This window comes from Bufo gargarizans, chromosome 4 (genome assembly GCF_014858855.1).
Source record: "Bufo gargarizans isolate SCDJY-AF-19 chromosome 4, ASM1485885v1, whole genome shotgun sequence".
NCBI lineage: Eukaryota > Metazoa > Chordata > Amphibia > Anura > Bufonidae > Bufo > Bufo gargarizans.
Window position 1 is genome coordinate 103,407,619 of NC_058083.1, and position 576,716 is coordinate 103,984,334.

General features: G+C 44.5%; 1 protein-coding gene across 1 annotated transcript; it reads left to right on the plus strand.

Moving 5' to 3' along the window:
- Window positions 1–120,689: 120,689 nt before the first annotated feature.
- Window positions 120,690–439,706, plus strand: LOC122935251 (vertebrate ancient opsin-like). The gene is made up of 4 exons (XM_044291013.1): window positions 120,690–121,053; window positions 218,378–218,706; window positions 335,267–335,500; window positions 439,419–439,706. Exons 1-4 carry the CDS (start codon window positions 120,696–120,698, stop codon window positions 439,704–439,706), a joined length of 1,209 nt encoding a protein of 402 aa, XP_044146948.1. The 5' UTR covers window positions 120,690–120,695.
- Window positions 439,707–576,716: the final 137,010 nt, after the last annotated feature.

A 576,716-nucleotide genomic window follows, 5' to 3' on the forward strand; every position in this document is an offset into this window, starting at 1 on the left:
TGTGCTTTGACAGATACAAAATAACTTGACCAGCTACAGCAATAACCACAGATTTAGCTGAATATAAATTTGAGGCCTATTATTTAGGCGCTGGGTGACAGGTATACGTTTACAGACAGAATTAGACTTTGAAATGCACAGTAGCGTGTGTGTGTGAAGTTGTCGAGAATGACCCTATCAGCACCTTGAATCTAATATACCCTTTTATGGATAGATTTAAAGTAGGCCTGATACAGCAGAAACCACAAATTTAGGAAATTGCTAAGTTGGTAATTGTATTTCAACCCTGAACAAAAATATATCCTTTGCCAGACAGCAGACAGTATTACAATTGGCTGGCCACAGCTGAAACACCAGATTTAGGGTACTGCTATTTTGGCAATTGTATTTCACCCCTCAATAAAATAGCAAGCACAGCCAAGCCCCTGATGTAGGATATAGAAAAAAAATAACCACACTATTGATGGTTAAATGGACTTGGTGGCAGCTTGCCCCTGATGTATGACATAGCCAAAAAATACCCACACTATTGATGGTTAAATGCACTTGGTGACAGCTTGCCCCTGATGTAGGATATAGCAAAAAAAAAAATAACCACACTACTGATGGTTAAATGGACTTGGTGGCAGCTTGCCCCTGATGTAGGATATAGCCAAAAAATAACCACACCATTGATGGTTAAATGGACTTGGTGGCAGCTTGTGCTGGCGAACCACAAGACACAAAATGGCCGCCGATCACCCCAGAAAAAAGTGACTGAAAACGCTCTGGGCAGCCTAAAAACAGTGAGCAATTGAATAGCAGCAGTTCAATGATCCACAGCTGTAGATCTATCACTGACTTAAGTCTTTTGGAGGACTTAATCATTGCCTAATCTCGCCCTAACAGTCGCAGCTGCAACCTCTCCCTACACTGATCAGAGCAGAGTGACGTGCGGCGCTACGTGACTCCAGCTTAAATAGAGGCTGGGTCACATGCTGCACTGGCCAATCACAGCCATGCCAATAGTAGGCATGACTCTGACGGCCTCTTGGGGCAAGTAGTATGACGCTTGTTGATTGGCTGCTTTGCAGCCTTTTAAAAAGCGCCAAGAAAACGACGATTACCGAACCCGAACCCGGACTTTTACTAAAATGCTCGGGTTCGGGTCCGTGTCACGGACACCCCAAAATTCGGTACGAATCCAAACTATACAGTTCGGGTTCGCTCATCCCTAGTTACAAGGTTATAAACATATATAAGTAAATAAACACAATGATACACGCAAATGAATATATATAGCGTTAATATAAAGCATTACAAGCTTAACAATACATGTGAGTGGAAATAACTTGTCACATTATAACCAAGCTATTATTAGGTTAGGATATCAAAATATAAACATAAGTTATATACATTACCTCTGTTCAGAGAAAACCTCATGATATCAGGACGGGCATGTCTAATCCTAGACATCAATATGGAATGCTAAATACATTCCGCCCCTTCTAACCAACTATACATCACATAACTTCAAGATGGGAAAATCCATTCAAGGATATAACTTAGAAGAGATAACTGCATCCTTCCACCCCATCCTGGACTATTTTCACACATATAACTTTAGTAAGACAAATAACAGGGATCTAGGATCTTTCCTAGACCATATCTTAAATGGGAAGGACTTGAAATAAGTCTTTCCTGTGGGAATCCATCACTTAGCTTGGCGAAGAATGTTCTATCAATATATATATATTTGTGGTAGGAGCTAATCGAGGAACAGAGTAGGCATGCCTATGTACTGCCCTGAACCAACTGGCTGGAGTGTGCCCGGTGCCAGCAACGAGGTAAGTCCTAGATAAGTGGGCAAAGAGAACCGGCCTGGAGTAGGGTGCAATGTATTTATGGAGCATTATGGAACCCATAAAGCCCAAAGAACGAAAGGCTCTGACAATCTCAACTCGCGGATTGTGAATGTACCCTGCGCAGCAGGACGACCGCCAACGACCCACCCGAGAGGAGCGCCCGGATACTGTGCTAGGGTTGGACCCCAACCCTGCCGGCAAAGTGCGGACATTGGAGACAAACTGGGCCGAAGAAGGGGGGCCTACCGTTAATTGGGAGTAACGGGTCGTCTAACGCGGGAGACTGGAGTGAGGCCAGAAGCTCTTGGAGCGCCTTGGCGGGACACCAACAGTTGGCCGTAGGGAAGAACTCTACCTCGGTGGGAGGACCAGCCTGATTGGACTCGGTGGCTGGGATGGACCGAATGAAGTGGACCGAATGCCAGGCGAGATGTCGCCTGAGCAGGGTCGCTCGGTTGACCATGCCGCAGGTAAACTCCCTGGGTCTAAGAGCCCATAGAACCCTAGGTACATGGCTGCATTGGTGATGATGCTTGCTGGTTGCCCAAGGGGAGACCGTCTGGGGCTACCTGCCAATCTGCGGGAGCTCGCCTGACACTGGTTGTCTACGCACCTGGACTGCCGCGCTAACCCTGAGGGTGGCTTTGATGGCCTGATATGAAAATGGATTTGGCAGAGGGGTCGCCGAGCATCTAATGGTGTTGAATGCCGGCCAATACAGCTTGATGGTGTTGAATGACAGGTGGCGGTGCGTGTGGCAACGGGCCATGAAAGCCACTGGATACTGCTGGAAACCCTGAGTGTTCCAGGCAAATACCTTGGATCCTGAGCGATTCAGGCAACTGCGTATAACCTATGGGAGAAAAGACCTGAGTGATTCAGGCAAACTCGAACCACCTGTGGGGAAAAGACCTGAGCGATTCAGGGAATATGTAACCTGAGTGAATCAAGGAAACACACAACCTGGAAATACCGCCAACCTGAAGACAGGAAACAAAACCTGAGTGATTCCGGAAAATACGTAACCTGGGTGAATCAGGAAAACATACCGCCTGGAGATACCGGCAACCTGAAAGACAGGAAAATACAAAACCTGAGCGATTCAGGGAAATACCTAAACCTGATTGATTCAGGAAATACCTGACCTGAGCGATTCAGGGAAATGTAGAACCTGAGTGACTTGGGCACCCACATAACCCAAACGACCCAGGAACATGAACCCGGGCGATTCTGGAAACATAAACCCGAGGAACTCAGGTAAATACATGAACCCGAGCGACCCAGGGGAATGCATGGACCCGAGCGATCCAGGAAACACGTAAAACCCGCGCGACTCCGGGAATTAGACCTGGGAAAATGGGCAAAAATGGGCATTATGAGCTAAACCGGGAAATACATGGAACCTGAGAATCAGAAGGAAACAGAAATGAACATGGTATAGAAAGGATCGCAACCTAAACGAATCAACGGACAGAGCTGCCAACTCTCCGGCGATACTGAAGACCTAGGAATGGTGGCTCGAGATAAATGAAGGAAGGCTCCGAGCTGCGGAGAAGCGTTATGCCGCCACTCGGCTGGAACTTACCTGCAACCCGGCACCGCGGAGGGACCGGGCATGGAGGAGCCCTGCGATATAACTGAGGATGGATCGACATTCCGGTGGCCTGAGGCCCTGCTTACAAGAAAAATAAGCTTGCGTCGGTACAAGACCCGACGAGAGGTGCGATCTGGTGGCACTGGAAAGAGGCAATGGAGAACCGGGATGCAGCCTGGGCGTCATGTCCAACTGCTGGGTGATCCTGGACAGCCAGCATCAGAGCCCGAAGTCGCGCCACATGCAACAAACCTGCGGAGACAAAAATCCAGACACAGGACACTAATCGGGTAACCAGGAATCAGCCGGACGTTGCTGAACAAATCCCTGAGCGTTACAGGCTGATTCATGGAACCCGCGTAATTCGGGCAATGCCCTGACTCCTGAGCGGTTCAGGCGACATTGGAATCCTAAGCAACGCAGGCAATTATATGCACCTTCATGAAGATGACGGACATCTAGGAGGGTCGGGCAGTACCTTGAATCTGGTTGGACCTGGCCACTGCCTACTCCCTGGGAGAGCCGGGAAAAACAGAAGCCTGAGCGAATCAGGCCAACCTGACCTGCGTGAATCAGGGGAATACATAACCAGACTGTTCAGGAAAATATGCACCCTGGGAACAACCGACCTGGAAGAGGAAGGAAAACAAAACCCGAATCAGGGAGAACATGGCACCTGAGCGATTTCAGGGAAAAACATGATACCTGAGCGATTCAGGGGATACATGAAACCCGAGCGAATCAGGGAGCACACCACCCCCAAGTGATTCAGGGAACACACTAACCTGAGCGATTCAGGGAACACACCACACCTGAGCGATTCAGGGGACCTTACCCCTAAGTGACTAAGGGAGGCATAACACCAGAGCGATTCAGGGACCCGACCCTTGAGTCAGTCAGGGAAGAATGACACATGCGATTTTGGGAATACGGCACCTGAATTGGAGAAAACATAACCCTGAGTGATTCAGGGAAGACATGACACATACAGTTCTTGGGTAAAATGACACCTGCAATCTTGAGAAAACTCGACGCTTGAGCGAAACAGGGAAGACAAAACCTGAATGATTCAGGGAAGACATGACACCTGTGATTCCGGGAACATGACCCCTGCGACCTGAGGAAAACATGACCACTGAGTGATTCAGGGTTCCGGGAAGACATACTACCTGAGTGATTCAGGGAAACCTAACACTTGGGTGATTCAGGGGAGACATAACACTAGAGTGATTCAGGGAAGACATTACACCTGAGCGATTCAGGGAAGACATTACACCTGAGCGATTCAGGAAAGACATTACACCTGAGCGATTCAGGGAAGACATTACACCTGAGCGATTCAGGGAAGACATTACACCTGAGCGATTCAGGGAAGACATTACACCTGAGCGATTCAGGGAAGACATTACACCTGAGCGATTCAGGGAAGACATTACACCTGAGCAATTCAGGGAAGACATTACACCTGAGCGATTAAGGGAAGATATTACACCTGAGCGATTAAGGGAAGATATTACACCTGAGTGATTCAGGGAAGACATTACACCTGAGCGATTCAGGGAAGACATTACACCTGAGCGATTCAGGGAAGACATTACACTAGAGTGATTCAGGGAAGACATTACACCTGAGCGATTCAGGGAAGACATTACACCTGAGCGATTCAGGGAAGACATTACACTAGAGTGATTAAGGGAAGACATTACACTAGAGCGATTCAGGGAAGACATTACACTAGAGTGATTCAGGGAAGACATTACACCTGAGCGATTCAGGGAAGACATTACACCTGAGCGATTCAGGGAAGACATTACACTAGAGCGATTCAGGGAAGACATTACGCTAGAGCGATTCAGGGAAGACATTACACCCGAGCGATTCAGGGAGACCTTATACTGAGCAATTCAGGGAAGACATTACACCTGCGTGATTTTTGGGAAGACATTACACCTGAGCGATTCAGGGAACATATGACGCCAGGTGGTTACAGGGATGACCTAACATCTGAGCGGATCGGGGAACAAATGACACCTGGGCGGTATCAGGAATGACGTAACCTGAGCGATTCAGTGAAGACGGGACCCTGGGCGATTTGAGGGCAGCTGTGACGCCTGAGAGGTTCAGGAACCTGACCCCTGACCTCACGGAATACCACAGCCCCCCAGGGGATGAGTATATGACAACGTAACCGTGTGATTTGGCCTAGGAGCCCGGGCTGACCAGGGCCTGCACCTGGTATTAATGCACAAATATTTTATTTTATTTTTTTATTATTATTACAGCAGTGCGGGGGTTAAAAGAGGCAGCAGGCCAACAGCCAGGCAGCCAGCCGGTGACTTGCCCGCACGGAGAAGCGGAGCCCCCTGCAGACAGGGCGGCTGTGCTGCTGGTCCTGCCGCTCGGACCCCCGCACTGAGCAACACAGGCAGGAAGACGGCCTGAACGTCACGGTGCTGACTTTCCCTTGAAGCCACCACCCAGAACTGGCCAACCAATGCCTTTGAATTGTGTTGCACTCGAGGTACTTAGTTTGTTTGCCGGCGTCTGCAAGGTGCAGCCGGATAGCGCTTCGGACCACAGCCCCATCATTCATACCTGCGGCGCCGTCCCCGCCTGCCCCCCTCTCTCCCGAGCTGCGCCGCACCAACTTGCGGCGCGTGCGCCGGAGGGCCCGGAAGCTGGAAAGGGGAGGCGTCTGGGTGGTGCATGCTCCGGTAGCAGTCGTGAGGCCGGGAGCCAGCGTGGAGCTTCCGGCCGGGCTGTGAAACGGGGGAACACAAGGTGCCCATGGCAGGCGCGTCTGCCCGGCCGCAGAGTGGTGAAACTCGCGGGAGGCGATGTGGCGGGGGGTGATGCGGCGGGAGGCGAAGCGGCAGGAGGCGATGCGGACTGAAGACACGTCTGAAGATGCGACCGGAAGTGACGTCAGGCGCAGGTGATGCTAGGCAAAGAAAACGGGCGCCCTCCTGCTTGGACTAGGGGGTTTAAGTAGGGGAGGTCGCTCCACCCACAATTCCAGGCTGCACGCAGCCTTAACTATATATCTAAGCAATTATTTAATGCTTTGCTAGATTATGAGTCTTGATTTTTCTGCAGGTAGAATGAAGCCTCACAATATCCTAAGACTACATCTTAATATGGAGATGATCAATTACTTTAATTATTTATTTATTCGCCAATCTAGATGGTATAATAAAGGGCTTCTGTCACCCCACTAAAGTCATATTTTTTTTTGGGGCTAGTTACATTCCTTATAGTGCGATATATGAAAATATAATGGTGTTACTTACTTTCATTCAGCCGTTTCTTCTAAAAATGAAGTTTTATAATATGTAAATCAGGTCTCTACCAGCAAGTAGGGCGTCTACTTGCTGGTAGCCGCCGCAAAAAAACTCCCCCTCGTCGTGTTGATTGACAGGGCCAGCCGCGATCTCCTCCTCCGGCCGGCCCTGTCAGCATTTTAAAAATCGCACGCCTCTGCTCATTCGGCGCAGGCGCTCTGAGATGAGGAGGCTCGTCTCCTCAGAACTCCCTCAGTGCGCCTGCGCCGATGACATCACCGAAAGAGAAGACGTCATTGGCGCAGGCGCACTGAGGGAGTTCTGAGGAGACGAGCCTCCTCATCTCAGAGCGCCTGCGCCGAATGAACAGAGGCGCAGGATTTTTAAAATGCTGACAGGGCCGGCCGGATGAGGAGATCGCGGCTGGCCCTGTCAATCAACACGACGAGGGGGCGGTTTTTTGCGGCGGCTACCAGCAAGTAGACGCCCTACTTGCTGGTAGAGACCTGATTTACATATTATAAAGCTTAGTTTTTAGAAGAAACGGCTGAATGAAAGTATGTAACACCATTATATTTTCAGATATCACACTATAAGGAATGTAACTAGCCCAAAAATACTAGTTACATTCCATTTAAGACCTAATCTTTTTTCCACGAATAAGGACTATTGTGACAAATTTGAAACAATACTTAATAAATGCTCTATGGACATTATTGTCCTTAGCATAGATTATTTACAAAAATCTATTCTTGAGTCAAAAGACAAGATTGTAGCCATTGAGACTCAGCTCTCAGCTACCACCTCTCCTCAGGAACTCAGTGACCTAAAAAATCAAATTGAAAAAACCTTAGAAGACCATTGTAAATATATAGAACAGACCAAAAGATCCAAATACATCCGCGATACAGAAGACTACCAGTTGAACCGTGTGTACAGATGGCAATGGCAAAAACAGAATACTTATGGCCACTACTCATATGCGGATTATGCGTCTTCCTCCTCTGGGAGCGAGAGACCGAGTTACCGCAGACAGCGTTTTTTCAACCGGCGTGGGAATCGCTCCCGCCGAAAACAAAGAGGATACGGAGGGGACGACACTCCAGTTGAAACAGAGATACCACCAATGCAGACCAGGTCCCAGGTAGCGACCTAGTAATTAATATCTCTTCTAGAACCTTATCTCCCGCAGAGGTATCTGTTCTATCGAAAGGTATCTCCTTTTGTCCTATTTCCTCTTTACATCATTTTGATCTAACTCAAGACCTACATAGATTTTATCGTTCTTTGCGGTTAAAAGCGCATTTTGCATCAGCAATTTCTAGTGATAGAATTACCAGTCAAGATAGTCTGTCTGTGTCACACTTGGGCCTTAAATCCAGAAGTACTTTCATGCTTCCTAAAGCTGACCATAGTGTTGAAGCCTATATTAATCTTGTTGATAAAGAAATACGACAGGTACTAGAAGCCCAGAAAAGAGGTATATATCCAACGTCAGGGAATTTATCCAATATCGAACATACAGCTCTTAAAACTTTGACGAATGATTCTAATATTACAATTAAACCCGCCGATAAAGGCGGGGCAATAGTCGTTATGGACACCAAATATTAAATTCACGAAATTCTAACTCAACTTTCAGACACAGATACATATGAGTCAATCCCATCTAATCCTACTTACAAAATTCAAAAGGAAATTAATTCATGTTTAGACTCCGCTTTACAACAGGGCATAATTGATAAAGCCACATTTAACTTCCTACATAATGAACACCTGATGATGCCAGTATTGTATACGCTCCCAAAAATTCATAAAAATCTACAAAAACCACCTGGCCGGCCGATTGTAGCCTCTACCAATTCATTACTCTCACCTTTATCCATTTATTTGGAAAAAATCCTGACTCCATTGATTAAAAAAACTGACTCATTTCTCCTAGACACTAGTCATTTTTTAAGTATCATTTCTGATATTGGTTCTCTGCACCAAGATGCTTTTTTGGTGACACTTGATGTGTGCAGCCTGTACACCTCCATACCTCATGATGGGGGTGTACAGGCTGTTTCTAATATCCTTCAGACTTCATCATTATCTACCGAACAACAGAACTTTTGTATTGATTTACTACAATTAGTGCTACGATGTAATTACTTTATGTTTGGTGACGAATACTATGTACAACGGAAGGGTACAGCAATGGGGGCTAATGTAGCCCCCCCTTATGCAAACGCGTATATGGCAAATTTCGAGACAACAAATGTGTACTCTTATCCTACTTTTCAACATCATTGTAAAATATGGCGTCGTTACATTGACGATATCTTCCTGGTGTGGGAGGGCACTCGCGATTCGTTTGACCAATTTTTTCGTTTTCTTAATAACATTTCATCTGATCTACAATTTACGGTTACTATTAGTGAACATTCTGTTCACTTTTTAGATACGTTAATAGATGGTAAACTAACGGTGGATCTTTACAAAAAAAACACCGACAGAAATACTCTTCTTCTTTTTTCTAGTAACCATCCCCATAACACCAAAACATCTTTACCAAAATCTCAATTCATGCGCGTTGGATGAATCGTGACTGAGCCCCACACCAGGGAAATTCGTCTACATGAAATGTCCCAAAGATTTCGTGCACACGGCTCTCCTCAATCACTCCTAGACACTGAGCTTAAAAAAATAGCGTTGCATACCACATCATCTAATAAATCGACTCCTGCTCCACGCATACCATTCATTACTAGTGATGAGCGGGAGGTGCCATATTCGATTTCGCGATATTTCGCGAATATTCTATTGAATATTCGTGTTATATTCGTCGAAATCGAATATTCGCATATTATTCCAATTATCGCGAAAAATATGCGATTTTTTCAATCACGTATTGCGAATTTTTTCTTGGTTAGGCTAATATGTGTATTTTACGAAATTTCTGAAGATATCGAAATTGCGATGCGAATAATATAACACGAAATAATCGCATGAAGATTTCAATTTAGCACTGCTATATTCCATATTCTAGCCTAATATGGAATATAGCTGTGCTAAGTTAGCACTGCTACATTCCATACTAGGCTAGAATATATTATATAGCAATGCAAAGTTGAAATCTTCATGCGATTATTTCGTGTTATATTATTCGCATCGCAATTTCGACTTTTGCCAATGTTCTTAATATTGCTCTAACTTCGTCTTTTAGAATATTCGGAATATTCTAAAAGGCGAAATTGGAGCAATATTACGAAATTTCGTAAAATACACATAGATTGTATTTAAGCTAATATACTGCTATAGTAATATTTTTTAACAGTGTACATATTTTACAAAACTTAAGTTCAGAAGAAGCAAAAAAAAATTTGAGGAAAAAAAAGGGATTATAGCACTATATCAGCTAAATTACAATCTATATGTGTATTTTACGAAATTTCGTAATATTGCTCTAACTTCGTCTTTTAGAATATTCGTAATATTCTAAAAGACGAAGTTGGAGCAATATTAAGAACATTTGCAAAAGTCGAAATTGCGATGCGAATAATATAATACGAAATAATCGCATGAAGATTTCAACTTAGCACTGCTATATTCCATATTCTAGCCTAGTATGGAATATAGCAGTGCTAACTTAGCACAGCTATATTCCATATTAGGCTAGAATATGGAATATAGCAGTGCTAAATTGAAATCTTCATGCGATTATTTCGTGTTATATTATTCGCATCGCAATTTGCGAAATTTCGTAAAATACACATATAGATTAGATTCTAATTTAGCTGGAATATAGCAGTAAGTTGAAAACGCCACTGACTGGAGCAGCCAGGAAGCCAGGAATCCAAAGGACAGGTAAGAACAACTTTAGAGAAGTGGGAAAGAAAAAAATATAAAAAAAAACGAATATTCGAATTCGCGAATATATAGAACGATATTCTAAATATTCGCGAAATCTCGAAATTGCGATATTCGAGAAAAAAATTCGCAATTCGAATATTCGCGCTCAACACTATTCATTACTACTTACCACTCACTTGTACCCAAGATACACCAAATCATTAGTAAACACTGGCCATTACTTAAAAAATTTCATCCAGAGATTTCAGAATTCTCATACCCAATGAGAATGTGTTACAAGTGTCCACGTAATCTCAGAGATTCCCTGGTTCATGCTGATATTGGTCCATTGAAACCTAAATTCATACAGCCCACTCTGGCTCCCTCGAAAAATGGTACGTTCCCTTGCTTAAACTGTGCCCAATGTACGAACGTGAAAAAAGGTAACACTTTTTCTCACCCCCACTCTGGCAAAATCTATAACATTAAAGGCTACTATACTTGTGCAACATCTTATGTAGTCTATATGATCAAATGCCCGTGTTGCCAGGCATATATTGGCGAAACTTCTCAATCCGTCCGTGATAGGATCAGCAAACACAAATCTGACATTAGGTGCAAAAAGACTGAACTTCCCATTCCCCATCACTTTCTACAGTTACAACACACGGTCAGTCAACTACAATTCCAGATCATAGATCATGTACCAATGCCAAGACGTGGGGGCAACCGTAAACTTTTATTACGGAAAAGGGAGTCCTTCTGGATTTATGAACTTAAGACTGTTACACCATATGGATTAAATCGCGAGTTTGACCTATTAATTTGATTAATAAATTACAATCAATATAATATGCGCATTGATATGTTTTTGAATTAGGCCCTTGATTGCAATTGTCTCTAATAACTATATGTCTTTTTCTATCTTTTTCCTATCTAGACGCGCTGATACATAGGTCTAGGTAGGCCTATAAATATATGTTATTCTTAATATATACTAATTCTTGTTGTATCTTATTCCATAACCAATTGATGTTAATTGCCACCATATAATAATGATTCGATGAAATTTTATGTATGCCATCCAAATAGAATTATCATGACCGTTATTATGAAACTTTGATAAATTCCATAATTGATGAATGTAATTTTTCTTTAATGATCATATCAATTGGTTTACTAAAATCTTCTTTTATTTATTTAATGATCTTTGTATCCTCATAAATTTATTATCTTGCACTAACATATATTATTCTCATAAACTCATTATTTTGTACTAATATATACTAATTCGTATTGTATCTAATTCAGTAACTAATCCAGATATCCTATGAGATTTATGATGATCGAGACTGGAAACTTAGTCCGATGATGACATATATTATAAAAATTCAAGACACAAGACTTGCGATGATCTACACCATGAAATGAACAGTCTGCGATGAATAATATTATCAAATTTAGCTATATGCCGATCCCGATCGGCCTGACAATAAGCCATGAATATGTCTCTCTCATGATTCTCTATATTGGATGTGATTGTTTATTCCTTGTATGTATCGTTGTCATTAACATCATGATGTCGTCACTCATTTCAAAATTTACATCAATATACCTGATGCCTTGGAACTATGTGTGCTCCCGTGGGCGATATTATAGACGAACCAACGCATGCGCAGTTATGCCGCTTTGCGTTCCAACATATAACCAGACGCCTAGCTATGACGTCTTAACTATGCGCTTTGCGTTCCACACACAAACTAGACGCTGACCGATGACGTCAGACGCCGCTTTCCACGAGTCTGCCCACTATAAATTGACTGCATAGTGACAGTCCTCCCTATACCACCAACGATCACACATCATTCCCATGGCACATAGGTAAGAATATGATTATTTTCCTTAATTTTCCTTTGACTTGCATCTTGGGCCTTATTCTGAATGCCAATAGTGCTTGTAGTTTTGCATATATCTTTCTGCTGTATAACACTGTTCTCTTTATAATATAAGATATTCATAGACTGCTTGTTTTATAATATACTTATTGATTGTCTGACACTTCCATGGTAGATAATTTGAGCCACATGGCAGATAGCTAGTCATCCATGTCCTTTTTTGCCACGTTTAAAATTAATAAACGAAGGATTACTTACATATTAATACAAGAAATCCTTTTCTGTAGTTAATAACTTTTTATTAAAAATATAGATATATGACATGGATTTGACTAGCTCTCACCTTTTGGTTCATCCTCTCTGCTATTGGTTAGAGTAATACCTATTCAGCTGTTTCTCATTACTTGTGAGTCTTTTTCTAATATGCTCCTTTACTTTGTTTTATTTTTATAATCTGTATTTGACTATTGTGATCCAACAACCCACTGATGTCATATAAATATTTCTGTATTGTCTACAGGCCGTGATCAAGGTCCGGTTTGGACCGAAACGTTGGCCCTGCTTCTTTGTTATAACATAACCAAGTTGGTGTTGGACATAACAATAAAACATTCTTTTCAAACATATTATTATTTGAGTGTGCCGTGGATCTATGTATTATTTGATAGTGGCATAAACAGCCTCTACACTGAGCACCTCCTTTGGGGTATATACTCCTTTATTTTTGTGACGGTGTGCCTTCCAATTTTTTGTCATATAGCCCAAAAATATGACTTTAGTGGGGTGACAGAAGCCCTTTAACCCACACTATTATATTAGTCTTAATAAAATGAAATATAATTTTCTATGTCTCTTACCAAGTCCTAGTAGAAAACTCACTTCTGCTCCTAGGAAAGCTGGGTGGTCCATCATAGCGCATGTAACCATGGCTTTCATCCTGATAGACACCTCTAGAGAGCTCAACTTGTCTCCTTCTCCTCCCTTTCTTGTGTGGGTCCTTTCTCCCCTCTGTGTATGGTTTATGATCTCAAACTTATCAGTTAGACACACCTTCCTAGTTTTGAACTTTCCAAACATAGTCGGATGGGCGTGATCATTGATAAAAAAATGTGACATTGTAACCTTACCCAGAATGCAATTTTGTTACTATTGTAATGTCACCTACTGATACCTAGGTGTCACTGCTGTATAAGCTATTTGCATCATAGTATAAAGGGTTAACTTATGTAAGTCTGAATAAAACGTATGTTATACATTTGACCTTAAGAACTTTAATTCAAAGCTATAGGGATTAATTCTGACACTTGTAGCAATTAGAGACAGACCTCTAGGTGTCTCTCTGAAAGTTTCTCACACTGTTGATTTGTACATCATAAATAACTTCAATGGCTTTGTTTTCTCAGAGATATCAGTACCTCCTCTTGTCACACCAAAAGATGTGATTCATGGTTACAAAACACACATCTTCACAGACACTCTTTTAGAGACGAATATTCTCCTAATTAGAAATATATATAATATACTGGATACGTCTTCATAACATATAACAATATCATATATAGTAATATATATATGTCCTACTGATTGTCTTATGCTAAGGACTAAGGCTCATTAAATAAATACATGAATATTATATATTTTGCTTCATTAATAAATACCTAACTGTATAGGTAATTATCACCAGCTGCATAGAGCTTATCTTTATCTCCCGTCATAAATTTAAAAGTAGACAAGGAGGCCTCTTCTCAGACTGGTACATTCATGAGAAGAATAACACTGAAGAGCAGAAACCTTTGTGCGACCTTACACAAGACATACAAAATTGTAACTATAGTCGAGCATGGCTCTTAAAGGTAATACAAATTAATCTTGACTAGAATGAATTGGATATCAATGCATTTACCTATGAAAAGGCACAACAAGGGAGAGGATGTGGCCGATCTGTGCCAGCTAGACGCACAAGTGAAAACCCTTCCTCAGGTGCGAGTAGGCGACAGAACCTGCAACGGTATTTGGTCGGGCCTAATGCAGCTCTACGAATGGTGAGGCCTGGACAAGTACAGGTGATAGTAGATTGGGTTGCTGACAGTGTATCCAGTTCCTTCACATTGTCTCCCACCCAGTCTCCTGCTGAAAGACCACAGTTGGCACCTGCAGCCGATGTCCATCAGTCTTTCACCTCACCCCCTTGCAAATCAGCCAAGCAGTCTGAGCCCCAAGTCATGCAGCAGTCTCTTCTGATTTTTGAGGACTCTGTTAGCAGGGTTTCCCAGGGCCATCCACCTACCCCTGCCCCAGAATTGGAAGAGATTGAGTGCACCGATGCCCAACCACTTATCTTTCAAGATGAGTACATGGGAGGACAATCGCAGCACGTCTTGGATGATGACGAAACACAGATGCCAACTGCTGGGGCTTTTGAAAGTGTGAAGACCGACAAGGAAGGCAGGGGTGAAGACTGGGTGGAAGATGATGTGGAGGACGATAAGGTTCTCGACCCCACGTGGAATCAAGGTCATGTGAGTGACCTATGTAGTTCGAAGGAAGAGGCGGTGGTCGCACAAAGCCACCAGCACAGCAGAAGAGGGAGCAGGGTGAAAAAGCGGAGCGGCCCTCCTCTAGACAGTACACCAGCTACTGCACACCGCTGCCAGGGACCGAGCACACCAAAGCCAGCTCCAAAGATGTAAATGTTCTCAACCTGAGCTCAACCTGCATGACCAGGCATTTAAGTGGAAAGCACGAGCTGGAGTAGACATCTCAAAAACCAAAAAGGTCTCTGGCTCCTCCTGCTTCCTCTTCTGCTGCAGTCTTGGACTCTTAATCCACCTCTGGAGTGACAGTGCCACCTGCCACCCCGCAAACAGAGGATCATCCAGCAACACCAACACCTGGGTCGCCAAACATCTCCACAATGTCCCACGGAAGCGTTCAGCTCTCCATCTCACAAACGCTGGAGAGGAAGAGGAAGTACCCCCGCGATCCCTAGCCCTGAATACCAGCATTTCTAAATGACTGGCCTTTGAAATGCTGTCATTCCGTCTGGTGGAGACAGATAGTTTTAAAGGCCTTATCGCGGTGGCTGTCCCACAGTATGTCATGCCCAGCCGCCACTACTTTTACAGGAGAGCCATCCCTTCCCTGCACAACCAAGTGGGGGACAAAATCAAGTGTGCACTGCACAACGCCATCTGTGGCAAGGTGCACCTCACTACGGATACGTGGACCAGTAAGCATGGTCAGGGACGTTATATCTCCATAACAGCACACTGGGTAAATGCAGTGGCAGCTGGGCCTGAGGCGGATAGCAGTTTGTCGCATGTCCTTCCACCACCAAGGATTGCAGGGCGCTTCAGTTTGCCTCCTTCTCCTACTCTGCTTCCTCATCCTCTACCAGCTCCTTATCCGGCCAGCGTAACACCTTCGCCACCAATTTCAGCACAGCCAGGGGTAAACGACAGCAGGCAGTTTTAAAACATGTCTGTTTGGGGGACAAACCCCACACCGCGCAGGAGCTGTGGACGGGTCTTGAACAACAGACCAATGAGAGGTTTGTGCCAGTCAGTCTCAAGCCCGGCCTGGTGGTGTGCGATAATAGGCAAAATCTTGTAGCAGGTCTGGGACTAGCCGGTTTGACGCACATCCCTTGCCTGGCGCATGTCCTGAATTTGGTGGTACAGAGATTCCTTAAAAATTACCCCGATATGTCAGAGCTGCTGCATAAAGTGCGGGCAGTCTGTACTTGCTTTCGGCGTTCTCACCCTGCTGCTGCTCGCCTGTCAGCGCTGCAGCGTAACTTCGGCCTTCCCGCTCACCACCTCATATGGGAGGTGACCACAAGGTGGAACTCCACCTTGCACATGCTGGCCAGACTGTGCGAGCAGCAGCAGGCGATAGCGGAGTTTCAGCTGCAGCACGCATGGGTGAGTCGCTCGGCGGGACAGCACCACTTCACCACCAATGACTCGGCCTCCATGCGAGACCTGTGTTCCTAGATGCGTTGTTTTGAGTACTTCACCAACATAGCCAGTGCCGATAACGCCGTTCTCAGCGTTACTATCCCACTTCTATGCCTCCTTGAAAAAACGCTCCTGTCAATGATGGAAGAGGATGTGGAACAGGAGGAGGAAGAGGGATAATTTTGTAGGGTTTCCGGCCAGTCATTTCCAAGTGGCTCAGAGGGTGGGTTCCTGCACTCACAAACGCCAGGTACACAATTGTCCAGCCAGGGCACAGTTCTGGAGGATGACTAGGTGGAGGATGAGGAGGAAGAGATGAAGGAGGAGGAACCATGTTCACAGCAGGGTGGCACCCAGACCAACTCATGGCCATCACTGGTGCGTGGCTGGGGGGATACAGATGCACCTCCCACAAAGGACAGCTTTTCGTTGCTTCTGGGCAGCCTGGCACACATGAGCGATTACATACTGCAGTGTCTCCGCAACGACCGGCGAGTTGCCCACATTTTAACTTGTGCTGATTACTGGGTGGCCGCGCTGCTTGATCCCAGTTACATTGACAACGTACCGTCCTTAATTCCCTCACTGGAGCGTGATCGTAAGATGTGTGAGTACAAGCGCACGCTGGTAGACGCGCTGCTAGTGGCATTCCCATCTGACAGTGGGGGCACAGTGGAAGCACAAGGCGAAGGCAGAGGACGAGGAAGAGATCGCCAACGCAGCTGGGACACCGCCAGCACCTTAGAAGGCAGGGTTAGCATGGCCGAAATGTGGAAAAGCTTTGTCAGCACGCCACAACAACCAGCACCACCAGCTGATATGGAACGTCTTAGCAGGAGGCAGCATTTCACCAATATGGTGGAGCAGTATGTGTGCACACGCCTACACGTACTGAATGACGGATCTGCCCCCTTCAACTTCTGGGTCTCCAAATTAGGCACATGGCCTGAGCTTGCCCTTTACGCCTTAGAGGTGCTGGCCTGCCCTGCAGCCAGTGTATTATCTTAACGTGTGTTCAGCACGGCAAGGGGCGTCATCACATATGCTCTTTTATAGTGTACCCTAATTTTATAAAAATTAAATTAAAACAAAAAACCTGTGTTGGCTACATCGTCCTCTCCACCTCCGCTTCCACCTACACCGCTACGTCCACTGCCTCCTCAAACTCCTACTCCATATGGAACTCCACCTCATAAATCAAATTTTTTTTTTGTACATATTTTATTCTATATAATTTCACCGCTTTGTTAGTTAAATTTTCTGGTGAAATTCACCAATTTTTGGGTGTATAGTACCTCTGCTATACCTAGTAGACTGGTAAAAAAAATCTATAATTTGTCTGTTACATTTTTCGGGTGAAATTCACAAATCTTTGGGTGTGAAGTACCACTGCTATACCTAGTAGACAGGTTAACCCCTTAGAAACTCAGGGCATACCAGTATAGCAAGCGATCAAAAAGTAATATGCACCCCAAAATAGTTCCAATAAAACCGTCATCTCATCCCACAAAAATTGAGACCCAACCTAAGATAAATTGCCCAGAAACTGATAAATCTGTGGCTCTCAGATTATGGAGACACTAACACATGATTTTTTTTGCTTCAAAAATGAAATCATTGTGTAAAACTTACATAAATAAAAAAAAGTATACATATTAGGTATCCTCGCGTCCGTATCGACCGGCTCTATAAAAATGTCACATGACCTAACCCCTCAGATGAACACCGTACAAAATTTAAAATAACAACTGTTCTAATTAAACCATTTTTTGTCACCTTACATCACAAAAAGTGTAATGGCAAGCTATCAAAAAGTCACACGTACCCCAAAATAGTGCCAATAAAACCGTCATCTCATCCTGCAAAAATCATACCCTACCCAAGGTGATCGCCCAAAAAGTTGGCTCTCAGACTATGGAAACACTAAAACATGATTTTGCTTCAAAAATGAAATCATTGTGTAAAACTTACATAAATTGAAAAAAAGTATACATATTAGGTATCGCCGCATCCGTGACAACGTGGTCTATAAAAATATCACATGATCTAACCTGTCAGATGAATGATGTATATAACAAAAAATAAAACCGTGCCAAAACAGTTATTTCTTGTTATTTTGCCTCACAAACAAAAGTGTAATATAAAGCAACCAAAAATCATATGTACCCTAAACTAGTACCAACAATACTGCCACCCTATTCCTAAGTTTCTAAAATTGTCATGGTCTTACCTCCTTGCTGTTCCCTTCGTTTGACATGTGCTGGCGGCCATCTTGGTTTCTGGGTTTTCTTGTAGCCTCCCACCCTGCGGCTCCTCCTTCCCACTGGGAGGAGCTGGATGCCTAGCTCATATATATAGGAGGTCTGTGGCTTCAGTTCCTTGCTTGGTCCTCCTGTGTTCACATGCTTCCAAGACTGCTGCTGCTTCTGGTTCCTGATCCTGGCCTCGTCTGACTACCCCGTTGGTTCCTGATTCCGGCTTCGTCTGACTACCCCGTTGGTTCCTGATTCCGGCTTCGTCTGACTACCCCGTTGGTTCCTGTTCCTGGCTTCGTCTGACTACCCTTCTGGTTCCTGACCTCTGTCTCCGCAAGACCCTGCTTCGGTTTAGCCATCCGTTCGGACTTTGCTACGGCTTGCTCTTCAATAAAACCTTCTTATTTTCCACTTATCTCTTGTTGTACGTCTGGTTCATGGTTCCATGACATTAGGACCAAGCCATGAATTCTGACGGTACAGGGCCACCCTCGCTACCTACGCTGGTTGCCAGACTTGATCAGCAGGATCACCTGTTGGGTCGGTTCGCTGTGGCGTTGCAAACCCTGCTTGAACGCACGGCTCATTTAGCTTCCGTTGCCGAAGGGTCGGTTGTCGCTCCTGGGCCCGCTCCTACTGCCGCTCCGGTTGTTGCGCCAGAGTCTACCCTGACACCTGTTGCTGCGCCTGTGGTGTTTCAGGGTATGACCGGTTCTGCCCCCCTTCCACAGCGCTTTGGGGGAGAGCCAACTCAGTGCCGAGGTTTCCTTAACCAGGTGGGCATTTACTTCGAGTTGCTGCCACATGCCTTTCCTACTGAGAGATCAAGGGTGGGCTTCTTGATCTCGCTGCTCTCGGGCAAGGCCTTGGCCTGGGCCAGCCCTTTATGGGAGAACAACAATCCGGTGGTTGCCGAGTTTTCCGGTTTTGTTGCTTCTCTTCGGAAGGTATTCGATGTGCCGGCTCGTGCTGCCTCTGCTGCGAAGCTCCTTATGTCCATCAGACAGGGTTCACGATCCGTAGCTGAATACGCCATTGAGTTTCGTACCCTGGCAGCAGAGGTGGGCTGGAATAATGAGGCTCTGGTCGCTGCTTTCTCTCATGGTCTCTCGGATGCCTTGAAGGATGAGGTTGCAGCTAAGGACCTACCAGTGGAGCTCGAGTCTCTTATTTCTTTCCTGATTTTGATTGACACCAGACTCAGGGAGAGACCTTCCTTTAAGGAGAGCCTGCGGAGGTCTCCTAACAGATTGACGCCTACGTTTGCTGTCCCACCCGTGCCTCCCTCTCCTCCCACGCCTCCTGGGGATGACTTGTCTGGGGGTGAACCCATGCAGCGGGGGTTTGCTCGCCTGTCTGAGGGGGAGAGGGTACTCCGGAGACGCGAGGGCCGATGCATGTACTGTGGACTCGGTGGGCATTTTCGGTTGGCATGTCCGAACCGTCCGGGAGAACGCTCGCACCTGAGGTCCTGTCGGGGGCAGATCTTGGGTGGAGTCTCCTCGTCCCCGGTTTCCCGTGTTGACAAACCACTGATCACGGTTGTCCTCTCCTGGGTCGGGGGCTCGGTGACGACCCAGGCGTTGGTGGACTCTGGTGCTGGTGGTTTGTTCATTGATAGAGTGTTCGTTGCCGCCAATTCCATTCCTCTGCAGCCTCGAGGTTCCCCACTGGCTCTTGAGGCGATAGACGGCAGACCCCTTCTGCCGCCACACGTGACTCATGAGACCCTTCCAGTGGGGATGGCCATTGGTGCCGTTCACAGAGAGTCGGTCTGTCTCCAGGTTATTTCGTCTCCACACTACTCGGTGGTCTTGGGGTACCCCTGGCTCCAGAAGCATAATCCGACTTTAGATTGGAGATCGGTCGAGATCCTCTCATGGTCACCGCAGTGTGGGGCTAGTTGCATCCATGGGCCTGTCAAGTTGCTGTGTACTTCCTCGGACTCTCTGTTGCCTCCTGAATACGAAGAGTACCGGGATGTATTCGATAAGGTGCGCGCGGTTGCCCTACCTCCGCACCGCCCATACGATTGTGCCATAGAGTTACAATCCGGGGCCGTTCCTCCTCGTGGCAAAGTCTATCCACTGTCGGTAGCGGAGAATGAGGCCATGGAGGAGTACGTGAGGGAGGCGCTTTCACGCGGACACATTCGCAAATCCTCGTCCCCGGCAGGGGCTGGATTTTTCTTTGTGAAAAAGAAGGGCGGCGAGTTGAGGCCTTGCATCGATTACAGGGGTCTTAATCGCATCACGATCAAGAACGCTTACCCGATACCCTTGATTTCCGAGCTGTTCGATCGCCTCAAAGGGGCCACGGTCTTTACCAAACTCGACCTGAGGGCGGCATATAACCTGGTAAGGATCAAGGCGGGCGATGAGTGGAAGACCGCGTTTAACACCAGGACCGGTCATTATGAATCCTTGGTTATGCCCTTTGGGTTGTGCAATGCGCCCGCAGTCTTCCAGGAATTCATCAACGATGTTTTCCGTGACCTGTTGCAGCAGTGTGTGGTGGTCTATTTGGATGACATCTTGGTATATTCTGCATCCATGGAGGCCCACATTCTGGATGTCAGACGAGTGTTGCAACGCTTACGAGAGAACAAGCTGTTCGGTAAGCTTGAGAAATGCGAATTTCACCGATCCCAGGTAACCTTCTTAGGTTACATCATTTCCGCTGAGGGGTTCTCCATGGATCCTGAGAAGGTTTCGGCTGTCTTACAGTGGCCCCAGCCCAGTGGGATTCGTGCCCTGCAGCGCTTTTTGGGCTTCGCCAATTATTATCGGAAGTTCATCAGGGACTTTTCCATGCTAGCCAAGCCTCTCACGGATCTGACCAGGAAGGGCAGTAATCCTCAGGTCTGGCCGCTCGAGGCCATCCGAGCTTTGAGGCTCTAAAGTCCGCCTTTGTGTCGGCTCCGATTCTGTCGCATCCCAACCCTGGGTTGCCTTTTGTCCTCGAGGTGGACGCGTCTGAGACGGGAGTAGGCGCCCTCCTGTCTCAGCGTAGAACACCAGAGGGTCCTCTGCTTCCTTGTGGGTTTTACTCCCGGAAACTGTCTTCCGCGGAGTGCAACTATCAGATTGGTGACAGGGAGTTATTGGCCATCGTGCAGGCCCTTAAAGAATGGAGGCACTTGCTCGAGGGCTCGGTGGTTCCGGTTCTCATCCTGACGGACCACAAGAATCTGACCTACCTCTCTGAGGCCAAGAGATTGACACCACGTCAGGCCAGATGGGCTCTGTTCTTGTCACGTTTTAATTACGTGGTCTCCTACCTACCCGGCTCCAAGAACATCAGAGCGGATGCCTTATCACGGCAGTACTCCGAGCTGTCCGGGGAGGAGTCGATTCCGACTACGGTCATACCCCCGAATCAGATCCTGGCCGCTATTCGCACCAGCCTGACTTCTCCTCTGGGTGAGCAGATTTTGGCGGCTCAATCTGGTGCTCCCTCTGGGAGACCCAACGGCAGATGTTTTGTGCCTGAGGAGTTGCGCACTCGGTTGTTGCGAACCTACCATAACTCCAAGGCCGCGGGGCACCCTGGAAAGAATCAGCTGTCCTGGGCGGTTTCACGTCTGTTCTGGTGGCCTTCTCTACGTTCCGACATCGCCGCATATGTAGCGGCATGCTCCGTTTGTGCCCAGAGTAAACCCCTCCGGCACCTTCCGTTGGGCCTTTTGCAACCCATAGCCACCGGGGAGCGTCCATGGTCACACCTGGGGATGGATTTCATTGTGGACCTCCCTGCATCCCGAGGCCATACGGTCATTCTCATGATTGTGGATCGGTTTTCCAAAATGTGCCACTGTGTTCCTCTCAAGAAGTTACCCTCTGCACAAGAGTTGGCCTCGATTTTTGCCAGGGAGGTCTTCCGGTTGCACGGTTTGCCCAAGGAGATTGTGTCGGATCGGGGGAGTCAGTTTGTGTCCAGGTTCTGGCGCGCCTTTTGCTCCCAGTTGGGGATTCATCTCTCTTTCTCCTCGGCCTACCACCCTCAGTCCAATGGGGCCGCAGAACGATCCAATCAGGCCTTGGAGCAATTCCTTCGTTGCTATGTCTCCGATCACCAAGACAATTGGGTTGACCTCCTGCCTTGGGCTGAGTTTGCCAGGAACACGGCGGTGAACTCTTCCTCTGGGACGTCTCCCTTCATGGCCAATTATGGGTTCCAACCTGCCGTGTTACCGGAGGTATTCTCTCCCCAGGATATTCCGGCTGTGGAGGATCACCTTTCCGTCCTACGTGCTTCTTGGGTACAGATCCAGAGGTCCCTTGAGGTCTCTGCGCAGCGCCAGAAACTCCAGGCTGATCGCAGACGAGCGCCCGCTCCTTCCTACCAGGTCGGAGACCGCGTATGGTTGTCCACCCGCAACCTCAACCTTCGAGTGCCCACTCCCAAGCTGGCGCCTCGCTTTGTTGGTCCCTTCCGAGTGCTTCGCAGGGTAAACCCGGTAGCCTATGCCCTTGCGCTTCCTCCTGGCATGCGGATCTCCAACGTGTTTCATGTCTCCCTGTTGAAGCCACTGGTGTGTAATCGTTTCACTTCCTCGATTCCTCTGCCTCGTCCGGTCCAAGTGGGCAATCGTGAGGAGTATGAGGTGAGCAATATCCTGGACTCACGCCTGGTCCGCGGCCGGGTGCAGTTTTTGGTCCATTGGCGTGGTTATGGTCCAGAGGAGCGTTCCTGGGTTCCCTCCGCAGATGTCCATGCTCCTGTCTTGCTCCGAGCCTTCCACGCACGCTTCCCTCAGAAACCGTTCCTTACTCCGCGGAGGAGGGGCCCTTGAGGGGGAGGTACTGTCATGGTCTTACCTCCTTGCTGTTCCCTTCGTTTGACATGTGCTGGCGGCCATCTTGGTTTCTGGGTTTTCTTGTAGCCTCCCACCCTGCGGCTCCTCCTTCCCACTGGGAGGAGCTGGATGCCTAGCTCATATATATAGGAGGTCTGTGGCTTCAGTTCCTTGCTTGGTCCTCCTGTGTTCACATGCTTCCAAGACTGCTGCTGCTTCTGGTTCCTGATCCTGGCCTCGTCTGACTACCCCGTTGGTTCCTGATTCCGGCTTCGTCTGACTACCCCGTTGGTTCCTGATTCCGGCTTCGTCTGACTACCCCGTTGGTTCCTGTTCCTGGCTTCGTCTGACTACCCTTCTGGTTCCTGACCTCTGTCTCCGCAAGACCCTGCTTCGGTTTAGCCATCCGTTCGGACTTTGCTACGGCTTGCTCTTCAATAAAACCTTCTTATTTTCCACTTATCTCTTGTTGTACGTCTGGTTCATGGTTCCATGACAAAAATGGGGCCACTTTTTTGGAGTTTCTACACTAGGGGTGCATCAGGGGGGCTTCAAATGGGACATGGTGTCAAAAAAAACAGTCCAGCAAAATCTGCCTTCCAAAAACCGCATGGCATTCCTTTCATTCTGCGCCCTGCCATGTGCCCGTACAGCTGTTTACGACCACATATGGGGTGTTTCTGTAAACGACAGAATCATTTCCATATATATTGAGTTTTGTTTGGCTGTTAACCCTTGCTTTGTTACTGGGAAAAATTGATTAAAATTGAACATTTTCTCAAAAATTTTAATTCTGAAATTTCAACACCTAAAGGGTTAACAATGTTTGTAAAATCTGTTTTGAATACCTTGAGGGGTGTAGTTTCTTAGAGGGGTCACTTTGATGGAGTTTCCACTCTAGGGTTGCATAAAGGGGGGCTTCAAATGGGACATGGTGTAAAAAAAAAACAGTCCAGCAAAATCTGCCTTCCAAATGGCATTATTTTCCTTCTGCGTCCTGCCGTGTGCCCGTACAGCAGTTTACGACCACATATGGGGTGTTTCTGTAAACTACAGAATCAGGGCCATAAATAATGAGTTTTGTTTGGTTGTTAACCCTTGCTTTGCAAAAGTAAAAAAAAAATCTTAAAATGGAAAATCTGCCAAAAAAGTAAAATTTAGAAATTGTATCTCTAATTTCCATTAATTCTTGTGGAACACCTAAAGGGTTAATGATGTTTGTAAAATCAGTTTTGAATACCTTGAGGTGTGTAGTTTCTTAGATGGGGTAACTTTTATGGAGTTTCTACTCTAGGGGTGCATCAGGGGGGCTTCAAATGGGACATGGTGTAAAAAAAAACAGTCCAGCAAAATCTGCCTTCCAAATACCGTATGGCATTTCTTTCCTTCTGCGCCCTGCCGTGTGCCCGTACAGCGGTATACGACCACATATAGGGTGTTTCTGTAAACTACAGAATCAGGGCCATAAATATTAAGTTTGGTTTGGCTGTTAACCCTTGCTTTGTAACTGGAAAAAAATTATTAAAATGGAAAATCTGCCCAAAAAGTGAGATTTTGAAATTGTATCTCTATTTTCCATTAATTCTTGTGGAACACCTAAAGGGTTAACAAAGTTTGTAAACTCAGTTTTGAATACCTTAAGGGGTGTAGTTTCTAGAATGGGGTGGTTTATATTATGTAAGCCTTGCAAAATGACTTCAGACCTGAACTGGTCCCTAAAAATTGGGTTTTTGAAAATTTCTGAAAAATTTCAAGATTTGCTTCTAAACTTCTAAGCCTTGTAACATCCCAAAAAATAAAATATCATTCCCAAAATGATCCAAACATGAAGTAGACATATGGGTAATGTAAAGTAATAACTATTTTTGGAGGTATTACTATGTATTATAGAAGTAGAGAAATTGAAACTTGGAAATTAGCAATTTTTTAACAAATTTTTGGTAAATTTTATATTTTTTTATAAATAAAAATTATTTTTTTTAACTTTATTTTACCAGTCTCATGAAGTACAAGATGTGACGAAAAAGCAATCTCAGAATGGCCTGGATAAGTCAAAGCGTTTTAAAGTTATCACCACTTAAAGTGACAGTGGTCAGATTTGCAAAAAATGGCCAAGTCCTTAAGGTGAAATATGGCTTAAAGAGTCCTTAAGGGGTTAAACAATAAAAAAAATTGTCTGTTAACTTTTCAGTTGAAATTCAACAATTGTTGGGTGTGAAGTGCCACTGCTATACCTAGTAGACCGGTAAAAAAAATTGGCAGTTACATTTTTGGGTCAAATTCAAAATCTTTGGGGTGTAATATACCCCTCCTCTACCTAGTTGACAGCTTAATAAATTTCATAAATTTTTATTTTACATTTTTAGGTGACAATAAATTTTTTTTTTCTGTCATAGACCCCTGCTCTATCAAGTAGACGGGTTAATACATTTCTGTAATTTTTCTGTTACATTCTTGGGTTGATATTATACAATTTTAGATGTGAATAAACCCCTGCTCTGCATAGGTGACAGGGAATAAAATTTCTGAAATGCTTCTTTAATTGATGCGCGCCACCTCCTTTGATTTAATGCTTAAACTTAAGCAAGTTGTACCACATTTTCACTTCAATAATTTGTCCCACATTTCCGCTATACTCTTTTGGCCAATATTTGCGCCTCAATAGCTTTCCCCACATTTCCGCTTTACTCTTTTGGCTCACATTTGGGCTTCTGTAATTTGTACAACATTTGCGCCACAATAGCTTTTCCCACATTTCCGCTTGACTCTTTTGTTCCACATTTGGGCTTCTGTAATTTGTACAACATTTGCACCTTAATAGCTTTTCCCACATTTCCGCTTGACTCTTTTGGCCCACATTTGGTTTTCTGTAATTTGTACAACATTTGCGCCTTAATAGCTTTTCCCACATTTCCGCTTGACTCTTTTGGCCCACATTTGGGCTTCTGTAATTTGTACAACATTTGCGCCTTAATAGCTTTTCCCACATTTCCGCTTGACTCTTTTGTCCCACATTTGGGCTTCTGTAATTTGTCCCACATTTGCGCCTCAATAGCTTTTCCCACATTTCTGCTCGATCCAAAATTTTTAAAATAAATTTATCTCCTTAAAATTTGGTCTCTTTTTCTCCGGTGTGGAACCCTGATTTGCTGATAACCGTGATCAACATGGTAGGCTCAGAAAAGAACATTGAAAGTTGATAGAGAATATATCCAACTGGATGGTGGATGTCACTGGGGTACCTCTACATAGGTGACAGGAACATAAATTTAAAAAAAAATCACCAATTACATTGTCATATGACATTTTTCAAATTTTGCCGGATATAAACCCATGTTCTGCATAGTTGACAGGGAATAAAATTTAAGAAATTCTTCATTAATTGATGCGCGACACATCCTTTTATACAATGCTAAAATTTTAAAAAGTTGTCCCATTTCTTTCCGCTTTAATACTTTGTTCCATATTTTGCGGTGTAATATACCCCTCCTCTACCTAGTTGACAGCTTAATAATTTCATTAATTTTTATTTTACATTTTCAGGTGACAATAAACAATTTTTTTCTGTCATAGACCCCCGCTCTATCAAGTAGACAGGTTAATACATTTCTGTAATTTTTCTGTTAAATTCTTGGGTTGACATTAAACAATTTTAGACGTGAATAAACCCCTGCTCTGCATAGGTGACAGGGAATAAAATTTCTGAAATGCTTCTTTAATTGATGCGCGCCACCTCCTTTGATTTAATGCTTAAACTTAAGCAAGGTGTACCACATTTGCACTTCAATAATTTGTCCCACATTTCCGCTATACTCTTTTGGCCAATATTTGCGCCTCAATAGCTTTCCCCACATTTCCGCTTGACTCTTTTGGCCCACATTTGGGTTTCTGTAATTTGTACAACATTTGCGCCTTAATAGCTTTTCCCACATTGCCGCTTGAGTCTTTTGGCTCACATTTGGGCTTCTGTAATTTGTACAACATTTGCGCCACAATAGCTTTTCCCATATTTCCGCTTGACTCTTTTGGCCCACATTTGGGCTTCTGTAATTTGTACATTTGCACCTTAGTAGCTTTCCCCACATTTATGTTTGACGGTTTTGGCCCACATATGGGCTTCTGTAATTTGTACAACATTTGCGCCTTAATAGCTTTTCCCACATTTCCGCTTGACTCTTTTGGCCCACATTTGGGCTTCTGTAATTTGTACAACATTTGCGCCTTAATAGCTTTTCCCACATTTCCACTTGACTCTTTTGGCCCACATTTGGGCTTCTGTAATTTGTCCCACATTTGCGCCTTAATAGCTTTTCCCACATTTCTGCTCGATCCAAAATTTTAAAAATAAATTTATCTCCTTTAAATTTGGTCTCTTTTTCTCCGGTGTGGAACCCTGATTTGCCGATAACCGTGATCAACATGGTAGGCTCAGAAAAGAACATTGAAAGTTGATAGAGAAGATATCCAACTGGATGGTAGATGTCACTGGGGTACCTCTACATAGGTGACAGGAACATAAATTTAAAAAAATCGTCAATTACATTGTCATGTGACATTTTTCAAATTTTGCCGGATATAAACCCATGTTCTTCAGAGTTGACAGGGAATAAAATTTAAGAAATTCTTCATTAATTGATGCGCGACACATCCTTTTATACAATGCTTAAATTTTAAAAAGTTGTCCCATTTTTTTTTCGCTTTAATACTTTGTTCCATATTTCCACTCTATAAATTTAAATTTGAAAACATTCATCTTCCCTTGGATGTGGTCTCTCTTTCTCACGCTCCCTCTCCGGCCTGGAACCTTGATTCCCCGCCACCCGTGATCACCATGGTAGGCGCATAAAAGAACATCGAAAGTTGATAGAGCAGATATTAAATTGGATCGTGAACATCACGGCAACGTGCACACACCTACACGAACTGACTGACAGGGGTCAGCCTCTGCAACTTCTGGGTGTCCAAATTGGGCACATGGCATGAGCTTGCCCTTTAACCCTTGGAGATGCTGGCCAGCCCTGCAGCCAGTGTATTGTCTGAATGTGTGTTTAGCACGACTGGAGGGTTATATTTCCCAATGCTTTGGGGTGTACCCTAATTTAAAAAAATAAAAATACATTTTTAAATCAAAAAGCAGTGTAGGCTACCTCCTCCTCCTCCACCGCCACTTCCACCTACACCGCCACATTCACCTCCTCCTCAACCTCCTACTCGATATGGACCTCGTCCTCCTAGATCAAGATTATTATTTTTTATTTTTATAAATTTTATGTTATTTAAAGTCATTTTCCTATCCACATTTTGCAGAGCACTTGCCATGCTCTTAACCACATTTTGATGACATTTGCAGCCCTCTAGCCCTTTCCATAACATTTTTACTGCCATTTTAGTGCTCAAAAGTTCAGGTCCCCATTGACTTCAATGGGGTTCGGGTTTGGCGTCAAGTTCGGGTCCCGAACTCAAACTTTTTTCTGAAGTTCGGCCGAACCCGTCGAACCCAAACATCCAGGTGTACGCTCAACTCTATTTATAATTCTTACAACCTCTTCTGGTCCACCCCATTGTACAAACCCCTGCTTCTCTCTCTTTGCCCACTATTTTGGACCCCCCCTTTTATGTCGCTAACACTAGCTTTATCAATTAGTGGCTTATTTACACCAGTAGGGAATCGATATTTTTTACTTGATCCCCTTTCTGTCTTCTGCATTTTTAATCCTTTATGTTTACTTTCATTATGCCATAAATGCTGCGTTTCTGCATTTCCAATGCTGTAGGTTCTGTTGAACAGCTCTTGGTTGGGTACAGGGGCGCTTCCCCATCTTCTAGCAACCCACCCTCTGATGCACATGAGTTCCCGCAATAGCTATGGTGATGATGTCATCAGCGCAGGAACTTACCATCGGGAGGGTTGGCTTCTTAAGACATGTGGTGAACTCTTACAAGCGCTGCCACATCACACAGACGCGCCTGGTGAGGTCCTTAGCAGGCTTGGGATTATCCCACTGGCCCCCATCTCTGCTCACTCCTAAGGGGGCATACTACATCATCAGTTAGTGAGCCCTGTAGTAGTTTATATTTTTTAAAATAGCGTGATTTGCCTTATTTGACAATCCCCCTTTTATTTTAGGGGTAGTATCTGGACAGGTTCACCCTTGTTGGGGATGGGTGCCACTGCTCAGTGAATAGGTCCATATGGCCAGGGTAGTACCCCCTTTGGGCAAACTAGGAACAGACTTTAGTTCCCTTAATGTGTTTCCTTTTAACCAAAGTTTCCCATACCGGATACCGCCAAAGAAGAACCGAAATGGTCATCTGAATAACCTCCAGAACGACTATTCCAAGTGAATACACCAGGATGTGGTAGGATGATTCTTTAATTAGCATTTCTGGATTGGTGCCGCCGTGCACCTAGATACTACCATGTATCAATTGTCATTTTTTTGTGGGGGGATATCTATATTATTTAATTGTTATACACTTTCTACTCATTTATTTTAGCGGTTTGATTAAATGTCAATTTAATACGCAATCTAACATATGGTATTCACCTCTGAGTATTGATTCCATTTACATTCCGGTAAACTCCCCTTTTTTGTCTCATCACTGCAATCAGTGGAGCTAGAGTTTTTGATTTGTCATACACAGGGTCCTCTCCATGTGGGAAACAAGTTATGATGTGTAAAAGAACCATAGAGATGTCGCACGCTGATGTTCCGGAGGGTGAGATCTTATAAAAGATAAAAAGAGGGTGAGTTTATGCCAGTCGTTAGGGGGACACTTGTTAAGAGGCACCCCTACTACCTGAATTAGGCACCGCTTGCGATGCAGCAGTGATATGCTGCATAGAGAAGTCTGGGAGCAGTAAAATTCTGTAGCTGCAACACCAATGAAGCCTGCTCATATCAATGCTGTGAGCTGAGCAGGGAAGTGCTGGCCCTGCCCAGTGATATTTTGGATAAGATGACACATTAGCCAGCATCACATATAAGCGCCCTGTGGGCACCATCATGTCCAGTGCAGATAGGACAGACAAGACACATACTGCCGTTGTCCATCCTCTCTTCACTTCATCTGTCTCTTTATGAGCTCTGCTCATACAAAGAATCCATTAAAGATATTACCAGTTGTATTTATTAGTGGAATTACTGAAAGGCACAACTTCTTCACCTTCAAACGTGCCTTAAAAACACATCTTTTCAGGCAGGCTTATCAAGCTACCTAAAATGACTTTTCCCAAACTAAACCTTTCCCCCACCAGCTACTCTGGCCTAAATCCGATCCTCTAGTAGTCCCGAAGCAGATCGTCCGGCACCACTCCTGTCAGTTCAATAATAGCTTGATCACAATCAACTACCTTATGTGTCACCCCCAATTCCTCATAGATTGTAAGCTCTTGCGAGCAGGGCTCTGACTCCTAGTGTTTCAGTTGCATATTAGCCAGTTACTTTTGTTTTGTACATGAACCCTATGAATTTGTATAGCGCTGCGGAATATGGTGGCACTATATAAATCAATGTTATTATTATTATTATTATAGGCAGAGGAAGAAGGTCTGTAGCTCAATGTTCAGAAAAAATCTTGCTGTGTGAATAGGATGTGTTTAGTTAGCACTAATAGAATGGCAGACATTTTATTTCAGACTGATGATTCCCCTTTAGGCTACTTTCACACTTGCGGCAGGATGGATCCGACAGGCTGTTCACCATGTCGAATCCGTCCTTCCGCTATTTCGCTGTGCCGCCGGACCGCCGCTCCGTCCCCATTGACTATAATGGGGGTGGGGGCAGAGGTCCGGCGCCGCACAGCGGTGCGCGGAGAAAGCCGCCGGACTAAAAAGTCTGACATGCAGGACTTTTTAGTCCAGCGGCTTTCGCCGTGCTCTGCCGCCCTGCGCTGGAGCTCCGCCCCCGTCCCCATTATAGTCAACGGGGATGGAGCGGCGGTCCGGCGGCACGGCGAAATAGGGGCAGGACGGATCCGACATGGTGAACAGCCTGTCGGATCTGTCCTGCAGCAAGTGTGAAAGTAGCCTTAGACAAAAAAAAATATTTTAAATAATAAAAGGTATTTGGTAATGCATTTATAATAAAGCAATGTTTCAGTAATCTCAATAATTGTATTTGATTAATTCACAGAAAACCCCTTTCAGCATGTGCCTCTTGGATGTAAAGTTTTGTTCTGCAACTAACTTGAGTTTATATCAAGTTACAGCATCATACAACACCCTTTGGCGCAGTGTTTTAGCTACGCCATACTGGCACTGCATTGCAGTCTCACTGGGAATTGGCAGATATTACACTGTAGTGAATGCGAATATTTGACATCCCATTCACCCAGCACTATTGAAAGTCAGGTATTTTTAGGGCATTCTGCAGTTTTGAACGTTCATTCGGTTACACAGGAGACCGTGCCATAACTCTTATGCAAACCTGGAAAGCAGCAAAACAAAAGCTGTGTTACAGGATCACATTTCATGCTCGGTTTACTGTGTGTGCAAAGTATAGTACAGGGGATATTGTAATCTCTGAAATGGAAAAATGCATAGTAAAAGCACTTTCAGTGTGAATAACCCGTCAAGAGGCACCCATTTACATCTCCTTCTCGTGAAGGCTTGTTCCCTGCATTGCATTACATTGTTCTCAGTCTTTTTTTTTTTTTTTTGTAATGAACAGTCAGTCAAGAGGTAAACAGCTTCTAAAAAATGTACTTCATTAACTTGTAAAACTGGAGGTGATGCACTCATAATGAATCAATTCAGTCAGGTGGAAGGAGCTTGCTTCACACAAACTACTGGCCAACAAAAGAGGGATCAAGTTTTGTTTTTTTCCAGGAGTACAAGGAGATACTGTAGGTGCTTATGTGCTACAGAGCTCGGATGGCCAGCACATTTTAGCATGTTTCATTGACCACTGGAGAGAATAAAAATTTCCTAAAATGGTGGCTACACGTGTGAGGACTGAGGACATGGGGCAAGGAACTCTGGGAAGGTGGGATCACCCAGATCGACATGCATGCATGGAGCCAGTCAGCCCTGTCATGTCACAGCCCTAAAAAAAAAACGGCAGCCATTTTAGAGTCTGACATTTACCAGCGTCCTGAGTGAAGGGACAGACGTGAGAAGGCGATAGGGACAGCAAGTGGAAAAACCTGATTGTTAAAAAAAAACACAGAAAAAACGATTTATAAGTGCAGGGAAAGGATAGGGAGGAATCATTTCACAGCATCTTAGTGCAAGCGAGAGACGTGAGAAAGCGCTAAGGACAGTGCTAGGAAAGCGATTTAAAAGTGCAGGGAAAGATTATTTGGGGATCCAAATAGCCATTATACAGCTCTGTCATTACAATTTGTTCTTGGGGTGCAAGTGCTATGCTGAAAAGCCTTTAGTGGCTTATATCTTAGTATCTTTAGTATCTTATATCAATACTACAAGAAAAATACATATGCATTTAACCTTTGCAATTACTGTATTTCTGTTGAAAGCGTATAGGGGCGTATTTCAGAAAAAAATAAAATATATACATGCCCTGCACTGTTGCCGTTATTTCTGTTGAAAGCGTATAGGGGCCTATTTCTGTACAACAACAAAAAATATATTCTCAGTTCACTTCTGCAGTTATTTCTGTTGAAAGCGTACTACAAGAAAAATATATAAGCACTTCACTGTTTCATTTTTTTTCTGGTGAAAGCGTATAGTGGCCTATTTCTGTACAACAAGAAATATATATTCTCAGTTTACTTCTCCAGTTATTTCTGTTGAAAGTTTATAGAGGAGTATTTAAGTACTACAAGAAAAATATATATGCACTTCGCTGTTGCCGTTATTTCTTGAATGCGCATAGGGGCGCATTTCAGTAAAAAAAGGAAAAAATATACACACTGTACTGTTGCCGTTATTTCTGGTGTAAGCATATAGGGGCGTATTTCAGTACTGCAAGAAATATATATACGCACTTCACTGTTTCAGTTTTTTGTGGTGAAAGCGTATAGTGGCCTATTTCTGTACAACAAGAAAAATATATTCTCAGTTCACTTCTGCACTTATTTCTGTTGAAAGCGTATAGTGGCTTATTTCAGTAAAAAAATAAAAAAATATACTGTTGCCATTAATTCTGTTGAAAGCGTATAGGGGCATATTTCAGTACTGAGGAATTAGCTAGTATTGTCAGTTGCGTATCATTTTGGTGCATTTTTTCCAGTGATTTGTGTATGTAGATTTTTTCATCTGCACAATGTATCATATTGTGTATGATGTTCTTGTGGTGCATGCGGTCTGCCCCGGCATCCTCCATTGTACGTGTTTTTTGCTGGGGATTGCCGTTGTCTGCGGACCACATGCAGAGAATTGCTCCCCCGGTTATAGACACGCTACAGTGTCTGGGTTTGGAGCATTTAGGCCACTTTTTCCAGTGAGTTTTTAAAAGCGTATAGTGGCCTATTTCTGTACAACAAGAACAATATATTCTCGGTTCACTTCTGCAGTTATTTCTCTTGACATCATATAGGGGCTTATATCAGTAAAAAAAGAAAAAAATATACTGTTGACATTATTTCTGTTGAAAGCATATAGGGGCGTATTTCAGTACTACAAGAAAAATATATTCTCAGTTTACTTCTGCAGTTATTTCTGTTGAAAGCATATAGAGGAGTATTTCAGTAAAAAAAGAAAAAATATAAGCACTGCACTGTTGCCATTATTTCTGTTGAAAGCGTATAGGGGCGTATATTTTTTAAGTACTACAAGAATTATTTCTGGTAAAGGCGCATTTCATTACTACAAGAAAAATATTTACTAATTTCACTGTTGCCATTTTTTCTGGTGTAAGCATATAGGGGCGTATGTCAGTACTACAAAAAAATATATACACATTTCACTGTTTCAGTTTTTTCTGCTAAAAGCGTATAGGTGCATATTTCAGTAAAAAAAAAAGATAAAATTATATGCACTGCACTATTGCCGCTATTGCTGTTGAAAGCGTATAGGGGCGTATTTCAGTACTACAAGAAAAATATATACGCACTTCACTGTTTCAGTTTTTTCTGGTGAAAGCATATAGTGTTCCAATTTCTGTAGAACAAGAAAAATATATTCTCAGTTCACATCTGCATTTATTTCTGTTGAAAGCGTATAAGGGCTTATTTTAGTAAAAACAGGTAAAAATATACACACTGTACTGTTACCATTATTTCTGTTTAAAGTGTATAAGGACGTATTTAAATACTGCAAGAAAAATATATACGCACTTCACTGTTGCCGTTATTTCTTAAGAAAACACATAGGGGCATCTTTCAGTACTACAAGAAAAATATATACGCACTTCACTGTTTCAGGTTTTTTTTTGTGAAAGCGTATAGTGGCCTATTTTTGTAGAACAAGAAAAATATATTCTTAGTTCACTTCTGCAGTTATTTCTGTTGAAAGCGTAAAGAGGCGTAGTTTCAGTAAAAAATTTTAAAAAATACACGCACTACACTGTTGCCGTTATTTCTGTTAAAAGTGCATAGAGGCGTATTTCATTACTACAAGAAAAATATATACGCACTTCACTGTTGCCGTTATTTCTTGTGAAACCGTATAGGGTTGTTTTTTAGTACTACTTGAAAAATATACACGCACTTTACTGTTGCTGTTATTTCAGTACTACAAGAAAAATATATACCCATAAGATGCACCTAGGATTTTGAGGAGGAAAATAAGAAAAAAAAATTGAACCAAAAGGCGTGCTTTTGGTGGGTTTTCAACTAATGGTGGTCTGTGGATGACACTATTATGAGGGATCTGTGGATGACACTGTTATGGAGGAAGTCTGTGTATGACACTGTTATGGGGGCATCTGTGGATGACACTGTTAAGGGGATCTGTAGATGGCACTGTTATGGGGGATCTGTGGATGACACTGTTATGGAGGGTATCTGTGAATGACACTGTTATGGAGGGGGTCTGTGTATGGCACTGTTGTGGGGATCTGTGTATGGCACTGTTATGGGAGATTTGTGGATGGCACTGTTATGGGGGATCTGTGGATGGCACTGTTATGGGGAAGGGGATGGCACTGTTATGGGAAGGGGATCTGTGGATGACCATGCTATGGGGGGGATCTGTGGATGATACTATATAGCATCTTATGCTATGTGTCATCCACAGATCCCATCATAACAGTGTCCCCCAATACACCGGGCCCCACCGCTCACAGCAGTATTTATATCTAAACAGTAATACTTAAAGAGAACCTTTCACTAGTATACAAACTAAAAACTAACTATACCTGTGGGCAGAGCGGCACCCAGGGGTCCCCCTGCACTTACTAGTATGCCTGGGCGCCGCTCCGTTCGCCCGGTATAGGCTCCGGTGTCTCAGCTCCATCTGTTGTACTGGACTGATTTTTTTGTAGGAGGCGTGTCCCTTGCTGCAGTGCTGGCCAATCGCAGCGCACAGCTCATAGCCTGGCTATGCATCATTATTTGTTTTATGTACTTGTTTATTTGTTTTGTGGGGTTGTTTTAAAGAATATAATAAAGGCTACATTTTAGATTGGGTGGTACTCTGTGAAAAAGATTACTCAAATACATACCACTCATTGCTATCTTCCCTCTGATGGGTAATTGTCTTAGCTGTGATTCCCTACATGTTGAACAATGCTTGTTCCTCTCCTCCATGAACTTGCTTCTCCTTTTCTCACACTTCAAGTTCAACTAACTTAGACTCCAACTAACTTACTTCCTGTAAGCTATATGTATTAAGTGGTGCCAGCACCACCTAGGGGTGAATGGGTGCAAATGACATTGCCAGTCTGATAAAAGGAAAATACAATACAATAAAACACATATATATATATATATATATATATATATATATATATATACAGGGAGTGCAGAATTATTAGGCAAATGAGTATTTTGACCACATCATCCTCTTTATGCATGTTGTCTTACTCTAAGCTGTATAGGCTCGAAAGCCTACTACCAATTAAGCATATTAGGTGATGTGCATCTCTGTAATGAGAAGGGGTGTGGTCTAATGACATCAACACCCTATATCAGGAGTGCATAATTATTAGGCAACTTCCTTTCCTTTGGCAAAATGGGTCAAAAGAAGGACTTGACAGGCTCAGAAAAGTCAAAAATAGTGAGATATCTTGCAGAGGGATGCAGCACTCTTAAAATTGCAAAGCTTCTGAAGCGTGATTATCGAACAATCAAGCGTTTCATTCAAAATAGTCAACAGGGTCGCAAGAAGCGTGTGGAAAAACCAAGGCGCAAAATAACTGCCCATGAACTGAGAAAAGTCAAGCGTGCAGCTGCCAAGATGCCACTTGCCACCAGTTTGGCCATATTTCAGAGCTGCAACATCACTGGAGTGCCCAAAAGCACAAGGTGTGCAATACTCAGAGACATGGCCAAGGTAAGAAAGGCTGAAAGACAACCACCACTGAACAAGACACGCAAGCTGAAACGTCAAGACTGGGCCAAGAAATATCTCAAGACTGATTTTTCTAAGGTTTTATGGACTGATGAAATGAGAGTGAGTCTTGATGGGCCAGATGGATGGGCCCGTGGCTGGATTGGTAAAGGGCAGAGAGCTCCAGTCCGACTCAGACGCCAGCAAGGTGGAGGTGGAGTACTGGTTTGGGCTGGTATCATCAAAGATGAGCTTGTGGGGCCTTTTTGGGTTGAGGATGGAGTCAAGCTCAACTCCCAGTCCTACTGCCAGTTTCTGGAAGACACCTTCTTCAAGCAGTGGTACAGGAAGAAGTCTGCATCCTTCAAAAAAAACATGATTTTCATGCAGGACAATGCTCCATCACACGCGTCCAAGTACTCCACAGCGTGGCTGGCAAGAAAGGGTATAAAAGAAGAAAAACTAATGACATGGCCTCCTTGTTCACCTGATCTGAACCCCATTGAGAACCTGTGGTCCATCATCAAATGTGAGATTTACAAGGAGGGAAAACAGTACACCTCTCTGAACAGTGTCTGGGAGGCTGTGGTTGCTGCTGCACGCAATGTTGATGGTGAACAGATCAAAACACTGACAGAATCCATTGATGACAGGCTTTTGAGTGTCCTTGCAAAGAAAGGTATCTATATTGGTCACTGATTTGTTTTTGTTTTGTTTTTGAATGTCAGAAATGTATATTTGTGAATGTTGAGATGTTATATTGGTTTCACTGGTAAAAATAAATAATTGAAATGGGTATATATTTGTTTTGTGTTAAGTTGCCTAATAATTATGCACAGTAATAGTCACCTGCACACACAGATATCCCCCTAAAATAGCTAAAACTAAAAACAAACTAAAAACTACTTCCAAAAATATTCAGCTTTGATATTAATGAGTTTTCGGGGTTCATTGAGAACATGGTTGTTGTTCAATAATAAAATTAATCCTCAAAAATACAACTTGCCTAATAATTCTGCACTCCCTGTATATATTAAGATGTTTGAAGTGTCCCATTTACACACATATGTGGGACGCAGCGCAACTGGCGTCACGAAAAATTACATTTTCCACAGCTTAAAAGGACCCTAGTTGCACGTATGGGCGTTGCAAGTATTGTCTACGAACAGGATCACGTGTGTGCACCTATACTGCAAGGACTATAGAGGATCCACGTTAGTGCCTGTAGAACCCCCTATAAGAGACTTTATTGCATTTACTCACTGTTGGAGAGTGTGATTCTGCAGTGATTGCAGCATTGTGGCAAAACAGGTGTCAATCGGCCATCTTAGATTTGGACCTCGTGTGGTGAGAGGAAGGTATCCACCCAGCAGAGGGGAGGGAATTAAAGAGCCTGCCTCCACAGAGTAACCATTCTACAGCAGAAGGAACTAAAGTGCTTAGCACAAGTTCCCAGGAGGACAAAGAGGAAGTGAAGCGGTGGCCATTTTGAAAAAGGGAAAATGCAGGTCCTTTTGCCCTGGATCCTGAGAAGCAATGTCCAGAGGTCTGAGTGAGTACTGCTGGGGAAAATAACCTTGCAAAATACTGTTTGGGACTATTATCGGCCTGCCAGAGCCTTATATCCTCCAAAATTGTGCAGTTACAGAAATTCTGCTGCCCACACACCAATTCTGCCGCCGTTGCCCATAGCAACGCATGCTTAAATTAAAATCTAGCCTACATTGACCCCTCTAGTCTGGTACAGGATATCAAAAGCCATGTCTAACAGTGAAGATAGCACCCACTTAGACTGCAGTGATTCACCAGCAGCAGCCGCCTGTGTCATGCCCCTTATTATGCCATACTACTTTGGAGCACCTTGGCTCCCACGTTATGCCGGAGAACCTCGTGAAAATCCTGATTGGCCAGTTACAGGGCCCTCGTGGAACCCCTACGGCTACAAGATCATCCCCTTGTCCAAGTCGCTAGGAGCTGCTGCGTTTTTCTCAACCCTTGATCTAACCAACGGCTACTGGCAAGTCCCCATGGCACCAGAAGATAAAGAGAACTACAAGAAAATTTCGACTGGCACATTCTTATTCATAGTCATAAGTGCATATCCATAAAGCAAACATAGTTGATAAAAAAAATAATGGCTGCACACACATAAAAGCAGTAAAGCTGAGAAATTTGTACTTTGCACAAAATGTGCGCTAAGAGCTTCCAATGATCCATTTATCATTTCTCAGCTTTACTGCTTTTATGTGTGTGCAGCGATTATTTTTTTATTAACTATGTTTGCTTTATGGATATGCACCTATGACTATGAATAAAAATGTGCCAGTCTAAATTTTCTTGTAGTATTTATTGAGGGTAGCGCCTCTTTTAGACTAAGCAAACACCCATCTGCCTGGGGCTTCTGAGCAAAGTACAAATGTAGCTGGTTCCTACACTGCCCTGAAAATGTGGACTTGGATAAGTCAAAGAGAGGCGGTATATTAGTGATAGGAACCCGTCTGAAGAAGCCACCTTGAGGCTTGGTAGATGGGCCCGACACAAGTTTGATCAAAATGTGCGCTAAGAGCTTCCATTGATTCATTTATAGTAGGTATAATACCACTTGAATTTAGAATGATCACCATTTCTCAGCTTTACTGCTTTTATGTGTGTGTAGCCATTATTTTTTTATCAAGAAGATAAAGAAAAAACAGCTTTCACTACCCCAATGGTAGAGCCACCAGTTCTGGGATACCCTGACTATAGCCTGCCATTTGCCGCAAGTAAGAAAGGTTTAGGAGCCATACTATCTCAGACACAAGCGAGAACTGAAAGAGTCATCGCATATGCTAGCAGGTCTTTATGAGAACCGGAGCGAAATCGCCAGAATTATAGCTCTTTCAAATTCGGCCTGTGCAACGCCCCTGGGACATTCCAGAGACTAATGGAGAGATGTAATGGACACAAAAACTTTGAGACCGTATTGCTATACTTGGATTTATTTATTTTATATAGCACTACTATATTCCACAGCGCTTTGCAGAAATTAGCATCCAACTGTACCCAATGGGGCTCACAATCTAAGGTCCCTATCAGTATGTCTTTGGAGTGTGGGAGGAAACCCACACAAACATGGAGAGAACATACAAACTCCAAGCAGATGTTGCCATTGGTCAGATTCAAACTTAGGACCCCAGAGCTGCAAGGCACCAGTGCTAACCACTGAGCTACCACGCTGCCCGGAATGATGTGATTGTCTACTCAAAGACCTATGAAGAGCATTTACAGCACTTGACAGAAGTATTCCAGACTCTGACCCAATATGAATTTAAAGTCAATCCTTCAAAGTGCCAATTACTGAAGCCCCAAGTGAAATACCTCGGACATGTTGTGAGTGTGGAGGGCGTGAAACCGGACCCTGATAAGATAGCTGCAGTACAAACCTGGCCCGCTCCTAAGACATTCAAAGAAGTCAAGAGCTTTCTTGGATTTGCAAGTTACTACCGGAGATTTACCCCACACATCGCTCAAATTGCGGAGCCTATCCAGGAGCTTTTGAAGGGTCATCCCAAAGGTAGTCAGAATTCTAAGATACCAGTAGAGTGGAATGAAGAGCAAGAGACTTCTTTCCAGCTGTTAAAAGAAAAACTTACAGCGCCACCAGTTCTGGGATACCCTGACTATAGCCTGCCATTTGCCACAAGTAAGAAAGGTTTAGGAGCCGTACTATCTCAGACACAAGCCAGAACTGAAAGAGTCATCGTATATGCTAGCAGGTCTTTACAAGAACCGGAGCGAAATGACCAGAATTATAGCTCTTTCAAATTGAAATTCCTAGCCTTGGTATGGGCTGTAACTGAGAAGTTTAAGGATTATCTGGCAGCCACACCTTTCACTGTCTACATCGATAATAATCCACTGGCTCACTTGAACACAGTGCGCCTGGGAGCTCTAGAGCAAAGATGGGCCTCTAGACTGGCGAACTTCAACTTTATGATTAAGTACCGGATTGGAAAAGCTAATGACAATGCTGATGCCTTGTCCAGACTACCTGCTCAGAAGGAACTAATTTCTAAAGATGATCAGTGGGAAGATGTGGAGATGCCAATGTTCTACTCCAGATTTGGGAGCTCTACACACTAAGCATTGGATCTCCAAAGCCACTAGTTCTCCAAATACCTGTGCTCCCTCACCTTCAGTTGAGAAAGTGCTTTGGCTCAAACTACAAGCAGAGAGAAGAGTCATCGGAGAACTGCTGGATTATTTTTCCAGTGTGCATATCCGGAGAGAATTCGGCAGCAGAGAGCCGATTCAAAGTTAGTTTGCCTCTGGCGACAAGGAAAAATGCTCTTTCTACAGAGAGATCTACTCCTCAGGAGAGCGATTGATCCAGTCACATGTGAGCGTCTCCATCAGATAGTGGTGCCCCGAAGAGATGCTAAGATGGTAATGGATATGTACCATAACAGGTCTGGTCATTTTGGAACCTAAAAAACGTAAGCCACCATCAGGCGGCATTTCTACTGGACTGGCATAAGAAGTGATATTGAAGCCTGGTGCCGGGAGTGTCCCACCTGTGTTGTGGCCAGAGGAGAAAGACATGATCAGTGAGCCCCCCCCTTCATCACATAGTTAGTAGTAGTGATGAACGGCAGGGGCAATATTCGAATTTGTGATATTTCGCGAATATTTGGGCGAATATTCGCCATATATTCGCGAATTCGCGAATTCATGATCTCCATGCATTATTTTCTTGATTGCGAACATTCGCATAAAATTCGCATTCAATTTTTCATTCGCATGAACTGGAATTTTCGCAAAAAATGAATATTCGCAATTACGAATATATTTTGCGAATTTTGAAACATTCGCAAATTCTCGAAGTGCCGATATTCGCGATTAAACTTCGCAATTCGAATATTCGTGATCAACACTAGTGAGTAGGAGTCCTCTAGAAATCGTGGCTATCGACCATGTGAAACTGGATGTCCTGACAAGATACTCACTGATCAAGGATCCGCATTCAAGTCTCAGTTGTTCTATGAACTTTGTGCACTGTAAACCTGCAAAAAACTAAGGACCACCGCATATCACCCACAGGGAAATGGACTATGTGAAACGATGAATCAGACACTGATCAATATGCTCAAGGCTGTGCGACCTTACAAGAGGGCCGAGTGGCCTTCGCTTCTCCCTGAATTAGTGTACCTGTACAATAACACCACTCATTGCTCTACCAGGTACACACCTTACTACCTTGTGTTTGTAAGACAGGGCTGTTTACCTGCAGACCTCGCCCTCGACATCCCCTTGCCAGATTCTGAACCACTCCTTCCCCAATCTGAGTGGGTCGAAGAGCATCAGAGGCGCCTAGAGGATGCCAGATAAATAGTGGACTCTAAAACAGAAAAGGCCCAGCAAAAACAGGACTTTGATCTGCATGCACATGCTGAGCCCTTACAACCAGGAGACGAGGTCTGGCTCAGAAACAATCACCCAGTGAGCAAGCTGGATAGTCGCTGGGATCGGGAGCCATATATTGAAATGGCCGTCACCTCATCAGAAGTCTACGAGATCCACAGAGGAAATAAAGGTACTCAGCGAGTACACCACAACAAGCTAAAAAAATGCCTGCAGGAACCTGTTCAGGAGCAGTCATGAGAATTGGATAAGGCACCCGAACTGCCATTGTCTTCAGAAAGTGAAACTCTAACAGAATTGCCTTCCATGCTTGCCCCCCCTTCAGTGGTTACTCCAACCTCAAATTCGAGTCCTGATGCCAGTTGCTGAGATTCCTCCAAGTCAGACAGCTGATCCTTTTGCACAAGTAAAGGACTGTCCTTGCGGAGGTCCCAACGGACCAATAAAGGTAAGCCACCTGCCTGTTATCGGGAATTCTTTGAAACCAGTGTCCCAGAGTGGGACATAAAATAAAGTAAAAAAATAAGTAAAAAAAATAAAGTTTTACCCCAAAAATATAGTTCCAAGTAAAAAAAAGCGTCAGTAACCTAAAAGAAAGAAAGAAAAGTAGACATATTAGGTATCGCCGCATCTGTATCGACCAGCTCTATAAAAATATCACATGACCTAACCCCTCAGGTGAACACCGTAAAAAAAAAAAAAAAAACTGTGTTAAACATTTTTTTTTCACCTTACACCACTAAAAGTGCAACACCTAGCAATCAAAGACGCGTATGTACTCCAAAATTATACCAATCTAACCTTCACCTCATCCTGCAAAAAATGAGCCCCTACCTAAGACAATCGCAAAAAAATAAATATATACAGTATATATATATATATATATATATATATATATATATACACTCACCTAAAGAATTATTAGGAACACCTGTTCTATTTCTCATTAATGCGATTATCTAGTCAACCAATCACATGGCAGTTGCTTCAATGCATGTAGGGTTGTTGTCCTGGTCAAGACAATCTCCTGAACTCCAAACTGAATGTCAGAATGGGAAAGAGAGGTGATTTAAGCAATTTTGAGCGTGGCATGGTTGTTGGTGCCAGACGGTCTGAGTATTTCACAATCTGCTCAGTTACTGGGATTTTCACGCACAACCATTTCTAGGGTTTACAAAGAATGGTGTGAAAAGGGAAAAACATCTAGTATGCGGCAGTCCTGTTGGCGAAAATGCCTTGTTGATGCTAGAGGTCAGAGGAGAATGGGCCGACTGATTCAAGCTGATAGAAGAGCAACATTGACTGAAATAACCACTCATTACAACCGAGGTATGCAGCAAAGCATTTGTGAAGCCACAACACGCACAACCTTGAGGCGGAGAGGCTACAACAGCAGAAGACCCCACCGGGTACACCTCATCTCCACTACAAATAGGAAAAAGAGGCTACAATTTGCACAAGCTCACCAAATTTGGACTGTTGAAGACTGGAAAAATGTTGCCTGGTCTGATGAGTCTCGATTTCTGTTGAGACATTCAAATGGTAGAGTCCGAATTTGGTGTAAACAGAATGAGAACATGTATCCATCATGCCTTGTTAACACTGTGCAGGCTGGTGGTGGTGGTGTAATGGTGTGGGGGATGTTTTCTGGGCACACTTTAGGCCCCTTAGTGCCAATTGGCCATCATTTAAATGCCACGGGTTACCTGAGCATTGTTTCTGACCATGTCCATCCCTTTATGACCACCATGTACACATCCTCTGATGGCTACTTCCAGCAGGATAATGCACCATGCCACAAAGCTCGAATCATTTCAAATTGGTTTCTTGAACATGACAATGAGTTCACTGTACTAAAATGGCCCCCACAGTCGCCAGATCTCAACCCAATAGAGCATCTTTGGGATGTGGTGGAACGGGAGCTTCGTGCCCTGGATGTGCATCCCTCAAATCTCCATCAACTGCAAGATGCTATCCTATCAATATGGGCCAACATTTCTAAAGAATGCTATCAGCACCTTGTTGAATCAATGCCACATAGAATTAAGGCAGTTCTGAAGGCAAAAGGGGGTCCAACACCGTATTAGTATGGTGTTCCTAATAATTCTTTAGGTGAGTGTATATACATATATATATATATATATATATATGTATATAACAAAAGGAAATGATGGCGGCATGGATGCAGACAATATGGGTGCTAGGTCCAGGGATGTAGCTGCTTACCCCAAATGAACAAAAAAAACGAAGAAAGGACAGCACTCCGAGTAAAAAGTAGTGGTCTTTAATCACCCATGTGGATGGCAACGTTTCAGCTCAAACGAGAGCCTTTTTCAAGCAATGAACACAGTGTATGCTGGGGTATATATAGTCCAACCCCCATTACATCATAATACAATCAATCAACAATCAAGGATAAAAATAAAGTGCAAAAGTGCATAATTAGTATCAAAATGCAGGTACAGATGTGTAGAAATCCATAGGCGAACATATCGCTATAGTGATATGGCAAATATATAATACAAAATATATATATTTTATAACCTACAAAAAGGTAATTAGTGCTTAGAAACAGGTGTACACAAAATGGGAGGAACAAGAAATAATGACGCTACAAAAAGGAGGAGAAAGCGGTGACATACCCAGCGCCGCACATCGTGTCAAACATGTCGCATACCGTTGAAGCCGGCGTTCAGCTACAAGCAATGCGAAGACGCCAAAGAGCGTCCGATCACGGCATGACGTCCCCACCGGTCATTGCGGAGACATGCGTACTACTACTAGAAATCCTGGTCGGCCATATTACAAGAGGTCAATGCGTCCCATCACCGTGTGTGCACATGTCCATATGGAAATTAGATAGGACAGCGCAACACGGTGGAGAGAGCCGTGTTATCCGACATGAATTCAAGGGGGACAACCGCAAAACTGCAGCTCAATAGAGATACAGATCCAGCACTGTATGGGCAAAGTGTAATGGAGACCACAACGGGATATGTTGGGACCCTCACACACGTCGCCCAAACATCCCCCACAATTCTATCACAATTATGTACCACACAGTGTGGGATCACACAAAATATGAAACATTGAATAGCCAACCAAACTAGAAAAAATATGAATAAAGATAAAAGCTTTAATGTAGACAACTAAAGACATGTAGACACAGTGTATATGCACCGGGTACGTCCCACTTATCGATTCCGCAGCGTCATTCTTCTCTGTGAATAAAAAAGGAGAACAGAATTAGAAAAATTGGCTTAATTGTGTTCATAGTACACTATGTAACACAGAAGGAAAGTCGCAAATTGCATATAAAACAAATAGGGGCAAACCGCTTATCTAGACATAAATCCCCGGATTATAGTCCACATTGAGTCTGTTGGGTTTCAAACTGTTAAGAGTGTAGATCCAAAGGAGCTCTCTCTTTTTAAGGATCAACACCCTGTTCCCCCCGCGTCTAGGCATGGGTACATGATCAATGGCCCAACATTTAAGATCTTTTTCGGTATGTTTAAATTCCGTGAAATGTTTGGCAACTGGGAGATCCTTTCTTTTTTTACGTATAGATAATCGATGATTGTTAAGCCGCGTCTTAAGATCTGTCAACGTTTCACCCACATATAGTAACTTACATGGACAGATCAAAACATAAATCACGTAATTGGAATTACATGTGAGGTGAAAGCGAATCGAGTGTGAAACTCCAGTGGTGGGATGGATAAAGGTACTACCTTTGCCCATATATTTGCAGTCAGTACAACATAAGCAGGGAAAGCAACCCTTACCATATGTGGTCAAAGAGGATTGTATTGACCTAGATCTAGGGCCAATGTCAGAGTTGATCACGTAGGTTTCCGGACCTGCAGTATGAAAATAGGGGGGGAGATCTAAATTCCTGGATCCCACTGTGGCAACCTCCCAAAATACCCCAATGTCGCTTAATGATGTGATTAATCTCTTCACTCTGTTCCGTATATTTAGAAATAAAAGGAATCCGGGTCAGTGACCCCTCAGATGTCTTCCTTTTGAGGAGACTAGTCCTATCCAAACTGCGGACCTTATTAATATGGGAATCAAGTAATTGGGTAGGGTATCCCCTTTTTTGAAATTTACTGGCCATATTGTTTAGAGATGAATCTAACTTATCAGGCTCAGAAACAATGCGTTTGACCCTAAGGAATTGCGAAAAAGGGCAAATACTTAAGCGTGTTACGTGGATGGCCACTGTTGTAGCAAAGAAGGGTGTTTCTGTCGGTAGACTTAGTGTAGAGCTGTGTATGTAGTTTGCCCTCACTGAATGTGACCGTGGTGTCCAGGAACTGTAATTCAGTTTCAGAATGGACCAGGGTGAATTGAAGATCTTTATTGACACTGTTTAAATAAATGTGGAACTCCATCAATTGGACAGCACTGCCAGTCCATATGAGGAAGATGCCGTTGATGTATCTCCACCACCGCAGCAATTGGCTACGGTGGTGTGACACATAGACGACATCTTCCTCAAAGCACCTCATAAAGATGTTGGCGTAGGTCGTGCTACGTTCGAACCCTTCGCCACGCCTCTTTTTTGTTGGAAAAATGTATCCTGAAACAGGAAATAATTATGTCTCAAGACAATCTGTAATAAATCAATTATGAATAGCCTAGCTGCCAATGTATAAGATGAAGAATCAAGCATGCGGGAAATGGCGTCAATACCTAAATCATGATTGATAGAAGTATATAACGAAGTGACATCAAAAGATGCCAAATGGACCTCTTGGACACCGGCAAAATCAATCTCATTCAGCTTGCATAGGAAGTCAGTCGTATCTTGAACATACGACTCAGCCCCTATTGCAAAGTTGTGTAGAACCTTATCCAGGAAAATGGCAATACAGCTAAATATGGAGTCCGAACCGGAAACGATAGGACGTCCGGGGGGATCGATGAGAGACTTGTGCACCATAGGAAGTATATATAGAACCATATGGCTTTCAGACTATGGAGACACTAAAACATGCTTTTATTGTGTTAAATGTAAAAACTAAAATAAAAAAGTAGACATATTAGGTATTGTTGCTTCCGTCACAACCTGTTCTATAAAAATACCATATGCCCTAACTCTTCAGATGAACACTGTAAAAAAGATAAAAATAAAAAAGCCATTTTTTGTCACCTTCATCACAAAACATGTAATAGCAAGCAATCAAAAAGTCATATGCACCCCAAAATAATGCCAATCAAACTGTCACCTAATCCTGCAAAAATGATGCCCTACCTGAGACAATCTCCAAAAAAAAACTATGACTCTCAGACTATGGAGACACTACAACATTATAATTTTTTTTATGCATATTAGGTATTGTCACGTCCGTAACGACGTGCTCTTTAAAAATACCACATGACCTGAACCCCTCAGATGAACACCGTCAAAAAAAAAAAAAAAAACTGCTAAAAAAAACTGTTGTTTTGTTACCTTACATGACTAAAAGTGCAACACCAAGCGATCAAAAAGGCGTATTCCCCCCAAAATTATATCAATCTAACCGTCACCTCATCCCACAAAAAATAAGCCCCTACCTAAGACAATCGGCTAAAAAAAAAAAAATATGTTTCTCAGAATATGGCGACACAAAAAATGCTGTTGTTGTGTAAAACGTAAAAAAATAAAAAAGTATACATATTAGGTATCGCCGCATCTTTAAGAACCTGCTGTATAAAAATATCACATGAAATAACCTCTCAGCTGAACACCGTAAAAAAAAAATGGTGTGAAAAAAGCAATTTTTGGTCACCTTACATCACAAAAAGTGTACCAAGCGATCAAAAAATCATATGCACCCTAACATAGTTGCAATCAAACCGTCATCTCATACCACCAAAAATGAGACCCTAGCTAAGACAATCGCCCAAAAAAATTTAGAAAAGAATTTGCACACAATAAAACATTATTTTTTCAAAAATGCTTTATTATGTAACACTGAAACAAACAACCAAAAAAGTATACCTATTTGGTATTGTCACGTCTGTAACAACCTTCCCTATAAAAATACCACATGATCTGACCTGTCAGATGAACATTGTAAATGACAAAAAATAAAAACGGTGCCAAAACAGCTATTTTTTGTTACCTTGCCTCACAAAAAGTGTAATATAGTAATAACCAAAAATCATATCTACCCTAAAATAGTACAAAAAAACTGCCACCTTGTCCCTTAGTTTCCAAAATGGCGTCATTTTTTTGAGTTTCTACTCTAGGGGTCCATCAGGGGGTCTTCAAATGGGACATGGCAGCTTAAAATGATCCCAGCGAAATCTGCCTTTCAAAAACCATATTGCATTCCTTTCCTTCTGCATCCCGCCGTGTGCCCGTACAGCAGTTTACGACCACATATGGGGTGTTTCTTTAACTACAAAATCAGGGCAATATATATTGAGTTTTGTTTGGCTGTTAACCTTTGCTTTGTTACTGGAAAAATTGATTAAAATGGAAAATCTGCCAAAAAAGTGGAATTATGAAAGTTCATCTCCATTTTACATTAATTCTTGTAGCACACCTAAAGGGTTAACAAAGTTAGTAAAATCTGTTTTGAATACCTTTAGGGGTGTAGTTTCTAAAATGGGGTCACTTTCTTGCAGTTTCTACTGAGGGGGTCTTCAAATGTGACATGGCAGCTTAAAATTATCCCAGTGAAATCTGCCTTCCAAAAACCGTATAGTGTTCCTTTCGTTCTGCGCCCTGCCGTGTGCCCGTACAGCAGTTTACAACCACATATGGGGTGTTTCTGTAAACGACAGAATCAGGGCAATTAATATTGAGCTTTGTTTGGCTGTTAACCCTTGCTTTGTTAGCGGGGAAAAATTGATTAATATGGAAAATCTGCCAAAAAAGTGAAATTCTAAAATTTAATCTCCATTTTTTGCATTAATTCTTGTGGAACAGCTAAATGACTGACAAAGTTTGTAAAATCAGTTTTGAATACTTTGAGGGGTGTAGTTTCTAAAATGGGGTCATTTTTGGGTGTTTTTTCTTATGTAAGGCTCACAAAGTGACTTTGTGGGTTTTGGAAAAGTGGGATTTGATTCTAAACTTCTAAGCCTTCTAACATCCCCCAAAAAATAAAATGGCATTCACAAAATGATCCAAACATGAAGTAACAATAAGAAATTCCGCAGCACATCCAGGTTGTAAGAAAGTAAAAAAAGACTTTATTCACCAAGCATGCGACGTTTCAATCCTCTCAATGGGATTTTCCTCAGGCAGTCTTTTTTTACTTTCTTACAACCTGGATGTGCTGCGGAATTTCTTATTGTTATACGTTTGGAGGTGGATCGCCTACCCAGCCGCTGGCACTCCGCATATACCTCACAGATAGTGGTGCTGCCCACACTTTCTCTCTATCCAAACATGAAGTAGATATATGGGAAATGTAAAGTAATAACTATTTTTGGAGTTATTACTATCTATTATAAAAGTAGAGAAATTGAAATTTGCAAATTTGCTATTTTTTCCCAATTTTTGGTAATTTCTTTTTTTTTTCATAAATAAAAATGAAATTTTTTAAGTCAGTTTTACCACTGTCATGAAGTACAATATGTGACGAGAAAACAGTCTGAATGACCTGGATAAGTAAAAGCGTTTTAAAGTTATTACCACTTAAAGTGACACATGTCAGATTTGCTTAAAATGGCCTGGGCAGAAAGGTTAAAAATGGCTTAGTCCTGAAAGAGTTAGGCACTTTAGCCCATTGTGTGTAGTTCGTTTGCAGGTGCCACAATGTGACCTTTTATGCAATTTTTATATGGACTTTGGACTTTATACTGTTCATCAGATAGTTAGCATTGTATTGCTTATTTATTATGGACTGCCTCTGAGTACGTTAATATACGTCACAAGCAGGTCTAACAACACCAAGGGTAACCCGCTGCTAATATGTGTATACAGGAGTAGGCCACCCTTCCATTTGCAGGCGTTTCATTGCATTATGGTGGTATTACGGAGTGAAGACAACCCCATGCTTTCTTTGGTATTAGTGGCCACAATATTCAAAAGAAAGCCAGTCATGAGCGCTTTTTGCACACCTTTTGGTTCTTTGGTTTATATCGAGAGGGAAAACGGTGAATGTATACCTACACATATGGGCAGAGATCTTTTGGTAGTCGTTGCTTTATCAATTAGTAATAGTACATAGTTTAATGCAGGAGCTTAACTTTTACTTGGTACCCTTAGAGCATCTCCTAAGCACAAGCCGAGGACAGCTTGCCTCTTAAGTAAGGGGGAATGTAACGCCCCGAGTGGCATTACCACACCTACGCCCTGTTTCTATCAGGTTATGCAATCTCAATATCATTCTATACATTTATTCCAGGTCTCATATATTGTGCATTTCCTTTTATGCATCTGTTTATGTTCAAATGCAATGTGCCTTTTTCACCAGCAGGTCGCAGCGAATATGGCAGAGCAGTAGATAGAATAGAGTGGGACCTTCCATTCCATTCTAACCCTCCCTGTGAAGGAGTGGGCGATCTCCATGTCCTGCAGGAAGGGTGGGGACCAGTTAGTTGAGTGCTAGCTAACCCCTGCTAAGGAAGCAGGTCCTCAGTGCTGCGTCCCTCCTTGACGTGTACTGCTCACACCAGCCAGAACACCTCCAGTTCTGCTGAAGCAGTGAGACCACTTCTAGAAGTCTCGATAGCCAGGAAGAAGTTGCCCTGTGCCTTGCTATAGAGTCAGACAGAAAGAGAGAAGTTGCAGCAGAAAGCAAAAGGAAAAGTTCCTATTTAATCCTGACAGATGTAGCAGGGCCGAATGTGTTTGCCTGCCATTTTTTAATGCTAAAACTTGCGGGAAACCAAGTCTGTAAACTGCTTGAAGAAACGCTTCAGAAAAGTAAAGCTGCAGTTGAACTATATACAAAGTCTGGACTCAATCTCTTTCATCATCCTCTCGACCACCTATTCAACCCATTTGCTCTGCTTCATCCGGCGATGCCTGGAGTTCCGGATATCCAGGTAGGAGCAGCATGACAAGTGCCAAAGCGGCACCAAAAGGGACACTATATGCAACCCTTACACCACTCTGGCATTCCTACACCTGGGTCCCACCATCACCTCTACATAGGGAGACTGTGCCCCCTGTTGCTGAAATGTAACTGGCGTCACAAAAAATTACATTTACCTCATCTTAAATGGACCCTAGTCACATGTTCGGGCTTTGCAGAAGCGATACCTGTGGATGGTGCTCTTCTCATTGGTACCACCCACATGTCTTTTTTTGTCCACATAAAAAGAGCTTGTAGTCACCAAACTGGTATCCCCGAAACGCGTAGTTTTACTTTGATGCCATTACTCCAAATAAAGAAGATTTTAACACAGCAACAGTCTTCCTCTGTGTCCTTGCGCCTTTAAGTGATCCGACCACAAACTACGGCAAACCTTTCTGTGAGATTGGGCAACTCTATCCTAAAGGTTTGATCCTGCGGCAGAATACCCAGTGAGCAATCACATACAAAAGCATACAACAGGGTTGTGCCCAACCCCTTAAGGTGGGCCTCCAATTTTGCCTCACATTATTGACATTCTTATTCAGACATACTACCCTATTGTGCGCTCTCTCCATCTGTCTCTACATTCCTAGCGACAGCATTCCCTATTCCTGAGGGAAAGGAGCCTGGCGTGATCTCGGCGCTCCCCGGACATTATGGGGAACAGGGAGAGGTAGGAACAGCAACCGAGACTTCCAAGGTGGTTCCTAGTGGAGACTAATGCCTTACCAGATAACCTCCAGACATGACACCTGAAAGTGGCCCTTCAGCCTAAGGCCTCATGCACACGACCATTGTGTGTTTTGCGGTCCGCAAAACACGGATGGCATCCCACAATTTGCGGAACGGCATGGACAGCCTTTAATATAACTGACAAAGCGCGGACAAGAATAAGACAGGTTATATTTTTTTTGTGGACCACGAAACGCAGAAACGGATGTGCTCTGTGTGCTGTCCGCATTTTTTGCCGCCCCATTGAAGTGAAAGGGTCTGCATCCGAGCCGCCAAAACTGCGGCTCGGATGCGGACCAAAACAACGGCCGTGTGCATGAGGCCTAGGAGACACTCCACAGAAAAAAGTCCGTCCAGTAGGACAGGAAACAGGAACAGACAGAAGTTCCTGTTTCCTGTCCTGGATGGGAAGAAGTCTCTCAGGGTGCTGTCATGGGCATAAGGCCTCTTTCACACGGGCGTCATTTTTTTGGCCCGGCTAAGAGCCGGGTGCGTTGCGGGAAAATGCGCGATTTTTTCTGCGCAAGTGCAAAACATTGTCATGCGTTGCACTCGCGTGAGAAAAATCGCGCATGTTTGGTACCCAAACCCGAACTTCTTCATAGAAGTTCGGGCTTGGGATTGATGTTCTGAAGATTGTATTATTTTCCCTTATAACATGGTTATAAGGGAAAATAATAGCATTCTGAATACAGAATGCATAGTAAACCAGCGCTAGAGGGGTTAAAATAAAATAAAAAATAATTTAACTCACCTTAGTCCACTTGTTCGCGAAGCCGGCATCTCCTTGTGTCTCCGCTGCTGATGAACAGGACCTGGGATGAGCTGCTCCATTAAATACCGGTTAAGGACCTTCGATGACGTCACTCCGGTCATCACATGGTACGTCACATGATCTTTTACCATGGTGATTCACCATGGTAAAAGATCATGTGATGACCGGAGTGACGTCATCGAAGGTCCTTAAGCTCTATTTAATGGAGCAGCTCATCCCAGGTCCTGTTCATCAGCAGCGGAGACACAAGGAGATGCCGGCTTCGCGAACAAGTGGACTAAGGTGAGTTAAATTATTTTTTATTTTATTTTAACCCCTCTAGCGCTGGTTTACTATGCATTCTGTATTCAGAATGCTATTATTTTCCCTTATAACCATGTTATAAGGGAAAATAATAATGATCGGGTCTCCATCCCGATGGTCTCCTAGCAACCATGCGTGCAAATCGCATGGCATCCGTACTTGCTTGCGGATGCCATCCGATTTTCACACACCCCATTCACTTCTATGGGGCCTGCGTCACGTAAAAATCGGACATTATAGAGCATGCTGCGATTTGCACTGAACGTACAAGTGATGCGTTAAAAACAACGCTCATGTGCACAGCCCCATAGAAATGAATGGGTCAGGATTCAGTGCGGGTGCCATACGTTCGCCGCACGGATCGCACCCGCACGGAAAAGTCGCCCGTGTGAAAGGGGCCTAAGGGAAAAATAAATAAAATAATAAATAACCAATTAACAATCTCTCTTCTAAGTTGTACTTGCTAAATGGAAAGAACCATGGTATAAAACCTTTAATGTGTGTTCTTTATATTTCTCTCTGTCATCACTGTCAAGGTTTGACATGGAACATTTATTGCTGGTTTTACTGAAATAGATGCTATGTGCGTACATTACTGCTAGGAGGTGGAATACACCCATCTAAAATCTGCTGCAGAGAGCATATAAATAACCATATCTGTTTATTCAAGGGCATGAGCCTATACAAGGCTGTAATTAAAATATTCAGCACACATACCAATCGATTCATTTCCTTATCACGTATACAGTAAGTTCACAAAATAAGTTAATTTGACAACAGATGAGAACGAATCGCACTGCCCAACCTTCCCTTTCCACAACGAATTTGCTGCATGCTACGTTTTCCCTTTTACATTCAGAATTAGCGTTTTACCGGGCACAGAATGAATATTTGTAGTTTTCTAATTAACCCAAGTAAATGGCCAATATGGTGCAGCGCGATAAAGGTGACCAAGCGATAATTAAGTTTTTTACAACTTCTCCGAATAAAAGGAGGATGTGGACATTTTACTGTTACCAGGATTTAGGTTTTAAAACAGCAGATCTCGCAGTAACCTAGAAAGAGGGCAGTGTTGGCACAGACCCAGAAATGCATTTAGAAGGGAATTAACGGGTTACAATGAGATAGATGGAGGGCACAAATGTCAATAATATATGAACAGGATAGTATTCATGGGAGCTACAAGGGTGAAATAATAGATCAGAGAATGCCTATAAAGAGATGTGTTGTTCCATTAGTAGCAGCAGGCACAATGTTAGATACAGGGCAATGTGACCCCAAGTAGCAGCAGCTTGCAGGACAGATCAAGAGGAAAGCTGAAAACAATTTATACTAGAATGTGGAGTTTTCTAAGCTACTGATATAAAGCTAAGTTTACAAATAGAATAAAATCTTGTGATTTGGTTCTTTCCAATGAAAAGCTTTAGTCCCAGGTCAGATAGTTAGGAATTTTCAGCGCACTATACAACTCACCTAAAGAATTATTAGGAACACCATACTAATACGGTGTTGGACCCCCTTTTGCCTTCAGAACTGCCTTAATTCTACGTGGCATTGATTCAACAAGGTGCTGATAGCATTCTTTAGAAATGTTGGCCCATATTGATAGGATAGCATCTTGCAGTTGATGGAGATTTGAGGGATGCACATCCAGGGCACGAAGCTCCCGTTCCACCACATCCCAAAGATGCTCTATTGGGTTGAGATCTGGCGACTGTGGGGGCCATTTTAGTACAGTGAACTCATTGTCATGTTCAAGAAACCAATTTGAAATGATTCGAGCTTTGTGACATGGTGCATTATCCTGCTGGAAGTAGCCATCAGAGGATGGGTACATGGTGGTCATGAAGGGATGGACATGGTCAGAAACAATGCTTGGGTAGCCCGTAGCATTTAAACGATGGCCAATTGGCACTAAGGGGCCTAAAGTGTGCCCAGAAAACATCCCCCACACCATTACACCGCCACCACCAGCCTGCACAGTGGTAACAAGGAATGATGGATACATGTTCTCATTTTGTTTACGCCAAATTCAGACTCTACCATTTGAATGTCTCAACAGAAATCGAGACTCATCAGACCAGGCAACATTTTTCCAGTCTTCAACAGTCCAATTTTGGTGAGCTTGTGCAAATTGTAGACTCTTTTTCCTATTTGTAGTGGAGATGAGTGGTACCCGGTGCGGTCTTCTGCTGTTGTAGCCCATCCGCCTCAAGGTTGTGCGTGTTGTGGATTCACAAATGCTTTGCTGCATACCTCGGTTGCAACGAGTGGTTATTTCAGTCAACGTTGCTCTTCTATCAGCTTGAATCAGTCGGTCCATTCTCCTCTGACCTCTAGCATCAACAAGGCATTTTTGCCCACAGGACTGCCCTTTTCACACCATTCTTTGTAAACCCTAGAAATGGTTGTGCGTGAAAATCCCAGTAACTGAGCAGATTGTGAAATACTCAGATCGGCCCGTCTGGCACCAACAACCATGCCACGCTCAAAATTGCTTAAATCACCTCTCTTTCCCATTCTGACATTCAGTTTGGAGTTCAGGAGATTGTCTTGACCAGGACCACAACCCTACATGCATTGAAGCAACTGCCATGTGATTGGTTGACTAGATAATCGCATTAATGAGAAATAGAACAGGTTTTCCTAATAATTATTTAGGTGAGTGTATATGTAGCCTTGATAATCACATTTACAGTGGTCCCTCAAGATACAATATTAATTGGTTCCAGGACGACCATTGTATGTTGAAACCATTGTAACTTGAGTAATTATAATCGGTCCCAAACCCCCAAAATGTCATCCAAGATAAGAGAAAATGAAGATTTAAGAAGAATAAGCAGATAACTAAGACAGATAAAACAAGTCCTTACTAGGGTTGAGCGAACCCGAACTGTAAAGTTCGTGTGCGGCGCTTTCTTAGCGCTTTTTGAAAGGCTGCAGAGCAGCCAATCAACAAGCGGTTAACTGTCTGACCTTAGAAGCCATCACAGCCATGCCTACTAATGGTATGGCTGTGATTGGCCAGTGTAGCATGTGACCCAGCCTCTATATAAGCTGGAGTCGCGTAGCGCTGTATGTCACTCTGCTGTGCTTAGTGTAGGGAGAGGATGCTGCTGGTGATTTCAGGGAGAGAATAGGACTGAATCTTTGCTCAAAATCTGAATTTAATTGTGTTTTGTGGGTGTAGGGCACCATTTTTTTATCCTGCCCACAGCCCAGTGAAAAAAATTCAGTTAGGTGGGCAGCGGTGGCAGCCATTTTATGCAAGCTCTTACAATCTTACAAATTTACAACATCTGGTGCATTTGAAGGCTTAGTCAGTGTGCAATTTAAGCTAGAAATACAGCCATCATTTTCTGGGTTTTTAAAAACATACTTTTTGTGCCAAAACCCACAATTTTCCAGATATGCAAGTGTTAAATTCAAGTTTACTATATATACAGCTTTCATATTCTGTTGCCAAAAAAAAACACTTTTTTGGCAATATACAACATCTGGATTAGTCAGTGTGCAATTTAAGCCAGAAATACAGCCATCATTTTCTAGGTTTTTAAAAACACACTTTTTTGCCAAAAAACACTATTTTCCTGATCTGCAAGTGTTAAATTCAAGTTTAATATATACAGCTTTCATATTATGTTACCAAAAAAAAACTTTTTGGGCAATATACAACATCTGGATTAGTCAGTGTGCAATTTAAGCTAGAAATACAGCCATCATTCTCTTGATTTTTCAAAACATTTTTTTTTTTGCCAGATTCTACTATTTTTCAGGCCTTGCAGCATCAGCACGTGTGAAATTCCAGGGTTATATACTGCTGTCAAATTGAGTTATGAAACAAACACCCGTTTGGGCAAAAAAAAAATTAGTTGGCAGCCTTTGCTGCAGATGTCATTATGAGATACCGCCTTTACATACTGTTTTTCTATTCAGTTATTTGAAGTAAAGCAATTTTGGGCACAATTCTTTGATAGCGTCCTAGTGTGGATCAGGGCATGTGAGACACAGCCTTTAAATACAGGTGTTCTATTCAGGTATTTGAAATACAGCCATTTTGGGTCAACAAATGTAATTGCGGCCTAGTGTGGATCAGAGCGTGTGAGATACACCCTGTATATACAGGGGTTATATTCAGATATTTTAAATACCGCCATTTGGTGCACAAATCTTTAATAGAGGCCTACTGTTGTTCAGGCCGTATACAGGGCTTATATTCTTCTATTAATAAAACACCCTTTTTGGGCCAAAATACACAATATTTCAGGTCTTGCAGCATCTTGACGTTTGAAATTCCAGGGTTGTATACTGCTGCCATATTCAGTTATTAAACAAACACCCGTTTCTGCAAAAAAAAAAAAAAATTGGCAGCCTTTGCTGCATATGTTATTGTGAGATACACCCTATATACATTTGGGTTATATTCAGATATTTGAAATACTGCCATTTGGTGCACAAATCTTTAATTCAGGCCTACTCTGGTTCAGGCCGTGTGAGATACACCCTCTAAATACAGGGGTTTGATTCAGGTATTTGAAATGCAGCCATTTTGGGCAAACAAATCTTTAATTGAGGCCTAGTCTGGTTCAGGCCGTGTGAGATACACCCTTTACATACTTTCATTCTATTCTACTATTAATTAAACACCCATTTAGGGCAAGATCCTAAATTCGAGAAATATGAGGAGAGCGTCAAATAAGGGACGTGGCCCAGGTCTTGGTGCTGCTGGTGGAGCTCCTGTTGCAGGGAGAGGACGTGGTAGATCTGTACCAGATACACGCACAAGTAAAAACCCTTCCTCAGGTGCTAATAGGCGACAGAATCTGCAGCGGTATTTGGTCGGGCCTAATGCGGCTCTACGAATGGTGAGGCCTGAACAAGTACAGGCGATAGTAGATTGGGTTGCTGACAGTGGATCCAGTTCCTTCACATTGTCTCCCACCCAGTCTCTTGCTGAAAGACCACAGTTGAAATCTGCAGCCGATGTCCATCAGTCTTTCACATCACCCCCTTGTAAATCAGCCAAGCAGTCTGAGCCCCAAGTCATGCAGCAGTCTCTTCTGCTTTTTGTTGACTCTGTTAGCAGGGTTTCCCAGGGCTATCCCCATAGCCCTGCCCCAGAAGTGGAAGAGATTGAGTGCACTGTTGCCCAACCACTTATCTTTCAAGATGAGTATATGGGAGGACCATCGCAGCACATCCTGCTCACACTCCTCCTCCCTAAGTTAAGAACTAGACTAACTCTCACTGGAAACCTCTCCCCCCACCATTCCAGCAAAAAACAGGACTCGTCCACTTCTGCCCAAAGGGGGGAGAATGGAATGCTAAGTTCCATTCTCTCTAACTATAGCTCTGCCATTCGCGCTGCCACCTGCTGGTGAACCAGGCACATTACATGTAATAACACGTATGCATAAAGATATTATCATTGCACCATGTGGAGGACCTGGACATAAATGCACAGATGACATTCAGCCTATAAGATACAGTAGCTGGGTGCAGGAGTGGTAACACCACTCCGGGGTGTTATATACCCCCTTATTTAAAAACAAGCGCCCTCGGCTTGTGCTTAGGGCATGCTCTAAGGGTACTCAGGAAAAGTTAGCGTGCTGCATTTATTATTACTGTATACTTAGACTGATATAGCATCGGCTACCACTAGGTCTCTGCCCGTATGAGTAGGGTGTCTTTTCATTGTTTTCCCTCTCAGTAATAACCAGACAAAAAGTGTATCTGCTGTTCTCATATGTTAGTTAGTAAAAACATTGTATCCACATCGAATGGCAGTACACATGAACTGCGACAATATATTAATTGCAACACAGAATATGTTGTGTATGTCATTACTTGTCGAATTGGCACATTGCAATATGTGGGATGTACTATGAATCAGCTCAGGGTAAGAATCCGCAAACACTTGAGTGATATCCCGCATGTTTCAACGCGAAATGTATCAGCAGCCACCTCGCACTTTGTGATAGTCCATAAAGGCGATACCTCAGCGTTTTTTGTGCAAGGTATTGAAAGAGTTACCACACCAATTAGAGGGGGAGATCGTATACAGAAACATTTTAGTAGAGAGACATACTGGATGTTTAATCTTTGAACATATATACCTAAGGGGTTGAACAGAAAACATGACTTAACCCTACAAAATAAATGATATAATTTTCATCAGTATTGAGTCTCTGTTCCACTTGACTGAATTTCCCCTCTGTCAAAATTCAACTAGCCATCAGGTGTTGATTCCAGGTGGTGGGGCTTATTCAATCAAGTGGGCATGTCTCTTGCCTGTGTATAAAATGGAGGTTTTTAAGTCTATTTGTTTGTCTTGATGAAGGGCTGAGATGTTGTAGCCCGAAACGCGTCACATCAAAGTGTCCTATTTGATGTCGGATTTTATGGAAGTCGAATAAAGCATTTTTATTAAGAGGAGCTGGAATCCACAGTTTTTCACATGATTGAAAGTCTGTCACACGTACAGTAGTGTAGGATTTGGAAGTGTATGCGCAAACAAATTGAAAAAGGTATTTGGTATGTGGAAACGTCACACAGCAGATATCCCGCAGATAATGTCAATGCTGTCACCAGCGGCTAATGAATAATTACATGGAATGTCACAGGTGTTTGGGATGAGGAAACGTTATACAGGAGAGGTACCACTGGTAATGTCACTGTCCGCAACGTCTACACAAAAAAGTACACTGTACCGTATGTCACAGATACATTTTTGAAGTGCACACGTTACACTGTATATGTGGCCTTGGTAAGGCCACTGTCAGAAGAGGACACCATCTATGGAAAAAGTACACTGTATGTCACAGATACATTTTTGAAGTGCAGACATTACACTGTAGATGTGCCCCTGGTAATGTCACTGTCAGAAGCGGACACCGGACTGGAGGAAAAGCCTTTGGGGGAGGTCGGCATGACAGGGGGTGGTTAAGGGAAGCAAGCCGGATAGTGTGTCGTGGATTTAAATGAGAAGGTGGGGCAGGCTGAATTGGTGGATCGGAGAGGTATGTTATGGAGTGTGGTTTTGCCAGAGGTGCATAGATTTGTTAGGCTGAATGGCCCTCAGACATATTGGTGCTGCATGTTGGAGGTAATCACCTGGGATCGAGGCTGTGTCGTGAATTGATCAGGGACGTGAAGTTCGACTTGTTGTTTTGTGTTTACTGTTTCCAGGGATGGTGACGTATGGTCCGACATAGTGCCTCGGAAAGTGTGGAGGGACGCTAGGTTGGTGGAGTGCATAAATAAAGCCAGAATTAAAGTAAATCAAACGGTGGGCCGTTTTTTGGGCTAGGAATGGAGCTGTGGCAGTGCGGCATTGTGAGTTGGAACAAGGGGTCGGTGAGTTTTGGAGGCAGGCTGGGGTTCATCTGAATGCGGTAGGAATGGATTTATGGTGCTTGGGGTTGCAAGGTGGAATTGAGACAGCGTTGTCTATGTGGAGGGACACTCAGGCTTAAGGTGTCAAGCCTGTGTGTTGGTGGCGGTGGCAGTTCCTCGGAGTTGCCTGGTTGCGGATGAGGGGAGGGCTCCATGGTTGGGGACGGAGTCCCTTTGTTAGTGATTGGTGGCAGAATTGAGGGGTCCATCAGTTGGTGTCTCCGAGCTGGTGATCAATGGCTGCAGGCAAGGTGGAGTTCCCCGCATGGGAATTTAAGTTAATTAATTATGTAGACCCCGAGGACCTTCCTTCGTTGGTTGTGTTATTTATATTTTTGTATGTTTAAATAAAACAGCTGCTGTGGCCGATAAAATCCACTATAGTGTCTGAATTTTATTGAAGAGTGGGTAGTGGAAGGTAACATTGGTGTGGTAAGATGGCAGACCAGTAACCGCTACCAACGTCATGTCACTGTCAGAAGTGGACACCGTCTATCGACAAAGTACACTCTATGTCACAGATACATTTTTAAAGCGCACACGTTACAATGCAGATGTGGCCCTGGTAAGGTCACTGTCCGAAGCGGACCCCGTTTACGGAAAAAGTATACTGGATGTCACTGATATTTTAGGGATGTGCACACTTTACACAGGAGATGTGTCGCAAATAATTTAACTGTCCGCGGTGGACACTGTATGGAAAAAGTACACTGGATGTTACTGATATTTTAGGGATGCGGACACTTTACACAGGAGATGTGGCGCGGATAATTTTACTGTCCGCAGCGGACACCGTCTATGGAAAAGGTAGACTGGATGCCACTGATATTTTAGGGATGCGCACACTTTACACAGGATATGTGACGTGGATAATTTAGCAGTCCGCGGCGGACACCATCTTTGGAAAAAGTGCACTAGAAAAAGTGCACTAGATGTCACTGATATTTTAGAGATGTGCACACTTTACACAGGAGATGTGGCGCGGATAATTTAACTGTCCGTAGCGGACACCGTCTATGGAAAAAGTACACTAGATGTCACTGACATTTTAGGGATGCACACACATTACACAGGAGATGTGGCGCTGATAATTTAACTGAGTGCAGCGGCCTATTGGACGCTATTTAGCGCAGGATGCAAAAAAATTAATATATTGCTGCTGTCACAAACAATAGTCCTTAAAAGGACTTTTGGGTCTCTGAAAAGATTTTCAAATAAAAATCTTCCAATAACACTCCCTACACTGTCTGTCCCTTCCTATGCTCAGCCCTCCCTGACTAAGACTGAGCCGAACACGCGTCATTGGGTACTATATAGCATCCGATGATGCGTTCCGGCCAGCCTATCACTGTAATGCCAGTAACCAACATGGCTACAGCATTACAGTGTGGGCAGTACTTACCTGTACGTTTATTGGCTGCGTAGCATGCTCGATCAACAGTATTCAATACTATAAGTGCAATTCGTCTCTGACTCCAGGACAGTGGCACTACATATAGAAGGGATCCAGTAGTCCTTGAGCTTGGTTTTCTTTCTATCTTGCCGTTCTCCTGGGGAGTAACCAGGGGCAGACAGCATAAGTTACATACTCTCCTCTCCTAACCTCCTCCCAACACACAACTCAACTCTCAACTAACTTCCTAAGCTTGGCTTACACTACATAAACGATGTGACGCTACATCTAGTGGTGAAAGTGTGTAAAAACATTTACCAGCCTGTTGTGAGGAATTTGCAGCTATTACAAGAGAAAAATATATACTGGCATAAGATTACATACGCAAAAGTTTGAAGTGCCCCATTTTCACACGTAGTGGGACACTGTAGCATCTGTAAGGCCTCTATCACACAGTCAGGATTTGATCAGTATTTGTAAGCCAAAAACAGGAGTGGGTCTAAAACAGAGATAACATATAATGTAAATATTTGCATCTCTTCTGTGTTTTGGACTAACTCCTGCTTTCGGCTTACAAATAAAAATCAAATACTGACTGTGACCGGTCTGCGAAACTGAACAAACCAGATCCAGCATGAAAATCATTGTAAGTCAATGGTGCTGAATCCATTTTTGTTTTGTAACAAAAAAAGCAGATCGGGCACCCATTGATTTACAATGTCCAGGGACATGCAGCATCAGTCCCCACAGGTGTAGTGTCCCAAACTGATGGCCGCTGGGTTGCTGAAACGGGATGAGGTGGTGCAGTGAAGGGGAATGTCCTGTGGATAGGATAGCTGCAGATGGAATGGAAGTGCCAGATGAGAAAATCTGTGGCCTGGAGAGATGAAGTAGCAGGAAATGCTAGTGCCACAGGCCCGAAGAGGAGTTAACACCCTGGTCAGGGTGTCAGCCCCTGGAGACACTTCACCTTGATGCGGTGGGTGGAGTAAGGCGACTCCCCGCCAAGGTAAAGTGGGATGACTGCGAAGTTTAAGACTACATTCACATGACTGTACGTGTTTTGCAGTCCACAAATTGCGGATATGCAAAACACGGATACTAGCCGTGTGCGTTCCGCATTTTGCGGACCGCACATGGCCGGCACTATATAGAGAATTCCTATTCTTGTCCGTGGTTGCGGACAAGAATAGAACATGCTCTATATTTTTTGTGGGGCCGCAGAATGGAACAACGGATGCGGACAGCACACGGTGTGCTGTCCGCATCTTTTGCAGCCCCATTGAAATGAATGGGTCCGCACCCGATCCACAAAATTGCGGTATGGATACGGATCCATTTATACGGTTGTGTGAATGCACCCTTAGACTTGCAACCATGAATAGTCCTGTGCATTGAATAGACTGTAAATATGTGTTAAGATGCAATGTTACAAGTGCAACAGGCGGCCCCCCATGGGTCAGAGTGTTAGGATGCCAAATGGTGTGTTGTGGTCCTAATAGTTTGTGTCTTGGTAATCCAACCTGGATACTGTCACTCCACGGGGTTAGGCTCCGTAGCAACAAAGGAGTTGTAGTTGGTGGAATAAGTAGAGTCCAGACTTGGTGAAGGTTAAGGGTTTTACTTGAATAAACTTGTATTAAACTGGTGTCCTCCAAACAATATTTGAGCTTTCTCTTGGCACCAGCAGGCTAAGGGTAAATTGACAGGTGAACTACAGTGATGATCGAGCATGCTCGGCTGAACACCAGTTCGGCTCGAGCATTGCGATGCTTGCACATCGAAGTGTTCGGCCGAATACCGTGTGTGCTTGAGCGCCATGCTCGAATCTCCTCCCCGCACGTTTGTTCACTGCTACGCAGCCAATAAACATGCAGGTAAGTACTGCTACTCACTGTAATGCCGTAGCCAGGTTGGTTACTGGCATCACGGTGATTGGCTGGCCGGAACGCGTCCTTAGGTGCTATAAAGCACCCGATGACACGTGGTTCGGCCAGTCCTAGTCAGGGAGAGCTGTGCTGTAGAAGGGACAGATAGTGTAGGGAATTATATTTTTGGGTTAGGCAGGGTTGGTGTTAGAGACCCAAAAGTCAATTTAAGGACTATTGTTGTGTCTGGCAGCAATATATATTTGTAGCGCAACCTGCACTAAATAGCTTGTAATTGTTTGGCCGCTGCAGACAGCGACATTATCTGCGCTACATCTCCTGTGCGCATCCTAAAAATATCTGTGACTTTCAGTGTACTTTTTCCATAGACGCTGTGGACAAGGACATTACCTGCGCGACATCTCCTGTATAACGTGTGCACATCCTAAAAATATCTGTGACATCCAGTGTACTTTTTACGTAGACAGTGTCCGCTGCGGACAGTTACTTTACCTGCGCTACATCTCCTGTATAACGTGTGCACATCCTAAAAATATCTGTGACATCCAGTGTACTTTTTACGTAGACAGTGTCCGCTGCGGACAGTTACTTTACCTGCGCTACATCTCCTGTATAACGTTTGCACATCCTAAATATCAGTGACATTCAGTCTAATTGTTTTTACTGCTGGTGGCAGCGACATTACCTGCGCTACATCTCCTGTATAATGTTTGCGCATCATAAATATCAGTGATATTCCCTGTAATTTTTTATTAGCTGCTAGTGACAGCAACATTACCTGCGCTACATCTCCTGCATAACGTTTGCGCATCATAAATATAAGAGACATTCAGTTTAATTTTTTGGCCGCTGGTGACATCTACATTACATGCGCTACATCTCCTATATAACAGTTGCACATCCTAAATATCAGTGACATTCAGTCAAATTTTTTCACTGCTAGTGGCAGCGACATTACCTGCGCTTCATCTCCTGTACAACATTTGCACATCCTAAATATTAGTGGCATTCAGTCTAATTTTTTTGCTGCTAGTGGCAGCGACATTACCTGTGCTACATCTCTTGTATAACGTTTGCACATCCTAATGTGCACATCCTAACGTTGGCACATCCCCACAGTGACATTCAGTTACATTTATTTGTGCATACACTTACAATACCTGCGCTACTGTATGTGTGAGATACTTGCAAGCATATATACAATTTAATATGCAGAAGGCTAGCAGTAAGGGACGGGGAAGTGGCAGTGCTGCTGATGGTGCACACAGAGGCAGTGTCTCTGGGCCTGGTGAAACTGTGCCTGATGCCAAGCACAAGAAAAACAATCATCCACAATATCTAGCTTCATGTCCCAGCTTGCAGGGCGGCGCAGGACACTACTCTTAAAGTCACACCAGTGCGACCAGGTGGTCGTTTGGATTGTAGCAGATAATGCGTCCAGTCAGTTAAGCACCACCCTGTCTTCCACAAAGTCCAGTCTCAGTAGCCAAGAGTCTGGTCAACATAATCTTCACCCTGATCCTCCTTCCTCCCACCATCGAGAGTCTTGGCAAACAAGTGATCTCACACTCCGATATTCTGAGGAGCTCTTTTCATCACCATTCTTTGATTTGGGCCTCTCGCCAAGCCTGCTTGAAGAGGGACATGAGGAGATCGTGTGCACTGATGCCCAAACTCTTGAGCATCCACAATCATAAGAAGATGACAGTGGGGAATGGCAATTAGTGTTTCACTAGGTGGATGATGAGACACAGTTGCCAATAAGTCAACACCAATTAGTGTCTCAAGAGGTTGATGACCAGGAGGAGACACAGTTTTCAATAAGTGAGGTTCTTGTTAGATAAAGTCAGGAGGATGACCAGAGTGAGGAAGTGGAAGAGGAGTGTCACGACCCTTGGTCATTGGTTGTGACTCTTGTGGCCGCAGGCAGTTGCCTGCGGTCTAGGTGTTGTTGTCAATCACAGGTGAGGGCTATAGTATGTTGCCTCACCTGTGGTTGCCGCTGGCAACATTGGATATGTGGCAGCAGTGCTGCCTGAGTGGTGATAGGCAGCTTGCTGCGGTAGGCATGCGGTTGCACCTGGCAACCTCTCCTATAGGTGTGCCTTTTATTGGTGTGCACAGGGTGTTGTTTGTATTGTGTGCACTTCTCCTTTAAGTTGATGTTTTCCCTTTCCTGTTGTGCTGGAAGGGTTAACTTCCTTCCTAGTGTGTGTCCACTGGGTGTGTCTGAGTGGGTGTGACCTCAGGCCTCCTTATATGTTGGGGTGGTGGAGCCTGAGGTCAGTTGAGTTTGCTTGTCAGTCTGTGTTGGAGCTCTGCTCTCTGGCTGAATGTGTCACGCTGTGTGAGCCACCCTTAGTTGTCATTGTTTATTATTTGTGTCCGTTTCCTGTACCCTTCCTCTATTGTTTTGTGGTATGTCTAGTGTGGTGTGCTATGTTTGGTATTTGTGATGTTACCAGCATGGCTGCTTGACATGTCACTTTTGGTGTGTGTATGTTTCACTGGAGGGGTTTAAGCAATATGCAAGACTGTGTGCTCCCCAGCCTGGAACCTCCATGCTTCTCGTAGCTGCAGGGAGGTCCGGGTTGTCATTGGTGCCGTCCTTCATTCTTCGGCTGCGGCAGGTAAGAGTTGATAGCGTTTGTTGTGTTGTGCTATTTACCTGCCGTACTGTTTATAGTTTTGCATCCTGCCAGCTACTGGGCCTCTGGAGACACCTGTTATCCGTGTCCTGGATAACAGGTGTTCTCTGCCCTGTCATCAGCTGTAGGGCAATGCAGGGATACTTAGACTTCCAGGCACGTGGGTATGAGTCCCCTTACCTTTGAAGGGGGCTCATACGGCTAGGAGACTAGGGCCGGTTGAGGGAAGTTTTAGGGGGTGACCAGCTCCATTTCCCGTGCATTGCAGCCCGGTAGCAGGACATTGCGCGATGGGGGGATTCCCCCACTCCCCATTGTGACAAGGAGGTGGTGAACGATGAAATCACTGACCCAACCTGGGAAGGTGGCAAGCCAAGCGAAGACAACAGTACAGAGGGGGAGGGATCCGCAGCACTGCAACAGGCTGGAAGAGGCAGTGGGGTGGCAAAAGGGAGAAGGTGGGCCACACCAAACAGGCCAGCAACTATTCCCCGGAGCACCCCTTGTGGCAATCTCCCTTCCCAAGGGGTAGGTGTTCCACAGTCTGGTGCTTTTTTCAGGAAAGTGTGGACGATAAACAATTGTCATTTGCAACCTGTGCCGTACCAAAATAAGCAGGGGCGTGAACACTAGCAACTTCACTAGCATGATCCGCCACATGACATCAAAGCACCCTAAAAGGTGGGCCGAACGCCTGGGTCCACAATCAGTGTCTGCGGGTTACACCACTGCCTCCTTTTCCCCTGTGTTACGTGCTAGCCAATCTCCTGTCCAAGACACAGGCCCGGATGCCTCCCGCCGTGCACCTGGACCTTCGCAAGCACCATCAGCTAGCACATCCACTTCTGTGTCCCAGTGCAGCGTACAGATGTCCATACCCCAGGCATTTAAACGAAAGCGCAAATAACCAGCCACCCACCCACAGGCCATAGCACTAAATGTGCACCTTTCCAAATTGGACACTGATGCTTTCCGCAGCCTGACTGACACATGGACAAGTGCTTGTGGCCAGGGACGCTACATTTCCCTGACGGCACACTGGTTGAACGTTGTGGAGGCCGGGAGCGAGTCGTACCCTGGTATATAGCTCAATCTTCTTTTTCTTGTCCTACCTCCTCCATCATATTAACATGCTTATTAGGCTTCCCTCGCTCCTAATGTTTTAGAGGGTCAGCTCAACAGCAGGCCCTCAACCATAATTTTTTCGATGGTCAGCTCAGCAGCTGGCCTTCAACCATAATTTTTTCCATGCCTACGCCCCAGCATCACCCTCCGACGCATGCAGGCACTTCCTAGTGGACATTCCCCCATCCCAACACCCATGCAGGCCAAGGGGTAGGGACATTACTTATTCTAGTTGTCCTAAATATCGCCCCCCTATTTGTGCAAGGCTATTTCACCACTCCGATTCCCTGTAGTTTCGACAGGGACAGTGCAGTCATGTGACCAGGTCACATGACTACACATCCACGGTGACACGCACGGGACTACCGGAAGTGACATACCGGAAGTGACATACCGGAAGTGACATACCGGAAGTGACATACCGGAAGTGACGCATCGGCATACTCGCACTTTGGTATGCAATTTGCACTCCAGGCCCTGCTTCAACAACCAGGCCCGCCCATCCCTGGCATCACATGACTCCCACCCACCTACCACAACACACCAGGGTACTTTTAAAGATGGCGCCCCCCATGTGCAAACAAGCGCCGGCTGTATACTTAGTGTGGTCCTCAGAGTGGTGAGTCCTTCTACCGATACCTGTATACCTTGATATTATGTACTGGTTCTTGTATTCTAGAATAGCCTTGTATCCTATAAGCCTGCTTTACCTCTGGACATTCCATTGTACAAAGGTTTATTATGCACTCCTAGGAGTTTATTCCCCTTATATCTCTACTATGCACTGTTTCATGTTGCCTCAGCCCTATTTGAGTGGTGTGACACTTGGGACTAACCGGTGACAGCCCCTCTGCCGCAGGTGCGCCCCGACTGCCCCACCATGCAAATTTAACCATTTATATGTAGCTATATGGCTCGCTGCCATAAACAGAAAGTATGAATTTTTCTATGCAATTATAGATGTCTCCATGTATGTGCTGTTGTGCTCTGGGGCAATCGTCTTTTTCCGATTGGCCACGGTGCACACCACGTACATAACCAGGAACCTTGTTTTTAACACCCAGTGCTATTTTGTTAAATGGAACGCCCAGGAATATGTATTGCATATGTGATGTTAACTATGCCCATTGGGCCCGCCTCCTTCGCATGTGATTCTTAGCAGTACAATCATGTATTTATGCTATCATGTATTTTTGATTTATATGATTATCATATGAATTTTTTGGTACATCTATGTACACTATTATGTATTTTTTGATCACTGTATGAACCTTTTTTTTGATCACTGTATGAACTTCTCTTTCTGTACATTATGTCTTGTCAGCCTGATGAAGGGCGATAATTACGCCTGAAACGTTGCAACTGACAAAAAAACCCACCTATTCCGGCTGAAATAACATGAAATAAAATCATTTAATTATCACTAAAAAAAAGGAGTGCTGTCTAAATATTTGTGACACGTAATGTTTTAGAGGGTCACCAGCAGGCCCTTGCTCCTAATGTTTTTGAGGGTCACCAGCAGGCCATAAATCATAATTTTTCAAGGGTTTGTATGATGCCCTCCTTTATGTGTAATGAATGGTGTATTGGAGTGCCGATTCCTTGTCATTTTTGGCAGCCCTTTCAATTAGTGCATAGGCTTTATGAGTGTAGGAGTCCCAGTACCTGAACAACTGTACAACAATGTGAATGAGGCCCTCCTTTATTTGATATACAGGTTGTATCGGAGTGTCTCTTCCGTGTAGTTTTTGGCAGCACTTGCACTTTATGTACAAGTAAATATACAACATCATTCCCAGCAGCGACCTGGGAGTCCAAGGTGCATCCAGACTTCCTCCCCATGCTGTTCCCGAACCATTTCAGTGGTGTTTCCATCAATTTCTGACCTTTTCATGTGAACCAGACACCCTCCTCTCTTCAGAGCAGGGGGTGTCTGGTTTAATGCTCGGGTTCTCCCATTGAGTTCCATTGTGCTCGGGTGCTCTGTAGAGCCTGTCTCATTTATAATTTTCTATGTCTCTTTTAGGAGTAGAAAATGATCTAAATTTAAGCCAGCAAGGAAGCTGAAGTAAATTTACACCGGCGGTGGCGCCTCTTCATAACTTTGGCAGATCCACTGCCAGCACATGGGGGTTATTGACCAAGTATCCCAATATCTGGGACCAGGTACTCTTGGTCTTTCAAAGTGCTCTGAACCTTCATACCTTATCTTGGCTGATGTGCTACACTAATTTCCCTCATAGACTCAGAGGTTATGCTCTCTCCAGCCTGTCTCTCTCTAGGCCTTTCCATCTCTTTGCCATTCAGATGTTTCTTCAGTAGCTTTGGCACAGACTCACATGTCTCCTCACATTAACTTGTCGTCACCCATAACACCATGGCTAAACCTCAGAGCTACAATCACAGTTAAAGCTCCTCCTTTTTAGTGTGAGACTTCTTTAACAGCTCAACTTGTAGCTCCCTCTCATAGTAAGATGACCACAAGCAGTTCATGGTCGCTATGAGTCCCCACTCCCCTATGACTCCAACATCTGACCCAGCAAACAACTGACTTCTCCCTTACAAACAATATCATATAAACATTTTGCTTAAAGTTAACCCTCTTCCACCCAGACTTTCTACTGTAAAAATTAAGAAACATGTTGAAACTAATGCAGAAAACACAATGCATCCATCAGTATTGAATTGCAAGGCGGGTGCTGCCACCTCCTGACATATACAAATATAAATGTAATTTCCTTTGGATTGTCTTCTAACGTAACACACCAACACAACATAATTCTCAAGTGCCATCAATGGCACTAACTAATTATCTTTGGAGTGCCACCAGAATTGAAGCTTTATGATAGCATATGGCAACTGTCTTTATGTTACATCAGTGGATTTAGGTAATTTTGTGGAGAATTACTGTATTTCTTGTTACATACTGTATAAACTCAAACTAGCTAAACAATTTACAAAAATTCTTGGTTCTCATTTAATAAACTGGACAGTGCATTCTATTAGTGAGTAATTTACTGGTCTGTTAGGTAACAGCTTAGTGTTATTATATGTGAGAGAACATTGTGGCTCATCAAACCCATTCATCACAAGTGTCACCTCTTCTCTATAATGCAGGAATCCTAAACTTGTGATTTAAACGATAATTCGGCAGCAAAGCAATAGTACATCTGACCACTAGCTGTGATAGTATTCATTCCCCACACATATGGGTCATATATCAAACGTGTTTTAGAAAATATTTTATAGATTAAATCTCCTGTGTAGAAGGCCATACGTATGTTGATTGATTGTGACTTTTTAAAGGGGTCGTCTAACTGTATTATTTCTAAAAGGCATGGAAAGATAAAAAAAAAAATTATGTCACGGCTGCACTAATGAAAACATAGCCTGCTCAGTAGAACCAAAGAGGCAGCACTGAAACAGAGGGGTTTCAGAAATATCTTGCTATGTGGTTTACAATTTATTTTTTTATCTTGGAGGACCATTTTATAGGGGTTGTCCAACCCCAAAAATAAATAAATAAGCACAAGCTGTGGATGCCAGTGAATGGCTGTAGTGGTCACGTGACCACAGATATTCCCTGGAATTGGAACAGAGGATCTTTCAGCAAATTATTGTTTTTTTGTGTTTTTTTTTATCAGTGTCATAGTTGTTACAAATTATTTGTAACTCAGACAATCATTTTTAGTTTTTTTCAATCACCATAGTTTGAGAGCCATAATCTTTTAATTTTTCCATTGACATAGATATATGAGGGCTTGTTTTTGTAGGATAAGGGCTCTTTCACACCTGCGTTATAGTCTTCCGGCATAGAGTTCCGTCGTCGGGGCTCAATGCCGGAAGAATACTGATCAGGATTTTCCTAATGCATTCTGAATGGACAGTCCGTCCTTCAGGATGCATCAGGATGTCTTCAGTTCCGGAACGGAACGTTTTTTGGCCGCAGCAAATAGCGCAGCATGCTGCGCTTTTTGCTCCGGCCAAAAATCCGGAACACTTGCCGCAAGGCCGGATCCGGAATGAATGCCCATTGAAAGGCATTGATCCGGATCCGGCCTTAAGCTAAACGTCGTTTCGGCGCATTGCCGGATGCGACGTTTAGCTTTTTCTCAATGGTTACCATGGCTGCCGGGACGCTAAAGTCCTGGCAGCCATGGTAAAGTGCAGTGGGGAGCGGGGAGCAGCATACTTACCATCCGTGCGGCTCCCGGGGTGCTCCAGAGTGACGTCAGGGCGCCCCAAGCGCATGGATCACGTGATCACATGGACACGTCATCCATGCGCATGGGGCGCTCTGACGTCACTCTGGAGCGCCCCGGGAGCCGCACGGATGGTAAGTATGCTGCTCCCCCGCTCCCCACTACTACTATGGCAACCAGGACTTTAATAGCGTCCTGGGTGCCATAGTAACACTGAAAGCATTTTGAAGACGGATCCGTCTTCAAATGCTTTCAGTACACTTGCGTTTTTCCGGATCCGGCGTGTAATTCCGGCAAGTGGAGTACACGCCGGATCCGGACAACGCAAGTGTGAAAGAGGCCTAAATTGTATTCTTAAAGGCACTATTTTAGGTGACATATACTGTAATGGAAAACAGCTACTCTACCTATCGACCGAATGGATCAGGGTCCACACCTCTCGGTCCACCCAGACCGTCTGGACAAAATAAATTAGCAATAGATCATGAGGGGCACTCCACGTTTGGGAAAAAAAGGGCAGCAAGTACTCTGTGAATACGTCAATGATCATACATATTTAATATAAGGAGCCAATACATAAAACAATTAAAACCCCCGTAAGATCAAACAATGTATACAATAAATATGGACCTCAAATGATCGCAGGGAAATCACAAATGCTCATAAGAAAAACATAAAATATATAACAATCGCCACAGTGTCCGTTGCGCGATTCTGCTTGTAAATAATCGCAGGAGAGTTCTTATCTCCAGCCTAATGGAAGGTTCCAATGAGTCGCATGAAAAGCCTTAATGTACAAGGCAGTAGAACACCACACAGTGTCCGGATTCAGTCCCGCTAACTTATTCGGATCATCAGATATAATAATAATCGTGAGGGATATCTCTTACCATATATCTTCAACAGCTCGATATTTCACTCAAAATTTTTGCCGATCTTACCCTACGCGGCGTCCCACATGGTATGGAGTCTCAAACGTGACGTCTCACGTGACTCCTCGGCTGCAGCTGTATAGTATCGGACCATTCTTACGATCCTGCCTGTGATTCGAGACAATGGCAATAGTTCATAAGAGAAAATCAACACGACTGTATCCTTCCTCTATCGATAGATCCTGATTGATGGGGAACGGCTCACTGTCCCAGCAGACCAGACGCGTTTCAGAGTATACACCCCTTCCTCAGTGGTGGTGACAGTGAGCACTTCACAACTTTTTATACATCCCAAAAAGTGAGCTGTGGGTGGAACTGGTTTAATTGGAACATTAGAGAAATCCGGTCTGGAATCCTATTCCCATTTTTATCTCTATAAGAACCAGATTAATCCACCTCCAGTCCTTGGGTCAAATTGTTTTACAAGGAGAGATTCCATCGTATGTTGTATACATAATATAATAAAACATATTCTAAAACCTACACAAAATATGAATAAAATATATGGCTTTTATTCTATATAAAAACATATAAGAACGTATATAAATGCAAAAACTAAAAAAACCACACAAAAAACGCATATGTGGTTTTTCACCACGTTTCCGATGCGTTTTTCATAGTGGTGCTATAGACCACATCTGGGAGGTCCCGGCATCAAATAGAGGGACTCTGCCCCATCACAATTCTATACAGGACTATTTCAGAGTTTTTCAAAGTTTTAAAGTGTTAAAGGGAGGAGTGCCGGACAGGGAGGAAGGAACAGAGTGCTGATAAACAGCTGGACTCTGGACCTGCGTCACCACCCAGATCGCCCCCCCATACCTCAAAGAAATCCAAATAATTCCCATTCAGCATTGAGACCCCTAGGAATTAGGGACTCAAACTCGAAGATGCGACCGGACTCCTGTCTGGACATAGACGCTATATGATTACCACCTCTCCAAGGTTTCTTCACCCTCTCCAATGCAAAAAATGTCAGGGAGGAAGGATCACAGTTGTATACATCTTTAAAATGCCTAGAAAGAGAGTGTAGCACATAGCCCTTCCTAATATTAGCCACGTGCTCTGCCACCCTCTTCTTTAGCGTCCTCTTTGTCCTCCCTATATATTGTTTTTGACATCCACATTGCAATAGATAAATAACGTCAGTTGAATCACAGGTCAGACATTCGCTAATTTCTAGCCTGAACGCATTCTGAGTGGAGGTGATACTAGTTGTTTTCCTTGCAAAATTAGTAACTTTGCAATTACCACACTGTCTACATCTATGGAAGCCTCCAGTCGCTAGCCAATTTTGACCTTTAGATATACCCTTCCTATCCACTTTCAAAGTGGGTGCTACTTTTGCTGCCAGATTAACTGCTCTTGTGTAGGTAATCCTGGGGTCTTTGGTGAGGAAGGACCCTATAATCTTATCATCAAGAAGAAGATACCAATATTTCCTGATGATTTTCTCTACCTGTCAATATTGTGAGTGGTAGGGTAGGATTATCCTTATCACCTCCTCCTGTGGGAGTGTGCATTTCGGGGTAAAGAAATCCTCCCTATTCATGTAGCTGAAGCTACCTGAAGGAGGTAGCTAGGATCAGCTTTATACGTTTTTTTTAAGTTGCCATTTGGCGAGATGGTTATTAAACATACCGGTCAGCCAATTCAGGCGACTGCAACGTAATTGTACCGGCCAACGACAATTTGAAGAAGAAGCTGTGTCTTTGAGTCAACAGTTTGTGGATAGAGAATATCCAGTACAGACTGTTGAGAAAGCCCTAGAAAAAGTCAGAGACATAAATATAAAAAAAAAATACGAATATATTCAATATAGAATATTCATCATTTTTCCCATTTAAAGTCATGATTCCTCCCTGCTTCTTGCTTGTGGGCCAATGAGTCATTGGCCCACAAGCAGGAAGCAGGGAGGATACATGTTTTTACTCGGAAATTGAAAAATCTACGATAAAAATTCGCATTACGAAAATCCGCAATAAATTATTTTTTTCAAAATTATGACTATATATCACTATATTCTAAATATTCTCGAATTTTCGAATTACCTATATTCGCGATAAAAATTAGAAATTTGAATATTCGTGATCAACACTAGAGTGGCAGGGACAATATTCGAATTTGCGATATTTCGCAAATATTTGGTAGAATATTCGTCATATATTCATGAATTCAGAATTATTTTCTTGATCGCGAAAAATCGGCAATGTAATATTTTATAAATACAGGCATGGGTCACTATAGCTACATTTTTCAAGCTGTTAGAAGAAGTGTCCTGAGACTGGAGAAAATGGTTGGCACAGCAGAACATTACAATAGCTTTATATGCGGATAGAGTGATCCAATATATTTGTGATTGCAAAATCGGTACTGATGATGCGAATATTTTGGCGCAATATGTGCAACTTCACATTTTAACAGGTCTGACTACTTATTAGAGATTGGTGCACTAAGTATTGTTGTGAACTTGTAGCATACATGCATACATACAGCACTATGTATGTAGCATGTATGTATGGACAGCAGAACCTATCAGCTACACTATATTACTATCTAACTTACACTGACTATCTCCCACTAACTATCTGTATTATATATATATAAGCTAACTAACTAACTAATAACTAATCTAATCTAATCTAATGTAATGACACAGGAAAGCTGTCACGGCCACGGTTATGGCCGTGACTCCTTGGGAGCCACATACAGTTGCCCGCGGTTTGGGTTGTTGTTTCAAGTGCAGTTGCCGCGGACAACAGGTATGTGTGCGGTTCCCTTGGAGTTTGTGTGCGTGTATGTATGCACTGTTTGTCTGTGTGCACTCTGTGTATTGTTTGGTGTGCACTGACACCTTTCCTGCACTGTGGTTGCCCGTGGCAACGTTTGGTGATGTGTACATGTGGTGGCAGTGTCCCAGCCTTTGGGCTGACTCCCAGGACACGGTTGCCACCCATGTCGTTGCCAGCGGCAACAGCCACAGTGTGTTCTAGTGTTGGACACTTTCTCTTTATGTTGGTGTTTCCCTTCCCTGGTGCTGGAAGGGTTAACTCCCTTCCCAGTGTGTGTGAGTCACTGGGTGTGTCTGACCGTTGGGTGTGGCCTCTTAGGCCTATAAAGCCTCTCACTTTGGCATGGCTCAGTAGGTTGCTTCAGTCATGCTTTGCTGTAGCAGCCTCCTGTGATTTCCATCTTCTTGTAAGGGCCACCCTTCCGGTCATAAGTTCTATTATGGTGATGTGTTGTTGATGTCCTATGTCTTCGCTTTTTAGTGCGGCTATGGATGTCCTGGTTCCTGAGTGTTCGTATGCGTGTGCTGTTTCTCTTAGGTTGTGTGGACAGCGTTTTCTGAGCACGGGATCCAGTCAGCAAGGCTGAGACAGGTTTGTGTGGAACTGTTTGGTTCTCCTGTCTTATCCATAGTCCTGTTTATGTTCCCCATCTTCATGCTGCTTGGCCAGTGAGACTCTTGCTCCTCTGTGCCTAGGAGGAGTGGGTTGTCTTACTCTGTTCTCTAGTTCAGGGCTGACTTGAGGGCTTGTAGGGACTATAAGGTTCCAGCGTATGAGCCCTCCTACCACCAAGGTCGGCTCATACAGACATGAGACAGGGTCAGCGTTAGGGACGCAATAGGAGGTGACCTGCTCCCTAATTCTGTGGTCCTGGCCGAGTAGTGACTGGACTTCCTCCTTCATCGCACGGCTGAGGATTTCCCCCATCCTCAGCCGTGACAAAAGCAGAGAGCACAGCAATAACACTGCTGTCTCTCACAGATCTGCAAAATACTACATACAAGGGCTGCTGGGGAGGTTCTTATATAGTAAGGGGTAGGCAACTTTCCTATTGGTTGCTAGGGATGTTGCTAAGCTCAGAAAAATACATTGCAGCCTTCTCATTGGACCACAAGCAAGAAGGGAGGTTATTGATGGAAACAAAATCTAGAATATTAGAAAAGATGAATATATAGCACTATATTCTAAATATTCAGGAATTCTCGAGATTCCGATATTAGCAATTAATATTTGCTATTCAAATATTCGTGCCTAACACCAGTGATGATATGTCTGGAGGTACATTAGGCGGTCACTGAATAACATTTTTACTGTAGGCCACTGGAGTAAAGGCCCCAAAAATTAGGCATTCACCTGACAGAAAAGGCCTTTTATGCCGCTGTTTGTACATAAGACAAGGACCATTCTTTGTTCTGGGTGGTGGCGGATATGTGTGGGCTGGCATGAGGAAATTTAATTACATGTAGTCATAACAGGTGTTGAATTCCTCCGAGATCCATGCCTCATTCGTTTTTAGAAATGTGAGGTAGTCTACACTGTTGTGAGCTAGGCGAGTGTGTGATACCCCCTGGTCACGATACCCCCTGCTGTGCTGAACGTCCTTTCAGACAGGACACTTGACAAGAGGCAAGCCTAGAGTTTCATGGCAAATTGTGCCAGCTCTGGACACAGGTCAAGCCTGAACACCCAGTAGTCCTGGGGTTCCTCGCTTCTCAGAGCGTCCACATTGGCCGTTAACCCGAAGTAGTTGGACACCTGTCAGTCTAGGCGTTCCTTAAGGCTGGATCCGGAGGGAGGCTGTCGATGGGTTGCAAGAATGATCTCATATCCGAAGTGACCAACACATCTTTAAACCGCCCTCTTCTTGCAGGGGCGGTAGGATTGGTACCCAATTGGTACGCAACTGTTTGACTGTGGGTGGAAATTCCTCTGCCAGCGCCCGCAACAGCAAAATACAGCATCTCTCACAGCAAGGCCTGGAAATGCTGCATTCTGACAGCCCTCTGTGATGCTGGTAACATGTTCCACATTTTGTGTTTGTACCGGGTGTCTAAGTATGTTGCCACCCAGTACTGCTCCTTGCCCTTTATGCTTTTTATACAGGGGTCCCTCTTCAAACACTGGAGCATGAAGGCCCCCATTTGCACTAAATTGGAATCGCCTTGGCTCCTACTCATCATCCAGGAAAATGTCGTCCGTTACCGCAGTGTTCTGCTCCAGACTCGATGTGCCCGATATGGAAACTGAGAGCAGACCGGTGCAGGCGGCACGTGGAGCTAAATTTGTACTAATTTATTGTGGGCTTTACAAAGTTAAAATACCTTTGAAAAAGAAACAATTTCAATGGAAAATATAGCATTTTGTATACATGGGAGCAAATTCCTGCTCTAGATGAAGAACCTGCTGCTGTCAGAGGTGTCTAAGTTTATTTGTGTTGTTGCCCTGGTCTGGTGGGGGCCCATTCCTGGGAACACATTCCTGCTCCAAAGAACCTGCTGCTGTCTGTCCTGATCATGCTGAGTTATGTGTAGGCCTTATACTACACCATTACCTTTACCTGCTGCTGCTTTCTGTCCTGACCCTGCTGAGTTATGTGTAGGTCTTATACTCCACCGTTACCATTACCCACTGCTGCTGCTGTCTGTCCTGATCCTGGTGAGTTTGCCATGGACTAAAGGGGCCTTACTGCAACCTTATAATTTAAAATTACATGAAAACATAACAGTATTAAAAAGGAGGCACACATTTTAACTGCAAAAACTATTTACTTAAAATTTGGAGCCAAACATGGCTCTATGGCAACTTTTTAAGTAGCTCATGCAGGTCACACAACTCCTGCATCTGATTTATTTGCTGCGCATCAAACTGCTGCACCTTCAATGCAAGTTTTCCCTGCTGCTCCTGGATCTATTGCTTGTTTTTTTTTCTTCTCCTGCTGCATCTTGTTCAAGAGTGTTTTAAATTTACTGAGTACTGTTTTGTTAGGAAAAAAAAAGTATAAAAATTACTTGCAATTCATATTAAGAGGCAATTAATGCATTGTGTGTAGTATTTGTTTAAACACTGGCGATTTACATCTCAATTCGTTAGTTAATGATCTTTATGCTAATTATGTAGTTGGTTAGTTAGTGATAGTTAACCGCCTTAGGACCGCCACATGCAGGATTGCGTCCTGGCGGCGCCCCTGTTATTCCTCTTGGACACGCCGGCGCGTCATCTCGCGAGAGGCGAGATTTTCTGTGAACGCGCGCACACAGGAGCGCGTGTTCACAGGATCTGGAGGTAAACGAGTGCATCTACAGCCTGCCAGCGGCGATCATTCGCTGGCAGGCTGTAGATGCGATTTTTTTTTTTTAAAACCTTGAAAGGTATATCAGACTCTGTTTTGCTAACAGCGTATGATATACCTGCTACCTGGTCCTCTGGTGGTCCCTTTTGCTTGGATCGACCACCAGAGGACACAGGCAGCTCTGTAATAAGTAGCACCATACTAAACTACACCCCCCCTGTCACTTATTAACCCCTGATCCCCCCCTGTCATTGATCACCCCCCTGTAAGGCTCCATTTATACGTCTGTATGTGTTTTGCAGATCCATGGATCCGCAAAACACGGACACCGCGGATCTGCAAAACACTGACACCGGTAATGTGCTTTCCGCATTTTGCGGATCCGCACATTGCCAGAACTATACAGAAAATGCCTTTTTTTGGCCGCATATGCGGACAAGAATAGGACATGTTCTATAGGCTCTACAAAAAACGCAGTGTTCGCCCAATCAGGCCTGATCTTGTGCGCACACTTGCGTTCAGTCCGCCCCACCGCAGTGACAGAAATTTTTTTTCTGATCACTGCAAAAACACTGTAAAATCGCTGTGGCACTATAAAGATCACTTTTGAGGGGCATGGCGAGTTCATAGAAGATTTTTTTTTTGGGCACAAGTTAGCGGAAATTTTTATTTTTTCTTTTTTCTTACATAGTCTCATATTCCACTAACTTGTGACAAAAAATAAAATCTCACATGAACTCACCATACCCCTCACGGAATCCAAATGCGTAAAATATTTTAGACATTTATATTCCAGACTTCTTCTCATGCTTTAGGGCCCCTAAAATGCCAGGGCAGTATAAATACTCCATAAGTGACCCCATTTTGGAAAGAAGACACCCCAAGGTATTCTCTGAGGGGCATGGCGAGTTCCTAGAATATATTTTTTGGGGCACAAGTAAGCGGAAAATGTTTATTTATTTCTTTCTCTTACAAAATCATTTTCCACTAACTTGTGCAAAAAAATAAAAAAAATTCTAGGAACTAGCCATGCCCCTCACGGAATACCTTGGGGTGTCTTCTTTCCAAAATGGGGTCACTTCTGGGGTATTTATACTGTCCTGGCATTTTAGGGGCCCTAAAGCGTGAGAAGAAGTCTGGAATCCAAATGCTTAAAAATGCCCTCCTAAAAGGTACTCATTGGAATTTGGGCCCCATTGCGCACCTAGGCTGCAAAAAAGTGTCACACATGTGGTATTGCCGTACTCAGGAGAAGTAGCGCAACATGTTTTGGGGGTGTCTTTTTAAATATACCCATGCTGGGTGAGAGAAATATTTCTCTCACCCAGCATGGGTATATGTAAAATTACACACCAAAACACATTGCCCTACTTCTCCTGAGTACGGCGATACCACATGTGCGACACTTTTTTGCAGCCTATGTGCATAAAGGGGCGAAAGTCCAACTAGTACCTTTAGGCTTTACAGGGTTGCTCACAATTTAGTCCCGCCCAAAATTCCAGAACAGTAAACACACCCCACAAATGACACCATTTCGGAAAGTAAACACACCCCACAAATGACCCCATTTCGGAAAGTAGACACCCCAAGGTATTCGCTGAGGGGCATATTGAGTCCATGAAAGATTGAACTTTTTGTCACACGTTAGCGGAAAGGGAGACTTTGTGAGAAAAAACTAAATAAAATCAATTTCCGCTAACTTGTGCCAAAAACAAAAAACTTCTATGAACTCGCCATGCCCCTCACGGAATACCTTGGGGTGTCTTCTTTCCAAAATGGTCACATGTGGGGTATTTATACTGCTCTGGCATTTTAGGGACCCTGAAGAGTGAGAATCCAAATGTCTAAAAATGCCCTTCTAAAAGATACTCATTGGAATTTGGGCCCCTTTGCGCATCTTGGCTGCAAAAAAGTGTCACACATGTGGTATCACCTTACTCAGGAGAAGTAGGGCAATGTGTTTTGGGGTGTATTTTTACATATACCCATGCTGGGTGAGAGAAATATCTCTGTCAAATGACAACTTTGTATAAAAAAATGTGAAAAGTTGTCTTTTAGAGAGATATTTCTCTTACCCAGCATGGGTATATGTAAAATGACACCCCAAAACACATTGCCCTACTTCTCCTGAGTACGGCGATACCACATGTGTGACACTTTTTTGCAGCCTACGTGCGCAAAGGGGCCCAAATTCCAATGAGTACTTTCAGGATTTCACAGGGCATTTTTAGACATTTGGATTCCAGACTTCTTCTCACGCTTTTGGGCCCCTAAAATGTCAGGGCAGTATAAATACCCCACATGTGACCCCATTTTGGAAAGAAGACACCCCAAGGTATTCCGTGAGGGGTATGGTTAGTTCATGTAAAAAAAATTGTCACAAGTTAGTGGAATATGAGACTTTATTTTATTTATTTATTTTTTCTTACAATCATTTCCGCTAACTTGTGACAAAAAATAAAAACTTCCATGAACTCATTATGCCAATCAGCGAATACCTTAGGGTGTCTACTTTCCGAAATGGGGTCATTTGTGGGGTGTTTCTACTGATTGGGCATTGTAGAACCTCAGGAACATGACAGGTGCTCAGAAAGTCAGAGCTGCTTTAAAATGAGGAAATTCACATTTTTGTACCATAGTTTGTAAATGCTATAACTTTTGCGCAAACCAATAAATCTACACTTATTGCATTTTATTTTATCAAAGACATGTAGAACAATAAATGTAGAGAAAAATGTATATTGAAATGTAGTTTTATTTGAAAAACTGAAAGTGAAAAATTTCATTTTTTTGGCAGAAATTTCGGTCAATTTCGATTAATAACAAAAAAAGTTTAAATGTCAGCAGCAAGGAAGTACCACCAAATGAAAGCTCTATTAGTGAGAAGAAAAGGAGGTAAAATTCATTTGGGTGGTAAGTTGTATGACCGAGCCATAAACCGTGAAAGTAGTGTAGTGCAGAATTGTAAAAAGTGGTCTGGTCATTAAGGGGGTTTAAGCTAGGGGGGCTGAGGTGGTTAAGTAGAGTATAAAGTAATTTATTTGGTAAGTTAATGGTTTTTATGTAGATTGCAGAGTTAGTGTCCAGTGTTGTTGTTTTCTATTACTGTACAGGGGATATAAAAAGTCTACACACCCCTGTTAAAATGTCCTTTTCTGTGCTTAAAAAAATAATAATGAGACAAAGATAAATAATTTTTTAACCTTTAATGTGACCTATAAACTGTACAACTCAATTGAAAAACAAACTGAAATCTTTTAGGTAGAGGGAAGAAAAAATATAAAAATAAAATAATAAGATTGCATAAGTGTGCACACTCTTAACTCCTTAAGGACACAGCCTTATTTCACCTTAAGGACCAGGCCATTTTTTGCAAATCTGACCAGTGTCACTTTAAGTGGTGATAACTTTAACGCTTTGACTTATCCAGGCCATTCTGAGAGTGTTTTTCTGTCACATATTGTACTTCATGACACTAGTAAAATGAAGTAAAAATAAATACATTTTTATTTATAAAACAATACCAAATTTACCATAAATTTGTAAAAAATTCAAAAATTCCAAGTTTCAATTTCTCTACTTCTATAATACATAGTAATACCTCCAAAAATAGTTATTACTTTACATTCCCCATATGTATACTTCATGTTTGGATCATTTTGGGAATGATATTTTATTTTTTGGGGATGTTACAAGGCTTAGAAGTTTAGAAGCAAATCTCTTTTTTTTTTCCAGAAACTTTGAAAAACCCAATTTTTACAGACCAGTTCAGGTCTGAAGTCACTTTGTGATGCTTTTATAATAAGAAAACACCCAAAAATGTTTGGTCAAATTTTCCATTTTAATGCATTTTTTCTAGTAACAAAGCAAGGGGTAACAGCCAAACAAAATGCTATATTTATTGCCCAGATTCTGTAGTTTGCAGAAACACCCCATATGTGGCCGTAAATTACTATACGGGCACACAGTAGGGTGTAGAAGGAAAGGTGCGCCATATGGTTTTTGGAATGCAGATTTTGCTTGACTGATTTATTTACACCATGTCCCATTTGAAGCCCCCCTGATGCACCCCTAGAGTAGAAACTCCATAAAAGTGACCCCATCTATGAAACTACACCCCTCAAGGTATTCAAAACTGATTTTACAAACTTCGTTAACCCTTTAGGTGTTGCACAAGAGTTATTGGCAAATAGAGATAACATCTTAGAATTTGAATTTTTTGGCAAATTTTCAATTTTAATCCATTTTTTTCCAGTAACAAAGCAAGGGTTAACAGCCAAACAAAATGCTATATTTATTGCCTCGATTCTGTAGTTTACAGAAACACCCCATATGTGGCCGTAAACTACTGTACGGGCACACAGTAGGGCGTAGAGGGAAAGGTGCGCCATACGGTTTTTGGAAGGCAGATTTTGCTGGACTGGTTTATTTACACCATGTCCCATTTGAAGCCCCCCTGATGCACCCCTAGAGTAGAAACTCCATAAAAGTTGCACAAGAGTTTTTGGCAAATGGGGATGAAATTTGAGAATTTCAATTTTTGGGCAAATTTTCCATATTAATCCCTTTTTGTCCCAGTAAAAAAGCAAGGGTTAACAGCCAAACAAAATGCTATATTTATTGCCCCGATTCTGTAGTTTGCCAAAACACCCCATATGTGGACGTAAACTACTGTACGGGCATACAGTAGGGCGTAGAGGGAAAGGTGTGCCGTGTGGTTTTTGGAAGGCACATTTTGCTGAACTAGTTTATTTACACCATATTTACAGCCCCCCGATGCACCCCTAGAGTAGAAACTCCATAAAAGTGACCCCATTTTGGAAACTACGGGATAAGGTGGCAGTTTTGTTGGGACTATTTTTAGGGTACATATGATTTTTGATTTATCTATATAAAATTTTTATGAGGCAAGGTTACCAGAAATAGAAATTCTGAAATTTCATCTCCATTTGCCAATAACTCTTGTGGGACACCTAAAGGGTTAACAACGTTTGTAAAATCAGTTTTGGATACCTTGAGGGGTTTAGTTTCTTAGATGGGGTCGTTTTTATGGAGTTTTTACTCTAGTGGCGCCTCAGGGGGGCTTCAAATGGGACATGGTGCCAAAAAAAAAAAGGCCATCAAAATCTGCCTTCCAGAAACCATACGGCGTTCCTTTCCTTCTGCGCCCTGCCATTTGGTCATACAGCAGTTTACGACCACATATGGGGTGTTTCCGTACTGCAGTATGAGGGTAATAAATATTAAGTTTTGTTTTGTTTGGCTGTTAACCCTTACTTTGTTATTGGAAAAAAAACTGATTAAAATGGAAAATTTGCCCTAAAATTTCTTTTTTGGTTTTTTGGCAGCTTTTTTTTTTTTTTCTACCGTGTTCATCTGAGGGGTTGGGAGGTATTTTTATAGAGCAGATTCTTACGGACGCGGCGATAATACAATTTCATACTATATTATCTTTTGATAAAAATTAAAAATAAACATTTTTTGCTGGATGAGAGAACTGTTTATTGGCACTATTTTGGTGGGCATATGACTTTTTGATCGCTTGCTGTTACAATTTTTTTGATTTTGGAGGTTAGGTGGGAGTATTTTTATAGAGCAGATTATTACGGACGTGGCGATACCTAATATGTCTTTTTTTTAATTTATTTTAGTTTTACTAAAAAATATTTTAGATTTTTTTTTTTTCATTTTAGTGTCTCAAGTCTGAGAAGAAGTTTTTTATACTATTGTCAGTGGCTAAATTGGGATATAAATTTAGTACTCCATGAAAGTGTGGTACTCCCTGAAGCAACCAATAATGCAGAGGCCCGAATGATCGTTGCACGTGTCACATAGAGTAGTAGTGTCATTCCGTATCGCCCTCCTGTGACACACTCTGCACTTTTTTGGGGTCCGTCCCTTCTTTCCAGTATGCGGGACCACACCTGGAAAGTGTTGGCCAGGAACGATCCGGGCACCTTCAGTTCCCGAGGTACTCCGGCCTGCTCTTTCCCGGTCAGAAAAGATCAGGGCCTTGAGCACTCATAGAACTGAAGGAATGTCCCTGTGTTGCCAGCGCTCCGGGACAGTACAAAAGAGTTGTACAAAGCAACCTGTACCAAGTAGACCGAAACTTTTTTGTACCATGCCCGAGTTTTGCGCATGGCATTATATGGCTTGAGGACTTGATCAAAAAGATGAACTCCTCCCATATACTGATTGTAGTTGATGATACAATCGGGCTTGAGGACCATTGCCGCGGTACCTCACACAGGGACAGGGGTGATGCCGTTACCATGAATTGTGGACAGTACAAGGACATCCCTCTTGTCCTTATATCTGACCAGCAACAGGTTTCCAGTGGTAAGGGCACGGGTCTCACCCCTGGGGATAGGTAACTGGAGGGGGTAGGTAGGGAGGCCGCGTTGCTTTTTCCGTGCTGTCCCACAAGCGGACGTGGATCTGGCGGCGAAAGACTGGAACAATGGAATACTAGTATAAAAGTTATCCACGTACAGGTGGTAACCCTTATCTAGCAGTGGGTGCATAAGGTCCCACACAAGTTTCCCGCTAACACCCAGAGTGGGGGGACATTCTGGGGGTTGAATACGGGAATCTCGCCCCTCGTACACACAAAACTTATAAGTGTACCCTGAGGTACTCTCACAAAGTTTGTACAGCTTTACACCATATTTCGCCCGCTTAGAGGGAACATACTGGCGGAAAAGGAGTCTTTCCTTGAACGCAATGAGAGACTCATCAACCGCGACCTCCCTTCTAGGTACATAGGCCTGTACAAATTTGGTCCCAAAGTGATCGATGACCGGCCTGATTTTGTACAGGCGGTCATAGGCAGGATCACCTTGGGGGTGATATGCTGCATTATCTGAATAATGCAGGCATTTCCGGATGGCCTCAAACCGGGAGCGTTTCATGACCGTACTGTAAAGTGGGGCCTGGTAGAGGATGTCCCCACTCCAGTAATGCCTGACACTAGGTTTCTTGACTAGGCCCATATGCAGCACGAGGCCCCAAAATGTCCTCATCTTGGCTGCACTGACGGGAGTCCAGCCACCAGGCCTAGCCAAAAAGGAACCCGGGTGTTGAGCAACAAACTGTTGGGTGTACAGGTTTGCTCCACCATTAGATTTACAAAGTGGTCACTGAAAAAAAAGACTAAAAAAGTTGTATTCAGTGAAGCCCACTGTGGAAATCTGGATTCACGATTGGCCTTCAAAATCAGGAATCATGGGCTCATAACGCTCTGAGGTACACTAGACAAGTTCACCAGCGGGGGTCTCCGGTGGATTTAAATGGTGGGCCATAAAACAAGTAAGAGCCCCAGAGCTGCTCGTACTAGGGTGGGCCACAGGGTCCCTAGCATGGCGGTCCCCTTGCTCCACCTGGAGGCATCTCCGCCGCCTTGGGGGCTCATCATCATCGCTAGATGATGAGGAGGACGCGGATGACAAAAGGAAAGTGGGGTCATCCTTGTCCTCACTGGGACTCTCGGACTCAGAGGCAAGCTGGGCGTATGCCTCCTCGGCCGAGAACATCCGGCGGGCCATAGGGGAGTGTGTGTCTGCGCGTGTGTAAATGTTTATTTGGTGTGCGTGTGTGTGGGGGCACGGGTGTTTGCGAACTCACCCTAAACCTAACAGACAAAAAAAAAGACTAACTAATAAAAAGGAGAAAAAATTAGATATTTTTTTCAAAATCGCTGATCAACCGTCCGAAGTTGATCAGCGATGGGGTGTGCGATGCGCTAACAGTGGCCGGATGCTAAGAGTGCCGTCCACAGTCAGCATAGGCACAAAAAAATGTAATAAAAAACTGCCTGCACCCCAAAAAAGTTGTGGGGGGATTGCTCAGACCCCACACACATACAATCGCAATGCAATCCGATCTCATAACGGTAACATTAAATATAATATTTCACCTTCGAAGACAAAATACTTTTTGATGTTTTGCTGAGGACATTATTTACAATACTTGAATTTAAAAAAAAATTGGGTTTATCCTGCAGTGCATGTTGGAGCAGAGCTATGACCGGACCCGGGTCCATGCTGAGAAGCAGGCCATTGTGAGTGAGATCCTTTCCGAGCTCAAGAGGAAGTTTTAGGGCAATCACCCTCCGATTTGAAGCGTCGGAACTTGGATCAAATCAAAGAGATTCGTGTCAGAAAATGCCCAGGTACAATGCTTACATTACTTTTGTATCTCTCTCCAACACTCTGTAATGTATATATACAATTATGAAAATAAGTATTTCATCCCTTTACAAATAATTACTTATTAACTGGCGTGACATGTAGCAAATCAGACGGTTATATCGTACATAAATATCTACCTCGACATGAGTATATATATATATACAGTACAGACCAAAAGTTTGGACACACCTCATTCAAAGAGTTTTCTTTATTTTCATGACTATGAAAATTGTAGATTCACACTGAAGGCATCAAAACTATGAATGAACACATGTGGAATTATATACATAACAAAAAAGTGTGAAACAACTGAAAATATGTCATGTTCTAGGTTCTTCAAAGTAGCCACCTTTTGCTTTGATTACTGCTTTGCACACTCTTGGTATTCTCTTGATGAGCTTCAAGAGGTAGTCACCTGAAATGGTTTTCACTTCACAGGTGTGCCCTGTCAGGTTCCAACCACCGTGTCTTTGTGCGACGCAGAAAAGGTGAACGGATGGACTCTACATGCCTGGTTCCCACCGTGAAGCATGGAGCAGGAGGTGTGATGGTGTGGGGGTGCTTTGCTGGTGACACTGTTGGGGATTTATTCAAAATTGAAGGCATACTGAACCAGCATGGCTACCACAGCATCTTGCAGCGGCATGCTATTCCATCCAGTTTGCGTTTAGTTGGACCATCATTTATTTTTCAACAGGACAATGACCCCAAACACACCCCCAGGTTGTGTAAGGGCTATTTGACCATGAAGGAGAGTGATGGGGTGCTGCACCAGAAGACCTGGCCTCCACAGTCACCGGACATGAACCCAATCGAGATGGTTTGGGGTGAGCTGGACCGCAGAGTGAAGGCAAAAGGGCCAACAAGTGCTAAGCATCTCTGGGAACTCTCTTGACGCTCATCAAGAGAATGCCAAGAGTGTGCAAAGCAGTAATCAAAGCAAAAGGTGGCTACTTTGAAGAACCTAAAATATGACATATTTTCAGTTGCTTCACACTTTTTTGTTATGTATATAATTCCACATGTGTTAATTCATAGTTTTGATGCCTTCAGTGTGAATCTACAATTTTCATAGTCATGAAAATAAAGAAAACTCTTTGAATGAGGTGTGTCCAAACTTTTGGTCTGTACTGTGTATGTATATATATATATATATATATATATATATATTTATACACACAGTGAGGTACAAATGTATGATGTAACCAGGGCCGGCCTTTGGGGTGTGCGAGCTGTGCCATGGCAACAGGGGCGCCCGGCGGCCGACACAGCTCGCAGTCTGTCTCTTACAGCAGGCCGGCCTGAGATTGTGTGAGGCGAGCCTGGTGAGCTAAGCTACTGCAGCTGCCAGGTCAGGTTTCGAAGCATGGAGGAGGAGCTTAGGGGCACAGGCGCAGCGTCCAAGTGCTGCGCCTTTACAGAGAGCCGCAGAAGGATCCGCTCAATGGGACTGGATAAGGGTGACAGACACTGGGTATGATTACGGGGGCAGGGGACTAGATAAGGGTGACAGACACTGGGTATGATTAAGGGGGCAGGGGACTGGATAAGAGTGATACTGGGTGTGATTAAGGGGCAGGGGACTGGCTTTGGTAGACACTGGGTATGATTAAGGGGGGCAGGCGACTGGGTAAAGGTGACAGGGTATGATTAAGGGGGGCAGGGGACTGGCTCTGGTTGACACTGGGTATGATTAAGGGGGGCAGGGTCTAATTGAGGGGGCAGGGGACTGGGTAAGGGTGACACTGGGTATGATTAAGAAGGGCAGGGGACTTTGTTTTTGCACATTTACTTGCGTGTGCTAGTTGAGACCTGCTGTGATTGGGTTTTAGTTAGTTATGAAATGCTAACATGACAGTTTTTGGGTTCTGCACATTATTGATGATTGTATTTCATGACTATTCTTCTAAGAGTATTGCCTTCCTTTATACTGCAGTTCTCCTGTACCACTCTGCAGTTTAAGCAGTAATTTATGATTTTCTTTTGCTCCCAATAAATCTTGTGTTAAGCATAAAAAAATAAAAAAAAATAAAAAAATATATGTTGAGACCGTTGCAAGTACTCCTCTTATATAATTTCATCGAGCAGTTTTGATGGGGGGGGGGGGGGGGTTTTGACACTCGCTCTGAGAGAAATTTTACCTAGAAACTGCACTGACTTGTTTGCACTTGCACTTAAATTATCTGTAATAAAAAAAAAAAAAGTTTGTTACAAAGATTGTTTTCCTCTTTGTGTATGTTTAGGTGAACCGGGGGGGGCCACAAAATTAGCTCGCACAGGGTGCCTAAACACCAACGGCCAGCCCTCGATGTAACCAGCTGACTTTGTGCATTTTACACACACACATATATATATATATATATATATGTGTGTGTGTGTGTGTGCATATATACATAAACTGCAATCATCGTTCTGTATTGCAGTAAAAGGCCCCATACATCATTACATTAGATACATCACACACTTAACCCCTTAATGCCCGATGACATACCGCACATGTACGTCAGATCTGGATGTGACTTAAATCCCAGTGATGTAAATGTACTGCATGGTGGGCGGGTGCACTGCTGTATGCTGTATGCACCGGCATCTGTGAAATCACAGATGCCGGTGCATTAACTCCTGCACGGCCGGGGTCAGCGCTGACCGCAGTACGTGCGAGCTTCAAACATGTGCGGGGTGTCCATCGGGTCTCCGTGCTGCTGTGACGGGGACCCGATGGCAGGGAAGATAGCCCTATACACGTACAGCATTGCAGACCGAGATGTATTAGTGAGGAGGGAGGAGGGACTGTACTCGGGCCCCGCCGCTCAGTGTGTACTGTATTATATGTAGTGTTACCCTAATCATCATATCTAAACTGAATAATGATGCGCTCCCCCTGCTCCCTATATGTACCGTACTTACCTATACACATGTCACGCTCCTGTAGTAAGCACTAGCAGCTAGCAGGCAGGCCGGGCGGCCGTAACTCACTGAGGTCACGTGCCTGCTCCGCCTGCTTCATTCATAAAGTAGGCGGAGCAGGCACGTGACATTCGTGAGTTACAGCTGCCCGGTCTGCCTGCTAGCTGCTAGTGCTTACTACAGGAGCGTGACATGTGTATAGGTAGGTACGGTACACATAGGGAGCAGGGGGAGCGCATCATTATTCAGTTTAGATATGATGATTAACACTACGTATAATACAGTACATAATGAGCGGCGGGGCCAGAGTACAGTGCCTGCACGGCCCTGCCGCAATCCCCGCCTACTACAGACCCTCCTTAGAAATCTGTGGATGGGATAATGATGAGGGGGTCTGTGGATGGCATTATGATGGGGGGGATCTGTGTATGGGACTGTTATGGGGGGATCTGTGGATGACACATATACCATCATAATGCCATCTACAGATCCCCCCACCATCATAATGCCATCCACAGACCCCCCCATCATAATGCCATCCACAGCTCCCCCACATAACAGTGCCATCCACAAATCCCCCACCCCATAACAGTGCATCATCCACAGATCCCCCATAATAGTGTCATGCATAGACCGCTAGTAGCTCAAACCCACCAAAAGCACACCTTTTGGTTAAAAATATTATTTTTCTTATTTTCCTCCTCAAAAACCTAGGTGCGTCTTATGGGCCGGTGCGTCTTATAGGGCGAAAAATATGGTAAATAAAAATTGGAAACAATAGGGGAAAAAAGAAGATTAGACATATTATGCATCACTGCATCCCTTTCGAATGGCTCTATAAAAATATCACATGACCTAACCTCAGGTGAACACCGTTAAAAAAATAAAAAATAAAAACTGTGTTAAATAAACTATTTTTTTGGCACATTACATCACTAAAAGTGCAGCACCAAGCGATTTGCCCCTACCTAAGACAAAAAAATAAAACAAATATGGAGACACTAAAACAATATATTTTATTGGTTCCAAAATGCTACTACTGTCTAATATTAAAATCCCCCTAAAAAAAGTATACATATTAGGTATCGCCACGTCAATAATAACCAGCTGTATAAAAATATCTCATGATCTAACCACTCTGGTGAACACCGTAAAAAAAGCATACCTTACATCACATCACAAAAAGCATAATTCCAAGTGATCAAATTTTTGATAAATTTTTATGGAAGTGGACGAGTATGGAACAGGTACCGTAATGGAGGACCGGACCCACAGACGGAGGTAGAGGCCTTGTTTTAGGAAGGCCAAAGGAACTGAATCCCCCCAACGTTGCTGCCGTATAAACAAAGAATCATAAATGAACACCTTAATGCACCGTAAATTTTACCGACCTGGAGGTACCAGGCCGGACAACCTGCTACCATGGGCAAACGAAAAACATGGGCCTGACCGTTTCAGGCGGACAACGATGAGGACTGACGAACAGACCAACCAGGACGATCCTGGGAAGATGACATGCCCTCACAGGCGCTGCCGTGACATAATATGCCGCTTCGAGCGGACGTGCGACAAGATTGATGAGTATGACAACTTGGACGTACTAGACAGGACACCATGCCACCGGGGCGGCAGACGTAACATTGCCTGAACGCTTCAAGCAGACAAGCAACACGATAGACGAGTATGACAACTTGGACATTCCAGGCAGGACCACGTGCCAACGGGGCGGCAGACGTAACATTGCCTGAACGCTTCAAGCAGACGTGTGACAAGATAACGAGTATGACAACCTGGACGTTCCAGGCAGGACCACGCGCCACTGGAGCGGCAGACGTAACATTGCCTGAATGCTTCAAGCAGACGAGCAACGAGATAACGAGTATGATGTAAAGGGGGAATATTAATCACCAATATTATGCGAATATCGATAATTAATATTCATAAATAGGAGGAGCCGCCTAGTGATGACTCCGCCTATTTATGCCTTTATGTAATAATTACACAATACTTTCGCTATACTTCACAATAATCACTACGCTAGCTGCATGCGCCTTACTGAACTAACTACAGCCAATAACTACACGTTACACAGATAGTTACAAGTAACACAGTATTTATTACTTACAATACACTACGCACGCCATACACTAACAATACAGCACTAAATATACAAACCTAAACTACACGTTCCCAAATTCCACCCATAAACTAACTATACAGTTCACACATACAAGTATAACAACCCACCCACCTGACTACTTTCTGTCCCTATGGGGTTCCATAAGGGTTAACAGTGGCGCTGCAGGGGTGTATGCAGGCCACAGACACAAACATGGTAGTAGATCAGGGAAGGGTTAACAGTGGGTGCAGGGGAATGCAGGGGTTAACCAGGGGAATGCAGGGGTTAACCAGGGGAATGCAGGGGTTAACCAGGGGGGGTCAGGATAGTGGTAGGAATCGTTGGTAGGATAGGGGATATCAGGGGTTATATTGGGAATTCACAGCAAGGGTTCTGGCAGGGAAGGGGTTAAGGCATTAGGGTGGTGGGATAGGGCAAGGGTTCTGGCGGGGAAGGGGTTAAGGCATTAGGGTGGTGTGATAGGGATTATTTCAGGGGGTAACGTTGGTGGGGTAAGGGTTAAAAAGGGGGGTGATACTTAGTCCAGCCGGGGGGGGGGGGGGCGCTCCGTCTTGAGCGCCGATCGCACTCTCCTCTGGGGATGCGGCAGGGGTCCTCTTTCTGAGCGCAATGCACTCTCCTCTTAGGTGGGGGCGTGGGGCTCCGGTCAGGCTGAGCGGGGTTCGGTGGGCTCAGCGCCTGTTGCGCTCTTACTCCTGGAAAGGGGGGGGTCCCGGTTCTAACCCTCACTCACTTGAGTGCCGGGCCGCCGGATATTTAACCCTGGCGGCCCGCACTCCCGCGCCGTCCACCAGGGGGCGCGCGCTTATCATCCACGTGGGCCGGCGCAGTGATATGACGTCACTGCGCTGGCCCGCACATCGGGGACGCGCTGCAGGCGGGAGAAGCCTTTGATCTCCCGCCTGTGGCACTCTGCATTCCGGCCAGCGAGATGTTAATTTCGCTGCCGGAATGCGCATAACAGAAGGAGGGGAGGCTTCTCCCCTTCTTCTGTCATGCGTAATTATCTCCAGCGGCGCTGGAGATAATTACAACAAAGGGCTCAGATTCTGTTGAATCTGAGCTCTTTGTATCCATCAGGATGACCGGACCCTTGTCCAGTCATTCTGATGCAATTAGCCAGATTGCATCGGTGTGAATGCTTGGGGCACATTCACACCGATGCACCTGGTTTCAGGTGTAGGGGGGGGGGGAATATTGCATAATATACATGTGTATGGATGCTTGGGGCACATCCATACACATGTATACATTAATATTAGAGACATCTAAAGGGGACACAGATGATAAGGGGGCACAATTAAGGGGGCACAGATTATATAAGGGGGCACAGGCCCCTATATTATAAGGGGGCAATAGCCCCTATATATGTTAAGAGGGGTCACATGTATCCCACAGAGGCCTCCATGAGCCCCTGCAGGCCACTAAGGGCAGATGTGCGCAGATGCTGGGAACATCTGCGCACATCCTCCTATAACGTGATTAATGCATGCATATATATCATACATGCATGCACGTGTTTGCATGCATATATGTATATATATGCATGCATCTCAACTCTTCCTCAACATATGACAACCGGGACGTTCCCGGCAGGACAACATGCCACCGTGGGCGGCTGACGTGACAACGCGCCTGACCGCTTCAGGCCCACGAGTAACGAAAAACATAGTCGTACATAACCTGTGGGTACCAGGCAAGACAACATGCCGCCGCAGCGGCGGACGTGCTATAGCGAGTGACCGCTTACACGGACGTGCAACGAGGACTGATGAACATGGCCCCTAAAAGATAGTATCCCAACATGGTGCCACTGTGCAGGACGCCTAACCTCCACCGGTGCCATGCAAAGAACCGGCACCCCAAGCCGAGGTGAACCTGGTCAATTATTAGCCTTAAGATGACGTGCCGTGTGGACAAGCTGCCTGGAATCCCAATACCACAGCCCCTTGCAAGCCAGCGTGGGCAGCAAGGCCTAGAACACCACTGTGATAATAACACATAACATTAAAGCATGTAATATCAGGACGTACCACCTACTGTTTTGCAAAAGAAGGCCTTGGAACGGCGCGAAGCAGCCACTGAAATATGATGATGTATTAAAATACACTGCATATGTATAGGCGAGACAAATTACCAATATGACCAGAACAGTTTTTTTTTTTTGTCACCCTCATTGAGTTGCCTGCCTTACTCAGGACAGGCCAGGTCCTCCAGCCGGAGCCACTGGTCTGCAACTGAACACGGCCAACCGCGGATCCAGAACGGGGACCCCATCAACTCCAAAAAACCTCTAGCGCAATATTAACATATGAACCATAGCTTCAGCTAATACAGACTAGCATACAAGCGAACTGAGAAATACCATGGACTAAAATAAATGAACCAGAATGTGACAGCGTCCCATGTATCACCCCCAGCAACCTACTGTTATGTGTACCAGTTTTAAAGAATCCCCTGCAGCACCGATTGTAACACAGGGCATATTGTATTCCCTGAAAACTCAACAGCAATAGGTGAAAGTGCCAAATGAGACACAACGTCATGTGGCCTGCACCACATATATGGTGGCACATATACAAATGCTTGCCGCAGCAGCATGGCCAAGCAATGCCCAATGAATAAAGTCGCCCTGTCCAGGGACCTCATGTAGAAACACTAGTAAAGTCTGTACCAACCTGCCTTTATATGTATATATATGTGGAGGACATGACGCGTGATACCTAAGACATGACCATATGGAGGCTCCTGCAGGAGATGGATGTAACTCTATACAGGACGCCTCTGGCTGCAGGAGGGATCCCCCTTGTAGGAGCGAACGTGGCAGGGGGGCGGAGCCGCCGAGCGTGCCTAGCAACCGGCAACAGCAGCCGCTGCCGCCCCCTGAACATGTGACCGACGTGGGCGGGCCTGCGCCGTCCGGCCTGCCCCATGATTGCGAGCTGAGGACCCGACATCCACCCCCCTGCATTGGGGGAAGTACTTGCGATGCTCCGGGCGAGCAGCCGTCGCCGATGCCGTCACCGTGCCCGGCACGGACTCCACCGCTTACCTGTGGCTGCATGAAATGATGAAACCGCCGACCTGCCACGATACTTACCTAAGCCTGGACGCGATGGTGCGGGACGTGCAGGGAACCAGACATGTAGACGTAACCCGGAAGTACCTGGCTGCACGTCCCGTCCGTAGAACTTGCAGGTGTTATAAGGCCAAGGGGCGTGGCCTCAGCCCCTCCCACAAATACAGGCTGCCCGGCAGCCTTAACTACATATATATAAATATTGACAATCTATGATGAACAGAGCAGATGCGCCAAAAATTAAACATGCACAACAGTTTAAAAGAATTCTAATACTCGATAGTTGATAAAGTCCAAGGCCGAATAAGTGGTCCATGCTGGTAGTTCTCAGCAGGATCAGGACAAACAGCAGCAGCAGATAATTGTTAAGGGTATAGTATAAGGCCTACACCTAGCTAGACAAAGCTCAGCAGGATCAGGTCAGACTGCAGCAGGTAACTGGTAACGCTGTAGTGTAAAGCATATACAGAGATGTGCCTAAATCAGCAGGAACAAATAGCAGCAGGGAAATGGTAACGGTGTAGTATAGGGCATACACATAGCTGGGTCTAACTCAGCAATATCAAGACAGATAGCAGCAGCTGGAAAATGGTAGCACTGTAGTGTCAGGCGTACACATAGCTGGGCCTAACTCAGCAGAAACAGAACAGAGAGCAGCAGGGAAATGGTAACGCTGTAGTATAAGGCATACACATAGCTGGCCCTAAATCAGACGGAACAGAATAGACAGCAGCAGGGAAATGGTAATGCTGTAGGACAAGGCCGATACATAACTCATCAAGATCAGGATAGACAGCAGCAGCAGATAAAGGTAACGGTGGAGTATAAGGCCTACACATAAGTCAGCATGCTCAGGACAGACAGCAGCAGCAGGTACATGGTAATGGTTGAGTCTAAGGACTACACATAGCAAGGCCTAACTCAGCAGGAACAGACAGCAGTAGGTTCTTTATTAGCAGCAGGAATGTGTTCCCAGGAATGGGCCCCCACCAGACCTGGGCAACAACAAAAATAAACTTAGACACCTCTGACAGCAACAGGTTCTTTGTTTGCAGCAGAAATGTGTTCCCAGGAATAGGCCCCCAAAACTGCATTCGTTTTGTGGGGTAAATTCACGGGCAGTTCTATGTAAATTCACGGGGAGTCCCCCGTGTAGCCAAGCCTTGCAGCTAAAGGCTTATTCTGCAGCATGACCTGAGATCGGCGATCCGAGCTGCGCACTGGAAGAGCCGTCGAGGATCCCGCCAGCAGCCTGGGACCATGACAGAGTCATCACTCGGGAGGGGAACTGATCCCGGTGGCAGAGCTGGGGACACTTCCACATCCGGGCCCGAGGCAAGCTGGTTCCTCACTGGCTTCTGTGCTCAGACTGTGCTGATCATGTATGGGTTGTGCAAGCGTCGGTAACCATGACTCTTCACAGACAGAAGGAGGATGAGAGAGCCGCCGCTAAAACACACCAGTCCTGCTGCCCTCTGGCATGGAGGATTCAGCACACGGCAGGCTGCGTTACCGCATTGTTCTTCTCCAGACTCGATGTGTCCAATATGGAAGCTGAGAGCAGACCAATTGGTATCTAAGAGGTCTATTTTCCAATATGGTATAAGTATGGAGGGCAGCGTCTAGAGATCACACAGAGGAATAAGGATTACACTATACTAGGGCAGAAGCGAATAATGGAATCGAGTTATTTCAACAGATAGTTAAATTAATGAATAAATAAATAAAAGGTTTAATAAATGAATTGCAAAAAGAGATAAATAAACTGAAAGATTTAAAAATAAAAACTAATTGGTTGAAAAAAAAATATGTAAAGAAATTCAACAATAGAGAAATATATAAATAAAGTCATCAATAAATACATAAATAAATTCATTAAAAAGACAAAAATAAATTCATCAATACAGAAATATATAAATAAACAAAATTAGCAATGATTAAATAAATAAATATATAAAAAATCATCCATAAATAAATAATTAAATAAACTAAATCATTAATAAATACATAAATACATTCATCAACACATAAATATATAAAGTTATCAATAAATACATACAAACCGGATTCCCAAAAAGTTGGGACACTAAACAAATTGTGAATAAAAACTGAATGCAATGGTGTGGAGATGGCAAATGTCAATATTTTATTTGTAATAGAACGTAGATGACCGATCAAATGTTTAATCCGAGTAAATGTATAATTTTAAAGGAAAAATACGTTGATTCAAATTTTCACGGTGTCGACAAATCCCCAAAAAGTTGGGACAAGTAGCAATAAGAGGCTGGAAAAAGTAAATTTGAGCATAACGAAGAGCTGGAAGACCAATTAACACTAATTAGGTCAATTGGCAACATGATTGGGTATAAAAAGAGCTTCTCAGAGTGGCAGTGTCTCTCAGAAGCCAAGATGGGTAGAGGATCACCAATTCACAATGTTGCGCAGAAAGATAGTGGAGCAATATCAGAAAGGTGTTACCCAGCGAAAAATTGCAAAGACTTTGCATCTATCATCATCAACTGTGCATAACATCATCCGAAGATTCAGAGAATCTGGAACAATCTCTGTGCGTAAGGGTCAAGGCCGTAAAAACATACTGGATGCCCGTGATCTCCGGGCCCTTAAACAACACTGCACCACAAACAGGAATGCTACTGTAAAGGAAATCACAGAATAGGCTCAGGAATACTTCCAGAAACCATTATCGGTGAACACAATCCACCGTGCCATCCGCCGTTGCCAGCTGAAACTCTACAGTGCAAAGAAGAAGCTATTTCTAAGCAAGATCCACAAGCTCAGGCGTTTTCACTGGGCCAGGGATCATTTAAAATGGAGTGTGGCAAAATGGAAGACTTTTCTGTGGTCAGACGAGTCACGATTCAAAGTTCTTTTTGGAAATCTGGGACACCAAGTCATCCGGACCAAAGAGGACAAGGACAACCCAAGTTGTTATCAACGCTCAGTTCAGAAGCCTGCATCTCTGATGGTATGGGGTTGCATGAGTGCGTGTGGCATGGGCAGCTTGCATGTCTGGAAAGGCACCATCAATGCAGAAAAATATATTCAGGTTCTAGAACAACATATGCTCCCATCCAGATGTCATCTCTTTCAGGGAAGACCCTGCATTTTTTTAACAAGTGTAAGCATGCAGTGGGTGACATCATAGATGGTAGGTATGTGTCACTGAGGCTGCTACACTCAGTGATGTAAATCCCGGAGGTGAGTAGTGACCAGTGATGGTAGATCACTGAGTTGGTGGTAGCTGGAATTTGGGTCCGGGATTTAGGAGTGACTGAAGAGCTTGGGTGGGAAGGTCACTCCCATACTCCATCTCGGGTGTTACCGCCACACACACAGGTGTGATGGTGATTTTAAAAAGGACACTCTGCCAGAGAGCAGTGTGTGTGGATGGTGGTCTGAGAGGAAGACTACTGAACCCAAACCTCTTGGCAGTGAGGATTTGCTGGGAGAAAAACTGCAGCTGGTGAGAAGCCTGTATCACTGTGTGTTGTTATTTCATTTGGACTGTTCTGTTATTTGAAGAAAGCAAGCCTGTACTGTGCTGTGTGCCTAATAAACCCTGAAAAGAGACTGTTTGAGTGGTCCCGTCTCACATATGGTGGAGGATGCGGGCAATTGGTTGCTAGGAGCAACGACATGAAAACCTGTCAGTGGTGAATGTCGTGGGTTAAGGCAGCAGCAGGTTTGCAACAAGAATCTGTTGAAATGGAGGAGCTCCTCAAGCAGATGGTGCAGAGCAATCTGCAGCAGCGGCAGGCACTGGAGCAGCAGCAAAGAGCCCATGCAGAGGCTTTACAGGCTCAACGGCAGGCTAATGCACAGCAACACGAGACTAACCGTCTATTGACTGAGCAAATTGCGGCCCTCAGAGACGCTGTGACAGCACCACAAGTGGTGCATATGGCTGGGCAAGCTTCAGGTGGTGTGCGGAAAACTGTGCAGTCTGCTTTACAGAGAATGACAAATGAGGACGACGTGGAGGCTTATTTAACTGTCTTTGAACGTATTGCAGACAGAGAGAAACTGCCTGTAGATCAGTGGGCTGAGGTGCTGGCTCCATATTTGACAGGGGAGCCGCAGAAAGCATACTATGACCTGACCTTACAGGATTCGAGAGACTACCGCAAGTTAAAAGCGGAAATACTGGCTCGCATGGGAGTCAGTCCTGCACTCCAGGCCCAGCGGGTACAACAGTGGATCTTTTGCCAGGACAAACCACCGAGGTCACAGATGTTTGATCTGTTCCACTTGGTACGGAAGTGGTTGCAACCAGAGTCATCGTCCCCAGAGCAGATGGTGGAAAAAGTGGTAATGGATCGTTACCTGCACTCCCTTCCTGCGCCAGTACAACGCTGGGTTGCCCAGGGAGATCCCCAGAATGCTGACCAGCTGATAAACCTGGTTGAGAGGTACACTGCAGCGGAGAACCTCCTTGCAGGAGCTGAGAAAATAAAAATAATTCCCGGCAACCCCAAGGTTTATGCGGAACCCAGTAGGAGGGGGTTTAAACCCAGGGGAGAGCGGGGACAAGTGCCCGTGGAAATGAAAAAAGAATCACCAGAAACTGGTTCTAGACCTCCACCCCGCCGTCTTGTTTGTTGGAGGTGTCATAACCTGGGGCACATTGCAGCTCACTGTCCCATGACAAATGAACGTATGGATTGTGACATGGCACGACGGTGCTCCCTGTTTGCCCATCCCGCCTGCAGTGCCATCCAGTACCAGGCAACCGGGCCTCATATGTGCCAGGTGACTGTCAATGCTAGCCCTGTGACTGCACTACTAGACTCAGGAAGCCTGGTTACACTTGTTAGAGAAAATCTTGTTCCCATATTGCCGGCACCTGGACAGGGCATGGGGGTGATGTGTGTGCATGGGGATGTTAAGAACTATCTAGTTGCTCAGGTCACCATAGCCACTGAATGTGGGACTGTATTGCATACGGTGGGCATGGTGAAGAACTTATTGCATGCCATGATAATAGGGCGGGATCTTCCGTTGTTTTGGGAACTGTGGGGTAAAATGTCACCCAAACAAGTAAAATTTGCACCTGCTTATGATGTGTCTCATGTTGAGGAAATCACAAACCAGGCTATGCCTAGTGAACCAGCTGAGGTAGTTGAGGGATTTCCGCTATCTGTCTTAGTGGGAGACGAGAGTGAGACCGTAGAATCCGAGCAGTCCGTACCCGTTCTGGATATCCCGCAAGGGAATTTTGGGACGGCCCAGGCGCAAGACCCCACTCTAAAAGGGGCTTTAGCAAATGTGACTGTTCTAAATGGTGTTCCCCAAGAGCCGGGTGCTGACCACAGGTATCCGTATTTTGAAATGCACAATGACCTCTTATATCGGGTTACCAAAGCTCACGATGAGGTGATAGAACAGTTAGTGGTTCCCGGGCCCTATAGAAAAATGGTCCTAGAAATGGCTCATACTCATGTGTTAGGGGGTCACCTAGGTACAGATAAAACCCGCGAACGAATATTTCAGAGGTTCTATTGGCCGGGGTGTTATAAAGAAATAGACGAATACTGCAAATCCTGCCCTACATGCCAATTAAAGGCCCCGCGGTCTCATTTTAAAAGTCCGTTGGTGCCACTTCCTATTATTGAGATACCATTTGAAAGGATCGCCATGGACTTAGTGGGACCGTTAGACAAATCAGCTAGGGGACACCAGTATATTCTAGTAGTGCTAGATTATGCTACCCGGTATCCAGAGGCCGTGCCGTTACGAAACTCCTCCGCTAAAACTATTGCTCGGGAGTTGTTTCATATATGCACGAGAGTGGGACTCCCCAAAGAAATCTTGACTGACCAAGGGACCCCATTTATGTCCAGGGTCATGCTCGAGCTGTGTAAACTACTGAAAATTAAACAGTTAAAAACTTCAGTGTACCATCCCCAAACTGATGGCCTCGTAGAAAGGTTCAATAAAACCTTGAAAGCCATGTTGAAAAAGGCCATTGAGAAAGATGGTAAGGATTGGGATTGTTTGTGCCATATCTGTTGTTTTCAATCCGGGAAGTTCCTCAAGCTTCTACAGGGTTCTCACCTTTTGAGTTGCTTTATGGTAGACACCCTCGGGGTTTGCTTGATGTAGCTAAGGAGACATGGGAGACTGAAGTTACTCCATACAGGAGTGTCATTGATCATGTGGTACAAATGCAAGAGAGAATTGCCAAGGTGATGCCCATAGTGAAGGAACATCTCCAAAGGGCCCAAGAAGCTCAGAGAAGTGTGTACAATCGTTCTGCCAGAATTAGAGAGTTCAAGCCAGGGGATCGGGTATTAATTCTCGTACCTACGGTTGAGAGCAAGTTATTGGCTAGATGGCAGGGACCTTTTGAGGTGATAGAAAAAGTTGGGGAAGTAAATTATAGAGTCCATCAGCCAGGGAAAAGGAAACCAGTGCAGGTCTATCATGTAAACTTAATGAAACCCTGGAGAGAACGGGAGTCCTTGTCAGCTACGCTCTTATCTCCCACTGTTTCCGGTCCTGAGTTTGGAAAGGTGACAATTGCTAGTTCCTTATCACGTCCCCAAAGACAGGAAACTAAAGAGTTGTTGCAACGTAATACGGACATATTCTCTAGCTTACCAGGTTGCATTAATGTGGTGGAACATGATGTCATCACTGAACCCCACATAAGGGTTAAAGTAAAACCGTATCGCATCCCAGAAGCCCGTAGACAAGCAGTCTCAGAGGAGGTTCAGAGAATGTTACAATTAGGGGTAATTGAAAGGTCCAAAAGTGAATGGTCTAGCCCAATTGTGTTGGTCCCAAAACCAAATGGAAGCTGGCGCTTTTGTAATGACTTTCGGAAACTTAATGAAGTTTCCAAGATGGATGCTTACCCTATGCCTAGGGTGGATGAACTAGTTGAAAGGTTGGGTCCCGCCAGGTATATAACCACGTTAGACCTCACCAAAGGGTATTGGCAAATACCATTAGCAAAAGAGGCCCGAGAGAAAACAGCCTTTTCTACGTCAGAGGGATGTTTCCACTATGTGAGGATGCCATTTGGGTTGAAAGGGGCCCCTGCTACATTTCAAAGGGCAATGGATGACATTTTGCTTCCCCACAGGGAATATGCAGCAGCCTACTTAGATGACATTGTTATCTACAGCCTGGATTGGAAAAGCCATTTAAGTAAAGTCCAGGCCGTTCTAGACTCACTCAGAGAAGCAGGGTTTACAGCCAACCCAGAGAAGTGTGCAATAGGTATGGAGCAGGCCAAATACTTGGGTTATGTTGTGGGAAGAGGCATGATTAAACCCCAGGCCAACAAGGTAGAAGCCATACAGAGTTGGCCCCGGCCTCTTACAAAAAAACAAGTGCAGGCCTTCTTAGGGATAGTCGGGTATTACCGGCGATTTGTCCCCAACTTTGCCAGTATTGCTGCTCCTTTGTCTGACCTCACGAAAGGGAAAAAGTCAGTTATGGTTCAGTGGTCCCCGGAGGCAGAAAAGGCGTTTGTAGAACTAAAGTCCGTTCTTTGTAGGCAACCAGTGCTAATAGCGCCAGATTTCGCCAAGGAATTTATAGTACAGACAGATGCATCACAGGTGGGACTAGGGGCTGTTATGTCCCAGGAGGTTAACAGAGAAGAGCATCCTGTCATGTATCTAAGTAGGAAACTGAACCCCTGTGAGAGGAATTACTCGATTGTGGAACGGGAATGTCTGGCAATAAAATGGGCCCTAGAGTCCCTAAGGTATTACCTGCTAGGCAGAAAGTTCAGACTCGTCTCAGACCATGCCCCACTGAAGTGGATGAGTCAAAACAAGGGAAATAATGCTAGGGTAACAAGGTGGTTCCTGGCATTACAGGATTTTGACTATGTGGTGGAACACAGGCCAGGCAAATTGCACATCAATGCAGATGCCCTGTCAAGAGTCCATTGTTTGGTTATGGAAGGTGCCAAGCCCCCCGGCTTTAGGCAGAGGGGGGGGATATGTAAGCATGCAGTGGGTGACATCATAGATGGTAGGTATGTGTCACTGAGGCTGCTACACTCAGTGATGTAAATCCCGGAGGTGAGTAGTGACCAGTAATGGTAGATCACTGAGTTGGTGGTAGCTGGAATTTGGGTCCGGGATTTAGGAGTGACTGAAGAGCTTGGGTGGGAAGGTCACTCCCATACTCCATCTCGGGTGTTACCGCCACACACACAGGTGTGATGGTGATTTTAAAAAGGACACTCTGCCAGAGAGCAGTGTGTGTGGATGGTGGTCTGAGAGGAAGACTACTGAACCCAAACCTCTTGGCAGTGAGGATTTGCTGGGAGAAAAACTGCAGCTGGTGAGAAGCCTGTATCACTGTGTGTTGTTATTTCATTTGGACTGTTCTGTTATTTGAAGAAAGCAAGCCTGTACTGTGCTGTGTGCCTAATAAACCCTGAAAAGAGACTGTTTGAGTGGTCCCGTCTCACACAAGATAATGGCAGACCACATTCTGCATCAATCGCAACATCATGGCTGCGTAGGAGAAGGATCCGGGTACTGAAATGGCCAGTCTGCAGTCCAGATCTTTCACCTATAGAGAACATTTGGCGCATCATAAAGAGGAAGGTGCAACAAAGAAGGCCCAAGACGATTGAACAGTTAGAGGCCTGTATTAGACAAGAATGGGAGAGCATTCCTATTTCTAAACTTGAGAAACTGGTCTCCTCGGTCCCCAGACGTCTGTTGAGTGTTGTAAGAAGAAGGGGAGATACCACACAGTGGTGAAAATGGCCTTGTCCCAACTTTTTGGGGATTTGTTGACACCATGAAATTCTGATTCAACATATTTTTTCCTTAAAATGGTACATTTTCTCAGTTTAAACTTTTGTTCTGTGATTTATGATCTATTCTGAATAAAATATTTGGCACCTCCACATCATTGCATTCAGTTTTTATTCACGATTTGTATAGTGTCCCAACTTTTTTGGAATCCGGTTTTTATATTAATTCAATCCATAAATAAATAAATAATTAAAATCATCAAGAAATATATACAGAAGTTAAAAAACAACAAAGTTTGGGAGAGCCAAGAAGAGGGATTGACAAGGGACCCTTCAGCGCCTGGAACCGACTGCGGGGGCCAAGAAGTTGCTGCTGATCCAGGACTCGTTCATTTTGATAAATGTCAGTCTGTCCATGGAGTCAGTGGACAGACGGGTCCGCTTGTTGGTGACCACCCCACCTGCCGCGCTGAATGTCTGCTCAGACAGTGCGTTGGAGGGGTGGCAAGACAGTATTTCCAACGCATACTGAGTGAGCTTAAGGCAGGTGTCAATGGTACTCAATAGGGTCGTCGGTGCTCATGCTGTCGGAAGCACCGACAGACCCCATGTAGTCTGCCACCATGCAGGCCAGTTGCTGGTGGTGACTGCTGCTGCTACTGGATCGCGCAGGCTGGTAGAACAGCCTCATCTCACCCATAAGATCACCTGCTCTGCTGGAGGTGCTTGGGCCAACCACCTGCTGGGTGAGATGGGCGGGGAGAACTGGGGGGCTAAGGGTTTGCCTGCTCCAGCTGGAGGAGCAGACAGGCCCGCAGGTTTTGCGTATGGGCTTCCCTCTGGCTGGCTGGGATGAACTGCTCCAGTTTCCCCTTGCAGTGAGGGTATAAAAGGATGGCCAACCAAAACACATCCCTCTCCTTAATTTTCCTGCATGTGTACCGCCCGCTGTCTCTTCTCAGCTGCCCGGGACCATGACACCTCCTTGAAAGTCCGAAATGGAATCAGTCCATATGTCATGCCCTGCTCGAACGTTGTGCGGAGGTCTGTCAGATTGGCAGCACGTGTCTAACCTTTTGTTTGCTTTGGAATCATGCTGGATCCGCCTTCCTTCAGGTGGTCTGGGTGTAGGTCATTGGCTTAAATTGCCTTCAATCCCAGAGGGCTGTGCGGGTTATACAATCCATTCTGGTCTTGGATTCAGGAAGGAAGGATTGTCTGTTCCAGCTCAGATAAGTTTCGTTTCTGTTTGTGTTGTTTGCGGTCTAGGCTATTTGTGTGTCTTCTGCCCCTTCTCCCCTTTCACCATCTCAGGGATTCTAGGGTGTTTGCAGTCCAGGCACAAGGACACTTCATACCTACCATCAAGGTCTGAATGTGGGCTTAGCAGCATAGGGAGAGAAGTCAGGGATGTGCTGGGAGGTGACCTGTCCCCAGCATCTAGCCTAGACACTTGTGTATTTGGTTGTCTGTGTATCTGAGTTCCTGTCCGCCGTGACATAGTATCTCCGGCCATTAAGACTCTTTTTGATATGCCTATATTAGTACACATCAATAACATATTGTATATTGTCATAGAATCACAGGTGCCCTTATAAAAGATGATAAATAATAATGGGATAACACACAAATAACATATCAATATTAAAATATTAAATATTCGGCTACGATTCTTTTTGCGATTTTTCTCGCGATTCTTTCACAATTTTTTTCATTTCATTTGCAATTTTCTCTAGTGATTTATTCTTTTCTTATTGCGATTTTTTTGCGATTTTTTTCTGAAAAACTCCTCTTGAGGTCTCTCAAGAAATATATCAAAAACATATCAAAAAGTAAGTGTCTGCAACTTATTGTTTTGTCTCATCTAGGGTTATATATTTTCTCTTCACCATAACAAAGTGAATTGGTGAATAATTTTGCATCGCATATATTATTATTGTTATTCAGTGCATTCTCAAACCAACAAAATAATCGATCAATTAGATCAATGTCAAATCTGCTCATGATCGTATTCTTAATATAGCTTGATTGGTCTTTGAAATGCTGTTACTGGCTCTATTGCTAAAGCTTCTTTGTAAATAGATATAAATAAAAAAGGATATAAATAAAAAAAAGTGGATCATTGGAATGAAACACAATAGGGTATTGTTTAAAAAAAAAGGGGGGGAATCCTAAAAATTAGAATAAAAAGAGAATTACACATTATATAGGTGGGGTTAGTGTAAACATAAAATTACTTCCATATAGTAAAATCCATGAGAAACTAAGTAAAAATAAGAATATCAATGACTATATGTAAACAAAAGTTCCATCCCTATAGGACATAATGTATGTTACAGATATGAACGACATATGTTCACAGGTATCACTTGCCAATTGGGACATCTGATAGTGATAGGGGGTAATTGTCGGACAGGCAAGTGATACCTGTGAACATATGTCGTTCATATCTGTAACAAACAATATGTCCTATAGGGATGGAACTTACCCCCACTCCAGCATGCGCTGCAGGATAAAGATGCAAGCATATAATGCCAAATTTTTTAAATACAAGTATTGAAAACAATGTCATCAACAACATAGCCAAAACAATTTAAATGTTTGAAGGGAAAATAATAGATTTAATGTTACTATTATAAGATCGAATTGTATTGCAATTGTATGTGTGATCAATCAGATATTGGCCAGCTGAGCATAGATGTACCTGTCTAGTGAAGTGATGGTACGGTATGGGCTGTACAGCTCTTCAGACTCCCCGTGGTGCACGTTAAATGAACCAAAAAAAACTAGCGGTCAGACAATGAAAGCTTCTCCTGACCAACAGGACACAAACTCTAATCTATAGACTGTGTGTGGGTGGGTATATAGTGTGTGGTATATAGTGTGTGGCAGGAAAATGGATGTGCAATGTGCATTTGAGAGATATTTCTCTGCTGTCCATACACACATGCTACAGACATAGTGCTGTGATGTCACAACAATACTTAGTGCACCAATCAGTAATATGTACATGCAATTGCTTAACACATTTAGTTGCATTTAGTTTAGATAACATGTCTCATAAAGCATGTGTGTTAACCCTGCTACATCCGTAGTCAGACCTGAGAAAATGTGCAGTTGTATGTATTGCAAATACAAATTTGCATCAATAGCACAGCTTTTTGCAATCACGAATAATTTGGAACACTGTATCTGCATATAAAGCCATTGTTGTGCAATGCATGAGAAATGTAATCAAATACAGTGCTGTAATGTAACATTACTTACAGTGATCAGGAGTTCTTCCTCACCGTCGCGAAAATTGTTGCCCACCATCTTTTCCAATCTCTGCAAGCTTGCTGCAATTTGAAAAAGGTAGCAAAACTAGGCCAAGCCAGTATTGCGCATATGCAAATATGCGCATATTTCATGCATGATTTTCACGATCAAGAAAATCATCTCGAATTCTCGAATATGACTAATATTCTACTGAATATTCTCAAAATATTGAGAATTAGAATATTGCCCCTGCCATTCATCACTAGTCGTTAACGGCACATTGCTGCTGGAGCAGCCTATCAAGCATATACAAGGTGAAGTTCCAGCGCATCGGGCTGTTACAAATCAGACGTCTGATGGGCAGGTGGTGTCGCCGCTGAACGTCAGCAAGGTAAGCCATGGCCGTGTAAGATCTTCTAAAATGGCTAGAGATTTTCCTGGCCTGCCGCAAGACGTCCGTGGTAATGGGCAACGGATCGCTGCACGGCTAAGTTCAGGACGTGTGCCATCAAGGCACGTGTGTCATTTTGTCTTGTTTCAGTGTGGTCAGCAGATTGACATTGTTGTCGCACACCACTTTACTAATTGTCAAATTGAGCGGAGTTAACCACTGATCGGCCTGTGACCAGAGCTGAAAGCAGTGCAGGACCGGTGTGGCTCTTGGCTTCCAGGCACAACAGTTGCAGCACACGTCTCACCTTGGATGTCAAATAGGTTCTGGGGAGCTTGGGAGGTGAAGTGGCAGAGGCGGTAGCAGTGGAAAAGGCCTGCTGGGGCTCTGCGACGAGGAAGGGTGCCAACACCGCTGCCCAGTATTGCTGTGGCAGCCTTTCTTGGGTAACCACTCTTTCAAACCCAGTCAGGAAGGCCTCTACTTCGTCCTCTGACGTCATCTTTGTCATGGCTTTCCGACTTCTCTCCTGGCATCCCGCTCCAACATCACTGGACCAGCCCATTGCTGTGCAGACACCAGTGCTGTCATCTGCTGTGCCAGCAGTCAGTTAGTTTCTTGCTACTGCAAGTTAGACTGAACCAGCTGCTCCATTATCTCATCCATGGCTGTGGCTTGTTGCTTCAGCACTGTTTACAACCAGGACATGCAACCAGTGTATGTGTAAGAACGTGAACCGGGGAGGGACCCCCAGGATATAGCGACGTCACAGATGAGGAAAGAGACAACACACTGCGTTATGCAAAACAGAAACTTTACTAAAATAGTAATATAGACATAACAATGTGAAGGTGCACCAAAGATCTTGTACCCCGGGCCCACAGTCACTGTCCCTGTCTGGTTGGACAGACCTATCGCAATGGTGTGCACAGCAGAGCCTGCAAGTCGCTGCTGTGCTGCAAAAGAGAACAAATCTAGCCGATGGCGCACACAGCAGAGACTGCAAGTCAATACTGTGCAGCAGAACAATTCTGTAAAGCCTGCCAAGAATGCAAGTCCTAACTGATTAACTATTTGCAGGCCTAAACTTAGTATCTGATGCTTCAGGCGCCACTAGTATAAGGTGATGAGTAAATCGATTTACTGACCTGCATCTGTTCTGTGTCAAAGGAAGTCTTTTAACCGAGATAATAACCTGGCCCCTAGTCCTCATGCGGCCTTGCTTGATAATTAAACTTATTTTCAAACACTGTAAACAATTCTCCTGGAACAATCCCTCTTCCAGAAAGCAGGATATAGGTGAGGGACAATGACCAGTCCCCCTCCACTGCGTCCCCGAACACTCCAGGACACTCTGATAACAGGATGGAACTGGATTCTATCTCACACATCCAGTGCTTTCACCATATCAGCGCTCACTTCCTGGTTCTTCTTTAAGCAACCAGCAGCATGAGTCATCCTCTACTTTGCATATTTAAATCCAGAAGTAACTTAGCTGTAACAGAGAACCAGCAGCCTCCTGTGGCCGAAATGCAAAATGACAATCCTAAAGTTCAATTATGCAAAGCATTATACAGGAAGAGATGTTCCACAATCTCACATGCCACCCCACTAGTGGTTGTGGTTCTCAGCACCCACCCCTATACAAACTCCTCCTGTGCATAGCGCTGTGGAGGTACACCAGCATTGGGACTCGCTGACCGTCTCAGAGGGAGGGGCTCAGAAGTACTGGGGACATTAGGCATATCTGTCAGGGGAGGAGCTACTACTTGTTCAGCACCCTCTCTGGGTGGGAAACCTGCCACAGACAGGGCTTCTGTGGGTACTTGGGCAGGGAAAACCCACCATTCCTCCTCCTCTGAGTGTCTTTCCTCTGTACTCTGAGCGTGAGGAGGCATCTCCTCCACTCACACTGGTTTGTCAAAATTACAACATCTTAACATATTACAGTGCAAGTTTTGCGAGGGTCCCCTAGTCCTTACTGGCTCTACCTCAGACTGGAATGGCCTCCCACTGCCTCCCACCGCCCATCCAACTTTCCAGACAGCAGTTTGGCTTTGACCATCATCCAATCACCCGGGGCATACACCTCTATCTGCACTACCACCTGTCCCAGGCGCTCCCCCATAACCTTGTGGACTGCTCTCAGCTGGCAGCGGTGCTCTTGCACCCATGTGGTGGTACCTCTCGGTGGTGGCTCTATCGGGTTGGGCATGTGGAGATCTTCAATCTCCCGTCTGGCTCTTCCAAACATGAGCATATGTGGAGAGTATCCGGTGGTACTGTGTACCCTGTTCTTTAAGGCCCACTTTAGTTCAGGTAGGTATTTGGGCCACCAAGCCTTTTGGTTATCCTCCAGAGTCCGCAGCATCTGGAGCAAGGTGCAGTTAAAGCGTTTGCCCATTTCCTTGGGGGTGATATGGGGTGGTCCAAGAGCGTTCGATACCATACAGCTGGTACAGTTTTTTCATTAGAGTACCCTGGAAACACACCCTCTGGTCTGAATGTATTCTCCTTGGACAACCGAACAACTGAATAAAGAGTTTTCAGACTGCTTCACCGGTACAGCTACTGCATACTTGGTGAAGTGATCTGTCATGACTAGACAGTACGAGTGTACCGAGGTAGAGTATCCAATCTGCACATAATCAATCATCAGAAGCTCCAGGGGCGCTGAGGTCCGGATGGTCGGGACAGGGTCGACAGTTAAGACATGCCTCGGCCACCATATCGTCCAGATCTGGACAGTATACCAGCTGTTGGAGCCACTTGAACGTTTTGTCACTCCCGATATGGGCTTCCCTTTCATAGGCTTCCCTGGCATTCCAATAGTTCCAATTTAAAGGAGCTATAGTTGTCAGGGTTGCGTTCTGATTGCCTCAGAGATCGGCTGCCATAGGCAATGACTCTCGCGTCCATCCTGGACTTGGGATAACACGGCCCCCAGACCATGTAGACTTCCATCAGTGTACAACAGGAATTGGGTGTCGAACTGTGCATAAGCTAGAATTGGAGCACTGATCAGCACCTCCTTCACTGTTTCAAAGGCCTCTTGTTGTCTAGATCTCCACTCGATTGGGTGATTCTTTGGGCCCCCCGCAGTGTCCCTTAATAATTCGTTTAACGGGCCCACCAAATGAGCAAATTTGGGTATGAACCTCCGGTAGTAGCCGGCCAGTGTACGCAGTTGGGGCCACTTCTGGATGGCCTCCACCTTGCTGGGGGCTCGCTTTACCCCTTCCTGGGTGACCACATGTCTCAAATACTCGATCTGTTGCCGAAACAATTGGCACTTCTTGGGCTTGATCTTGAGTCCATGGTCTCGTAGCTGTTCTAGGACCTGTCGCAGATTCTGGAGGTGATCTTCAAAGGAGGCCCAAAACACTACTATGTCGTCCAGGTATATCAATACTGACTCGAAGTTGAGATCCCCCAGGCAGTGTTCCATCAGTCACTGGAATGTTCCTGTGGCATTGGACAGGCCGAATGGCATCCAGTTGAACTTGTTGTCCCTTAGGTAGAATGAAAGCTATCTTCACTTTGTCCTTCTTGGCCACGGGTACCTGCCAATATCCACTGGCCAGGTCAAGAGTCGAGAAGAACTTTGTGTGGCTCAGGGCTTACAATGACTTCTTAATCCATGAAAGTGAGTAAGCATCCTGGACGATCTGAACATTCAGTTTCCGGTAATCCACGCAGAACCGGAGACTCCCATCTTTCTTCCACACCAAGACTACTGGAGCAGCCCAAAGACTTTGACTCTCTTGGATCACCCGGTTTTCCATCATGCTGGCCACTATTTCCTTTACCTCCTGGTACATTGTAGGTGTTATTTGACGATAACGTTCCCTGATCAGAGTCGCATCGCCGGTAAGGATTTCATGTTCAATGGCGGAAGCACACCTGAAGTCCTCATCATGTCGTGAGAATGCCTCTTGAAATTCCCAGAGGGTGTCTTCCAGCAACTTCTGTTGTCCGGGAATCAGAGTCTTGCAGTCCACACCCATCCGGGCCATGATCACTTGACCATTCCACTCCGCTGTCGGGGTCTCCCTTTGACGAACCTCTATAGCATAGGTCCAGGCTGATCTCCTATCAGACTGTAGCGTGAAACGCTGTCGTCGAGAGACATCCCCTTTGGACACATAGACTTTGGCCAGCAAGGTGTTTTCTTGAATGGTCAGCTCACAGTATTCAACAGTGAGGCAACGTACAGGCACACACCCATCCTTCACAATGGTGAGGGCCCGGGCTCCCAGTGGCCGAGTCTGTGTTTCCTTTTGATAAGAGGGCTCGATCAGGACCTCCAGTCCATTCAGTTGTTGTCCAGCCCCCACCGGCAGCATCAATATTCATTCTTGTCGAGGTGGGATCTTCACTTGGGTCCATTGTGCAACACGCCAGACCTGCAGGGTATGACGAAGTGAGGTCACGGTTATGGGCAATCGAGGGTACTCACTATATTTGAAGAACCCTGGGCAGGCGCGTGGCAGTGAAGGAGAGGTAGACACGATTCCTCTGGGGCACACTCTGTATATAGGGACCAGGCCTGATGGTGGATGAGGTGCCCTGGATGTTACAGGTATTTTGAGTGCCTGGGGCAAGGTCCCTGTTGTATTCGTGACGCCAGTGCCTTTGGACGGTGGCACGCCGGTTGGTGGTTGGAATGATGGAGGTACACAAGTAGAATAGTGAACCAAACGTAACTTTACTGAACAATCCAACTTTGTACAGCAGGTAGTAGTACAGTCTTTCAATCACAGTTCCACAAGTAGGCTTATTCACAAAATGGCAGGCAATAGTTATGCAAGATACGCAGAAGGTAACTTCAGAAGCACTCAGCAGCAGGTTGTACTTTTCCTCAGAATCAATGTACACTGTCCTTTCTAGAACTCCTGCTCTGGCTTTATCTCCCAAGGCCCGGATGCCTAAAAGGGTGGCTTAAATCCTTGGTTACTTTCTTCCTCAGGTATTAGATTCTTGCTGCACTTGTTAGTGTAGTCTGCCCATCAGGGTTACTTAGCTTACCCTGGATCGCCTTCCCCTATAAGGTGGATAACTGTAGGTTTCTCCCAGGAGGTTGGATCCTGCGACTGGGGTGTCTCTACTGAGCTAATTCTAGCCTCAGGAGCTTCAGGTGGACGAAGTGACTCCTCTAGTCCCCTGGAATGAACTAACTCTCTCCTGTCTGGGCCTTCCTATATGTATCTAGGGCTCTCTAGCTCCCTCTAACGTCTGGGAGGCTAAACTACACCCTGACAGGCCTGACACCCAGATAATACAGGGAAAACAAATGCATGACATTTAATGCAATGGAACACATTAACCTGCGCAGTGCCCACCTTTACCTAGTGGGACACTACAATTGCGGCACCTTCACATCTCCAATGGGCCAACCGGACATGTTACTCTTTTGCAAACTACAGCTCCTTACCATCTGTTGTAAATCCTTCTGGGTCTGCTGGTGTGTGGTGGCCCATTGCCAATACTTCGGCCCTTCTTTGGCATAGAGTTGATGGTCTAGGTCCCTCAGTATATTCATACCTAGGGTCATGTCCATTCCTTTCCCGGACGGATGGTTCACCAGTACGACCCTCTTTTGCCGATGTCTTGCCAAAACAGTCGGACCCGCATCCAGACTATACCTCGGACATCCATCTCTCGGTTATCGTCAGCCTGATGACGCTCCCGTCTTCGGGCTCCATCATATGCCAGAAGTGCCTTTTGAAGAACTCCAGGGGCATAAGGGTGCACTCTAACGCTTTATCAACTAGGCAGCGTACCTTCTGGCCTTCCAACTTGGCTTCCATAACGAGGCTGCTGGCATACAGGTCATGTTCCTGATGCATAGGGCCTAGCTTTTGGTGCACCGCCACCGCACGCCCAGCTAGTGCATCAGTTGGAAGTTTAACGTAGGCTCGGACTTCATCTGTTCCAGGCACTCTCTGGCTATATGGCTGTACTGTAGACAAGCCCAACAGAGGGGTCCTATTTTGACGTGCCCCGCACCTGAGTTATCCTAAGTGGAGTGGCGTGGGGCGCTGGGGTCATTTCTGGAGGCCGGGGCGATCCTGCCTTCATCTGGGACACTTCCAGAGGGAGTTCTTTCAATTCTGTCCGCAGGGCCTGGACCACATCCTTTAAGGAATAAGAGTCTTTAGATGCAGACAGATGTCTTGTAGCATGGATGCTACTCACTACTCTCACAGTCACAGGCATGTGCTCTTCCTCTCTCTCCACAGTAGCTAGGTAGATGCTGTAGAATGTCATGTCGGCCACCGTCCGGGTCATCTTTTGCAGCTTGTCCTGTAAGAACTTGTTGGAGAGCTCCACTATGAACTGATCTCTACGCAGCCAGTCCGCCTCCCGGAAGGCTCCCATGACCTCTTGGTCACGCTGCTACATTTTTTTTAAACTCTCCAGTAGCGCATTGGAGTACTGCATCAGAGTCTCACCCTCTCGCTGTGGTTGGTTGAAGAAGTGGCTCCGCAGCTGCACTAGTTTAGCACGCTCCCCCAGTGCTTCGTCCAGCAGGCAAAATATTTTCTCTAGGGTGTCCCTCTCTGATTCGGGCCTTACCATCAGTGTCCATCTAACGTCACCCTCTAGAGCTCCCAATGCAACCTCTGCCTGCAGCTCTGGGGTCAGGTTACACATTCTAACTGCGCTCCGCACCCTTTCAGTCCAGTCCTGCAGCGTCATGTTTCAGCTGTCATACTTTGGCAGATGACGTAGCAGCGCCCCTATTGGGATGTATCCTACTGGGGCGGGCATTGCATTGGGGGCAATCTGGCCTTGCGCTGGTACACCCTCAGCTGGGTTCTGATCCAGCGCCACTGCCGTCAAGGGAAAAGTCTCCCGCCGCGTTCCCGTCCATAATGGTCGCTATATTCTGCCGACTACGGCAAGTTGTAAGGCCATGAACAGGAGAGGGACCCCCAGGATACAGCGAAGTCACAAACGAGGAAAGCAATAACACACAGGAACACTCCAGGACACTCTGACACCAGGATGGAACCGGTTTCTATCTCACACATCCAGTGCTTTTACCATATCAGCTCTCACTTCCTGGTTCTCCTTTCAGCAACCAGCAGCATGAGTCATCCTCTACTTTGCATATTTAAATCCAGCAGTAACTTAGCTGTAACAGAGAACCAGCAGCCTCCTGTGGCTGAAATGCAAAATGACAATCCTAAAGTTTAATTATGCACAGCATTATACAGGAAGAGCTGTTCCACAATCTCACATATGCTTCACTGCATCAGTGCCCGCATCCCCCACCATATGTTGGGGGTTGCTCTGGTAGACACTTGGTAGCTGTGCAGGAAAAAGGGACACAGACAGGATATAGTCCTATTAAAGTGTTTTAAGCATAGCCTTAACAAATAGGCTTAAACTAAAATAAACCTGCTCGGCTGAGCATGTACCTAACACAACAAGACAGTCCCTGATTATAAATGGGACCGGCTACCCCACCCACAGGTACAAATGGTAAGTATTGGGTGGCACATGCAATACCTTCTGTAGTTCAGCAGTCAGCTTCTCCAGGTATGGCCACACTGCTGAGCTCTACACTGAGCTTTAAATTAGGACCTAATGACCCATGTGACCCACAGCTGTGGGCTATGGAAGTCCAGGACCGAAGCTCAGGTGGAGTGAGCGTCCCACTGCCAACCTCACTCACTCCAGTACAAGCAGGTCCCAGTACGTATTTTACAATTTGTCTATGTTAGCCATGGCTAACATAGACAAAACAGGCTATCAACCCTACTTTTCCGGTGTCTGGGTTAACCTTTCGGTTCCCAGAGAAGCACTCAAAGCTTACCACCAGTGGCGACTTTAGGAACAATATGTAGGGGGGGGCACATAATAATATACCACCGTCAAAAATGGGGGTGCACTTATAATTTTCACCACTTAATCATACTACTGAAGAAAATGAAATAAGTATATATAAATTACATTACAAAATACGAAAGTATTGCGGTATGCAGAGATACCTTTTTATTGTACTAACCTAATACTTAAAAGACAAGCTTTCAAGAGTTTTCCTTTCTTCCTCGGTATTGCTTCAGACCTGATAAAGAGAGAGACACTCTTGAAATATTTTTTTTATAGTTTAAACCAGTTTCAGCAAACACCAGGGCTGTGTATATAATCCCATATGTTAACCATGTCACTAAAAAAGACCAATTAGCAGATGTTCATAGGCTTATTCACAAAAGGGTGAAGAGTTTGGAGAAGGGAACAATCTAGGACAACATAACTGAATAGGAAAGTGAGCTGAATTGGAGAATTTATTTCAAATCAGCTATGTTGTCCTATATTGTTCACTCCTCCTGACTTCTCCAAACTCTTCACCCTTTTGTGAAAAAACCCTGTGGGTGATGTTGGTGTGTGCAACTAATACTACTGATTCTGCTTGTAATGCAGCAGTCAGGGGTGTGTGTAACTCAGGGTGTGTTGGTCAGGGGTGCTTGTAACGCAAGGTGCGCTATTCAGGGGTGGATGTAACGCAGGGAGCGCTGGTCAGAGGTGCATGTAATGCAGAGGGCGCTGGTCAGAGGTGCATCACAGATAGAAAAGGTATTTACAGTTCTGAAGTGCTCTGTCCTTGTGTCTTCTTTCTCTAGGCGTGGTGGTAGGGGGAGGTGAGCGCAACGATGTTTCCTGATGTTAAATCCCCAAGCCGCATTCTTTTCTGAGTCTGCAGGCCCTGCTAGGCTGAAATACACAGGCAGCCAATGGCAATGCTGCCCTCTCCCTCCCAGCCAATAGCAGCTGAGGTGGGCAGGGGAAAATTTACCGTATTTTTCACTTTATAAGACGCACCTGATGATAAGACGCACAGATTTTTTAAGAGGAAAATAAGAAAAAAAAAATTTGAACCAAAAGGTGTGCTTTTGGTGGGTTTTGAACTAATGGTGGTCTGTGGATGACACACTGTTATGGGGGGACCTGTGGATGATGCACTGTTATGGGGGACATGTGCATGACGCACTGTTTTGGGAGGACCTGTGGATGACACTGTTATGGGGGATCTGTGGATGATGCACTGTTATGAGGGGGATGTGTGGATGACGCACTGTTATGGGGGGACCTGTGAATGACACTGTTATGGGGGGACCTGTGGATGACGCACTGTTATGGGGGGACCTGTGGATGATGCACTGTTATGGGGGACCTGTGGATGACACTGTTATGGGGTATCTGTGGATGATGCACTGTTATGAGGGGGATGTGTGGATGACTCACTGTTATGGGGGGACCTGTGAATGACACTGTTATGGGGGGACCTGTGGATGACGCACTGTTATGGGGGGATCTGTGGATGATGCACTGTTATGAGGGGGATGTGTGGATGACGCACTGTTATGGGGGGACCTGTGGATGACTGTTATGGGGGGACCTGTGGATGACGCACTGTTATGGGGAACCTATGGATGACGCACTGTTATGGGGGATCTGTGGATGACGCACTGTTATGGGGTATCTGTGGATGACGCACTGTTATGAGGGGGATGTGTGGATGATGCACTGTTATGAGGGGGATGTGTGGATGACACACATATAGCATCTTATGTAATGGGGGTCGCTATTCACACAGGGACAATATACTGTGACACATATGATACTGTGACCAGCATAAGATGATCTTATGCTGGTCACAGTATCATATGTGTCACAGTATATTGTCCCTGTGCGAATAGTGCCCCCCATTACACCACAGGGCACACAGTAGACTTTATATGTAAAATCTTTTAATGGCTCTGCTTTCTTCTATAACAGTACTCACTATAAAAGCAGCAGTCCTGCCAGCACGTGACCTCACTCACTCAGTCAATCACGCTCCTGCCAGCTTCATTAATTAAGTGGGAGGAGCATGACCGAGTGAGTGATGTCACGCGCCAGCTGGACCGCTGCTTTCGTAGTAAGTACTGTTATAGAAGAAAGCAGAGTGTAATGAAGCAGTTTTCATATGTAAAGTCTATAATCCTCAAGCAGTGTCTCTGCTTTAAACTAGGGCAATTCTCTGTAGTAGTACAACTCACTATAAAAGCAGCAGGCAGGGCGGCAGCGCAACCTCGCGATGCTCACTCATTCATGCTCCTGCTCCTCCTTCATGAATGAAGTGGGAGGAGCGTGAATGAGTGAGAATCGTGAGGTTACGCTGCCGCCCTGCCTGCTGCTTTTATAGTGAGTTGTACTACTACAGAGGATTGCCCTAGTTTAAAGCAGAGATACTGCTTGAAGATTATAGACTGTACATATGAAAATTGCTGTGAGCGGGGCCCGATGTATTACAGTACAGTGACTGCATTGGGCCCCGCTGGGAGTGTTGCCAGCCTCCGTCCCCTCCTCCCACCCCTCTGATACATCACAAGCCTTTAATGTATCAGCGTCACCAAAGTAAACATGGCAGTGTTCGCTTTATAAGACACACTGCCATTTCCCCCCCACTTTTGGGGGGGATAAAGTGCGTCTTATAAAGCGGAAAATATGGTACTTGGCTGCCAACTGCTGAGGAGCCCGTAGTGAAGCGGGTGGGCAGCATGGACAGTACTTTCAGTTTGGAAAAACGGACAGATTGCCGCTGTACTAGTGGCGGCAGCCAGCGTTTAAAAGGGGAATCAGCGAGTGGGCAAGGAATAACCTGAGAAGGGTGGCCAATTGCCCCCCTCTAGCGACACCTATGCTTAACACACACAGTTTAACTGTTTCAATGGCAGATATCGGTTCTCCTAAACAATACCCTTCTCACAATACAGTTACATTGTACTCAACGCAAGCTGTAAAATCTATATTCACTGAGCTCTCCCTAGTGGCCGCTTCAAGAAAATGCCATTGTTTTATGGCAAGAAGCAGTAGAGGAACCTCCTTGTAGCATTGGCATGGTCCGTCTCCGCGGTATATACGCCAATGGAATCTGACAATCGTTAGAGAAATACACTACAAGGAAATTAATAAAAGGACACCTGGAAAACATAATACTATACAGTTGAGACTTTATCTCACTGTGATTTCGTAGTAAAGAGATCACAGAGAGGCACAGAGCATTATCAATCATGTTAATGCTCCGTGTTTCTGCTGTCCGCATCGGGTCTTGTGAAACAGCCCTGAGTCTCCCAGATGTTCTTTTTTTTCATTTTGCATTAGTGTAGACAAAGAGCTAGACAGACAGATTAATGGATAAAATTAGATAGATAGATAGTTAGATAGATAGATAGATAGATAGATAGTTAGGATGGTGGATGTTTAGATGGATAGATAGATAGATAGATAGATAGATAGATAGATAGATAGATAGATAGATAGTTAATTAGATAGATAGATAGATAGATAGATAGATAGATAGATAGAGGAAAGCAGCACTTCAACAAAATCACGCTAGGCAGGTTATAAGCAAGCAAAAGTGGTTTACTCACCGCCGTACAGACAGTAACAGTTCTATCCTAACACAGGATACAAGTTATAGATAGATAGTTTAGTGGGTGGGTGGATGTTTAGATAGATAGATAGATAGATAAGATATAGATAGAGATTCATACAGATATAGACAAAGAAATCTAGAGATAGAGATTACAGAGTTATAGATAGATGTATAAAGTTATAGATAGAGATAAGGTAGATCTAGAGATAAATAGAGCCATAGATAGATATATAGATACTGTAGATAGATTGCGTTGCGTTGTTCAGTTTTTATCGCGTGGGACAATTACGTTTTGCACGTGTGTGATAAAAAACTGAATAAGGTACCCAGACCCGACCCTGGACTTCTTCATTGAAGTTTGGGTTTGGGATCGGTGTTCTGTAGATTTTATTATTTTCGCTTATAACATGGTTATAAGGGAAAATAATAGCAATCTTAATACAGAATGCTTACTAAAATGTCGATTGAGGGGGTTAAAAAATAAAATAAAAATTAACTCACCTTATCCTTCTATCTTCATTCAGCAGGACCTGCGCTGACGTCACCACGCTCACCACGTGGTAAGGGTGATTACGTCAAAGGTCCTTTTGCAGGTCCCGAAAGAAGAAGAAAGAAGACGATGCCGGCTGCGCGAACAAGTGGATAAGGGGAGTTAATGTTTTTTATTTTTTAACCCCTCAATCGACATTTTTGTAAGCATTCTGTATTAAGAATTCTAATATTTTCCCTTATAACCATATTATAAGGGAGAATAATACAGTGAATACAGTAATAATACAGTAATTACCTAGAAAAAATTGGGCTGGGCATACAATTTTCAATAGATGGTTCCGCAAAAACAGAACGGATACGGAAGACATAGGGAGTACATTCCGTATGTGTTCCATTTTTTTTTTTTGCGGACCCATTGACTTGAATGGAGCCACGGAACGTGATTTGTGGGCAATAATAGAACATGTTCTATCTTTGAAAGGAACGGAAAAACGGAAATACGGAAACGGAATGCATAGGGACTACATTCCTTTTTTTGTAGAATCATTGAAATGAATTGTATATTTTCATATTTTAGTTTTCTATAAACTTAATCTGTACTACACAAAAATGGAGAATTGTAAATATCGCAACTTGTCTTAGTGTAATTCCTCTGTAAAGGATTTTCCACTTTAAAATAATGTTTTGCATATGGGTCACCTACCTCCTGAGCTCAAAGGATCCATGACACACACTGTAAGAATATCTATATGCCTGTATATATAATCTGTAAATCACTGTCTTAGTGGTTTTGCACTGAGATAGATAGATAGATAGATAGATAGATAGATAGATAGATAGATAGATAGATAGATAGATAATGCTAAGCTGTATTAAGTGTTGTAATGTAATTTGGACAAATAAATCACTTTAACAGAATGGTCAGTATATAACTGGGTTAAGTCTTTCCACTCTGAATAGCAAAACGATATAGTCCGGAAAGCATTTTCCAGCCTTCCTGCAGCTGATTCTCATCAATGCTGGTCTGAGCCCAGCCCCCACCACTGAGTGGCAGCCCCCCTGAGAGGTGTTTGCCGCACCCCCAGTAAATCCAGCACACATAAAAAGGCAGAGCTGAACCAGTTGCCAAATGACCACATGGTGGAGCCTTGCAGGCACTGTGCACTCTCACACATGCCTTTAACCCCTGAGAGCCCAAAGCTCTTGAAAAATCCCACATAAAAAAAAAAAAAAAAAAAAGTGGAATATATAGGAGAGGCTGGTGTTTGCATTGCTCTGAATGCTGTCACAGTAGAAATGGCTTTCGCTAGTTTCAGTCCGATCTGCAGTAACAGCAGCAGGGTGACCTGCAGAAGCAACCATCACTATGAAACAGATCAGGCAAACTTGTCCCCAACCGGCCACTTGGTGGTCGCTGCGGCCCTTGGAATCATTGGAAGTTTGGGCTTCTTCAATAATTTGCTGGTCCTTGTCCTCTTCTGCCAGTACAAGGTCCTGCGTTCACCCATTAATATGCTCTTGATGAACATCTCCCTGAGTGACTTGATGGTCTGCATCCTGGGCACTCCATTCAGCTTTGCAGCAAGTATACAAGGACGCTGGCTCATTGGTGAGGCTGGCTGCATTTGGTATGGATTTGTCAATACACTTTTTGGTGAGTCTCATTTTCTATTCATCTGTGTAGTATGTCGTTCATTGCTGAGCTGATGATTTTCCTATGTAGTTCAAGGTAAAAGTGAAATGCTGTCAGCAGTTTGAAAAAAATAAAAATAAAATCCAACGCTACCCTGTCCCATGAAGTGGAGGAGTTTATTAGGATTGAGATCCATTACCTTGTTTTATTTTACTTCTAGTTCCTCCTGAGTTTCTAGAAGTTTTCAGTTGTCACACTACTTTATATGGCCACTACATACTTACTGATGTTCATGATAAAGTAGAAAAGTACATAAACTTCAAAATGCTCAGAAATAAAAATGCTAAAAATGCACAATATAAACTAGTAAATAGATGATTGAGGGTAAAGTTTGTCTACGCTTTTGTCAATTTTATGCACACACCAATTATATGCAGACCGAGCTGGTACGGTGTACTGCAGTCCTAATGTGAGTCAATATTCTGCCATATGTTACGGGACGATACCTGTATAATACTGCATGCTATGACTTTTCTTTGGTGGACTAATATAGACATACAGTATGGGTCCCTAATAGTGTTGAGCGAACTTGTGTTTTAAGTTGGGCGTCTAATGTTCGACTTCGGATTATCAAAGAATCGCGTTATGGATTCTAACAGGATTCTTCGCTAACCCGAACTTTAGACGCCGAACTTAAAACACAAGTTTGCTCAACACTAGTCCCTAACACAGGGGTGCAATATGCAAGTCCATAACAGGCATTCAATGCCTTATATCATATGCCGTACAACACAGATTCGTTATATAGCTACAGTCAGGAACCCTACTAAAAAATGCAGCCACAAAAAAGTTAAGCATGATTTTTCCTAAAAGTTAGGATTTTATAAGATTTTGAATGAAACAAAGAAACAGCACTAAGGAACACATACAAATATACCATCAGACTCTTCTGTTAAAAGTGTAAAAAGCCATTTGTAAGGCAGGAACTGTAGATGACAAGGCGATTTTAGCAGCATTTATACTGTAGCGCTAAGTGGACATGTGCGTTTGTTAGGAGCACAGTAGGAGAACTCAGTAGAGAGTAGATGAGCAGGCAGAGGTAGAGGTGTGAGGTTCAATTAGCTGCTTTGAGACTGATAGTTAATGGCAGGAGATCTATTTCAAAATTTCCTAACATATAGGGACCATTTAATGCTATGGACACCAATTTTCATCAGTTTTATTGAACTGCATCTATTATGGGATAAAAATATGTATATTTTTAATTGGTTTCAATTCTCGACAGTTTGTCTTCTGCTGCCTGCACGTGATCATAAACATTGCAGGCTGCTCAGTCCTGTTCACAGTTAACAGTTCTTTGAAGGCTCGCTTTTCAATCCTTATCTCTCCTGAATGATCTTACAAGCTGCCATCTTTGCAATCAAATACACTGAACTTAAATAAAAAAGATGTCAGCTTGATAGATCCTTCAGGACAGCAGAGATAAGGGCTATAGAGTGAGCCATCAGAGAGCTGCTAACTCCTGCAATGTATGTGATCACCTACAGGAGGCAGAAGTGAAGTTTAAATTATCACGTAATAGCTGTGATTCAATAAAAAGATTGATACTAAGATGTCCTTAGCCTAAATAAACATTGTGAGAAGGAAAGGGGGGGGGAAATCTGTGGACTAGGACCCTCGTCAATGCCTGCATCAAAGGGAGCAAGGGGACTAGAACCCTGTGTCCTATGCGTAAGTCATTCATTTCACGGTACTATTCTTGTCCATCTTAATCCTACAGAACGGATCTGGACTATAAAAGCTAATGATGGGATTAGTTTGTATTCACTTTAACTAAGGACTTTGATTCCTTTCTGCCTCATTGATAATAGGTACTGTAGTTCCCACAGCTTGTCGGCATTAGAAGTTATTGAAGGAAGTTCTCAATGAACCATGCACAGTGTGGGACCACTAGAGGTCAGGTCACATACTGTAAATTTCCACTTTGTTGGGTAACTTTCCTTCATTCTGTGGAACTTACAATTATGTTGCCCTTATGGCTGCTGACATCAGATGACAGGGGATATACTGGTATTCGTCCAGTACCATATTGTTCGCTGACAATTCCACATTACAGCAGAAATACTTGAATTTGCATTGGTTTTGGAGCAAGGGGAAGGTGATAAATGACTGTCTGCTCCCCTCTTCATGTTACATTCACCAGGGCAGCACAAAATGGCAGGATACGTGCGATACATGTCATCATGAGTCAACCGCTGCAATAGTCATGTGCAATTTAAACTGAACTATAAGAAAGTTTCTGTGAAAGAACCCAAAACTCCAGAAAAATAGAGACTAATGCATGCTCCCAATGAAGATATGGCGAAAGTGTCCTCCTGACATATGTTCAGGTGGTATGCATCGACGTACTTGGTAGCCATTTAGGGACGTATGTAACCCGATGCCTTACATTTCCACAAATCCGAACCATATCCATCATTTATGCCAGCAAACTCTGAATACAGCCTTAGGCCTCATGCACACGGCCGTTTCGTGCATTGGGGACCCGCAATTGCGGTCCCCAATGCACGGGCAACATCCGTGCAGCAGGCCGGACCCATTTAACTTGAATGTGTCCGTGGACTGTCCGCACCGCAAAAAAATATGACATGTCATATTTATTTGTGGTGCGGAATAACGGAAAGAAACACCACAGAAACACTCCGTAGTGCGTCCGGTGTTCCGTTCTGTGACTCCGTTCCGCATCTCAGGAATTGCGGACCCATTCAAGTGAATGGGTCAGCATCCGTGATGCCTGGTCCACATGGCCGGCGGCCATGGATTGCCGACCCGCTGTTTGCGGGACACAATACGGCCACGGCTGCCCAAAAGCCGTGTGCATGAGACCTTACTTTGATTACTCAAACCATTTCCTTAGAGGAGGCACTGGTATTCCTGAAGGACATCGGCTGTGTATGGAGAGTTATTGACAATGCTCTACGGGAAAATAATATGCAAAGAGTTAAAGGCTTCTGTCACCCCCCAAAAGTCTCTCTTTTTTTTTTTTAGGCTAATTAAAATCCTTATACTGCGATTTTTCAATATATAGTGCTCTTACCCTTTTCTGTTGTCTAGTTTCTTTAAAAACGGCACTTTTATAATATGTAAATTACCTCTCTACCAGCAAGTAGGGCGGTTACTTGCTGGTAGCCGCCGCATCCTCCTTTTAAAAAAACACCCCCTCCTCCTGTTGATTGACAGGGCCAGCGAGCGCTCTCCTCCTCCGGATGGCCCCGTCTGCAATTCAAATCCCGCGCCTGCACCTCATTTGGCGCAGGCGCTCTGAGAGAAGGACGCTCACTTCCTCAGCACTTCTTCAGTGTGCCTGCGCCGATGACGTCTTCTCTTTCGGGTGACGTCATCGGCGCAGACGCACTGAGGAAGTGCTGAGGAAGCGAGCGTCCTTCTCTCAGAGTGCCTGCGCCGAGGTGCAGGCGCGGGATTTGAATTGCAGACAGGGCCAGCCAGAGGAGGAGAGCACTCGCTGACCCTGTCAATCAATAGGAGGAGGGGGCTTTTTTTTAAAGGAGGATGCTGCGGCTACCAGCAAGTAGCCACCCTACTTGCTGGTAGAGAGGTAATTTACATATTATAAAAGTGCTGTTTTTAAAGAAACTAGCCAACAAAAAACGGTAAGAGCCCTATATATTGAAAAATCACAGTATAAGGATTTTAATTAGCCTAAACAAAAAAATGACTTTTGGGGGGTGACAGAAGCCCTTTAACTCTCAGAAAAGAAGAACCTTCCCGCTAGTGCCACCTGCTGGAAGTGGTCAATGTCTAACTTTTTAACAAGTTTTAGAACATGACAAGGGATAATAACCAAGCCAAATATACATTCACAAAATGTATTATTTTTCCCACTAATCACAGATATAATTAACTCTTAGTTGATTCTTTGAAAAAGCCTTGAGATAATCAATATGGCTTTCATTACTGATCCCAAACATCCAATTTGTGGAGGGTGTTAGGTAGTGTGATAGGAATTACTGTTTGGCCTCTTTCACACGGGCGTCATGTTTTTTGCCCGGATAAGAGGCGGGTGCGTTGCGGGGAAATGCGCAATTTTTCCGCGCGAGTGCAAAACATTGTTATGCGTTTTGCACTCGCGTGAGAAAAATCGCGCATGTTTGGTACCCAAATCCGAACTTCTTCACAGAAGTTCTGGCTTGGGATTGATGTTCTGAAGATTGTATTATTTTCCCTTATAACATGGTTATAAGGGAAAATAATAACATTCTGACTACAGAATACATAGTATAATAGTGCTGGAAGGGTTAAAAAAATAAAAAAGTTAACTCACCTTATCCTCTTGTTCGCGTAGTTCGTTCCCGGTCTGTAGTTTGCTATGTGGGCTTGGGCTAAAGGACCTTTGATGACGTCAGATCACATGCTCCAATCACATGCTCCATCACCATGGTGATGGAACATGTGATCTGACGTCATCAAAGGTCCTTTAGCCCAAGCCCACAGCTAGCAAACTACAGACCGGGAACGAACTACGAGAACAAGAGGATAAGGTGAGTTAACTTTTTTATTTTTTTAACCCTTCCAGCACTATTATACTATGTATTCTGTAGTCAGAATGCTATTATTTTCCCTTATAACCATGTTATAAGGGAAAATAATACAGTGAATAGACTGTCATCTAGAACCCATGCGTGAAAATCGCACCGCATCCACACTTGCTTGCGGATGCTTGCGATTTTCACGCACCCCCATTCACTTCTATGGGGCCTGCGTTGCGTGGATTATCGCACCGCAACGCACAAAGAGGAGCATGCTGCGATTTTCACGCAACGCATAAGTGATGCGTGAAAATCACCGCTCATGTGAACAGCCCCATAGAAATGAATGGGTCAGGATTCAGTGCGGGTGCAATGCGTTCAACTCATGCATCGCACCCGCGCGGAATACTCGCCCGTGTGAAAGGGGCCTTTCTCTGCTGTCTATACATACATGCTACAGACATAGTGCTGTGATATCACAACAAAACTTAGTGCACCAATCAGTAATATCTACTCAGACCTGATAAAATGTGAAGTTGCATGTATTGCACAAAAAATAGGCGCATCATTAGTGTAGATTTGCGCAATCACGGAAATAATGACTGTAGATCACGAATTCTAAAATTTGCCAATTTCATGCGAAAAATTAGTGAAATATCGCGAAACAAAAATATTGCCTATGCAGCTTATCACTTGTAGTTGGTACTCATGTTTCTGCAGCTCCATGAGCTGGCGTGTAGTGATGGGAAGGATAGCACCGGATTCCTTCAGGGCACACTCTGGTGTTGAGGTGCTCTTGGTGGTATTGGGTTTTATGTGCAGGGAAGGCAGGGTCCCTGAGGTTTGTGACACCAGTACCCTTGGGTGCAAATGAGGTGTGGAAATAAAGAGGAGTCCGTTTAAATGAATAACTGGAACAATAACTAGTGATTAGAGATGAGCGAACCTCTGTTTTAAGTTCGGCGTCTAAAGTTCGGGTTTGGATTAGCGGAGAATCCCGATCTGGAACCGGATATGGATTCCGACTTCCGTTGTGGTCCGTGGTAGCGGAATCAATAATCGGCCATTATTGATTCCGCTACCACGGACCACAACGGAAGTCGGAATCCATATCCGGTTCCAGATCGGGATTCTCCGCTAATCCAAACCCGAACTTTAGACGCCGAACTTAAAACAGAGGTTCGCTCATCTCTACTAGTGATCAATTGCCTTGAGGTAGATGTAGAGGTTCATTGACATGGAATAGATAGCTGTATTGTAATCCATACAACGCACATCACAGTTAGCTGTGGCTGCAATCCCAATAACAGGGTCTTGGTGAGGTACAGATTCTGATCACACTCAGGCTGTTGTAACTTCTGGCTGACTATTTTCCAGGTGTGGAGTATACATCAATGAACTGCTTCACATGACCATTATACATATATCTTGCCTTTCTGGCTTACTCACAATTTCATAAGTATTGTCCACACTGTCGATAGAGGAATGCGGCTTTGCATACAGCTTGTACCTCAGTGTAGACTGTGAACAGGCACCGTAGGCTAGCTGCTGTCTCACATTGGTTGCTAATGGAGTCTATAAGCTGAGGTAACACTCGCATGTCCACTAGTCTATCCTTATACTCTCTCAGCACAGGGATTCTTGTTATTCTTCTGATAAGGCTTTACCCTTGGTCTGCGCACAACTCAGAGGGGTAGCTAACTGTCAGCTCACCTCAGGTACAGCAGGTCCAGCTCTAGCTTTGGTTGTCTACTTCCTTAATCTGTCCCTTTTAGTCTGGTGGGTGAGGCACCTAAGGCATCTGACTTCTTGGGTCTGATGCTGGAGGTACTGTAGATTTCCTTGGCTAAGAACCAAACTTGTGCTGCACCGCTCTCACTGCTGCACTTCACTTCATGACTTCATCTGGTTTCAACTGGCTTTCATCATCTCACACTTACTATATCCTGTTCTATATTTCCTTGGTAACAGAACCACCTAGTGGTGACTGGTGTGAAGTGGTGGTTTACCAGCCTGTTAAAAGGAATTACAGCAATTGCAAATACATAGCAAAGAATGTCATTGTGCAAATACCCTTAAACCAGTGGCGTGCCCTGGGTGCCGGTTCTCACAGGGGTACCATTGCCAGGCCCAGAAGCAATGAGCGCTTCCATCAATACAAATAGAAGCCCTCATTGCTGAAGCGCTGACACCCACATACAGCAGCGGGGCATGGGAGCGGAGCGCATAGTTCCCTGCCCCGCCGATCACCGCCTTAGGCCTCAAGCCTAGTAGGTCTGAGGCCTATGCGCTAGTGAAATCCCAGTGCAGGCGTGCACGATGAGGTCATCGCATGCACCTGTGCCGGGACTCAGCAGTAGAGTGCCGGGACTATGCGAGCAAGCGCAGGTGAGTATTTAGCTTTTAGGATTATTTTTATTTTATGTGCCAACTTTGAGGGACATGAGGTGGTGCACACAGGAGGACATGTTGGAGAAAAATATGGTGGGATACTGTGTGGGGGCAAATTATTATGGGAGGGATTACTATGTAGGGCAATAATTATGGGAGGGATTACTATGTGGGGGCATATTACTATATGGGCAAAATGTGGGGCAGTGAGGGGGCAATTACTGTGCGGGGGAAGTGTGGGGGACACTACTGTATGGGAGCAGTATGGGGAAAATTACTGTGTGGTGGGCACAACTGTGTGGGGAAAGTGTGGGGGTCACTACTCTGTGGGGAAAGTGTGGGGGTCACTACTGTGTGGGGGCAGTGTGAGGGACACTACTGTGTGGGGGCAGTGTGGGGGAAATTTATGTGTGGGGGCAGTGTGGGGAACACTACTGTGTAGGGGCAGTGTGGGGGAAACTACAGTGTGGGGGGCAGTGTGGTGGAAACTACTGTGTGGGGGAAAGGGAAACTACTGTGTGCGGGAAACTTCTTTGTGGGGGGCAGTGTGGGAGAAACTACTTTGTGGGGAAAAGGGAAACTACTGTGGGGGGGACACTTCTGTATGGGGCAGTGTGGGGTAAATTACTGTGTGGTGGACACTACTGTGGGTGGGCAGTGTGGGGGCACTACTTTGTGTGGGAAATTACTGTGGGGGCAGTGTGGGGGACACTACTGTGTGGGGGCAGTGTGGGGAACACTACTGTGTAGGGGCAGTGTGGGGGAAACTACTGTGTGGGGGCAGTGTGGGGGAAACTACTGTGTGGGGGCAGTGTGGGGGAAACTACTGTGTGGGGGAAAGGGAAACTACTGTGTGCGGGAAACTTCTTTGTGGGGGGCAGTGTGGGAGAAACTACTTTGTGGGGGAAAGGGAAACTACTGTGGGGGGGGGCACTTCTGTATGGGGCAGTGTGGGGTAAATTACTGTGTGGGGGACACTACTGTGTGGGGGCAGTGTGGGGGAAATTTATGTGTGGGGGCAGTGTGGGGGAAATTTATGTGTGGGGGCAGTGTGGGGGCACTACTTTGTGTGGGAAATTACTGTGGGGGCAGTGTGGGGGAAATTACTGTCTGGGGGACACTACTGTGTGGGAGAAACTACTGTATTGGGGAAACTACTGCGTGTGGGAAATTACTGTGGTGTGCAGTTTAAGGGAAACTACTGTATGGGTGCAGTGGGGGGAAATTACTGTGTGGGGTAAGTTTGGGGGAGTTTACTGTATGGGGGCAGTGTGGGGCAAATTACTGTATGGGGCATTGTGGAACAAATTACTGTGTGGGGGCAGTGTGGGGGAAATTACTCTGTGGGGGAAATAACTGGTGGGGGTAGTGTGGAAGAAATTGCTATATGGGGGCAGCATGGGGGCGTTGCTATTGGGGAGGCACTGTAGGAACAATTTTATTATTTCTGGGGACACTATTATTACCTGGAGCACAATATAGGGTATTATTACTGGGGGCACTCTAGGGGACATTATAACTGCTGTAGACACTATAGGGACATTTGAGGTAATTTATCAAACTGGTGTAAACTAGAACTGGCTTAGTTGCCCATAGCAACCAATCAGATCTCACCTTTCATATTTGACAGCTCTTTTGAAAATCCAGTTCTACATTACACCAGTTTGATAAATGACCCCAAGTGTCTACTGGGTCACTATTTTTTCAGCAGTATAGTACCTGGGGCATTGGGGGGCACAACGGGCATGGTATTGGGGGTGGCAGCAGGATGACACTGTAGGGACACCAGGATGGGGAGGTTGAAAATTGAGAAATCTAACGTGTCTATATTACAAACTCTGTAGAGACGAGATGCGGCTGAAATAAATTGTCATGACGGTCTTGGTCAAATGGAGAAGATGAGGAAAGAGGGTGTCTACATCACAGGAAATGTCACTAGATGTAAGAGGTATGTGGTGCTGTATTCTCCTGTATGTTTGGTAGTGCTGGCAGGCTGTATGCTGTTAGCAGATCTGTCTCATTGCTGTTTAAAGCCTCATGCACACGTCTGTGAAACACGGACCGTGTGATACCGGCCTGGATTCCTGCTGAGTGCAGGAGTGCATGGCGTCATTGGTTGCTATGACGCCGTGCGCTCCCTGCTGCCGCCACAGTACAGTAATACACTGGTATGATCTATACCAGTGTATTACTGTACTGCGACGGCAGCAGGAAGCGCACGGCGTCATAGCAACCAATGACGCCGTGCACTCCTGCACTCAGAAGAAATCCAGGCCGGTATCACACGGTCCGTGTTTCACGGACGTGTGCATGAGGCTTAATACGTCTCACCTCCTCAGCCCCCTCCTGCAAATCTTAATTAAGAGACAACTGTAGGAGAACGAGAGAACATGGCAGTGGCAGACATCCCAACCTGCAAAAACTCATTTCAGGGAGGTGCACTTCTCATTTCAGGGAGGTTTTTTTTTTTGTTTTTTTTCACAAACTTTTTATTACATTTTCCAAACATATGAAGTATCTGCACACTTTGCTCTATGGTGTGGAGGACCGGGCTCATTACCCTGCCCCAAATTATCATATTTATATATATGATTAAAGCATCCAGGGGGTGTGAATTTAACACTGGGGTAAATAATAGAATTAAAATGGAGGGTTAAATGTGTAAATGTATTTAAAAAAAAAAATGCATCTCTTTCAATAGTTATATAGCTACTGAATGAGACAGAAGGGATGCCTTTAACATATATATCTCCTTGAGAAGCCAATTTGACCCTAAAGGGTTAATTCAACCTGTAATCTAAACTCTGTCCTGTCACTTCTCTTATCTCTCTGCTCTGCTATCTGACTGAGATAAACCTTTCCGGGAGATATTGTTTCACATGCGGGTGTCAGGGAGCCGCTATCTAATAGCGGGAGACTCCCTGAACCTCCGGGAGAGTTGAGATCCCTGCAGCAGTGGCGTAGCGTGGGTTGCCAGCACCCGGGGCAACCCAAAAATTGCGCCCCCCCCCCCTCAGCCTGTGGGCACGCCCCTTTTAACAGATAATGTAGTAGATCACTAGCAGTGCTATGTAAAACCACAGATAACACAGTGATAACTCTCTCAGTACAGATAATGTAGTAGATATCACCTGCAGTCCTATGTAACACCTCAGATAACACAGTGATAACTCTCTCAGTACAGATAATGTAGTAGATATCACCTGCAGTCCTATGTAACACCACAGATAACACAGTCATAACTCTCTGTGTACAGATAATGTAGTAGATGGGTGTGAGGCCCCAAAATTCAAAACACGCACAGTGTGACCTGAAGTCTGGGGCCGGATGCGGCAGGGTGGGCCCAATTCTCAATCTCCTCCCCCAGCCCTACTGTGAAACAGATATATGGATGGCCATTATTATATACAGTATAATACCGCCCCATACCTGTTACATCCAGTGACGTCTCCTGTGATGTAGACTTTCCTCAACGTCTTCATTCAGAGATAAGACCGCCATGATACCTTCTTTCAACCGCTTCTCGTCTCTGCAGAGTTTCACAGAAAAAAAAATTAGGTTCCTCACTTTACTATCATCCTCCCCTTCCTGGTGTCTCAACACTGTCATCCTGCTGCCCCCCAATACTGTGCTAGAGCCAGACAGATAGTCCCCCATTCCCCATAATATTATTCCCCCTGTATATTATAATGGCCCCCTTTGTATTAGTATTATTATTAATGACCCCCTCTGTATTATTATTATTATTATTATTATTATTAATGACCCCCTCTGTATTATTATTATAAAGTACCCCTCTTTTTTTATTAATATAATGGCCCCCACTTTTTTATTAATATAATAGCCCCTCTTTATTATTCATATTATGCCCCCCTCTTTATTAGTAGTATATTGTCCTCCTCTTTATTATTAATATAATATAATATAATATAATAACCCCTCTTTATTATTAATATAATGTCCTCCTCTTTATTATTAATGTAATGGCCCCACCACCCCCAGATAAGATGGCAGGCAATGCCCATGCGCAGAGATGTCAGCACTGCTGGGAAAGAACTTGTGAAGCCACAGTGTCTGTGACTGGAGCTCATTTTTTATTATGTCTAATCTAAGACATCAACCAGATCCTTGCATCCTGTACTGGACCAGTCTCCATCCTCCGGAGGAACACAGTCTGTGTCTCTGGCCGTGTCTGGACAGTTGACCTGGCCCCAATCTGGTGGAAGAGATAAATCCCTTATACAAACAGGACAAGTCGGAGCTACAAGGGATTTACCTGGCAATCTTCTACTGGCTTCTGCTTGCTCTGGCTCCCGCGCTCCGCACTGTGTTTCCCGCCTGGAAAGTGGGCGGAGCCAGAGGGAGCCAGGCCAGCCTAATGATTGCCACTAGGAGCAGGAGGCGGCGCCGACCATGTATGTTAATAATGCACTGTTAACTAACCAACCAGTGCGCCCGCACAAATGAATCATCAGGGCCGGGGGGGGCGCACTAAACAGCTGCTCTCTGCCTCCTCAGACTCTGGCTGTTGCGCAGGATCCGGCACTCGTCTCCGGCAGAGAGAGCCGCGTCCTGCAAAAATGTACTATTATAAACTTTCAGCCGGCGCCGGAGCGCCCCCCTGCAGTTTGGAGCCCGGGGCAACGCCCCCCCTGGCCTCCCCCCACGCTACACCCCTGCCCTGCAGTGGTACTGGCCACCACAGAGGAGCAGCTTCTGGTGAGGTATTTTGTGCTGCTATGGCACAGTATATTGTGTTGCTCTGTGGTATTTGGTTTTGCTCAGGCAGTATATTGTGCTGCCCTGTGGTATTTGGTGCTGCTGGGAGAGTATGTTGTGTTGCACTTTGATATTTGGTCCTGCTGCAGAACCAGCTACCAAAGTGTACGGCACTATACTGCCCCTCTTTTGTATAATTGGTCTCACCTCTTTGTTAGCCTTCTTGAGTTGACCCTGGCTACTCGTGTTGGCCTCACCTTCTGTCAATTTGGGCCCTTATAGCACGTATTCAGACTTGGTGCTTAGGGCAGCACCAACTATAAATGCAGCCCTGCTCAGAGTGAACAGTTCCTCACTCTCTGTGCTAAGCTTTACCTTATGAAACCCTGAAATCTACCCAATTATATCTCCATATTCTCTCCCTATGGTGTCCCTAGTACAGTTTAATTTCTGGCTTGTGTCTGCTCTGCAATTGCTTTGTGTCAGACACAGCCACAACACATGCTCTCAGGTCTAATTTTTACGGTAAAATAGCACTGTGCGCCATTTTTGCATGAATCATCCAAAGCAAATTGCCAAAACTTAGAATTCGTTTGTCAGACAAATCTGACCTCATTATGAATCAGTGGAGTCACTTAGGTTTAATTTTGGACCCATTTGGAAATGGATGTTTCAGACCTACTGTACAGTATCTTGACTTCATTGTTAAGCTACTTTCACACTGGCGTTTCTGGGTCCGCTTGTGAGATACGTTTCAGGGGTCTCACAAGCGGCCCAAAACGGATCAGTTCAGCCCCAATGCATTCTTAATTGATAAGGATCCGTTCAGAATGCATCAGTTTGCCTCCGTTCAGGCTCCATTCCGCTCTGGAGGCGGACACCAAAACGCTGCTTGCAGCATTATGATGTACGCCTGACGATGGGGAGCTAAACCGATCCGTCCTGACTTACAATGTAAGGCCTCATGCACACGACAGTATTTTTTCACGGTCCGCAAAACGCGGTTCCGTTGGTCCGTGATCCAAGACCGTTATTTCGTCCATGGGTCTTCCTTGATTTTTGGAGGATCCACGGACGTGCGGAGCCAAACGGATCCGTACTGAATTACAATGCAAGTCAATGGGGACGGATCTGTTTGACGTTGACACAATATGGTGCAATTGCAAACGGATCCATCCCCATTGACTTTCAATGTAAAGTCAGGAGTCCCTTTTATACCATCGGATCTGAGTTTTCTCCAATCCGATGGTATATTTTAACTTGAAGCGTCCCCATCACCATGGGAGCGCCTCTATGTTAGAATATACCATCGGATTTGAGTTACATTGTGAAAACTCATATCCGTCAGTATATTCTAACATAGAGGCGTTCCCATGGTGATGGGGACGCTTCTAGTTAGAATATACTACAAACTGTGTACATGACTGCCCCCTGCTGCCTGGCAGCACCCGATCTCTTACAGGGGGCTGTGATCAGCACAATTAACCCCTCAGGTGCCACACCTGAAGGGGTTAATTGTGTGTATCATATCCCCCTGTAAGAGACCAGGGGCTGCCAGGCAGCAGGGGGCAGACCCCCCTCCCTCCCAGTTTGAATATCATTGGTGGCCAGTGTGCGCCCCCCCCTCGGCCCCCTCCCTCTATTGTATTTATAACATTGGTGGCCAGTGTGCGGCCCCCTCCGGCCCCTCCTCCCTTACTCTATTGTATTTATAACATTGGTGGCCAGTGTGCGCCCCCCCCTCCCTCCCTCCATTGTATTTATAACATTGGTGGCCAGTGTGCGGCCCCTCCCTCTATTGTATTTATATTATTGGTGGCACAGTGTGCGGCCTCCCCTCTCCCCCCCCCCCCGATCATTGGTGGCAGCGGAGTTCCGATCTGAGTCCCAGTTTAATTGCTGGGGCTCCGATCGGTAACCATGGCAACCAGGACGCTACTGCAGTCCTGGTTGCCATGGTTACTTAGCAATATTAGAAGCATCATACTTACCTGCTTGCTTCTGCGCTCTCTGTGACCGGCCGGGAGCTCCTCCTACTGGAAAGTGACAGATCATTAAGCAATGCGCCGCACAGACCTGTCACTTACCAGTAGGAGGAGCTCCCGGCCAGTCACAGACAGCGCAGCAGCCAGCAGGTAAGTATGATGCTTCTACTATCGCTAAGTAACCATGGCAACCAGGACTGCAGTAGCGTCCTGGTTGCCATGATTACCAATCGGAGCCCCAGCGATTAAACTGGGACTCCGATCGGAACTCCGCTGCCATCAATGATCGGGGAGGGGGGGGGGGGGGGGGAGGCCGCACACTGTGCCACCAATGTTAATACAATAGAGGGAGGGAGGGGGGGGCTGGGGGGGGCCGTACACTGACCACCAATGAAATTGAAACTGGGGAGGGAGGGGGGTCTGCCCCCTGCTGCCTGGCAGCCCCGAATCTCTTACAGGGGGCTATGATACGCACAATTAACCCCTTCAGGTGCGGCACCTGAGGGGTTAATTGTACGGATCACAGCCCCCTGTAAGTGATCGGGTGCTGCCAGGCAGCAGGGGGCAGTCATGTTCACAGTTCGTAGTATATTCTATAATCACTATGGGAACGCCTCTGTGTTAGAATATACTGTCGGATCTGAGTTTTCACGAAGTGAAAACTCAGCTCTGAAAAAGTTTTTTTGCAGACGGATCTTCGGATCCGTCTGTATGAAAGTAGCCTACGGCCACGGATCACGAACACGGATGCCGATCTTGTGTGCATCCGTGTTTTTTCACGGACCCATTGACTTGAATGGGTCCGTGAACCGTTGTCCGTCAAAAAAATAGGATAGGTCCTATTTTTTTGACGGACAGGATACACGGATCACGGAGGCGGATGACAAACGGTGCATTTTCCAAGTTTTCAACTGACCCATTGAAAGTCAATGGATCCGCAGAAAATCACGAAAAACTGAACAACGGCCACGGGTGCACACAACGGTCGTGTGCATGAGGCCTAAGTCAATGGGGACGGATCCGTTTTCACTGACACAATATGGTGCAATTGAAAACGGATCCGCCTCCTATTGACTCTCAGTGTAAGTCAGGACGGATCCGTTTGCATTATCATGAACAAAAAAAAAATATATATACAGGTCCTTCTCACAAAATTAGCATATTGTGATAAAGTTCATTATTTTCTGTAATGTACTGATAAACATTAGACTTTCATATATTTTAGATTCATTACACACCAACTGAAGTAGTTCAATAATTTTTTTGTTTTAATATTGATGATTTTGGCATACAGCTCATGAAAACCCCAAATTCCTATCTCAAAAAATTAGCATATCATGAAAAGGTTCTCTAAACAAGCTATTAACCTAATCATCTGAATCAACTAATTAACTCTAAACACCTGCAAAAGATTCCTGAGGCTTTTAAAAACTCCCAGCCTGGTTCATTACTCAAAACCGCAATCATGGGTAAGACTGCCGACCTGACTGCTGTCCAGAAGGCCATCATTGACACCCTCAAGCAAGAGGTTAAGACACAGAAAGAAATTTCTGAAGGAATAGGCTGTTCCCAGAGTGCTGTATCAAGGCACCTCAGTGGGAAGTCTGTGGGAAGGAAAAAGTGTGGCAGAAAACGCTGCACAACGAGAAGAGGTGACCGGACCCTGAGGAAGATTGTGGAGAAGGACCGATTCCAGACCTTGGGGGACCTGCGGAAGCAGTGGACTGAGTCTGGAGTAGAAACATCCAGAGCCACCGTGTACAGGCGTGTGCAGGAAATGGGCTACAGGTGCCGCATTCCCCAGGTCAAGCCACTTTTGAACCAGAAACAGCGGCAGAAGCGCCTGACCTGGGCTACAGAGAAGCAGCACTGGACTGTTGCTCAGTGGTCCAAAGTACTTTTTTCGGATGAAAGCAAATTTTGCATGTCATTCGGAAATCAAGGTGCCAGAGTCTGGAGGAAGACTGGGGAGAGGGAAATGCCAAAATGCCTGAAGTCCAGTGTCAAGTACCCACAGTCAGTGATGGTCTGGGGTGCCATGTCAGCTGCTGGTGTTGGTCCACTGTGTTTTATCAAGGGCAGGGTCAATGCAGCTAGCTATCAGGAGATTTTGGAGCACTTCATGCTTCCATCTGCTGAAAAGCTTTATGGAGATAAAGAGTTCATTTTTCAGCACGACCTGGCACCTGCTCACAGCGCCAACACCACTGGTAAATGGTTTACTGACCATGGTATTACTGGGCTCAATTGGCCTGCCAACTCTCCTGACCTGAACCCCATAGAGAATCTGTGGGATATTGGGAAGAGAAAGTTGAGAGACGCAAGACCCAACACTCTGGATGAGCTTAAGGCCGCTATCGAAGCATCCTGGGCCTCCATAACACCTCAGCAGTGCCACAGGCTGATTGCCTCCATGCCACGCCGCATTGAAGCAGTGATTTCTGAAAAAGGATTCCCGACCAAGTATTGAGTGCATAACTGAACATAATTATTTGAAGGTTGACTTTTTTTGTATTAAAAACACTTTTCTTTTATTGGTCGGATGAAATATGCTAATTTTTTGAGATAGGAAATTTGGGTTTTCATGAGCTGTATGCCAAAATCATCAATATTAAAACAATAAAAAGCTTGAACTACTTCAGTTGGTGTGTAATGAATCTAAAATATATGAAAGTCTAATGTTTATCAGTACATTACAGAAAATAATGAACTTTATCACAATATGCTAATTTTTTGAGAAGGACCTGTATATATACAGTCAGGTCTATAAATATTGGGACATCAACCAAATTCTAACATTTTTGGCTCTATACACCGCCACAATGGATTTGAAATGAAGCAAACAACGCGTGCTTTAACTGCAGACTGTCAGCTTTCATTTGATGGTATTTACATCTAAATCAGGTGAACAATGTAGGAATTGCAACAGTTTGCATATGTGCCTCGCACTTATTAAGGGACCAAAAGTAATGGGACAACTGGATTCTCAGCTGTTCCATGGCCAGGTGTGTGTTATTCCCTCATTATCCTAATTACAATGAGCAGATAAAAGGTCCAGAGTTCATTTCAAGTGTGCTATTTGCATTTGGAATCTGTTGTTGTCAACTCTCAAGATGAGATCCAAAGAGCTGTCACTATCAGTGAAGCAAGCCATCATTAGGCTGGAAAAACACAACAAACCCATCAGAGAGATAGCAAAAACATTAGGCGTGGCCAAAACAACTGTTTGGAACATTCGTAAAAAGAAGGAATGCACCGGTGAGCTCAGCAACACCAAAAGACCCGGAAGACCATGGAAAATAACTGTGGTGGATGACTGAAGAATTATTTCCCTGGTGAAGAAAACACCCTTCACAACAGTTAGCCAGATCAAGAACACTCTCCAGGAGGTAGGTGTATGTGTGTCAAAGTCAACAATCAAGAGAAGACTTCACCAGAGTGAAAACAAAGGGTTTACCACAAGATGTAAACTATTGGTGAGCCTCAAAAACAGGAAGGCCAGATTAGAGTTTGCCAGACAACATCTAAAAAAGCATTCACAGTTCTGGAACAACATCCTATGGACAGATGAGACCAAGGTCAACTTGTAACAGAGTGATGGGAAGAGAAGAGTATAGAGAAGGAATGGAACTGCTCATGATCCTAAGCATACCACCTCATCAGTGAAGCATGGTGGTGGTAGTGTCATGGGGTGGGCATGTATGGCTGCCAATGAACTGGTTCTCTTGTATTTATTGATGATGTGACTGCTGACAAAAGCAACAATATTATCTGCTCATATTCAGCCAAATGCTTCAGAACTCATTGGACGGCGCTTCACAGTGCAGATGGACAATGACCCAAAGCATACTGCAAAAGCAACCAAAGAGTTTTTTAAGGGAAAGAAGTGGAATGTTATGCAATGGCCAAGTCAATCACCTGACCTGAATCCGATTGAGCATGCATTTCACTTGCTGAAGACAAAACTGAAGGGAAAATGCCCCAAGAACAAGCAGGAACTGAAGACAGTTGCAGTAGAGGCCTGGCAGAGCATCACCAGGGATGAAACCCAGCGTCTGGTGATGTCTATGCGTTCCAGACTTCAGGCTGTAATTGACTGCAAATGATTTGCAACCAAGTATTAAAAAGTGAAAGTTTGATTTATGATTATTATTCCGTCCCATTACTTTTGGTCCCTTAACATGTGGGAGGCACATATGCAAACTGTTGTAATTCCTACACCGTTCACCTGATTTGGATGTAAATACCCTCAAATTAAAGCTGACAGTCTGTAGGTAAAGCACATCTTGTTTGTTTCATTTCAAATCCATTGTGGTGGTATATAGAGCCAAAAATGTTAAAGTTGTGTCGATGTCCCAATATTTATGGACCTGACTGTGTGTGTGTGTGTATGTGTATATATATATATATATATATATATATATATGTGTGTGTGTGTGTGTGTGTATATATATATATATATATATACATTTTCATGGTAATGCAAACGGATCCGTTCTGAACAGATACAAGCGTTTGCATTATTGGTGCGGATCCGTCTGTGCAGATACAAGACGGATCCACACCTAATGCAGGTGTGAAAGTAGCCTTAAAGGCTTTCTACCACCTCATTTGGACCTAATTAGCTCTCAGACACTAGCGATCTGCTAGTGTCTCATCTACCTAACAATGGTATTTTCAGACCTTTGTGTGGAACCGTTTCACTAAAAAACGAACTTTTATTGATATGCTAATGAGCCTCTAGGTGCTATGGGGGCGTCTTTTCAGCACCTAGAGGCTTGGTCTACTCACACTGTTTGCCGCCTCACTCGTCCGTCAAGCCCGCCCATGTCCTCTAGAATGCCATCCTCCATCTCAGCCAGCGAAAGAATTCTCGCGCCTGCGCCGTGCGCGTCTGTATTCGGCGCAGGCGCAGTGAATGTCTGACCGCTCCCTGCACAGACATCTCCACTGCGCCTGCGCCGATTACGCGATTACGTCAGAGTGCTCCGAGGAACAGATGGCGCAGGCGCAGTGGAGATGCCGGCTCAGGGAGCGTTCAGACAGTCACTGCGCCAGCGCCGAATACAGACGCACACGGCGCAGGCACGAGAATTCGGCCGATAAATGAGATGGAGGATGGCATTCTAGAGGACATGGGCGGGCTTGACGGACGAGCGGGGCGGCATACAGTGTGAGTAGACCGAGCCTCTAGGTGCTGAAAAGACTCCCCCATAGCACCTAGAGGCTCATTAGCATATCAATAAAAGTTCGTTTTTTAGTGAAACGGATCCACACAAAGGTCTGAAAATAGCATTGTTAGGTAGATCAGACAATAGCACATCGCTAGTGTCTGAGAGCTAATTAGGTCCAAATGAGGTGGTAGACAGGGCCGGACTGGGGATAAAAACCAGCCCTGGAAAAAGTTGCATACCAGCCCCACAACGTTGCGTCATTATTTACTTGTTTATAAAAGGGGAAAGCATTCATTTTAAAACACGTGTGTAAACACGAATATGAACTTTGCCCCACAATAGCTCTTTTGTAGAACCCCATTGTTCATATTACCGTTTTACTGGCTAGGGCAGAGATAAATCCCAGCCATCAGTGCCGTTGACGTCACCGGGGTTCCTGGCAGCCCCATGGAGAGCCCCGGCACGTCACCAGATCTTAAAAAAATGCCTTTGCCCTGCGCGATTTAGCGCAGGGCAAAGGAGAGCATCGGAGCATGAACTGCTCCGATGCTCAAGTCAGAAGGCCTGCCTGGGTGAAAATGGAGGGATGTCCGGGTTCAGCTCTGAACCCGAACAACCCCTTTAATTTATACTCAGATATAGTCCTCCTGTAAGTACCTGGCCTCCCCCCTCTGTCCTCCTCTTCCTCACCCCCTTCCCCTTCTGTCCCCCTTGAATGTATGTCAGCAGCAGCACCAGGAGAAGGACTGGAGCTGCAGGCTGCACAGGGACAAGTGAGTGACTGGCACCCCCTTCCTGCTGTCACAGAGTTGCTGGGTTCTCCTGGAAAAGTTGTTGAAGTGCAGCTGCCTGGAGGTGGTGGGCTTCAAGCTTCTCACAGCCACTCTGACCATCATGCATGGAGTTTCAGCTGCCTGGAAGTGACCTCCAGGCTTCTATGTATGAAGTCACAGTAGACTGCTGGGAGCTGCCTGTGTGGAGGCTGAGCAGCCTGCTGGATGCAGAGAGCTGTGTGATCACTGTCCCCTCCTGTACAGAGAGCAGCAAGGGACTCTCCAGGAGTGGCATCGGCTGGGCAGATCCGCTTCTAGGATGTGGGCTCCATGGGCACTCTGTAACCCTCACATGCTTCTTTATACATCACAGCAAGGAGATTGGGGCAGTTGACAGCAGGGCTCTGGCTGGAGGTAGCACTTTGTGAAAGGTTGTCACACAGGTTGTCAGGGGCTGAGAGTGGAGAACATCTTGGTGTGTAACCTAGTGTCACTGTGCTGTACAAAGGATCTGCTGGGCATGGTGCCTCCACAGAGGGCAGATAATCAGATTGACTGAGGAGGGCTTGTACTTTGGAGAAGAATATGTGGCTTCATGTGACAGAGCAGAGGAATCGCACAGAAGAGTGTGTGGATGAGGATACGTCGTGTCTCCAGGAGCTCTGCCGCTGACATCTCCAAGTGACACTGCTGGACCCCCCTGGCACCCTGCACACAGAGCCTTCCTGTATGTATGGCTGGTGCCAACTTGTGATCAGATCTGACAGTCTGAAGCCAGGAAGCGCTGCCACCCTGTCCCCAGGTCTGCTCTGTGCATGCACCCAGAGCCCTCTGTGCCCACGCCGGTGATGCCATGTCCTGCAACCATAGTGGAGGTGATGTGGGAGGCTCTGGGCTCTGGATAAAAAGCAGCTCTGGAGGTAAAGGCAGGGGCAGGGACCGTTACTACGGCACGAAAATGTGGAGTCGGGGCAACAGGGTGCTGTTGAACTCCAGTAGAGGGGATGGGCTGCTTCTCCTGGGCACCGGTGACACTGGCAGGGGCAGCGGTGTGGGACCAGGAGGGGGCTTGCAGGAGAGCCGCCGTGGGAAGCAGGGAGCTCGCATGAGCTTATTGGGGAAGCCGCTGTCGTACAACAGCAGCCAGAGCTGCCGGAGGAACGTGAAGTACCGGAGGCTGCATAACTACCTGTACAACGTGCTGGAGAGACCCCGGGGCTGGGCATTTGTCTACCACGTCTTTGTGAGTACCGGACACCGTGCTGCTGTGTATAATGCACTGCCACTCGCCACATTAGTGATGAGCGGGAGGTGCCATATTCGATTTCGCGATATTTCGCGAATATTCGAATGAATATTCGTGTTATATTCATCGAAATCGAATATTCGTAATTATTCCAATTATCGCGAATAATATACGAATATATTTTTTTCGCGTATTGCGATTATTTATCTTGATAGTATAAGGCAACGTTCCTATGCTAATTGACTATGGCTAGGCTAATATGTGTATTTTACGAAATTTCGTGATTTGCTCTAACTTCGTCTCTTAGAATATTACGAATATTCTAAAAGACGAAGTTAGAGCAATATTACGAAATTTCGTAAAATACACATAGATTGTAATTTAGCTAATATAGTGCTATAATCCCTTTTTTTGCCTCTAAATTTTTTTTGCCTCTTCTGAACTTAAGTTTTGTAAAATATGTACACTATTAAAAAATATTACTATAGCAGTATATTAGCTTAAATACAATCTATGTGTATTTTACGAAATTTCGTAATATTGCTCTAACTTCGTCTTTTAGAATATTCGTAATATTCTAAAAGACGAAGTTAGAGCAATATTAAGAACATTTGCAAAAGCCGAAATTGCGATGCGAGTAATATAATACGAAATAATCGCATGAAGATTTCAACTTAGCACTGCTATATTCCATATTCTAGCCTAGTATGGAATATAGCAGTGCTAACTTAGCACAGCTATATTCCATATTAGGCTAGAATATGGAATATAGCAGTGCTAAATTGAAATCTTCATGCGATTATTTCGTGTTATATTATTCGCATCGCAATTTGCGAAATTTCGTAAAATACACATATAGATTAGATTGTAATTTAGCTAATATGGAATATAGCAGTACGTTGAAAACGCCACTGACTGGAGCAGCCAGGAAGCCAGGAATCCAAAGGACAGGTAAGAACAACTTTAGAAAAGTGGGAAAGAAAAAAATATAATAATAAAAAAAAAAAAAAACGAATATTCGAATTCGCGAATATATAGAACGATATTCTAAATATTCGCGAAATCTCGAAATTGCGATATTCGAGAAAAAAATTCGCAATTCGAATATTCGCGCTCAACACTACGCCACATGTGGGCATGGCCCTGACATCAAATACATATCAGGGAAAGCTATACTGTGCATTTATAATGTTTGCAGGGTGCCAGGGGGTCCAGCAGTGTCTGTCACTTGGAGATGTCAGCGGCAGAGCTCCTGGAGACACGACGTATCCTCATCCACACACTCTTCTGTGCGATTCCTCTGCTCTGTCACATGAAGCCACATATTCTTCTCCAAAGTACATACCTTCCTCAGTCAATCTGATTCCCTGCCCTCTGTGGAGGCACCATGCCCAGCAGGTCCTTTGTACAGCACAGTGACACCAGGTTACACACCAAGATGTTCTCCACTCCCAGCCCCTGACAACCTGTGTGACAACCTTTCACAAAGTGCTACCTCCAGCCAGAGCCCTGCTGTCAACTGCCCCAATCTCCTTGCTGTGATGCATACAGAAGCATGTGAGGGTACAGAGTGCCCATGGAGCCCAGATCCTAGAAGCTGATTTGCCCAGCCGATGCCACTCCAGTCAGGCCGGACGAGGAGCGCAGCGGTGGGGGAGGCCGTTTTCATGAAGAGGCGGCGGCAGTGAAGGGACAGGTAAGGCAGGGGTTAAGTGGGGAGGTAGGGATAGCTTGGGCGCGAGTTGTCAGGGGAGCGGGGGGCGTGGCTAGCGTGAGCGAGGGGGAGGAGGCAGGAGAGAGTGAGCATTGCGGCCAGGGCAAGAGAACGGAGCGGACACGCAGTGAGATGGCGGCGCCGGCGATGTCCGTGAAAGCGATGCTGGATTGGCTGAGGAGAGAGGCGGAGGTGCGGGGGCCTGGCTGGCTGCAGGAGCAGGTGGGTGCATGTGGAGTTTTGCCTGCTCCTGCGACTACCCCTTTGGAACGGGCGGCCCGGCCGCGGCGGGGACTCCCGCCGGCGCGCCTCAGCCCTGAGAGCACCCCCAGGGTCCGGCGCCGAGTAGGGAGCCCCTCTGCGGACCCTCCGCGGCGGAGAGTGGCCGCTCGGTCTTCAGCGAGTCGCTCTCGCCGCGGGAGGAATCCCACCACACGGCGGGGCCCTGAGAGGAGCGGGACGCCCTCTTCCCCGCTTCCTGCGGCAGTCACGGTGGATGCGGGACCAGGAACGGTGGACCGGCCCGGGCCTTCCTACAGCGGGCGGTCCACTCGGCTTCAGGAGGAGAGTCGGGTGCCTCGGGCTGCATTGGATGGAGGGGAATACCCGTGCAGGCCCAGGGAAGAGCAAGGCGGTGAAGTTGGGAGTCCCCTCGTCGTCACGGACGCCGCGGTCCCGGCCCGAGGGCCTTCCAGCGTGGTCCAGAGGGTCGTGCAGGTGGTCCAGGAGGAGCGGCCGTCGACGTCCAGGAGCTACGCCGGTGAAGTGTCGGTGCGACGGGAGTCTGGATCAGCGGCAGCGGGAGTCACAGCGCCCGCGGTGCCTGGTGAGATTGCATGGGGTCCCATGTTAGCGCAGGGTTTCCCGGTGGGGGGGGGCTGGGGGTGGGGCGGCCATGGGCGAGTTAGGTAAGGGGTTGGGGCAGTTTTTAGGGGGGCTGGCGGGATGGTTGTCTGGTTTGGGGTCTGGAGGGGGGTCGCCATTGCCGGGGTGGGGTGTGCTACCGGGGTAGGTGGTTGGGACACCTGGGGGGGCAGCTGGGTCGGTGTCGGTGGAGACTCAGGTTGGGGGGGATGAGGAGGGGCAGCGGTTGGATGACAGGGCGCGTGGCGAGGTGTATGTGTGCTTTGAGGGCCCGTTGGGGGCTCATTTAAAGCAGGAGGTGCGGGAGAGAATTTGGAAGGGGGAGTATGTGGAGATTTTTTCGTTGCTCCCGTTGGAGAGGTTTAACTTAGATAGGGGGAAGAAGGATGAGAGTAAGAAGGTTGAGGAGGAGGATAAGCGTCGGCATCGGTTGATCCCGCGCACGTTTGCTAATTGGCTGCAGGCGTTTGCCATTTTAGCAAGTGTCATTGGGGAGAGGTCCCCGGAATGCTGTTCGGCCCTGTTTTGCTATCAGGATGCCATAGGGGAAGCGTATCGGGTTTACGGGGGGGTGGGCTGGCTCCGTTATGATAAGCAGTTCCGGCAGCGTAAAGGCAGTGAGGCCTGATATCCGGTGGGATCATAAGGATATTGGGCTGTGGTTGAGGGTGACAGCGGCACCTAGGGCTGGGCAGTCCTTTCGGGGGGAGCCTGGGGGGTCCTCTCCGGGGGCGTTGGCGGCTGCGTCGGCAAAAGGGCTGTGTTTCCTCTTTAATGAGGGAAACTGCAGATTTGGGGCCAAGTGCAAATTCAAGCATGAATGCACAGTGTGTGGGGGCTCCCATGGAGTCAGCCGTTGCTTTAAGGGAAGGCAGCGTGGGGGCGAGGGGGCTGGTAAAGGGGCGGACTCTGGTGCGGGTGGACGAGATGCAGGGGTTTCTAGATAGGTATCCGGATCGGGCGGCGGCCAGGTTGTTGGGTGACGGTTTCAGGTTTGGTTTTCGGATTCCCTCTGTGGTGGCGGCGGGGCCTATGGTTCACAAGAATCTTAGGTCTGCACTTGAGCATGGGGGAGTGGTGGGGGACAAATTGAGGAGAGAGGTTGAGTTGGGGCGGATGGCGGGCCCGTTCAGGGAGCCGCCGCTTCCGAATCTTAAGGTGTCTCCTTTGGCGGTGGTGCCGAAGAAGGAGCCGAATAAGTTTCGGCTCATTCATCATTTATCTTATCCGAAGGGTGCGTCGGTCAATGACGGTATCGATCCTGAGCTTTGTTTGGTGGTCTATACTTCCTTTGACGCGGCTGTTAGGTGGGTGAGGCGGTGGGGGCGGGGGACGCTATTGGCAAAGGTTGATGTTGAGGCGGCTTTTCGGTTGCTGCCGGTTCACGTGGAGAGCATGGGTTTGTTGGGTTGTTTTTGGGAGGGGGAGTATTTTGTTGATAGGTGTTTGCCTATGGGGTGCTCTCTCTCGTATGCGTATTTTGAGACTTTTAGCTCGTTTTTGGAGTGGGTGGTGATTGAGGTGTCGGGTTGTTCGTCAATTATCCATTACCTGGACGACTTTTTGTGTTTGGGGCCGGCAGATTCGCGGGTTTGTTCGTTGTTGTTGCACACGGTGCAGTCGGTTTTTGAGCGTTTTGGAGTGCCGTTAGCGCGGGAGAAGACGGTGGGTCCGGTGACGGAGTTATGTTTTTTGGGGATTGTTATAGATACTGAGCGGATGGAGTGTAGGCTGCCGGAGGATAAGTTACTGGATTTGCGCAGTGGGATTGAGTGGGCCATAGGGAAGGAGAAGATTAGGTTGCGGGATTTGCAGTCGTTGTTAGGGAAGCTGAATTTTGCATGTCAGATTATGCCGATGGGGAGGATTTTTTGCAGGCGGTTGGCTGCTGCAACGGCTGGGGTGTCGTCGCCTCATCACTTCATCAGGTTGGGGAGAGAGTTAAAAGGGGATCTGAGGGTGTGGGCGGAATTTTTGGGGCAGTATAATGGGCGGACGCTCGTGATGGGGGGGGGGGTGTGATAGCGCGGATTTCGAGTTGTATACAGACGCGTCGGGGGGGGGGGGGGTTTGGGGCTTATTGCCAGGGTCAATGGTGTGCGGGTAGGTGGCCAGAGGCTTGGGTGACTCGGGGGTGGGTGAGGAATCTGGCGTTGTTAGAGCTCTTTCCCATTGTCATGGCGGTTGTGTTGTGGGGGGAAAAATTTGGTAATCGGAAGGTGCGGTTTCATTGCGACAATCTGGGGGTGGTTCAGGCGATCAACAGTTTGTCAGCGTCTTCTCCGCCAGTGGTTTGGCTTTTGCAGTTTTTGGTGTTGCGTTGTTTGTCGATTAATGTGTGGGTGGTGGCGGAGTATGTGGCTGGTGTGTCTAATTCTGTGGCGGATTCTCTTTCTCGTTCACAGTTGGAGCGGTTCCGGCTTCTAGCGCCAGAAGCGGAGGTGGAGGGTCTGGAGTGTCCATCGTGGCTTTGGGGGATCTTGGAGGAGAAGTGATGGGTTTGTTGAGGGATTCGCTGAGTCCGCGTACTTGGAGGGAGTATGGTAAGGCGTGGTTGACCTGGGAGGGTTGGAATGAGACCAGGGGGACGTGTGTTGGGGGGGGGGGGGGGGGAGGTTGGGCTGTTGCAGTTGCTGGGATGTTTGAAGAGGGAAGGTTGGACCGTGTCCAAAGTGAATCGTTTTATTGCAGGGGTGGCTTTTGGGTTTCGGTTGAGGGGGCTGCCAGATTTGACTAAAGGTTTCCTGGTACGGCAGGCGTTGAAGGGGTGGCGCAGGGGGGTGGGTAAGGTGTTGGATCAGAGGAGGCCGGTGTCTTTTGAGCTGCTGTTGCGGTTGGGCGAGCAGTTGCGTGTCATTTGTAGGTCTGGGTGGGAGCTGGGGTTGTTCAGGGCGGCTTTTGCGCTAGCGTTCTTTGGAGCCTTCAGATTGGGGGAGTTGGTGAGTGGCAGTGTTCGCAGGGCGGGGGGGGCTGCGGTGCGAAGATGTTGAGCTGGAAGGGGATAGGGTTGTGGTCCGTATTCGGAAGTCAAAAACGGATCAGGAGGGTAGGGGGCAGCAGTTTGCGTTGTTTTTGGTTCCGGGTTGTGGCATGTGCCCGGTGCGGTGTGTGAGTACTTATGAGTCGGCGATTAAAAGGGATGCGATGCCGTTTCTTAGGCATGAGGATGGTTCCTTTTTGTCCAGATTTCAGTTTCTGGCAGTGTTCAAAAAATGTTTGAAGGGGTTGGGCGTGCCGGAACAGGGCTATGCGGGGCATTCCTTTCGTATCGGGGCCGCGACTGAGGCGGCGAGGTTGGGGGTCGGTGATGAGGGGATTAGGAGAATTGGGCGTTGGGAGTCAGTGCGGTTTAAATCGTATGTTAGGTTGGGGTTTTTGTAGTGGGGTGCGGGTGGGTGTGTTGGTGTTAATTAATTTTTCCTTTATTGTTTGCAGGTGTTGCGGCAGCCTTGGTGTGGATCTTGGGTCACTCCTATGTTTTTTGGGGGGCGATCAGAGCGGCTGTGCGGCCGTGTGGGCGCCAGTTGGGTTTTAGTCCGGAGTTAGCCACGGTTAGGTGGTTAGGGGTTAGGGGGATGTTGTGGGGGGGAGTATTGCGGGAAGTTCATCGCTTTGCGCGGTTGGATCGCCCGCCGGATGTGTTGGTGCTTCATGTGGGGGGTAACGATTTGGGAAGGCGGCCGTTTAGGGAGTTGATTAGGGACGTTAAGTTTGACCTGCTTAGGATTTGGGCGCTGTTTCCAGGTATCGTAACGGTTTGGTCGGACATCGTTCCGCGGACTGCTTGGAGGGGGGCAAGGTCGGTGGAAAGTATTAACAAGGCCCGGATTAAGGTGAATAGGGCGGTGGGGCGATTTATGGCAAAAAATGGGGCTGTGGTGGTGCGACATGTGGAGCTGGAAAAGGGTGAAGGTGCTTTTTGGAGAGCAGATGGGGTACATCTGAATGCGGTGGGGACGGATTTGTGGTCTCTGGGGCTCCAGAATGGTGTGGAGACAGCGTTAAGAATGTGGAGGGACGCTGTCACGGAATGTGTACAGGTAACAAGGCAAAACAACATGCATAAATGACTCGCTGGATCCAATAGCTAAGGAACAAAAGGGAGACCCCTGTAGAAGACCTGGCACTTTCCCTGGCTGCTTAGCCTATGCATAGATCCGAATGGTGGAGGTATGCATATCCACGTACCTTGACTATATAACCCCTGAGCACCCTACAATAGTGAGGGGACACGACCACCGGCTCCCTACACCAGACACGGAGGGAGTCAGGGTCACCTGGGATCCAGCAAACAGAAAATAACAGATAACAGTTCAACACTTAACTTTGTAGAGGAGAGGAGAACCAGATGGGCATGCACACATACTCCAGGAAGAAATATAAGCCGCCCAGAAAAGCCTTCTGGGGAAGAATTTAAAGGGAAGCAATTAGTCCAACACATGACAGCTGAGAGAGGCTAAGGAGAGGAGGAGCTGAATACCACAACACAGAAACTCAAAGAGGAGGTTCTGAAAGGCCTCTGTCAGAGCTTCTCAGCTGTCTGGTTGTGACAGTACCCCTCCCTCTACGAGTGGACTCCGGACACTCAGAACCCACCTTCTCAGGATGGGACCTATGGAAAGCCCTGATGAGACGAGAGGCTTTAATGTCCGTCACTGGGACCCACATCCTCTCCTCAGGACCATACCCCTCCCAGTGAACAAGGTACTGAAGAGAACCGCGGACAAGACGAGAATCCACAATCCCAGAGACCTGAAATTCAAGATTCCCATCAACCATAATCGGAGGAGGAGGAGGCAAAGGCGAGGGTACAATGGGTTGAACATAAGGTTTCAATAAGGACTTATGAAAAACATTATGGATCTTCCAAGTCTGAGGAAGATCAAGACGGTATGCAACAGGATTGATGACAGACAGGATTTTGTAAGGCCCAATAAACCTAGGACCCAACTTCCAGGAGGGAACCTTCAATTTGATATTCTTGGTAGACAACCACACCAGATCACCAACATTCAGGTCCGGACCAAGCACACGTCTCTTATCAGCCACACGCTTATATCTCTCACTCATGCTCTTTAGATTATCTTGAATCTTTTGCCAAATAGATGACAAAGACGAGGAGAATCTGTCCTCATCAGGTAAACCAGAAGACCCCTCTCCCGAGAAAGTCCCAAACTGTGGATGAAACCCATATGCACCAAAAAATGGTGACTTATCAGAGGACTCCTGACGACGGTTATTTAAAGCAAACTCAGCAAGGGACAAAAAAGAACACCAATCCTCTTGATTCTCCGCCACAAAACAACGCAGATATGTCTCCAGATTCTGATTGACGCGCTCTGTCTGACCATTCGACTGCGGGTGGAAAGCAGAAGAGAATGACAACCGAACCCCCAAGCGAGAACAGAAAGCCTTCCAGAATCTGGAAACAAACTGCGTGCCCCTATCAGAGACTATGTCTGAAGGAATACCGTGCAATTTGACAATGTGATCAACAAATGCCTGCGCCAGCGTCTTAGCATTGGGCAAACCAGGAAAAGGGATGAAATGCACCATTTTGCTAAAACGGTCCACCACCACCAGAATCACAGTCTTCCCCGAGGAACGAGGCAGGTCCGTTATGAAGTCCATGGACAGATGTGTCCAAGGACGGGAAGGAATGGGTAAGGGAAGGAGAGGACCTGATGGCCGTGAATGAGGGACTTTGGCACGAGCGCAAGTCTCGCAGGCTGCCACAAAACCCTCAACCGACTTACGAAGCGCAGGCCACCAGAATCTCCGAGCGATGAGATCCAGTGTGGCTCTTACCCCCGGGTGCCCAGCAAGGACCGTATCGTGGTGTTCTTTAAAAATCTTGTGTCTTAAAGCGAGAGGCACAAACAACCTCCCAGGAGGACAAAGATCAGGAGCCTCTGACTGGGCTGCCTGCACCTCTGCCTCCAATTCAGGAAAAAGAGCAGAGACCACCACACCTTCAGCCAAAATGGGACCCGGGTCTTCAAAATTCCCGCCTCCCGGAAAACAACGTGACAGGGCATCTGCCTTCACATTCTTAACTCCAGGGCGGAACGTGACAACAAAATTAAACCTAGAAAAGAACAACGACCATCTGGCCTGTCTCGGGTTCAGACGCTTGGCTGACTCCAAGTAGGCCAGATTTTTATGGTCAGTAAATACGGTAATAGGGTGTCTGGCTCCCTCTAGCCAATGGCGCCATTCCTCAAAAGCCAACTTGATGGCCAACAATTCCCTATCTCCCACATCGTAATTTCTCTCTGCGGAGGAGAGTTTTCTTGAGAAAAAGGCACACGGTCGCCAATTGGCAGGAGAGGAACCCTGAGACAAGACCGCCCCCACACCCACCTCAGAAGCATCAACCTCAACTATGAAGGGTAACGAAACATCAGGTTGCACCAAGATGGGAGCGGAAGCAAAACTCTCCTTGATATCAGAAAAAGCCTTACGCGCCTCTACTGACCAAGAAGAAAAATCTACCCCCTTTCTGGTCATATCAGTGAGTGGTTTAACAATAGAAGAATAATTCAAAATGAACTTCCTGTAATAATTGGCAAAGCCCAAAAAACGCATCAGCGCCTTTTGATTCTCAGGAAGCTCCCACTCAAGCACAGCGCGGACCTTCTCGGGGTCCATGCGAAAACCAGAAGCGGAGAGAAGAAACCCCAGAAATTGAATTTCTGGAACCGCAAACACACATTTTTCCAGTTTCGCATATAATTTATTCTCCCGCAGAATGAGCAAGACCTGACGTAAATGTTCCTTATGAGTTTTGAAATCGGGAGAAAAAATCAAAATGTCATCCAAATACACCAATACAAATTTTCCCATCAAATGATAAAAAATGCTGTTCACGAAATGCTGAAAAACGGCTGGGGCATTCATCAAACCAAAAGGCATAACCAAGTTTTCAAAATGGCCCTCAGGGGTATTGAAGGCCGTCTTCCATTCGTCCCCTTCTCTGACCCTGACCAGGTTGTATGCCCCTCTTAAATCTAATTTGGAAAATACTTTAGCCCCAACAACCTGGTTAAATAGGTCCGGGATCAGAGGAAGCGGATAAGGGTCACAAATTGTGATATTGTTCAGCTCCCTGAAATCCAGACAAGGTCTTAAAGAACCATCTTTTTTCTTAACAAAGAAAAAACCAGCGGCAACAGGTGACTTCGAGGGTCGTATGTGTCCCTTTCTCAGACTCTCAGAGATATAAGCACGCATAGCGATCCTCTCAGGTTGGGAAAGATTATATAAACGAGATTTAGGCAGCTTGGCATCTGGGATGAGATTAATAGGGCAATCGTACTCCCTGTGCGGGGGCAAATCCTGAACTCCACTCTCAGAGAAGACATCCGAAAATTCAGAGAGAAAAGATGGTATAGTCTTAGTAGCAACCTCAGAAACAGATGTCATGAGGCAATTCTCTCTGCAAAAGTCACTCCAACCATTTATTTGCTTCGCTTGCCAATCAATGGTGGGGCTATGCTTAGTGAGCCAGGGCAGCCCCAACACCAGAGGGGTGGGCAAACCGCTAAGGACGAAACATGACACATCCTCAACATGAGAATCACTCACAATCAAACGGATATTGTGAACTATGCCCTTTAATGATTTTTGAGAAAGTGGAGCGGAATCGATGGAGCAAAAACAGGGATATCCTTTCTCAAAGCGCACACCTCGAAACCATGAGTTATCGCAAATTGATTATCAATGAGATTGACCGCTGCTCCACTATCCACAAAAATCTCACAAAAAATGTTCTTGCTCTCTAGCGCCACCCTAGCCGGCAGGACAAAACGGGAACTACAAGCAAACGGAAAACCTTCAATTTCCGCCTCAACCCTGCCAATAGTAACAGACGGAACATTTTTCAAAGATTTTTTCCTCTTTGTTTCTTTATTATACCCAGAGAACTGCCTGAATCTCCTAGAGGGACAAATATTTGCCAAATGATTAATACCTCCACAACAAAAATAAACCGTCCCATGCGGGCTGAATCTTCTATTGTCAGAAGCAATCAACCCCAGCTGCATGGGCTCCTGCTCAGAAGGGGCTGACAGCGACTGAGACCCCTGCGCACAGAATGGGACCGCTGCACAGTCCTGGGACCGAGTATGACATGAAGGAGAGATCTCTCCTCTCTCTCTAAGACGCCTGTCAATACGAACGGCCCGAGACATAGCAGAGTCCAAAGAAATAGGCCTTTCATGAAAGGCAAATGCATCTTTCAATCCCTCTGAAAGACCATGGCAAAATTGACTTCGGAGTGCAGCATCATTCCAACCAGTATCAGCTGCCCATCTCCGAAATTCTGAGCAGTATATTTCTGCGGATTGTTTACCCTGGCATAAGAGACGTAGTCTAGACTCCGCCAGAGCAATACGATCCGGATCATCATATATCTGACCCAGGGCTAAAAAGAATTCATCCACTGAACGGAGAGGCTGTGCCCCCTCCGGCAGCGAAAAGGCCCAGGACTGAGCGTTACCTCTGAGCAGCGATATAATGATCCCCACCCTCCGTTCCTCATCTCCAGAGGAAAGGGGAATAAGGCGAAAATGGAGTTTGCAAGCCTCTCTAAAATGCACAAAATTCTCACTACCCCCGGAGAATGTATCCGGGAGCGAGATCTTAGGCTCAGAACAAGCTCCATGAACGCAAGCTGAACCGGTCACTTGAAGCTGAGAAAAAGTCTTACGGAGGTCAGCTACCTCCAATGAAAGACCCTGGAAGCGTTCAGCCAAAAGTGAAACCGGATCCATGCTTAAGACGGTTTTGGCGGCTTATAATGTCACGGAATGTGTACAGGTAACAAGGCAAAAGAACATGCATAAATGACTCGCTGGATCCAACAGCTAAGGAACAAAAGGGAGACCCCTGTAGAAGACCTGGCACTTTCCCTGGCTGCTTAGCCTATGCATAGATCCGAATGGTGGAGGTATGCATATCCACGTACCTTGACTATATAACCCCTGAGCACCCTACAATAGTGAGGGGACACGACCACCGGCTCCCTACACCAGACACGGAGGGAGTCAGGGTCACCTGGGATCCAGCAAACAGAAAATAACAGATAACAGTTCAACACTTAACTTTGTAGAGGAGAGGAGAACCAGATGGGCATGCACACATACTCCAGGAAGAAATATAAGCCGCCCAGAAAAGCCTTCTGGGGAAGAATTTAAAGGGAAGCAATTAGTCCAACACATGACAGCTGAGAGAGGCTAAGGAGAGGAGGAGCTGAATACCACAACACAGAAACTCAAAGAGGAGGTTCTGAAAGGCCTCTGTCAGAGCTTCTCAGCTGTCTGGTTGTGACAGACGCACAGGTTTGAGGAGGTCAAGCTGCGCGTTCTTGGAGGCGGGGGAGGTCCTTGAAGTGGAAGAATTTGGTGGTACCTGAGGATGGGAGGGCCCCGCGGGAGGGGCTGGACTCTCATTGAGGAGCTGGTAGTAATTAACTACGCGTCCATCAGTTGCTGCCTCCGAGCTGGGTTCAATGGCTGGGGGCAAGATGGTGACGCAGGTTTGGTTGGTGTTTATGAAGTTATTGGGGCTTCTAGGACCTCCCTCGTCATGGGTTAATTTATATGTTAATGATGTTATGTATTTATTTAATAAACGGCTGCTGTGGCCGATTAAATCCAAGCAGTGGTGTCGTGTATTTATTTCTATGGGGATTGGGGGGGTAGATTAGGTGGGGTTAGTGGTGTGGTGGACCGAACGTATTGCCATTGCCTTCTTCATGGAGATTACTGTAAACTGGAGACTGTATGTAAACTAATAGTATACACTACATAACCCTGACAGCCTGCACAGTCACATGTGGGCACAGCCCTGGCATCCAATGCATATCACAGAGAGCTATACTGTGCATTATAAGCTATACTGCACAGTATAGCTCTCTGTGATATATATTGGATGCCAGGGATGTGCCCACATGTGACTGTGCAGGCTGTTAGGGTTATGTAGTGTATATTAGTGTACATACAGTCTTATAATTTATAGGACTGTATGTAAATAATATACACTACATAACCCTGACAGCCTGCACAGTCACATGTAGGCACAGCCTGGCCCCTTCTTACCCCCACTATTTGCGGCTCCTCAAGTCCTCTCAGGGCTGTTTGCATCGGTCATGACGGCGGGCGGCAGACACAGGGGTCGGGCTCTGCTTCCGGTCTGCGGCCTGGGCCCGGCATATTGAATCTGGAGGCGAGGCCAATTGCAGGAAGAGAGGGGCAGCCACACACAGGACAGCCAGCCAGGAGGATCACGGGCTGCTGCTCACAGTGACACCAGGTGGTCGGAGGGAGCAGTGCCGCTCCCACAGAGGCCGGCTGCCGGCCTGCTCAGCTCCACCCACCGGCCACCACTACAGAGCTTTCAGATTCGGCCTGCCGGCCGCCGAAAAGGTGCAGACACATCTTAAAGTGGCCCCAGGGCCGGCTGCCTACCGGGAAATTTCCCGGTATCCCGGTGGGCCAGTCCGGCCCTGGTGGTAGAAACCGTTTAATGGCAGTAAGGGCACTAGTGTGATCAGAACCTTAAAGTTAAATAGGTCTATTTATATCAAATGGATTAGCTTTACCAGTACACTGGTCCCTCAATATACAATACCTTCAAGATACAATATTTTCTACATACAGCGGTCTTTCCTGGACTATCGTAAGTTGAAACTGGACTCAACATACAATGCTTCAAACTCAGATCCAACCAGTCAACATGGGCATTTCTCTGGTAAAACACCTGAATTAGTTGTCTGATGGCTTCAATTTACAGTACAGTGGGGTACTACATATCCTGTACTGCACTCTGTCTGCAACAGATTGAGCTGCTTCATTGGCTGTCAAGTGAGGGAGGCTCGATTTTAATTTTCTGGTACACTGTGTGCGATACAGAGCCCTGAGGAAAAGCCTGTCCTCATCATCAAAAGTGGTTTACAGCTTCCAGCATCTATTCCTGACTGTTATATGTAGTGGCGTAGCGTGGGTTGCCAGCACCTGTGGTAAGCCAAGTATTGCACCCCCAACCTGTAGACATGCCCCAGATAATGTAGTACATGTCACCTGCAGTCCTATGTAACACCACAGATAACAGCAATAACAGATAATGTAGTAGATGGGTGGGGGGCCCAAGAAATTAGAACAAGCCCATTGTGACCTGAAGTCTGGGGCCGGGCTGCAGCGGTGTGGGCCAGATTTTTAATCCAACGCTACCAATAAAGAGATATTTGGGTGAAAATTACATATCGTACATTGCTACGAAATAAACAGGGGAATACAGCACCACATGCCTCTTACATCCAGTGACATCTCCTCTGATATAAACTCTTACTGTAGAAGCAATCATGCAATACAATAGTGCCCTCATAATTATATGCTCCCAAACTGCCCTCAATAGTAGTAGTGTTCCCTACAGTACCCCCAATAGCAACCTAGCAACCCCATTAGCAATAATGACTTCCATTTTGTGATCAATAATAATGCCCTCAAAGTACCCCCAATATTAGTAATGCCGTCATAGGACAACTAGTAAAAATAAAGCCTCCTATAGTGCCCTCAGCAGTAACAAAGTACCTCTGTAAGGCATCCCTATAGAGCCCCCAGTAGTAATAAAGTCCCCTATAGTGTCTCCAGTAGTTATAATTAGAGTTGAGCGGACACCTGGATGTTCGGGTTCAAAAGGTTTGGCCGAACTTCGGAAAAAAGTTCGAGTTTGGGACCCGAATTTGACCCGAACTTGACCACGAACCCGAACCCCATTGAAGTCAATGGGGACCCGAACTTTGGAGCACTAAAATGGCTGTAAAAATGTAATGGAAAGGGCTAGAGGGCTGCAAATGGCATCAAAATATGGCATGGCAAGTGCTCTGAAAACAAATGTGGATAGGGAAATTACTTTAAATAACATAAAATACGTAAAAATAAAAAATAATAATCTTGATCTAGGAGGACGAGGTCCATATGGAGTAGGAGGTTGAGGAGGCGGTGGATGTGGCGGTGTAGGTGGAAGCGGCGGTGGAGGAGGTAGCCTGCTTTTTGGTTTTAAATTTATTTTTATTTTTTTAAATTAGGGTACACCCCAAAACATTGGGAAATATAACCTGTGATAACCCCTTGCAGTCGTGCTAAACACACGTTCAGACAATACACTGGCTGCAGGGCAGGCTTGCACCTCCAAGGGGTAAAGGGCAAGCTCAGTGTCACGGACGGTGTACAGGAAACAAGACAAAGCAACATGCATATATGATTCACTGGATACAAAGCTAAGGAACCAAAAGGGAGACCCCTGCACAAGACCTGAGACTTTCCCTGGCTGCTCAGCCTATGCAAAGATCCCAGAGGTGTATGGTTGCATATCCACGTACCTCGACTATATAACCCCTGAACACCCTACAATAGTGAGGGGACACGACCACCGGCTCCCTACACCAGACACGGAGGGAGTCAGGGTCACCTGGGATCCAGCAAACAGAAAATAACAGATAAATGTTCAGCACTTAACTTTGTAGCAGATCAGCATGCACACACACTCCAGGAAGTAGTATAAGCCGCCCAGTAATGCATTATGGGGCGGAATTTAAAGGGATGCAATCAGTCCAACTACATGACAGCTGAGAGAGGCTAACGAGATGAGGAACTGAACATCACAACAAAGAAACTAAAGGAGGAGGTTCTGAAAGGCTTCTGTCAGAGCTTCTCAGCTGTCTGGTTGTGACAGTACCCCTCCCGCTACGAGTGGACTCCGGACACTCAGAGCCCACCTTCTCAGGATGGGACCTATGGAAAGCCCTGATGAGACGAGAGGCCTTAATGTCCGTCACTGGGACCCACATCCTCTCCTCAGGACCATAACCCTCCCAATGAACAAGGTACTGGAGAGAACCGCGGACAAGCCGAGAATCCACAATCCTAGAGACCTGAAATTCAAGATTCCCATCAACCATAATCGGAGGAGGAGGCAAAGGCGAGGGTACAATGGGTTGAACATAAGGTTTCAATAAGGACTTATGAAAAACATTATGGATCTTCCAAGTCTGAGGAAGATCAAGACGGTAGGCAACAGGATTGATGACAGACAGGATTTTGTAAGGCCCAATAAACCTAGGACCCAACTTCCAGGAGGGAACCTTCAATTTGATATTCTTGGTAGACAACCACACCAGATCACCAACATTCAGGTCCGGACCAAGCACACGTCTTTTATCTGCCACATGCTTATATCTCTCACTCATGCTCTTTAGATTATCCTGAATCTTTTGCCAAATAGATGACAAAGACGAGGAGAATCTGTCCTCATCAGGTAAACCAGAAGACCCCTCTCCCGAGAAAGTCCCAAACTGAGGATGAAAGCCATATGCACCAAAAAATTGTGACTTATCAGAGGACTCCTGACGACGGTTATTTAGAGCAAACTCAGCAAGGGACAAAAAAAGAACACCAATCCTCTTGATTCTCCGCCACAAAACAGCGCAGATATGTCTCCAGATTCTGATTGACGCGCTCTGTCTGGCCATTCGACTGCGGGTGGAAAGCAGAAGAGAATGACAACCGAACCCCCAAGCGAGAACAGAAAGCCTTCCAGAATCTGGAAACAAACTGCGTGCCCCTATCAGAGACTATGTCTGAAGAAATACCGTGCAATTTGACAATGTGATCAATAAATGCCTGCGCCAGCGTCTTAGCATTGGGCAAACCAGGAAAAGGGATGAAAAGCACCATTTTGCTAAAACGGTCCACCACCACCAGAATCACAGTCTTCCCTGAGGAACGAGGCAGGTCCGTTATGAAGTCCATGGACAGATGTGTCCAAGGACGGGAAGGAATGGGTAAGGGAAGGAGAGGACCTGATGACCGTGAATGAGGCACTTTGGCACGAGCGCAAGTCTCGCAGGCTGCCACAAAACCCTCAACCGACTTACGAAGCGCAGGCCACCAGAATCTCCGAGTGATGAGATCCAGTGTGGCTCTTGCCCCTGGATGCCCAGCAAGGACCGTATCGTGGTGTTCCTTAAAAATCTTGTGTCTTAAAGCGATAGGCACAAACAACCTCCCAGGAGGACAAAGATCAGGAGCCTCTGACTGGGCTGCCTGCACCTCTGCCTCCAATTCAGGAAAAAGAGCAGAGACCACCACACCTTCAGCCAAAATGGGACCCGGGTCTTCAAAATTCCCGCCTCCCAGAAAACAACGTGACAGGGCATCTGCCTTCACATTCTTAACTCCAGGGCGGAACGTGACAACAAAATTAAACCTTGAAAAGAACAAAGACCATCTGGCCTGTCTCGGGTTCAGACGCTTGGCTGACTCCAAGTAGGCCAGATTTTTATGGTCAGTAAATACGGCAATAGGGTGTCTGGCTCCCTCTAGCCAATGGCGCCATTCCTCAAAAGCCAACTTGATGGCCAACAATTCCCTATCTCCCACATCGTAATTTCTCTCTGCGGAGGAGAGTTTTTTCGAGAAAAAGGCACACGGTCGCCATTTGGCAGGAGAGGAACCCTGAGACAAGACCGCCCCCACACCCACCTCAGAAGCATCAACCTCAACTATGAAGGGTAGAGAAATATCAGGTTGCACCAAGATGGGAGCGGAAGCAAAACTCTCCTTGATATTAGAAAAAGCCTTACGCGCCTCTACTGACCAAGAAGAAAAATCTACCCCTTTCTGGTCATATCAGTGAGTGGTTTAACAATAGAGGAATAATTCTAAATAAACTTCCTGTAATAATTGGCAAAGCCCAAAAAACGCATCAGCGCCTTCTGATTCTCAGGAAGCTCCCACTCAAGCACAGCGCGGACCTTCTCGGGGTCCATGCGAAAACCAGAAGCGGAGAGAAGAAACCCCAGAAATTGAATTTCTGGAACCGCAAACACACATTTCTCCAGTTTTGCATATAATTTATTCTCCCGCAGGATGAGCAAGACCTGACGTAAATGTTCCTTATGAGTTTTGAAATCAGGAGAAAAAATCAAAATGTCATCCAAATACACTAACACAAATTTTCTCATCAAATGATAAAAAATGCTGTTCACGAAATGCTGAAAAACGGCTGGGGCATTCATCAAACCAAAAGGCATAACCAAATTCTCAAAATGGCCCTCAGGGGTATTGAAGGCCGTCTTCCATTCGTCTCCTTCTCTGACCCTGACCAGGTTGTATGCCCCTCTTAGATCTAATTTGGAAAAGACTTTAGCCCCAACAACCCGGTTAAACAGGTCCGGGATCAGAGGAAGCGGATAAGGGTCACGAATAGTGATACTGTTCAGCTCCCTGAAATCCAGACAAGGTCTTAAAGAACCATCTTTTTTCTTAACAAAGAAAAAACCAGCGGCAACAGGTGATTTTGAGGGTCGTATGTGTCCTTTTCTCAGACTCTCAGAGATATAAGCACACATAGCGATCCTCTCAGGTTGGGAAAGATTGTATAAACAAGATTTAGGCAGTTTGGCGCCTGGGATGAGATTAATAGGGCAATCGTACTCCCTGTGCGGGGGCAAATCCTGAACTCCACTCTCAGAGAAGACATCCGAAAATTCAGAGAGAAAAGATGGTACAGTCTTAGTAGCAACCTCAGAAACAGATGTCGTGAGGCAATTCTCTCTGCAAAAGTCACTCCAACCATTTATTTGCCTCGCTTGCCAATCAATGGTGGGATTATGTTTAGTGAGCCAGGGTAGCCCCAACACTAGAGGAGTAGGCAAACCGCTAAGGACGAAACATGACACATCCTCAGCACACATAGCGATCCTCTCAGGTTGGGAAAGATTGTATAAACAAGATTTAGGCAGTTTGGCGCCTGGGATGAGATTAATAGGGCAATCGTACTCCCTGTGCGGGGGCAAATCCTGAACTCCACTCTCAGAGAAGACATCCGAAAATTCAGAGAGAAAAGATGGTACAGTCTTAGTAGCAACCTCAGAAACAGATGTCGTGAGGCAATTCTCTCTGCAAAAGTCACTCCAACCATTTATTTGCCTCGCTTGCCAATCAATGGTGGGATTATGTTTAGTGAGCCAGGGTAGCCCCAACACTAGAGGAGTAGGCAAACCGCTAAGGACGAAACATGACACATCCTCAACATGAGCATCACTCACAATTAAACGGATATTGTGAACTATGCCCTTTAATGATTTCTGAGAAAGTGGAGCGGAATCAATAGAAAAAACAGGAATATCCTTTCCCAAAGTGCGCACCTGGAAACCATGAGTTATTGCAAATTGATTATCAATGAAATTGACAGCTGCTCCACTATCCACAAAAATCTCACAAAAAATGTTCTTGCTCTCTAGCGCCACCCTAGCCGGCAGGACAAAACGGGAACTACAAGCAAACGGAAAACCTTCAATCTCCGCCTCAACCCTGCCAATAGTAACAGACGGAACATTTTTAAAAGATTTTTTTCCTGTTTGTTTCTTTATTACTCCCAGAAAACTGCCTGAATCTCCTAGAAGGACAAACATTTGCCAAATGATTTATACCTCCACAACAAAAACAAACCCTCCCATGCGAGCTGAATCTTCTATTGTCAGAAGCAATCAACCCCAGCTGCATGGGCTCCTGCTCAGCAGGGGCTGACAGCGACCGAGACCCCTGCGCACAGAATGAGACCGCTGCACTGTCCTGGGACTGAGTATGACAGGAAGGGGACATCTCTCCTCTCTCTCTAAGACGCCTGTCAATACGAACGGCCTGAGACATAGCAGAGTCCAAAGAAATAGGCCTCTCATGAAAGGCAAATGCATCTTTCAATCCATCTGAAAGACCATGGCAAAATTGACTTCGGAGTGCAGCATCATTCCAACCAGTATCAGCTGCCCATCTCCGAAATTCTGAGCAGTATATTTCTGCGGATTGTTTACCCTGGCATAATAGACGTAGTCTAGACTTAGCCAGAGCAATACAATCCGGATCATCATATATCTGACCCAGGGCTAAAAAGAATTCATCCACTGAACGGAGAGTCCGTGCCCCCTCTGGCAGCGAAAAGGCCCAAGACTGAGCGTTACCCCTGAGAAGCGATATAATGATCCCCACCCTCCGTTCCTCATCACCAGAGGAATGGGGAAGAAGGCGAAAATGGAGTTTGCAAGCCTCTCTAAAATGCACAAAATTCTCACTACCCCCGGAGAACGTATCCGGGAGCGAGATCTTAGGCTCAGAACAAACTCCATGAACGCAAGCTGAACCGGTCACTTGAAGCTGAGAAAAAGTCTTACGGAGATCAGCTACCTCCAATGAAAGACCCTGGAAGCGTTCAGCCAAAAGTGAAACCGGATTCATGCTTGAGACGGTTTGGCGGCTTATAATGTCACGGACGGTGTACAGGAAACAAGACAAAGCAACATGCATATATGACTCACTGGATCCAAAGCTAAGGAACCAAAAGGGAGACCCCTGCACAAGACCTGAGACTTTCCCTGGCTGCTCAGCCTATGCAAAGATCCCAGAGGTGGATGGTTGCATATCCACGTACCTTGACTATATAACCCCTGAACACCCTACAATAGTGAGGGGACACGACCACCGGCTCCCTACACCAGACACGGAGGGAGTCAGGGTCACCTGGGATCCAGCAAACAGAAAATAACAGATAAATGTTCAGCACTTAACTTTGTAGCAGACTGGAAAACAAGATCAGCATGCACACACACTCCAGGAAGTAGTATAAGCCGCCCAGTAATGCATTATGGGGCAGAATTTAAAGGGATGCAATCAGTCCAACTACATGACAGCTGAGAGAGGCTAACGAGATGAGGAACTGAACATCACAACAAAGAAACTCAAGGAGGAGGTTCTGAAAGGCTTCTGTCAGAGCTTCTCAGCTGTCTGGTTTTGACACTCAGGCCATTTGCCTAATTTGGAGACCCAGAAGTTGCAGGCGTGTGCACACTTACTGCCCCACAATGTTGCACGTCCCCGTGATGTTCACGATCCAATTTAATATCTGCTCTATCAACTTTCGATGTTCTTTTCTGCGCCTACCATGGGGATCACGGGTGGCGGGGAATCAGGGTTCCACGCCAGAGAGGGAGTGTGAGAAAGAGAGACCACATCCAAGGGAGGATTCATTTTTTCAAATTTAAAATTATAATGTGGAATTATGGGACAAATTATTAAAGCGTAAAAGTGGGACAACTTTTTAAAGTTTAAGCATTGAATGAAAGGATGTGGTGCATATTAAGTAATGAAGAATTTATTAAATTGTCAACTTTCAATGTTCTTTTCTGATCCTACCATGTTGATCACGGTTATCGGCGAATCAGGGTTCCACGCCGGAGAGGGAGCAGGAGAAAAAGAGACCAAATTTAAGGGAGATAAATTTATTTAAAAAAATTGTGATCGAGCGGAATTATGGGAAAAGCTGTTAAATCGCAAATGTGGGACAAATTACAGAAACACAAATGTGGGCCAGAAGAGTAAAGCGGAATTATGGGAAGATGGGATTTAAGGGGGCAATCCTGGCGGCTATCAGGGCACTTTATACCCAACCAAGTGCCAGAGTATGGGTCAATGGGGCGCTCTCGGACCCGTTTGATATTAGTAATGGTACCCGCCAGGGTTGCCCCCTATCCCCCTTGATATTTGTCTTGACTATAGAGCCCCTAGCCCAAGCTCTCCGTCAATGCTCTGATGTGAAGGGCATTGATATAGGGGGTATAGAGCATAAAGTTAGCTTATATGCAGACGATATTATTTTGACGTTGTCAAATCCCCAAACATCCTTAACAGCTGTGTTGCGGAGCTTGAAGATATACCCTCAATATCTTCACTTAAATCCCCTTGTAGCTGAAGAAACAGGTCAATATTCAAGAGACAATTTCCCCAGTGACTCGACGACACACAGTTTGGGAGTCAACTGACTTTACTAGGCATGTGCACCTGCTTTCAAACCTCCAACAGCCTCATTTGCATACAATACATAGATTACTATGGTACAAGGAGAGGTGGGGTCAGACAATAGCAAGGGCTGATGGGAGGTTGAGGGGGGGGGGAGAGGTACAGACAAGAAAGACATTCGATAAGTGGCGATGTTTGCCACAATGCTCCCCCAGAACCAAGCCGGCATACACAGTCTGATCCCAACGGATCGGCTTGGGGATGTCCGGAGGAGCGCTCACAGATCACTTTTCAAGTTCAGTTTGTCTGGATAACCCGTCGGCGTTGCCATTTTGCTTCCCAGGGCGGTAGTGGATGGTAAAGTCAAAAGGCTGCAGCGCCAAACTCCAGCGCAGCAGCCTGGCATTGTCTCCTGACACCCTGTTCAGCCACACCAGTGGGTTGTGATCTGTGAATAAGGAAAAGGGTTGTCCATACAAATAGGGCTGCAGCTTTTTAAGGGCCCACACCACGGCCAGGCATTCTTTTTCTATGGCGGCGTAGCTTACTTCCCGGGGTAAAAGTTTTCTGCTTAAGTAAGCCACTGGATGCTCGCCGCCATCTTCTCCGACTTGGCTCAGTACTGCCCCCAATCCAAACATAGAAGCGTCTGTGTGGACAAGAAAGCGTTTAGTTGGATCAGGGGCGGCAAGTACAGGTGCATTCACAAGAGCCGTTTTTAGTTGCTGGAATGCCTGCTCACACTCTGGGGTCCAGACTACTATCTTAGGAAGATTCTTGCGGGTCAAATCGGTGAGGGGTTTGGCCAGGGTACTGTAGTTGGGTACAAATTTACGGTAGTATCCTGCGGTACCTAGGAATGCCAGTACTTGAGTTTTGGTCCGAGGGGTTGGCCATTTGGCTACAGCCTCTACCTTAGCCGGTTCAGGTTTTTGTTGGCCACTCCCTACCCGGTGTCCTAGGTATTGGACTTCTGCCATCCCTATATGGCACTTACTGGGTTTCAGAGTTAATCCTGCCTCCCTAATACGGTCTAGTACGGCTCCTATGTGGGTCAGGTGTTCAGTCCAGGACTGGCTGAAGATCGCTATATCATCTAGATAGGCGCAAGCGTACTCCTGGAACCCATCCAATAGCCGATCCACCATCCTCTGAAAAGTAGCCGGAGCGTTTTTCATCCCGAATGGCATGACCTTAAACTGGTACAGGCCAAACGGGGTGACAAACGCCGACTTAGGGATGGCGTCTTCGGCTAGGGGAATCTGCCAATACCCCTTACAAAGATCTATTGTGGTGAGGTATTGGCCCCTGGCCATTTTGTCCAGGAGCTCGTCTATCCGGGGCATAGGGTAGGCATCGGATATGGTCTTATCATTAAGCCTCCGGTAGTCTACGCAGAAGCGGGTAGTCCCATCCCGCTTCGGCACCAGAACTACTGGGGAGGCCCAAGGGCTTTCAGAGTGCTCTATAACTCCTAGTTTTAGCATTTCTTCAATTTCCTTGCGCATATTATCCTTTACAGATTCAGGTATGCGGTAAGGAGGTTGGCGGAGAGGGGTCTGCCCTGGTGTTTCTACTCTGTGGGTGGCTAACGGGGTGTACCCGGGGATATTAGAAAAAGTGGTTCCTTTTTCCCTTATTAGACTATGAACCTGCGCCCTTTCCTGGGGACTCAGCCGTTCACCTAACTGAACCTCTTCCATGTCCTCTTTCTGGCCCTCTTTCTCTAGGAGGTCTGGGAGAGGTAAATTGTCAAAGTCCTCTGCGGCAGAGGCGCAAATAGCAGTCATCTCTTCTATGCGCTCGTAGTAGGGCTTCAGCATGTTCACATGGAGCATGCGTCTGCCCCCTGCTCCAGCGCACGGGCCGATGACATAGGTGGTATCACAGATTTGCTCCACCACCTTGTATGGGCCCTGTCAGGAGGCCTGCAGCTTGTCATTAGAGACTGGCCGTAGGATTAACACCTTCTGCCCGACCTGAAAGCTGCGGTCCCTGGCCCCCTTATCATACCATCTGCGCTGTCGTTGTTGGGCCGCTTGGAGGTTAGTACGTACCGCCTGGGTCAGAGCCTCCAAGCGTTCCCTAAACTCCAGCACGTATGGAACAATAGGGGTACCATTCGTAGTTACCCCTCCCTCCCAGTGTTCTCTGATAAGGTCTAAGGGACCCCTCACTCTCCTCCCGAACAATAATTCAAAAGGGGAGAATCCCGTGGATTCTTGGGGTACTTCCCTATAGGCAAAGAGCAAGTGGGGCAAAAACCGTTCCCAGTCTTTTTGAGTGTCTATGAACGTGCGGATCATCTGTTTAAGTGTTCCGTTAAACCGTTCACAGAGCCCGTTGGACTGGGGGTGGTAGGCGGAGTTTAAGATCGGTTTCACCCCACACACTTTCCAGAGTTGGTGGGTGACCTCTGCAGTGAACTGGGTGCCCCTATCCGATATAATCTCCCGGGGAAATCCCATACGGGAGAATATTTGCATAAGGGCATCGGCTATAGTCTCTGCATGTACATTGGTCAACGTCACTGCCTCTGGGTATCTAGTGGCGTAGTCCACCACGGTCAAGATGTATTTCTTACCGGAGGAACTGGGTTTCGCTAGGGGTCCTATTATGTCTATGGCTACTCGACTGAAGGGTTCTTCAATTATGGGCAGGGATCTGAGTTTGGCTTTATAGCGATCCCCTCTCTTCCCTACCCTCTGGCAGGTATCGCACGTTTGACAGTATTGTCTAATATCCTTTGAGATACCTGGCCAGAAGAAGTTCTGTGTCAGCCGATGTTTCGTTCGGCTGATTCCTAAATGTCCTGATAATGGTATATCGTGCGCGATGCGCAGCAACTCTTGTCTATACTTTCGGGGTACCACTAACTGCTTAGTGGGCACGGGTATGGACCCTGCTACTACCTTCTCTGCATAGCGGTATATGAGACCTTTATCCCAAGCATATCTCTCTCCCTCCAACCCTCCTTGGTCCTTGTTAATCCTGTCTTTATATACCTGCAGGGAGGGATCTAGGGCCACCTCACTTCCAAATTCCAGGGGGGCATCCCAGGGGAGAATAGGAGGGGTGTGTGGCATATTGTTTACCCGAGCCTCAGAGTGATCGGATGGAGCCGTGGTGCGTGCTTGCTGCCGGGTAACAACCGGGTAGGCCTCTTGGATAGTTGGTTGAGGGACAAAAGCAGAGGTGAGCTCCCCCCAGTCGTTGCCCAAAATAACATCAGCGGGCAAATCCTGCATAATTCCCACCTCCACGTTTCCATGCCCTGCCCCCCAATTCAAATGCACCTTGGCAGTGGGAACTTTGTAAATTGCTCCCCCTGCCACCCGTACAGCTACACAGTCTCCGGTGAGGGTGTGCTTAGGCACCAAATGATTTCGGACCAGGGTTAACGTGGCCCCAGAGTCACGTAATCCTTGTATACTCTTCCCCTCCATGTGTACCACCTGGCGGTGCCCCTGACGGTTGTCTGAGGCGGCTTGTATGGGGTTTACCTCGTGTAGGATCCCCAGAGGCTCTTCTATTGAGGTGATTGTGGATGTTGGGAGCACAGATTCTCTTTGGCAGCAGTGTACTGCAGCCCGATTGGGGGGAGAAGGACCCTGGTAGTTCCAGTTCTGGCGAGGTCGGTTACGTGGGCAGTCTCTCTGGATGTGCCCCTGTTGGTTGCATGTGTGGCAGCGGATCGGTGGTCGGGTATTGTACCTAGGAGGGTACTGGTCGTGGCTCGCGGCTGGTCGTGGGTGAGCCAAGGTAGTCACTGCTGGCAGAGGGGTGGTAGATCCATACGTGGTCCGGTGTGGTGTGCGTTGGTCTCGTCTGGTGTCTTGGAACTCGTCAGCTAGCTTGGCTGCCTCTGGTAGGGTACGGGGTTTGCGATCTCGTACCCAATTTTGCAGCTCTGTGGTTAGTCCATTAAGAAACTGCTCCATTACTATTAACTGGAACATCTCTTCCATAGTGGTGACCTGTGTCGCTTCCATCCACCCCTTGGCGGCTCGTTGTAGTTGGTGTGCCCATTCAGTGTGTGAGTCTTTTGTTTGTTTCTTGATGTCCCGGAATTTGAGTCGGTATGCCTCAGAGGTAATGGCATACCGTGCTAGGATGGCTTGTTTGACTTTGTGATAATTCCTGATGTCTTCGTCTGGGACGGTTCGGTATGCCTCTGCGGCGCGGCCTGACAATCTACCTGCCAGCAGGGGTACTTGGTCGGCTGGGCTGATGTCGTGTAGCTGGCACAACCTTTCGAAATCCTGCAGGTATTCGTCAATATCACTTTCTCCTTCTGTGTAATTTTTAAAAGCTTGGTAGGGAATCTTAGCTTTTCCCTGGGTAGTGCTGGTGGGCGCTGGGGCTCTTTCCCCAACTCGCTGAATAGCGTTTTATAGAGCCCCTAGCCCAAGCTCTCCGTCAATGCTCTGATGTGAAGGGCATTGATATAGGGGGTATAGAGCATAAAGTTAGCTTATATGCAGACGATATTATTTTGACGTTGTCAAATCCCCAAACATCCTTAACAGCTGTGTTGCGGAGCTTGAAGATATACCCTCAATATCTTCACTTAAATCCCCTTGTAGCTGAAGAAACAGGTCAATATTCAAGAGACAATTTCCCCAGTGACTGGACGACACACAGTTTGGGAGTCAACTGACTTTACTAGGCATGTGCACCTGCTTTCAAACCTCCAACAGCCTCATTTGCATACAATACATAGATTACTATGGTACAAGGAGAGGTGGGGTCAGACAATAGCAAGGGCTGATGGGAGGTTGAGGGGGGGGGGGAGAGGTACAGACAAGAAAGACATTCGATAAGTGGCGATGTTTGCCACAAGCTGCAATTGAAATTATAACCCGATTTGGAGATCTCTCATTCTACAAACTGAATGCTCTTAAATCTCAGGCTCTCCCAATAAATGTCCCCCTTGATCAGATGAAGAGGCTGAAGGATAGTTTCGACCTTGACTGGCAAAACAGCCAGATCGAGTACCTGGGGATAAAACTTACAGTATCATTTAAGAAGTTATTCATGATAAACTATGTCCCACTGTTAAAAACCTTAGAGAGGGATCTAGATAAACTGGCCAAATATGAGGTGTCTTGGGTAGGTCGTATTGCATCCTTTCAGATGTTTACCCTCCCAAAACTCCTCTACATATTCAGGACACTACCTATTAGTCCCCCAAGTAGTTTTTTCCAGAAGTGTTCTAATTTGATCAATGCGTTAATTTGGAAACGACATAAACCTAGAATAGCAACTGCGATAATGCAGAGACCTAAACTCCGAGGGGGATTGGGTCTCCCTAATATCTATGAGTATTTTTTAGCCTCACAGGTATCACAACTAAGAGAATGGTGGGTGGGCAATGAGGTGAAACAATGGGTACAAATAGAATCAATATTATCTCCTGGTAGGAACTTAAGAACCCTCCTACTCGCGGTTCTTTACCCGACATTTAATTGGCCACCCCTCCCGACGTTAGTACGTATAGCGTTGGAAAATTGGCTCCGATTTCAAAAGTTATGTACTTTGGAGTCTGGATCCTTTCCGCCCAGCGCCCCAGTAACTGTACTTAATTTTCTTATTCCGAATATTTCTGTGTCGTCTTGGGCGCTGGGCGGATTGGACCTTCTCTCCAAATTATTTATAGCGGACACCCTTTGTCCTTTTGAATATTTTCATAGGCGGTTCCTGATTCCACACACAGATTTTTATAAATATTTATGTATAAGACATTTTTTTAAAGTTAACTGTCCGTTTAATCTGGTGTGCAATCGGGAAGTGTTTAGTTTGTGGTCAGTAGCCTCTCCACAAGGTACACGATTGAGGCCTCTGTATATGATGATGGGAGATAAGGGATCATTTGTTAAAACGACACCATTGGTTTCCTGGGAAAGAGATTTGGGGGTGGAGTTCACGGTTGAGCAGTGGTCTATGGCCTTCACTTGTATAAATAAAAATATTAGATGTGCTCTACATTTTGAATCCTTGATGAAGACCACGCTAAGGTGGTACTATACACCAGATCGCCTGAGCCATATATTTCCCGACCTTTCATACCTATGCTGGCGGGGATGCGGCGAAAGGGGTACATTGTGCCACATCTTATGGTCCTGCCCGAGGTTGCAAGATATTTGGAAGGCTATATTTTGTCTGGCCTCGGATCTACTGGGCTTCCAGCTCCCGCCATCTCCCGCATTGGCCCTTTTATGGATTGATTTGGTTCGGATACCATGTGAGGGGAGGGTCGTACTGGGTCATCTTTTCCTTTCAACCAAACTGGCCATAGTTAAAAATTGGAAATCGAGGGATGTTCCGTGCCTATCAGAGATCATCCGTAGGCTAAATTCTACTTATATATATGAGCGTGCGCTGACGGAGCTGGAGAAGCGGCCGTGAGGTTTGAGAGGGAATGGGGTGTATGGAGAGTCTCTCCGCTTGCTGTATCACTCCCTGATTGATATATTTAGGTATATTTAATATGGGGTTGATCCCCTGTGATATATAAAGGTATACCTATATAAAATCATACCTGCGTTAAAACTGCCTAGTAATTGCACTGTATGTCTCTATGTTGTTTTTTCTTTTTCTTTTATGTTTCTTTTTGTCTGTTTAGTCTAGTTTTGGTCTGTTTGTATCTACTGCGTTATGTATATTGACTAAGCTACTGTTGTCAATGTGACCGTGTATACGGCTGATTCTGCAGCCGTTTGTCTTCTTTATATGTTTAACAATGTATGTATGTCTTTTTCAAAAAAACTAATAAAATATGAATAAGTGGAAAAAAATAAAAAAAGTAAAGCGGAATTATGGGAAAAGTTATTGAGGCAAAAATTTTAGACAAATACAGAAGCCCAAATGTGGGCCAAAAGAGTAAAGCGGAATTATGGGAAAAGTAATTGAGGCGCAAATGTGGTACAAATTACAGAAGCCTAAATGTGGGCAAAAAGAGTAAAGCGGAAATGTGGGAAAAGCACCCAAAATTTGTGGGAAAAGCACCCAAAAATGTGGGAAAAGCACCCAAAAACAGACAAATTTTTATTTTTATTTTTTTTACCCTTCTACTAGGTATATCAGTGGTACATCACACCCAAAAATTGGTGAATTTCACCCAAAAATGTAGCTGCCAATTTTTTTTTTTTTTTTTTTTTTACCGGTCTACTAGGTATAGCAATGGAAATTCACACCCAAAAATTGTTGAATTTCAACTGAAAATGCAACTGACAAATGTATTTTTTTCTTTACCCATCTACTAGGTATAGAAGTGGTACATCACACCAAAAATTGGTGAATTTCACAGGAAAATGTAACTGACAAATGTATTTTTTTTTTTACCTGTCTACTAGGTATATTAGTGGTACATCACACCCAAAAATTGGTGAATTTGACCAGAAAATGTAACTGACAATTTTATTTGTATTTTTTTTACCAGTCTACTAGGTATAGCAGTGGTACTTCACACCCAAAAATTGTTGAATTTCACCTGAAAATGAAACATACAATTTCTTTTTTTTTTTACCCGCCTACTAGGTATATCAGTGGTACATCACACCCATAAATTTGTGAATTTCACACGAAAATGTAACTGACAATTTTATTTCTATTTTTTTTACTGGTCTACTAGGTATAGCAGTGGTACTTCACACCCAAAAATTGTTGAATTTCAACTGAAAATGTAACTGACGAAGTAGTGAAATGACATAAAATAAAATACGCACAAATAATTTTTTTATTATTTATTTATGAGGTGGAGTTCCATATGGAGTAGGAGTTTGAGGGGGCGGTGGACAAAGCGGTGTAGGTGGAAGCGGTGGTGGAGGAGGAGGAGATAGCCAACACATGTTTTTGGTTCTAATTTAATTTTTTTGAATTAGGGTACACTCCAAAAGAGTGTGAAATATCCAAAATACAAGAATGAGCAATTGTGCTGCAGTATAACAATGGCTAGTTAGTGCCGGTATACATGTCTATTCTGCACAAGGTACGGAAAAGTCCTGTGGGATCCATGCCTGGTTCATTTTAATGAACGTTAGCTTGTCCACATTGGCTGTGGACAGGCGGCTGCGCTTGTCTATGATGACCCCCCCTGCAGTGCTAAACACACGTTCAGATAATACACTGGCTGCAGGGCAGGCCAGCACCTCCAAGGCATAAAGGGCAAGCTCAGGCTATGTGCCCAATTTGGAGACCCAGAAGTTGAAGGGGGCAGACCCATCATTCAGTACGTGTAGGCGTGTGCGCGCATAATGCTCCACCATGTTGGTGAAATGCTGCCTCCTGCGTGGCCACACAGTAATCAGCACAAGTTAGAATGTGGGCAACTTGGCGGTTGTTGCGGAGACACTGCAGCATGTAATCGCTCATGTGTGCCAGGCTGCCCAGAGGCAACGAAAAGCTGTCCTCTGTGGGAGGTGTATCATCTGTGTCCTCTGTATCCCCCCAGCCACGCACCAGTGATGGCCATGAGCAGGTCTGGGTGCCACCCTGTTGTGAACATGGTTCCTCGTCCTCCATCTCCTCATCCTCCATCTCGTCAACCTCCAGAACTGTGCCCTGGCTGGACAATTGTGTACCTTGGGTTTGTGGGTGCAGGAACCTACCCTCGGAGCCACTTGGGAATGACTGGCCGGAAACCCTACAAAATGATCACTCTTCCTCCTCCTCCTCCTGTGCCACATCCTCTTCCATCATCGCCAGCAGCGTTTTTTCAAGGAGGCATAGAAGTGGGATAGTTACGCTGAAAATGGCGTTATCGGCACTGGCCATGTTGGTGAAGTACTCAAAACAGTGCAACAAGGAACACAGGTCTCACATGGAGGCCCAGTCATTGGTGGTGAAGTGGTGCTGTTCTGCCGAGCGACTCACCTGTGCGAGCTGCAGCTGAAACTCCATTATCGCCTGCTGCTGCTCGCACAGTCTGGCCAGCATGTGCAAGGTGGAGTTCCACCTTGTGGGCACGTCACATATGAGGTGGTGAGCGGGAAGGCCGAATTTACGCTGCAGCTCCGACAGATGAGCAGCAGCACAGTGAGAACGCCGAAAGCACGCACACATGGCCCGCACTTTATGCAGCAGCTCTGACATATCGGGGTAATTTTTAAGGAACCTCTGCAACAACAAATTCAGCACATGCGCCAGACAAGGGATGTGCGTCAAACCGGCTAGTCCCAAAGCTGCTACGAGATTTCGCCCATTATCGCACACCACCAGGCCGGGCTTGAGGCTCACTGGCACCAACCACTCATCGGTCTGTTGTTCAACGTCCGTCCACAGCTCCTGCGCGGTGTGGGGTTTGGCCCCCAAACAGATAAGTTTTAAAACTGCCTGCTGTCGTTTACCCCTGGCTGTGCTGAAGTTGGTGGTAACATAGTAACATAGTACATAAGGCCGAAAAAAGACATTTGTCCATCCAGTTCGGCCTGTTATCCTGCAAGTTGATCCAGAGGAAGGCAAAAAAAAAAAACCCTGTGAGGTAGAAGCCAATTTTCCCCACTTTAGGGGAATAAAAAATTCTTTCCTGTCTCCAATCAGGCAATCAGAATAACTCCCTGGATCAACGACCCCTCTCTAGAAGCTATAGCCTGTAATATTATTACGCTCCAGAAATACATCCAGGCCCCTCTTGAATTCCTTTATTGTACTCACCATCACCACCTCCTCAGGCAGAGAGTTCCATAGTCTCACTGCTCTTACCGTAAAGAATCCTTTTCTATGTTTGTGTACAAACCTTCTTTCCTCCAGACGCAGAGGATGTCCCCTCGTCACAGTCACAGTCCTGGGGATAAATAAATGATGGGATAGATCTCTGTACTGACCCCTGATATATATTTATACATATTAATTAGATCTTCCCTCAGTCGTCTTTTTTCTAAAGTGAATAGCCCTAATTTTAATAATCTTTCAGGGTACTGTAGTTGCACCATTCCAGTTATTACTTTAGTTGCCCTCCTCTGGACCTTCTACAGCTCTGCTATGTCTGCCTTGTTTACAGGAGCCCAGAACTGTACACAGTACTCCATGTGTGGTCTGACTAGCGATTTTGTAAACTGGTAGGACTGAAGCGCCCTGAAATCCTTGGTGGTGGAAGGACATGCGCCAAACTGCTATCTGCCTCAGGCCCAGCCGCCACTGCATTTACCCAGTGTGCTGTTCTGGAGATATAACATCCCTGACCATGCTTACTGGTCCACGTATCCGTAGTGAAGTGTACCTTGCCACACATGGCGTTGCGCAGTGCACACCTGATTTTGAGTTCTAGATCCTTTTCCATGTCAGTGTTACCGAGTGTTTTACTATTTAGTATGTACGGGTGACTTGCATTTTTCCTTCCCATGTGCATAACTTTACATTTATCAGTGTTAAACCTCATCTGCCACTTAACTGCCTAAGCCTCCAATCTATCCAGATCCCTCTGTAGTAGTATACTGTCCTCATCAGTGTAAATTACTTTACACAGTTTAGTGTCATCTGCGAAAATTGATACTTTACTATGCAAGCCTTCTACAAGATCATTAATAAATATATTGAAGAGAATAAGGCCCAATACTGACCCCTGAGGTACCCCACTAGTGACAGTGACCCAATCTGAGTGTGTACTGTTAATAACCACCCTCTGTTTTCTATCACTGAGCCAGTTACTTACCCACATACAGACGTTTTCTCCCAGTCCGAGCATTCTCATTTTATATACTAACCTTTTATGTGGTACAGTGTCAAATGCTTTGGAGAAGTCCAGATATACGACATCCATTGATTCGCCGCTGTCAAGTCTAGAACTTACCTACTCATAGAAACTGATTAAATTAGTTTGACATGACTGATCCCTCACAAAGCCATGCTGATATGGCGTTATTTGCTTATTTCCGTTGAGATGCTCTAACATAGCATCTCTCAGAAAACCTTCAAACAGTTCACTCACAACAGATGTTAAACTTACCGGCCTATAGTTTCCAGGCTCTGTTTTTGGACCCTTTTTGAATATTGGCACCACATTTGCCATGTGCCAATCCTGTGGGACATTCCCTGTCAGTATAGACTCTGCAAATATCAGAAATAAGCATCTGGCTATGACATTACTTAATTCCTTTAAGATACGGGGGTGTATGCCATCCGGTCCTGGCGATTTGTCTATTTTAATCTTTTTAAGTCGCTGATGTACTTCTTCCTGGGTCAGACAGGACACTTTTAATGTGGAATTTATTTTTACATTCTGCATGTCATCTGACAGTTTATTTTCCTCAATGAATGCATTGGAGAAAAAAATACAGCTTTGCTTTCTCCTCATCGCTCTCTGCGACTTCCCCCTCATTACTCTTTAAAGGGCCGATACCTTCAGATTTATACTTTTTAACATTTATATAATTGAAGAACATTTTAGGGTTAGTTTTACTCTCTTTGGCAATTAATCTTTCGGTCTCTAGTTTGGCCGCTTTTATTTGTTTTTTACATGTTCTATTTTTTTCCTTATAGTTTTTCAGTGCTTCCGTGCTACCCTCCTGTTTCAGTGAACTATATGCTTTTTTTTTGTCATTTGTTGCTTTCTTTACAGTTCTATTTATCCACATTGGTTTCTTTTTGTTCCTTAACCTTTTATTCCCATACGGTATGTACCTCTCACAATGAGATTTTAGGATGTTTTTAAAGATATCCCATTTTGTGGTTGTATTTTTATTTTTGAGGACTTTGTCCCAGTTAGTTCGGCCTATGGCCTCTCTTCGTTGGCTAAATTTAGCTTTTTTGAAGTTTGGTATTTTTAAATGATAATTAGAAGGTTATTACTTTATGGTCACTATTTCCCAGGTGTCCCCCAACCTGCACGTCTGTTGTTCTGTCAGGCCTATTGGTTAATACTAAGTCCAGTATGGCCGTCCCTCTAGTCGGGTCCTGAACCAGTTGGGAGAGGTAATTGTCTTTGGTTATTGCCAAGAAGCTATTTCCCTTATGAGATATACAAGTTTCAGTTTCCCAGTCTATATCTGGGTAGTTGAAGTCCCCCATAATAACCACCTCATTATGATTTGCCGCCTCGTCTATCTCGTTTAGTAGTAGATTTTCTGTGGACTCTGGTATATTAGGTGGTTTATAATAAACTCCTATTAGTAATTTATTGTTGTTTTTAGCTCCATGTATCTCTACCCACAGTGACTCCACATGTTCATGTCCCTCACTTATATCTTCGCGGAGTGTGGGCTTTAGATAAGACTTTACATAAAGGCAGACCCCTCCCCCTCTCTGGTTTTGACGATCCTTTCTAAACAGACTGTAACCTTGTACATTAACTGCCCAGTCATAGCTATCATCCAGCCATGTCTCAGTTATTCCCACTATGTCATAGTTCTCCTCACACATCAGTAATTCCAGCTCCCCAGTTTTATTAGTGAGGCTTCTGGCATTAGTATACATACATTTGAGAGGATTATGTATATTTTTTACCCTACACCTTTCCTTCTGAACTGTTCTAGTCCCTCCATCCATTCCTCCCCCAGTCCCACTACCTTGCCTCCGGTCATTATCTGCACTATCTTCCCCTCCTATAATGTAATTTTCCTCCCCCCCAGTCCCTAGTTTAAACACTCCTCCAACCTTCTAGCCATCTTTCTCCCCAGCACAGCTGCCCCTTCCCCATTGAGGTGCAGCCCGTCCTTACGATAGAGCCTGTAGCCGATAGAAAAATCGGTCCAGTTCTCCAGGAATCCAAACCCCTCCTTCCTACACCAGTTCTTGAGCCACTTGTTAATCTCCCTAATCTCCCGTTGCCTTTCTTGTGTGGCTCGTGGTACAGGCAGTATTTCGGAAAATACTACCTTAGAGGTTCTTGCCCTCAGCTTTTGACCTAAATCCCTGAAATCATTTTTAAGGACTCTCCACCTACCTCTAACTTTGCCATTGGTTCGGATATGGACCATGACCGCTGGTTCGTCTCCAGCCCCTCCCAGTAATCTGTCAACCCGATCCGCGATGTGTCGAACTCTAGCGCCAGGAAGACAGCACACTGTTCGGCGATTACTGTCTTTGTGACAGATTTCCCTATCTGTTCCCCTAATAATGGTGAAGGTGTTACGCTGACTGGGTGAGGAGCTGGTAGAGAATGAGGAAGCAGAGTAGGAGGAGGAAGCAACAGGAGGCAAACTGAAGCGCCCTGCAATCCTTGGTGGTGGAAGGACATGCGCCAAACTGCTATCTGCCTCAGGCCCAGCCGCCACTGCATTTACCCAGTGTGCTGTTCTGGAGATATAACATCCCTGACCATGCTTACTGGTCCACATATCCGTAGTGAAGTGTACCTTGCCACACATGGTGTTGCGCAGTGCACACCTGATTTTGTCCTCTACTTGGTTGTGCAAGGACGGGATGGCTTGTCTCGAAAAGTAGTGGGCACCGCCATAAGGCCTTTAAAACTATCCGTCTCCACCCAAATTTTTACCGAAATGTTCGGGTCCGGGTCCAAAAATCCTAAAGTTCAGTACGAACCCGAACTTTACAGTTCGGGGTACCTCAACCCTAGTTATAATGCCTCCTATAGTGGCCTAAATATGAATAATGCCTACTGTTGTAGGGCCATAATTTATAAAGACCTACTGCAATGCCCCATGTAGTTATAATATGCCCCTGTAGTATACACTGTATTATAATGCCCTTGTGCCACTACATAAAAGACACCCCCTGCAGTTTTCATATGCATAATGCCCTCCGTACTGATAGTATATATAATGCCCCCTCTGTATTATTAGTATATAAAAAATTGCCCCATCTGTATTATGTGTATTTAGATTACTCACTTTGTATTATTAGGCCCCCTCTGTATTATGTGTATATAAAATACCTCCTGACTTATTGGTATATATTATGGCCCCCCTCTGTATTATGTGTATATAAAATACCTGCCTCTGTATTATTAGTATATATTATGGCCCCCTCTGTATTATTAGTATATATATATATATATATAATGCCCCCCCGTCGGTATTAGGATATACACTTGTAAGAAAAACTATGTGAACCCTTTGGAATGAAATGGATTTCTGCACTAATTGGTCATAAAATGTGATCTGATCTTCATCTAAGTCACAGCAATAGACAATCACAGTCTGCTTAAACTAATACACACAAATAATTAAATGTTACCATGTTTTTATTGAACACACCATGTAAACCTTCACAGTGCAGGTGGAAAAAGTATGTGAACGCTTGGATTTAATAACTGGTTGAACCTCCTTTGGCAGCAATTAACTTCAACCAAACGTTTCCTGTAGTTGCAGATCAGATGTGCACAACGGTCAGGAGGGAGTAATTCTTGACCATTCCTGTTTACAGAACTGTTTCTGTTCAGCAATGTTCTTGGGATGTCTGGTGTGAATCGCTTTCTTGAGGTCACGCCACAGCATCTCATTCGGGTTGAGGTCAGGACTCTGACTGGGCCACTCCAGAAGGCGTACTTTCTTCTGTTTAAGTCATTCTGTTGATTTACTCCTATGCTTTGGGTTGTTGTTTGTCCTGTTGCAACACCCATCTTCTGTTTAGCTTCAGCTGGTGGACAGATGGCCTTAAGTTCTCCTGCAAAATGTCTTGATAAACTTGGGAATTCATTTTTCCTTCGATGATATCAATCCATCCAGGCCCTGACGCAGCAAAGCAACCCCAAACCATGATGCCCCACCACCATACTTCACAGTTGGGATGAGGTTTTGGAGTTGGTGTGCTTTGCCTCTTTTTCTCCACACATAGTGGTGTGTGTTTCTTCCAAACTTGGTTTCATCAGTCCACAGAATATTTTGCCAATACTGATGTGGAACATCCAGGTGCTCTTGTGCAAACTGCAAACGTGCAGCAATATTTTTTTGGACAGCAATGGCTTCCTCTGTGGTCTCCTCCCATGAAATCCATTCTTATTTAGTGTTTTACGTATTGTAGATTCTCTAACAGGGATGTTAGCATATGCCAGATACTTTTGTAAGTCTTTAGCTGACACTCTAGGATTCTTCTTCACCTCATTGAGCAGTTTGCACTGTGCTGTTGCAGTCATTTTTACAGGACAGCCACTCCTAGGGAGAGTAGCAGCAGTGCTGAACTTTCACCATTTATAGACAATTTGTCTTGGACTGATGAACAGCAAGGCTTTGGAGATACTTTTCTAGCCCTTTTTAGCTTTATGCAAGTCAACAATTCTTAATTGTAGGTCTTCTGAGAGCTCTTTTGTGCGAGGCATCATTCACATCAGGCAATGCTTCTTGTGAAAAGCAAACCCAGAACTGGTGTGTGTTTTTTATAGGGCAGGGCAGCAGTAACCAACCCCTCCAATCTCATCTCATTGATTTGACTCCAGTTGGCTGACACCTCACTCTAATTAGCTCTTGGAGATGTCATTAGTGTAGGGGTTCACATACTTTTTCCACCTGCACTGTGAATGTTTACATGGTGTGTTCAATAAAAACATGGTAACATTTAATTATTTGTGTGATTTAAGCAGACTTGTAACTTAGATGAAGATCAGATCATATTTTATTACCAATTTGTGCAGAAATCCATTATTCCAAAGGGTTCACATACTTTTGCTTGCAACTGTATAATGGTCCCATCTGTATTATTAGTATGTACATATATAATGGCCACCTCTTTATGATTAGTAGATATAATAGCCTCTCTGCAGGAAAAAAGTGGATAGATCCGGCACTCAGGTAAAAACAAATTACTTTATTGACTCAGAACATAGTAGAAAAATATTAAAACAACTGTTGCTTACATGTTTCGGGCATACAAACCCTACCTCATAGCATAATAGCCCCTCTGTATTATTAGTAGATATATTTCCTTCTCTATAGTATAATGCTGCCCCCCACCCCCATAGTGCCCCTAGTACATAGGCCATAGGCTCCTGTGTCCCTCATTGAACTGGCCACCCAAGAAGTGATACTGCTGTCTGGGGACTGTAATGACCGGCAACACACACAGGGAGGAAAACAGGGAAAGCCCTGCACAAGGGAGAGGGAAAGGTGGTGACCCCTAACTCACCTTGCAGCTGGTACCTGCCTGCCCTGTCGTCCCTAGACGGGTTCCTCACCCGTGCGGCGATCACGTGCCTAAACCCTGGCTTTCCCTGAAATGAGCCCTAGATAATGAACGGGCCGGTGGGATCGCTAGTCCTCACCACTGCACTAAGAGGGAAACACCAGGGAGAGGACAGACAAACACAGACAAACACAAACACCCAGGTGGACGGCAACAATTGTCCACAAAGGTCCAACAGGGATCCGGAGGGTAGCGTTCTAAGGCAACACTCAGAGAACGCAGCAACACAGCTCCAGTGGGTCAGAATAGATGTCCAGGCAGGAAGCTCTATATCTGGCAACCAGAGAAGTGTGAGAGGGGAATATAAGGAGGATTGGGAGTGCTGGACAAGGAACAGCTGAGAGAAGGAGCTACGGATCCCTGAGTGAGCCAAAAGGGTTTGTAAAGCAAACCCAGAAAGCTACAATAAGGAAACTTCCCTATCTGACATAGAGCGTGCAGCCAACCGCTGCGACCTCCTGACCCCGGGTACAACGGAGTCAGGCGTGGCTCTTGACACCCTCGTGACAGTACCCCCCTCTCTACGAGGGGCCTCCGGACACTCAGGACCAGGTCTCTCAGGATGAGAGGCATGAAAAATCCGGACTAGCCTGTCGGCGTTTACCTCAGACGCAGGAACCCACATTCTTTCCTCGGGACCGTAACCTCTCCAGTGCACCAGATATTGGAGAGAGCGGCGGACCCGACGAGAATTAACAATTTTGGATATCTGAAATTCCAAACTACCATCCACGACAACAGGAGGGGGTGGCAGCGGTGACGGTTCTAGAGGTGGAACATATTTTTTGAGTAACGACTTATGAAAGACATTATGGATTTTAAAAGTCTGAGGTAACTCCAGGCGAAAAGCCACGGGGTTGATGATGGCTACAATCTTGTAAGGACCAATAAACCTAGGACCCAGTTTCCAAGAGGGAACCTTCAACTTGATATTCCTTGTAGACAGCCACACATAGTCATTCACTCCTAGGTCCGGACCTGGCGACCGTCTCTTATCAGCCATGCATTTGTATTTACCTCCCATATTTTTCAAGTTAGCTTGCACCTTCTGCCATACTGATGAAAGAGATGACGAAAACCGTTCCTCTTCGGGAACCCCAGAAGACCCCCCCTCTTTGAAAGTACAGAATTGGGGATGAAAACCATATGCACCAAGAAAAGGTGACTTGCCAGTGGATTCCTGACGGCGATTATTTATGGCAAACTCAGCTAACGGTAAATATGACGACCACAACTCTTGGTTTTCAGACACAAAACATCTTAGATATGTCTCCAGGTTTTGGTTGGTACGCTCAGTCTGTCCATTCGACTGAGGATGGAAAGCTGAGGAAAAGGACAAGTGAACCCCTAAACGGGAACAAAAAGCTTTCCAAAATTTAGAAATAAACTGGGTTCCCCGGTCCGAAACAACATCGGAGGGGACCCCGTGAAGCTTCACGATCTCACTGACGAATACCTGAGCAAGAGTTTTAGCATTAGGTAGTGCGGGTAACGCAATAAAGTGTGCCATTTTGCTAAACCTGTCCACTACTACCAAAATCACTGTTTTACCCGCAGACAAAGGTAAGTCAGTGATAAAATCCATAGACAGATGTGTCCATGGTCTATTGGGAATGACGAGTGGTAATAGAGACCCTGCAGGACGTGTATGTGAAACTTTTGCGCGCGCACAGGTAGAACAAGAAGACACAAAATCCAATACATCCTGACGCAACCTTGGCCACCAAAAACAACGAGACAATAGCTCTAAGGTTGCTTTACTACCCGGGTGCCCAGCAAGTGCCGAATTATGATGTTCCTTTAATAATTCGAGACGTAGGTTCAACGGTACAAACAACTTCTCTGAAGGGCAAGAGACCGGGGCGTCCCCCTGGGCCTCTAACACCTTCCCCTCCAAGGCAGAGTGTACCGCAGAGACAACTACTCCTCTTTGTAGAATGGGTACCGGATCACTCACATTACCCCCTCCAGGGAAACAACGAGATAGTGCATCAGCCTTGGTATTCTTTACCCCAGGACGATAGGTAATCACAAAGTTAAACCTGGTAAAAAATAGCGACCACCTAGCCTGTCTAGGGGTGAGACGCTTAGCTGATTCGAGGTACAGCAGATTTTTGTGGTCCGTAAACACAGTGACGGGGTGGACTGCCCCCTCTAAAAAGTGACGCCACTCCTCAAACGCAAGTTTAATAGCTAACAGTTCCCTATTGCCAATATCGTAGTTCTGTTCCGCTGCAGATAGTTTTTTAGAAAAGAAAGCACAAGGACGCCATTTGCCAGGAGACGGACCCTGAGACAGCACAGCCCCCACTCCCACCTCTGATGCATCGACTTCAACAATAAAAGGCTGAGAGACATCAGGTTGGACTAGTACAGGTGCTGAGGTAAACCTCTCTTTTAGAGAGGAAAAAGCAACTTTAGCGGCGTCAGACCATTTAGAAAAATCAGTCCCCTTCCTAGTCATGTCAGTAAGGGGTTTAACGATCACCGAATAATTTTTAATGAATTTCCTATAGAAATTCGCAAAGCCCAAGAACCGTTGTAGAGCTTTAAGGTTCTCAGGAAGATCCCAATCCAAAATTGCCTGGACCTTCCTAGGATCCATACGGAAACCTGACGCAGATAAATAATAACCTAGGAATTGTATCTCCTGAACGGCAAAAACACATTTTTCAATTTTAGCATATAATTCATTCGTCCGTAGGACCTGTAGTACTTGTCTGACATGCTCCTCATGTGTTTTCAGATCAGACGAATAAATTAAGATATCATCTAGGTATATTACCACAAACCTGCCGATTAGATGACTAAAAATGTCATTAACGAAATGTTGAAAGACGGCAGGAGCATTGGTCAGGCCGAAAGGCATAACTAGATTTTCATAATGCCCCTCAGGGGTGTTAAACGCTGTCTTCCACTCATCCCCCTCCTTGATACGAATCAGATTGTAGGCCCCCCTAAGATCGAGTTTGGAGAACCACCTAGCACCCGCAATCTGGTTAAACAGGTCAGGAATGAGAGGAAGAGGGTATGGGTCTCGGATGGTTATCCGATTTAATTCACGAAAATCTAGGCAAGGACGCAGGCCCCCATCTTTCTTTTTAACAAAGAAAAACCCTGCAGCCACGGGTGAAGAAGAGGGTCTGATGTGTCCCTTAGCCAAACTCTCGGAGATATAATCCTTCATGGCTTGTCTCTCTGGACCTGAAAGATTATATAACCTGGTCTTGGGTAATTTTGCGCCGGGAATGAGGTTAACCGGGCAATCATAAGGACGATGAGGTGGTAACTTCTGACAACCCTTTTCAGAAAAAACGTCCTCAAAGTCCGAAACAAATGTAGGTAGGGTAGTTATGGAGGCGACTAAGCAATTGCTATTTAAGCAATTTTCTCTGCACGGCTCACTCCACTCCAATATCTCCCTGGCCTGCCAATCCACCACAGGATTGTGCGCTACCAACCAGGGAAGGCCCAGCACCACCGGAGTGGGAAGCCCCTCCAGAACATAACATGAAAGCATCTCGTTATGGTGGTCCCCTACCCGAAGGTGTAAATTATGAACGATGTGGGTGAGGTTTCTCTGAGACAGAGGAGCAGAATCTATAGCAAATATGGGAATAGGTCTCTGTAACGTACAGAGAGACAAACCCATAGTGCGGGCAAAATGGGCATCTATCAAATTTACCCCTGCTCCACTGTCTAGAAAGAAAGAAACAGTCTCTGTCTTATCACCAAAAACAATAACCGCTGGCAACAAAAATTGCGATGTACGTATGGAGGAAACGTATACCCCCCGGCTGACATCCTCCACACAGCCTGGGGTTAGTAGTTTTCCGACGGTTTTTTTGTTTCTGAGGAAAGAAGGACAGACGTTAATGAAATGACCCCTCTCCCCACAAAAAAAACAACCCCCACGCCTACGGCGAACCTCAGGAGGACGGACCTGACGAGTAGTTCCTCCTAGCTGCATAGGCTCGTCTATGTCCGTACAGACTAACTGCTGCTTGGGAGGGGTTATCAATGGCTCCGGTTTTTTCAACCTGTCCCTAAGACGTCTATCTATACGGATAGAAAGGGACATAACTGCATCAAGGGAAAAGGGGGTCTCATACAATGCAAGCGCATCCTTAACCCTTTCGGATAACCCAGAGCAGAACTGACTCCTGAGAGCCGGGTCGTTCCATTGGGTATCCGTAGCCCACCTACGGAAGTCAGAGCAATACTCCTCTACCGGCCGCTCTCCTTGTAGGAGTCTCCGTAATTTTGATTCAGCCAGTGCGACTCGGTCAGGGTCGTCATATATGAGACCCAAGGCCCCGAAAAACTCATCCACTGACCGAAGAGCCTGGGAATCAGTAGGTAAAGAGAACGCCCAGGACTGCGGGTCCCCCTGCAGCAGGGAAATAACAACACCTACCCGCTGTTCTTCATTACCAGAGGAGTAAGGACGCAGTTTAAAGTATAGTTTACAGGCCTCACGGAACGTCAAAAACTTGTCCCTTCCCCCAGAAAATCTGTCAGGGAGAGGGACCTTGGGTTCCGCAACAACCTGGTTACCAGTAGCAACCGCTGGGCTTGCGGTCTGTTGTAATTGCTGCTGTTGCTGGAGGACCGACGCCTTCAATCCTGCCACCTCCAAAGACAGGCCATGAAATTGTTCGGACAGAGCAGCAATTGGATCCATACTGGATTCTCAGTAGGTAAAACATTTTTTTTTTTTTTTTTTACCTACACAAAAATAAGGGCCAGATATAATGTAATGACCGGCAACACACACAGGGAGGAAAACAGGGAAAGCCCTGCACAAGGGAGAGGGAAAGGTGGTGACCCCTAACTCACCTTGCAGCTGGTACCTGCCTGCCCTGTCGTCCCTAGACGGGTTCCTCACCCGTGCGGCGATCACGTGCCTAAACTCTGGCTTTCCCTGAAATGAGCCCTAGATAATGAACGGGCCGGTGGGATCGCTAGTCCTCACCACTGCACTAAGAGGGAAACACCAGGGAGAGGACAGACAAACACAGACAAACACAAACACCCAGGTGGACGGCAACAATTGTCCACAAAGGTCCAACAGGGATCCGGAGGGTAGCGTTCTAAGGCAACACTCAGAGAACGCAGCAACACAGCTCCAGTGGGTCAGAATAGATGTCCAGGCAGGAAGCTCTATATCTGGCAACCAGAGAAGTGTGAGAGGGGAATATAAGGAGGATTGGGAGTGCTGGACAAGGAACAGCTGAGAGAAGGAGCTACGGATCCCTGAGTGAGCCAAAAGGGTTTGTAAAGCAAACCCAGAAAGCTACAATAAGGAAACTTCCCTATCTGACATAGAGCGTGCAGCCAACCGCTGCGACCTCCTGACCCCGGGTACAACGGAGTCAGGCGTGGCTCTTGACACCCTCGTGACAGGGACCCCCTGCAGTATGGCACCCGGGGCAACCGTGCCCCTAACGCAAGCCCCCCCCCCTACACACACTATGCCCCTGGTTATACGTAAGGATTTTCTATATGTGTCTTAGTTATCCTCTTATTTTCTTTAAATTTTCATTGCTTTTTATTTCAAGGCAATATTTAGTGACTTTGGAACCAATTACTAGTGATCCATAGAGTTATGGTGTAAATTTACAATGGTTTCAATATACAATGGTCATCCTAGAATTAGCATTGTAATGTGAGGGACCACTGTAATATAATGTCTTGCTAACTCAGCCGAATGTAATGATACCTTTTGTTCCTTGTGCATTCTCAGCCAGCTCCTCCCTCTACTTCTTGATTGACAGAACCAGGGGAGATGACTATGCAGGAATATGGCCCATCAATTAAAGGGGTTGTGCCCCTTTAGCAAATAGCATTTATCATGTAGAGAAAGTTATTTTTATTAGAAATGTATTTTTTCAATTACAATAACAGACAGCAATACAATACACCTCAGCTAGGGGAACTCTATTCAGGTTACCCTACCAAAGAGAATGAAAAAAATAAAAATAAAAAAATGTCTCAGATGCTGAGGAGAGGCCAACAAAAACACCCCCCCCCCAAACAAAAAACCTCACAATCGTATCCAATCCTTCCAAGTTTTTTCCAATAAGCTTTTCTGCCGAAATCCTTGAATAACAAGTCTCTCATATTCTTTAACATTTTTGGTTAAATGAAATCATTATATTATTTCAGGGTGCCTGTCCCCCCCCCCCCCCCAGTTCCTAACTATTATAACTCTGGCTAACATTAGGGCCTTCATCCATAGTAGGTCCCCTCGAGTTTGGGAGTTTGTCAATGGAAGAAGGAGACCCATTATCCACCATAGGAAATTCCACTCCACCCTGTTGGCATAAGTTTTTTTTAAATTATAATAAAAAAACATGCCTGGACCTAGGGATCAATCCAGAGGACTTTACCGATTTTCAAAACCTGATGGAGCTCTGTGAGGAGGGCACAAGAATACCTGGTAAAGGCCCTTTCACAGAATTACGATCTCTGAGCACCAGGTTGCCACCTTTGGTCAATACTGAGCATATTGATATCTTTCTGCGTCTAGTGACCTCTGAGATTGAACAGCTAAAAACGACTGTTCCTTATCATTCTAATCTATCTGGGCCTGAATTTAAGGCATTACAAAATTTGGAAGAGAATAAAATCGTGATTATAAAACAATCTGACAAAGGTGGCAACCTGGTACTGTTGGATCATGAAAAGTATCAAAAAATGTGTCTCACATTATTGAATGACAAAAAAAGTTATAAAAAAATTCCCCTTTGATCCTACAGAAGCCTTCCTTGCAGACCTAACCAGAATCCTGGTCCAGGGCTTACAACAGGGCCTTGTTAATAAAACCGAATTAGATTTTTTGCTCCCAAAAGCCCCTCAAACGGCTACGTTCTATTGCTTGCCAAAGATACACAAGGGGTTACAGCCCCTTAGGGGATGACCTATTGTATCAGGCATCGATTCCCTAACGCACCATACCGGTATCTATCTTGATAAGGTACTTCGCGATTTCGCAATGACTTTACCATCCTACACTAGGGATTCGATGGATTTCCTTTGAAAAACCAAAACACTATCTATCAACCCCAATAGTATTTTTGCAAGCATAGACGTAGAGTCTTTGTATACATCCATTCCACATGACCGAGGTATAGGGGCTGTCTCTTCTTTTCTCAACACCAGAGGTACTCAGTTCAATCAGCATAATGATTTTGTCTTAAGGCTTCTTGAATATACCCTGATACATAATTTCTTTCTGTTCAATGGTTCTTTCTACCACCAACTCAGGGGGACGGTAATGGGGAATTCTTGTGCCCCGACCTATGCCAATCTCCTCCTGGGTTGGTGGGAGGATCATTATGTCTTCCTGGATCAGTGTCGTTGGTGGAGCGAGAACATTACCTTCTGGACTCGCTACATCGACGATGTGTTCCTGATCTGGGAGGGTAGTACGCCTGCCTTTCATAAATTCATAATACCCTCAATCAAAATGATATTGGCCTGAGTTTTACTTATGAGACACAGATGGAACAGATTACATTCCTTGACGTGGTAGTGACGAAAATTGAGGGGACCTCGAATACCTCGGTATTCCGTAAACCAACGGCAACTAACAGCATTCAGCACTGGGAGAGCCATCACCCTTTGGCTGTCAAGAGAGGTATCCCTAGGGGGCAGTACCTGCGGGTCCACAGGAACTGCTCCTCAGGAAGTGATTTCTATTTTGAATCAAAAAAACTAAAAAACAGACTTGCAGAGAGGATACCCCTTGCCCCTACTAAAAGAATCTTTCCATCATGCAGAATCAAGAAAAAGGGAGGATCTACTGCTACCCAGGCATAAAGACACCCTGGGTGAGTGTCAGATTCGTCTGATATCCACATTTGATTCCAGCAATAAGGAAGTAATATCCATCCTGAAAAAACACTGGTCAGTACTCACAATGGACCCAGATTTAATGCAGGCAATTAGGGTATACCCTCAAGTGACTTATCGTAAAGGGAGAAGCCTACGGGACTGTCTAGTCCATAGCCACTATGAGGGCCCCAAAAAAGAAGGCACTTGGCTGGACCGAAAGCCCTGGGCGTTTTCATGTGCGGATCATGTAAAGCTTGTAGCTTCATTAATACCTCGAAAATAGTTACCTGTTCCGTGACACGACGTCCCTTTGCCATTCGGGACTTTGTTAAGTGCAGAACAAAAGATGTTGTATACATTTGCCAGTGCAGCTGTCCTCTAGACTACATTGGCAAAACCAAGAGAGAATTCAGGAGAAGAATTTGCGAGCACATAAATGACATAAAAAAACAAAAAGATACACCGGTGGCCCATCATTTTAACAACTAGTCATAAGGGGGATGTGGCCTGTGCTCGCTTTTCTGTACTGGAGGTACTCCCCTTACCTGAAAGAAAAGGTGATTGGGACAAAAAGATTTTGAAAAAAGAGGCCTCTTGGATCAATCGGTTCCAGTCCCAATCTCCCCTGGGTCTTAATGAAAGACTAAATTTTACATGCTTTATCTAATATTTTTCCCTGTTCCCAATATGCATCTTTTGGTGGGTAGTTGAAATTATCGTTTTGGTATGTTAGCCCTTCCAACTGATCAAATCGATGCGTAAAGCATCTTATTCTATAGGTGACTCTAGTATCCGATCACCTCATCTTTAAAAAGCTCTGTGTGGTTTCCCCTCCAATTGCTTGGGGATAATACAGAGAATTATAAAATATCTGCTCATAAATTTATTTATCATTCTGAAAAACTTGTATGAGGTCCCTTTGCCCCTCCTTTTTAAGACCCCTGCTGGAGGGTGGAGAGACACACTTTAGTTTTAACAGCTAGTCACATACCCAATTAGATGGTCCCAATCTCTGAGGGGCGTGTTATAAGGGCTTCTGCAGCGATTGTTGGCATCAGGGGAGCACCTTACCCGATGATGCGTTCCATCGCTGCGTTCCACCGGGCTCCAGTGACTGACGTCGTGTCACTTCCGGTTTCGCCGTGCGCTCCACTTTGCGTTCCATGATCCCGGAAGTGACTCGTGGCCACTTGCGGTTCAGCATGCGTTCCAAGGGCCAGAACTAGCTCTTGGAGCGTCCGGAAACGAACGCTGTATAGCGCGAGCCTTCAAATAGCTGACTCCTCCGAAGCGGGGGTCAGCTTTGGACCCACAAAGCCTGATTTTGTCTGGATAAACCCCCATCTCTCCCGTCTGTAAGTTCAAATAGCTTTTTGAATCACTTTATATATGTAAATCTATGGGCCTTGACTAGAAATTATGTATATTTCGTAACTACTGTCAGTGGGAATGTCACAACTTTTATGTATTAACTAATTCAATGATGCAGCCTGTGTAATTATGTTTTATATTTTATACTGAGGGCTGTCCTGGAGTCATGTATAGGTGTCCTCTGGGCGGCGTTTTCCTGAACTGTTGACTGGCCACTGACAGGCCCCTTTTTTAGTTACACCTCTTTTTACTCGTTTCTAGGCATCTCTGAGCGGGACAAAAGAGGTCCATTCCTTCCTCGTGGGGACCGACACAAAAAAAACATATCGTGGTCTTGATATCTGGTCACAAAGCTAAGTACCACAAATCATGTTACCCCCTGATGAACCTAATAAATATTAGGCGAAACGCCTCGGGGATTACTAGTGAATATCAGATTTGGATCTATAGAGAATAACGGTGACATTCATCCATAAAGAGCACCATTTTTTTTTATTTTTTATTTATTATCCTGGAGCATTTTATTATGTAGGGATTTTTAGGGACCAGTTAGCACTAGGTTCGGGGACAGGGAACCTCCACCATCAGGGGGCTGCCCTGGGCACAGCAGACCTCTAGGGATTCTAGGGGTAGCTGGTTCTTGTTTCTAACCCTGCAATCTAGCGGGCTAGAATTATTTCCCCGTACCTATTTATTTAAGTGTATACCCTGTCACTACATGTGTTTTCCCTCTTGGGGGCTACTACTCCCCCACTGAGTAATCTCGGTAAATGTAGTTTTTTCACTGTTGGTATATACATACCTATACCCACTTAAATATTTAATAAAGGTATTTTTAAAAAGTCACTTCCTTTTCACACATGCCCTTACCTCAAAAACTATTGTGACAATATATCTCATTAAAAAATCTTCAATACGGTTAGTAAATCTGTTGAAGGCCTTAGCGGCATCCAACAACAGGAAGGAGCGGTCTTCTCCCTCTCCTAGGTGGATATTAAGTATCACTCTTCTTATATTTATCTGTGCTTGGCGTTTTGGAATGAAACCTGTTTGGCCTAAGTGGATAATTTTAACTATTACCCACTTAAGCCTATTCGCTAGCACTTTAGCGTAAATTTTATAATCTGTGTTTAGTAAGGAGATGGGGCAGTAAGACTACATCTCTAATTCACCCATTTCCTTTTTCAGTAGCAAGGTAATGATGGCCTCCCTTAAAGATGATGGTAGACTGCCTCTATCCCAGAATTCGTTTAAGACCTGTAATAAATAAGGTAATAGAATATCACTATATCTTCTATATATTTCAAAAGGCAATCCATCAGAACCGAGGACCATGTTCCCTTGTATAGAGCTCAGTGCAGCTTTTAATTTGTCCAATTGAACAGGGAGGTCTAACTGGGCCTTATCCTATTTAGACAACCTGGGGAGGACAACCCCCCTCAAGAAAACTCTGTGGGTCAAAATCTCGCCCTTTCATCTCAGATTTATACAGCAATAAAAAAAAATCCCTAAACTCTCGCGTCATTTCCTCCTGATTAGAAGTAATCATACCATTTCTCAATCTAATGCTTTTGATAATGCTAATCTGCTTTTGATTTTGAATTAGTGATGCTAATAATCTCCCAGGTTTCCCAGCCTCACAGAATTGTTTCTGTCCCATAAAGAATACTCTGTGTTGGGCTTTGTTCTGTAAGTATAGATTGAATTTTTTATTGGCTTTCATTAAAGGGAATCTGTCACCTGCTTTTACCATTTTAAGCTGTCACCATCGCTATGTTCACTAAAGTACCTTATTTCCAGCAGTCTTCTTTTTACTTTATTTCGTTTTGTCCTTTTGATATAAAAGCACTTTTTATGATATGCTAATGAGGCTCCAAGGTGCAGAGGGGCGTTTTTTTCCTTTCCGTGCCCAAGAACGCCTCCTGATCCTCAAATAACTTCCCACAGCCCCGGCAAACAGTTCCGCCCCCTCCCCACGTCATAGTCTACCTTCTAGAAATGCCCCGTCCTTCTTCCTGTTGGCAGGCAGAAAACTCGTGCAGGCGCAGGACCGCCTGGGGCCTGCACGATCATCAAGCTCCTGAGGGCAACAGCCTCAAAAGTCTCACTGGGCATGCACTGAACCCAGTGATGTAACCTGAGCGCTGTTGCCCTGAGGAGGTTGATGATCGCGCAGGCCGCAGGCGGTACTGCACCTGCGCAAGTTTTCTGGCCGCCGACAGAAAGAGGGACGGGGCATTTCTAGAAGGTAGACTATGACGTGGGGAGGGGGCGGAACTGTTTGCCGGGGCTGTGGGAGGTTATTTGAGGATCAGGAGGCGTTCTTGGGCACTGCAGGGGGGCGTCACTGGGCACCGGAGAAGGAAAAAAACGCCCCTCTGGGCTTTTATATCAAAAGGACAAAACGAAATAAAGTAAAAAGAAGACTGCTGGAAATAAGGTACTTTAGTGAACATAGCGATGGTGACAGCTTAAAATGGTAAAAGCAGGTGACAGATTCCCTTTAATTGTGTTCTAGTTTCTATATTTTTATTTTTAGTGATCTCATTCTGTAATATACTGACTCTCTGTACTAGATTTAATTATTTTAATTTTGGTAAATCAAATACCACAAAGAAATGCTTTTAATGAGTCCCATACAAAATGTATATGTGTAGAGTTATAATTAATTGACCAAAAATCTTTAATCTCATTATATATTTCTTCATGATCCTGTATAAGATTGAGCCAATGCTGGTTTAATATAAAGCATCTAGTAACTGACCTCTTGTCAAGGTCTTTAATCAATAACAACATTGGGGAATGGTCTGATACTGTATGGGCTTCATACTTAATTCGATAAATTTTATCAATGAAATCAGGGGTCGTCAGCGCCAGGTCTATTCTAGACATAGCCGTATAAGATCGGCTATAACAAGAAAATACTTTCTTTTCGCCATACAAATGTTTATTAATAAGAGTTCTTGACACATTCTATATAGACTCGTTTGGTCACATGTTCTAGCTCTTAGATCTGGCGCTGAAGACACCATATCATTCCCTAAACTAATTACATTATTGAAGTCGCCCATAACTAAAATTGGACATTTGGCCTTTTGATTAATACATTCGGTGAGGCACGCGATGACAAAGAGAAAAGGGAGGGAGAATATAAATGAATGCGAGCACACAAGTAACCCCATTTCACCGACAATATAGAAAAGTATATCTCCCTTCCTTGTCAATGCTTTGCCCAGTCGGTTCATATGCTACCTTTTTATGTATATATACGCTGACGAATGAACTCAAATTGTGCCAATTTTTTCCTCATATACCCGATTTTTTTCCGGAGAAAGATCGGTTTTTAAGAGTCCAACTATAGCGGTAAGGTGTTTATTAATTTGATCAAAGACAGTTACCCTCTTAGTTATTTCTGCCAGACCTCGGACATTCCAGGTAAGGATTCTATAACTCATTACCTATATAGAGAAAAGAAAAAAGAAAAAAAAAAGGAAAAATAAATTGGTTGGACAAATCCCCACCTTCCCCCCATCCGCTGTGGTTCACAGGGAAATGCGTTCCTACAGACCTCTTGATATCTGCCTAGCCACTTTTGAATAAATCCTGTGGGATCCTCATTCTCGCTACCCTCTGGAAAGCATACCATCCGGAGATTAGCTCTCCTCTCTCTGTCTTCCAACTCTGTAAGTTTTTCTCTTAGTGATTTCTTCTCAGTATCCAATACATCAACCCTTTTAGTTGTTTTGTCCATCTCTTTTTTTTTTTTATTTCCTGGGAGAATTCCTGCAGATTTTTAACTTTATCGCGGATTTTATTCATGTCATCTCGTATTAATGAGATGTCCGATTGAACGGTTGCGATTTTAGTAGACAGGTCTCCCAGGGATTGATTAGAAAGGCAGACGGCTTCTAAAATATCCTCCCATTACTTGTCAATCAGTTTGTTTCTATTGTCCATACTAGAACTGTCCCCAGACTCTTCCCTACCACCTTCCCTGTCTACCGTTCCCATAATCACACCTCCTTGGGCCTTCTGAGCAAGCCTCGTCTTGAAAGATGGGGATCTAAGAAAATGTAGCCATCTTATTTATAGGGCTACTCGTTCCAGACCCCTTTAGAGAGGCTGGATCAGTCAAATTTCTATTCTGTGATTTTGGTGGCATATTGTATTTCCCTACCTTTTCCCCTGTTTTTTTTTTCAAAGGGGTTGTGCAAGTTAATACAAGACACTTACTATTGTATTGTTGTTATCCATATTGCAACCTTCTCTGGCTGGATTCATTTTTCCATTACATTATGCACTGCTCATTTCCATGGCTATGACCACCCTGCAATCCAGGAAGGGTGGTCGTGCTTACACACTATAGGAAAAAGCACCAGCTTATGTGAGCTCCCATGGTCTTGGCCACAAGGGACTCCAGCACTTTTTCCTACAGTGTGCAAGCATGGCTGCTATATTACAGGGTGGTGGTAACCATGGAAACGAGCAGTATATAATGTGATGGAAAAATTAATCCAGCTAGCGAAGGAAGCAATATCGAAAATAACAATACATTAGTAAGTGCCTTGTATTAACTTTCTCTACATAATAATTGCCACTTGCTGAAGTGAGACAACCCCTTTAAGAAGTAGAGGGTGGGGTTCGCTGAGAAAGTAGGAAGTAAGTGGTTTGGGCCCACCCTCAGTGCACTTAACTGCTCATTTGCATATGGATTAAAAGCACTTTTTCTCCAGAATTAAGCAATAGATTACTATGTTAAAAGGTATCAATACATGTGTAAGAGTGAATCTCCTGGTGACAGACTCCATTTAAATCTGTAATACGTGGCTTGAGTTAATCCTTTACAATTCGGCATTACTGATAATATGTGTTAAAATAACCTAATCTAAATAACTATCTGACTCCATGTACTGTATTGTTCGATCCCATCAAATAACCCCTGCGACACTGATTCATATTATTGTCTCATATATTTTTTATTGCTCGATATAACCTTTTCATGTAAGAAATTACTTTCCTGACACTGCTTCAACAAGATGTACTATTGATTGTTGTAATATAGAGGTCCCTGTTATATCTTCTGCTACTTTTTATTTCATTTTTCATTATATATAGATGTTGATATTTGACAATATGACATCCAGTCTGCAGGCTCAAACTGGCTCACAGGGGAACAGGTGATTCCCCTAGGTGGGCCTTGAGCATTTATAGGCTCAAAGTCTCTCACCCCCTGCACAAGTGCCACACAACACAGTACACTGACTGCGATACAGACTGCAGCATCTCATCCAGCCTATGTTTATTTTAAAAAACTGTGCAGATTATTTAACAAACTACCCAGTTTAATATTTTAGATTGGGTGGCTGAGATGATGTCTATGTACAGAGGCACCCTGTAAGTATCCTCTTTCCCCAGGCACCTGCCTTCTTGGAGTTGCTGTGGGGACCTCCATAATCGGTCATCCTAAGTGTCTTGCTGCTGCCTGCCGCTGTGTGAGCAGGTAATATTTGTATGTAGCTGTACAGTGGGCCCCCAGAATGAATCTTTCTGGTGGGCCCTAGGCACACAAGAGCGACCCTAACAGACTCCAGTATGTATAATGTATACATTGTTTCATTGATCTTTTCTTATATTTACTTTGGACCATATGCGGTGGTGGGACAAAACATTCAGGGCCCTAGCCCAGATGTATTGCCCAGGGCACCAAACATTATGACTGCCACAAATTCAGTTGTATTGCTGTTCCCATTAATCACTCACTGTATCAGAAGATGCAGACAACTCAGGCCGCCTGTGGCCTGCATTACAGGGAGGCAGCAACATGGATTTGATTTTTTTGTTTTATTTATCACTTTGGGAGCAGGGGCATTATAACTACTGTGGCACTTCAGGGGACAGGGGCATTATAACTACTGGGGTACCATAGAGGGCAGGACATTATAACTGTTGAGGCACTACAAAAGGGCATTATAACTACTGGGGCATGATTGGGGGCATTATACAGTCATACGGAGGACACTACTACTAACAGGGGAAGTATCATATTAAATTGGGAACCAGTATAGTTATTGGGAGTACTGTATGGGTACTATTACTAGTGAGAGCACTCAGGAGATGATCATTACTTTTGAAATTTGTTTCGGGTCTGATTCTAATAAATCAGTCAAAAAACTTGATTAGGGTCAAACCATCAGACAAGGGTGGGTATACGGTTATTATGGACAATGATCAATATCAAACTACGTGTGAATTCTTTGTGGTTTTGAGGCACAGGGTAAACACATTGATTACTTGCCGAACCAAGTTTCTGGTGCATGTAATATCCTGTATTTGCGGGAGATTCTATATCACAAAAACCATCCGCAGTTTGAGAGGTTCCGTGAACATTTAAATACCTTAAATACTGACAGAGGGGTCAGTACTGTGAATGAGGGCCACGGTGGAGATCGTAGAGTCATGAGGTTTGCAGGAGTGGAGGTAGTGCCACTTGTACAACAAGGGGGCGACAGAGAGCGGGAAGTACTGAGGAGAGAAGGAAGGTGTATACTCCATTCTGGAGCTACGGGACCCCTTGGTCTTAATGATAAACTGGACATTAGAGTGTTTTTGTAGAATGTTTTTCTTTGTCGTTTTTGAATATCAGTTTGGCGTTGTTTTGTGTAAAGGGTCTGTTGGTATATGTGGTGCAATCCGGTCTTTATTGTTAGTAACCTTCCAGTATAGGGAGCGACGATATCACCTGTAGGCGGGTTGAGCATCAGGTGTGGTATTAAGACCTGCTTTGGATTATTTTACATATGAACCCTACACATCTAGAGGCTTAAATATGTATGTTTACATTTAGTCATTGACTACTAGTTGCCTAATCTTGCCATGTGTTTTTCTTATTGATAAAACTTTTATTAGCTTTTATTAAGTGAAATTGAATTAATATTCCTATCTAACCATGAGGGGTTAAAACTAACAGATCCCCTATTCTAGTGCTGTATTACATGTATCTTCTCTTGGGCTGGTAGCTGCACGCTAGCTCCAGATCTCCCCTAGCAATTATATCATTTATTTTCATGTGTTGCATTTAGTTAGGTACACCTTGTGATTAAAATTGCCTCATGCACTGCCCCCCGACATGTTTCGCCAGCTACCCGGCGTCTTCAGGGGATCGGACCTGTGCTTCTCTCTATCTTCTGCTTTATGGGGACTGATTAGCTGAGGAGGAATATGGCTTCTCCTCGGTCTTTGGACTTTACTCACAGGCTCACAGGGAATGCTTTCGTCCTGGAATTCTGGAGATTGTCTGCTTGCTTGTCATCCAGCCAAGGCTGCAAGGCTCAGGCTGGGGATTTGATCAATTTCTCAGCCAAGACAAGATCCTGGCTTTCTTCGCTAGACAGGGGAACTCCTACACACACACACACACCCTACCCCTAGCAGGGGCAAGGCTACACTACCTTCTAATATCCTTCTCCACCCAAGCTGAAGGATCTGGGAACAGCCCACACCTCCACAGGGGGAAGAGAGCTAAGCTGGAATGATCCATTTCAGCTTAGAAATACTAAACTGTTGCTAACTCCTTACCAATCCATTGCTGCCACCTGCTGGTGAACATAGAAAATTACAATGTATAATCATATTTAACATGGTTTATGCACATTTGTGAATGACATAATGTAAAATCATACCCGATGACAAGGTAAAGGCTCTTAGGAGATAGTAGCAGGGTAGAGGCATGTAGTAACACAACTCTGGGGTGTTACACATCAAATCTCCTTTCCCTTAGACTAGTGGGCAATCAGGATGCAAAGCTGATTCGCTTTATCACTACATATGATAGGGCAGCATTGCAGATTTGGGAGGTTGTTAATCAATATTGGGGAATTCACACCATGGATCCTGACCTCAAGACGGTTGTAGGGGACTATCCACATATTACCTACCGTCATGGGCATAACCTGCAGGATAGATTAGTTCATAGCAACTTTATGCCACTGACAGTGTCAAATTAGTCGTGGTTGCATATGCGTTCCAATGGCTGTTTTAGATGTAGCCGCTGTGTAGCATGCAAATATATCCAGGTCACTAAGAACTTTACAGGTAACATCATAGGGAAAAATTATGCTATTCAGCATTTTATCAATTGTAGGACCAGAGGTGTAATTTACCGCTTCTATTGTGAATGCGGTAAAGAATATATCGGCAAAACCACTTGAGAATTCCGCACATATAAACGATATTGCTAACACAAGGGACACACCAATTGCCCAACATATCCATTGCCACATAGTGTCAAGGCTCGTGTGTCCTTCGTGGGCATTGATAAACCTGAACCATCTACAGGTCCTTCTAAAAAAATTAGCATATTGTGATAAAGTTCATTATTTTCTGTAATGTACTGATAAACATTAGACTTTCATATATTTTAGATTCATTACACACCAACTGAAGTAGTTCAAGCCTTTTATTGTTTTAATATTGATGATTTTGGCATACAGCTCATGAAAACCCAAATTTCCTATCTACAAAAATTAGCATATTTCATCCGACCAATAAAAGAAAAGTGTTTTTAATACAAAAAAAGTCAACCTTCAAATAATTATGCTCAGTTATGCACTCAATACTTGGTCGGGAATCCTTTTGCAGAAATGACTGCTTCAATGCGGCGTGTCATGGAGACAATCAGCCTGTGGCACTGCTGAGGTGTTATGGAGGCCCAGGATGCTTCGATAGCGGCCTTAAGCTCATCCAGAGTGTTAGGTCTTGCGTCTCTCAACTTTCTCTTCCCAATATCCCACAGATTCTCTATGGGGTTCAGGTCAGGAGAGTTGGCAGGCCAATTGAGCACAGTAATACCATGGTCAGTAAACCATTTACCAGTGGTTTTGGCACTGTGAGCAGGTGCCAGGTCGTGCTGAAAAATGAAATCTTCATCTCCATAAAGCTTTTCAGCAGATGGAAGCATGAAGTGCTCCAAAATCTCCTGATAGCTAGCTGCATTGACCCTGCCCTTGATAAAACACAGTGGACCAACACCAGCAGCTGACATGGCACCCCAGACCATCACTGACTGTGGGTACTTGACACTGGACTTCAGGCATTTTGGCATTTCCCTCTCCCCAGTCTTCCTCCAGACTCTGGCACCTTGATTTCCGAATGACATGCAACAGTCCAGTGCTGCTTCTCTGTAGCCCAGGTCAGGCGCTTCTGCCGATGTTTCTGGTTCAAAAGTGTCTTGACCTGGGGAATGCGGCACCTGTAGCCCATTTCCTGCACACGCCTGTACACGGTGGCTCTGGATGTTTCTACTCCAGACTCAGTCCACTGCTTCCGCAGGTCCCCCAAGGTCTGGAATCGGTCCTTCTCCACAATCTTCCTCAGGGTCCAGTCACCTCTTCTCGTTGTGCAGCGTTTTCTGCCACACTTTTTCCTTCCCACAGACTTCCCACTGAGGTGCCTTGATACAGCACTCTGGGAATAGCCTATTTGTTCAGAAATTTCTTTCTGTGTCTTACCCTCTTGCTTGAGGGTGTCAATGATGGCCTTCTGGACAGCAGTCAGGTCGGCAGTCTTACCCATGATTGTGGTTTTGAGTAATGAACCAGGCTGGGAGTTTTTAAAAGCCTCAGGAATCTTTTGCAGGTGTTTAGAGTTAATTAGTTGATTCAGATGATTAGGTTAATAGCTTGTTTAGAGAACCTTTTCATGATATGCTAATTTTTTTAGATAGGAATTTTGGGTTTTCATGAACTGTATGCCAAAATCATCAATATTAAAACAATAAAAGGCTTGAACTACTTCAGTTGGTGTGTAATGAATCTAAAATATATGAAAGTCTAATGTTTATCAGTACATTACAGAAAATAGTGAACTTTATCACAATATGCTAAGGGGTGGCAATTGGGATCGAATGATTCTCCAGCGAGAGGCTCGTTGGATTTACTACCTCCAAACCATAACCCCAATGGGTCTGACTAAACAATTGAACTTCAGTTGCTTTGTTTGACGGGAATTTGACTGTATTATCTGATTAGTCTCTCCTAATATTTCTAATAACGCTTTTCTCTCCCTGCCTCCCCCTTCTTTATTTATTTATTCATTTGTTTTATTTTTGTGCTGTTTGAACATTATTTTGCCTACCCTGCAGTATTATTTACATTATATTTATTTATCCTATATAATATTTCTGAAATGTATTGGGATCCTTTTGTCTCTTCCAGCCCTACAGGTTTACTGTGTGTGGAGAGGATCCTGCCCTAAATGCTCCTTTTTATTAGGTATTATATAGTATTATCAGGCACTGATCACTTCTGCCTATTCTCGCAGCAACCGGAGCGCTCTGGATTGTATTACCAGGCTTCTCTGGTTGCAAGGCATCCGCTGCACCTCCCCAGTGTATGGCCTCTTTCACATGGGCGTCATGGATTTTGGCCGGATAGGATGCAGGTGTGTTGCGGGAAAATGCAGGATTTTTTTTCGCGAGAGTGCAAAACATTTTAATGCGTTTTGCACGCGCGTGAGAAAAATCGGCATGTTTGGTACCCAAACCAGAACTTCTTTAATTATTTTCCCTTAAAACCATGTTATGATGGAAAATAATTATGATCGGGTCCCCATTCCGATCATCTCCTAGCATCCATGCGTGAAAATCGTACCGCATCTGCACTTGCTTGTGAATGCTTGCGATTTTCACTCAGCCCATTTCACTTCTATGGGGCCTGCGCTGCGTGAAAAATATGGTTGAGCGAACCCAAACAAACGGGTTCGTACAGAACTTTTAGATTTTTGGACCCTGGACCCGAACCCGAACATTTCAGTAAAAGTTCGGGTTCGGTGTTCGGCGCTTTCTTGGTGCTTTTTGAAAGGCTGCAGAGCAGCTAATCAACAAGCGGTTAACTGTCTGACCTTAGAAGCCATCACAGCCAACTAATGGCATGGCTGTGATTGGCCAGAGCAGTATGTGACCCAGGCTCTATATATGCTTGAGTCACATAGCGCTGCACGTCACTCTGCTGTTACAAGTGTAGGGAGAGGATGCTGCTAGATTTGTGATTTCAGGGAGAGAATAGGAGAGAATCTAACTCTGCGATCTACATAGAAATAGTTGTGTGGGTGCAGGGCACAATCGTTTTACCCTGCCCTAAGCCCATTGACAAAATAAAACTAACTTTTATAATTCTGTTAGTTAGGTGGGCGGCAGCAGCGGCCATTTTATGCAAGCTCAGTGGACCAGCACTGCATCTGAGCTTTTGAGACATTGCAAATCACAATTTTTTGGGCAATCTACAACATCTGGATTAGTCAGTGTGCAATTTAAGCTAGAAATACACCCATCATTTTCTGGGGTTTTAAAAGCACACTTTTTTGACAAAAAACACTGTTTTCAGGCCTTGCAGCATCAGCACGTGTGAATTCCAGGCTTATATACTGCTGTAAAATTCAGTTGCTAAACAAACACTCGTTTGAGCAAAAAAAATATAGTTTGCAGCATTTGATGCAGATGTCATTGTGAGATACACCCTTAATACATTTGGGTTAGATTCAGAGATTTAAATACAGCCATTTGGTGCACCAATATTGAATTCAGACCTACACTGGTTTAGGCCGTTTGATATACACCCTCTACATACAGGGGTTTGATTCAGGCATTTGAAATACAGCCATTTTGGTCAAAGAAATATTTAATTCAGGCCTACACTGGTTCAGACCATGTGAGATACACCCTCTACATACAGGGGTTTGATTCAGGTATTTGAAATACAGCCATTTTGGCCAAATAAATATTTAATTCAGACCTAAACTGGTTCAGGCCCTGTGAGATACACCCTCTACATACAGGGGTTTGATTCAGGCATTTGAAATGCAGCCATTTGAAATACAGCCATTTTGGCCAAAGAAATATTGAATTCAGGCCTACACTGGTTCAGGCCGTGTGAGATACATACAGTCATGTGAAAAAATTAGGACACCCTTTGAAAGCATGTGGTTTTTTGTAACATTTTTAATAAAAGGTTATTTCATCTCCGTTTCAACAATACAGAGAGATTAATGTAATCCAACTAAACAAAGAAAACTGAAGAAAAGTCTTTTCAAGATCTTCTGTAAATGTCATTCTACAAAAATGCCTATTCTAACTGAGGAAAAAGATAGGACACCCTTGCCCCTAATAGCGAGTGTTACCTCCTTTGGCTGAAATAACTGCAGTGAGACGGTTCTTGTAGCCATCTACCAGTCTTCGACATCGGTCTGAGGAAATTTTACCCCACTCCTCAATGCAGAACTTTTTCAGCTGTGAGATGTTTGAGGGGTTTCTTGCACGTACAGCCCTTTTCAAGTCACCCCACAGCATCTCAATGGGATTCAAATCTGGACTTTGACTTGGCCATTCCAGGACTCTCCATTTCTTCTTTTTCAGCCAATCTTTGGTTGATTTACTAGTATGTTTTGGGTCATTGTCATGTTGCATGGTCCAGTTCCGCTTCAGCTTTAATTTTCTAACTGATGGTCTCACATGTTCTTCAAGCACCTTCTGATACACAGTAGAATTCATCGTGGATTCTATGATGGTGAGCTGACCAGGTCCTGCTGCAGCAAAGCAGCCCCAAACCATGACACTTCCACCTCCATGCTTCACAGTTGGTATGAGGTTCTTTTCTTGGAATGCTGTGTTTGGTTTACGCCAAACATGTCCTCTGCTGTTGTGTCCAAATAATTCAATTTTGGACTCATCTGTCCAAAGAACATTATTCCAGAAGTCCTGGTCTTTGTCAACTTTATCTCTGGCAAATGTCAGTCTGGCCTCGATGTTTCTCTTGGAAAGCAAAAATTTCCTCCTTGCACACCTCCCATGCAAGTTAAACTTGTACAGTCTCTTTCTGATTGTAGAGGCATGTACTTCTACATCAACAGTAGCCAGAGCCTGCTGTAGTTCTCGAGATGACACTTTAGGGTTTTTGGAGACCTCTTTTAGCATCTTGCGGTCTGCTCTTGGGGTGAACTTGCTGGGGCGACCAGTCCTGGGCATGTTGGCAGTTGTTTTGAAAGCCCTCCACTTGTAGACTATCTTCCGGACAGTGGAATGGCTGATTTCAAAATCTTTTGAGATCTTTTTAAATCCCTTCCCAGACTCATAGGCTGCTACAATCTTTTTTCTGAAGTCCTCTGACAGCTCTTTTGCTCTCACCATGGTGCTCACTCTCACTTCAACAGTCAGGAGCACACCAAACTAAATGTCTGAGGTTTAAATAGGGCAAGCCTCATTCAACATGCAGAGTAACGATCTACTAATTATGTGCACCTGGTGTGATATACCTGTGTGAGATCTGAGCCAATTTAAGAGGGAATACATGTGAGGGTGTCCTATCTTTTTCCTCAGTTAGAATAGGCATTTTTGTAGAATGACATTTACAGAAGATCTTGAAAAGACTTTTCTTCAGTTTTCTTTGTTTAGTTGGATTACTTTAATCTCTCTGTATTGTTGAAACGGAGATGAAATAACCTTTTATTAAAAATGTTACAAAAAACCACATGCTTTCAAAGGGTGTCCTAATTTTTTCACATGACTGTACTTTACAAACAGGGGTTTGATTCAGGCATTTGAAATACAGCCATTTTGGGCAAAAAAAAATATTTAATTGAGGCCTAGTCTGGTTCAGGCCGTGTGAGATACACCCTTTACATACTGTCGTTCTAATCCACTATTAATTAAACACCCATTTAGGGCAAGATCCTAAATTTTAAGAATATGAGGAGCGCGTCAAATAAGGGATGTAGCCCAGGTCGTGGTGCTGCTGGTGGAGCTCCTGTTGCAGGGAGAGGACATGGTCGATCTGTGCCAGCTACACGCACAAGTGAAACCCCTTCCTCAGGTGTGAGTAGGCGACAAAACCTGCAGCCGTATTTGGTCGGGCCTAATGCTGCTCTACGAATGGTGAGGCCTGAACAAGTACAGGTGATAGTAGATTGGGTTGCTGACAGTGGATCCAGTTTCTTCACATTGTCTCCCACCCAGTCTCCTGCTGAAAGACCACAGTTGGCACCTGCAGCTGATAGCCATCAGTCTTTCACCTCACCCCCTTGCAAATCAGCCAAGCAGTCTGAGCCCCAAGTCATGCAGCAGTCTCTTCTGCTTTTTGATGACTGTTAGCAGGGTTTCCCAGGGCCATCCACCTAGCCCTGCCCCAGAAGTGGAAGAAATGGAGTGCACCGATGCCCAACCACTTATCTTTCAAGATGAGTACATGGGAGGACCATCGCAGCACGTCTCAGGATGATGATGAAACGCAAGTGCCAACTGCTGGGGCTTTCGAAAGTGTGCAGACCGACAAGGAAGGCAGGGGCGAAGACTGGGTCGAAGATGATGTGGAGGACGATGAGGTCCTCGACCTCACATGGAATCAAGCTCATGCAAGTGACCTATGTAGTTCGGAGGAAGAGGCGGTGGTCGCACAGAGCCACCAGCACAGCAGAAGAGGGAGCAGGGTGCAAAAGCGGAGCGGCCGTCCTCTAGACAGTACGCCTGCTACTGCTCACCGCAGCAAGGGACCGAGCACACCAAAGCCAGCTCCAAGGAGTTCCCTGGCGTGGCAGTTCTTCAGACAATGTGCTGACGACAAGACACGAGTGCTTTGCACGCTATGCAATCAGAGCCTGAAGCGAGGCATAAATGCTCTCAACCTGAGCACAACCTGCATGACCAGGCATTTAAGTGCAAAGCATGAGCTGCAGTGGTGTAGCCACCTCAGAAACCAAGAAAGGTCTCTGGCTCCTCCTGCTTCCTCTTCTCCTGCAGTCTCGGCCTCTTCATCCACCTCTGGAGAGACAGTGCCACCTGCCACCCCTGCAAACAGAGGATCTGCCAGCAACACCTACACATGGGTCACCAAGCATCTCCACAATGTCCCAAAGAAGTGTTCAGCTGTCCATCTCCCAAGCGCTTGAGAGGAAGAGGAAGTACCCCCCTACCCACCCGCGATCCCTAGCCCTGAATGCCAGCATTTCTAAATTACTGGCCTTTGAAATGATGTCATTCCGTCTGGTGGAGATGGATAGTTTTAAAGGCCTTATCGCGGTGGCTGTCCAGTATGTCGTGCCCAGCCACCACTACTTTTCAAGGCGAGCCATCCCTTCCCTGAACAACCAAGTAGGGGACAAAATCAGGAGTGCACTGCGCAACGTCATCTGTGGCAAGGTAAACCTGACTACGGTTACGTGGACCAGTAAGCACGGTCAGGGCCATTATATATCCATAACAGCACATTGGTTAAATGCAGTGGTGGCTGGGCCTGAGGCGGATAGCAGTTTGGCGCATGTCGTTCCAACACCGAGGATTGCAGGGTGCTTCAGTTTGCCTCCTGTTGCTTCCTCCTCCTACTCTGCTTCCTCATCCTCTACCAGCTCCTCATCAGGTCAGCGTAACACCATCAGCACCAACTTCAGCACAGCCAGAAGTAAATGACAGCAGGCAGTTTTAAAACTTATCTGTTTGGGGGACAAACCCCACAGCGCGCAGGAGTTGTGGATGGGCCTTGACCAACAGACCGATGAGGGGTTTGTGTCAGTCAGCCTCAAGACGGCCTGTTGGTGTGTGATAATGGGTGAAATCTCGTAGCAGCTCTGGGACTAGGCGATTTGACGCACATCCCTTGCCTGGCGCATGTGCTGAATTTGGTGGTGCAGAGATTCCTTAAAACCTACCCCGATATGTCAGAGCTGCCGCATAAAGTGCGGGCCGTCTGAGCGCGCTTTCGGCGTTCTCACCCTGCTGCTGCAGCGTAACTTTGGCCTTCCCGCTCACCGCCTCATATGCGACGTGCCCACAAGGTGGAACTTCACCTTGCACATGCTGGCCAGACTGTGTGAGCAGCAGCAGGCGATAGTGGAGTTTCAGCTGCAGCACACACGGGTGAGTCGCTTGGCGGAACAGCACCAACTCACCACCAATGACTGGGCCTCCATGCAAGACCTGTGTTCCTTGTTGCGCTGTTTCAAGTACTGCACCAACATGGCCATTGCTGATAACGCCATTCTCAGCGTTACTATCCCACTTCTATGCCTCCTTGAAAAAACACTCCTGGCGATGATGGAAGAGGATGTAGCACAGGAGGAGGAGGAGGAAGAGGGATCATTTTGTAGGGTTTCCGGCCAGTCATTCCCAAGTGGCTCCGAGGGTGGGTTCCTGCACCCACAAACCCAAAGTACACAATTGTCCAGCCAGGGTACAGTTCTGGAGGATGACGAGGTGGAGACTGAGGAGGAGGAGTTGGAGGATGAGGAACCATGTTTACAGCAGTGTGGCACCCAGACCAGCTCATGGCCATTACTGGTGCGTGGATGGGGGATACAGAGGACACAGACGATATACCTCCCACAGAGGACAGCTTTTTGTTGCCTCTGGGCAGCCTGGCACACATGAGCGATTACATGCTGCAGTGTCTCTGCAACGACCGCCGAGTTGCCCACATTATAACTTGTGCTGATTACTTGGTGGCTACGCTGCTGGATCTTCGTTACAAGGACAACGTACCATCCTTAATTTCCTCACCGGAGCGTGATCGTAGGATGCACGAATACAAGCTCATGCTGGTAGACGCGCTGCTGGTGGCATTCCCACCTGACAGCGGGGGCACAGTGGAAGCACAAGGCGAAGGTAGAGGACGAGGAAGAGGTCGCCAATGCAGCTTGGGCACCGCCAGCACCTCTGAAGGAAGGGTTAGCATGGCCGACATGTGGAAAAGCTTTGTCAGCACGCCACAACAACCAGCACCAACAGCTAATATGGAACGTCTTAGCAGGAGTCAGTATTTCACCAACAAGGTGGAGCAGGATGTGTGCACACTCCTACACGTACTGAATGATGGGTCTGCCCCCTTCAATTTCTGGGTCTCCAAATTGGGCACATGGCCTGAGCTTGCCCTTTACGCCTTGGAGGTGCTGGCCTGCCCTTCAGCCAATGTGGACAAGCTCACGTTCATTAAAATGAACCAGGCATGGATCTTTCAGGACTTGTCCTTACCTTGTGCAGAATAGACATGTATACCGGCACTAACCAGCCATTGTTATACTGCAGCGCAATTGCTCATTTGGATATTTCACACTCTTTTATAGTGTACCCTAATTTTAAAAAATAAAAATAAAACTAAAACCAAAAACCTGTGTTGGCTATCTCGTCCTCCTCCACCGCTGCTTCCACTATTTGATTTATGAGGTGGAGTTCCATATGGAGTAGGAGTTTGAGGAGGTGGTGGACGTAGCGTCCACCGCCTCCTCAAACTCCTACTCCATATGGAACTCCACCTCATAAATCAATTTTTTTTTCTATTTGTATCTATTCTATTTTATATTCTTTCACTACTTTGTCATTTACATTTTTGGGTGAAATTCACCAATTTATGGGTGTTTAGTACAACTGCTATACCTAGTAGGCCGTTAAAAAAAATATTGTTATTTAACATTTTCTGGTGAAATTTAGCAATTTTGGGGTGTATAGTAGCACTGCTATACCTAGTAGACAGGTTAAAAAAAATATTATTGTCATTTACATTTTAGGGTGAAATTCACAAATTTTTAGGTGTATAGTAACACTGCTATACCTAGTAGGCCAGTAAAAAAAAAATGTAATTTACATTTTAGGGTGAAATGAACAAATTTTGGGTGTATAGTACCACTGCTATACCTAGTAGAAAGGTAAAAAATAAAAATAAATTGTCAGTTATATATTCTGGTGAAATTCACCAATTTTTGGTTGTGATGTACCACTCCTATACCTAGTAGACCGAAACAAATAAAATAAATTGTCAGTTCCATTTTTCTGGTTAAATTCACACATTTTTGGGTGTAATATACCCCTCCTCCACCTAGTTGACAGCTTAATAAATTTCAATAATTTTTCTGTTACATTCTTGGGTTGACATTATACAATTTTAGACGTGAATAAACACCTGCTATTCATAGGTGACAGGGAATAAAATTTAATATATTATTCCATAATTAATGCGCGCCACATCCTTTCATTCAATGCTTAAACTTTGAAAAGTTGTCACACTTTTACGCTTTAATAATTTCTCCCATATTTCAACTCTATAATTTAAAATTTGAAAAAAATGAATCCTACCTTGAATGTGGTCTCGCTTCCTCACGCTCCCTCTCTGGCCTGGAACCCTGATTCCCTGCCACCCGTGATCACCATGGTAGGCGCATAAAAGAACATCGAAAGTTGATAGAGCAGATATCAAATTGGATCGTAAACATCACAGGGACGTGCGACATGGTGACTGTCAGGGGTCAGCCCCTGCAACTTCTGGGTCTCCTAATTGGGCACATGGCCTGAGCTTGCCCTTTACCCCTTGGAGGTGCTGGCCTGCCCTGCAGCCAGTGTATTGTCTGAACATGTGTTTAGCATGACTGGAGGGTGTTATCACAGGTTATATTTCCAAATGTTTTGGGGTGTACCCTAATTTTAAAAATAAAATTTTAAACCAAGAAGCATTGTAGGCTACCTCCTCCTTCTCCACTGCCACTTCCACCTACACCACCACCTCCTCAACCTCCTACTCCATATGGACCTCGTCCTCCTAGATCAAGATTTAATTTTTATTTTTTTACCTATTTTATGTTATTTAAAGTCATTTCCATATCCACATTTGTTTGCAGAGCACTTGCCATGCTCTTAACCACATTTTGCAGCCTTCTAGCCCATGAAATTTTTACAGCTATTTTAGTGCTCAAAAGTTTGGGTCCCTATTGACTTCAATGGGTTCGGGTTCAAGTTCGGGTCCCGAACTCAAAAATGTTTCTCAAGTTCGGCCGAACCTGAACATCCAGGTGTCCGCTCAACTCTGGTGAAAAACGCACAAAATAGAGCATGTGATTTTCACGCAACGCACAAGTGATGTGTGAAAATCACCGCTCATGTTCACAGCCCCATAGAAATGAATGGGTCCGGATTCAGTGCGGGTGCAACGCATTCACATCACGCATTGCACCCGTGCGGAAATCTCGCCCGTGTGAAAGAGGCCTATGGCTTCCGCCCCACATGACCGCCGCTGCATTCCACGGGATGCTGTATCTCTTTGTTGGCTTCTCCTTGCACATGACGGGCGTGTCATGTGTTTCTATCACGTGATGAAATGGGCGGTCCCTGGGATTAGGCGCACGGATTGCAGCCTTCAAATTCGCTATACTGTACGCCACACATAGCGCTCAGACAGGTAGTCCTTACCCACTGGCAGGACTTGTATGTATATGCCTTTCTTTTGCATCTAGGGTATTCAATGTAGAGGGACATCTTTTTTCCTTTTTTTTCCCAGTTGGTTCCATTGTCCTAGGTATTTCCATGGGAATTTTGCGGGATCATTACTCCTTCTTCCCTTTATGTCTTTATTTGGAAACCCTCTTTTTTCTGGACTCTCCCCCCCCCCCCCCCCCGTTTTTCATCAAGAAACATTTGCTTCAATTTAATATGTACTCAGCATACCCTACTTGATTTACTATGTACTCAGCATACCGTGCTTCTTTATATTTCCCCCCATGAGTTGTTTACATGAAACGTGACACGTTGGGAACTTTTTCTGCTTAGGGTATGTTAGGGTCATTGCCCGGGTTTAGGATCAGGTATCCAGACGGGGTCACTCCTTTCAGGGCGAGTGCTCTGTGTAGATAGGCAGAGTATTCCTAGTCCCCTCCTTCAACCTTAGGGGGATTTAGGACTGGTGGTTCCTGCTGCCATCTCTATCCAGAGTACAAGACGCACCCACCGGTTTACCTGCTCTACAGTCAATAATATCAGAATTGCCTGGCCGTAAGTTAGCATCCATTCAGTGAGCACATCAGGTCTACACATCATTCCTGGGGTTCGTGAACCAAGTACATCCAATTGAGGATTCGCTGCACTTCTTGGGTGAGATTGTTCCAATTGTTTTTTTTTATTACTGGTGGGCCTTGTGAGAATTGTGCTATACCTAGAGTCTAGGTATATCATGATATGAGGATTATGTTTTGTATGTCCCTTTGTGTAGTGTGGTGATTTTATCCTATCATTAAGTAATAGTTAAGTTTTATCTCCTTATTGCCTATAGGCCTTCAGATGTTTTCAGATTTTTGGAGTTTTCTATGAGTGGCACAATTGGCCTATTCATTTTTGTCTATTATTCAAATCAATTCCACCTGCATCATAAGTGCTCCAGTTGGTCTGAAAATCGGTACATGACACTCAGGTCTGCTAGGACTCATACACTGATGAGCAAAAGGGTAACATGTTTTTAATGTTTGACTTTAAGGCTCCATATTTCACCATCGACTACAGCTTCGAATGTGAGACTACCATCACTTCATAGACATTCATCTTGGCTATCTCATACATAAATTGGACTTGCAACTATTTAGCATATGATTAGTTATGCAGATTATTGTCATGTAACTGCATTGTTACGGTTTTGCTCCTAAAATTCTAAATTAAAATTTGTATTATTTTGTTCGAATTTTGTAAATCCACCTTTGGCTTTCAATACTGCCTAAATTCTTCTGGGCATGCTCTCAATCAGATTCAAGCATGTTTCAACCTAAATCTGTTCCCTAGGTCTAGTCTACATGTTCTATATGTTGGTGCATACTGGTTGACTCACCTGGGTACGAATACAACTTTTTCTTTAGCTCTACCCACAAGTGTTCGATTGGGTTGAGGTCTGGGGACTGTGGGGGTCAATCCAGCACCTCTACTTCATTGTCATTAAACCATTTCTTCACCAATCTGGACATATGCTTTGTGTCGTTGTCCTGCTGGAACACTATGTTGTCCTTTTCATACCCATAGTACTCAAGTGTACGAAGTAACTTGTTTTGTAGGATACTCACATATAGCTCAGTATTGAGACCACCATTGATCCTGGTCAAGTATCCAACGCTTTTGGCTGTGAAAGAATCCCATATCATCAGGCTTCCTCCACCGAACTTGACAGTTCCTTCATTTTCTCCATCCGTTATCCCCCTTTTCCCTTATTTCTTCCAGACCCATTTGCACCCATCAGAGCCCAGTTTATTGACTTTTTTCTCATCGCTCCAAATCACCCGTTTCCAATCTTCTACTGTCCACTGTTCATGCTTTTTTGCAAATTCAAGCCAATGCTTCTTATGATGTTATGGAATTCAAGGCTCCTTCACCTTTTTTCATGCCATTATTCCAGACTTGTATAATATGCATCCCACTGTGTTTGCATGGACGCCTGTGATCTCACTATTAAGAAGCATACGAGCAACCTTCACTGCCGTGTTTATCACACCATAACTGATAGATCTTCTGATGAGCGGACTTGTTGACTCTGATATTTTGCCTGGACATCCACCTCTTGGCTTTCGAATGAATGGTCAGACTTCATTTTACATTCTTTCAACTGTCATGGCACTCACGTGATGCAGTTTAGCAATTTTCTTGGCCGAGATACTGTTATCAATGAGCTGGATTATGCTGTTACTCTTTTCTTGGGAAATGTCTTTCATGGCTGCTCCTGGATTCGAAGCAGCTTAGCAATAAACCCACTGAGCTATAGGGGAATGTGAGAACAAGTTGTAATTTGTAGCATACAAGAAGAAAACATTGTTCCACCACTAGGAGCAAAACAGTAGCAATTCAGTTACATGAAAAGAATCTGTATAACTAATCATATATTCTACATAGTTACAAGTCCTATTTTATGTATGAGCTACATAGCCAATATTTTCTATAAAATGAGGGTAGCTGCAAGCTGTAGTGGATGGTGAGATATGGAGCCTGAAAGTCAAAACATTGTTAGCCTTTTGTTCTTCAGTGTGTTTTCCCTCTCATGTCTTTGTCTTTTTTTTTTTTCAATGTATTTCTTTCTCTTTCTCTCTCATCCCCACCGCCACAACCATTCAGGCTCTTGACACTAACATATATATAGCTATGAATGAATGCATGATTGATGGTAACAAATAACCTGTTTAAATACACACTGTGTGAGTGGATTTATGCTTTCTAAAATTAAAAAAGTTAAAAAAATGTCCCTTATTGGGGACAGATGCCTATTGGTATTTAAACACACATGATGGTATTAGAAAAAACTGTGGCTTGTTCTGAACATGCAACCCACAAACTATACATTAAACAGGTGCAGATGGCTACCTGTGTTCATACACTCACATGTAGTATCAGAAGAAACAGTTGCTTGCAGGTGCAATAGGACATTCCCTGGTTGGGACCACACTATACAGTACAATTGACACACTATAATGCTCTTAATTGCCCACTTTTAAATGGTAGAAAAATTGTGACAGGTCTTTTGGTAAAAAATAAAGGCTCAATTTAACTTCTCCTGGGTGTGACCACACTATATACTGCAATTGACACACTACAATGTACTTAAAGAGGACCTGTCACCATAACATGTAATGTAACCTGCAGGCAGCCTGTCATAGACCAGGAGGAGCTAAGCAGATTGATGTATAGTTTGTGGGAAAAGATTCAGTAAATCTTGTAATTTTTTCATTTAAACCACTGCTCTTTCTATACTTAAGACTGCATCCATGTACAGCTACTAATAACTGACAGCTATCTCTGTATACACACTTACACAGAGAATGCTATCAATAATTGAAAATACCGCCCCCGTAAACTGAGCTGTTAAAAAAGTTTAAAAAAGCAGAGCTATAAATCAATGAATTCCAAGTTTTACTGAATCTTTTCCCAGAATCGGCTCCTCCTGCTTTATAACATGCTAATTGTACACTTATAAACAGTAGAACAATTGCAACGGGTATTTGGTAAGAAAAAGGCACAATTGTGCAGTGTATGGTGCAAAATATATGCTGCAGGTGATGCAGTGGGTTTTGGACAAAGAAAAGCTGCTTCATGCAGAGGTAAATAGTATTGTCTGTTAATACGCTCATGTTTCTCGTCTTGTGCAGTGCAACACATGACATTATGAATAGCTTCAACTACCCTGACTGTACGTACACTAACTGCCACAATAGTGTCCCTAATAATCAATACTGACTTTCTACCAAGTAATTCAAATATGTATTCTTCACAATCCCTACAAGACCCTAAAATGGCTGTACTCTTGTGTGTCTACAGCATATTAGTGTATGAGCTTACAATGATGTTTGTACTTCATAGCTAGCATAGAGCCTGATAGACCAGCCAATATTCTCTCTCCTAATTGTTTATCAGGCTGACACATTGCAATGCATTGCATGCAAGCCCCCTGGCTGGGTCTCCGCCTGGGTCATGTGAGCCTCCATCTTTCCTGTTTCCCTCACTAGTGTACGGAATTTTAAAAGTAAAATGGCAGACACTGTTTTGCGCAATTCATTTGAATCAATCACTAAAACTTTGAAATGGTTTGGGCAAAGAATGTTAGTGAAATTCTCCAATTAGTTTAGAATCAATTTGCTCCTCTCTAGGTCGATTGAATTACTAGTTAGAAAGTCAAGTTTTATCATTAGGGATAACATAAGGACAATTAGTGCAGTTTGTGTCTGTAATCAGGGCTGGGGCTGTTCATAACCTTCATGCACTGCGCAAGACATGAGCTTTTAAAGAGACAGTACTCTTTTTATTTTATTTGCAGAAGCTACCCTTTTTTGTTCTAAAACCTGTTGCAAAGCTACTACAGTTCATAAGTACAATAGGCATATTTCTTAGCATCACTAGCAGCATATATTTCACCGCATACACTGCAAACTTGTGCTTTATTTCTTCCAAAAACTTGTTTCAAGGCTTCTTAATTTGTATGTGTGTAGTAGGCATATATTACTGTACCAACAGCAGTACAATAGTGTATATTTTTCTTGCAACCAGGAGATGTTCAATTGGGCCTTTTGCCATTTCCCCAAAAAGCATTGTAATTTTTCTACAATTTATAAGTGCCCAGTTAAGCATATTTTCGTACGTAAATAACAGTGTATAGTTTGGTGACACTAAGGGGATGTCCAAGTGCAACACGCCAGACCTGCAGGGTATAGCGAAGTGAGGTCACGGTTATGGGCAATCAAGGGTTACTCACTGTATTGGAGAACCCTGGGCAGGCGCGTGGCAGTGAAGGAGAGGTAGACACGGTTCCTCTGGGGCACACTCTGTATGTAGGGACCAGGCCTGATGGTGGATGAGGTGCCCTGGATGTTACGGGTGTTTTGAGTGCCTGGGGCAAGGTCCCTGTTGGATTCGTGACGCCAGTGCCTTTGACGTTGGCACACCGGTTGGTAGTTGGAATGATGGAGGTACACAGGTAGAATAGTGAACCAAACGTTACTTTACTGAACAGTCCAACTTTGTACAGCAGGTGGTAACACAGTCTTTAAACCACAGTTATGGCAGGTAATAATTATGCAAGATACGCAGAGGGTAAATTCACAAGCACTCAGAAGCAGGTTGTACCTTTCCTCAGAAATAGTGTACACTGTTCCTTCTAGAACTCCTGTCTGGCTTTCTATCCCAAGGCCCGGATGCCTAAAGGGTGGCTTAAATCCTTGGTAATTGTATCTTCCTCAGGTATTAATTAAATCCTTGCTTCACTTTCTAATGCATCTGCCCATCAGGGTTACTTATCTTTCCCTGGAATTTCCTTACTTGTTAGGTGGATGACTGTGGGTTTCTCCCAGGAGGTTCTGTCCTGCTACTGGGGTGACTTCAGAGCTAACTAAGGCTCTCTTGGCTTCAGGCAGGCTGGATCTCCTCACTAGCCTCCTGGTCATAGCTAGCAGCCAGGGCTATCAAGCTGCATGTCAGGAGGAGGCCCTCTTACCTCTGTCTTCTCAGACTCCTGACTCTGCACACACTAACTCTCCCTGTCTGGGCCTGGACATTTATACTAGGGGCTCCCTATCTCCCTCTAGTGTCTGGGATGTCTAACTACACCCAACTAGGCCTGCTATTGCATATACAGGGGAACATTGCATATAAAAACACATTAGAACAAACATTTCTGTTCCTTGTGAGTGGGAGCAACGCGCACACCAATTGACCCTTGTGTAGTGCCCACCCCTACCTAGTGGGACACTACACAAGTGAGCCTGTATTTTTTCCCCCCTAAAAATCTGTTGCATAGACTGGCGCCTTTTCCTATAGTGTGCAAGCAATGGGAAAATGAATCAAGCCAGCAAAGGAGGCATTATGTTTTTTTCTGATACCACTGTGTGTATTTATAAACACAGGCAGGCATATGCCCCCAATAAAGGAATAATTGTAATTGTAACTTTAAAAAGCATAACAAATCCAACGGTGCAGTGTTTTTAAACAGGTTGTTTCTTAATCCTGTCTACCATGTATTTACCTATAGCTATATATGTCAGTGTCACTCTGACATTTTTAATCCTTTCCTGCATCTGGATATAACTATACATCCAGATTGCATGTAATTTACTACAATCGGGCGTACAGTTAGGTCTGAACTGTTAATCGGTGCTTTGGTATGAGAAAGTGTCACAGTGTCAAAGGCTTCACTGTCATGGACAATGGAGACACTGCAGCAGTCAGAAAGACTAACTGTACAGACAAACCAATCAGAGCGTTTTTCAGTGTAAAATGCTGGTACAGGCTCTGATCGCCACAGTTCCTGTAATGAAGATCAAAGCCTGTAATCAGGTACCCCGCTGTGACCTCTTTTTGTCCCCTGCTTCATTCTCAGTGTCCCTTCTGCACCTGTGTCCGCCATGCCTTCTGCCTCCATGACAGTGATGTAATGGCAGCAGCTTAGGAACTGAGCTGCCACAATCAGCAGCAGGCGTCAGCTGTAGCAGCCGAGATTGGCAGACACAGACCCTGGCCGTTTAACCCTTTAGAGGCCATGGCAATTATGCACTGAAGCATCCATGGGGTTAACAGAGGAACGGGGTTCCCTCTCTCCCTCATCGGGCCCCTGAGACACTATTGTAGGGTCCCGATAGTTGCCATGACAACCAGAGGCCTTACAAAAGCCTCCAGGCTTGACATGTATCTAAGACTGCCAGGCTCTTCCAGAGGCAGTGTTGTCTGATCGGGCTTGGTGTCAATGTAAACAGTGTGAAACTGACATTAAATTTCACTGCAATAGATGATTATTGTGATAAATTGTACAGTGTAAAAAAAAAAAAAGAGAAAAAAGTAAAAAAAAAATCCGCTAATTTATAATTGGTTTATAAATAATACACATAATTAGTGTCACCGTGGCCATAACGACCTGATCTATAAAAGAACTACCTTACCTATCCCCTATGGTGAATGCCTTATTAAGAAAAAAGAAAAAAAAACTCATGGAATTGCTGTTTTTGTTATCTCACCTCCTAAAAAATTGTATAAAAAGCCATATGTAGCCCAAAATGCTACCCCAAAAAAATACAGCACATACCACAAAAAACAAGCCCTAACACAATTACACTTGTGAAAAAATTTAAATGTTACGGATGTTAGTAAATGGAGAAATGAAGGTATTTGGTATCGTCATAATTGTATTGACCCACAGAGTGAGCGCGGTGATGTCATCGCAGGTCCTTCAATCTTTATTTAGCAGGACCTGCGATGATGTCACCACACTCACCACGTGGTGAGCGCATTTACATCATCGCAGGTCCTGCAGAAAGAAGAGGATACTGGCTGTGCGAGTATTTAAATTATTTTTTTCTTTTAGCCCCTTAATGGCCATTTTATTTAGCATTCTGTCTTAAGAATGCTATTATTTTCATTATAACAAAATAATAAAGTGAAGTATGGGTCCCCATTGACTTTAACCCTTTCATGACCAAGGGTCATTGACGCCCTAGTGTCCAGGTCAAAATTTACAAATCTAACATGCGTCACTTTATGTGGTAATAGCTTTGGAACACTTTTACTTATCCAAGCCATTCTGAGATTGTTTTCTTGTGACACATTGTACTTCATGATAGTCATATATTTGAGTCAATATATTTCACCTTTATTTATGAAAAAATCCAAAATGTACCCAAAATTTTGAAAAATTCACAATTTTCCAGATTTCAATTTCTCTGCTTCTAAAACAGAAAGTGATACCTAATAAAACATTTATTACTTAGCATTCCCCATATGTCTACTTTATGTTGGCATCATTTTATTTTTTTAGGACATTAGAAGGCTTAGAAGTTTAGAAGCAATTCTTAAAATTTTTAAGAAAATTTCCAAAACCCACTTTTAAGGACCAGTTCAGGTCTGAAGTCACTTTGTGGGGCCTACATAGTGGATACCCCCATAAACGACTCCATTGTAGAAACTACACCACTCAAGTTACTCAAAACTGATTTTACAAACTTTGTTAACCCATTAGGTGTTCCACAAGAATTAAAGGAAAAAGAAGATGACATTTCTAAATTTCACTTTTTTGGCAGATTTTCCATTTTATTACATTTTGTTATTTAACACATTGAGGGTTAACAGCCAAACAAAACTCAATATTTATTACCCTGATTCTGCGGTTTACAGAAACACTCCACATTTGGTCGTAAACTGGTGTACGGGCACACGGCAGGGCGCAGAAGGAAAGGAACGCCATACGGTTTTTGGAAGGCAGATTTTGCTGGATTGGTTTTCTGAATGCCATATGTTTTTTTATTTTTCTGCTGATCGTCTTGTGCAGGGGCTCATTTTTTGCAGAAAGTGTTGAGGTTTTTATTGGTACCATTTCTGGGTACATAGGATTTTTTGATCATTCATTATTACACTTTATGGGGCAAGGTGACCCAAAAATTGGAACAGTCTTCATTTATTTATTTTTACAGCGTTCATCTGAGGAGTTAGGTCATGTGATAGTTTTATAGAGCAGATCGTTACGGACATGGCAATACCTAATATGTATACTTTTTCTTACTTATTTAAGTTTTACACAATAATAGCATTTCTGAAACCCAAAAAATGATGTTTTAGTGTCTCCATAGTCTGAGAGCCATAGCTTTTTTATTTTTTGGGCAATTGTCTTAGAAAGGGTATCATTTTTTGCGGGATGAGGTGACGGTTTATTGGTACTATTTGGGGGGTCATAAGTAGAGATGAGCGAACTTCTGTTTTAAGTTCGGCGTCTAAAGTTCGGGTTTGGATTAGCGGAGAATCCCGATCTGGAACCGGATATGGATTCCGACTTCCGTTGTGGTCCGTGGTAGCGGAATCAATAATCGGCCATTATTGATTCCGCTACCACGGACCACAACGGAAGTCGGAATCCATATCCGGTTCCAGATCGGGATTCTCCGCTAATCCAAACCCGAACTTTAGACGCCAAACTTAAAACAGAGGTTCGCTCATCTCTAGTCATAAGCCATTTTGATCGCTTGCTGTTGCACTTTTTGTGATAAAAGGTGACAAAAATAGCTTTTTTGGCACAGTTTTTTTTAATGGTGTTTATCGGACAGGGTCTATCATATGATATATTTATAGAGACGGTCGTTACGGATGCGGTGACACCTAATATGTGTATTATATATTTTTTTATTTTTTTTATAGGAAAAGGCAATTTTTTTTAAATTTACATTTTTATTAATTTTTTTATTTTTCATTTTTAATATATATTTTTTTTATCAAGTCCCTCTTGGATCATGAAGATCCAATGGGGCTTATGGCTGTACTATACTTTGCAATGCTCTTGCATTGCAAAGTATAATACTATTAGATGCCCTGTAGGTGGCAACAGCGGACGCTTTTGCAAAGGTCTGATTGCCATGGCAACCATCGGGTGCTGCCATCGCAGCGCGGCAGCCTCGATGGTTGAGAGAGGGAGCTCCATCCCTCTATTAACCCCATGGATGCCGCAACCGCGGCATCTATGGGGTTACAGCAGAGTGTCAGCATAGAGCTGACAATCGCTGCTGATGGCGGCGGCTCAGGAATGATGCCGCCGTCATCACACACAGCAGGGGGACCGGGGGCAGCGCTGGAAAGGGGGTGTACGGCCGCCAACATTGAGGGAGGCTGGAGCAGGAGGAGCGGGGAGAATGAGTGGGGTGGAGAGGGGACGGAACGCATCAGGGGCAGACTACATGAATATGGATGGGGCAGGGGAACTTCATAAGGGGCAGGCGAGGACAGGGGGGTGTTGGAGGCGCACAGATCGGGGGGCACAGAGACACTACCTGATTTCAGGCTCTGATCTGCAGAGTGCAGATCAGAGCCTGAAACCGGGATTTTTTTCACTGCCGCGATCCAATTGGTTAGTCTGCACAGACTAACCAATCGGATCAATTGCTGGCAAGGGGCCACTCTGATTGGTCCCTTGCCGGCATTACTGCACTGTATGCTGTCCGTGACAGCAGCAGTGCAGGGGCAGAAGCTTTAATCCAAGCGCTTTGCAGCGCTTGGATTAAAGAGCTGGTTTGACGTTTATAGATGTGACAGCTGCACGGGGCATGTGAAATATCACGTATATAAACGTATTGCAATCGTGAAGGGGTTAATGAGGTCCGGGTTCGGCTCAAGTTCGGGTCCCTAACCCGAACTTTGACCTGAAGTGCGGCCAGAACCGGCGATCCCGAACTTCCAGAGGTTCTCTCATTTCTAGTCTTTAGTTAAGTTCTTCATGGACTAGATTGCCATGGCCTAGCATTTGCACAAGAGCCTGAGGTAACCATATGCAGTGCCAACATTTGGCTTAAAAACTCACGATAAAGTGATATTTCTTAGCATGTGATTGAGAACTAATTCAGAGATGGTACAGCCAGTATGTCCTTATTTCCCTTTGTCATCTCACCTTTGTAACTGCTTTAACGCAATAATTTGCTAATATACACAGTTCTTTTGTCCCATATAAAGTATTCTAATTGTTTTATCTATAACACCTGTATCAATCTTCCTTTTTTCCTCTGCTTCTATTTCTAGGGATAGTATCTTTGATATCTCTGGCTGTGTTGTCATATGAGCGTTACTACACCATGCTTGGAAGCACAGAAGCAGATGTAACAAACTACAGGAAGGCTTGGATGGGAATTCTGGTTTCTTGGTCCTACTCACTGTTCTGGACTTTGCCTCCGCTTTTTGGGTGGAGCAGCTATGTTCCAGAAGGGCCAGGAACAACTTGTTCAGTGAACTGGCACTCACGTGATGCCATGAACACATCTTACATTGTGTGCCTTTTTATTTTCTGCCTCGTCCTGCCTTTCTTCTTGATTGTGTACTGCTATGGAAGACTCTTGGTGGCCATCAAACAGGTATGGAAATTATGGTATGTGGTGTGGTCAGATTATTGGACTACTTACTATTACAGTATATAAGAAATGCGTGTAATAAAATAGTTTCTCTAATAAAAAGGATAAACTTCAGGGGAAGATTGGCGATAAACCCTACAGGGAAATCTCCTGGTGGGCCGATCCCCCAAAGGGCTAGCAAAATCCTCTTCACTGCCGCTGACCAGGTAAATAATACGCTTTCAAAAATAATTAACACTGTGAGAAACAGGTGCTCATGTACCCAGCCAGTGACCACACATGCCCTCCTGAATTCAACTGCTGTGGCACGCACCACACCTCCTAAGCCCCCTGCTTCATAGACAACTGGAGGAGGAGGGCAGAAGATAGTAGCTATTGATGGCCACCACAGAGGGACAGCTTTTGGGGCAGTATACTGTGCTGTACTGTGTTATTTGGTTCTGCTGGGATGGTATTTTGCACTATGGTACTGTTGAGCTTGCCTGCTTGTGTTGCCCTACCTTCTGTTAATTTGGACCTGCCTACAAAATGGGGCCACCTTTAGTTTTTTATTCAAGGGACAATTTAAGTTTCCAGTCCACCCCTGATAACCTTATTGTATATGTCTTTTCTAATAAACACGGCAAAAAAAGAACCGGTCTTGATAAATGTCCCCTAAGGTATTTAAAATAGATGAGATGCATTTTTGCATATATAGATTTCCATAGAAAATCTATTAACAACATAGGGTCAAATTTATCATAGCTATATGCCAGTTTTTCTGATGTGTAAAAGTAGAAAACTGCATGTTTGTGTCTTTTTCAATACCAATTACGAAAGAAAATGTTTTTGCAAGTGGTGTTCCTCTGCTGCCTGAGCCATTTTCTCGACAAGGGGGCATGGCGAGGGTGGGTAGGGGGTGGGGCCAGTGGCCCACCATATTAATCAACAGTTTTATGTTGTAAAAGAATACTCAAATGTATGCCAGTCAGGGGCAGGCATAGATATCAATGTAGGTGCATGGACTGCCAGATACTGTGCCTAATCTTTACTTTTAAAACCGGTGATAAGTGCCAAAAACTGTAAGTTATGCTTCAAATGGGTGGGTGTGGAATAAAATGCAATTTTTAAATATGACAAAAGCAGTATAAAGGTCTTCATAAATAAGCCCCAATGAGTGTTGCATTCTTTCAACATGAAAGTATGTAGAAAAAGAGGTTCACAAGTAAAACCCTAAGGTTAAAAAGTATGTTGCTGTCACATTTCGGTGTGGGAGGGAAACACCACACCGAACATAGGAGGGAAAGAGTTGAGGAAATAAGGCTTGGAAACTAGAGAAGGCAGATGGACACCTCCTAGTAAAACCCTAATCAAAGTCCTGATATCTAGCAGTATGAACAGACCTGAGAGGTGGGTGAGTTCACACACAGGAATACCTAGTGTCCTAGCTCACCCTATAGGACCCTGGTACTAAAGTCAGGATTGAGACAACCTGTTCCTCCAAAAGGAAGGATGAAAAGGAGTCTCCCTCAGGTCTTAATAAAAATGACAGAGAAATGCAACACGCAAAATAACTAGGAATGATTCAAAGTCGATTTTCATAAAACGTCATTCTAATACTGTATGGAGCAAGAGATCTGTACAGTATCAGAATGTATTGGCTCCAAGGAGCCAAAGTTATTGCTTCAAGGTACCACTTAGAACCAAACCCAAGTTCGGGAAATGTTTTTTTTACAGTACAAATAAATTTATAATGTTATTGCGCAAAGTCTCGGGTTCAGTTACAAGGTATCACTTTGGAACCGAACCCGAGTTCAAGAAATGTTTTTTTACAGTACAAATTAATTTATGTAGTTATTGCCAATACATTCTAATACCGTACAGAGCTCCTGCTTCATCCGAAGTCAATTCACTCATCCCTAAAAATAACCCAAACAAAATACAAAACGGAAAGAAAACACTTAACTTCAAGTGGCTATGGCAGCAGCTGAAACTCAGCCGAGATCCACACACCAGCTATCCACAACTCCAACACAAGCTATAAACCGCATAGCATAGTGGGAGAAACAACAATAAATAGAGAAGGTTAAAAGGCCAAAATAGCCACACCTGGGGAAAGAAGGTGTGGCAAGCACCAGAAACAACACAGACATCATTTGATTCAAACAGAAAACATAACACTTAACATGCTAGCTTACTCTTGTAATTTCCATAAGAAATTGCGTTTCTTTATTGTTGAGGATACTAGAGTGTGAGAGACTAGAAAAAATACATCAAACCATGCAGCCTGCACAATAAGTGATGTGGACCAGCATGGTGGTGGCCAGTTCCCTCAATTCATAAGAGTCTGGGGCTGGACTAAATATATGGCTCCGCACAGCCAGGCGGACACGAAAACGCTGCAAGCTGCATTTGGGTGTCCGCCTGCTGAGCGGAGCGGAGGCCAAACGGTGCCAGACTGATGCATTCTGAGCGGATCCGCATCCACTCAGAATGCATTGGGGCAGTACGGATGCGTTCGTGGCCGCTTGTGAGAGCCTTCAAACGGAACTCACAAGCGGAGCCCCGAACACTAATGTGAAATCCCACACTGCGGAACCATGTGCTGGCTTCCTGGGAGCGTCAGATGTGACCGTGCATGGTGGATGGCTTGCTCCAGATACATTAGCAGGCTGCTTTTTGCCTCTTGTGCTCTGTGAGTTCTGCCTGCTTTTCCTCCTCCTACCCCTATCTGCTGCTCTGTCTCTCCCTCTGAACTCCCCTACTCTTTTCTTGTGGGCACCCACGTGACATCCATCAAGACATCATTATCGTCACCTTCACCACCATTGACATTAGAGATCTCGGAGTAGGCAGCAACAGCGGGGACCTCCGTCCTTGGGCTGAGGGTACTGTCGTCAGACCGCTGGGTGGCGGCCGTTGCTTCCTCCTCTTCCTGATCCAATGCCAAAAATGGCTGCGCATTGGTCTGGGAATGGATGGGAAAATAATTCCTCTGACTCGAGTGGAGGGGCTATGGTGGTGGTCTCTTGGGGGGTGCACACAGCAGAGAGTGAGGAGGGAGCAGAAAGAGAGGATGAGGAGGGTGCAGAAGCGGAATGCTGAGTGAGCCACTCAACCAACTGGTGCATCCTTTAACGTACTGTAATAGCACACACCTTCTCCAACTTCCCACTTAGGCTCCAGCCTGGTGCACCTGCCCGACCCCTTCCATCCCTGTAGAATGGCCTGCCTCTTCCTCTGCCTGTCATTTTCAAAATGACCCTGTGACAAAGTCCCTATAGAAGAGCAGTATTTGTCGAGGTATATTGCAGGCCTCAATCAATATTTAGTGGAAGCTGGTATATCAATCCCCTCTATCATTATTTTGTGGAAACTGTTTTTTTCTGTGAAGTACCCCTGTGCTGAATATCTGAAAGGGAAAATCTATTCATTAAATTCACCTCACCCCCTTGCAAATCAGCCAAGCAGTCTGAGCCCCAAGTCATGCAGCAGTCTTTTCTGCTTTTTGATAACTCTGCTAGCAGGGTTTCCCAGGGCCATCCACATAGCCCTGCCCCAGAAGTGGAAGAGATTGAGTGCATCAATGCCCAACCACTTATATTTCAGGATGAGTACATGGGAGAACCACCGCAGCACGTCTCGGATGATGACGAAACACAGGTGCCAACTGCTGTGGCTTTCTGCAGTGTGCAGACCAACAAGGAGGACAGGGGTGAAGACTCGGTGGAAGATGATGTGGAGGACGATGAGGTCCTCGACCACACATGGAATCAAGGTCATGCGAGTGACCTGTGTAGTTCGGAGGAAGATGCACTATAATATACTTTCTTTGTTAGAAGGTATATTATAGGTATATCACACCCCTCAATCAGTTTTATTGGGGGGGTAACAGATATATCACACCAGTTGCAATTAGTTATTCCAATAGCGTTTGTCCCTCTATCTGCAGTATCGCAGCAGAACCGCACACAACTGCTGCACAATCCAAATGTACTATAATATAATATACTTTCTAACATAGAAAGTATAAGTATATCACACCTATCGATAGCACACCTATGCCAGTCCTTAAAAGGACTTTTCTGGCCCTATTAGCTGGTGTTTAGTGTACCTAACCCTACACTGTCAAAAAACAGAATGTAAAATGGCTGCCAGATCGGGTTTATTTATAGGGTAGGGGGTGTGTCCATGTGCTGAAACGTCTCAATTGCCTGTCCTGTCCCACCTGATGGATGTGTCATGGGTCAAAGTTCGGCACTAAGCAAAAAAATATGGCACGTGCGAATATCCCCATATGTTTGCATGTTCGACAAATCTCTAACAAGCAAAGTTCGCAGCGAAACGGTCCGCCAGGCAAAACGCAAGGCCATCTCTATCCCTGGACCAATGACCCCTCTCTAGTAGCTATAGCCTGTAATATTACTACACTCCAGAAATACATCCAGGCCCCTCTTGAACTCTTTTAGTGAACTCACTGGTGGGGTGGATTATCCTCCATCTGACAGAAAAGCTGTGAAGTATTCTGTGCTGAGGACTACAAACAGGTGTGCAGGCCTCCCGGAAGCCTGCCAGTGAACTTGTCTGTGGCTGTGCATATAGCCAGGTGTGAACTGACACCAAGGATTCCAGGTGATCATTGTTATGTTTTGCTGTGTGTAAACAAGCACCAAGACTGATGTTTTTGCAGAGTGTGAATAAAACACTGAAGTTGATTTACAACCTGGTTCCTTGCCTCTATACTGAGTCCGCAAACCTGTCTTCCAGAGCAAATCCCCACATTTGGTAGAAGATGCTTGCAAACGCAGTGAGGCTGGCCTGAAGGTCAAAAAGTTAGTTTTTTCCCCGGGCACAGGTGTATGTCCTATATCAAGCCGGAAAGGTTACGACTCGTGTCCCCTGACAAAATGATGGCGGTCATGAAAGCCCTCATGGAGGCTAACTTGCAGCAGTGGGAGGCTAACAAGCAGCAGCAGGAAACCAACCAGCTGCTATTACAGCATGTGATGGCGTTACAAGTGGCAGGAGCATCTCAGAACATCCACGATGCACGGAAAGCTGTCCGTGCCACGATCCCTAGGATGACCCCCTCGGTTGATGTCGAGATCTATCTATTCGAAAAGGTGGCAGTGATGGAGAAGTTACCCTGAGACCAATGGGCGGAGGTCGTCGCTCCGTTCCTGGTGTCTGGAACCCAGCATGTGTTTGCCAACAGACGGTCCAGCATAGCAGTGGGACTCAGTACGTCAGGCTGTAGCCATTTTTGCAACCGGTGTATCAGATCATAATACTGAGGTCTGGCGGGTTCAGCCGGGTTAAATTCCCACTGACGCACCCGCTGGGCCCAGACCAATACATTCACCCCCAGTCTTGCCAGAATCTCACCTTTTACGGTCTGCTGCTTGAGCATCTGACCTGCCAGATGTCACCAGCTCGGCCGCCACACCATCACCTGCTGCGGCCCGCCCATCACGGGCGTCAGCGTCACCGAGGACCGGCAGCAAGTAAATATATTTCTATATATCTATATATAACTAATATAAAGTTTTATGTTTTAACAATTTTTTTTAATGTTTTTTAGGAACCTTCTACTAGATCCGCCAGGCAGGATCCCCCAGTCGCCTCCAGAGTCCATGGGAGAGGCCGTGGCGGTCGAGGACATGTAAGTATTGAATACTTAGTTTTAGTTTTAATTAGAATTTTTCTTATGTACGTTCTACAATTTTTCTGTTCCTTTTTCTTCCAGGGTTCCAGAGTCTCCACCAGGGAAGATATGGAGTTTGTTGTCCCTCGTATAGACAACGAACTCCTTATCCAGCTGAAGGAGGCGCCTCCCGCTTTATGGGACCACACCGACTGCCACCATGCAGACCATCACCTTACCAAGCAGCTCTGGAGGCAGATTTATGACTCCTTGTTCAGTGGCTGGGAGGATCTAAATGTGGCAGATCAGAAAGAATGTGGTAAGTACAGCAATATGTATATTTAGCTGATGTGTAATGTAAACTTAAAGAGGACCTTTCACCAGGATACATGTATTGAAATAGTTATATTACCTTGATGATGCCTTTCCGCTTATTATTTTTTTTTTTTCAAAGGACCCCCCTTTTCGTCCGCTGTGGTCCCTCATATGCTAATTAGGCACGGTTATCTTCTGCCTGGCTGCAAGCGCATCCAATCAAAGCACCCCACTCTTAGCCAGGGAGAAGGAGCTCAAGTTTGCAAGATTCGTGAGAACTTGAGCTTTTACACATCCCGAGCCGTGCGCCATCTTGGAGTCCCCGGCGGAGAGCATCGCAACGGCGGCGGCAAAGGCGGCAGCAGCAGCAGCAGCATCCTGTGGGTAAGTATGAAAAACAACCCTAAAAAAATGAGCAACTTGTTCAACATTTACTAATACTCCGCCTAGGCAAATGAGCATGATTTTAGTTTTACAAATTTACCTACCACCACCCCCTAAGGGAATCCAAGATGGTGCACGGCTCGGGATGTGTAAAAGCTCAAGTTCTTGCGAATCTCGTGAGAACTTGAGCTCCTTCTTCCCTGGCCAAGAGCGGGCTGCGCTCTGATTGGATGCGCTCGCAGCCAGGGAGAAGATAACCACGCCCAGGACAAATTCAAGTCCCCACCTAGTTGAACTGAATCGCCTCATTAGCATATGATGCACCAAAACAAACGGGGACCACAGCGGACATAAGGGGGGGGGTCCTTTGAAAAAAAAATAATGGAAAGACATCACTGGGGGCCGCACTGTAAGGTAATATAACTATTTCAATACATGTATCCTGGTGAAAGGTCCTCTTTAAGTCCCTGATAATATTGTAATATATATTATTATTTTTTCACAGTTGAAAAGGTTGTGACCTTGTGGCAGTCAATCTGGGACCGCTTTAAGAGAGATTATAATAAGGAAGTTCAGGCCCCTAGTGGATCTGGAACAACCTCAAGGCCGACATATATGTACAGCGTAGCCTTGGGGTTCTTAAGAAGGACGCTGGCACTTTTTTTTACTTTTATTTTCTAAATATAAATATTAAATGATTTTGCTTTCATCTCCCTCTGCATGCAATGGACTGTCTGAGACAGAGGATCGTTTGACAGCTCTGTTTCATGCAGCCCCTATGGTTGGAGGGACAATTGTTCTCAACTTATGTCTGCAAGGGGCTGTCTGAGACAGAGGATCGTTTGACACCTCTGTTTCTGTCAGCCAACTACACTAAGAAGTAGACAATAGCATGTACTGGAAGCAGTAATATAAGGCCTTATTTTTTTCTCTCAACAGAACTGCAAGCAGCCCCTGAACCTGCACTTGAAGCGGACCTAGAACCGGCCGCCACCCCCAGCCCTCCTGTCCCTCATACACCGGTTCAGGTCAATCCAGGTCCCCTACTGCATCCCTCTTTTCAGCATACACTCTCACATTGGAGACAAAATGTGAGAGCTATGTCGAATAGCAGGAGATCTAGTCGGAGCCATCGGGAGGACTATGGGGACCTTGTAGAGATTGTTTCCGATGCTTTAGAAGGTTTTGCAGATGAAATGCGTTGAGCGTTAGATGCCTTGGCACGCCGAGTGGAGGGGCAGAGTCGTTGTGTCAACCTCACGAACAATACCTGCAAACTTTAGCCCCCTGAATGGACCAAATGACTCCCGAGCAGGTGCATGAGTTTAAAATATTGATAGAGAACGGGTCGTGGGAAATTTTGCACCGCCCCCCATCCCACACCTACCTCCCATCCACCACCAACCTCTTATCCCACTCTTTTCACCCAGCCCCCTTCCGCCAACCTTCCCATTTCCGCCCCCCCAGAGCATGTGTACAATCTGCCTTCTATTTCATCTACACCTTCTCCTTAATATACTGCTCCAACTTATTTTCCAACTCCTTCTTCTACGCATGCTCGGGAACATTCCAGTTCTGACCCTTCAACTCTCCACACCCCTCAAATCCCTTATGCATCTTTTCCAGCGGCAACAGAAGACAGGTGGGCTACTGCTGCCGGTTCTAGAACGTCCACCCCTTAACGCTCCACCTCCCCTCGTCATTTTCAATATTTATAGTTTTTTTATTGTTTATTTTAAAAAAAAGGAAAATAAATACATTGACTTTACTTGACTGTGTGTAATTTTTTTATTTAAAGATCCTCAACTGTGGCCACTCCAGCTGGGGGGAAGTAAAACTCTCAGAAAAAAATAAAAATAAAATAGTTTTCTAGGAGTTTTATTTTCTTCACGCCTGTAGTCCGAAAAGTAGGAAAACATTTGATGTAGCACGATCAATAATGGGCTTTCTGAAAGCTCCTTATTGATCATATTCTGGCTGATTGGCACACGAACAAGCAAAAGCTTGTTCATCAGCCAATCTGGTGCAAATCCACATGAACCCTTGTGGGAGTCACGTGTCACGGTACATGTGAATCGGCCTCATCAACAATTGCATTTACTAGAGAGCAAAACATTTTATATATTGCTCTTTAGCAAAGATGAAGCTGTCACAGAAAGTAGCGTCATTACCACAAGGGACAGGAAAGGAACATAAGGGTCCATTTACATGTCTGCATGTGTTTTGCAGATCCGCGAATTGCGTATCTGCAAAACACTAACACCAGCAATGTGCATTTCGGCACTCTAATAGAAAATGCCTTTTCTTGTCTGTAATTGCGTACAAGAATATGACATGTTCTATTTTTTGGCGGAACTTAAGTGTGGATCCGCAAATGCGAATGTGGACAGCACATTCTGGCCCCATTGAAAATGAATGGGTCCGCATCTGTTCCACAAAATTGCAGAACTGATGCAGACCCATTTTGCGGACCTGTGAATGGACTCTAAGGGCTCATGCGCACGACCGCATTCCCTCCGAGACATGCGGTCCGTGAGCGGTCCATATGTCCCAGAGCATCATACATCGTGCGCACGGGAGCATACAGCATCTATGATACTGTGCGCATCGGGCTGCCCACGGAACTATTGTCCTGCACTCATATGATCATATGAGTGCAGGACAGTAGTCCTGCAGGCGGCCCGATGCGCACAGTATCATAGCTATGATGCTGTGCGCTCCAGTGCTCACAATGTATGCCACCCCGGGACATATGGCCCGCTCACCGACCGTATGTCTCGGAGGGCATACGGTCGTGTGCATGAGCCCTAATGCAGTTTAAGTTTTGTCCTGGTTCAGAGCCGAATACGGACATCCACCAGGCAAAATAACTCATAAGTTCAAGCTAGAATCCTCTCCCTTGCCATGCGTAGGATCACGCAGAGAAAGGGCTGACAATAACACACTGCTAGGCGGAGGATTCCGCCAAACAGTGTGTTTGTTTATTTCACAGTCTGTAAAGGCCTGACTTCAGCAATGTCATAGGAGTTTGACAGGCTATGTCAGGGCTACAGTTGGCCCAATAGTGCAGGTGATGCCACGGCACTCACAGATGGACGAAGGCCTGCGCCTGGCAGCACTATGGAGAACACAGTACATGTTTCTCCATAAAATGCCAATACACTGCAATATTCAGTGTTGAAATTAGGTTCAAAATATAGATCTGTCCGTGTTCAGCAAAGCAGATTATGAGTTGTCGTAAAATAATAAATATCACAAGTTTAGCATAACTATTCTGGTTGGTTGATTACAAAAAGTTGAAGACAGGTGTAATAAAAAACTATTTTTTATTTAGTATAAGAAAAAACATTAAAAACAATTACAAAACACTATTCTGCCAACTCACTCTACCCGCATCAGACGCAAGTGTGCAGGCAACATGGTTCCAAAATACATTGAGCCTGAATGGCGGCACCTGCTAAATACTCTGTCAAAGTGGGAGGACTCTTTGAGACACACCTTCTTATTTAAAAAACTGATCCGCTAAACGAAAGCCAAAACGGGAGCAAATGTAAAGAACGGACCCGCTTTACAGGCGGATCCGTTTGAACGGATCCGTTAAAAAGTCCCCTGTCTGCACCCGTTTTGCAATTTCTGAGACTGATCCGTTTTAAACGGATCTGTGAAACGCCAGTGTGAAAGTAGCATTTTAACCACCCTCTGTTTCCTATCACTGAGCCAGTTAATTACCCACATACAGACATTTTCTCCCAATCCAAGCATTCTCATTTTATAGACTAACCTTTTATGTTGTACAGTGTCAAATACTTTGGAGAAGTCCAGATACACGACATCCATTGATTCGCCGCTGTCATAGAAACTGATTAAATTAGTTTAACATGACCGATCCCTCATAACGCCATGCTGATATGGCGTTATTTGCTTATTTTCCTTGAGGTACTCCAAGATAGCATCTCTTAGAAAACGTTCAAACAGTTTACCCACGACAGATGTTAAACTTACCGGCCTATAGTTTCCAGGCTCTGTTTTGGACCCTTTTTGAATATTGGCACCACATTTGCTATGCACCAATCATGTGGAACACTCCCTGTCAGTATAGAGTCCTTAAATATCAGAAAAAAAGGCTCTGGGTGTATGCCATTCAGTCCTGGCGATTTGTCTATTTTAATCTTTTTAAGACGCCACTGTACTTTTTCCTGGGTCAGACAGGGCACTTTTAATGGGGAATTAACTTTTATATTCTGCATCTCATTCATTTTTCTTAGTGAATACAGTGGAGACAAAATTATTTAATAGCTTTGCTTTCTCCTCATCCCTCTCTGCAACTCCCCCCTCATTACTCTGTAGAGGGCCGACACCTTCAGATTTATACTTTTTACCATTTATATAATTGAAGAACATTTTAGGGTGAGCATTGCTCTCTTTGGCAAATAATCTCTCGGTCTCTAGTTTGGCTGCTTTTATTAGTTTTTTTACATGTTCTATTTTTTCCTTATAATTTTTCAGTGCTTCCTCGCTACCCTCCTGTTTTAGTGTTTTATATGCTTTCTTTTTGCCATTTATTGCTTTCTTTACAGTTCTATTTATCCACTTTTTTTTTTGTTCCTTAATCTTTTATTTCCATAAGGTAGGTATCTCTCACAATTAGATTTTAGGATGCTTTTAAAAAATATCCCATTTTGTGGCTGTATTTTTATTTTTGAGGACTTTGTCCCAGTTAGTTATGCCTATGGCCTCTCTTAGTTGGCTAAATTTAGCTTTTCTGAAGTTTGGTATTTTTGTTCCCCCCTCTTCAAACACTCTTTTGAAGGATAATTGGAAGGTTATTACTTTATGGTCACTATTTCCCAGGTGTCCCCCGACCTGCACATCTGTTGTTCTGTTATGTTTATTAGTTAATACTAAGTCCAGTGTCGCCGTTCCTCTAGTCGGGTCCTGAAACAGTTGGGAAAGGTAATTGTCTTTTATGAGATATACAAGTTTTAGTTTCCCAGTCTATATCTGGGTAGTTGAAGTCCCCCATAATAACAACCTCATTATGATCTGCCGACTCATCTATCTCGTTTAGTAGTAGATTTTCTGTGGACTCTGGTATATTAGGTGATTTATAATAAATTCTTATTAGTAATTTATTATTGTTTTAGCCTCCATCTATTTCTACCAACAGTGACTCCACATGTTTATGTCCCTCACTTATATCTTCCCGCAGTGTGGGCTTTAGACAGGACTTTACATAAAGACAGACCCTTCCCACTCGCCAGTTTTGGCGATCCTTTCTAAACAGACTGTAACCCTGTACATCAACCGCCCAGTCATAGCTATCATCCAGCCATGTCTCAGTTATTCCCACTATGTCATAGTCCTCCTCACACATCACTTATTCCAGTTCACCAGTTTTATTAGTCAGGCTTCTGCCATTAGTATACATACATTTAAGAGGTTTATGTATATTTGTACCCTACACTTTTCCTTCTGAGCTTTTCTAGTCCCTCCTTCCATTTCTCCCCCAGTCCCATTACCTTGCCCCCAGTCTCTATCTGCACTATCTTGCCATCCTATAATGTAATTACTCTCCCCCCAGTCCCTAGTTTAAACACTCCTTCAAGCCATCTTCTCCCCCAACACAGCTGCCCCTTCCCCATTGAGGTACAGCCCATCCCTACAATAGAGCCTGTAGCCAACAGAGAAGTCGGCCCAGTTCTCCAGGAACCCAAACCCCTCCTACCTACACCAGTTCTTGAGCCACTTGTTAACCTCCCTAATCTCCCGCTGCCTTTCTTGTGTTGCTCGTGGTATCGGTAGTATTTTGGAAAATACAGGAGTGGGTCCAAAACAGAGATAAGGTGATAGAAAAATTTGCATGTCTTCTGTGTTTTGGGCCCACTCCTGCTTTTGGCTTCCAATTCATAATCAAATCCTAATGCAAAATACTGATAATATAATAGAGAACTTCTGGATACCCAAACAACAGGATCCATTTTTTTGGTTATTTTTCTGTTCTTCTGATGGATCAGAAGAATGGAAATATAAAGGGTGATTTCAACACAGCCAAACAGGGACACTAGTGGCCTTTTAGCAGACTGGTGAGGGTGGCAACAGCATGAAGAGTCACAATAGTGGGCCTAGAACAGATTGGGGAGTAGGGAAGGGCAACAGCAGTGGCAGTGACAGCACAAGATAGTGGCGAATCAGCGGGTGGGCCATTTGTCACAATGTTCTGGTGTGGCAGTACACTATAGTCAGATTATTACTGCTAGAATGATGTACTCTATTGTATCATGCACCATTGTCTAGAAATCCTGGTTGATCCATCTTTATAAAGGTTAGTCTCTCAACATTTTTGGTTCAATGTAGTGTTAGTCGAGCACCAACGTGCTTGTGTGCTCTGGTGCTTGAGTAGAACACTTCCCGATGCTCGGGTGCTCTACAGAGCACCCGGGCACAATGGAAGACAATCGGAGAACCCAAGCATTAAACCAGGCACCCCCTGCTCTGAAGAGGGGAGGGTGTCAGGACTCTAGTTTGGCTTAGGAGTCCCTGATCTGACTCCATATATAGCTATGTCCATATATGGAGTCAGTGCTTGGGGACACCCAGTGTATTTAAATCTAATTTAGCCTCTATTTCTGAAGAGTTTATGATGGGATTTGAACTCACAACCTTCTACATTACAGCCAAGAATATTAACCGCTACACTATACAGCTGCATGGACAGTTTTTTTTTAGTAATTGGCCATGGAGCTGTATAGTGTAGTGGTTAACATTCTGGGCTGTAATGTAGAAGGTTGTGAGTTCGAAGCAAGTCAGAAACTTTTCAGAAATAGAGGCTAAATTTAATTTAAACATATATATGTTTTTAGCCATAATATATTTACATATATTATATATATTTAGAATATATAATATATTATGGCTAAAACATCAGTAGCAGTTTCACACATATTATACATTCATATATAGCAGAAGTATGATTTTATCTAACTAAATATATATATATATATATATATATATATATATATAGATAAAATCATACTTCTGCTATATATGAATGCATAATATGTGGGGAACTGCTGCCGATGTTTTAACCATAATGTATTTACATATATTATAATATATTATATATTTAAAATATATATAATATATGTAAATAGATCATGGCTAAAAACATACACTCACCTAAAGAATTATTAGGAACACCATACTAATACGGTGTTGGACCCCCTTTTGCCTTCAGAACTGCCTTAATTCTACGTGGCATTGATTCAACAAGGTGCTGATAGCATTCTTTAGAAATGTTGGCCCATATTGATAGGATAGCATCTTGCAGTTGATGGAGATTTGAGGGATGCACATCCAGGGCACGAAGCTCCCGTTCCACCACATCCCAAAGATGCTCTATTGGGTTGAGATCTGGTGACTGTGGGGGCCATTTTAGTACAGTGAACTCATTGTCATGTTCAAGAAACCAATTTGAAATGATTAGAGCTTTGTGACATGGTGTATTATCCTGCTGGAAGTAGCCATCAGAGGATGGGTACATGGTGGTCATGAAGGGATGGACATGGTCAGAAACAATGCTCAGGTAGCCCGTGGCATTTAAACGATGGCCAATTGGCCCTAAGGGGCCTAAAGTGTGCCCAGAAAACATCCCGCACACCATTACACCACAACCACCAGACTGCACAGTGGTAACAAGGCATGATGGATACATGTTCTCATTCTGTTTATGCCAAATTCAGACTCTACCATTTGAATGTCTCAACAGAAATCGAGACTCATCAGACCAGGCAACATTTTTCCAGTCTTCAACAGTCCAATTTTGGTGAGCTTGTGCAAATTGTAGCCTCTTTTTCCTATTTGTAGTGGAGATGAGTGGTACCCGGTGGGGTCTTCTGCTGTTGTAGCCCACCTTTCTTTCCCATTCTGACATTCAGTTTGGAGTTCAAGAGATTGTCTTGACCAGGACCACAACCCTACATGCATTGAAGCAACTGCCATGTGATTGGTTGACTAGATAATCGCATTAATGAGAAATAGAACAGGTGTTCCTAATAATTCTTTAGGTGAGCGTGTGTATAGTTACAAAAAATAAATAAATAAATAAAGATATATATATATATATATATATATATATATAGCAGACAAATAAAGTAGCAGCACACCACTAAATGCACTAAGACTGAGTATACAGGTGAATATGTGAACAGGGTCAAATACATGACGCCAATATTATTATTATTATTATTATTATTTACTGCAAATGCAGTAAAGAAGCTATTAGCGCATATTATTGATCAAAAATATGTCGGGCCCACCTACCAGGCGACAAGGTTGCTTCTTATCAGGTGGGACCTACTCTAACATGGAGGGTCCAGCTCCATTTTCACTCTGATTTAAAAACACCAAGGGCTGGGGGATGGGCGAGGAGTGCTAAGTTCCAAAGAGGATGCCTAGTCCTCTATAATATACATATAAGCAAAAAACGGAACAGCACCTCCTGAGACTAATCGCAGGTGCAAGCTACCCGGCAATAATACAGCAAACAAATAAAGTAGCAGCACACCACTAAATGCACTAAGACTGAGTATACAGGTGAATATGTGAACAGGGTCAAATACATGACGCCAATATTATTATTATTATTTACTGCAAATGCAGTAAAGAAGCTATTAGCGCATATTATTGATCAAAAATATGTCGGGCCCACCTACCAGGCGACAAGGTTGCTTCTTATCAGGTGGGACCTACTCTAACATGGAGGGTCCAGCTCCATTTTCACTCTGATTTAAAAACCCCAAGGGCTGGGGGATGGGCGAGGAGTGCTAAGTTCCAAAGAGGATGCCTAGTCCTCTATAATATACATATAAGCAAAAAACGGAACAGCACCTCCTGAGACTAATCGCAGGTGCAAGCTACCCGGCAATAATACAGCAAACAAATAAAGTAGCAGCACACCACTAAATGCACTAAGACTGAGTATACAGGTGAATATGTGAACAGGGTCAAATACATGACGCCAATATTATTATTATTATTATTATTTACTGCAAATGCAGTAAAGAAGCTATTAGCGCATATTATTGATCAAAAATATGTCGGGCCCACCTACCAGGCGACAAGGTTGCTTCTTATCAGGTGGGACCTACTCTAACATGGAGGGTCCAGCTCCATTTTCACTCTGATTTAAAAACACCAAGGGCTGGGGGATGGGCGAGGAGTGCTAAGTTCCAAAGAGGATGCCTAGTCCTCTATAATATACATATAAGCAAAAAACGGAACAGCACCTCCTGAGACTATATACAGGTCCTTCTAAAAAAATTAGCATATTGTGATAAAGTTCATTATTTTCTGTAATGTACTGATAAACATTAGACTTTCATATATTTTAGATTCATTACACAAGAGGGTAAGACACAGAAAGAAATTTCTGAACGAATAGGCTTGATACAGCACTTCGAAGAGTGCTGTATCAAGGCACCTCAGTGGGAAGTCTGTGGGAAGGAAAAAGTGTGGCAGAAAACGCTGCACAACGAGAAGAGGTGACCGGACCCTGAGGAAGATTGTGGAGAAGGACCGATTCCAGACCTTGGGGGAGCTGCGGAAGCAGTGGACTGAGTCTGGAGTAGAAACATCCAGAGCCACCGTGTACAGGCGTGTGCAGGAAATGGGCTACAGGTGCCGCATTCCCCAGGTCAAGACACTTTTGAACCAGAAACAGCGGCAGAAGCGCCTGACCTGGGCTACAGAGAAGCAGCACTGGACTGTTGCATGTCATTCGGAAATCAAGGTGCCAGAGTCTGGAGGAAGACTGGGGAGAGGGAAATGCCAAAATGCCTGAAGTCCAGTGTCAAGTACCCACAGTCAGTGATGGTCTGGGGTGCCAGGTCAGCTGCTGGTGTTGGTTCACTGTGTTTTATCAAGGGCAGGGTCAATGCAGCTAGTTATCAGGAGATTTTGGAGCACTTCATGCTTCCATCTGCTGAAAAGCTTTATGGAGATGAAGATTTCATTTTTCAGCACGACCTGGCACCTGCTCACAGTGCCAAAACCACTGGTAAATGGTTTACTGACCATGGTATTACTGTGCTCAATTGGCCTGCCAACTCTCCTGACCTGAACCCCATAGAGAATCTGTGGGATATTGGGAAGAGAAAGTTGAGAGACGCAAGACCCAACACTCTGGATGAGCTTAAGGCCGCTATCAAAGCATCCTGGGCCTCCATAACACCTCAGCAGTGCCACAGGCTGATTGCCTCCATGCCACGCCGCATTGAAGCAGTAATTTTTTGCAAAAGGATTCCCGACCAAGTATTGAGTGCATAACTGAACATAATTATTTGAAGGTTGACTTTTTTTGTATTAAAAACACTTTTCTTTTATTGGTCGGATGAAATATGCTAATTTTTGTAGATAGGAAATTTGGGTTTTCATGAGCTGTATGCCAAAATCATCAATATTAAAACAATAAAAGGCTTGAACTACTTCAGTTGGTGTGTAATGAATCTAAAATATATGAAAGTCTAATGTTTATCAGTACATTACAGAAAATAATGAACTTTATCACAATATGCTAATTTTTTTAGAAGGACCTGTATATATACAGGTCCTTCTCAAAAAATTAGCATATTGTGATAAAGTTCATTATTTTCTGTAATGTACTGATAAACATTAGACTTTCATATATTTTAGATTCATTACACACGAACTGAAGTAGTTCAAGCCTTTTATTGTTTTAATATTGATGATTTTGGCATACAGCTCATGAAAACCCAAATTTCCTATCTCAAAAAATTAGCATATTTCATCTGACCAATAAAAGAAAAGTGTTTTTAATACAAAAAAAGTCAACCTTCAAATAATTATGTTCAGTTATGCACTCAATACTTGGTCGGGAATCCTTTTGCAGAAATGACTGCTTCAATGCGGCGTGGCATGGAGGCAATCAGCCTGTGGCACTGCTGAGGTGTTATGGAGGCCCAGGATGCTTCGATAGCGGCCTTAAGCTCATCCAGAGTGTTGGGTCTTGCGTCTTTCAACTTTCTCTTCCCAATATCCCACAGATTCTCTATGGGGTTCAGGTCAGGAGAGTTGGCAGGCCAATTGAGCACAGTAATACCATGGTCAGTAAACCATTTACCAGTGGTTTTGGCACTGTGAGCAGGTGCCAGGTCGTGCTGAAAAATGAAATCTTCATCTCCATAAAGCTTTTCAGCAGATGGAAGCATGAAGTGCTCCAAAATCTCCTGATAGCTAGCTGCATTGACCCTGCCCTTGATAAAACACAGTGGACCAACACCAGCAGCTGACATGGCACCCCAGACCATCACTGACTGTGGGTACTTGACACTGGACTTCAGGCATTTTGGCATTTCCCTCTCCCCAGTCTTCCTCCAGACTCTGGCACCTTGATTTCCGAATGACATGCAAAATTTGCTTTAAACCGAAAAAAGTACTTTGGACCACTGAGCAACAGTCCAGTGCTGCTTCTCTGTAGCCCAGGTCAGGCGCTTCTGCCGCTGTTTCTGGTTCAAAAGTGGCTGTAGCCCATTTCCTGCACACGCCTGTACACGGTGGCTCTGGATATTTCTACTCCAGACTCAGTCCACTGCTTCCGCAGGTCCCCCAAGGTCTGGAATCAGTCCTTCTCCACAATCTTCCTCAGGGTCCAGTCACCTCTTCTCGTTGTGCAGCGTTTTCTGCCACACTTTTTCCTTCCCACAGACTTCCCACTGAGGTGCCTTGATACAGCACTCTGGGAACAGCCTATTCCTTCAGAAATTTCTTTCTGTGTCTTACCCTCTTGCTTGAGGGTGTCAATGATGGTCTTCTGGACAGCAGTCAGGTCGGCAGTCTTACCCATGATTGCGGTTTTGAGTACTGAACCAGGCTGGGAGTTTTTAAAAGCCTCAGGAATCTTTTGCAGGTGTTTAGAGTTAATTAGTTGATTCAGATGATTAGGTTAATAGCTCGTTTAGAGAACCTTTTCATGATATGCTAATTTTTTTAGATAGGAATTTTGGGTTTTCATGAGCTGTATACCAAAATCATCAATATTAAAACAATAAAAGGCTTGAACTACTTCAGTTGGTGTGTAATGAATCTAAAATATATGAAAGTCTAATGTTTATCAGTACATTACAGAAAATAATGAACTTTATCACAATATGCTAATTTTTTGAGAAGGACCTGTATATGTATGAGACTTCTGCTGTATAGGAATACTCATACAGCAAGTATTCCAATGCTGCAGAAGTCTAATTTTTTTGTTTTGTTAAAAGCAACTGGCCATGCAGCTGTACACTACGTGCAGAATTATTAGGCAAATGAGTATTTTGACCACATCATCCTCTTTATGCATGTTGTCTTACTCCAAGCTGTATAGGCTCGAAAGCCTACTACCAATTAAGCATATTAGGTGATGTGCATCTCTGTAATGAGAAGGGGTGTGGTCTAATGACATCAACACCCTATATCAGGTGTGCATAATTATTAGGCAACTTCCTTTCCTTTGGCAAAATGGGTCAAAAGAAAGACTTGACAGGCTCAGAAAAGTCAAAAATAGTGAGATATCTTGCAGCACTCTTAAAATTGCAAAGCTTCTGAAGCGTGATCATCGAACAATCAAGCGTTTCATTCAAAATAGTCAACAGGGTCGCAAGAAGCGTGTGGAAAAACCAAGGCGCAAAAAAACTGCCCATGAACTGAGAAAAGTCAAGCGTGCAGCTGCCAAGATGCCACTTGCCACCAGTTTGGCCATATTTCAGAGCTGCAACATCACTGGAGTGCCCAAAAGCACAAGGTGTGCAATACTCAGAGACATGGCCAAGGTAAGAAAGGCTGAAAGACGACCACCACTGAACAAGACACACAAGCTGAAACGTCAAGACTGGGCCAAGAAATATCTCAAGACTGATTTTTCTAAGGTTTTATGGACTGATGAAATGAGAGTGAGTCTTGATGGGCCAGATGGCTGGATTGGTAAAGGGCAGAGTGCTCCAGTCCGACTCAGACGCCGGCAAGGTGGAGGTGGAGTACTGGTTTGGGCTGGTATCATCAAAGATGAGCTTGTGGGGCCTTTTTGGGTTGAGGATGGAGTCAAGCTCAACTCCCAGTCCTACTGCCAGTTTCTGGAAGGCACCTTCTTCAAGCAGTGGTACAGGAAGAAGTCTGCAAGGTAAGAAAAACATGATTTTCATGCAGGACAATGCTCCATCACACGCGTCCAAGTACTCCACAACGTGGCTGGCAATAAAGGGTATAAAAGAAGAAAATCTAATGACATGGCCTCCTTGTTCACCTGATCTGAACCCCATTGAGAACCTGTGGTCCATCATCAAATGTGAGATTTACAAGGAGGGAAAACAGTACACCTCTCTGAACAGTGTCTGGGAGGCTGTGGTTGCTGCTGCACGCAATGTTGATGGTGAACAGATCAAAACACTGACAGAATCCATGGATGGCAGGCTTTTGAGTGTCCTTGCAAAGAAAGGTGGCTATATTGGTCACTGATTTGTTTTTGTTTTGTTTCTGAATGTCAGAAATGTATATTTGTGAATGTTGAGATGTTATATTGGTTTCACTGGTAAAAATAAATAATTGAAATGGGTATATATTTGTTTTTTGTTAAGTTGCCTAATAATTATGTACAGTAATAGTCACCTGCACACACAGATATCCCCCTAAAATAGCTAAAACTAAAAACAAACTAAAAACTACTTCCAAAAATATTCAGCTTTGATATTAATGAGTTTTTTGGGTTCATTGAGAACATGGTTGTTGTTCAATAATAAAATTAATCCTCAAAAATACAACTTGCCTAATAATTCAGCACTCCCTGTATAGTGTAGTGGTTAACAATCTGGGCTGTAGTGTAGAAGGTTCGAATCCTGCCAGAAACTTTTCAGAGATGGAGGCTAAATTAGATTTAAATGCACTCGAGCCTCACGCTTGAGCCAAACTGGTGTTCGGCCGAGCATGCTCGCCCAACACTAGTTGAAAGCTATAATTAAATAAGATGTCGCACTAGGAAAAAATGGACCCCAAATCGGTGCACCTGTGTATTGAGACCACTCACTCAATGCAATAGGTAAATACCATGTGGTTGATACAGTTTGATATCTTTATTGCTATTATGAATAATGTTATTCAAACAAATCAATTGTAAAAATCGATAGATGGATCGATAAAATGAATAAAAATGATCGTTTTACACAAAGACTCAGGGTAATATAGTGCAAATATCGACAGTCATAAAATACAATCTCTAATTCAATTGTTCAGTCCAATTTTAGTGTGTACACCTGGGTATTGATGAAGTCCAATCAAATATTGTTATGTCCCACTTCCAATTACAGCAGCGTCCCACTGAAAACGAAGTAGATAGCTGCGTCCCGCTATAAAATTACTTGCAAGTAAATTTTACCTTATATCGACCGAAGGTTCTCCAGACTCTAGACTTTGGATCCTCTCCTCTCCTCAGAAGTGTCTGTGACACGGTGTATCAAGAGGTTTTTCTTAGACGACTCTGTGTTTCTGTTGGATTTAACTGCCAAGCCCACCAGATCTCAATCTATTGGTGGAAAGTCTGCAGTGGCGTTTATAACAGAGATATCCCGTCAAATGAGGCTTCCAAATGTAGTCTGTAAATCGGTCGGTTTGGGGTACTTTGCTCCTTCAATATAAACGGAGGGGGGGGGGGTGTAGCACCAGACGCGTTTTGGGGTCCAAGTTATTGCCCCTTCCTCAGTGGTATGCAGCACCCCTACCAATACCCCTCTTATATACTGTGTCTTCTGTAGACTCATTGGACACACCCTTGAACATCAGATCCTGTTTTTCAATTCACCCAGGTCACCAAGATTGCTGTTTGGACTTGTTCTCAAAATGACAGTTTTTGAAGTAGTGTTTTCTAATCCTTAGCAATATGCTATACTTATATATTTACACCTACTGATATAGCTTAAGCTTATCTTTCTCCTAAACTAAAAAACGCATGGTCACCCCATGCGTTTTTGCTGCGGTTTCCATGCGTTTTTCCTTTTTTTTATTTTTAATTTCCATTCAGCAAGCATTTGGTATAGTTTATACATAAATGTGAATCATAAATAGTGATAATAAGTGAGGGGCACAAATGTACACATAAAACATTGTATGGACTCCAATAATAAATGTTCTTATACATTTTAAAATGGTAAAAGAGATGAGATGAGATAAAAGACAAAATAAAATCTGAAATAGGTTGATGTATTTCAATGGAGACCCATGTGTAGAGAAGAAACCGAATATAATATATAAATATGCGGTTAGTTATCGACTCGTGGGTCCCCATAATACTCATAAAAATACTAAAAGTTTGAATTCTGCATTAAGACCCTTGGGTATCAAGGAGTCGAATTCGAATATTCTCTTTGTTTCGAGTCTCGACATTCTCTCTATATGATTGCCTCCTCTCCTTTCTTTTGCAACTTTGTCTATTGCAAAGTACTTCATACTTGAAGGGTCCTGGTTATGACTAATTTTGAAGTGGTATGATAATGAGTGATTTTGAAATCCTTTCCGTATATTATTTATGTGTTCCGAAATCCGCTTTTTTAGTGTTCGCTTTGTCCTACCAATATATAGTCGTTTACATGGACATTCGATAGCATAAATTACATTTTCGGAACTACATGTCAAACAATCTATAATTAAATGGCGGTGATTATTAATAGAGGATATTACCTCGTTGTTTCTTTTCTGAAAAGATGTTGCTTTACAGTTGCCACAGGTGCCACATCTGAAAAAGCCTTGTAGGCCAATCCACTTTGAAATAGTGGAATCCTTATTCTGTTGTTGTTTCTTGACTGTAGGGGCCACTTTTAGACCCAAATTTGGGGCCTTTGTGAATGTTATTTTTGGATTTTGTGGCATTAGTGTGCCTATGATCTTGTCTTCCTGTAACAAATGGCAATGTTTCGTCATAATTTGGCATATTTTCTTGTAGTCGTCACTAAAAGGCAAGATCATCCGCACACAATCCTGAGCCTCATCTAATTTTGGTATTATTTTTTCCTCAAAAAAAGCCTTCCTATCCATGTTTTTCACCTCTTTCACCTGGGGTACCGCAGATAGAACAAGACCCAATAATAAATGACTGCATTACCAATTTGAGCTCTACAACTTTGACAGAAGCTCAAAAACAATTATTAAAGAAAGGTCTTAAATTTGCCCCCACAATTACCCTTAATAAATTTGATACACAAGTGACCCCATTTTGGAAAGAAGACACCCCAAGGTATTCCGTGAGGGGCATGGCGAGTTCCTAGAATTTTTTATTTTTTGTCACAAGTTAGCGGAAAATGATGATTTTTTTTTTTCTCTTTTTTTCCTTACAAAGTCTCATATTCCACTAACTTGCGACAAAAAATAAAAAATTCTAGGAACTCGCCATGCCCCTCACGGAATACCTTGGGGTGTCTTCTTTCCAAAATGGGGTCACTTGTGGCGTAGTTATACTGCCCTGGCAATTTAGGGGCCCAAATGTGTGAGAAGTACTTTGCAATCAAAATCTGTAAAAAATGGCCTGCAAAATCTGAAAGGTGCACTTTGGAATATGTGCCCCTTTGCCCACCTTGGCAGCAAAAAAGTGTAACACATCTGGTATCACCGTACTCAGGAGAAGTTGGAGAATGTGTTTTAGGGTGTCATTTTACATATACCCATGCTGGATGAGAGAAATATCTTGGCAAAAGACAACTTTTCCCATTTTTTTATACAAAGTTGGCATTTGACCAAGATATTTTTCTCACCCAGCATGGGTATATGTAAAATGACACCCCAAAACACATTCCCCAACTTCTCCTGAGTACGGCGATACCAGATGTGTGACACTTTTTTGCTGCCAAGGTGGGCAAAGGGGCACATATTCCAAAGTGCACCTTTCGGATTTCACCGGTCATTTTTTACACATTTTGATTGCAAAGTTCTTCTCACACATTTGGGCCCCTAAATTGCCAGGGCAGTATAACTACTCCACAAGTGACCCCATTTTGGAAAGAAGACACCCCAAGGTATTCTGTGAGGGGCATGGCGAGTTCCTAGAATTTTTTTTTTTTTGTCGCAAGTTAGTGGAATATGAGACTTTGTAAGGAAAAAAGAAAAATCATCATTTTCCGCTAACTTGTGACAAAAAATAAAAAATTCTAGGAACTCGCCGTGCCCCTCACGGAATACCTTGGGGTGTCTTCTTTCCAAAATGGGGTCACTTGTGGCGTAGTTATACTGCCCTGGCAATTTAGGGGCCCAAATGTGTAAGAAGTACCTTGCAATCAAAATCTGTAAAAAATGGCCGGTGAAATCCGAAAGGTGCACTTTGGAATGTGTGCCCCTTTGCCCACCTTGGCTGCAAAAAAGTGTCACACATCTGGTATCGCCGTACTCAGGAGAAGTTGTGGAATGTGTTTTGGGGTGCCATTTTACATATAACCATGCTGGGTGAGAGAAATATCTTGGCAAAAGACAACTTTTCCTATTTTTTTATACAAAGTTGGCATTTGACCAAGATATTTCTCTCACCCAGCATGGGTATATGTAAAATGACACCCCAAAACACATTCCCCAACTTCTCCTGAGTACGGCGATACCAGATGTGTGACACTTTTTTGCAGCCTAGATGCGCAAAGGGGCCCAAATTCCTTTTAGGAGGGCATTTTTAGACATTTGGATCCCAGACTTCTTCTCACACTTTCGGGCCCCTAAAAAGCCAGGGCAGTATAAATACCCCACATGTGACCCCACTTTGGAAAGAAGACACCCCAAGGTATTCAATGAGGGGCCTGGCGAGTTCCTAGAAATTTTTTGCATAAGTTAGCGGAAATTGATTTTTTTGTTTTTTTTCTCACAAAGTCTCACTTTCCGCTAACTTAGGACAAACATTTCAATCTTTCATGGACTCAATATGCCCCTCAGCGAATACCTTGGGGTGTCTTCTTTCCGAAATGGGGTCACATGTGGGGTATTTATACTGCCCTGGCTTTTTAGGGGCCCTAAAGCGTGAGAAGAAGTCTGGAATATAAATGTCTAAAAATGTTTACGCATTTGGATTCCGTGAGGGGTATGGTGAGTTCATGGGAGATTTTATTTTTTGACACAAGTTAGTAGAATATGAGACTTAGTAAGAAAAAACAAAAACAAAAAAAAAATTTCCGCTAACTTGTGCCAAAAAAAATGTCTGAATGGAGCCTTACCGGGGAGGGTGATCAATGACAGGGGGGGTGATCAATGACAGGGGGGTGATCAATGACAGGGGGGTGATCAATGACAGGGGGGTAATCACCCATATAGACTCCCGGATCACCCCCCTGTCATTGATCACCCCCCTGGTAAGGCTCCATTCAGACGTCTGTATAATTTTTACGGATCCATGGATCGGATCCGCAAAACACATGCGGACGTCTGAATGGAGCCTTACAGGGGGGTTATCAATGACAGGGGGTGATCAGGGTGATCACCCCCCTGTCACTGATCACCCCCCCTGTAAGGCTCCATTCAGACATCCGCATGATTTTTTACGGATCCATGGATACATGGATCGGATCCACAAAACACATGCGGACGTCTGAATGGAGCCTTACAGGGGGGTTATCAATGACAGGGGGTGATCAGGGTGATCACCCCCCTGTCACTGATCACCCCCCCTGTAAGGCTCCATTCAGACATCCGCATGATTTTTTACGGATCCATGGATACATGGATCGGATCCACAAAACACATGCGGACGTCTGAATGGAGCCTTACAGGGGGGTTATCAATGACAGGGGGTGATCAGGGTGATCACCCCCCTGTCACTGATCACCCCCCCTGTAAGGCTCCATTCAGACATCCGCATGATTTTTTACGGATCCACGGATACATGGATCGGATCCGCAAAACACATACGGACGTCTGAATGGAGCCTTACAGGGGGGTGATCAATGACAGGGGGTGATCACTCATATAGATTCCCTGATCACCCCCCTGTCATTGATCACCCCCCTGTAAGGCTCCATTCAGATGTCCGTATGATTTTTACGGATCCACGGATACATGGATCGGATCCACAAAACACATGCGGACGTCTGAATGGAGCCTTACAGGGGGGTTATCAATGACAGGGGGTGATCAGGGTGATCAGGGTGATCACCCCCCTGTCACTGATCACCCCCCCTGTAAGGCTCCATTCAGACATCCGCATGATTTTTTACGGATCCATGGATACATGGATCGGATCCACAAAACACATGCGGACGTCTGAATGGAGCCTTACAGGGGGGTTATCAATGACAGGGGGTGATCAGGGTGATCACCCCCCTGTCACTGATCACCCCCCCTGTAAGGCTCCATTCAGACATCCGCATGATTTTTTACGGATCCATGGATACATGGATCGGATCCACAAAAAACATGCGGACGTCTGAATGGAGCCTTACAGGGGGGTGATCAATGACAGGGGGGTGATCACCCATATAGATTCCCTGATCACCCCCCTGTCACTGATCACCCCCCCTGTAAGGCTCCATTCAGACATCCGCATGATTTTTTACGGATCCATGGATACATGGATCGGATCCACAAAAAACATGCGGACGTCTGAATGGAGCCTTACAGGGGGGTGATCAATGACAGGGGGGTGATCAGGGAGTGTATATGGGTGATCACCCGCCTGTCATTGATCACCCCCTGTAAGGCTCCATTCAGACGTCCGCATGTGTTTTGCGGATCCGATCCATGTATCCATGGATCCGTAAAAATCATGCGGACGTCTGAATGGAGCCTTACAGGGGGGTGATCAATGACAGGGGGGTGATCAATGACAGGGGGTGATCAGGGAGTGTATATGGGTGATCACCCGCCTGTCATTGATCACCCCCCTGTAAGGCTCCATTTAGACGTCCGTATGCGTTTTGCGGATCCGATCCATGTATCCGTGGATCCGTAAAAATCATACGGACGTCTGAACGGAGCCTGACAGGGGGGTGATCAATGACAGGGCGGTGATCAATGACAGGGGGGTGATCAGGGAGTTTATATGGGGTGATCATGGGTGATCAGGGGTTTATAAGGGGTTAATAAGTGACGGGGGGGTGTAGTGTAGTGTAGTGTGGTGTTTGGTGCGACTGTACTGACCTACCTGAGTCCTCTGGTGGTCGATCCTAACAAAAGGGACCACCAGAGGACCAAGTAGGAGGTATATTAGACGCTGTTATGAAAACAGCGTCTAATATACCTGTTAGGGGTTAAAAAATTCGGATCTCCAGCCTGCCAGCGAACGATCGCCGCTGGCATGCTGGAGATCCACTCGCTTACCTTCCGTTCCTGTGAGCGCGCGCGCCTGTGTGCGCGCGTTCACAGGAAATCTCGCGTCTCGCGAGATGACGCATATATGCGTGACTGTGCGCCAGCCTGCCACCTCCGGAACGCGAATCTGCGTTAGGCGGTCCGGAGGTGGTTAAGAAGTGTGTTGAAAATGATATATGGAAAGTAAAAAATAGTATCAAATATAAACGGAATAATTTAACTAAAAGCTTTAAAATCATTACAAAAAGAAAGCAATATAGTAATACGTCTGGCAGATAAAGGAGGATCCATTGTGATCCAGGATCTAGCCAAGTACAATATGGAATGTTTGAGACAGCTAACCGACAAGAACACCTACCAAAAACTACCTAATGACCCCACCAATCAGTATTATGCAGAACTTTTAGATTTTTGTAGAAAGGGCCATGAGAAAGGCATTTTAACTGGTGAGGAGCACAAATTTTTAATAAATAAAACTCCAAGAATCCCATGTTCTATTGTGTACCGAAAATACACAAAGATCAACAGAATCCACCAGGTCGACCTATAGTATCAGGGATTGGATCCCTTACGTCCAATTTGTCCCAATATATAGATCAAATGTTACAGCCAAGGGTCCAAAAAACAGAGTCCTATACCAAGGACACAACACAAATTATACAAATAGTAGAACAACTGAAATTTAAAGACTCTTGGATAATGGGATCATTGGACATCCAATCCCTATATACGATAATAGAACATGAGAAGGGGAAAGCGGCTGTAAGATCCCAACTGACACTAGAAGGTCGACTAAATGTTGAGCAGATAGATTTTATAATAGAAGGGATAGATTTTATTTTAAAACATAACTATTTTAACTTTGAGGGAGACTTTTATTTACAGATACAGGGGACGGCCATGGGCACCAGATTCGCCCCCATCTACGCTAATTTATTCATGGCGGAATGGGAGAGATTGGTTATTCAGCCAAGGATGGGGACGGATCTGGTGCTCTGGCAACGTTATATCGATGACATTCTCTTTTTCTGGCAAAGTGGAGAAGAAAGCTTACAAACATTCTTGGGAGACATCAACTCCAATGATAGCAAACTGAAATTCACAGGTGTAACGAGTCAGGTAAGCATAGAATTCCTGGACTTAAATATCAGTATTCAAAACAAGGATATAGTTTGTAGCACCTTTATTAAACCCACTGCCAGGAATAGTTACATTTTATTTGATAGTTGCCACCTCCCGAGTTGGCTAAGTAACATCCCACAGGGACAATTCCGAAGGGTAAAAAGAAATTGCACACTAGAAAACCAATTTGACTTAGAAGTGGATGAAATGAAGGATACATTTTTGGAGAAGAAATATCCTACCGAGATTTTAGAAAAAGCATTGCAAGAGGTGAAAAACATGGATAGGAAGGCTTTTTTTTAGGAAAAGATAATACCAAAATTAGATGAGGCTCAGGATTGTGTGCGGATGATCTTGCCTTTTAGTGACAACTACAAGAAAATACGCCAAATTATGATGAAACATTGGCATTTGTTACAGGAAGACAAGATCATAGGCACACTAATGCCACAAAATCCAAAAATAACATTCACAAAGGCCCCAAATTTGGGTCTAAAAGTGGCCCCTACAGTCAAGAAACAACAACAGAATAAGGATTCCACTATTTCAAAGTGGATTGGCCTACAAGGCTTTTTCAGATGTGGCACCTGTGGCAACTGTAAAGCAACATCTTTTCAGAAAAGAACCAATGAGGTAATATTCTCTATTAATAATCACCGCCATTATTAATTAAAGATTGTTTGACATGTAGTTCCGAAAATGTAATTTATGCTATCGAATATCCATGTAAATGACTATATATTGGTAGGACAAAGCGAACGCTAAAAAAGCGGATTTCGGAACACATAAATAATATACGGAAAGGATTTGAAAATCACTCATTATCATACCACTTCAAAATTAGTCATAACCAGGACCCTTCAAGTATAAAGTACTTTGCGATAGACAAAGTTGAAAAAGAATGGAGAGGAGGCAATCATATAGAGAGAATGTCGAGACTCGAAACAAAGAGAATATTCGAATTCGACTCCTTGATACCCAAGGGTCTTAATGCAGAATTCAAACTTTTTGTATTTTTATGAGTATTATGGGGACCCACGAGTCGATAACTAACCGCATATTTATATATTATATTCGGTTTCTTCTCTACACATGGGTCTCCATTGAAATACATCAACCTATTTCAGATTTTATTTTGTCTTTTATCTCATCTCATTTACCATTTTAAAATTTATAAGAACATTTATTATTGGAGTCCATACAATGTTTTATGTGTACATTTGTGCCCCTCACTTATTATCACTATTTATGATTCATATTTATGTATAAACTATACCAAATGCTTGCTGAATGGAAAAAAACAAAACGGAAAAACGCATGGAAACCGCAGCAAAAACGCATGGGGTGACCATGCGTTTTTTAGTCTAAGAGAAAGATAAGCTTAAGCTATATCAGTAGGTGTAATTATATAAGTATAGCATATTGCTAAGTATTAGAAAACACTACTTCAAAAACTGTCATTTTGAGAACAGCAATCTTGGTCACCTGGGTGAATTGAAAAACAGGATCTGATGTTCAAGGGTGTGTCCAATGAGTCCACAGAAGACACAGTATATAAGAGGGGTATTGGTAGGGGTGCTGCATACCACTGAGGAAGGGGCAATAACTTGGACCCCGAAACGCGTCTGGTGCTACACCCCCCATCTTTATATTGAAGGAGCAAAGTACCCCAAACCGACCGATTTACAGACTACATTTGGAAGCCTCATTTGACGGGATATCTCTGTTATAAACGCCACTGCAGACTTTCCACCAATAGATTGAGATCTGGTGGGCTTGGCAGTTAAATCCAACAGAAACACAGAGTCGTCTAAGAAAAACCTCTTGATACACCGTGTCACAGACACTTCTGAGGAGAGGATCCAAAGTCTAGAAACTGGAGAACCTTCGGTCGATATAAGGTAAAATTTACTTGCAAGTAATTTTATAGCGGGACGCCGCTATCTACTTCGTTTTCAGCGGGACGCTGCTGTAATTGGAAGTGGGACATAACAATATTCGATTGGACTTTATCAATACCCAGGTGTACACACTAAAATTGGACTGAACAATTGAATTAGAGATTGTATTTTATGACTGTTGATATTTGCACTATATTACCCTGAGTCTTTGTCCCTGAGATTTTTACAATTGATTTGTTTGAATAACATTATTCATAATAGCAATAAAGATATCAAACTGTATCAACCACATGGTCATGATTTCTTGAGTGCCCTGTTACACTGTTTAATATTTACTAGTTGAAAGCTGAGTTCTTTTTGGGGTAACTATGCCACCTGCTGCACTAAATACCCGCTCTGATGCCACACAACTGGCTGGGCAGGAATGCTTGCCCAGGGCAAATTCGGACAGTTGCTGCCACAATTCAAGTTTGGCTGCGCAGTAGTCCAATGGTTTTTGAATCTGGGTTGACAGGTTGCAGTCCAAGTATGCCATCACCTGCCGGTTCAGGTTCTGCTACATGTCCTGCTGCCGTGTGGTTTCTTTAGTAGGCGGGTAAAGAAAGGTGCTCATTAGTTGCTGCAGATGTAGCTTGTGCTTCTCCTGCCTCCCTACCCCCTCTAACAGTTGTGTCAGTGGAGTTTAAGCTCAGTGAGTGTCCCCGGTTAGACCTTCATGAGGATGGGCGATGGGGCGTGTAAGCAGCGACCAACCGACTACAAAGGATGTGTCGATAGTAGTTGAGTTTTTCAGCTCTCTTTGAAGTCGTAAATAAAGGCCCCCATTTTGGACCGGTAGCGAGGGTCTAACATTGTGGAGAGCCAGTAGTCACCCCTCTGCCGAATGGTGATAATGCGGCTGTCACGATGTAAGCAACTCAGCATGCATCTGGCCATTTGCGCAAGGAACTCGGAGGGACTTCCTGTCTCAATCTCTATTGCATGCTGCCACAGTCTGTCAAAGTTATCTGCATTGTCTCCCTCATCTCCCTCTAGCTCATCATGCTCCTCCTGCTCCTTTTCTGTCACTTGGCTAGATAAACCACCTAGTAATGTATAGAAATCCTGGGCATTTATGTCCTGATCCTCATCCACCTCCGTCCCCTGTGACAGTTCAGCCTATTCAGGGCTTAGGTGGCTGTGTGATGTAGGTGCCAAGTCTTCTGGCCCCTCGCCAGTCAGATCAGCATCCCCTCCAGGACGTGAAGGATTGGAATGACATCATTCATCGAGTAGTCCTTGTGACTGACAATTAAAGTGGCCTACTCAAAGGGCATGAGCAAATGGGAGGTTTCATGCATGAGTAAATGGGAGGTTTCATGCATATTGCAGTACAGCTGGATTTTTGGTAAAAAAAATTACTGTTGGATGACAGTGGCAGCGAAACCCCACAATTGGTGGAGGATGCGGCATAAGCAGTGAGACTGGCATGAATGTCGATTTTTTTTTTTTTTGGGGGGGGGGGTTTCTGCATTTTTCAGGCACGGTTGGATGTCGTACATTAAACCCGCTGTATTACAACCAGTGCCCCACGACAAAATGGACGCTGTTGTGAAGGCCCTCATGGAGGCAAATCTGCAACAGCGAGAGACAAACCAGTTTCTGCTACAACACGTGATGCCTTTGCAGACAGCAGGAGCAACCCTGAGCACCCACGATGCCTGGAAAGCAGTCAGTGCCACGATTCCTAAGATGATCCCTGCAGATGACATCGAAACCTACCTGCCGATGTACGAGAAAGTGGCCATCAGGGAAAAGATACCTCGTGACCAGTGGCCTGAGGTTGTCGCTCTGATCCTGGCATCCGATTCCCAGCGGGTGTATTTCGACTTGCCAGACGATCAAGCAGCTGACTACCAGAAAGTCAACGGTGAGATTCTGGCAAGACTAGGTAGGGGTGAATGTGTTGGTCTGGGCCCAGCGGGTGCATCAGTGGGCTTTCAACCCAGCAGAGGCTGCAAGACCCCAGTATTATAACTTCACCTCTTGCAAAAATGGCTACAGCCTGACGCGCTGAGTCCCTCTGCTATGCTGGATCGTCTGTTAGCTGATATGTTCTGGAGGACTTTGCCATACCCTCTCAACACTGGATCGGTCAGGTGTCTCCTGGCAATGCCCTTGAGATGGTGGAGCTGGTGGAACGCTATGAAGCTACCAGGAATCTAAAGCAGGGTTCTGTCGGGAGCCGATAAAACCCGCCCGAGATATACCCACGGCAGACCTGGCTCCAATAGTCTGCTGGCAGTGTCAGGAGCCTGTACATGTAAGGGCTGACTGTCCCCATCGGGTTGAGCCCATGGACACTAACTATGGCTACCGTCAGAGTCTCTAGATCATTTGTGCCAGGTGGAAGTGGGAGACACTCTCGCGGAGGTTCTGCTGGACTCAGGGAGTCTGGTGACCCTAGTAAGGACTACCCTGGTGCGGTCCGCTGAGTATACTGGATGGAAAGTCGGGGTGATGTGCATCCATGGAGACTTAACAGACTACCCCACCGCGCTGGTGTCTCTAAGTACGGTGGCTGGTAGATGGACCCACGAGGTGGCTGTCAACACAAATCTACATTATGAACTCATAATAGGGAGAGGCTTCCCGGGCATCCCAGCACTGTGGCCAGCTATGAGAGTGACTCATACACATGAGACAGGGGTAACCCTAGCAGAGTGGCCCAGCTTAGGGGGGAGACCAGAACCCTGGGAACCTAAGACCGAAGGGCCAGCGGTAGTGGTGACCGCCACTTCGGAGGAAAAGGGGGAGACAACCCAGCTAAGTGTGATGGTAGGAGACATGGAGGAATTGCCGGGTCCTGAATTGGCAGACCTCAATATCCCCGGGAATTATTTTGGTACCGCCCAATATCGGGACCCAACTCTATCCGGCGCCTGGGAAAATTTGTTAATATTAGATAATGAACCGCAACAACCTGGGGCAGAGTCAGTGTTTCCCCGTTTTGTGGTTCATCAGGATATGTTGTATCAAGTAAATTAACTACGGGGTGAGTCTTTTGAACAGTTGGTGGTCCCCAAGCCCTATTGCAAGCTTGTGTTAGATATAGCCCACCAACACGTTCTTGGGACCCACCTGGGGCTGCAGAAAAATCAGGATCGTATTCTACAATGGTTTTACTGGCCCAGCATATTCAAAGTGGAAGAGTTTTGTAAGTCTTGCCCGACCTCACAGATAACTAGCCCCCTGCCATATTTCCATAGTCCCTTAGTACCTGTACCAATTGTCGATGTACCGTTTGACCAAATAGCTATAGACCTCATAGGCCCAGTACCGAAGTCCACAGAGGGCATCAACACATCTTAGTCATTTTAGACTACGCCACTCGGTACCCGGAGGCGGTGCCACCATGACATACCTCGGCAAAACTCATAGCTAAGGAATTCATGGAGATGTTTTCCCAAGTAGGACTACCTAAAGAGGTTCTGACCGACCAAGGGACCCCTTTTATGTCCAACGTGATGAGGGAACTCTGTAAGTTGCTCCGGATTTTAAGTGACGGTAAAACAGCTACGGACGTCCATTTACCATCCGCAAACGGACGGTTTGGTAGAAAGGTTTGACCAAACAATAAAAAATATGTTGAAAAGGGTGGTGGTTAAAGATGGGAAGGACTGGGACCTCCTTCTGCCCTATCTCATGTTCGCATTGCGAGATGTACCCCAGGCCTCTACTGGGTTCTCGCCCTTTGAACTGCTATATGGCAGACATCCTTTCGGTCTCTTGGGAACAACAACCCACTCCACATAAAAGTGTCATTGAGTACGTTACCCAGATGCAAGATCGGATAGAGACAGTGTTGCCTTTTGTTGGGGAGCATATGAAGGCAGCTGAGCGAGCCCAGAGTCGGGTCTATAATCGTCAGGCTCGGGTCCGAATCTTTAACCCTGGTGATCAGGTTTTTGTTCTGGTACCGACCATGGACAGTAAGTACCTGGGTAGGGGGTAGGGGCCCTACGAGGTACTCGAGAAAATTGGAGATGTAAACTACAAGGTACACCAGCCAGGGCGGTGAAAGTCGGAGCAGGTTTACCATGTGAATTTACTTAAACCGTGGAAAGATAGGGGAACCAGTACAGAAGACAGCCCACGGCCGGGTTTTCTAGGAGAAGACATACCGGCCCCTCTGTCTGATGCAAGAGAGGCGCTGCCACAGTAAAAATTGCTGACAGCCTCTCCTCTAAACAGACTCAGGAGGCCAGGGAGTTTTCTAGGCGGAACACAGATGTGTTCTCGGACCTCCCTGGACGTACTTCCATAATCCAGCATGACATTGTCACTGAGCTTCAGGCAAAAGTCTGATTAAAACCATACAGGATACCCGAGGCTTGGCGACAAGCCATATCAAAGGAGGTGCAGCTAATGTTGCAGCTAGATGTCATTGAGGAGTCAAAAAGTAAGTGGGCCAGTCCTATAGTATTCATACCCAAGCCGGACGGGACGTTGCAGTCTTGTAACGACTTTCGAAAACTTAACGAGGTTTCCAAATTCGACGCGTATCCCATGCCCCAGATGGATGAGCTCATCGAGAGGTTAGGACAAGCCCGGTGTTTTTCTGTTTTGGACCTCATGAAAGGGTACTGGCAGGTGCCCTTAACAGAGGCTTCCAAAGAGAAAACTGCCTTCATCACGCCTAAGGGGCTGTCTCAATATAAGGTCTTACCCTTTGGTCTGCATGGCCCCCAACCACTTTTCAGCGACTAATGGACATCGTGCTTCATCCACATCATCAGTACTCTTTGGCTTACCTGGACGATATTGTCATCCACAGTACCGACTGGGAAAGTCACCTACCCAAAGTGCAGGCTGTAGTGGATTCCCTTCGGCAAGCTGGCCTAACCGCTAACCCCCAAAAATGTGTGATAGGGTTAGAAGAGACTAAGTACCTGGGGTATGTCATTGGGCGCAGAGTCATCAAATCCCAAGTGAAAAAAAATAGGGGCGAAAATTGGCCACGACCTGTCACCACTAGACTAATAATAAAGTAATTTCTGAGAATGGTGGGCTATTACATGAGGTTTGTTCCCCACTTTGCTACTCTAGCTGCGCCCTTGACAGGACTCTTGAAGGGACACAAGTCAATGATGGTTCGCTGGGTTGATCGGGCGGAAGAGGCGTTCTCCGCTTTAAAGTCGGCCCCGCGCAGGTCCCTGGCTTTGGTGACACCCGACGTCAAATGGGAGTTTATAGTACAGACCGATGCCTCTGAAGTAGGACTCGGTGCTGTACTGTGTCAGGAAGTCAACGGGGAGGAGCATCCCGTTGTCTTTCTCAGCCGTAAGCTCACCCCAGCCGAGACCCGGTATAGTATAGTGGAAAGAGAGTGCCTGGCTATCAAGTGGGCACTAGAATCTCTCTGCTACTATTTATTGGGGAGAAAATTCCGCCTGGTGACTGACCACTCCTCTCTCAAGTGAATGAGCCAGGCCAAGGACAGAAATGCCCGGGTCACCCGATTGTTTCTCTTCCTACAAAACTTTAAGTTTTCAGTGGAACACAGGGCAGGCCGGTTACAGAGAAACGCGGATGCCCTGTCCTGGGTATACTGTCTGGCGTGTGTTCACCCCCTCAGGGATAAACAAAGGTGGGAGTATGTGACACAATGAGAGGTTTTGCCTGGGAAAACAGGAATTTTCCTCCCAGCATGTGCTGCTGGGCTGATTTACAGCCAGGTGAGGTCAAACACCGGACCGGATTTTAAGTGCCGGTCCAGGTTTTGGCAGCACCTGGCTGTCCGTAAATAGGCATCTGGGCTCAGAAGCCAGGTCTCTGTGTTCGGATCTGGGAGCATTGTTGCATTCTGGATGAAGGCTTGCTACCTGTTTGGCGTGAAAACAGGTTGGTGCTTCTATGGTCAACGACTCTTTGAGGCAGAATTGCCGCATGGTGTGAATTACCACCACCACCATAAGGTGACTTTTTGTTTGATTATGACTGCTTGTTTTGTCACTTGCCTAAAGTATGAATAAAACACTGAACTGTTTGATCCAAAGAACTGCGTCCGCTAATCCTGTCTACCAGAGCGATACCCCACAATATATAGTGAGTCAAAAGTCTCAGGACACCCTTTTATTTTAGAAACAAAAGGGAAAATGAAATATCTGAATTCCCCGGCAAGTAATGGATGAGGGGGCCTATTTTTTAGTCTATATCCAGAACATGGCCACCATCTTGAAAGCCGCAATATTGTATCAATGGCTATTTTTTCCAGTGGGAAGGGGTTCATGTAGCAGATCAAAGAAGAACAGAATTTTTTCAGAAGTTGATTGCCACATTTTGATTTACAATATCTCTTGTGGTTCCAAAGTTATCAAGACCGAAAGTTGCAACAACAGCAGGGAACGTTCCCTCTGATGCACAGCTATTGATGTGCTCAATGTGTTGTCCCTATGGCTGAACACAGAACTTTGAACATTGAATTTTTTTAATTTCTATGTTGATAACTTTTGAAGAACAAGAGATATTGCAAATCTGACGGACACGGGAAAAAAAATAATGTTTGTGTGCATGAGCCCTTAAGCCAGTACTCTCTGCTCTGCATTGATGAGGGGCAATTATAAGGAAGCAGCTGTTTGCAGATGATGTGCTGACCAAGCTATTATCCAAGTCGGGTCTCAAGGCCTAGCACTGACTTATAGGATAGCTATCTTACATCTGGTGGCATTAGCGGCTCAGTTTTCATATTCTTTTGGAAAGCGCTAATTTGCATATTGTCTTCCCAGATGAACATTGTCTGGCCTATGAGACTACTCACGTTATCTAGGCATTCTCCATAAAGAAAAATAGTATCCCCCTAAACATTCAGAATCAGATAGATTTTTTAAAATAAGATGCCATACGGGTATACATGCCATATGAGTTATAATACTACCTGTCCAGATAGCATCCGGAATATGACTTATATCTGGTATTAGCAGTTTCTCCATTGCAGGCAGCATCTCTATTTCTCAGTTTTACCTGAGTGGGTGAGTACAGACAAGCTGCCCTCCATAGACTACCTATGGATACAGCAGATTCGGCTTCCTAACTCATTCACCCAGAACTACCTAGAAGCACTGTATAGGATATCACAGAGAAGTACTAAATAACATAGATGTGAATATAGTATTAGGAGATAGATATAACACTTACTATTGGCTGTTGAATCTGTTTAACCATTTCTATGTTGTGTCGGTCTCTCTGTTTCTTTCTGCATTCCTTCTGCATTCCCTCCCTCGAACTCTCTTCCCCCTCTCCATAGACTTTATTGTCTGTGAAGGTTCTCATTTATCCAGGTCATGGTATATATCTGTAAAGAATAAATCAAGGCAACTGGACGTACTGTGGATTTCTTGAAAACGTTTCACTCGTTCTTCCAACGAGCTTTCTCAATTCTGAGTGACTGTACAAAAATTCTGGGAATAAATATGTAACTGAATCCACATCTGGTAATTATACCCAGCATTGGGTCAAAGGTGTTGATTCCATTATCCTAATTGGAGTCAGTAGGTGATAAAGACTTCCCAGAAAAAGGTGTCAAGACAGCATTGTATGTATTGTATTCAAGCTTGGCTTCTCCATTTTTACATAGATGGCCTCCTTCACGCCTCGTTTGTACCAATCGGCCTCCTTATCCAAAACACGTACTTGACTGTCTTCAAAAGTGTGACCTGTTCCTTTTAGATGTAAGTACACGGCTGAATCTTGACCTGATGTTTTGGCTCTTCTATGCTGAGCCATACGCTGATGTAGTTGTTGTTTTGTTTCGCCGATATACAGTTCTGAACATTCCTCATTGCACTGGACTGCGTACACAATGTTGTCCATCTTGTGTTTAGGCGTTGGGTCTTTGGGGTGAACCAGTTGTTGCCTCAGTGTGTTGCTGGGTTTAAAGCAAACAGGAATGTGATGTTTATTAAAAATCCTTTTGAGTTTCTCAGACACCCCAGCTACATATGGGATAACCATATTCTTGCGTCTGTCATGCTTCTCGCCCTCACTGGTAGTCTTGGTGGTCTTTCTTCTCCTTCCTTCTGTTTTGACAAAGGCCCAAACTGGATACCCACAAGTATTAAGTGCCCCTCTGAGGTGTTTGAGTTCCTTCGCCTTGGCCTCTGTGCTGGTGGGGATTTTCTCTGCCCGGTGGTGTAGAGTCTGGATGACTCCCAGTTTGTGGTCTAGAGGATGGTGGGAATCAAATAGCAGGTACTGGTCTGTGTGTGTTGGTTTTCGATAGACCTCTATTCCCCTGTTATAAGACAGTCCAGAAACGCCAGTTTGTTGTTCTGCATATCTTCCCACGTGAAATTGATGTTATGATCCACTGAGTTGATGTGGTCGGTGAAAGCCTGTAACTCTTGTTTATGAATTTTAACCCAAGTGTCATCCACATATCTGAACCAATGACTCGGTGTAATTCCCTTGAAAGTGGTCAAGGCTTTCCTTTCTACTTCCTCCGTATACAGGTTCGCTACAATAGGCGAGATTGGCGATCCCATAGCACAGCCATGTTTTTGCTTGTAGAACTTGTCCTTATACTTGAAGTAGGTGGTACTCAGACAAAGGTCCAGTAAGGCACACACTTGGTCTGGGCTAAGTTCTGTTCTGCAGCCTAAGGTGTTGTCTAGTAGCAACTGTTTCCTGACTGTTTCAATTGCCTCTGTAGTGGGTATGCAGGTGAAGAGGGATGTAACATCATAGGAGACCATTGTTTCTTCTGTGCCCAATACCAAGTTCTGGATTTTGGTGGTGAAATCTTGAGAGTTCTGTATGTGATGTTGTGTGTTTCCAACCAAGGGCGCTAGGATTCTGGCTAAGTATTTGGCCACATTGTAGATCACAGAGATGATGCTGCTGACAATTGGCCTGAGAGGGGTCCTGTCCTTATGTATCTTAGGAAGTCCATAAATACATGGAGGGGCTTCCCCAGGGTAGAGGCGATGATACATGGCCCGATAAATGATTTTGTCCTTTTCTAGTTGTGATGTGATCCAGCAGGAACAAGCACTGACCAGGAAGCACACAAACACCTTCCATTTAAACCCATAATATCCCCCAAAATAAATTAAATAAAAATAAGGATCAAAACTAATGGCTGTCTAGTAACCAAGTGAACATGTAGGATATATGGAAAATAATATATTAAAAATAATTTATTAAAACATCAAAAATAAATCATACATTATTATATACAATATAGTATATAAAATAACGCTAATTAATTTTGAATTTATTTTACTCACTCATATAGCACAGTGGTTTACAGACACTGGGAATATTTATTATGCCAAGTATGTCACTATTGTGGCAAAAAAAAAGTTGCAGATTTGTCACATGCCAATACTTGCTGCAAAATTAGCAACTTTTCCCCCTTTTTCGCCACTTTTCTGAAGCGGAGAGAAAAAGGGGGTGCGGTGGGGGCGGGAGGGACAGCAGGATGGGCAAATTTATCTTCATTCTTGCTAGTTTTCTGGTGTGAATAAAGATAGAACTTCAAAGATTTTAGTCTGTCTCACAGCAAACGGGATTATGTGCCAAATCTACACTGAGGGGTGCACCTCAGCATAACTTTAGTACATCCTCTGGCTGCACAGGGAGAATCTAGACTGGCGATTAAAATGTAGGTATTCATAAATATTCCCCCATTATCATCGCTTGTTTTCTCCAATGGAGTTCATAATTTAAATTCCCTATCCGTCTTTGGAGTGTGGGAGGAAACCCACGCAAACATGGGGAGAATATGCAAACTCTGTGCAGATGTTGTCCTTGGTCGGATTTGAAGCTAGATCCTCAGCACTGCAAGGGGCCAGTGCTAAACACTGAGCCACTGTGTTGCAATCCATGTCATAAAAACACACCAAACATATGGTATATGTAGATGTGACTAGTGTCTGTGTAATGTGGCTGCATTATACTGATGTGGTACCGCCTTAGAATAAATAGCTGTTATAATATGTACTGAAGAAGATGCTGTTGTGCTTATATAGCCTACATTAGTGCACTGAAGAGGGAGTCTAGATTGTTCCAAAATGTGTCTGACAGGCAGACCATATAGTCTAAGGACTCATGCATACGACCATAGTAGGTCTGTGCCCGTATTGTGTCCCGCAAACAGCAGGTCCGCAATATATCGCCACCAGCCGTGTGCGCACTGTATCACGGATGCGGACCCATTCACTTGAATAGGTTCTCAATCTGGAAGTTACGGTGCAGAACAAAGGCACAGATTGGAAGCCCACTACAGCACTGCTTCCGTGGGTTTTCTGTCTGTGCCTCTGCACCTGACTACCTTTTTGCAGTGCGGAACGTCAGATGTGGATCTTAGACCCCACTCAAGTGAGTGGGTCTGCATCCGCAGGCACCTGATTAGTGTGCATTAGGCCTAAGTATTATACTGCAATCTAAATTTAATGCGATTTACTGTTAATCCTAATGAAGCTGGTTACAAGTATCACACTCATCATTGTGTTCACAACAATGCCTATCTTGTTTTGAATTATTTCTGCTGGATCCTGCTGGCGCAGACGTCCATACACGCTGGAGAACAGCACGCAGTAAGAAGGAATATGCTCACTTAATCCACTAACCACAATAACAGCTATGTTCTGGAGACTCCTCACTCCTGGTGAGAAGCGCTCACATGCCAATTTCTATTCACCCTTTATAAACTCTAGGAACAGTTCTAGCCACATTTTGGGCACATTTCTATGGGGCTGTGCACACGAGCGGTGATTTTCACGCATCACTTGTGCGTTGCGTGAAAATCGCAGCATGCTCCTCTTTGTGCGTTTTTCATGTAACGCCAGGCCCCATAGAAATGAATGGGGTTGCGTGAAAATCATAAGCATCCGCAAGCAAGTGTGGATGCGGTGCGATTTTAACGCACGGTTGCTAGGAGACGATCGGGATGGAGACCCGATCATTATTATTTTCCCTTATAACATGGTTATAAGGGAAAATAATAGCATTCTGAATACAGAATGCTAAGTAAAATAGCGCTGGGTTAATTATATTTTTTTTTTTAAATGTAACTCACCTTAATCCTCTTAATCGCGCAGCCGGCATCTCTTCTGGCTTCTTTCTTTGCTGTGTGCAGGAAAAGGACCTGTGGTGACGTCACTCCGGTCATCACATGATCCATCACCATGGTAAAAGATCATGTGACGGAGAGGGATGAGTGAACCCGAACTGTATAGTTTGGGTTCGACCGAATTTTGGGGTGTTCGTGACACGGACCCGAACATTTACGTAAAAGTCCGGGTTCGGTGTTCGGCGCTTTCTTGGCGCTTTTTGAAAGGCTGCAAAGCAGCCAATCAACAAGCGTCATACTACTTGCCCCAAGAGGCCATCACAGTCATGCCTACTATTGGCACGGCTGTGATTGGCCAGTGCAGCATGTGACCCAGCCTCTATTTAACCACTTCAACCCCGCTAGCTGAAACTCCCTTAATGACCAGGCCACTTTTTACACTTCTGCACTACACTACTTTCACCGTTTATTGCTCGGTCATGCAACTTACCACCCAAATTAATTTTACCTCCTTTTCTTCTCACTAATAGAGCTTTCATTTGGTGGTATTTCATTGCTGCTGACATTTTTACTTTTTTTTGTTATTAATCGAAATGTAACGATTTTTTTGCAAAAAAAATGAAATTTTTCACTTTCAGCTGTAAAATTTTGCAAAAAAAACGACATCCATATATAAATTTTTCGCTAAATTTATTGTTCTACATGTCTTTGATAAAAAAAAAATGTTTGGGCAAAAAAAAAAGGTTTGGGTAAAAGTTATAGCGTTTACAAACTATGGTACAAAAATGTGAATTTCCGCTTTTTGAAGCAGCTCTGACTTTCTGAGCACCTGTCATGATTCCTGAGGTTCTACAATGCCCAGACAGTAGAAAACCCCCACAAATGACCCCATTTCGGAAAGTAGACATCCTAAGGTATTCACTGATGGGCATAGTGATTTCATAGAACTTTTTATTTTTTGTCACAAGTTAGCGGAAAAGGATGATTTTTTTTTTCTTCTTACAAAGTCTCATATTCCACTAACTTGTGACAAAAAATAAAAACTTCAATGAACTCACTATGCCCATCGCAAAATACCTTGGGATGTCTTCTTTCCAAAATCGGGTCACTTGTGGCGTAGTTATACTGCCCTGGCATTTTAGGGGCCCAGATGCGCGAGAAGAAGTTTGAAATCAAAATCTGTAAAAAATGACCAGTGAAATCCGAAAGGTGCTCTTTGGAATGTGTGCCCCTTTGCCCACCTAGGCTGCAAAAAAGTGTCACACATCTGGTATCGCCGTACTCAGGAGAAGTTGGGGAATGTGTTTTGGGGTGTCATTTTACATTTACCCATGCTGGGTGAGATAAATATCTTGGCAAAAGACCACTTTTACCATTTTTTTATACAAAGTTGGCATTTGACCAAGATATTTATCTCACCCAGCATGGGTATATGTAAAATGACACCCCAAAACACATTGCCCAACTTCTCCTGAGTACGGCAATACCACATGTGTGACACTTTTTTGCAGCCTAGGTGGGCAAAGGGGCCCACATTCCAAAGAGCACCTTTAGGATTTCACAGGCCATTTTTTACAGATTTTGATTTCAAACTACTTCTCACACATTAGGGCCCCTAAATTGCCAGGGCAGTATAACTACCCCACAATTGACCACATTTTGGAAAGAAGACACCCCAAGGTATTCCGTGAGGGGCATGGCGAGTTCCTAGAATTTTTTTTTTTTTGTCACAAGTTAGTGGAATATGAGACTTTGTAAGAAAAAAAAAAATCATCATTTTCCGCTAACTTGTGACAGAAAATAAAAATTTTTAGGAACTCGCCATGCCCCTCACGGAATACCTTGGGGTGTCTTCTTTCCAAAATGGGGTCACTTGTGGGGTAGTTATACTGCCCTGGCATTCTAGGGGCCCTAATGTGTGGTAAGTAGTTTGAAATCAAAATGTGTAAAAAATGACCTGTGAAATCCTAAAGGTGCTCTTTGGAATGTGTGCCCCTTTGCCCACCTAGGCGGCAAAAAAGTGTCACACATCTGGTATCGCCGTACTCAGGAGAAGTTGGGGAATGTGTTTTGGGGTGTCATTTTACATATACCCATGCTGGGTGAGAGAAATATCTTGGCAAACGACAACTTTTCCAATTTTTTTTATACAAAGTTGGCATTTGACCAAGATATTTATCTCACCCAGCATGGGTATATGTAAAATGACACCCCAAAACACATTCCCCAACTTCTCCTGAGTACGGCGATACCAGATGTGTGACACTTTTTTGCAGCCTAGATGCGCAAAGCGGCCCAAATTCCTTTTAGGAGGGCATTTTTAGACATTTGGATCCCAGACTTCTTCTCACGCTTTCGGGCCCCTAAAAAGCCAGGGCAGTATAAATACCCCACATGTGACCCCATTTTGGAAAGAAGACACCCCAATGTATTCAATGATTTTTTTTGGGCACAAGTTAGCGGAAATTGATTTTTATTTTTATTTTCTCACAAAGTCTCCCTTTTCGCTAACTTGGGACAAAAATTTCAATCTTTCATGGACTCAATATGCCCCTCACGGAATACCTTGGGGTGTCTTCTTTCTGAAATGGGGTCACATGTGGGGTATTTATACTGCCCTGACATTTTAGGGGCCCTAAAACGTGAGAAGATATGAGGGGGGCAGTAATTAGATTTTAGACCCTAGGACATCCAGAGGCTCATGCAATAGCGCCTAACTCACATAGTAACAGCCTGGAAAGGTACCCTGTCGGTACCAGTATCATAAGCAAACAGAGCAAGCCGCAATAAGCGGGATAATCGATAGTAGAGACAGCAAACAGGCCGACACTAATAGTCAGTTAATAAGGCAGCTTGAATATAGTAACTGAATCAATCATAGGCAGCAGAGTTGACAGTAGCAGCACTATAGCATTAGCTAAAGACAAATCATAGGCAGTGCATGTTACAACATACAGCCACAGGCATCCGTCAGCAAAAGTAAGATAATAGATATCATAGTCAGTGAACAAATTGGTACGTCTAGTCAGCCATTTAGGCAGCTAGAATATAGTAATAGTACCATCAGCAGATAGAATTATGAATAACAGCAGCACTATAGAACAAACCATAGGCAAATTATAGGCAGTGTATGTTGCAACATATGGTTACAGAAATTAGCCTCTGAGAACAGCAACTAGCAGTTGGGTTCAAAAGTATCCAACTGCCTGAACAATGTAACATCAGCTACAACTGCCTTTACCTCACTAGATTGAGGGCACCATTAAAGTATCTAACAACAGTAACTGCAAATCTATCACCACTGCTGCATTCACAGTGTTAAAATAAAATAAAATGAAGCACCCCTGATGTCCAGAGATAGTTTTATTTAGTAGGTTAGATATTAAGTTCACTATTTATTAATAATAAACAAATAAAAGCTAAATTTTAAATCCATAAAAATAACAACACAAATGCACATGTCAAGAGTAGGCAACCAGTAGTCTATGACTAAATGTACATATAATTAAAGTGCCTCTACATGTGCAGGGTATATATGAATGTAATATATATATGAGGTGATCACCCGCCTGTCATTGATCACCCCCCTGTAAGGCTCCGTATGTGTTTTGCGGATCCGATCCATGTATCCGTGGATCCGTAAAAATCATACGAACATCTGAATGGAGCCTTACAGGGGGGTGATCAATGACAGGGGGTGATCAATGACAGGGGGGTGATCAGGGAGTGTATATGAGGTGATCACCCGCCTGTCATTGATCACCCCCCTGTAAGGCTCCATTCAGACGTCTGTATGTGTTTTGCGGATCCGATCCATGTATCCGTAAAAATCATACGGACATCTGAATGGAGCCTTACAGGGGGGTGATCAATGACAGGGGGGTGATCAATGGCAGGGGGTGATCAGGGAATCTATATGGGTGATCACCCGCCTGTCATTGATCACCCCCCTGTAAGGCTCCATTCAGACGTCCGTATGTGTTTTGCGGATCCGATCCATGTATCCGTGGATCCGTAAAAATCATACGGACATCTGAATGGAGCCTTACAGGGGGGTGGTCAATGACAGGGGGGTGATCAGGGAATCTATATGGGTGATCACCCGCCTGTCATTGATCACCCCCCTATAAGGCTCCATTCAGACGTCCGTATGTGTTTTGCGGATCCGATCCATGTATCCGTGGATCCGTAAAAATCATACGAACATCTGAATGGAGCCTTACAGGGGGGTGATCAATGACAGGGGGGTGATCAATGACAGGGGGGTGATCAGGGAATCTATATGGGTGATCACCCGCCTGTCATTGATCACCCCCCTGTAAGGCTCCATTCAGACGTCCGTATGCGTTTTGCGAATCCGATCCATGTATCCGTGGATCCGTAAAAATCATACGGACGTCTGAACGGAGCCTGACAGGGGGGTGATCAATGACAGGGGGGTGATCAGGGGTTCATAAGAGGTTAATAAGTGACGGGGGGGGGTGTAGTGTAGTGTAGTAATTTGTGGTACTTTACACAGCTACCTGTGTCCTCTGGTGGTCGATCCAAACAAAAGGGACCACCAGAGGACCAGGTAGCAAGTATATTAGATGCTGTTATCAAAACAGCGTCTAATATACCTGTTAGGGGTTAAAAAAATCACATCTCCAGCCTGCCAGCGAACGATCGCCGCTGGCAGGCTGGAGATCCTGTCTCTTACCTTCAGTTCTTGTGAACGCGCGCGCCTGTGTGCGCGCGTTCACAGGAAGTCTCGGCTATCGCGAGATGACGCGTATATGCGTCACTCTGCGCAGAGATGACGCCTCCGGACCGCAGATCTGCGTTAGGCCGCACGTCACTCTGCTCTGATCAGTGTAGGGATAGGATGCAGCTGCTGCTGTTAGGGCGAGATTGGGAAGGGATTTACTCTTCCAAAACACTTAATGAAGTGATCGATCTATAGCTGTGAATCATTCAACTTCTGCTAGTTAATTGCTCATTGTTTTTAGGCTGCCCAGACCGTTTTTCTGTTACTTTTTTCTGGGGTGATCAGCGGCCATTTCGTGTCTTGTGGTGCGCCAGCACAAGCTGCCACCAAGTCCATTTAACCATCAATAGTGTGTTTTTTTTTTTTTTTTTTGCTATATCCTACATCAGGGGCTTGGCTGTGCTTGCTATTTCATTGAGGGGTGAAATACAATAATACAATTGCCAAAATAGCAGTACCCTAAATCTGGTGTTTCTGCTGTGGCTAGCCAATTGTAATACTGTCTGCTGTCTGGCAAAGGATATTTTTTTTTCTGGGTTGAAATACAATTCCCAAATAAGCAATTCCCTAAATCAGTGGTTTCTGCTGTAGCAGGCCAAGTTTAAGTCTATCCATAAAAGGGTATATTACATTTAAGGTGCGGATAGGGTCATCCTCAATAACTTCACACGCTACCGTGCATTTCCAAGTCTAATTCTGTCCGTAAAAGGGATACCTGTCATCCAGGGCCTAAATACTAGGCCTACAATTTATATTCAGCTAAATCTGTGGTTACTGCTGTGCCAGTATTAGTGTAATACGGTACCTAAATATAGATAGCCAGATATCTGACAATGGCCTGTTCCAGGGGTGGGTGACATGAAGCCTGATTCTCTGCTATGGGACCTCTCTCCTCTGTCTGGGTGTCGGGGCCTAAATATCTCACAGTGGCCTGTTCCAGTGGTGGGTGACATGAAGCCTGATTCTCTGCTATGACATGAAGCCTGAATCTCTGCTATGGGGCCTCTCTCCTCTGCTTGGGTGCCGGGCCTAAATATCTCACAGAGGCTTGTTCCAGTGGTGGGTGATATGAAGCCTGATTCTCAACTATGAGACCTCTCTCCAATTGATAGTGGTAAAAAATAAAAATAAAATTAATTTCCCTATCCACATTTGTTTGCAGGGGATTTACCTACATTTTGCTGCCTTTTGCAGCCCTCTAGCCCTTTCCTGGGCTATTTTACAGCCTTTTTAGTGCCCAAAAGTTCGGGTTTCCATTGACTTCAATGGGGTTCGGGGCGAAGTTTAGGTCAAGTTCGGATCCCGAACCCGAACATTTTCGGGAAGTTCGGCCGAAATTCTCGAACCCGAACATTCAGGTGTTCGCTCAACTCTAGTGACGGACTATGTGATGACCGGAGTAACGTCACCACAGGTCCTTTTCCTGCACACAGCAAAGAAAGAAGCCAGAAGAGATTCCGGCTGCATGATCAAGTGGATTAAGGTGAGTTAAATTTTATTTATTTTTTTAACCCCTCCAGCACTATTTTATTTAGCATTCTGTATTCAGAATTATATTATTTTCCCTTATACCCATGTTATAAGGGAAAATAATACAATCTACAGAACACCCATCCCAAGCCCGAACTTCTGTGAAGAAGTTCGGGTTTGGGTACCAAACATGCTGATTTTTCTCACGCGAGAGCAAAACGCATTACAATGTTTTGCACTTGCAAAGAAAAATCTAGCATGTTCCCGCAACGCACCCGCACCTTTTCCCGCAACGCCCGTGTGAAAGAGGCCTTAGGCCCCTTGCAGACGAGGGTGTCAGGATTAGGTACGGATACGTTGTGTCTGCGATCAAGTAAGTTTTCACTGCAATTGCGTTGCTCAATTTTTCCGCGCGAGTGCAATGCGCTTTGCACGCGCACGAGAAAAAACTGATTGTGGTACCCAGAGTCGGACCCGGACTTCATCACTGAAGTTCGGGTTTGGGTTAGGTGTTCTGTAGATTTTATTATATTCCCTTATAATATGGTTATAATGGAAAATAATAGCATTCTTAATACAGAATGCTTACTAAAATGTGGCATGAGGAGTTAAAAAATAATAACCTCATCGGGCAGCCAGCATCGTCTTCTTTCTTCTTCTTTCAGGATCTGCCAAAGGACCTTTGATGATGTAATCGCGCTCACCAGGACCTGCGCTAAAGTCACTGCGCTCACCATGTGGTGAGCGCAATTATGTCATCAAAGATCCTTTTGCAGGTCCTGAAAGAAGGAGAAAGAAGAAGATGCCGGCTGCGCGAACAAGCGAATGAGGTGAGTTAATTTTATTTTATTTTTTTAACCCCTCAGGCCACATTTTAGTAAGCATTCTGTATTAAGAATGGTATTATTTTCCCTTATAACCATGTTATAAGGGAAAATAATACAGTAAATTGACTTCAATGGTGTTGCCCATCCCTATCATCTCCTAACAACCATGAGTGAAAATCGCACCGCATCTGCACTTTCTTGCGGATGCTTGCAATTTTCACGCATCCCCATTCATTTCTATGGGGCCTGCGTTGCATGAAAAACTAAACAGAATATAGAACATGCTGCGATTTTCACGCAACGCACAAGTGATGCGTGAAAATCAACGCTCATCTGAACAGCCCTATTGAAGTGAATCGGTCCAGATTCAGTGCGGGTGCAATGCGTTCACCACACGCATTGCACCTGCACTGAATTCTCGCTCGTGTGATAGGGACCTTAGGCCCCTTTCACACAAGCGAGTATTCCGCGCGGGTGCAATACGTGATGCAAACACATTGCGCCCGCATGGAATCTGGACCCATTCATTTCAATAGGGCTGTTTTGGTGGCCACCCGATGGCTTAGGGAGGGTGGGCAGGGACTGGTGCCCCCCCCCCCTTTTCTTTAATTGACCCAGTCAATCTTCCAACATCTTGGAAGTGGCTATAGCAGGCATGGCCAACCTGCGGCTCTCCAGCTGTTGTAAAACTAAAACTCCCACCATGCCCTGCTGTAGGCTGATAGCTGTAGACTGTCCAGGCATGATGGGAGTTGTAGTTTTGCAACAGCTGGAGAGCCGCAGGTTGGCCAGCCCTGGGCTATAGCTCTGAACTAAATATGCACTGGACTCAGTGAAACATCTAAGGCACTTTTTAAAAGTTAATGATTAATTGATATAATTAGTTATATTATAATCAAATATCCACATGACAGGATCACTTTAAATTTCACATGAACCAGATGCATATACCTTCTGTCCTGCATATGTTTAAATAAATGTAAGAAAATAATGGCTTATATCAGATTAGCATTCCCATCTTTAACAGTGCTGCATAATATGGAGGCAATTAATAAATAAAGTTCATGATAAATGCATCTATTCTCCACTGCTGTTTTATTGCAGATGTATTGCGCCCAAGGACAGAGTATGCTGCTGCCATTCATTATTTGCTGCATTTGTTATCAGGATGATTAAATATTTCTGACCTTTCAAGAACAAAGATGACATTGTGCCTCATCTATTGTTGACAAGCTCTGCCATGTACTGCTTCATCATTCACTTCCAAATATATTTCCATTAAATGCCCGAAGATCAGAACCTTAGCCATATCCTGAATACAAATTTATAACAAACTGCCTGTTGTCCAGTTTCCCACTAGCATTACCAGTCTCCAGCAGACTTCACGCCACAATTTTTTTCTGGCCAAATCCAGGCATATTTGCTAGGTAGCAGACGTGTAGCGACCCATTGGGGAGCCGGTGTAGAGCATAGGAGTGGTAGTGGTGTAAAATCCCAGAGTTATGTTACAAAACTCTTTTACCGCTCTACAACCTGTTAAGTGTATTTATATGGTCATCTTGTGTAATTTTACATCACATCCTCACAAATGTGCTCCCGGTTCTAGGGATCCAAAGCCAGGATCTTGTCTCGGTTGAGACAATTTATCATCATTCCCAGCCTGAGCCTTGTAGTATCAGCTGATGGAAAGCAAGCAGCCACCTCCAGTATTCCAGGAAGAAGCATACCCTATGAGCACAACTGTGAGTAGACCAGGAGAAGCCAAATTCCTCCTCAGCTAGTCAGTCCTCAATACAGCAGAAGATAGTAAGCACAGAAGATTTAAATTCCTGCCACATTACAGGGCCACAAGCAGACAACTTATCCTGCAAAGAGCTCCAGGCACATGATAGGAGCAGAAGATTGATTCCTGCCACACATTGCCAATACCTGCTGGGACCAAAGACTATTGCTGTATCTCACTTGGATAAAGTAAAGACCAGTTTCAACTATATTCCAAGTCTGGATCTCAATTATTGCTGCAAATCCCTCAATTACTCCTACTAGCAACACACTCATTTTATTCCAAGTGAGCCAGGATCCAGGAGTCCAGCCATACCAAGGTAGGAGACACTGTTGATACCATTACCACTACCACACAGAGACATTATACCACTCTGGCATTCCTAACCTGGTATGTGAGTTGCAACACATTAAAGGGTCCTTCGTTAGTACCCTGCGCACGCTTGGTATCACAAACACAAACTATAGACTTCTATACCCATATCCGGACCCACTGCATAAATTGGCGTCCGCGTAACTACACCCACGGTCCGGCTCATTGCATTTTTGGCGTCACGAACAGGATTGAGCTGTGTGCCATAACAGGATCGAGCTTTGTGCCAACAGAACTGAATTGTGTGCCAACAGAACCGGATCCAATTGTGTGCTTAACTAGATCAAATTGCATGTTTCACAGTATTGCAAGACCTACGGATTGTGCAAAAACCCTGAAAATTGACTTTATTGCTTTATTGCTGTGCCAGAAAGCACTAAAACGTGTGCTCCAGCACTCAAAAGGTTAATTCACCAGCTGGCACCTGAACCCCGCGATGATCACCAGGAGGCACCGGAACCGGCCGCCCGGCCGCGACATCAGGTAGGAGCAGACGCGTTCCCTGAGGCCCAGGCCCGGTCCGTAGCTGCCCCTGGACCGCTCCCTGTGGGTCCTGATACCCCGAATAGGCCTAAGCCAGCTCCGCTAAGGACACCTACTGGTGCGGCGGAGGCAGCCGGAACTTCCACTCCGCCGCCCAGCGCAACTGCTGCCAGAGTGGGACGCTTGAACCCGGCGGTCCCCATAGTGACCCTTGTACTCCCTGCGGCCTTGACTCTACAGGTGGGGAAAATAAATAACTTAGTAATGACTTTCAGTCTCAGAGTCATGGGGCACATCTTACCCAGAGAGGTCCATGAGGTGTCCCTCATCACGCCGATTGCCGCTCCAGTGCCCAGAGAGAGCGTCCTTCCCTGCCATCAACACCACTGGCGATACCTTTGGCATAACCACCGTAGCCAGTAAGTCTAGGCCAGTGATGGCTAACCTTGACACTCCAGCTGTGGTGAAACTACAACACCCAGCATGCTTCATTTATTTCTACAGAGTTCTGAGAGCAGCCAAGCAAGGGGGGCATCTTGGGAGTTGTAGTTTTACCACAGCTGGAGTGCCAAGGTTAGCCATCACTGGTCTAGGCCCTTCTGCCGCGGCAGGAGATCCCGATGTACAGCAGCTCACCGCAGCTTTGACCAGCCTCACTACCCAGACAGTACCAGAAATTGCCACAAGAGGTCAGTGGATCTCCATCACAGCAGCCAGCCTGAGCTACAAAATGCAGGAGCACCCTCTTGTGTCACCTGGCAGGATAACCTTGCCCAATGGAAAGCCCACAGGTGGAGTAAATTACAGGACTTTCTAAAAAGAGCGGAAGAATGGAAAAATATACAGAGGATGTTTAGTGATGAAGCCTCCAAGTCGTCTTCTCAGCCGCCTGCTAAAGACAGCACACCTGATATGACTCTATCAGAACTAGCACCAAATCCAGAAATCTTTGCTATGAAAGACCAAGGGTCCGTCCTGTCACCTACAAGGAAAAAGCCAAGGCTTACAGAGGATCCTCCAGAAAAGAGTAATCCTGCAGTTCCAAGTTCTGCCACAGAATGCCACCAGGAGATTGCAGATTAAGTTTCTGCTAGAGTTACAGCTGCTGAGAGCATACAGTTTAAAGAACTTTTGCGTCCTTAAATATGGAACCCAGAAGGAAGATTTCCAGACTTTCTTGTGAGGAAAACTACCCACTGCAGCAATCACACACAACCTTGTGTGGATTACAATTAACTTTTATTATTCCTGTGGATTACAATTGACTTTTTACAGTTTCCAGAGGATTCTACATTAAGCACGTCAAGAATAAGGACTCAAGTCATATTTGAGCATATTATAATAATCTTGATTGCACTGATATTTGCATAATGTTTTTGCACTAATCCTACTTCTATGTTTACAGGTTGTGTAACGTTTAAGAATAATATAACCATTGTGTGCATTCTGTTTTAGGTGCCGCAATGTGACCTTCCTGCACTATTTGTGATGATTGCACTTAACATTGCACTTAACAAAAAATGTAGCAACTTACTCAAGTATGCCTTATTTGATAGCTCTTGTTCTCTCACCCTCTTTATATGGACTGCCTTTATACGTACGCTTTATGCTAATGGCCTACATCTGGAGTCATATATCCCGGGTACCCAGGTAGGACCAAGTGGTAAGTCCTGGCAGATCCAGTAACTATACGGGTAACCCCGCTGCTTCGGGAATGGTTAGTAGTCATAGACCCCTCCTTCCCATTTGTTATATGTTCAGGATTGCTCCTATCCTGAGATGTTTTACTTCCAGGAGTTCCATGGGATTATACTACCCTCCTCCTGTGACATTGCCAGAAGTGCATGGAAACGCTAAATACCTCCCGTTCTGAGCCTTTACCTAAGGTATGGGCCCTCAAACCTTAGAGCCACAATTTAGCTACAATTTAGCTACCCCCTTACCCCCATATTTTTTTGACTTTGGTATATTTTTCAGACTTTGGTGCTGGGAAGGGAATACCGGATAAAGCCACCCTTCCATTTGCGGGCATTCCATTACATAATGGTGGGATTACAGAGTAAAGACACCGCCATGCTTTCTTTGGTGTCTAGAGGCCAGGACACTACAAAGTCAGTCACTAATGTTTGCTTAGAGCAGTATTTGGTTCACTGGTTATAGCGAGAGAGAGAAACTGTTAAATAGGACACCCTACTCATGCGGGCAGGAACCTTGGGAGAGCCGTTATATGTTTGTCTTTGTATGTCTTTATATGTAATTCATGCAGCACTTTGTACTTAATTGGGTACCCCAGAGCTGGTTTCTCTCTCTCCTAAGCATAAGCCGAGTGCGACTTAACTCGAAGTAAGGGGGAATGTAACATCACAGAGTTATGTTACAAAACTCTTTTACCCCGCTACAGCCTGTTAAGTCTATTTATATGGTCATCTTGTGTAATTTTACATCACATCCTCACAAATGTGCATTATAAGCCCTGTTACATGAATATTGCCGTAATTTCCATGTTCACCAGCAGGTGGCAGCAATGTGTTTAGCAGGGTCTTAGCTACAGTTTAGTGTACATTCCAGTTTAGCTCCCCCCTCTGTAAGGAGGTGTGGAATGTTCCCACATCCTGCCTCATGGGTGGGGAAGGAAGTTCAGTTAGTGTGCCAGCCACCCCGGCTAGGGGAAGGCTGTGCAAATAGGAGCTCTCGGTTCTAGGGATCCAAAGCCAGGATCTTGTCTCGGTTGAGACAATTGATCATCATTCCCAGACGGAGCCTTGTAGCCTGAGCTGGTGGAAAGCAAGCAACCACCTCCAGTATTCCAGGAAGAAGCATACCCTGTGAGCACAACTGTGAGTACCATCCAGAGACCAGGAGAAGCCAAATTCCTCCTCAGCTAGCCAGTCCCCACACAGCAGAAGATAGTAAGCACAGAAGATATAAATTCCTGCCACATTACAGAGCCATAAGCAGACAACTTATCCTGCAGAGAGCTCCAGGCACATGCTAGTAGCAGAAGATAGATTCCTGCCACACATTGCCAATACCTGCTTGGACCAAAGACTATTGCTGTATCTCACTTGGATGAAAGCTGCATCAAGTGAAGACCAGTTTCAACTATATTCCAAGTCGGGGTCTCAATTATTTCTGCAAATCCCTCAATTACTCCTACTAGCAAGACACTAATTTTATTGCAAGTGAGCAAGGATCCAGGAGTCCAGCCGTACCAAGGTAGGAGACACCGTTGACACCATTACCACTACCACACAGAGACATTACACCACTCTGGCATTCCTAACCTGGTACATGAGTTACAACACCTTAAAGGGGCCTGCGTTAGTACCCTGCGCATGCTGCAATTGGCGTCACAAACACAAACTATAGACTTCTATACCCATATCCGGACCCACTGCATACATTGGCGTCAATGTAACTGCACCCAGGGTCCGGCTCATTGCAGTGGCCCTGATGAACTGTGGTGTCATGGTGAACTACCTCAGGCTGTGTCTCCCTGGGGATCAGTGCAGTGGAATTGTAGTACAGTAATATGATGCCAGAGTTAAATTTAACAAAAGTCTTTTTTACAACATAGAACTTGAGATACATACAGTAGCAGAAATATTTAGTGTAATTCTTCTCTGGGGTCAGCAAGGATAAGGTGGCAGGTTCTTTGGTGGCACTTCAGCACTTAATGAAAAACTGGCCTAGTGGTTGTTTAGTGATCGGTGGCTAATATTCCCTCACCGTACAGCAGTGTCTGTAGATGCAGAAGTAGCAGGGTACTCTGCTTTCTGGAACCTCAAGGCTTTACTTGAGAACAATTTAGAATGGTTCCATCTGGAGATTAGGTAACAGCAGCAGGAGCACAGCAAATTGTTTTATCTCCACTCTGTAGCTAGACAAGAATTCCTCCTTCTATCAGGAAGCAGGACCAGCCTACTCCCAGCTGGAAGGGAAGAACTGTTCCTGCCAACCTTTGCCGTTCCTTCCTTGGTAGTTGTAACAGCCAGGAAACAAACAGTAAAATACATAATACAATACAGTAAACAATTTTGTCTGGGGTACTACTAACCTCCTTGGTGAAAGCCAGGTAAACCTCAGGGTCTGTCCTGAGTATAATGGAAGTCAATGGGGGAACCCGAGCATTAAACCAGGTACCCCCTGCTCTGAAGAGGGGAGAGTGCCTGGTTCATAAGAAAATGGCAGAAATTGTTGGTAACACTGCCAAAATGGTTCTGTAACAGCATAGGGAGGATGTATGGATGCATCTTGGACTCGCTGGTCGCTGCTGGGAACTATGTTGTCCGAATAGTACGGCACTTTTACATAATGACAATAATACGCACAAAACCAAGGAGAAAAAAATAGATTTTAAAGAAAAAATTTATATAAAACACTCTTTCCTGATTATTTACTTGTATATAAAGTGGAAGTACTGCCAAAAATTGCAAGAAAGAGGCACTCCGATACACCCTTAGTTACACATAAAGGAGGGCATCATACACACCCTTTGAAAATTATGATTGAATGCCTGCTGGTGACCCTCAAAAACATTAGGACCAAGGGCATGCTGATCTGACCATCTAAAAATTTAGGGGCGGTGGCCTGCTGCTGCTTTGGTGACGGTAGTTAACCTGGGACCGATGGCACGTCCCCGTGATGGCAACGATCCATTCGGATGTCTGGCCTATCAACTTTTGATGTAATTGTCAGCTCAAAACCATTGTAAACTATGGGTACCGGGGAATTAGTGTTTGATTCTGGAGCGGGAGACAGAGAAATGGCTACCACATCCAAGGAAGTCAAGCTGGTGGCGCACAAATCAGCAAATCACACACTCCCGACTCGTGGAGGTAGTGACGATAAATAACAATACAGGACTCCTAAGATGCCCTGTTATTGGAATGAGTAATAAAAAATTACAGGGAAATGCAGTATTTTGGATGAGGAAACATTATACAGGAGAGGCCCTACTGCCACTTTGTTGACACTAGATAATTTCTGCCTGATCGCACGTTATTGTGACGTCCACGATCCATTTGGATATCTTCCCTATCAACTTTCGATGTTATTTTATGCACCTAACATGGTGACCACCGGTAAAGGGAAATAATTGTTCGATTTTGGAGAGATTGCATGGGGAGGCCACATAGTGGCACAATGACTGAGTCTGGATACAAGACTGAGGCCACAGATTGTTTAGAAAGATGCAGATGGAAACAAATCTGCAGAGCTGCATGACAGTCACCTGCAGATTAATTCAGGCCAGGGGCATAGCTATAGGGGAATCAGGGGAAGCTGCGGCTTTGGGGCCCTGACCCAGAAGGGGCCCATCCAGGAGGAGAAGGACTAAAGGATTTGGTCAGGGCCCCCTCAACAGTATTACTCAATGAAATTATATACAGTGACAGTATAGACAGTGTATAAAACGGATGGAACAGCTGTTGGCCCTGGTCTGAGAGAGCGATCTTTACTAGCCACAGGAATGGGGGCAGCATGAAAGGAAGGGGGATCTAAAATAACACTGGGTGCTGGAACCCCATTAAAAAATTTACTGTGGGGCCCATTCATTTTTAGCTGCGCCATTGATGCAGCCAACAACAGCATGTTGGGTTTATTGATTTGAAAACCTTAATTAACTTGTGGGTCTGGTGATTAGTTTAAGGCCTTTTAAGCAGCATCAGCAGCAGCATGGTGATAAAAATGAGTGGCAAGGTGAGATGGTGTGGAGATAGCAGCATGAGGAGGCCATATAGTGGCACAATGACTGAGTCTGGCTAAAAGACTGAGGCCACAGATTGTTGAGAAAGATTCAGATAGAAACAAATCTGTAGAGCGGTATGACGGTCACCTGCAGATTAATGCAGCCATCAAAATCAAGTTGGGTTTGTCGGTTCACCTTAAAAGGCCTTAAACTGATCACCAGGCCCACAATCTAATTAAGGTTTTGTGCACAAAACCAAAGTAAAAAATTTTCTAGGAAACATTTATTGAAAAAATTCTTTCCTGTATATTGTATAAAAAGTGCAAGTGTTGCCTAAAATTACAAGAAAGAGGCACTCAGATACAACCTGTATATCAAATAAAGGAGGGCCTCATTCACATTGAGTTGTGTGCCTGCAGGTGAGCTGACCCTATAAAAGATTTCAATTGCGGCCTGCAGGTGAGCTGACCCTGTAAAAGATTTGATTTGTAGGCCTGCAGGTGAGCTGACCCTGTAAAAGATTTGATTTGTAGGCCTGCAGGTGAGCTGACCCTATAAAAGATTTAAATTGCGGCCTGCAGGTGAGCTGACCCTGTAAAAGATTTGATTTGTAGGCCTGCAGGTGAGCTGACCCTATAAAAGATTTCAATTGCGGCCTGCAGGTGAGCTGACCCTGTAAAAGATTTGATTTGTAGGCCTGCAGATGAGCTGACCCTGTAAAAGATTTGATTTGTAGGCCTGCAGGTGAGCTGACCCTATAAAATATTTGAGTTGCGGGCCTGCAGATGAGCTGACCCTGCAAAAGATTTTAGGTTTGGGCCTGCAGGTGAGCGGACCCTGTAAAAAATTAGATGTGTGGGTCTGCTGGTGAGCGGTCCCTGCAAAAGATATTAGGCTTGGGCCTGCAGGTGAGCGGACCCTGTAAAAAATTATATGTGAGGGTCTGTTGGTGAGCGGACCCTCTGAAAAATTATATGTGAGGGCCTGCTGGTGAGCGGACCCTGGAAACAATTATGTGAGGGCCTGCTGGTGAGCAGACCCTAAAAAAAATGTGAGGGCCTGTTGGTAAGCGAACCCTCTAAAAAATTAGATGTGAGCGCCTGCTGGTGAGCGGACCCTCTAAAAAATTATATTCGAAGGCAATATATGCGAGGGCATTATATGTAACAAATAAGCAATGCATGTTGATATGACCGAAAAGGAGGAGGAGGAGAAAAGGAAGATTCAACCATTTACCCTTGTTTGTGGTGGAAGGGGTGCATGGGAATTCAGTCTATTAACTACATTAAAAACACCACATGTAAAGTGCCTTTATGTTCATCAGCATTCCTCTGGTGGAGTCAAGAAGTCATGGTCAATCCAGGCCGTGTTCATTTTTATATGAGTCAACCTGTCAGCATTTTCAGTTGACAGGCGGATACGCTTATCTGTTAGAATGCCACCAGCAGCAATAAATACACGCTCAGACAAAACACTGGCAGCAGGGAAGCCAGCACTTCCAAAGCATAGAGCGCCAGTTCGTGCCACATCTCCAGCTTGGACACCCAGTTGTTGTAAGGCACTGAGGGATCATTGAGGACGGTGACACGGTCTGCTATGTATTCTTTCACCATCTTCCAAAATGTCTCTCTCCTTGTGGAAATAGGCAGCACATCAGGATGAGGGTGCTGGCAGGGTGTCATGAAACTGTCCCACGCATTGGAGAGTGTTGCCCTGCCTCTTTTGGAACTGCTGTGTGTTCCCCTAGTCTCCCCTCCTCGGTTGGCCAAGAAAGTACGGACTCTGCCACCAGCGTTATCAGATGGAAAATTTTGGAGCAATTTTTCAACAAGGATCTACTGATATTGGACCATTTTGCTCGCCCTCTCCACCAGAGAAATTAGAAGTTCTCTTTGTAGCAGGGATCAAGAAGGGTGAACAACCAGTATTCCGTGTTGTTTAAAATGTGTATAACACACGGGGCGCGGGAAAGGCAGCCTAACATGAAGTCAGCCATGTGTGCCAGGAGAGACTTCGCTGTCTTCATCAGGAGGATCACTCCCAATATCCTCATCCTCTTCCTCCTCTTCTATCCACCCACGCTGAACAGATGGAATTAAACTTCCATGGGTACTAACTTCTGTAGTGGAGGCAACAGTCTCCTGCTCCTCCTCCTTCTCCTCTTCAACCTCCAATTTGCGCTGAGAAGAAGACCGGCTGAAGCTGTCAGTGACTTGCGGAAATGTGTATACACGTGGCATACCTTCACAAGTAGCTCAGGCAAATTGGGGTATGTTTTTAAAAACCACTAAACCACAAGTTTGAATACTTGGGCAAGGCATGGGATGGGTCTAAGGCTGCCCAGCTCCAAAGCCGCCACCAAGTTACGGCCATTATCAGACACAACCATGCCTGATTCTAGGTTGAGTGGCCAGAGCCACAGCTCAGTCTGGTCTTTTATCCCTTGCCACACCTCTGCGGCGGTGTGCTGTTTGTCACCTAGGCGGATCAGCTTCAGCTTGGCCTGTTGCCGCTTCCCCACTGCAGTGCTACACTGCTTCCAGCTACTGACTGATGACTAACTGGTGCTGCACGTGGATTCGGAGGTGGAAGTGGAGGCGGAGGAGGATAAGTGGGGGTTGGAGCCACTAACATAGGTGGTGCCGAAAACCCTGATGGAATTAGGGCCCGCAATCCTTGGCGTCAGTAGCACCTGTGCCACTCCCGGCCTGCACAACATTCACCCAGTGTGCCGTCATGGAAATGTAGCGTCCCAGGCCGAAAGCACTTGTCCATGTGTCCGTGGTTAAGTGTACAGTACCTTCCCAGTAACTGCGTTGATCAGGGCACGTGTGATGTTAAGGGACACATGTTGGTGTAAGGCTGGCACACCTTGAAAAATAGTGGCAGCTGGGGATTGCACAACAAAGGATGCCACCGACATCAGGCTGCGGAAGGCTTCAGTGTCCACAAGCCTAAATGGCAACATTTCCAGGGTCAGTAATTTGGAAAGCTGTGCATTTAGTGCTATGGCCTGTGGGTGGGTGGCTGGGTATTTGCACTTGCGTTCAAATGCCTGGGGTAATGACATTTGGATGCTGCGCTGGAACAGGGAAGTGGATGTGATCACTGATGGTGCTTGCAAAGGTCCAGGTGCAGGGCGGGAGGCATCGAGGCCTGCATCTTGGACAGGGGATTGGCCAGCACGTAACACAGTAGAAAAGGAGGCAGTGGTATGACCCACAGACACAGATTGTGGACCCAGGCGTTCGGCCCACCTTTTAGGGTGCTTTGATGACATGTGGTGTATCATGCTGGTGGTGGTGAGGTTGCTTGTGTTCCTGCCCTGGCTCATTCTGGTATGGCACAGGTTGCAAACTACTATTCTTTTGTCGTCCGCACTTTCCTCAAAAAAGTGCCATACTGCCAAACACCTACCCCTTGGCAAGGGAGATTTATGCAAGGGGGTGCTCCATGGAATAGTTGCGGGCCTGTTTGGTGGCTCCCGCCTTCTACCTTTTGCCACCCCACTGCTTCTTCCAGCCTGTTTCAGTGCTGCAGATCCCTCACCCTCTGTACTGCTCTCCTCGCTCGGCTTGTTGCCACCTTCCCAGGTTGGGTCAGTGACCTCGTCGTCCAGCACCTCCTCTTCCACTTCCTCACTCTGATCATCCTACTGATTTGTTGACCTAACCACAACCTTAGTGATTGACAACTGTGTGTTATCCTCTTCCTCAACCTCTTGAAACAGTAATTGCAGTTGAGTCATTGGCAACTGAGTCTCATCATCATCCACCTCATTAAACACTAATTGCCGTTCCCAAGCGTCATGTTCTTGTGACTCTGGATGCTCAAGAGGTTGGGAATCGGGACGCAAGATCTTAGGTCCCTCTTCAAGCGTGCTTGGCGTGAGGGCCAAATCAAATAATTGCGATGCAAAGAGGTCCTCCGAATATCCGAGTGTGGGCTCACTAGTTTGGCCAGACTGTAAATGGTGTGAGGAAGGAGGATAAGGTTGAGGATTATGTGGACCAGACTCCTGGCTACTGAGACTGGACTTGGTGGAAGACAGGGTGGTGCTTAACCGACTGGAAGCACTATATGCCGCAATCCAACCGATCACCTGCTCGCACTGAGCAGACTTCAATAGCGGTCTCCTGCGCCGCCCTGCAAACTGGGACATGAAGCTAGGTGGATGATTGTTTTTCTTGTGCTCTGGCAACAGGCATAGTTTTAACGCACTCAGGGCCACGGCCTCTGTGTGCACCCTTGTCCCTTAATGCTCTCCTTCTTCATATTTAACGTTATATGTTATAATGGACCGTTTATAGGAAAAATGTGGATAAATTATGGAAAAAATGTTTTCGCTAATAATTTTCCCAATATCTGGGCCTGACACACACACATGCTATTGCAGCGCAGATGAGACAATTCACTGCAGAGACCGTTTATAGGAAAATTATGGATAAATTATGGAAAAAATATATTTGTTGTCAGTAATATTTTTCCCAATATCTGGCCCTGACACACAGATGGTATTGCAGCACAAATGTGACAATTCACTGCAGGGACCGTTTATAGGAAAAATTTTGATAAATTATGGAAAAAATGCAATTGTTTTCGCTAATATTTTTCCCAATATCTGGGCCGTACACACACATGCTATTGCAGCGCAGATGTAACAATTCATTGCAGGTATCATTTATAGGAAAATTATGGATAAATTATGGAAAATATATATTTGTTGTCACTATTATTTTTCCCAATATTTGGGCCTGACACACACATGCTATTGCAGCACAGATGTGACAATTCACTGCAGGGACCGTTTATAGGAAAATTAGGGATGAATTATGGAAAAAATATATTTGTTGTCAGTAATATTTTCCCCAATATCTGGCCCTGACGCACAGACGTTATGGCAGCGCAGATGTGACAATTCACTGCAGACACTGTTTATAAGCGAAGTGTGGATAAATTATGGAAAAAATATAATTTTTTCAATTATATTTTTCCTATTTCTGGCCCTGACACACAGAAGGTATTGCAGCACAGATGAGTCACTGAAAACACCCACTATCCAAAAGTATTGCAAATTATGGAAAGGAAATTTGCTGGCTATATTATATTGCTGCCAGCCTGCCACCACCCACAATAGTCCTTCAAAGGACTTTTGAGTTTTTGAAATGTTTTTCTGTTGAATATATTGCGATCAAACTCCCTACACTATCTGTCCCTTCCTAAGTGCAGATCTCCCTGACTTACAATAAGCCAAACCCATGTCACCGGGTGTTATATAGCACCTGATGATGTGTTCTGACCAGCCAATAACTGTAATGTCAGTAGCCAATGCATTACAGCATTACAGTAATGGCAGTACTTACCTGCACATTTATTGGCTGCTTAGCAGCCGCGAAACGAGCGGAGAGGAGACTCGAGCATGGCGCTCGAGCACATGTGGTACTCGGCCGAGTACCGCCATGTGCCGAACATAGCGATGCTCGAGCCGGACAGGTATTCGGCCCAGAATGTTCGCTCCACACTATAAAAAATTCGAACGTCCAGGGGGACATTATGCTAAAGCCCAAGGACGTCCAGTCCATGATGTTGCCAAGCAGAGCTGCTAGCTAGCTTAAATAAAATGTAGAAAACAATCCCCAGCTTTGGGGTAATAGTGTGTCAGAGTCCTGGGAATCCCCATAGGGGGTAAAAATACTCGGGTCTGAGCTCTATTTCAGAGTCTAGGAAACACAGATCCCAAGCACACCTCTGCTCAGATACAGTTGAGTCCTGGAAGTGGGCGATGATCTTAAAAATGTTGCAGGAAACAAATCCACCACTTGCATGTCTGAAAGGAGAGTCCAGGAAACTCAAATGAGGGTCACAAGGTGCTCAGGTACATGGGAGTCTTTTTTCCTTGGGTGCTTCTCTTTTTAAAATGTTACACCCGTTCCTCTCAACAAGTTGGATCCAGAAACCCAAGAAAGATAGGAGAAAGGTCATAACAGGTGCAATTTTTTTGAATGGGAGTCCCATATGGCCTATAACACAGAATGATGGAAAAAAAATGGGGCCTAATGACCAAACAAACAGGGGCCAGTCCCATGTATCTAACCCTCCTTAAGATGGTTGGGCTCTGAGGTCTTCCAGCTTGGTAGGGAACCTCAGATCAGGGACTGGAACTCTTCCTCCTCCCAGGTCAATGAGGGGATCTTCACAGGGTAAACAGTTCGTCCAGCACTGAAGAGTTAAAAGGTATTTCTAGCTTTATCGTATACTAGCAGAAGGACCTGGCTTCGCACAGATATATTTCATTTATTTAATTTAATGATTGTGTATGTCATTAAAAGATATCAACAGTATTAACTATGACAGTGACATGTACAGTACCCCGCCCCTTTAAAGCTGACCTACAGCAGTGAAGAAAAATGGCTGGGTTGTTATAGAAACCTGGTGTAAAACTGTGTGTATTTGGAGACTAAGGGCCTGCGAGCTTCTACTGTACTGGGTTATGCATTTTTTGGGACTATCTCACGCAGGGATGTCCTTTTCAACAGCTCACTCTCAGACAGAAGCACTGTGATGTCTGAGTGTGAGCTGCAGGGAGAAATTTACCCTCCCTTCCACCCCTGAAGCTGACAGAAGTTGATTTTTACCTTCGTTTTTTTAATGCCTGTCAGCTACAGAGTGGAAGGTGCATGGCCGAACCAGATTTGGTGCGTGGCTTAGTGGGTCCTGGGGGTGGACTTTTTAAAATCCTGAATGGCCACCCTACCTGCCCCCAGATATGTCACCCCCACAGCACTCTGCTCCCTTAACAGTGTCATCCACAGTGCCCTGCCCCTTTGAAGCTGACCTGCAGCAGTGGAGAAAAATGTCTGGGTTGTTATGGAAACCTGGTGTAAAACTGTGTGTATGTGGAGACTGCAAGTTTCTATTGGCTGATAAGGGACATGTGACCGCGTGTATGGTAGTTGGGATATGAAGAGAAAGACCTGCAGGTTTCTATTGGCTAATATAGGTCATATTTGCATTTTTGGGGGAATATCTCAGGAAAATGTCTTTCCAGGTAGCAAGGGATGTGTATACCAAGTTTCGTTGAAATCGATGGTTGCGTTTTTGAGTGATCGCGGAACATACATACATACATACATATAGACGTCCTTCTTTATATATATATAGATTAAAAACATTCCAGGACATACCACTTTGCCATCATCTGTCAATGTGTTTTAAGTGTTACACAGTCTTACTCATGACTGATACTCACAGGGTTCCTGATGCTTGCACTTGCAGCTGGCAGTAGCCTTGAAAAGCTGGATCTTCAGTGGCCATAGATGGTAGTATAGGCTTGATGACTGGAAGGCAGCAGAAAAGATGGCTGGGGCCTGCACTTGTAATGTCTTGGCTCCAATGTGGGGAGCAAACAGGCTTCAGGATGCACTTTCAGATATTTTTAGGCCCCGGCACCCAGACAGAGGAGAGAGGTCCCATAGCAGAGAATCAGGCTTCATGTCATAGCAGAGAATCAGGCTTCATGTCACCCAACAGTGGAACAGGCCACTGTCAGAGATTTGTAGGCCCCGGCACCCAGTCATATGTCATATTCTAGGTTCTTCAAAGTAGCCACCTTTTGCTTTGATTACTGCTTTGCACACTCTTGACATTCTCTTGATGAGCTTCAAGAGGTAGTCACCTGAAATGGTTTTCACTTCACAGGTGTGCCCTGTCAGGTTTAATAAGTGGGATTTCTTGCCTTATAAATGGGGTTGGGACCATCAGTTGTGTTGTGGAGAAGTCAGGTGGATACACAGCTGATGGTCCTACTAAATAGACTGTTAGAATTAGTATTATGGAAATAAAAAAGCAGCTAAGTAAAGAAAAACGAGTGGCCATCATTGCTTTAAGAAATGAAGGTCAGTCAGTCCGAAAAATTGGTAAAACTTTGAAAGTGTCACCAAGTGCAGTCACAAAAACCATCAAGCGCTACAAAAAACTGGCTCACATGCGGACCGCCCCAGGAAAGGAAGACCAAGAGTCACCTCTGCTGCGGAGGATAAGTTCATCCGAGTCACCAGCCTCAGAAATCGCAGGTTAACAGCAGCTCAGATTAGAGACCAGGTTAATGCCACACAGAGTTCTAGCAGCAGACACATCTCTAGAACAAGAGGCATGCTATTCCATCCGGTTTGCGTTTAGTTGGACCATAATTTATTTTTCAACAGGACAATGACCATGAAGGAGAGTGATGGGGTGCTGCGCCAGATGACCTGGCCTCCACAGTCACCGGACCTGAACCCAATCGAGATGGTTTGGGGTGAGCTGGACCGCAGAGTGAAGGCAAAAGGGCCAACAAGTGCTAGGCATCTCTGGGAACTCCTTCAACACTGTTGGAAGACCATTTCAGGTGACTACCTCTTGAAGCTCATCAAGAGAATGCCAAGAGTGTGCAAAGCAGTAATCAAAGCAAAACAAACCTAGAATATGACATATTTTCAGTTGTTTCACACTTTTTTGTTATGTATATAATTCTACATGTGTTAATTCATAGTTTTGATGCCTTTAGTATGAATCTACAATTTTCATAGTCATGAAAATAAAGAAAACTCTTTGAATGAGAAGGTGTGTCCAAACTTTTGGTCTGTACTGTATTTATAATACGGTAATATTTACGTATTTTCATTTTCTTAATTTCCGGAGAATCCCTTTAAGATTTTGATAAAACATCCCAGATTGGAAAATAATACTAGTATATTGTAATTAGAGATGAGCGAATCAAAGTTGAATTAGTGGAACTCAATACGAATTTCAGAAACATTTGATTTTCACCGAAGTAGAATTTCCTCACGCTTCGTGGTAATGAATCACATTTTTTTCTTAAAATGGCTGCTGAACATGTTAGAACATAGAGCTAAGAACTCTGGAAATGATGGTCACCTACAATGCCATGCATGCAAAGACTTTATTGTGCTTAATTTTTTTTTTAGAATTTCTGGGAAAGATTCATAGTGTAGGAAAAGGATAGGGAGGGATTATCCACACTATACAAAGGAGAACAGGGTCCAATAGGGGAGTGTACAGCATGGGTAATAAGAGCAATACTACTATACCTTGCTGCACTAATTTGGGATCCAAATTGGTGTTATACTGCTGCTTTTAGGTTTGCACTATATGATAACTCAATAATATCAGCAAACCTTGCTTGTTATTAGGGTGCAAGTGCTGGGTGATACGGCCATTTACGGGGTATATTAAAATGAAATATACGTACGTCTTATTAGCCGTTTCTGCTGTGAAGTTACATTGCTATACAGCCATTTACGGGGTGTAGTAATAAGAAATATATGTATGTCCTATTAGCCTTTCTGCAGTGAATATTCATTGTTCTACAGTTTTTTTGGGGGTATATTAATAGGAAAATTTACATTGAATACAGTGAATTTACTTTGCTATACAGCCATTTACGGGTTGTATTAATAGGAAATATACTGTACGTACGTCCTATTAACCGTTCTGCAGTGAATTTACATTGCTATTTAGCCATTTACAGGGTGTATTAATAGGAAATATACGTATGTCCTATTAACCGTTCTGCAGTGAATTTACATTGTTCTACAGTTTTATTGGGGGTATATTAATAGGAAAATTTACATTGAATACAGTGAATTTACATTGCTATACAGCCATTTATGGGTTGTATTAATAGGAAATATACGTATGACTTAATAGCCGTTTTGCTGTGAAGTTACATTGCTATACAGCGATTTACAGGGTGTATTAATAGGAAATATATGTACGTCCTATTAGCTGTTCTGCTGTGTATTTACATTGTTCTATGTATTTTTTTGAGGTGAATTAATAGGGAAAAAAAGTCTTATTTTCCATTCTGCGGTGAAGTTACATTGCTATACAGCCATTTATGGGGTGTATTAATAGTAAATATACGTATGTCCTATTAGCCATTCTGCTGTGAAGATACATTGCTATATAGCCATATATAGGGTGTATTAATAGGAAATATTGTTACGTCCTATTAGCTGTTCTGTGGTGAATTTTCATTGTCCTACATTTTTGGGGGGGTTATTAATAGGAAAAAAATTGCGCTTATTAGCCATTCTGCAGTGAAGTTACATTGTGCTACAGCCTTTTTTGGGGTGTATTAATAGGGAATATACGTACGTCTTATTAACCGTTCTGCAGTGAATTTTCTTTGCTATGCAGCCATTTACGGGTGTATTAATAGGAAATATACGTATCTCCTATTAGCCTTTCTGCAGTGAATTTACAGTTTAAAAAAAAAAAATTGGGGGTGTATTAATAGGAAAAAAATACATCTTATTAGCCATTCTGCAGTGAATTTACATTGCTATTCAGCAATTTACGGGGTGTATTTATAGGAAATATTTGTACGTCCTGTTAGCTGTTCTGCTTTGAGTTCACATTGTTCTACAGTTTTTTCCGGGTGTATCAATAGAAAAAAAATACGTCTTATTCGCCATTCTGAAGTGAATTTACATTGCTGTACAGCCATTTACGGGGTGTATTAATAGGAAATATGGGTACGTCCTATTAGCCGTTCTGTGGCGAATTTACATTGTTCTACAGTTTTTTTGGGGGTGTATTAATAGGGGGAAAAAATTGTCTTATCCGTTCTGCAGTGAAGTTACATAAACCTTTTTTGGGTGTATTAATCTTCTGCTATGATTTTACATTACTATGCAATCAATTACAGGGTTTATTAATAGGAAATTCATGTACGTCTTATAAGCTGTTCTGCAGTGAATTTACATTGCTATACAGCCATTTATGGGGTGTATTAATAGGAAATATACATACTTTCTATTAGCGAATTTGCGGTTAATTTACATCATTCTACAGTTTTTTTGGGGGGGTGTATTAATAGGAAAAAAAATGTCTTATTAGCAGTTCTGCTTTGAATTTACATTACTATATAGCCATTTATGGGGTGTATTAATAGGAAATATACGTACCTCCTATTAGCCGTTCTGCAGTAAAGTTAGATTACTATACAGCCATTTATTGGGTGTATTAATAGGAAATATGGCTATGTCCTTTTAGCCGTTCTGTGGTGAATTTACATTGTTCTACAGTTTTTAGGGGGGTTTATTAATAGGAAAAAACATATGTCTTATTAGTCATTCTGCGGTGAAGTTACATTGTACTACAGCCTTTTTTGGGATGTATTAATAGGAAAATTTACATGCGTCCTATTAACCATTCTGCGGTTAATTTTTATTTAGGGGGTGTATTAATAGGAGGAAAATACGTCTTATTAGCCATTCTGCAGTGAATTTATATTGCTGTACATCCATTTACAGGGTGTATTAATAGGAAATATACATACCTCCTATTAGCCATTCTGTGGTGAATTTACATTGTTCTACAGTTTTTTTGGGGTGTATTAATAGGACAAAAAAATAAGACTTATTAGCCATTTTGTGGTGAATTTATATTGCTGTACATCCATTTACGGGGTGTATTAATAGGAAATGTACATACGTCCTATGACACATATGTGCGCTAAGAGCTTCCATTACTCATTTATAGTCAGTATTGTACCACTTTTATCTAGAATGACCCCCATCTCTTAGCTCTATTGTTTGTATATATAACGGTGTGCAACCATTTTGTTTTTTGTAATTATGTTTGCTTCATGGATATGCACCTGTGATTCTGAAGGTTTTAGTCAAACTTTTCTTGCCGTACGTCCTATTAGCCATTCTGCTGTGAATTTACATTGTTCTACAGATTTTTGAGGGGTGTATTAATAGGAAGTATAGGTATGCCCTATTAACCGTTCTTCAGTGAATTTGCATTGCTATGCGACCATTTACAGTGTGTATTAACAGGAAAAATATATATCCCCTATTAGCTGTTATGCATTGAATTTACAAACCGGATTTCCAAAAAGTTGGGACACTATACAAATCGTGAATAAAAACTGAATGCAATGATGTGGAGGTGCCAACTTCTAATATTTTATTCAGAATAGAACATAAATCACGGAACAAAAGTTTAAACTGAGAAAATGTACCATTTTAAGGGAAAAATATGTTGAATCAGAATTTCATGGTGTCAACAAATCCCCAAAAAGTTGGGACAATGCCATTTTCACCACTGTGTGGCATCTCCCCTTCTTCTTACAACACTCAACAGACGTCTGGGGACCGAGGAGACCAGTTTCTTAAGTTTAGAAATAGGAATGCTCTCCCATTCTTGTCTAATACAGGCCTCTAACTGTTCCATCGTCTTGGGCCTTCTTTGTTGCACCTTCCTCTTTATGATGCGCCAAATGTTCTCCATAGGTGAAAGATCTGGACTGCAGACGCCATTTCAGTACCCGGATCCTTCTCCTACGCAGCCATGATGTTGTGATTGATGCAGAATGTGGTCTGGCATTATCTTGTTGAAAAATGAAGGGTCTTCCCTGAAAGAGATGACGTCTGGATGGGAGCAGATGTTGTTCTAGAACCTGAATATATTTTTCTGCATTGATGGTGCCTTTCCAGACATGCAAGCTGCCCATGCCACACGCACTCATGCAACCCCATACCATCAGAGATGCAGGCTTCTGAACTGAGCGTTGATAACAACTTGGGTTGTCCTTGTCCTCTTTGGTCCCGATGACATGGCGTCCCAGATTTCTAAAAAGAACTTTGAATCATGACTCGTCTGACCAAAGAACAGTCTTCCATTTTGCCACACTCCATTTTAAATGATCCCTGGCCCAGTGAAAACGCCTGAGCTTGTGGATCTTGCTTAGAAATGGCTTCTTCTTTGCACTGTAAAGTTTCAGCTGGCAACGGCGGATGGCACGGTGGATTGTGTTCACTGACAATGGTTTCTGGAAGCATTCCTGAGCCCATTCTGTGATTTCCTTTACAGTAGCATTCCTGTTTGTGGTGCAGTGTCGTTTAAGGGCCCAGAGATCACGGGCATCCAGTATGGTTTTACGGCCTTGACCCTTACGCACAGAGATTGTTCCAGATTCTCTGAATCTTCGGATGATGTTATGCACAGTTGATGATGATAGATGCAAAGTCTTTGCAATTTTTCGCTGGGTAACACCTTTCTGATATTGCTCCACTATCTTTCTGCGCAACATTGTGGGAATTGGTGATCCTCTACCCATCTTGGCTTCTGAGAGACACTGCCACTCTGAGAAGCTCTTTTCATACCCAATCATGTTGCCAATTGACCTAATTAGTGTTAATTGGTCTTCCAGCTCTTCATTATGCTCAAATTTACTTTTTCCAGCCTCTTATTGCTACTTGTCCCAACTTTTTTGGGATTTGTTGACACCGTGAAAATTTGAATCAACGTATTTTTCCTTTAAAATGATACATTTACTCGGATTAAACATTTGATCTGTCATCTACGTTCTATTGCAAATAAAATATTGACATTTGCCATCTCCACATCAATGCATTCAGTTTTTATTCACAATTTGTTTAGTGTCCCAACTTTTTTGGAATCCGGTTTGTACATTGTTCTACTTTTTTTGGGGGGTGTATTAATTGGAAAAAAAATAAGTCTTATTAGCTGTTCTGCAGTGAATTTACATTGCTATATGGTCATTTACGGGGTGTATTAATAGGAATATATGTACGTCCTATTAGCTGTTCTGCTGTGAAGGTACAGTGTACTACAGCCTTTTTTTGGGCTGTATTAATTTACTTTTTATTTAATTCTTTTATCTTAAAGTATGTCAAATAGACAAGTGACAGGCCGTTTAAAGGGAACGGGCAGTGGCCAAAATGTTTCTGTGTCAGGCAGAAGTAGAAGCAGAAGAAGGGGAGGGGTGGCAGCTAGAGATGAGTGAATTTTTAAAAAATTCAATTCGGTCGCTTTGCTGAATTCTTTTTAAAAATTTGGTTCGATCCGAATTTATTTGCGGCAAATCGCGTTGAAAAATGGCTATTTCCTGGCTGCAGAGAGCCTTTATAGTGGTGTAGAACACTGTGCCTTGCAATAACACACACAGGGATTTTGCTGTGGTAGTGAAATTATACTGTCATTATGACATGCAGTTGACAGGCATCTCTCTTAGAATCACTGTACACTTCACTTATTTGGGCAGTCACGGGGCCAAAACTGACCAAATAAGGCCCCTTTCACACGGGCGAGTTTTCCGTGCGGGTGCGATGCGTGCGGTGAACGCACTGCACCCGCACTGAATCCTGACCCATTCATTTCTATGAGACTGTGCACACGAGCGGTGATTTTCACGCATCACTTGTGCGTTGCGTGAAAATCGCAGCATGCTCCTCTTTGTGCGTTTTTCACATAACGCAGGCCCTATAGAAATGAATGGGGTTGCGTGAAAATCGCATGCATCCGCAAGCAAGTGCGGATGCGGTGCGATTTTGACGCATGGGTTCTAGGTGACAGTCTATTCACTGTATTATTTTCCCTTATAACATGGTTATAAGGGAAAATAATAGCATTCTGAATACAGAATGCTTAGTATAATAGTGCTGGAAGGGTTAAAAATAATAAAAAAGTTAACTCACCTTCTCCTCTTGTTCGCGTAGATGCCGGTCTGTTCTTTATCTGTGGGCTAAAGGACCTGTGGTGATGTCAGATCACATGCTCCATCACCATGGTGATGGACCATGTGATTGGAGCATGTGATCTGACATCACCTCAGGTCCTTCAGCCCACAGCTAAAGAACAGACCGGCATCTACGCGAACAAGAGGAGAAGGTGAGTTAACTTTTTTATTATTTTTAACCCTTCCAGCACTATTATACTAAGCATTCTGTATTCAGAATGCTATTATTTTCCCTTATAACCATGTTATAAGGGAAAATAATACAATCTTCAGAACATCAATCCCAAGCCGGGTCTGGGTACCAAACATGCGCGATTTTTCTCACGCGAGTGCAAAACGCATGACAATGTTTTGCACTCGCGCGGAAAAATCGCGCATTTTCCCGCAACGCACCCGCCTCTTATCCGGGCAAAAAACATGACGCCCGTGTGAAAGAGGCCTAACTCAAGTATGAACTCAGCCTTACAGGTCGATGTTAGCGCCAAGAAGAAGCGCATTCCTTTTACACCATCGCATGGGATGGTCCATGTCCTCATACGTGCAGCAGCCATTTTAGGATAAAATTTGATTGGCTTCAGGGGGAATCTAATTTTTCCTAAAATTCAGATCGAATTCCACTTCATCAGCTTTGATTCGCTCATCTCTAGGGGCAGCAGGAGTCGCAGCAAGAGGCCTGAGCTCCCAGTTTCATCTAGAGGTCGTGTCTTGACCAGAAATCCAGTGGTGCTTGAATGGTTGACTTGGTCTTCGACTTCGTTGCCAAGTGACATCAGAGACCCCCGGCCAAGAGTTGGTTGGTTCCTCTGACATGACACTTAGTAGGCATGGCCCAGCAGCAGGTCCTGTGCACCCAACTGTCCTCAACCTGCCTCTGTCATTTTCTGTTCCCTCAGCACGAGAAGTATTATATGCCATAGGCTCAGTGACTCGACTATTTTTCCTTTTCGACCTGGATGACATCACCATTTATTTGACCCTTCTTCTGATCTGTCAGAAGAAAGGAAAAATGAGACACACCGCAGATCCTGTCTATGTAGCAACTGTAAGGCCTGTACGACATGGTACCTATTTTGCATCAGAATTGGCCTATGATCTGGTAGCCAAAAGCAGGAGTGGGTACAAAACACAGAAAACATACAAATATTCCATTCAATTGTCACCTCTGTTTTGGATCCACTCCTGTTTTTTTGGGCCTTAGCAATACTGATGGATTACTGACTAAATATTGATCATGTGAATGCAGAAGCTCAACAGACAGGATCAGGTTTTGGGGGTTATTGCTCTGACAGATAAGAGGAAAGGCAAAATAATCAGTGATATCAACATAAACTAACTGCTGACACCCGCTCCACTCTGTCAGGGGGGCTCTACTTGTATCAGCGTTTAATAGAACAGGTTCTGTAGAAATCTATGTGGATTCAGCTGACGATGGTGTAAAAGGAGTGCGCTCTTTTATGTTATAGTAGAATCCTGGGCCACTGCACGGTTCTTTATACCTGCCACTAACATTGACCTGTAAGGCTGAGTTCACACTTGAGTTTTTTGGTCAGTTTTGGCCCCATAACTGCCCAAATAAGTGAAGTGTGAAGTGATTCTAAGGCCTCATGCACACGACCGTATGTATTTTGCCATCCGCAAAAAAACGGATTTGCAAAAAAATACGGATGAAGTCCGTGTGCATTCCGTATTTTGCGGAACGAAACAGCTGGCTTTTAATAGAACAGTCCTATCCTTGTCCATATGCAGACAATAATAGGACATGTTCTATTTTTTTTTGCAGAACAGAAATACAGACATACGGAAAGAGAATGCAGACGTAGTACCTTTTTTTTTTTGCAGACCCATTGAAATGAATGATTCTGCATACGGTCCACAAAAAACACAAAACGAACATGGAAATACGTTTGTGTGCACAAGACCTAAGAGTGATGCCTGTCGTCTGCGCGTCATACTGACTCTCAGTATTGTTTCATTATCACAGCAGACTCTCTATGCGTGTTACTGCAAGGCACAGTGTTCTACATCACTATATATGGCTCTCTGCAGTCAGGAAATGGATGTTTTTTAACGTGATTCATCACAAATGAATTCAGATAAAATCTAATCTCTTTGGAAAATTTGGCGTTGCACTGCTAAAAACATTTTATAATATTCAAACCAGCACCTGGATCTGAATTTGATCTGGACTTTTGTAATTACAAGTAACTAAAAATTAATTATAACCACTTAGTTATTCAATAAAGTGTATCTGTGTAGTGCTACCTGATGTTTTTTTTTTTCTTATTTCTCTCTCCACCTCGTTGACTCACACTCTCAGCTCTATTCTTCAACCCTGAGCTGTGATAGGGAGAGAACTGCAGTAGAAGGTACTATACCGTACATGCCTCCAGAGCTGCAACAGGAAGGACACACACCCTGAGAGAGGATATGCCCCCTGAGCCAGATTCCAGATTGGAACAATGAATAGGGAGGTTCAGGACTGGTTCTAACTTTGTTAGAAAGAGATTGTTGTCTATTAAGTGATGTGTGATTTTTATTTTTTTTTTCATTTTTTACATTATAGTAATCATGGGATAACACCTTTAATATAATTATTTTAGATCAATCGTTCAATGGCTTTTTCCATACGTTAAATGGGCTGGGTGCATTGTCAAATAAATAGGTAGTGCCATTTCTGTGCTCCTCTCATTTGCTGCCTTTCTGTGCTGTTGGGATAACTGTGCCATCAGCTTGTCTTTAGGGGATGTCCACGTCAGACAAACCCCATTAGGTTATGACGTTTTTTTTCTTCTGCCATTTTTACCGCATATAATAGAGAATAAGGTTAATCATTATTGTTATTAAAAAAAATACAAAAATGTGTTCAGCCCAGGGACAGGTTGATTGTTCCCCTCCAGTAAGTACAGCTTTTATATGCATAGCATTCATTTAATGGATTTATGATGTAAAAAGATAAACATTTTCAGCAGTTTTGAATACCAAATGACCTTCATTATATTTCTATTAAATGCAACATCTACTCTATACCCTTTTCACACACCTTTTTTTTCCCAAAGGTTTTCAGATTCAACCAAAATCTTCAGTAAATACAGGTCCTTGAGTCTTCCTCTTCTCTCAAGGTGATTCAGCCATTTTATAATTTTACCTGTTTTTGATAACATTGATTAGAGCTACTGTATAATGGCATATAAAACAATAATATAAGGGCATGTCCATGTGTCTATAATTTAATTCAGCAGTGGAAAACATGTATTTTCCACTGCTAAATCCACATTCAAAATTCCACCAACAGTTTCCCCATTGACATTAAAGGCTATAGACACCATAGGGGCAATTTCTTTATTGTCTTTTTACTCATTTTGAGCTAAATATCATTTTTGAAATTGGTCTTTATTAATAAATAAATAAAAAGTTCAGCCGTTTCTGAGATACAAGAATTAAAAATCAGTCTGTTCGCAAGCTGTCACTTTGTGTTCTCGCTGTATCCCGTCATCTGTCGTCTAATGTGTAGTTCTTATCTCTGAACTCAGCTCATAAACACTCTTTATAGCTCAATTCTTATCAAGCTGAAACGAATATGGATTAAATAAGTGTTCATGATTTCACAAGATCAGAGATAACTACACATAGGCCAACAGATGATGGGATACAGCGAAAACACAAAGCGACAGCTTATGAACAGACTGATTTTTAACTCTTGTATCTCAGAAATGGCGGAACATTTTAAAAGAGACCAATTAAAAGTGATTTGTAACCCAAGATTAGTAAAATGCAATCATTAAAAAAAAAAGTCCCAAAAGTGTTCATAGCCTTTAATGTTAAATAATCTTGATCATGTGCATTCTGAGCAGAAATGGTAGAGCTTTTTTTCAGTAGCTGATGTGAAAAATATTTAAGGAGTGACAGGGTACGTTCACACAGCTAAAATCTGCCACTGATTCAGCAGCGGAAAACAGGCATTTTCGCTAATGAATCCACATACAAAACTCTCAATAATTTTGCATTGTTTTCAATGTGAAAATCTAATTTGTGTGCACACAGTGTAAAAATGGCGGTAAAAATGGAGATTTTTTCAGTGACTGATTTGGAAACCAGTTGAAAAGTGGTATATTACTTCTTTGAAAGAGATTTGATTATGGATTCCATAGAAGCCAATGGGGAAGCAGAGAATCCTCAACCAAATTATTGTCACGCTTCGGTTTGGGAGGGAAACACCACACTGAGCATAGGAGGGAACAGGGAATCAGGCTAGGGAAGGAAAATGGACACCTCTAGAGATGAGCGAATTTTTCAAACATTCGATTTGCCGGTTCGCCAATTTTTTTAAGAAAAATTAGTTTTGATCTAAATTTATTTGCGCCGAATTACATAAAAAAAAACTACTATTTCCTGGCTGCAGAGAGCCTTTATAGTGGTGTAGAACACTGTGCCTTGCAGTAACATGCATAGGGAGTCTGCTTTGGTAGTGAAATAATACTGTGAGTCCGTATGACATGAAGATGACAGGCGTCGCACTTAAAATCACTGCATACTTCACTTATTTGGGCAGTCACGGGGCCAAAACTGACCAAATGACTCAAGTATGTACTCAGCCTTACAGGTCAATGTTAGCGCCAAGAAGAAGCACACTCCTTTTACACCATCGTCATCTGAATCCACATAGTTTTCTATAGAACCTATTCTATAAAACGCTGATACCAGTAGGGCCCTCCCGACAGAGTGGAGAGGGTGTCAGCAGTAAGTTTGTGTTGACGGCACTGATTATTTTGCCTTTCCTCTTATCCGTCAGAATAATAACCCCCAAAAAACGGATCTAGTCTGTGAAGCATCTGCCTTCACTTGGTCAACATTTGGTCAGTAATCCATCAGTATTGCTAATGCCAAAAAAAACAGGAGTGGATCCAAAACAGAGATGATCTGAATATTTGCAAGTCTTCTGTGTTTTGTACCCACTCCTGCTTTTGGCTACCAAATCATAAGCCAATTCTGATGGGACCATACAGGCCTTACAGCTGCTACACAGACAGGATCTGTTGTGTGTCTCATTTTACCTTCCTTCTGACAGATCAGAGGAAGGGTCAAATAAATGATGATGGCAGCCAAGCCAAAAATGCTAAATAGTGGCCCATTCATGAAGTAGGGAGGATGGGAACAGCATGAGAAGTCCACATAGTGGCCATATGACATAGTGGTGAGGTGAAAGCAGCATGAGAAAACAACAGAGTGGCCCAATGACAGAGTCTGTAGGTGGCGGCAGCATCAGGAGGCCATACAGTGGCACAATGACAGAGTGTGGAGGTGGTGACAGCATCAGGAGGGCACAGAGTGACAAGGTGACATAGTGTGGAGGTGGTGACAGCATCAGGAGGGCACAGAGTGACAAGGTGACATAGTGTGGAGGTGGCAGCAGCATGAGGAGACCACAGAGTGGCAAGGTGACATAGTGTAGAGGTGGCATCAACAGGCCACAGAGTAGCAAGGTGACATAGTGTGGAGGTGGGTGGCAATACCAGTACCCGTTGAAGATAGTGGGTGAAAGAAGGCGCACTTGGCATCAGATGTGTGGCATCAGGCGGGTGGCAGCATCAGAATAGTAGTTGAGGCAGGCAGCCAGAAGAAACCGGTCTCTTTTGGCAAAGTGTTGGTGTGGCACCATGGCTGATCTAGTCTGATGCATCAGGCATTTGTGGGTGGAAATCCTGGCTTATCCATGTTGGATTAATCTCGACAAAGGTCAGTCTCTCCACATTTTGGATGGACAGGTGAGTTTTTCTTGGGGTAACTATGGCCCCCGCAGCACTAAAGACCCACTCTGATGCCACACTACTGGACGGGCGGACAGCTTTTCCAGGGCAAACTCAGCCAGTTGCGGCCACAAATCCAGTTTGGCTGCTCAGAAGTCCAGCAGATCTTTAATGACGGCTGTCAGGGTGCACTCCAAGTATGCCACCACCTGCTGGTTCAGGTTCTGTTCTATATCTATCTGTTGGTGAGTAGTTTCTTAAGTAGCTTTCTTCACCCGCCTACTGATCAGTGACTGTAGACTCAGGCTGATGGAGCTGGTACTGCTCCTGCCACCCCACCCCTCCCCAGCAGCCATGGCAGTGGAACGTGAGCACAGAGCGCCTTCCCTGTCAGACTTGCGAGAGGATGGACGATGGAGCAGATAGGCAGCGGCCAACTGACTACATAGGATATCTATATAGTAGTTCAGTTTGTCCTCCCTCTCAGCGGGTGTAAAAAAAGCCCCCATTTTGGAGCAGTAGCAAGGGTCCAACAAGGTGGAGAGCCTGAAGTCATCCATCTGCCAAATGGTGACAATTCCCCTGTCACTACCCAAGCAAGTGAGCATGCAGTGGGCCATTGGAGCAAGTGACTCGGAGGGACTCCGTGCCTCCATCTCCACTGCATAATGCCACGGTGTGTCTGGGTCCCCTGCCTCATCTTCCTCATCGCCCTGTAGCTCCTCTGGCTGCTCCTACTCCTCCTTTCCAGTCACGTGTGTAGAAAAACCACCTATTTCGCTACACATTGCTTGTGCTCCAATGTCCTCCTCCTCCAGTTTTGGAGGAGGGGTATATTACACCCAAAAATTTGTGAATTTCAACTGAAAATGTAACAGACAAATTAGTTTTTTCTTTACCTGTCTACTAGGTATAGCAGTGGTACATCACACCGAAAAATTGTTGAATTTCAACCAAAAATGTAACAGACAAATTTTTATATATTTCTTTTTACCTGTCTACTAGGTATAGCAGTGGTACCTCACACCCAAAAATTGGTGAATTTCACCTGAAAATGTAACTGACAATTTTTTTTTTCCTGTCTACTAGGTATAGCAGTGGTACATCACACCCCAAAAATTGTGAATTTCACCCAAAAATGTAACTGACAAAGTAGTGAAATGACATAAAATAAAATACGTACAAATAAAAAAATAAATTGATTCATAAAGTGGAGTTCCATATGGAGTAGGAGTTTGAGGAGGCGGTGGACATAGCGGTGTAGGTGGAAGCTGCGGTGGAGGAGGACAAGGTAGCCAACACTGGTTTTTGGATTAAATTTATTTTAATGTTTTTAATTAGGGTACACTCCAAAAGAGTGGGAAATATCCAAAATCCAAGAATGAGTAATTGCACTGCAGTATAACAATGGCTGGTTAAGGCCGGTATACATGTCTATTCTGCACAAGGTACGGACGAGTCCTGTGGGATCCATGTCTGGTTCATTTTAATGAACGTGAGCTTGTCCACATAGGCTGTGGACAGACGGCTGCGCTTGTCTGTGATGACGCCCCTGCCGTGCTAAACACACGTTCAGATAATACACTGGCTGCAGGGCAGGCCAGCACCTCCAAGGTGTAAAGGGCAAGCTCAGGCCATGTGCCCAATTTGGAGACCCAGAAGTTGAAGGGGGCAGACCCGTCATTCAGTACGTGTAGGCGTGTGCACACATACTGCTTCACCATGTTTGTGAAATGCTGCCTCCTGCTAAGATGTTCCATATCAGCTGGTGGTGCTGGTTGTTGTGGCTTGCTGACAAAGCTTTTCCACATTTCGGCCATGCTAAGGCTACTTTCACACTTGGGTTCAGAGCGGATCCGTCTGGTGTCTGCACAGACGGATCCGCTCCTATAATGCAGACGATGGGATCCGTTCAGAACGGATCCGTCTGCATTATAGTTTAGAAAAAATTCTAAGTGTGAAAGTTGCTCAGACTGATCCGTCCAGACTTTACATTGAAAGTCAATGGGGGACGGATCCGTTTGAAATTGAGCCATATTGTGTCTTCCTCTGCCTTCACCTTGTGCTTCCATTGTGCCCCCGCTGTCAGGTGTGAATGCCACCAGCGCGTCTACCAGCATGCGCTTCTACTCGATACGATACGTTGTCCTTGTAACTGAGATCCAGCAGTATGGCCACCCAGTAATCAGCACGAGTTAGAATGTGGGCAACTCAGCGGTCGTTGCGGAGACACTGCAGCATGTAATCGCTCATGTGTGCCAGGCTGCCAAGAGGCAACGAAAAGCTGTCCTTTGTGGGAGGTGTATCGTCTGTGTCCTCTGTATTTCCACAGCCACGCACCAGTGATGGCCATGAGCTGGTCTGGGTACCACCCTGCTGTGAACATGGTTCCTCCTCCTGCATCTCCTCCTCCTCATCCTCCACCTCGTCATCCTCCCGAACTGTGCCCTGGCTGGACAATTGTGTACCTGGCGTTTGTGGGTGCAGGAACCCACCCTCGGAGCCACTTGGGAATGACTGGCTGGAAGCCCTACGAAATGACCCCTCTTCCTCCTCCTCCTGTGCCACATCCTCTTCCATCATCGCCAGCAGAGTTTTTTCAAGAAGGCATAGAAGTGGGATAGTAGCGCTGAGAATGGCGTTATCGGCACTGGCCCTGTTGGTGGAGTACTCAAAACAGCGCAACAAGGAACACAGGTCTAGCATGGAGGCCCAGTCATTGGTGGTGAAGTGGTGCTGTTCCGCAGAGCGACTCACCCATGCGTGCTGCAGCGGAAACTTCACTATCGCCTGCTGCTGCTCGCACAGTCTGGCCAGCATGTGCAAGGGGGAGTTCCACCTTGTGGGCACGTCGCATATGAAGGCGGCGAGCGGGAAGGCCGAAGTTACGCTGCAGCACTGACAGGCGAGCAGCAGCAGGGTGAGAACGCCGAAAGCGCGCACAGACGGCCCGCACTTTATGCACATATCGGGGTAATTTTTAAGGATTCTCTGCACCACCAAATTCAGCACAGGCGCCAGGCAAGGGATCTGCGTCAAACCGGCTAGTCCCAGAGCTGCCACAAGATTTTACCCATTATCGCACACCACCAGGCCGGGCTTGAGGCTCACTGGCACAAACCACTCATCTGTCTGTTGTTCAAGGCCCGTCCACAGCTCCTGCGCGGTTTGGGGAATGTCCCGCAAACAGATACGTTTTAAAACTGCCTGCTGTCGTTTACCCCTGGCTGTGCTGAAGTTGGTGGTGAAGGTGTTACGCTGACGGGATGAGGATCCGGTAGAGGATGAGGAAACGGAGTAGGAGGAGGAAGACAGGAGGCAAACTGAAGCGCCCTGCTATCTTCGGTGGTGAAAGGACATGTGGAGGCACTGTCAGCCACCCAATCTATTATCGCCTGTACTTGTTCTGGCCTCACCATTCGTAGAGCCGCATTCAGCCCTACCAAATAACGCTAAAGGTTCTGTCACCTACTCGCACATGAGGAAGGGTTTTCACTTGTGCGTGTAGCTGGCAAAGATCGACTACGTCCTCTCCCTGCAACAGGAGCTCCACCAACACCAGCAGCACCACGACCAGGGCCACGTCCCTTATTTGACGCTCTCATAATTGTTTGCGTTCACCCACCAAACTAACAGATGGTTTATGTCAGGCGACTATGTAACTGCCAATAGTCAACATTTAAGTTCACTGACAGTAAGGCTGTGCCGGTGTCATAAAGAGAAAAAAATCTCTAAGTCACACAACAGTGGGACAGGCGAATTTTATAAAATTACTTCACGGTCACAAAAAATGTGAATTTGTTAACCAACAATGTAACAGCAGTATTGACTGGTTGTATTGGACTGTTAGAAATGCAGCACAGGCCGCAAATGTATTATCTAGCACAAAATGGGTGTTTTTTTCATACCACAATATAACAGCAGTATTTAACGGCTGTATTGGACTGTCAAAAATGCAGCAAAGGCTGCAAATGTATTATCTAGCACAAAACGGGTGTTTTTTGCATACCACAATATAACAGCAGTATTTAACGGCTGTATTGGACTGTCAAAAATGCAGCAAAGGCTGCAAATGTATTATCTAGCACAAAACGGGTGTTTTTTTAAAACCACAATAGAACAACAGTATTTAACGGCTGTATTGGACTGTCAGAAATGCAGCAAAGTCCACAAATGTAGTATCTGCACAAAATGGGTGTTTTTTTAAAACCACAATATAACAGCAGTACTTGACGGTTGTATTTGACTGTCAGAAATGCAGCGCAGGCCGCAAAGGTACTTTATGGAAAAAATATATATTTTTTCACCCACAATTCAACAGATGGATTTAACTGATTTTCTTTCACCATCACAAATGCAGTGCAGGGCGCAAATGTACTTTTTATTAAAAAAATTATAATTTATCCCCCCAGAATCTAACAGATGGATTTACAGAATTGATTACACTAACATTTGCAGCACAGGGGTACTTTACAGAATTTTTTTTTAATATGTAACCCACTGGGTCCCTGAACTCACAGATGGATTGCCTATATTATTTTCACTTCCCCTGGCACATATGCATTGCAGGTGCACTTAAAAAATGGGCATGTGTTGTCCACTGAACTAAAAGAACAGGATTAAATTATTGTCCCTGGCACATATGCAGTGCTTGTGCACTGCTGTTGCACAAAATGGCCGCCGATGCCCACCTAACTAACAGATGGATAAAACGTATTTTTGTCACTGGGCTCAGGGCAGGGTACAAAAATGTTGCATTGCACCCACACAAAAAAAAAAAATCGCTGTAGATCGCAGAGTTAACACAACAAGTTCTGATATCATATTTTTTCCTATTCTCTCCCTTACAGCAGCAGAATCTTATCCCTACACTAGTAAGAGCAGAGTGACGTGTGGTGCTAAGTGACTCCAGCTTATATAGAGGCTGGGTCACATGCTGCACTGGCCAATCACAGCCATCCCATTAGTAGGTATGGCTGTGATGGCTTTTAAGAGCACAATAGTTAAACGCTTGTTGATTGGCTGCCCTGCAGCCTTTCAAAAAGCGCAATTAAATCGCCAAACACCGAACTCGAACTCCGGGGTCAAAAAATCCTAAAGTTCGGTTGCTCAACCCTAACTCCTATTACTATTTTATTATTGTTTTTGCCTCAATGTATTTCTACCCACAGTGACTGTCACGACGAGGTGTGGGAGGGAACACCACACCAATCACAAGAGGGGGGAGAAGGTATTTGGCCTAGAAGCTAGGGAGAGGAAAAGGTCACCGCCTAATGAATCCTAACCCTAGCCCTGACTGCTAACCGAATGAACGGACCTCAGTGGTAGTACTGTTAATGCCCTGAGGTAGTGATAGGGACCAAAGACGACCCGTTTATTAAGCTGAAGGAACAGGGGTCTTGACTCAGACCAGATACCAGATGGCAGGGGAAACAACACAATACAAATACAAAGGAATGAGACATTTAACTCCTGAAGTAGAAGAACGAGCAGGAACACCAGAGGAGATAACACACACCAGCTCTTCCACTTGCAAATGAAGCTATACACCGCAAGGAGTGAAGGGAGTAGCCAGACTTAAATAGTAATGACCACTATGCTGCACATGATTAGAGGTGTGGTCATTACCATCAACAACAAAGTGAAATTAAAAGAGTCTGTCGGATGACATTACGTGCAGTCAGCCTCTCTGACCTTCTAACACCTAGCCTGGGAGTGACCGTGACAGTGACTCCACATGTTCATGTTCCTCACTTATATTTTCTCGGACTGTGGGCTTTAGACAGGACTCTACATAAAGGCAGACCCCTCCCCTCTCCGGTTTTGGTGATCCTTTCTAAACAGACTGTAACCCTGTACATTAACTGCCCAGTCATAGCTATCATCTAGCCATGTCTCAGTTATCCCCACTATGTCATAGTTCTCCTCACACATCACCAATTCCAGTTCACCAGTTTTATTAGTCAGGTATCTGGCATTAGTATACTGTGGTAAGGTGAACAGAAAAGTGTATGGTAAAGTTCTGGAAGGGGTGTATATCCCACCCAGCTTCCTCAACTGGGTGAGGCTAATAAAATCCAGGACAGGTTTTCCCCTAGCCTGAGGGATCCCAGCTGAAGCCAGCTGGGATCATCAAGGGGAAATAAAGCACAGTCCAGGCTGTCAGTCTGGGGAGAGGAATGCCTGGAGAAAGCCTGGGAAGCTGGCTGCCCTGCTGGCTAGAGAAGCCGAGTTCTCTGTGTGACCTGTGTTTAATAGGTGAGCTAGGATCTTCACTGTATTAGCCAGGGCCCAGATGAGCAGGTGTTTATTTCAGTTTGATTTATGTTTTGTGGTGCTGTACCTTCACCTTACCCAGTGAATTATAACTGGGGGTTGCCTGTATTGCCGGAGTGTGATAAATAAAGCAGCATTTGGACTTTAACCCTGTGGTCTGCAAGAGAATCTGTCATCACCACCCAGCCTGAGAGTGTAACCCCTTACAATACATACAATTAAGAGGTTTATGTTCTAGTCCTTCCTTCCATTCCTCCCCCAGTTCCATTACCTTGCCCCCGGTCTCTATCTGCACTATCTTTCCATCCTGTAACATATTTACCCCCCCCCCCCCCAGTCCCTAGTTTAAACACTCCTCCAACCTTCTAGCCATCTTCTCTCCCAACACAGCTGCTTCTTCCCCATTGAGGTGCAGCCCATCCCTACGATAGAGCCTGTAGCCGACAGAAGTCGGCCCAGTTCTCCAGGAACCCAAACGTCCCTCCTTCCTACACCAGTTCTTGAGTCACTTGTTAACCTCCCTAATTGCACGCTGCCTTTCTTGTGTGGCTCGTGGTACAGGCAGTATTTCAGAAAACACTCCCTTTGAGATCCTTGCCCTAAGCTTTTGACCTAAATCCCTTAAATCATTTTTAAGGACACTCCACCTACCTCTAACTTTGTCATTGGTTCCGATATGGAACATGACTGCTGGATCTTCTTCAGCCCCTCCCAGTAATCTGTCAACCCAATCCGCGATGTGTGGAACTCAAGCGCCAGGAAGACAACACACCGTTCGACGATCCCGGTCTTTGTGACAGACCGCCTTAGGCTACTTTCACACTGGCGTTTCTGGGTCCGCTTGTCAGATCCGTTTCAGGCATTAGTTTGGCTGCGTTCAGCCTCCATTCCGCTCTGGAGGCAGACACCAAAACGCTGCTTGCAGCGTTTTGATGTCCACCTGACGATGCAGAACCAAACGGATCCGTCCTGACTTACAATGTAAGTCAATTGGGACGGATCCGTTTTCACTGACACAATATGGTGCAATTTAAAACGGATCCGCCTTCCATTGACTTTCTGTGTAAGTCAAAACAGATTCGTTTGCATTATCATTTTTGTGTTCATGGTAATGGAAACTGATCCGTTCTGAATAGATACAAGCATTTGCATTATCGGTGCGGATCCATCTGTGCAGATACAAGACGGATCTGCCCCTAATGCAGGTGTGAAAGTAGCCTTATCTGTACCCCTAATAATTGAGTCTCCCACTACCAGCACCTGTCTGACCTGCCCTGTTCTCCTGGTTTCCTGCTTACTGGAGCTGACATTCCCCTGACTGGCAGAGGGAGTGTCTGGCTGCGGCAGTGCTCTCCCTGAACTGACATCCCCCTCATCTGCCAACTGTGCAAACTTGTTGGGGTGTGTCAGATCAGGGCTAGCCTCCCTGGCACTCTTCCCTCTACCCCGCTTTCTAACTGTTACCCAGCAAGCTACCTCACTTTCCTGAGCTTTCCTGCCTCCTCGCTACCACCCTCCCCCACATCTAACCCATAGAGTGCTTGCTCAGTGAGCAGCAAGCTCTTTTCCAAATTGTCAATGCTTCTCAGTGTTGAAATTCGCCCGGTTAGATACTTGATGTGCGATTTCAAATGGGCAATTTGCTCAAATATATGGACCCTCAAACAGCTGTTCCAGGATTGCATACACGTACATTAGAAAAGGTGTGCACTTGACTGCGCTGTCAATAATGGAATACATACTAAATGGGGATTATGCAAGAAAAGAGAAAAAATACAATACAGTGCAGTGATAAGAAACTAACTAAGGCTACTTTCACACTGGGGTTTCTGGGTCCGCTTGTGAGATCCGTTTCAGGGCTCTCAAGCATCCCAAAACGGATCAGTTAAGCCCCAATGCATTCTGAATGGATAAGGATCCGTTCAGAATGCATCAATTTGGCTGCGTTTGGTCCCCGTTGCGTTTTTTAGACGGTCACTAAAACGCAGCTTGCAGCGTTTTGGTGACTGTTTAACTATGCGGAGCCTAACGGATCGTCTAGACTTACAATGTAAGTCAATGGGGACGGCTCAATTTTTCACTGACACAATATGGTGCAATTGAAAATGGATCTGTTCCCCTGGATCCGTTTTGACTTGGTCTTATTTTTGATTAAATAATGCTATAGTTAATAGTTATTAACGGATACAAGCGTTTGCATTATTTGTGCGGATCCGTCTGTGCAAATACAAGATGGATCCGCACTAAAACGCGAGAGTGAAAGTAGCCTTACTGTAGTCCTCTTCTAAACTCCCTGAAACTCAAGTCACAAAATCTAAAGTCACACACTTAAAACAAACACCCATTTGAACTCAAACACGCGAACGCTCGCAAACTCGCTTTGTTTGGCTGCTTGTATAATTGCAGCTCTCAAACCAGTCTGCTTTTATTTCTCTGGATTCAAAGGACTGAGCTGCCCTTCTAAAGAAAGTTAATACAAGGCACTTAATAATGTGCTGTGATTGTCCATATTGCCTTCTTTGCTGGCTTGATTGGTTATGACCAGAGATGAGCAAAGTTTTGAAAAACTACATTTGGTTGATTTACCGAACTTTGAAAATAAATGTCATTTGTTATGATTTAACTTGTCCTGAATCGCTATAAAACAGGTATACCTGTACGTCACAGTGGTTGAGGGAATGTTTGGAGTAGAATTCAGCATGAATATTCGAATCGTGAATCTCTATTTTGGTTAATAGGATAAGGGATCAAAAGATCCCAAGTTCTTGCCACCTAAGGGGGTTAAAATGTAACACTGTAAAAAAAAAAATGAATTAAATATATACAGTACAGACCAAAAGTTTGGACACACCTTCTCAATCAAAGAGTTTTCTTTATTTTCATGACTATGAAAATTGTAGATTCACACTGAAAGCATCAAAACTATGAATTAACACATGTGGAATTATATACATAACAAAAAAGTGTGAAACAACTGAAAATATGTCATATTCTAGGTTCTTCAAAGTAGCCACCTATTGCTTTGATTACTGCTTTGCACACTCTTGGCATTCTCTTGATGAGCTTCAAGAGGTAGTCACCTGAAATGGTTTTCACTTCACAGGTGTGCCCTGTCAGGTTTAATAAGTGGGATTTCTTGCCTTATAAATGGGGTTGGGACCATCAGTTGCGTTGTGGAGAAGTCAGGTGGATACACAGCTGATAGTCCTGCTGAATAGACTGTTAGAATTTGTAGTCAGAGAGGCGTTCTGTTCATTGATGAGTCACGGTTTTCACTGTTCAGGGCAGATGGCAGACAGCGTGTTTGGCATTGTGTGGGTGAGCAGTTTGCTGACGTCAACGTTGTGGATCAAGTGGTCCATGGTGGCGGTGTGGTTATGGTATGGGCAGGCATATGTTATGGACAACGAACAAAAGTGCATTTTATTGATGTCATTTTCAATGCACAGAGATACCGTGACGAGATCCTGAGGCCCATTGTTGTACCATTCATCCACGACCATCACCTCATGTTGCAGCATGATAAACAATTCCTGGAAGTTGAAAACATCCCAGTTCTTGCATGGCCAGCATACTGACCGAACATGTCACCCATTGAGCATGTTTGGGATGCTCTGGATCGGCGTATACGACAGCGTGTTCCAGTTCCTGCCAATATTCTGCAACTTCGCACAGCTATTGAAGAGGAGTGGACCAACATCCCACAGGCCACAATCAACAACCTGATCAACTCTATGCAACAGAGATGTGTTGCACTGCGTGAGGCAAATGGTGGCCACACCAGAGACCGACTGGTTTTCTGACCCCCCCCCCCCTCACCCCCCCAGAAAGGCAAATCTGTGCACAATTCAGAGTGGCCTTTTATTGTAAGCATTCTAAGGCACACCTGTGCAATATTCATGCTGTCTAACCAGCACCTTGATATGCCATACCTGTGAGGTGGGATGGATTATCTCAGCAAAGGAGAAGTGCTCACTAATAGAGTTGAGCGGACACCTGGATGTTCGGGTTCTAGAAGTTCGGCCGAACTTCCCGAAAATGTTCGGGTTCGGGATCCGAACCCGATCCGAACTTCGTCCCGAACCCCATTGAAGTCAATGGGGACCCGAACTTTTCGGCACTAAAAAGGCTGTAAAACAGCCCAGGAAAGGGCTAGAGGGCTGCAAAAGGCAGCAACATGTAGGTAAATCCCCTGCAAACAAATGTGGATAGGGAAATGAATTAAAATAAAAATTAAATAAATAAAAATTAACCAAAATCAATTGGACAGAGGTCCCATAGCAGAGAATCTGGCTTCACGTCACCCACCACTGGAACAGTCCATTCTCAGATATTTAGGCCCCGGCACCCAGGCAGAGGAGAGAGGTCCCGTAACAGAGAATCTGTCTTCATGTCAGCAGAGAATCAGTCTGCATGTCATAGCAGAGAATCAGGCTTCACGTCAGCCACCAATGCAACAGTCCATTGTCAGATATTTAGGCCCAGCACCCAGGCAAAGGAGAGAGGTCCCGTAACAGAGGATCTGGCTTCATGTCAGCAGAGAATCAGTCTGCATGTCATAGCAGAAAATCAGGCTTCACGTCAGCCACCACTGCAACAGTCCATTGTCAGATATTTAGGCCCAGCACCCAGGCAGAGGAGAGAGGTCCCGTAACAGAGGATCTGGCTTCATGTCAGCAGAGAATTAGTCTGCATGTCATAGCAGAGAATCAGGCTTCACTTCAGCCACCAATGCAACAGTCCATTGTCATAAATTTAGGCCCAGCACCCAGGCAGAGGAGAGAGGTCCCGTAACAGACAATCTGGCTTCATGTCAGCAGAGAATTAGTCTGCATGTCATAGCAGAGAATCAGGCTTCACGTCACCCAACATTGGAACAGTCCATTGGCATATATTTAGGCCCCGGCACCCAGACAGAGGAGAGGTTCATTCAACTTTGGGTAGCCTCGCAATATAATGGTAAAATGAAAATAAAAATAGGATTGAATGAGGAAGTGCCCTGGAGTCAAATAATATATGGTTAAGGGGAGGTAGTTAATGTCTAATCTGGACAAGGGACGGACAGGTCCTGTGGGATCCATGCCTGGTTCATTTTTATGAACGTCAGCTTGTCCACATTGGCTTTAGACAGGCGGCTGCGTTTGTCTGTAATGACGCCCCCTGCCGTGCTGAATACACGTTCAGACAAAACGCTGGCCGCCGGGCAGGCCAGCACCTCCAAGGCATAAAAGGCTAGCTCTGGCCACGTGGACAATTTAGAGACCCAGAAGTTGAATGGGGCCGAACCATCAGTCAGTACGTGGAGGGGTGTGCACAAGTAATGTTCCACCATGTTAGTGAAATGTTGCCTCCTGCTAACACGTTGCGTATCAGGTGGTGGTGCAGTTAGCTGTGGCGTGTTGACAAAACTTTTCCACATCTCTGCCATGCTAACCCTGCCCTCAGAGGAGCTGGCCGTGACACAGCTGCCTTGGCGACCTCTTGCTCCTCCTCTGCCTTGGCCTTGGGCTTCCACTTGTTCCCCTGTGACATTTGGGAATGCTCTCAGTAGCGCGTCTACCAACGTGCGCTTGTACTCGCGCATCTTCCTATCACGCTCCAGTGCAGGAAGTAAGGTGGGCACATTGTCTTTGTAGCGTGGATCCAGCAGGGTGGCAACCCAGTAGTCCGCACAGGTTAAAATGTGGGCAACTCTGCTGTCGTTGCGCAGGCACTGCAGCATGTAGTCGCTCATGTGTGCCAGGCTGCCCAGGGGTAAGGACAAGCTGTCCTCTGTGGGAGGCGTATCGTCATCGTCCTGCCTTTCCCCCCAGCCACGCACCAGTGATGGACCGAGCTGCGTTGGGTGCCACCCCGCTGTGACCATGCTTCATCCTCATCCTCCTCCACCTCCTCCTCATCCTCGTCCTCCTCGTCCTCCAGTAGTGGGCCCTGGCTGGCCACATTTGTACCTGGCCTCTGCTGTTGCCAAAAACCTCCCTCTGAGTCACTTCGAAGAGACTGGCCTGAAAGTGCTAAAAATGACCCCTCTTCCTCCTCCTCCTCCTGGGCCACCTCCTCTTCCATCATCGCCCTAAGTGTTTTCTCAAGGAGACATAGAAGTGGTATTGTAACGCTGATAACGGTGTCATCGCCACTGGCCATGTTGGTGGAGTACTCGAAACAGCGCAACAGGGCACACAGGTCTCGCATGGAGGCCCAGTCATTGGTGGTGAAGTGGTGCTGTTCTGTAGTGCGACTGACCCGTGCGTGCTGCAGCTGAAACTCCACTATGGCCTGCCGCTGCTCGCACAGTCTGTCCAGCATGTGCAAGGTGGAGTTCCACCTGGTGGGCACGTCGCATATGAGGCGGTGAGCGGGAAGGCCGAAGTTACGCTGTAGCGCAGACAAGCGAGCAGCAGCAGGATGTGAACGCCGGAAGCGCGAACAGACGGCCCGCACTTTATGCAGCAGCTCTGTCATGTCGGGGTAGTTGTGAATGAACTTCTGCCCCGCCAAATTCAGCACATGCGCCAAGCAAGGGATGTGCGTCAAACTGGCTAGTCCCAGAGCTGCAACGAGATTTCGCCCATTATCACACACCACCAGGCCGGGCTTGAGGCTCACCGGCAGCAACCACTTGTCGGTCTGTTGTTCTATACCCCGCCACAACTCCTGTGCGGTGTGGGGCCTGTCCCCCAAACATATGAGTTTCAGAATGGCCTGCTGACGTTTACCCCGGGCTGTGCTGAAGTTGGTGGTGAAGGTGTATGGCTGACTGGATGAGCAGGTGGAAGAAGAGGAGGAGGAAGCCGAGAAGGAGGAGGTGGCAACAGGAGGCAAAGAATGTTGCCCTGCGATCCTTGGCGGCGGAAGGACGTGCGCCAAACAGCTCTCCGCCTGGGGCCCAGCTGCCACTACATTAACCCAGTGTGCAGTTAGGGAGATATAGCGTCCCTGGCCGTGCTTACTGGTCCACGTATCTGTGGTTAGGTGGACCTTGCTACAGATGGCGTTGCGCAGTGCACACTTGTTTTTATCGGATACTTGGTTGTGCAGGGAAGGCACGGCTCTCTTGGAGAAGTAGTGGCGGCTGGGAACAACATACTGTGGGACAGCAAGCGACATGAGCTGTTTGAAGCTGTCTGTGTCCACCAGCCTAAATGACAGCATTTCATAGGCCAGTAGTTTAGAAATGCTGGCATTCAGGGCCAGGGATCGAGGGTGGCTAGGTGGGAATTTAAGCTTTCTCTCAAATGTTTGTGAGATGGAGAGCTGAACGCTGGCGTGTGACATGGTTCAGACGCTTGTTGACGGTGGTGGTGGTGTTGGTGGTACATCCCCTGTTTGCTGGGCGGCAGGTGCCAACGTTCCTCCAGAGGCGGAGGAAGAGGCCGAGGCGGCAGCAGCAGAAGAGGCCGAGGCGGCAGCAGCAGAAGAGGTAGCAGGGGGAGCCTGAGTGACTTCCTTGGTTTTAAGGTGCTTACTCCACTGCAGTTCATGCTTTGCATGCAGGTGCCTGGTCATGCAGGTTGTGCTCAGGTTCAGAACGTTAATGCCTCGCTTCAGGCTCTGATGGCACAGCGTGCAAACCACTCGGGTCTTGTCGTCAGCACATTGTTTGAAGAAGTGCCATGCCAGGAAACTCCTTGAAGCTGCCTTTGGGGTGCTCGGTCCCAGATGGCGGCGGTCAGTAGCAGGCGGAGTCTCTTGGCGGCAGGTGTTCTGCTTTTGCCCACTGCTCCCTCTTTTGCTACGCTGTTGGCTCGGTCTCACCACTGCCTCTTCCTCCGAACTGTGAAAGTCAGTGGCACGACCTTCATTCCATGTGGGGTCTAGGACCTCATCGTCCCCTGCATCGTCTTCCACCCAGTCTTGATCCCTGACCTCCTGTTCAGTCTGCACACTGCAGAAAGACGCAGCAGTTGGCACCTGTGTTTCGTCATCATCAGAGACATGCTGAGGTGGTATTCCCATGTCCTCATCATCAGGAAACATAAGTGGTTGTGCGTCAGTGCATTCTATGTCTTTCACCGCTGGGGCAGGGCTAGGTGGATGCCCTTGGGAAACCCTGCCAGCAGAGTCTTCAAACAGCATAAGAGACTGCTGCATAACTTGAGGCTGAGACAGTTTCCCTGGTATGCATGGGGGTGATGTGACAGACTGATGGGGTTGGTTTTCAGGCGCCATCTGTGCGCTTTCTGCAGAAGACTGGGTGGGAGATAATGTGAACGTGCTGGATCCACTGTCGGCCACCCAATTGACTAATGCCTGTACCTGCTCAGGCCTTACCATCCTTAGAACGGCATTGGGCCCCACCATATATCGCTGTAAATTCTGGCGGCTACTGGGACCTGAGGTAGTTGGTACACTAGGACGTGTGGATGTGGCAGAACGGCCACGTCCTCTCCCAGCACCAGAGGGTCCACTAACACCACCACGACCATGTCCATGTCCGCGTCCCTTACTAGATGTTTTCCTCATTGTTATCGTTCACCACAACAACAAAAATATTATTTGGCCCAATGTATTGTATTCAAATTCAGCTGAATATAAATTTGAGGCCTAGTATTTAGGCGCTGGGTGACCGGTATAGATTTAGTGACAGAATTAGACTTGGAAATGCACAGTAGCGTGTGTGTGAAGTTATTCTGAATGGCCATATGTGCACCTTGAATATTATATAGCCTTTTAGGGATAGATTTCAAATAGCTCTGTTATAGCAGAAACCACTAAATTATAAAATTGCTAAATTGGGAATTGTATTTCAACCCAGAACAAAAAATGTGCTTTGACGGACACTAAATAACTTGCCCAGCCACAACAGTACAGCGGTAACGACAGATTTAGCGGGATATAAATTTGAGGCCTAGTATTTAGGCGCTGGGTGACCGGTATGGATTTACTGACAGAATTAGACTGGGATATGGCCAAAAAATAACCACACTATTGCTGGTTAAATGCACTTGGTGTGACAGCTTGACCAACCACACTACTGAGGGTTAAATGCACTTGGTGACAGGCGCAGCTTGCCCCTGATGTAGTATATGGTCAAAAAATGAACAGACTATTGCTGGTTAAATGCACTTGGTGTGACAGCTTGACCAACCACACTACTGAGGGTTAAATGCACTTGGTGACGGGCGCAGCTTGCCCCTGATGTAGTATATGGCCAAAAAATGAACAGACTATTGCTGGTTAAATGCACTTGGTGTGACAGCTTGACCAACCACACTACTGAGGGTTAAATGCACTTGGTGACGGGCACAGCTTGCCCCTGATGTAGTATATGGCCAAAAAATTAACAGACTATTGCTGGTTAAATGCACTTGGTGTGACAGCTTGACCAACCACACTACTGAGGGTTAAATGCACTTGGTGACGGGCGCAGCTTGCCCCTGATGTAGTATATGGCCAAAAAATTAACAGACTATTGCTGGTTAAATGCACTTGGTGTGACAGCTTGACCAACCATACTACTGAGGGTTAAATGCACTTGGTGACGGGCGCAGCTTGCCCCTGATGTAGTATATGGCCAAAAAATTAACAGACTATTGCTGGTTAAATGCACTTGGTGTGACAGCTTCACCCTGATGTAGGCTTTAGCCCAAAAACAACCACACCATTGAGGGTTAAATGCACTTGGTGACAGGCGCAGGATGCCCCTGATGTAGTATATGGCCAAAAAATAAACAGACTATTGCTGGTTAAATGCACTTGGTGTGACAGCTTCACCCTGATGTAGGCTTTAGCCAAAAAACAACCACACCATTGAGGGTTAAATGCACTTGGTCGCAGCTTGTGCTGGCGCACCACAAGACACAAAATGGCCGCCGATCACCCCAGAAAAAAGTGACTGACAAACGGTCTGGGCAGCCTAAAAACAGTGAGCAATTGAATTTCAGCAGCTCAATGATGCACAGCTGCAGATCGATCGATTAATCAAGTCCTTTGGAGGAGTTAATCTGCCTAATCTCGCCCTACTGTCGCAGCTGCAACCTCTCCCTACGCTAATCAGAGCAGAGTGACGGGCGGCGCTATGTGACTCCAGCTTAAATAGAGGCTGGGTCACATGGTGCTCTGGCCAATCACAGCCATGCCAATAGTAGGCATGGCTGTGACGGCCTCTTGGGGCAAGTAGTATGACGCTTGTTGATTTGCTGCTTTGCAGCCTTTCAAAAAGCGCCAAGAAAGCGTCACAAAAGCGCCAAGAAAGCGACAAACACCGAACCTGAACCTGGACTTTTACGAAAATGTTCGGGTCCGTGTCACGGACACCCCAAAATTCGGTACGAACCCGAACTATACAGTTCGAGTTCGCTCATCCCTACTCACTAACACAGATTTAGACAGATGTGTGAACAATATTTGAGAGTAATGGCTCTTTTGTGTATGTAGAAAATGTTTCAGATCTTTGAGTTCAGCTCATGCAAAATGGGAGCAAAACCGAAAGTGTTGCGTTTATATTTTTGTTCAGTGTAGTAGTGGCTATTCTAGTTCTGGCTGTCAGAAAATGGTGGTGCAAAGAAAATAATAAAAACAAATACACAAATTGCCGTATTCGTATTGACCTGCAGAATAAGGACATTATGTCATTTTTAGCGCACAGTGAATGTGATGTAAAAACCCTAAAACCCTTGGTGGAATAGTATTTTATTTTTTTAATTTAACCCCACAAATAATTTTTTCCCATTTTCCAATAACAGACTAGTGTTGATTGCGAATATTCTAATTACTATTTTTTTCTGCTAATATTGGCACTTTTCATGGATATCTGGAATATAGTGCTATATCTTCGTAACCGTGAATATTCTAGATTTTTTTTTTCATCAGTACCCATGATCCCTCACTGCTTCTTGCTTGTGGGCCAATGAGAAGGCTGCAATATATTTGACTTTAGGAGTATTGTTGATCGCAAATTTTCGTATAGTGAATATTTATAGCGAATTTTCCAATTGCCTATTTTCGCAATCAAGAAAATAATGACTGGAAATCACGAATTCTCGAATTCGCGAATATATGACGAATATTTGCCCAAATATTCACAAAATATTGCAAATTTGAATATTGCACCTGCCACTTATCACTGTAACAGACATGGTAAATAGAATGGTAAAACTTATCCCCCAAACAATAAGCCCACATATGGCTATATAAATGAAAAATTATAAAGTTATGTCTATTGGAACGTTGGGAGGCAAAAAATGAAAATGCAAAACAAAAAATGATACAATAAAGAACTTTCAAAAACGGACTAAATAAATATAAATTTTACACATTAAAATTGTAAATGGCTCAGTTCTGTGAAATGGAAAACTACTGTAAGAACAGTAATTATTTTGTAACACTGTAGACATGAATCCCACATTCCAAATGCAAAATCGAAAACTATACAAATATATACTATGAACCGAATGCTGTTTCATAAAAATGTATTAAGGTTAAAACCAGATGGGCGTGCATGGTGGATGGATCATTCATGGCCGCTAGATTATTGCCATAAGGGACAGGAGCCTGAAAACTATTAGCTTCCATAGAATATATGTTAGGCTGTTGCTGGTATGGGGTTTGGCTGGTTATGTGCATGGTACAATATACAAATTATTTCTGTTGAGGCCTGCAATCTCCTGAAAATGCCCTTTTTGTATGAGAATTTCATAAAGGGGCTACATGGGGCCAGTAGTTGACCACTATATACATTTTACATAATAATTAAAAGCCAGCAAAAGATGAGGGTTGTCATCACTGAGACCTGGTCCCCCTAAGGCCCCTTTCACACGGGGGAGAATCCCATGTGGGTGCAATGCGTGAGGTCAACGCATTGCACCTGCACTGAATCTGGACCCATTCACTTCAATGGGGCTGTTCCGATGAGCGGTGATTTTCACGCATCACTTGTGCGTTGCATGAAAATCGCAGCATGTTCTATAATCTGCATTTCTCACAACTCGCAGGCCCCATAGAAATGAATGGATCTGCGTGAAAATCACAAGCATCCGCAAGCAAGTGCATTTTGAATGGATTTTCTGCGACTGTCGCGTCGCAGTCGCAGCATGTCGCACGTTGCAGTGCGACACCATAGACTGCCATTATAAAAATTGTCGCGCGACATTGGTGCAACAAAATGTCGCGCGACAAATGTCGTCGTGTAGACCTAGCCTTACTGTATTATTTTCCCTTATAACATGGTTATAAGGGAAAATAATAGCATTCTTAATACAGAATGCTAACTAAAATGTGTTTTTAGGGGTTAAAAAATAAAATAAAAAATTAATTCACCTCATCCTGTTGTTCGCGCACGTGCGGTGAGTACATTTTTTTTAACCCCTAAAGCCACATTTTAGTAAGCATTTTGTATTAAGAATGCTATTATTTTCCCTTATAACCATGATATAAGGGAAAATAATAAAATCTACAGAACACCTAACCCAAACCTGAACTTCAGTGAAGAAGTCCGGGTTCTGGTCTTGGTACCACAGTTAGTTTTTTATCACACAAAACGCATTGCACCTACGCGATATAAACTGAACATCGGAACACAATCGCAGTCAAAACTGACTGCAATTGCGTACCTACTTGCACGATTTTCCCTGATCACAGACTCAACACATCCGGACCTAATCCGGATACTCTCTGCAAGGGGGCCTAAGGGGTGCATAAAAAAGATTGATTGCAATAGACAACATTGAAGTCGATGGGAAGGAACAACAGCTTCCTTCTGCTGACGTTGCCGAGATATCTAAGACTATTGTAAAACGCTGGGTTTTGATAAATGACCCCCAATGTGTTATGAAGGAGTATTTTCTGACTACCATTTTGCAGTCTGTTTTCATCAGAAAATACACAGCCAAAATATGGAAATGGACGTACTTTTCAATTTGCCTTTTCCAATTTTAGAAAGCAGCTTGCATAAATCTCCTTACAAGTGTAATGCAAGTCACCTCTGTGTGGTTCTTGATCCTTTCCAATCTAGTTCATGTACAGAGGCCAAGGCAATGTCTGTGCAGCCCACCAGAAGCTTTAGCTCTGTTATTCACACCGTATATATATATATAGCTGCTTTAGAAATATACTACTTATGCCTTCCCATGCCACATTTGGATATTTTTTCCCTAACGTAATGTGTTGCAATTAGAGTTGAGCGAACACCTGGATGTTCGGGTTCGAGAAGTTCGGCCGAACATCCCGGAAATGTTCGGGTTCGGGATCCGAACCCGATCCGAACTTCGTCCCGAACCCGAACCCCATTGAAGTCAATGGGGACCCGAACTTTTCGGCACTAAAACGGCTGTAAAACAGCCCAGGAAAGGGCTAGAGGGCTGCAAAAGGCAGCAACATGTAGGTAAATCCCCTGCAAACAAATGTGGATAGGGAAATTAATTAAAATAAAAATTAAATAAATAAAAATTAACCAAAATCAATTGGAGAGAGGTTCCATAGCAGAGAATCTGGCTTCCCGTCACCCACCACTGGAACAGTCCATTCTCAGATATTTAGGCCCCGGCACCCAGGCAGAGGAGAGAGGTCCCGTAACAGAGAATCTGTCGGCTTCCGTCACCCACCTACTGAACAGTCCATTCTCAGATATTTAGGCCCCCGGCACCCCAGGCAGAGGAGAGAGGTCCCGTAACAGAGAATCTGTCTTCATGTTCAGCAGAGAATAGTCTGCATGTCATAGCAGAGAATGAGGCTTCACGTCAGCCACCACTGCAACAGTCCATTGGCATAATATCTTAGGCCCCAGGCACCTCACACAGGGCCAGAGAGAGAGGTCCCGTAACAGAGAATCTGTCTTCATGTCAGCAGGCACCTTAGTCTGCATGTCATAGCAGAGAATGAGGCTTCACGTCACCCACCCTGCAACAGTCCATTGGCATATATTTAGGCCCTAGCACACAGTGCAGAGCAGAGAGGTCCCGTAACAGACAATCTGGCTTCATGACAGCAGAGAATCAGTCTGCATGTCATAGCAGAGAATGAGGCTTCACGTCACCCACCACTGCAACAGTCCATTGGCATATATTTAGGCCTAGCACACAGGCAGAGCAGAGAGGTCCCGTAACAGACAATCTGTCTTCATGTCAGCAGAGAATCAGTCTGCATGTCATAGCAGAGAATGAGGCTTCACGTCAGCCACCACTGCAACAGTCCATTGGCATATATTTAGGCCCAGCACCCAGGCAGAGGAGGGAGGTCCCGTAACAGAGAATCTGTCTTCATGTCAGCAGAGAATTAGTCTGCATGTCATAGCAGAGAATGAGGCTTCACGTCAGCCACCACTGCAACAGTCCATTGGCATATATTTAGGCCCAGCACACACACAGGCAGAGGAGAGAGGTCCCGTAACAGAGAATCTGGCTTCATGTCAGCAGAGAATCAGTCTGCATGTCATAGCAGAGAATGAGGCTTCACGTCAGCCACCACTGCAACAGTCCATTGGCATATATTTAGGCCCAGCACACACACAGGCAGAGGAGAGAGGTCCCGTAACAGAGAATCTGGCTTCATGTCAGCAGAGAATCAGTCTGCATGTCATAGCAGAGAATGAGGCTTCACGTCAGCCACCACTGCAACAGTCCATTGGCATATATTTAGGCCCAGCACACACACAGGCAGAGGAGAGAGGTCCCGTAACAGAGAATCTGGCTTCATGTCAGCAGAGAATCAGTCTGCATGTCATAGCAGAGAATGAGGCTTCACGTCAGCCACCACTGCAACAGTCCATTGGCATATATTTAGGCCCAGCACACACACAGGCAGAGGCGAGAGGTCCCGTAACAGAGAATCTGTCTTCATGTCAGCAGAGAATTAGTCTGCATGTCATAGCAGAGAATGAGGCTTCACGTCACCCACCACTGCAACAGTCCATTGGCATATATTTAGGCCTAGCACACAGGCAGAGCAGAGAGGTCCCGTAACAGACAATCTGGCTTCATGACAGCAGAGAATCAGTCTGCATGTCATAGCAGAGAATGAGGCTTCACGTCACCCACCACTGCAACAGTCCATTGGCATATATTTAGGCCTAGCACACAGGCAGAGCAGAGAGGTCCCGTAACAGACAATCTGGCTTCATGTCAGCAGAGAATCAGTCTGCATGTCATAGCAGAGAATGAGGCTTCACGTCACCCACCACTGCAACAGTCCATTGGCATATATTTAGGCCTAGCACACAGGCAGAGCAGAGAGGTCCCGTAACAGACGATCTGGCTTCATGTCAGCAGAGAATCAGTCTGCATGTCATAGCAGAGAATCAGGCTTCACGTCAGCCACCACTGCAACAGTCCATTGTCATAAATTTAGGCCCAGCACCCAGGCAGAGGAGAGAGGTCCCGTAACAGACAATCTGGCTTCATGTCAGCAGAGAATTAGTCTGCATGTCATAGCAGAGAATCAGGCTTCATGTCAGCCACCACTGCAACAGTCCATTGGCATATATTTAGGCCTAGCACACAGGCAGAGGAGAGGTTCATTCAACTTTGGGTAGCATCGCAATATAATGGTAAAATGAAAATAAAAATAGGATTGAATGAGGAAGTGCCCTGGAGTCCAATAATATATGGTTATGGGGAGGTAGTTAATGTCTAATCTGGACAAGGGACGGACAGGTCCTGTGGGATCCATGCCTGGTTCATTTTTATGAACGTCAGCTTGTCCACATTGGCTGTAGACAGGCGGCTGCGTTTGTCTGTAATGACGCCCCCTGCCGTGCTGAATACACGTTCAGACAAAACGCTGGCTGCCGGGCAGGCCAGCACCTCCAAGGCATAAAAGGCTAGCTCTGGCCACGTGGACAATTTAGAGACCCAGAAGTTGAATGGGGCCGAACCATCAGTCAGTACGTGGAGGGGTGTGCACACGTACTGTTCCACCATGTTAGTGAAATGTTGCCTCCTGCTAACACGTTGCGTATCAGGTGGTGGTGCAGTTAGCTGTGGCGTGTTGACAAAAGTTTTCCACATCTCTGCCATGCTAACCCTGCCCTCAGAGGAGCTGGCCGTGACACAGCTGCCTTGGCGACCTCTTGCTCCTCCTCTGCCTTGGCCTTGGGCTTCCACTTGTTCCCCTGTGACATTTGGGAATGCTCTCAGTAGCGCGTCTACCAACGTGCGCTTGTACTCGCGCATCTTCCTATCACGCTCCAGTGCAGGAAGTAAGGTGGGCACATTGTCTTTGTAGCGTGGATCCAGCAGGGTGGCAACCCAGTAGTCCGCACAGGTTAAAATGTGGGCAACTCTGCTGTCGTTGCGCAGGCACTGCAGCATGTAGTCGCTCATGTGTGCCAGGCTGCCCAGGGGTAAGGACAAGCTGTCCTCTGTGGGAGGCGTATCGTCATCGTCCTGCCTTTCCCCCCAGCCACGCACCAGTGATGGACCCGAGCTGCGTTGGGTGCCACCCCGCTGTGACCATGCTTCATCCTCATCCTCCTCCACCTCCTCCTCATCCTCGTCCTCCTCGTCCTCCAGTAGTGGGCCCTGGCTGGCCACATTTGTACCTGGCCTCTGCTGTTGCAAAAAACCTCCCTCTGAGTCACTTCGAAGAGACTGGCCTGAAAGTGCTAAAAATGACCCCTCTTCCTCATCCTCCTCCTCCTCCTCCTGGGCCACCTCCTGTTCCATCATCGCCCTAAGTGTTTTCTCAAGGAGACATAGAAGTGGTATTGTAACGCTGATAACGGTGTCATCGCCACTGGCCATGTTGGTGGAGTACTCGAAACAGCGCAACAGGGCACACAGGTCTCGCATGGAGGCCCAGTCATTGGTGGTGAAGTGGTGCTGTTCTGTAGTGCGACTGACCCGTGCGTGCTGCAGCTGAAACTCCACTATGGCCTGCTGCTGCTCGCACAGTCTGTCCAGCATGTGCAAGGTGGAGTTCCACCTGGTGGGCACGTCGCATATGAGGCGGTGAGCGGGAAGGCCGAAGTTACGCTGTAGCGCAGACAGGCGAGCAGCGGCAGGATGTGAACGCCGGAAGCGCGAACAGACGGCCCGCACTTTATGCAGCAGCTCTGACATGTCGGGGTAGTTGTGAATGAACTTCTGCACCACCAAATTCAGCACATGCGCCAAGCAAGGGATGTGCGTCAAATTGGCTAGTCCCAGAGCTGCAACGAGATTTCGCCCATTATCACACACCACCAGGCCGGGCTTGAGGCTCACCGGCAGCAACCACTCGTCGGTCTGTTGTTCAATACCCCGCCACAACTCCTGTGCGGTGTGGGGCCTGTCCCCCAAACATATGAGTTTCAGAATGGCCTGCTGACGTTTACCCCGGGCTGTGCTGAAGTTGGTGGTGAAGGTGTGTGGCTGACTGGATGAGCAGGTGGAAGAAGAGGAGGAGGAAGCCGAGAAGGAGGAGGTGGCAACAGGAGGCAAAGAATGTTGCCCTGCGATCCTTGGCGGCGGCAGGACGTGCGCCAAACAGCTCTCCGCCTGGGGCCCAGCTGCCACTACATTTACCCAGTGTGCAGTTAGGGAGATATAGCGTCCCTGGCCGTGCTTACTGGTCCACGTATCTGTGGTTAGGTGGACCTTGCTACAGATGGCGTTGCGCAGTGCACACTTGATTTTATCGGATACTTGGTTGTGCAGGGAAGGCACGGCTCTCTTGGAGAAGTAGTGCCGGCTGGGAACAACATACTGTGGGACAGCAAGCGACATGAGCTGTTTGAAGCTGTCTGTGTCCACCAGCCTAAATGACAGCATTTCATAGGCCAGTAGTTTAGAAATGCTGGCATTCAGGGCCAGGGATCGAGGGTGGCTAGGTGGGAATTTACGCTTTCTATCAAATGTTTGTGAGATGGAGAGCTGAACGCTGGCGTGTGACATGGTTGAGACGCTTGGTGACGGAGGTGGTGGTGGTGGTGTTGGTGGTACATCCCCTGTTTGCTGGGCGGCAGGTGCCAACGTTCCTCCAGAGGCGGAGGAAGAGGCCGAGGCGGCAGCAGCAGAATAGGCCGAGGCGGCAGCAGCAGAAGAGGTAGCAGGGGGAGCCTGAGTGACTTCCTTGGTTTTAAGGTGTTTACTCCACTGCAGTTCATGCTTTGCATGCAGGTGCCTGGTCATGCAGGTTGTGCTCAGGTTCAGAACGTTAATGCCTCGCTTCAGGCTCTGATGGCACAGCGTGCAAACCACTCGGGTCTTGTCGTCAGCACATTGTTTGAAGAAGTGCCATGCCAGGGAACTCCTTGAAGCTGCCTTTGGGGTGCTCGGTCCCAGATGGCGGCGGTCAGTAGCAGGCGGAGTCTCTTGGCGGCGGGTGTTCTGCTTTTGCCCACTGCTCCCTCTTTTGCTACGCTGTTGGCTCGGTCTCACCACTGCCTCTTCCTCCGAACTGTGAAAGTCAGTGGCACGACCTTCATTCCATGTGGGGTCTAGGACCTCATCGTCCCCTGCATCGTCTTCCACCCAGTCTTGATCCCTGACCTCCTGTTCAGTCTGCACACTGCAGAAAGACGCAGCAGTTGGCACCTGTGTTTCGTCATCATCAGAGACATGCTGAGGTGGTATTCCCATGTCCTCATCATCAGGAAACATAAGTGGTTGTGCGTCAGTGCATTCTATGTCTTTCACCGCTGGGGAAGGGCTAGGTGGATGCCCTTGGGAAACCCTGCCAGCGGAGTCTTCAAACAGCATAAGAGACTGCTGCATAACTTGAGGCTGAGACAGTTTCCCTGGTATGCATGGGGGTGATGTGACAGACTGATGGGGTTGGTTTTCAGGCGCCATCTGTGCGCTTTCTGCAGAAGACTGGGTGGGAGATAATGTGAACGTGCTGGATCCACTGTCGGCCACCCAATTGACTAATGCCTGTACCTGCTCAGGCCTTACCATCCTTAGAACGGCATTGGGCCCCACCATATATCGCTGTAAATTCTGGCGGCTACTGGGACCTGAGGTAGTTGGTACACTAGGACGTGTGGATGTGGCAGAACGGCCACGTCCTCTCCCAGCACCAGAGGGTCCACTAACACCACCACGACCATGTCCACGTCCGCGTCCCTTACTAGATGTTTTTCTCATTGTTATGGTTCACCACAACAACAAATATATTATTTGGCCCAATGTATTGTATTCAAATTCAGCGGGATATAAATTTGAGGCCTAGTATTTAGGCGCTGGGTGACCGGTATGGATTTAGTGACAGAATTAGACTTGGAAATGCACAGAAGCGTGTGTGTGAAGTTATTCTGAATGACCCAATGTGCACCTTGAATATTATATACCCTTTTTGGGATAGATTTCAAATAGCTCTGATATAGCAGGAACCACTAAATTATGAAATTGCTAAATTGGGAATTGTACTTCAACCCAGAACAAAAAATGTGCTTTGACGGGCACTAAATAACTTTCCCAGCTACAACAGTACAGCGGTAACGAGAGATTTAGAGGGATTTAAATTTGAGGCCTAGTATTTAGGCGCTGGGTGACAGGTATGGGTTTAGTGACAGAATTAGACTTGGAAATACACAGTAGCGGGTGTGTGTGAAGTTATTCTGAATGACCCAATGTGCACCTTCAATATTATATACCCTTTTTGGGATAGATTTCAAATAGCTCTGATATAGCAGGAACCACTAAATTATGAAATTGCTAAATTGGGAATTGTACTTCAACCCAGAACAAAAAATGTGCTTTGACGGACACTAAATATCTTGCCCAGCAACAACAGTACAGCGGTGGGTAACGAGAGATTTAGAGGGATTTAAATTTGAGGCCTAGTATTTAGGCGCTGGGTCACCGGTATGGATTTAGTGACAGAATTAGACTTGGAAATGCACAGAAGCGTGTGTGTGAAGTTATTCTGAATGACCCTATGTGCACCTTCAATATTATATACCCTTTTAGGGATAGATTTCAAATAGCTCTGATATAGCAGAAACCACTAAATTATGAAATTGCTAAATTGGGAATTGTACTTCAACCCAGAACAAAAAATGTGCTTTGACGGACACTAAATATCTTGCCCAGCAACAACAGTACAGCGGTGGGTAACGAGAGATTTAGAGGGATTTAAATTTGAGGCCTAGTATTTAGGCGCTGGGTGACAGGTATGGGTTTAGTGACAGAATTAGACTTGGAAATACACAGTAGCGGGTGTGTGTGAAGTTATTCTGAATGACCCAATGTGCACCTTCAATATTATATACCCTTTTTGGGATAGATTTCAAATAGCTCTGATATAGCAGGAACCACTAAATTATGAAATTGCTAAATTGGGAATTGTACTTCAACCCAGAACAAAAAATGTGCTTTGACGGACACTAAATATCTTGCCCAGCAACAACAGTACAGCGGTGGGTAACGAGAGATTTAGAGGGATTTAAATTTGAGGCCTAGTATTTAGGCGCTGGGTCACCGGTATGGATTTAGTGACAGAATTAGACTTGGAAATGCACAGAAGCGTGTGTGTGAAGTTATTCTGAATGACCCTATGTGCACCTTCAATATTATATACCCTTTTAGGGATAGATTTCAAATAGCTCTGATATAGCAGAAACCACTAAATTATGAAATTGCTAAATTGGGAATTGTACTTCAACCCAGAACAAAAAATGTGCTTTGACGGACACTAAATATCTTGCCCAGCAACAACAGTACAGCGGTGGGTAACGAGAGATTTAGAGGGATTTAAATTTGAGGCCTAGTATTTAGGCGCTGGGTCACCGGTATGGATTTAGTGACAGAATTAGACTTGGAAATGCACAGAAGCGTGTGTGTGAAGTTATTCTGAATGACCCTATGTGCACCTTCAATATTATATACCCTTTTAGGGATAGATTTCAAATAGCTCTGATATAGCAGAAACCACTAAATTATGAAATTGCTAAATTGGGAATTGTACTTCAACCCAGAACAAAAAATGTGCTTTGACGGACACTAAATATCTTGCCCAGCAACAACAGTACAGCGGTGGGTAACGAGAGATTTAGAGGGATTTAAATTTGAGGCCTAGTATTTAGGCGCTGGGTGACAGGTATGGGTTTAGTGACAGAATTAGACTTGGAAATACACAGTAGCGGGTGTGTGTGAAGTTATTCTGAATGACCCAATGTGCACCTTCAATATTATATACCCTTTTTGGGATAGATTTCAAATAGCTCTGATATAGCAGGAACCACTAAATTATGAAATTGCTAAATTGGGAATTGTACTTCAACCCAGAACAAAAAATGTGCTTTGACGGACACTAAATATCTTGCCCAGCAACAACAGTACAGCGGTGGGTAACGAGAGATTTAGAGGGATTTAAATTTGAGGCCTAGTATTTAGGCGCTGGGTCACCGGTATGGATTTAGTGACAGAATTAGACTTGGAAATGCACAGAAGCGTGTGTGTGAAGTTATTCTGAATGACCCTATGTGCACCTTCAATATTATATACCCTTTTAGGGATAGATTTCAAATAGCTCTGATATAGCAGAAACCACTAAATTATGAAATTGCTAAATTGGGAATTGTACTTCAACCCAGAACAAAAAATGTGCTTTGACGGACACTAAATATCTTGCCCAGCAACAACAGTACAGCGGTGGGTAACGAGAGATTTAGAGGGATTTAAATTTGAGGCCTAGTATTTAGGCGCTGGGTGACAGGTATGGGTTTAGTGACAGAATTAGACTTGGAAATACACAGTAGCGGGTGTGTGTGAAGTTATTCTGAATGACCCAATGTGCACCTTCAATATTATATACCCTTTTTGGGATAGATTTCAAATAGCTCTGATATAGCAGGAACCACTAAATTATGAAATTGCTAAATTGGGAATTGTACTTCAACCCAGAACAAAAAATGTGCTTTGACGGACACTAAATATCTTGCCCAGCAACAACAGTACAGCGGTGGGTAACGAGAGATTTAGAGGGATTTAAATTTGAGGCCTAGTATTTAGGCGCTGGGTCACCGGTATGGATTTAGTGACAGAATTAGACTTGGAAATGCACAGAAGCGTGTGTGTGAAGTTATTCTGAATGACCCTATGTGCACCTTCAATATTATATACCCTTTTAGGGATAGATTTCAAATAGCTCTGATATAGCAGAAACCACTAAATTATGAAATTGCTAAATTGGGAATTGTACTTCAACCCAGAACAAAAAATGTGCTTTGACGGACACTAAATATCTTGCCCAGCAACAACAGTACAGCGGTAACGAGAGATTTAGAGGGATTTAAATTTGAGGCCTAGTATTTAGGCGATGGGTCACCGGTATGGATTTAGTGACAGAATTAGACTTGGAAATGCACAGAAGCGTGTGTGTGAAGTTATTCTGAATGACCCTATGTGCACCTTCAATATTATATACCCTTTTAGGGATAGATTTCAAATAGCTCTGATATAGCAGAAACCACTAAATTATGAAATTGCTAAATTGGGAATTGTACTTCAACCCAGAACAAAAAATGTGCTTTGACGGACACTAAATATCTTGCCCAGCAACAACAGTACAGTGGTGGGTAACGAGAGATTTAGAGGGATTTAAATTTGAGGCCTAGTATTTAGGCGCTGGGTCACCGGTATGGATTTAGTGACAGAATTAGACTTGGAAATGCACAGAAGCGTGTGTGTGAAGTTATTCTGAATGACCCTATGTGCACCTTCAATATTATATACCCTTTTAGGGATAGATTTCAAATAGCTCTGATATAGCAGAAACCACTAAATTATGAAATTGCTAAATTGGGAATTGTACTTCAACCCAGAACAAAAAATGTGCTTTGACGGACACTAAATATCTTGCCCAGCAACAACAGTACAGCGGTGGGTAACGAGAGATTTAGAGGGATTTAAATTTGAGGCCTAGTATTTAGGCGCTGGGTGACAGGTATGGGTTTAGTGACAGAATTAGACTTGGAAATACACAGTAGCGGGTGTGTGTGAAGTTATTCTGAATGACCCAATGTGCACCTTCAATATTATATACCCTTTTTGGGATAGATTTCAAATAGCTCTGATATAGCAGGAACCACTAAATTATGAAATTGCTAAATTGGGAATTGTATTTCAACCCAGAACAAGAAATGTGCTTGAACGGACACTAAATAACTCGCCCAGCTACAGCACTAGGGACAGATTTAGCTGGATATAAATTTGAGGCCTAGTATTTAGGCGCTGGGTGACCGGTATGGATTTAGTGACAGAATTAGACTGGGATATGGCCAAAAAATGAACAGACTATTGCTGGTTAAATGCACTTGGTGTGACAGCTTCACCCTGATGTAGGCTTTAGCCAAAAAACAACCACACCATTGAGGGTTAAATGCACTTGGTGACAGGCGCAGCTTGCCCCTGATTTTGTATATGGCCAAAAAATGAACAGACTATTGCTGGTTAAATGCACTTGGTGTGACAGCTTCACCCTGATGTAGGCTTTAGCCAAAAAACAACCACACCATTGAGGGTTAAATGCACTTGGTGACAGGCGCAGCTTGCCCCTGATTTTGTATATGGCCAAAAAATGAACAGACTATTGCTGGTTAAATGCACTTGGTGTGACAGCTTCACCCTGATGTAGGCTTTAGCCAAAAAACAACCACACCATTGAGGGTTAAATGCACTTGGTGACAGGCGCAGCTTGCCCCTGATTTTGTATATGGCCAAAAAATGAACAGACTATTGCTGGTTAAATGCACTTGGTGTGACAGCTTCACCCTGATGTAGGCTTTAGCCAAAAAACAACCACACCATTGAGGGTTAAATGCACTTGGTCGCAGCTTGTGCTGGCGCACCACAAGACACAAAATGGCCGCCGATCACCCCAGAAAAATGAGACTGACAAACGGTCTGTGCAGCCTAAAAACAGTGAGCAATTGAGGATCAGCAGCTCAATGATCCACAGCTGCAGATCGATCAGTTAATCAAGTCCTTTGGAGGAGTTAATCTGCCTAATCTCGCCCTACTGTCGCAGCCGCAACCTCTCCCTACGCTAATCAGAGCAGAGTGACGGGCGGCGCTATGTGACTCCAGCTTAAATAGAGGCTGGGTCACATGGTGCTCTGGCCAATCACAGCCATGCCAATAGTAGGCATGGCTGTGATGGCCTCTTGGGGCAAGTAGTATGACGCTTGTTGATTGGCTGCTTTGCAGCCTTTCAAAAAGCGCCAAGAAAGCGTCACAAAAGCGCGAAGAAAGCGACGAACACCGAACCCGAACCCGGACTTTTACGAAAATGTCCGGGTTCGGGTCCGTGTCACGGACACCCCAAAATTCGGTACGAACCCGAACTATACAGTTCGAGTTCGCTCATCCCTAGTTGCAATGACACAGTTACAAGTTGGAGAGCAGACTGTGAGATATCTGATATCATTTTTTTAAAGCCCCTTGCTGGCATACAAGATGGGACTGCAGATCCACAAAACACGCACAAGCACGCTTGGCAGTGAGGAACCATTGATGTTGCGGCTAAAGAAAAGAAACGTCCTATCTTTTGCGGCGTGGAGGCACAGACCCAGGGGCAGACGGAACTCTCAATTTGCCATAGATGCCCCAGATGGAAACACCCCTTTAGGTATTCCAATATCTCATAATATTTGCTTACATTACCCCTCCCCATCAGTGTATCAAAAGCATTTGCACTGATGACCATTATTCCTCTAGGTCAGGGCTGGCCAACCTGAGGCTCTCCAGCTGTTGCAAAACTACAATTCCCAGCATGCCCGGACAGCCTACAGCTATCAGCCTACAGCAGTGCATGGTGGGAGTTGTAGTTTTACAACAGCTGGAGAGCCTCAGGTTGGCCATGCCTGCTCTAGGTCCTTGATGTTTAGCATAATACCATTCTAGTAGAATGAATCCGAACACGTTCTTATAGCTGAGATGCTCCAATTCAGTCACAAACTATTTCAGCTGAATTGTGCAAAATAAGAATGTACCATAGATTGTGGGCATACATTTGAGATAAATATAATCTGAATTATGAAACAGGTATTAGATTAATGATTTTCCTCGTAACATACAAAAAAAAAAGATACAAAGATAAATCATTTCAGAACTTTTTCCACCTTTAATGCGACCTATAAACTGGACCACTCAATTGAAAAACAAACTGAAATATTTTAGGTGGCGGGAAGAAAACTAAAATAATGTGGTTGTGTAAGTGTGCACACCCTCTTATAACTGGGGATGTAGCTGTGTTCAGAATTATGCAATCACATTCAAAATCATGTTAAATAGCAGTCAGCATACACCTGCCATCATTTAAAGTGCCTCTGATTAACCCCAAATAAAGTTCAGCTGCTCTAGTTGGTATTTCCTGAAATTTTCTTAGTCGCATTCCACAGCAAAAGCCATGGTCCACGGAGAGCTTCCAAAGCATTAGAGGGATCTCATTGTTAAAAGGTATCAGTCAGGAGAAGGGTACAAAATAATTTCCAAGGCATTAGATATGCCATGGAACACAGTGAAGACAGTCATCATCAAGTGGAGAAAATATGGCACAACAGTGACATAACCAGGAACTGGATGTCCCTCCAAAATTGATGAAAAGACGAGAAAAAAAACTTGTCTGGGAGGCTACCAAGAGGCCTACAGCAACATTAAAGGAGCTGCAGGAATATCTGGCAATGGGGTAGAGTGATAATACAAAAGCCTTTTGTTACGAAGAAAAACATCCAAGCCAGGCTACATTTTGCAAAAACACATCTGAAGTCTCCCAAAAGCATGTGGGAAAAGGTGTTATGGTCTTATGAAACCAAGGTTGAACTTTTTGGCCAGAATTCCCAAAAATATGTTTGGCCCAAAAGCAACACTGCACATCACCAAAAGAACACCATACCCACAGAGAAGCATGGTGGTGGCAGCATCATGCTTTGGGGCTGTTTTTTTTTCCAGCTGGAACTGGGGCCTTAGTTAAGCTAGAGGGAATTATGAACAGTTCTAAATACCAGTCAATATTGGCACAAAACCTTCAGGCTTCTGCTAGGAAGCTGAACATGAAGAGGAACTTCATCTTTCAGCGTGACAACTACCCAAAGCATACACCCAAATCAACAAAGGAATGGCTTCACCAGAAGAAGATTAACGTTTTGAAATGGTCCAGCCAGAGCCCAGACCTGAATCCGATTGAAAATATGTGGGGTGATCTGAAGACGGCTGTGCACAGGAGATGCCCTCGCAATCTGACAGATTTGCAGTGTTTTTGCAAAGAAGAGTGGGCAACTCTTGCTAAGTCAAAATGTGCCATGCTGATAGACTCATACCCCAAAAGACTAAGTGCTGTAATAAAATCAAAAGGTGCTTCAACAAAGTATTAGTTTAAGGGTGTGCAGATTTATTCAACCATATTATTTTATGTTTATATTTTTTTCTTCCCTCCACCTAAAAGATTTCAGTTTGTTTTTCAATTGAGTTGTACAGTTTATAGGTCACATTAAAGGTGGAAGAAGTTCTGAAATGATTTATCTTTATCTCATTTTTTTACAGCACAGAAACCTGACATTTTAACAGGGGTGTGTAGACTTTTTATATCCACTGTAGTCTACAGTATGTGTCCTTATACTTCTATATATATACCCTTTTTTTATGCTGTTACCGCTGTTATCCATTTGGGGATTCCATATTTTCTTTTCTTTGTTGCTCAGCTTTCCACACATAATACTTTGCATTAAGTGATATATACAGACGTGGACAAAATTGTTGGTACCCTTTGGTCAATGAAAGAAAAAGTCACAATGGTCACAGAAATAACTTTAATCTGACAAAAGTAATAATAAATTAAAATTCTATAAATGTTAACCAATGAAAGTCAGACATTGTTTTTCAACCATGCTTCAACAGAATTATGTAAAAAAATAAACTCATGAAACAGGCATGGACAAAAATGATGGTACCCCTAGAAAACACAGAACATAATGTGACCAAAGGGACATGTTAATTCAAGGTGTGTCCACTAATTAGCATCACAGGTGTCTACAACCTTGTAATCAGCCATTGGGCCTATATATATGGCTCCAGGTAATCACTGTGTTGTTTGGTGATATGGTGTGTACCACACTCGACATGGACCAGAGGAAGCAAAGGAAAGAGCTGTCTCAAGAGATCAGAAAGAAAATTATAGACAAGCATGTTAAAGGTAAAGGCTATAAGACCATCTCCAAGCAACTAGATGTTCCTGTGAGTACAGTTGCACATATTATTCATAAGTTTAAGATCCATGGGACTGTAGCCAACCTCCCTGGACGTGGCCGCAGGAGGAAAATTGATGACAAATCTAAGAGACGGATAATCCGAATGGTAACAAAAGAGCCTAGAAAGACTTCTAAAGAGATTCAAGGTGAACTTCATGCTCAAGGAACATCAGTGTCAGATCGCACCATCCGTCGTTGTTTGAGCCAAAGTGGACTACATGGGAGACGACCAAGGAGGACACCATTGTTGAAAACGAATCATAAAAAAGCAAGACTGGAATATGCCAAACTACATGTTGACAAGCCACAAAGCTTCTGGGAGAATGTCCTGTGGACAGATGAGACAAAAATCGAAGTTTTTGCCAAGGCACATCAGCTGTATGTTCACAGACGAAAAAATGAAGCATATCAAGAAAAGAACACTGTCCCTACTGTGAAACATGGAGGAGGCTCTGTTATGTTCTGGGGCTGCTTTGCTGCGTCTGGCACAGGGTGTCTTGAATCTGTGCAGGGTACAATGAAATCTCAAGACTATCAAGGAATTCTAGAGAGAAATGTACTAGCCAGTGTCAGAAAGCTTGGTCTCAGTCGCAGGTCACGGGTCTTGCAACAGGACAATGACCCAAAACACACCGCTAAAAACACCCAAGAATGGCTAAGAGGAAAAAATTGGACTATTCTAAAGTGGCCTTCTATGAGCCCTGACCTCAATCCTATTGAGCATCTTTGGAAGGAGCTGAAACATGCAGTCTGGAAAAGGCACCCTTCAAACCGGACACAACTGGAGCAGTTTGCTCATGAGGAGTGGGCCAAAATACCTGCTGAGAGGTGCAGATGTCTCATTGACAGTTACAGGAAGCGTTTGATTGCAGTGATTGCCTCAAAAGGTTGCGCAACAAAATATTAAGTTAGGGGTACCATCATTTTTGTCCATGCCTGTTTCATGAGTTTATTTTTTTACATAATTCTGTTGAAGCATGGTTGAAAAACAATGTCTGACTTTCATTGGTTAACATTTATAGAATTTTAATTTATTATTACTTTTGTCAGATTAAAGTTATTTCTGTGACCATTGTGACTTTTTCTTTCATTGACCAAAGGGTACCAACAATTTTGTCCACGTCTGTATATTTTTAGTTTGAAAGGAAGAAATCAACGGGAAGGCAGAAACTATTCTATTTTATTATCTCATAAGGATTATGTTTAACCAACAACATAATATCCCAATACTATCTCCTGCATCAGTTCAGTCCCTCTTAAGTTTTTTTGACCAGAGAAAATACAGAAGCATGCTGCAGTTTTCTCTCCGGCCAAATATCCTGAACACTTGCCGGAATGCCGCATCCGGCATTACTTTCCATTGAAATGCATTAATGCCGGATCCGGCCCCAAGTGTATAGGCAAAACGGATCCGCTCTCTCCATCTGCGCATGCGCAGACCATTAAATCAGTGAAAAAACGAAATATTGGATCCGTTTTTTCCAGCTGACAACCGGAAAGGCAGATCCGGTATTGCAATGCATTTGTGAGACGGATCTGCATCCGGATCCATCTCACAAATGCATCTATTTGCATCCAGATTGCCGGATCCTCTGCCGCAAGTGTGAAAGTACCCAAAAACTGCATGCAGTAGTTTTGTTTCCATCTAAAAAAACTGATCTCAAATGGGAATGGTTAAAACAGATGAACTGATGCAACAGGATAATTTTTTTTACTGGTTCCTGTAAAAAAAAACTGATCCTATGCTATCCTATGCAAAATGCAACAGGACCTTTTTTTAAAGGATCCTGTTTTTTTTTCTCTCTCTATCCTTCTGACGGATCAGAAGAACGAAAAGCTAAATGGTGATGTGAATGCACCCTAAGGGTGGGTTCACACTAGCGTTAGGGATTCCGTTATGGCTTTCTATTATAACATGGTTATAACTGAAAATAACGGAATCCATAAGACGGAAGGACGGATCCGTTCTTCTGCCTATAGACTTGTATATGACGGAATGCAAAACGCAAGCCTTTAAAAGACATTCCGTTTGCTTTCCGTCCTAATAGAAGTCTATGGGAATAAAAACTGATCCGTCTGGGTCTCGTTATGCAAGACGGAAAACAGGACTTTGTTTTCCGTCTTGCATAACAGAACCCAGACGGAAAATGTTGAATAAGCCACGGCACTCCAGAGGGATTCCAATCAATTTCTTTATTACACCTTGTGTAGCAACGTTTCAACCTAATGGTCTTTGTCAAGCTCCCATTACACAAATGACACAGTGAACATTAAATACAGTCCCCTGACTCCGCATTGGTTGCTGCTGAGCCCTACCCATTAACCCCCTCATTACTTCTTACAGACATTTACATATTACATATTGCCCACTCCATGATCCCTAATAACATACTTTCATCCCTTGTTTCCTTACTTTACCATGCTGCAGGAGACGCCGTCCCATCCTCCTCACTACTGGTGCATATCGATGTTCTCATATTACAACACGAGGCTTCCGCGTCTCTGTGTATAATCTGCGCATGCGCGAAAATTCTGCGCATGCGCGAAAATTCTGCGCATGCGCGAAAATTCTGCGCATGCGCGAAAATTCTTCCGCCCTTTTCTGCGCATTTCCATCAGATCATGCCCCACTTCCTGGTCATGTGATCTCGTCGCTCCAGAAGCGCGCTATCACAAGATCATACTCCGTTCCATTCAAACTCTAATCCAAATGCCATCAGATGCCAAAGATCCATGTTGCTGTATATTTTTAACATAGTCATATAAGATTATTGATGAGGCCCCCATTTACACGGTGCGGGCTGTCTGGTACACACCACACTCTAATCGACATTCAGTCTGGACATTAGTTATGCCATTCTAATTCTTTACTTGTCTTATGGAGGCTGCCACTATCTGGACCACCAATACATTTAATTAAATTTCTATTATTTTACCCTATCTTCAGAGTGACTATCATGGTGTTTCAGAGGCTATACACGTAGGTTTGCCACCATTCATTCAATGACTGGTGTATAGGGTAAGCGTTCATGGGGTGATTAACCCTCAGTACGCCAGCCCATCCAGTCTCATACTATCATTCATTCTATATGGGAGTTTCAGCGGGGGAATGTAGGGCTACCCCCCATTTAGGGAGCCGTCCACATTCCCTCACATTCTCCCTAAAGGATTTTTTTATGGCAAAAACCTATTCTTTCTAGATTTACCTCCAGTACCATTTCACTCGATTATTAGAAAGGGGTTCTCAATGTGAAATATCACACAAGTGGACCCTTTTAGTAGCAGTCTCCATATACTATAGATTTTTACTCAAAGGTTATATCATATGTGGTGCAAACCTTGACAGCCCCACATCGTCATTAAAGGGTCTATAGGACTTGTTCCCCTTTTAGCCTATCAGTCATGGGTCCTTCACACACAAGGGCATCGTGAAGATAAGAAGACGGTTCTCCCACAGCATGTATATCCAAGCAAAACCTAAGACAAGAGGAAAACAGAGGATTTCTTTAGATAAACTATCTTCATAAAAATGGAGATATGGGCATACACAGGAGTTTAGATATATTCATATATACATATGTATTAAAAACTGGCTTCTTAGCCTGGTATTTGAAACACATTTACACACAACCCGATCGGGAGTTAGAAGAGGGAACCCACCTTAAATTCCCTATTAAGGCCCTTAGGCTCCAATGTCTCCAACTCGTGGATCCATCTTAACTCTTTTTGTTTTAGCAGCTTCTCCCTATCTCCACCTCTCCTTAAAATCGGGACATTATCAATAATCCTAAATCTCAATTGAGAGACATTATGCCTATATTTCCAAAAGTGTTCAGGCACTGGTAATTCTGTTTCATCATCGCTTCCTTGATTTTGCTGATTTCTTTCTTTTTCTTTTTTAGCTAATAGCTTACGTATCGTGTACCGATGTTGGTTAATTCTGTTTTTACAGGGTTGTGTCGTCTCTCCTATATATAGAAGACCACACGGGCATTGTAGGCTATAAATAGCAAAATCTGTATTGCATGTATAGTGCCCTTTAATATCATATTTCTTCCCCGTTTGAGGGTGGCAGAAGGCGTCACCCTTGATCAGGCTGCCGCAATTGCAGCAACCATGGTGATGGATCATGTGATGACTGTGACGTCACCAAAGGTCCTTGTTGCTACAAAAAGCTAAGATCAAGACAAAAGGAGATGCCGGCTACGCGAGCAAGTGGACTAAGGTTAAATTTTTTCTTTTTTTTTCTTTAACCCTTCCAGTGCAATTTTACTATGCATTCTGTATTCAGAATGCTATTATTTTCCCTTATAACCATGTTATAAGGAAAAATAATACAATCTACAGAACATCGATCCCAAGCCCGAACTTCTGTGAAGAAGTTCGGCTTTGGGTACCAAACAGGCGCGATTTTTCTCACGCGAGTGCAAAACGCATTACAATGTTTTGCACTTGCGCGGAAAAATCGCGGGTGTTCCCGCAACGCACATTTTCCCGCAACGCCTGTGTGAAAGGGGCCTAAGTCTCACTTCCTGCTGAGATTCGTGTCCTCACATATTCCTTGGTTGAACTTGATAGGCTTATGTCTTTTTTTAACCATATTAACTATGTAACTATGAGTTGAAGGCCTGCTCCAAATGAGGTTGCCTTCTGCTGGCTCTTTGGAGCTCAATATTTTGTTTACCTGTTAGTGACCACCAATGCACCTTTTTTACAGCAGTCACTAACAGGTCTTACTCTAGGCAGCCGCCTTTTTACAGCAGCCTAGTCTAAGCGCTGCATGGTTTTCCCTTGTTCCAGAAAGCAAAGGCAGAGCACATGAGAGAGGGGCTCCTGCTCTAATGGCCCGGATCAGCAGAAGTGAGATTCAGGCCGTTTAACCCCTTAGATGCCACTGTCAATAGCAACTGTGGTATCTAAATGGATTAGGGAGAGGAAGCACCCTCTGTCTTTCATCAGCACCCTGCAAATCAGATCATGAACTGCCGATGTTGCAGAACTACAACTCCCAGCATTCCTGCACAGTCTACAGCAGGGTATGGTGGAAGTTGTAGTTTTACAACAGGTGAAGGGCTTGCAGGTTTGGCATCCCTGGGATAGGCTATCAGTGTAAAATCCCTGAAAACACCTAAAATACTTCATAAAAGGGATGTATGCCAGTTTTTGTGCCACACATTTCTCAACATTTTTGTAGCATTTTGATAAGAAAATATGCCCCATTATGTTTGCATGTTTCTTTTTTATTTATTGTTTTCAGTTTTTCATAAATTTGTTTTTATTTAGTTTTTTATTTGTTTTTATATTAGTTTCTTAACCTCATAGTGGTATTTTTATTAAAGGGAACCTGTCACCGGGATTTTGTGTATAGAGCTGAGGACATGGGTTGCTAGATGGCCACTAGCACATCCGCAATATCCAGTCCCCATAGCTCTGTGCTTTTATTGTGTAAAAAAAAATATTTGAGACAAGTTGTACTTTCTAATGGCATATAGCAAAGGATGTAGTGGGTAGCTGGAAAAAATTTCCAAAAGAGGTGAAATTGGAAGAAAAAAAAAAAACGATTCCGTCACAGTTTCATGGATTTTCTGACATTCACTATGTGGTAAAACTGACATGTGCTCTTCATTCTACAGTTCAGTAAACTCAGTATGATCACGGCGATACAATGTTATTTTAATACTGGAAAAAAATAAAAAATTGATAAAAAAAATTGCGAATAGGGCATATTGATTTTTGGTCCGTTGCACAATTCATTGTAAGGCCTCATGCACACGGCCGTGTTTCACGGCCGTATGCGGGCCGTGGAACCGCGGCCTGGATCCCTCCTGAGAGCAGGAGCGCACGGCGTCACTGGTTGCTATGACGCCGTGCGCTCCCTGCTGCCGCCGCAATACAGTAATACACTGGTATGATCTATACCAGTGTACTACTGTACTGTATAGATCATACCAGTGTATCACTGTATTGCGGCGGCAGCAGGGAGCGCACAGCGTCATAGCAACCAGTGACGCCGTGCGCTCCTGCTCTCAGGAGGGATCCAGGCCGCGGTTCCACGGCCCGCATACGGCCGTGAAACACGGCAGTGTGCATGAGGCCTAAGGGAAACATTTTTTTTCAATTTTAATAGTATGTTTTTTTTTTTTGTGATGTGGCGTTGCCTATGATGTTTATTTTTTGTTTATTTTGATTTTGAGGAAAAGGAGGTGATTTGAACTTTTATGTATTTAAAAATTTTTTATTTTTTTTTTAAATATTTTTTTCTTACTTTTTAAGCCCCCAAGTGGAACCCAACCTTCAATCATTAGATTGCAACATGCTATTATGTCACATGTCGAGAAAAAGATATGGAGCAGGACAGTAGTTAGGAAAAATGGGGGAGAATGGAAATCATTTCTGAAAATACAAGAAAGTGGCAATGTTTAATGAATTCTGATAAAAATGTGTTGGAAATTATTGAGTTTGTAAGTAACGTATAAAATTGGGCATAGATACTTGTTGGTAGTTGATCAAAACGGACCCTTCCAACTAAAACAATTGTCCATTGGCTGAAATTTAAGAACGAGCTATCGTCTTAGCTGACAGATGCCAGGGTATCAATGTTTTCAGAGAGTTCTTTCATTCATCACCTAGTTTCATTGAACTTTTAAGGCTATTTTGAACAATTATAATGGCCAATACGGGCTGAAATGTCTATGGCTGTGTCTGTGAAATGATTGTTCACCAGATGATTGTTTGGTCAACTGTCGCTGAACCAAATTCTATCTAATGTATATGGCCACCTTTATTCTGCTTTGTGTCTTACAGATCAGCGGTGTCACCAAAGGAACAGCTCGTACCAGAGAACAGAGGGTCCTTATTATGGTCATCGTAATGGTTGTCTGCTTTCTTATCTGCTGGCTTCCCTATGGAATAATGGCTTTGATTGCTACGTTCGGGACACCTGGACTCATACCCCCTTCTGCGAGTATCATCCCTTCAATTCTTGCAAAGAGCAGTACTGTGTACAACCCCATTATCTATATCTTTCTCAATAAGCAGGTAAGTAATGGAACTGGACAAAAATGTGCATTCTTTCACATTATAGTAAATTAGTGAAACATCTTTTTTTTGGTGTGGAGTTCCTAAAAGACATGGAATGGTCCACCCAAGTATATAAGTGTTGTGTGCACCAGGTAAGGCCTCATGCACACGGACGTTTTTTTAAGCGGTCCGCAAAAACGGTTTCCGTTGTTCCGTGATCCGTGTCCGTTTTTTCTTCCGTGGGTCTTCCTTGATTTTTGGAGGATCCACGGACATGAAAAATGAAAAAAAAAAATCTAAGTCAAGTATGCCTTTGAAATTATAGGAAAAAACGGACACAGATCACGGACGCGGATGACAATCTTGTGTGCATCCGTGATTTTTCACGGACCCATTGAATTGAATGGGTCCGTGAACCGTTGTCCGTGAAAATAATAAGACAGGTCATATTTTTTTCACGGACTGGAAACACGGATCACAAACATGGATGCCAAACGATGCATTTTCCGATTTTTCCACAGACCCATTGAAAGTCAAAGGGCCCGCGGAAAAAAACTGAAAACGGAACAACGGCCGCGGATGCACACAACGGTCGTGTGCATGAGGCCTGAAGATGAGGAGTGCTTAATTGCATGTGGGGTCCACCTACAGTTTATCCACAATAGAAGTGCAATATGCAAGAAAAGTCCACGGCACTGCCAAATACAGATACATTTTAAATATTTTATTATAGAACACAAAAACACATAGCAGCTACATTTCAGTAGCTCCTCAAGCTGTATATGGTGTTGTGTGTCATATACATCTTCAGGGAGCTCTGTGTCTAAAACATCTTCTTGCTAAAAGAAATGAAATATAATGTATGACAACAGGATAGTTGAGGAGCTTTTAAGTGGTTCTCATTTGGGGACATAGGGGGTCATTTATTGTTTATGGTTGTTTTTGTACCTGCACCAGATATATGAACTGGTGCACCTTAATAATATATGTAGCATGAGTGTAATGTGGTTTACACCTTTAGGTGTAAAAGTAGACCAGAACGGTTGCCTGGGGTGGGTTGCGACTTTTTTGTGACTTTTGCAAAAGCCGCACATAGTAAATGAGCCATAATCCTGATCTAATCTTCCTTTTAGCTGTTAAACATAGACCACTGTGAAAAGTGGCAAGGATTGCAAAATGTTGCAGTTGCCATGACTTGTGACTTGACCTTTTGTAGCTTATTTTCAACTTTATTTGCTGAAAATCTAATACGCCTGTAAGAATTTAAAATTGTCAAATGATTTCTTCCAAAGGGAAAGAATATTTTCCCCTATCAATAATATTGAGGAAATCAAATACATTTATTTATTTTTATATATATTTTTTTTTTAAATAGACATATTTGGTAGCCCTGCATCTGTAAACAGCAGCTCAATAAGAATATCTGCCCCATCAGACAAACTGTCACAAACTTTCCTGTCCAGGCTCCAGCGGTGAGATCTCCAGCTTCAGCACTACTGTGCCGAGAGAGACGTGCTACTAAGCCATGCCCCTGGGTGACGCGATAGCATTCTTAGCAACAGGGTTCAATGCTCTATTTCTTCCCACAGCGGGTATGTGCTGGAGGAGAGCAGTGGATTGATTGCTCAGCTGCTTTATTCCTTTGTGCTAGTGTTCTGACTAAATGAGCGTCGCATCATGAACGATCGGGTTCTGGATTCTGTTTGGGATCACTAGCTAGGTTGCTGGTCTTTGAATTCGTTTGGATTTGTTTATGCTTTTGACCTCGGCTTGTCTATGATAGAAAAAAAATGTTTATTGTCAACCGAAAATGTTAAAGAAAAATTATTGAAATTTATTAAGCTGTCAACTAGGTAGAGGAGGGGTATATTACATGCAAAAATTGCTGAATTTCACCCGAAAATGTAACAGACAATTTTTTTTTCTTTACCTGTCTACTCGGTATAGCAGTGGTACATCACACCCAAAAATCGGTGAATTTCACCAGGAAATGTAACAATTTTTTTTTTTTCTTTACAGATCTAATAGGTATAACAGTGGTACATCACACCCCAAATTTTTTGAAATTCACCAGAAAATGGAACTGACGATTTTTTTTTTACCAGTCTACTAGGTATAGCAGTGGTACTTCACATCCAAAAATTGGTGAATTTCACGAGGAAATGTAACTGACTATTTTTTCATTTTTTTAACCTGTCTACTAGGTATAGCAGTGGTACTATACACCCAAAAATTGGTTAATTTCACCCGAAAATGTAAATGACAAAGTAGTGAAAAGACATAAAATAAAATACATACAAATAAAAAAAACATTAGATTTATGAGGTGGAGTTCCATATGGAGTAGGAGTTTGGTGGACGTAGCGGTGTAGCTGGACGCGGCGGTGGAGGAGGACAAGGTAGCCAACACAGGTTTTTTGGTTTTAATTTTATTTTTTTAAATTAGGGTACACTCTAAAAGAGTGTGAAATATCCAAAATACAAGAATGAGCAATTGTGCTGCAGTATAACAATGGCTGGTTAGTGCCGGCATAAATGTCTATTCTGCACAAGGTATGGACAAGTACTGAGGGATCCATGCCTGGTTCATTTTAATGAACGTGAGCTTGTCCACATTGGCTGTGGACAGATGGTTGCACTTGTCTGTGATGATGCCTCCTGCCGTGCTAAATACACGTTCAGATAATACACTGGCTGCGTGCGCTTGTACTCGTGCATCTTACGATCACGCTCCAGTGAGGGAATTAAGGACGGTACGTTGTCCTTGTAATCGGGATCCAGCAGCATGGCCATCCAGTAATCAGCAGAATGTGGGCAACTCGGCAGTCGTTGCGGAGACACTGCAGCATGTAATCGCTCATGTGTGCCAGGCTGCCCAGAGGCAATGAAAAGCTGTCCTCTGTGGGACGTGTATCGTCTGTGTCCTCTGTATCCCCCCAGCCACGCACCAGTGTTGGCCATGAGCTGGTCTGGGTGCCACCCTGCTGTGAACATGGTTCCTCCTCCTCATCCTCCGCCTCATCATCCTCCAGAACTGTGCCCTGGCTGGACAATTGTGTACCTGGTGTTTGTGGGTGTAGGAACCCACCCTCGGAGTCACTTGTGAATGATTGGCCGGAAACCCTACAAAATGATCGCTCTTCCTCCTCCTCCTCCTGTGCCACATCCTCTTCCATCATCACCAGGAGCATTTTTTCAAGGAGCACAGAAGTGGGATAGTAACACTGAGAACGGCGTTATCGGCACTGGCCATGTTGGTGGCATACTCAAAACAGAACAACAAGGAATACAGGTCTCGCATGGAGGCCCAGTCATTGGTGGTGAAGTGGTGCTGTTCCACCGAGCGACTCACCTGTGCGTGCTGCAGCTGAAACTCCACTATAACCTGCTTCTGCTCGCACAGTCTGGCCAGCATGTGCAAGGTGGAGTTCCACCTTGTGGGCACGTCGCATATGAGGCGGTGAGTGGGAAGGCCGAAGTTACGCTGCAGTGCTGACAGGGGAGCAGCAGGGTGAGAACGCCGAAAGCGCGCACAAACGGCCCACACTTTATGCAGCAGCTCTGACATATCGGGGTTAGTTTTAAGGAATCTCTGTACCACCAAATTCAGCATATGCGCCGGGCAAGGGATGTGCGTCAAACCGGCTAGTCCCAGAGCTGCTACAAGATTTCTCCCATTATCGCACACCACCAGGCCGGGCTTGAGGCTCACTGGCACAAACCACTCATCTGTCTGTTGTTCCATGCCCATCCACAGCTCCTGCGCGGTGTGGGGTTTGTCCCCCAAACAGATACGTTTTAAAACAGCCTGCTGTCGTTTACCCCTGGATATGCTGAAGTTGGTGGTGAAGCTGTTACGCTGACCGGATGAGGAGCTGGTAGAGGATGAGGAAGCGGAGTAGGAGGAGGAAGCAACAGGAGGCAAACTTAAGTGCCCTGCTATCCTCGGTGGTGGAAGGACATGCGCCAAACTGCTATCCGCCTCAGGCCCAGCCACCACTGCATTTACCCAGTGTGCTGTTATGGAGATATAACGTCCCTGACCGTGCTTACTGGTCCACGTATCCGTAGTGAGGTGCACCTTGCCACAGATGGCGTTGTGCAGTGCACACCTGATTTTGTCCCCCACTTGGTTGTGCAGGGAAGGGATGGCTCGCCTGGAAAAATAGTGGCGGCTGGGCACGACATCCAGAGGTAGATGAAGAGGCCGAGACTGCAGCAGAAAAGGAAGCAGGAGGAGCCAAAGACCTCTCTTGGTTTTTGAGGTGTCTACTCCACTCTAGCTCGTGCTTAGCACTTAGATACCTGGTCATGCAGGTTGTGCTCAGGTTGAGAACGTTTATGCCTCGCTTCAGGCTCTGATTGCACAGCGTGAAAAACCACTCGTGTCTTGTCGTCAGGACATTGTCTGAAGAACTGCCATGCCAGGGAACTCCTTGGAGCTGGCTTTGGTGTTCTCGGTCCCTTTCTGCGGTGGGCAGTAGCAGGCGTACTGTCTAGAGGATGGCCACTCTGCTTTTGCACCCTGCTCCCTCTTCTGCTGTGCTGGTGGCTCTGTGCGACCACCGCCTCTTCCTCGAAACAACATAGGTCACTCGCATGACCTTGATTCCATGTAAAGTCAAGGACCTCATCGTCCTCCACATCATATTCCACCCAGTCTTCACCCCTGCCTTCCTTGTCGGTCTGCACAGTTGGCACCTGCGTTTCATCATCATCCGAGACGTGCTGCGATGGTCCTCCCATGTACTCATCTTGAAAGATAAGTGGTTGGGCATCGGTGCAATCTCTTCCACTTCTGGGGCAGGGCTAGTTGGATGGCCCTGGGAAACCCTGCTAACGGAGTCATCAAAAAGCAGAAGAGACTGCTGCATGACTTGGGGCTCAGACTGCTTGGCTGATTTGCAAGGGGGTGAGGTGAAAGACTGATGAAAATCGGCTGCAGGTGCCAACTGTGGTCTTTTATTAGGAGACTGGGTGGGAAACAATGTGAAGTAACTGGATCCACTGTCAGCAACCCAATCTACTATCACCTGTACTTGTTCAGGCCTCACCATTTGTAGAGCCGTATTAGGCCCGACCAAATACCGCTGCAGGTTCTGTCGCCTACTCGCACCTGAGGAAGGCTTTTCATTTGTGCGTGTAGCTGGCACAGATCGGCCTCTCCCTGCAACAGGAGCTCCAAGAGCAGCACCACGACCTGGGCGACTTCCTTTATTTGACGCTCTCCTCATATTTCTCGAATTTAGGACCTTGCCCTAAATGGGTGTTTAGTTAATAGTAGAATAGAACAACAGTATGTACAGGGTGTATCTCATATGCCCTGAACCACACTAGGCCTCAATTAAATTTGTTTGCCTAAAATGGCTGTATTTCAAATACCTGAATTAAACCCCTGTATTTAAAGGGTGTATCTCACACGCCCTGAACCAGACTAGGCCTCAATTAAAGATTTGTGCATCAAATTGCGGTATTTAAAATATCTGAATAGAACCACACTATGTAGAGGCTGTATCCTACAATGACATTTGCAGCAAAGGCTGCAAAATAAACTGGGTGTTAGTTTAATAACTGAATATGACAGCAGTATATAACCCTGAAATTTCACACGTGCTAATGCTGCAAGGCCTGACAAATTGTGTATGTTGCTCCAAAAATTGTGTTTTATTAATAGAGGAATATAAGCCCTGTATATACAGGGTATATCTTACACGGCCTGACCCACACTAGGCCTCAATTAAATTTGCTTGCCCAAAATGGCTGTATTTCAAATACCTGAATAGAAGCCTTGTATTTAAAAAGTGTATCTCACACGCCCTGAACCAGACTAGGCCTCAATTGAAGATTTGTGCACCAAATGGCGGTATTTCAAATATCTGAATATAACCCAAATATATAAAGGGTGTATCTCACATTGACATATGCAGCAAAGGCTGCCAAATAAACTTTTTTTGCCCAAACGGGTGTTTGTTTTAATAACTGAATTTGACAGCAGTATATAACCCTGGAATTTCACACGTGCTGATGCTGCAAGGCCAGAAAAATAGTGGAATCTGGCAAAAAAGTGTGTTTTTAAAAACCTAGAAAATGATGGCTGTATTTCTAGCTTAAATTGCACACTGACTAATCCAGATGCTGTATATTGCCCAAAAAGTTTTTTTTTTTGGTAACAGAATATGAAAGCTGTATATATTAAACTTGAATTTTACACTTGCAGATCTGGAAAATAGTGTTTTTTTGGAGAAAAAAAAGTGTTTTTTAAAACCCAGAAAATGATGGCTGTATTTCTAGCTTAAATTGCACACTGACTAAGCCTGCAAATGCACCAAATGTTGTAATTTGCCAACAAAAATTGTGATTTATTTAAAAACTGATTATTTGTGCTGTTTTTAAAGATTGGTTTCTATGTTCCAAAAGCTCAGATGCGGTGCTGATGCACTGAGCTTGCATAAAATGGCCGCCGCCACCCACCTAACTGACTTCAGGGCAGGATAAAAAAAATTGTGCCCTGCACCCACCCAACACAGTGCAATTAGATCGCTTAGTTAGATTCACGTTTTGATCAAAGATTCTCTACTATTCTCTCCCTGAAATCACCAGCAGCATCCTCTCCCTACACTAAGCACAGCAGAGTGACGTGCAGCGCTACGTGACTCCAGTTTATATAGAGGCTGGGTCACATGCTACACTGGCCAATCACAGCCATGCCATTAGTAGGCATGGCTGTGATGGCTTATAAGGGCACAGAGTTAAACGCTTGTTGATTGGCTGCTCTGCAGCCTTTCAAAAAGTGCCGGGAAATTGCCGAACACCAAACTCGAACCCAAATTTTTACTGAAATGTTTGGGTTTGGGTCTGGGTTCCAAAAATCCTAAAGTTCGGTACGAACCCAAACTTTACAGTTCGGGTTCGCTCAACCCTACATATGACTGTTCTTTTGTGTTGTTTTTTTATGTTTGTGTTTGTCTGTCTCTGCACGTTAGTAGTGTAGGGACCATTGACTAGTTGTGGTCTTGCTACCTAGGGCTTGAACTGTAAGTAGGTAGAGAAAGTGGGCTGGGTTCTAGGTTAATGGCCTCATGCACACAGCCATTGTTTTGGTTCGCATTCGAGCCGCAGTTTTTGCAGCTTGGATGCAGACCCATTCGCTTCAATGGGGCCGCAAAAGATGCGGACAGCACCCGTTGCTCAGTTCCATGGTCCTCCAAAAAAATATAACCTGTCCTATTCTTGTCTGCGTTTTGCGGACAACAATAGGGAGTTATATTAATGTCTGTTTGTGCCGTTCCGCAAATTGGTTCAGGATTTAGCAGAGATGGTCCAGCAGCAAGAGTCCCACTAGACCGTTTCCCCCTCCTCACATTGTTATAGCTGGTAGAACCTAATGTTAAGCTTCCTGACTACTTCTCTAGTGACCGTAAAAATTTTGTAACCTTCCGTGACAGTTGTAAACTTTATTTTCACTTTAGACCACACTCATCAGGTACAGAAGCTCAGAGGGTGGGCATCATTATGTACCTGCTTCAGAGGGACCCTCAAGACTGGGGATTTTTTGCTATTGCCTAACTCTCCTAAATTATTTTCTGTTGACCACTTCTTTCACATGCTAAGTCTTGTGTATGATGCCAGCTTCTTTCTTTACATCAGGGTAGAGAACCTGTGGAAGATTACTGCTCTGAATTTCATCTATGGTGTTCAGCCTCTGGCTGGAATGACCTGGCTCTTAGGTCACAGTTTAGACTAGGCCTTTCTGATACTCTGAAAGACTTTCTAGGTAGTCATCCCACCCCAAGTTCCCCAGATGAGGCTATGTCCCTAGCTAATCGACTTGACGCACATCTTAGGGAATGTAAGTGGGAAAGATATGTCCTTGTCTGTCCTTGTTCCCTTTACTCGATCCCTCAAGCCTCTGTGTCAGAGGTTCCAGTAGAGTCCGAAGAGCCCATACAAGTGGAAGATTACTGCTCTATCTTTTCAGCAGCGGAAGGAACATTGCCTGAAGAATGGTCTATGCTGCTACTGCGGCAGCCCTACTTATCAACTGTGATCCTGTCCTTCTAGACCGAGGGCAGAAAACTTCAGTATCTGAGTGATGTTAATTTATCTTCACTGGGAATTATCTTCACTGGGAAGAACGGTTTCAGGTTTAGCTTTTGTTTGATTCGGGGGCTGCAGCAAATGTTGTTAATTTTCATTTTGAGTCTGTCTTGGGTCTTGTCTGCTGATGTCATTTTGGGATTGCCCTGGTTGAGAGCGCATAGTCCAGTCTTTGATTGGAGTTCTGGGGAGAAAACTAAATGGGCTCCTCAGTCCTCGAATCATTGTTTATCTATCCAGCTCTCTGGGCTGGATCTAGAGGAGGGAACACTACCTGTGTTTATCAAGGACTTTCAGGATGTGTTCTCCTAAGTGGCTTCAGAATTTTTACCCTCTTATCAAGACTTCACTGGGAAGATTAGTTTCTGGTTTAGCTTTTATTAAGTTGGGGACTATGATTGCGCCATTGAACTTGTCCCGGGTGCGAAACTTCCCAATGGCAAAATTTTCAATCTTTCTGGGCCTGAAAGGCAGGTTATGAAAGATTATATTCAGGATAGTCTGAAAAAGGGCACATTTGACAGTTTGTATCTCCTGTAGGTGCTGGGTTCTTTTTTTTGTAAATAAAAACGGTGGATTGCGCCGCTATAGTGACTACAGGGAGCTAAATAAAATCACGAAACAAAACCAGTTCCACCTTCTTCTCTTCATGATCTATTCAATCAAATTATTAGGGCTTAGTGGTTTACTAAAATTGATCCTAGAGGAGTCTACAATTTGATCAGAATGTGGGAGGAGGATGAAAGGAAAACGGCGTTCAATACCCCTCAGGGCATTTTGAATATCTTGGGATGCCCCAGCTGTGTTCCAAAACCTCATTGATGATATTTTCAGAAAGTTCCTGGGTCAGTTTCTTGTGGTATATCTTGACAATATTTAGTTTTTTTCCACTGGATTGGTCATCACCTCCAAAAATGAAGGGACCATAAATTGTTTGTGAAATTAAGTAAATGTGAGAAGTCTCCTTTCTGGGTTATATCCTGTCACCACAAAATTTTTGTATGGATCCCGCAAGGTGCGAGCTGTAGTTAACTGGGCTAGATTAACCTCTCTCAGGGCCCTTCAATGATTCATCAGGTTTGCAAATTATTATATAAAATGTATTAAAAATTTCAGTAATTGTCAAACCTTTGACTGACTTAACCAGGAATGGGGCAGATCTTCTACATTGCTCTCCTGAGTCTCTGTCCACCTTTGATACACTTAAAAAGAGTTTCATTCAGGCACCTGTACTCATTCAACCAGATGTTACCAAGCCTTTCATTGCTGAGGTAAATGCTTCTGAGGTAGGAGTGGGTGCTGTACTATCTCAGGGGTTGTCTTCCCTTACTGATTTGCATCTGTTTATTTTTCTCCTGAAAATGTTCCTCCTCCAAGAGGAACTATATTTCCAATCGAGAACTGTTGGCCATCAAATGGGCCTTTGAGGAGTGGCAACACTTCTTAGAGGGCGCTCATCACCAAATCACTGTGCTTATAGATTACAAGAACTTGATTCATCTGGATACTGCTAAACGCCGGAATCCGAGGCACAATGAGCCTTGTTTTTTTTACCTAGGTTTAACTTTATTGTTGCTTTTTATCCTGGGTCGCATAATGTGAAAGTGGATGCCGTATCACTTAGTTTTGGCACTTGTGATTCTATCGATAATGAACCTGGTAATATTTAGTGATGAGCGGCAGGTCCCATATTCAAATTCGCGATATTTTGCGAATATTCGCTAGAATATTCGTTTCATATTTGCGAATATTCTTATTTGAGATTATTTTCACGATTGCGATTAATTTTAAATGTAAAAATCGCACAATGCGAAGTTGATAAAAAAAGAATATATAGCAGTAGATATGGCACTATATTAGCTAAATTGCAGTCTATGTGTATTTTACAAATATTTGCTATATTGCTATAACTTTGTTTTTTAGAATATTTGTCATATTCTAAAGCAAGAATATATAGCAATATAGCGAATATTCGTAAAATACACATATAGACAGCAATTTAGCTAATATAGTGCTATAATATTTTTTTTAATAGTGTACATTTTTTCCAAATCTGAAGTTCAGCAGAGAAAAAAAGACTATAAAAAAAAGATTATATCGCTATACTAGCTAAATTGCAGTCTATATGTATCTTTCACGAATATTCACTATATTGCTATATATTCTAGTTTTAGAATATGATAAATATTCTAAAAAAACAAAGTTATAGCAATATAGCGAATATTCGTAAAATACACCTACTAGACTGCAATTCGTAAAATAGACATATACTGTAGACTGCAATTTAGCTGATATAGTGCTATAATCTTTTTTTTTATAGTCTTATTTATTTTTTCTGAACTACAGATTTGGAAAAAATGGACACTATTAATAAAAATATTATAGCACTATATTAGCTAAATTGCAGTCTATATGTGTATTTTACGAATATATTCGCTATATTGCTATATATTTGTTTTTTAGAATATTTGCCATTTTTTTTCCATATGAAAACATAATTCCTTCCTGCTTAAGTTACTTGTGGGCCAATGACTCATTGACCCACAATAAAGAAGCAGGGAGGAATCATGTTTTCAGATGTAAAAAAATGACGAATATTCAATATAGCGAATATATGGCACTATATTTGAAATATTAGCAAATTAGCAAAGTTGCGATATTCACGATAAATATTCGCTATTCGAATATTCGCGCTCAACACTAGTAATATTATTCTCTCCCATTGCTGCTGCTGAAATATGATGTTGTCAGAATCTGGCTCCTAGTAACCCTCCCTCTGCTAAACTGTTCCTCCAAATCTTCTCTCTGTACTGGCAGGTCATCCAGGTTTTGCTGGGACTAAACATCTGGTCTCCAGAGCCTACTGGTGGCCTACTTGGTCATGAGATGTGGTTGCCTTTGTCTTGGCATGTGATAGGAGACATCCTGCAGGTTTACTTTGCCCCTTGCCCATTCCATAGAGATCTTGGACCCACATCTCAATGGATTTCATTACAGAGCTTTCACCCTCCCAGGAAAAGACTGCTGTCTGGATGTATATTGATAGGTTCTCGAAGATGTATCATCTGATTCCATTAAATAAACTTTCTGACACCAAAGAATTGGCTGCTTTGTTTGTCGACAGAATTCTTAAATTGCATGGGATACCCGAGTCCATTATCTCAGATAGAGGTGTCCAGTATGTGCTGCGTTTCTGGAGACAATTTAGCAACAAATTAGGGATCAAACTCTCCTACTCATCTGAATTCCATCTTGAGACAAATGGACAAACTGAAATCGTTAACCAGGTTTAAGAGATTCTTTGTTTCTGTGAGAATAAGTGGAAGAGGTGTTTGCTAGGGTTGAGTAAACCTGAACTGTTGGGTTCGGATTCGGTGTTCGGCGAGTTAATGGTGCTTTTTGAAAGGCTGCAGAGCAGCCAATCAACAAGTGTTTAACTTGTGTGACCTTAGAAGCCATCACAGCCATGCCTACTAATTGCATGGCTGTGATTGTCCAGTGCAGCATGTGAGCCAGCCTCTATATAAGTTGGAGTCACCTAGCGCTGCACCTCACTCTGCTCTGATTAGTGTAGGGATAGGCTGCTGCTGCTGTGAGGGAGAGAATAGGAAAGAATCTTTAATGAAAAGTGCTTGTTAACTCAGCGATATACCTAGATTTTGTTTTGTAGGTGCAGTGCACAATATTTTTACCCTGCCCTGAGACCAGTGACACAGAAAAATAACTTTTATCCGTCTGTTAGTTAGATGGGTGGCAGTGGCCATTTATGCAAGTTCAGTGCTCCAGCACAGCATATGTGCATTTGTGACAGTCAAATAGAAGTTTGAAATACTGCAATTATATTCTGGGTTTAAAAAAATCACCCATTTTTGGCAAGACCCTACCTCTGTGGCATTTGCAGCATTTGTAATTGTTAAATAGAAGCTTGAAAGACTGCAATAATTTTCTGGGTTTAATAAAGCACCCCTTTTTGGCAATACCCTCCATCTGGGGCCTATGCAGCATTTGTCAGTGGGAAATTTAAGCTTGAAATACTGCAATCATTTTCTGGGTTTAAAAAGCACCCCTTTTTGGCAATACCCTCCATCTGGGGACTATGCAGCATTTGTCAGTGAGAAATTGAAGCTTGAAATACTGCAATAATTTTCTGGGTTTAAAAAAACACCCTTTTTGGGCAAAATACTAACTTTTACAGCCCTTGCTGCGTCTGTCAGTGTGAAATACAAGCATTAGATACTGCTGTCATATTCTGTTATCAAAAAAACACCCATTTTGGGCAAAATCCTAATTTTGCTGTGTTTGCTGCATCTGTCATTGTTAAATACAAGCTTGAAAGACTGCAATCATATTCTGGGTTTAAAAAAGCACCCCTTTTTGGCAGTACCTTCCATCTGTAGCTTATGCTGCATTTGTCAATGTGAAATTTAAACTTGAAAAACTGCAATAATTTTCTGGGTTTGAAAAAGCCCCCTTTTTTGGCAATACCCTTCATCTGGGGCCTTTGCAGCATTTGTCACTGTGAAATTTAAGCTTGAAATACTGCAATCATTTTCTGGATTTTAAAAGCAGCCTTTTGAGACAAAATACTAAATTTTACAGCTCTTGTTGCAACTGTCAGTGTGAAATACAAGCGTTAGATGCCACTGTTCTATTCTGTCATAAAAAAAAAACACCCTTTTTGGGCAAAATACTAAATTTTCAGCATTTGCTGCATCTGTCAGTGTGAAATACAAGCATTAGACACTACTGTTATATTCTGCTATTAAAAAAACACCTATTTTGGGCCAAATACAAAATTTGCTGCTTTTGCTAAATCTGTCATTGGCTGATCCCTCTTTGCAGCCGCATTCCCCTTACCCAGCTCCTGGTGAGGAAGAAAAAGAGGAGGAGGTTGTCACGAGCCTCCGACGGGAGGGTAAATATGTGCAAGTAGCAATATAATTCTGTATCCATAACATGTACATAAGCAAAGGGCAAAAAATTAGGGGACAACACACACTACAATAATAGAAAACAACAACACTGGACACTAACTCTGTAATCTACATAAAAACCATTAACTAACCAACTAAATAACATTATATTTTACATAACTATCACAAATTAACCAACTAAATACAATTATACTCTACTGAACTAGCACTAACTAACCAACTAAATAACATTGTACTATATTGTACTATCACTAACTAACCAACTATATAATCATCATAAATATAATTAACAAATTGTAATGTAAATCATCATCAGTGCTTTAACAAATACTCCACACAATGCACAAATTGCCTCTTAATCTAAATTGAAAGTAATTTAAAAAAATTTTTTAATACTAACAGTACTAGAGAAATAAATTAAAAAATTATGCAGCTTCAGCAGGCCTACCAAAGGGCAATGCTGGAGATCACAGCCCAGCTAAAGATAATATGTGAACAACAAAGGAGGTTACATCAGCAGCGGCATCTGGATAAGAAGGTGCATCAGCTGGAGGAGCTGCACCGTAAGGGGATCCAGGAGTTGCTGTATCTCCATAATCAACTCAAAAAGTTGCGTTAAAGGCATATTTGTTCATCAACATTGTTAATAAATATTACTTTACGTTCTAACGTGTGCTTTCATTTTTAGATATAGTTATGTTTTTGATTAATTTTAACCTATAAGGTTGCAGGAAGGCCCTTTTAGTCCTGGGGCAAACTTATCTGGATCAGGAGAGACAGCAGCAGCAGGCAAAGGTATTGGTGGAGTAAACGGCCTACACAAAACTCAGCAGGATCAGGACAGACAGTAGCAGCAGGTACATGGTAACGGTGTAGTATAAGGCCTAGACATAGCTCAACCATACTCATAAGGACAGAGAGCAGCAGGTAAATGGTAATTGTGTAGTATAAGGCCTACACACAGCTCCACAACACTTATCAGGAAAGACAACAGCAGGTAAATGGTAATGGTGTAGTATAAGGCCTACACATAGCTGGGGCAAACTCAGTCAGAACAGACATTAGCTGGTTCTTTGTTTGTAGCAGGAATATGTTTCCAGCAATGGGCCCCCGCCAGATTGGTGCAACCCCCCCAAAAAAATTATACACCTCAGTTCTTTGTTGGCAGCAGGAATATGTTCACATGCATACAAATTGCAATATATTTAATTGACAATTTTTATTTCAAGGGATTTTTAAGATTGTAAAGCTTGCAAGAAATAAGAAAAAAAAATACAGATGAAGCAGGGTTAGCACTCCAGCTTAACTCAAATTTCTTAACTCATCACATTATCTTGAGACAAAAGCCATTAAAAAGCAAGTGAAGATGTTTGCTTAGATTAGATAACACAACTTAGAAATCTCAGAAAACAGGAGTGTTAACTCTACTCCATCCGTATATAAGATGACAGCAGCTGCGGGTAATTGTTAAAGGTATAGTATAAGGCCTACACCTAGCTAGACCAAACTCAGCAGGAGCAGAACATATAGCACCAGGGAAATGTTAACGCTGTAGTATAGGGCATACACATAGCTGGGCCTAACTCAGCAATATCAGGACAGACCGCAGCAGCTGGTAACTGATAATGCTGTTGTATACGTCATACACATAGCTGGGCTTAAATCAGTAATATCAGGACAGACAGCAGCAGCTGGAAAATGGTAATGCTGTAGTGTCAGGTGTACACATATTTGGGTGTAAATCAGCAGAAACAGAACAGACAGCATCAGGGAAATGGTAATGCTGTAGTACAAGGCTGACACATAACTCATAAAGATCAGGACAGACAGCAGCATCAGATAAAGGTAACAGTGGAGTATAAGGTCTACACATAACTTAACATGATCAGGACAGACAGCAGCAGCAGGTGTTCCCAGGAATATGCCCCCATCAGACCTGGGCAACAACAAAAATAAACTTAGACAGTTCTGACAGAAGCAGCAGGTTCTTTGCTTGTAGCAGGATTGTGTTCCAGCAATGGGCCCCCTCCAGACCTGGTCAACAACAAAAATAAACTTAGACACCTCTGAAAGCAGCAGCAGGTTCTTTGTTTGCAGCAGGAATGTGCTCTCATGCATACAAAAAGCAATATTTTCCTTTGGTTAGTGCGCTCTTCCCTGGGTGCGCCCTGTGAACAGCCTTCAGAAGGCGACTAGCACTGACATCAGTCGCCGGAACCCACATTCTTTCTTCAGGACTGTAACCCTTCCAATGTACGAGGTACTGAAGGGAACCATGAAGAATATGTGAGTTACAGACGTGGACAAAATTGTTGGTACCCTTTGGTCAATGAAAGAAAAAGTCACAATGGTCACAGAAATAACTTTAATCTGACAAAAGTAATAATAAATTAAAATTCTATAAATGTTAACCAATGAAAGTCAGACATTGTTTTTCAACCATGCTTCAACAGAATTATGTAAAAAAATAAACTCATGAAACAGGCATGGACAAAAATGATGGTACCCCTAACTTAATATTTTGTTGCGCAACCTTTTGAGGCAATCACTGCAATCAAACGCTTCCTGTAACTGTCAATGAGACATCTGCACCTCTCAGCAGGTATTTTGGCCCACTCCTCATGAGCAAACTGCTCCAGTTGTGTCCGGTTTGAAGGGTGCCTTTTCCAGACTGCATGTTTCAGCTCCTTCCAAAGATGCTCAATAGGATTGAGGTCAGGGCTCATAGAAGGCCACTTTAGAATAGTCCAATTTTTTCCTCTTAGCCATTCTTGGGTGTTTTTAGCGGTGTGTTTTGGGTCATTGTCCTGTTGCAAGACCCATGACCTGCGACTGAGACCAAGCTTTCTGACACTGGCTAGTACATTTCTCTCTAGAATTCCTTGATAGTCTTGAGATTTCATTGTACCCTGCACAGATTCAAGACACCCTGTGCCAGACGCAGCAAAGCAGCCCCAGAACATAACAGAGCCTCCTCCATGTTTCACAGTAGGGACAGTGTTCTTTTCTTGATATGCTTCATTTTTTCGTCTGTGAACATACAGCTGATGTGCCTTGGCAAAAACTTCGATTTTTGTCTCATCTGTCCACAGGACATTCTCCCAGAAGCTTTGTGGCTTGTCAACATGTAGTTTGGCATATTCCAGTCTTGCTTTTTTATGATTCGTTTTCAACAATGGTGTCCTCCTTGGTCGTCTCCCATGTAGTCCACTTTGGCTCAAACAACGACGGATGGTGCGATCTGACACTGATGTTCCTTGAGCATGAAGTTCACCTTGAATCTCTTTAGAAGTCTTTCTAGGCTCTTTTGTTACCATTCGGATTATCCGTCTCTTAGATTTGTCATCAATTTTCCTCCTGCGGCCACGTCCAGGGAGGTTGGCTACAGTCCCATGGATCTTAAACTTATGAATAATATGTGCAACTGTACTCACAGGAACATCTAGTTGCTTGGAGATGGTCTTATAGCCTTTACCTTTAACATGCTTGTCTATAATTTTCTTTCTGATCTCTTGAGACAGCTCTTTCCTTTGCTTCCTCTGGTCCATGTCGAGTGTGGTACACACCATATCACCAAACAACACAGTGATTACCTGGAGCCATATATATAGGCCCAATGGCTGATTACAAGGTTGTAGACACCTGTGATGCTAATTAGTGGACACACCTTGAATTAACATGTCCCTTTGGTCACATTATGTTCTGTGTTTTCTAGGGGTACCATCATTTTTGTCCATGCCTGTTTCATGAGTTTATTTTTTTACATAATTCTGTTGAAGCATGGTTGAAAAACAATGTCTGACTTTCATTGGTTAACATTTATAGAATTTTAATTTATTATTACTTTTGTCAGATTAAAGTTATTTCTGTGACCATTGTGACTTTTTCTTTCATTGACCAAAGGGTACCAACAATTTTGTCCACGTCTGTAATTATGCTGGAGATCTGAAACTCCAGATTACCATCTACCAAGACAGGAGGAGGTGGTTCAGCAGGTTCCACATCGTTTTTCAACAAAGACCTGTGACACATTATGGATCTTCCAAGCCTGCGGAAGTTCGAGACAAAAAGCAACCGGATTAATAATGGCAGAGATCTTGAAAAGACCAATAAATCTTGGGCTCAACTTCCAAGAGGATACTTTCAACTTAATGTTCTTAGTGTACAACCACACCAAATCACCCACACACAGGTCCAGACCAGTGATACGTCTCTTGTCAGCCATAAGTTTATATCTTTTGCCCATTTTATTCAAATTGATTTGAATCTTCCGCCAGATAGATGACAATGAGGAAGAGAATATTTCCTCTTCAGGTATACCAGAGGACTCGGTCCCAGAAAAGGTACCAAACTGAGGGTGAAACCCATATTCACCAAAAAATCGTTATTTATCAGTGGACTCCTGTCTACGGTTATTTAAGGCAAACTCGGCCAAAGACAAAAATGAAGACCACTCTTCCTGATTCTCTGAGACAAAACACCTCAAAAAAGTTTCCAGATTCTGGTTAGTGCGCTAAGTTTGTCTGTTCGACTGAGGGTGGAAATACAAAGATAAGGACAACTGAACTCCCTGACGAGTACAGAATGCCCTCCAGAACCTTGAAACGAATTGCGTCCCCCTATCAGACACCACATCAGAGTGAAAGCCGTGTAATTTCACGATGTTATCAATAAACACTTGAGCAAGAGTTTTGGCATTGGTCAAACCAGATAATGGTATAAAGTGCGCCATCTTACTGAAGCGGTCCACTACCACCAAAATCACCGTATTCCCAGAGGAACTAGGCAAATCAGAAATTAAGTCCATGGACAAATGCGTCCAGGGATGGGATGGGATGGACAAAGGAAGAAGATATCCTGAAGGCCGAGTATGAGTCACCTTGGCACGTGCACAGGTCTCACAGGCTGCCACATAACCCGCCACACCTTTATTTAAACCTGGCCACCAGAATCTCCAGGAAATAATATCCACAGTGGATCTGCTCCCAGGGTGTCCCGCAAGTACAATATCATGATGTTCCTTGAACACCTTGTGCCAAAGCCCAGAAGGAACAAACAACCTCCCTGGACGACAGGAATCAGGTGCCTCACCTTGAGCTTCCAACACCATAAAATAAAATCTGGTAAAAAACAATGACCATCTGGCCTGCCTTTGGTTCAGATGCTTCGCCGATTGCAGGTAAGCCAGATTCTTATGATCAGTAATTACCGTAATGAGATGAATCGCTCCTTCTAACCAATGATGCCATTCTTCAAAGGCCAATTTAATGGCCAGTAACTCTCTATTACCAATATCATCATTTATTTTGGCAGAAGCGATAAAAATAAAAAAAAAGCACAAGGGCGCCATTTGCCAGGAGAAGGACGCTGCGACAAAACTGCTCCGACTCCCACTTCTGACGTGTCAACCTCCACAATAAAAGACGGAGAAATATCAGGTTGCACCAGAATGGGAGCAGAAGCAAAACATTTCTTTATAGCAGAAAAAGCATGTAATGCCTCTTCAGACCAGGCGGAGAAATCCACACCTTTCTTGGTCATATCGGTCAAAGGCTTGACAACAGTAGAATAATTCAGGATACATTTTCTGTAGTAATTAGTAAACCCCAAAAACAGTATCAGCGCTTTCTGATTCTCAGATCGATCCCAGTCCAATACTGCACGGACCTTTTCAGGATCCATACGAAAGCAGGTAACCCAAGAACTGCAGCTCCTGAACAGCAAACACACAATTTTCTAACTTAGCATATAACTTATTCTCCTGGAGGATCAGTAATACTTTTTTTTTAATTATCTTGAGTTTCCATATCGGGAGAGTAAATTAGTATGTCATCGAGGTAAATAACAACAAACCTCCCCACCAAATGATGAAAAATGTCATTGATAAAGTACTGAAAGACCGCCGGAGCATTAGTCAACCCAAAGGGCATTACCAAGTTATGGAAGTGGCCCTCAGGGGAACTAAAGGCCATCTTATCAGATTATAAACCCCTCTTAAATCCAACTTGGAAAACACCTTGGCTCCGACAATCTGATCAAATAAATCCGGGATCAAGGGAAGGGGATAAGGATCACGGACGGTAATAAGATTTAGCTCCCGGAAGTCTAAACACAGTCTAAGGGTCCCATATTTTTTTTTAACAAAAAAGAAGCCAGCAGCCACCCGTGACTTAGATAGTCTAATAGTCTGTTTGCCAAACTCTTGGTAATATACTGTTGCATAGCTACTCTTTCAGGTTGGAAAAGATTATACAACCGAGACTTTGGAGATTTTGCTCCGGGGAAAGGTTGACCGGACAATCATACTCCCAGTGAGGGGTAACTCCTGATCTCCACCCTCAGAGAATACATCAGAAAAATCTGAAAGAAACAGGGGTAACACCTTAGTGGATACCACAGAAAGTGACGCGCCGAGACAGTTGTCTATACAGAAATCACTCCAATTACTGATCTGTCTTGCTTGCCAATCTATGGTAGGATTATTTCTGGTCAACCATGGTAAACCTAACACTAGAGGCGCAGGTAAACCCTTCAGTACAAAACAAGAAATTGACTCAACATGGGAATCTCCCACCCTCAAATATATATCATACGCCATATGAATCAGACACTTTTGCGAGAGAGGGGCGGATCCAATAGCAAACACAGATATCCCCTTGTTTAATGCGCTTGTTTTAAAACCATGACTCTGAACGAACTGATAATCCACAAGGTTAACCCCTTCCCCACTGTCAACAAATACTTCCAATTCAATATTTTCAGAGTCTAGCTGCACCACGGCAGGCAGGAGAAATCAGTTACTACTGGTAAAAGACAAAAACACCTTCTCCCCACCCACACTGCCAAGAGTAGGAGAACTAGACCCATTAGTTACAACCTTTTTTTTTTTTTTTTTTTTTTTTTTCACCTTGAGGTTTAATATTATGACATACATTAATAAAATGTCCTTCTTTACCACAGAAGAAACAAAGTCTTCTCTGAACCCTGAAGTTCCCATTACCCGGGCATGACGAGACCTGTCCCAATTGTATAGGCACATCACCAGACATGAGCTCAAGTGTCCCTGTACCCAGCGGGACAGAAGAGGCTGTTTCCCCTTATGGTAGTGCATCCCGAGTGAAGGGAACCTTGCACCTCTCTCTCAGGCATCTGTCAATCCGTACGGCCAGAGACATAGCCGCCTCCAAAGAATCAGGGTTTTCAAGGAATGCCAGGGAGTCTTTTAGTCTCTCAGACAGCCTTTGACAGAATTGACTATGAGAGCTGGGTCATTCCACTCCGAATCAGTCGCCCATCTCCTAAATTCAGAGCAATATGACTCTGCAGAACGTTATCCCTGACTCAAACTACGCAGCTTAGATTCAGCCAGAGAAACCCGTTCTGGGTCATCATAAATAAGGCCCAGGGCTCTGAAAAATCCATTCACCGATCGGAGAGATTGGGAACCGATCGGTAGAGAAAAAGCCCATGACTGAGCATCACCTTTCAGCTGAGAAATAATAATCCCCACTCTTTGATTTTCGTCCCCAGAGGAGAGCGGACGCAGTTGAAAATACAGTTTACAAGATTCTCTGAACCAATCAAAATTATCACTCCCCCCAGAAATCCTATCTGGGAGGGTGACTTTAGGTTCAAGGCTGCCCTTTTTCTCACTGATGGAACCAAATGCCTAAGAATTCTGAAACTGTGCAACTGAATTACGGAGGTAGGCTACCTCCAAAGATAATCCTTGCATGCGATCCACCAGTGCATTAACAGTATTCATATCTACACAAAGCAAAAAAAAAAATGACGGTAGGGGCGGTTGATAATGTCTCGGTAGATGGGGATAAGAGGAACGCCAAGTAAACAAGCAGCAACAGGAAAACAGACTAGGCCCCAAAGCTAGGGAGGAGGGAAATGGTAACTTTCTAACAATCCCTGAGCCTCTCCCTGACTGCTGACCGCATGAGCAAGTCCTGATAGTGAACAAACTCATATGCTGGAACCTAAGCCCTGCTGACACTGTCGCAAACCCTAACTTAGGGAGTGGGGAATGAGTCAGCTGGTACCTTCTACCGTGAATGGACCAGTGTCTCCCTGAGACCTAGAAGCAACACACACACAAAGGAGAAAACAGGAGGACTATCTTGAGACGAGCAGGAAGTAGAGGATCCACAAACAACTAGTAAAGACCTCCAGAAGGAAAATATTAACCGCAAAGTCAGCAGTAAGAGGCGGACTTAAATGGAGCCTCTTAAATAGTTAACTAGCAGAACCTGTGGTGGAGAGGTGGAATCTTGCCCACAACAACAAACAGAAAATAAACACAGAAAGACCTGTCAGATAGACTCACGTGCTGCAAGTATATCCGATCTTCTCAGATCCCCCACAGGGCAGGCAGTGACACTGCTCCTCGTCCTTGGCCTGGTCTTGGTGAAGCATTGTTGCCTCTTCTTGCTCCACCCAGGCACTCTCCCCAGCATCAAGCAGGCGATCTAGTGTCCTGTCCAGCAGGAACACTATGGAGAGCACGTCATTGAGGCCGACATGCTCCCTGCTGACCATCTTAGTTGCCTGCTCGAATGGGGCCAACACGTGGCAGACCTGGTGTATCTGCCCCCACTTTGCATTGGTGATGTAGGGGAGTGGGTGTGATGGCCCGGAAGTGCCTTGGTTCGGCTAGTATTCTTTCACCGCCCGTCGCTGCTCCCACAACCTCTCCAGCATATGGAGGGTAGAGTTCCACTGCTGCTCTCACACTGTCAACAATCAGCCTGTGAGGCAGCAGTTTTCCTGCTGCAGTTTGGACAGTGGCGCGGTGATGGTTGGGGAGCATCGGAAGAGGCTGGCAATCATACGTATGATGTCGTTCAAGCTTGGGTATGTGCGTAGGAACTTCTGTACCACAAGGTTTATGACATGTGCCATGCAGGGAATGTGTGTTAGACTGCCAGTATTGAGGGCGGCAAGGTGGTTGCTGCTATTGTCAGAGACAACCATACCTGCCTAGAGCCTTCGAGGTGTCAGCCACTTGTGGACCTGAGCCTGGGGGGCGGGCAGAACATCAGGTCCAGTGTGTCTATGTTTCCCTAAGCTCACAAGCTGGAGCACTGCCTGGCAGTGGACGTGCCCCACACTTGCTTAGCTAAGGGGACGCTAGCTGGGGGGCTCAGCAGCGTTGGAGGCAGTGGCTTGAGGGAGAGCAGCAGTTCTCCCCCGTACACCCCGGGGTGGCACCACAAACTGCAACTGAATTACGGACCTGAGCCTGGGGGACGGCCAGAACATCAGGTCCAGTGTGTTGTCAAGGAACCATGAACCAGACGTACAACAAGAGATAAGTGGAAATAAGAAGGCTTTATTGAAAATCCAGCTGTAAGGCAAAAGTCCAAACGGATGGCTAAACCGAAGCAGGGTCTTGCGAAGCCAGAGGTCAGGAACCAGGAGGGTAATCAGACGAAGCCTGGATCAGGAACCAGCAGGGTAGTCAGACGAAGCCTGGATCAGGAACCAGCAGGGTAGTCAGACGAAGCCAGGATCAGGAACCAGCAGGGTAGTCAGACGAAGCCAGGATCAGGAACCAGAAGCAGCAGCAGTCTTAGAAGCATGTGAACACAGGAGGACCAAGTAAAGAACTGAAGCCACAGACCTCCTATATATATGAGCTAGGCATCCAGCTCCTCCCAGTGGGAAGGAGAAGCCGCCGGGTGGGAGGCTACAAGAAACCCAGAAACCAAGATGGCCGCCAGCACATGTCAAACGAAGGAGAACAGCAAGAAGGTAAGACCATGACATGTGTCTATAACAAAGAAATGGCAGCTGGGGACACTCCATCTGGGTTGGGCCTACTCCAACATCTGCTGGAATTGATTGCAATCCACAATATTGAAGGGCAGCAGATGTTGGGCGATAACCCTTGCCAGGAGCCCATTGAGTGAACGCAAGTGCCCCCCCCCCCCACCGGGGGCCTAGGGTGTGGTGCGTTCAAATGCGTCGGCAACCGACGGCTGGCACTGGACGGCAGTGGAGGCAATAGAGGAGGGTGAAGAGGAGGCAGAGGTCTGGCTACCAGTACCTCTAGGAGAGGGAGTGAGAATGCATTGTTGGAAGAGGGTGGGATGGCAGCATGACAGTAGCAGGAGCTGCTGCCCCCTGTGCACTGCTGTTGGCGCTGCTGCGACCACACTGCATCTGTTCCCACTACTGCCAGTGGTTGACTCTCAGGTGCTAGGTAAGGGCAGGGGTACCCAGCCAAGCAACAGACCTCCCTCTCCTAACCCTGGCATGGCATAGCTGACAGATGGCAATTGTCACATCGTCTGCTTCCAGGGTGAAGTAAGCCCAAACAGGTGACTTAAACACCGACCTCCTGTCTGATGGGGTGGTGCTGGCTTGCGCCTGTTCGGGCTCGGTGCGCACATGTGGAGCCGGCACCTGCTGCTGCTGCCGCCTCCTACTGCCATTACCAGTGGAGCCCCTGTAAAACAGCATCAGGATCGATTCTTGGGGGTTTGGGGCTGGTCCTGCAGGAGGCGGAGAGCTTCTGCTGCTCAGAACCAGGGCAAAGGACTCTGCGCCACTAGCTTGTGTCACCAATGACACCACTGCCTCGGCATCTTGATATGAAATGGGGCAGCTGCCACGCCCAAAAAAACATGGATGAGGCGGACGAACCTGCCACCTGCGACCACCCCTCCATGGGTAGAGGACCGGCCCCGTGCTGGCAGCGGTCAGGTCCAGCACTGGAACCAACTCCCCTACCACGACCACGGCTGCCGGCACGCCCATGTGCACTCATGATGAGTTTGTACATACAAAAAAACATATATAAGGAAAATAATGAGGGAATTTGGGCAAACTTTATTGGTTTGGGGACAATGGGGCAAAAAAGGTAAAATTGAATATACACAAAACCCTAAAACACCGAAAAAGACAAGTTTTTTGGTGTTTTTTGTTTTTTTTTTCACAGAAAATCACTGCACACCCAAAATCCTAAAACACTAACCCTAAAACACAGAAAAATACTTTTTTTTTTCTACAGACAAAAGATGATGACACTAATCACTACCCACACGAAACCCTAAAACACTGAAAATACTTTTGTTTTGTTTGTTTTTTTATTTAAAGACAAAAGACGCTGACACTAATTACTACCCACACGAAACCCTAAAACACTAACCCTAAAACACAGAAAAATACTTTTTTTTTCACAGACAAAAGACGATGACACTAATCACTACCTACACGAAACCCAAAACTCTAAAACACAGAAACAAACTTTTTTTTTTTCAAAGATGAAACAGATGGCAAAAGCCTACACTATACTACACCTCTATCTAACCTACACTACACCTACACTGGGAGATCTGTGGATGACACAGTGTTATGGGGGATCTGTGGATGACACACTGTTATGGGGGATCTGTGGATGACACACTGTTATGGGGGATCTGTGGATGACACACTGTTATGGGGGATCTGTGGATGATACACTGTTATGGGAGATCTGTGGATGACACACTGTTATGGGAGATCTGTGGATGACACACTGTTTTGGGAGATCTGTGGATGACACAGTGTTATGGGGGATCTGTGGATGACAAACACTGTTATGGGGGATCTGTGGATGACAAACACTGTTATGGGGGATCTGTGGATGACATACTGTTATGGGGGATCTGTGGATGACACTCAACCACTCTCAAACCCAACTGGTCAAACTTGTTAAATGGATCCCAAACACAATATGCACAATAACACCCCCCACACCCTCCAACACTTAATTAACCCCTTCATGGCCTAAACATTTTTTTTCAAAGCATAACACAAAGCTAAATAGAGCTGGGTGGGCTGGCAAGGGAGGGGTTAATAACAATAAATGATGGAGGATCCTGGCCCTGTGGGATAAGGCTAGGTCTACACGACGACATTTGTCGCGCGACATTTTGTTGCACCAATGTCGCGCGACAATTTTTATAATGGCAGTCTATGGTGTCGCACTGCAACATGGATTTTTCTGCGACTGTCGCATCGCAGTCGCAACATGTTGCATGTTGCAGTGCGACACCATAGACTGCCATTATAAAAATTGTCGCGCGACATTGGTGCAACAAAATGTCGCGCGACAACTGTTGCGCCCTATCTGTCGCGCGACAAATGTCGTCGTGTAGACCTAGCCTAATCCAGAAAACAGCTTTGCATTTTACCCCCAAGCAAAGACCACACAACATAGAGCTAGCTGCCGAGCCAAGTAGACAACATAAGGATCAATATGAAAAGAAATAATTTGGAGCCTTTGAAACAGCTCAGCTCAGTATGCGGCACAGGTGACTGTCACACTGCCGTTTCTGGGTCCGCCTGTGAGATCTGTTTCAGGGATCTCACAAGCGGCCCCAAACAGATCAGTTTTGCCCCAATGCATTCAGAATGGATAAGGATCCGCTCAGAATCCATCTGTTTGGCTCCTTTCCGCCTCCATTCCGCTCTGGAGGCGAGCAGCAAAACGCTGCTTGCAGTCGGATCTTTAGATTCTTTTAACCTGTGACTCATTCGATTCTTAGACTCCCTGTACAGTGTGTGACTCAGACTCAGAGCTGCTAGTGCTCGTCTCAGCTCTGATTGGTTAGTGGGCGGGGAGGGGAGGGGCTGGCAGAAGCAGCTTCCACTCTAGGATCAGATTACACTCCTCCCGAGCCTCTCCCCTCCCTGCTGCCAGCGGCTCTGCTATTGTGTGCTGTGACTCACTGACTCAGCTCTGATTGGTTGGTGGGCGAGGAGGGGAGGGGCTGGCAGAAGCAGCTTCCACTCTAGGATCAGATTACACTCCTCCCTGTACTGTGTGTGACTCAGACTCAGAGCTGCTAGTGCTCGTCTCAGCTCTGATTGGTTAGTGGGCGGGGAGGGGAGGGGCTGGCAGAAGCAGCTTCCACTCTAGGATCAGATTACACTCCTCCCGAGCCCCTCCCCTCCCTGCTGCCAGCGGCTCTGCTATTGTGTGCTGTGACTCACTGACTCAGCTCTGATTGGTTGGTGGGCGAGGAGGGGAGGGGCTGGCAGAAGCAGCTTCCACTCTAGGATCAGATTACACTCCTCCCTGTACTGTGTGTGACTCAGACTCAGAACTGCTAGTGCTCGTCTCAGCTCTGATTGGTTAGTGGGCGGGGAGGGGAGGCGCTGGCAGAAGCAGCTTCCACTCTAGGATCAGATTACACTCCTCCTGAGCCCCTCCCCTCCCTGCTGCCAGCGGCTCTGCTATTGTGTGCTAGGTCAGACTGAGCTGTTTCACTCGGATCAGCTCAGTCAGGTGAATCGACTCTTCCGGTTCAGTGAACTGAATCGATTCAAATAAATGATTCGTTCATGAACCGGACATCACTAGCAAGGAATAATCAATTGCCCCCCTCTAGCGATGCAATAAAGTTCAACTCAAGTCACTGACAAATGGAAGGGGGGAAAAAAATATTAAAAAAAAAATAAAAAAATAAATAAAATACAATTTATTGGAACTGGCTGGGCCCCCCCCAGGGTCTGGGCCCCTTACTGGGGTATTGGCTGTACCCCCCTGATGGCGGCCCTGATGATACCTAACTAATGTACCTATCAGCTACACTATTCACTATCTAACCTACACTGACTATTTAACACTAACTCTCTGGATTATATATATGAGCTAACTATATAATGTCCCTTCACTCACTAACCTACACTATCTAACACTATCTGGATTATATATATGAGGTATCAGACGTCACAGGAATTCAGCACAGCACAAAGATCAAACACCTCTCTCTCACACACACAACTGCATGAAACCGCACAAAATGGCTGTGGGGAGGTTCTCTTATATAGTAAGGGGTAGGCAACTTTCCTATTGGTTGCTAGGGAAGTTGCTAAGCTATTTCAGCCTTCTCATTGGCCCACAAGCTATATATTCAAATTTACGAATATATAGAGCTATATTCTAAATATTCGCGAATTCTCAAAGTGCCGATATCGCAATTAAAATTCGCTATTTGAATATTCATGCTCAACACTAGTAGTGAGATGTTGATGGAATATCTTCTGTTATGCAATTATTATCTTTAGTGAAGCAGCCCTGTAGTGCATCTAGGGATTGAAGCTATGAATAAAACATTGCAGGAACTGAACCAACTTTTGTTCATTTAGTGTTTCAGACTGCTAGATTCCCAACTCTTTATTTAATTAAGATTTAGGAACCGGGAACAATTTATCGACTCAACAACGAGAAACAAAGGAGTTTTTTTTCCCTTATAGGGTCTTTTGAGCTGCATTTAGTACACTGCAGTACAGCAGGGAATAGCTCTTTACAATGACGTGGAATAATACCAATCTTCTTTGCTTTACCGTGTATTCAGTTTTAGCAGATCATATAATAACATTCATTGAACATTGATTGCTAGGCATAAAGGAAGTATTCATGTTCTGGAGAATAATGCGATAAACTATCGTTTTGTACTAAATCTGACAATTCAGATGTGATAATTATTGATCAAAATGCAACATTTCAAATTTCTCTCCCTTGTCCAAGAGGTCAGAAAAAGAAGAATCCCACATTTGGCCAGTTATAATCTGAAAGAATGGCCTCATATTGATCATTCAGAAGTATCATAAAACATACCCCTTTCACAAATAACCACTTCACTTCCCAATAAAACTTTCCCCTTATCAGACTAAGGGTTCTTTCACACTAGCATTATTCTTTTCCGGTATTTAAATCCAGTAAAGGGTCGCAATACCGGAAAATAAAAACATCAGTTTTGCCCTAATGCATTTAGAATGGAAAGCAATCTGTTCAGTATGCATCAGGATGTCTTCTGTTCCGTCCCTTGTACAGTATTTCACCAGACAAAATACCGCAGCATGCTGCTGTATTTTTTCCGGCCAAAGTCAAGGAACACTACCGCACTTTCCGGATCCGGTATTAATTTCCATTGAAATGTATTAATGCCAGTACCAAGTGTTCCGGAAATTGCTGCATCGCCGGATCCGGTTTTTTGGTCTGAGCATGCGCAGTTATTTCTAGCTTTAAAAATTTTAATACCAGATGCGTTATTCCTGATGATACCAGAAAGACAGATCCAATATATCAATGAATAAGTGTAACAGATCAGTATCCGGAAAAAAAAAAGATATCCATTTGCGTACAGATTTCCGGATCCGGCAGGCAGTTATGGCAACCCTGCCAGATTCTAAAAACGCTAGTGTGAAAGTACTCTAAGCACAGGTACCGTATTTTTCGCCTTATAAGATGCACCTGCCCATAAGACACACATAGGTTTTTGAAAAAATATATATTTTGAACCAAAAGTTGTGCTTTTGGTGGGTTTTGAACTAATGGTGGTCTGTGGATGACACTATTATGGGAGATCTGTGGAACACACTGTTATGGAGGGGATCTGTGGATGACACTGTTATGGGGCTCTGTGGCTGGCACTGTTATGGGGATCTGTCGATTACACTTTTATGGGGGGGATCAGTGGAAGGCACTGTTGTGGGGGATCTGTGGATGACACACTGTTTTGGGGGATCTGTGGATGGCACTGTTATGGGGGATCTATGGATGACACTGTTATGGGGGATCTGTGGATGGCACTGTTATGGGGGATCTGTGGATGACACTGTTATGGGGAGGAGGATCTGTGGATGGAACTGTTATGGGGGGATTTGTGGATGACACATATATAGCAGTGTCCCCCAATACACAGGGCCCACTCACAGCAGTTTTTATATCTAAACTGTAATCATTCTTAACCTCTTGGTAACGTTAGTTAAAGTAACGCTATTCTGTGTACTAGTACTTACTATCAAACTCCTGTAGCATGCAGGGCGGCCGGTAGCATAATGTCTCTTACTCACGTCACACGCCTGCTCTGCCTACAGTTTAGATATGAAGACTGCTGTGAGTGGCGGAGCCCGGTGTATGAGTACAGTGACTGCATCAGGCCCCGCCGCGATTCCAACAGCAGTTGCCAGCCTCCAGCCCCTCCTCCCTCCCTGCTAATACATCGCTGGGCTGTGCAGCATCGCAGCCGGCGATGTATCAGTGTTGTTAGAATAGTAAAAATGGAAGCATTCGCCCCATAAGACACACTGCCATTTCCCCCCACTTTTGGGGGGGAAAAGTGCGTCTTATGGGGCGAAAAATACGGTAATTTTCTCTGTGCCAAATTGTTCACTCACGTTAGTAAATATGGGCCTGTGTCTGTGGGTTGTGTATCCAACAACTAAAGCTCAGTCCACTATAAAAACTGATTAGGAAATGAATTAGAATTTTGGACCTAAAAATGATATGATGATAAAAGATAAAGATTTCCGCTCAGCTGAAGCCCAGGGAAGACTAGTAGACGATCTCTGGAAAGCCATTCATATAAAGAATTCGACCTATTCTTTCCGCCAAAAAATAAATAAATACTAATACATAATTAATCATATTTTTACGCAACTGACTATTACAGTAAATCCGTGGTGATTATGTTTTACTTGATGTTCAATTGTCCATTCATTTCATGTGATATTCTGAAACGTAGAATGTCATATTATATAGACCACTGAGCAAATCAATTTTAGATTTCAAGCAGGTTCAAGGGGAACAATTTTCATCTGAATGCAGGCGTGTCATTACTTTTAACATCTTTAAATATTACTAGGGATGAGCGAACTCGAACTGTATAGTTCGGGTTCGTACCGAATTTTGGGGTGTCCGTGACACGGACCCGAACCCGGACATTTTCGTAAAAGTCCGGGTTCGGGTTCGGTGTTCGTCGCTTTCTTGGCGCTTTTGTGACGCTTTCTTGGCGCTTTTTGAAAGGCTGCAAAGCAGCCAATCAACAAGCGTCATACTACTTGCCCCAAGAGGCCGTCACAGCCATGCCTACTATTGGCATGGCTGTGATTGGCCAGAGCACCATGTGACCCAGCCTCTATTTAAGCTGGAGTCACATAGCGCCGCCCGTCACTCTGCTCTGATTAGCGTAGGGAGAGGTTGCGGCTGCGACAGTAGGGCGAGATTAGGCAGATTAACTCCTCCAAAGGATTTGATTAATCGATCGATCTGCAGCTGTGCATCATTGAGCTGCTGAAATTCAATTGCTCACTGTTTTTAGGCTGCCCAGACCGTTTGTCAGTCACTTTTTTCTGGGGTGATCGGCGGCCATTTTGTGTCTTGTGGTGCGCCAGCACAAGCTGCGACCAAGTGCATTTAACCCTCAATGGTGTGGTTGTTTTTTGGCTAAAGCCTACATCAGGGTGAAGCTGTCACACCAAGTGCATTTAACCAGCAATAGTCTGTTTATTTTTTGGCCATATACTACATCAGGGGCAAGCTGCGCCCGTCACCAAGTGCATTTAACCCTCAGTAGTGTGGTTGGTCAAGCTGTCACACCAAGTGCATTTAACCAGCAATAGTCTGTTTATTTTTTGGCCATATACTACATCAGGGGCAAGCTGCGACCGTCACCAAGTGCATTTAACCCTCAGTAGTGTGGATGGTCAAGCTGTCACACCAAGTGCATTTAACCAGCAATAGTCTGTTCATTTTTTGGCCATATACTACATCAGGGGCAAGCTGCGCCTGTCACCAAGTGCATTTAACCCTCAATGGTGTGGTTGTTTTTTGGCTAAAGCCTACATCAGGGTGAAGCTGTCACACCAAGTGCATTTAACCAGCAATAGTCTGTTCATTTTTTGGCCATATACTACATCAGGGGCAAGCTGCGCCCGTCACCAAGTGCATTTAACCCTCAGTAGTGTGGTTGGTCAAGCTGTCACACCAAGTGCATTTAACCAGCAATAGTCTGTTAATTTTTTGGCCATATACTACATCAGGGGCAAGCTGCGCCCGTCACCAAGTGCATTTAACCCTCAGTAGTGTGGTTGGTCAAGCTGTCACACCAAGTGCATTTAACCAGCAATAGTGTGGTTATTTTTTGGCCATATCCCAGTCTAATTCTGTCACTAAATCCATACCGGTCACCCAGCGCCAAAATACTAGGCCTCAAATTTATATCCCGCTAAATCTGTCGTTACCGCTGTACTGTTGTGGTTGGGCAAGTTATTTAGTGTCCGTCAAAGCACATTTTTTGTTCAGGGTTGAAATACAATTCCAAATTTAGCAATTTCATAATTTAGTGGTTTCTGCTATATCAGAGCTATTTGAAATCTATCCCTAAAAGGGTATATAATATTCAGGGTGCACATATGGTTATTCAGAATAACTTCACACACACGCTACTGTGCATTTCCAAGTCTAATTCTGTCACTAAATCCATACCGGTCACCCAGCGCCTAAATACTAGGCCTCAAATTTATATCCCGCTAAATCTGTCGTTACCGCTGTACTGTTGTGGCTGGGCAAGTTATTTAGTGTCCGTCAAAGCACATTTTTTGTTCTGGGTTGAAATACAATTCCAAATTTAGCAATTTCATAATTTAGTGGTTTCTGCTATATCAGAGCTATTTGAAATCTATCCCTAAAAGGGTATATAATATTCAAGGTGCACATAGGGTCATTCAGAATAACTTCACACACACGCTACTGTGCATTTCCAAGTCTAATTCTGTTAGTAAATCCATACCGGTCACCCAGCGCCTAAATACTAGGCCACAAATTTATATCACGCTAAATCTGTAGTTACCGCTGTACTGTTGTGGCTGGGCAAGTTATTTAGTGTCCGTCAAAGCACATTTTTTGTTCTGGGTTGAAATACAATTCCAAATTTAGCAATTTCATAATTTAGTGGTTTCTGCTATATCAGAGCTATTTGAAATCTATCCCTAAAAGGGTATATAATATTCAAGGTGCACATAGGGTCATTCAGAATAACTTCACACACACGCTACTGTGCATTTCCCAGTCTAATTCTGTCACTAAATCCATACCGGTCACCCAGCGCCTAAATACTAGGCCTCAAATGTATATTCAGCTGAATTTGAATACAATACATTGGGCCAAATAATATTTTTGTTGTTGTGGTGAACCATAACAATGAGGAAAACATCTAGTAAGGGACGCGGACGTGGACATGGTCGTGGTGGTGTTAGTGGACCCTCTGGTGCTGGAAGAGGACGTGGCCGCTCTGCCACATCCACACGTCCTAGTGTACCAACTACCTCAGGTCCCAGTAGCCGCCAGAATTTACAGCGATATATGGTGGGGCCCAATGCCGTTCTAAGGATGGTAAGGCCTGAGCAGGTACAGGCATTAGTCAATTGGGTGGCCGACAGTGGATCCAGCACGTTCACATTATCTCCCACCCAGTCTTCTGCAGAAAGCGCACAGATGGCGCCTGAAAACCAACCCCATCAGTCTGTCACATCACCCCCATGCATATCAGGGAAACTGTCTGAGCCTCAAGTTATGCAGCAGTCTCTTATGCTGTTTGAAGACTCTGCTGGCAGGGTTTCCCAAGGGCATCCACCTAGCCCTTCCCCAGTGGTGGAAGACATAGACTGCACTGACGCACAACCACTTATGTTTCCTGATGATGAGGACATGGGAATACCACCTCAGCATGTCTCTGATGATGACGAAACACAGGTGCCAACTGCTGCGTCTTTCTGCAGTGTGCAGACTGAACAGGAGGTCAGGGATCAAGACTGGGTGGAAGACGATGCAGGGGACGATGAGGTCCTAGACCCCACATGGAATGAAGGTCGTGCCACTGACTTTCACAGTTCGGAGGAAGAGGCAGTGGTGAGACCGGGCCAACAGCGCAGCAATAGAGGGAGCAGTGGGCAAAAGCAGAACACCCGCCGCCATCTGGGACCGAGCACCCCAAAGGCAGCTTCAAGGAGTTCCCTGGCATGGCACTTCTTCAAACAATGTGCTGACGACAAGACCTGAGTGGTTTGCACGCTGTGCCATCAGAGCCTGAAGCGAGGCATTAACGTTCTGAACCTGAGCACAACCTGCATGACCAGGCACCTGCATGCAAAGCATGAACTGCAGTGGAGTAAACACCTTAAAACCAAGGAAGTCACTCAGGCTCCCCCTGCTACCTCTTCTGCTGCTGCCGCCTCAGCCTCTTCTGCTGCTGCCGCCTCGGCCTCTTCCTCCGCCTCTGGAGGAACGTTGGCACCTGCCGCCCAGCAAACAGGGGATGTACCACCAACACCACCACCACCTCCGTCACCAAGCGTCTCAACCATGTCACACGGCAGCGTTCAGCTCTCCATCTCACAAACATTTGAGAGAAAGCGTAAATTCCCACCTAGCCACCCTCGATCCCTGGCCCTGAATGCCAGCATTTCTAAACTACTGGCCTATGAAATGCTGTCATTTAGGCTGGTGGACACAGACAGCTTCAAACAGCTCATGTCGCTTGCTGTCCCACAGTATGTTGTTCCCAGCCGCCACTACTTCTCCAAGAGAGCCGTGCCTTCCCTGCACAACCAAGTATCCGATAAAATAAAGTGTGCACTGCGCAACGCCATCTGTAGCAAGGTCCACCTAACCACAGATACGTGGACCAGTAAGCACGGCCAGGGACGCTATATCTCCCTAACTGCACACTGGGTAAATGTAGTGGCAGCTGGGCCCCAGGCGGAGAGCTGTTTAGTACACGTCCTTCCGCCGCCAAGGATCGCAGGGCAACATTCTTTGCCTCCTGTTGCCACCTCCTCCTTCTCGGCTTCCTCCTCCTCTTCTTCCACCTGCTCATCCAGTCAGCCACACACCTTCACCAACAACTTCAGCACAGCCCGGGGTAAACGTCAGCAGGCCATTCTGAAACTCATATGTTTGGGGGACAGGCCCCACACCGCACAGGAGTTGTGGCGGGGTATAGACCAACAGACCGACGAGTGGTTGCTGCCGGTGAGCCTCAAGCCCGGCCTGGTGGTGTGTGATAATGGGCGAAATCTCGTTGCAGCTCTGGGACTAGCCAATTTGACGCACATCCCTTGCTTGGCGCATGTGCTGAATTTGGTGGTGCAGAAGTTCATTCACAACTACCCCGACATGTCAGAGCTGCTGCATAAAGTGCGGGCCGTCTGTTCGCGCTTCCGGCGTTCACATCCTGCTGCTGCTCGCCTGTCTGCGCTACAGCGTAACTTCGGCCTTCCCGCTCACCGCCTCTTATGCGACGTGCCCACCAGGTGGAACTCCACCTTGCACATGCTGGACAGACTGTGCGAGCAGCAGCAGGCCATAGTGGAGTTTCAGCTGCAGCACGCACGGGTCAGTCGCACTACAGAACAGCACCACTTCACCACCAATGACTGGGCCTCCATGCGAGACCTGTGTGCCCTGTTGCGCTGTTTCGAGTACTACACCAACATGGCCAGTGGCGATGACGCCGTTATCAGCGTTACAATACCACTTCTATGTCTCCTTGAGAAAACACTTAGGGCGATGATGGAAGAGGAGGTGGCCCAGGAGGAGGAGGAAGAGGGGTCATTTTTAGCACTTTCAGGCCAGTCTCTTCGAAGTGACTCAGAGGGAGGTTTTTGGCAACAGCAGAGGCCAGGTACAAATGTGGCCAGCCAGGGCCCACTACTGGAGGACGAGGATGAGGAGGAGGTGGAGGAGGATGAGGATGAAGCATGGTCACAGCGGGGTGGCACCCAACGCAGCTCGGGTCCATCACTGGTGCGTGGCTGGGGGGAAAGGCAGGACGATGACGATACGCCTCCCACAGAGGACAGCTTGTCCTTACCCCTGGGCAGCCTGGCACACATGAGCGACTACATGCTGCAGTGCCTGCGCAACGACAGCAGAGTTGCCCGCATTTTAACCTGTGCGGACTACTGGGTTGCCACCCTGCTGGATCCACGCTACAAAGACAATGTGCCCACCTTACTTCCTGCACTGGAGCGTGATAGGAAGATGCGCGAGTACAAGCGCACATTGGTAGACGCGCTACTGAGAGCATTCCCAAATGTCACAGGGGAACAAGTGGAAGCCCAAGGCCAAGGCAGAGGAGGAGCAAGAGGTCGCCAAGGCAGCTGTGTCACGGCCAGCTCCTCTGAGGGCAGGGTTAGCATGGCAGAGATGTGGAAAAGTTTTGTCAACACGCCACAGCTAACTGCACCACCACCTGATACGCAACGTGTTAGCAGGAGGCAACATTTCACTAACATGGTGGAACAGTACGTGTGCACACCCCTCCACGTACTGACTGATGGTTCGGCCCCATTCAACTTCTGGGTCTCTAAATTGTCCACGTGGCCAGAGCTAGCCTTTTATGCCTTGGAGGTGCTGGCCTGCCCGGCGGCCAGCGTTTTGTCTGAACGTGTATTCAGCACGGCAGGGGGCGTCATTACAGACAAACGCAGCCGCCTGTCTACAGCCAATGTGGACAAGCTGACGTTCATAAAAATGAACCAGGCATGGATCCCACAGGACCTGTCCGTCCCTTGTCCAGATTAGACATTAACTACCTCCCCTTAACCATATATTATTGGACTCCAGGGCACTTCCTCATTCAATCCTATTTTTATTTTCATTTTACCATTATATTGCGAGGCTACCCAAAGTTGAATGAACCTCTCCTCTGTCTGGGTGCCGGGGCCTAAATATATGCCAATGGACTGTTCCAATGTTGGGTGACGTGAAGCCTGATTCTCTGCTATGACATGCAGACTGATTCTCTGCCGACATGAAGCCAGATCCTCTGTTATGGGACCTCTCTCCTCTGCCTGGGTGCTGGGCCTAAATTTATGAAAATGGACTGTTACAGTGGTAGGTGACGTGAAGCCTGATTCTCTGCTATGACATGAAGACTGATTCTCTGGTGACATGAAGACAGATTCTGTGTTACGGAACCTCTCTCCTCTGCCTGGGTGCTGGGCCTAAATTTATGAAAATGGACTGTTGCAGTGGTGGCTGACGTGAAGCCTGATTCTCTGCTATGACATGAAGACTGATTCTCTGGTGACATGAAGCCAGAATCTGTGTTACAGAACCTCTCTCCTCTGCCTGTGTGCTGGGCCTAAATATATGCCAATGGACTGTTGCAGTGGTGGCTGACGTGAAGCCTCATTCTCTGCTATGACATGCAGACTGATTCTCTGCTGACATGAAGCCAGATCCTCTGTTACGGGACCTCTCTCCTCTGCCTGGGTGCTGGGCCTAAATTTATGAAAATGGACTGTTGCAGTGGTGGCTGACGTGAAGCCTGATTCTCTGCTATGACATGAAGACTGATTCTGTGGTGACATGAAGCCAGATTCTGTGTTACGGAACCTCTCCCCTCTGCCTGTGTGCTGGGCCTAAATATATGCCAATGGACTGTTGCAGTGGTGGCTGACGTGAAGCCTAATTTTCTGCTATGACATGCAGACTGATTCTCTGCTGACATGAAGCCAGATCCTCTGTTACGGGACCTCTCTCCTCTGCCTGGGTGCTGGGCCTAAATATCTGACAATGGACTGTTGCAGTGGTGGCTGACGTGAAGCCTGATTTTCTGCTATGACATGCAGACTGATTCTCTGCTGACATGAAGCCAGATTGTCTGTTACGGGACCTCTCTCCTCTGCCTGGGTGCTGGGCCTAAATTTATGAAAATGGACTGTTGCAGTGGTGGCTTACGTGAAGCCTGATTCTCTGCTATGACATGAAGACTGATTCTCTGGTGACATGAAGCCAAATTCTGTGTTACAGAACCTCTCTCCTCTGCCTGTGTGCTGGGCCTAAATATATGCCAATGGACTGTTGCAGTGGTGGCTGACGTGAAGCCTGATTCTCTGCTATGACATGCAGACTGATTCTCTGCTGACATGAAGCCAGATTCTCTGTTACGGGACCTCTCTCCTCTGCCTGGGTGCTGGGCCTAAATATCTGACAATGGACTGTTGCAGTGGTGGCTGACGTGAAGCCTCATTTTCTGCTATGACATGCAGACTGATTCTCTGCTGACATGAAGCCAGATTGTCTGTTACGGGACCTCTCTCCTCTGCCTGGGTGCTGGGCCTAAATTTATTAAAATGGACTCTTACAGTGGTGGGTGACGTGAAGCCTGATTCTCTGCTATGATATGAAGACTGATTCTCTGCTGACATGAAGCCAGATTGTCTGTTACGGGACCTCTCTCCTCTGCCTGGGTGCTGGGCCTAAATTTATGAAAATGGACTCTTACAGTGGTGGGTGACGTGAAGCCTGATTCTCTGCTATGACATGAAGACTGATACTCTGCTGACATGAAGCCAGATTGTCTGTTACCGGACCTCTCTCCTCTGCCTGGGTGCTGGGCCTAAATATCTGACAATGGACTGTTGCAGTGGTGGCTGACGTGAAGCCTGATTCTCTGCTATGACATGCAGACTAATTCTCTGCTGACATGAAGCCAGATTGTCTGTTACGGGACCTCTCTCCTCTGCCTGGGTGCTGTGCCTAAATTTATGACAATGGACTGTTGCAGTGGTGGCTGACATGAAGCCTGATTCTCTGCTATGACATGCAGACTGATTCTCTGCTGACATGAAGACAGATTCCCTGTTACGGGACCTCTCTCCTCTGCCTGGGTGCCGGGGCCTAAATATCTGAGAATGGACTGTTCCAGTGGTGGGTGACGTGAAGCCAGATTCTCTGCTATGGGACCTCTGTCCAATTGATTTTGGTTAATTTTTATTTATTTAATTTTTATTTTAATTCATTTCCCTATCCAAATTTGTTTGCAGGGGATTTACCTACATGTTGCTGCCTTTTGCAGCCCTCTAGCCCTTTCCTGGGCTGTTTTACAGCCTTTTTAGTGCCGAAAAGTTCGGGTCCCCATTGACTTCAATGGGGTTCGGGACGAAGTTCGGATCGGGTTCGGATCCCGAACCCGAACATTTTCGGGAAGTTCGGCCGAACTTCTCGAACCCGAACATCCAGGTGTCCGCTCAACTCTAAATATTACCTATTACATCTTTAAATATTACCTTTAAATATTACCTTTAAATTTTATTTTCCCCAGCACTTCTCACTCAGACCTCTGGATATTGCTTCTTAAGATCCAGGTAAGAAGGATCTGCATTTTCCCTTCCAAGATGGCCACCGCTTCTACTTCCTGTAAGGGGTACAGTTGGTTTCTCTGTTCTCCTGGGAACTTGTACTGAGAAGTTTAGTTACTTCTGCTGTATGAATGGTTCCTCTGTGGAGGCGGGCTGTTTGGTTCCCTCCCCTCTGCAGGGTGGATATCTTCCTCTCAACACACCATGCCTAAATCCAAGATGGCCGATTAACCCCTTCAACTGATGTAGATTCACACTCTCCAGCAGTAATTAAATGCAATAAAGTCTCTTTTTTTCCAGGGATTTAGCGATTATTGTAGGCTTATAGCAGCAATAAAGTACAAAAGTAGATCCTGTTCAAAATGCCAATTGCAACGTATGCGTCCCCCAGGGCTCCTCTATCGCGACCTAGGTATAGTAGGAATGCCGAGCAGTGTAGTGCGGCCTAAATGTCTCTTTATGTGTGTCATTGTCCTCCTACCTGGATACCCTGCACCCCAGGCTTTGGCTTTAAAGCAATAAAAAGGGGGAAAAATGGAGGGATTTGAAAGATTAACCAGTCCAGACCTTGAAATGAAGCTCAATGGCAGTTTTACTTGAATAAACATTTCTTCAAAAAGTTTTCAGGCTTTGTCTTGGTTCCAGCAACCTTTAGCATGAACTGGCAGGCAAACTCAACTCTGCTTTATCTCTTTCTCTCTGCTGTACTGACAGGCTAGCTTAGTAACTTTGATTCCTTAGATACACTGAACAAAAATACAGTCATGTGAAAAAATTAGGACACCCTTTGAAAGCATGTGGTTTTTTGTAACATTTTTAATAAAAGGTTATTTCATCTCCGTTTCAACAATACAGAGAGATTAAAGTAATCCAACTAAACAAAGAAAACTGAAGAAAAGTCTTTTCAAGATCTTCTGTAAATGTCATTCTACAAAAATGCCTATTCTAACTGAGGAAAAAGATAGGACACCCTCACATGTATTCCCTCTTAAATTGGCTCAGATCTCACACAGGTATATCACACCAGGTGCACATAATTAGTAGATCGTTACTCTGCATGTTGAATGAGGCTTGCCCTATTTAAACCTCAGACATTTAGTTTGGTGTGCTCCTGACTGTTGAAGTGAGAGTGAGCACCATGGTGAGAGCAAAAGAGCTGTCAGAGGACTTCAGAAAAAAGATTGTAGCAGCCTATGAGTCTGGGAAGGGATTTAAAAAGATCTCAAAAGATTTTGAAATCAGCCATTCCACTGTCCGGAAGATAGTCTACAAGTGGAGGGCTTTCAAAACAACTGCCAACATGCCCAGGACTGGTCGCCCCAGCAAGTTCACCTCAAGAGCAGACCGCAAGATGCTAAAAGAGGTCTCCAAAAACCCTAAAGTGTCATCTCGAGAACTACAGCAGGCTCTGGCTACTGTTGATGTAGAAGTACATGCCTCTACAATCAGAAAGAGACTGTACAAGTTTAACTTGCATGGGAGGTGTGCAAGGAGGAAACCTTTGCTTTCCAAGAGAAACATCGAGGCCAGACTGACATTTGCCAGAGATAAAGTTGACAAAGACCAGGACTTCTGGAATAATGTTCTTTGGACAGATGAGTCCAAAATTGAATTATTTGGACACAACAGCAGAGGACATGTTTGGCGTAAACCAAACACAGCATTCCAAGAAAAGAACCTCATACCAACTGTGAAGCATGGAGGTGGAAGTGTCATGGTTTGGGGCTGCTTTGCTGCAGCAGGACCTGGTCAGCTCACCATCATAGAATCCACGATGAATTCTACTGTGTATCAGAAGGTGCTTGAAGAACATGTGAGACCATCAGTTAGAAAATTAAAGCTGAAGCGGAACTGGACCATGCAACATGACAATGACCCAAAACATACTAGTAAATCAACCAAAGATTGGCTGAAAAAGAAGAAATGGAGAGTCCTGGAATGGCCAAGTCAAAGTCCAGATTTGAATCCCATTGAGATGCTGTGGGGTGACTTGAAAAGGGCTGTACGTGCAAGAAACCCCTCAAACATCTCACAGCTGAAAAAGTTCTGCATTGAGGAGTGGGGTAAAATTTCCTCAGACCGATGTCGAAGACTGGTAGATGGCTACAAGAACCGTCTCACTGCAGTTATTTCAGCCAAAGGAGGTAACACTCGCTATTAGGGGCAAGGGTGTCCTATCTTTTTCCTCAGTTAGAATAGGCATTTTTGTAGAATGACATTTACAGAAGATCTTGAAAAGACTTTTCTTCAGTTTTCTTTGTTTAGTTGGATTACTTTAATCTCTCTGTATTGTTGAAACGGAGATGAAATAACCTTTTATTAAAAATGTTACAAAAAACCACATGCTTTCAAAGGGTGTCCTAATTTTTTCACATGACTGTATAAACGCAACACTTTCGGTTTTGCTCCCATTTTGCATGAGCTGATCTCAAAGATCTGAAACATTTTCTACATGCACAAAAGACCCATTACTCTCAAATATTGTTCACAAATCTGTCTAAATCTGTGTTAGTGAGCACTTCTCCTTTGCCAAGATAATACATCCCACCTCATAGGTGTGGCATACCAAGGTACTGATTAGACAACATGAATATTGCACAGGTGTGCTCTAGACTGCCCACAATAAAAGACCACTCTGAAATGTGCAGTTTGATTACATAGCACAATTGTAGGACACTCTCCTGTTTTGTGGTCCACTCGGGCCCCCAGGAATTCTCGTAGGGCTTGGCCTGCGGGGGACCCCATTGGAGTAGCAGGACAGGACACTCATGTGCCGGCATCCGTGCCGACGCAATTGCGTATCCATACTGGGCTGCTTGAGCGTCTGCATGCACGCTTGAGTGGAGGTTCTCAAAGGGTTACGCAGCCGAACATACTCGCATCTTACTCGCTACGCCGACCGCTGATGGGGAATATACCTCTACATAAACTCTAGTAGATTAGAGGGCAGGCATGGGATAAGTGATCAATGACCAGCCAAGGCCGCACAAGTGTCAGGGATTAGGATAATTATATGGCCTACGAGGAATAGACACATGGCACTCTGTGATTGGCTAGCAGGTGTTTAAGAGGTGATCTCTCTGGCTGGTCAGTGCCCACTGTTGTTTTGACAACCCGGGTGTATGTTGCTGTTCACATTCTTCCAGAGTACCTGTGCATGACCTCTGACTTCATCAATCCATCTCTAGAGACTGCCTGTGGGAAACCTATGTGGAACAGTTTGTCTCGTGTTGGACCTCGGATCAGACCCTGGAAATGTCTCGTCCCTAGGTACTACGTTACACTGACTATTTCTGTGCATATGAACTTTGGCCTGGTCTGGCTGTCCCTTGTGAGTTTTCCTGCACAAATTATTTGGATTGATTACCTGCATATGATTTCTGGTCAGGACTGTACTGCCATTTAATAAATCCACCATTGTTTAAACTCTGGTTGTTTGGGGTTCTGCACCATTACAACAATGCCACAGATGTTGAATGTTTGAGGGAGCATGCAATTATCATGTTGACTGCAGGAATGTCTACCAGAGCTGTTGCCCGTGCAATGAATCTTCATTTCCCTACCATAAGCTGTTTCCAAAGGCGTTTCAGATATAACTTTATAACTTTTAATAAATTGGTTAAAATTGTATGAACAAACCTATTAAACTATTACAATACTATAAGTATTGTAATAGTTTAATAGGTTTGTTCATACCATTTTAACCAATTTATTAAAAGTTATATTTTAATATCTGGGACAAGAGAGGATATTAGCTTGTAGCTATTTGATTATTTAGTTAATCCTTTCCCAGATACAGTAGGGTCTAATTTATTTTTTGGGGTTTCATCCATGACCATCACCTCATGCTGCAGCATGATAATGCACGGCCTCATATTGCAAGGATCTGTACACAATTCCTGGAAGCTGAAAACATCCCAGTTCTTGCATGGCCAGCATACTCACCGGACATGTCACTCTTTGAGCATGTTTGGGATGGTCTGGATCGGCGTATACGACAGTGTGTTCCAGTTCCTGACAATATTCTGCAACTTTGCACAGCTATTGAAGAGGAGTGGACCAACAATTCACAGGCTACAATCAACAACCTGATCAACTGTATGCGACGGAGATGTGTTTCACTCCGTGAGGCAAATGGTGGCCACACCAGATACTGACTGGTTTTCTCACCCCCCCCCCCCCCCCCCAGTAATGCAAAACTGTGCACAATTCTGAGTGGTCTTTTATTGTGGGCAGTCTAAGGCACACCTGTGCAATATACATGCTGTCTAATCAGTACCTTGATATGCTACACCTGTGAGGTGGGATGGATTATCTCGGCAAAGGAGAAGTGCTCACAAACACAGATTTAGACAGGGATAAGTGGGGATGCGAAATCCCAGAAGGAATTGAGACTCAGATTTCTACACTTTTTCATAAGCATTAATGTTGTTTACTTTTAAGAATTCATCTAAACCCTTTGTACAACTGTCCACTTTTCCTGCTGTGATGACATCCTGAGGAAGTCTATTCCACAGCTTTATAATTCTTATAGTAAAGAAGATTTGACGCTTCCGGAGACTGAACTTTTTCCTCTCCAGTCGGAGGCAGTGCCCCCTTGTCTTTTGAGCGCATTTTACATGGAACAGTTTTTCACCTTATTTTTTGTATGGCCCTTTTATATATTAGATAGGTTAATCATGTCCCCCTCAGACGTCTCTTCTCAAGACTAAATAAATTCAATTATTTTAATCTTTCTTCATAACCAATACCCTCCATGCTCCTAATCAGTTTAGTCGCTCTCCTCTGTACTTTCCCAGCTGTATTGCGTCCTTTCTATGGACTGGTGCCCAGAACTGGACTGCATATTCCAGATGAGGCCGCACCAGCGCTTTGTAAAGTGGTAATATTACATCCCTGCCCTCGTTTAATGCATGACAATATCCTAGTGACCTTAGAAGCAGCTGATTGACATCGTATGCTGTAATTTAATCTACCATCCACAAGGACACCCAAATCTGTCTCTATTAGTGACTCTCCCAGTTTTACATCACCTAGGACATATGAAGAACAGAAATTATCACTACCAAGATGCATAACTTTACATTTGTCCACATTGAACCTCATTTGTCAAGATGATGTTCAATTACTCAGAGTGTTCAAGTCAGCTTGTAGTATATGGACATCTTCTATAGACTGTACAGTTCTACCTAGCTTAGTGTCATCTGTAAAAATAGAAATGGTGCTATTAATCTCATCCTCAATATCATTAATAAATAAAATAATAAAGGGCCCATCACTGAACCTTGGGGTACACCACTTATAACCTCGGACCATTCCGAATAGGAATCATTGACCACAACTCTCTGGACACGGTCCTTCAGCCAGTTTTCAATCCAATTACAAACTATACTTTCCAAGCTTATAGGTCCCTGTGAAGGACCTTGATCCTTTTTGGAATATGGGCACCACGTTTGCCTTGCACCAATCACTTGGCACTGTACCAGTACCTAGAGAATCTTTAAAAATTTTAAACAGGAGCACAGCAATGACTGAGCTGAGCTCTTTACGCACTGTTGGATGTAATCCATCTGGAGCCGGAGCATTGTTCACATTTTCCCTATTTCCTTTTCCCTATTTAACTTGTCTTGGACCATATCTACAGTTAGCCAGAGTATATTACTGGATGTACTTACAGCACGACAGATATTAGCTACTTTCTCTTCTTTTGTATATACAGAGCTAAAAAAAAGCATTTAGTATCTCAGCCGTTTCCTTATCTTCAGTGACTACCCCCCCTTTACCGTTATGTAGGGGACCTACCTGCTCAGACCTAGGTTTTTTAGCTTTTATATATTTAAATAATTTTTGGAGATTTGTTTTGCTCTCTTTTGCTACCTGTTGTTCGTTTTGTATCAGATTTTATTAAGCCCTTTGTAATCTTCAAATGCCCTAGCTGACCCCTCAGATTTGTATTTTTTAAATACCCTTTTTTGTCTTTTATTGCCCTTTTTACAGTAGCTGTAAGCCATGGGGGGTTTAATTTTAGCCATTTATACTTGTTACCTAAAGTAATAATTTTTTTAGTACAATTATTCAATGTGGATTTAAAGCTCTCCCATTTATCCTCAGTATTATTATGTGACAGTATCTGCTCCCAGTCTATGCCCTAAAATGCTGCCCTCAACCCAGGGAACTTAGCCTTTTTGAAATTTAGTGTCTTTGCTCTGCGTGACAGAGTTTGCTCCTTATAGTTTAAGGGGAATATAATTATATTGTGGTCACTATTACCTAGTGTTTCTCAAACAGTAACATTTCCAACAAGCTCTGCATCATTAGAGATTACCAGATCCAACAGAGCATTGCCCCTAGTGGGAGCTTCTACAAACTGGCCCATAAAATGGTCCTGCAGCAAGTTGAGGAATCTTCTCCTCTTTGCTGTTGAGGCAGAATCATGTCCCCCAGTCAATGTCTGGGAAGTTAAAATCTCCCATTATAACCACTGTACGAGCTAGTGCAGCCCGCTCTATTTAGTTATACAGTTGCGTTTCTATCTCCTCTGTGATGTTAGGGGGTCTATAGATTACACCAAGTATAATTTTTTCAGTGTTTATATCCCTTTGAACTTCCACCCATAAGGTCTCCACATCCTCACCCACAATTCCCTCGTTCACACTTGTCTTCAGATCACTCCAGTCCTGACATACGGGCACACGCCACCTCCTTTTCTATTGACCCTGTCTTTCCTAAATAGTGGAAAACCCTTAATTTACAGCCCAGTCATACGAAGAATCGAACCATGTCTCAGCCACACCAACTATATCTATGTGTTCTTCTAGTACCATAGCCTCCAGCTCCCCTATTTTGCTAGCTAGATTTCTGGCATTAGTGAAAATACATTTTAAATTACTATTACCTGTAAAGTTAATATCCAAAATTTTTGGGTTACCTTGGTTGATGTTTGTATGTAACAGGTTCTTGTTACCAGCAGTTCAATTTTTCATAAGTGTAGTGTTATGCCCATTCTTCTCCCTACTTTCCTCGCTAAGCCCAGCCCCCACTAAATCCCCACTCTCCCCTTCTTTATCCCACTCTCCATCTACACTATCTATCCCTTTATTAGTAAGACCCCCCACCCTCCCCCCAGATTCTAGTTTAAAAGCTCCTCCAGCAGTCTAACCATTTTTTCCCCCAGGGCAGTTGCACCCACCCCATTAAGGTCCAGTCCATCCTTACTGTAGAGCCTGTAAACAAAGGAGAAGTCGCCCAGTTCTCAATGAACCCAAACCCTTCCCTCCTGCACCAGCTTCTGAGCCACTTATTTAACTTCCTAAGCGCCCGTTGTCTCTCTGTTAGAGTTGAGCGGACACCTGGATGTTCGGGTTCGAGAAGTTCGGCCGAACTTCCCGAAAATGTTCGGGTTCGGGATCCGAACCCGATCCAAACTTCGTCCCGAACCCGAACCCCATTGAAGTTAATGGGGACCCGAACTTTTTGGCACTAAAAAAGCTGTAAAACAGCCCAGGAAAGGGCTAGAGGGCTGCAAAAGGCAGCAACATGTAGGTAAATCCCCTGCAAACAAATTTGGATAGGGAAATGAATTAAAATTAAAATTAAATAAATAAAAATTAACCAAAATCAATTGGACAGAGGTCCCATAGCAGAGAATCTGGCTTCACGTCACCCACCACTGGAACAGTCCATTCTCAGATATTTAGGCCCCGGCACCAAGGCAGAGGAGAGAGGTCCCGTAACAGAGAATCTGTCTTCATGTCAGCAGAGAATCAGTCTGCATGTCATAGCAGAGAATCAGGCTTCACGTCAGCCACCACTGCAACAGTCCATTGTCATAAATTTAGGCCCAGCACCCAGGCAGAGGAGAGAGGTCCCGTAACAGACAATCTGGCTTCATGTCAGCAGAGAATTAGTCTGCATGTCATAGCAGAGAATCAGGCTTCACGTCAGCCACCACTGCAACAGTCCATTGTCATACATTTAGGCCCAGCACCCAGGCAGAGGAGAGAGGTCCCGTAACAGACAATCTGGCTTCATGTCAGCAGAGAATCAGTCTTCATGTCATAGCAGAGAATCAGTCTTCATGTCATAGCAGAGAATCAGGCTTCACGTCACCCACCACTGTAAGAGTCCATTTTCATAAATTTAGGCCCAGCACCCAGGCAGAGGAGAGAGGTCCCGTAACAGACAATCTGGCTTCATGTCAGCAGAGAATCAGTCTTCATATCATAGCAGAGAATCAGGCTTCATGTCACCCACCACTGTAAGAGTCCATTTTCATAAATTTAGGCCCAGCACCCAGGCAGAGGAGAGAGGTCCCGTAACAGACAATCTGGCTTCATGTCAGCAGAGAATTAGTCTGCATGTCATAGCAGAGAATGAGGGTGCACGTCAGCCACCACTGCAATAGTCCATTGGCATATATTTAGGCCCAGCACACAGGCAGAGGAGAGAGGTCCCGTAACAGAGGATCTGGCTTCATGTCAGCAGAGAATCAGTCTGCATGTCATAGCAGAAAATGAGGCTTCACGTCAGCCACCACTGCAACAGTCCATTGTCAGATATTTAGGCCCAGCACCCAGGCAGAGGAGAGAGGTCCCGTAACAGAGGATCTGGCTTCATGTCAGCAGAGAATCAGTCTGCATGTCATAGCAGAAAATCAGGCTTCACGTCAGCCACCACTGCAATAGTCCATTGTCAGATATTTAGGCCCAGCACCCAGGCAGAGGAGAGAGGTCCCGTAACAGAGGATCTGGCATCATGTCAGCAGAGAATCAGTCTGCATGTCATAGCAGAAAATCAGGCTTCACGTCAGCCACCACTGCAACAGTCCATTGTCAGATATTTAGACCCAGCACCCAGGCAGAGGAGAGAGGTCCCGTAACAGAGGATCTGGCTTCATGTCAGCAGAGAATTAGTCTGCATGTCATAGCAGAGAATCAGGCTTCACGTCACCCAACATTGGAACAGTCCATTGGCATATATTTAGGCCCCGGCACCCAGACAGAGGAGAGGTTCATTCAACTATGGGTAGCCTCGCAATATAATGGTAAAATGAAAATAAAAATAGGATTGAATGAGGAAGTGCCCTGGAGTCCAATAATATATGGTTAAGGGGAGGTAGTTAATGTCTAATCTGGACAAGGGACGGACAGGTCCTGTGGGATCCATGCCTGGTTCATTTTAATGAACGCCAGCTTGTCCACATTGGCTGTAGACAGGCGGCTGCGTTTGTCTGTATTGACGCCCCCCGCCGTGCTGAATACACGTTCAGACAAAACGCTGGCAGCCGGGCAGGCCAGCACCTCCAAGGCATAAAAGGCTAGCTCTGGCCACGTGGACAATTTAGAGACCCAGAAGTTGAATGGGGCCGAACCATCAGTCAGTACGTGGAGGGGTGTGTACACGTACTGTTCCACCATGTTAGTGAAATGTTGCCTCCTGCTAACACGTTGCGTATCAGGTGGTGGTGCAGTTAGCTGTGGCGTGTTGACAAAAGTTTTCCACATCTCTGCCATGCTAACCCTGCCCTCAGAGGAGCTGGCCGTGACACAGCTACCTTGGCGACCTCTTGCTCCTCCTCTGCCTTGGCCTTGGGTTCCACTTGTTCCCCTGTGACATTTGGGAATGCTCTCAGTAGCGCGTCTACCAACGTGCGCTTGTACTCGCGCATCTTCCTATCACGCTCCAGTGCAGGAAGTAAGGTGGGCACATTGTCTTTGTAGCATGGATCCAGCAGGGTGGCAACCCAGTAGTCCGCACAGGTTAAAATGTGGGCAACTCTGCTGTCGTTGCACAGGCACTGCAGCATGTAGTCGCTCATGTGTGCCAGGCTGCCCAGGGGTAAGGACAAGCTGTCCTCTGTGGGAGGCGTATCGTCATCGTCCTGCCCTTACCCCCAGCCACGCACCAGTGATGGACCCGAGCTGCGTTGGGTGCCACCCCGCTGTGACCATGCTTCATCCTCATCCTCCTCCACCTCCTCCTCATCCTCGTCCTCCTCGTCCTCCAGTAGTGGGCCCTGGCTGGCCACATTTGTACCTGGCCTCTGCTGTTGCCAAAAACCTCCCTCTGAGTCACTTCGAAGAGACTGGCCTGAAAGTGCTAAAAATGACCTCTCTTCCTCCTCCTCCTCCTCCTCTTCCTGGGCCACCTCCTCTTCTATTATCGCCCTAAGTGTTTTCTGAAGGAGACATAGAAGTGGTATTGTAACGCTGATAACGGCGTCATCGCCACTGGCCATGTTGGTGGAGTACTCGAAACAGCGCAACAGGGCACACAGGTCTCGCATGGAGGCCCAGTCATTGGTGGTGAAGTGGTGCTGTTCTGTAGTGCGACTGACCCGTGCGTGCTGCAGCTGAAACTCCACTATGGCCTGCTGCTGCTCGCACAGTCTGTCCAGCATGTGCAAGGTGGAGTTCCACCTGGTGGGCACGTAGCATATGAGGCGGTGAGCGGGAAGGCCGAAGTTACGCTGTAGCGCAGACAGGCGAGCAGCAGCAGGATGTGAACGCCGGAAGCGCGAACAGACGGCCCGCACTTTATGCAGCAGCTCTGACATGTCGGGGTAGTTGTGAATGAACTTCTGCACCACCAAATTCAGCACATGCGCCAAGCAAGGGATGTGCGTCAAATTGGCTAGTCCCAGAGCTGCAACGAGATTTCGCCCATTATCACACACCACCAGGCCGGGCTTGAGGCTCACCAGCAGCAACCACTCGTCGGTCTGTTGTTCTATACCCCGCCACAACTCCTGTGCGGTGTGGGGCCTGTCCCCCAAACATATGAGTTTCAGAATGGCCTGCTGGCGTTTACCCCGGGCTGTGCTGAAGTTGGTGGTGAAGGTGTGTGGCTGACTGGATGAGCAGGTGGAAGAAGAGGAGGAGGAAGCTGAGAAGGAGGAGGTGGCAACAGGAGGCAAAGAATGTTGCCCTGCGATCCTTGGCGGCGGAAGGACATGCGCTAAACAGCTCTCCGCCTGGGGCCCAGCTGCCACTACATTAACCCAGTGTGCAGTTAGCGGCCGTGCTTACTGGTCCACGTATCTGTGGTTAGGTGGACCTTGCTACAGATGTCGTTGCGCAGTGCACACTTGATTTTATCGGATACTTGGTTGTGCAGGGAAGGCACGGCTCTCTTGGAGAAGTAGTGGCAGCTGGGAACAACATACTGTGGGACAGCAAGCGACATGAGCTGTTTGAAGCTGTCTGTGTCCACCAGCCTAAATGACAGCATTTCATAGGCCAGTAGTTTAGAAATGCTGGCATTCAGGGCCAGGGATCGAGGGTGGCTAGGTGGGAATTTACGCTTTCTCTCAAATGTTTGTGAGATGGAGAGCTGAACGCTGGCGTGTGACATGGTTGAGACGCTTGGTGACGGAGGTGGTGGTGGTGTTGGTGGTACATCCCCTGTTTGCTGGGCGGCAGGTGCCAACGTTCCTCCAGAGGCGGAGGAAGAGGCAGAGGCGGCAGCAGCAGAAGAGGCCGAGGCGGCAGCAGCAGAAGAGGTAGCAGGGGGAGCCTGAGTGACTTCCTTGGTTTTAAGCTGTTTACTCCACTGCAGTTCATGCTTTGCATGCAGGTGCCTGGTCATGCAGGTTGTTCTCAGGTTCAGAACGTTAATGCCTCGCTTCAGGCTCTGATGGCACAGCGTGCAAACCACTCAGGTCTTGTCGTCAGCACATTGTTTGAAGAAGTGCCATGCCAGGGAACTCCTTGAAGCTGCCTTTGGGGTGCTCGGTCCCAGATGGCAGCGGTCAGTAGCAGGCGGAGTCTCTTGGCGGCAGGTGTTCTGCTTTTGCCCACTGCTCCCTCTTTTGCTACGCTGTTGGCTCGGTCTCACCACTGCCTCTTCCTCCGAACTGTGAAAGTCAGTGGCACGACCTTCATTCCATGTGGGGTCTAGGACCTCATCGTCCCCTGCATCGTCTTCCACCCAGTCTTGATCCCTGACCTCCTGTTCAGTCTGCACACTGCAGAAAGACGCAGCAGTTGGCACCTGTGTTTCGTCATCATCAGAGACATGCTGAGGTGGTATTCCCATGTCCTCATCATCAGGAAACATAAGTGGTTGTGCGTCAGTGCTGTCTATGTCTTCCACCACTGGGGAAGGGCTAGGTGGATGCCCTTGGGAAACCCTGCCAGCAGAGTCTTCAAACAGCATAAGAGACTGCTGCATAACTTGAGGCTCAGACAGTTTCCCTGATATGCATGGGGGTGATGTGACAGACTGATGGGGTTGGTTTTCAGGCGCCATCTGTGCGCTTTCTGCAGAAGACTGGGTGGGAGATAATGTGAACGTGCTGGATCCAATGTCGGCCACCCAATTGACTAATGCCTGTACCTGCTCAGGCCTTACCATCCTTAGAACGGCATTGGGCCCCACCATATATCGCTGTAAATTCTGGCGGCTACTGGGACCTGAGGTAGTTGGTACACTAGGACGTGTGGATGTGGCAGAACGGCCACGTCCTCTCCCAGCACCAGAGGGTCCACTAACACCACCACGACCATGTCCACGTCCGCGTCCCTTACTAGATGTTTTCCTCATTGTTATGGTTCACCACAACAACAAAAATATTATTTGGCCCAATGTATTGTATTCAAATTCAGCTGAATATAAATTTGAGGCCTAGTATTTAGGCGCTGGGTGACTGGTATGGATTTAGTGACAGAATTAGACTTGGAAATGCACAATAGCATGTGTGTGAAGTTATTCTGAATGACCCTATGTGCACCTTGAATATTATATACCCTTTTAGGGATAGATTTTAAATAGCTCTGATATAGCAGAAACCACTAAATTATGAAATTGCTAAATTGGGAATTGTATTTCAACCCAGAACAAAAAATGTGCTTTGACGGACACTAAATAACTTGCCCAGCCACAACAGTACAGCGGTAACGACAGATTTAGCGGGATATAAATTTGAGGCCTAGTATTTAGGCGCTGGGTGACCGGTATGGATTTACTGACAGAATTAGACTTGGAAATGCACAGTAGCGTGTGTGTGAAGTTATTCTGAATGACCCTATGTGCACCTTGAATATTATATACCCTTTTAGGGATAGATTTCAAATAGCTCTGATATAGCAGAAACCACTAAATTATGAAATTGCTAAATTTGGAATTGTATTTCAACCCAGAACAAAAAATGTGCTTTGACGGACACTAAATAACTTGCCCAGCCACAACAGTACAGCGGTAACGACAGATTTAGCGGGATATAAATTTGAGGCCTAGTATTTAGGCGCTGGGTGACCGGTATGGATTTACTGACAGAATTAGACTTGGAAATGCACAGTAGCGTGTGTGTGAAGTTATTCTGAATGACCCTATGTGCACCTTGAATATTATATACCCTTTTAGGGATAGATTTCAAATAGCTCTGATATAGCAGAAACCACTAAATTATGAAATTGCTAAATTGGGAATTGTATTTCAACCCTGAACAAAAAATGTGCTTTGACGGACACTAAATAACTTGCCCAGCCACAACAGTACAGCGGTAACGACAGATTTAGCGGGATATAAATTTGAGGCCTAGTATTTAGGCGCTGGGTGACCGGTATGGATTTAGTGACAGAATTAGACTTGGAAATGCACAGTAGCGTGTGTGTGAAGTTATTCTGAATGACCCTATGTGCACCTTGAATATTATATACCCTTTTAGGGATAGATTTCAAATAGCTCTGATATAGCAGAAACCACTAAATTATGAAATTGCTAAATTGGGAATTGTATTTCAACCCTGAACAAAAAATGTGCTTTGACGGACACTAAATAACTTGCCCAGCCACAACAGTACAGCGGTAACGACAGATTTAGCGGGATATAAATTTGAGGCCTAGTATTTAGGCGCTGGGTGACCGGTATGGATTTAGTGACAGAATTAGACTGGGATATGGCCAAAAAATAGCCACACTATTGCTGGTTAAATGCACTTGGTGTGACAGCTTGACCAACCACACTACTGAGGGTTAAATGCACTTGGTGACGGGCGCAGCTTGCCCCTGATGTAGTATATGGCCAAAAAATTAACAGACTATTGCTGGTTAAATGCACTTGGTGTGACAGCTTGACCAACCACACTACTGAGGGTTAAATGCACTTGGTGACGGGCGCAGCTTGCCCCTGATGTAGTATATGGCCAAAAAATTAACAGACTATTGCTGGTTAAATGCACTTGGTGTGACAGCTTCACCCTGATGTAGGCTTTAGCCAAAAAACAACCACACCATTGAGGGTTAAATGCACTTGGTGATAGGCGCAGCTTGCCCCTGATGTAGTATTTGGCCAAAAAATGAACAGACTATTGCTGGTTAAATGCACTTGGTGTCACAGCTTGACCAACCACACTACTGAGGGTTAAATACACTTGATGACGGGCGCAGCTTGCCCCTGATGTAGTATATGGCCAAAAAATGAACAGACTATTGCTGGTTAAATGCACTTGGTGTGACAGCTTGACCAACCACACTACTGAGGGTTAAATACACTTGGTGACGGGCGCAGCTTGCCCCTGATGTAGTATATGGCCAAAAAATTAACAGACTATTGCTGGTTAAATGCACTTGGTGTGACAGCTTGACCAACCACACTACTGAGGGTTAAATGCACTTGGTGACGGGCGCAGCTTGCCCCTGATTTAGTATATGGCCAAAAAATTAACAGACTATTGCTGGTAAATGCACTTGGTGTGACAGCTTGACCAACCACACTACTGAGGGTTAAATGCACTTGGTGACGGGCGCAGCTTGCCCCTGATGTAGTATATGGCCAAAAAATTAACAGACTATTGCTGGTTAAATGCACTTGGTGTGACAGCTTCACCCTGATGTAGGCTTTAGCCAAAAAACAACCACACCATTGAGGGTTAAATGCACTTGGTGACAGGCGCAGCTTGCCCCTGATGTAGTATATGGCCAAAAAAATAAACAGACTATTGCTGGTTAAATGCACTTGGTGTGACAGCTTCACCCTGATGTAGGCTTTAGCCAAAAAACATCCACACCATTGAGAGTTAAATGCACTTGGTCGCAGCTTGTGCTGGCGCACCACAAGACACAAAATGGCCGCCGATCACCCCAGAAAAAAGTGACTGACAAACGGTCTGGGCAGCCTAAAAACAGTGAGCAATTGAATTTCAGCAGCTCAATGATGCACAGCTGCAGATCGATCGATTAATCAAGTCCTTTGGAGGAGTTAATCTGCCTAATCTCGCCCTACTGTCGCAGCCGCAACCTCTCCCTACGCTAATCAGAGCAGAGTGACGGGCGGCGCTATGGGACTCCAGCTTAAATAGAGGCTAGGTCACATGGTGCTCTGGCCAATCACAGCCATGCCAATAGTAGGCATGGCTGTGACGGCCTCTTGGGGCAAGTAGTATGACGCTTGTTGATTGGCTGCTTTGCAGCCTTTCAAAAAGCGCCAAGAAAGCGTCACAAAAGCGCCAAGAAAGCGACGAACACCGAACCCGGACTTTTACGAAAATGTCCGGGTTCGGGTCCGTGTCACGGACACCCCTATACAGTTCGAGTTCGCTCATCCCTACTCTCTGTTGATGCCTTTGGTGCTGGTAGTATTTCTGAAAACACTACCTTGGAGGTCCTGGACTTGAGCTTTTCTCCTAGTACCATAAAATGATTTTTAAGGACCTTCCATCTCCCCCTGGCTTTGTCATTGGTGTCAATGTGTACCATGACTGCTGGGTCTTCCCCAGCCCCACCCAGCAATCTGTGAATCAGATAGCCGCAATATGCCGAACCTGAGCACCCAGCAGACAGCACACTGTTTGGTATTCATTGTCTCAGTGACAGATGTCCCTGTCTGTCCTCCTAATAATAGAGTCCCCTACCACCAGCATCTGTCTAACCTGCACTCCTTTTTCCATCCTTCCTGCAGCGTCATCTTCCTGGTTGCTAGGAGAAACACCCTGCTTCAGTGTTGCTGGCCTCGGGCTTTCATCCCTAATATCAGCCAAACAGGCATATTTACTAGGGCATTTTAGCTCAGGACTAGCCTTCCTGGCACTTTCCCCTCTACCGCTTGCTCCTACATTAACCCAACTACTGATCTGATAGTCTTGATCTTTCCCTCCTCCTCCCACCTCCATTTCACTGACACCAGTCAGTGCCTGCACAGTGAGGTCTTCTTTATGCTGCACTCAACTCTTTAGTCTGACTTAGTTTCAGCCAAGGAATAGGTTAGTGTCCTGTCAGGTCCAACATGGAGTCCGAACCGGAATAAACTAGAACTGCCACACCTCCTTCTGGTAGCAAGCAGGACTGGCCCACTTCCGCCCAGAGGGGGGAGAATGGAATGGTGAGTTCCATTCTGTCTAAGAACAGATCTGCCATTTATGCTGCCATTTGCTGGTAAACCAGGTATATTACATGTACAACAGTTGCATAACAATATTATAGAGGCACATTATGGTGAATCTGGAGCAGAATTACACAGATGACATACAGGTTAGCCCATTAGAGATAGTAGCAGGGTGTAGGAGTGGTAACACCACTCTGAGGTGTTACACTCTATCTTGCCCTGCGCTGTATCACGCAAGGCAAGGGCTGTTTTACATTCTCGCACTGCTAGGTGGAGGCTCCCGCCTAGCTGTGTTCACGTTTAAATCTCCAACACTGATGACTGGCTTCAGCACTGCCCTAGCTGTTTTACATGCTAGTGCAGTGCTAAAACCAGCCCATTACTACCAGTGACATCACTGGGTTCCCTGCTAGGTGGAAGCCTTCACCTAACTTACCCATAGAGAACCTGATATGTTACCGGATCTCAAGAAAAAGCCCTTGCTCTGTGTGATTCAGCGGGCTGAGTAGGGAAGAAGGGGATATGTCTAGGTTCAGCTCTAAACCTTTAGGGGAACCTTTAAGGGTGCTTGGTTTGCCAGCAATGCGTAAGTGTGAACTCCATTCGGATGTGTCCTGTATTTGAAATTAATTCATGATAAACATGGATTTTATCTTCTCACTCTTTCTGCTGGATAAATGTGTAGTACCTTCCTGGAGTTTTTTCTCTCATATTTTTTTCACAGACTAATATTCATATTGTTTTATAAAACAGCATAGGGTAGCAAGTTATTGTGGAAAAGGTGGAGTCACAGGAATTCTAAAAAGCCAATACAGCACGGTGGCTCAGTGGTTAGCACTGGTGCCTTGCAGCGCTGCGATCCTAGGTTTGAATCCAGCCAACAAGTACTGCATGGATATGGTAAATGTAAAGTAATAACTATTATATGAGGTATCTGTTTTAAAAGCAAAGAAATTGAAATTTGGACATATGAAGTACAATGTGTCATGAGAAAACAATCTCAGAATGGCTTGGATAACTAAAAGCGTTCCAAAGTTGTTACCACATAAAGTGGCCTGGTCCTTAAGGTGAAATATGGCAGGGTCCTGAAAGGGTTAAGATAGTAAAAATGTCTCTATATTATATGTATGAAAAAACTTTTCCTCAGAAGTATCATGGAGGACATTTTACTGCAGGATTGAGCAGTGTTGTAATGTAGCTTTGGAGTTGACACTCCAAAACCTAACTTAACTAACCAATAGCAGTATTTAGCTGTGTCTCTCAGCGTCCTGCTCTCTCCAGCAGCTCCCTTTCCTTCCCCTGCTCAGCAGGTGTAACCTGATTCCTCAGTGAGCTCACAGCCTGTCTTTTCTCTAAAGCCTCATTCACACAAAGTGTTTGCTCTGTGATTGTGAGCCAAAACCAGGACTGGAGCCTCCACAGACATAGGGTATAAGGGAAAGATCTGCACCTGTTCTGTGTTTAGAGCCGCACCTGAAAATCATTCATGAAAATAACTGACCAAACACTGAAGTGTGAATGAGGCTTAGTTACGGATATTAGCTATGAATTGAGAGTGAATAATTATGCAAAATGTATTGAAAGGATGTTGAATATTTAAATGTTTTTTTTTGTATTTTAATTAGACTTATCTCCATGACAGCTCTGACATGCGCTGTGGGGTTCGGCCTCACAGTACTCTAAAAATACTAAGTGCCGTCACAAAAGTGACAGCTAAAATCAGCAGGTCTGCCAATACACAATGCTGCCTTTAGTGAGGACAACATAATGTATGCCATCAGAGTTAGGAATAGAAAAGATAGGTGGTTCCTCTAAGGAGAACGCTCTGCTGTGGCTCATAGGGGAGTCCTACATTGGGGACCTCTATTGTATTCAGAGATGGGGTCAATGAACTTGAAATATAATTAAAAAAAAATAGCAAATGTCTATATTGGATTAACTTGGAGCTTAGCTTTGGCAGTTCAATATAAGGCTACTTTCACACTAGCGTTCGGGTGTCCGCTCGTGAGCTCCGTTTGAAGGAGCTCACGAGCGGACCCGAACGCCTCCGTCCAGCCCTGATGCAGTCTGAATGGAGCGGATCCGCTCAGACTGCATCAGTCTGGCGGTGTTCAGCCTCCGCTCCGCTCGCCTCCACACGGCCAGGCGGACAGCTGAACGCTGCTTGCAGCGTTCAGCTGTCCGCCTGCCTGTGCGGAGGCGAGCGGATCCGTTCAGACTTACAATGTAAGTCAATGGGAACGGATCCGCTTGAAGATGTCACCATATGGCTCAATCTTCAAGCGGATCCGTCCCCCATTGACTTTACATTGAAAGTCTGAACGGATCCGCTCAGGCTACTTTCATACTTAGAATTTTTTCTAAGTTATTAATGCAGACGGATCCGTTCTGAACGGAGCCTCCGTCTGCATTAATATGATCGGATCCGTTCAGAACGGATCCGATCGAACGCTAGTGTGAAAGTAGCCTTACCTAGCCTAAAACTTTAAAAAGCAGAGTTTTTGTAGAGCAGACCAGCTATTTGATTGTAACTTCAACACCACATGGGGCATTCCACATATCAGCAATACTTATCATGAATATTTCATACTTGTCCGGAAGAACGAACAATTTAATGATATCCATATATGCACATAAATAAGAACTAAAGAGGAAACAATCTGCCACAGAGACAGACAGCAGTGTATTCGCATGTACGAAACATACAAAGTACAGAACATTCTGGTTGTTTGCACCTTTTTAAATTAGGTTTCTTTTCGCCTTTCGGAATGCCGCATTCTAAACTTAATTTTTTTTTTGTTTCTTGATCTAGCCAAAAAAATTTTGATTCTTAAAAAAACCTCAGAGCTTTCATATTGTGTAAAATTGGAGCAAATTCCAATTGCCATATTTTTCACTTTATAAGATGTAGACACACTGAGGTTTTAGAGGAGAAAAATCTGAAAATTATATTTTTCATCAGACCTCACATGAGAGCCTCAAATTAGACCCCCAGTTTTCATCATACTTCAGATCAGACCCCCATGTCAGATCTCAGATCAGACCCCATTATCAGACCACCATATCAGACCCCATTATCAGAACCCCATATCAGACCTCAGATCAGGCCCCCTATATCAGACCTCAGATCAAACCCCCATATCAGACCTCAGATCAGATCCCCATATCAGACCTCAGATCAGATCCCCATATCAGACCTTAGATCAGAGCCCCATATCAGACCTCAGAACAAACTCTCATATCAGACCTCAGATCAGACCCCAAATCAAACCCAGATATCAGACCCACATTTCAGACCTCAGATCAGACCAAAAATAACTAAGTGGACTTAACTCTAATGCTCTGGACAGTGCCGCCAATCTGCACATCCAGCCATTCTTCCTGAACTTACCACTCCCTGTTCTTCTCCTGGCCCACTCATTGTACCAGCACTAGTAGTGCTATACTCACTGCTACTCTCACCTCCTGCATACTAGTGAGCGCTTCCATAATCCCCATTGCAAAATATATTCTAAAACGGAAAAAAAATGTAATTTTGTTGAAATAGATATAAAATATATATTGTATAAAAAACCCACATAAATCCTCCAAAAGTCTGTAGGACACTTTCACATGTTAGACCCCTTTTACACGAGCGTGACTGATTAGGTCCGAATGCGTTCAGGGCGCGTTCAGGGAAACTCGCACCATTTTGCAAGCAAGTTCAGTCAGTTTTGTCTGCGATTGTGTTCAGTTGTTTAGTTTCTTCCATGCGGGTGCAATGCGTTTTAAAGCATTTTTCACATGCATGATAAAAAACTGAAGGTTTACAAACATCTAGCCCGCACTTGCTTCCGGATGCAATGCGTTTTTCACTGAAGCCCCATTCACTTCTATGGGGCCAGGGCTGCGTAAAAAACGCATAGAACTGATGCGTGAAAAAAAATGCACCTACGCGTAAAACTCGCTTGTGTAAAAAGGGCCTTAATACTTTGGTCAGTATTTTTCATCAGTATTTGTAATCCAAAACTCAGAAGAGGCAAAAATCTTTCTGTTATATTTCCTCTCAGTAGGTTCCAATCATGTTTTTGGATTGTGTTTACAGATGACCAAATACTAACGGTGTGAATGTCATTTGTCTACAATTGGAGACAAAAATTTGATAAATTTTAAGTCCAAAGTCTCATTGCCCATGGAAGAGATTGTACTTTATCTACACTGTGATATAGTTTAGCTTTATGGATGCACTGCAGTCTGACTCCAGGAATCCAGCAGATTTCTTTTTTACTTTAGCTTCGTATGAATATTAGTGAAGCAATGTGTGTGCAATGTTCCTAAATCATTTTGGTAGATTTATTGTTGAAAAGACTAGGACTCCATAGTTAGTGTATGACTTAAAGGGATGAAAGAACTATTACGGGCTAACCGTCACTAAACCTGCCCCTTATCCCAATACCCACAAATGACACGGAGACCTTCTGTGGTAAAACGGGCCGTAGCATAACTTTATTAACCCAACATGTTCACATGTTTCTTTTAATCAAACAATTATGCATTTCCATAATAACATATATATAACATATATATATATATATACCCAACATAACATGACCACGGCCAACCAACCCGACACTGCAACCCCTTGCATTGTAGAAGGACCCCGGAAGGCAACCAATCAAGCAGTACTCTTACTCATCACTTTCACTTGTATCGCCACCTTACCCCTGGCCGCGCTCACCGACCCAAGGGCACCAATATTTCTTAATACCAGTAAATAACCCTGTAGGGCCAGTTTCCCAAACAGGGGCACCCAGCGTACAGCTTCAAAAACACATGAGTTGCACATTTTCACATGCAGTGCACCATTTTCACCCTTGAATTACCTTCCAGGATCCTTCCCCCTGCCTGCCCTTCGTATCAACTACAAACATCTCAACAAAATAGGAGGGTGGGCGGGAACTTCCCTCAGGCTACAAACTGGTCAGATGGACCTCCCCCTAAAACCCTGCGCTTTATACTGCCCGGGAAAATGTACCACAACACCACACCCCCTTGTCCTGCACCTGACCTCCCCAGACACACTAAAATCATTAACCCTTTTAATGCCCTCTGTCTTCCCCCCAAGTCAAGCCGCACTTCACTACGGCTGCGCCCCGCTCCGTTGCTCTTCTTCTTATAACAAAACCACTGATGTCCAACAAGTTACATATCCAGCTCACCTTTATCGAGTCTACCACAAGCAAAGCCTTGACGTATTGTGATAACAGATAGTAACGCAACAATGGGTTACACTAAATCATGTCAACTGCATCTGGAAGATATCTTCTTTAGGCTTCTTTCACACGAACCCACCATTCAATACAAATGGGTCTTGCATAGTAGTGAATGGAGAGCACCACACTGATGGAGATGGGAAGCAGGTCCCCCAAGGTGGGACCCATACCTATATAGCATTGATGCCACATCCTAGCGATGTGCCATCAATGTCTGAGATAGAAATATGTCCTTAAGGCCTATTTCACACGAATGTGTACACTCCGTGGCCGTATTGCTACTGCATTTGCCGATCCATAATACACGGGCGCCGTTCCATGGGCATTCCGCATCACGGATGCGGAGCCATTCACTTAAATGGGTCCACAAATCCGGAGATGCGGAATGGTGTGGAACGGAAGCACGGAACAGAACCCTACGGAAGCACTACGGAGTGTTTCTGTGGGGTTTCATCTCGTACTTCCGTTCCGCAACAAGATAGAACATGTCCTATCTTTTTGCGGAACGGGCAGATCGCGTACCCATTAAAGTGAATGGGTCCGCGATCCGCTGCAGCTGCCCCACGGTGGGTGCTTGTGCATTGCGGGCCGCAATGGCGATTGGCTGAGCAAGCGGGCCACAATCGCTGACCCATTAAGGCCTCTTGCACAAGAACATATTTACCCTGTGGCAGCACGGCCACAGGGTGCATATGTTTGTGTGCAAGAGGCCTTAATGGGTCTACGATTTGCCCGTTCAGCAAAAAGATAGGACATATTCTATGCTTTTGTGGAATGGAAGTACGGGATGAAACCCCACGGAAGCACTCCATAGTGCTTCCGTAGGGTTCTGTTCCGTGCTTTCTTTCCGCACCATTCCGCATCTCCGGATGCAGACCCATTCAAGTGAATGGGTCCGCATCCTTGATGCGGAATACCCACGGATCGGCGCCCGTGTTTTTCAGATCCGCAAATGTGGCCCGCAATCTGGCCACGGAGCGCACACGTTCTTGTGAAGTAGGCCTTAAGGACATATTTCTATCTCAGACATTGATGGCACATCTCTAGGATGTGGCATCAATGCTATATAGGTATGGGTCCCACCTTGGGGGACCTGCTTCCTATCTCCATCAGTGTGGTGCTCTCCATTCACTACTACGCAAGACCCATTTGTATTAAATGGTGGGTGCACCGCGCATGCACAGCCACGTCTCCATTTACTGCTATTGGCCAGAAATAGCCAAGCTAGCGTTATTATTGGAACTCCTATAGTGGTGAATGAACAGTAGATGCGCATGCACGGGTGTCCTCTCTTCATTTCAGAAGGCCCATTCTGGAGATAGGAGCGATTCTCAGAGGTGGGAACTAGTGTTGAGCGCGAATATTCGAAAAGCCAATTTTAATTGTGAATATTGGCACTTCGAGAATTTGCGAATATTTATAATACAGTGTTATATATTCGTAATGCCGAATATTCATTTTTATTTATATTTTTAACACAGTACACATCAAGTGATCATCCCTCCCTTCTTCTAGCTTGTGGGCTAATGAGAAGGCTTTGTCACAGCTTAGCAACATCCCTAGCAGCCAATAGAAAAGTTGCCTACCCCACACCGGTATTTCGTGTGCATTATGCGAATAATACATTGCCGATTTTAGCAATCAAGAATATAATCTCAAATTTGCAAATTTGCGAATATATGACGAATATTCTACAAAATATTTGTGAAATATCGTAAATTCGAATATTGTCCCTGCCGGTCATCACTAGTGGGAACCACACCTACCTGGCAATTGTAGCATATCCTAGCAATATGCCATCAATGTCCCAGATGGGAATGCCCCTTTAACTATACTCCGTTCTGGTTTATGGCTCGGCTCCATCTGTTCTTTTGTACCAGCACCTTTACCTTCCCTTTGATTTTTGTTTTTTGCATGTCTTACATTTTACTTTTTTCAATCCTAATCTCAATTCTCATTTCTTCCATCTTATCTTTAGTTCTCCTCTGCCTCTTCTCCTCAACAACTCACTGCAACACTAGCTGGCCATGAAATGTCAGATTAAGGCCTCTTTCACACTACAGTATGTTGCATTCAGTGTTTTGCGTTCCGTTTTTCACGGATCCGTTGTTCCGTTTTTTGCTTCCGTTGTGGTTCCGTTTCCGTTCCGTTGTTCCGTTCCGTTTTTCCGTATGGCAAATACAGTATACAGTAATTTCATATTAAAAATTGGGCTGGGCATAACATTTTCAATTGATGGTTCCGCAAAAAACGGAACGGATACGGAAGACATACGGATGCATTTCCGTATGTGTTCCGTTTTTTTTTGCGGCCCCATTGACTTGAATGGAGCCACGGACTGTGATTCTCAGCCAAATATAGGACATGTTCTATCTTTTCAACGGAACGGAAAAACGGAAATACGGAAACGGAATGCATACGGAACACATTCCGTTTTTTTGCGGAACCATTGAAATGAATGGTTCCGTATACGGACCGTATACGGAACGCAAAAAACGGACCGTATACGGAACGCAAAAAACTGTAGTGTGAAAGAGGCCTAACCCAATTTTATAAACTGATTGAACATTTCTATGGACCGATCTATCTTTAGCTTCTTAATGTTTGCAACATGTCATTTTCTGTACTGTAGCTGTGGATTATGTCTCCATTCACAGTAAGTGGAGCATATAATTTCTGTATTCTGCCTATGACACGTCATTTTATTGGTCGCCCAGGAACTATCTGCCGACACGCGGATCCTGCATCCAGAACATCACATTATGAGACCATTGTTGTATATGATATATGACTTGATCATGTATGGTTTATACTGTGACGGATACACACTTTCTACAACCATTGTTGTGGCAGTAATATTAGTCCTTCCATTAACTGATATGACATGACATGGACAGCTTTAAGATTATCATGACAACTAAAATAATTTTACCTTGTATGACATCATAGGGGGCTTTACAAAGATTTTATCCTGTAGTTCCTTACATCAGCACAGCAAATTAACCCGTTCAGGCCCAAGCCTGGATAAAGGGTTGTCTCAGCTCAGACATTGGTGGCATATTGCTAGGAGAGCAGACCCTGCACATATAGTGTGCTGCTCCTAGTTACCTCTGTGTGCACCAAGCAACCAATGAGAGGAGGGACCGGCACAGCTACATGTACCACCTAATCAAGTTGGACAAAAATGCTACTCCCAAGGTAAACTAGAAGCACATTCACACTTGAAGGTGTCACACCTTCAAGAGCATACTGTACTACAAAACTAACCAAAAATCACAGAAAAAGATACAAAACACGCTGCACAATGTGATAAATAAATATGTAAATATGGAAAAGGGTGGCACAATGGACCCAGAAATAATGGTTGGTGCTCTGATCGATATGATACCTCCAATCACGTGCAGAAAATTCAAATAGGAAAAAATCTATCGGCACTCAATACCTGTTTCACGCTGATAGCATTTTAATGCAATAAAATTGAATAATGATCGTACAATATATTCGCACTAAAAACGATAAACAATGAATAACACAATACTTGATTAAAATCCGGAATGAAATAAAATGTAGATAATTGCACTTGTACGCATAAGTTACCCTGATATATTTGATCCGTCTGTGCAAATAACCGCTGCAAGATAAACTCAACAAAGTCACACATGGAACTTTTTCAATGCCAGTATGGATGATCTATAATGATCGCTTCAAGTTGATTGCAATGTTCAACTTGGGTCACTGTCACTAGTCACTAGTGGGGTACCTCAGGGGTCAGTATTGGGCCCTATTCTCTTCAATATATTTATTAATGATCTTGTAGAAGGCTTGCATAGTAAAGTATCAATTTTCGCAGATGACACTAAACTGTGTAAAGTAATTTACACTGATGAGGACAGTATACTACTACAGAGGGATCTGGATAGATTGGAGGCTTGGGCAGATAAGTGGCAGATGGGGTTTAACACTGATAAATGTAAAGTTATGCACATGGGAAGGAAAAATGCAAGTCAACCGTACATACTAAATGGTAAAACACTCGGTAACACTGACATGGAAAAGGATCTAGGAATTTTAATAAACAGCAAACTAAGCTGCAAAAACCAGTGTCAGGCAGCTGCTGCCAAGGCCAACAAGATAATGGGTTGCATCAGAAGGGGCATAGATTCCCGTGATAAGAACATAGTCCTACCACTTTACAAATCGCTAGTCAGACCACACATGGAATACTGTGTACAGTTCTGGGCTCCTGTAAACAAGGCAGACATAGCAGAGCTGGAGAAGGTCCAGAGGAGGGCAACTAAAGTAATAACTGGAATGGGGCAACTACAGTACCCTGAAAGATTATCAAAATTAGAGTTATTCACTTTAGAAAAAAGACGACTGAGGGGAGATCTAATTAATATGTATAAATATATCAAGGGTCAGTACAGAGATCTATCCCATCAGCTATTTATCCCCAGGACTGTGACTGTGACGAGGGGACATCCTCTGCGTCTGGAGGAAAGAAGGTTTGTACACAAACATAGAAGAGGATTCTTTACGGTAAGAGCAGTGAGACTATGGGACTCTCTGCCTGAGGAGGTGGTGATGGTGAGTACAATAAAGGAATTCAAGAGGGGCCTGGACGTATTTCTGGAGCTTAATAATATTACAGGCTATAGCTACTAGAGAGGGGTCTTCCTCTGGATCAACTTGCGGGATAACAGGCCGAACTGGATGGACAAATGTCTTTTTTCGGCCTTATGTACTATGTTACTATGTTACTATTATTGATCCAGGGAGTTATTCTGATTGCCTGATTGGATGGGATAGATCTCTGTACTGTCCTCTGATATATGTATACATCGTTATTACATCTCCCCTCAGTCATCTTTGAATAACCCTAATTTTGAAAATCTTTCTGGGTCTTGTAGTCCACCTATTCCAGTTATTACTTTACTTGCCCTCCTATGAACCTTCTCCAGCTCTGCTATGTCTGTCTTCTTCATAGTCTGTCTTCTTCTGCACAGGATTGTACACATTACTCCATGTGCAGTCTGATTTGTAAAGTGGCAGGACTATGTTCTCATCATGTGCATCAATGCCCCTTTTCATGCACCCCAAAATCTTATTAGCCTTGGCAGCAGCTGCCTGACACTGGTTTCTACAGTTAAGTTTACTGTCCACTAAAATTCCTAACTGCTTTTCCATGTCAGTGCTTGCATTATTCCTTACCATGTGCATAGCCTTACATTTGTCAGTGTTAAAGCCCATCTGACACTTCTATTCATCCTTTTTCAACACAGTAAAGGTTAACAGCCAAACAAAATTTGATATTTAATACTCAATTTATGCAGTTTACAGAAACACCCCATATGTCACCTTACGTGTTATCGTGTAATGACTTTTTTGGCTCAATAGGTGTTTCATAGAATTTTGAATCACTTGGCCACAGAAAAATTTCATTTTTTTACAAGGAAATTAAATTTTAGGTCAAAATTTTAACTTTCACAAGGGGTAACTGAGAAAATGCACCCCATGATTTGTTACCCATTTTCTCCTGATTACACCAACATCCCATATGAGCTTGTGTGCTGCTATTTGGGTGGACCACAGGGATCGGAAGGAAAGGAGTACCCAAATAGCTTCTGGAGGGCAGATTTCACAGGAATAATTTTCAGGCGCCATGTCACAATTGAAGACTGTCTAATGCACCCCTAGAGTGGAACCCCCCAAAAAGTGACCCCATTTTGGAAACTACACCCCCAAGGGGTGTAATAACTATTTTGGCCCAATAGCTGTCTCATAGAATTTGAAACTGAATTTGAACTGAAAAATTACTTTTTGTTTTACAAGAAAATAACATTTTAGGTCCAAATATTCAGTTTCACAGAGAGTAACTGGACAAAATGGACCCCATAATTTGTTACTAGAGTTGAGCGAACACCTGGATGTTCGGGTTCGAGAAGTTCGGCCGAACATCCCGGAAATGTTCGGGTTCGGGATCCGAACCCGATCCGAACTTCGTCCCGAACCCGAACCCCATTGAAGTCAATGGGGACCCGAACTTTTCGGCACTAAAACGGCTGTAAAACAGCCCAGGAAAGGGCTAGAGGGCTGCAAAAGGCAGCAACATGTAGGTAAATCCCCTGCAAACAAATGTGGATAGGGAAATTAATTAAAATAAAAATTAAATAAATAAAAATTAACCAAAATCAATTGGAGAGAGGTTCCATAGCAGAGAATCTGGCTTCCCGTCACCCACCACTGGAACAGTCCATTCTCAGATATTTAGGCCCCGGCACCCAGGCAGAGGAGAGAGGTCCCGTAACAGACAATCTGGCTTCATGTCAGCAGAGAATCAGTCTTCATGTCATAGCAGAGAATCAGGCTTCACGTCACCCACCACTGTAAGAGTCCATTTTCATAAATTTAGGCCCAGCACCCAGGCAGAGGAGAGAGGTCCCGTAACAGACAATCTGGCTTCATGTCAGCAGAGAATCAGTCTTCATATCATAGCAGAGAATCTGGCTTCCCGTTACCCACCACTGGAACAGTCCATTCTCAGATATTTAGGCCCCGGCACCCAGGCAGAGGAGAGAGGTCCCGTAACAGACAATCTGGCTTCATGTCAGCAGAGAATCAGTCTTCATATCATAGCAGAGAATCAGGCTTCACGTCAGCCACCACTGCAACAGTCCATTGTCATAAATTCAGGCCCAGCACCCAGGCAGAGGAGAGAGGTCCCGTAACAGACAATCTGGCTTCATGTCAGCAGAGAATCAGTCTGCATGTCATAGCAGAGAATGAGGCTTCACGTCACCCACCACTGCAACAGTCCATTTTCATAAATTTAGGCCCAGCACCCAGGCAGAGGAGAGAGGTCCCGTAACAGAGGATCTGGCTTCATGTCACCAGAGAATCAGTCTGCATGTCATAGCAGAGAATCAGGCTTCACGTCACCCACCACTGCAACAGTCCATTTTCATAAATTTAGGCCCAGCACCCAGGCAGAGGAGAGAGGTCCCGTAACAGAGGATCTGGCTTCATGTCACCAGAGAATCAGTCTGCATGTCATAGCAGAGAATCAGGCTTCACGTCAGCCACCACTGCAACAATCCATTGGCATATATTTAGGCCTAGCACACAGGCAGAGGAGAGAGGTCCCGTAACAGACAATCTGGCTTCATGTCAGCAGAGAATCAGTCTTCATATCATAGCAGAGAATCAGGCTTCACGTCAGCCACCAATGCAACAGTCCATTGTCAGATATTTAGGCCCAGCACCCAGGCAGAGGAGAGAGGTCCCGTAACAGAGGATCTGGCTTCATGTCAGCAGAGAATCAGTCTTCATGTCATAGCAGAGAATCAGGCTTCACGTCACCCACCACTGTAAGAGTCCATTTTCATAAATTTAGGCCCAGCACCCAGGCAGAGGAGAGAGGTCCCGTAACAGACGATCTGGCTTCATGTCAGCAGAGAATCAGTCTGCATGTCATAGCAGAGAATGAGGCTTCACGTCACCCACCACTGCAACAGTCCATTTTCATAAATTTAGGCCCAGCACCCAGGCAGAGGAGAGAGGTCCCGTAACAGAGGATCTGGCTTCATGTCACCAGAGAATCAGTCTGCATGTCATAGCAGAGAATCAGGCTTCACGTCACCCACCACTGCAACAGTCCATTTTCATAAATTTAGGCCCAGCACCCAGGCAGAGGAGAGAGGTCCCGTAACAGAGGATCTGGCTTCATGTCACCAGAGAATCAGTCTGCATGTCATAGCAGAGAATCAGGCTTCACGTCAGCCACCACTGCAACAATCCATTGGCATATATTTAGGCCTAGCACACAGGCAGAGGAGAGAGGTCCCGTAACAGACAATCTGGCTTCATGTCAGCAGAGAATCAGTCTTCATATCATAGCAGAGAATCAGGCTTCACGTCAGCCACCAATGCAACAGTCCATTGTCAGATATTTAGGCCCAGCACCCAGGCAGAGGAGAGAGGTCCCGTAACAGACAATCTGGCTTCATGTCAGCAGAGAATCAGTCTGCATGTCATAGCAGAGAATGAGGCTTCACGTCACCCACCACTGCAACAGTCCATTTTCATAAATTTAGGCCCAGCACCCAGGCAGAGGAGAGAGGTCCCGTAACAGAGGATCTGGCTTCATGTCAGCAGAGAATCAGTCTGCATGTCATAGCAGAGAATCAGGCTTCACGTCAGCCACCACTGCAACAGTCCATTGTCATAAATTCAGGCCCAGCACCCAGGCAGAGGAGAGAGGTCCCGTAACAGACAATCTGGCTTCATGTCACCAGAGAATCAGTCTGCATGTCATAGCAGAGAATGAGGCTTCACGTCAGCCACCACTGCAACAATCCATTGGCATATATTTAGGCCTAGCACACAGGCAGAGGAGAGGTTCATTCAACTTTGGGTAGCCTTGCAATATAATGGTAAAATGAAAATAAAAATAGGATTGAATGAGGAAGTGCCCTGGAGTCCAATAATATATGGTTATGGGGAGGTAGTTAATGTCTAATCTGGACAAGGGACGGACAGGTCCTGTGGGATCCATGCCTGGTTCATTTTTATGAACGTCAGCTTGTCCACATTGGCTGTAGACAGGCGGCTGCGTTTGTCTGTAATGACGCCCCCTGCCGTGCTGAATACACGTTCAGACAAAACGCTGGCTGCCGGGCAGGCCAGCACCTCCAAGGCATAAAAGGCTAGCTCTGGCCACGTGGACAATTTAGAGACCCAGAAGTTGAATGGGGCCGAACCATCAGTCAGTACGTGGAGGGGTGTGCACACGTACTGTTCCACCATGTTAGTGAAATGTTGCCTCCTGCTAACACGTTGCGTATCAGGTGGTGGTGCAGTTAGCTGTGGCGTGTTGACAAAAGTTTTCCACATCTCTGCCATGCTAACCCTGCCCTCAGAGGAGCTGGCCGTGACACAGCTGCCTTGGCGACCTCTTGCTCCTCCTCTGCCTTGGCCTTGGGCTTCCACTTGTTCCCCTGTGACATTTGGGAATGCTCTCAGTAGCGCGTCTACCAACGTGCGCTTGTACTCGCGCATCTTCCTATCACGCTCCAGTGCAGGAAGTAAGGTGGGCACATTGTCTTTGTAGCGTGGATCCAGCAGGGTGGCAACCCAGTAGTCCGCACAGGTTAAAATGTGGGCAACTCTGCTGTCGTTGCGCAGGCACTGCAGCATGTAGTCGCTCATGTGTGCCAGGCTGCCCAGGGGTAAGGACAAGCTGTCCTCTGTGGGAGGCGTATCGTCATCGTCCTGCCTTTCCCCCCAGCCACGCACCAGTGATGGACCCGAGCTGCGTTGGGTGCCACCCCGCTGTGACCATGCTTCATCCTCATCCTCCTCCACCTCCTCCTCATCCTCGTCCTCCTCGTCCTCCAGTAGTGGGCCCTGGCTGGCCACATTTGTACCTGGCCTCTGCTGTTGCCAAAAACCTCCCTCTGAGTCACTTCGAAGAGACTGGCCTGAAAGTGCTAAAAATGACCCCTCTTCCTCCTCCTCCTCCTCCTCCTCCTCCTGGGCCACCTCCTCTTCCATCATCGCCCTAAGTGTTTTCTGAAGGAGACATAGAAGTGGTATTGTAACGCTGATAACGGTGTCATCGCCACTGGCCATGTTGGTGGAGTACTCGAAACAGCGCAACAGGGCACACAGGTCTCGCATGGAGGCCCAGTCATTGGTGGTGAAGTGGTGCTGTTCTGTAGTGCGACTGACCCGTGCGTGCTGCAGCTGAAACTCCACTATGGCCTGCTGCTGCTCGCACAGTCTGTCCAGCATGTGCAAGGTGGAGTTCCACCTGGTGGGCACGTCGCATATGAGGCGGTGAGCGGGAAGGCCGAAGTTACGCTGTAGCGCAGACAGGCGAGCAGCGGCAGGATGTGAACGCCGGAAGCGCGAACAGACGGCCCGCACTTTATGCAGCAGCTCTGACATGTCGGGGTAGTTGTGAATGAACTTCTGCACCACCAAATTCAGCACATGCGCCAAGCAAGGGATGTGCGTCAAATTGGCTAGTCCCAGAGCTGCAACGAGATTTCGCCCATTATCACACACCACCAGGCCGGGCTTGAGGCTCACCGGCAGCAACCACTCGTCGGTCTGTTGTTCAATACCCCGCCACAACTCCTGTGCGGTGTGGGGCCTGTCCCCCAAACATATGAGTTTCAGAATGGCCTGCTGACGTTTACCCCGGGCTGTGCTGAAGTTGGTGGTGAAGGTGTGTGGCTGACTGGATGAGCAGGTGGAAGAAGAGGAGGAGGAAGCCGAGAAGGAGGAGGTGGCAACAGGAGGCAAAGAATGTTGCCCTGCGATCCTTGGCGGCGGAAGGACGTGCGCCAAACAGCTCTCCGCCTGGGGCTCAGCTGCCACTACATTTACCCAGTGTGCAGTTAGGGAGATATAGCGTCCCTGGCCGTGCTTACTGGTCCACGTATCTGTGGTTAGGTGGACCTTGCTACAGATGGCGTTGCGCAGTGCACACTTGATTTTATCGGATACTTGGTTGTGCAGGGAAGGCACGGCTCTCTTGGAGAAGTAGTGCCGGCTGGGAACAACATACTGTGGGACAGCAAGCGACATGAGCTGTTTGAAGCTGTCTGTGTCCACCAGCCTAAATGACAGCATTTCATAGGCCAGTAGTTTAGAAATGCTGGCATTCAGGGCCAGGGATCGAGGGTGGCTAGGTGGGAATTTACGCTTTCTATCAAATGTTTGTGAGATGGAGAGCTGAACGCTGGCGTGTGACATGGTTGAGACGCTTGGTGACGGAGGTGGTGGTGGTGGTGTTGGTGGTACATCCCCTGTTTGCTGGGCGGCAGGTGCCAACGTTCCTCCAGAGGCGGAGGAAGAGGCCGAGGCGGCAGCAGCAGAATAGGCCGAGGCGGCAGCAGCAGAAGAGGTAGCAGGGGGAGCCTGAGTGACTTCCTTGGTTTTAAGGTGTTTACTCCACTGCAGTTCATGCTTTGCATGCAGGTGCCTGGTCATGCAGGTTGTGCTCAGGTTCAGAACGTTAATGCCTCGCTTCAGGCTCTGATGGCACAGCGTGCAAACCACTCGGGTCTTGTCGTCAGCACATTGTTTGAAGAAGTGCCATGCCAGGGAACTCCTTGAAGCTGCCTTTGGGGTGCTCGGTCCCAGATGGCGGCGGTCAGTAGCAGGCGGAGTCTCTTGGCGGCGGGTGTTCTGCTTTTGCCCACTGCTCCCTCTTTTGCTACGCTGTTGGCTCGGTCTCACCACTGCCTCTTCCTCCGAACTGTGAAAGTCAGTGGCACGACCTTCATTCCATGTGGGGTCTAGGACCTCATCGTCCCCTGCATCGTCTTCCACCCAGTCTTGATCCCTGACCTCCTGTTCAGTCTGCACACTGCAGAAAGACGCAGCAGTTGGCACCTGTGTTTCGTCATCATCAGAGACATGCTGAGGTGGTATTCCCATGTCCTCATCATCAGGAAACATAAGTGGTTGTGCGTCAGTGCATTCTATGTCTTTCACCGCTGGGGAAGGGCTAGGTGGATGCCCTTGGGAAACCCTGCCAGCGGAGTCTTCAAACAGCATAAGAGACTGCTGCATAACTTGAGGCTGAGACAGTTTCCCTGGTATGCATGGGGGTGATGTGACAGACTGATGGGGTTGGTTTTCAGGCGCCATCTGTGCGCTTTCTGCAGAAGACTGGGTGGGAGATAATGTGAACGTGCTGGATCCACTGTCGGCCACCCAATTGACTAATGCCTGTACCTGCTCAGGCCTTACCATCCTTAGAACGGCATTGGGCCCCACCATATATCGCTGTAAATTCTGGCGGCTACTGGGACCTGAGGTAGTTGGTACACTAGGACGTGTGGATGTGGCAGAACGGCCACGTCCTCTCCCAGCACCAGAGGGTCCACTAACACCACCACGACCATGTTTTTCTCATTGTTATGGTTCACCACAACAGCAAATATATTATTTGGCCCAATGTATTGTATTCAAATTCAGCGGGATATAAATTTGAGGCCTAGTATTTAGGCGCTGGGTGACCGGTATGGATTTAGTGACAGAATTAGACTTGGAAATGCACAGAAGCGTGTGTGTGAAGTTATTCTGAATGACCCTATGTGCACCTTGAATATTATATACCCTTTTTGGGATAGATTTCAAATAGCTCTGATATAGCAGGAACCACTAAATTATGAAATTGCTAAATTGGGAATTGTATTTCAACCCAGAACAAAAAATGTGCTTTGACGGACACTAAATAACTTTCCCAGCTACAACAGGACAGCGGTAACGAGAGATTTAGCAGGATATAAATTTGAGGCCTAGTATTTAGGCGCTGGGTGACAGGTATGGGTTTAGTGACAGAATTAGACTTGGAAATACACAGTAGCGGGTGTGTGTGAAGTTATTCTGAATGACCCAATGTGCACCTTGAATATTATATACCCTTTTAGGGATAGATTTCAAATAGCTCTGATATAGCAGAAACCACTAAATTATGAAATTGCTAAATTGGGAATTGTATTTCAACCCAGAACAAAAAATGTGCTTTGACGGACACTAAATAACTTTCCCAGCTACAACAGGACAGCGGTAACGAGAGATTTAGCAGGATATAAATTTGAGGCCTAGTATTTAGGCGCTGGGTGACAGGTATGGGTTTAGTGACAGAATTAGACTTGGAAATACACAGTAGCGGGTGTGTGTGAAGTTATTCTGAATGACCCAATGTGCACCTTGAATATTATATACCCTTTTAGGGATAGATTTCAAATAGCTCTGATATAGCAGAAACCACTAAATTATGAAATTGCTAAATTGGGAATTGTATTTCAACCCAGAACAAAAAATGTGCTTTGACGGACACTAAATATCTTGCCCAGCAACAACAGTACAGCGGTAACGAGAGATTTAGCAGGATATAAATTTGAGGCCTAGTATTTAGGCGCTGGGTGACAGGTATGGGTTTAGTGACAGAATTAGACTTGAAAATACACAGTAGCGGGTGTGTGTGAAGTTATTCTGAATGACCCAATGTGCACCTTGAATATTATATACCCTTTTAGGGATAGATTTCAAATAGCTCTGATATAGCAGAAACCACTAAATTATGAAATTGCTAAATTGGGAATTGTACTTCAACCCAGAACAAAAAATGTGCTTTGACGGACACTAAATATCTTTCCAAGCAACAACAGTACAGCGGTAACGAGAGATTTAGCAGGATATAAATTTGAGGCCTAGTATTTAGGCGCTGGGTGACAGGTATGGGTTTAGTGACAGAATTAGACTTGGAAATACACAGTAGCGGGTGTGTGTGAAGTTATTCTGAATGACCCAATGTGCACCTTGAATATTATATACCCTTTTAGGGATAGATTTCAAATAGCTCTGATATAGCAGAAACCACTAAATTATGAAATTGCTAAATTGGGAATTGTATTTCAACCCAGAACAAAAAATGTGCTTTGACGGACACTAAATATCTTGCCCAGCAACAACAGTACAGCGGTAACGAGAGATTTAGCAGGATATAAATTTGAGGCCTAGTATTTAGGCGCTGGGTGACAGGTATGGGTTTAGTGACAGAATTAGACTTGGAAATACACAGTAGCGGGTGTGTGTGAAGTTATTCTGAATGACCCAATGTGCACCTTGAATATTATATACCCTTTTAGGGATAGATTTCAAATAGCTCTGATATAGCAGAAACCACTAAATTATGAAATTGCTAAATTGGGAATTGTATTTCAACCCAGAACAAAAAATGTGCTTTGACGGACACTAAATATCTTGCCCAGCAACAACAGTACAGCGGTAACGAGAGATTTAGCAGGATATAAATTTGAGGCCTAGTATTTAGGCGCTGGGTGACAGGTATGGGTTTAGTGACAGAATTAGACTTGAAAATACACAGTAGCGGGTGTGTGTGAAGTTATTCTGAATGACCCAATGTGCACCTTGAATATTATATACCCTTTTAGGGATAGATTTCAAATAGCTCTGATATAGCAGAAACCACTAAATTATGAAATTGCTAAATTGGGAATTGTACTTCAACCCAGAACAAAAAATGTGCTTTGACGGACACTAAATATCTTTCCAAGCAACAACAGTACAGCGGTAACGAGAGATTTAGCAGGATATAAATTTGAGGCCTAGTATTTAGGCGCTGGGTGACAGGTATGGGTTTAGTGACAGAATTAGACTTGGAAATACACAGTAGCGGGTGTGTGTGAAGTTATTCTGAATGACCCAATGTGCACCTTGAATATTATATACCCTTTTAGGGATAGATTTCAAATAGCTCTGATATAGCAGAAACCACTAAATTATGAAATTGCTAAATTGGGAATTGTACTTCAACCCAGAACAAAAAATGTGCTTTGACGGACACTAAATAACTTTCCCAGCTACAACAGGACAGCGGTAACGAGAGATTTAGCGGGATATAAATTTGAGGCCTAGTATTTAGGCGCTAGGTTACAGGTATGGGTTTAGTGACAGAATTAGACTTGGAAATACACAGTAGCGGGTGTGTGTGAAGTTATTCTGAATGACCCTATGTGCACCTTCAATATGATCTACCCTTTTAGGGATAGATTTCAAATAGCTCTGATATAGCAGAAACCACTAAATTATGAAATTGCTAAATTGGGAATTGTATTTCAACCCAGAAGAAAAAATGTGCTTTGACGGACACTAAATAACTTTCCCAGCTACAACAGGACAGCGGTAACGAGAGATTTAGCAGGATATAAATTTGAGGCCTAGTATTTAGGCGCTGGGTGACAGGTATGGGTTTAGTGACAGAATTAGACTTGAAAATACACAGTAGCGGGTGTGTGTGAAGTTATTCTGAATGACCCAATGTGCACCTTGAATATTATATACCCTTTTAGGGATAGATTTCAAATAGCTCTGATATAGCAGAAACCACTAAATTATGAAATTGCTAAATTGGGAATTGTACTTCAACCCAGAACAAAAAATGTGCTTTGACGGACACTAAATAACTTTCCCAGCTACAACAGGACAGCGGTAACGAGAGATTTAGCAGGATATAAATTTGAGGCCTAGTATTTAGGCGCTGGGTGACAGGTATGGGTTTAGTGACAGAATTAGACTTGAAAATACACAGTAGCGGGTGTGTGTGAAGTTATTCTGAATGACCCAATGTGCACCTTGAATATTATATACCCTTTTAGGGATAGATTTCAAATAGCTCTGATATAGCAGAAACCACTAAATTATGAAATTGCTAAATTGGGAATTGTACTTCAACCCAGAACAAAAAATGTGCTTTGACGGACACTAAATAACTTTCCCAGCTACAACAGGACAGCGGTAACGAGAGATTTAGCGGGATATAAATTTGAGGCCTAGTATTTAGGCGCTGGGTGACCGGTATGGATTTAGTGACAGAATTAGACTGGGATATGGCCAAAAAATAACCACACTATTGCTGGTTAAATGCACTTGGTGACGGGCGCAGCTTGCCCCTGATGTAGTATATGGCCAAAAAATGAACAGACTATTGCTGGTTAAATGCACTTGGTGTCACAGCTTGACCAACCACACTACTGAGGGTTAAATGCACTTGGTGACGGGCGCAGCTTGCCCCTGATGTAGTATATGGCCAAAAAATAAACAGACTATTGCTGGTTAAATGCACTTGGTGTGACAGCTTCACCCTGATGTAGGCTTTAGCCAGAAAACAACCACACCATTGAGGGTTAAATGCACTTGGTGACAGGCGCAGCTTGCCCCTGATTTTGTATATGGCCAAAAAATGAACAGACTATTGCTGGTTAAATGCACTTGGTGTGACAGCTTCACCCTGATGTAGGCTTTAGCCAAAAAACAACCACACCATTGAGGGTTAAATGCACTTGGTGACAGGCGCAGCTTGCCCCTGATTTTGTATATGGCCAAAAAATGAACAGACTATTGCTGGTTAAATGCACTTGGTGTGACAGCTTCACCCTGATGTAGGCTTTAGCCAAAAAACAACCACACCATTGAGGGTTAAATGCACTTGGTGACAGGCGCAGCTTGCCCCTGATTTTGTATATGGCCAAAAAATGAACAGACTATTGCTGGTTAAATGCACTTGGTGTGACAGCTTCACCCTGATGTAGGCTTTAGCCAAAAAACAACCACACCATTGAGGGTTAAATGCACTTGGTGACAGGCGCAGCTTGCCCCTGATTTTGTATATGGCCAAAAAATGAACAGACTATTGCTGGTTAAATGCACTTGGTGTGACAGCTTCACCCTGATGTAGGCTTTAGCCAAAAAACAACCACACCATTGAGGGTTAAATGCACTTGGTCGCAGCTTGTGCTGGCGCACCACAAGACACAAAATGGCCGCCGATCACCCCAGAAAAATGTGACTGACAAACGGTCTGGGCAGCCTAAAAACAGTGAGCAATTGAGGATCAGCAGCTCAATGATCCACAGCTGCAGATCGATCAGTTAATCAAGTCCTTTGGAGGAGTTAATCTGCCTAATCTCGCCCTACTGTCGCAGCCGCAACCTCTCCCTACGCTAATCAGAGCAGAGTGACGGGCGGCGCTATGTGACTCCAGCTTAAATAGAGGCTGGGTCACATGGTGCTCTGGCCAATCACAGCCATGCCAATAGTAGGCATGGCTGTGATGGCCTCTTGGGGCAAGTAGTATGACGCTTGTTGATTGGCTGCTTTGCAGCCTTTCAAAAAGCGCCAAGAAAGCGTCACAAAAGCGCCAAGAAAGCGACGAACACCGAACCCGAACCCGGACTTTTACGAAAATGTCCGGGTTCGGGTCCGTGTCACGGACACCCCAAAATTCGGTACGAACCCGAACTATACAGTTCGAGTTCGCTCATCCCTATTTGTTACCTATTTCCTCCTGATTATGGCAACACCCCATATGTGCTCCTATCCTGCTGTATGGACGCACAGCATGGTTCAGGAGGCAAACTGAAAAATATAGATTTTGCAGGCTAGATTTTTCAGACATGGTGTTTGGGCACCATGTTGCAATTGCCAAAAAATCCTGAGGTACTCAGACAGTCAAAAACACCAAGAAGTGATGCCATTTTGGAAACTTCACCTGTGCATGAACATTTTAAGGGGTAGAAGGAGCACTTTTGAACAAACAGGTATCTCACTAAATTTAGAAACACTTATTGAAAGTGAAGAAATGTTCCTGTCTGGCTTGTAGATCTAAATAACATGTATTCCATTTGTACAATGTGCACAGCCAGCTTTTTGGATCACTTTCATTTTTTGTGTTGCACTGTATGGCATCAAAACTTGATCTGCAAGATCAACCCCTCCCATGTGCCTTTTGCAATGCAGAATGCAGTCTGGCTAGGGTAGTGAACTCCCAGGCATAGAGCACATAGGTCTAAATAGCCGAGTGATGAGAGTACCTGACCATCTGGTAATCAAACACAAACTCAGGGAAGAATTAACCCTACAAGACACAGTTCACATACTATAATAGGCCGCAGCTAGCAAGCACCGCCCGAGCAACCAGCATACACAGCCAGTACACAAGAGTGCAGACAGCCAGCCTACAAGGCAACACAGTGTCACAGTGAACCACACTGTGATACAGATACAGGGAGTACACAAATTCACAGGACACAGTTCACACACTATAAAAGGCCGCAGCCAGCACACACCACCCAGGCAACCAGCATACATAGGAACACTTCAACCGGAGTCAGTAGCCAAGAGCGCAGGCAGCCAGCCTACACAGCAACATATTGTCACTGTGAACCAATACACAAATTCACAGGACACAGTTCACACACTATATAAGGCTGCAGCCAGCACGCACCACTCAAGCAACCAGTATACACGGGGAACAGCCCGCAGCCAGTACACAAGAGTGCAGGAAGCCAGCCTGCAAGGCCACACTGTGACAAGCAGCCTCTGACATGGGCAGTGGCAGAAACCATGACTCTTCAGAGAAGTGCAAGGCCCACTGCCCCTATGGCAGTTGCGAAGTCTGCCTCCATTACCAATACACCACTGCATTCGTCTAGTACTATGTTGTACTTGTCTTCTTAACAGGTCAGAAGACAGAAAAGAAGGTATCAGCTACCAAAAAATGTGTGCACCATTTTTTAACTTAAAAACAAAATGGGGCAGTGTTTTGTGTCATTAAAGAGGCTGTTTGTTACCATTGGCTAACATATATGTACCCGCAGTCATATACAGTACTGCATGTTACTGTCACTTTCCCATTACTAATGCTGTCTTGGCATTAAAGAGCTTGAAAGCAGTTGAATGCAGTCCTAGCGGACCTCAGAGTGTCATAAACAACTTTTCAGGGTAATTGGGGCACTTTCAATTTGGGTCAAATTAAATATACTCTCCAATTTGTACTAATTGGCGCCGAAATGAATTTCAAGAAATTTTCTCATCTCTAATTTTAAAATACAAATCTTTTATTTGTTGTTTTTGAAATTGTAATGAAGGCAATGCAACATTTTGACTGTAAAACTTTCTCTACGCTTTCAAATCCAACTTCTATGCAAAATTAAAGGAATACAGATGATTAAGAGCAGTCATTATTAAGCTTTCTGTAGCAGCTCAGGTCATAGGCGTTTGCAAGAAAACCATTATTCTGCTGCAGATCCATGATGAGCCAAGCTGTATCAGTTCATCTGAAATCCAGGGTGTGATCAGACTCAGGCAATAATTGAAGCTGTAGATTTTACATTGTGAGACGAAACATATTTCACAGACAGCTAATGTTTTCTATAGATCTAGAGCTCATGTCCTATTTATTCAAAATTACTCTATTTAATGACAGCAAAGCACAATACAAGGCGCAACAACTAAATTGCAGCTCATCCTTCCACTTTGCTATGAAAAGTGTCAAGAGCGCTCATCGGGGGTGGGGGGGCACAGCTGGATTCCATATGTATAGGGGCAGATGTACAAGAAGAGGAGGATATTTCTAGAACCTGCCATTCACTGACCTCTTCCCATAAATTCTCATCTATTCCTTGCAAGTATTCATACTGGGGCTTTAATCAATATGTCTTATTCACCACACATACTATTATTGTAATTCAGTCATATTGTATCTCAGTGGGAGAAAAAGCTGTATTTTTATTAAAAGTAATTTCAGAAATACAATAAGTGAAATGTTTTCTGCTGAGGCCATACAGGACAACCAATTAAAGCAATAAAAGTAATTTTCCTTTGATGCCTATGTGTTTATGTTATCTCTTCCAGTTGGATTTGTATATCTAAGTAAGTGTATATTTGTAAGTGTTTTATTGTTGTTGTGTCCTCCATCTATGTACATTATTATTAGAGATGAGTGAATTTTTCAAAAATTCGATTTAGCCGGTTTGACACATTTTCGGAAAAAATTTGATTCAATCCAAATTTATTTGTGGCGTATTGTGATAAAGAAGCGGCTATTTTCTGGCTGCAGAGAACCTTTATAGTGGTGTAGAACACTGTGCCTTGCAGTAACACGCATAGGGAGTCTGCTGTGGTAGTGAAACAATACTGTGAGTCCGTATGATATGCAGGTGACAGGTGTCTCTCTTACGCTGGGTTCAGACCTGAGCGTACCGAACGTACGCTCTGTATGCGCGATTGTACGGGCGTTTGCAATCGCGCATACAGAGACAAGCGAACGCCCATTGTCGCGTGTTCCCGCTGAAGTCTATGTATGGGAACACGCGACAAGCCGCCCCAAAGAAGCTCCTGTACTTCTTGGGGCGTCGGGTGTTTTACAGCGCGATCGTACGCGCTTTAAAACGCTCAGGTGAGAACCATTCCCATAGGGAATCATTGGTTCTTGCCTGTTGAGCGTTTTACAGCACGTAGGAACGCGCTGTAAAATGCTCAGGTCTGAACCAGCTGTTAGGGCTGTTTCACACAAGCGAGTCCATTGCGGGAATCACGCTCCGTGTGTGAGTGTGATCCTCCGGTCTGGACTTGCAGGAGCGCACGGTATTATCATGATTTATAATGCTATGTGCCTCTACTTGACCTTATTTCTACAGAATCATAGTGACAGCTTTATGTCACTATGATTCTGTGGAAAAAAGCCCATGCAGAGACACATACCATTATAAATCATGATGATGCCGTGCGCTCCTGCAAGTCCAGAGCGGAGGATCACACTCACACACGGAGCGCGATTCCCCCAATGGACTCGCTCGTGTGAAACAGCCCTTAGGCTACTTTCACACATGTGGCAGAGTGATCCGGCAAGCAGTCCCATCGCCGGAATCCAGAAAAACGTATGCCAACTGATAGCATTTGTAAGACTGATCAGAAAAAATGCATTGAAATGCCGGATCCGTCTTTCCAGCGTCGACCGGAAGGACGGATCCGGCCTTCCGGTAATTTGAATGCCGAATCCGGCACTAATACATTCCTATGGAAAAAAATTCAGGCAAGTCTTCAGTTTTTTTCGCCGAACATGAAACCGTAGCATGCTGCGGTTTTATCTTTTGCTTGATTAGTCAAAATGACTGAACTGAAGACATCCTTATGCATCCTGAATGGATAACTCTCCATTCAGAATGCATGGGGATATACCTGATCAGTTTTTTTCCGGCATCAAGCCCTTTTGATGGAACTCAGTGCTGGAAAAGAAAAACGCTAGTGTGAAAGTACCCTAAGTATCACTGCACACTACACTTATTTGGGCAGTCACGGGGCCAAAACTGCCAAAATAACTCAAGTATGGCCTTACAGGTCGATATTAGCGTCAAGAAGAAGCGCACTCCTTTTACACCATCATCAGCTGATTCCACATAGATCTCTACAGAACCTGTTCTATTAAATGCTTATACAAGTAGAGCCCCAGACAGAGTGGAGAGGGTGTCAGCAGTATGTTTGTGTTGACGTCACTGATTATTTTGCCCTTCCTCTGATCCGTCACAACAATAACCTCCAGAAAATCGATCCTGTCCTTGGAGCATTCGCCTTCACCCGGTCAGCATTTGGTCAGTAATCCATCAGTATTGCTAATGCCCAAAAAACCAGGAGTGGATCCAAAACAGAGATGACACATGAATGGAATATTTGCATGTCTTCTGTGTTTTGTACCCACTCCTGCTTTTGGCTATCAAATCACAAGCCAATTCTGATGGGACCATACAGGCCTTACAGCTGTTACACAGACAGAATCCGTTGTGTGTCTTATTTCTCCTTCCTTCTGACAGATCAGAAGAAGGTCAAATAAATGGTGATGTCAGCCAGGCCGAAAGACAAAATAGTGGCCCAGTCATGAAGTGGGGAGGGTGGGAACAGCATGAGAAGTCGACAAAGTGACCCTATGACATAGTGGTGAGGTGGAAGCAGCATGAGGAAGCCACAGAGTGGCACAATGACAGAGTCTGTAGGTGGCGGCAGCATCAGGAGGAGGCCACAGGGTGGGACAATGAGAGTGTGGAGGTGGCGGCAGCATCAGTAGGCCACAGGGTGGCACAGTCACAGAATGTGGAGGTGGCAGCAGGATCAGGAGGCCACAGATTGGCAAGGAGACATAGTGTGGAGGTGGCATCAGCATGAGGAGACCACACAGTGTCCCTGTGACAGAGTGTGGAGGTGACAGCAGCATCAGGAGACCACATAGTGGCAAGGTGACAGGGTGTGGAGGTGGCAGCATCATTTGGAGACCACAGAGTGGCATGGTGACATAGTGTGAAGGTGGCAGCAGCATGAGGAGACCACAGAGTGGCAAGGTGATATAACATGGAGGTGGCAGCAGCATCAGGAGACCACAGAGTTACCCGTGACAGAGTGAAGAGGTGGGTGGCAATAACAGTACCCGCTGACGATGGTGGGTGTAAGAAAGGAGCACTTGGCATCAGATGTGTGACATCAGGCAGGTGGCAGCATCAGAATAGTAGCTGAGGCAGGTAGCCAGAAGAAACCGGTCTCTTTTGTCAAACTGTTGGTGTGGCACCATGGATGATATCGTCTGATGCATCAGGCATTGGTGGGTGGAAATCCTGGCTGATCCACGCCTGATTCATCTTGACAAAGGTCATTCTCTCCACATTTTGGGTGGACAGGCGAGTTCTTCTTGGGGTAACTATGGCCCCCGCCGCACTAAACACCTGCTCTTATGCCACATTACTTGCCGGGCAGGACAGTGCTAATGGTGAGTAGTTTCTTCACTATGAGGATGAAGAAAGGTGCTCATCAGCGACTCTAGACTCAGGCTGCTGTTGATGGAGCTGGCACTGCTCCTGCCACCCCACCTCTCCCTAGCAGCCATGGCAGTGAAACATGAGTGCAGAGGGCCCCCCGGTCAGACCTGCGGGAGGGTGGACGATTGAGCAGATAAGCAGCGGCCAACTGACTACATAGGGTGTCTCTATAGTAGTTCAGTTTGTCCTCCCCCTCAGCGGGTGTAAACAAGGTGGAGAGCCAGAAGTTATCCCTCTGCCTAATGGTGACAATTCAGCTGTCACTACTCAAGCAAGTATGCATGCATCCGGCCATTTGTCCAAGTGACTTGGAGGGACTCTCTGCCTCCATTTTCACTGTATACTGCCACGGTGTGTCTGGGTCTTCTGCCTCATCTTTCTCATTGCCCTGCAGCTCCTGTTTCAGGACATGAAGCAGTGGAATAACATAATTCATCACGTAGTCCTGGCGACTGACAAATAACGAGGCCTCCTCAAAGGGCCTGAGCAATCGGCAGGTGTCACACATGAGCTGCCACTGGCTGACATCGAAGTTACACAGGGGTGTACTCCTGTTAGCTTGGATCATCAAGAAATCGTTGATGGCCTTTCTCTGTTCATACAGTTGGTCGAACATATGGAGGGTGGAATTCCAGCAGGTGGAAACATTGCGTATCAGCCTTTGTTGGGAGATGCCATTCTGCCACTGCAGCTCAAGGAGAGTGTACTTTGTGGTGTACGAGTGGCTGAAGTGCATGCAAAGTTTCCTGGCCATTTTTAGGATGTCTTGCAGATGGGTGGAAGACTTCAGGAACCACTTAACAACCAGATTGAACATGTGGACCATGCAGGGCGCAGGGCGCATGGCTTGACGCAGCACCGACACCATGTACTTCCTGTTGTCGGTCATGATGGTTACAATTTTGAGTTGTCATGCAGAAAGCCAGGATTCAATTTCTTGATGAAAGACACGGAGCAGTTCCTCCCCTGTGTGACTCCGTTCGTCCACGAAAACAACACACAGCTGTGCCCTGAACATGTGGTATGCTGGAGGGACACTGTAAATTGTCCCTGCAGTGAAGGCTGAGGATACGATGGAGGATGAGGAGGCAGAGGCGGATATTGTCGCAGGAGCAAAAGCGTGACAACGTGGAGGCGGAAGCGGTGTCACCTGGCCAAGTTGCTGGTGTGGTTGTGCAGGAATCACATTAACCCAGTGGGCCGTAAAGGACATGTATTGCCCCTGACCGTAGTTATAGCTCCACAAGTCGGCGCTGCCGTGCACTTTGGCAGACACCGACAGTCTCAAGGACTGGCCCACCTTCTGTTCTACATGTGTGTGCAGGGCTGGTACTGCCTTTTTGGCAAATAAATTATGGCTTGGGACTCACCACCTCAGCTCGGCACAAGCTATCAGTTCTCTGAAAAGTGCACAACTTGCAAAGGGAGGAACTGACATCATATACCTACCTAATAAAAGATGGTCCCCACCCACAACTTGGACAGGAGCATGTTCAGCTTCTGCGCTGTTAGATGAGTGCACGCATACTGTTGTCTCTTTTGGCAATCGGTTCGGTGATCGATTGCTGACGAAATGACTAACGAGGAGTAGGCGGGTGAGCAGAAGGAGCATCTGGACCAGCAGATGATGGAAAGGACAGACAGCTCCTTTCGGCTGAGGTAGTGGAGCATTGAGTGCCTGAAATCGGCTGCTTGCCACTGGGTGATGCAGCAGTTGCTGCATCAGGCTGGACCACCAGATCAGAGCCACGGTTCTCCCAGGCCCCTTTATGGAGATACTGCATATTTTGAAGCAGGGCCGTGGTGCTAACATTGAAAATCCGAATATTAATAGGACCACTTAGCACATTTTTTACATTTGCAATACCAATATCTATTAACATTTGGTCATTTGACCATAATACGTCTAATTACGTACATGTGCTATTAATTTAAAACTTCACTTTTATTACATTACTACTGTGAGACCTTTTCTTTAAAACTACCAGTAGATATCAAGTAGATAGCCTGCAAAGATTTTTGCAGCCTGAGATGTCAATAGTGTGCTGTTATTTTTCCACAGCAGCACTTAGTGAATTGTAACAGTGTAGCTCAGACAGTCAGTGCGTGCTTTGACTGGCTACATTTTGTTTCTGTTCAACTATATTCATGCACTCTTACTTTCTCTTATGCCGGCTGCTTGCTACTGACCTAAAAACACACACACACACACCCTGCTTCCCAACATGTTTCGCCGGATAACCGGTGTCTTCAGGGGAAATATGCAGGTCTGTATGTTGTGGGTGGGGACCATCTTTTATTAGGTAGGTATATGATGTCATGTTGATTCCCCCTATGGTGGTGTGTATATTACTCTCCTTGTCTTCATAAGCAAACCTTATACCATCCAAGATTGGCTAACCTCTACTCCATGTACCTTCCGCTCGCCGTGTCACACTGATATCTCCCCCGCCTTTTAATCCGTAGGGGAAGGTTCGCGCATGCGCGCAAACTTAGAAAATGTTCCTTTCTCTCTCGCTGACAGTACGCATGTGGCGGGACAGTGTATTAGACGGGCTGTTTTACCTTCCTATTAGGTCTGAATCTTGGATAGTACAGGTTGCCATTATTGCCTTTTATATATTGATCTTATCATTATCATTCCAAGCTTTTAACCTCCAGATTGACAGCATAATTTGATACATCTTTATGAACAAATAAAAATAAATTATTACCATGATTCAACTAGATAATAATGGAAATAAATTCACATCTAATATCAGAATACACCAAATCCATATATATATGTGTGAAGGCAGTTTGCCTGGATTTGTGGGAGGGGCTGAGGTCCGCCTCCAGCCTATTTAGGGCACCCCCTTTACCTGGCTCCTGCACCATTCGAGGTCTGAGCTTTGAGGGAGGAAGTCGCTTGTGGAGTTACTGGAGAGTTGCTGAGTCTTGGAAGTTCTGCGTCACTCGGTTCACTGTGGGTCGCGTTTGCCCGGTATACTATGAGTCATCCGTACGGTACAGCTGGGGCCTCACGGCTGCCCCCTGTACCGGCTCGTTTCATTTCACCAAACTTTGCACTCATGTCACAAATTCTCGTTACAAGTCACAAACATTCATGTCTGCGGTGCAGCACGGGGCCTCACGGTTGCCCCCTGCACCGGCTCATTTCATTTCACCAAACTTTGCACTCATGTCACAAATTCTTGTTACAAGTCACTATCAATTCATGTCTGCGGTACAGCACAGGGCCTCACGGTTGCCCCCTGTACTAGCTCAATTCATTTCACCATTTTCATTTCACCCATGTCACGGTTCATGTCTGCCACGATTTCCGGTCATGCATGCACGCGTACCACACCGCATCCCCACTCCAAGCACTGCCAGCACGTGTACCAGGTTTCCCATGGCGGCCACCAACGCCGTTTCCCCTCCTCACCAACGTCTCTCTCACACACATTCCGCCGCCCTCCCCTCACACCCCTCGTCCAGCTCAGCGGCATGCCCGCACCCTCACTTTCACCAGATGCTCGCCTCATCCCGGCCGCTCCACACACACGGGTTATCGTTCCCGGGGCTGCGACCATTTCAGTTTCCCTCCATCACCACGGCAACCTCCCACACATGTGCCCCCCCCCACAAACCCCCGGTTCAGGTCAGCGGCATGCCCGCACTCACACCCGCCACATGGTTGGCTCGTTCCAGCAACACCACACATTCTCCCCCTCCACATTCAGCGCTGCTGCTGCGGACTTCCTCGTTCTCCCCACCGCTGCACCGGCCCGTCCCGCTGCTTCTCCTGCCGCGCTGCCGATGGCGGCCGCCCGCGTCCCGGTCCCTGGTCTGCGCACGCGCGGCCGGGGTACTGCGCATGCGCGGCGGCGTCGGCGCGTGCACGGTATCCCGACGGCCGTCCGCTGATGCGGCTGGTGTGTGGGGAGGGGGGCGCACAGGTCGGCTCGGCCCCTGTCCAACCACAATACTCTGCCCCAGGCTGCAGCCACTGCCCCCCTCCCACAGGCGGCGCAACCCAGGAGGGGCTCAGACTGTTCCCCGTCACACCTACACCCCCCACCACACCAGGCCACAGTCCCCTTCATTATAAAACCCGCCACATCACCCGCGTACCCCGAAAAAGGAGAAATAAAAATTAGGCAATTCAAGCTCCATAGTGTCATAGGGAGGAAACCCGCCATGTAGTTCCAAAAAAAAAAAAAAAAAAAAATGTTCCCTCAGTGTCATAGAAGAGAAACCCGCCATATAGTCCTGCCAAAAAAAAAAAAAAACACGGTCGGCGAATCACACCTTCCTCCACGTCACGGGGGCTCATTTCGCACCACTGCTGCTCACGTCATGACCCCTGCACCAGCACCACAGATCCAGCTACCGCTCCCCTCCATCAGGCAGCGCATTCAGGGGGGGCGCAAGTCATCATCACAAGAGCTGCATCAGGGAACACACCCGCCATGCCAACATCAATGTATAAACAAATCCACCACAATAAAAATCCACACCATTCAAAACGCATCACACAATCACCAAGAAACCCGCCATAAAAAAAAAAATAATAAAACCGCCACATGGGAAAGGAAAAAAAAAAAAAAAAAAAAAAAAAAACCCGCCATAGGAAAAGAGAAAAAAAAAAAAAAAAAACCCCGCCATATGAAAAAAAAAAAAAAAAAAAAACATACGGTCTGCTGATTACACGTTCCGCAACAAATTCCCCACGTCACGGGCCTCATTTTGCACGCCATCCGCACAGCCGTGGCACCACTGCTGCTGACGTCATGATCCTCTCAGGTCATGCCGACGTTCATACCACAGTCCACTCTCGGCATACTACTTTCTGTCTAAACCCCCTTTTTAGGCGGTCAAGCTTAAACACATTTGCGCGGCACGTGTGTCCAGTGAATCTTTTCTTGCTACCAGGTACGGTAACCTAGTCTAAAACCCGCCACATCACCCTCGTGCTCCATGGTCCAAAAAAATAAATAAATAAATAAATAAATAAAAAAAAAAAAAAAATAATAATAATAAAAAATAAATAAATATATAAACAAAAGAAAAAAAAAAAAAAAAAAAAAAAAGGTATGGCGCCTACGTAGACCAGGCGGTCACACGTCCATGACGGTCATTCCAGCCCACATGCCAAGCCTCATTTCTCACGTCTCGATCCAACCAGTCACACGCGCAAGCAGGCACTTGTTTTCACACTCACGTTTTTCATGATCCCATCAAGGTCATGTGTCCGTTCGCACCGCAGTCCACACTCGTCTGAGATTTTCTTACCACCAGGTACGCACACCTGCTCTTACGATTTGCATTCTTTTCATTTCTAGGCCATAGGAGTGAGGCACCACTCACATCCAGTGCGGCATTTCGCCCACTTGTTTTACGTCATGCGTTTCCCCTGCTTCCACTAAAGCTGCATTTCTTTTCATTTCTAGGCCTATGAGAGTGTGTTCCTACCATGTTCACAAGTTGGTTATTCGTGGGTCACGACAAGGGTCTTCTCTTAGCGAGCTGCAATGCCTCTGGCTCTTGTTTTCTCCATCAGTTCAATTTCACGGTTCGCGGTTGATCAATGTTTCGGTTGCGCACGTGGTTCGGACCACTACTGTCCATGCATTTTCCATCAGGTCTGGCTCATGTTTAACTACTTATCACCGTGTGGTCACCCCGTTCAGTCCCTTGGCTTCGGGGGCCCGGTGACCGTTCTTCGTGTTGTCCATTAGGGGTACCATACGGTTGTAGACGGGGTAGTGTCTCAAGTTCATTGTCGGAGATGGTCATGGTTATGCGAGTTATTGGGGTCGCATAAGGGGAAAAAAAAAAAAAAAAAAAGGAAAAAGAAAAAATATATATATATATAGATAATAATAATTTCATCTGCCATTAATCTCCCACGCAGGGCTTCTCCGTTTTAGTTTTACACACCGAACTCCGCCATTGGTCTCCCACGCGTGTCTTCTCCGGTTAGTACGCACCCACGACCCCACTATTAGTCTCGCACGCATGGTTGCTCCGTTCAGTTGTATACATACGACTCCGCTATTTGAGTCTCACACATGGCTCCGCCATTAGAGTCTCTCACGCATGGCTTTCTCCTTTTAGTGTTTCACACACAACTCCGCCATTAGAGTCTCTCACACATGGCTTCTCCGGTTTAGTGTTTCACATAACTCCGCCATTAGAGTCCCTCACTCATTACTTCGCCGTTTAGGTTACACACATTACTCCGTCATTACAGACTCTCACGCATTACTTCGCCGGTTAGTTTACACTCATAACTCCGCCATTAGAGTCTCTCTCATATGACTCCGCCATTAGAGTCGCTCACGCATGGCTTCCCCGTTTTAGTGTTACACACAGGACTCCGCCATTAGTCTCACGCATGGCTTCTCCGTTAGTGTCACGCATGACTTTGCCAGTAGAATCTCTCACACATGGCTTCTCCGTTTCAGTGTCACACACATAACTCCGCCATTAGAGTCTCTCACGCATTACTTTGCAGTGTTAGTTTCACACATACGACTCTGCCATTAGTCTCACGCATGGCTTCTCCGTTAGTGTCACACACATGACTTCGCCAGTAGAATCTCTCACGCACGACCCTGCCATTAGAGCCTCTCACGCATGGCTTCTCCGTTCTAGGGTTACACATATGGCCCCGCCATTAGAGTCTCTCACGCATGGCTCCGCCATTAGAGTCTCTCACGCATGGCTTCTCCGTATTAATTTCACACACACGACCCCGCCATTAGAGTCTCACGCATGGCTTCTCCGGGTGGATTTTACACATATGGCTCCGCCTTTAGAGTCTCACGCATGGCTCCGCCTCAAGTCTCACGCATGGCTTCTCCGTGCCATTTTCACACACATGGTTCCGCATTAGAGTCTCTCACGCATGGCTCCGCCATTAGAGTCTCTCACGTATCGCTTCCCCATTCAAATTCTACACACACAACTCCGCCAGTCGAGGCCAGCTGCGTGGTCCCGCAACCAGTAGGTTCCATGTCTTTCTTCCTTCAGACCCGCTCGCGTGGCTCGGTCATCTGTGGCTTGCAATACAATTATCTTGTGGTGACTCGCACGCGTGGCTTGCGCCATTAGAGTCTCTCACGTTATCATTCTCTCTGATTTTATTTTTAGGTCGTCAGATTCCTCCTGGAACATAACATCACGCCCCCCTTTTGTCATGGCTTCTCTTCTGGGGTTTGCTTCTTTTGCCACCTTAAACTCAAATGTCATACAACGCCATCATACTCTATCTCACCGACATCCTACACCACATGCTAATCTTACACCCTAATAACATCAGTTTCATGGCCTCTCACCAAATCAAAACCACACTCAGAGGTATTTAGAAAGCGGAACCCGCACGTCCAGCCCAGAGGCTACCCGTTAACAATCATATTTTCAAGGCATTATCCGGATTACTAGACGCCAAGCCTTCTGAAGCAGATACCAACTCCATCCTCAAAACAGCAAGTTACTTGGCCTTCTACGGTTCCTGAGGCCCGGGAAATTCACTACAACCTACACGACCCAAGCCACACCTTGTCTTCCTGTCTCCCACTTGGCAAAACACATGGATCATTACGTCCTGACCTTACCTCACTCCAAGAGTAGTCGGCACTTACCCGTCAACATTTCATATCACCCCACGCACAACAGATGGTGTCCAGTCAGGGTTCTGGATGCTAACAGACAACGTCACAAGTTTCTACCCTCTCAACCGCTACTTCACCACATGGTTCGGTACTCACCACCACTACCTTCATGACCCATGTCAGGTCATCCCTCACACAACTGGGCCTCAACGCAGCCAACTACTCAGGGCACTCCTTTCGCTTTGGAGCCGCGTCCACGGCCTCCAGTGCCAACGCCCCTACTCATGTCATCAGGAATTGGGGCGCTGGAAGTCATCCGCTTACTTGCGATACATTCCCAATCCAACACAAGAATTAAGAGATACTTTCCAAAACATGTCGGGTTGAGCTATTCATGTATTTGACCACAATAACTGGTTATTTCATTTTTGCCCTCTTCTTTCTCAGGCCTACCTCATCCTCGGTTTCGGCACACCACAACCGACTACGCTTATTCCCTGCTTTCCTAGGGTTCTTCACTGTACTACCGTAAGCGCCTCACACAAGTGTGAAGGCAGTTTGCCTGGATTTGTGGGAGGGGCTGAGGTCCGCCTCCAGCCTATTTAGGGCACCCCCTTTACCTGGCTCCTGCACCATTCGAGGTCTGAGCTTTGACCCTCCCACCACTCCACTCATTTACAACTCATTTCTTCCATATCTCTATCCTTGGGTGGGCCCTCTTCTTTCTCAGGCCTACCTCATCCTCGGTTTCGGCACACCACAACCGACTACGCTTATTCCCTGCTTTCCTAGGGTTCTTCACTGTACTACCGTAAGCGCCTCACACAAATATATATATATATATATATATATATATATATATATATAGTATTAAGAACAGACATTTTTATTTTTTGGTTATTTTCTAATGGGTTAGAATAATACTCATAGCTATATATACGCTAAATTTAATAGCCATTATTATTTTATTTTATTTGTAACCTGTATATCTATCTATTATGTATCATATTTTATTTATATATGACTAACTTTACTATTATTCCAGTGTGCAACACCATATTTGTTTAATCAGCCTACCTCTCTAGCTTCCTTTACTTCCTTAGATTTAAGTTAGCAGTACCTTATTTTATTCTTCTACTTTATTGCTTTACTACTTAAGCTTTTTTAGTTTGTTTGCATTTAAACTGGTCCCTTATTTCTAAAATAAATGTTTCCACAGTTATCCCTGAGATGATCATTAATTCATCATGATATATTTACAATATTTTTGTTAGTATGATCTGTACTGGAATTGGTATAAGAGAAAAAAAGATGTAGAGGATTAATCACAAGACTTACTTGGATCAAAGTCCAAGGAGTCTATATAATTAGGTGCAGGGCGCCAAAGGAGGTAAAAGTAGGATGAAGTAGGTCAAAGAGTAAGGTTAGGTGTTTGATAGGCAGCCGGATGTGGTCAATGGTGTGAACAAGTTCAACACATATGCTGCTCCTGATGAAGGGGACCTATTCTATGCCCCGAAACGCGTAGAGCTCTTTTTTGTTCCTGTTGTTTTATAAATGAATAAAAGGAATTTCGCAAGAAGTATCGAATCTGGAACTGCTGCCTCTTCCTAAGACCATTGAAGCGATCCAGGATTGGGAGGAAACTTTTTTGGGGGTCTTGAGTTTTATCCCTCAAAATTTCCTCCCTGTGAATTGAGTGGAAAATACCATTATTGTTTTTACTAAGCATTTAAAAAACCTATTAATTATATTGTTTTACCTATAATTATATTGTTTTACCTATATGTATAGGCCCCCAGGGGTCCAAAATCTGGTAATACCAGTTTATATCTGCACCTTCTAGGTTATGTACTAGATCTGAGTATTCCGGGTGTGATTCTGCTATTTACCTCACTTGCTGTTATGAACACAATTCAGCTGGTCTCAATATCTCTAGATTTCTAGTGCGACTTTCTATCACTGATCCGCACGTGTTGAAAAAAATATATATTCCTTACAAATATAGGTATTGTCTCCTTTCCCTTTGACTGGCGCCTAACATTGTGGTTCTTTCAGCCTCTTTTTTCCTTTTCAAGACTGTACTGGAATTGACATTTTATAATTTACAAAAAGGCTATTAGAGAAATGAGGCATATGTAAAGCATTCATTTATTCCCATTGCTGACAGGGATTTAAGGCGGTAAATCCACTCTGTTTCCTGTTGTTGCAATTATTTATCAATATCATCCTGTCTGGGGCCTACTTTATTTTTTTGAATTCCCCATATTTTAAGTCCTGGTGGATTACCCCTATGATATTTTTTTTTATATGTTTAGAAAGTGGGGTCTCTTCATTTGTATTTAGATTACATAGATGTTTCAATATACGTCTCTTCAGTTCTTGAATTGTCTTCCCTGTGTACAGTTTTGGGCATTCACATTGAATAGCATACACTACTCCTGTAGTTTTGCAATTTATATAGTCTTTAATGATGTAATTTTTCCCATCAGCTGGGTTCATGAACTGCTTTTTTGGGGACATGTAGTTACAGAAGGTACAGCTAACACAAGGACCCTTTTACTGTGAGCCATGTTTGTGTTCTTATTTGTTGTGTTTGGAAATGGCTGTGTACAATTATCTCTTTTAGATTTGTTTCCCCTTTTATAGGTGATGGTGGGATTGACTTCCCTTAGATCCCCATCTGTTCGTAGAACATGCCAATAATACTTAAAAATACTGTTTGATGCTGCACATCATACATTTCTTTTATGTCCTTTCCCTGGAAAAAAACTATTCCTCTCTAAGTTCTTAGCTCTCCTATACGCTCGATTAAGTAGATCTTGCTAGAAATATGCTGCAGAGTAGACTGCTTTCCTTTTCGAAAGCTGAAGAAAGCTTTGCCAATGTAGGAAGGTGTTGGTCGCAGTAGATTTTTTATGCACTTCCGTTGAGACACCGCCATCTGATCTCAGAGAAATTTTCAAATCCAGAAAGTTGAGGCTCTATCTTTGCTCTTCAGCTTTAAATGTAAGTCCAATGTCATTATTATTTAGGCTTTTTGTGACGTTTTCAAAATCAATTTCTGTGCCATCCCCAAAAATCTAAATATTAGACGTATCATGGTCAAATGACCAAATGTTAATAGATAGTAGAGCCAACATTGACACTCTGGCCACGCTTCACCTTCTGCCCACAGATTCTACATATGGCCATGTTCACCTCTGACAGCTTAACAAAAAAACTGCCACACCATCGAATAGCTGCTGCCTCTGTGAACCCGTGCACCGCTACTTCCCGGGCAGGTAGGCTCCTGCAAAGCAGGTGATCTACCCCGGGCACATTTGGCTCCCGACCTCCCACTGCTGCCACCCTGCTGACTCCCTACCGTGCTAGTGACTTGCTGGCTCTGCTGCTGCCTCAGTAACGTGCAGACAGTACTGATGATGATGATGATGAAGCCCCTTCATCACCAGGCTCCAAAGTGTGATCCGCTACATCATCATCTAGTACTGTTTGCACGTCACTGATGTCCTCCTCAAATATCTTTGTGTCAGGAGTCTAACACAACACCAGCTCCCATGCCACTCTTCTCATCACTACTTGCTAGCTTAGTGGACGAAGCAGCGGATGTCTCCTCCACATCTTGGCTTGCTAGGAGCTGCTGACTGTCTTCTAGTAGCTCGTCCTCACTGTATAGTGGAGCTGAGCCCACAGCATACAATACTTCTCTTGCTGAGTGAACAGAAAAGGACAGAGGCATGTTGATGTTGAGGACAGGTGAGGGCACAGGGCCTGCTCCCGGGCCATGCCAAACTAAGGGTTCTGTCTGAAGAACCCACGGACTCTTGGCTGAGGGTGTCTGATGTCACTTGCGATGAAGTCAAAGATCGAGTCAACCATTCAAAAACCGCAGGGTTGCTGGTCAAAACACAACCGCTAGCTGACACTGTGAGCTCAGGCCTCTCTAAGTGATCCCTGTTGCCATGGCCCCTTACTCTGTTGAGACCTCTGCCTGTGTCAGAAACATTTAGGCCTCTGCGACTTCCCTGTGCAGGGCCTGGCACTTCTTTGCCTGACAAAGTCTGTAATTTTTTCACTTCACCACACAACCGCTAGTAAGCCCTTTTTTTCCACACTAATACAGACAAAAAAGGGCTTTAGAACTGCTGAACGGCAAATACATTTTTCCTTTGCAACTAAGGGTACTTTCACACTAGCGTTTTTCTTTTCCAGCATTGAGTTCCGTCCTAGGGGCTCAAATCCGGAAAAGAACTGATCAGTTTTATCCTAATGCATTCTGAATGGAGAGTCAGTCCTTCAGGATGCATCAGGATGTCTTAAGTTCAGTCTTTTTGACTGATCAGGCTTTTCAGAAAAACGTAGCATGCAGTATATTTACCTCCGGCCAAAAAGCCTGAACACTGTTCAGTTCAGTTTTTCCGGATCCGGCGGGCAGTTCCGGTGTTGGAATTGAACGCCGGATTAAAACAACGCTAGTGTGAAAGTAGCCTAATACACACCACAAAAGGCTTTAGAACATATAACTGCACCACTGAACAGCAAATATATTTTTATTTTGCCACTCATACATGCCACAAAAGGCTTTAGAACATATAATTGCACCACTAAATGGAAAATATATTTTTATTTTTCCACTTATTCACGCCACAAAAGGCTTTGGAACATATAACTGCACTGCCGAGCGGTAAATATATTTTTCTTTTGCCACAAATACACACCACAAAAGGCTTTAGAACATATAACTGCACCGCTGAACGGCAAATATATTTTTATTTTGCTACTATAACATGACAAAAAGGGCATTAGAACATATAACTGCACCGCTGAACGGCAAATATATATTTTTTTGCCACTTATACATGCCACAAAAGGCTTTAAAACATATAACTGCACCGCTGAATGGCAAATATATATTTTTTGCCACTAATACATGCCACAAAAGGCTTTAGAACATAACCCTGCACAGCTGAATGGCAAATATATTTTTGTTTTGCCACTAATACGTGAAAAAAAGTGCTGTCATTTTAGCATTTCACCACAAAACGGCTAATCAGCCCTTTTTTCCCCACTAATACAAGCCAAAAAATGCTTTAGAACATATAATTGCTCTGCACAAGGGCAAATAAGACATAGAAATGTTTCCTTGTAATAAACCCTGTTAATGGCTGTAACACCCCAATAACAAAAACGGTTAGCTGGAATTATAGAGCTATATAATAGCAATTTGAGTGCCCAGTCAGTGCAGCAAGGTGTAATAGGATTGTTCCTATTACCCAGGCTGTAACCTCCCCTACTGAACCCTGTTGAGCATAAATGCTGTGGAATGATTCCTCCCTATCCTTTCCCTGCACTTATAAATCGTTTTGTTAGCACAATGAAGTTTTTTCTAGCACTGTCCCTAGTTCCTGCTGACATCTCTCCCTGCTCTAAGTACACTGGAAAATGGCAGAATCCAAGATGGCTGAAGCTATTTATAGGGCTAAATAAACAACAAAATGAGCCCTAGGTTGGAGCACTCGGGATAAAAATTCAATTATTATACAAAAGGTCATCCAGGCCAAAAAATCCCTTTAGGGGTCCCAAAAAAAAAGTTTAATGTATATAAAACTCATTCTTTAATTGTACCTTTAAAATTAAACCTACAGACGACAGATCAACAATTAAAACTATCAGGGACTGGCAATATGTCACTTATAGTCTTGGAATTGCTGGGAGGACTGAGTGGGTGCTTTATTTATCTGTATATTTATGGATGTTATTACCACATTGTGTTAAATGGAACAGACTCACGCCCATCTGTCACCATCCACAGGACAGTTAGGACTTATCACAAATTGGCGATCAGGCAGCCACACTGTTTATTATAAGTCTGCGCAACACTACTTGGCAGTTTCCTGCTCAATTCACTAAGTGCACACACAATGTGGCTGTCTGTATTACCACATATGAATTGTTCCCTGACAGCGTTCATGCACTGTGGCTATTTGCATTACCACATACATTTGCCTCTTATATGACCCAAAGAACATTTGTACTTTTTGGATATGTTCCTTTCTGTCCCACCATAATTTTGGTATATTTCTTAATTGTGAATTAATGTCTTTACTGTCAAGGTTATAGCTGCCATAGTGTATTGCGACAACTGAAACACCATACTTAAGAACTATATTACACTGGCGCTTTTATCCTCTATGATCTATCACTGACACTGCGGTATCACAGTAGTACCACCACTGCTGCAAAATGCAGGAAAACTAATATCAATATTATGGTTCCGTGCGATAATACCCCACACTTCCTACAATACCATAAGCAGAGGTAAATGTGCATTCACAGCATCAATCCAAATATGTATATATGTACCTGTTTGAACTTTGCTGTCACTTTTCTGCAAGTACCGGTCCTCTTTTATTTGATGCTACTTGTATATTAGAGTGGGATAGGGAGCCCTATGTGATTTGTTAAAAATAAGCTTGCCCCATCCGGTGGCACCACTCGATGTTAGACTAGGTAGCTTGCGCTAAAATCCAAGTGCTATGTGATGTCACTGAACTAGGTAACGGTATCTAGGAGTATCAAAAAAAGTTTCAACGCATTTCAAACAATCGTTATCCTTCGTCAGGGATTTTTATAGAGCAGGTTGTCACGGATGCGGCGATCACATGATGACATCACCAAAGCTCCTTTAGACTTCTGCTGCTCTGCTATTCCTTGGCTTCCTGCACTGGTCACATGGTTGATGACATCACCAAAGTTCCATCTCCACCTCTTACATTCTCAGGTAGTCATACAAGTGTAATTAGTGGGCGGGGTCTATCCTCCAATGCGGGTCCCCTTCCCCCAAGGGCCCCATAGTAGCTGCGTGCTTTGAGCCTAGAATATTGAACCTTTTCACAAAATTGAATTTTTAAGCTGCATTAATGCAATTCCAGTGGTCAGTGCTGCGGTTATATGCAGTAAAATATTTATTGAAGTATTTTGGTTGAAAAACAAAATGTATTCAGTAGTCAGAGCTGTGGTTATGCACGGTAAAATCTTTATTGAAGTATTTTGGCTGAAAAACAAAATTTATTCAGCTTTCAGCACTGCGGTTATATCTGGTAAAATCTGTAGTGACGTATCTTGATGAACTTCGCGACTCTTCCGGGCTCAAAGCTATCTTGACGCTTTGTCTTCTCATTGTCTATAGCTACTAGAGGCCTGTTCATGACATGCAGGTTCCCCCAGAAGTATCTGAGTCGATGAACAGCCGAAAACACACTTGCATCAATCTTGACAGGATTCGTCTCCAGATGGAGAGAAATTGTTTTTTGGATTGCTTTCTTCATCGTAACCACGTTGTCGAATAAACTGAAGACGGGTGGATTCTCTCCTGCCTTAGGCAACACTTCATTTTCATTATTAAAATTACTAAAACTTGATTAAAATTATAAGAAAGTAAACTTAAATTTGCCAATATATTATTCCAATCTTCGAGCAAAATTCACGGACAATCAATTTTACAAGCTTTTTGTGCCTGAGAACGTGTATTATAAAATCGCATTTTAAGCAACACTTTACAAAGTTGAGAAATTTTAACCTTCTGTTCTGTCCCATATTTCCTATAAATGAATAGACGAAGCGACCACTCTGAGGCCTCCTCATGCTGCTGCCACCTCCACAATCTCTCGTTGTTGTGCTACTCTGCGGTCTCCCCATGCTGTGGCCTCACCATGCTGCTGGCACCTCTACTCTAGGTCACCTTGCCACTCTGTGGCCTCCTGACGCTGCCGCCACCTCCACACTATGTCACCTTGCCACCCTGTGGCCTCCTGATGCTACCGCCACCTCCACACTTGGTCATTGTGCTACTCTGTGGCCTCCTCCTGATGCTGCTGCTGCACCACCTCCAGACTCTGTCATTGTGCCACTCTGTGGCCTCCTCATGCTGCTGCCACCTCCAGACTCTGTCTTTGTGCCACCATGTGGCCTCCTGATGCTGCTGCAACCTCCAGACCCTGTCATTGGGCACCTCTGTGGTCTCCTCATGCTGTTCCCACCCTCCTCACTTCATGACTGGGCCACTATTTTGCCTTTCTGCCTGGCTGACATCATCATTTGTTTTACCCTTCTTCTTATCTGTCAGAAGGAAGGAAAAATTAGATGCACAACGGATCATGTCTGTGTAGCAGCTGTAAGGTCTGTATGGTCCCATTAAAATCGGCTTGAGATTTGGTAGCCAAAAGAAGGAGAAGGTACAAAACACAGAAGACATGCAAATATTCCATTCACGTGCCTTCTCTGTTTTAGATCCACTCCTGCTCTTTCTTTTTTGGCATTAGCAATACTGATGGATTATTAAGCAAATGCTGACCAAGTGAATGTGTATGCTCCACAGACAGGATCTGTTTTTTGTGGGTTATTGGTCTGACGGATCAGAGGAAGGGCAAATTAATCAGTGACGTCAACACAAACTTGCTTCTGACACCCTCTCCACTTTATCGGGGCGCTCTACTTGAATTAGCGTTTAATAGAACTGGTTCTGTTTACATCTATGTGGAATCAGCTGACGACAGTGTAAAAGGAGTGCGCTTCTTCTTGACGCTAACATCAACCAATAAGGATGAGTTCATACTTGAGTTATTTTGGTGATTTTTGCCCTGTGACTGGCCAAATAAGTGAAGTGTGCAGTGATTCTAAGAACGACGCCTGTCATCTGCATATGATACAGACTCACAGTATTATTTCACTACCACAGCAGACTCCCTATGCGTGTTACTGCAAGGCACAGTGTTCTATACCCCTATAAAGGCTCTCTGCACCTTGGAAATAGCAGCTTTTTAACACAATTTGCCGCAAATAAATTTGGATCGAAGCAAATCTTTTTGGAAAATTCGGCAAACCGGCTGAATCGAATTTTTTTGAAATTCGCTCATATCTCAGTTGTCTTTTTTCTAAAGTGAATAACCTCAATTTTGATAATCTTTCTGGGTTTTACGGTACTTTAGTTGCCCTTCTCTGTACCCTCTCTAGCTCTGCTATGTTTGCCTTGTTCACAGGAGCCCAGAACTGTACACAGTACACCATATGTAGTCTGACTAGTGATTTGTAAAGTGGCAGGACTATGTTCTCATCACGGCATCTATGCCCATTTTGATGCAACCCGTTATCTTATTGGCCTTGGCAGCAGCTACCTGACACTGGTTTCTACAGCTTAGTTTGCTGTTCACCAAAATTCCTATGTCCTTTTCCATGTCGGCGTCACCCAGTGTTTTATGATTTAGTATGTAGTGGTGACTTGCATTATTCCTTCTTATGTGCATAACCTTACATTTGTCAGTGTTAAACCTCATCTTCCACTTCTCTGGCCAAGCCTCCAATCTATCCAGATCCATCTGTAGCAGTATACTGTCTTCTTCCTTGTCAATTACTTTACACAGTTTAGTGTCATCTGCAAAAATTGATATTTTACTGTGCAAGCCTTCTACAAGATCATTAATAAATATATTGAAGAGAATAGGGCCCAATACTGACCCCTGAGGTACTCCACTAGTGACAGTGACCCAATCTGAGTGTGTACCCTAAATAACCACCCTCAGTTTTTTATCACTGAGCCAGTTACTTACCCACATACAGACATTTTCTCCTAGTCCAAGCATTCTCATTTTATATACTAACCTTTTATGCGGTAAAGTGTCAAATGCTTTGGCGAAGTCCAGATATACAACATCCATTGATTCGCCGCTGTCAAGTCTAGAACTTACCTCCTCATAGAAACTGATTAAATTAGTTTGACATGACCGATCCCTCATGAAGCCATGCTGATATGGCGTTATTTGCTTATTTACATTGAGGTACTCCAAGATAGCATCTCTTAGAAAACCTTCAAATAGTTTACCCACGACAGTTGTTAGACTTACTGGCTTATAGTTTCCAGGCTCTGTTTTTGGACCCTTTTTGAATATTGGCACCACATTTGCAATGCGCCAATCCTAATAATGGTCTGGCTATGATATTACTTAATTCTCTTAGGATATGGGGGCGTCTATTTCAATCTTTTTAAGACGCCGCTGTATTTCTTCCTGGGTCAGACAGGGCACTTTTAATGGGCAATTTACGTTTACATTCTACAATTTTTTTCTTATAGTTTTTCAGTGCTTCCTCGCCCCCTCCTGTTTTAGTGATTTAAATGCTTTCTTTTTGTCATTTATTGCTTTCTTTACATTTCTATTTTTCTTGTTCCTTAATCCTTTATTACCATAAGGTATGTACCTCTCACAATTAGATTTTAAGATGATTTTAAAAAATATCCAATTTTATGGCTGTATTTTTATTTTTGAGGACTTTGTTCCAGTTAGGCCTATGGCCTCTCTTAGTTGGCTAAATTTTACTTTTTTGAAGTTTGGTATTTTTGTTTCTACCTTGTTTCTATTACTTTATGGTCACTATTTCCCAGGTGTCCCCCGACCTGCACATCTGTTGTTCTGTCAGGTCTATTGGTTAATACTAAGTCCAGTATGGCCGACCCTCTAGTCTGGTCCTGAACCAGTTGGGAAAGGTAATTGTCTTTGGTTATTGCCAAGAACCTGTTTCCTTTATGAGATGTACAGGGTTTAGTTTCCCAGTCTATATCTGGGTAGTTGAAGTCCCCCATAATAACGACCTCATTATGATCTACCGCCTCGTCTATCTTGTCTATCTCGTCTATGATCTACCGCCTCGTCTATATTAGGTGGTTTATAATAAACTCCTATTAGTATTTTATTATTGTTTTTGCCTCCATGTATTTCTACCCACAGTGACACCACATGTTAATGTCCCTCACTTATATCTTCTTGGACTGTGGGCTTAAGGGTACTTTCACACTAGCGGCAGGACGGATCCGACAGGATTTTCACCCTGTCGGATCCGTCCTGCTGCTATTTCGACGTTCCGCCTGACCGCCGCTCCGTCCCTATTGACTCCTCAACCTTCTAGCCATCTTCTCCCCCACACAGCTGCCCCTTCCCCATTGAGGTACAGCCCATCCCTACGATAGAGCCTGTAGCCGACAGAGAAGTAGGCCCGGTTCTCCAGGAACCCATATACTGCAGGAATAACCCTAATATATAACAATGGCAGCACATCAGGCCAATGGATCTGGCAACAAATCCTGGACAATATAAGAATTTAAAAAAATGGCAGCACTCACAAAAAATAAGTGAAAAGAATAACACTTTATTCACCCCTGTGGTCGCAACTAGGGATGAGCGAACTTGTGTTTCAAGTTTGGCATATAAGGTTCGGGTTATGTAAGAATTCCGTTATGGATTCTGCTACCACGGATCATAACTAAGGGTCCATTCACACATCCGCATAATGGGTCCTAATCCGTTCCGCAATTTTGCGGAAGGGGTACGGACCCATTAATTTTCAATGGGGCTGCAAAAGATGTGGACAGCACACCATGTTTGCAATCTAATAATAAAAAAGCCCCCGAAGATGTACATAGCCTTTAAATATTATTTGAGCAGATTGGCCTAAACACAAAAGAGGGATGATTTTCAGGAATTTGCTCATTTCTACATATTAATGATAATAATGACTTTGTGTGATTGACATGCAATACTGTGCTCTTTAAACAGGTACCCCCCAGCAAGGGTATGCTATAAATTTAAAATAAGTCTGGTCCCACTGCCAGGACACCCAAAAATTCAGAAAATGAAGGGCCTTCTTCACTGAAATGGGACTGTGTTGCAGTTCTTTGTACAGCAGAAGGCCGATGACTGTGAAGGGGATGCAGCATTTAACCAGCATTGTGACTCCTTTATTCTTAGAACTGGTGGGGTCCTAGTACTTAGTACTTAGGACTTACCGTAGTTCTCATTGTTTTCAGTGATAGAATTACCCATTTAATCAAGCTACTGTAAGAGTTATCACAGAGTTGTAATCTTTAAAAATCATGCATCCTCCAAAGACATACCTTAGTGCATAGTTCATATTTCTTTTCTTACTCATTGAGAGGACTGTAATATTTTTCCTGATATGAATGATAGCATTTATAAATATGTCACTTTTCTCACTGCTTCAGCAGATAAAAATGGATGAACACTGACAATGTTTTGCTTAGATTAGATTGATTACCTTGTTAGATTATATTTAAGATTACCCTTACAGCAGACTATGTTCCATCTTGAGCTATTCCTTTGATACAAATTACGTTTTCTGCAAACCTTCTAATGGCTTCTACATTATAAATGGTGGAGATAATGTGTTTTTTCTCATTTGTAAAGTCATTACTCAGTAGGGGGTCTTCTGTAGATAATGCATAGTCAACATAAATCAGAGCAGGTTAGGAGGATTGTCAGTAGTCTGACATAATGTTTTATATAGAAATATATATTAAACAAGATAACTTCTCTAAAGCCAAGCTGTGTGAATCTAAATATATTTCTAATAAATTAAACATTTTATCTAAAACTATTTGTGGGGGCTTTCCACCTAAATTATTTTTTGAAAAATTATACTAAATGCAGGAGAAAAGGACAGAAAACTGCACTAATAAAGTCCGGTAAAGCGTCGTCCTTGCCTATTTTTAGCCCTGTGGTAAATCTAACTTGATGTATAAATTTAAATAAACAGGGATTCTAGGTACATTTTGACTAAAATTCTGGACTACCAGAGGCTGTCATATAAGATCTGCAAAGAGGTTGACTGTTAGGACCCACATGGTCAATGCATAGTGCAATGATTGGGAACAAACTGTTTGTTCCTGATAATTGCTTGATTGCTTACGTGCATTTACATGAAACAATCATCTCTTTTTATGTATGGGAATGAATGATTGCTACTACTTGTTTGTTGGCACGTCATCTCTATTTACAGGCCCATAAATCATTTTATGGGCCTCATAAACAATATTTTGCTTGTTTGTATGGTTATTAGTGGCCCATTTAGAGCAGGCTATTATCGGGAATGAGCACTCATTCCTGATAATTGGCCTGATAATCCACCTATGTAAAGGGGCCCTTAGTGTGCCAACAGGAGCCAAGGATGAGCAGCTTATCAAGCTATGCCATTCCCCATCTTAACATGGTTAAATAAAGTTGGCTGAACCCACCAATTTCAATGGGACTGTCCAAACACGTAATGTGTATGAGGGTATCCCGACTATCCCCTAAATGCAGATGTTGAGGGGAAAAAATTGGGCTTTTTTATTTCAACATGCCAGATCCTTTTAATAAAACTCCACCAGAGCTGTCTGACAGTGGCGTACTCCTTACTCTCTATTCAGAACACATTCACTCTCAGCTGAGCCGTGTGTATATGTTTATAGGTTTGTTCAAAGGAATAACTGTCGGCAAACAGCTTTAAATGTATATTTAGATCTTTCTAGATATACATTTAAATGGAGAACTAGTTTAAACATTTGGAGACACATATGCCCTGGGGTTATCAGGTAGTGATGGCGAGTTCGCAGTGTTCGCCGACGAACACATGCGATCTGCCATCTTTATTCCAAATCCCGGCGATGCAGAGGTAAGTCCTTACCTGTGCCTGCGCCGCGAGTCGCTCTGAAACACATGCGGTCACCGGGAGCAGGCAGTTTATCAGGCTATTCTTGGAACTGCCTGCTCCCGGTGACCACATGTGTTTCAGAGCGGCTCACGGTGCAGGCACAGGTAAGGACATACCTCTGCATCGCCGGGCTTGGAAATAAAGATGGCAGATCGCATGTGTTCATCGGTGAACACTGCAAACTGCCCATTACTGTTATCAGGTGACCACCTAATGTGTCACTGAGAAAGGTAATTGAAGAAGTTCTGTATTACTGTATGTGACACATTTTAGAACCCCACAAAATAGTTTCAGTGGAACTGAAGCAAAATTATGCGTAACAATGCCTCTGGAATTCTGGGAAAAGTGTATGCAAATCAGATCTTAGCAAGCTTTGCCTCTAATATCACCAGATGTGAGGTAGCTATAGTCAATGTACGACCTTTTACACAGGCCTTGAGACATGACTTGGATAAAAACTAAACCAGCACCTAATCTGTAGACAGTTGTTTTGGGTTGGCTGCTTCTCATGAGTACAGAGCAGACAATACTGGCTTAACTGGGTGAGAGGCATAAGTCAGGATTTGGGGGATACACCAAGTTAATCCAATATTCTTTGCTCTGCACTGATGAAGGGTAATCACCCAAAAACACCTGTTTGCAGATGAGGTTTTGGCTTAGTTATTATTCAACTCATGTCTCAAGGCCTGTTTTAAAGGTTTGAAATTGACTTATAGGATAGCTGTCTTACATCTGGTGGCATTAGAGGCAGAGCTTGATAAAAGCTGATTTGCATATTTCAGGGCAAAAACCTTTCCACTTGGACAATGAAATTTGGGATTTCTTATAATATTCTCTTCATAGGATACATTTATTTTTAACTGTTACAAATGAAGTCTTATCACTGGAAAAAGTAAGGTTACATTTTAGAAGGGGAGATTTCTCCAGTGATAAACCAGATGACAAGATTATCCTAATATATAACCAGTTGTGTGCAAATATTCAATCAATTACATAATTTACAAAATTAGTTGCATGAAATGGTTTGTGTTGTGGGCTATTCTGTAAAACAATACTCATTCTATTTTCTTTCTTCAGTTTTACAGATGCTTTATTGCCCTTCTTAATTGCAGTAGTGAACCCCAAAGCTCCAATAATAGAATTTCCTCAAGATCTATTAAGATTTGCTTGGCTACACGTAAACCACCAGATAACACCACATTCAACGCTGCTTTCACCAAGCATCCTACAACCGAAGAGGAGAAAAATTTAAGTCACTATACAGAAGCAAAGCCAGACTCCCAATGCCAAAAAGAGGCCTTGAACCAGATGTGTACATTTCAACCTAGACCAGATGTCACTCTGGTAGTTCAGTACACGGAATGATGTTCATCTTGTATGTGAAGGCCAGGAGGACACTGTAGGACAGAAAATGCTGTGTGCATCAAGTTATTTTTTTTTTTTTTTTTTTTTTTTTACAGAAGATCCTGTTAAAGTGTTTTGGCCTTCCTCCTCTACATGTGTGCATATACATTTCAAAATGCTCCTTCACCTCATAGTAGCTTATAAGCTTATAAGCTTTTAGTCAATGAATGTGATGTCTAGTCTAGGATTTGTAGAATTAGAACATTTGTGATTCTGGTCATCACGTATGTTTGGAAAAGCTCCCAGTGTACAGGCTAAGTGTATCCATACGACTCCATTTACCCAATGGAGGCCAAAACAATGTTCTTTTTGTCTCTACCAGCTATGTATATGTTGAAAAAGGTATGAAATAGTGCTTGTTTCATACTATGCACAGTATACTTATTTTAAAGAGATTCATATGGTGTGTCTTGTATTTTCAGTAAGATTTTGCCTACTTTAAATCCATATGTTAAGCACAACTAAGCCCATAGCCAATTGACAGCTAAGGACATTATAAATGTGGATGTACTAAGCTTGTCACTAGTGTTGAGCAAATTGATGTTAATGAAGTAAAATTCAATGTGAATTTCAGAAAAAAATTGATTTGTAACGAATCCTCTTGCTTCGTGGTAACTAATTAGATTTTTTATAAAATGGCTGATACACATGTTACAAAGTGAAAGTAAGAAGCCCGGGAACAAAGGATCACCAATAATGCAGCCAGCCAATCAGCAGAAAGCCAAACCCTGTGATGTCACAGCCCTATAAAAAGCCTCATCCTGCCTGGTCTCTGCAATTTTACAGTGAACTGAGCATAGGGAGGGACGTGAAAATGCTAGGGAAAGTGTTTTACAAGGCTTTTAATAGTATAATCTGGGATAGGGACAGTATAGAGAGATCAAAGGGACATTATACAGACACTGTAGGGAGGTCATAGGGAAACTGCAACACAGCGCAGGCTCTGTAAGCTGAAGAGATCCATAGAAGACAGTGAAGTTTGCTTCAATCCCCTGAGTAGGGCACATAGATATTTATTTGAACAGTGTCCACCTTGTTTAACCCCTTCAAGACCAAGCTAGGTTTTACCTTCAGGACCAGGCCATTTTTAGCAAATCTGACATGTGTCACTTTATGTGGTAATAACTTTAAAATGCTTTTACTTATCCAGACCATACTGAAATTGTTTTCTCGTCACATATTGTACTTCATGACAGTGGTAAAATTGAGTCAAAAAATGTCATTTTTATTTATAAAGAAATAAATAAAAAATTACCAAAAATTTCAATTTCTCTACTTTTATAATAGACAGTAATACCTCCAAAAATAGTTATTACTTCACATTCCCCATATGTCTACTTCATGTCTGGATCATTTTGTGAATGCCATTTTATTTTTTGGGGACGTTAAAAGGCTTAGAAGTTTACAAGTTTACAATCTTGAAATTTTTCCGAAAATTTTCAAAACACACTTTTTAAGGACCAGTTCAGGTCTGAAGTCACTTTGTGAGGCTTACATGATAGAAACCACCCTAAAATGACCCCATTTTATAAACTACACCCCTCAGGGTATTAAAAACTGAAGAATTGAAGGAAAATGGAGATGAAATTTCAGAATTTCACTTTTTTGGTCGATTTTTCATATTTATTACCCTGATTCTGTAGATTACAGAAACCCCCCATTTGTGATCGTAAACTGCTGTATGGGCACACGACAGTGCACAGAAGGAAAGGAATGCCATATGGTTTTTGGAGGGCCATGTCCCATTTGAAGACCCCCTGATGCACCCTATGAGTCCTAGAGTAGAAGCTCCCCAAAAATTTACCCCATTTTGAAAACTATGGGATAGGGTGGCAGTTTTGTTGGTACTATTTTAGGGTACATATTATTTTTGGTTGCTCTATATTACACTTTTTGTGAGGCAAGGTAACAAAAAATACACCATTTTTATTTTTTGTTATTTACAATGTTCATCTGACAGGTTAGATCATGAGGTATTTTTATAGATCAGGTTGTTACGGAAGCAACAATACCAAATATGACTTTTTTTGGTTGTTTGTTTCAGTTTTACATAATAAAGCATTTTTTTAAAAAAATATTTTTTAGTGTCTCCATATTCTGAAAGCCATATTTATTTTATTTTTTTGGAGGGACTGTCTTATTTAGGATCTCAATTTTTGCAGGATGAGAGGACGGTTTTATTGGTACAATTTTGGAGTGTGTATGACTTTTTGATCGCTTGGTATTGCAATTTTTGTGATATAAGGTGACAAAAAAATAGCTTTTTTGACAGTTTTTATTTCGTTTTTTACAGTGTTCTCACCTAAGGGTTTAGGTCATGTGATATATTCATACAGCAGGTTATTACGGACGCGGCGATACCTAATATGTATACTTATTTTTTCACTTTATTTTACTTTTTATATTTTTCCCACTGTGGGATCTTTTCAGTGTTTGATCCTTTTTTCAATTCCGTACAATACAATCTGTATTGTACCAAATTGAACTGTCAGTGTTTCACACAGTGGGATGCTACAGTTGGCTTGGAGACCCAGCGCTCAGGCTGGATCTCCTGGGCTTCAGTAGGCTGGCAGCTCCGATGCCTGTGTTAGGCTAGGTCTACACGACGACATTTGTCGCGCGACATTTTGTTGCACCAATGTCGCGCGACAATTTTTATAATGGCAGTCTATGGTGTCGCACTGCAACATGCAACATGCTGCGACTGCGACGCGACAGTCGCAGAAAATCCATTCAAGATGGATTTTTATGCGACTGTCGCGTCGCAGTCGCAACATGTCGCATGTTGCAGTGCGACACCATAGACTGCCATTATAAAAATTGTCGCGCGACATTAGTGCAACAAAATGTCGCGCGACAACTGTTGCGCCCTATCTGTCGCGCGACTTTTTGTCGCGCGACAAATGTCGTCGTGTAGACCTAGCCTTAGGCTGAGTTCACACGAGCATGACAGATTTGGTCCGGATGCGTTCAGGGTGCGTTCAGTTAAACTCGCACCATTTTGCAAGCAAGTTCAGTCAGTTTTGGCTGCAATTGCGTTTAGTTGTTCAGTTTTTTCCGCGCGGGTGCAATGCGTTTTGATGCTTTTTTCACGCGCGTGATAAAAAACTGAAGGTTTACAAACAACATCTCCTAGCAACCATCAGTGAAAAACGCATTGCATCCGCACTTGCTTGCAGATGCAATGCGTTATTAACGCAGCCCCATTCACTTCTATGGAGCCAGGGCTGCGTTAAAAACGCAGAATATAGAACATGCTGCGATTTTAAAGCATTGCAGAAGTGATGCATGAAAAAAAATGCTCATGTGCACAGCCCCATTGAAATGAATGGGTCAGGATTCAGTGCAGGTGCAATGCGTTCACCTACTGCATTGCACCCGCGCGGAAATCTCGCCCGTGTGAACTCAGCCTTAGGCATCGGGCCTGCCATGGCAACCATCAACCCCCTGCCAGCAGAGCATGGGGGGGGGCGATGGAGTCAGAGGAAGCTCACTCCCTCTGTATACCCCGTACGTGCCGCACTCTGCCAGCATCACCGCACACACCGATGCCGGTGGATGGAGCTTTCTGTGCAAATAAAAGTATTATGACGGAATGCAAAACGGAAGCCTTAAAAGGCATCCTGTTTGCTTTCCGTCCTAATAGAAGTCTAACGAAAAGCATAACGGATCCGTCTGGGTCCCGTTATGCAAGACGGAAAACATAGTCCTGTCGACAAGACTTTGTTTTCCGTCTTGCATAACGGGATCAAGACGGATCCGTTTTGATTCCCATAGACTTCTATTAGGACGGAAAACAAACGGGATGCCCTTTAAGGCTTCTGTTTTGCATTCTGTCATAATACAAGTCTACAGGCAGAACAACGGATCCGTCCTTCCGTCTTATGGACTCCGTTATTTTTTGTTATAACCATGTTATAACGGAAAGCCATAACGGAATCCCTAACGCTAGTATGAACCCACCCTAACTTGTGTAATATAACTGTTATTGGGGTGTCCACCTTGTTGAATAGATAAGCAATTCTCTTACACCTTGATTCTCATATTGAGGTGAATAACCTGTGTAATCTACTATTGGCCCCCGCCAACCTTGTTTAATAGATAAGCAATTTTGTTACGCATTGATTCTGAAATTGGGGTGAATAAGCTGTCTAATTTAACTGTTATTATGGTGTCTGCCTTGTTTCATAGATAAACAATTCCATGACGCCTTAATTCTCATATTGGGGTGGATAACCTGTGCAATATAACTGTTATTAAGGTGCCCATCTTGTTTAATAGCTAAGTAATTCTGTTACATCTTTATTCTCAAATTGGGGTGAATAATTTGTCTAATATAACTGTTATTGGGGTGCCCATCTTGTTTCATAAATAAATAAATAATTCCATTAGGCCTTGATTCCTATTTTGGGGTGAATAACCTGTGTAATATAACCGTTTTAGTGTGGTGCCCACCTTGTGTAATCAATAAGCAATTCTATTATGCCTTCATGCCCATATTGGGGAAAATAACCTGTGCAATATAACTGTTACTGCTGTGCCCACATGATTTCACATATCAGCAATTCTCTCACGCCTTTATTCTCATATTGTTTTGAGATGAATAACCTGTGCAATATAGCCGTTATTGGTTTGCCCACAAGATTTCATAAATCATGTGTAATATAGCTGATATTGGGGGGGGCGTGGCCGGAAGTTGATATGTGAGGACGTGTGTGAGAGAGCTCCGGACCCAAATCCCCTAACTTCTGTATTATCCTGTTAATTCATCGCCGCAAACATTACATCTCGAGCCGGTAGGAGGTCGGGAAAAACCCGCAACGCAAATATGGCTCGAAATAGAGCGCAGTCTGCAGCGGACAGACTCAAGGAGTTTGCCCGCGTGGAAGACCAAGATGGCGCTGGATCTCGTTCGCCGTCGGCAGAGAGGACGGGAGAGGAAGCTGGATCTGGAGAGGCAGAGCAATCGACCAGCGAGCCGTCTCTTAAACAAGTGACTGAACAGTTACTAACAGCAATATCTGTCTGCCGCACGTCCATGGTGGGCAAACTGGAGGAAGTAAAGGTGGATATAGGCCTGCTCCGCCATGACATGCAGGCCATTCGGGACCGAGTTAAAGAGGCCGAGAATAGAATTTCTGATGTGGAAGATTGCCTGCAGCCGCTCCCTACAAAAGTGCAGGAACTGGAGCAAAAGGTGAATTTCTGGCAGCAGAAATGCGACGATTATGAGAATCGTACAGGTCGCAATAACCTGCGGATAATCGGCTTGCCCGAGAAGGCAGAGGGCAATAATCCGTGTGCATTTGTCACTACCTGGCTTCAGGACTCTTTTCCGGACGCCACATTTTCAACAGCATTCGTCATTGAACGAGCGCATCGCGTCCATGCTAAACCCCTTCCACCGGGGACTCCTCCAAGACCTCTGCTTGCTAGGCTGCTGAACTCTATGGATAGAGATCTGGTGCTGCGCATGGCGCGCAACAAGCAGGAGCTGAAATTCGAAAACAGCACCATTATGATTTTCCCGGACTTCTCATCCGAATTGCAAAAGCGCAGAGCCACTTTCAGTGCAGTGAAGCGGAGGCTACGTGAAAAGAATTTGCCATATTCTATGGTGTATCCGGCTCGCCTGAGGGTGGCAGATGGTGACGTGAGCCGGTTCTTCAATACTCCTGAGGAAGCCACTAACTGGCTGGATGGAAGAGGGAGAAACGCAAGAGCTCTAAGATAGAAAAGTGAATATTTCCCCTAAAAGCATGTAGTTGTTTGCACATGAGGAATGGATCCCGGGGGACTGGATGTCGGGACACGAGGTAACACCTGGACAGTCTGAGCATTTATCCATTGGACGCTCCTGACTCAGTCTACTGCCCATCTATTCTGACTCTATGGCGTATTGTGTGGTGGACAGTCAGGATAGGAGGACACTAAGCATACTGAGAGGAAGGACGCAGTACATATGCTACCCAGTCTGCTGGAGAATGTTCGTAATGTCTCGGTCATTCATGCTCTGCCCGGGTTCCCATCAGAGGTTAGGGATTGGGTCCTAGGCTGTGTAATCAGAATTACTTCTGAATTATTCGCAAAATCTTAGGTGCTACTGGTAAATAGCCATAAGCACACCCTGTTAATCTGAAGTGCCACCAAACAGTTGTGGTATACTGTTTTTGTTTATATTGTTAAGAGTTATGCGAATGGTACGAGGTTACTCCATGCAGGCACTCACAGTATGTGTCAGGATGAGCCTGACAATGCAAATTTTCTGTTTTCTGTGCTGTGTCGGTTATAGTGCAAATTTATGGGAGAAGTGGAAGGTAACTGAGGTCCTTTATATCATGCCACCATGTCAGAGTTACGTGTAATGTCATGGAATGTCAGGGGATTGGGAGCCGCTAGAAAAAGAGCCATGGTGTTCTCTGCAGTCAGGAGATTTAACCCGCACATTCTTTGCCTGCAGGAGACTCATTTAATAGCAGATAATACGAGACGCTTGCAAAAGCCCTGGGTTCAATGGGCTTTTGCTATTCGAATCGGTCTAGGGGTGTGTCTCTCATGGTTCATAAATCTCTCCGGTGGGAGGTGGAAGCATGCCAGGTGGATAAGGCTGGCAAGTTCGTATTTGTAGCTGCCTATATTAATTGTCAACTATATGTTATTATTGGTTTATATATCCCTCCGCCCTTTTCACTGCAGGTGGTGCAACAGGCAGTGAGTTTTGCTGCCTCTTACCCGTCTGCCCGTATAATTGGCCTAGGTGACTTCAATATGACCTTAGATAAGGATATGGATAGACATCATCCGGTAGCGGCTGCCGATGGTCACTCCACTAACAAAACGGCCTTGGCAGAATTAATGGAGGAAGTGGGGTGGACGGATATGTGGCGATTGAAATACCCTGATACCAGACAATATTCATGTTACTCTGCCAGCCATAATGAGCTGTCGCGCATAGACTATGCTTTGGGCAATCCAGGTGTATGCATTTTAAAGTATGATATAGAGCAGTGATGGCGAACCTATGGCACGGGTGCCAGAGGCGGCACTCAGAGCCCTCTCTGTGGGCACCCGCACACTGTGAAAAAAGTCTGTGATGTACCAATATGCCTTAGACTTTTCCTGCCATTCATCAGTGCAGGGCGCACTATGAACAGCACAGGCAGGGCACTGAATGTAGGCAGGCTATTACAGCTACATGATAAAGTACATGGAAGATATACTATATTGAACTATAGTATTCAGGTTAAATTGCCGTGTTGGCACTTTACAATAAATAAGTGGGTTTTGGGTTGCAGTTTGGGCACTCGGCCTCTAAAAGGTTCGACATCACTGATATAGAGTATGGCCCGAGGGGCATATCTGACCACGCCCCTTTACAATTGACATTGAGGCTGGGTGGGGATGTGATCAGACGCTCAGCTCGGATTAATCCCTTCTGGTTGACCTTGTTCGGACCGTCTGATCGCATTCCTGACCAATTGAAGGTGTTTATGGAAGGGCATGAGGAGGAATCTAATAATTTACTGTTATGGGAAACTATGAAAGCATATCTTAGAGGCTGTCTCAGGTCTACCATATCGTATATAAAAAAATCGGCGGCCAGACAGGAGGAAAGCCTGGCGGCAGATTGCTCTAGATTAGAAGCGGCGTACATCGCGGATCCCAATGATGGGAATAAGGAGGCATGGTTGGCTAAAGGGAGACAATATTTGACTCTGCTTAAGGAAAAAGCCCAAAGGAAGCTATTTTTCTCCAAGCAGACATACTTTGAGTTGGGCAATCAGTCTAGTAAACTACTGGCCCACATCGTTAGGCAGAGTCAAGCATCCCCTGCTATATTGCGCGTCAAAGCACTGGATGGGCAGATACTTTCAGATCCAGAAGCTATAGCGGGCAGGTTTCAAGAATATTATAGAGACCTTTATGACTCCAGGGTGGATCATGAGATAGCTGATATAACGCATTATCTAGAGGATCTAGAGTTCCCTACTTTATCGCAGGAAGCAGTAGTTAGCCTAGAAGCCCCCATAACTATACTGGAGATACAGGAATCTATCTCTCAGCTGGCAAGAGGTAAAGCTTCTGGTCCTGATGGACTGCTCCTAGAAGTATATGTCAAATACTCTGCCCATATTACTCCTCTCTTGCTTAAAATGTATAATGATGCCTTCAGGAATGGATGCTTTCCGCAAACAATGTATGACGCAACCATTGTAGTACTCTTGAAACCTGGCAAGGAACCGGATGAGTGCGGGTCATATCGCCCGATATCCTTATTAAACATTGATTACAAGATTATAGCAAAAATACTTGCGGTACGACTGGGTAGAGTAGTTACCTCTTTAGTTCATCCAGATCAATCTGGATTTATGCCGGGCAGGTCTACCACTGACAACATCAGAAGAGTGCAGGTGGTGACTCAGATTGGTCTTAGAAGGCAGGAGAGATGGGCACTGGCGTCACTCGACACAGCAAAGGCATTCGACTCGGTTGAATGGCCATATTTATTTCAGGTTCTCAGGAGATTTGGATTCGGGCCTAAATTCAGGCGTTTGGTAGAGTTATTATACAAAAATCCCAGGGCGGGCGTATTGGTGAATGGGATGTTATCGGACAGCTTTGATTTGAGGAGAGGTACTAGACAGGGCTGCCCATTGTCACCATTACTATTCGCGTTAGCCATAGAACCATTGGCCATGCGTATTAGGGCAGACCCACAGTATCATGGCGTTCAAATTGGTGACCAAGAGGATAGGGTAGGGTTATATGCCGACGACATGGTGCTCTTCATGTCACAAGCAGAAGTCACACTTCCTAGAGCGATTTTAACAATTGAATCATTCAGCCAATTCTCGGGATTGCGGATAAATTGGTCCAAATCGACTCTTTGTCCTCTATACCAGTTGGAGGATGCGTTTGACTCAGGAGAGCTGCCTGTGGTGCAGAGCTATAAGTATTTGGGTGTACATATCACTAAAGATGTGACGTCCTTTCATACTCTGAATATTCAGCCTCTACTGATGTATTGTAAGGAGAAATTCGGGGTGTGGCAGAACTTGCCTCTATCTACACCGGGGAGAATCAATCTGATAAAATTGATTGTACTGCCAAAATGCCTGTACGTCTTGCAGCATGCACCATATGCGGTTCCCAAAAGGTTTTTCCAGAACCTCAACTCGCTAATATAACCTTTCATTTGGGGCACAAATAGGCCCAAACTCTCAGTAGTTAATTTATCCCGTTTTAAGAAGGAAGGGGGTATGTCCCTACCTGATGTATATTTGTATTACTTAGCTGGTCAGTTGAGGAATATAACGTCCTGGGTGACACCGGGAAGTGGTCTATGCAGACAGGAGAAGCAGCTGGCTGATTACCTGGGTGTGGGCAATTTATGGTCTGTGTTGGAACAACCCAGCCTACATGCACGTCAATTACTTCCGATTCATAGGGTGGCCATTCAGGTCTGGAGGGCTGGCAGGGGGCTGCATGGGGTGGAAACTGAACTGCTGGAGACTCCGATTTGGGACAACCCTATGTTCCCTGATCTATTGGAGATGCCAGAAAAGACGTTTTGGAAGGAACATGGGGTTGTCACACTGGGCAATCTGTACAGTAATAATGTGTTTAATGACTATGAATCCATGAGCCGCAGACATGAGTTACCTAGGCAGGCGTTCTATAGATTCCTACAATTGAGGCACGCAATGCAAACTCACTATAGGAATAACCCAATCCTACTGTCCAACTTTCCTATGATTGGAGTTATCCGCTCCCAAGGGCCGCGAGGCTTTATTTCAGTGTTATACACCCACCTGTTGGACGTTAAGCTGAAAGGTACCCCAATTCACGGTCTTAGTAAATGGAAGGCTAGGATCCCAGACTTATCTAATGAGGATGAAGCAGATATTTTAGAATCCCCCACACTAGTATCACCTGCTGTGAATAATAAATTTATCCAAGTCTGCATAATACATCAGAGCTACCTGACCCCGTTACGGCTACACAAGATGGGTAGACTTGAACGCTCTGATTGTCATAGGTGTGCATCAGCAGATGCTGATTTTTGGCATCTTATATGGGAATGTTCTTATGTGCAAGCGTTTTGGGACAAGGTAGTTGCATTACTCACTAATCTTTTGGGCTCCACAGTACCATTGCAACCGAAAGTTTGTCTGTTCGGAATATTAGATGAAACTGTGCATACGCATCACGTCAGGATATTCTTGAGAGAGGTATTATTCCTGGCAAGGAAGGCGATTGCCATGAGATGGATGGGCGACAGACCACCCACCTTGACACAATGGAAACAGCTAGTCAACACCATCATACCATATGAAAACATAGTGTTCAAAAATAGGGGCTGCACATCTAAATTTCAGAAGGTATGGGGGAAATGGTGTGCTTCTTCAAGCACTGCTTACTCAACCCATGGATTGTCTGAGGCCTTAAGTGCAGAACATGCCGTACAGCAGTGATTTTGACGTATGGGGGGAGTTGAGCGAGGCGTATAGAATTGGGTCAGCTGAGACGTCATACAAAGTTTTTGTAGTCATATTTATTTTACTTGGGTGGGTCTTTATGTTCAAGGTAATATTGAAACAACAACGACACAGCACAGGTGTTTATTGTTAAAACTTTTATTTCTCATGATTTTGCTTAGCTTATTTGGCAATATGATGTTCATGTCGTATGTACATTCTCTCTGGATGCTTTAATTGTATTAATGCTGTTGTATATTGTCCTACGACTGTCATTGATACTTGCTTTGTGTTTTCAATAAAGCGAATTAAAAAAAAAAAATATAGCTGATATTGGGGTGTCTACCTTGTTTCATAGTTAAACAATTCCATTAGGTCCTGATTCTCAAATTGGAGGGAATAAACTGTTTAATATAAACTGTTATTGGTGTCCACATTGACATTAAATAACTTATTTTACATATACAGTTACCGTACAGTATGTCCAACAAATAGGTGCCAGGGACCTCCAAAGGAATAGGCAGTGGCAAAAATGTTGCTGGAGCCAGCAGAAGTAGCAGCAGAAGAAAGGGTGGTGGTAGCAGCAACAGGCCAGAGCTGCCAGTATCATCCAGCAGTTATGTTTTGACGACCAATCCTGCTATCCTGGAATGGTTGACTCGGTCTTCAACATCATCTCAACTGACATCAGACACCAACAGCCAGGAGTCTGTGGGTTCCTTTGACACCAATTTGGGCAAGGCCCAGGAACGAGCTCTGTGCCCTCATCTGTCCTGAACCTGCCTCTTTCCTTTTCTGCTTCTTCTGCCAGGCAAGTGATGTATGCCAACAGCTCTGCTCTGCTTTTCAGCGAGAAAGATATTACTGAGGACAGTCAGCAGCTAGCTTTCAGCCCAGATTTGGAGGAGAGGTCCGCTGCTGACTCCTGTAGGTTCGCAAGTAGCGATTATGAGATTTGCATGGTAGCAGGTGTTGTGAGTGGTCAGGGACGTGGCCATGAGGATGATGAGGGTGACATAAGTGACAAGCAGTCAGTAGTGGATGATGATGTAGCCGATCCCACATGGGAACCGGGTGAAGAGGGGGTTTCATCAACATCATCAGGGGGGCGAGGGTGGCATCTTTGTGAGACAGTGGCAGGGTGGAAGTTTTCTGCTGAGCCAGCAGGGCACAAGCATGGCTGTGAGCCCACAGGGTGGCAGCAGTGTGAGATCTGGAGCCAAATGTGCCTGGGGAAGCCCGTCTGTTATTCAGAAATCTACCTGTCCAGAAACAACTAGCTGTGCATGGCTTTATAAAGGCAGGCAGTCATCACGCAGTGGTGTTTTTCATCAGTGTTGGAATTCCTCAAGTCATCAGAGGACGTCAGTGTGGCCGTATGTAGGATCTGTGGGCAGAAGGTGAAGCGCGGCCAAGGTGCCAGCAGTGGCCTTCACCCCTTCTCCAGCAGTCAAGGCTCCACCACCACAGCAGAAGGGATCTGTGCTTCCTTCTCATCATCTACTGATCCTGATGCTCTTCCTACTACTACTCCCGTCACGCATTTCTCCAGCAATCAATCAAAAAGGCAATTGCAAAGAGATAAAGGTATGCGTGCACTCATCCAACAGTGCAGAAGCTGACCGAGCCAAGTTGTTGGTATTACAGTATCTCCCTGTCCATGTGGTTGACTCTGCACCTTTCAGAGAACTGATAACTTGTACCAAGCCAAGGTGGAAAGTCCTAAGCCGTCATTATTCTCTGAAAATGCTGTACCAGCTCTGCATATCTATGTACAGTAGAAGTAGGGCCAGTCCTAGAGCCTGCCGCCAGTGTCTGGTACAGTTCACGGCAGAACCAACGTGTGAAGCTGTAACTACTGCCCACCAGGTAAATGTGGTTTGAGCCTAAGCACACAAGCAACTTGGCCAGGTGATGGCAATGCTGCCTCCACATACTCATGCTTTGATTGCGGCACCAATGTCCTCCTCCGCTTCCTCATCCTCCACTTTGTTCTCAGTCTCCACTGTAGGCATAGTTCAGAGTGATTCTTCTATGTACAACCTATGCAGAGCATGGCAGTGTCACACTGTTCTGCATCTGGACATCCATGGGCTGGAGAATTTTCACCTACATTTCACAGCCACCTGAGCCCTGTGGGGCTAAACTAGTGGAGGACATTGTATGCAGAAATAGATGGATTATCTGCCCAAGCGACAAAAGAGGAACAGGAGGAGCATGAGGAGCTGGAGGGCGATGAGAAAGACCAGGCAGATGACCCCAACAGACCGTGGCCATATGCAGTGGAGATGGAGGCAGGGAGTCTCTCCGTTTCCCTTGTGCAAATGGCCAGATGCATACTGAGTTGCTTGTGTAGTGACAGTTGCATAATCACCATTCAGCAGAGGGACGACTACTGGCTCTCCACGATGTTCAACCCTTGCTACCAGGCCAAAATGGGGGCTTTTTTTACACCTGCTGAAAGGGATAAAAAACTCAATTACTATCGAGACATCCTATGTAGTCACTGGGTCGCTGCCTATGTGCACCATTGCCCATCCTCACAAATGTCTGACCAGGGGAATCCACTGTGCTTATGTTCCACTGTCATATGTGCTGGAAGGGGCTAGGGTGGCAGGAGCAGCAACTTAAGTCTTGAATCTCTAATGAGCACTTTCAAACCACCCAACAGCAGAAGCAAAGGAACAGGGAGCAGAACCTGAACCAGCAGGTGGTGGCATACTTGGACTGCACCCTGCCACCCCACATCCAAGATCCCCTGGACTACTGGGAAGCCAAACATAATTTGTGACTGCAACTGGCTGAGTTTGCCCTGGACAAGCTTTCCTGCATAGCCAGTAGTGCGGAATCAGAGCAGGTGTTTAGTGCGGTGGCGGGGCATAGTTACCCCAAAGAGAACTCGCCTTTCAACTGATAAATCAGGAGTGGATAAGCCAGGATTTCCACACACTAGTGCCTGATGCATCAGGCTAGATCATTCTGCAGTAATGTTATGCAGTGTGCTGCCACATTGTGAAAATTGCCCATTACTTCTGGGCAAGTGTTTCAGCCACTAGTCTGATGCTGCCATCCGCCTGATGCCACACGCCTGCTGAAAACAAAGAAGACATGCAAATATTTCTAGCACATGTTATCTCTGTTTTGGACACACTCCTGTTTTTGCCTTACCAATACTGATCAAATACTGATGCAAAACACTGACCAAATACTGACCATGTGATAGAGGCCATTAAAGTCCTGCATGCAGGACTCTTTTCCATCGGAATAAAACCGATTTAAGAGGCAAATTACCAAAATTCATGGAAATTGAGCATTAGGCCTCTATCACAGTCAGGATTTGATCATGATTTGTATGGTGGATGCTCAAAAGACAGAATCTGTTTTTTGGGGGTTATTATTCTGGCGGATGAGAAGAAGGGAAAAGTAAACAGTGATGTCAACACAAACTTACCGCTGTCACCCTCTCCACTCCAGACAGTGTAAAAGGAGACAGCTGTTTCACTCTATAGTAGAATATTTGGCCATTGCATGGTTAAGTACATTATATCTGTAGCTAACATTGTTTTTGGCCCATAACTGACCAAATAAGCAGTGTTAACTGAATCTAAGGGTGACGCCTGCCACATGCACAGTAACAGTTTCACTATTACAGTCCTGATCAAAAGTTTAAGACCACTTGAAAAATTGCAAAAAAACATATTTTACATTGTTGGATCTTAACAAGGTTCCAAGTACAGTTTCAACATGCAATAAGAAGAAATGAGAGTGAGACAAAACGTTTTTTGAGCATTCAATTAATTGAAAATAACGATTAAACTGAAACAGGCTGTTTTTCAGCTGTTCCAAATTTTAGGACCACATGCCTTTAAATTGCCAAATCTGTGCAAAGATGTGGATTCATTGTCATTGTCTTTCAGGTAGTCACACGTTGTGATGGCAAAGGCAAAAAAAATCTCCCTTTTTTAACGTGGTCGGGTTATTGAGCTGCATAAGCAGGGTCTCTCACAGCGCACCATCGCTGCTGAGGTGGTACGCAGTAAGACAGTCATTTGGAATTTCTTAAATGATCCTGAGGGTTATGGAACAAAAAGTCAAGTGGAAGACCCCAAAAAATTTCATCAGCACTGAGCTGGAGGATCCAATTGGCTGTCCGTCAAGACACTGGACGATCCTCGACCAAAATTAAGGCCCTTACTGGTGCTGACTGCAGCCCCATAACTGTCAGACGGCATCTGAGACCGAAGGGCTTCAAAAACAAAAAACGTCTTCAAAGACCTCGTCTCCTTGAAAGCCACAGAACTGCTTGTTTGGACTTTGCAAGAGAGCACCAAACATGGGACATTCAAAGGTGGACGAAAGTTTTATTCTCTGATGAGAAAAAATGTAACCTTGATGGTCCTGATGGTTTCCAATGTTACTGGCATGATAAGCAGATCCCACCTGAGATGTTTTCTACGTGCCACAATGGTCTGGGGTGCTTTTTCCTTCAGTGGAACATGGAACTTCAGGACAACAGTTCCAGACAGTAGATGGCCTTCGTGCAGCCGTCTTCACCACTTGGAGAAATAAATGTTCCCACTTACCTCATGGAAACGCTTGCATCGAGCATGCCAAAACGAATTTTAGAAGTGATAAACAATAACGGCGGAGCTACTCATTACTGAGTTCATGTTTGGTAGTTGGATTTCTGTTTTGGGGGGTTTCGTTTTTTTTTTTGGAGGTGTGGTCCTAAACTTTTGATCAGCTGAAAAACAGCCTGTTTCAGTTTATTCGTTGCTTTCATTAAATTGAATGCTCAAAAAATGTTTTGTATCGCTACCATTTCTTCTTGTTGCATGTTGAAGCTCTACTTGGAACCTTGTTAAGATTCAGTCATGCTAAATATGATTTTTTGCCATTTTTCAAGTGGTCTTAAACTTTTGATCAGGACTGTACAAAGGAGTAGCTATGCATACTAGTGATTTACACTGAGATACACTCTCCCTGTAAGCCAAGAAATAGCTGATTTATAACGCGCTTCATGACAAATTAATTCAGAGGAAATAAAAAATTTGGGAAAAATTTGGCAAAGCATCCAAATCTAGTTTTATTAAACTTCACTCATCTCTACTTGCCACATGCACATATAATGTAGAGTAGACAGCCCCCTTGTACATCATAGCAAACATGGTTTTACTGACTGTGAGCCAAATATCCATATTTATGTAGGTACCAAAATTGTATGTAAATCTCCTAGAACCTTATATGTTAAATTGGAAAAAATTGTATGTGTCTACTGTGTGAACATAACAAAAATACCTTGCTCATAAAAACCTAATCCCAAAAAAATTGTACTGCCTTGTATTATGTAGAATTTTAACCTGTACAGCAAAATGTATCTATATGAAATGTACCGTCAAAGTTCATTCTTAGAAAATGCAAAAACTCTGAATTTGTTTATGTTCTGAGAAATATGCTAAATAATTTCTTATCTTTTTTGTGAAGTAAAACCTGCAAATGAATGTAGTTATATGTCTATAAATAAATGTAGTTGTTTCTTTTGTGTTGAGCATGAATATTTGAATAGTGAATAGAAATCTCGAATATCGCAACTTTGCTAATTCGCGAATATTTCAAATATAGTGCTATATATTCACTATATCAAATATTCATCATTTTTTAACATCTAAAAACATGATTCCTCCCTGTTTCTTTCTTGTGGGTCAATGAGTCATTGGCCCACAAGCAACTTAAGCAGGAAGGAATCATGTTTTCATATGGAAAAAAATGACAAATATTCTAAAAAAAATGAATATATAGCAATATAGCGAATAGATTTGTTATTTTGAATATTCGCCATTTTTTCCCCCAATCTGTATAGTTGTTTGCATACTCCTCCCCGACAAGCGTCCCCATCACCATGGGAACACCTGTCGGTTAGAAAATACCATTGGATCTGAGTTTTCCCTAAGATTGTTAAAAATTCAGATCCGATGGCATATTCTAACCCACAGGCGTTCCCATGGTTATGGGGATGCTTGTCGGGGAAGAGTATGCCAGAGTGGAATAACAGTACAGATTGAAAAAAAAAAAGACGAATATTCAAAATAACGAATATATTTGCTATATTGCTATAACTTAGTTTTTTAGAACATTCATCATATTCTAAGACATGAATATATAGCAATATAGCGAATATTCGTAAAATACACATATAGCCTAGCCTGGGTGAGAATAACCACATAGCTGATCAGGTGCTCCCTGAACGTTGATCAATTAGGTGGAACAGCGCATTAAGAAAAACTTTGGTGGCTTGTTGCCATGGTGGGGAGTGGGGTAACCCCCACCGTGCGGTGTCAAAGGGTAAAAGGGGATCAGCCTGGCCAAAATGAATAATAAGGGAGCAGGTCACCTCCTACAGCGTCCCTAATCCTCTCCCTGACTCCTCACCATATGAGCGGACCCCGATGGTAGGACGGCTTATACTCTGGATTCCTAGAGACCCCGAGTCGTTCATCCCAGTCATGGAGGAACAAGAGTCTCTATCTGAGGCCAGGCTGCAATGAGGGGGGAACACATACAGGATATGGAGTTGGCAGGTAAGCGAAACCCATAACACACTTACCTGCCACAGCCACACTGACTGGAACCCGTGCACAAGTGCTGCTGTCAACACCAACATTAAAGAACACAGCACAAACCACAACCACAAAGTAACCCAGGACACCAATAGCTGCAATAAACGTGAGATAGAGGAATGTCTAGCAAACATGCTGGACACCAAACATCACCAGCTATGTAACACAACACAAGACATACAACACCCTGAACATAACCCACGCAAACCAAAAGATAGGAAGGGAAAGAGACACCATAAGAACATCAATGACCACAAGGGTGGCCCTCACTGGACAGAACAGATGGTAAAAGCCAGGAGCCTGGTGAGCCACCAGCATGCACCAAGGCTGGAGGAACCCTCAGCATCAGGCATCCAGCAGAGACTAAATAGCCTAAGCAGCCACACACACACACACATAAACACAGTGTTCACAAAACACTTGGAAGGGAGTTAACCCTTCCAACACCAGACAGAGGAAGCCAATTGAATGGGAAATGCACACACAAGCATGCCAAACCACATGTTACCACCGGCAACAGCATGCGTGGCAATCATGTCACAACATTCACCCAAAAGGCTGAGACACTGCCACCACATGCTCTCGCAGCAACACATTGCCGTGGGCAGCCGCAAGTGTGGAAATAATGTCACAGCGCAAACCAAAGGCCGTGACACTTGTAGAGGCTGCTGGCCATGTGCAGGAGACTGTCCTCATATTTGTGGCCATTCTTACGTGGCAAGGAACTACCTCCTGGACTTGCAGGCTCACAACGGTCTGCCTTTGCACCACATGATCTGTGATGTCCTCTGGACAGCCACCTTGCACATTCTGGAGCATCTATACAAGCAGCATAAAGCAGTGATTTTGTCACGTACCAAAGCACCTCAACTCATCAGACGTGTGTTGTGTACTCAGTCCCTTCGAAGAGGCCACCAGATTTTTCAGTAAGGACAACTGCAGAATGAACATAAATATTTTCATGCTGACACAACAAGGGATAGTGGAAGAAGAACAGTTTATGCATCTTGCAGGTTTCCCTGTAGCTGTTGGGGACCCACACAGAGAAAGTCCCATGAAGGAGGAAGTGGAGGATAAGGAGCTACCACTAGAGTATGAGGAGGGGCAAATGGAGGGGTCACTTGTGCAGGAGGACGAGGCGGATTATTATGATGATACTGTTCATGATGACCAATCAGCTCAGTGGGGGGTGGAGTCAGAAAGAAATGGGTCCTCAGGCACGCTGGCATGAATGGCAAGCTGTATGCTTGCTTGCTTATGTAATGACAAATGTATTGCTTCCATCCGATGATTACTGGATAGCCATGCTTTTATAGCCTTGCTATCAAAACAAAATGGAGGAATGTTTCCTGTTGGGAAAGGGAGGCATTATTACCAAAATATATTGTGTATGCAGCTTTTGGCAAGCAGATGCCTACTGCCTATATGTCTGACTAGGAGGCCTCTGACCACCCCCACTGAGACATCCATCTCTTTCACACACCTTTGGCTGAGGCCGATAATTAGGACTGTCATTTCTAACAATGCCCTATTATGCCACTGCCACAGTCTGCCTGTCTGCCATCATATTCTGTACCTTTTAGCTGCTCCCACAGTCGCCGCAGCAGCTACTCCCTGCTGCTAATCTTGCTACTGCCACTTACTTACCCATATTCTTACTACAATTACCACTACACTGCTGCCACTACTACACGTACTACCCCAACACAGTCGTACACACATCTACTTACTACCTTGTCTACTTACTACCAGCTGTGCTGCTACTGCTACCCTTTCTACAACTACAATGTACTGCTGAGGCTCCCAAATATAAGAGAGAGTTTCTCCTGGTTTCTTTAACTTCATAACTAGGGTTGAGCGAACCCGAACTGTAAAGTTCAGGTTTGTACCAAACTTTAGGATTTTTGGAACTCGGACCTGAGCCCGAACTTTTCAGTAAAAGTTTGGGTTCAAGTTCAGTGTTCGGCGATTTAATGTCGCTGTTTGAAAGGCTGCAGAGCAGCCAATCAACAAGCGTTTAACTCTTGTGCCCTTAAAAGCCATCACAGCCATGCCTACTAACGGCATGGCTGTGATTGGCCAGTGCAGCATGTGACCCAGCCTCTATATAAGCTGGAGTCACGTAGCGCTCCACGTCACTCTGATCTTACTAGTGTAGTAATAGGATGCTGCTGCTGTGAGGGAGAGAATAGGAAATAATCTGTTATCAGAACTTGTTAACTCTGCGATCTACAGCAATTGTGTTTTGAGGGTGCAGTGCAACATTATTTTACCCTGCCCTGAGCCCAGAGACACAGAAAAAAAACTTTTATCCGTCTGTTAGTTAGGTGGGCGTCGGTGGCCATTTTGTGCAAGTTCAGTGCAGCAGCACAGCATATGTGCCAGGGACAATAATTTAACCCTGTTCTTTTAGTTCAGTGGGCAACATATACCCATTTTTTAAGTGCACCTGCACTGCATATATGCCAGGGGAAGTAAAAAAAAATATTGGGAATCGTTCTGTGAGTTCAGGGACCCAGGGGTTGACATATTCAAATTTCTTTCTGTAAAGTATTAGTAAATCCATCAGTTAGATTGTGTGGGGACAAAAAAAAAATTGTTGCTAAAAATTACATTTGCGCCCTGCACTGCATTTGTGAAATCAAATACAAGCTTTAAATGGTGCAGTTATATTCTGGTTTTAAAAAAACACCCATTTTGCGCAAGACCCTACATTTGGGGCCTTTGCTGCATTTGTGACAGTCAAATACAAGCATTAAATATTGCAGTTATATTCTGGGTTAAAAAAAACACCCATTTTGTGCAAGACACTGCATTTGCTGCATTCCTGAGAGTCCAAAACAAGCATTAAATACTGCTGTTATATTGTGGTTTGAAAAAAACACTCATTTTGTGCAAGACACTACATTTGCAGCCTTTGCTGCATTTCTGAGAGTCCAATACAATCGTTAAATACTGCTGTTATATTATGGTTTGAAAAAACCCCCCATTTTGTGCAAGACCGTACATTTTGGGCCTTTTCTGCGTTTATGACAGTCAAATACAAGCTATAAATACTGCAGTTATATTCTGGGTTTAAAAAAACATCCATTTTGTGCAAGAAACGACATTTGGGGCCTTTGCTGGATTTGTGACAGTCAAATACAAGCTTTAAATACTACAGTTATATTCTAGGTTTAAAAAACACCCATTTTGTGCAAGACACTACATTTGCGGCCTTTGCTGCATTTCTGAGAGTCTGTTCAATTGGTGGGTTACATTTTAACAGTTTTGCAGTGAATAAACCCTTGCTCTGCATAAGTGACAGGGCCCAAAATTTTCAAAAATCGTCTGTTCCATTGGTGGGTGACATTAACCCATTTTTGCAGATAAAACCCCCCTGCTCTGCATAGGTGACAAGGACTTAAATTTAAAAAATTTGTCTTTAATTGACGCGCGCCCCCTCCCTTCATTTGATCCTTCCGCTTTAATAACTTATCCCACATTTCAGCTCGATCACATTACAGCCATTGACCTCCCTTGGATGTGGTATCCTTTTCTCACGCTCCCTCTCCCGCGTGGAATCCTGATTCACCTCTACCCGTGATCAACATGGTAGGCGCAGAAAAGAACCTTGAAAGTTGATAGAGAATATATCCAACTGGATATTCAACGTCAAGGGGAAATTTTTTGTGACAGTGAAGTAATTGTATAAAATTCGCCTGTCACTGTTGTGGGACCTCAAGAAATGTTTCCTCTTTATGACTCCGGCACTGCCTCACTGCCTCACTACTTTGTCAGTTACATTTTCGGGTGAAATTCACCGATTTTGGGGTCTATTGTACCACTGCTATACCTAGTACACAGGTTAAAAAAAAAATATTTTCATTTACATTTTCGGGGGAAATTCACCAATTTTTGTGTGTATAGTACCATTGCTATACCTAGTAGACCGGTAAAAAAAAAAAATAAGTCATTTACATTTTCTGTTGAAATTCACTAATTTTTGGGTGTGAAGTAACACTGCTATACTGTGCACAAGTAGAAAAAAGCACCACGGCACTCACCATTAATCTTGAATTGCAGTTGCAATTTATCCACAGATAAAATCAAGCCTCAGCGAAGGTGAGAAAAAAAGCACTAGACTGGCTTGTAAATTGTAAAGAGATCATCATCAAACCAGCCGACAAGGGGGCAATGTGGTTGTTATGTACAAAACCCATTATATGCAAGAGGCAGATAGACAACTCAGAGATACTAACACCTATATCTCCCTTGCCTCAGATCCCACCATAAAATATCAACAACAACTTAAAGCATTATTGTGGAAGTATGTGGACAGAGGCTTCCTAACCAAATGTATGGCAGAGAGACTCTACCCTCAGTTCCCCATTAAACCAGTGTGGTATATAGTACCCAAGATCCACAAATCGGTGGTACATCCACCCGGGCGCCCCATAGTGTAGGGGAATGGTTCTTTGACCGAACCCCTCTCCCAATACTTGGATTGGATGCTGCGCCCGGTGTTAAAAGGAGTTCCCTCATATTTGAAGGATTTTCTTTGGAGGCCTTGGGTGAAATACAATGGCAGGACGGCTTCTATTTAGCCGCGGTGGATGTGGAAAGCCTGTACACTAGGATTCCACAAGAACTGGGGGTGGAGACTATCCGCAACATTTTACAAAAGATAGGTAAGAGTGACCCATACATTGAATTTGTTACAATGAGTCTCTGTCATTCATACTGACACACAACGCTTTCAGTTTTAACCAGGAATGGTTTAAACAATTGTCTGGAACCGCGATGGGGACACCGGTCTCATGCACCTTTGCAAACTTATTTTTAGCCATGTTTGAAGAGAGGCATATTTACACTGTTCAAAACCCATTTATACGGTATATCAACGTTTTTTAAATATATATAGACGATATATTTATTGTCTGGACGGGGGAGAAACACATGTTCAATGCATTTGTGGATTATTTAAATAACGCAAATTAAATGAATATGCGGTTCACCAGCACTTTGAGTGAAGATGAATTGGATTTCCTTGACGTTAAAATAAGGGTGAGAGATGGGCAGTTACATCCCACCGTTCATAGGAAATCAACATCCACAAATGTATTGTTACATTACACAAGCTACCACCCGCCGTATATTAAAACCGCAATTCCATACGGCCAATTCATGTGTCTTGCTAGAATTGTCAAAGATTATGTAGAATTCACAGAACAATGTGTAGATTTGAAGAAACGTTCCCTGTTGACAACTGGCTGGGAAGGAGTGCTCCTAAAGGAAATTACGCATGTTGACACTGCTCCATGTGTGAACATGTGTATAAACAGAAATATTTGCAGATGGGGAATGTGGGGCACGTAGTCAAACAATTCATACATTGCAAAACCCTAAATGTAGTATATGTAATTTTATGCTCATGCGGGAGGTTTTACATTGGCAAGACACACAGGTGTCTGTATGTACGTTTTAGGGAGCACAAAAAAATCTATAATAACTAAGAATGGAGCAACTAGGTTAATTGAACATATACTGTATATGCTGAACATGGGGGGAGGAGTGAAGTCTTAAAATGTGCAGGTATTGAAAAAGTCCAGCCCCCCATAAGAGGGGGGGGGGGGATAGGAAACGCATCCTTCTACAGCGAGAAGCCGCATGGATAATCAAAACGCAAGCCACGGGACCATTAGGGTTAAATGAGAAAAATGATTTGGCTGTCTTTATTTGACTTGGTTTTAAAGTATATATGTTTTTGTATTTCACATATATGTATACCAGTGACATACATGGGGCGGGGGGGTATTTATAGCCCCCTCCACTCTGCATCACAGGAGGCTTGACAAAGCGCAAGTCAACGCAAAACAGCTGTAGCCGATTCATGCACCTGTGTATTGTCCACGACCACCACTTCTATGCAACAATTAAATAAACTGCAACTGCAATTCAAGATTGATGCGGAGTGTCGCAGTGCTTTTGTCTACTTGTGCACACTATTACATGGACTACATCACCAGCAGAGCACCACCGTGTAGTTTTTTGAATGCCAGTGCGATAAAGTTATTCAAGTGATCGTACAGACCCATGTGGCAGTGCCGGCTGCGATACCTCTTGTTCCCTATAACACTGCTATACCTAGTAGACCGGTAAAAAAAAAAAATGTTTGTCATTTACATTTTCTGTTGAAATTCAACAATTTTGGGGTGTGAAGTACCACTGCTATACCTAGTAGACAGGTTAAACAATAAAAAAAGTGTCTGTTACATTTTAGGGTCAAATTCACCAATTTTTGGGTGTAATATACCCCTCCTCTACCTAGTTGACAGCTTAATAAATTTCAATAATTTTTCTTTAACATTTTCGGGTGACAATAAACAATTTTTTACTGTCATAGACCCCCTGCTCTACCAAGTAGACAGGTTAATACATTTCTGTAATTTTTCTGTTACATTCTTGGGTTGACATTATACAATTTTAGATGTGAATAAACCCCTGCTCTGCATAGGTGACAGGGAATAAAATTTCTGAAATGCTTCTTTAATTGATGCGCGCCACCTCCTTTGATTCAATGCTTAAACTTAAACAAGTTGTACCACATTTGCACTTCAATAATTTGTCCCACATTTCCGCTATACTCTTTTGGCCAACATTTGCGCCTCAATAGCTTTTCCCACATTTCCGCTTGACTCTTTTGGCCCACATTTGGGCTTCTGTAATTTGTGCAACATTTGCGCCTTAATAGCTTTTCCCACATTTCTGCTTGACTCTTTTGGCCCACATTTGGGCTTCTGTAATTTGCCCCACATTTGCGCCTCAATAGCTTTTCCCCCATTTCTGCTCGATCCCAATTTTTTTTTCTAAGTTTATCTCCCTTAAATGTGGTCTCTTTTTCTCACGCTCCCTCTCCGGTGTGGAACACTGATCCGCCGATAACCGTGATCAATATGGTAGGCTCAGAAAAGAACATCGAAAGTTGATAGAGAAGATATCCAAATGGATGGTGGATGTCACTGGGGCACCTCTACATAGGTGACAGTAACATAAATAAATAAAAATCGTCAATTACATTGTCAGGTGACATTTTTCAAATTTTGCCGGATAGAAACCCCTGCTCTGCATAGTTGACAGGGAATAAAATTTAAGACATTCTTCATTAATTGATGCGCAACACATCCTTTCATTCAATGCTTAATCTTTAAAAAGTTGTCACACTTTTATGCTTTAATAATTTCTCCCATAATTCAACTCTATAATTTTAAATTTGAAAAAATGAATCCTCCCTTCGGGTGTGGTCTCTCTTTCTCACACTCCCTCTCCGGCGTGGAACCCTGATTCTTCGCCACCCGTGATCACCATGGTAGGCGCAGAAAAGAACATCGCAAGTTGATAGAGCAGATATGAAATTGGATCGTGAACATCACAGGGACGTGCGACATGGTAGGGCAGTAAGTTTGCACACGCCTACAAGAACTGACTGACAGGAGTCAGCCCCTGCAACTTCTGGGTCTCCAAATTGGGCACATGACCTGAGCTTGCCCTTTACCCCTTGGAGGTGCTGGCCTGCCCTGCAGCCAGTGTATTGTCTGAACGTGTGTTTAGCATGACTGGAGGGGGTTATCACAGGTTATATTTCCCAATGTTTTGGGGTGTACCCTAATTTAAAAATTAAAATTTAAAACCAAAAAGCACTGTAGGCTACCTCCTCCTCCTCCACCGCCGCTTCCAGCTACACCGCCACATCCACCGCCTCCTCAACCTCCTACTCCTAATGGACCTCGTCCTCCTAGATCAAGATTATTATTTTTTATTTTTACATATTTTATGTTATTTAAAGTCATTTCCCTATCCACATTTGTTTGCAGAGCACTTGCCATGCTCTTAACCACATTTTGATGCCATTTGCAGCCCTCTAGCCCTTTCCATTAAATTTTTACAGCCATTTTAGTGCTCAAAAGTTCGGGTCCCCATTGACTTCAATGGGGTTCGAGTTCGGGGTCATGTTCGGGTCCCAAACTCGAACTTTTTTCTCAAGTTCGGCCGAACCTGTCGAACCCGAACATCCAGGTGTCCACTCAACTCTAGTGGTATCCCTTTCTCATGCTCGCTCTCTGGTGTGGAACCCTGATTCCCCGTTAACAGTGATCACCATGGTAGGCGCATAAAAGAACATCGAAAGTTGATAGGGAAGATTTACAATTGGATCATGGACATCACGGGGACGTGCAACATGGTGGAGCAGTTGGTATGCACACGCCTACATGTACTGACTGATGGGTCTGCCCCCTTCAACTTCTGGGTCTCCAAATTGGGCACATGGCCTGAGCTTGCCCTTTACACCTTGGAGGTGCTGGCCTGCCCTGCAGCAAATGTATTGTCTGAACATTTGGTTAGCATGGCAGGAAGGGGTAATCAAAGAGAAGCGCAGCCGCCTGTCCACTGCCAATGTGGACAAGCTCACGTTCATTAAAATGAACCAGGCAGAAATCCCACAGGACTTGTCCGTGCCTTGTGCAGAATAGACATGATAACCAGCCTCACCCAGCCACTGTTGTACTCCAGCGCACTTTCTCTTTGTTTTATTTTTAATATTTCCCAATGTTTTGGGGTCTACACAAATGTAAGCAAAAAAATAAATTAAATAAAATAAAAAACAAAACCAAAAACCGGTGTTGGCTACCTCCTCCACCGCCGCTTCCACAAACCCCACCACATCCACCACCTCCTCAATCTCCTACTCCATATGGACCTCCTCCCCCTAGATCAAGATTTATTTATTTATTTTTTACGTATTTTATGTTATTTGAAGTTATTTTCCTATCCACATTTGTTTTCAGAGCACTTGCCATGCCCTTAACCACATTTTGCTGCTATTTGCAGCCCTCTAGCCAATTCCATGACTTTTTTAGAGACATTTTAGTGCTCCAAAGTTCGGGTCTCCATTGACTTCAATGGGGTTTGGGTTCGGGGTCAAGTTCGGGTACCGAACTCGAACTTTTTTTTTAAAGTTCGTCCAAACCCGTCGAACCCGAACATCCAGGTGTCTGCTCAACTCTATCATAACAAGCAACTGTTTCTCCTGACAATAAACAATTGTCTGTATAAATACTGACCCCGTTAACACATCATTTTTTGGTCACTTGTGCAGAACAAGCCACTGTTTCTTATAACATTAACATGTGTGTAGGTCCTATTCTAGCCTTTCTGCTTCTTGAGGCAAAAATTAAAAAGAAGATCCCAGAACACCCCCTCCTCCCACTCCCTGTTGCCAAATTCTCAATCCAAAATCCCCCCCCCTAGCCCTACTGTTAAAGATATATATAACACAGTTTGTTACCACCATCAACCATTCGTTTACCCATGACTATGTCAATGGTATTCGAACGTGATTTGCAATTGCTGTCATTTCTTTAAAGAAATACTCCCCCGGTTATAAACACGCCACAGTGTTTATGGTTTTTGAGCATTTCCTCCCATTTAAACCACTTTATTTCAGTTATCTTTCTTGATATGTTTAGAATGTGCCATTACGTACTGCTGGTAGCATTCTGTTGTACCTGGTAGCCTGTGTCACATGGCCTGTTATAGGTGGGGCTTGCAGCCTTTTTATCTCTCCTACTACATGAGTGATTTCACTATGGAGGTATGTGGGAGCTTGGCTGTAAGTTGTTTCTTAGCACCTCTCAGACCATGTTCACACACCGTAGGCAGTCTAGTGGTAGGAACTCATGCCACGCTGAGATACCTTGACGGTGGTGCAAAAGGGCTCTGATGTGTTCCTGACAGGAATACATTGGCTAAATTCTCAGTTCTTAACATAAGCTTGAGTGATTAGTCAGAGTTGTCAGTTGCATATCATTGTGTTGCACCTTTCGCAGTGATTTCATTTCTTTAAATAGCCTAAGAGAAATAAAAAAAAAGAGATACACATAACAAAAAGATAAAAAAGAAATCCTAGAAGACCTCAGAGTGTCATATACCAGTTTTCAGGCCAATTGGAGCATATTTGATTTGTGTAGAATTGATTCATCCACTAATTAAACTATTTTTTAAAATTTGACAAGTTGACATAAAACTAATTTCAAGAAGTTTGCCCATCTCTACAGGACATACTGGTATATACAAAAATTTTAAACTTTATCCTCCATTGCAATTCACTTAAAAAAAGTGGATTTTGCAATGGTGGTGGTGAGGCTTTGGAGGTGTTTCCCATGGGATCCAACAAATGTAGCAATACTTGAACCAGAAAATTGGCATACAGACCTCCAGAAATGTGCCAAAATTCTTAAGAAGCATATTTCAGGAATATATTTTTTTCTTATTGAGGGCTCATGCACACGGCCGTTGACGTTTTTGGCCTCAAATCGCTGATCCGCAAAATACGGATACCAGTCATATACGTCCCGCATTTTGCAGAAAGTCCTGCCCTCTGTAGAACTATCCTATCCTTGTCCGCAAAAATGGACAAGAATAGGATGTTATTTTTTTTCAGGGCCACGGAACAGACATAAGGATGCGGACACATGGTGCACTGTCTACATCTTTTGTGGTCTCATTGAAGTGAATCCACAAAAGTAGCGGTTCAGATGCAGACAAAAACCAAGGTAGCTTGCAAGAGCCCTAAGACTGGCTTAAGGCAGTGTTCACATCTCTAGCATGCCTGATCAGGCTGACTGCAGTGGTATTTTTCCAGCTGAAAGCTGGCATTTATGCCAGAAAGTGGGCGGATGACCACGGGATCCCACTAGTCAATTAGGATCCAGCGGTGATCTGTAGAATCCAGTAATGCCAGATCCGGTGAACTTCGGCAGGCTTTTCTCTCCTGGAACAGCCTGCTGGAAACATTAACCGGTGATGTTAATGTGACCCTAGAAAAACGTGCCTTAATAAATTCCCCCCATTGTTCCTTTATGCTGCAGAGATATGTGTGCCCTCCTATGAATAGCTGCTTTGTTGGGTTTGCCAGTATTATAACCCGTATTTCTATATATAATGGAAGGCAGAGTATAATTAATAGATTTTATATTCAAAGCTTCTAAGTGCATAAAATAACTATTAACAAAGCAATATACATCAGTTATAAGTACCCAATGCATTAAGCATCAGTATTGCATTGTTACAGCCTAGGCAGCAGGCGTGAATATGAATATCCAGAGACAGGGGCATAGCTAAAGGCTCATGGGCCCTGGTGCAAGAGTTCATTTTAGGCCCCCCTTCCCTCAGTGCTGGTGCACCTAGATTTCTGCTGCCCAAGGCAAATATTGAAATATTTGCCTTGTGTGCTAGTACAAAAAAAATCCCCCCTTCCTTTCAGATCAGACCCCCATATAAAACCCTAAATTAGATCCCCCATCTCAGACCAAACCCCCTTTAGACCGCTATGTCAGACCCCATAAAAGACCCCAGTTTTAGACCTCAGATCAGACCCCATTAGACCTCCATGTAAGACCCTGAGCCAATATAAGACCTCAGATAAGACCCCCATTAGACCTTCAGACCCCCATTAGACCTCCAGATCACCATTAGACCTCCAGACCCCCATTAGACCTCTAGACCCCCAATCACACCCCCATTAGACATCTAGACCCCCAATCAGACCCCATTATACCTCCAGACCCCCAGTCAGACCTCTCCAGACCCCCCAGTCAGACCTATAGACACCCCTGTCAGACCTCCAGACCCCCCATTAGACCACTTCAGACCCCCCAGTCAGACCTCCAGACCCCCCAGTCAGACATCCAGACCCCCTATAGACCACTCCAGACCCCCATTACACCTCTCCAGACACCAAGTGAGACCTCTCCAGACCCCCCATTAGACTTCCATATCAGACCTCAGATCAGACTGTAAAATAATAAAGTAAGTTACCTCTCCTGCTGCCACTCTCCTTGTCCTGGCTGGTTTCTCTTCTCAGTGCCCACGCTGCATTCAGCTGACCTCCTGCAGCATTAGGTCAGAGTGCACTCTGTATGTCCTGATGCTGCAGGCAGCCAGGACACAGCAGTGCTGGCCCTGAGAAGAGCAAACAGGAGTTGGGGTAAGTAAGTAACTTCACCTCTTATGGCAGCCCCAACCGTTCCATGGCTCTTCAAGCCCTCCGGGAACCGATCCTCTCTCTCCTGGATGCCATCTGGATTGCTGACAGCCATCAGTGACTTCCAACAGTGACCCTGGCCACTCCAAGTCCCACTGACGCGATGTGGGCACACAATGCTGTCTTCCAGTCTCTGCCCAGACATGTCTGCTCAACTCACCATTTCCTGCTTCTTCATAGCAGCAGCTGCAGCAGCATGAGCCATCATCTCCACCTCTTATGCATATTCAAATCCGAACAGTAGCTTAGCTGCATGGGGAAACAGCAGCCTCTTGTGGCAAAACTGCACAAATACAGCTCTAACAAGTAAGGCTACTTTCACACTGGCGTTTTGGTTTCCGTTTGTGAGATCTGTTCAGGGATCTCACAAGCGGTCCAAAACAGATCAGTTTTGCCCATAATGCATTCTGAATGGAAATTATAATAAAAAATTATATATACAAAAAATAAGAAATAAATAAGAAATAAAAATAAAATAAGAAATAAAATCTACATCTCAGGAATATTCCACGTCGGCTGATAAGAAATGTTCTAATAGTCTCCCAATTCCAATATGTTTACACGCTCATAGCTAAGACTTTCGATGGTTGTTCAAGACGGATCCGTTTTGGCTTTGTTAAAGATAATACAAATAGATCCGTTCTGAACGGATGCATGTGGTTGTATTATCTGAACGGATGCATTTGTGCAGATCCATGACGGATCCACACCAAACGCGGGTGTAAAAGTAGCCTAAAAATTCACATCAACAATATTAGAAACCGTATTTAAGCAATGGTGGCTGTTTGACCCTCTTACACAGTGACTACTGTATATCTCACAGTACATCCCTCTGCGGATTGTTCTGTGCTGAACAGTGAAGACTCCAAGGTCAAGTCATCCTAATAGAGCTATCTAATTGATTTCTAACTGTAGAGGCATTTGACGAGGAGGTGAAAATAATTGGCTGTTCCCTGCTGTGCTTTAAACATTTGCCAAAAGCATTTGGACAGCTTTGAAAATATTTGCAAGCGCCTGATAATTATGTGTGATTTTAACTTCCGAACCAGCCAATACATTGAATTTGTACAGAGCAATCAGTCAGCAAATAAAAAACTTTCCACTGTTTCAATGTAATAAAATAAATAAAACTCTCATATATTAATTGGATAACAATAGCCACCCCAATATAATTATGTATATCACACAAGAGGGTGCAGCGTAAATAACCTCCTGTGCCTGGCAGCTGTTCATCTGCCACAAAGGTTGCCCCTTGCATGTACTCCTGCTGGTATACTTCTATACCCATGTGCTCTTGTAATATTCCTGTTCAGGTGAAGTTAAGAGTCTCATGTGGTGATATTGACATGTACAGCTGTCAGTTCTCTAAGATAGAAATTGCATTACAATATGTTAACATAAGAAGGACTGTGTAGTTTATAGAAATATTAAAATCGCACAGACGTGGTCCACTTTTACTAATAGTTCAAAATAACTGCTGACAGCATTTTCATATAATGATTAAGGTAGGACTAGTTTCACATTAGCGTTCGGTGGTCTGTTAGCAATGGATGCAGTTTAAGAGAAAAAAAATAGGAAAATACCAGTTGCAACATGAAGAATATTTTACTGGATCAGTTAATCAGATCCAGCAAAATACCAAATCTGTTACATCTGTATTGTCCGTTTTTTTTTTTTTTTTTTCAATTATAGCAGATGCGTTATTTTATTAAAATTTGATTATCAGAGCTTTACAGATAGGATGTTTACACTGTCTACAAAGTACACTTACTACTGGATATTTAAATAGAGCAAGGAATCAAGTCTTGATCTATCCTGCTTTTTTTTTTAGAGCAATCTCTCTGAAAATTGTGCCTGCACACATAAGATTTGGATTAAGGGGGTCATTTATCATTTAACCGGTAGAGGACTTCTGCTGTACATGTACGGCGCTGGGATCTGTGACTTAAGGACCAGTACCATACATCTATGGCTGCTGCACCTGCCCGACCTGCTGTATATGCCGGAATCGATAAAAACACAGATGCCAGTGTATTAACCCCTTGTATGCCACAGTCAAACCTGACCACAGCATGCAGTGGGTTAGCAGAGGGTACGGGTTCCCTCCATGTCCCCATCGGGTCTCCGTTACTGCAGCGGGGCATCAGGGCTTGCCTTCTACGGAAGCCTGTGAGATCCATCCCCTTGTATAAAGATAGTAATAGGGCTACATACTGATCCCAGAGATGCCGGGTCGCAATATGAGCATGCGTGCAGTCGGTGTGGTCCCACAATGCTCGGTCTCATCCAGAGTTGGATGAGGAGGTCATTGTCTATATCTGCCTTGTTGGAGGTTCTAGACAACTGCAAGAAACATATCATAATAATAATCATAGGCGTGCGCACGGGGTGTGCCCGGTGTGCCTGGGCACACCCTAATAGGTTTGTCACCTCCGTGCGCACTGCCCCCCAGCTGATTCCCCTTGTCTGTTTTGCTGGCTGCCACCGCCCGCCGCACTGTCAATTCATTTACAATACCTGGCTGTGGGCTGCCGGCGGGCGGTGGCTAGTAATAGTATTCAAATAGGGGGGCGGAGTCCCAGGCCCGGCGGAAGCAGAGAGGGAGTGCGTGGCGTGGCGCAGGCTGAGTTGACGTCACGTCACGCTGCATCCATTCTGAGTACCCTGCGCGCCTGGCCGCCTGCTAGCTGGTGAGGTGAGGGCATATAAAAAAAGAAGTATGTTATGTACCCCCCCTGTCCCACAGTACTACGAATCCTCTGTTGCCTGTATTACCCTGATATCCCTCAGTTATATAATATATCTGAGGGATATCAGGGTAAATTATACAGGGGATAATATAACTAGGGGTATCAGGGTACATGAGGGGCAATATAACTGAGGAGGGCTAGGCTACTATTAGACATTTTACAGGGGTAATATAACTTATCTTACCCCTCACCCCTGTATTATGTCCCTGATTACCCTCCTCACTTATATTACCCCTGTATAATGTACCCTGATAGATACCCCTTAGTTATATTACCCCCTGTATAATGTACCCTGATACCCCTCAGTTATATAACTGAGGGGTATCAGGTTAAATTATACAGGGTGGGGTAATATAACTAAGGGGTATCAGTGTACATTATTATACAGGGGTAATATAACTAAGGGGTATCAGTGTACATTATTATACAGGGGTAATATAACTAGGTATCAGTGTACATTATTATACAGGGGGTAATATAACTAAGGGGTATCAGGGGACATTATTATACAGGGGAAATATAACTTAGGAGGGCTATCAGGGGACATTATACAGAGGTAATGTAACTTATATTACCCCTGTATAATGTCCTTGATAGCCCTCCTCAGTTATATTACCCCTGTATAATGTCCCCTGATAGCCCTCCTCAGTCATATGTCATCCACAGGCCCCCCATAACAGTGTGTCATCCACAGATCCCCCATAAAAATGTGTCACCCACAGATCCCCATAACAATGTGTCACCCACAGATCCCCCATAACAATGTGTCACCCAGAGATCCCCATAACACTGTGTCACCCACAGATCCCCCATAACACTGTGTCACCCACAGATCCCCCATAACACTGTGTCACCCACAGATCCCCCATAACACTGTGTCACCCACAGATCCCCCATAACACTGTCTCACCCACAGATCCCCCATAACACTGTGTCATCCACAGATCCCCCATAACACTGTGTCACCCACAGATCCCCCATAACACTGTCTCACCCACAGATCCCCCATAACACTGTGTCACCCACAGATCCCCCATAACACTGTCTCACCCACAGATCCCCCATAACGCTGTCACCCACAGATCCCCCATAACACTGTGTCACCCACAGATCCCCCATAACACTGTGTCATCCACAGATCCCCCATAACACTGTGTCACCCACAGATCCCCCATAACACTGTGTCATCCACAGATCCCCCATAACAGTGCACCTGCGCACAATGGAGAGACTGAAAGGAGGGGAAGATCCGCGGAAGCAAGCAGAGGACAGCACAGCAGACGACTGAATAGCTTCTTTTGTAAGTAAATTATGTTGTTATAGTGCTGAAACTGCTTTAAACTCTAAAGAAAAGTTTAGGCAACATTTCAGATCATACAAAGGCTGCTTGAAAAAGGCTCTTTGTATGAGCTGAAATGTTGCCTACACCACATGGGTGAATAAACCACTTATTTTTATCTGGAGTGCTGTCCGGTTTCATATATATATATATATATATATATATATACACACACACGTGCGCGGGGCGTGTGTGTTTGTGCTTTAGGGTGCACACCCTAATGCAATAGGCTGCGCACGCCTATGATAATAATAATAATAATAATAATAATAATAATAATTAATAATGGATTGGGAGAGAGAAGAGACAGAGGAGTAATGGTGGAGAGGAGAATTATTCAGGAAGAAGAGTTGAGGATAGATGGGAGGCCACAAAAGATGATGTTACAGTAGTCTAGGCTGGAGATGCTGAGGGCATGTACAAGCATTTTTGCAGACTTAGGGAGGAACTGAGAGATGTTTTCAAGTTAGAGGCAGCAGGATGTGGAAAGAGCTTGAATGTGTGGTTTGAAAGAAAAAGCCAAATCATAGGTTACCCCAATGCAGCTGAATTAATTTACTGTGGAGAGTGAGTAGACGTTGACTATGATAGATTGGGCTGTTGGAGGTGGGCTGAGTGAGATGTTTGAAAGATGATGAATTCTGTTTTATTCATATTGAGTTTTAGAAAGTGAGAGGAGAAGAAGGAGGATAGGCATTGCGGGATTATGGATAATAAGGAGGTAATATCTGGTGCAGAGAGGGAAATTTGCATGTCAAGAGCATAGAAGTGATACAGAAAGCCATGGAACTCTATGAGATGCTCCCAGCCAAAGGTGCAGATTTAGAAAAATCCAATTTAAAAGCAAAATCCAGCACTGTGAAATAATAGATGCTTAAAATTCCATGGAAAAAACAAGTAGCAGACCTACTTGTTTCGGGTGTAAAAGACTGTTTTAAAGTGAGTTCGATAATTTGAGAATAAATAGACTTAGCAAGTTTTGTGATAAAAAGTGTATACTAAGTGTGGTTAAGTATAGCAGACAAATCACACACAGAGTAAATAATACTCAATCACATGGCCTGCTCAATACAATATGGGGGGGGGACTCCAGTCACCATGTCTTAGCACATGGTCAAAACCCCATGGAGATGCAAGAAAGAAATAGTGTTTTAGATCAATATATACATCCTATGTCAATGATGTTCCCCAATGGAGTGCCCGTTAACTGTCTGTTCATAAAACTTTATATTTTTTCTTCCCCTCCTTCTAAGGATGTCCAGTGTGCAGTATGCATGTCTCTGAGGTAAGCACTCAGGAATTTGGCCTTCTCTGCACAATGGGGCTATCTAAATATCCTTCAAATCAAAACTAAAGTCCCTTTAGAGACCCTCGGGATATAATATTCAATTTATTCAACGGTCTGGTCGGACCTAAAAATCCCTTTAGGGGTCTCTAACTAATAATAAAATATATCTTTATTTCAACCTATTAAAATATACTCAATAAGGAAACTCTTAATATTAAAAATATCAGGGTACCAGTGATATATCAAAATTTGTGAATTTCTATCTGCTGATAGTTGCTAATAGGGATGAGCGAACTCGAACTGTATAGTTCGGGTTCGTACCGAATTTTGGGGTGTCCGTGACACGGACCCGAACCCGGACATTTTCGTAAAAGTCCGGGTTCGGGTTCGGTGTTCGTCGCTTTCTTCGCGCTTTTGTGACGCTTTCTTGGCGCTTTTTGAAAGGCTGCAAAGCAGCCAATCAACAAGCGTCATACTACTTGCCCCAAGAGGCCATCACAGCCATGCCTACTATTGGCATGGCTGTGATTGGCCAGAGCACCATGTGACCCAGCCTCTATTTAAGCTGGAGTCACATAGCGCCGCCCGTCACTCTGCTCTGATTAGCGTAGGGAGAGGTTGCGGCTGCGACAGTAGGGCGAGATTAGGCAGATTAACTCCTCCAAAGGACTTGATTAACTGATCGATCTGCAGCTGTGGATCATTGAGCTGCTGATCCTCAATTGCTCACTGTTTTTAGGCTGCACAGACCGTTTGTCAGTCTCATTTTTCTGGGGTGATCGGCGGCCATTTTGTGTCTTGTGGTGCGCCAGCACAAGCTGCGACCAAGTGCATTTAACCCTCAATGGTGTGGTTGTTTTTTGGCTAAAGCCTACATCAGGGTGAAGCTGTCACACCAAGTGCATTTAACCAGCAATAGTCTGTTCATTTTTTGGCCATATACAAAATCAGGGGCAAGCTGCGCCTGTCACCAAGTGCATTTAACCCTCAATGGTGTGGTTGTTTTTTGGCTAAAGCCTACATCAGGGTGAAGCTGTGACACCAAGTGCATTTAACCAGCAATAGTCTGTTCATTTTTTGGCCATATACAAAATCAGGGGCAAGCTGCGCCTGTCACCAAGTGCATTTAACCCTCAATGGTGTGGTTGTTTTTTGGCTAAAGCCTACATCAGGGTGAAGCTGTCACACCAAGTGCATTTAACCAGCAATAGTCTGTTCATTTTTTGGCCATATACAAAATCAGGGGCAAGCTGCGCCTGTCACCAAGTGCATTTAACCCTCAATGGTGTGGTTGTTTTTTGGCTAAAGCCTACATCAGGGTGAAGCTGTCACACCAAGTGCATTTAACCAGCAATAGTCTGTTTATTTTTTGGCCATATCCCAGTCTAATTCTGTCACTAAATCCATACCGGTCACCCAGCGCCTAAATACTAGGCCTCAAATTTATATCCAGCTAAATCTGTCCCTAGTGCTGTAGCTGGGCGAGTTATTTAGTGTCCGTTCAAGCACATTTCTTGTTCTGGGTTGAAATACAATTCCCAATTTAGCAATTTCATAATTTAGTGGTTCCTGCTATATCAGAGCTATTTGAAATCTATCCCAAAAAGGGTATATAATATTGAAGGTGCACATTGGGTCATTCAGAATAACTTCACACACACCCGCTACTGTGTATTTCCAAGTCTAATTCTGTCACTAAACCCATACCTGTCACCCAGCGCCTAAATACTAGGCCTCAAATTTAAATCCCTCTAAATCTCTCGTTACCCACCGCTGTACTGTTGTTGCTGGGCAAGATATTTAGTGTCCGTCAAAGCACATTTTTTGTTCTGGGTTGAAGTACAATTCCCAATTTAGCAATTTCATAATTTAGTGGTTTCTGCTATATCAGAGCTATTTGAAATCTATCCCTAAAAGGGTATATAATATTGAAGGTGCACATAGGGTCATTCAGAATAACTTCACACACACGCTTCTGTGCATTTCCAAGTCTAATTCTGTCACTAAATCCATACCGGTGACCCAGCGCCTAAATACTAGGCCTCAAATTTAAATCCCTCTAAATCTCTCGTTACCCACCGCTGTACTGTTGTTGCTGGGCAAGATATTTAGTGTCCGTCAAAGCACATTTTTTGTTCTGGGTTGAAGTACAATTCCCAATTTAGCAATTTCATAATTTAGTGGTTTCTGCTATATCAGAGCTATTTGAAATCTATCCCTAAAAGGGTATATAATATTGAAGGTGCACATAGGGTCATTCAGAATAACTTCACACACACGCTTCTGTGCATTTCCAAGTCTAATTCTGTCACTAAATCCATACCGGTGACCCAGCGCCTAAATACTAGGCCTCAAATTTAAATCCCTCTAAATCTCTCGTTACCCACCGCTGTACTGTTGTTGCTGGGCAAGATATTTAGTGTCCGTCAAAGCACATTTTTTGTTCTGGGTTGAAGTACAATTCCCAATTTAGCAATTTCATAATTTAGTGGTTTCTGCTATATCAGAGCTATTTGAAATCTATCCCTAAAAGGGTATATAATATTGAAGGTGCACATAGGGTCATTCAGAATAACTTCACACACACGCTTCTGTGCATTTCCAAGTCTAATTCTGTCACTAAATCCATACCGGTGACCCAGCGCCTAAATACTAGGCCTCAAATTTAAATCCCTCTAAATCTCTCGTTACCCACCGCTGTACTGTTGTTGCTGGGCAAGATATTTAGTGTCCGTCAAAGCACATTTTTTGTTCTGGGTTGAAGTACAATTCCCAATTTAGCAATTTCATAATTTAGTGGTTCCTGCTATATCAGAGCTATTTGAAATCTATCCCAAAAAGGGTATATAATATTGAAGGTGCACATTGGGTCATTCAGAATAACTTCACACACACCCGCTACTGTGTATTTCCAAGTCTAATTCTGTCACTAAACCCATACCTGTCACCCAGCGCCTAAATACTAGGCCTCAAATTTAAATCCCTCTAAATCTCTCGTTACCGCTGTCCTGTTGTAGCTGGGAAAGTTATTTAGTGCCCGTCAAAGCACATTTTTTGTTCTGGGTTGAAGTACAATTCCCAATTTAGCAATTTCATAATTTAGTGGTTCCTGCTATATCAGAGCTATTTGAAATCTATCCCAAAAAGGGTATATAATATTCAAGGTGCACATTGGGTCATTCAGAATAACTTCACACACACGCTTCTGTGCATTTCCAAGTCTAATTCTGTCACTAAATCCATACCGGTCACCCAGCGCCTAAATACTAGGCCTCAAATTTATATCCCGCTGAATTTGAATACAATACATTGGGCCAAATAATATATTTGTTGTTGTGGTGAACCATAACAATGAGAAAAACATCTAGTAAGGGACGCGGACGTGGACATGGTCGTGGTGGTGTTAGTGGACCCTCTGGTGCTGGGAGAGGACGTGGCCGTTCTGCCACATCCACACGTCCTAGTGTACCAACTACCTCAGGTCCCAGTAGCCGCCAGAATTTACAGCGATATATGGTGGGGCCCAATGCCGTTCTAAGGATGGTAAGGCCTGAGCAGGTACAGGCATTAGTCAATTGGGTGGCCGACAGTGGATCCAGCACGTTCACATTATCTCCCACCCAGTCTTCTGCAGAAAGCGCACAGATGGCGCCTGAAAACCAACCCCATCAGTCTGTCACATCACCCCCATGCATACCAGGGAAACTGTCTCAGCCTCAAGTTATGCAGCAGTCTCTTATGCTGTTTGAAGACTCCGCTGGCAGGGTTTCCCAAGGGCATCCACCTAGCCCTTCCCCAGCGGTGAAAGACATAGAATGCACTGACGCACAACCACTTATGTTTCCTGATGATGAGGACATGGGAATACCACCTCAGCATGTCTCTGATGATGACGAAACACAGGTGCCAACTGCTGCGTCTTTCTGCAGTGTGCAGACTGAACAGGAGGTCAGGGATCAAGACTGGGTGGAAGACGATGCAGGGGACGATGAGGTCCTAGACCCCACATGGAATGAAGGTCGTGCCACTGACTTTCACAGTTCGGAGGAAGAGGCAGTGGTGAGACCGAGCCAACAGCGTAGCAAAAGAGGGAGCAGTGGGCAAAAGCAGAACACCCGCCGCCAAGAGACTCCGCCTGCTACTGACCGCCGCCATCTGGGACCGAGCACCCCAAAGGCAGCTTCAAGGAGTTCCCTGGCATGGCACTTCTTCAAACAATGTGCTGACGACAAGACCCGAGTGGTTTGCACGCTGTGCCATCAGAGCCTGAAGCGAGGCATTAACGTTCTGAACCTGAGCACAACCTGCATGACCAGGCACCTGCATGCAAAGCATGAACTGCAGTGGAGTAAACACCTTAAAACCAAGGAAGTCACTCAGGCTCCCCCTGCTACCTCTTCTGCTGCTGCCGCCTCGGCCTATTCTGCTGCTGCCGCCTCGGCCTCTTCCTCCGCCTCTGGAGGAACGTTGGCACCTGCCGCCCAGCAAACAGGGGATGTACCACCAACACCACCACCACCACCTCCGTCACCAAGCGTCTCAACCATGTCACACGCCAGCGTTCAGCTCTCCATCTCACAAACATTTGATAGAAAGCGTAAATTCCCACCTAGCCACCCTCGATCCCTGGCCCTGAATGCCAGCATTTCTAAACTACTGGCCTATGAAATGCTGTAATTTAGGCTGGTGGACACAGACAGCTTCAAACAGCTCATGTCGCTTGCTGTCCCACAGTATGTTGTTCCCAGCCGGCACTACTTCTCCAAGAGAGCCGTGCCTTCCCTGCACAACCAAGTATCCGATAAAATCAAGTGTGCACTGCGCAACGCCATCTGTGGCAAGGTCCACCTAACCACAGATACGTGGACCAGTAAGCACGGCCAGGGACGCTATATCTCCCTAACTGCACACTGGGTAAATGTAGTGGCAGCTGGGCCCCAGGCGGAGAGCTGTTTGGCGCACGTCCTTCCGCCGCCAAGGATCGCAGGGCAACATTCTTTGCCTCCTGTTGCCACCTCCTCCTTCTCGGCTTCCTCCTCCTCTTCTTCCACCTGCTCATCCAGTCAGCCACACACCTTCACCACCAACTTCAGCACAGCCCGGGGTAAACGTCAGCAGGCCATTCTGAAACTCATATGTTTGGGGGACAGGCCCCACACCGCACAGGAGTTGTGGCGGGGTATAGAACAACAGACCGACGAGTGGTTGCTGCCGGTGAGCCTCAAGCCCGGCCTGGTGGTGTGTGATAATGGGCGAAATCTCGTTGCAGCTCTGGGACTAGCCAATTTGACGCACATCCCTTGCTTGGCGCATGTGCTGAATTTGGTGGTGCAGAAGTTCATTCACAACTACCCCGACATGTCAGAGCTGCTGCATAAAGTGCGGGCCGTCTGTTCGCGCTTCCGGCGTTCACATCCTGCCGCTGCTCGCCTGTCTGCGCTACAGCGTAACTTCGGCCTTCCCGCTCACCGCCTCATATGCGACGTGCCCACCAGGTGGAACTCCACCTTGCACATGCTGGACAGACTGTGCGAGCAGCAGCAGGCCATAGTGGAGTTTCAGCTGCAGCACGCACGGGTCAGTCGCACTACAGAACAGCACCACTTCACCACCAATGACTGGGCCTCCATGCGAGACCTGTGTGCCCTGTTGCGCTGTTTCGAGTACTCCACCAACATGGCCAGTGGCGATGACACCGTTATCAGCGTTACAATACCACTTCTATGTCTCCTTGAGAAAACACTTAGGGCGATGATGGAACAGGAGGTGGCCCAGGAGGAGGAGGAGGAGGATGAGGAAGAGGGGTCATTTTTAGCACTTTCAGGCCAGTCTCTTCGAAGTGACTCAGAGGGAGGTTTTTTGCAACAGCAGAGGCCAGGTACAAATGTGGCCAGCCAGGGCCCACTACTGGAGGACGAGGAGGACGAGGATGAGGAGGAGGTGGAGGAGGATGAGGATGAAGCATGGTCACAGCGGGGTGGCACCCAACGCAGCTCGGGTCCATCACTGGTGCGTGGCTGGGGGGAAAGGCAGGACGATGACGATACGCCTCCCACAGAGGACAGCTTGTCCTTACCCCTGGGCAGCCTGGCACACATGAGCGACTACATGCTGCAGTGCCTGCGCAACGACAGCAGAGTTGCCCACATTTTAACCTGTGCGGACTACTGGGTTGCCACCCTGCTGGATCCACGCTACAAAGACAATGTGCCCACCTTACTTCCTGCACTGGAGCGTGATAGGAAGATGCGCGAGTACAAGCGCACGTTGGTAGACGCGCTACTGAGAGCATTCCCAAATGTCACAGGGGAACAAGTGGAAGCCCAAGGCCAAGGCAGAGGAGGAGCAAGAGGTCGCCAAGGCAGCTGTGTCACGGCCAGCTCCTCTGAGGGCAGGGTTAGCATGGCAGAGATGTGGAAAACTTTTGTCAACACGCCACAGCTAACTGCACCACCACCTGATACGCAACGTGTTAGCAGGAGGCAACATTTCACTAACATGGTGGAACAGTACGTGTGCACACCCCTCCACGTACTGACTGATGGTTCGGCCCCATTCAACTTCTGGGTCTCTAAATTGTCCACGTGGCCAGAGCTAGCCTTTTATGCCTTGGAGGTGCTGGCCTGCCCGGCAGCCAGCGTTTTGTCTGAACGTGTATTCAGCACGGCAGGGGGCGTCATTACAGACAAACGCAGCCGCCTGTCTACAGCCAATGTGGACAAGCTGACGTTCATAAAAATGAACCAGGCATGGATCCCACAGGACCTGTCCGTCCCTTGTCCAGATTAGACATTAACTACCTCCCCATAACCATATATTATTGGACTCCAGGGCACTTCCTCATTCAATCCTATTTTTATTTTCATTTTACCATTATATTGCGATGCTACCCAAAGTTGAATGAACCTCTCCTCTGCCTGTGTGCTAGGCCTAAATATATGCCAATGGACTGTTGCAGTGGTGGCTGACATGAAGCCTGATTCTCTGCTATGACATGCAGACTAATTCTCTGCTGACATGAAGCCAGATTGTCTGTTACGGGACCTCTCTCCTCTGCCTGGGTGCTGGGCCTAAATTTATGAAAATTGACTCTTACAGTGGTGGGTGACGTGAAGCCTGATTCTCTGCTATGATATGAAGACTGATTCTCTGCTGACATGAAGCCAGATTGTCTGTTACGGGACCTTTCTCCTCTGCCTGGGTTCTGGGCCTAAATTTATGAAAATTGACTCTTACAGTGGTGGGTGACGTGAAGCCTGATTCTCTGCTATGATATGAAGACTGATTCTCTGCTGACATGAAGCCAGATTGTCTGTTACGGGACCTTTCTCCTCTGCCTGGGTTCTGGGCCTAAATTTATGAAAATTGACTCTTACAGTGGTGGGTGACGTGAAGCCTGATTCTCTGCTATGATATGAAGACTGATTCTCTGCTGACATGAAGCCAGATTGTCTGTTACGGGACCTTTCTCCTCTGCCTGGGTTCTGGGCCTAAATTTATGAAAATTGACTCTTACAGTGGTGGGTGACGTGAAGCCTGATTCTCTGCTATGATATGAAGACTGATTCTCTGCTGACATGAAGCCAGATTGTCTGTTACGGGACCTTTCTCCTCTGCCTGGGTTCTGGGCCTAAATTTATGAAAATTGACTCTTACAGTGGTGGGTGACGTGAAGCCTGATTCTCTGCTATGATATGAAGACTGATTCTCTGCTGACATGAAGACAGATTGTCTGTTACGGGACCTTTCTCCTCTGCCTGGGTTCTGGGCCTAAATTTATGAAAATTGACTCTTACAGTGGTGGGTGACGTGAAGCCTGATTCTCTGCTATGATATGAAGACTGATTCTCTGCTGACATGAAGACAGATTCTCTGTTACGGGACCTCTCTCCTCTGCCTGTGTGTGTGCTGGGCCTAAATATATGCCAATGGACTGTTGCAGTGGTGGCTGACGTGAAGCCTCATTCTCTGCTATGACATGCAGACTAATTCTCTGCTGACATGAAGACAGATTCTCTGTTACGGGACCTCTCTCCTCTGCCTGTGTGTGTGCTGGGCCTAAATATATGCCAATGGACTGTTGCAGTGGTGGCTGACGTGAAGCCTGATTCTCTGCTATGACATGCAGACTAATTCTCTGCTGACATGAAGCCAGATTGTCTGTTACGGGACCTCTCTCCTCTGCCTGTGTGTGTGCTGGGCCTAAATATATGCCAATGGACTGTTGCAGTGGTGGCTGACGTGAAGCCTCATTCTCTGCTATGACATGCAGACTAATTCTCTGCTGACATGAAGACAGATTCTCTGTTACGGGACCTCCCTCCTCTGCCTGGGTGCTGGGCCTAAATATATGCCAATGGACTGTTGCAGTGGTGGCTGACGTGAAGCCTCATTCTCTGCTATGACATGCAGACTAATTCTCTGCTGACATGAAGACAGATTCTCTGTTACGGGACCTCTCTCCTCTGCCTGGGTGCCGGGGCCTAAATATCTGAGAATGGACTGTTCCAGTGGTGGGTGACGGGAAGCCAGATTCTCTGCTATGGAACCTCTCTCCAATTGATTTTGGTTAATTTTTATTTATTTAATTTTTATTTTAATTCATTTCCCTATCCACATTTGTTTGCAGGGGATTTACCTACATGTTGCTGCCTTTTGCAGCCCTCTAGCTCTTTCCTGGGCTGTTTTACAGCCTTTTTAGTGCCGAAAAGTTCGGGTCCCCATTGACTTCAATGGGGTTCGGGTTCGGGACGAAGTTCGGATCGGGTTCGGATCCCGAACCCGAACATTTCCGGGATGTTCGGCCGAACTTCTCGAACCCGAACATCCAGGTGTTCGCTCAACTCTAGTTGCTAATAGCAACTCATGGAACTAGTCCTGAATCAGCCCTTATATTAAATAGTGAACCTCACATGTGCATTAGGGCTCTTTCACACTTGCGTTCTTGTCTTCCGGCATAGAGTTCCATCGTCGGGGCTCTATGCCGGAAGAATCCTGATCAGGATTATCCCAATGCATTCTGAATGGAGTGAAATCCGTTCAGGATGCATCAGGATGTCTCCAGTTCCGGAACGGAACGTTTTTTGGCCGGAGAAAATACCGCAGCATGCTGCGCTTTTTGCTCCGGCCAAAAATCCTGAAGACTTGACGCAAGGCCGGATCCGGAATTAATGCCCATTGAAAGGCATTGATCCGGATCCGGCCCTAAGCTAAACGTCGTTTCGGCGCATTGCCGGATCCGACGTTTAGCTTTTTTAGAGTCGTTACCATGGCTGCCGGATTGCTAAAGTCCTGGCAGCCATGGTAAAGTGTAGTGGGGAGCAGTATACTTACCGTCCGTGCAGCTCCCGGGACGCTCCAGAGTGACGTCAGGGCGCCCCAGGCGCCCTCTAATAAACATATTAGAATTGGGAGACTATTAGAACATTTCTTATCAGCCGACGTGGAATATTCCTGAGATGTAGATTTTATTTATTTTATTTCTATTTCTTATTTATTTCTTATTTTTTGTATTTTTATTATTTATTATAATCCCCTTATACACCAACAGTTTCACTGCCTGTAATCTGCTGAAAATCTCTTCTAATGCTTGTGGGTCTTAATCACTGGCCACTGTCTAAAAAGATAAGTGCTATACTAATGCACCCCTCCCTACATGTTTCACCACTGGGGTGGCTTCGTCAGGGGAAGTGGGGTATTAGGCGTGCGTGCGCTTCTCATGACCTCTATTTCTATGCCGCTTGTTCCCTCCCATATTACATTCCTAGCCAGTTAGCACTTTGCTATTCTTTGATCGACTACTTCTTTACCTATTGGATGCGAGCGCTTCATCTGACGTCTATCATGTGCGCTCCTAGTCCTTTGACCTGTCACAGGCAAGCCAGGTAGCTGATTTCTCCTCTCCTCCTCATGACGTGAGATGTCATTCAGTGTCAGTCCACTGGTCCGTTTTGTGAAATATATCAGTATTTAAGTGAACCCCATAGTGGCGAATCACTGATAGCAGAATATGTGGTCACTCCTTAATTCTCTTGGCTCCTTTTATCTAATAATATTATGAGCTGTATGTAATAATACCTCTTCACTCTTTGTCCATACCATATTATTATGTAGAGAATATTAGGAGTGCCATTATCATTATATTGACATTTGGGTCACTTCTCCTTAGAAAATGTATTGATCACCACGGCGATGGGCTAATATTTCTATAGGAATGGCTAGCGATTTGCCAACCACTGCTACCTGCATATTATTTTAAAGGGGCCAGTCAGATTACTATACATGTTATTGGGCAAATAAATATTATAGGGTTTGCAAGATATCAATTATATCAAACTCCCATTTACCGATAAAATTGTATTAACATTTGTTATTAGGATAGTACTGGATAGGAGGGGGGCGGGGTATTCTTGTCTTCACGGATCTAAGAGGGTCTCTTCACGTCCCTTATTGTTTAATCTATAATATTATGTAATTTTTTTGGGGGGTTATGCTTATTTTATATTAAATGAAAGCTGTGTATGAAAAACCTTCATTTAGGCCTTTTGGGCTCAGGGTTTGTAATCTGTGGATCCATCTAGCTTCTCCCTGAAGCAGCTTTTGATCTAAATTGCCACTCCTCAGTCCCAATTTTATCTTGACCAGTCCCCAAAATGTAAGGACTTCAAGATTTCCACCGTGGGCATAAGTAATATGCCTATAGAGTGATGTGTCTTTTTCTGTATTAATGGCACTGATGTGTCCGGATATCCTCCGCCTTAATTCCTGTGTGGTTTTGCCCACATATAGTTTTGGACAATTACACGATGCAACATAAATAATGCCACTAGTGCGGCAATTGAAAAAGTCCCTTATCGTATAGTCATGTATATTGGATTTTTGAATTTCTTCACTCTAGGTACATATTTGCACAATGTGCAACTGCCACACGGAAAGGAACCAACAACGCTATTAGGGAGGAAACTATGAACAAGCTTGTCCCTGCAATTCTGTCCCCCTCTATACGTGACGCTCGGATATGGTGACACGACTGTACTCAATTGTGCAACGCTGGTAAGTATCTTCCAATGTTTTTTTAGAATCGTCATTATCTGTTGGTTATTGCAATCATAGGTTCCAATACATCTTATCCTTTTCACATCCTGTATCCCTCCCTACCCCTGGACGGGCCCTATTTCCATTTCCCTTTTGTCTGGTGAGGCAGCTCAGAATATAAAAACCCATCATGGATCATAGTTCCTCACTGGAAGATCACAGTGAGATGCTTCTGGCAGCCACGGATCCGACTGGGTTCCGGCTATAAGTGAAGACCAAACATGGTGCGGTTATTATGTTCCTACTGGTAAATCTCTGTATCTCCCCTTCCTGGCACCCGACGCCAAAAGGCAACCAGGGGCACCTCCGCCTTGGTCCTATGGTCGCAGCTATATTACCGGTTTATTCCTGTGATGGACGGGCAATTCATAATCCCTTATGAACTCTTGGTTCCATGATGTCTGATGGATTATTTTGTTCTGTTGACCAACTCAAACTAATCATATTGATTATTGAATATTGATTTTTTTGATTGGGTGACTAAAATAATAGATGGCGGAGGTGAAGTATACATCGCTTATCTGGACTTTAGTAAGGCTTTTGATACTGTCCCACATAGAAGGCTTATCAATAAATTGCAGTCTTTGTGCTTGGACTCCCATATTGTTAAATGGATTAGGCAGCGGCTGAGGGACAGACAACAGAGGGTTGTAGTCAATGGAGTATATTGAGACCATGGTCTTGTTACCAGTGGGGTACCTCAGGGATCTGTTCTGGGACCCATATTGTTTATTATCTTTATCAGTGAGATTGCAGAAGGCCTCGATGGTAAGGTGTGTCTTTTTGCTGATGACACAAAGATTTGTAACATGGTTGATGTTCCTGGAGGGATACACCAAATGGAAAAGGATTTAGGAAAACTAGAGGAATGGTCAAAAATCTGGCAACTAAAATTTAATGTTGATAAGTGCAAGATAATGCACCTGGGGCGTAAAAACCCAACACCTGGGGTCATTATTTCAGAAGACTTAAAGGTAGGCAGACAATGTCATAGAGCAGCAGGAAATGCTAGCAGAATGCTTGGGTGTGTAGGGAGAGGCATTACCAGTAGAAAGAGGGAGGTGCTCATGCCGCTCTACAGAGCACTAGTGAGACCTCATTTGGAGTATTGTGAGCAGTACTGGAGGCCATATGTCCAGAAGGATATTGATACTTTGGAGAAAGTTCAGAGAAGAGCTACTAAACTAGTACATGGATTGCAGGATAAAACTTACTAGGAAAGATTAAAGGACCTTAACATGTATAGCTTGGAAGAAAGACGAGACAGAGGGGATATGATAGAAACTTTTAAATACATAAAGGGAATCAACAAGGTGAAAGAGAAGAGAATATTTAAAAGAAGAGAAACTGCTACAAGAGGACATAGTTTTAAATTAGAGGGGCAAAGGTTTAAAAGTAATATCAGGAAGTATTACTTTACTGAGAGAGTAGTGGATGCATGGAACATAGTTTATAAGGCTGAAAAAAAGACATCTGTCCATCCACTTCAGCCTGTTATCCTGCAAGTTAATCCAGAGGAAGGAAAAGAAAAACTGTGACGAAGAAGACAATTTTCCCTACTTTAGAAGAAAAAAATTCCTTCCCAACTCCAATCAGGCAATCAGAATAACTCCCTGGATCAATGACCCATCTCTAGTAACTATAACGTACAATATTATTTCTAGTGTTGATCGAACATCATAGTGCTTGGGTGCTCGGGGGCTCGAGCCGAACACATTGAGTATAATGGAAGTCAATGGGAGAATCCGAGCATTAAACCAGGTACCCCCTGCTCTAAACAGGGGAGGGTGCCTGGTTCATAGGAAAATGTCAGAAATTGATGGAAACACCATCTAAATTGTTCCGGAACAGCATGGGGAGGATGTTTGGATGCATCTTGTACTTGCAGGTCGCTGCTGGGAACGATGTAGTTCAAATAGTACGCCACTTTTACAGACTGACAAAAAAGCGATTTTAGAGGAAAAATTTATAGAAAACATTCTTTCCTGTATATTTACTTGTATATAAAGTGCAAGTGCTGCCAAAAATTACAAGAAAGAGGCACTCCGATACAACCTGTATGTCACATAAAGGAGGGCCTCATTCACATTGTGGTACAATTGTTCATGTAGTGAGACTCCTACACTCATAAAGCCTATGCACTAAGTGAAAGGGCTGCCAAAAATTACAAGGAACCGGTACTCCAATACACCCTTTGTTACAAGTAGGGCATCATACACAGCCTAGAAAAATTATGATTGATGGCCTGCTGATGACCCTCAAAAACATTTGAAGCAAGGGCCTGCTGCTCTGACCATCTAAAACATTAGGGACCTGCTGCCGCTTTGGTGACTCTAGATAAGCTGGGGACGATTGCATGACCCTGTGACCGCGACGATCTATTCGGATGTTTGCCCTATCAACTTTAAATGTTATTTTCAACCCAAACCATTTATACCATGGGTAACAGGGGAATCATGATTTGATTCTGGAGAGGGAACCTGAGAAACAGCTACGACTACCACATCCAAGCAAGGTAGCATGCGCGCAAATTACCTATTAGGTGTAATTAGATGAGGGCCTGCAGGTGAGCTGACCCTGTAAAAGATTTTAGGTGCGGGCCTGCAGGTTAGCTGATCCTGTAAAAGATTGTAGGTGAAGGCCTGCTGGTGAGCTGACCCTGTAAAAATGTATATGCAAGGGCCTGCTGGTGAAATGACCCTATAGAAGATTTTAGGTGCGGGCCTGCTGGAGAGCTGGCCCTGTAAAAGATTATATGCGAGGACCTTTAGGTGAGCTTACCCTGTAAAACATTATATGCATGGGCATGCAGGTGTGCTGACCCTCTAAAAAAATGTAATGCGAGGGCCTTTAGTTGAGCTGACCCTGTAAAATATTTGAGCTGCGGGACTGCTGGTGAGCTGACTGTGTAAAAGATTTTATGTGCAGGCCTGCAGGTGAGCTGGCCCTTTAAAAAATTAAATGAGAGGGTCTTCAGGTGAGCTGACCCTGTAAAAGATTTGAGGTGTGGGCCTGCTGGTGAGCTGACCCTGTAAAAGAATTTAGGTGCGGGCCTGCTGGAGAGCTGACCCTGTAAAAGATTGTAGGTGAAGGCCTGCTAGTGAGCTGACCCTGAAAAATTGATATACGAGGGCCTGCTGGTGAGCTGACCCTATAAAAGATTTTAGGTGCGGGCCTGCTGGTGAGCTGACCCTGTAAAACATTATATGCGAGGGCATGCAGGTGAGCTGACCCTCTAAAAAAATGTATGCAAGGGCCTTCAGGTGATGTCACGGACGGTGTACAGGAAACAAGACAAAGCAACATGCATATATGACTCACTGGATCCAAAGCTAAGGAACCAAAAGGGAGACCCCTGCACAAGACCTGAGACTTTCCCTGGCTGCTCAGCCTATGCAAAGATCCCAGAGGTGGATGGTTGCATATCCACGTACCTCGACTATATAACCCCTGAACACCCTACAATAGTGAGGGGACACGACCACCGGCTCCCTACACCAGACACGGAGGGAGTCAGGGTCACCTGGGATCCAGCAAACAGAAAATAACAGATAAATGTTCAGCACTTAACTTTGTAGCAGACTGGAAAACAGGATCAACATGCACACACACTCCAGGAAGTAGTATAAGCCGCCCAGTAATGCATTATGGGGAGGAATTTAAAGGGAAGCAATCAGTCCAACTACATGACAGCTGAGAGAGGCTAACGAGATGAGGAACTGGACATCACAACAAAGAAACTCGAGGAGGAGGTTCTGAAAGGCTTCTGTCAGAGCTTCTCAGCTGTCTGGTTGTGACAGGTGAGCTGACCCTGTAAAAGATTTGAGGTGTGGGCCTGCTGGTGAGATGACCCTGTAAAAAATTCTAGGTGCGGGCCTGCTGGTGAGCTGACCTTCTAAAACATTATATGCAAGGACCTTCAGGTGAGCTGACCCTGTAAAACATTATATGCATGGGCATGCAGGTGAGCTGACCCTCAAAAAAATTATATGCGAGGCCTTTCAGGTGAGCTGACCCTGTAAAATATTTGAGGTGCAGGCCTAATGGTGAGCTGACTGTGTAAAAGATTTTATGTGCGGGCCTGCAGGTGAGCTGACCCTCCTAACAATTAAATGCAAGGGCCTTCAGGTGAGCTCACCCTGCAAAATATTTGAGGTGCGGGCGCGCTGTTGAACTGACCAGTAAAAGATTGTAGGTGAAGGCCTGCTGGTGAGCTGACCCTCAAAAAAAATTATATGCGAGGGCCTACAGCTGAGCTGACCCTCTATAAAATTATATGCAAGGGACTGCATATCAGCTGACCCTGTAAAACATTATATGCAAAGGGCATATATGCGAGGGCATTATATGTGACAAATAAGCATGTTGATATGATGAAAAAGAAGGAGGATGAGAAAAGGAAGCTTTAAACATTTACCCTTGTTTGTGGTTGAAGGGGTGCATGGTAATACAGTGTATTCAGTATATTATAAACAACAAATTTAAAGTGCCTTGATGTTCAGCCGCTTTCTTCTGGTGAAGTCGAGAAGTCATGTTTAATCTAGGCCTTGTTCATTTTTATAAGAGTCAACCTGTCAGCATTTTCACTTGACAGGTGGATACGCTTATCTGTTATAATGCCACCAGCAGCACTAAATACCCGCTCAGACAAAATGCTAGCGGCAGGGCAGGCCAGCACCTCCAAGGTGTAGAGCGCCAGTTCATGCCAAGTGTCCAGCTTGGACACCCAGTAATTGTAAGGCACTGAGAGATCATTGAGGATGCTGACACGGTCTGCTATGTACTCCTTCACCATCTTTCAAAATTTTTCCCTCCTTGTGACAGTAGGCCGCGCATAATGGTGAGGGTGCTGGCGGGGTGTCATGAAACTGTCCACGGCTTTAAAGAGTGTTGAACTGCTATGTGTTTCCCTTGTCTCCCCTCCTCGGTTGGCCAAGGAACTACGGACTCTGCCACTAGCATTGTCAGATGGAAATTTTTGGAGCTATTTTTCAACAAGGATCTTCTAGTATTGCACCGTTTTGCTTGTCCTCTGCACCAGAGGAATGACAGATGATAAGTTCCATTTGTAGCGGGGGTCGAGAAGGGTTAACAACCAGTAATCCATGTTGTCTAAAATGCGTATAATGGGAAAGGCAGCCTAACATGAAGTCAGCCATGTGTGCCAGAGTACCAACAGGCAAGACTTCTCTGTCATCATCAGGAGGATAACTCTCAATCTTCTCATCCTCTTCCTTCTCTTCTTCCCACCCACGCAGAACAGATGGAATTAAACTTTCATGGGTACTACCCTCTGTAGCAGCGGCAACAATCTCCTGCTCCTCCTCTTCAGCCTCCAATTCGTGCTGAGAAGACGAACTGAGGGTGGTCTGGCTATCATCAACTTGTGTAAAGTCTTCCCCTCTTTCCACCTCTTCCACATGCACAGTGTCGTCCTTAATTGTGAGCAGCGAGCGTTTGAGAAGACACAGAAGTGGGATGGTGACACTGATAATAGCGTTATCACCGCTCACCATCTGTGTTGATTACTCAAAGTTGCCTAAAACCTCACAGAGGTCAAACATCCATGCTCACTCCTCAGTTGTGAATAGCGGAAGCTGAATGGAAAGGCGACGACCATGTTTCAGCTGGTATTCCACAACTACCCTCTGCTGCTCACAAAGCCTGGCTAACATTTGGAACTTGGAGTTCCAGCGCATACTCACATTGCACAGCAGCCAGTGAGCTGGCAATTTTAAGCGCTGCTGCAGCATGTGCGGAAATGTTCACACATGGGGCGCACCTTCACCAGTAGCTCAAGCAAATTGGGGTAGGTTTTTAGAAACCGCTGAACCACAAGGTTGAAAACGTAAAGGCATGGGTCGTGTCTAAGGTTGCCCAGCTCCAAACCTGCCACCAAGTTACGGCCATTATCAGACACAACAATGCCTGGTTCTAGGTTGAGTGGCAAGAGCCAAAGCTCAGCCTGGTCTCTTCTGCCCTGCTACAGCTCTGCGGTGGTGTGCCGTTTGTCCCCCAGGCATATCAGCTTCAGCAGGAAGCTGATGACTGACTGGTGCTGCAAGCAGAAAATTCGGAGGTGGAAGTGGAGGAGGAGGAGAAGTGGGGGTTGGAGCCACTAGTTTAGGTGCTGGCGAAAACCCTGATCGACATAGGGCCCGCAGACCTTGGCGTCTTCAGCACCTGTGCCATCCCAGGGTACGATTCGCTCCTAGCCCCCACAATGTTCACCCAGTGTGCCGTCTGGGAAATGTAGCGTGATACTTGCGTCCCTGGCCGAATGAACTTGTCCATGTGTCCGTGGTTAAGTGGAGTAACTGCATTGGTCATGGCACGTGTGATGTTATAGGACACATGTTGGTGTAAGGCGGGCGCGGCACACCGTGAAAAATGGTGGCGGCTGGGGACTGCGTAATGAAGGACGGCTGCTGACATCAGGCTGCGGAAGACCTCAGTATCCACAAGCCTAAATGGCAACATTTCCAGAGCCAGCATTTAGGGCTATGGCCTGTGGGTGGGTGGCTGGGTATTTGCGCTTGCGTTCAAATGCCTGGGGTTAGGACATTTGTATTCAGTGCTGGGACAAGGAAGTGGATGTGGTCGCTGATGGTGCTTGCGAAGGTTCAGGTGCAGGACGGGATGCATCCGGGCCTGCGCCTTCGACAGGGGATTAGCCAGCACATAACACAGGGATAGAGGAGGCAGTGGTGTGACCCGCAGACACAGATTGTGAACCCAGGCATTCGTCCCACTTATTACAGTGCTTGGATGCCATGTGGCAGATCATTCTGGTGGTGGTGAGGTTGCTAGTGTTCACGCCCCGGGTCATTTTCATGAGCACTTCCTTTTTAAAAAAATCACTATACTGTGGAACATCTACCCCTTGGCAAGGGAGATTTCCACAAGGGGTTGCTCCGTGGAACACTTGTGGGCCTGTGTGGTGTGGCCCTCCTTCTCCCTTTTGCCACCTCACTGCCTCATCCAGCCTGTTGCGGTGCTGCAGATCCCTCCCCCTATGTAATGCTTTCCTCGCTCGGCTTTCCTCCTTCCCAGGTTGGGTCAGTGACCTCATCGTCCAACACCTCCTCTTCCGCTTCCTCAATCTGATCATCCTCCTGATTTGTTGACCTAACCACAACCTCAGTGATTGACAACTGTGTCTCATCCTTTTCATCACCTTCTTGAGACAGTAATTGTGGTTGACTCATTGACAACTGTGTCTCATCATCATCCACCTCATTAAACACTAATTGGCATTCCCCACTGTCATTTTCTTGTGACTGTGGATGTTCGAGAGGTTGGGAATCAGGGCACAAGATCTCATGTCCCTCTTCAAGCATGCTTGGCGAGAGGGCCAAATCAAGTAATAGCGATGAAAAGAAGTCCTCGGAATATCCAAGTGTGGGATCACTTGCTTGGCCAGACTGTAAATGGTGGGAGGAAGGAGGATCAGGGTGAGGATTGTGTTGACCAGACTCCTGGCTACTGAGACTGGACTTGGTGGAAGACAGGGTGGTGCTTAACCGACTGGAAACACTATCTGCCGCAATCTAACCGATCACCTGCTCGCACTGGGTTGACTTCAATAGCGGTCTCCTGCACCGCCCTGCAAACTGGGACATGAAGCTAGGTATCTTGGATGATTGTTTTTCTTGTGCTCTGGCAGCAGGCACTGTTTCTCTGCGCCCAGGAACACGGCCTCTGCGTGAACCATCAGCATCACTGCCACTAGCCCGTCCCTTACTGCTCGCCTTCTTCATTTTAAATGTGATATATGCTTTTAAGTATTTCACATGTACAGTAGCGTAGGATTTGGAAGTGTATGCGCAAAAAAATGTACAAAGGGATTTGTGATGAGGAAATGTTATACAGGACAGGTACCACAGGTAATAAGTGCAGTGGATGTCAATGATATTTTAGGGATGCACACACTTTAAACAGGAGATGTGGCACGGATAATTTAACTGTCCACAGGGGACACCGTCTACAGAAAAAGTGTACTCAATGTCAATGATATTTTAGGGATGCACACACTTTAAACAGGAGATGTGGCGCGGATAATTTAACTGTCGGCAGCAGACACCGTCTACAGAAAAAGTACACTGGATGTCACTGATATTTAAGGGATGCGCACACTTTAAGCAGAAAATGTGGCGCGGATAATTTAACTGTCCGCAGGGGACACTGTCTACGGAAAAAGTGCACTGATGTCACTGATATTTTAGGAAACCCAACAGGAGATGTGGCATGGATAATTTAACTGTCCGCAGGGGACACCATCTATGGAAAAAGTGTACTGGATGTCACTGATATTTGAAGTATGCGCACAATTTAACCACTTCAGCCCCGCTAGCTGAAACCCCCTTCATGACCAGAGCACTTTTTACACTTCGGCACTACACTCCTTTCACCGTTTATCGCTCGGTCATGCAACTTACCACCCAAATGAATTTTACCTCCTTTTCTTCTCACTAATGGAGCTTTCATTTGGTGGTATTTTATTGCTGCTGACATTTTTCCTTTTTTTGTTATTAATCGAAATGTAACGATTTTTTTGCAAAAAAATGACATTTTTCACTTTCAGCTGTAAAATTTTGCAAAAAAAAAACGACATCCATATATACATTTTTCGCTAAATTTATAGTTCTACATGTCTTTGATAAAAAAAATGTTTGGGCAAAAAAAAAAAATTGTTTGGGTAAAAGTTATAGCGTTTACAAACTATGGTACAAAAATGTGAATTTCCGCTTTTTGAAGCAGCTCTGACTTTCTGAGCACCTGTCATGATTCCTGAGGTTCTACAATGCCCAAACAGTAGAAAACCCCCACAAATGACCCCATTTCGGAAAGTAGACACCCTAAGGTATTCGCTGATGGGCATAGTGAGTTCATAGAACTTTTTATTTTTTGTCACAAGTTAGCGGAAAATGATGATGATTTTTTATTTTTATTTTTTTCTTACAAAGTCTCATATTCCACTAACTTGCGACAAAAAATAAAAAATTCTAGGAACTCGCCATGCCCCTCACGGAATACCTTGGGGTGTCTTCTTTCCAAAATGGGGTCACTTGTGGAGTAGTTATACTGCCCTGGCAATTTAGGGGCCCAAATGTGTGAGAAGAACTTTGCAATCGAAATGTGTAAAAAATGACCGGTGAAATCCGAAAGGTGCACTTTGGAATATGTGCCCCTTTGCCCACCTTGGCTGCAAAAAAGTGTCACACATCTGGTATCGCCGTACTCAGGAGAAGTTGGGGAATGTGTTTTGGGGTGTCATTTTACATATACCCATGTTGGGTGAGAGAAATATCTTGGCAAAAGACAACTTTTCCAATTTTTTTATACAAAGTTGGCATTTGACCAAGATATTTTTCTCACCCAGCATGGGTATATGTAAAATGACACCCCAAAACACATTGCCCAACTTCTCCTGAGTACGGCGATACCACATGTGTGACACTTTTTTGCAGCCAAGGTGGGCAAAGGGGCACATATTCCAAAGTGCACCTTTCGGATTTCGCAGGCCATTTTTTACACATTTTGATTGCAAGGTACTTCTTACACATTTGGGCCCCTAAATTGCCAGGGCAGTATAACTACACCACAAGTGACCCCATTTTGGAAAGAAGACACCCCAAGGTATTCCGTGAGGGGCATGGCGAGTTCCTAGAATTTTTTATTTTTTGTCGCAAGTTAGTGGAATATGAGACTTTGTAAGGAAAAAAAAAAAAAAAAGAAAAATCATCATTTTCCGCTAACTCGTGACAAAAAATGAAAAATTCTAGGAACTCGCCGTGCCCCTCACGGAATACCTTGGGGTGTCTTCTTTCCAAAATGGGGTCACTTGTGGCGTAGTTATACTGCCCTGGCAATTTAGGGGCCCAAATGTGTAAGAAGTACCTTGCAATCAAAATGTGTAAAAAATGGCCTGCGAAATCCGAAAGGTGCTCTTTGGAATATGTGCCCCTTTGCCCACCTTGGCTGCAAAAAAGTGTCACACATGTGGTATCGCCGTACTCAGGAGAAGTTGGGCAATGTGTTTTGGGGTGTCATTTTACATATACCCATGCTGGGTGAGAGAAATATCTTGGCAAAAGATAACTTTTCCCATTTTTTTATACAAAGTTGGCATTTGACCAAGATATTTTTCTCACCCAGCATGGGTATATGTAAAATGACACCCCAAAACACATTCCCCAACTTCTCCTGAGTACAGCGATACCAGATGTGTGACACTTTTTTGCAGCCTAGATGCGCAAAGGGGCCCAAATTCCTTTTAGGAGGGCATTTTTAGACATTTGGATCCCAGACTTCTTCTCACACTTTCGGGCCCCTAAAAAGCCAGGGCAGTATAAATACCCCACATGTGACCCCACTTTGGAAAGAAGACACCCCAAGGTATTCAATGAGGGGCATGGCGAGTTCCTAGAATTTTTTATTTTTTTTGCATAAGTTAGCGGATATTGATTTTTTTTTGTTTTTTTCTCACAAAGTCTCACTTTCCGCTAACTTAGGACAAAAATTTCAATCTTTCATGGACTCAATATGCCCCTCACGGAATACCTTGGGGTGTCTTCTTTCCGAAATGGGGTCACATGTGGGGTATTTATACTGCCCTGGCTTTTTAGGGGCCCTAAAGCGTGAGAAGAAGTCTGGAATATAAATGTCTAAAAATGTTTACGCATTTGGATTCCGTGAGGGGTATGGTGAGTTCATGTGAGATTTTATTTTTTGACACAAGTTAGTGGAATATGAGACTTAGTAAGAAAAAACAAAAACAAAAACAAACAAAAAATTTCCGCTAACTTGTGCCAAAAAAAATGTCTGAATGGAGCCTTACAGGGGGGTGATCAATGACAGGGGGGGTGATCAATGACAGGGGGGTGATCAATGACAGGGGGGTGATCACCCATATAGACTCCCTGATCACCCCCCTGTCATTGATCACCCCCCCTGTAAGGCTCCATTCAGACGTCCGCATGATTTTTACGGATCCATTAATACATGGATCGGATCCACAAAACACATGCGGACGTCTGAATGGAGCCTTACAGGGGGGTTATCAATGACAGGGGGTGATCAGGGTGATCACCCCCCTGTCACTGATCACCCCCCCCTGTAAGGCTTCATTCAGACGTCCGCATGATTTTTACGGATCCATGGATACATGGATCGGATCCGCAAAACACATGCGGACGTCTGAATGGAGCCTTACAGGGGGGTTATCAATGACAGGGGGTGATCAGGGTGATCACCCCCCTGTCACTGATCACCCCCCCTGTAAGGCTCCATTCAGACGTCCGCATGATTTTTACGGATCCATGGATACATGGATCGGATCCACAAAACACATGCGGACGTCTGAATGGAGCCTTACAGGGAGGTTATCAATGACAGGGGGTGATCAGGGTGATCACCCCCCTGTCACTGATCACCCCCCCTGTAAGGCTCCATTCAGACGTCCGCATGATTTTTACGGATCCATGGATACATGGATCGGATCCACAAAACACATGCGGACGTCTGAATGGAGCCTTACAGGGGGGTTATCAATGACAGGAGGTGATCAGGGTGATCACCCCCCTGTCACTGATCACCCCCCCTGTAAGGCTCCATTCAGACGTCCGCATGATTTTTACGGATCCATGGATACATGGATCGGATCCACAAAACACATGCGGACGTCTGAATGGAGCCTTACAGGGGGATGATCAATGACAGGGGGGTGATCAGGGAGTGTATATGGGTGATCACCCGCCTGTCATTGATCACCCCCTGTAAGGCTCCATTCAGACGTCCGCATGTGTTTTGCGGATCCGATCCATGTATCCATGGATCCGTAAAAATCATGCGGACGTCTGAATGGAGCCTTACAGGGGGGTGATCAATGACAGGGGGGGTGATCAATGACAGGGGGTGATCAGGGAGTGTATATGGGTGATCACCCGCCTGTCATTGATCACCCCCCTGTAAGGCTCCATTCAGACGTCCGTATGCGTTTTGCGGATCCGATCCATGTATCCGTGGATCCGTAAAAATCATACGGACGTCTGAACGGAGCCTGACAGGGGGGTGATCAATGACAGGGCGGTGATCAATGACAGGGGGGTGATCAGGGAGTTTATATGGGGTGATCATGGGTGATCAGGGGTTTATAAGGGGTTAATAAGTGACGGGGGGGGGGTGTAGTGTAGTGTGGTGTTTGGTGCGACTGTACTGAGCTACCTGAGTCCTCTGGTGGTCGATCCTAACAAAAGGGACCACCAGAGGACCAGGTAGGAGGTATATTAGACGCTGTTATGAAAACAGCGTCTAATATACCTGTTAGGGGTTAAAAAATTCGGATCTCCAGCCTGCCAGCGAGCGATCGCCGCTGGCAGGCTGGAGATCCACTCGCTTACCTTCCGTTCCTGTGAGCGCGCGCGCCTGTGTGCGCGCGTTCACAGGAAATCCCGGCCCTCGCGAGATGACGCGTATATGCGTCGTCGTGCGCAGGGCCGCCGCCTCCGGACCGCACATCTGCGTTAGGCGGTCCGGAGGCGGTTAAACAGGAGATGTGGTGCGGATAATTTTACTGTCCGCAGCGGACACCGTCTATGGGAAAAGTGTACTGGATGTCACTGATATTTTAGAGATGCGCACACTTTAAACAGGAGATGTGGCGCGATTAATTTAACGGTTCACAGCAACCTATTACACTCCCTACACTGTCTGTCCCTTCCTATGCACAGATCTCCCTAACACTTTAGCGCAGGTTGCGCTACAAATATATTGCTTCTCTCACAAACAATAGTCCTTACAAGGACTTTTGGGTCTATGAAACGTTTTTGTAGAAAAATGTAATTCAATTACACTCCCTACACTCTCTGTCCCTTCCTATGCTCAGCTCTCCCTGACTTATAATGAGCCGAACACGCGCAATCGGGTGATATATAGCACCTGATGACGCGTTACGGACAGCCAATCACTGTAATGCCAGTAGCCAACATAGCTACTGGCATTAGAGTAAGGGCAGTATTTACCCGCATATTTATCGGCTGCTTAGCAGTCGTTAAATGTGCGGGAAGGAGACTCGAGCATTGCGCTTGAGCACATGAGGTACTCGGCCGAGTACCGCCATGTGTCGAGCATAGTAATGCTCGAGGCAAACAGGTATTCGTCCGAGCATGCTCGCTCAACACTAATTATTACCCTCCAGAAATACATCCAGGATTCTCTTGAACTCTCTTAGTGAATTCACCACCACCACCTCCTCAGACAGAGAGTTTCATAGTCTTACTGCTCTTACCGTAAATAATCCTTCTATGTTTGTGTACAAACCTTCTTTCCTCCAGATGCAGAGGATGTCCCCTTGTCACAGTCAAAGTCCTGGGGATAAATAGATGATGGGAGAGATCTATGTACTGACCCCTGATACAGTACAGACCAAAAGTTTGGACACAACTTCTCATTCAAAGAGTTTTCTTTATTTTCATGACTATGAAAATTGTAGATTCACACTGAAGGCATCAAAACTATGAATTAACACATTTGGAATTATATACATAACAAAAAAGTGTGAAACAACTGAAAATATGTCATATTCTATAGGTTCTTCAAAGTAGCCACCTTTTGCTTTGATTACTGCTTTGCACACTCTTGGCATTCTCTTTATACATAGTTATTAGATCTCCTCTGAGTTGTATTTTTTCAAAAGTGAATAACCCTAATTTTGATAATCTTTCAGGGTACTGTGGTCCACCCATCCCAGTTATTACTTTAGTTGCCCTCCTCTGAACCCTCGCCAGCTTTGCTATGTCTGTCTTGTTCACAGGAGTCCAGAATAGAACTGTACACGTGTGGTCTGACTAGTGATTTGTAAAGTGGCAGGACTATGTTCTCATCACAGGCATCTATGCCCCTTTTGATGCAACCCATTATCTTATTGGTATTGGCAGCAGCTGCCTGACACTGGTTTTTGCAGCTTAGTTTGCTGTTCACAAAATTCCTAAGTCCTTTTCCATGTCAGTGTTACCTATTGTTTTAACATTTAGTATGTATACTGGTGACTTGCATTATTCCTTCCCATGTGCATAACCTTACATTTGTCAGTGTTAAACCTCATCTGCCACTTATCTGCCCAAGCCTCCAATCTATCCAGATCCCTCTGTAGTAGTATACTGCCCTCTTCAGTGTTATATACTTTACACAGTTTATTGTCATCTGCAAAAAAATGATATTTTACTGTGCAAGCCTTCAACAAGATCATTAATAAATATATTGAAGAGAATAGGCCCAATACCTATCCCTGTGGTACACCACTAGTGACAGTGACCCAATCTGAGTGTGTACCATTAATAACCACCCTCTGTTTTCTATTACTGAGCCAGCTACTTATCCACATACAGACACTCTCCCCCAGTCCAAGCATTCTCATTTTATATACTAACCTTTTATGTGGTACAGTGTCATATGCTTTGGAGAAGTCCAGATATACAACATCCATTGATTTGCCGCTGTCAAGTCTAGAACTTACCTCCTCATAGAAACTGATTAAATTAGCTTGACATGACCGATCCCTTAGGAAGCCATGCTGATATGATGTTATTTGCTTATTTTTATTGAGACTCTCCAATATAGCATCTCTTAGAAAACCTTCAAACAGTTTACCCTTGAAGTATGTTAAACTTACTGGTTTATAGTTTACAGGCTCTGTTTTTGGACCCTTTTTGAATATTGGCATCACATTCGCTATGCGCCAATTCTGTGGAACACTCCTTGCCAGCATAGAATCCTTAAATATCAGAAATAAGGGTCTTGCTATGACATTACTTAATTATTTTAGGATAAGGGGATGTGTGCCATCTGGTCCTGGCAAATTGTCTATTTTAATCTTTTTAAGACGCCACTTTACTTCTTCCTGGGTCAGACAGGGCACTTTTAATGGGGAATTTACTTTTAAATTCTGCATTTCATCTGACAGTTTATTTTCTTAAGTGAATACAGTGGAGAAAAAAAAAATATTTAATAGCTTTGCTTTCTCTTAATCACTCTCTGAAACTCCCCCTTCAGATTTATACTTTTTACCATTTATATAATTGATGAACATATATAATTGAACACACATAGGAGCAAACAAATCTGACAATACAGACATGAGAAAACGTGAAGGGCCCATAGGAAACGTTTCCATCACATTCATTCCTTTGCATTCAATAAAACTTTAAGCTCAATAAAAAAAAATTGGCACCAATAAAAAAAACTTAAATATCCCAAGAAAATATTAAAATCCCCAATGCACATTATAAAAAAAAAAAAATTTTGTACTCTTATTTCATACAACTTCACATTTTCCTTGCTGCAGCATCATATATACATATATCCACACACAGCTCAGAGTCACACCTTATTTTTGGAGTACAGACTTCACACACAACTTTGATGAGCATGCATCTAATTATTCTCTGTTTCAACTTCACATATGCACAATAGCAAATCACAGCTTCACCCATCCACATATCAATGAATGATTTTTGGCTACAATACTGCTCTCAGCTACAAGCCCCCTCTGTGTAACATAACATAGTAACATAGTTTGTAAGGCTGAAAAAATACATCTGTCCATCCAGTTCAGCCTGTTTACTTGTTATAGCCCTGAAACTATATAGCCACCTAGCTTTCCTGGAAACACATATGAACACCACACTCGCGAGAGCTTGAGCTCATTCTCCCTGGCTAAGAGCGGGGTGCTCTGATTGGATGCGCTCATAGCCAGGGAGAAGCTAACCACTCCCAGGGAAAATACACGTCTCTGCCTAGGATAATCGAGTCGCCTCATTATAATATAAGGCTCCAAAATATATGGGGCCAACAGCGGACGAACGGGAGGTTCTTTAGAGAAAAAAAAAGTGCCATGGCATCAGTGGTAGCCTCCCTACGAGGTAGGATAATAATTAGACTAGAGCTAGCCTGATGAATGGTCCTCTTTAACTATTGTATATGTATGATGGTAGTGATTCAAAAAAAAAAAGATATATAATTCAATAATTATAGAAGAGAAAACAATCTTTATTCTTTACTTTTTCCTTTCTTTCCTGTAATTAAAGGCAATTAATATTGCTTATTTTAATTTACTTTACTTCCAACAACTTTACATTAGGCAGTAGGTATAACTTTCCAACAACTTTGCAGTAATCAATAAGCTATGCATTTTCTTCTCTCCCCTGTCTACTACTCATCCTCTTCCCTTCTCCTCTACGCATTCTTAAATTTGCTTCCCACATGCAGCAGTAAGCCCTTTTTTTCTGAAAAATAGAGCTATAGGCTTTATTTCTAACATCTTTATATTCTCAGTGCTAACCACACATCTATTGGCACACATGAGAAACAATTCTTATTCATCATGCATTTTTTTCCAAAACAATCTCTAATGCTATCGACATGGGTCTTTCCTACCCAGACACTGACTACATTACAAGAAATATCATTACACAGAATATGGAAGGTAATATAAAAGAGAACAGAATTAAAGGGGAGAGTCAGTATGTCAAAAAATAACCTTACAACTCAAAGACGCTCTTACTCATGGCATGAAAACAAACTGTAAAACCTTTTTCTTATATCGAGCATAGTATACACAGATGTATATCTAACCTCAGAACTGTGTCTTTGGTAGAGCAACAAAACCCTACAAATGTATTTACATAATGCCATGATACCACAGGGTCTTCACTTTAAAAAAAGACCAAACTTTATTTATAAAGCCTCTTTCACACGGGCGTCATGTTTTTTGCCTGGATAAGATGCGAGTGCGTTGCGGGAAAATGCGCGATTTTTCTGCGCAAGTGCAAAACATTGAAATGCGTTTTGCATGCGCGTGAGAAAAACCGGCATGTTTGGTACCCAAACCCGAACTTCTTCACAGAAGTTCGGGTTTGGGTTAGGTGTTCTGTAGATTGTATTATTTTCCCTTATAACATGGTTATAAGTGAAAATAATAGCATTCTTAATAGAGAAAGCTTAGTAAAATAGGGCTGGAAGGGTTAAAAAAAATAATAATAATTTACCTCACCTTAATCCACTTGATCACGCAGCCGGCATCTCTTCTGTCTTATTCTTTGCTGTGCACAGGAATAGGACCTTTGATGACGTCACTGTGCTCATCACATGGTCCAATCACATGGTTCTTCACCATGGTGAGGGACCATGTGATTTGATCATGTGATGTGATGTCACCACAGGGCCTTAGCCGGCAGCTCAACATTACAGAAGAAGACAGAGATCCGAAACTACGAGATCAAGTGGACTCTGTGAGTTATATTTTTTTATTTTTAACCCCTCCATCACTATTTTACTTTGCATTCTGTATTCAGAATGCTATTATTTTCCCTTATAGCCATGTTATAAGGGAAAATAATACAGATCGGATCCCCAGCCCGATCGTCACCTAGCAACCATGCGTGAAATTCGCACCTTATCCACACTTGCTTGCGGATGCTTGCGATTTTCACACGGCCCTATTCACTTCTATGGGGCCTGCGTTGCATGAAAAACGCAGAATATAGAGCTTGCTGTGATTTTCACGCAACGCACAAGTGATGCGTGAAAATCACAGCTCATGTAAACAACCCCATAGAAAAGAAAGGGTCAGGATTCAGTGCGGGTGCAATGCGGAATACTCGCCCGTGTGAAAGGGGCCTAAGGGTGGAATAATTCTTTTTGCAAAGCTGGGATTCTGTTATCTGAGTCTGTTCAAATAAATTGATACAACTGATTGAGGACCAAGAGGAAATGCAAATTAAGCAAAATCAGGTTCAAAATGAATGATCTCCAACAGGAGATGAAACAGCATTCACATCATGAGACTTTTGATGAGTATAAAAATAAGATGCAATACAATATTTTACGAATATAAGAAACTAGAAACATTATTTTAGAAACCAAGAAGACAAAATTCCTACAAAACTTGAGAGACTATCAGATCAGCATGGTTCTGGCAGAAGAGAAAAATCTAAAATAAAGAGAGAAAAAAGAAAGATAAAAAAGATAAAAAGGGCACAAAAACTGACTTACATGTGAATTTTAGTTCTTCTGAATAAGAAACATCAGAAGGATATACCGATATAGCTGATAATAATTCTGCATATGAGATTTATTCAAATACCATAGCAACAAAAGATCGTTTGACAGTTCTTTAAAAAACAGACACACAGGGCCAGGCACCTTAAAATGAAAAGAAGATAGATGGGTGATATCTGACTAGAAATCCCAACAATGATTTCTGAAGAACAACATAATGTTGTGAATTTACAATCTGGAACTATCACAATGCAAATACCAAGTATTATCAAAAGGCCTGAGTTTTGTTCCAAATAAACATTTTGATCTTTATGTAACATTACTTGAAGTCAACCGATTTGTGTGAGGCCTCACAGTAAGGCCTTTTTGCACACAACCGTATGCCCTCCAAGATATACGGTCCGTGAGCGGGACCACATAGCATCATAGATAACAATGATGCTGTGTGCTCCCATGCGCACGATCAATGCCGCTCCAGGACATATGGCCCCCTCACAGACCGTATATATCGGAGGGCATACGGTCGTGTGCAAGAGGCCTAAAACAGCATTGTTTTCATTAACTACAGGAGGATAGTGCAATTTAGGCCTCATGCACACAACTGTTTTATTCCGTGTCCGTTGCGCCGTTTTTCGTGATTTTCTGCGGACCCATTGATTTTCAATGGGTTCGTTGAAAACTTGGCTAATGCACCGTTTGCCATCCGCGTCCATGATCCGTGGTTCCAGTCCGTCAAATAAATATAACCTGTCCTATTATTTATTATTGAAAACAGTTTGCGGACCAATTCAAGTCAATGGGACCGCAGTTATAGATTATATGTCACCAGGAGAGGGTTTCTCTTCGAAACATGTTAGTGTCATCTATGTTTTCATCTAAATCACACAGTAAATCCATCTGGCTCAATGCAATGGGGTTATGTAAGTGTGGTCAGACTTATCCATATACAGTATTTCAATGGGGAATTCTATAGTTGCTACCAGCAACAGCAAATAAAATCTGAAAACAGTAAATTGTGCTACTACATAAGTTGTCTATGTCCTCGCATTTACTCTGTGTCATTTACGGTACATAGGATGCACCACAAGACAACTCAAGACCAGAATAGGGAACATTTGTTAGGTGTTTCAGATACAAAAAACAATCAGGAACATTTTATGAATTCGCAAACTTTCATCAAGGCAATAACAAACATCTAAGGGTTAAAGTGTTAGAGAACGTGAACAAGCCAAAAAACGGTGGAGACTGAGCCCGGATCTTACAAAAAAACAAAGGCCTATTAGATTCTCCTAATGCTTGATACACTGTCTCTAAAAGGTCTCAATTTAAAAACCAAGGGGTCATTTACTATTCTGAAATATGCCTAAATTAGGCGCATTCCGGGCACAGATAGCGGCACAATGGTCACTCCAGGTCTTATATAGTGGGTGTGGCGTGGGTGGGGAAGGGGATAGGCCCGTCTCATTCACCAATTTTGTACGCCTATTTTAGGCCTGAGCCTCTTCCGGTCTTAATAAATGAGCCCTCAAGTTCACTTATTTTGATTGAAATATAAGTATATCAGTAACACAGTTTTTGTTACTTCTGTATTTGTTTTTCCATGGTTTTTGTATTGAATGTTCATGTAATTAACTAGCAACACCCCTTCCTGTACACCTGTGATTGCTATGCTCAATATAAGGGCGCAATCACATGAACGTGGTTTGGTTCCGCATCCGAGCCACATATTTTTGGATGCGGCTCGGATGCGGAACCAAAGTGAATGCGGACCCATTCACTTCAAAGGGGCCGAAAAAGATGCAGACAGCACTCCGTGTGCTGTCCACATCCGTTGCTCCGTACTGTGGCCCCGCAAAAATTATAGATCATGTCCTATTCTTGTCTGTTTTGCGGATTGCGGAAGGCACACCGGCGGTGTCCATGTTTTTTGCGGATTCGCAATTTGTGGACCGCAAAACATGGCACGTTAATGTGCATGAGTAAGATCGTCTTTTGCGCTCAAAATGCCTAGGTGTGCAATCCGTTTCTAATCATTTTTTTCCATTTTCACAGGATGCCGGCTCTGCTGTGTTTCAGTGCGTGGGTGCAATTCGGTAAATGGATTTCATAATTAATATTGGAGTGGTGAGCTGCTTTTCTATATGTTGGTTTAACTAGTACAGTAGTTTGAGAAGAGCAGGGGTCTTGGGACACAGCCCTAATCGACACCAACAGACAAAAGAACAAGACGAGGAGTGGTGTGTCATTTTGAAACAGTAAATGTCTGGTATGAGGTGATCCAGGAGACAGCCAAGTCTGTAATGCCAAGAGATAAGAGAGTATGGGAGTGATTGACGGTGTCAAAGGCAGAGGACAGAGTAATGTTGTTTGGCTTTCCTTTGGTAGGGGCAGTTTCAGTTGAATTTGGAAGTCAGATTTTAGCTGGTCGAAGAGGGAGCAGAAAGAGGGTGGGTATACATGTTGTTCAAGTAGCTTCGAGGCATACGGGAGTACTGATATGGGCTGATAGCGGCACAAAAAAGAGTGGTCAAGGGAAGGCTTTTTGAGTATGGGTGTGATGGTGGCATGTTTGAAACAGAAGGGAGAAAAAGCTGTGGAAACTGGAAAGAAAAACAATTAGAAATGGTGAAAGATTCCTGATGTATTGCCCCTAAAAACTATATACTTACACGGCCCTGACCACAACAACGCCCCTCAGCAACCTCTGGTGATGGCTGGTTTTAAGACAACAGGTTCAGCGTCCTTTATTGTAAGAAAGAAATATTTAACACATAATAATCTAATAAAAAATAATTTGATAAAATCAATCATATATATACTTAGGGTTTGCCAGTCCGGACCACTTCTTCTCCACACATGGTAGCTTCGGAGGAGGCAGCAGATCTGTCCTCTTCAGCTGAATTCCACCTATGATTGGCAAATATAAAAAATATATATGATTTTTCATGCAAATGACAATGACATTTTAAGTACAGACTACTAACATACAGAGCACACCTAAAAAACAAACAAAGGAAAAACAAAAACCTCTACATACAAAGCAAGATTCCAATTTGCATAGAATATACTTTGAGATTTTAAATTCCTGAAGACTGCAGTAGTCTCGGATCTCTTTGAGGGCCAGAGACTGCCACAGTATATGGTCGGGTCCCCTGATCCTCTCTAGTGGTAGTCAACCTATACAGTAGTCAATATATACGGTAGTTGCAAATGATCAACGGTTGTTTCTGACAGAGTAGTTGGTTACACTTGTTATTCAGTTATTGGACCAGCTATATCACTGGTCACATAGTACTGGGTTATCGCAACACATTTTTTAAGTTAATAAAATACTTAACCAGGACTCTCTCTTGAACAGGTGCCTTTTGTGATCTCCCCCTTTAATTGGCATATTAACACATTCAAGACCCTGGACTACAAAAGAGGATCATCACTATGGTGCACTAAGGCAAAGGGCTCGTTCACAGGACCGTTGCCCCTCCGTTGCCATATTGCAGCCCACATACGGCAGGTCCGCAATACACGGGGCACAGGCCGTGTGCATTCCGCATCACTTGAATGGGTCCGCAAATCCAGAGATGTGGTGCGGAACAGAAAGGAAGCACGGAACAGAACCCCATGGAAGTTCTATGGAGTGCTTCCTGGCGTTCCGTTCTGTGCCTCAGCACCGCAAAAAGATAGAGCTTGCTCTATCTTTTTGCGGAACAGACAGATCAAGGACCCATTCAAGTGATTGAGTCATCAATCCACATGTGGCTGACCCACGGTAGGTGCTCGTGCATTGCGGACCGCAATTTGCGGTCCACAGCACGGGCACAGAGGGGCAGCGGTCCTGTGAACGAGCCCAAAGTGTGAGGAAACTGCTGATACATTTCGGTTTTTAAAATGTGGAATATCTGATATGTGTTTTCTGCTTCTGGTTTTAATCTCATTCATTGTAGTTTGCAAACAGTGCATGTAATTAAAGAAACTGTATATGTAGTAGTACAACTGAGATATTGAGAAAGATGGAATATGCGATTATTACCTGTGGATGGTACAACCTGTGTAATTTGCATAAAATTGCAGCAAACACATTTTCTCTGTTCACATTTGTATCTGTCCTTGCATTGAAATCAGACAGGTTTACTCAGAAGTGTTTTCTTATAATCTGACATATCTTAGGGAACTCTATACTGTAATTTGTTCTAAATATCACAGGTGTGTTTTTTATTCGTTGGAGGGAATCCCTAGTAATATTAGCAACATAGGGGTAGCATGAGTGCTGGGGCTGGTACGAGAGCAGAAGTCATCTTAGGCTGTGTCGTCATTGGTAGTGTCCTGCAGTTTAATAGTGACTCCATTTTTTTCACACTTTTGCTATATCATAGTGACATATCAACGGTTTTGATCAATGGGGGTCCAAGTCCAAAGACGCCTGTTAATTGCTAGAACAAGGAGTTAGAAGTGCTCAGCTTAGTGCTGCTTCTAGCTTCTGAGCACGGAAGAGAAGACGGGATCAATAGAATGTCTAAGAGGCAATCTCCACTTCCGTGCTCAGCAGTGAGGAGAAGCAGCGCTTAGATGAACACTTCTAACTCCTTGTTCTAGCAATTAACATGCGTCTTTGGACTTGGGAAAGATTTCTGTACTGACCCCTGAAATATTTATACATAGTTATTAGATCTCCTCTGAGTTGTATGTTTTCTAAAGTGAATAACACTAATTTTGATAATATTTCAGGGTTCTGTTGACCACCCATTACAGTTATTACTTTAGTTGTCCTCCTCTGAACCCCCTCCAGCTCTGCTATGTCTGTCTTGTTCACAGGAGCCCAGAACTGTACACAGTACTCCATGTGTGGCCCCTTTTGATGCAACCCATTATCTTATTGGTCTTGGCAGCAGCTGCCTGAAACTGGTTTCTACAGCTTAGTTTGCTGTTCACTAAAATTCCTAGGTCCTTTTCCATGTCAGTGTTACCCAGTGTTTTACCATTTAGTATGTACTGGTTACTTGTATTTTTCCTTCCCATGTGCATAAACCACAACTAAACCCAAAACATTACCTTGGTAAGGAAAACAACTGTACTATGCTGGCACAACTGTTTGGTATAAAACACTACCAGTTACTATTGTTAAACACTAAAAATCCTGCTTTGTTATTACTATCATAATGATACTGACATTAAGGAACGCTGCTAAGTTTTATGGTTTTATGCTATGTGGCCTCTAAGTCATTACTATAGAGGTCTAGTGAACTTCAGAAAATTTAAAACCATACCATTGTAGCTGGTGGTGGCTGTATTGTCAAGAAACAGCAATGTTATTATTTTTTAAAATGATCAGGCAAGTGCCTTGAGGGTGGTCCCTAGCTCATCAAGTGCTTCTGCTTTTGTGCTTAAACATAGCCCCCTGCCGCTTAACACTGCCTTCTTTGCCTTGATAGACATTCCAACTAATCTCTGATGCTACAGTATGCAACCACAATATCCTGTGCAGGAGCCGTGCTGTCCCAGGCCAGTTCATGTGTGTTCATGACTGAGAACTTTGCCCTCTGCTGGGAGACTATTGTCCTTCTTTAGTGGATTCTCATTACAAGACCATTAGGTTTGAAAATATTGAGATGAACATCAACTAGATGGACCATCAAAAGTATCATACAAAAGCCACTTAGAAACATGAAGCATGAAAGAGAAGGCATTACATGCAAAAATGCAATTCATATGGTCACCGAGTGAAAAAAAAACTATTTGATGGCAGTGCTATGACTTGTTAGTAATAAACAGTATCACTATATGATAATTGAGTTCAGTAACCCATACAGCAAACATCTTCCTATTGTCTCTCTATATTCTCTATTTATATTACTGGTCACTAACAATAACAAAATGTATGTTCATAGCCACATATTTGTTGAAATAAAGGGATTGATCAGAAGCCTCCAGAAGTATGCTGCCATCAATCTTCAACACCTCTACATGCGATCCTGGCCAGGGGGGTTCAAAGTCTCAGGTGTCTTGAGCTTATCCTGTTCACTACCCCCCAGCGAAGTGAGTGCATACAGATTTTAATCTAATTTTAATTTCAATTTTACTTGAATTATTGCATAATTTTATTATTTTATAAATTTATTTATATTAATGCTCATGACTTTATTGATGCTCATGCTAACGCCTTAGCCTACGTCATAAAATCACCTATCATCTATTTCTTAACCGGGACCTTGGAGTCCCCCTAAATCTCTTTCCACTAATGCTTGTCTCCATCAAGCTATTCCAATTACACTTCTAACTCCTATACTGAGTACACTATATCTAATACTAAGGGAGTGGCGCTTTTCACCTCTGAAATTGTGGACATTGACCCTCGGTCTGGTGCAACCACCTCACCACACGGTGGTTCTTTGTCGCATCCCCTAATGACCTATGTCTATGTGTTAGACAAACACTCTTCTACAGCTGCCTTCTCTTGTCCTATTACAGTGACCTTCTGTCAAGGAACCATGAACCAGACGTACAACAAGAGATAAGTGGAAATAAGAAGGCTTTATTGAAAATAAAGCTGTAAGGCAAAAGTCCAAACGGATGGCTAAACCGAAGCAGGGTCTTGCGAAGCCAGAGGTCAGGAACCAGAAGGGTAGTCAGACGAAGCCTGGATCAGGAACCAGCAGGGTAGTCAGACGAAGCCAGGATCAGGAACCAGCAGGGTAGTCAGACGAAGCCTGGATCAGGAACCAGCAGGGTAGTCAGACGAAGCCAGGATCAGGAACCAGAAGCAGCAGCAGTCTTGGAAGCATGTGAACACAGGAGGACCAAGCAAGGAACTGAAGCCACAGACCTCCTATATATATGAGCTAGGCATCCAGCTCCTCCCAGTGGGAAGGAGAAGTCGCAGGGTGGGAGGCTACAAGAAACCCAGAAACCAAGATGGCCGCCAGCACATGTCAAACGAAGGAGAACAGCAAGAAGGTAAGACCATGACAGTACCTCCCCCTCAAGGGCCCCTCCTCCGCGGAGTAAAGAATAGTTTCTGAGGGAAGCGTGCGTGGAAGGCTCGGAGCAAGGCAGGAGCATGGACATCTGCGGAGGGAACCCAGGAACGCTCCTCTGGACCATAACCACGCCAATGGACCAAAAACTGCACCCGACCGCAGACCAGGCGTGAGTCCAGGATATTGCTCACCTCATACTCCTCACGATTGCCCACTTGGACCGGACGAGGCAGAGGAACCGAGGAAGTGAAACGATTACACACCAGTGGCTTCAACAGGGAGACATGAAACACGTTGGAGATCCGCATGCCAGGAGGAAGCGCAAGGGCATAGGCTACCGGGTTTACCCTGCGAAGCACTCGGAAGGGACCAACAAAGCGAGGCGCCAGCTTGGGAGTGGGCACTCGAAGGTTGAGGTTGAGGGACCTCTGGATCTGTACCCAAGAAGCACGTAGGACGGAAAGGTGATCCTCCACAGCCGGAATATCCTGGGGAGAGAATACGTCCGGTAACACGGCAGGTTGGAACCCATAATTGGCCATGAAGGGAGACGTCCCAGAGGAAGAGTTCACCGCCGTGTTCCTGGCAAACTCAGCCCAAGGCAGGAGGTCAACCCAATTGTCTTGGTGATCGGAGACATAGCAACGAAGGAATTGCTCCAAGGCCTGATTGGATCGTTCTGCGGCCCCATTGGACTGAGGGTGGTAGGCCGAGGAGAAAGAGAGATGAATCCCCAACTGGGAGCAAAAGGCGCGCCAGAACCTGGACACAAACTGACTCCCCCGATCCGACACAATCTCCTTGGGCAAACCGTGCAACCGGAAGACCTCCCTGGCAAAAATCGAGGCCAACTCTTGTGCAGAGGGTAACTTCTTGAGAGGAACACAGTGGCACATTTTGGAAAACCGATCCACAATCATGAGAATGACCGTATGGCCTCGGGATGCAGGGAGGTCCACAATGAAATCCATCCCCAGGTGTGACCATGGACGCTCCCCGGTGGCTATGGGTTGCAAAAGGCCCAACGGAAGGTGCCGAGGGGACTTACTCTGGGCACAAACGGAGCATGCCGCTACATATGCGGCGATGTCGGAACGTAGAGAAGGCCACCAGAACAGACGTGAAACAGCCCAGGACAGCTGATTCTTTCCAGGATGCCCCGCGGCCTTGGAGTTATGGTAGGTTCGCAACAACCGAGTGCGCAACTCCTCAGGCACAAAACATCTGCCGTTGGGTCTCCCAGAGGGAGCACCATATTGAGCCGCCAAAATCTGCTCACCCAGGGGAGAGGTCAGGCTGGTGCGAATAGCGGCCAGGATCTGATTCGGAGGTATGACCGAAGTCGGAATCGACTCCTCCCCGGACAGCTCGGAGTACTGCCGTGATAAGGCATCCGCTCTGATGTTCTTGGAACCAGGTAGGTAGGAGACCACGTAATTAAAACGTGACAAGAACAGAGCCCATCTGGCCTGACGTGGTGTCAATCTCTTGGCCTCAGAGAGGTAGGTCAGATTCTTGTGGTCCGTCAGGATGAGAACCGGAACCACCGAGCCCTCGAGCAAGTGCCTCCATTCTTTAAGGGCCTGCACGATGGCCAATAACTCCCTGTCACCAATCTGATAGTTGCACTCCGCGGAAGACAGTTTCCGGGAGTAAAACCCACAAGGAAGCAGAGGACCCTCTGGTGTTCTACGCTGAGACAGAAGGGCGCCTACTCCCGTCTCAGACGCGTCCACCTCAAGGACAAAAGGCAACCCAGGGTTGGGATGCGACAGAATCGGAGCCGACACAAAGGCGGACTTTAGAGCCTCAAAAGCTCGGATGGCCTCGAGCGGCCAGACCTGGGGATTACTGCCCTTCCTGGTCAGATCCGTGAGAGGCTTGGCTAGCATGGAAAAGTCCCTGATGAACTTCCGATAATAATTGGCGAAGCCCAAAAAGCGCTGCAGGGCACAAAGACCACTGGGCTGGGGCCACTGTAAGACAGCCGAAACCTTCTCAGGATCCATGGAGAACCCCTCAGCGGAAATGATGTAACCTAAGAAGGTTACCTGGGATCGGTGAAATTCGCATTTCTCAAGCTTACCGAACAGCTTGTTCTCTCGTAACCGTTGCAACACTCGTCTGACATCCAGAATGTGGGCCTCCATGGATTCAGAATATACCAAGATGTCATCCAAATAGACCACCACACACTGCTGCAACAGGTCACGGAAAACATCGTTGATGAATTCCTGGAAGACTGCGGGCGCATTGCACAACCCAAAGGGCATAACCAAGGATTCATAATGACCGGTCCTGGTGTTAAACGCGGTCTTCCACTCGTCGCCCGCCTTGATCCTTACCAGGTTATATGCCGCCCTCAGGTCGAGTTTGGTAAAGACCGTGGCCCCTTTGAGGCGATCGAACAGCTCGGAAATCAAGGGTATCGGGTAAGCGTTCTTGATCGTGATGCGATTGAGACCCCTGTAATCGATGCAAGGCCTCAACTCACCGCCCTTCTTTTTCACAAAGAAAAATCCAGCCCCTGCCGGGGACGAGGATTTGCGAATGTGTCCGCGTGAAAGCGCCTCCCTCACGTACTCCTCCATGGCCTCATTCTCCGCTACCGACAGTGGATAGACTTTGCCACGAGGAGGAACGGCACCAGATTGTAACTGTATGGCACAATCGTATGGGCGGTGCGGAGGTAGGGCAACCGCACGCACCTTATCGAATACATCCCGGTACTCCTCGTATTCAGGAGGCAACAGAGAGTCCGAGGAAGTACACAGCAACTTGACAGGCCCATGGATGCAACTAGCCCCACACTGCGGTGACCACGAGAGGATCTCGGCCGATCTCCAATCGAAAGTCGGATTATGCTTCTGGAGCCAGGGGTACCCCAAGACCACCGAGTAGTGTGGAGACGAAATAACCTGGAGACAGACCGACTCTCTGTGAACGGGACCAATGGCCATCCCCACTGGAAGGGTCTCCTGAGTCACGTGTGGCGGCAGAAGGGGTCTGCCGTCTATCGCCTCAAGAGCCAGTGGGGAACCTCGAGGCTGCAGAGGAATGGAATTGGCGGCAGCGAACACACTATCAATGAACAAACCACCAGCACCAGAGTCCACCAACGCCTGGGTCGTCACCGAGCCCCCGACCCAGGAGAGGACAACAGTAATCAGTGGTTTGTCAACACGGGAAACCGGGGACGAGGAGACTCCACCCAAGATCTGCCCCCGACAGGATCTCAGGTGCGAGCGTTTCCCGGACGGTTCGGGCATGCCAACCGAAAATGCCCACCGAGACCACAGTACATGCATCGGCCCTCGCGTCTCCGGAGTACCCTCTCCCCCTCGGACAGGTGAGCAAACCCCAGCTGCATGGGTTCACCCCCAGACAAGTCATCCCCAGGAGGCGTGGGAGGAGAGGGAGGCACGGGTGGGACAGCAAACGTAGGCGCCAATCTGTTAGAAGACCTCCGCAGGCTCTCCTTAAAGGAAGGTCTCTCCCTGAGTCTGGTGTCAATCAAAATCAGGAAAGGGACTCGAGCTCCACTGGTAGGTCCTTAGCTGCAACCTCATCCTTCAAGGCATCCGAGAGACCATTAGAGAAAGCAGCGACCAGAGCCTCATTATTCCAGCCCACCTCTGCTGCCAGGGTACGAAACTCAATGGCGTATTCAGCTACAGATCGTGAACCCTGTCTGATGGACATAAGGAGCTTCGCAGCAGAGGCAGCACGAGCCGGCACATCGAATACCTTCCGAAGAGAAGCAACAAAACCGGAAAACTCGGCAACCACCGGATTGTTGTTCTCCCATAAAGGGCTGGCCCAGGCCAAGGCCTTGTCCGAGAGCAGCGAGATCAAGAAGCCCACCTTTGATCTCTCAGTAGGAAAGGCATGTGGCAGCAACTCGAAATAAATGCCCACCTGGTTAAGGAAACCTCGGCACTGAGTTGGCTCTCCCCCAAAGCGCTGTGGAAGGGGGGCAGAACCGGTCATACCCCGAAACACCGCAGGCGCAGCAACAGGTGTCGGGGTAGACTCTGGCGCAACAACCGGAGCGGCAGTAGGAGCGGGCCCACGAGCGACAACCGACCCATCGGCAACGGAAGCTAAATGAGCCGTGCGTTCAAGCAGGGTTTGCAACGCCACAGCGAACCGACCCAACAGGTGATCCTGCTGATCAAGTCTGGCAACCAGCGTAGGTAGCGAGGATGGCCCTGTACCGTCAGAATTCATGGCTTGGTCCTAATGTCAAGGAACCATGAACCAGATGTACAACAAGAGATAAGTGGAAATAAGAAGGCTTTATTGAAAATAAAGCTGTAAGGCAAAAGTCCAAACGGATGGCTAAACCGAAGCAGGGTCTTGCGAAGCCAGAGGTCAGGAACCAGAAGGGTAGTCAGACGAAGCCTGGATCAGGAACCAGCAGGGTAGTCAGACGAAGCCAGGATCAGGAACCAGCAGGGTAGTCAGACGAAGCCTGGATCAGGAACCAGCAGGGTAGTCAGACGAAGCCAGGATCAGGAACCAGAAGCAGCAGCAGTCTTGGAAGCATGTGAACACAGGAGGACCAAGCAAGGAACTGAAGCCACAGACCTCCTATATATATGAGCTAGGCATCCAGCTCCTCCCAGTGGAAAGGAGAAGCCGCAGGGTGGGAGGCTACAAGAAACCCAGAAACCAAGATGGCCGCCAGCACATGTCAAACGAAGGAGAACAGCAAGAAGGTAAGACCATGACACCTTCCCATTTTTTTTTCAGTCTCTACTACCCCACCACTGTTGGCACCCACACCTTTTCATTCTCATTGGGATTTCACGATCCTCTTTTTTCTCTGTTTTCACTGTCCTGATGAGACAGAGGAAGGTAAGTTTAGCAGAGCAGTGGCGGCTCATAGCCACCACTCCTGTAACAGTTGTTTCATGCAAGTGAATGGGATGAAGATAAGTGGAGATGAGCAAAGCGAGCTTCAGATGTTACATCCAAAGCCACCTCACTAAAATTTGTTATAATACTGTACGGAGATTCATCTTTGTACAGTATTAGAATGTATGGACTCCGATGAGTGAAGTAAGTTATTCACGAAGTCGCGCAAGACTTTGTTGAATAATTCTGATAATTGATTATTACAGTGGAAAACCACTTCAGAACTTGAAACCAAACTCGGCTTTGGTTACAAGTGGCACCTTGGAACTGAAGCTGAGTTTGGTTCCAAGGTTTTTCACTGTAATAATCAATTAACAACGTTGTTCAACAAAGTCTCACGCGACTTTGTGAATAACTTACTTCGGCTCATCGGAGCTCATAAATTCTAATACTGTACAGAGAAGAATCTCTGTACAGTATTATAACAAATTTTTTAGCAAAGTGACTTTGGATGTAGCATCCAAAGTCGCTTCGCTCATCTCTAAAGATAAGGCTTCTGTAAGGTATTAGTCACACTGTTACATAGGCGGCATAATGCTGCCTATCAGCCTATGAGTTACTTTATTACTATTAGATCAGGCAGGCTACTAGTGACACCCCAAATTTTAAGGCCAGATTGCATCCTTCAAAAAATAAATTTAAGAGGGATTGTTTGATCCCTTAGAAGCAGGGATCAGCAACCATTGGCACTTCCGCTGCTGTGACGCCACCATGCAAACATACTCAGCTGTTCTTCTAACTCCCATAGAAGTGAATGGAGGATTCGGGGAGTGCCAGAGGTTGCTAACTCCTACCTTAGAAACAAACACAGCATGTGTGATGTGAATAGAGCCTAAATTTGGCATTTTATTTGATATTATAGCATGTTACTTTTAATAATGCTTTGTTATAACATTTTCACAGTAGAGAATTTACAGTATATATTCACAGTAACCCTCTCTTCAGTGCAGCATGCAATGAGTTTATCTACTGCATGACAGACAGTACTAAGGCTTGTTTCATGAAAGGGCAATTAAATGCATGCAGACTCCCTGACTCCCATGCTTCGATGCATCAGGGATAATCACAGCTCCTATATGACAGCTACTCATAAACAGAATGCAGTAGGAGGCACACTGTACTCTTCAGGCTGTGATCAAACATAGCTTTCTTTTCTCTCAGTCTACTGTACTGTAGCAAACTTTAGTGACTGGAAAGGAAATTAGATCAAACATGCTAGCGATCAATAGGACCACTGATGTTATCTTGCTCCTTAAGTAGATTATGTGAGAGTAATGAGGTCATGGTTAATATTATACTCATATAAAGGCATATAACATGAATGATTATATATACAGTGGATCTAAAAAGTCTACACACCTCTGTTAAAATGTGAGGTTTCTGTGCTATAAAGAAATGAGACAAAGATAAATCATTTCAGAACTTTTTCCATCTTTTATGTGACCTATAAACTGAAACTAAATTGAAAAACAAACTGAAATCTTTTAGGTAGAGGAAGGAAAAATAAAATAAAATAATAATGTGGTTGCATAGGTGTGCACGCCCTTATAACTGGGGATGTAGCTGTGTTAAGAATTAAGCAATCACATTCAAAATAATGTTAAATAGAAGTCAGCATACAAATAGAAGTCTGCCATCATTTAATGTGCCTCTGATTAACCCCAAATAAAGTTCAGCTGCTCTAGTTGGTCTTTCCTGAAATTTCCTTATTCGCATCCCACAGCAAAAGCCATGGTCAACAGAGATCTTCCAAAGCATCAGAGGGATCTCATTGTTAAAAGGTATCAGTCAGGAGAAGGGTACAAAAGAATTTCCAAGGCATTAGATATACCATGGAACACAGTGAAGACAGTCATCATCTAGTGGAGAAAATATGGCACAACAGTGACATTACCAAGAACTGGACGTCCCTCTAAAATTGATGAAAAGCCGAGAATAAAACTGGTCTGGGAGGCTACCAAGAGGCCTACAGCAACATTAAAGGAGCTACAGGAATATCTGGCAAGTACTGGCTGTGTGGTACATGTGACAACAATCTCCTGTATTCTTCATATGTCTGGGCTATGGGGTAGAGTGGCCTTAGTTAAGCTAGAGGGAATTATGAATAGTTCCAAATACCAGTCAATATTGGCACAAAACCTTCAGGCTTCTGCTAGAAAGCTGAACATGAAGAGGAACTTCTTCTTTCAGCACGACAATGACCCTAAGCATACATCCAAATCAACAAAGAAATAGCTTCACCAGAAGAAGATCAAAGTTTTGGAATGGCCCAGCCAGAGCCCAGACCTGAATCTGATTGAAAATCTGTGGGGTGATCTGAAGAGGGCTTTGCACAGGAAATGCCCTCGCAATCTGACAGATTTGGAGTGTTTTTGCAAAGAAGAGTGGGAAAATCTTGCCAATTCAAAATGTGCCATGCTGATAGACTCATACCCAAAAAGACTGAGTACTGTAATAAAAGCAAAAGGTGCTTCAACAAAGTAATAATTTAAGGGTGTGTACACTTATGCAACCATATTATTTTTTTTTTATTTTTTTTCTTGCCACTACCTAAAAGATTTCAGTTTGATTTTCAATTGAGTGGTACAATTTATAGGTCACATTAAAGGTGGAAAAAGTTCTAAAATGATTTATCTTTATCTCATTTTTTTACAGCACAGAAACCTGACATTTTAAAAGAGGTGTGTAGACTTTTTATATCCACTGTATGTATATATATATATATATATTCATATAAATGAATCTTATTTTTATAATCTGCATATCCTTTTGTGATCTTTATCATACTGTAATTGTGTTGTAACATGAATCTTTGTGAGAAAAAGGGAGTATTTCACCAAATTTGGAATGCAATGAAAAAGTTTGAGAAAGAACAGATATATACAAAGTTCTCAGAGATTCTAGGAAATGTTTGTTTCTTTTTTACGACTAATGGATCCAGATGGTCGGTATACATGTCTCTCAGATCTCCCTAGATGCAGCACTGTGTATGTGTCTTTGTGTTGGCCGACTTAATTATTTAATTACTTTATACCTGAAAATTTAGATACTCTAAAAATGAATACGTGTATATATAGTGTTCATTTTAGGACATGGTCAGATTTCATGTCAAGTATCAGAATAACGCCAGTGTGACACCTGACTCTGACACCTCATCCTGACTTTGATATTTGACTCTGACATCTGAGTTTGACTTATCGTCTTCATAGGTCAGGGCAAAGTGAGAATGAGTTATATGAAGAAAATCCTTCAGTTTGCTGTCTGAAGCTATAGCTCAGTGGTTTAGATGTTTGCCTTGCATGCAGTGTTCTTGAGTTAAAAATCCCTATCACTTTTTTTTTTTTAATTGACATTTTATTAAGCCCTAGAAAAAAGCACGGAGGGCAGCACGGAGGACCTGGGCAGGATACATGGTTAGTTTTTCGAGCCTCTAGTTGCTGAATCTATGCCCACATAGCACCTAGAGGCTCATTAGCATATTGTAAAAGTGTGTATTTTAGCAGAACGGCTGCAGGGACAAATGTAAAAAACACACTGTTATGTAGTGCTGACATTAGCACATCGCCAATGTAAGGCCTCTTTCACACTTGCGTTGTCCGGATCCGGCGTGTACTCCACTTGCCGGAATTACACGCCGGATCCGGAAAAACGCAAGTGTACTGAAAGCATTTGAAGACGGATCCATCTTCAAAATGCTTTCAGTGTTACTATGGCACCCAGGACGCTATTAAAGTCCTGGTTGCTATAGTAGGAGCGGGGGAGCGGTATACTTACAGTCCGTGCGGCTCCCGGGGCGCTCCAGAGTGACGTCAGAGCGCCCCATGCGCATGGATGATGTGCCATGTGATCACGTGATCCATGCGCTTGGGGCGCCCTGACGTCACTCTGGAGCGCCCCGGGAGCCGCACGGACTGTAAGTATGCTGCTCCCCCGCTCCCTGCTACACTTTACCATGGCTGCCAGGACTTTAGCGTCCCGGCAGCCATGGTAACCACTCTAAAAAAGCTAAACGTCGTATCCGGCAATGCGCCAAAACAACGTTTAGCTTAAGGCCGGATCCGGATCAATGCCTTTCAATGGGCATTAATTCCGGATCCGGCCTTGCAGCAAGTCTTCAGGATTTTTGGCCGGAGCAAAAAGCGCAGCATGCTGCGGTATTTTCTCCGGCCAAAAAACGTTCCGTTCCGGAACTGAAGACATCCTGATGCATCCTGAACGGATTTCTCTCCATTCAGAATGCATTAGGATAAAACTGATCAGGATTCTTCCGGCATAGAGCCCCGACGACGGAACTCTATGCCGGAAGACAATAACGCAGGTGTGAAAGAGCCCTCAGTCAGCTACATAACAGAAATTATGATGGTAGAAACCCTTTAAAGAAAACTGACCTGTAGCTTACTGGTGGGTTGTCCGACTCTCATGTACCTACTAATGGACAAGAAAAATAAAGAGCTTTTTTACATAAAACATATGACAAAGAGTACTATAAGTAGTCCTTTTCAATTTTATTAAACAGTACATGGGCACCATTATATTAAGGGGCGGCACAAATTTACTGTATCTTCTTCTAATTACCGGTGACTGAAGGCTATTTTGTTTTCTGTTGTCTTGAAAGAGTCACTGTACAATACAATAATGTATTTTTCTTAGGAAGGGGTCTAATTATCAGATCTGTAAATCGCTTTATTGAAATTATTTGTCGGCATCCAACTAAACATAAGATGCAAAGATATGACCACTAGGGGTCTCACTAGTCCACTGTGGTTAGGCATGGTCCAGCTCTCCTAGCAAATACAAGCAGGAGGAAGTGTGGGCGTGTTCTGGAGTAGCTGATGAGGAGACTTTTCAGATTCACTGCCTCTTCACAGATCTGCAAACGAACTTACAGTATCTTACTGTAAGTCTGATCTCCTCCGCTATCTTACATGGCTTATACATTGATTCACCTCTCTCAAGTGTGTATTCAGTTTCCTATTAGCAAGAATCACTATTTTTCTGGGACCCTTGAAAAAGTTGATTAGTCACTGTATACAGAGCTGTGTCCTGGATTATACATATATACTGTATATATGTGTGTATTATACACACAGCGTGCTATAGCTTCACCACACTGAGATTTGCTAAGAAATCTGATATACATATTACTGCTTTATCCACAGACACAATATATGATCATATAGATAGCAGTACTATGTGATAGCTTCTAAGTATAGAAAAACCATGTGGTAATGTCCCTATGTGGTAATGTTATAGCTTAGAGGTTACACTAATGGCTTTGCATGTAGAGATCCCAGGTTGAAGTCCCAGGAAAGACATATGTTTTCTAGTGATGAGCGGCAGGGGCAATATTCTAATTTGCGATATTTCGCTAATATTTTGTAAAATATTCATCATATATTCGCGAATTCGAGATTATATTCTTGATTGCGAAAATCAGCAATGTATTACTCGCGTAATGCGAGTGGAATACCGGTGTTGGGTGAGCAACTTTTCTATTGGTTTCTAGTGATGTTGCTAAGCAGTGACAAAGCCTTCTCATTGGCTCACAAGCTAGAAGAAGGGAGGGATGATCACCTGATATGTACAGTGTTAAAAGAAAAAAAAAGCGAATATTCGTAATTACGAATATGTAGCACTATATTCTAAATATTTGCAAATTCTCAAAGTGCCGATATTCGCAATAAAAATTTGCTTCGAATATTTGCGCTCAACACTAATGTTTTCTTACTATTATTATTATTTTTTTCTCTTAAAGACCATATTAATAGGATATACTATATTAAATAATGTCATTAAACTGTAGGATACCAGCGCTGTATATGTACGTCGCTGGAAACACGGTCACAAATCCCAGCGCCGTACAGCTACAGCGCTATGATCGGGCGGCCAGAGGAGCTACTCCCGTCCGATCAGCTGCAGGGGTCCGGCAGTCACTGATAGTTGGACCCCAGCTGTATGCACCAGCATCGGTGAAAACAGTGATGCCGGTGCATTAACCCTTGCACTGCCGAAGTCAGTGCTGACCGCAGCACGTGCGGTATCCTGCCGGGTGCGAGGTGTCATCCCTGTGAGCCTGTGAGATCCAGCCCCCTGGATCTCAGAGGCAGGAAGCTGTAAGTGTATTACTCTGGTAATACACTTACAGGCAATGCATTACAATACAGAAGTATTGTAATGCATTGTACAGGGGATCAGACCCTCAGAAGTTGAAGTCCCAGAGTGGGACAAAAAATGAAGTTAAAAAAGAAGTAATAAAAATAAAGTTTAACAAGAAAATTAAAAGCTTGAAGTAAAAAAAAAAAAAAAAAAAGAAAGCGTCCTTTTCCCAAAATAAAGTAAAAAAAATGGTTAAAAATAGGGGAAAAGAGAAAAGTAGACATATTAGGTTTTGCCGCGTCCATATCGACTGGCTCTTTAAAAATATCACACGATCCACCCCGCTAGGTGAACGCCGTAAAAAATATATATAAAAGTGTCAAAACAGCCATTTCCTGGTCACCTTGCCTCACAAAAAGTATAACAACAAGCGATCAAAAGGTGTATTTAGCCCTAAATGGCACCAATTAGACCGTCATCTCATTCCGCAAAAAATGAGACCCTACTTTAGAAAATCGGCCCAAAAAAAATAAATATATGGCTCTCAGAAAATAGCAACACATAAACAAGGTTTTATTCTGTTCAAAAAGGCTTTCATTGTGTAAAACTTATCAAAAATTAAAATGACAGACATATTAGGTATCACCACGTCCGTAACAACCGGCTCTATAAAAATATTACATTATATGCCCCCTCAGGTGAATGATGTAAAATAAGAATTTTAAAAACTATGCCAAAACAGCAATTTACTACCAAATATGGTGTGTTGCCGTATTCAGGAGAAAATGGCTAACACATTATGGGATGCTTTTTCTCCTGCTACCCCTGTGAAAATGAAAAATTTGGGCCTAAAGTAACATTTTATTGGAATAAATTAAACTTTTCATTATCACAACCAAGTGTTTTCAAATTCCGTAAAACGCTTCGGGGGTCAAAGTGGTCAGTACCCCCCTAAATATATTCTTTAAGGGTTGTAGTTTCCAAAATGGGTTCACCTTTTTGGGGGCTTCCACTGTAGGGTTACGTGAGGGTCTCTTCAAATACAAAATAGTGCCTAAAAAACATTCTAGCAAAATCTGCTTTCAAAATCCATATGGCACTCCTTTCCTTCTGACCAATGCCACCTGCCCATAGGGCAGTTTACCGCCACATATATATTTAAGTAAACTGCAGAATCAGACTAATATATATATTGAGGTTTATTTTGCTGTTAACCCTTGCTGTGTTGCAAGGAAAAAGTTTAGTTTTAAGATGGGGTTATTTATAGGTGGTTTCCATTACGTAAGCCCCACTAAATCACTTTATAACTGAATTGTTGTTCAAAAAATTGTGTTTTGTCAAAAATGTGAAAAAAAAACTTCTAAACTTCTAATTTTCTAACGTCCTAATAAAATAAAATTACATTTCTAAAATGATGCAAACATAAAGAAGACATATGGGGAATGTTAAGTAATAAATATTTTATGAGGTATCACTTTCTGCTTTAAAAGCAGAGAAATAGAAATTTAGAAAATTGCAAATTTATGAAAATTTGTTCAATTTGGGATTTTTCATTAAAAAAAGTGAACTGTATTGACTTAAATTTATTACTGTCATGAAGTACAATGTGTCACAAGAAAAAAGTCTCAGAATTGCTTGGATAAGTAAAATTGTTCCAAAGTTATTACGACATAAAGTGACAGATTTTCAAAAATCGGCCTGCGATTTAAGAGGAAAGGTGGCTCGGTACTGAAGGGGTTAATATAATAAGGCATTATTATTATTAAAATTAGTGGTTTTTTTTGTTTTTTTGCTAAGACCTACAAACCGGATTCCAAAAAAGTTGGGACACTATACAAATCGTGAATAAAAACTGAATGCAATGATGTGGAGGTGCCAACTTCTAATATTTTATTCAGAATAGAACATAAATCACGGAGCAAAAGTTTAAACTGAGAAAATGTACCATTTTAAGGGAAAAATATGTTGAATCAGAATTTCATGGTGTCAACAAATCCCCAAAAAGTTGGGACAAGGCCATTTTCACCACTGTGTGGCATCTCCCCTTCTTCTTACAACACTCAACAGACGTCTGGGGACCGAGGAGACCAGTTTCTCAAGTTTAGAAATAGGAATGCTCTCCCATTCTTGTCTAATACAGGCATCTAACTGTTCAATCGTCTTGGTCCTTCTTTGTTGCACCTTCCTCTTTATGATGCGCCAAATGTTCTCTATAGGTGAAAGATCTGGACTGCAGACTGGCCATTTCAGTACCCGGATCCTTCTCCTACGCAGCCATGATCGCAGCCATGATGTTGTGATTGATGCAGAATGTGGTCTGGCATTATCTTGTTCAAAAATGCAGGGTCTTCCCTGAAAGAGATGACGTCTGGATGGGAGCATATGTTGTTCTAGAACCTGCATTGATGGTGCCTTTCCAGACATGCAAGCTGCCCATGCCACACGCACTAATGCAACCCCATACCATCAGAGATGCAGGCTTCTGAACTGAGCGTTGATAACAACTTGGGTTGTCCTTGTCCTCTTTGGTCCGGATGACATGGCGTCCCAGATTTCCAAAAAGAACTTTGAATCGTGACTCGTCTGACCACAGAAAAGTCTTCCATTTTGCCACACTCCATTTTAAATGATCCCTGGTAGGGATGAGCGAACTCGAACTGTATAGTTCGGGTTCGTACCGAATTTTGGGGTGTCCGTGACACGGACCCGAACCCGGACATTTTCGTAAAAGTCCGGGTTCGGGTTCGGTGTTCGTCGCTTTCTTCGCGCTTTTGTGACGCTTTCTTGGCGCTTTTTAAAAGGCTGCAAAGCAGCCAATCAACAAGCGTCATACTACTTGCCCCAAGAGGCCATCACAGCCATGCCTACTATTGGCATGGCTGTGATTGGCCAGAGCACCATGTGACCCAGCCTCTATTTAAGCTGGAGTCACATAGCGCCGCCCGTCACTCTGCTCTGATTAGCGTAGGGAGAGGTTGCGGCTGCGACAGTAGGGCGAGATTAGGCAGATTAACTCCTCCAAAGGACTTGATTAACTGATCGATCTGCAGCTGTGGATCATTGAGCTGCTGATCCTCAATTGCTCACTGTTTTTAGGCTGCCCAGACCGTTTGTCAGTCACATTTTTCTGGGGTGATCGGCGGCCATTTTGTGTCTTGTGGTGCGCCAGCACAAGCTGCGACCAAGTGCATTTAACCCTCAATGGTGTGGTTGTTTTTTGGCTAAAGCCTACATCAGGGTGAAGCTGTCACACCAAGTGCATTTAACCCTCAGTAGTGTGGTTGGTCAAGCTATCACACCAAGTGCATTTAACCAGCAATAGTCTGTTCATTTTTTGGCCATATACTAAATCAGGGGCAAGCTGCGCCCGTCACCAAGTGCATTTAACCCTCAGTAGTGTGGTTGGTCAAGCTGTGACACCAAGTGCATTTAACCAGCAATAGTCTGTTCATTTTTTGGCCATATACTACATCAGGGGCAAGCTGCGCCCATCACCAAGTGCATTTAACCAGCAATAGTGTGGTTATTTTTTGGCCATATCCCAGTCTAATTCTGTCACTAAATCCATACCGGTCACCCAGCGCCTAAATACTAGGCCTCAAATTTATATCCTGCTAAATCTCTCGTTAGTGCTGTAGCTGGGCGAGTTATTTAGTGTCCGTTCAAGCACATTTCTTGTTCTGGGTTGAAATACAATTCCCAATTTATCAATTTCATAATTTAGTGGTTTCTGCTATATCAGAGCTATTTGAAATCTATCCCTAAAAGGGTATATAATATTCAAGGTGCACATTGGGTCATTCAGAATAACTTCACACACACCCGCTACTGTGTATTTCCAAGTCTAATTCTGTCACTAAACCCATACCTGTCACCCAGCGCCTAAATACTAGGCCTCAAATTTATATCCTGCTAAATCTCTCGTTAGTGCTGTAGCTGGGCGAGTTATTTAGTGTCCGTTCAAGCACATTTCTTGTTCTGGGTTGAAATACAATTCCCAATTTAGCAATTTCATAATTTAGTGGTTTCTGCTATATCAGAGCTATTTGAAATCTATCCCTAAAAGGGTATATAATATTCAAGGTGCACATTGGGTCATTCAGAATAACTTCACACACACCCGCTACTGTGTATTTCCAAGTCTAATTCTGTCACTAAACCCATACCTGTCACCCAGCGCCTAAATACTAGGCCTCAAATTTATATCCTGCTAAATCTCTCGTTAGTGCTGTAGCTGGGCGAGTTATTTAGTGTCCGTTCAAGCACATTTCTTGTTCTGGGTTGAAATACAATTCCCAATTTAGCAATTTCATAATTTAGTGGTTTCTGCTATATCAGAGCTATTTGAAATCTATCCCTAAAAGGGTATATAATATTCAAGGTGCACATTGGGTCATTCAGAATAACTTCACACACACCCGCTACTGTGTATTTCCAAGTCTAATTCTGTCACTAAACCCATACCTGTCACCCAGCGCCTAAATACTAGGCCTCAAATTTATATCCTGCTAAATCTCTCATTAGTGCTGTAGCTGGGCGAGTTATTTAGTGTCCGTTCAAGCACATTTCTTGTTCTGGGTTGAAATACAATTCCCAATTTAGCAATTTCATAATTTAGTGGTTTCTGCTATATCAGAGCTATTTGAAATCTATCCCTAAAAGGGTATATAATATTCAAGGTGCACATTGGGTCATTCAGAATAACTTCACACACACCCGCTACTGTGTATTTCCAAGTCTAATTCTGTCACTAAACCCATACCTGTCACCCAGCGCCTAAATACTAGGCCTCAAATTTATATCCTGCTAAATCTCTCGTTAGTGCTGTAGCTGGGCGAGTTATTTAGTGTCCGTTCAAGCACATTTCTTGTTCTGGGTTGAAATACAATTCCCAATTTAGCAATTTCATAATTTAGTGGTTTCTGCTATATCAGAGCTATTTGAAATCTATCCCTAAAAGGGTATATAATATTCAAGGTGCACATTGGGTCATTCAGAATAACTTCACACACACCCGCTACTGTGTATTTCCAAGTCTAATTCTGTCACTAAACCCATACCTGTCACCCAGCGCCTAAATACTAGGCCTCAAATTTATATCCTGCTAAATCTCTCGTTAGTGCTGTAGCTGGGCGAGTTATTTAGTGTCCGTTCAAGCACATTTCTTGATCTGGGTTGAAATACAATTCCCAATTTAGCAATTTCATAATTTAGTGGTTTCTGCTATATCAGAGCTATTTGAAATCTATCCCTAAAAGGGTATATAATATTCAAGGTGCACATTGGGTCATTCAGAATAACTTCACACACACCCGCTACTGTGTATTTCCAAGTCTAATTCTGTCACTAAACCCATACCTGTCACCCAGCGCCTAAATACTAGGCCTCAAATTTATATCCTGCTAAATCTCTCGTTAGTGCTGTAGCTGGGCGAGTTATTTAGTGTCCGTTCAAGCACATTTCTTGTTCTGGGTTGAAATACAATTCCCAATTTAGCAATTTCATAATTTAGTGGTTTCTGCTATATCAGAGCTATTTGAAATCTATCCCTAAAAGGGTATATAATATTCAAGGTGCACATTGGGTCATTCAGAATAACTTCACACACACCCGCTACTGTGTATTTCCAAGTCTAATTCTGTCACTAAACCCATACCTGTCACCCAGCGCCTAAATACTAGGCCTCAAATTTATATCCTGCTAAATCTCTCGTTAGTGCTGTAGCTGGGCGAGTTATTTAGTGTCCGTTCAAGCACATTTCTTGTTCTGGGTTGAAATACAATTCCCAATTTAGCAATTTCATAATTTAGTGGTTTCTGCTATATCAGAGCTATTTGAAATCTATCCCTAAAAGGGTATATAATATTCAAGGTGCACATTGGGTCATTCAGAATAACTTCACACACACCCGCTACTGTGTATTTCCAAGTCTAATTCTGTCACTAAACCCATACCTGTCACCCAGCGCCTAAATACTAGGCCTCAAATTTATATCCTGCTAAATCTCTCGTTAGTGCTGTAGCTGGGCGAGTTATTTAGTGTCCGTTCAAGCACATTTCTTGTTCTGGGTTGAAATACAATTCCCAATTTAGCAATTTCATAATTTAGTGGTTTCTGCTATATCAGAGCTATTTGAAATCTATCCCTAAAAGGGTATATAATATTCAAGGTGCACATTAGGTCATTCAGAATAACTTCACACACACCCGCTACTGTGTATTTCCAAGTCTAATTCTGTCACTAAACCCATACCTGTCACCCAGCGCCTAAATACTAGGCCTCAAATTTATATCCTGCTAAATCTCTCGTTAGTGCTGTAGCTGGGCGAGTTATTTAGTGTCCGTTCAAGCACATTTCTTGTTCTGGGTTGAAATACAATTCCCAATTTAGCAATTTCATAATTTAGTGGTTTCTGCTATATCAGAGCTATTTGAAATCTATCCCTAAAAGGGTATATAATATTCAAGGTGCACATTGGGTCATTCAGAATAACTTCACACACACACGCTTCTGTGCATTTCCAAGTCTAATTCTGTCACTAAATCCATACCGGTCACCCAGCGCCTAAATACTAGGCCTCAAATTTATATCCCGCTGAATTTGAATACAATACATTGGGCCAAATAATATATTTGTTGTTGTGGTGAACCATAACAATGAGAAAAACATCTAGTAAGGGACGCGGACGTGGACATGGTCGTGGTGGTGTTAGTGGACCCTCTGGTGCTGGGAGAGGACGTGGCCGTTCTGCCACATCCACACGTCCTAGTGTACCAACTACCTCAGGTCCCACTAGCCGCCAGAATTTACAGCGATATATGGTGGGGCCCAATGCCGTTCTAAGGATGGTAAGGCCTGAGCAGGTACAGGCATTAGTCAATTGGGTGGCCGACAGTGGATCCAGCACGTTCACATTATCTCCCACCCAGTCTTCTGCAGAAAGCGCACAGATGGCGCCTGAAAACCAACCCCATCAGTCTGTCACATCACCCCCATGCATACCAGGGAAACTGTCTCAGCCTCAAGTTATGCAGCAGTCTCTTATGCTGTTTGAAGACTCCGCTGGCAGGGTTTCCCAAGGGCATCCACCTAGCCCTTCCCCAGCGGTGAAAGACATAGAATGCACTGACGCACAACCACTTATGTTTCCTGATGATGAGGACATGGGAATACCACCTCAGCATGTCTCTGATGATGACGAAACACAGGTGCCAACTGCTGCGTCTTTCTGCAGTGTGCAGACTGAACAGGAGGTCAGGGATCAAGACTGGGTGGAAGACGATGCAGGGGACGATGAGGTCCTAGACCCCACATGGAATGAAGGTCGTGCCACTGACTTTCACAGTTCGGAGGAAGAGGCAGTGGTGAGACCGAGCCAACAGCGTAGCAAAAGAGGGAGCAGTGGGCAAAAGCAGAACACCCGCCGCCAAGAGACTCCGCCTGCTACTGACCGCCGCCATCTGGGACCGAGCACCCCAAAGGCAGCTTCAAGGAGTTCCCTGGCATGGCACTTCTTCAAACAATGTGCTGACGACAAGACCCGAGTGGTTTGCACGCTGTGCCATCAGAGCCTGAAGCGAGGCATTAACGTTCTGAACCTGAGCACAACCTGCATGACCAGGCACCTGCATGCAAAGCATGAACTGCAGTGGAGTAAACACCTTAAAACCAAGGAAGTCACTCAGGCTCCCCCTGCTACCTCTTCTGCTGCTGCCGCCTCGGCCTATTCTGCTGCTGCCGCCTCGGCCTCTTCCTCCGCCTCTGGAGGAACGTTGGCACCTGCCGCCCAGCAAACAGGGGATGTACCACCAACACCACCACCACCACCTCCGTCACCAAGCGTCTCAACCATGTCACACGCCAGCGTTCAGCTCTCCATCTCACAAACATTTGATAGAAAGCGTATATTCCCACCTAGCCACCCTCGATCCCTGGCCCTGAATGCCAGCATTTCTAAACTACTGGCCTATGAAATGCTGTCATTTAGGCTGGTGGACACAGACAGCTTCAAACAGCTCATGTCGCTTGCTGTCCCACAGTATGTTGTTCCCAGCCGGCACTACTTCTCCAAGAGAGCCGTGCCTTCCCTGCACAACCAAGTATCCCATAAAATCAAGTGTGCACTGCGCAACGCCATCTGTAGCAAGGTCCACCTAACCACAGATACGTGGACCAGTAAGCACGGCCAGGGACGCTATATCTCCCTAACTGCACACTGGGTAAATGTAGTGGCAGCTGGGCCCCAGGCGGAGAGCTGTTTGGCGCACGTCCTTCCGCCGCCAAGGATCGCAGGGCAACATTCTTTGCCTCCTGTTGCCACCTCCTCCTTCTCGGCTTCCTCCTCCTCTTCTTCCACCTGCTCATCCAGTCAGCCACACACCTTCACCACCAACTTCAGCACAGCCCGGGGTAAACGTCAGCAGGCCATTCTGAAACTCATATGTTTGGGGGACAGGCCCCACACCGCACAGGAGTTGTGGCGGGGTATTGAACAACAGACCGACGAGTGGTTGCTGCCGGTGAGCCTCAAGCCCGGCCTGGTGGTGTGTGATAATGGGCGAAATCTCGTTGCAGCTCTGGGACTAGCCAATTTGACGCACATCCCTTGCTTGGCGCATGTGCTGAATTTGGTGGTGCAGAAGTTCATTCACAACTACCCCGACATGTCAGAGCTGCTGCATAAAGTGCGGGCCGTCTGTTCGCGCTTCCGGCGTTCACATCCTGCTGCTGCTCGCCTGTCTGCGCTACAGCGTAACTTCGGCCTTCCCGCTCACCGCCTCATATGCGACGTGCCCACCAGGTGGAACTCCACCTTGCACATGCTGGACAGACTGTGCGAGCAGCAGCAGGCCATAGTGGAGTTTCAGCTGCAGCACGCACGGGTCAGTCGCACTACAGAACAGCACCACTTCACCACCAATGACTGGGCCTCCATGCGAGACCTGTGTGCCCTGTTGCGCTGTTTCGAGTACTCCACCAACATGGCCAGTGGCGATGACACCGTTATCAGCGTTACAATACCACTTCTATGTCTCCTTGAGAAAACACTTAGGGCGATGATGGAAGAGGAGGTGGCCCAGGAGGAGGAGGAGGAGGAGGAGGAAGAGGGGTCATTTTTAGCACTTTCAGGCCAGTCTCTTCGAAGTGACTCAGAGGGAGGTTTTTGGCAACAGCAGAGGCCAGGTACAAATGTGGCCAGCCAGGGCCCACTACTGGAGGATGAGGAGGACGAGGATGAGGAGGAGGTGGAGGAGGATGAGGATGAAGCATGGTCACAGCGGGGTGGCACCCAACGCAGCTCGGGTCCATCACTGGTGCGTGGCTGGGGGGAAAGGCAGGACGATGACGATACGCCTCCCACAGAGGACAGCTTGTCCTTACCCCTGGGCAGCCTGGCACACATGAGCGACTACATGCTGCAGTGCCTGCGCAACGACAGCAGAGTTGCCCACATTTTAACCTGTGCGGACTACTGGGTTGCCACCCTGCTGGATCCACGCTACAAAGACAATGTGCCCACCTTACTTCCTGCACTGGAGCGTGATAGGAAGATGCGCGAGTACAAGCGCACGTTGGTAGACGCGCTACTGAGAGCATTCCCAAATGTCACAGGGGAACAAGTGGAAGCCCAAGGCCAAGGCAGAGGAGGAGCAAGAGGTCGCCAAGGCAGCTGTGTCACGGCCAGCTCCTCTGAGGGCAGGGTTAGCATGGCAGAGATGTGGAAAACTTTTGTCAACACGCCACAGCTAACTGCACCACCACCTGATACGCAACGTGTTAGCAGGAGGCAACATTTCACTAACATGGTGGAACAGTACGTGTGCACACCCCTCCACGTACTGACTGATGGTTCGGCCCCATTCAACTTCTGGGTCTCTAAATTGTCCACGTGGCCAGAGCTAGCCTTTTATGCCTTGGAGGTGCTGGCCTGCCCGGCAGCCAGCGTTTTGTCTGAACGTGTATTCAGCACGGCAGGGGGCGTCATTACAGACAAACGCAGCCGCCTGTCTACAGTCAATGTGGACAAGCTGACGTTCATAAAAATGAACCAGGCATGGATCCCACAGGACCTGTCCGTCCCTTGTCCAGATTAGACATTAACTACCTCCCCATAACCATATATTATTGGACTCCAGGGCACTTCCTCATTCAATCCTATTTTTATTTTCATTTTACCATTATATTGCGAGGCTACCCAAAGTTGAATGAACCTCTCCTCTGCCTGTGTGCTAGGCCTAAATATATGCCAATGGACTGTTGCAGTGGTGGGTGACGTGAAGCCTTATTCTCTGCTATGACATGCAGACTGATTCTCTGCTGTCATGAAGCCAGATTGTCTGTTACGGGACCTCTCTGCTCTGCCTGTGTGCTAGGCCTAAATATATGCCAATGGACTGTTGCAGTGGTGGGTGACGTGAAGCCTCATTCTCTGCTATGACATGCAGACTGATTCTCTGCTGACATGAAGCCAGATTGTCTGTTACGGGACCTCTCTCCTCTGCCTGTGTGCTAGGCCTAAATATATGCCAATGGACTGTTGCAGTGGTGGCTGACGTGAAGCCTCATTCTCTGCTATGACATGCAGACTAATTCTCTGCTGACATGAAGCCAGATTCTCTGTTACGGGACCTCTCTCCTCTGCCTGTGTGTGTGCTGGGCCTAAATATATGCCAATGGACTGTTGCAGTGGTGGCTGACGTGAAGCCTCATTCTCTGCTATGACATGCAGACTAATTCTCTGCTGACATGAAGACAGATTCTCTGTTACGGGACCTCCCTCCTCTGCCTGGGTGCTGGGCCTAAATATATGCCAATGGACTGTTGCAGTGGTGGCTGACGTGAAGCCTCATTCTCTGCTATGACATGCAGACTAATTCTCTGCTGACATGAAGCCAGATTGTCTGTTACGGGACCTCTCTCCTCTGCCTGTGTGCTAGGCCTAAATATATGCCAATGGACTGTTGCAGTGGTGGCTGACGTGAAGCCTCATTCTCTGCTATGACATGCACACTGATTCTCTGCTGACATGAAGCCAGATCGTCTGTTACGGGACCTCTCTGCTCTGCCTGTGTGCTAGGCCTAAATATATGCCAATGGACTGTTGCAGTGGTGGGTGACGTGAAGCCTCATTCTCTGCTATGACATGCAGACTGATTCTCTGCTGTCATGAAGCCAGATTGTCTGTTACGGGACCTCTCTGCTCTGCCTGTGTGCTAGGCCTAAATATATGCCAATGGACTGTTGCAGTGGTGGGTGACGTGAAGCCTCATTCTCTGCTATGACATGCAGACTGATTCTCTGCTGTCATGAAGCCAGATTGTCTGTTACGGGACCTCTCTGCTCTGCCTGTGTGCTAGGCCTAAATATATGCCAATGGACTGTTGCAGTGGTGGGTGACGTGAAGCCTCATTCTCTGCTATGACATGCAGACTGATTCTCTGCTGTCATGAAGCCAGATTGTCTGTTACGGGACCTCTCTGCTCTGGCTGTGTGCTAGGCCTAAATATATGCCAATGGACTGTTGCAGTGGTGGGTGACGTGAAGCCTCATTCTCTGCTATGACATGCAGACTGATTCTCTGCTGTCATGAAGCCAGATTGTCTGTTACGGGACCTCTCTGCTCTGCCTGTGTGCTAGGCCTAAATATATGCCAATGGACTGTTGCAGTGGTGGGTGACGTGAAGCCTCATTCTCTGCTATGACATGCAGACTGATTCTCTGCTGACATGAAGCCAGATTGTCTGTTACGGGACCTCTCTCCTCTGCCTGTGTGCTAGGCCTAAATATATGCCAATGGACTGTTGCAGTGGTGGCTGACGTGAAGCCTCATTCTCTGCTATGACATGCAGACTAATTCTCTGCTGACATGAAGCCAGATTGTCTGTTACGGGACCTCTCTCCTCTGCCTGGGTGCTGGGCCTAAATTTATGACAATGGACTGTTGCAGTGGTGGCTGACGTGAAGCCTGATTCTCTGCTATGACATGCAGACTGATTCTCTGCTGACATGAAGCCAGATCCTCTGTTACGGGACCTCTCTCCTCTGCCTGTGTGTGTGCTGGGCCTAAATATATGCCAATGGACTGTTGCAGTGGTGGCTGACGTGAAGCCTCATTCTCTGCTATGACATGCAGACTGATTCTCTGCTGACATGAAGCCAGATTCTCTGTTACGGGACCTCTCTCCTCTGCCTGTGTGTGTGCTGGGCCTAAATATATGCCAATGGACTGTTGCAGTGGTGGCTGACGTGAAGCCTCATTCTCTGCTATGACATGCAGACTAATTCTCTGCTGACATGAAGACAGATTCTCTGTTACGGGACCTCCCTCCTCTGCCTGGGTGCTGGGCCTAAATATATGCCAATGGACTGTTGCAGTGGTGGCTGACGTGAAGCCTCATTCTCTGCTATGACATGCAGACTAATTCTCTGCTGACATGAAGACAGATTCTCTGTTACGGGACCTCTCTCCTCTGCCTGGGTGCCGGGGCCTAAATATCTGAGAATGGACTGTTCCAGTGGTGGGTGACGGGAAGCCAGATTCTCTGCTATGGAACCTCTCTCCAATTGATTTTGGTTAATTTTTATTTATTTAATTTTTATTTTAATTCATTTCCCTATCCACATTTGTTTGCAGGGGATTTACCTACATGTTGCTGCCTTTTGCAGCCCTCTAGCTCTTTCCTGGGCTGTTTTACAGCCTTTTTAGTGCCGAAAAGTTCGGGTCCCCATTGACTTCAATGGGGTTCGGGTTCGGGACGAAGTTCGGATCGGGTTCGGATCCCGAACCCGAACATTTCCGGGATGTTCGGCCGAACTTCTCGAACCCGAACATCCAGGTGTTCGCTCAACTCTAATCCCTGGCCCAGTGAAAACGCCTGAGCTTGTGGATCTTGCTTAGAAATGGCTTCTTCTTTGCACTGTAGAGTTTCAGCTGGCAACGGCGGATGGCACGGAGGATTGTGTTCACTGACAATGGTTTCTGGAAGTATTCCTGAGCCCATTCTGTGATTTCCTTTACAGTAGCATTCCTGTTTGTGGTGCAGTGTCGTTTAAGGGCCCGGAGATCACGTGCATCCAGTATGGTTTTACGGCCTTGACCCTTACGCACAGAGATTGTTCCAGATTCTCTGAATCTTCGGATGATGCTATGCACAGTTGATGATGATAGATGCAAAGTCTTTGCAATTTTTCACTGGGTAACACCTTTCTGATATTGCTTTACTATCTTTCTGCGCAACATTGTGGGAATTGGTGATCCTCTACCCATCTTGGCTTCTGAGAGACACTGCCACTCTGAGAAGCTCTTTTTATACCCAATCATGTTGCCAATTGACCTAATTAGTGTTAATTGGTCTTCCAGCTCTTCGTTATGCTCAAATTTACTTTTTCTAGCCTCTTATTTCTACTTGTCCCAACTTTTTGGGGATTTGTTGACAGCGTGAAAATTTGAATCAACTTATTTTTCCTTTAAAATGATACATTTACTTGGATTAAACGTTTGATCTGTCATCTATGTTCTATTACAAATAAAATATTGACATTTGCCATCTCCACATCATTGCATTCAGTTTTTATTCACAATTTGTTTAGTGTCCCAACTTTTTTGGAATCTGGTTTGTATTACTGGTTTATTCAAAGACACTAAATATGATCATAAAGAAACTAGTAATATTTATTAGCTTTCTAAAAAGCATTATTCTCCATATAATGAAAAATAGGCCCTGATTTATCATACCTTCACTACAGAATTCTGGCATTAAAAAGTAGCAAAATACATCTTTTGCCACTTTTTTGCAGTTACTTGTGCCAAATTTAACCACTTGCGCAAAAATTTGTGACTTTTTGCACTTGAGCAAAATTTAGCTACTTTTTGCATTTTTACACCACTCACTCCAGTTTTGTAATATGGGTGGAAAAGTGGGTGTGGCTAGCAATGTTAATGAGTTTTACTCCAGATTTATCACTGAGACATTTTAAAAAGTTGCAATCTCACTCCAGGAGGATGATGGAGTAGGAAAACTGGAGGATATTCTCTAGACTGAAGTATTAGGTTTAACAATGGGAGTGTGTGCACCATAATAGTACACAGGGTACGATACCTCTTGGCGCAAAGACACGACCTCGGTGGATAGATGATCAGTCTTTTTTTATTAAACACAAGAGACAACGCGTTTCGGAACTGATACGCTCCTTTCTCAAGTCTGTCCATGCCTCTTCATGCAGATGGCAAATGTTAGGTTTAAGGACAAGCCAAATTTATCAAACAGCCTGTGATATTTGATAAATGTGGCATGAAGTACAACATCGCAGACTCTATCAAAACTGACTTCAAATTAAACTTCTTGATAATTTAGCCCCATAGACTTTTCTTATGGGATAAATGTGGAAGAAAAAAAAAATCTGAAGAAAAAACGTCAAATTTTCTCTTGAGAGTCAAATCTTGGATCTCTACATGCAAAACTAATAGTTTAAGCTGTAAGCTATAGCATTACCACATGGAGATATATGGTTTTTCTATACTTATAAGTTAACACATAGTACCAGTGACTTTATAATCATACAGAGGTCAGATAGATGCTGGTGGTAGGTGACTCTATTATTATGCAGACAGACAGGGTCATCTGTCACCAAAACCATTAATGCTGAACAGTGTGTTGTCTGCCGGGTCTTCGGGTTCGGCATATTGCGGATCGGATTGGCATATTGCTGGGTGGGGCTGAGGAAGACCTGGTGGTCATGGTACAGATTGGCACCAATGACAAAGTCATTAGGAGATGGAAGGTCCTTAAAAATGATTTTAGGGAACTAGGTGAGAAGCTCCAGGACCTCAAAGGTAGTGTTTTTAGAAATACTACCAATGCAACAAGCATCACTAGAGAAACAACGGGAGCTTAGGGAGTTAAATAAGTGGCTCAGAAACTGGTGTAGGAAGGAAGGGTTTGGGTTCATGGAGAACTGGGCCGACTTCACGGTCAGTTACAGGCTCTACAGTAAGAAAGGCTGCACCTCAATGGGGAGGGTGCAACTGCCCTGGGGGGAAAAATGGTTAGACGGCTGGAGGAACTTTTAAAGTAGGATCTTGAGGGGGAGGTGTCATACTACTACTAAGCGGGTAAATAGTGTAGATAGCGAGTGGGTTACAGAAGGGGACAGTGGGAATTTAGTGGGGGATGCGGTTAGGGAGGAAAATAGTGAGAAGACTGGGCATAACTATACATTTATGAAAAATAGAACTGCTGGTAACAATAACCTGTTACATACAAAAATTAACCAAGGTAACCAAAAAAATCACAGATAATCGCTTTACAGGTAATAGTAATTTAAAATATATTTTCACAAATGCCAGAAGTCTAGCTAGCAAAATGGGGGAGCTGGAGGCTATGGTACTAGAAGAACACATAGATGTAGTTTGTACATGTGTAGGTGTGGCTGAGACATGGTTGGACTTTTCGCATGACCGGGCTGTAAATATTGAGGGTTTTACACTATTTAGGAAAGACCGGGTCAATAGAAAAGGTGATGGTGTGTGTCTGTATGTGAGGAGTGATCTGAAGACAAGTGTGAAAGAGGCAATTGTGGGTGTGGATGGTGAAGATGTGGAAACCTTATGGGTGGAAGTTCAACGGGATATAAACACTGAAAAAATAATACTTGGTGTAATCTATAGACCCCCTAACATCACTGAAGAGATAGAAATGCAACTGTATAATTAAATAGAGTGGGCGGCACAGACTGGTACAGTGGTCATAATGGGAGATTTTAACTTCCCAGACATTGACTGGGGTCGTGCTTCTGCCTCAACTGCAAAGTGGAGAAAATTCCTCAACTTGCTGCAGGACCACTTTATGGGCCAGTTTGTAGAAGCTCCCACTAGGGCCAATGCTCTGTTGGATCTGGTAATTTCTAATGATGCAGAGCTTGTTGGAAATGTTACTGTTCGAGAAACACTAGGCACTAAGTAATAGTGACCACAATATAATTATATTCCCCTAAACTATAAAAAGCAAACTCTGTCAGGCAGAGCAAAGACACAGAATTTCAAAAAAGCTAATTTCCCTGGGTTGAGGGCAGCATTTCAGGGCACAGACTGGGAGCAGCTACTGTCACATAATAATACTGAGGATAAATGGGAGAGCTTCAAATCCCCTTTGAGTAATTGCACAAAAAAATGTATCCCTTTAGGTAACAAGTATAAATGGCTAAAATTAAACCCCCCATGGCTTACAGCTACTGTAAAAAGAACAATAAAAGACAAAAAGAGGGCATTTAAAAATATAAATCTGAGGGGTCAGATGTAGCATTTGAAGATTACAAAGGGCTTAATAAAATCTGCAAAAAGTAGATAAAATTAGCAAAGATACAAAACAAACAGCAGGTAGCAAAACAAAGCAAAACAAATCCCAAAAAGTTTTTTAAATCTATAAATGCTAAAAAAAAAACTAGGTCTAAGCAGGTAGGTCCCCTAAATAATGGTAAAGAGGGGGGGTAGTCACTGAAGATAAGGAAAAGTCAGAGTTCCTAAATAGGTTTTTCAGCTCTGCTTATACAAAATAAGAGAAAGGAGTTGATATCTGTGGCGCCGGGGATGTTAGTACATCCAGTGATATACTCAATTGGCTAACTGTAGATATGGTCCAAGAGAAGTTAAATAGGGTAAATGTGAACAAAACTCCGGGTCCAGATGGATTACACCCAAGAGTGCTTAAATAGCTCAGTTCAGTTATTGCTGTTCCCCTGTTTATAATTTTTAAGGATTCTCTAGGGACTGGTACAGTGCCAAGTGATTGGCGCAAGGCAAACGTGGTGCCCATATTCAAAAAAGGATAAAGGTCCTCCACAGGTAATTAAAGACCAGTTAGTTTAACTTCTATTAGTGGGAAAAATGTTTGGACTATTAACCACTTTAGGACTACAGGTTTATACCCCCCTTAGTGACCAGACCCTTTTTTTTTTTACAAATCGGCACTTCACAACTTTAACGGTTTATTGCTCGGTCATGCAACTTGGCACCCAAATTAATTTTACCTTCTTTTCTTCTCACAAATACGGCTTTCTTTTGGTGGTATTTGATTGCTGCTGAGATTTTTCGTTTTTCAGATATTAATCAAAATAGACCGCAATTTTCTAAAAAAAAGTGTATTTTTAACTTTCTCTGGTTAAATTGTTCAAATATAATTACATTTCTATACAAGTTTGTGTCAGAATTTATTGTGCTACATGTCTTTGATAAAAAAAAATGCTATAAGTGTATATCTATTGGTTTGCGCAAAAGTTATAGCGTGTACTATGGTACAAAAATGTGAATTTCCGCATTTTCAAGCAGCTCTGACTTTCTGAGCACCTGTCATGTTTCTTGATGTGCTAGAATGCCAGGATAGATAAATACCCCCCAAATGACCCCATTTTAGAAAGAAGACACCCTAAGGTATTCGCGGAGGGGCATGGTGAGTTTATGTATGATTTAATTTTTTTTCACAAGTTAGTGGAAAATGACACTTTCTGATAAAAAATAAAATAAAATAAAGTTTCCATTTCTGCTAACTTCTGGCAAAAAAAAAAATAATTCTCCCACGGACTCACTATGCCCCTCAGTGAATACCTTGAGGTGTCTACTTTCCGAAATGGGGTCATTTGTGGGGTGTGTTTACTGTTCTGGCATTTTGGGCGGGGCTAAATTGTGAGCAACCCTGTAAAGCCTAAAGGTACTCATTGGACTTTCGGCCCCTTTGCGCACCTAGGATGCAAAAAAAGTGTCACACGTGGTATCACCGTACTCAGAAGAAGTAGGGCAATGTGTTTTGGGGTTATTTTTACATATATCCATGCTGGGTGAGAGAAATATCTCTGTAAATTGACAACTTTGCATAATTTTTTTTAAAGTTGTCATTTACAGAGATATTTCTCACACACAGTATGGGTATATGTATAAATACACCCCAAAACACATTGCCCTACTTCTTCTGAGTACAGCGATACCACATGTGTGACACTTTTTTGCAGCCTAGGTGCACAAAGGGGCCCAAATTCCAATGAGTAACTTAAGGATTTCACAGGGCATTTTTTACCCATTTGGATTCCAAACTACTTCTCACGCTTTAGGGCCCCTCAAATTCCAGGGCAGTATAAATACCCCACAAGTGACCCCATTTTGGAAAGAAGACACCCCAAGGTATTCCATGAGGGGCATGGCGAGTTCATAGAAGATTTTTTTTTTTACAAGTTAGCGGAAATTTATTTATTTATTTTCTTACAAAGTCTCATATTCCACTAACTTGTGACAAAAAATGAAATTTTACATGAATACCTTGGGGTGTCTTCTTTCCAAAATGGGGTCACTTGTGGGGTATTTATACTGCCCTGGCATTTTAGGGGCCCTAAAGCGTGAGAAGTAGTTTGGAATCCAAATGCGAAAAAAATGCCCTGTGAAATCCTAAAGGTACTCATTGGAATTTGGGCCCCTTTGCGCACCTAGGCTGCAAAAAAGTGTCACACATGTGGTATCGCCATACTCAGAAGAAGTAGGGCAATGTGTTTTGGGATGTATTTTTACATATACCCATACTGTGTGTGAGAAATATCTCTGTAAATGACAACTTTTCCGATTTTTTTATACAAAGTTGTCAATTTACAGAGATATTTCTGTCACCCAGCATGGGTATATGTAAAAATACACCCCAAAACACTTATTTTTTTGGCACAAGTTAGCGGAAAATGTTCTCTCTGGGTGAGAGAAATATCTCTGTAAATTGACAGCTTTGTATAAAAAAATTAAAAAGTTGTAATTTACAGAGATATTTCTCACACACAGGATGGGTATGTGTGAAAAGACACCCCAAAACACATTGCCCTACTTCTCCTGAGTATGGCAATACCACATGTGTGACACTTTTTTGCAGCCTAGGTGCGCAAAGGGGCCCAAATTCCAATGAGTACCTTTTAGGAGGGCATTTTTAGACATTTGGATTCCAGACTTCTTCTCACGCTTTAGGGCCCCTAAAATGCCAGGGCAGTATAAATACCCCACATGTGACCCCAGTTTGGAAAGAAGACACCCCAAGGTATACTGTGAGGGGCATGGCGAGTTCATAGAAGACTTTATTTTTGGCCCAAGTTAGCGGAAATCGATTTATTTATTTTTCTTGCGAAGTCTCCCTTTCCGCTAACTTGGGACAAAAAGTTCAATCTTTCATGGTCTCAATATGTTCCTCAGCGAATTAAGGGTAATTTGTGGGGTGTTTGTACTGCCCTGGCATTTGAGGGTCTCCACAATCATTACATGTATGGCCAGCATTAGGAGTTTCTGCAATTGAGCTTATATTGAGCATACGGGTAATGAGATTTTTTTTTCGGTTCAGCCTCTGGGCTGAAAGAAAAAATGAACGGCACAGATTTCTTCATTTGCATCGATCAATGTGGATGAAAAAAATCTTTGCCAAAAAATATGCAAAAAAAAAAAAAAAAGAGGGGAAAGGTGTCTGCCAGGACATAGGAGCTCCGCTGACATCCAAACCCACTCAGCTCGTATGCCATGGCAAACCCGATTTCTCCATTCACATCAATCGATGTGGATGAATAAATCATTGCCTGAATTTTTTTTTTTTTTTTTTTATATAAAGTGTTTGCCAAAGCATATGAACACCGCCCCTCAGCTCATAAGCCTCGACAAACATATATTTTTTACTGCAGAGGAGAAATCTCGTCTTGCAGCGCTGCATACACCGACTTTTGTGTAATCTGACAGCAGCGGAATGCTTCTGTCAGAATGCACATCAGTGCTGCAGCTGGTTGATCGCTTGGTCCACCTAGAAGGTAAAAAAAAAAAAAACAGGCAGCAACGCAAGAAATTTATTAACATTAACTTTATATAACATTTGAAACAGAACATTAACTTTTATAAACTTTATTGAACATTTGAAACAGAACATTAACTTTTTTGCTTACATGTGATTTTTATTTTATATTTTACCTTTAGAGGATAAACCTCTCCTTCCCCATGGGACAACGTGCAAAGCGCAAGTCGCCCAGAGATGTGGTGAAGTACATTATGCACTTTGTCCCAGGTGAAAGCAGAGGTTTGTGGCAGCTCTTTGTGAAAGGGCCCTAAGACCCCTGTGTGCCTGTCCTGTGTCACGCAATCCCTACACTAATAGTGTACCTGTGTGTGGTACTTGCGGAAACACTCCCCTATGCATAGGGCAGGCTGGTCTGGACAGTCAGGACAAAAAATGGTGGTGTCATGCCTTATTCCAGCCCTGCTACAGACACAACATCTTTTTCTTGGGGAACGGTGAGTTGGGGTACCAGGATAGACACTCGGGAAGTGTCTGGCATGTAGCCGGCTCACTACATCAGGGACTTGGGGCACGGACCCTCCTGGATACTGGAGTTCTGAAATTATCTCTTTTCTGGAATTTTAGGAAGGATCCCGTTCTCCCAGCCTTACTGTAGAGAACAAAACTATTATATACGGCCAATTGAATTAAATAAACAGACACCTTCTTATACCAGCATCTGGTGCAGTGGCACACTAAATAGGGAGCCAACATCTGGTCATTGAAGTCCAACCCTCCCATGTGAAGGTTATAGTCGTGGACAGAGAGGGGTTTCTCAATGACTCCAGTTGCCCTTTCAATTTCTACTGTTGTGTCTGCGTGAATGGTGGACAGAAGGTAAACGTCCCTCTTGTCCCTCCACTTCACCGCGAGCAGTTCTTGGTCACACAAGGCAGCCCTCTCCCCCTGTGCAAGTCAGGTATTAATGAGCCGTTGGGGGAAGCCCCGGCGACTAGGTCACCCAGTGCCACAGCATTGAATTCCGACTAGATATAAGTGCCAAAAGAGGGCCACACTTGTGTAAAAATTGTCCACGTATAAATGGTACCCCTTGTGGACTAAGGGTGACACCAAGTCCCAGACAATCTTGCCACTGCTCCCCAGGTAGTCAGGGCATCCGACCGACTCCAGTTTTGAGTCTTTTCCCTCATAGACCCTAAAACGATATGTATAGCCTGTGGCCCTTTCACAGAGCTTATACAGTTTGACCCCATACCGGGCACGCTTGCTGGGGATGTACTGTTTGATGCCAAGGCGCCCGGTAAAATGTATAAGGGACTCGTCTATACAGATGTTCTAATTGGGGGTATACGCATCTGCAAATCTGGATGACAAATGGTCTATGAGGGGCAGAATTTTGTGGAGCCGGTCATAAGCAGGGTGGCCTCTTGGATGACAGGTTTTATTGTCAGCAAAATGCATAAAGCGCATGATGACCTCAAAACGTGCCCTGGACATTGCAGCAGAGAACATGGGCATGTAATGTATTGGGTCTTTAGACCAATAGGACAGCAATAGATTTTTTTTTGTTGTTAGACCCATGCTGAGGATAAGGCCCAAAAATATTTTAAATTCGGAAACTGTAACTGGTTTCCACCGGAAAGGCTGGGGATAGAAGCTTTCCGGATTGGTGGTTTTATAGTCTGTGGCATAGCGGTTGGTTTCTGCCACAACTAAGTCATAGAGATCCACGGTGAAGAACAGCTCAAAAAACTCAAGGGCCGATCCTAAATGAGCTGTCTCCATGCGAACTCCAGACTGGGCGGTGAAACGGAGCAATACGGGTGCGGCGAAAGCAGGGGATTGCCAATTAGGGTTTGCCAGCACCTCTGGGATACTAAGGGCTCTACGGACCTGTGAACGTGGTGGCTGCAACAGGGGAGTTACTGCACAAGCCACTGTACCAGATTGAACTGCCCTTATGGTGCTCGCCACTTCACCAGGGAATACGGCATCTTCACTAGCCGTTAGAGTGCCACTGCTGTCTACAGGTTCATATTCTGAACCACTGGATTCAGCGGATGAGGCGTCCCCATCGCTTTCATCCATCAGGGCCAGAATCCTGTAGGCCTCTTCAGTGGAATACCCCTTTTTTTGCCATTTTGGACTAACTAAATTTAGGGGGTATTCCTCTGAGACTACCCAGGAAAAAGAGCACACCTGCCTAGTAAACAGGAGTGCTTGCGAAGTAAAGCTGCGATCGCTAATAAAGATCCAAAAAGCTCAAAAGTGATCTTTATAGAGGCGCAACGATTTTACGGTGTTTTTGCAGTGATCAGAAAAAAATTAATTCTGTCACTGCGGTGGGGCGGACTGGACTGAACGAAAGTGTGCGCACAAGATCAGGCCTGATCGGGCGAACACTGCGTTTTTTGTAGAGCCTATGGTGACCCTAATGTACTGATATAGATCTGATTGCGATCAGTCTTGATCACTTACAGATACTATATAGTACTAGTGCTGATTAGCGACAGTGATGATGCTAATCAGCAACTAATCAGTGACTGGGGTGCGGTGGGCTGAGCGCTAACTACCTAACAAGTAGCTAACTACCTGGCTGTAGGGACCCTTACAGGGGGGTGATCAATGACAGGGGGGTGATCAGGGAGTCTATATGGGGTGATCAAGGGTTAATAAGGGGTTAATAAGTGACAGGGGGGGTGTAGTGTATGTGTGGTGATTGGTGCTACTTAGAGAGCTGCCTGTGTCCTCTGGTGGTCGATCCAAGCAAAAGGGAACACCAGAGGACCAGGTAGCAGGTATATCAGACGCTATTTACAAAATTGCATCTGATATACTAATTTCATTGGATCTTTGCAAAATCTAGAGCCTGCCAGCCAATAATCGCTGCTGGCAGACTGTAGTTTAAATTGTTCCCATGGCTCTGACGTGAACGCGCGCGTTCACAGGAAATCTCGGGTCTCACGAGATGACACTTATTGGCGTCATCGAGACCTGAGAGCACCACCGTCCTGACGCCTATCGGCGTTAGTGTGACGGGAGGTGGTTAAGGGACTATATACAGGAGTATGTGACTATAAATATTATTATAAGTGATAACCAGCATGGGTTTACCAAGGACAGAAGTTGTCAGACTAACCTAATTTGTTTTTATGAGGAGGTGAGTAGTAGCCTGGACAGAGGGGCGGCGGTGGATGTAGTGTTTCTGGATTTTGCAAAGGCTTTTGATACTGTCCATTATAGACTCTTAATAAGTAAAGTAAGGTCTATAGGCTTGGAAAGTATAGTTTGTAATTGGATTGAAAACTGTCTGAAGGACCGTGTCCAGAGAGTTATGGTCAATAGTTCCTATTCAGAATGGTCCCAGGTTATAAGTGGTGTACCCCAAGGTTCAGTGCTGGGGCCTTTATTATTACATTTATTTATTAATCATATTGAGGACAGGATTAATAGCACCATATCTATTTTTGCAGATGACACTAATCTGTGTAGAAATGTACAGTCTATAGAAGATGTATATAAAATACAAGCTGACTTGAACACGCTGAGTGAATTGGCATCAACTTGGCAAATGAGGTTCAATGTGGACAAATGTAAAGTTATGCTTCTTGGTAGTAATAATCTCTGTGCTTCATATGAAAGATTTGGGTGTCCTTCTGGATGGTAGATTAAATTACAGCATACAATGTCAATCAGCTGCTTTAAAGGCCACCAGGATATTGTCATGCATTAAACAAGGCATGGACTCGCGGGGCAGGGATCTAATACTACCAGTTTACAAAGCGCTGGTGCGGCCTCATCTGGAATATGCAGTCCAGTTCTGGGCACCAGTACATAGAAAGGATGCACTGCAGCTGGGAAAAGTACAGAGGAGAGCGACTAAAATGATAAGGGGCACGGAGGGTCTTAGTTATGAAGAAATATTAGAAGAATTGAAGTTATTTAGTCTTGAGAAGAGACGTCTAAGGGGAAACATGATTAACCTACACAAGTATATAAATGGGCCATACAAAAAATATGGCGAAAAGCTGTTCCATGTAAAATGCCCTCAAAAGACAAGGGGGAACTGACTATGACTGAAGAAGAAAAAGTTCAGTCTCTAGAGGTGTCAAAGCACTGCCTTTAAAAACTGGGAATCTGTGGAATAGACTTCCTCAGGACATGGTCACAGCAGGAACAGTGGACAGTTTCAAAAAGGGTTTAGACAAATTCTCAAAAGTAAAAACATGAATTCCTCTGAAAATGTGTAGAAATCTGAGTCTCACTTCCTTCTGGGATTCGCGTCCCCACCTATCCCTTGGTTGAACTTGATGGACGTATGTCTTTTTTCAACATATTAACTATACTGTATATATTATGCTGTGAATAAACCAGTAATATGTAGATGAGCTTTCTGAGTGTGGTGAAGCTATAGTACATAGTGTGTATAATACACATATATGCAGTAGATATGTATAAGCCAGGACACAGCTATGTCGTCAGCCTGCTGTCTAGCCCTGTCAGTCAATGGGGGGAGAGCATTGCTCAGAATATTCAGCCCCGCCTCTGAGTGCTCAAATTGTTCATTTGCATATGAATAAAAACACAGATATCTCTGTAGCTATTTATCATATATAATCAGCATGATGAGCCCTACCAGGTTGAGCCTGGTGACAGAGCCTCTTTAAAGGGGTTGTCCCATTTCACTAAGTTGCTTTCTATCTGTTTATTCCAAAAATAGCCCCTTTATCTCCCTATTCACAATAAACTTGGCTGCCAGGGACAGCTCCTGGGCATGTACATTAGTCCAGGAAATGTTTGCCAAAGCAATGCAGAGCGCAAGCAGCTGCTGTAGATGTTGCTAATAAACTTGTTAGCTATTAAATGCATTAGGTGTTTGCTTGGACAGTCAAGTGAGGTCAGCAGAATGTACCTTGCCTGTACTGTCAATCAAATTGGAAGGTACCGCCACACATGGCACAGAAAGCGGTGAGCTACATCAGGAAAAGGAGGTGGGAATGAGAAATAGGACAACCCCTTTAAAGGGAACCGGTCACTATGAAAATGCTATAATCTGAAGGCAGCATTTTATAGAGCAGGAGAAGCTGAACAGAGTGATATATAGTTTTATGGGATAAAATTCTGTATAACTTGTATTTCATTAATTTAAACTCCTGTTCATTCAGTCAAGCAGGCGGTCCTATCAGTGATTGACAGCTCTCTCTGTATACACAGTCATAGAGGGAAGGTCCTATCAGTGATTGACAGCTCTCTCTGTATACACAGTCATAGAGGGAAGGTCCTATCAGTGATTGACAGCTCTCTCTGTATACACAGTCATAGAGGGAAGGTCCTATCAGTGATTGACAGCTCTCTCTGTATACACAGTCATAGAGGGAAGGCTGTTAATCACTAATTGGACCATCTCCTGGACTTCAAAGCCTAGAATGAATTTAAAATTTTACTGAATATTTTCCCACAAAACTATATGTCAATCTACTCAGCTGATTATGCTCTAAAACCAGGATTGGGGGTAGGGGGAGGGGACAGACCGAAGTGTGTACTGTATGCAGTGTGCAGCAGTCCCTATCCCCCTGAGTGATAGGAGGCTGCTGTATATTACTTTCTATGGAGCCTCTGCTTGTGGTAGGGCTCCATAAAAACACAGTCAAATTTCCATAAACTCCAATCCTAATGCATTGCAGTCTATAAAACAAGCAATCTGATGATTGCTTGCTATATTTCCATATACAGTACGTAGCAACTATATAAAAAAAGTGCAAAAACAAATAAATGTTATTAAAAAAAAATAATCATATAGCCATCCTTTTCCCAAAATGTCATTAAAAAAACATAAAAAATAAATAATTACACATCATGGGCATCGCCACATGCGAAAAAGGCCATGCTATTAAAATAAAGTAAAAATGGCCAAGCAATGGTAGCAATGAAAAGCATAGATTGCCCCACAAAACATGAGCCCTCACACAGCTCTGTATGCATAGCTACAAAAAATTTATAGGAGTCAGAATATGGCAACCTGAGATTTTATTTTTCAAGGTTTTTATTTTTTTCAGCATAAAAGTGCAAGAAAAAATATACATATGTGGTATCGCCGTAATGGTACTGACCTAGCGAATGAAACTTACAATTTTTCCACAAAAAACCCTCATAAAACTGTGGTGGAATTGATTTTTTTTTATATAATTCCACCCCATTTTTTTTCCCCTGCTTTCCACCAAGTTTTATGCAACATATATGGTGGCATTACAAAGTGCATCTTGTCCTGGCAAAAAAAAACTCTCATACAGCTGGGTATGTGAATGAACAATTAAAAAAGTTATGGCTTTGGTAATAAATCTGCAATGTCATATTTGCGTAATGCGTGCACAATACAGGTGTGGGTCACTGTTGCTACATTTTTCAAGCTGCTAGAAGTTTCCTGAGACTGGAGAAAATGGTTAACAAGGCAGAACATTACAATAGCTTTATATGCAGAGTACGCTATCGCGAAATCGCCACTAATGATGCAAATATTTTGGCGCAATACGTGCAACTTCACATTTTAACAGATCTGACTACTTATTAGTGATTGGTGCACGCACTAAGTATTGTTGTGAACTTGTGACATCACCCCCCTTGACATTTTTTGTATTTTGTTGTCTCACATCCAGGAATTAACCTGAATTGTTTGAGGATTTGCATCATTTAATTTACAGAACATGCCCACAACTTGTTTCTTTTTTATGTTTATTGTGAAGCAAACAACAAATAGGAAAAAATAACAGAAAAGGTCAATGTGCATAACTATTCACCCCCCTAAAGTCAATACTATGTAGAACCACCGTTTGCGGCAATCACAGCTCCAAGTCACTTTGGATAAGTCTCTATGAGCTTGCCACATCTTATCACAGGGATTTTCGCCCATTCCTCCTTGCAAAACTGCTCCAGCTCCTTCAAGTTGGATGGTTTGTGTGAAGAACTCCCCAGTAACCGTTCAGTTATTTTACCTCCCTGCTACTTAATTCCCGTGGACACCTACTCCTAACAATGGACCTCCAGGCCTTGCCTGAGCCACAGTTTAGTTATGAATAACATGTACCTGTTGTACCCTGTATTACCTGATGCTTACATTAATGGGATTAGCCACTTTTTGGGGAGGTTTTGGGAAACTCCCTTCCTGTGAAGACCTGCAAACTGAAGTATACTTACCTAGTCTCTGCCGCTAAGTATCTTGGGAACCCTTCTTGCAAAATCCAGTTTGACACTGCTGCAGCCAATCACTGGCCGCAGTCGTGACCTGCTCACCTTGCATCATGTCAATTGATCATTTGAATCACTAATTGGACCATCTCCTGGACTTCAAAGCCTAGAATGAATTTAAAATTTTACTGAATATTTTCCCACAAAACTATATGTCAATCTACTCAGCTGATTATGCTCTAAAACCAGGATTGGGGGTAGGGGGAGGGGACAGACCGAAGTGTGTACTGTATGCAGTGTGCAGCAGTCCCTATCCCCCTGAGTGATAGGAGGCTGCTGTATATTACTTTCTATGGAGCCTCTGCTTGTGGTAGGGCTCCATAAAAACACAGTCAAATTTCCATAAACTCCAATCCTAATGCATTGCAGTCTATAAAACAAGCAATCTGATGATTGCTTGCTATATTTCCATATTTCACATTTTAACAGATCTGACTACTTATTAGTGATTGGTGCACGCACTAAGTATTGTTGTGAACTTGTGACATCACCCCCCTTGACATTTTTTGTATTTTGTTGTCTCACATCCAGGAATTAACCTGAATTGTTTGAGGATTTGCATCATTTAATTTACAGAACATGCCCACAACTTATACTTACCTAGTCTCTGCCGCTAAGTATCTTGGAAACCCTTCTTGCAAAATCCAGTTTGACACTGCTGCAGCCAATCACTGCCCGCAGTGGTGACCTGCTCACCTTGCATCATGTCAATTGATCATTTTGCGCAATGGGGTTCAGGTCACTGCTACAGCCAGCAATTTGCTTCATGAGTTTAAAAATTTATATTGACAGTGGTGGTCCCAAGCGAGGTACTGTAGCCAAGGCTAGGGAATGAAAGATCTGGGATCCAGCGGTGAGGAAAAAGTATTCTGTAACACTTTGTAGATCTGCCCAGGTGAGGAGGGGTTTACTAAAAATCCTCCAAAAGATGGCCTACCCCTTTAAATTATCCCTATTCTACTCCTTACACCGACTTGCCCAGTTTCCTGATGCTTTTACATTAGATCCTTCCTATTACTTCTCTGTGACTCTGACCTGGGTGTTCACCCTTGGCTATGCAATGTCCTACGCATCTGTCTTTAAACCATCTCCCTGCCTAATTTCTTCAGAAGAAACCTGGCAGCAATAGATAACTAATGTACTCCAGGGTCTGTAACCTACAGAACTGAAGAACAAAATCCATACCTACTTGAGGAGACAACCAGCTGCCTTATCAGTTTTTAGTGAGCATTATAAGGCCCCTTTCACAGGGGCGAGATTTCCACGCGGGTGCAATGCGTGAAGTGAACAATTTGCACCCGCACTGAATCCGGACCCATTTATTTATATGGGGCTGTTCACATGAGCGGTGATTTTCACGCATTACTTGTGCGTTGCGTGCAAATCGCAGCATGCTCTATATTGTGCGTTTTCCACGCAACGCAGGCCCAATAGAAGTGAATGGGGCTGTGTGAAAATCGCAAGCATCCGCAAGCAAGTGCGGATGCGGTGCGATTTTCACGCACAGTTGCTAGGAAAGGATCGGAATGGAGACCCGATCATTATTATTTTCCCTTATAACATGGTTATAAGGGAAAATAATAGTATTCTGAATACAGAATGCATAGTACAATAGCGCTGGAGAGGTTAAAAAAATAAAAAATAATTTAATTCACCTTAATCCACTTGCTCGCGCAGCCGGCATCTCTTCTGTCTTCTGTGCTGTGTGCAGGAAAAGGACCTGTGGTGACGTTACTCCGGTCATCACATGATCCATCACCATGGTAAAAGATCATGTGATGACCGGAGTAACGTCACCACAGGTCCTTTTCCTGCACACAGCACAGAAGACAGAAAGAAGAGAAGCCGGGCTGCAAGTGGATTAAGGTGAGTTAAAAATGTTTTACATTTTTTAACCCCTTCAGCGATATTGTACTATGCATTCTGTATTCAGAATGCTATTATTTTCCCTTATAACCATGTTATAAGGGAAAATAATACAATCTACAGAACACCGATCCCAAGCCCGAACTTCTGTGAAGAAGTTCGGGTTTGGGTACCAAACATGCCGATTTTTCTCACGCGCATGCAAAACACATTACAATGTTTTCCACTCGCGCGGAAAAAAATCGCACATGTTCCCGCAACGCACCCGCACCTTTTCCCGCAACGCCCGTTTGAAAGAGGCCTAAGAATTATTACTCTTACAATAAAAAGAGAAAAAGCAATACTTGGCCCAAGTTTCCTTAACATACATTGTAAAAAATCTTACTTTATTGCATGTGGGCATTATTCAATATCTAGGGAACCATCTTATCTATCAATTATTCTACATTAAAAAAACTAATTCAGCCGATGCTTCTTAAATTTTCAAAGGTTCTTACCTACAGTAGCTTTTTTTTTTTAACCATGGAAACCACAGAAAAGAAAAAAAAATGTGGAGGACAATCGATATTGCTCTAAAAAAGTGAAGTTCTCTAAATTTCTCACAGAGTTCAAGAAAGTGCATTGTAGCTATTGCCTGACACTCCCCAGGCACCAGCAATGGTTTGATAATTTATTTAAAGTTTACAGAACCTCATCAGAAGTCTTCTTGCAACTGTCCTTCTGTTTTTTCCTCCCTGAGGCTAAATCAAAAAGTAAAAAAATATATTGAATAAAACATTTTGTATTTGTTTTTGCCCTTTAAAATCCAACTGCAGGAGATGGTGTTTATGACATCAAGATAAATCAAATATGTCTCCAGACAAGACATTAGAAAATACAGTAGGGGCATCTCTAAAATAATTCTCCAGGAATGATTTAAAATGGCCGCCAGCAACTTTTCTTAGAATGTGAGCAGGACTGGTTGCCATCACTTGCAAAGCTGCCTAGGGATGGGGTGAGAGGTAGGGCCTCAATGAGGGAGTACAGTGTGACATACAGTAACATCTCACCAGGGCCACTACCAATCCCATCCTATTATATCTGTCATCTGCTTGACAAAAGGCTCACTAGCCGAAATGTTGCATCTGGATTAATACCACCTCAAATAGGACATGCTGTTGCCATTTTCCTTTTTCCACCTGTTTTCATTGGTACCATTTTTGGGGTACATATAACTTTATGATCAATTTATACAGCATTTTTAGGAGATGAAAAGAACAAAAAGCAGCAATTTTGGCATTGAATGAATATGGGATTTAAAATGTGCTTTATTTTATATTAGTGACTAGGGATGAGCGAACTCGAACTGTATAGTTCGGGTTCGTACCGAATTTTGGGGTGTCCGTGACACGGACCCGAACCCGGACATTTTCGTAAAAGTCCGGGTTCGGGTTCGGTGTTCGTCGCTTTCTTGGCGCTTTTGTGACGCTTTCTTGGCGCTTTTTGAAAGGCTGCAAAGCAGCCAATCAACAAGCGTCATACTACTTGCCCCAAGAGGCCATCACAGCCATGCCTACTATTGGCATGGCTGTGATTGGCCAGAGCACCATGTGACCCAGCCTCTATTTAAGCTGGAGTCACATAGCGCCGCCCGTCACTCTGCTCTGATTAGCGTAGGGAGAGGTTGCGGCTGCGACAGTAGGGCGAGATTAGGCAGATTAACTCCTCCAAAGGACTTGATTAACTGATCGATCTGCAGCTGTGGATCATTGAGCTGCTGATCCTCAATTGCTCACTGTTTTTAGGCTGCCCAGACCGTTTGTCAGTCACATTTTTCTGGGGTGATCGGCGGCCATTTTGTGTCTTGTGGTGCGCCAGCACAAGCTGCGACCAAGTGCATTTAACCCTCAATGGTGTGGTTGTTTTTTGGCTAAAGCCTACATCAGGGTGAAGCTGTCACACCAAGTGCATTTAACCAGCAATAGTCTGTTCATTTTTTGGCCATATACAAAATCAGGGGCAAGCTGCGCCTGTCACCAAGTGCATTTAACCCTCAATGGTGTGGTTGTTTTTTGGCTAAAGCCTACATCAGGGTGAAGCTGTCACACCAAGTGCATTTAACCAGCAATAGTCTGTTCATTTTTTGGCCATATACAAAATCAGGGGCAAGCTGCGCCTGTCACCAAGTGCATTTAACCCTCAATGGTGTGGTTGTTTTTTGGCTAAAGCCTACATCAGGGTGAAGCTGTCACACCAAGTGCATTTAACCAGCAATAGTCTGTTCATTTTTTGGCCATATACAAAATCAGGGGCAAGCTGCGCCTGTCACCAAGTGCATTTAACCCTCAATGGTGTGGTTGTTTTTTGGCTAAAGCCTACATCAGGGTGAAGCTGTCACACCAAGTGCATTTAACCAGCAATAGTCTGTTCATTTTTTGGCCATATACAAAATCAGGGGCAAGCTGCGCCTGTCACCAAGTGCATTTAACCCTCAATGGTGTGGTTGTTTTCTGGCTAAAGCCTACATCAGGGTGAAGCTGTCACACCAAGTGCATTTAACCAGCAATAGTCTGTTTATTTTTTGGCCATATACTACATCAGGGGCAAGCTGCGCCCGTCACCAAGTGCATTTAACCCTCAGTAGTGTGGTTGGTCAAGCTGTGACACCAAGTGCATTTAACCAGCAATAGTCTGTTCATTTTTTGGCCATATACTACATCAGGGGCAAGCTGCGCCCGTCACCAAGTGCATTTAACCAGCAATAGTGTGGTTATTTTTTGGCCATATCCCAGTCTAATTCTGTCACTAAATCCATACCGGTCACCCAGCGCCTAAATACTAGGCCTCAAATTTATATCCCGCTAAATCTCTCGTTACCGCTGTCCTGTTGTAGCTGGGAAAGTTATTTAGTGTCCGTCAAAGCACATTTTTTGTTCTGGGTTGAAGTACAATTCCCAATTTAGCAATTTCATAATTTAGTGGTTTCTGCTATATCAGAGCTATTTGAAATCTATCCCTAAAAGGGTATATAATATTCAAGGTGCACATTGGGTCATTCAGAATAACTTCACACACACCCGCTACTGTGTATTTTCAAGTCTAATTCTGTCACTAAACCCATACCTGTCACCCAGCGCCTAAATACTAGGCCTCAAATTTATATCCTGCTAAATCTCTCGTTACCGCTGTCCTGTTGTAGCTGGGAAAGTTATTTAGTGTCCGTCAAAGCACATTTTTTGTTCTGGGTTGAAGTACAATTCCCAATTTAGCAATTTCATAATTTAGTGGTTTCTGCTATATCAGAGCTATTTGAAATCTATCCCTAAAAGGGTATATAATATTCAAGGTGCACATTGGGTCATTCAGAATAACTTCACACACACCCGCTACTGTGTATTTTCAAGTCTAATTCTGTCACTAAACCCATACCTGTCACCCAGCGCCTAAATACTAGGCCTCAAATTTATATCCTGCTAAATCTCTCGTTACCGCTGTCCTGTTGTAGCTGGGAAAGTTATTTAGTGTCCGTCAAAGCACATTTTTTGTTCTGGGTTGAAGTACAATTCCCAATTTAGCAATTTCATAATTTAGTGGTTTCTGCTATATCAGAGCTATTTGAAATCTATCCCTAAAAGGGTATATAATATTCAAGGTGCACATTGGGTCATTCAGAATAACTTCACACACACCCGCTACTGTGTATTTCCAAGTCTAATTCTGTCACTAAACCCATACCTGTCACCCAGCGCCTAAATACTAGGCCTCAAATTTATATCCTGCTAAATCTCTCGTTACCGCTGTCCTGTTGTAGCTGGGAAAGTTATTTAGTGTCCGTCAAAGCACATTTTTTCTTCTGGGTTGAAATACAATTCCCAATTTAGCAATTTCATAATTTAGTGGTTTCTGCTATATCAGAGCTATTTGAAATCTATCCCTAAAAGGGTAGATCATATTGAAGGTGCACATAGGGTCATTCAGAATAACTTCACACACACCCGCTACTGTGTATTTCCAAGTCTAATTCTGTCACTAAACCCATACCTGTCACCCAGCGCCTAAATACTAGGCCTCAAATTTATATCCCGCTAAATCTCTCGTTACCGCTGTCCTGTTGTAGCTGGGAAAGTTATTTAGTGTCCGTCAAAGCACATTTTTTGTTCTGGGTTGAAGTACAATTCCCAATTTAGCAATTTCATAATTTAGTGGTTTCTGCTATATCAGAGCTATTTGAAATCTATCCCTAAAAGGGTATATAATATTCAAGGTGCACATTGGGTCATTCAGAATAACTTCACACACACCCGCTACTGTGTATTTCCAAGTCTAATTCTGTCACTAAACCCATACCTGTCACCCAGCGCCTAAATACTAGGCCTCAAATTTATATCCTGCTAAATCTCTCGTTACCGCTGTACTGTTGTTGCTTGGAAAGATATTTAGTGTCCGTCAAAGCACATTTTTTGTTCTGGGTTGAAGTACAATTCCCAATTTAGCAATTTCATAATTTAGTGGTTTCTGCTATATCAGAGCTATTTGAAATCTATCCCTAAAAGGGTATATAATATTCAAGGTGCACATTGGGTCATTCAGAATAACTTCACACACACCCGCTACTGTGTATTTTCAAGTCTAATTCTGTCACTAAACCCATACCTGTCACCCAGCGCCTAAATACTAGGCCTCAAATTTATATCCTGCTAAATCTCTCGTTACCGCTGTCCTGTTGTAGCTGGGAAAGTTATTTAGTGTCCGTCAAAGCACATTTTTTCTTCTGGGTTGAAATACAATTCCCAATTTAGCAATTTCATAATTTAGTGGTTTCTGCTATATCAGAGCTATTTGAAATCTATCCCTAAAAGGGTAGATCATATTGAAGGTGCACATAGGGTCATTCAGAATAACTTCACACACACCCGCTACTGTGTATTTCCAAGTCTAATTCTGTCACTAAACCCATACCTGTCACCCAGCGCCTAAATACTAGGCCTCAAATTTATATCCCGCTAAATCTCTCGTTACCGCTGTCCTGTTGTAGCTGGGAAAGTTATTTAGTGTCCGTCAAAGCACATTTTTTGTTCTGGGTTGAAGTACAATTCCCAATTTAGCAATTTCATAATTTAGTGGTTTCTGCTATATCAGAGCTATTTGAAATCTATCCCTAAAAGGGTATATAATATTCAAGGTGCACATTGGGTCATTCAGAATAACTTCACACACACCCGCTACTGTGTATTTCCAAGTCTAATTCTGTCACTAAACCCATACCTGTCACCCAGCGCCTAAATACTAGGCCTCAAATTTATATCCTGCTAAATCTCTCGTTACCGCTGTACTGTTGTTGCTTGGAAAGATATTTAGTGTCCGTCAAAGCACATTTTTTGTTCTGGGTTGAAGTACAATTCCCAATTTAGCAATTTCATAATTTAGTGGTTTCTGCTATATCAGAGCTATTTGAAATCTATCCCTAAAAGGGTATATAATATTCAAGGTGCACATTGGGTCATTCAGAATAACTTCACACACACCCGCTACTGTGTATTTTCAAGTCTAATTCTGTCACTAAACCCATACCTGTCACCCAGCGCCTAAATACTAGGCCTCAAATTTATATCCTGCTAAATCTCTCGTTACCGCTGTACTGTTGTTGCTGGGCAAGATATTTAGTGTCCGTCAAAGCACATTTTTTGTTCTGGGTTGAAATACAATTCCCAATTTAGCAATTTCATAATTTAGTGGTTTCTGCTATATCAGAGCTATTTGAAATCTATCCCTAAAAGGGTATATAATATTCAAGGTGCACATTGGGTCATTCAGAATAACTTCACACACACCCGCTACTGTGTATTTTCAAGTCTAATTCTGTCACTAAACCCATACCTGTCACCCAGCGCCTAAATACTAGGCCTCAAATTTATATCCTGCTAAATCTCTCGTTACCGCTGTACTGTTGTTGCTGGGCAAGATATTTAGTGTCCGTCAAAGCACATTTCTTGTTCTGGGTTGAAATACAATTCCCAATTTAGCAATTTCATAATTTTGTGGTTTCTTCTATATCAGAGCTATTTGAAATCTATCCCTAAAAGGGTAGATCATATTGAAGGTGCACATAGGGTCATTCAGAATAACTTCACACACACGCTTCTGTGCATTTCCAAGTCTAATTCTGTCACTAAATCCATACCGGTCACCCAGCGCCTAAATACTAGGCCTCAAATTTATATCCCGCTGAATTTGAATACAATACATTGGGCCAAATAATATATTTGTTGTTGTGGTGAACCATAACAATGAGAAAAACATCTAGTAAGGGACGCGGACGTGGACATGGTCGTGGTGGTGTTAGTGGACCCTCTGGTGCTGGGAGAGGACGTGGCCGTTCTGCCACATCCACACGTCCTAGTGTACCAACTACCTCAGGTCCCAGTAGCCGCCAGAATTTACAGCGATATATGGTGGGGCCCAATGCCGTTCTAAGGATGGTAAGGCCTGAGCAGGTACAGGCATTAGTCAATTGGGTGGCCGACAGTGGATCCAGCACGTTCACATTATCTCCCACCCAGTCTTCTGCAGAAAGCGCACAGATGGCGCCTGAAAACCAACCCCATCAGTCTGTCACATCACCCCCATGCATACCAGGGAAACTGTCTCAGCCTCAAGTTATGCAGCAGTCTCTTATGCTGTTTGAAGACTCCGCTGGCAGGGTTTCCCAAGGGCATCCACCTAGCCCTTCCCCAGCGGTGAAAGACATAGAATGCACTGACGCACAACCACTTATGTTTCCTGATGATGAGGACATGGGAATACCACCTCAGCATGTCTCTGATGATGACGAAACACAGGTGCCAACTGCTGCGTCTTTCTGCAGTGTGCAGACTGAACAGGAGGTCAGGGATCAAGACTGGGTGGAAGACGATGCAGGGGACGATGAGGTCCTAGACCCCACATGGAATGAAGGTCGTGCCACTGACTTTCACAGTTCGGAGGAAGAGGCAGTGGTGAGACCGAGCCAACAGCGTAGCAAAAGAGGGAGCAGTGGGCAAAAGCAGAACACCCGCCGCCAAGAGACTCCGCCTGCTACTGACCGCCGCCATCTGGGACCGAGCACCCCAAAGGCAGCTTCAAGGAGTTCCCTGGCATGGCACTTCTTCAAACAATGTGCTGACGACAAGACCCGAGTGGTTTGCACGCTGTGCCATCAGAGCCTGAAGCGAGGCATTAACGTTCTGAACCTGAGCACAACCTGCATGACCAGGCACCTGCATGCAAAGCATGAACTGCAGTGGAGTAAACACCTTAAAACCAAGGAAGTCACTCAGGCTCCCCCTGCTACCTCTTCTGCTGCTGCCGCCTCGGCCTATTCTGCTGCTGCCGCCTCGGCCTCTTCCTCCGCCTCTGGAGGAACGTTGGCACCTGCCGCCCAGCAAACAGGGGATGTACCACCAACACCACCACCACCACCTCCGTCACCAAGCGTCTCAACCATGTCACACGCCAGCGTTCAGCTCTCCATCTCACAAACATTTGATAGAAAGCGTAAATTCCCACCTAGCCACCCTCGATCCCTGGCCCTGAATGCCAGCATTTCTAAACTACTGGCCTATGAAATGCTGTCATTTAGGCTGGTGGACACAGACAGCTTCAAACAGCTCATGTCGCTTGCTGTCCCACAGTATGTTGTTCCCAGCCGGCACTACTTCTCCAAGAGAGCCGTGCCTTCCCTGCACAACCAAGTATCCGATAAAATCAAGTGTGCACTGCGCAACGCCATCTGTAGCAAGGTCCACCTAACCACAGATACGTGGACCAGTAAGCACGGCCAGGGACGCTATATCTCCCTAACTGCACACTGGGTAAATGTAGTGGCAGCTGGGCCCCAGGCGGAGAGCTGTTTGGCGCACGTCCTTCCGCCGCCAAGGATCGCAGGGCAACATTCTTTGCCTCCTGTTGCCACCTCCTCCTTCTCGGCTTCCTCCTCCTCTTCTTCCACCTGCTCATCCAGTCAGCCACACACCTTCACCACCAACTTCAGCACAGCCCGGGGTAAACGTCAGCAGGCCATTCTGAAACTCATATGTTTGGGGGACAGGCCCCACACCGCACAGGAGTTGTGGCGGGGTATTGAACAACAGACCGACGAGTGGTTGCTGCCGGTGAGCCTCAAGCCCGGCCTGGTGGTGTGTGATAATGGGCGAAATCTCGTTGCAGCTCTGGGACTAGCCAATTTGACGCACATCCCTTGCTTGGCGCATGTGCTGAATTTGGTGGTGCAGAAGTTCATTCACAACTACCCCGACATGTCAGAGCTGCTGCATAAAGTGCGGGCCGTCTGTTCGCGCTTCCGGCGTTCACATCCTGCCGCTGCTCGCCTGTCTGCGCTACAGCGTAACTTCGGCCTTCCCGCTCACCGCCTCATATGCGACGTGCCCACCAGGTGGAACTCCACCTTGCACATGCTGGACAGACTGTGCGAGCAGCAGCAGGCCATAGTGGAGTTTCAGCTGCAGCACGCACGGGTCAGTCGCACTACAGAACAGCACCACTTCACCACCAATGACTGGGCCTCCATGCGAGACCTGTGTGCCCTGTTGCGCTGTTTCGAGTACTCCACCAACATGGCCAGTGGCGATGACACCGTTATCAGCGTTACAATACCACTTCTATGTCTCCTTGAGAAAACACTTAGGGCGCTGATGGAAGAGGAGGTGGCCCAGGAGGAGGAGGAGGAGGAGGAAGAGGGGTCATTTTTAGCACTTTCAGGCCAGTCTCTTCGAAGTGACTCAGAGGGAGGTTTTTGGCAACAGCAGAGGCCAGGTACAAATGTGGCCAGCCAGGGCCCACTACTGGAGGACGAGGAGGACGAGGATGAGGAGGAGGTGGAGGAGGATGAGGATGAAGCATGGTCACAGCGGGGTGGCACCCAACGCAGCTCGGGTCCATCACTGGTGCGTGGCTGGGGGGAAAGGCAGGACGATGACGATACGCCTCCCACAGAGGACAGCTTGTCCTTACCCCTGGGCAGCCTGGCACACATGAGCGACTACATGCTGCAGTGCCTGCGCAACGACAGCAGAGTTGCCCACATTTTAACCTGTGCGGACTACTGGGTTGCCACCCTGCTGGATCCACGCTACAAAGACAATGTGCCCACCTTACTTCCTGCAGTGGAGCGTGATAGGAAGATGCGCGAGTACAAGCGCACGTTGGTAGACGCGCTACTGAGAGCATTCCCAAATGTCACAGGGGAACAAGTGGAAGCCCAAGGCCAAGGCAGAGGAGGAGCAAGAGGTCGCCAAGGCAGCTGTGTCACGGCCAGCTCCTCTGAGGGCAGGGTTAGCATGGCAGAGATGTGGAAAACTTTTGTCAACACGCCACAGCTAACTGCACCACCACCTGATACGCAACGTGTTAGCAGGAGGCAACATTTCACTAACATGGTGGAACAGTACGTGTGCACACCCCTCCACGTACTGACTGATGGTTCGGCCCCATTCAACTTCTGGGTCTCTAAATTGTCCACGTGGCCAGAGCTAGCCTTTTATGCCTTGGAGGTGCTGGCCTGCCCGGCAGCCAGCGTTTTGTCTGAACGTGTATTCAGCACGGCAGGGGGCGTCATTACAGACAAACGCAGCCGCCTGTCTACAGCCAATGTGGACAAGCTGACGTTCATAAAAATGAACCAGGCATGGATCCCACAGGACCTGTCCGTCCCTTGTCCAGATTAGACATTAACTACCTCCCCATAACCATATATTATTGGACTCCAGGGCACTTCCTCATTCAATCCTATTTTTATTTTCATTTTACCATTATATTGCGATGCTACCCAAAGTTGAATGAACCTCTCCTCTGCCTGTGTGCTAGGCCTAAATATATGCCAATGGACTGTTGCAGTGGTGGCTGACATGAAGCCTGATTCTCTGCTATGACATGCAGACTAATTCTCTGCTGACATGAAGCCAGATTGTCTGTTACGGGACCTCCCTCCTCTGCCTGGGTGCTGGGCCTAAATTTATGACAATGGACTGTTGCAGTGGTGGCTGACGTGAAGCCTCATTCTCTGCTATGACATGCAGACTGATTCTCTGCTGACATGAAGCCAGATTGTCTGTTACGGGACCTCTCTCCTCTGCCTGTGTGCTAGGCCTAAATATATGCCAATGGACTGTTGCAGTGGTGGCTGACGTGAAGCCTGATTCTCTGCTATGACATGCAGACTGATTCTCTGCTGACATGAAGCCAGATCCTCTGTTACGGGACCTCTCTCCTCTGCCTGTGTGTGTGCTGGGCCTAAATATATGCCAATGGACTGTTGCAGTGGTGGCTGACGTGAAGCCTCATTCTCTGCTATGACATGCAGACTAATTCTCTGCTGACATGAAGACAGATTCTCTGTTACGGGACCTCCCTCCTCTGCCTGGGTGCTGGGCCTAAATATATGCCAATGGACTGTTGCAGTGGTGGGTGACGTGAAGCCTCATTCTCTGCTATGACATGCAGACTAATTCTCTGCTGACATGAAGCCAGATTGTCTGTTACGGGACCTCTCTCCTCTGCCTGTGTGTGTGCTGGGCCTAAATATATGCCAATGGACTGTTGCAGTGGTGGCTGACGTGAAGCCTCATTCTCTGCTATGACATGCAGACTAATTCTCTGCTGACATGAAGACAGATTCTCTGTTACGGGACCTCTCTCCTCTGCCTGTGTGTGTGCTGGGCCTAAATATATGCCAATGGACTGTTGCAGTGGTGGCTGACGTGAAGCCTCATTCTCTGCTATGACATGCAGACTAATTCTCTGCTGACATGAAGACAGATTCTCTGTTACGGGACCTCTCTCCTCTGCCTGTGTGTGTGCTGGGCCTAAATATATGCCAATGGACTGTTGCAGTGGTGGCTGACGTGAAGCCTCATTCTCTGCTATGACATGCAGACTAATTCTCTGCTGACATGAAGACAGATTCTCTGTTACGGGACCTCTCTCCTCTGCCTGGGTGCTGGGCCTAAATATATGCCAATGGACTGTTGCAGTGGTGGGTGACGTGAAGCCTGATTCTCTGCTATGACATGCAGACTAATTCTCTGCTGACATGAAGACAGATTCTCTGTTACGGGACCTCCCTCCTCTGCCTGGGTGCTGGGCCTAAATATATGCCAATGGACTGTTGCAGTGGTGGCTGACGTGAAGCCTCATTCTCTGCTATGACATGCAGACTGATTCTCTGCTGACATGAAGCCAGATCGTCTGTTACGGGACCTCTCTGCTCTGCCTGTGTGCTAGGCCTAAATATATGCCAATGGACTGTTGCAGTGGTGGGTGACGTGAAGCCTCATTCTCTGCTATGACATGCAGACTGATTCTCTGCTGTCATGAAGCCAGATTGTCTGTTACGGGACCTCTCTGCTCTGCCTGTGTGCTAGGCCTAAATATATGCCAATGGACTGTTGCAGTGGTGGGTGACGTGAAGCCTCATTCTCTGCTATGACATGCAGACTGATTCTCTGCTGTCATGAAGCCAGATTGTCTGTTACGGGACCTCTCTGCTCTGCCTGTGTGCTAGGCCTAAATATATGCCAATGGACTGTTGCAGTGGTGGGTGACGTGAAGCCTCATTCTCTGCTATGACATGCAGACTGATTCTCTGCTGACATGAAGCCAGATTGTCTGTTACGGGACCTCTCTCCTCTGCCTGTGTGCTAGGCCTAAATATATGCCAATGGACTGTTGCAGTGGTGGCTGACGTGAAGCCTCATTCTCTGCTATGACATGCAGACTAATTCTCTGCTGACATGAAGCCAGATTGTCTGTTACGGGACCTCTCTCCTCTGCCTGGGTGCTGGGCCTAAATTTATGACAATGGACTGTTGCAGTGGTGGCTGACGTGAAGCCTGATTCTCTGCTATGACATGCAGACTGATTCTCTGCTGACATGAAGCCAGATCCTCTGTTACGGGACCTCTCTCCTCTGCCTGTGTGTGTGCTGGGCCTAAATATATGCCAATGGACTGTTGCAGTGGTGGCTGACGTGAAGCCTCATTCTCTGCTATGACATGCAGACTAATTCTCTGCTGACATGAAGACAGATTCTCTGTTACGGGACCTCTCTCCTCTGCCTGGGTGCCGGGGCCTAAATATCTGAGAATGGACTGTTCCAGTGGTGGGTGACGGGAAGCCAGATTCTCTGCTATGGAACCTCTCTCCAATTGATTTTGGTTAATTTTTATTTATTTAATTTTTAATTTAATTCATTTCCCTATCCACATTTGTTTGCAGGGGATTTACCTACATGTTGCTGCCTTTTGCAGCCCTCTAGCTCTTTCCTGGGCTGTTTTACAGCCTTTTTAGTGCCGAAAAGTTCGGGTCCCCATTGACTTCAATGGGGTTCGGGTTCGGGACGAAGTTCGGATCGGGTTCGGATCCCGAACCCGAACATTTCCGGGATGTTCGGCCGAACTTCTCGAACCCGAACATCCAGGTGTTCGCTCAACTCTATTAGTGACCATTATAGACGAGATGATACAAATTATGTAAAGAGATTTTTTTTATACTGTATAAATATAGGTGTTTAACTAATAGCACTGTGTATGGTTAAACACCTTGACTCAGCCCCTTTTAAATCCATTTGAGATGGACCTGGGCCTGTTCCTGGTTAGAGGGAGTTCCAGTCTAGCTGTGCTGGAGAAAGATCCTATGTTGTGTGAGTTCCTCCGAGCTAGGCTCCAGTTCCAGAAAACCATCATCTCTGAGACTACAACTAATCAAGCAAACTATACCAAAAGTGCTCCAGAGACAAGGGGAGAAAAGAAAATTGAAGGTCCAAGAGACAGACTGCAAGATATTGTGTACATTTATAGCAGAGAGAGATTTTTCTGCAGTGAGAGGAAACATTGCTAATGCGCCTTTCCACACTTTGAGATGATTTTGTCAGCTGTGTCCTAAATCTGTAACCCTCAGCTGGGAACTACAGAACTTATACCAAAAACCTTAATGGTATACCTAAAGCTTTATAGTGAGACTTCAGAAAGACACAGAGAAGGAGTACCAGAACCCCCATCATTGCTACTATCCATCCATACTGTACATTGCTATTGCGGAAGGAAATTGCACCGTGTTCTGCTTGAAACTGTGCCTTGATACTGTTGACCCTGCGCTTTAGTAAAGAGAGACTTACATAGAAACATAGAATGTGTCAGCAGATAAGAACCATTTGGCCCATCTAGTCTGCCCAATATACTGAATACTATGAATAGTCCCTGGCCCTATCTTATATGAAGGATGGCCTTATGCCTATCCCATGCATGCTTAAACTCCTCCACTGTATTTGCAGCTACCACTTCTGCAGGAAGGCTATTCCATGCATCCACTACTCTCTCAGTAAAGTAATACTTCCTGATATTACTTTTATACCTTTGCCCCTCTAATTTAAAACTATGTCCTCTTGTAGCAGTTTTTCTTCTTTTAAATTTTCTCTCCTCTTTTACCTTGTTGATTCCCTTTATGTTTAAAAGTTTCTATCATATCCCCTCTGTCTCGTCTTTCTTCCAAGCTATACATGTTAAGGTCCTTTAATCTTTCCTGGTAAGTTTTTTCCTGCAATCCATGTACCAGTTTAGTAGCTCTTCTCTGAACTCTCTCCAAAGTATCAATATCCTTCTTGAGATTAGTGTTGATCACGAATATTCAAATTTTAATCGCGAATATTTAGAATATCGCTAAATATATTCGTAATCGCGAGTATTCGATTTTTCAAAATATGGTCTCCAGTACTGAGCACAATACTCCAAATGAGGTCTCACTAGTGCTCTGTAGAGCGGCATGAGCACCTCCCTCTTTCTACTGGTAATGCCTCTCCCTATACACCCAAGCATTCTGCTAGCATTTCCTGCTGCTCTATGACATTGTCTGCCTACCTTTAAGTCTTCTGAAATAATGATCCCTAAATCCCTTTCCTCAGATACTGAGGTTAGGACTGTATCACTGATTTTATATTCTGCTTTTGGGTTTTTATGCCCCAGGTGCATTGTCTTGCACTTATCAACATTAAATTTTAGTTGCCAGATTTTTGACCATTCCTCTAGTTTTCCTAAGTCCTTTTCCATTTGGTGTATCCCTCCAGGAACATCAACCCTGTTACAAATCTTTGTGTCATAAGCAAAAAGACACACCTTACCATTGAGGCCTTCTGCAATTTTGCTGATAGATATTAAACAATATAGGTCCCAGAACAGATCCTTGAGGTACCCCACTGGTAACAAGACCTTGGTCTGAATATACTCCATTGACTACAACCCTCTGTTGCCTATCCCTCAGCCGCCACTGCCTAAACCTTTCAACAATATGGGAGTCCAAGCCCAAAGACTGCACTTTATTGATAAGCCTTCTATGTGGGACAGTATCAAAAGCCTTACTAAAGTCTAGATAAGTGATGTCTACTGCACCTCCTCCATCTATTATTTTAGTCACCCAATCAAAAAAAATCAATAAGATTAGTTTGACATGATCTCCCTGAAGTAAACCCATGCTGTTTTTCATCTTTCAATCCATGGGATTTTAGATGTTCCACAATCCTCTCCTTAAGTATGGTTTCCATTAATTTCCCCACTATTGATGTCAGGGTTACTGGCCTATAGTTGCCCGATTCCTCCCTACTACCTTTCGTGTGAATGGGCGCAACATTTGCTAATTTCCAATCTTCTGGGACGACTCCTGTTGCCAGGGATTAGTTAAATAAATCTGTTAATGGTTTTGCTAGTTCACCGCTGAGCTCTTTTAATAGCTTTGGGTGTATCCCATCAGGCCCCTGTGACTTATTTGTATTAATTTTAGACAGTTGACTTAGATCCTCTTCCTCTGTAAAGACACATGCATCAAAAGATTCATTAGTCTTCTTTCCTAACGGAGGTCCTTCTCCTTCATTTTCCCTTGTAAAAACTGATCAGAAGTATTAATTGAGGCAGTCAGCTAGTTCTTTATCTTCTTCCATATACCTTCCTTCTTTTGTTTTAAATTTGGTAATTCCTTATTTTAGTTTCCTTTTTTCATTTATGTATCTGAAGAATGCCTCATCGCCTTTTTTCCCTGACTGAGCCAATTTCTCTTCTGCCTGTGCTTTAGAAGCTCTTATAACTTGTTTGGCCTCTCTCTGCCTAATCTTATAAATTCGCCTGTCATCCTTGTTTTTTTTTTTTTTTTATAATTCCTAAATGCTATCTTTTTGTTTTTAATGATTTTGGCCACTTATGCTGAGTACCACAGTGGTCTCTTCCTTTTTTTGCTTTTACTGACAAGCCTAATGCAATTTTCTGTTGCCTTCAATAGTGCCACTTTTAAGTAGTTCCATTTCTCCTGGACTCCAATGAAACTGTTCCAGTCTGATAGGGACTTGTATGCCACTAATCTAATTTTTAGAAAAGTCTGTTTTTCTAAAATCTAAAACTTTTGTTTTTGTGTGGTGTGACTCAGTCACTGTACTTATAGTAAACCACACTGACTGGTGATCACTAGATCCCAAGCTTTCCCCTACAGTAATATCAGATACCAAATTCCCATTTGTGAATACTAAATCTAAAATGGCCTCCTTCCGGGTTGGCTCCTCCACTACTTGCTGTAGAGATAATCCCAGTAGGGAATTTAGAATATCTGTACTCCTGGCAGAACTAGCTATTTTGGTTTTCCAGTTTACATCTGGAAGATTGAAGTCTCCCATAATGATAACATCCCCCTTCAATGTCATTTTAGCTATTTCCTCAACTAGTAGATCATCTAATTCTTTGTCTTGGCTAGGTGGTCTATATATCACACCTACACGAGTTACCTTATGATTATCAAGCTGCAAGGTAACCCAAACTGACTCTAAATTGTTCTCGCTAACGTGTATCAAATTCGATTTTATGCTGTCTTTCACATACAGGGCCACCCCTCCCCCTTCTTGCCTTCTGTGTCTTTCCTGTATAGAGAGAGAACCCTGGTATTGATATATCCCAGTCATTACTCCCCTTGAACCACGTCTCAGTAACAGCCACTACTAGGGATGAGCGAACTCGAACTGTATAGTTCGGGTTCGTACCGAATTTTGGGGTGTCCGTGACACGGACCCGAACCCGGACATTTTCGTAAAAGTCCGGGTTCGGGTTCGGTGTTCGTCGCTTTCTTCGCGCTTTTGTGACGCTTTCTTGGCGCTTTTTGAAAGGCTGCAAAGCAGCCAATCAACAAGCGTCATACTACTTGCCCCAAGAGGCCATCACAGCCATGCCTACTATTGGCATGGCTGTGATTGGCCAGAGCACCATGTGACCCAGCCTCTATTTAAGCTGGAGTCACATAGCGCCGCCCGTCACTCTGCTCTGATTAGCGTAGGGAGAGGTTGCGGCTGCGACAGTAGGGCGAGATTAGGCAGATTAACTCCTCCAAAGGACTTGATTAACTGATCGATCTGCAGCTGTGGATCATTGAGCTGCTGATCCTCAATTGCTCACTGTTTTTAGGCTGCACAGACCGTTTGTCAGTCACATTTTTCTGGGGTGATCGGCGGCCATTTTGTGTCTTGTGGTGCGCCAGCACAAGCTGCGACCAAGTGCATTTAACCCTCAATGGTGTGGTTGTTTTTTGGCTAAAGCCTACATCAGGGTGAAGCTGTCACACCAAGTGCATTTAACCAGCAATAGTCTGTTCATTTTTTGGCCATATACAAAATCAGGGGCAAGCTGCGCCTGTCACCAAGTGCATTTAACCCTCAATGGTGTGGTTGTTTTTTGGCTAAAGCCTACATCAGGGTGAAGCTGTCACACCAAGTGCATTTAACCAGCAATAGTCTGTTCATTTTTTGGCCATATACTAAATCAGGGGCAAGCTGCGCCTGTCACCAAGTGCATTTAACCCTCAATGGTGTGGTTGTTTTTTGGCTAAAGCCTACATCAGGGTGAAGCTGTCACACCAAGTGCATTTAACCAGCAATAGTCTGTTCATTTTTTGGCCATATACTAAATCAGGGGCAAGCTGCGCCTGTCACCAAGTGCATTTAACCCTCAATGGTGTGGTTGTTTTTTGGCTAAAGCCTACATCAGGGTGAAGCTGTCACACCAAGTGCATTTAACCAGCAATAGTCTGTTTATTTTTTGGCCATATCCCAGTCTAATTCTGTCACTAAATCCATACCGGTCACCCAGCGCCTAAATACTAGGCCTCAAATTTATATCCAGCTAAATCTGTCCCTAGTGCTGTAGCTGGGCGAGTTATTTAGTGTCCGTTCAAGCACATTTCTTGTTCTGGGTTGAAATACAATTCCCAATTTAGCAATTTCATAATTTAGTGGTTTCTGCTGTATCAGAGCTATTTGAAATCTATCCCTAAAAGGGTATATAATATTCAAGGTGCACATTGGGTCATTCAGAATAACTTCACACACACCCGCTACTGTGTATTTCCAAGTCTAATTCTGTCACTAAACCCATACCTGTCACGCAGCGCCTAAATACTAGGCCTCAAATTTATATCCAGCTAAATCTGTCCCTAGTGCTGTAGCTGGGCGAGTTATTTAGTGTCCGTTCAAGCACATTTCTTGTTCTGGGTTGAAATACAATTCCCAATTTAGCAATTTCATAATTTAGTGGTTTCTGCTATATCAGAGCTATTTGAAATCTATCCCTAAAAGGGTATATAATATTCAAGGTGCACATTGGGTCATTCAGAATAACTTCACACACACCCGCTACTGTGTATTTCCAAGTCTAATTCTGGCACTAAACCCATACCTGTCACCCAGCGCCTAAATACTAGGCCTCAAATTTATATCCCGCTAAATCTGTCCTTAGTGCTGTAGCTGGGCGAGTTATTTAGTGTCCGTTCAAGCACATTTCTTGTTCTGGGTTGAAATACAATTCCCAATTTAGCAATTTCATAATTTAGTGGTTTCTGCTATATCAGAGCTATTTGAAATCTATCCCTAAAAGGGTATATAATATTCAAGGTGCACATTGGGTCATTCAGAATAACTTCACACACACCCGCTACTGTGTATTTCCAAGTCTAATTCTGGCACTAAACCCATACCTGTCACCCAGCGCCTAAATACTAGGCCTCAAATTTATATCCCGCTAAATCTCTCGTTACCGCTGTCCTGTTGTGGCTGGGAAAGTTATTTAGTGTCCGTCAAAGCACATTTCTTGTTCTGGGTTGAAATACAATTCCCAATTTAGCAATTTCATAATTTAGTGGTTTCTGCTATATCAGAGCTATTTGAAATCTATCCCTAAAAGGGTATATAATATTCAAGGTGCACATTGGGTCATTCAGAATAACTTCACACACACCCGCTACTGTGTATTTCCAAGTCTAATTCTGGCACTAAACCCATACCTGTCACCCAGCGCCTAAATACTAGGCCTCAAATTTATATCCCGCTAAATCTGTCCTTAGTGCTGTAGCTGGGCGAGTTATTTAGTGTCCGTTCAAGCACATTTCTTGTTCTGGGTTGAAATACAATTCCCAATTTAGCAATTTCATAATTTAGTGGTTTCTGCTATATCAGAGCTATTTGAAATCTATCCCTAAAAGGGTATATAATATTCAAGGTGCACATAGGGTCATTCAGAATAACTTCACACACACGCTTCTGTGCATTTCCAAGTCTAATTCTGTCACTAAATCCATACCGGTCACCCAGCGCCTAAATACTAGGCCTCAAATTTATATCCCGCTAAATCTCTCGTTACCGCTGTCCTGTTGTAGCTGGGAAAGTTATTTAGTGTCCGTCAAAGCACATTTTTTGTTCTGGGTTGAAGTACAATTCCCAATTTAGCAATTTCATAATTTAGTGGTTTCTGCTATATCAGAGCTATTTGAAATCTATCCCTAAAAGGGTATATAATATTCAAGGTGCACATAGGGTCATTCAGAATAACTTCACACACACCCGCTACTGTGTATTTCCAAGTCTAATTCTGTCACTAAACCCATACCTGTCACCCAGCGCCTAAATACTAGGCCTCAAATTTATATCCTGCTAAATCTCTCGTTACCGCTGTCCTGTTGTAGCTGGGAAAGTTATTTAGTGTCCGTCAAAGCACATTTTTTGTTCTGGGTTGAAGTACAATTCCCAATTTAGCAATTTCATAATTTAGTGGTTCCTGCTATATCAGAGCTATTTGAAATCTATCCCAAAAAGGGTATATAATATTCAAGGTGCACATAGGGTCATTCAGAATAACTTCACACACACGCTTCTGTGCATTTCCAAGTCTAATTCTGTCACTAAATCCATACCGGTCACCCAGCGCCTAAATACTAGGCCTCAAATTTATATCCCGCTAAATCTCTCGTTACCGCTGTCCTGTTGTAGCTGGGAAAGTTATTTAGTGTCCGTCAAAGCACATTTTTTGTTCTGGGTTGAAGTACAATTCCCAATTTAGCAATTTCATAATTTAGTGGTTTCTGCTATATCAGAGCTATTTGAAATCTATCCCTAAAAGGGTATATAATATTCAAGGTGCACATTGGGTCATTCAGAATAACTTCACACACACCCGCTACTGTGTATTTCCAAGTCTAATTCTGTCACTAAACCCATACCTGTCACCCAGCGCCTAAATACTAGGCCTCAAATTTATATCCCGCTAAATCTCTCGTTACCGCTGTCCTGTTGTAGCTGGGAAAGTTATTTAGTGTCCGTCAAAGCACATTTTTTGTTCTGGGTTGAAGTACAATTCCCAATTTAGCAATTTCATAATTTAGTGGTTTCTGCTATATCAGAGCTATTTGAAATCTATCCCTAAAAGGGTATATAATATTCAAGGTGCACATTGGGTCATTCAGAATAACTTCACACACACCCGCTACTGTGTATTTCCAAGTCTAATTCTGTCACTAAACCCATACCTGTCACCCAGCGCCTAAATACTAGGCCTCAAATTTATATCCCGCTAAATCTCTCGTTACCGCTGTCCTGTTGTAGCTGGGAAAGTTATTTAGTGTCCGTCAAAGCACATTTTTTGTTCTGGGTTGAAATACAATTCCCAATTTAGCAATTTCATAATTTAGTGGTTTCTGCTATATCAGAGCTATTTGAAATCTATCCCTAAAAGGGTAGATCATATTGAAGGTGCACATAGGGTCATTCAGAATAACTTCACACACACCCGCTACTGTGTATTTCCAAGTCTAATTCTGTCACTAAACTCATACCTGTCACCCAGCGCCTAAATACTAGGCCTCAAATTTATATCCCGCTAAATCTCTCGTTACCGCTGTCCTGTTGTAGCTGGGAAAGTTATTTAGTGTCCGTCAAAGCACATTTTTTGTTCTGGGTTGAAGTACAATTCCCAATTTAGCAATTTCATAATTTAGTGGTTTCTGCTATATCAGAGCTATTTGAAATCTATCCCTAAAAGGGTATATAATATTGAAGGTGCACATTGGGTCATTCAGAATAACTTCACACACACCCGCTACTGTGTATTTCCAAGTCTAATTCTGTCACTAAACCCATACCTGTCACCCAGCGCCTAAATACTAGGCCTCAAATTTATATCCCGCTAAATCTCTCGTTACCGCTGTCCTGTTGTAGCTGGGAAAGTTATTTAGTGCCCGTCAAAGCACATTTTTTGTTCTGGGTTGAAGTACAATTCCCAATTTAGCAATTTCATAATTTAGTGGTTCCTGCTATATCAGAGCTATTTGAAATCTATCCCAAAAAGGGTATATAATATTCAAGGTGCACATAGGGTCATTCAGAATAACTTCACACACACGCTTCTGTGCATTTCCAAGTCTAATTCTGTCACTAAATCCATACCGGTCACCCAGCGCCTAAATACTAGGCCTCAAATTTATATCCCGCTAAATCTCTCGTTACCGCTGTCCTGTTGTAGCTGGGAAAGTTATTTAGTGTCCGTCAAAGCACATTTTTTGTTCTGGGTTGAAATACAATTCCCAATTTAGCAATTTCATAATTTAGTGGTTTCTGCTATATCAGAGCTATTTGAAATCTATCCCTAAAAGGGTAGATCATATTGAAGGTGCACATAGGGTCATTCAGAATAACTTCACACACACCCGCTACTGTGTATTTCCAAGTCTAATTCTGTCACTAAACTCATACCTGTCACCCAGCGCCTAAATACTAGGCCTCAAATTTATATCCCGCTAAATCTCTCGTTACCGCTGTCCTGTTGTAGCTGGGAAAGTTATTTAGTGTCCGTCAAAGCACATTTTTTGTTCTGGGTTGAAGTACAATTCCCAATTTAGCAATTTCATAATTTAGTGGTTTCTGCTATATCAGAGCTATTTGAAATCTATCCCTAAAAGGGTATATAATATTGAAGGTGCACATTGGGTCATTCAGAATAACTTCACACACACCCGCTACTGTGTATTTCCAAGTCTAATTCTGTCACTAAACCCATACCTGTCACCCAGCGCCTAAATACTAGGCCTCAAATTTATATCCCGCTAAATCTCTCGTTACCGCTGTCCTGTTGTAGCTGGGAAAGTTATTTAGTGCCCGTCAAAGCACATTTTTTGTTCTGGGTTGAAGTACAATTCCCAATTTAGCAATTTCATAATTTAGTGGTTCCTGCTATATCAGAGCTATTTGAAATCTATCCCAAAAAGGGTATATAATATTCAAGGTGCACATAGGGTCATTCAGAATAACTTCACACACACGCTTCTGTGCATTTCCAAGTCTAATTCTGTCACTAAATCCATACCGGTCACCAAGCGCCTAAATACTAGGCCTCAAATTTATATCCCGCTAAATCTCTCGTTACCGTTGTCCTGTTGTAGCTGGGAAAGTTATTTAGTGTCCGTCAAAGCACATTTTTTGTTCTGGGTTGAAGTACAATTCCCAATTTAGCAATTTCATAATTTAGTGGTTTCTGCTATATCAGAGCTATTTGAAATCTATCCCTAAAAGGGTATATAATATTCAAGGTGCACATTGGGTCATTCAGAATAACTTCACACACACCCGCTACTGTGTATTTCCAAGTCTAATTCTGTCACTAAACCCATACCTGTCACCCAGCGCCTAAATACTAGGCCTCAAATTTATATCCCGCTAAATCTCTCGTTACCGCTGTCCTGTTGTAGCTGGGAAAGTTATTTAGTGCCCGTCAAAGCACATTTTTTGTTCTGGGTTGAAGTACAATTCCCAATTTAGCAATTTCATAATTTAGTGAATGAACCTCTCCTCTGCCTGTGTGCTAGGCCTAAATATATGCCAATGGACTGTTGCAGTGGTGGCTGACATGAAGCCTGATTCTCTGCTATGACATGCAGACTAATTCTCTGCTGACATGAAGCCAGATTGTCTGTTACGGGACCTCTCTCCTCTGCCTGGGTGCTGGGCCTAAATTTATGACAATGGACTGTTGCAGTGGTGGCTGACGTGAAGCCTCATTCTCTGCTATGACATGCAGACTGATTCTCTGCTGACATGAAGCCAGATTGTCTGTTACGGGACCTCTCTCCTCTGCCTGTGTGCTAGGCCTAAATATATGCCAATGGACTGTTGCAGTGGTGGCTGACGTGAAGCCTGATTCTCTGCTATGACATGCAGACTGATTCTCTGCTGTCATGAAGCCAGATTGTCTGTTACGGGACCTCTCTGCTCTGCCTGTGTGCTAGGCCTAAATATATGCCAATGGACTGTTGCAGTGGTGGGTGACGTGAAGCCTCATTCTCTGCTATGACATGCAGACTGATTCTCTGCTGACATGAAGCCAGATCCTCTTTTACGGGACCTCTCTCCTCTGCCTGGGTGCTGGGCCTAAATTTATGACAATGGACTGTTGCAGTGGTGGCTGACGTGAAGCCTCATTCTCTGCTATGACATGCAGACTGATTCTCTGCTGACATGAAGCCAGATCCTCTGTTACGGGACCTCTCTCCTCTGCCTGGGTGCTGGGCCTAAATTTATGACAATGGACTGTTGCAGTGGTGGCTGACGTGAAGCCTGATTCTCTGCTATGACATGCAGACTGATTCTCTGCTGTCATGAAGCCAGATTGTCTGTTACGGGACCTCTCTGCTCTGCCTGTGTGCTAGGCCTAAATATATGCCAATGGACTGTTGCAGTGGTGGGTGACGTGAAGCCTGATTCTCTGCTATGATATGAAGACTGATTCTCTGCTGACATGAAGCCAGATTGTCTGTTACGGGACCTTTCTCCTCTGCCTGGGTTCTGGGCCTAAATTTATGAAAATTGACTCTTACAGTGGTGGGTGACGTGAAGCCTGATTCTCTGCTATGATATGAAGACTGATTCTCTGCTGACATGAAGCCAGATTGTCTGTTACGGGACCTTTCTCCTCTGCCTGGGTTCTGGGCCTAAATTTATGAAAATTGACTCTTACAGTGGTGGGTGACGTGAAGCCTGATTCTCTGCTATGATATGAAGACTGATTCTCTGCTGACATGAAGCCAGATTCTCTGTTACGGGACCTCTCTCCTCTGCCTGGGTGCTGGGCCTAAATTTATGACAATGGACTGTTGCAGTGGTGGCTGACGTGAAGCCTGATTCTCTGCTATGACATGCAGACTGATTCTCTGCTGACATGAAGCCAGATTCTCTGTTACGGGACCTCTCTCCTCTGCCTGTGTGTGTGCTGGGCCTAAATATATGCCAATGGACTGTTGCAGTGGTGGCTGACGTGAAGCCTCATTCTCTGCTATGACATGCAGACTAATTCTCTGCTGACATGAAGACAGATTCTCTGTTACGGGACCTCCCTCCTCTGCCTGGGTGCTGGGCCTAAATATATGCCAATGGACTGTTGCAGTGGTGGGTGACGTGAAGCCTCATTCTCTGCTATGACATGCAGACTAATTCTCTGCTGACATGAAGCCAGATTGTCTGTTACGGGACCTCTCTCCTCTGCCTGTGTGTGTGCTGGGCCTAAATATATGCCAATGGACTGTTGCAGTGGTGGCTGACGTGAAGCCTCATTCTCTGCTATGACATGCAGACTAATTCTCTGCTGACATGAAGACAGATTCTCTGTTACGGGACCTCCCTCCTCTGCCTGGGTGCTGGGCCTAAATATATGCCAATGGACTGTTGCAGTGGTGGGTGACGTGAAGCCTCATTCTCTGCTATGACATGCAGACTAATTCTCTGCTGACATGAAGCCAGATTGTCTGTTACGGGACCTCTCTCCTCTGCCTGTGTGTGTGCTGGGCCTAAATATATGCCAATGGACTGTTGCAGTGGTGGCTGACGTGAAGCCTCATTCTCTGCTATGACATGCAGACTAATTCTCTGCTGACATGAAGACAGATTCTCTGTTACGGGACCTCTCTCCTCTGCCTGTGTGTGTGCTGGGCCTAAATATATGCCAATGGACTGTTGCAGTGGTGGCTGACGTGAAGCCTCATTCTCTGCTATGACATGCAGACTAATTCTCTGCTGACATGAAGACAGATTCTCTGTTACGGGACCTCCCTCCTCTGCCTGGGTGCTGGGCCTGAATATATGCCAATGGACTGTTGCAGTGGTGGGTGACGTGAAGCCTGATTCTCTGCTATGACATGCAGACTAATTCTCTGCTGACATGAAGACAGATTCTCTGTTACGGGACCTCTCTCCTCTGCCTGTGTGTGTGCTGGGCCTAAATATATGCCAATGGACTGTTGCAGTGGTGGCTGACGTGAAGCCTCATTCTCTGCTATGACATGCAGACTAATTCTCTGCTGACATGAAGCCAGATTGTCTGTTACGGGACCTCTCTCCTCTGCCTGTGTGTGTGCTGGGCCTAAATATATGCCAATGGACTGTTGCAGTGGTGGCTGACGTGAAGCCTCATTCTCTGCTATGACATGCAGACTAATTCTCTGCTGACATGAAGACAGATTCTCTGTTACGGGACCTCCCTCCTCTGCCTGGGTGCTGGGCCTAAATATATGCCAATGGACTGTTGCAGTGGTGGCTGACGTGAAGCCTCATTCTCTGCTATGACATGCAGACTGATTCTCTGCTGACATGAAGCCAGATCGTCTGTTACGGGACCTCTCTGCTCTGCCTGTGTGCTAGGCCTAAATATATGCCAATGGACTGTTGCAGTGGTGGGTGACGTGAAGCCTCATTCTCTGCTATGACATGCAGACTGATTCTCTGCTGTCATGAAGCCAGATTGTCTGTTACGGGACCTCTCTGCTCTGCCTGTGTGCTAGGCCTAAATATATGCCAATGGACTGTTGCAGTGGTGGGTGACGTGAAGCCTCATTCTCTGCTATGACATGCAGACTGATTCTCTGCTGTCATGAAGACAGATTCTCTGTTACGGGACCTCCCTCCTCTGCCTGGGTGCTGGGCCTAAATATATGCCAATGGACTGTTGCAGTGGTGGCTGACGTGAAGCCTCATTCTCTGCTATGACATGCAGACTAATTCTCTGCTGACATGAAGACAGATTCTCTGTTACGGGACCTCTCTCCTCTGCCTGGGTGCCGGGGCCTAAATATCTGAGAATGGACTGTTCCAGTGGTGGGTGACGGGAAGCCAGATTCTCTGCTATGGAACCTCTCTCCAATTGATTTTGGTTAATTTTTATTTATTTAATTTTTATTTTAATTCATTTCCCTATCCACATTTGTTTGCAGGGGATTTACCTACATGTTGCTGCCTTTTGCAGCCCTCTAGCTCTTTCCTGGGCTGTTTTACAGCCTTTTTAGTGCCGAAAAGTTCGGGTCCCCATTGACTTCAATGGGGTTCGGGTTCGGGACGAAGTTCGGATCGGGTTCGGATCCCGAACCCGAACATTTCCGGGATGTTCGGCCGAACTTCTCGAACCCGAACATCCAGGTGTTCGCTCAACTCTAGCCACTACATCTATATTCTCAGATGCCATTATAGCCTCAAGTTCATTGATCTTATTCCCTAAACTGCGAGCATTTGTAGACAAGACTCTGAGCTTGTCATTTCTTAACCTTTGTGCTACTGGCCTCTTCTGGCATTGTTCTGGGGTGCAGTCGGACTGCTGGATTATCACTCTTTTGGCCCCCTTTCCTAGTTTAAATGCTTCTTAGCAAATACTTGGAACTGTTCACCGAGGACATTCGTTCCCTTTAGAGAAAGATGCAAACCATCTTTCTTGTACAGTTCTTTTCCATTTGAACAAGAGCTAACATGAGACACAAAGCCAAACCCTTGGTTCAGACACCATTCACCAAGCCATATATTGAATTCCTTAATGCACATCTTCCTGTCATGCTGAAGGTTATGCACAGGCAAAACTGCAGAGAATGAAACAGACTTATTTATTACCACTGGCCTGGTCACTTGCTTCATTACCATTTGCTGGCCATTGCACTTGTATCCACACTCATGCCTTGCACTCTGTCAAAACATTTAACAACAAGGACACCCCAACTACCACCAGGCAGGAGCCCCAATGCCAGGATGTACT

Excerpts from the sequence above, each read along its gene's own strand:
- LOC122935251 (XM_044291013.1), top strand. The coding sequence starts at position 120,696 with ATGGCTTTCGCTAGTTTCAGTCCGATCTGCAGTAACAGCAGCAGGGTG. Across the intron at positions 121,054-218,377 it reads ATTTGTCAATACACTTTTTG|GGATAGTATCTTTGATATCT; the intron begins GTGAGTCTCATT and ends TTCTATTTCTAG. Across the intron at positions 218,707-335,266 it reads TCTTGGTGGCCATCAAACAG|ATCAGCGGTGTCACCAAAGG; the intron begins GTATGGAAATTA and ends TGTGTCTTACAG.